The sequence below is a fragment of the Mustela lutreola genome, chromosome 5 (genome assembly GCF_030435805.1).
Source record: "Mustela lutreola isolate mMusLut2 chromosome 5, mMusLut2.pri, whole genome shotgun sequence".
Taxonomy (NCBI): Eukaryota; Metazoa; Chordata; class Mammalia; order Carnivora; family Mustelidae; genus Mustela; species Mustela lutreola.
In genome coordinates this window covers 70201658-70763109 of record NC_081294.1, presented here as the reverse complement: position 1 = coordinate 70763109, position 561452 = coordinate 70201658, and the positions used below count along the sequence as shown (strand labels likewise).

General features: G+C 40.4%; 6 protein-coding genes, 2 long non-coding RNA genes and 1 pseudogene across 14 annotated transcripts; 6 read left to right on the top strand and 3 right to left on the bottom strand.

The window, feature by feature from the left end:
* Positions 1-14065: 14065 nt before the first annotated feature.
* On the top strand, positions 14066-32146 carry LOC131831367 (uncharacterized). The gene is made up of 3 exons (XR_009353622.1): positions 14066-14247; positions 25217-25332; positions 31986-32146. It is a non-coding gene; the product is annotated as an uncharacterized LOC131831367 (long non-coding RNA).
* Positions 32147-170720: 138574 nt separating this feature from the next.
* Positions 170721-170789, top strand: LOC131832771 (U4 spliceosomal RNA; annotated as a pseudogene).
* A 4810-nt stretch (positions 170790-175599) lies between these two features.
* On the bottom strand, positions 175600-178059 carry CSF2 (colony stimulating factor 2). The gene is made up of 4 exons (XM_059174510.1): positions 177660-178059; positions 177522-177563; positions 176721-176846; positions 175600-176043 (listed from the first exon to the last, which is right to left on the bottom strand). Exons 1-4 carry the CDS (start codon positions 177816-177818, stop codon positions 175909-175911), a joined length of 462 nt encoding a protein of 153 aa, XP_059030493.1. The 5' UTR covers positions 177819-178059; the 3' UTR covers positions 175600-175908.
* Positions 178060-189663: 11604 nt separating this feature from the next.
* LOC131831140 (interleukin-3-like) lies at positions 189664-191621 on the bottom strand. Its single transcript, XM_059173351.1, has 5 exons — positions 191463-191621; positions 191337-191372; positions 190020-190112; positions 189878-189913; positions 189664-189768 (listed from the first exon to the last, which is right to left on the bottom strand). Exons 1-5 carry the CDS (start codon positions 191619-191621, stop codon positions 189664-189666), a joined length of 429 nt encoding a protein of 142 aa, XP_059029334.1.
* A 37989-nt stretch (positions 191622-229610) lies between these two features.
* ACSL6 (acyl-CoA synthetase long chain family member 6) lies at positions 229611-289622 on the top strand. Of its 6 annotated transcripts, XM_059174506.1 has the most exons (22): positions 230015-230119; positions 230875-230988; positions 247156-247376; positions 249441-249555; positions 250258-250322; positions 250584-250685; positions 251188-251287; positions 252057-252235; positions 253260-253292; positions 254588-254639; positions 263299-263372; positions 264951-265028; positions 266656-266790; positions 267195-267329; positions 268321-268416; positions 269415-269487; positions 271487-271575; positions 272721-272837; positions 275770-275913; positions 277216-277317; positions 278224-278295; positions 289156-289622. In XM_059174506.1, exons 3-22 carry the CDS (start codon positions 247182-247184, stop codon positions 289291-289293), a joined length of 2094 nt encoding a protein of 697 aa, XP_059030489.1. In that variant the 5' UTR covers positions 230015-230119; positions 230875-230988; positions 247156-247181; the 3' UTR covers positions 289294-289622. The 6 variants fall into 6 exon arrangements, with proteins under 6 accessions (XP_059030491.1, XP_059030487.1, XP_059030486.1 ...); XM_059174508.1 differs by lacking the exon at positions 230875-230988 and having other exon boundaries at positions 229611-230119; positions 277216-277321; positions 278227-278295; positions 289156-289296; XM_059174504.1 differs by lacking the exons at positions 230875-230988; positions 264951-265028 and adding an exon at positions 265086-265163 and having other exon boundaries at positions 229612-230119.
* Positions 289623-296554: 6932 nt separating this feature from the next.
* MEIKIN (meiotic kinetochore factor) lies at positions 296555-391483 on the top strand. Its single transcript, XM_059174502.1, has 13 exons — positions 296555-297024; positions 297192-297279; positions 297856-297943; positions 299732-299792; positions 308377-308514; positions 316621-316740; positions 325975-326014; positions 336984-337048; positions 342846-342916; positions 362008-362088; positions 364950-365069; positions 375039-375162; positions 391259-391483. The coding sequence occupies exons 1-13, from the start codon at positions 296913-296915 to the stop codon at positions 391288-391290; spliced, it is 1140 nt and encodes a 379-aa protein (XP_059030485.1). The 5' UTR covers positions 296555-296912; the 3' UTR covers positions 391291-391483.
* Positions 391484-392216: 733 nt separating this feature from the next.
* Positions 392217-401474, bottom strand: LOC131832011 (uncharacterized). The gene is made up of 4 exons (XR_009353893.1): positions 400970-401474; positions 399462-399587; positions 395060-395105; positions 392217-393324 (listed from the first exon to the last, which is right to left on the bottom strand). It is a non-coding gene; the product is annotated as an uncharacterized LOC131832011 (long non-coding RNA).
* Positions 401475-401702: 228 nt separating this feature from the next.
* FNIP1 (folliculin interacting protein 1) lies at positions 401703-558582 on the top strand. 2 transcript variants are annotated; one of them, XM_059174499.1, is made up of 18 exons: positions 401703-401896; positions 459857-459983; positions 479484-479618; positions 483049-483149; positions 483575-483649; positions 488908-488999; positions 494830-494913; positions 496087-496158; positions 500834-500969; positions 503202-503403; positions 507260-507345; positions 523685-523831; positions 524710-524879; positions 533230-534655; positions 535457-535625; positions 548393-548590; positions 553070-553185; positions 555461-558582. In XM_059174499.1, exons 1-18 carry the CDS (start codon positions 401805-401807, stop codon positions 555537-555539), a joined length of 3507 nt encoding a protein of 1168 aa, XP_059030482.1. In that variant the 5' UTR covers positions 401703-401804; the 3' UTR covers positions 555540-558582. The 2 variants fall into 2 exon arrangements, with proteins under 2 accessions (XP_059030482.1, XP_059030483.1); XM_059174500.1 differs by lacking the exon at positions 494830-494913.
* LOC131832009 (heterogeneous nuclear ribonucleoprotein K-like) lies at positions 468707-470509 on the top strand. Its single transcript, XM_059174501.1, is given in 3 exon segments — positions 468707-469726; positions 469729-469869; positions 469872-470509. Coding segments are annotated over 3 exon segments (1362 nt in total). The 5' UTR covers positions 468707-468888; the 3' UTR covers positions 470255-470509.
* Positions 558583-561452: the final 2870 nt, after the last annotated feature.

Genomic DNA, 561452 nt, shown 5'->3' with positions numbered 1-561452 from the left:
AGTCTTCAGCCCACAAATACAAAATGTTTTCCATTTATTTAGAGTTTTAAACTTTTTTCTTATCTTTGTTTTGTGGTTTTCAATATGTAAGTCTTATGCTTTTGTTAAATACGTTTCTGTGTATTGCATTCTTTTTATTTTATATTTTAAATTTTATTTATTATGTTAGAGAAAGAGAGAGTACAAACAGGGAGAGCAGTAGGCAGAGGGAGAAGCAGGCTCCCCACTGAACAAGGAGCCCAATATCGCATCAGTTCCAGGATCCTGGGATCATGACCTGAGCTGAAGGTGGCCATTTAACTGACTGAGCCACCCAGGTGTCCCTTATGGTCCTTTTAAAAAACATACGTTTTGGGTGTACAATATAGTGCTTCAGCAATTCTGTACAGTATTCTTTGCTCATCACAATAAATGTACTCTTTATTACCCTCACCTGTTTCACTCATACCCCCACCCTCTTCCTTTCTAGTAACCACCAGTTTGTTCTCTGTAGTTAAGAGTCTGTTTTTTAGTTTGTCTCTTTTTTTCTTTATTTGTTTTGTTTCTAGATTCCATATAAAAGTAATATCATATGATACTTGTTTTTTCCCTCACTTATTTCACTTAGCATTACACCTTCTCGATCCATCCATGTTGCAGAAAAGTTTTCTTTTTTCTTTCTTTCTTTTTTTTTTAAAAGATTTTATTTATTTATTTGAGAGAGAGACAGTGATAGAGAGCATGAGCGAGGAGAAGGTCAGAGGGAGAAGCAGACTCCCCATGGAGCTGGGAGCCCGATGCGGGACTCAATCCCGGGACTCCGGGATCATGACCCGAGCTGAAGGCAGTCGTCCAACCAACTGAGCCACCCAGGCGTCCCTGCAGAAAAGTTTTCTTATGCGCTAGTGATATTCTTCCATTGTGTGTGTGTGTGTGTGTACCGCATCTTTATCCATTTCACTGTCAGTGAACACTTGGGTTGTCTCCATATTTTGGCTATGGTAAATAATGCTTCAGTGAACATAGGAGTTCATATATCTTTCCGAATTTGTGTCTTTATGTTCTTTGGTTAATATCAGATAGAGTATTTTTTTAACCTCTAATTTTCTGAGCAATTTCCATACTAGTTTTTATAGTAGTTACACAAGGTTGCATGCCCACCAAGAGGCAAGAATGTTTCCTGTCCTCTTCATTGTCATCAATACTTATTATTTCTTGTGTTTTTGAGGTCAGCCATTCTGTCAGGTGTGAGGTGATAAACTCATGGTGGTTTTTATTTGCATTTCTCTTGATGGTGAGTGATATTGAGCATCTGTTCATGTGTCGTTGGCCACATGTATGTCTTATTTGGAGAAATATCTATTTAGGTCTCTTGCCCATTTTTTTACTTGGATTTTATTTTTTAAAGATTTTATTTATTTATTTGACAGAGACAGAGAGAGAGCACAAGCAGGGGAGTGGCAGGCAGGGGAAGAAGATCCTTATATTGTTCCTGATGTTAGCAGGGAGTCTCCTCCTCCCCCACCCACCCCAGGGCAGCGCTCAATCCCCGGACCCTAAGATTAGGACGTGAGCCAAAGGCAGACTCTTAACTGATTGAGCCTCCCAGACACTCCTGGATTATTTGTGTTTTTTTGTGTTGTATAAATTCTTTATATATTTTGGATAATAACAGTTTATTGAATATGTCATTTGCAAATGATGTATCTCTCATTCATTAGGTTTTCTTTTTGTTTTTGATTGTTTCCCTCACTCTGCAGAAGCTTTTTATTTTGTTTTAGTCCCAGTAGTTTATTTTTTCTTTGTTTCCCTTTCCTCAGAAGACATATCCTGAAAAATATTGCTGTGGCTGATGTCTGAGAAATTACTGCTTGTGTTTTCTTCTAGGATTTTTATGGTTTCAGGTCTCACATTGAAGTCTCAATTGTATTCTTTTTGAAGCTGTTTTAAAGGGCTTGTGTTCTTAGTTTTATTTTTGTAATGTTCATTATTAGTATATATAAATACAATGGATTTTTGTGTATTGGTATTCTATGACCTTACTAAACTTTTTGATCAGTTCTAATAGTTTTCTTATGAATGTCTTGGATTTTCTGTTTGTAGTCTGTGCATCAGTTTTATGTTTTCCTTTCTACGTTTTAAAAATCATCTATTGCCTTGGCTACAATTTCCAGTACAGTGTTGAACGGAAGTGGCAAGAGTAGACATCCTTATATTGTTCCTGATGTTAGTAGGGAAGAATTCTGTCCTTCACCATTAAATATGATGCTAAATTATGAGATATTCATAATATTGTTAAAGAGAAAGTCATAGGCCCATGATAGAGTTATTTAGGTTAAGGTCTTGTGTCAACAAAACAAGATTTATATCCAACTTAACTAGTTTCAGGCTTCCAAGACTGTAACCTTTAATCACTCAACATGGACTATCCCAGGCACTACTAGGAAATTTACTGGTAGTCATTCCCTTTAGAAGGGTGACTTTGTGTAAACAATGCATTCCTTTCTCATGAATTCCTTTTTATATGCCCTGTCCTTGCCTCTAGAAACCTTCCTTTTGTTTAACTTCGGTGGAATTCCCCTCTACTTGCTAGATGGAATGCTCCCTGATTCATGAATCATTTAAAAAAGCCAGTTAGATCCTCACATTTCTTGGTTAAATTTTGGTTTTTAATAGATTCGGTGACAACATCAGGATCCCAAGTGAACTTTGATGGCATTTAGGGACAAGGAGAAACACAGCGGTAGCACCCCTTTTTAGTTCATAGTCTGTCTTGCCTTTTCCAAGTGCTGTTGGTAAGTCCCTCCTGAGTTTCAGCCCTGCTCTTTTTTGCATTTGAGCTATTGATCTAATTGGCTTTCTAGCCCAGGGTAACAGGTCATTCTAGCCTGACAGAGGAGGTGCTAGTGGTGCACTAATTCTTAGCTCTTGGTTTAGTCCTCAATTCCACATTGGAGTCCTTTCCCCATTTCCCATTTGCAGTCCTCATTTCCTGGGGTTTGCTGGGTTAGTCCATGCAAGGAATTGCTGGTGGTGCACATGGGGCCTTCTGTTGGCCAATCCACTTTGACATATTTTGGTTAGTCCTGATGTGCTGAAGTGTACATCTATTTGTCTTGTTTTGTGTAAATAAAGGCTATTGCTAGCTGGGATCTTGGACACCAAAAAGCCCTAAAAATTGATGGGCACAGGCCAATAGGTATTAGTTCAGCTCCAAGAGACCCAAAGGCTTAGTTAATGGGATCCTTAAATTCTAGAGTCAAGGGCACTATTTTCCAGCACACATGATTATTTTATGTCTAAAAACTGTGGTACTAGGACCTGTGAGTATCTTTGAAAATGGCAACATTTTACTAAAATGTTGAATTATAGTGGCCTTTATGGGGAACATTACAGTTAATACAAGATGGTTCATTTGAAAAGTGCACTTGAAAGTAAGGATTCCTAAATTAAATGAACAGAATGGGATACCTCTTTTAATTGGAATGTAGAAGCTTCCAGAAGGCTTTAGGATTCTAAAATATCTTCATGGAGAGATTTATTACAGAAGGTAATATTGATATGACTGCTACTGCTGTTCTCTATTTTTCATATTTACTTGAGTACTCATATTTAGTAATTCTTTTTCTGAACTTTCTACTTACTTTCTGAGAGACTGTTAAACAGTCTGTTAAACAGTTAAACAGTTAAGTTTTAAAATTAAGTTACCTGAAGGTGTATATAACCCCCCCAACCCCCAGTTATTGTGGAGGCCAAGAAAAACAAGGCTGTACCCACCTCGAGTCTAGCCCTGACATAAGTACAGCCATCTTGGCAAAGTGGAGGCTGGCACCTTGCACCCCTTCTCCACCCGCTCCTCTCCCCTCCCCTCCCCTCCCCTCCCCTCGGTAGTAGGTAGTACGTGTGACTTTCCTCAGCCACCCCTGGCTACCCTAAAAGAAAAACAAATAGTTAATTTGCAGAGATCACAGTCCTGCAAGATGGGAGTCTCCCTTGGTTTACCAATGTCCTAGAGATTTACAACAAAGAAGCTATCTTAACAATAGCACAATTTCCAGAGGCAAATAACTCAGTTCTTTAAGTCCTATTGTCGCTCTCCCCACCATAAAAGTGAAGGAGGCTGAGGCAGAAGGAAATGTAAATAAAGTTAAATTTCTTCTAAACCAAAATCTCACTAACAAGGACACTTGATAGGAGAAATGTGAAACTTTATCTCTAAACCTCCAAGATAGTGTCAGCGATCATTCATTCCCAAGCATATGACCCACTGATAGACATCTGAAGTGTCTGACAAGAAGATTTTTATTATTGGTAATGAATAACCTCCCCCCCCCCCCCGTCACAACAGCTAGCCCCTCAAGGTCCTGGAGACCTTGCTTCCAAAATTCCTTAGAGACTTACATCATCTATATCCCCCTTTGTCCTCACCCATCACTGAGCCCACCGCTACTCTGCCTTTAAAAACTCTGACTGTAATCTGGCTCGGGGTCCAAGTCCCTACTTCCCTGCGTCAGGTATACTTGGGCCCAAGCTTAAGCTTGTCAAGTAAACCCTCATGTGATTGCATCGGTGCTTGGCTCCTTGGTGGTCTCTCAGACGTGAAAACTCTGGTATAACATTATCTTTCACCCATTGGTCAAATTTCTGAATCTCCAGAGGAAGCACAAAAGTGTTTTGGAGAATTTAGAGTCTTCACTGGGGCTTGGAGGAGTGCTAACTCAGTCTTTGGTCCTCCATCTTGTTTGTGACCTCTCTTGGGCCTTGTAAGTTAATATACATACCTTCAAAATGCCCACCAAGGCTGGGATATAGGGTGGCTTGTTTTGGCCTCCCATGGATTTGTTGAGGATAACATAGCCTTTCCCCTTTTTAACTGAGAGGTGGTGCCACAAGAGCTAATTCAAGGCTATCTGTCAGTTAGGTGTCTGCAAACTCTTTGAGGTGTGTGCAGACATTTTGATGTTATTACAGTGTTCCTCTGAGCATTCCCTGTCTCTGTAAAATCTGTGGACTAAGGTTAAAACACTGCTGCGAATAACTACACACATGGATTGTCATTCACCCAACTCCCCCTGTCAGTAAGTTACCCTGTCTGAAACTCTGTGTAAACTGGAGTGGCCTGCTTTGTTTTCCAGTCTCAAAGGGCCATCTCACTTTGGGAGATACTTTGTTGTCCCTCCCTAACCTTCTAACAGGGCCTGTGACCCCGAGCTGGCAAATCCTTATTGTGTACATGATGGTCAAATCTGGGGAACCCCCAAAATGGATGCAAGAAGCAAGATAGCCAAATATGGAGGATAGTATTTGAGATCTCCACCATAAAAGACTCACAGAATAGCAACTGAACTTTTATAAGCCATTCCCAGAGTTTTCCCTGTCCACACTGGTTGGTCCATTATTCAGGAATGCAAACAAAAGAAAAATGAATTGCACACTTTAAGGCCCCTCTGAAAACACTCTTCCTACAGCATTTTCTTCCACAAGGTAAATAAGGCCACCCAACCTGCTCTAGCTACCTTATGAATGGATTATCCCTGACATTAGTAGATTAATGAAAAGACAAAATAGGGTAGGAGCCTACCCTATTTCAGCCTAATTCAACTCATGACCATACTGAACACTTTGAAAGTCTTTGGACTGAGATCATGAGCTAAGGTCCTTATAACTACACCAGCTCCAAGGCCGGAGACCTCAGTTAACACCTAAGCCATCCATGTTTTATCTTTCTGGGAGTCTGTTACTAATAAGCTGGCCAGGAATTGATGTCTCATTTGTAATCAATTAGGACACTGGTGAAAAAAATTGTCTTATAAGATCCTATACAAATTCCTTAATCAAATATCCATATGGTCCCCTCCCAATATTGACAGGGACCCGCTGGTAAACCACTACCAGTGATATCCTTAAACAGCCAATGAGAAACAAAAATTAAATTAATGGAAAACATTGACAAATTCTGGTGGATACCAGAGCTGTTGTTTCTGCTTTAAACCCCACTCCTGTACACAACAAATCCCTCAGAATGACACAGAAATTTCCTTAGTGGAGGTATTAATAGAGTTCAGAGAGAATTTATATCTTAGCCAGTACAAATGACTCTGGGACCTTTCAGTGAGAAACATTCATTTTCAGTGAAAACACACTACTAATGTAAGCCTAATCATCCATGGGTTAATCATTACCTGTACTAGTCCCTATAGTATTATTTTCCTGCTGCTTCAGAAAACTAATGGGAGGGGATAGTAATTTGTCCAGGATTTAAGAGTTACAAACAAGGTAGTTATTCCCTGTTTCCCAGTTGTCCCAACCTGAACAGTCTTTTGTTACAAATTCCACCAGGGTCAAAATGGTTTACTCTTATAGACCTTTTCCAGCATTTTTGTAGATCCCAATAGTCAGTATTTATTTGTGTTTACTTGCAACAATCAACAGTATACTTGGACATTTATGCCTGAGGGTTCTCAGAGGCCCCTTCTTATTTCTCCCAAGTGCTCCATCAAAATTTAAATACCCTCCAACTCACTGGGAATTGACCCTTTTGCAATATGTGGATGACTTTTTGCTGTGCTCATTTACCAAAGAGGCATCCATAAAAGATTCCATTTATTGCTATAACAGCTTGAAAAGGGATGTAGGTAACCTAAAAAAAAATTACAGTTTTCTCTGGACACTGTTCATTACCTTGGTCATAATCTAAGTGCTGAAGGAATCTAGCTGTCTCCAAAAAGAATTAAGCTAAACCAAGAGTTTCCTAGAAGGACAACTTTGTGGATTTCTAGGTCTAGCTGGTTATTACAGGTCAAGGGGTTCTAATTTTTCCTTATTTGCTTCCCTGCTTTGTGAGCTTACTAAAATTTCAGTCCTGGAGTTCTTTTCCTGTAAAGGTGAACATGAGTAGACCTTTATAAAACCAAAACAAGCCCTGCAAGAGCCACCTGCCCTAGGGGTACCTAACTATTCAAAACCTTTCACCTTATTTATACATGAAAGAGAATCAAGACCTAGGCTTCCACAAAAACATGATAAACATAGGCTTACTGCCTGTTCTAGCATAAAACTTGATTTAATTGCTTGGGCTTATCCAAACTACCTCAAGGCAGTTGCAGAATTGGTAGAAGCCTCAGGAAATGACATTTCTTTACAAACTCTACTGATGTCAAAGCCTGTTAACTCTGAATTTCTATGTGAGCATTTCTATTGAGCCCACTAACCTTTTTGTTTTTATGTTCAGTTAGCCAACATATAGTACATAATTTTTTTTTTTATAGATTTTATTTATTTGTCAGAGAGAGAGAGAGTGCACGCACAGGCAGAGAGAGTGGCAGGCAGTCAGAGGGAGAAGCAGGCTCCCTGCGGAGCAAGGAGCCCGATGTGGGACTCGATCCCAGGACGCTGGGATCATGACCTAAGCCGAAGGCAGCTGCTTAACCGAGCCACCCAGGCATCCCCTATAGTACATAATTTTTTAAAAAAGATTTTATTTATTTAACAGATCACAAGTATACAGGCAGGAGGAAGCAGGCTCCCTGCTGAGCAGAGGGCCTGATGTGGGGCTCGATCCCAGGACCTTGGGGTCATGACCTGAGCCGACGGCAGAGGCTCAACCCACTGAGCCACCCAGGCACCCCAGTACATAAGTTTTGATATAGTGTTCAACTCATTAGTTTTGTATAACACCCAGTGCTCATCACCACACGTGTCCTTAATACCCATCACTTGATTACCTTTTATGAGATCTTTCTGCATTCACCACCTAATCTACATGTCAAACATTTTAACATTCTCAGTTCTGTTACATTACCACCCCTGCCAGATCAAGGTGAGCCCTATGACTGCCAGGTAATAAACATTTCTTGACAACATATCCTGATTTATAAGATACCTCTTTAATTCTGATTTAATTTGGGGGTTTGATGTGTCATATCAGAAAAATGAGAAAGGGAGTTTCAGGCTGCCATGCTGTTAACACCTGATAATGAAGTATTTGAAAAGAGAAATCTCTCACAAGCTAAATCATCCCAACAAGCAGAGCTCCATACCCTTACCAAATTGTTAATATTTATAGTGATAGCCGATGTGCCTTCAGGGTTTTCCGTGACTTTGGAATGTTATGGAAAGAAAGGGGTTTCCTGGGGGCGCCTGGGTGGCTCAGTGGGTTGGGCCGCTGCCTTCGGCTCGGGTCATGGTCTCAGGGTCCTGGGATCGAGTCCCGCGTCGGGCTCTCTGCTCGGCGGGGAGCCTGCTTCCTTCTCTCTCTCTCTGCCTGCCTCTCAGTGTACTTGTAATTTCTCTCTGTCAAATAAATAAATAAAATCTTTAAAAAAAAAAAAAAAAAAAAAAAAAAAAAGAAAGGGGTTTCCTCACATTCACTGGGACCCTAATAAAAAATATTCCAGTAAAACAGTCTTCTCAGTGCTGTTCTTCTTTCTGAAATTACCATCATCAAAATTATACTGAAAGGACTGAGCCAGGATATCAGGGAAATGTCCTATGTAAGTTTCATGGAAAGGCAGTAGCAACAGAATTTGTAAAGGTTATGGCAGATGTAGATGAAATTCATTCTGCTCCTTCAAAGAATGACCTCCTGTTGCCAGACTTTTACCTTACTGATGTTTTCGTGACATGGCCAACAGTCTGTTCCCAAATTATACTGGAGTGGGCTGTAAATTCAGTGATATTCAAGGCTCTGGGAAACCCATGATGGCCACTTGGTTCTTTCCTGCTCCCAGGCAGATCCCATTTATTTATTTATTTTGTTGTTGTTGTTGTTGTTTTTAAAGATTTTATTTATTTGACAGAGAGAGATCACACGTAGACAGAGAGGCAGGCAGAGAGAGAGGAGGAAGCAGGCTCCCCGCTGAGCAGAGAGCCCGATGCGGGACTCGATCCCAGGACCCCGAGATCATGACCTGAGCTGAAGGCAGCAGCTTTAACCCGCTGAGCCACCCAGGCGCCCCTGTTGTTTTGTTTTTTAAAAGATTTTATTTATTTGACAGAGATTACAAGTAGGCAAAGAGGCAGGCAGAAAGAGAGAGAGAGGAGGAAGCAGGAGGAAGCAGGCTCCCTGCTGAGCAGAGAGCCCTATGCGGGTCTCTATCCCAGAACCCTGGGATCATGACCTGAACCGAAGGCAGAGGCTTTAACCCACTGAGCCACCCAGGTGCCCCCCATTTTTTGATTTTTGCATTTGTTTATCCAACATGGTGCGTTTGACATGACTCAAATTATAAACATTGACCAAAGGTATTACCTCTGGCTCTGCTAACTATTCACAGTATCCCCTTTCAGAAACATGAACTCCCTCCATATGAGATAGTCACCAGTAGACTGTTCATTGTATGTTGGTATACAACCTTCTGCTGATCCTCTATTATCCCCTACTAATATAACCAGCTACTGTAAATCTTCAGTGCCTTATATGCTAACGCCTATCATCACCATATTAAAACTTTACCTGACCTCACTTCAAAAGATCTTGTTGGTGACTGGGTATTTTGGGAACAACATTAAAGGAAAACAGCCTGGGAGCCCCATTGGAAATTGATGAGATAACAAAAGGCAAGGTGACACCATGTACCTATCCCCTCCTCCCAAGGTGAGAGTATGCATGTAAGATTTTTTTGTTTGTTTGTTTTTTTAATTTATTTATTTTCAGCATAACAGTATCATTATTTTTTCACCACACCCAGTGCTCCATGCAATCCGTGCCCTCTATAATACCCACCACCTGGTACCTCGACCTCCCACACCCCCGGCACTTCAAACCCCTCATATTGTTTTTCAGAGTCCATAGTCTCTCATGATTCACCTCCTGAACATTGGCAACTTAAACCTGTCATTCCCGGGCGCCTGGGTGGCTCAGTGGGTTAAGCCGCTGCCTTCGGCTCGGGTCATGGTCTCAGGGTTCTGGGATCGAGTCCCGCATCGGGCTCTCTGCTCAGCAGGGAGCCTGCTTCCCTCTCTCTCTCTCTCTGCCTGCCTCTCCATCTACTTGTGATTTCTCTCTCTCAAATAAATAAATAAAATCTTTAAAAAAAAAAAACCTGTCATTCTCTGCTACCAAAGCTGGAGGAGAGGAGGTGGGATGTAAGGTTCCAATTTTCTAATCACCTGGCTGGTCGCCCAGGCAGCCTGCCCTCCCCTCAATCCTTGGGTGAAGACCAAAAGTCACCTTCATTAACATAACAAAAGACATGCTTACTGCCTGATCACGGGAAATTTCAAGGGTTTTTTTTTTTTCTTTTCAGCATAACAGTATTCATTGTTTTTGCACCACACCCAGTGCTCCATGCAATAGTGCCTTCCCTAATACCAACCACCTTGTTCCCCCAACCTCCCACCCCCAACCCCTTAAAGACCCTCAGGTTGTTTTTCAGAATCCATAGTCTCTCATGGTTCACCTCCCCTTCCAATTTCCCTCAACTCCCTTCTCCTCTCCATCTCCCCATGTGCTCCATGTTATTTGTTATGCTCCACAAATAAGTGAAACCATATGATAATTGACTCTCTCTGCTTGACTTACTTCACTCAGCATAATCTCTGCCAGTCCCGTCCATGTTGCTACAAAAGTTGGGTATTCATCCTTTCTGATGGAGGCATAATACTCCATAGTGTATATGGACCACATCTTCCTTATCCGTTTGTCCGTTGAAGGGCATCTTGGTTCTTTCCACAGTTTGGCGACCGTGGCCATTGCTTTCAGAAAGTGGTTGTTTTTCTGTTTCCAGAATTGCTGTTCTTCTCTTCGATCTGCCGATGGATTTGCAGGTGTTTGCAATCTTTAGATAAGCTATCTAGCTGATCTCCTGCTAGCTGAAGTAGTCTCAGCCTACTACTTCTCTGCCATCTTGACTCCTCCTCCGCATGTAAGATTTCTTAAGCACTTACAATTGCCGGAGAACAAAGGAAAGAGCCAATTGTCAGCTGATAAAGATCATAGTCAGGACATGAAATTCCATCAGTTTGTCATTGTCTTAATGATTTACAAGGAAAGCCCAATCCTGAGAATAGCCAGACCTCTGGAAACCTCTAGACTCAATTTTCTGGAGCCCTAAGGCACCTTCTCCCTCCCTAGGTTAGAAAACCCTGGGGCGCCTAGGTGTCTCAGGGGATTAAAGCCTCTGCCTTCACCTCAGGTCATGATCCCAGGTTCTGGGATGGTGTTCTATGTCAGGCTCTCTGCTCAGCTGGGAGCCTGCTTCCTCCTCTCTTTCTGCCTTCCTCTCTGCCTACTTGTGATCTCTGTCAAATAAATAAATCTTAAAAAAAAAAAAGAAAACCCTATGTAATCAGTCATTCCTCACACTTACAAAGCAGTTCTTTCTACCCACAAATCCTGAGTCTATGCTTTAATAAAAAAAAAAAAAAAAATACCTTTTTTTGCACTTAAAATGTCTCAGGAATTGTTTCTTGACCATTGGGCTCAATGATCCTGCATCATATATTTGGCATTCTGCATCTTCCTTCATCTGGACTTTGAGCTTGGGTGCATACTTAGTGAGTACTTCCTTTTCTCTTCCTATACTTGATTCCAAGGGCTTTTCAAGGAGTATGGTCTTTTGAAACACTTTCATGTTAATTGTTGAGGCTGTAATCCTCCAGCCTATGGCTGCTGTGTGGGGAGGAAAAAGCCGGCCATTTGGCTAGAAGTTAGTACCCTGGTTGGAATGCTAATAAGACCCAGAAACTTGATGCCTTCTCTTTCTTTTTCTTCCTTCTTTTCTTTTCTTCTTTCCCTTCCTTCCTTCCTTCCTTCATTTCTCTCTCTCTTGCTCTCTCGCTCTCTCTCCTTCTTTCTTTCTTTCTTTCAAGATTTTATTTATTTGACAGACCGAGATCACAGGTAGGCAGAGAGGCAGGCAGAGAGGGGAGGAAGCAGGCTCCCTGCCAAGCAGAGAGCCTGATGCGGGACTCGATCCCAGGGCTCTGGGATCATGACCTGAGCCAAAGGCAGAGGCTTTAACCCACTGAGCCACCCAGGCACCCTGCTCTCTTTGTTTCTATCCATATACAAAGTTGTCTTTTTAGGGGGCATGGGACAGCCACCTAAATCACTGGGACAGCTGCCAATCTTAAGACTTCCCTGTGAGGTTTCCTCCTCATTAGTCTAATGTGATCCCCTCCACATTTCTAGTCTAGCTACTTCTGTCCATGAGACCTCTATCCAGACCTGGCTGAAACTGTTAGGTCCCCCAATAATGGGTCCGTGATTAAAGGAGTGAGACTGATACAAAACGAAGGTCAAGCAAAGCTTTATTTCACGCCAAGCATTAAGAATCAAACCCAACGTTCAGGGCCACGCCTCTTACAGAGAGGGCAACCTCTCTCTGCTTCGCAGACCAGCTTTTAAGGGCCAAGGCCATGTGGCCACGCACAGGTGACAATGAAATTGTAACACAGAGAAAGCTGCACAGTCATGTTAGGTCACATGCAAGTGACCAATTGAATTACAATTTACCCTAGTAGATATTTGAACTAGCCTATCACCTTGGTCAGAATTGGTGCCCAAAAGGCTCCCAAAGGGTGGGGCCCATACTCCTTGGTAACTGGGGAGACAGTATGCCCCCTCCCCCACTGATTGGCTGTCTCAACCTGGCCTGACCCACCCTTGTATTTGGGCTTTGTTACCTGGGACTGGTTTCTGGGACTTGTTTTTAAGTAAGTCCCCTGGGGGGGGGGGGCAGAGACAGTTTAAGGGTTAAACAACAAGGTTATTGTTTAACCAGATGGAAGTGCTCTGGCTAAATAGGTCCTTACAGAAACCAGTACCTAATTAAATTAAAATCCAGTTGGGGACTGTTTTTTGGGAAGTTGGCTATAAGGACTACATGTGATGGAATGTCACTTAGGTCATGGTGGATTTCTGTCTATACAGTTTGCTGTCAGCGTGTCCTACTTTTGTAATTAAATTACAAAATTGGGTAATTTCCCCCTTGTAAAACTTTTTTCGTGTTTTCCACGGATTAAAAACAGTGGGTTCTTCACTGCACAGCATTTCAGTCCATTCACTGGCACTCATCTGTAACCTAGGATGGGGGTGGCGGAAGGCAATGACAATTCATCCTACAGGACCTTGATGGCAGTGATCATAGAGATTCCTACCTTCCTTCCTTCCTTTTTTAAGTAGGCCCCACAGCTAGTCAACACAGGGCTTGAACTCACAATTCTGAGAAATCAAGAGTTGGATGCTTAATCGATTGAACCAATGCAGGTGCCCTATTACAGCAATTTCATTTGACTGATGTCTCCATTTGCTTTGACACCAGAGACCTCTGACATGTCCTGTGTGGGATACCACCCAGGACTCAGGGGATCTTCCTGGTAATTGACCTTCTTTAGACTTCTTTGGTTCCCAAGGACTCTCCTTTGGGATGCCTTTTAACCCACTAGAAAGAATTCAGATTGCAAAATTTAAGAAAGGACTGATCTTTTGTAACACTGCGTGGCTTCAGTACTCCTTAGGGATTGAGGAGGATGGCCCATTAATGGTATACTAAGCTTAAATAATATCTACCAGTTAGATCTCTTCTGTAGGAAACTCAAGTAGATGGAAGTACCCTATGTCCAGGCCTTCGTGGCCTTAAGTCAGAATCCCTCTGCAAGGCCCTCTTGCAGAATGTGTTTGGCTACTAACCAGGCTAGAAAACCTTCTCCAGATATATTGGATAATAATTATCTAAAGGGACCTCCTCTGAATAAACCCAGGTTGCTGGAAGAAGCACAGGCCATCCCTGATAAAGGGGACACTTGACTCTCTTCTCTCACTGTTCTAATAAACCTAGGCTACTCTAGCTGTATGTAGGGCCTTCTCCCTCATTCATTTCCTGGGTTAATGGCTATGATAATTGGAACCAACTGTCTTTGGTAAGCCCACCTTGGGATGGGGACTTTAGGGAATATTTCCAAGCAGCTGCCCAAACTCCTTTTGTTTTGGTGAAGTTCCCTGTCTTCTCCAGCGAGACATGGATTGCCTTGCCTATTTCCATTTGTTGGTGGAAAGGAAACCTCTTCATCTGTCAAAGATGATGAGCTTTAGGACCCGGAGACCTCTTACTCTGCCCTCTGGGCTTTTAGCTGCCTCTTCTGCCTTCCTGTCCACCCCTCCTCCTGTTTCTGTACCACCTTGGGTGCAGCCTGCATAACTGGTTCCTATACCGTCCTCTGCGTCTCTGCCAAGGTTTGTTCCTCCTCCACCCCTCAGTGTCAAGGAGCAAAGAGAGCTTTTTGGGCTTAGACCGCCCACTTCAGATTTCCTCACCAGCGTCCCAGGTAAAAATTGGGGAGCAAATTGTTGACTGTTAAGTGGACCCAGGTGGAACATATTTATTATTGAAAACATTTTAAGGTTGTTGGTTTAATTAAGATAAACATGTGTTTAGAGTTATCAGCATTAAATATAAAACTTTTATCCAGGTTTGTGGAAAGTCAGATAAGCCCATGGTCTCTGTTGGAATTTGTCAGCCAGAAGATGACTTAAAATGAGGGTTAATTTTATCTGTCTCAAAGTTTCCGTGGGTAATTGTTAAGGTAGCTTTTCATGGTCTTTGGTAACCTGAAACTTTTAAAGTTTTCCTAGATGATATATAGGATTGAATTCGTTGGATGTATAGGCCTTTTCCAAATAGGTATAAAGCATTGATTTCCAAACATAAGTTTGTACTTTTCGGCTTCTTATTGCAGAGAAACTAAGGATATTTGGGTCTCTTTGTAAACATGATTTATGCTTTGTTGAAAAATTGTACTATGGAAAAAAACTATGTTTTTAGAAACTGTAAAATGTATTTATAAATTTCAGATCTAGAGGTACCTGGGTGGCTCAGGTTGTTAAGCATATGATTTTGGCCTGGTATCCCAATTCTCAAATAAATAAATAAAATCTTAAAAAAATAAATTTCAGATCTAAAGAATTCTGATACAGCAGTTCACAGTTGGTCACTACTCAGTTTTCTCTGGAGACTAAGGTTTCTAAGAATTAGAATTCTGCTAAATGTAATTAAGACTGATGGAAATAAGGAAAGCAACTCTGAATGAAAAAGTAGAAAGCTGATGAAGGGAAATCTTTGGAAAGGAATTTTATATATGGTCAGGATTAAAGCTGAAATCAATGTGATATTGTGTGCAGTAGGCAGGCTCCTGGAACCAGTGGCCAAGAAGGAACTCTTCATATGTTTTCTGTGCAAAAAGGTGGTTTTATTAAAGACCAGGGAGGGGGACCTTTGGACAGAATGAGCTGCCCAGTTGTGTGGAGCAATTGATGATACACCTTGGAGTTGGGGGAGGTAAAGACAAGGGAAGTTTCCAAAAGGATTTTCATATGTTAAGGAAGAGTTTCAGGATCCTAGAGGCTAGCTGTTTTTGAGCTAAGGTTGTTTTTCCCTCTAGCAAGGCGTTAACATTAAATACTTGGAAGTTCCTGGAGGAATGTCATATTCTATCTTTCCTAAGTATTTGTGAGTGGGCTGCAGGTTATAAGGAAATTTATCTACATTTCCTTTTGCTTTTGTTCTTCACATCAGATGGATTTTAAAAGTATAATGATATAAGTTTGAAATTCTTTTTTTTAAAAATATTTTATTTATTTATTTGACAGAGATCACAAGTAGACAGAGAGGCAGGCAGAGAGAGAAAGGGAAGCAGGCTCCCTGCTTGAGCAGAGAGCCCAATGCGGGACTCGATCCCAGGACCCTGAGATCATGACCTGAGCCAAAGACAGCAGCTTAACCCACTGAGCCACCTAGGTGCCCCATAAGTTTGAAATTCTGATTTATTCTCTGTTAAAAAGCCAAAATTTTCTTGGATTGTTGGTTTGCACTTGAAAAAAAATGTAAATAACGTTTTTTTTTTCTCTTTTCTTTTCTTTTCCCAGAAAACCAAAGTTTCTTTGTTTTGTGTTTTGTTTTTATCAGGTCTTTTGTTACTTAGAAAGTTAAAACTTCTCAATGTTTGGGGCGCCTCGGTGGCTCAGTGGGATAAAGCCTCTGCTTTTGGCTCAGGTCAAGATCTCGGGGTCCACAGCAGGGAGCCTGCTTCCTCCTCTCTCTGTCTCTCTGCCTACTTGTGATCTCTGTCAAGTAAATAGATAAAAATCTGCCTTTGGCTCAGGTCATGATCCCAGCGTCCTGGGATCGAGCCCCACATGGGCTCTCTGCTCAGCAGGGAGCCTGCTTCCTCCTTTCTCTCTGCCTGCCTCTCTGCCTACTTGTGATCTCAGTCTGTCAAATAAATAAAATCTTTAAAAAAAAAAAAACACAAAAAACCCCCCAAACAACAACAACAACAAAAACTTCTCAACGTTAAAGGAGCTAAGTTTTGCTAACAACCATATAACCCTACATATTTGCCTTTAGAATCTCGTATTGTCACCTTGGTTAAATAAGTAATTAAGTTTTAAGATTTATAATGATCCATAATGCTATTTAGGCATGTACTTTACAACTTTCTGAGGGTTTTTAACAAACTTCCTCAAGATTTGAATTGTAAATGAAGTCTTTTTGACTAATTGGGCCCAAGTTACTCTGGAAGCACAGTTAAGGGTTATGTTTGGGTAAATTCTATAGTTATTCTGGAGATTATATGCAGTTGCTGAAGTTTTCATATGTTTTGGTATAAGGCCATCACTTGATATTCTGATTACTGAAGGGTTAAGTGTCACAGAAATAACTGAATTTCCTTGTCAATTGCATTATAGTCTTTTTTCATTTACAAAAATGATTTTCGTCTTCAAGGAGATCATAAAAAGTATTTTTTTTTTTTGAAACATGCAGGCTTTTGGTATCTTTAAAATCATAGAACTGAAATGGGTAAGAATTTCTAGAACTAAATAGAAGCTGCATTCAAACTGAACAAGAAAAAGTAGCATGGGACTAAATGTTCTGAAGAAGATGATAGTTTTGTGACTCTGCTTTGAAACATTGCTGGTGCCTCAATGTTTGCTCGTTCAGATTAAGGAAACTTTCTCTTAAGATATTTATGATATGGCGATGCCTGGGTGGCTCAGTAGTTAAGCATCTGGCTTCAGCTCAGGTCATGATCCTGGGGTCCTGGGATCTAGTCCCACATCAGGCTTCCTGCTCCGTGGGAAGCCTGTTTCTCCCTCTCCCACTCCCCTTGCTTGTGTTCCATCTCTCGCTGTACCTCTCTCTGTCAAATAAGAAAAAAAAAGATATTTATGATATACAAAAGTACAATAAAATATTTGTGAGAAAATTGAAATATTTAACTTTTCTTTCTATGTAGACCCTGTGAAATTCAGAAAATTAGAGCATATTCTTTCTTTTATAGCAATTACAGTTGTTTGCATAAGTTCAATGAGAATCTGTTTTTGTAACAGAACACCATTAGAAATGTTGGTTATTTGGCTTTGACTGGAATGTCATATTTGAAAGAGACATGCATAGATTCAGATATTACCATACTGCTTTAGGGAACTAAGGATGACTTTATGAAACATGAAGCCAATAAAACCCCTTAGAAATGTTGGCCTGATACCTTACTTTACAGAGTTCCAGCAGCCTTATCAGGTGAGTAAAGAATCTCATTTCCTGACAGGTGCAGGAAGCTCAGAGTATTTTGGGGACCTTGAGAAGAGGAATTCACCAAATTTACACATATTTCAGGCATGTCTCATGGCAAGTATTTGGCTTGGCTTCTGGCCTAGAATAGAGGCTATTACAAGTTCAATCGAGATTCCTTATGAAAAGTTTAGCAAAGCAAATTTTAAATTTAAAAAAAAAATTTTTTTTTAAAAGATTTTATTTATTTATCAGAGACGGGGGTGGGGAGAGAGCGAGCACAGGCAGACAGAATGGCAGGCAGAGGCAGAGGGAGAAGCAGGCTCCCCGCTGAGCAAGGAGCCCCATGTGGGACTCGATCCCACAACGCAGGGATCATGACCTGAGCCGAAGGCAGCTGCTTAACCAACTGAGCCACCCAGGCGTCCCAGCAAAGCAAATTTTAAAAAGATATATATGACCAATCACTATTCTTGCTGAGCTTGTGTAAATAATTAGGCCAAATTTGTTAAAATTGAACTTGTTTTTTTGAATAAATTTGTCTTGATCTGGCTATCTCTGGAAATGATAATTTTGGAGAGAAAAATTATGTTTCCGTGACACATCCCTGTGCATGTTAAATTCTATTTCTAGGGCCTCCTGGGTGGCTCAGTGGGTTAAGCCTCTGCCTTTGGCTTAGGTCATAATCCTGGGGTCCTGGGATCGAGCCCCACATCGGGCTCTCTGCTCAGCAGGGAGCCTGCTTCCCTTCCTCTCTCTCTGCCTGCCTCTCTGCCTACTTGTGATCTCTCTCTGTCAAATAAATAAATAAATAAAAATCTTTAAAAAGAAATTCTATTTCTAATTGCCTTTGAATGTTTGTTGTTTGCCCAAGCTAGACAACTTGAGGTAAACCTCAGAGAAATTGCCATAGTAGCTAATATATAGACAATCTTGCTTGTTACTCTGTGGAGATATTAACAAGATCCCATAGGCATAGGATTATTTGAACAAGATGGAAAGTGGGATGGATTCCCCACCAATTTTATAACTCAGCTATCACCTTGATCAATTCTTTGTGGCTAGGATGATAGAATTCCTCTTTTAAAGCTGGGACATACTCTATTTTATGTGATTAATTATGTGCTTGTGGAGAAAATGGATGGCATAGTTTTGCTTATGATTGAATTGGATGATGCACTTGGGGATGCCTATATTCCCAGACAGGTCTTCTCCCATTTTCCAGTGATTCCTCAAAATTAAGATATTGTTAGAGTTAGACATCAGACAAAGAGGGTTTCTTGATAGTTTTATCCCTTAGCCAGACTTGCTGCAGGAGTCATCTCTAGTGATAACAAAAATTGCAAATGGAGGCTTAGCCAAGCATACAGTGGCCCCCTTTAACAAGACCCAGCGTATAGGTATCCACAAATTCAAGAGGGTGGGTGTCCAAAACTGGATGGGTCTTCATATTCTGACTTCAGCTCAAGGAGAAAGCTATGCTTCATTAAAACAGTGTTACGTGTATATACTCCATATGACCACAAAAATGTGATAGGGTTACTAACTGTCATGAATACTCAAATTGAGGCTTCACTGAATCCTTCTTTTTCTTTCAGTGACTGCAATGACTGGTTTAATTCCTGTTTTTTGTTGTTGTTGTTTTGTTTTGTTTTTTAAGATTTTATGTTTTTATTTGGCACAGAGAGAGAGAGAGAGAGTGTGGGAGAGGAATACAAGTAGGGGGAGTGGGAGAGAAAGAAGCAGGCTTCCTGCTGAGCAGGGAGCCTGATGGGGGACTCGATCCCAGGACCCTGGTATCATGACCTGAGCCAAAGGCAGGGTTAATGACCAAGCCACCCAGGGGCCCCAAATTCTTGGTTTGAGGAAGACTATGGTCAATTATTAAAGGTCTCTGTTGGGCTTCTCATTCTTTGTTTTTTTTTCTTTTTCTTTTTAAAGATTTCCTTATTTATTTTAGAGAAAGAGCTTGTGAGCCATGGGAGAGCCATACCTAAGTGGATTCCTCACTGAATATAGCAGGTCTTGATCCCAGGAACCTGAAATCATGACCTGAGCTGAAATCAAGAGCAAGCCATCTAACCAGCTGAGCCACCCAGGTGCCCCTGGACTTATTCTTATAGCCATTTTAATTCTAATAGGTTTCCTTTTCTAGTGTTTCTCCACTTGCTGTTGAGACTTCATCACTACAATTAACTTCATGTTGTCATGTACCCTTTACCACCCACAGAGATACTTCTTTGCTGTCCAGATTGGACTCTACTGCCTCTGCCTTTCATAACTCCCCTATATATTCCTCAACTGACCTATGTTGACTCATAGGGAGGGACATCTCTCTGCCCTTGTTCAGCAGGAAGAAGCTACAGAAGAGGAGACATTTCCACTTTCAACAACCTTAAAGATTAAAGGGTCAGAATTGTTCAGGGGGAAAAATGATGAGATAACAAAAGGCAAGCTGAAGGCAATAGGGAAAGTGACATTCTACCTGGCCCCTGCCAAGGTGGGAGTGGGATGTATATAACATTTTTTCAGGAACTCCTGACTGCTCAAGAAGAAAGAAAGGAAGAAGCCAATGGTCAGCTGATAAATGGTCACAGTCGTGAAGAACATGAAACTCCATCACTTTGTCATGTCTTAATGATTTAAAAGAAAAGCCCAATCTTGAGAATAATAAGATCTCCAGAAACTTATAGATGCAATTTTCTGGAGCCCTAATACACCTTCCTCCTCCATAGGTTAGAAAACCCTATGTGATCAGTCACTCCTCACACTTACAAAGCAGCTCTTTCTGCCCATGGGTCCTATACCTGTGCTATAATACAAATAATTTTTTTTCAATGTATAACATCTCATTCTTTCTTGACCATTGAGTTTGATAGTCCCGTAACAGAAAGGACCTTACCATTACCAAGAGCTCCTGACCACTGACACTGATGGAAAATTAGAGAGCATTGAACCTTAGATACACATCTTATAGCTGAGGAAGTTTCTACCTGATGGTCTTCTCTGTAGAGATGCTGGAGGTCTCCAAATCACATTGACAGAGGAGAGAAGAAGCTGACATCAAGGTAGATTCCTTCTGCCCAAGATGCCAGAACAAGACTTAATACTTTAATTAAACAAAATCTTGCCTGGGTGGCTCACTCAGTTAAGTGTCTCACTTTAGCTCAGGTCATGATTTCGGGGTCCTGGGATCAAGCCCCATATCGGGGTCTCTGCTTAGAGGACAGTGTGCGTCTACTCCCTCTGCCCTCATTGTGAGTGCTTGTTCTCTCTCTTGCTTACACACTTGTTGTCTCTTAAGTAAATAAATAACATCTTTTAAAAAATCTTTTTTAGTTTTCCTTTTGTTTACTCTGGCATTGGCCTGGAAAAAGAGAACTCTCTCATTTGTCATTGCTAATGATCCCAGGTCATTGCTAAGTGGGTAACCTTTCAGCCTATTGGATTTGTCATCAAAATTTTTGATCTGTCCATGATGCTAAAGTCTCCCTGGTTCTTCCTGTGGCTAATTTCTCTTTTTTCCTAATGTCACCCTAAACTATAGTTGAACCCCATAAGAAGTCTCTTAACAAGCTCAACTTGTCCCTGCTCCCTGAGAGATCTCACTAGCCCCACCTGTTTTTGCAAGTTATTTAGAATGACTCATTCATTTAGACTAGGAGATTTTCTCCCCATGTGCACTGAGAACCTGTTCCCTGGCTTGAATAGGTAAACACAGAAATTCTGTACAACCCTATTGGGAATAATTTATGCCCCCACAGGGTTTGTTTTCATCTGTGGGTAGTTACTTTTCTTGGGAAATGAATACCTAGGTAGTGGGCATACAGCAAAGTGATTTCTCTTCGGTTCTCTAACTGTGCCGATGACATTTCACAAGGAAACTAGGACATCTCATTGATCAACTCCCCTGGATTTACATTGTCAAATTAAATAGGATCTACCAGTGTTCTCTAGAGTTTTGTTGGATTCATGTCTCACCTTTAGGTGTTTCATCCATTTTGAGTCTAATTTTTTGTGTGGTGTAAGGGAATGGTTCACTTTGATTCTTCTGCATGTGGCTGTCCAATTTTCCCAATACCATTTGTTGAAGAGACTGTCTTTTTTTTTTTCCATTGGGTATTTGTTCCTGCTTTGTTGAAGCTTAGTTGACCATAGAGTTGAGGGTCCAGTTCTGGGTTCTCTCTTCTGTTCCACTGATCTATGAGTCTGTTTTTGTGCTAGTACCATACTGTCTTGATGATTACAGCTTTGTAATATAGCTTGAAGTCCAGGATTATGATGACCCCAACTTTGGTTTTCTTTTTCAGCATTCCTTTGGCTATTTGGGGTCTTTTTTGGTTCCATACAATTTTTGAATTATTTTTTCCAGCCCTGTGAAAAATGTTGATGGTATTTTCCTGGGAATTGTGTTGAATGTATAGATTGCTGTAGGGACCATAGACATTTCACAATATTTGTTCTTCCAATCCATGATCATGGAATGTTTTTGTATATGGGTGTATATGTGTGTGTATATATACACACACATAAGTATCTGTATATGTGTGTACACACACACACTGGAATATTACTCAGCCATTAACAAAAGAAATCTTACCATTTTCAATGACATGCATAGAGCAAGAGTATATTATGTTAAGCTTTATAAGTAAATCAGAGAAAGAAAACACCATTTTCTGAAGTTTAGTCACATTTGAGGATGGAAATTTCTGAATGTATGCGTTAGACTTGTTTTGAGTAGTGCCATTTGAAGCCACCATTTCCTTGTTGATTTTCTGTCTGGATGATCTGTTCGTTGATATAAGTGTAGTGTTAAAGTCTCTATTATTATCGTATTACTATTGATTTCTTCCTTTATGTGTGTTAATAGTTGTTTTATATATTAGGGTGCTCCATGGTGGCTGCAATGTTATATCTTCTTGTTGGATTGTTTCCTTTATGATTCTGTAGTGTCCTTTTTTGTCTTGTTACAGTCTTTTATTTTAAACTCTTTTTTTGTCTGATATAAGTATTATTCTCCCAGGTCCCGTCCCTTCCTTTCCTCCCTCTTTCTTTCTTCCTGATTTTATTTATTTATATGAGAGAGAGAGATAGTGACAGGAAGCATGAGTGGGGAGGAGAGGGAGAAGGAGGCTCCCCACTGAGCAGTGAGGTCAGTGTGGGGCTCTATCCTAGGACCCTGGGATCATGACCTGAGCCAAAGGCAGGCGCTTAACTGACCAAGACATCCAGGCACCCCACTCCTCCAGGTTTCTTTTCAGTTACATTTGCATGATCAGTGTTTTTCGTCCCTTCCCTTTCAATCTGCATGTGTTTTTAGGTATGAAATCAAGAAAGTCCTTTGTAGGCAGCATGTAGAGTAGTCTTGTATTTTTATCTGTTTTGTCACTGAGTGTCTTTGAATTGGAACATTTAGTCCCATTACATTCGAAGTAATTATTGATAGGTAGGTCTTACTGCCCCATTATTATTTGTTTTAGAGTTGTTTTTGTAGTTTGTTGTTTTCTTGTTCTCTTCCTGTGTGGTATAATGGCTTTCTATAATGATTTGCTTGTATTCCTTTCTCATTAATTTTTGTGTATGTATTTTAGGCTTTAGATTTGTGGTTACCATTAGTTTTATATATAACATCCTTTGGTTACAACAGTCTGTATTAGGATGATGGTTGCTAAAGTTTGAACCCATTCTAAAAGCACTAATTTTTCACTCCCCTCCCATGTTTTATGTACATAGTGTCATACTTTATTTATATCCTTTTTTTTTGTGAATTCTTTGAGTGATTTTTATATATATAATTGATTTTACTCTTTTAGTGCTCTAAGCTGCTGGACTGGTTTTATAAGTGATTAATCTACTACTTTTGTTATGTTTGTGTATACCTGTGAATTTTTTTCTCCTAATTTTCTTATTCCTGATTATGGCCTTTTCTTTTCAATCAGAATTCCCTTTAAAGTTTCTTATAAACCTGGTTTAGTGAATAAATTCCTTCAACTTTTGTTTTCCTGGGAGACTGTTTATCTCTCCTTCCATTCTGAATGATAGCCTTGCTGAATAGAGTATTCTTGGTTGCAGGTTTTTTCCTTTCAATACTTGAAATATATCATGCCACTTTCTTTTGGCCTGCAAAGTTTCTTTTGAAAAATCAGCTGATAGCCTTCTAGGGTTTCCCTTCTATGTAGTTGTCTTCTTTTCTCTTGCTGCTTTAAAAATTCTCAGGTCATGGTCTCAAGGTCCTGGGATCAAGCCCCGCATCGGGCTCTTTGCTCAGCAGGAAGCCTGCTTCCTCCTCTCTCTCTGTCTGCCTCTCTGCCTACTTGTGATCTCTGTCTGTCAAATAAATAAATAAATCTTTTTTTAAAAAAATCCTCTCTTTACTATTTTTTCTTTTTTGTTTAGGTAATCTCTACAACCATTGTAGGGCTCAAACTCATGACCCTGAGATCAAGAGTCACATGCTCCTCCACCTGAGCCAGCCAGGTGCCCCTACGTTATGTCTTTTTAATTACTGTGTGTCTGTGGTGGACCCTTTTGAGGGCTCTCTGTGCCACTTATACCTCAATTTCTGTTTCCTTCCCCAGATTTGACAGGCTGTCAGCTATTTTTTTCCTTTTCTTTTTAAGATTTTATTTACTTATTCATTTATTTTAAAGATTTTATTTATTTATATTTATTTCACAGAGATCACAAGTAGGCAGAGAGGCAGGCAGGGGGGTGGAGAAGCAGGCTCCGCACTGAGCAGAGAGCCCAATGTGGGGCTCTATCCCAGGACCCTGAGATCATGACCTGAGCCGAAGGCAGAGGCTCAACCCACTGAGCCACCCAGGCTCCCCAAGATTTTATTGATTTGACAGAGAGAGACAAAGTGAGAGGAGAACATAGGCATGGGGAGTGGGAGAGGGAGAAGCAGGCTCCCTCAGCAGGGAGCTAGATGCAGGGCTCGACCCTGGGATCATGACCTGAGCCCAAGGCAGATGCTTAATGACTGAGCCACCCAGGTGTCCCTCGACTACTTTTTCTTTAAATAAATTTTCTGCTCTCTTTCTCTCTCTCTTTTCCTCTTGGGATCCCTATAATGCTGATGTTATTACATATCATGATATGTTGAGTTCCCTTAACTTATTCATGTTTTTTTTTTTCCTCTTTTCTGTTCAGTTTGGTTGCTTTCCATTACTCTGTCTTCCAACTCTCTGATTAATTCTTGTGCTTCCTCTGGTCTATTATTCCCTTGAGTGTATTTTATTTTATTTTTTAAAGATTTTATTTATTTGACAGAGAGGGGGAGAGAGCAAGAGAGAGAGCAAACTCAAGCAGGGGGAGTGGCAGGCAGAGGGAGAGGAAGAAGCAGGCTCTCCACTGAGCAGGGAGCCCAATGTGGGGCTCTATCCCAGGATCCTGGGATCATGACCTGAGCTGAAGGCAAATGCTTAAGTGACTGAGCCACCTAGGTACCCCACCCTCCCAAGTATATTTTGAACTTCAATTACTGAGTTCTCATCTCTGATTAGTTCCTTTTAATTTTGCATCTTTTTGTCACTAAGAGTCACGAAGATCCTCCACTTTTTTCTCAAGTCCAGTAAGTGTCTTTATGATTGTTACTCTGAATTCTGTATCATGCCTATTGCTTATCTCCATCTCATTTAGTTGTTGTGCTGTGCGTTGTCCTGTTCTTCTATTTGGGATAGATTCCTCTGTTTCCTCACAGAGAATCTGTTTCCATTTATTAGGAAGGTCTGCTGTGTATCCTCATCTTGAAGGTAGTGGCTTTATGAAGAAGAGGTCCTGTAGTGCTCTGCTATGCAGTGTCCCCTGTTCACCAGACCTGATGCTTCATGGATGCCTGGTATGTATTTTGCGTATATCCTGGTGTTACAGTTGAGCTGTGTTTGCCTTCAGTCTGCTTGGCTGCAGTTGCTCTCTTAACCTGGTGTGGGCAGGGTTTGGTCTCTGTGTGGTTAAAGGGCAATTCTCTGGCCATCTTGGGCTTGTAGTTGGGTTAGAGCAGATACTTGTCTCTGGCCTGTTTTGTTGAATTGTAGTCAGTTGGAATTGCAGGGCACTCTCTCTGCTTTGTACCCTGAAAGGATTTTGTTGGTGGGAGGAGCCTGCACTCAGACCAGATATCTGCCCGGAGTCTGTTGGGATTTCAGTGACCCTGAACTAAAGGGCTTTCTTTTTGTGCTGCCTCCTGTAAGATTTTTGTTGGTGGCGGGATAGCAGTCAGATCAGGTGTTTGCCTCCAGTCCATTGGTGGGGCTGCATTTGAACTGGTGTATGGGGTTGTCTTCCTCTGTTTCTAGGGGAAGAGTCACTTTTTTTTTTTTTTTTTTAAAGATTTTATTTACGTATTTGACAGACAGAGATCACAAGTAGGTAGAGAGGCAGGCAGAGAGAGGGAGAGAGAGGAAGGCAAGCATGCTCCCTGCTGAGCAGAGAACCCGACGCAGGGGCCCGATTCCAGGACTCCAGGATCATGACCTGAGCTGAAGGCAGAGGCTTTAACCCACTGAGCCACCCAGGCACCACGGGAGGAGTCACTTTGAAGTGCTGCTGGCTATTGCCAGGTCTACTTACAGAATGAGTTGCTTTGTAGGGACTCTTGCTGGATAGGGCTAGTCAGTATGGGAATGTGGGAGGAGGGCACAGGGTCTTAGAAGGTAGGTAGAGAGTAGTTACACTGGTTCTCACAGGTGTCTGAGTATCTAGACTGGAGGGTGAGGTTTGGGGAGTGAAAGGACACTCACCAGCTCTTTTGTTCCTGAAGTCTCCTAAAGATCACTGCTCCTCTACCATAGTTCTGAGATTAGTAAGTCAATCTTCTTCTGGTATAACCTAGGTACTTTTTAAACTGCTGTCCTTTGCTATATCTCAATCAGGTGTTTGTTATGATGTTTCTTTTTTTTTTTTTATGCCTTAACTTTAAGCTTAAGTCTTTATTTTTTTTTCATTTATTTATTTTCAGCATAACAGTATCATTATTTTTTCACCACACCCAGTGCTCCGTGCAATCCGTGCCCTCTATAATACCCACCACCTAGTACCCCAACCTCCCACCCCCCTGCCACTTCAGACCCCTCAGATTGTTTTTCAGAGTCCACAGTCTCTCATGATTCACCTCCCCCTCCAATTTACCCCAACACCCTTCTCTCTAACTCCCCATGTCCTCCATGCTTTTTGTTATGCTCCACAAATAAGTGAAATCATACGATATCTGACCCTTTCTGCCTGACCCACTTCACTCAGCATAAGCTCTTCCAGTCGTTATGTTGTTTCTTTAAAAGGTGGAGACTGTTTGCTTTTGTCCTCTGTCTCTCCCAGAAATGAGCCTACTGATTTTTAAAGCTTCTGGTATTAAGACCTACTGACAGTAAAAGCTCAAGAAGCTAAGGCCATCTGGTTTATAAAGCCAAGTGTTGGTGGGGACTTGTCTTCCCTGTCTCTAGTATGGGTCTCCTCTTTCTGGGGTGCCTGATATGGGGTTTGTTCCTTTCCATTCTCCATGGTTGTGGTATCCCTTGAGTTTGTGGTTAGTCTCACATGATACTTTGATTCTTGACTGGGACTTTAACCTTCCTACCATTCCCCACCCCCCCCCCACTACCACCAGGTGGCCTCCTCTCCACGGACTGAATGTGGAGAGTGTATTCTGTCAGTCTTAGGTTTGTTATCTGGGTTAGTTAACAGTGATGTTGATGTGGCTGTTATCTAGGTGTATCTGTGGGAGGAAATCAGCTTAAGATCCTACTACACCAGGTTTTCAGCTTTTTCTGAAAATTTTTATATCTTCTTGAGTTTGGCTTGGTAATTGTACCTTCTAGGATTCTAGAGTTTTAGGATTTTCCCCATTATCAAAGTTGTCTGCTCTGTTGGCATGAAGATGTTTATAATATTTCCTTATAATCCCTTACATTCTTGCACGGTCAGTAGTGCTGTTCTTTTTTTCATTCCTGTATGTTTGTGTTTATGTGTCTGTCTAGCTGTCCATTTAATCTGTGTTAACTTTTGGGTTTCTTTATTTTGTTTTCTCTTTCCTTGCTTTTCACTCCAGTGCTTATTTCATTTTTCTACTTGCTTTGATTAGTTTAATTTGCCCTTTTTCTAGTTTCCTTTTAAGTATTGTTTTAAGCTATATCAGATAAATTTTAATGTATTTTATTTTTGTTTTCATTAAGTTCTAAATATTTTCTACTTTCCATTGAAAATTCTTCTGTGACCAGTGGGTTTTTTAGAGGTATTTTTTTCAATTTCCAAATACTTGAGGATGTCTAGGAGTTTTTGCTATTTTTTTAAGTTTTTAATTTAATTTCATGTGACTCAGGCACCTGGGGGTCCTGGGGTTGAGCTCCAAGTTGGGCTTCCTGGTCAGTGGGGAGTTTGCTTTTCCCTCTTCTGCCACCCCGCCATGTTCTTGCTCTCTTTCAAATAAATAAATAAGATCTCTTAAAAAATAGTAATTTTGGGGTACCAGGGTGGCTCAGTTGGTTAAGCATCTGTCTTTTGCTCAGGTCGTGATCCAGGGGTCCTGGGATTGAGTGCCGCATTGGGCTCCCTGCTCCTTAGGAAGCATGCTTCTCCCTCTCCCTCTACCTGTTTCTCCCTCTTCTTGTGCGCGTGCTCTCTCTATCTCTGTCAAATAAATAAAGAAAATCTTTAAAAAAAATAATAATTTCATGTAATTGAAAAGCATACTTTGTATGATATAAATGTTTTTCAAATTTTTTGAGACTTATTTTATGATCCAGCTTATGAACTATCCTGGATAGTGCTTTGTGTGATCCTGAAAGGAATGTGTATTCTAGTGCTGTTTGGTGAAATATTTTATAGATATCAGATCATATTGATTGATATTGTAGGGGAAGCAAAACTTCACTTCTACCCTCCATGGTATCTGGCTGGGCCTGAGAATTATATTGATATAAAACAGATTAACAGGAGAAAAGCGTTGAGTTTAACATGTACTTGGGAGCCCCCATGAGGAAATAAAGACCCCAAAAGTGGTTGGGATTAAGTGCTTTTATACCAGGTTGAACAAAGAGTAGCAGTTGTGGAAAAATAACAAAATAAGTGGGAGACTAACAGAAGTTAAGAGTTAAGAGTTACTTTAACAAGGTAACTTGTCTAGGCCTCTGCTCCTTGTCTTTGATGATGATTAGAATTTTTTTTTTTCTTCCTGATATAGGAATCTTTCCCGTAAGAGTTTTATCTGTTGCTTTTAGGAAGAAAATGAAAAGTCAGAGTGCCTTTCTTTTTCTTTTTCTTTTTTAAAGATTTTATTTATTTATTTGACAAACAGTAATCACAAGCAGGCAGAACAGCAGGTGGGGTGGGGCATGGCGGTGGAGGAAGCAGGCTTCCAGCGGAGCAGAGAGCCCGACTTAGGGCTCCATCCCAGGACCCCAAGACCATGACCTGAGCTGAAAGCAGAGGCTTTAACCCACTGACCCACCCAGGCGCCCCCAGAGTGCCTTTCTTGCATCTGCTGTTTTTCAAATGTCTTTAGTTCACAATAGTTCTTATGCTAAAGGGGCATATTCGAGGGAACATATTCTGTTCAATATCATTCAACATCATTGAACATCGTTCAAATCTTATATTCTTGGTGATTTTCTGTATAGTATTAGGTCAGTTATTAAGAGTGAGGTATTCAGATATCCAGCTGTTGTTGAAATATGTGTCAGTTTTTACTTCATGTATTTGGGGACTGTCTTTAAGTATGTATATTTATAACTGTGATATCTTTCTGACATATTGACTTTTTATATTATGAAATATTCCTTTTTTTAAAGATTTTTATTTGCAAGAGAGAGAGAACACAAGTAGGGGCAGTGGGAAGACGCACAGAGGGAGAGGGAGAAGCACACTCCCTCCCAGGACCCCTAGATCATGAGCTGAAGGCAGATGCTTAACTCACAGCCACATTCGTGCTCTGAAATATTTCTTTTTGTCTGTAGTACTGTTTCCTGTTTTAAACTTTATATTGCCAGGTATTAATACAGCCATTGAACCTTGTATCTTTTACTTTTCTTATACCTACAGAATTGTCTTAGATAATTTGAATTTTAAGGGTGTTTTTTGTATGCAGTATGTATTTGGATCTTGTTTTATTTATATAAACTGAAAAACTCTGCCTTTTGCTAAGATAAATCAAAGAGGTAGAGGTGATGGATAGTCTTTTTTTTTTTTTTCTTTTTTAAAGATTTTATTTTCTTATTTGATGGAGAGAGAGGCAGTGAGAGCAGAAACACAAAAGGGGGAATGGGGAGGGAGAAGCAGGCTTTCTGCCAAGCAGGGAGCACGATGTGGGGCTTGATTCCAGAAACCTGGGATCGTGACCTGAGCTGAAAGTAGAAGCTCAGCAACTGAGCCACTGAGCCACCCAGGTGCCCCAAGAGTGATGGGAATTTTGGGGCAGGAGGGTTTCAGATAAAATGCTCAAGGAAGGCCTCTTTGTGAAAGTGACATATAAACTGAGTCCTAAGGACTGCAAGGAATCAGAGTGGGAATAGATGAAGGGAAATAGCATTATAGGTAAAGGGAACAAACTGAGTTATAAGACAACTTGACATTTTTAAAGAACTAAAAGAGAAGTATGCTACATAGGGAGAGAGGGAATCATGGGGGTAGATGAGATTAGATTGCTAAAAAAGGACAAGGCCATGTAGAGTCTTGAAGACTGCAATCAGGAGTTTATATTTCATTCAAAATGTGCCTTAGGATTTCCATAGCAGTGTTCAGGCAGGCCCAACAGAACTCAGTGCCACCCTGAATTGGCTCTTGCCCAAGGGAGAGCAGAAGAAAACCACACACATCTGTTCAACTGCAACCCCACTGTGAGCTGGGAGTCAGACATCTGGTCTGACTGGAGGCCCTACCTATCAACAAAACTTCTCAGGGACAATACAGTGAGAGCACCATGCAGTTTAGTTGTACTGAAGATCTGACAAATGCCTAATCAGACCAACTCAAGCCCAAGGTGGCCTCAGACTGGCCCACTAACACAGCCCATAGCAGGCTAAGAGAGCCATGACAGACAACTGGACTGAAGGCAGATATGGCTTGGCCACAACAGTAGGGCTCAGGCCACACACGCATAGGAGACACCTGTTAAAGGCCAGGTTCTGGTGAACATGGGACATTGACTGCCCTGCAGGACACTAAAGGATTTCTTTTTTATAAGGTCCCTATTTTTAGGATCAGGAGATACAACTAACTTTCCTAAGACATAGAAACAGACAAGCAGAGTTAGCAAAATATGGAGACAGAAGGCTATGTCCCAAATGAAAGAACAGGGCAAAATCACAGCAAAAGACCTAAATGAAACAGAGGTAAGTAATAGGCCTGATAAGGGATTTGATGTAGTGGTCATAAAGATATTCACTGGACTTGAGAAGAGTGGAAGACCTCAGTGAGACCCTTAGCAAAGAGCTAGAAAGCATGAAAAAGAAGCATTCAGAGATGAACTCAATAACTAAGATGAAAAATACACGAGATGGGATAAATAGTAGAACAAAGGAAGCAGGAAATGATGGATCAGCATCCTGGAGAACAGAGTAAAGGAAAACCATCAAGCTGAATATAAGAGAAAAATAATAATGAAAAAGGAAAATAGATGAAGCGAATTCAGTGACACCATCAAGCATAAAACAGTAACATTAAAGGGATCTCAGAAGAGAGAGAAAAGGGGGCAAAATATTTATTTGGAGAAATAAAAGCTGAAAACACTTTTTAGTTTGGGGAAGGAAATGGAAGTCCAGATCTAGGAGGCACAGAGAACACTTGACAAAATCTTGCTAAGCAAGAAAGTAGTATATTTTTAAAATTTTTATTAATTCAAATAAAAAAATCAGACTTAGAGCCTCTTTCCTGCTGTGCTGGTGAGAAATTTACTCTTGGTCTGTCCTCTACAAAGTTCCTACCACAGTCTATGTGGTAAAGTACAACAAGGACCACAGAAAATAGAAGGAATGCCTCTACCTTTAACTTTGTCCTGATTGTTGCTGATAGGGTGTGGATGTTTGTGGATATGGTGTTTTGTTAAACATATGGTTTTTTTTTTTTTAAGATTTTATTTATTCATTTTACAGAGAGAGATCACAAGTAGGTAGAGAGGCAGGCAGAGAGAGAGAGGGAAGCAGGCTCCCTGCTGAGCAGAGAGCCCGATGCGGGACTCGATCCCAGGACCCTGAGATCATGACCTGAACCAAAGGCAGCGGCTTAACCCACTGAGCCACCCAGGCGCCCTAAACATATGGTTTAACATATGGTTAAACATATGGTGTTTTGTTAGTGGATCAAAATTTTCTGCTTCTGTGTCACATTGAGGTTCAGCACTTGTGGAGGATGGGGATCCTGGTACTCTTTGCTACCACAGAACCATCAGTTCTGAGCTCTCTTTCTTTTTCAGGGATACTGTTTGTGAGTGTAGTATTCAGTTCTCTTAACTAGACTTTTGTCTTTTTCCTTACTTTACTGGCCTTTTTTTTTTTCTGTTTTCAGAAGTTACTCTTCTATCAGCTCTGACTTAGAGCTTAGATTTTTACAGAAGACAAGAAGAGAAGTTATTTCTGAGTAGCTTCTGTGAAGAGAAATGAAGCAGCCTAAGGGAATAGAAAATGCTGGAGTGTGGTATTTTGCATAGAAAGCGGAGGTATGTCCTTTTTTTGGTAAGTGACTTTTGAGTAGAGTCCTGAATGAATAAAGAAAAGCATTTCAAGCAGAAGGAATAATAATTACAAACTACCTAGTGATGAAGAATACTTGGTGTTTTTGAGGAATAGTAAAGGAAAGGTTACTGTCACTGGAGTGGACAAGCAAGGGTGGGGAGGTTTAGTAGATGGAAGTAGCCAAATGCCAGAGCATGAAGGACCTTGCAGTCTGGGGCAAGGACTTCAGGATTTTCCAGTGAGTGAGACCATGAAGGATCACTTCTGGTTCCTTTGTGCAGAATAGACTATAGAGGGGTCAAGGTAGAAGAAAGCACTGCTAAGGCACTATTGCATTCATTCAGGAGAGAGGTTATAGTAGCTTGGATGAGAGTGGTAGTAATAAGAGTAATAAGAAAAGTAATAAGAAATTATTGCTTTTGGTATACATACTAGAAACAAGTAAGGGATTGCATGCATATCATGAAAGGAAAAGAGAAACCAAAGATGATTCCATGGCTTTTTGGGTGAACAGGTTGAGTGGTATGCAATGGCGATTCAATAATATTTCTAATATATTCTGATACCAGGTACAAAGTGCTCAGTACTTAGAGTTTGAAGCCATATGTTGTATATCCTGTATTCTCAACTCTGTTACCTTGGTGAGGTAATTGTCTTTTTGTAGACTCAGTTTCAAAAGTAGTAACCACTCAGTAAATGTTAGTTATCCTCCAGAGGATGGGAACAAGTGTAAGTGGGTCTTTTACCATAGGAATGGTGTATGTCATTGCTGTTTGACATAATTCATCTTAGAGTACTGCTTAGCAGGAACCTTGCTGTGGTCACTACCAACTGACTGTACAAATGTAGCACTTTTTGTCATTGCAACTTTTACCATTGGGATTGAACTCATAGGGACAGAAATTCCATTGGCTGGTTTTAACACCCTCCTGGCTTTAGCCTTGTTTTGAAATGTTGGTCCAAAGCCCCAGAATGCTAGGTTTGGGAATTATCTGCTTAGGTTTGCTAGTTGAGGTTGCTGTGGCATAGTAGTTAAGAATGTGAACTTTAAAGCCGTTTTGCTTTGCTCTGACACTTTACTGGCTGTGTGACCTTGGACAGGTGACTTAATCCCTCAATGCTCAGTTTCCACATGTATTAAATGGTGAAATTAAGAGGTCCTACCCTCATGGATTTGCTGCAAGGACTAAAGTTTGTACAAGTGGAATAGGTAGAACACTGGTAACCACCAATAAATGTTAGTTACTATTATTCTAAGAGGATATAGAAGGAGAAGTAGACTAAGGGCAGAATTAGGGCAAACATAACAACATTTTAAAAAGCAGACACTTTTTACTTTTTATGTTTCCCAAACGGTAATGGCTGTAGTTATCTTTAATAGAATGCTGAGTATGCGCCAGTCACATTACATCTATTATTTAATCTTCATCCTGTGCTAATCGCATTGCAAAATAAGAAGCAGAACTTCGAAAGGCAAATTAACTTGCTCATAGTATCATATCTAGTAAATGGAAAAGCTGGCTCCAGAGTCACAACAATATAGATCTATATTATATTTCTTCTTTGAGGCAAGATAGGATAAATATCATAGGAATTGTTTGGAAGTAGAGGTGGCCTTAAAGATCATGACGTGTAGATACATTGTTTTACTACTGAATAGATTTGTCTTTCAAAAAGTAAATGTATGTTTCCTGAGTCTGAATATATAGCTTTTTGGTATGTGCTCCCTCATCTTCTTGCTTATGCTCCCAGGGGAATCTGTAACTTTCCAGGACATGCTCCTCTCTTTTGACCCCAGGGACCAGATTTAAATAGAGACATCTAAGTTATCTGTGAAATCTAGAATTACACTTTGTCTACTGAGCTCTGTTGTTTTTGATGTCATTTTTGACCAGTTAATTGTTTGAACTTGGCTTTGTTATAAATTGTGTGCTCAGCTTTGATCACTTCTTTCTGGACTGAACTGTTTAGTTCCCAAATTCATAGTTTGCTTAACTTGTGATTCTTAGCAGATCATCCTGCTGTTAAAATACTCCTTTACCGACATCTGGTTCCTTTCCAACTCATTGCTCCAGTCTACTGCTTGGTTTCCTAAGAGCATATAATAAAATAGATTCCTTAAGCTGTAATCCTGCAAGTCATTTACTTTGGTTTGTGTTGGGTGTTTTTGCACGTTTGTGCATTTGTATTACTTTCCTCATAATAGTCCATTTTTTTTTTTTAACTACAGTGGTCTAATGAATTTTATTAAATGCCTTGCAGATGCTGACATCTGGCATCATGAAACTTCACATGTCCATTATAATGATGGTCTGGTCTGGTTTCCTGGGCTGCACTTGGGCTGAGATCTTCACATCTGTTGGTATGGGCCAGGGAAGGTAGTATTTTCCACAAATGATTTTTAGCTCCTAGCTCAGAAATAGCCTGCTTGTTTTCTATCAGGGTGGAACAGTCTCACCAATAAGTTCACTTGAAACTAGAATACAGTGAGAAAGAAGTTTCCAGACATTAATACTTTTCCTTATAAAGGCCCTTAAGGGCCTAAACCTCAACGGAGCAAAGGTTTTTTTCTGGGAAACAAGTGTTTGTGGTGTATTTACTTCTTGTGGAGTGTAGATATTGTCAGGGCCTTTAGGAATGCCCAAACATTTCTTCTTCTTCTTTTTTTTTTTTTTTAATTTAAATTCAGTTAGTCATCATATAAGGAATGTTCATACACTTATTGTGGAAGGTCATTGATTGTGGGCAAAGTACATTTTATGGCCTGAAAGTCCTGTCTTGCAGTTTTCCTTCATCGCTTCAAACTTCAGAGGTTATTCCTCTGTATTTAAATGGTTTTCTCCGCCACAGTTTCCAAAACTTCAGAGGTTATTCCTCTGTATTTAAATGGTTTTCTCCGCCACAGTTTCCAAGCTTACATGACAAGATTACTCGCTGGGTTAAGGATGAACAGGAGAAGATTACTCGCTGGGTTAAGGATGAAGTAAAGGTCACTTCCGGATGACAGAGGTCACTGATTGGCCACAGTCTTTAACATCCCTGTGGGAATTCCTCTCTTTCTTTTCTTGAAGCTGTAGGGTAGAACAGGGGGACTATCTCCTTAAGCAGTGAGATCCAGTGATTGAGAAAAAGCTGAATCTCTCTTGGCTCTGGGGACCTGCCTTTTTCTTTGGCACTTTTGCCCCAGTGAAGTAAGCTGAAGTCATCTGTCCAGTTCTGACTGGCCTTTTCTTCTGTCCTCTTGTAGGATACTTAGCTGGCTTAATTTCTGTGGAAAAACAACTGGTTGAGCCCCTGAAAGAATATATCCTTTTGGATGAAGCCAAATGTCTATAATGAAAAGGTAAATGTAATCTGTTATTCCTACAGTTTGCCTGGAACTCTGCCCTTCTCACATTTTCCAGATATGACCACGGTCCTCTAGGTTGCCTAGCAGACGTAAAGCAAATCTCTGAAGGGACATATTTTATTTTATTTTATTTTTTTTTAAAGATTTTATTTATTTATTTGACAGAGAGAAATTACAAGTACACTGAGAGGCAGGCAGAGAGAGAGAGAGAGAGAAGGAAGCAGGCTCCCTGCTGAGCAGAGAGCCCGATGCGGGACTCGATCCCAGGACCCTGAGATCATGACCTGAGCCGAAGGCAGCGGCTTAACCCACTGAGCCACCCAGGCGCCCCTGAAGGGACATATTTTAAATCCAAACCACACTGGCCCTCCTGAAGATGAGTTAACAATTCTAAATTATAAAAACAATTTCTTGGTAACTGTTAGCAGAGACAATAGAAAGCAAAGTTAAAATTAGAGCCCCAAGAACTGTTGACACTAATTTTTATTTTTTATTTTTTTTAGAGAAAGAGCACACATAGGGGTGGGCAGGGAGGTGTAGGGGCAGAGGGGCAGATGGAGAGGAAGAGAGAGAATCTTAAGCAGGCTCCATGATAGTGCAGAACCAGATGTGGGGCCCATGCTCACGACCCTGAGATCATGACCTGAGCCAAAATCAGGAGTTAGATGCTTAACTGACTGAGCCACCCAGGAGACCCTATGGTTTGAATGTTTAAAAGAATTTTTATTATGAAGAAAACCAATCTCTTATAACAAATACAGTTTACATCTTTAATAAACACATACCTTTTCTATAATAATTATTTTTTAAAAATCTTCCTTTGTTATAGTAAACACATATAGACACAATTAAATGTACTTTGAAATTATTGTAACAAGCATTACATCATGACTTAGAACCTTGATTACATATAATGATAAGATAAAGAATAAAGATAAGGGCACCTGGTTGCTCAGTCAGTTAAGTGTCCCAACTCTTGATTTCAGTTTAGGTCTGATCTCATGTTATGAGATCAAATCCCACATGGTGCTCCATGCTGGGCATGGAGTCCGCTTAAGATTCTCTCTCTCCCTTCACCTCTGCTCCTCCCCAATCCCTGCTCACACTTTGTCTCTTTCTTTAAAAAAAAAAAAAAAAAAAGGAATTAGGAGAGATATAAATTAAACTTTAAGCTTTATAAGAATAGTTACTTAAGTCCTTTTCCTTATTGATCTAATTAATTATAATCATAGTATGATTTGTCTTTTCAAAATATCTGTAAGAGTCTCTGCTTTCAAAGTTCTTTCATGCCATTAACTGAGGCTTGCCAACAGCCCCTAACTTCATTTATATTTTTGCAGACACATTGAGTTAGCAATTGTGAGACTTACAGATTTATGTTTCTACAGTGTCTAAATCAGAGAGTTAGAAAAATGACAACAGAGGAAACCCCCAAGAAAGTAGAAGAAAGGAAACAATTAAGATAAAGCAGAAATTAATGAAGTGGGGAAAAAGGTACAATTTAGAGAATTGTCAAAACCAGAAGCTGGTAATGTTTGTAAATATTAACAAGATAACTAATCACTTGGTTGAGTTAGTCAAGAAAAAACATACAAATAAGCATTATTAAAAGGAAAAATTGAGACATAACTATTCATATAATGAATTTAAAAATGAATTAACATCTTGATTCAAAATTGTCAAAGGTGTCAGAGCATTTAACTGCAGAAATTGTCAAAGGACTTGAATAGACATTTCTGCAAAGAAGATATGGAAATAGCCAATAAGCATATTAAAATATGCCCAGTATGCCCTAATCATTACAGAAATGCTGATAAAAACCACAATGTGATGCTACCTCACACATAATAGGATGGCTATTATCAAAAACAAAGAACTATAAAACAGTCAGAAAATAACAAGCATTTACAAGGATGGGAGGAAATTGGAACCTGTGTGCACTGTTGGTAGAAATGTACTATGGTGTAGTGCCCATGGAAAACAGTGTGGCAGTTCCTTAGAAAATTAAAAATAGAAATTCCCATGTGATCTAACAATTCCAAAGAACTGTAGGCAGAGTCTTAATAGATTTATTTGTATATATGTGTTCCCTAGCAATATTATTTCACAATAGTCAGAAAGTGGAAACAATCCAAGTGTCCATTGACAGATGAGTGGATAAAACACAATGTGGTATTCACCTACAGTGGTATGTTATTTAGCATAAAGAGGAAGGAAGTATGGTACATGGTGTGATGTGGATGAAGCTTGAGGACATTATGCTAAGGGAAATAACCCCATCATAAGAAGATTTATGCTGCATGATTCCACTTATATGAGATATCTAAAATAGATTCATAAGGGGCGCCTGGGTGGCTCAGTGGGTTGAGCCTCTGCCTTTGGCTCAGGTCAGGATCTCAGAGTCCTGGGATCGAGCCCCGCATCGGGCTCTCTGCTCTGGCGGGGAGCCTGCTTCCCCCTCTTTCTCTGCCTGCCTCTCTACCAACTTGTGATTTCTGTCTGTCAAATAAATAAATAAACAAATGTTTAAAAAAAATAAAATAAAATAGATTCATAAATACAAAAAGTCGAATGGTATTTTCTAGTGGCCAGCAGGAGAGAGGGAAATGGGGAGCTATTGTGCAATGGATATAGAGTTTTGGTTTTTTTTTTTTTAAAGAATTTATTTATTTATTTGACAGACAGAGAACACAAGTAGGCAGAGAGGCAGGCAGAGGGAGAAAGGAGGAAGCAGGCCCTCCGAGGAACAGAGGGCCTGATGTGGGGCTCGATCCGATCCCAGGACCCTGGGATCATGACCTGAGCCCAAGGCAGAAGTTTTAATCCACTGAGCCACCCAGGTGCCTTAAAGTTTCATTTTTACAAGATTAACAAATGTGCAAAGATTTGTTGCACATCATTGTGAACAGAGGTAACTCTACTAATGGTACACTTCAAACTGGTTAAGATGGTAAGCTTTACAGGTATTTTATCACAACTAAAATTTTTTTTATTAATAAAGGATTTTATGTTAATTATATGCTAATAATTTTGAAAAGTTAAATGAAATGAAAATCTTAGAAAAATATAAATTACCAAATCTGAAAACATGAATAGACATATAATTACTCAAGAGGTAATTCAGAAATTTAGTTCTACCAAAAAAAGATAGTAATTACTTTTACTTTGTTTCCTATGATCTGCCCTGATTGGCTTCGGCCCTTCTCATCTTTTCCAGTGAGAGTGTGAGGGAAGAGTTGTTAGAGCCAGTTGGAAGCTATGGCTCTTCTTTTTCTATTTTTTTTTTAAAGATTTTATTTATTTATTTGAGAGAGAATGAGTGAGAGAGCATGAAAGAGGAAGAAGGTCAGAGGGAGAAGCAGACTCCCCAAAGAGCTGGGAGCCCGATGCGGGACTTGATCCTGGAAGTCCAGGATCATGACCTGAGCCGAAGGCAGTTGCCCAACCAACTGAGCCACCCAGGTGCCCACTATGGCCCTTCTTTATGTGGTTCCTAGCCACTTGGAGCTTTAAATCCCACTGCTCCCCTACACCTACCCTCTACTTTAGCCAATCTAATCTCATCAGTCTTTCCCTACTAGTTTCTGTTTTGAAACTGTTTTTGTATAGCTTCTGCCTGGAAATCTTTGTTTGCAGCTGTATTTCCAGTTGTGGTCTATTTTTAAAGTCTTTATAAGGTCTGGGCTGCTCAGGGGCTTGGTAAGACTTAGAAAGAAAACTGTTCCCACTAGCCTAGCCCTTGATGGTTCATGCTCAAAAAATGTGAACTTGACATTTCACATGCCTACTTTGCAGTTGCTCATTTTGTCTTGTCCTGTTTTGGACTTCCCCTATTGTTAACTGTTCCATGTATTCTCCCTGGTGTGATGGGTGGTACCTGGACTATTAGGGCATGAATCCAGGGTCCTTAAGGTTGGGGGAAAAGGGGACAGACAGTTACTTTACTAAGAATGCTCACCTCTTCAGCTCGCTTCATAGGACTAGACTCCAGTGCAGGCTCTGTGTCTCCTTGTTGCTTCTCTAGGGTCTCATCACAACCTTGAATGCCCATTTCACAGCATTCATCTTGCACTGTGTAGTCAGCTGCTTGACCTGTTAAGAATCTTGGATAGTTTCCTCAAATTCCCCGAGAAATTTATTGTTTCTCAAATAAGTTTGATTGAGATGTACTTTTGGAACAATGACAATGGTTTTATCACCACCTGCCCCATTTATTCATGTAATGAACATTCAGCAAATATTCATTAAATACATATTCATATATTTAACATTCAGCAAATATTTAGGAATTACTTCTCATGCATTAGACACAGGTTTTTGGAGCTAGGCAAAGCAGTAAAAAACAACCCAGCAAACAGATACAACAGTTGTAAAAACCATGCATTCATATTGCAAACAAAATTAAGACTATACAGAAATATTTCAAAGTAGCCAGAGATGCTTTTGGTAGAAGGTAATAATTTGTAATTTTTTAAGATTTTATTTGAGAGAGAGAGAGCATGCTAGAGGGAGAGGGACAAGCCCACTAAGCAGGGAGCCTATTGCTGGTCTTGATCCCAAGAATTCCAGATTATGACTTGAGCTGAAGGCAGACACTTAACTGACTGAGCGACCCAGGCACCCCAGGAGGTAATAACTTAAACAGGAAAATGTAATGTCACATGTGAAAAATCGAAGTTCAGGCAGTTTTAGGGCTGGTTGCAAGAGGCTCAATAATATTATGAACTCAGGTAGAATAGTTTAGGTGTCATGTTTAGACATAGCACAATATACAGCCAAAGAGCCATTTCTTACTTGTATTGATATCATAGAACAAATCTTTTCTTTTTCTTAAAGATTTATTTATTTATTTATTTGACTGACAGATCACAAGTAAGGCAGAGAGGCAGGCAGAAAGAGAGGGAGAAGGCCCCCTGCTGAGCAGAGAGCCCAATCTCCATCCCAGGACCCTGAGATCATGACCTGAGCCAAAGACAGAGGCTTTAACCCACTGAGCCACCCAGGCCCCCCAGAACAAATCTTTTCTGAAGTCTCTCAGTAAGCTTATGTGTAACCTAAATTGTATTACATGACCATTCCAAAACAAATCACTGGCAAGGGGGCAGCTCCACCTTGATTAGCTTAGAGCCTTAGAGGGTATTCAGTACATGATCAGTGGATGGCCCTAGCTGTTCTTGAAGCAAATTGCTGTGTTTCCATGTTTTTGTAGGAAGATAGAAGGGGATTACCAGCATGAGAGCAGTGTTGGCAGTGACATGACAGTTGTAGGAAAAAAGACTACCCAGTGGAGATAATCATGATGTCCGTGTAGACTTTTTTTGGGGGGGGCATACACTGGCACAGAAAAAATATATATTTCTTTTTACCAAATTTAATTAAGTTTTAATCAAAATGATCATAATATGACTTGGTAGCTACTGATCTTGTGTTAGTGAATATAGATTTCTTCATCATTTTAATGGTGCTATATTTTTATTATGTAGCTGTGTCATTATTTCCTTTCCCTGAACATGTTAAATACTTGGGAAATGCTTTAGTGAACAATTTGTTAAAATATCTTTGCAGACTTTTTTTTGTTTCCTGGCGGTAGAGTCATAGGAATAAAATTGCCAATTCTAGACAAGCAGGCTTCCTTCAGAAAGATTATATCTGGCTGACTGTGTGGATGTACTTACATTCTTTCCCAACCTGTTCAACTAGATATTGCTGCTGTGTTTGCTGATCTGTGAGGCAGTTATAGTTTAGTGATTAAAAGCATTTTGGTTTGGGGGTTAACCTACCTGAGCGTATACCGTATTATTATTTACCAATTGTATAACTTTGTGAAGTCATTTAACAATTTCTCTGAGCTGGTTTTATCTGCATACTTGGAGGTTGGGGAGGTGTTCATATTTGATTAGCTTTGATAGTTGGGAAGATTAATGGTCATAATTCCTTATTCTAGGCCCTGGTACATAATAAAATCACAGTATTTAAGGTATGCTTTTAAAATTTATTATATAATAAAATCTCTTAATTTTGAATTAATTATTTTTATCTTCTCATATTTTTCCCCTCAACTGTCTCATAGCTGGGCTGAGAAAAGATATGCACTGAACCTTGTGATACCTAAAGACAAGGAAGACTTGGGAAAGTTAGTGGATGTGTACAAGGTGCTGAAGTGTCTAAATCAAGTTGAGTCATTAGCAGAGAGCTTTGCCCTTCAGGACCTATCTGTTGGTGAGCTGAGCTGTGTGTGTCTGTGTGTGTGTGCATGTCTGTGCATGTGCACACTTGGGTGTATGCATGTACACATGAGCTTTCCCTAATATTTCTGAATCTCTTTCTGAGCTTGTGATGGTATTTAAGAAGGTATTTCTTGAAACTTTATTAGAGGTTACAAACAAAACTATCAAGATCTGGAAAATTTTTTTAGAGACTGGTATTTGATGTATTTCATTTCTTTAATATTTCTTGGTTAAGCTTCCTATTTTTTCTTGTACCAGCTTTTGTCACTTTGTATTTTCTGGTTTTTGAAGTTTATTAGCCTGTGCCTGTTCCTATATTTATTTCTTTATGATATTAACTATTATTAGTATTATTTTTTAAATTTTTAAAATATTTTATTTATTTATTTGACAGACAGAGATCACAAGTAGGCAGAGAGGCAGGCAGAGAGAGAGGAGGAAGCAGGCTCCCTGCTGAGCAGAGAGCCTGATATGGGGCTCGATCCCAGGACCCTGGGATCATGACCTGAGCCAAAAGCAGAGATTTTAACCCACTGAGCCACCCAGGTGCCCCTCATTAGTATTATTGATTATTTTACTTCTTTTAAAAATTTTATTGATTGATTTTTGAGAGAGAGAGGGAGTACATGCATGAGTGGGGGGAGGGGCAGAGGCAGAGGGAGAGAGAGAATCTCAAGACTCCACACTGAGCATCCAGCTCAATGCAGGACTCCATCTCACAGCCCTGAGATCATGATTGGAGCCAAAGTCAAGAATCAAACACATAACTGACATAGCCACTTGGGCACCACTGATTATTTTCATTCTTAACTCACTGCTGATTTATATTTTTTTTCTTGGCCATTTTGACTATTTAAAAAAAATTCTTGGGGTGCCTGGTTGGCTCAGTGGGTCGGACCTCTGCCTTCAGCCCAGGTCATGATCTCAGGGTCCTGGGATCGAGCCTCTCATCTGGCTCTCTGCTCGGCAGGGAGCCTGCTTCCTCCTCTCTCTCTCTCTCTGACTGCCTCTCTGCCTACTTGTGATCTCTGTCAAATAAATAAATTTTTAAAAAATTCTTAAAGAATCAGGTTTTTGTTTTATTTTTTTCTCTGTTCTTTATTTTATTGTGGTAAAATATATATAACATAATATTTATCATTTTATCCATCTGTGAAAGTGTAATGCAGTGGCACTAAATAAACTCGCAAGATAGTAGTATACCCATTACCATTCTCTGTTCCAAAACTTCTTAAAAAATCATCTTCAGCATAAACTATAAAACAGTTAAACAGGGGTACCTGGGTGGCTCAGTCTGTTAAGCATCTGCCTTCGGCTCAGGCCATGATCCCAGGGTCCTGGGATCAAGCCCCACATGGGGCTCTTTGCTCAGTGGGGGAGTCTACTTCTCTCTCTCTGTTCTTTCTCTCTCTAGTAAATAAACAAAATCTTTTTTAAAAATGGTAAGGATGATAAATTTTATATGTATTTTACCACAGCTAAAAATAATAAAAAAAATTGTAACTGACCTAAGGATACACACATAAACCAATGGAATAGTACAGAAAGCCCAGAAATAAAACTTTACATATATGGTCAATTGATTTTCAACAAGAAAGCTGTGATTGTTCAATGAAGAAAGAAAAATCTTAAGGATGAGTACTGTTGGAGTGTGTGTGCTTGCTCAGTCAGTGGAGTGTGTGACTCTTGATCTTTTCTAAGGCAGGGGTCCAATTTCATTCTTTTGTGTGGTATATCCAGTTTTCCCTGCAGTATTCATTCATTCTTTTTTTTAAAGAACTCTACATCCAATTTGGGGCAGAGCCCCAAGCATTCATTTTTTTTTTTGAATTTTTTATTTTTAATTAACATATGATATATTATTAGCCCCAGGAGTACAGGTCTGTGAATTGCCAGGTTTACACACTTCATAGCACATACCTTCCCCAATGTCCATAACCCCACCACCCTCTCCCTAGCCCTCTCCCCCCGGCAACCCTCAGTTTGTTTTCTGAGATTAAGAGTCTCTTATGGTTTGTCTCCCTCCTGATCCCATCTTGTTTCATTTATTCTTTTCCTACCCCCCCAAACCCCCAACATTGCCTCTCAACTTCCCCATATCAGGTAGATCATATGATAATTGTCTTTCTCCAATTGACTTATTTCACTAAGCATAATATCCCCTAGTTGCGTCCATGTTGTCGCAAATGGCAAGATTTCATTTCTTTTGATGGTTACATAGTATTCCATTGTATAAATATACTACTTCTTTATCCATTCATCTGTTGATGGGACATGTAGGTTCTGTACATAGTTTGGCTTTGTGGACATTGCTGCTATAAACATTTGCGTGCATGTGACCCTTCAGATCACTACATTTTTATCTTTAGGGTAAATACACAGTAGTGCAGTTGCTAGGTCATAGGGTAGCTCTCTTTTCAACTTTTTCAGTAACCTCCATGCTGTTTTCCAGAGTGGTTGCACCAGCTTGCATTCTTACCAACACTGTAGGAGGGTTCCCCTTTCTCCACATCCTTGCCAGCATCTGTCATTTCCTGATTTGTTAATTCTAGCCATTCTTACTGGTGTGAGGTGGTATCTCATTGTAGTTTTGATTTGTATTTCTCTGATGCCAAGTGATGTGGAGCACTTTTTCATGTGTCTGTTGGCCACCTGGATGTCTTCTTTGCAGAAATGTCTTCATGTCTTCTGCCCATTTCTTGATTGGATTATTTGTTTTTTGGGTGTTGAGTTTGATAAGTTCATTACAGATTTTGGATGCTAGCCCTTTATCTGATATGTCATTTGCAAATATCTTCTCCCATTCTGTCAGTTGTCTTTTGGTTTTATTAACTGTTTTCTTTGCTGTGCAAAAGCTTTTGATTTGTTGAAGTCCCACTATTCCTTTTTGCCCTTGCTTCTATTGCCTTTGCGATGTTACTAGAAAGAAGTTGCTACGGCTGAGGTCGAAGAGGTTGCTGCCTCTGTTCTCCTCAAGGATTTTGATGGATTCCTTTCTCACATTGAGGTTGTTCATCCATTTTTGAGTCCATTTTCATGTGTGGTATAAGGAAATGGTCCAGTTTCATTTTTCAGCATGTGGCTGTCCAATTTTCCCAGCACCATTTGTTGAAGAGACTGTCTTTTTTCCACTGGACATCTTTCCTGTTTTGTCGAAGAATAGTTGACCATAGAGTTGAGGGTCTATTTCTGGGCTCTCTATTCTGTTCCATTGATCTATGTGTCTGTTTTTGTTCCAGTACCATACTGTTTTGATGATGACAGCTTTGTAATAGAGCTTGAAGTCTGGAATTGTGATGCCACCAACTTTGGCTTTCTTTTTCATCATTCCTCTGGCTATTCGAGGTCTTTTCTGGTTCCATATAAATTTTAGGATTATTTGTTCCATTTCTTTGAAAAAATGGATGGGATTTTGATAGGGATGGTATTAAATGTGTAGATTGCTTTAGGCAGCATAGGCATTTTCACAATATTTTCACAATATTTCACAATATTCTTCCAATCCATGAGCATGGAACATTTTTCCATTCCTTTGTGTCTTCCTCCATTTCATTCATGAGTACTTTATAGTTTTCTGAGTATAGATTCTTAGCCTCTTTGGTTAGGTTTATTCCTAGGTATCTTAAGGTTTTGGGTGCAATTGGAAATGGGATTGACTCCTTAATTTCTCTTTCTTCTGTCTTCTTGTTGGTGTAAAGAAATGCAACTGATTTCTGTGCATTGATTTTATATCCTGACACTTTACTGAATTCCTGTACAAGTTGTAGCAGATTTGGAGTGGAGTCTTTTGGGTTTTCCACATATAGTATCATATCATCTGCAAAGAGTGATAGTTTGACATCATCTTTGCCGATTTGGATGCCTGTAAATTTCTTTTTGTTGTCTGATTACTGAGGCTAGGACTTCTAGTACTGTGTTGAATAGCAGTGGTGATAACGGACATCCCTGCCGTGTTCCTGACCCTAGTGGAAAAGCTTTCAGTTTTTCTCCATTGAGAATGATATTTGCAGTGGGTGTTTCATAGATGGTTTTGATGATATTGAGGTATGTACCCTCTGTCCCTACACTTTGAAGAGTTTTGATCAGGAAAGGATGCTGTCCTTTGTCAAATGGTTTTTTAGCATCTATTGAGAGTATCATATGGTTCTTGTTCTTTCTTTTATTAATGTATTGTATCACATGGATTGATTTGCAGATGTCGAACCAACCCTGCAGCCCTGGAATAAATCCCACTCGGTCGTGGTGAATAATCCTTTTAATGTACTCTTGGATCCTATAGGCTAGTATTTTGGTGAGAATTTTCGCATCTGTGTTCATCAAGAATATTGGTCTGTAATTCTCTTTTTTGATGGGATCCTTGTCTGGTTTGGACTGGATTCAAGGTAATGCTGGCCTCATAAAATGAGTTTGGAAGTTTTCCTTCCATTTCTGTTTTTTTGGAACAGTTTCAGGAGAATAGGAATTACTTCTTTAAATGTTTGGTAGAATTCCCCTGAGAAGCCATCTGGCCTTGGGCTCTTGTTTGTTGGGAGATTTTTGATGACTTCTTCAATCTCCTTACTGGTTATGGGTCTGTTCAGGTTTTCTTTGTCTTCCTGGTTCAGTTATGGTAGTTCATATGTCTCTAGGAATGCATCCATTTCTTCCAGATTGTCATATTTGCTGGCGTATGGTCGCTCATAATATGTTCTTATAATTGTTTGTATTTCTTTGGTATTGGTTGTGATCTCTCCTCTTTCATTCATGATTTTATTTATTTGGGTCCTTTTCTGTTCTTTTTGATAATTCTGGCCAGGGGTTTATCAGTCTTATTAATTTTTTTCAAAGAACCAGCTCCTAGTTTTGTTGATTTGTTCTATTATTTTTTTGGTTTCTATTTCATTGATTTCTGCTCTGATCTTTATGATTTCTCTTCTCCTGCTGGGTTTAGGCTTTCTTTGTTGTTCTTTCTCCAGCTTCTTTAGGTGTAGGGTTAGGTTGTGTACTTGAGACCTTTCTTGTTTCTTGAGAAAGGCTTGTCTCGCTATATATTTTCCTCTCAGGATGGCCTTTGCTGTGTCCCACAGATTTTGAACCATTGTGTTTTCATTATCATTTGTTTCCATAAATTTTTTCAATTCTTCTTTAATTTCCTGGTTGACCCATTCATTCTTTAGAAGGATGCTCTTTAGTCTCAATGCATTTGGATTCTTTCCAAATTTCCTCTTGTGATTGAGTTCTAGCTTCAGATCATGGTGGTCTGAAAATACATAGGGAATGATCCCAATCTTTTGATACCAGTGGAGACCTGATTTTGACCCAGGATGTGGTCTATTCTGGAGAATGTTCCATGTGCACTAGAGAAGAACATGTATTCTGTTGCTTTGGGATGGAATGTTCTAAATATATCTGTGATGTCCATTGGATCCAGTGTGTCATTTAAGGCTTTTATTTCCTTGTAGATCTTTTGCTTGGATTATCTGTCCATTTCAGTGAGGGGAGTGTTAAAGTCCCCTACTATTATTGTATTATTGTCGATGTGTTTCTTTGATTTTGTTATTAATTGGTTTATATAGTTGGCTTCTCCCATGTTAGGGGTATAGATATTTAAAATTTTTAGATCTTCTTGTTGGACAGACCCTTTGAGTATGATACAGTGTCCTTCCTCATCTCTTATTATAGTCTTTGGCTTAAAATGTAATTGATCTGATATAAGGATTGCCACTCCAGCTTTCTTTGATGTCCATTAGCATGGCAAATTGTTTTCCACCTCCTCACTTTAAATCTGGAGGTGTCTTTGGGTCTAAGATGAGTTTCTTGTAGACAGAATATTGATGGGTTTTGCTTTTTTAAAATCCATTCTGATGCCCTGTGTCTTTTGATTGGGGCATTTAGCCCATTTACATTCAGGGTAACTATTGATAGAGATGAATTTAGTGCCATTGTATTGCCTGTAAGGTGACTATTAATACATATTGTCTCTGTTCCTTTCTGGTCTACTATTTTTAGGCTCTCTCTTTGCTTAGAGGACCCCTTTCAATATTTTCTGTAGAGCTGGTTTGGTGTTTACAAATTCTTTTAGTTTTTGTTTGTCCTGGAAGCTTTTTATCTCTCTTTCTATTTTCAATGATAGCCTAGCTGGATATAGTATTCTTGGCTGCATGTTTTTCTCGTTTAGTGCTCTGAATATATCATGCCAGTTCTTTGTGGCTTGCCAGGTCCCTGTGGATAAGTCTGCTGCCAATTTAATATTTTTACCATTGTATGTTACAGACTTCTTGTCCCGGGCTGCTTTCAGGATTTTCTCTTTGTCACTATGACTTGTAAATTTTATTATTAGATGACGGGGTGTGGATGTATTCTTATGGATTTTGATGCTTATTCCCTTTATTATATTAGGGAAATTCTCTACAATAATTCTCTCCAATATACTTTCTGCTCCCCTCTCTTTCTTCTTCTTCTGGAATCCCAATTATTCTAATGTTGTTTTGTCTTATGTTATCAGTTACATCTCAAATTCTCCCCTCATGGTCCAGTGGTTTGTTGTCTCTCTTCTGTTCAACTTCTTTATTCTCTGTCATTTGGTCTTCTATATCACTAATTCTCTCTTCTGCCTCATTTATCCTAGCAGTAAGAGCCTCTGTTTTTTATTGCACCTCATTAATAGCTTTTTTTTATTTCACCTTGTTTAGATTTTAGTTCTTTTATTTCTCCAGAAAGGGCTTTTATTTCTCCCGACAGGGTTTCTCTAATAACTTCCATGCCTTTTTCGAGCCCGGCTAGCACCTTGAGAATCATCATTCTGAACTCTAGATCTGACATGTTACCAACATCCGTATTGATTAAATCCCTAGCCTTCAATACTGCCTCTTGTCTTTTTTTTTTTTTGTGGTGAGTTTTTCTGCCTTGTCATTTTATCCAGATAAGAATATATGAAGGAGCGAATAAAATACTAAAAGGGTGGCAAAGACCCCAGTAAAATATGCTTTATCCAAATCAGAAGAGACCCCAAATTATGGGGGGAAGAAAGGGAGTAAAAAGAAGTTCAGAAAAAAAATAAAGGAAAAATATAAAAAAGAAAATAGATATATTAGACTGGTGAATAGAACAGGGTCACCCACTTAATTTTGGGAGTATTTTGGTCTCTTAGAAGAAACTACTTCCCCAAATTTTAAGGAATGCAATACACACACACACACACACACACACACACACACACACAAAATAAGGGTAGACACGATGAAGGGATGGAATATGACTATTAAGATGAAAATTTAAAAAAAATTTCTTAAAAAGGAGTTGATAAGTTGGTTGAGAGAATAAAGAAAAATAAAGTGGAGAGAATTTGCTTAGGCTGGAGACTAGAACAAACCCCTGTGCTAGATTTAGGGTATATTTTGATCTTTAAGAAGAAGTTGTATCCCAGAGTTTTTTAGAAGAAAAAAACCCTATGTGTATACAAAAAATAAAGTTATATACAATGAAGGATAAAATATGCCTATAATATTGAAGTTTCAAAATGATTTTTTTAATGAAAGGTATTGTTAAGATAAACTAATTTAAAAACGTTAAAAGAGGAAAGAGTAAAAGTTAAAAAAATTTTAGCATAAGAAAAAATAAAATTAAAAAAAATTAATTAGCTTTGCAAGACTAAAGAATCATGGGAGAAAGCCATGAATTCCATGCTTTGCTTTCTCTTCCTCTGGATTCCACTGTTCTCCTTGGTAAGTGAACTTGGTCTTGGCTGGATTTCTTGCCAGTCCTCTGGGGGAGGGGCCTGTTGTAGTGATTCTCAAGTGTCTTTGCCTGAGGCAGAATTGTACTACCCTTACCAGGGGCCAGGCTAAGTAAGTACTTGGGTTCCCTTTCAGGAGCTTTTGTTCTCTGAATGCTTTCTGTAGAGCTCTGGAGGACAGGAATGAAAATGGCAGCCTCCCAGGCTCCCTCCGGAGGAGCCGAGAGCTCAGGGCCCCATTCTTTAGTGCACCCTTGGAGAAAAGTGCTCAATCACTCCCATCTCCCTGGCCTCCAGCCGAGCTCTGAGCTCACCTAGCCTGTGACCAAGCATCTCTGTCTCTGGCACAGGGCCCCGCCTGGAGTCTCCAAACCTAGCAGATCCCTGCACTCTTCCTGGGGGGTCTCCCCAGATCTTGTGGGGGTCTCTGCTCACAGAGCAGTGGTATGACTGTGCCATGGAGCAGTTTAAGGTAACCCCGAGTTGAGCGCTCACTCCTCGGCTCTGTCTCTGTAGCCAGCTTCCCTGCTCTAATACCTGTGAGCTCTGTGACACTCAGATACCCCCAATCCTTCTGTGACCCCGTGGGACCTGAGAACACACTGTCCCCACATGGGCTTTGCCCCAGCTTAGCATCTGGAGTGATGTCTCTCGGTGGAGCAGACTTTCAAAAGTTCTGATTTTGTGCTCTGTTTCTCTGCCCCTTGAGGTCTATCTTCCCTTCACTTTGGCTTCATTTCTCCGCAGGTCCTACCTTTCAGAATGTGGTCAATTTTCTGTTTCTAGAATTGCTTCTCTTCTCTTGGATCTCCTGTTGGAATTGTAGGTGTTCAAAATAGTTTGATAAACTAGCTGATCTCCTGCTACCTGATGTCATCTCAGCCTGCTACTTCTCCGCCGTCTTAACTCCTCCCTACCAAGCATTTATTCTTAAGGTTATATATATCTAATATATCCCAATATATCCTATATTAATATAGTATTAATAAAATGGTATCCCTGTGGCCATTAGTGTATCTTCTTTTTTTTTTATTAAGTTTTTTTTTTTTTTAAGATTTTATTTATTTATTTGACAGAGAGAGATCACAAGTAGGCAGAGAGGCAGGCAGAGAGAGAGAGAGGAGGAAGCAGACTCCCTGCTGAGCAGAGAGCCCGATGCGGGACTCGATCCCAGGACCCTGAGATCATGACCTGAGCCGAAGGCAGCAGCTTAACCCACTGAGCCACCCAGGCGCCCTAGTGTATCTTCTTTGAACAAATGTCTATTCACCTCCGTTGCCCATCTTTTATTATGTTGTTTGCTTTGTTGTGAGTTTCAGGAATTTTTATATTACTCTTCCGCTTTAGGTCTCTATGAATTTGACTACTCTAGTTGACTTATATGTGGAATCATGTGGTATTAGCTTTTTCATGAGTGACTTGTTTCAATTAGCTATTGTCTTCAAGGTTCATCTGTGTTGTAGCATGTTCAGAGTTTACTTCATTTTAAGGCTGAATAATATTCCATTGGATATGTATACCACATTGTTTTTATCCATTCACTGTCAATGGATACTTGTCTGTTATGAATAATGCTCTTATGAATGTGAGCGTACACTAAGTCTTTGAGACTCTGCCTCTAATTCTTCTGGGGATATATATACCCAGAATTGGATTTGCTGGATCATTTGGTAATTTCCTTTTTAATTTTTGAGAACTGCCCTTCTGTTTTTCATGTTTTACATTCCCTCTACAATGCATGAGGGTTTCAGTTTTTCCAAATCCTTCTCAATGCTAGTTTTTTTTTTTTTTAAAGGTTTATTTATTTGATAGATAGTGTGCACTTGTGTATGAGTGGGGTGTGGAGGGTGGGGTGTGGGGGAGGGGCAAAGGGAGAGGAGGGGAGAATCTTAAGCACATTTCCTCCGGAGTGTGTGTGGGTCTAACTTGGTACTTGATCTCATGATCCTGAGTTCATGACCTGAGCTGAAATCAAGCATCCCATGCTCAACTGACTAAGCTACCCAGGCGCCCCAACACTAGTTATTTTTTGTTTTTTTCTTTGATAGAAGCCATCCTAGTGGGTATGTAATGGTATCTCCTTGTGGTTTTGAATTGCATTTCCCTAATGATTAGTGTTGTTCAGCATCTTTTTGTGTGTTTATTGGCCATTTGTGCATCTTTGGGGAAATGTCTTTTCAAGTGCTTTGCTCATTTTTTGATCAGTTTTTTTGTTATTGCTGTTCAGTCATACTGTTTTAATTACAGTGGCAGCTTTGTAGTATATTTTCAAGGCAGGTAAGTATAAATATTCCAACTTTATTCTTCAAGATTATTTTGGCTATTCATGATCCCTTCCAATTCTAGAGGAATCTAAGGTTTAGCTTTTCCATTTCTGCAAAGAAGATTTTAGGAATTTTAGTAGAGATTGTATTGAATCTTTAGATTATTTTGGGTAGTATTGACATATGGACAATAAGTCATCCTATCCACCAACATGGATGTCTTTCCATTTATTTAGGTCCCTTTTAAAGGAAGACTATGCAGTGCTTTGTAGTTTCTAGTGTACAAGTCGTTCACCTCCTTGGTTAGATTTATTCTCAAGTTTTTACTTCTTTAGATGCATTATAAAGGGAATTGCTTTCTTCCCCCCCCCCCCCCAGGAGTACAAATTAGTTTATTAACCCAGCATTTGTTCTAATGCTTCTTGTTGGCAGCTTCTACTTGTCTGGTGATCCTGTCCAGGTCTCTCTGTCCCTGAGGTGTCAGTTTGCAGCCCCTATCTTGGTCCTTTTCTACCATTTTCATCCCCTTTAGGGAGTGAAGGACCTTTGGGCCACAGTTTTGGAGGCTTTACTGAAGCGGCTGGGCATGACCCTGTTTCTTTGATGTCCCCCATAGATATTGGTCATGGAGTGGACTCCAGCACTACCCCGGAGGTACAGTTGCCGCCCTTTGAAAGCAGCTCAGGTGTAGAACCAGTTCATATCATAGGGAGAAAGCTCTTTATGCTTGACTGGATTGGCAGTGCCTGCCCATTCAGGGACTTTGAGATTCCCAGACTTTTTGAAGACACTCCCTCAACAAGCCACGGAAAGGGGGGAATTACTTTCTTTTCTTTCCTTCTTTTTTTTTTTTTTTTTTTTTGAGATTTTATTTATTTATTTGACAGACAGAGATCACAGTAGGCAGAGAGGCAGGCAAAGAGAGAGAGGGGGATGCAGGCTCCCTGCTGAGCAGAGAGCCCAATGCGGGGCTCAATCCCAGGACCCTGAGATCATGACCTGAGCTGAAGGCAGAAGCTTTAACCCACTGAGCCACCCAGGTGCCCTGGGAATTCCTTTTTTGATAAACTTTTCAGATTGTTCCTTTAGTGGTATTTGGAAACACAATAGCTTTAGATGTGTTTATCTTGTACTCAACAACTTTGCTGGTAGTTTATTAGCATGACTAGCTTTCTTGTAGATTTTTTAAGGATCTGTATAAGGATCATGTCATCTATGAATAGAGATTGTTTTACTTCTTCCTTTCCAATTTAGATGCATTTTACTTCTTTTAGTTGTCTAATGGCTTTGGTTAGAACTTCCAGCACAGTTTTGAATGGTAGTGGTGAAAGTGGGTATACTTCTCTTGTTTTGGATCTTAAGGGAAAAGCTTTCAATCTTTCACCAATAAATATGATGTTAGTTGTGGATTTTCCCTAAATACCCTTTATGGTGTTAAGGAATTTTCCCTGTATTCTTAGTTTTATGAGAGGGTTGTTTTTGTTATTGTTTTTAATAATAAAAGGGTGCTGGATTATGTCTAATGTTTTTCTGCATCATTTGAGAAGATCATGTGTTTTTTTCCTCTTTGTTGTATGAATGTGGCTTATTGTAATGATAAGCTTTCTAGTGGTAAGCCACCATTGCATTTATGGAATAAATAACACTTTAATATGAATAACCTTTTAATATGCTGTTGGATTTGATTTGCTAATATTTTGTTGAAGATTTTTGTTTCTATATTCTTTAATTTCTTCTTGTAAGGTCTTTATCTAGCTTTGGGATCAGTGTAAAGCATGCTTCATACAATGAGTTAGGAAGTGTTCCCTTCTCTTCAATTTTTTGGAAGAGTTTAAGAAGGATTATTATAATTTGATGAAATTCACCAGTGAAGCTTTCTGGCCTAGAGCTTTACTCCATCAGGCTTTTGATTATTGCTTCAATTTTTGTACTTGTTATGTCTGTTGAAATTTTCTATTTCTTCTTGCGTCAGTTTAGGTAACTTGTATGTTCCAAGGAGTTTGTCCATTATCAGTTACCTAACTTGTTGGTATACAGTTGTTCATAGGATTCCCTTTATGCTCCTTTTTATCCCTGATGGTTTTTTCCTGCCTTTTTTAAAAAAAATTTGATTATTTGCATCCTGTGTCTTAGTCTCTAATTTCTTTGTTAGCCTAGTTGCAGGTGTGTCAGTTTTATCAATCTTTTCAAGGAACCAACTTTTGGTTTTATTGATTCTCTGTATTGTTTTTTTGTTCTCTCTTTTGCTTATATCTAGTCTAACCTTTATTTCCTTCCTTCTGCTCCTGCTCTTACTGGGTTTAGTTTGTTGTTCTTTTTCTAGTTCCCTAAGTTATAAATAAGGTTATCGATTTGAAATCTTTCATTTTTCATGTAAGCATTTATAGCTGCAAATTTCCCTCTTGCCGCTGCTTTTGTTCCATCTTAGAAGTTTTGTTATATTCTGTTTTCATTTTCATTCATCTCTATTTTCTACTTTCACTTCTTTTTTTTTTTTTTAAAGATTTTATTTATTTATTTGACAGAGATTACAAGTAGGCAGAGAGGCAGGCAGAGAGAGAGAGAGAAGAGAGCCCGATGTGGGACTCGATCCCAGGACCCTGAGATCATGACCCGAGCCGAAGGCAGCGGCTTAACCCACTGAGCCACCCAGGCACCCTCTACTTTCACTTCTGATTTCTTCTTTCACCAATCAGTTGTTAAGAGTGTGTTGTTAATTTCTCCATGTTTGTGAATTACCCAGTTTGCCTTCTGTAGCTGATTTCTAACTTTATCCTTTAATAGTCACAGCAGATTATTTTGTTATGATAACTGTCTTTTAAAATCTTTGTAACTTATTTTGTACCCTGAAATATGATCTGTCCTGGAGAATGTCTCATATGAACTTGAAAAGAATGTCCACTTGAGAAGAGTATTCTGCTATTGTTGGAAGGATTGTTCTGTATGTCTCTTAGGTCTACTTGGCTAATTTTCTTATTCAAGTTTTCTGTTTACTCTGTTTCCTCATCTTCTTTAGTTAATTTATCCGTTCTTGAAAATGGGATATTGGAGTCTCCAGCTATTTTTGTAGAACTGTCAATTTTTCCCTTCTGTTTTATCAATTGTTGCTTCATATATTTTGAGGATCTTTTATTAGGTGTGTAAATATTTATAATTGTTTTATCTTCTTGATGTATTAACCTCTAATAGATACATGATGTCCTTCTTAGTCTGTTCTAACTTTTATGGATTTAAAGTCTGCTTTTCCTGTTTGCTCAAATCTGCTTTTATTTATTTATTTATTTATTCATTTTTAAAAGATTTATTTATTTATTTATTTGACAGAGAGAGAGAGAGAGAGAGATCACAAGTAGGCAGAGAGGCAGGCAGAGTGAGAGAGGAAGGGAAGCAGGCTCCCTGCTAAGCAGAGAGCCCGATATGGGACTCGATCCCAGGACCCTGAGATCATGACCTGAGCCGAAGGCAGTGGCTTAACCCACTGAGCCACCCAGGCGCCCCATGCTGAAATCTGCTTTTAAATCCCCTAGTATATTTTTAAAAATTTCAGTTTTTAACTGAAGCAGCTATAAACTGTACTTTTCAATTCCATAATTTCCTTTGAGCTCATTTTTTAACATTTTGCTGTTTATTGCTATTCTCATTTTATTCATACATCATTTCCTATCTTTGTTTATGTCTTCATTTGGCCCTTTGAGCATCTTTTTTTTTTTTTTTTAAGATTTTGTTTGTTTATTTGACAGACAGAGATCACAAGTAGGCAGAGAGGCAGGCAGAGAGAGAGGAGGAAGCAGGCTTACGGCAGAGCAGAGAGCCCGATGTGAGACTCGATCCCAGGACCCCAGGATCATGACCTGAGCTGAAGGCTGAAGCTTTTTTTTTTTTTTTTTTTAAAGATTTTATTTATTTATTTGATAGAGAGAAATCACAAGTAGATGGAGAGGCAGACAGAGAGAGAGAGGAGGAAGCAGGCTCCCCGCTGAGCAGAGAGCCCGATGCGGGACTCGACCCCAGGACCCTGAGATCATGACCTGAGCCGAAGGCAGCGGCCCAACCCACTGAGCCACCCAGGTGCCCCGGCTGAAGCTTTAACCCACTGAGCCACCCAGGCGCCCCACCCCCCACCCCTTGAACATCTTAAAGAGAATTTTAAGGCTTTTTATTGTGGGTCTGACATCTGGGTTTCCTTGCCTACAGTATGTGTTGATTTTGTTCTTTTGAATAGGCCGGACTTTCATATTTCTTTGTGTGCCTTCATTTCTTTGTTGAACACTGAAGGTATGAATTTTATAATGTGGTTAATTCTGGAAACAAGATTCTCTGTCTTCCCAAGGTTTGAATATTTTGTTTTATTATAGGGTGTCCTGTGCTCAGGAGCAGCCTGAGATAAAAGTATAAGGTTTTCTTAGTGTCTTTTCTGAGTCTGTACCTTTCCTTGGGCATGCACATTGACTTCCTAAATTCCATCAAATATGCAGTTGTTTTTGAATGTCCATAAAAATAGATGTGTGTCTTTAAATATCCTGGGCATTGCTTTAGCTTGCAGGGATTGGAACAATGCTAGCCAGCCTCTGTACCTTCACAATCAGAAACGGGAATCTTTATTCAGAACTGAGAGTCTTGATATTTGGAAGATAAGGTGTTCATTACTCACTCTGGCTTCAGCCAGGAATGTGGGTTGTCTTAGGGATGGGAGCTGCGACTCTACTGAGGTCTGGAATCAAATGGTATTAATTCCAGTTTACCAGCCAAGCTTTCTCCTGAAAGTTGCAAACTTGCAGTAGTCACTTCAGACAACTTCCTGGAGAGCAGTTATTGTCTAGAAAGATAGATTCCTGGCTTTCCCTACTTCAGTATTTTCCCTTTTACTCCAGGCTCTGTTATTTTTATTCATTTTTTTTCTTCTCTCTTCCTTATACTAGGTAATCACATTTGACCTGCCTTCAAGTTCATTGATTGTTTTTAGGCCAGTTCAGATCTGCTGGTAAACCCTTCTACTGAATTTTATATTCCAGTTCTTGTATTTTTTCAATTACAGAGTTTCTATTTGGTTCTTTTTTTCTACTTTTGCTTTCTTTATTGATATTTTCTCTATGATGTGGTATTTTTTTTTCTTTAGTTATGGGTTGCATTTTAGTCATGGATTGCCTTTAACTCTTTGAAAATACTTAAAATAGCTGGTTAAAGTGTTATTAACTAAGTCCAGTGTGTGGGCTTCCAGACTGCTTTTCTTCTGTGCAGGAGCCATACTTAACTGTTTCTTTGCATTTTTTTGTACTTTTAGAGTGTGAAAATTGCACATTTTAGATAATATAGAACTCTGGAAATCACATTCCCCTTCTTCTCACTCCCAAGGTTTGTTGTTGTTTATACTGTTTGTTAGTGACTTTCATGCTGTAAATCTTTAATGTACGTATTCTTTTCCTCATATGGCCTCTCTGCTTGGCTAGCTTGATGGTCGGCTAATCATTGGACTAAGATTTCTGAAAATATCTGGAACCAGACGTCTCTTAGCCTTTGCTGAGGGACCTCCTGTGGGTGTCAGGGCACACCTTCAGTGTTCTGGCAGGTAATCTACATTTCTGCCTTAAATTTCACATCTTGCCTATGCAGAGTCAAGGACAATGGGACATGAGAGATTAGGGCCTTCTTAGGTCTTTCTTGGTAATGTATACAACACTGGACAAGTATATGGCATTTGAAAGTCCTAGTCTACGTTGAGTTCTTCAAAGCTCTCTGTGAACATTTTGCACTCCCCAGTTTTTCCTTTGTGCTAAGGGTTCTGATGGAAAAGTGACAACATGCTGGAACAGATGGAAAATGTATGGAGAGAACTGGAAATTCTAAGAAAGTTTCAAATGTAAATGCTCAAAATAAAAATACTGTGACAGAAATTAAGAATAGCTTTGAAGGGCTAATCACTATACTGGGAAGGGCTAAGGAAAGAAGCAGTGAGCTTCAAAGTTGTGTTCACAGAAACTTCCCAAACTGAAGAGAAAATTAATGTAAAAAACAGAACAGAATATTCAAGAACTGTGGGGAAATTTACAATAGGTATAACATATGCATAATGAGAATAGCAGAAAGAGAAAAAAGAGAAAAATGAGTAGAAGAAATATTTGAGGTAATAATGGCTTAGAATTTTCTAAAGTTAATGTCAGATACCAAACCATAGATCCAACAAGCTCAGAGAACACCAAGCAGGAAAAATACCAAAAATTCTACACTTAGACATATCACATTGAGACTACACAAAATAAAAGACAAAAAAATCTTGAAGAATGCCATAGGGAAAATAAACCACCTTATCTATAGTAGAATAAAGATAAAAATTACATCAGACTTCTGTTCAGAATTATATAAGCTAGAAGAGAGTGAAATATTTAAAGTGTTGAAAGAAAAAGAAACTACTGACCTAGAATTCTGTATCCAGAGAAATTATCCTTCAGAAGTACGGCAAAGTGTAAAGACTTTTCTCAGAAAAAAATTGAGGGAATTGTTGCTTCCAGACCTACCTTGCAAGAATGTTGTAAGAAGTTCTTTACAGAGAAGGAAAATGATACGGGTCAGAAATTTGGATCTGCATAAAGAAAGGGTCTTTGAGAAATTAATGAAGACAAAATTTTAAAAAAGTTTTTTTCCAGAATAAAATTTTTGGGGCACCTGGGTGGCTCAGTCAGTTAAACGGCTGCCTTTGACTCAGGTCATGATCCCAGGGTCTTGGGATCAAGCCCCACGTGGGGCTCCCTGCTCATCAAGGAGCCTGCTTTTCCCTCCCTGTCTGCCTGCTGCTCTGCCTGCTTGTGCTCTCTCTCGATCTGTCAAATAAATAAAATCTTAAAAACGAAACAAAACTCTTCTTTCTAAAACAACAGCAACAACAAAACAAAATCTTCCACTTGTCTTACTTAGACCTGGTCTGACAGATTATAGTTTGTTCAGAATAATAGTAGCGGCAGTATATATTATGTGATTTTCGTCTATGCACAAGTAAAATGAATGACAGCAGTGTTATAAGGGATGAGGGGGGAAAACTGGGAATACTCTGTTATGAGGTACATGTACAAGCTGTGAAACTGTAGAGTATTGCTTACAAGTGGATGTGGATAAGTTACAAACTCTCAGGCAACCACTGAAAGTTTTTAAAAAGATGTATAAGTGATATGCTAACAGGAGATAAAAAATAGATTCCTATAAAATGCTCAATTAAATCCAGAGAAGATAGAAAAAGTCTGAAAGACAAAGAAACAAAGAACAAGGGTACTGAATAGAATAACAATTATAGTATGTATATATACAATATATTAAATTATATCAAATACAATGTATTAAAAACACTTTAAATGTGAATAATCAAAATTCACTAATTAAAAGACAGATTCAATCAGGGTGGATTTTAAAACAGACAAGACCCAACCACAGGTTGTTTGTGAGAAACCTTTTGTAAATACAAAGACACATATAGATTAAAAATAATATATTGGAGAAAGATATACCAAGCTAACACTAATTAAAAGGAAGCTGAAGGGGGGCACTGGCTGGCTCAGTTGGAAAAGCATGGGATTCTGGATCTCGGGGTCCTGAGTTCAAGCATCACATTGGGTATAGAGATTACTTAAATAAATAAAAACTTCAAAAAATTTTAAAAAGGAAGCTGAAGTAGTTATATTAATTTCAGAAAAAGCAGATTTCAGAGCAAGGAAAATTATCAGTGATAAAGAAGGGCATTCTATAATAAATTTATTCTCTAAGAAGTCATAATTAAACTGATATACATAACATAACCTAACATAGAAAACTGAAAGGAGAAATAGAAAAAATCTATTATTGTCAGAGACTTCAACACTCTGCTATCAGTAATTCATAGATAGAGCTGGCAGAAAATCAGTAATGATATAGTTGAACTGAATAGCACCATCAATAAATTGGATCTAATTGGCATTTATGGGATACTTCATCCAACAAAGACAACATGTACATATCCTCAAAGTCATGTGGAACATTAACTAAGATAGAACATATCTTCAGAAATAAAACACATCTTAACAAATTTGAAAGAATATAAGTCCTACCAAGTATGTTCTCAGACCACAACAAAATTAAGCATGAAGTCAACAACAGAAAGAAATAGGAAAACTCCAAATTATTTGGACATTAAACAGTGCACTTTTAAATAACATATGGGTCGGGGGGCCTGGGTGGCTCAATGGGTTAAGCCTCTGCCTTCGTCTCAGGTCATGGTCTCAGGGTTCTGGGGTCAAGCCCGATGAGCTTCCCCCTTCTCTCTTTGCCTGCCTCTCTGCCTACTTGTGTTCTTTGTCTGTCAAATAAATAAAATCTTTAAAATAAATAAATAAATAACACAAGGGTCAAAGAAGTAGTCTTGAGAAATTTAGAAATTTTAACCTAAAGAAAATGAATATACAACTTAACAAATTTGATGCAGCATAGGCAGTGATTAGAGGGTTGTTAACAGCATTGAATATGTATATATTAGAAGAGAAGAAAGATCTAATAATCCAGACTTTTACGCTAGGAAACTAGAAAGAAGAGCAAATTAAGTCAAAAGGTAGAAAAAAAAATAACTAGAGCAGATATCAGTGAAACTAAAAAAAAATTAGAGAAAATTAACAAAGTCAAAAGCTGGCCATTTGGAAAGATGAATTAAATTGATAAGTCTCTAGCCAGGCAAGCAATAAAAAAGAAGATACAAATTACTAATATCAGAAATGAAAGAAGGGCCATCAGTGGTGATCCTGTGGACATTAAAGGGGTAATGAAGGGATGTTATGAAAAAATGGCTGCTCACAAATTTGATAACTTAGATGAAATGCATAAATTCTTTGACTCAATCTACTAAAAACCGAGAAATAGATCATCTTAACAGGCCTTATATCTATAAAGGAAATTGAATTATCAATTAATAACCACCTAAAACAGAAAGCACCAGACCCAGATGGGTTTACTCTGAGTTCTACCAATTCTACAATATCTTCCAGAAGATAGAGACAGAGGAAACACTTCTAACTTACTTTAGGAGGCCAGAATTACTGTAATACCAAAACTAGAAAAAGAAGAAAGGAAAACTAGAAACCAATATTCCTCATAAACATAGATGCAAAAATGTTCAGCAAATAAATATTAGCAAATTGGATAAAACAATGTAAAAAATGTACCATGACTAAGTGGGATTTATTCCAGGAATGTAAGACTGGTTCAGCGCTCAAAAATCAGTTCCTAGGGTTGCCTGGGTGGCTCAGTCATTAAGCATCTGCCTTCGGCTTAGGTCATGATCCTGGGGTCCTGGAATTGAGCCCTACATCCGGCTTCCTGATCTGCAGGGAGCCTGCTTCTCCCTTTCCTACTCTCCCTCCTTGTGTTCCCCCACTCGCTGTCTCTCTTGCTATCAAATGAATAAAACAAAATCTTTTTTTTTTTTAAGATTTTATTTATTTATTTGACAGAGAGATCACAAGCAGGCAGAGAAGCAGGCAGAGAGAGAGGAGGAAGCAGGCTCCCTGCTGAGCAGAGAGCCCGATGTGGGACTCGATCCCAGGACCCTGAGATCATGACCTGAGCCGAAGGCAGTGGCTTAACCCACTGAGCCACCCAGGCGCCCCTAAAACAAAATCTTTAAAAAGAGAAAATAAATTCATATACTCCATTACATGAACAGGCTATGGAAGAAAAATGATAACATTTCAACAGACGCAGAAAAAACATTTGACAAAATTCAACACTCATTCATGATTTGGAAGAAGGAAAGGAAGGTGGGAGGGAGGGAAGAAGGAAGGAAGGAAGGACGGACAAATACTCAGTGCAATATAGAGAGGTCAGAAATAGGTCCACATAAAATTGATCTTTAACAAAGGATCGGGGGCACCTGGGTGGCTCAGTGGGTTAGGGCCTCTCTGCCTTCGGCTTGGGTCGTGATCCCGGGGTCCTGAGATCAAGCCCTACCTCAGACTCTTTACTTGGCGGGGAGTGCGCTTCCCTTCCTCTCTCTCTGCCTGCCTCTCTGCCTGCTAGTGATCTCTTGTCTGTCAAATAAATAAATAAATAATCTTAGGAAAAAAAAGGAACAAAGGCAATTCAATGGAGAAAGAAAAGTGTTTTCAACAAATAGTGCTGGAACAACTGGACATCTATATGCAAAAAAAAAAATTTTTTTTTGAGAGGACCTCTTCTTTTATCTGAAAGAGTTTTTATAGGATTGAATTATTTCTACTTAAATATTTTATGAGTTTTATTGTATTTGAAAGTTTTAAATTACAACTGCAATTTTGTCAATAAATATTGGTCTTAGGATTTTTTTTATTTTACTTGGTTTTGTCATTTGTGTTCTTCAGGTGATTTGTACATTTTATAGAAGTTGTTCTATTTATTGATATAAAATTGCTTATAATTTCATTGTCTTTTCAATGTTATGTGGGAATCTATAGTGGTACTTATTCTTACACTCCTGATATTGACAATTTTAAAATTTTTTATCAGCTTAGTTAGAAGTTTATTAATTATATTGATTCTTTTTGAAGAGCCATCTTTTGGGTTCGTTGACTTTTTTGGTATTATTGATCCATTTTCTGCTCTCACCTTGTTTATTTCCTTCTACTTACTCTAGGTTCAGTATTTTCTTCTGTTTCTAGCTTCCTAGAGGGGAAGAATGCATTACTGATTTTTTTTTTAACATTTTATTTATTTATTTGACAGACAGACATCACAAGTAGGCAGAGAGGCAGGCAGAGAGAGAGGAGGAAGCAGGCTCTCTGCTGAGCAGAGAGCCCGATGTGGGGCTCGATCCCAGGACCCTGGGATCATGACCCGGGCCGAAGGCAGAGCCCCTAACCCACTGAGCCACTCAGGGGCCCCTGCATTACTGATTTTTGACATTTCTTACTTTCTAATAAAAGCATCAAAACCCATAAAATTCTCTCTGGGCATTGCTTTAGCTGCATCCCACAAATTTGCATAGGTTGTATATTTATATAATTCAAAATATAATATCTTTTGTGATTTCTTCTTTGACTCTAGATTAATTTAGAAATATTACATTTTCTAAATTTTTTTTGTTTTTGCTTTTGCATTTTTTAGAGCGAGAACACATGCTCCAGCAGGGAGGGGTAGGGCAGAGAGAGAGAGAGAAAAAGTCTTATGCAGACTCCATGACTGAGCCCTGTGTGAGGCTCAGTCCCACAGGGCTCAATCCCACTGTACTGAGATCACGACCTGAGCCAAAATCAAGAGTTGGACGCTTAACCAACTGAGCCACCTAGGCACCCCAGGGTTATTTTTAGATATCTTTATATTATCATTTTTAAATTTAACTCCATTTTTGGTCAAAGAGCGTTCTCTATATTATTACTATTTATTGAGACTTGTTTTATGTCCAAGCCTATGGTTTTAATTAATGTTTCATTTGCACTTGAAAATAATTCTAGTTTTGTTCTTGTTAAGTTGTATATTTTACATGTTAGAAGGCTCAACTTTTTGATAGTATTGCTCAGTTTTCTATATCCATACTGACTTACTGTCTTTCTGTTGTATCAGTTACTAAGAACATTTTGAAACAGGCAGCTATAATAATGGATTATATTTGTCCTGTTTTAGTTCTGTTGGTTTATTCCTCAGTTTTTGTTTTTGTTTTTTTTCCTGAAGCTGTATTATTTATTTAGTACATGCACATTTCAGATTATTAAAACTCCTTGATTAATTTTTCCCTTTTTATTTATGAAATATCCTGTTTATCCATGGTTTGAACTCTACTTTGTTTGATGTCAGTAGTCATTCAGCTTTCTTAGGATTAGTTTTTGCATGGGATATGTATATATATATATATATATATATTTTGCATGACATATTTCATCCTACTTTTAACCTATCTGTGCTATTATGTTTAATGCTTTTCTTGTAGACAGATGGGCAGGAAAGAGTTAACATGGCAGGCCCGAGACTACTCTTCCTGGTGAGATCTGCTTGTAAAGTTGACCTTTGAATAGCATCTCCCACCACTCTTATGGGTGTGACTCACTGTGGCTAAACTGTGCAAACAATGGATTATACTGAATGCCTCCCATCCTCTGAGAGCCTCTTCTGGTATGGGCTAGGCAGAGCCTGTAAGCAAGCCATCTCTAGTGAAAACCTTTGGCACTGGTCTCTAGAGAGCTTCCTTGGTGGATAATATTTCATAATTTGTCACAGTTGTGAAGAATTAAGTGCTTCTTGTGTGACTCTAGTAGGAGAGAACTCTTGAATTTTGCACCTAATTTTCCTCCAGACTTTTTTCCATGCTCCTTTTTTTCTTTGTCGATTCTGCTTTGTATTCTTTTATTGTAACAATGATATTTATGAGTATAACAGTATTTCAGGACATGTAGAACTTTCTAGTGAATTGTCAAACTTGCACCTGTAGGTGGTCTTGATATCCCTAATACAACAGTAGTGAGTTGGGGTCTGCTCTTTATCCAATTTTATTATCTCTGTCTTTTCATTGGGGTTAGACAATTTACATTAGTTTAAGTATCTAAACATTTTGGTTTAAATCTACCATCTTGCTGTTCCTTTTTCTTAGTATCTTCTTTTTTCTGTCTCAGTGGATTAACAGTATATTTATTGATTTATTTTATCCCCACTTTTGGTTTAATAGCTCTAATATTTTTGTCTTATTTTTGTAATGGTTGCTTTGAGGTTTACAGCATGCAGCTTTATCTTATCACAGTCTGCCTTTACATAATATTATGCCTCTTTACATAAATATAAAATCCTTATATAATGCTATGCTTCCATTTTCTTGTTCTCTTCCTTTTTGCTGTTAGAATAAAACATTTTTCTTGGGCATACATTGTGAACTACCCAGTATCTTGCTATTACTTTTGCTTTAAGTAGTCATTTTTAAAAGAAATAATGTGGAAAGAATCTTTCTCATATTTAACCACATAATTACCATTAATAGCACTCTGGTTTTTTGTATATATACAAGTTTAGATTTGGTATGATTTTCTTTCTGCCTAAAGAACTTTAACTTTTTTTGTAGTGGAGGTCTGGTAATGAGCACTTTTAACTTCTCTTTGTCTTAAAGGTTTTCATTTCACTTGTATTTTTCAAAGATCTTTTCATGAAGTATAAAATTCAATGTGGGCCTTTTTGTCTCAACAATTTGAAGGTTTTTCTTTCTTTTTTTCTCTCTCTCTTTCTTTTTTTCTTCTTTCTTGGTTTATTTATTTGTTTGAGAGAAAGAGAGCCCATGCAAGGGGAGGGGCAGAGGAGAGGGAGATAAGCAGATTCCTCAGTGAGCAGGGAGCCCAACAAGGGGCTCAATCCCAGGGCCCTGAGCCAAAACGAAGAGTCAGACACTTAAGCAACCCAACCACCCAAGTGCCCCAAGGGTGTTATTTTTGTTTCTTTTGACTACATACTTTCATAGTTCCAGTGAGCTAATGTCATTTTTGTCTTTGCTCCTCTGAATATAATGATTTCATCTTCATCTCTGTTTTTGTGAAAGTAATTTGGTTATGATGTGCCTTAGGGTGTTTTTCTTTGTATTTATCGTATGTGGGCTCTTTGATCCTCTTGAATCTGAACAGTTTTTATCATTTTGAAAAATTTCGGATATCAGTTCTACACTTTTTCACTTCTCTCATTCCCTTTATTCTCTTTCTGGGAATTTAACTATGTATGTATTACACTGCTTTATATTCCCCCACAGGTCACTGAAGCTTTGCTCCTTTATTTTTGTTCCTTTATTTTTGGTGTTTGGTTTTTTTTTTTTTTTTTAAGTAACCTCTCTTTTAAAATTTGGATTGTTTCTCTTGCTGTTTTCATTCACTGACTTTTTCCCCTGCAGTCTAACATGTTACTAATCTCACCTAGTGATAATTTTATTCAGGGACTGCTTTTTTTTTTTTTTTAGGGACTGCATTTTTGATCTCCAGAAGTTCCACTTAGTTCTTTTTTAAATAATATCTATTTCTCTCCTTATTGTGTTCAAGCTTTTCTTTATATCCTTGTACTTTTTCTATTGTATTTATCATAGCTCTCTTAAAGTACTTGTTCAGTAGTTCTTAATCTGTCATTGTCAGATCTCTTTCTTTGGATTGATTTTTTCCCTTCCTGATTATGGTCTGTGTTTTCCTGATTCCTTCCCATATCTGATGATTTTTTTATTGGATGCCGGAATTGTGAATTTTGCATTGGATTTTTTGGTATTATTTTAGAGAGTGTTATATTTCATTCTACCTCATTTAACTATAGATCAGATTTATCCCTTTAAAGTTTGCTGTTACCTTCTGTTATGGTGGATCTAGAATATGTATTTTATTGACTCTTAGCCCTTCTTGCATGGTCTGTTTTTGGTGGCATCTTTACTGAGTGTTCTATATATTGAGCACATTTTCTTCATTTGATGCTGGGTGATCAAATAATTTCCTGTATTGTGTAATGCTGAGAATTGTTTAACTCAGAGTTTCTTGATAATTATTCTTTGCCTCCCCAGTATTTCTTTGTCTAGCTGTTAGATTTTCACCTTATACATGTGCAGAATGGTATTCGGCCAAAGACTAGAGGTCTGTTTGCAGATTTCTGGATCTTTTATATATATGTATAGCTTCCTCTTCTTTGGTACTTTTTTCTGCAGTTTCTTGTAGCCTCATCATCTCCAAACCCTGATCTCTGTCTCCTCAGTTTAAGAAGATCTCTGAGCTTTGTTTGGAGTACACTTTACTACAGTGATGTCAAGAATTTGTCTCTGGGGCAGAAAGATGGACCTGTTCACACCAGATTTCTTTCTTTTTTCCCCATGGATTAGTCCTACTGTGCTTTTTGCTCTACTTGTGAAAACAGTTGTTTCATTTATTTTTGTCCATTTTTCTAGTAATTTAAGGTGGAAGGAAAAGTCTTATAGCAGTTAATATTTGTGGGGAGAAGTTAGATTATTATATATTTTTATTTTCTAAGTCTAATGTAAATAGTTATTATGAGTTCCTTAAATTTTTTTTTCTGGGAGCTTTCATTTTTTCCTCTTCTAAATAGAATTGATCTATTTTTTAGTCCTTTTATAAGTATGCCAAAATTGTATAGTTTTGCTTCAGAACTTTTGTTGTTCTGTTGGTCAGTGTTGCTTATAGAAAGACTACCAGTCTGGGCACCTGGATGGCTCAGTGGGTTAAGCTGCTGCCTTTGGCTTGGGTCATGATCTCAGGGTCCTGGGATTGAGTTCCACATTGGGCTATCTTCTCAGCAGGGAGCCTGCTTCCCGCCCCCCGCGCCCCCCCCCCCCGCCTACTTGTGATCTCTCGGTGTCAAATAAATAAATAAAATCTTAGAAAAAAAGAAAAAAGACTACCAGTCCAATTCTAGCTTCTATGTAAAATACTTAACTTTTTTCTTTCTTGAAGATCTTGTCTTTATCCTTGGGCTGGAGATTTCACAATGGTATTTTAAATATTAGGGAGTTTTTTGTTTTTGTCTTTTTCCCACTTTGTGAGCCTGTTTAATACAGAGATGTATTTTCCTTTACCTCTGGTAATTTGTATTGTATTTCTGATCATTTCTTTCCTTCTATTTTCCTTCTTCTCCCTTTCTAGAACTCAAATTAATTGGATGGCGGCTCTTTTTCATTGATCCTAATGTTGCTTTTCTTTTTTCTCAGATTTTTTGCGCCTTGACCTATTTTTGTACTTCCTTGAACTGACAATTTTACTTTGAATTTTATATTTTGGCAGTCATATTTTGAATTTATAAAATTTTTATTTTTTTGATTTTTTTTTTAAGATTTTATTTATTTACTTGACAGAGAGAGATCACAAGTAGGCAGAGAGGCAGGCAGAGAGAGAGAGGAGGAAGCAGGCTCCCCGTTGAGCAGAGAACCCGATGCGGGGCTCGATCCCAGGACCCTGAGATCACGACCCGAGCCGAAGGCAGCGGCTTAACCCACTGAGCCACCCAGGCGCCCCTTTGATCTTTTATTTTTACATAGCATTTTACATTTGTGTTTTTGATGTATTCTCATCATAAATATCTCTAAGTACTATTTAATAGTTTTACTTTTTTTTTTTTAAGACTTTATTTATTTGAGAGGGAGAGAGAACAACAGAGAAAGCATGAGCAGGGAGAGGGAGAAGCAAGCTCCCTGCTGAGCAGAGATGACTCCCCCTGCCCCCACCACCACAGGGCTTAATCCCAGGACTCTGAGACTATGACTTGAGCCAAAGTCAGATGCTTAACTGACTGAGCCACCCAGATGCCCCTATTTAATAGTTTTAAGGGAATTTTTATCAATTTCTATTTTTATCAATTCCTATTACTGGCCAAGAACCTTAAAAAACCTTAAAAAAAAAAAGATTTTATTTATTTATTTGTCAGAGAGAGAGAGAGAGAGTGAGAGCACACAAGATCACAAACAGGGGGAGCGGCAGGCAGAGGGAGAAGCAGGCTCCCAACTGAGCAAGGAGCCCAACGTGGGGCTTAATCCCAGGACCTGGCATGATGACTTGAGCCAAAGACAGAGCTTAACTGACTGAGCCAGTCAGGCCTCCCACCGAGAACCTTTTTTCTCCCTTTTTGTATTATCATGGATTTGATGTTGGACATTTTCATTGAATGCCTGACAAATTTTCAATTATCTCTTCATATTAGAGAGGTTTAGTATCAGAGAGAATAAGTTGAAAGAGAAACTAAAAACCTGTTGGAGGGCGCCTGGGTGGCTCAGTGGGTTAAAGCTTCTGCCTTCGGCTCGGGTCATGGTCCCAGGGTCTTGGGATTGAGTCCCGCGTCGGGCTCTCTGCTCAGTGGGGAGCCTGCTTCCTCTTCTCTCTCTCTCTCTCTCTCTCTGCCTGCCTCTCTGCAAACTTGTGATCTCTGTCTGTCAAATAAATAAATAAAATCTTTAAAAATAAATAAATAAATAAATAAATAAATAAAAGCCTGTTGGAAATACTAAAAATGTGGAGGAACTTTTATACTGGCAGGATTTGGCTTAGTAATTGGACAAGGTGCTGCTCCTACCCTAGGAAGCATCAAAATACCAGTAGATCTGATCTTTTCCCTGGGGCTATTCAATTTGTAATAGTGAAGCACTCTGATTTTTTAAAACGGCTTTATTAAGGAACTACATTCCATAAAATCCATTTATTTTAAGTGTACAATGAAACAGTTTTTAGAAAGTTTAGGATGAATATGAAGCTTAACCCTAGTACCTTTCTTCTCTTAGGGAATATAGCCCTCAAGTTAGTCTGCTACCTTCAAATAGTTATTTTATGGATTCTGTTCATATGTTATAGTTGCTTTTGGTAGGAAAGTTAGTTCAGTGTAAGCTACATTATCATGGCTAAAAGAAGTCCCAATGCATTAAATTTTTGAATTCAGTTATATATTTTGTTTACGTAGGTTTTGTTTCACACATTTTGGGGGGGCAATTTTGTCATATTTTAAGTCATTATTTCATTTCCTCAGACATACTAAATATACTTTTCATATTCCATGTCACATAATTCTAACATTTGAATTTTTATGGGACTGGTTCTGCTTTTATTTATTTATTTATTTTTCCTTACTGAGAACTATCTGATTTCCTTGAGATTTTATCTGTGGAAATTCTTTGTAGTCTACTTAAAAGTGAAGTCCTTTAGAAACAATTTGTATTTATATCAGTAAAATACCAGTGACTCATTTTTTTTTAAAGATTTTATTTATTTATTTGACAGAGAGAGACCACAAGTAGGCAGAGAGGCAGGCTCTCCGCGGAGCAGATACGGGACTCGATCCCAGGACCCTGAGATCATGACCTGAGCCCAAGGCAGTGGCTTAACCCATTGAGCCACCCAGGTGCCCCCCAGTGACTCATTTTAAGGATAAGCTAGTAATTCTGAAATAGAATTTTCTCAAGTTTATTCAGTTTCAGAAGTTGTGTTATAGTAACGCAGTATAATAGAACTTTCTGTGATGTTGGATGTATTCTGTATCTCTGTTATTTAACTTGGTAGTCATTAACCCTCTCTGGCTATTGAACATTTGAAATGTCAGTACTATGATGGAGAGACTAAGTTTTAAATTTAATTTAATTTTAATACATCTACATTTTAATAGTCACATGTAGTCAGTAGTTAGCGTATTAGATAGCATAGTTTGAAAGAGTCATTGCTGCAGCTTCTCCACTCCCTCTATTTCCAGATATTAGCTTTGTGAAAAGTAGATTGCCTTGAGATCAGATAATATGCTCAAGTCTGTTCTTTATTTGATTTGTTTCCTTTTAATTTCATGTTGTTGTTTTCTCATTCTTTTGCTTTGTGCCTCTCTGGTATGTGAAAGAGTTTACTGCCAGGCGCATGTCATGGTATAAGTGTCTGTGCCCCCCACCCCCCACCCCGCAAGAGGATGATGGATGATGCTAAAGCCCTCCTGCTTCTTCAGCACACATTTAAACTGGATTTAAAGGCTCTTTCTTTTCTTTTTTTTTTTTTTTTTTAAGATTTTATTTATTTATTTGACAGAGAGAAATCACAAGTAGATGGAGAGGCAGGAAGAGAGAGAGAGAGGGAAGCAGGCTCTCCGCTGAGCAGAGAGCCCGATGCGGGACTCGATCCCAGGACTCTGAGATCATGACCTGAGCCGAAGGCAGCGGCTTAACCCACTGAGCCACCCAGGCGCCCTTAAAGGCTCTTTCTAAGGGGGCCTGCCAGGTAAGCAATATCTATGGGTTCCTTTGTGAACACTTACTTTATAATTGCTGTTTTTGCCTTTAGAATTTGCTATTTTATCCTATGGGGCTTGAGAAATACAAAAAAAAAAAGCTGCTTTTAGAATATTAGTCTTGTGGCTCTGTCATGACTCTGAGCCTTTCATGGGGATCTGGGAGATGAAAATGAACCAGGCTTCATGTTCTAGAAAGTTGAGATCTGATTTTAGGAAATACAAGAAAAATTGAACTGTTAAGCCTGAGTGTCTTTGGTATAATAGGCAGATAACTTTCAGTACTCTGCTTCATCAGACTTAGACTTTACTGGTGTCTTACTTTTGTATTCTCTTCAGTCAGAACTTGCCAGTGATTCATACTTACTCTCTTCATCCCTCTGATGCTGGCAGGGTCCACCTACTCTGGGTCCTTGTTCCCAGCCTAGAGGGTCCCTGGTTGCACTCAGAATAGAAATAAAACAAAACACGAAGCAGCAAGAGGTGAAAGCAGAGTTTATTGAAGGTACAGAGAGAGTGCATGTTCAGACAGGGTGTCTAGGAGACTCAGAAAGGAAAAAAAGAGAGCCTCGTCCTTGTTCGGGATCTGGGCATTTTTAATAAGGGTCATGGTATGGTATACATGTCCTTTCAGGCAACCAGAAACCAGTAAAAACAAAGACGAGGGCCCAGGTATTATCCTGTTGTGGGAAAAAAGGCAAAAGAAAATGTAAATTTCCTTACTACTGACAGCTCATTGATAAGTCCTTGAATCAGGCAGAGTGACATTTCTCTAGGATCTTAGCTACCTTGATATTAATACTTTGCTAAGAACAAAAGGCAGTCTGAGCTAACATTATCCTAACCCTCCATGATCCTGTAAGTCTTCTTGAACATAAAAATTCCTTTGGAAACTTCTTATCTCTTCCACCTCACCCCCCACCGCCCCAAGATATGTGTTGACACTATACATCTGAAGGGTCTCATGACAAAAGTTTTATTAGACAGTAATAAATGACCTTTTCCTAACAACAGTTAGCCCCCCTTAAGGTCCTGGAAACCTTGCCTGCAAAATTCCTTAGAGACTTAAGCTATCCCTAACCCCTTCCCAACCTGAAAGTATATAATGCGCCACTCCTCCTGACCCCAGGGCAGCTCTTTCTCTCACAGATCCTGTCCCATGCTTTAATAAAATTACCTTTTTGTACTGAAGATGGTTCAAGAATTCTTTTTTGGTGTTGGTTCCGAACCCCAACCTTTTCCTATATCAGTCCCAGTCCCTTGGAGCCAGGCAAAGGGGTCTTTTGTTGAGGTGTCTAGTTGAGGTGGTCTAGAATACACATATGATGGCTTTGTTCAGTCATTTGCATCTAGTCCTTCTTCAGATGTTATCTGTTCTTTTTTTTTTTTTTTTAGATGTTATCTGTTTTTTTTTTTTTTTTTACAGATTTTATTTATTTATTTGACAGAGAGAGTTCACAGTAGACAGATAGGCAGGCAGAGAGAGAGAGAGGGGGAAGCAGGCTCCCCGCTGAGCAGAGAGCCCGATGCGGGACTCGATCCCAGGATCCTGAGATCATGACCTGAGCCGAAGGCAGCGGCTTAACCCACTGAGCCACCCAGGCGCCCTAGATGTTATCTGTTCTTAAGAAAGTATTAACTCCTGGGCGCCTGGATGGTGGCTCAGTGGGTTAAGCCTCTGCCTTTGGCTCAAGACATGATCTCAGGGTCCTGGGATCGAGTCCCGCATCGGGCTCTGCTCAGCAGAGCCTGCTTTGCCCTTCTCTCTGCCTGCCTCTCCACCTACTTGTGATCTCTCTCTGTCTATCAAATAAATAAATTTAAAAAAAAAAGAAAGTATTAACTCTTCATCCCTTACAAGGAGAATATACATTACATTATGAGGCATGTGTGAAGTGGGGGTAGAATAGAATCAGGAAAAGGAGCAAAAAGTAGGTTCGTTATGAAGTCCTTCAGTTTCCCTATCTCACTACCCTACTATCTTAAACAAATAAAATTCCCTGTGGGGTCTGTGGGGGCTCATCTCAATGTCTTACGTGAGGCTAAATCCCTTACATTAACTAAATATAATTTTACTTTTTTTAAAAAGATCTGATTTATTTATTTGAGAGAGAGAGCACAGAGGGAGAGGAAGTAGGACAAGCAGACTTCCCCCTGAGTAGGGAGCCCGAGGTGGGGTTCTGTCCCAGGACCCTGAGATCATGACCTGAGCCCAAGACAGATGCTTAACCAACTGAGCCACCCAGGTTCCCCTGCCAACGAAACATAATTCTACAGATGATTTGATCATTTTCTGAAGCATGTACTTTTGGATAGAATGTGAAATGAAACAGATGAAAAGACTGGCTATATTCAGGGAGTGGGAATGAAATGGGAATGAATGATCTCTTTATTCACCCCTTCATATCCCTTTCCAGAAATATCATTGTTCTGATTGTTTTTAGGGATCAAATATAGTTCAACTCTGAGTGTGGTGATTGCTTCAGACTGGGCCAGACAGGCCACGGCATCAGCAACTTTCATCATTCAGTGCTTTGGATGCAGCAGGCTGAAGCAACTGAATACAGGGGAGCATGGCACTATCTCTCAGGTCCAGGTACTAGATGGTCTCAGTAATGTCAGCTTCCAGCTTGGGTATCTGCACAGGGCTGTGGACTTCACCCATCAACTGCTTTCTCTTGGTAGGAATCTTGGGAGCTCAAGTAATTTGTTCTGTGTTGGCACTTACCAACTAACCCCTTTCCTGGCCTTGGGTGGAATATTCCACAGAGTTCTTATGACTCAGTTGTATTAGTCAGGACATGCTGGATGGACTATATATGGTAAAAAATAAACTCCCAAATCTTCAGGACAAAAGGTTAAATCTAGTTTTCATTCATAGAAAGCCCTATATAGGTTGACTCTCCTCTAAGTGTTGATTCAAGAATTTTGATTTCTTTCACTGTAGGATGACTACTGTTTTGGACTCCTTTCATCTTGGCCACGTAGGGGATTTCATGATACATGTCAGAGTCCAGGCCTGTAAGTGGTATTTATCATTTCTGTCCATAGCCTCTTGGCCAGAACTATCAGGCCCCAATCTAATTTCAAGGGAGGTTGGGAAATGTAGAGTTTCTGTGTTTCCAGGAAGGTGAAACAGGATTGTTGAACAACTAGTCTGTCTTTGACACAATAGTGGAAATTCACTTTAAGAGCTATGAGTCCAATAAAAACTTCTAACTATGTGTTTTGGCGTGGTCATAATCAGTTAATGCATTGTCTTCGTGAAGACATAGTTGCTCTAGGGCCTGGTTGTTTTTTAAGTCCCTAAGCAAACTTAGGTTTAATGATAACATAATCATTTTCTGATGCATATGCTTAGCAATAAAATATGAAATGAAACAGGTGGAGAAAGTGGCTACCTTTGGGCATGGGGATGTAGAGGGAAGAGTGGAGACAAGTAATTCCTATTTTTCTTAATAAATTTTCAAGAATATCTTTATTTGGGGTGCCTGGGTGGCTCAGTGGGTTAAGCCTCTGCCTTCGGCTCAGGTCATGATCTCAGGGTCCTGGGATGGAGGCCCGAATCGGGCTCTCTGCTCAGCAGGGAGTCCGCTTCTCACTCTCTCTGCCTGCCTCTCTGCCTACTTGTGATCTCTCTCTATTTCAAATAAATAAATAAAATCTTTAAAAAAAATGAATATCTTTATTTAAAATATAGGCATGTATAAATTTGATAGAGGTAAATTATAGAAGTGAAAAGCAAAAAATTCCATTGGGACATAAAGTTGTCTTCATTTAACAGGGCTCACATCTGAGGCTTTGTATCTTCTGATAAATTTGGTCTGACATCTATTCCCCTCCACAGTGTATCTTCCATTCATCCATGGTAGCTTGTGATTCCCTCTGCTATAGAAGTTTACTGTTTTAATTGTTCATTTACATCTATATTGTCTTTATTGTTTTCCCCCAGTAAGCAAAGTCTGATTTTTACCAATTTTCCATTTTCAAGCTCTAGTGTAGTGCTGAACACTTAGTTTGATATGTATTGAATGAATGTGATTTATAATAAGGAATATATATTAGGTTTTCATTCTGGGTTCTGGCAAGGTTCTAAAACCCTTGGAATTTTCTAAGTGCTGAGTTATAAAGGTGTTTTTGTTACGTTAAAGAAGTGACTTAATGGAAAGCTTCCTGGGAATCTAAGCTAAGGCTGGTTGGGGTTGTGGGGGACAAGCCCTGTGATTTGAGGGTTAGAAGTGGCCAGAGATTTAATCAATTGTGCCTATATAATGAAGCAACCATAAAAACCAAAAAAGGTGGAGTTCGGAAAGCTTCCAGTTGGTGAGCGTGTGAAGGTGCTGCAGGAGTGGTGCACTCAGAGAGCATGGAAGCCCTGTGTTCTTTTCCATATAGTTTGCCTTATGCCTCCCTTCCATCTACCTGTTCCTAAATTATATACTTTTATAATAAACTGGTAATATAGCAGGGTAACTGTTTCTCTAAGCACTTTGAGCCACTCTAGCAAATTAATTGAATTCAAGGAGGAGGTTGTTGGAAGCTCTGGTTTATGGAGTCTGTAGCTGGTAGGCCAGAAGCACCAATTAGTGCCTCTGAAGTGGAGGTATGGTGGGCAGGGATACATACAGTCTTGTAGGATTCCGTCCTTGACCTATGGAATCTCATACTATCTCTAGGTGGATAGTGTCAAAAATAAGTTGAATTAGTAGAACTGCCAGCTGGTGTCAGAGAATTGTGGTGGTGTTGGATACCTTCAAATTGTAATCATTGTTAGTTTCGTAATGAATAATTGAAACTATTGATTAGAACAGTGGATTATATTTGTTCTCTGTGGCCCTGAGGGCTAACCCTAGAACACATGAGTAGAATATTCAGACAGATATATTTGTGTTCTGTTTGATGAGAAATTTAACAAAATGGCCGAAAAGTGGAAGGAGCTCCTTGAAGGGTGGTGCATTTCCTTTCTGTTCAGGAAGACGTTCTGGCATAATGACAATGAGTAAATACAAATGGTACAGAACTGGGATGCCTGGGTGGCTCAGTTGGTTAAGCAGCTGCCTTTGGCTCAGGTCATGATCCTGGGGTCCTGGGAACAAGTCCTGCATCGGACTCCTTGCTCGGCAGGGGGTCTGCTGCTTTCTCTCCCCCTTCCCCTGCTTGTGTGCACTCTCTTTCTCTCTTGCAAAAATAAATAATCTTTAAAAAGAGGGGGGGAATAAGTGGGTCTCTTCACCCAGATTCTTGTTAATTTCAGACGAAGAAATATCATGACCCAAAATGTAATTTTCACAGAGTACATATAGTCTCATTTACTAGAATTATGCAAGTGATTATGAGAGTGTTTTATATATTTTTTTAAAATCTTTTTTTTTAAGATTTTATTTATTTATTTGACAGAGAGAGATCACAAGTAGGCAGAGAGGCAGGCAGAGAAAGAGGGGAGCAGGCTCCCTGCAGAGCAGAAAGCCCGATACGGGGGCTCAATCCCAGAACCCTGAGATCATGATCTGAGCCAAAGGCAGAGGCTTTAACCCACTGAGCTACCCAAGCACCCTGAGAGTGTTTTATATTTTTATATACTCAAAGTAGTAAATGAGTTTGATTATTAGGAATCCGACACAGGCTAAGCTATGGCATGTTTCTAGGAAAAAGATAGTTGAAATTAAGTTTCCACTATTCTCCAGATTTTTCTTTTATCAGTTTCCCATATTGTTCCATTAGGGGAGGCACATTTGCTTCACACTATCCTGTTACATCATAGAGTTCATTTTCCCAATGTAAGGACACATTTTGAGAAATCACACTGTGGTCGTGTAAACTCCAGTGTAGAATGAATTCATGACTGTCTGAATCTTTTATAAATGTTTGGTTACAACCATCCAATGGAAGATAAGCTAATGTTCTACCAGTGCCATTTACATTTTCAAAACATAAGGAAAGATTATTGGTCAATGTTTCGATGTGAATGAGAGGTATTCCCTTAACAAGCAAGGAGGAACCCAGTAGAAGGCAGTTATATCTAGGGTATGTTTTCCAGATAGAAGTTGGTGAATATTTCAAATACACCAAAAAAAGAATCTGACATTTTTGCAGTTAAGTTTTTCTTTTCCTCAAAATAGAGGTGAAGCTGTTAATTCAGCACCTCATGAGTGTGACTTGCTCTGGCATAAATCCAAGTGTCAGTTTGGTTTTCAGAATCAAGAAGTTTTTTCAGGGTAAGGACAAAGGGTTCTGATAATGCTTGACCATCAGCAATGAGGGTCACAAGAAAAAATAAAATGTTAACCCAGAGGCTAAAATTATTCCTAATAATAGAGACCATTGTAGGACAAACTTAGAGAAAAACAGATATGTCAGCTAGTATGTAGGATAGAGTAATTAACAAGTGAGAGATTTAATCCATAGGGCACATATCCAATATGAAAGCAGCCAGTTCTTCCAGTACTATAGGATTTTACCTTCAATTAAGGGGTCCTACTATGTGCAATGCAGCAAAAAGCATTAAGATACTTCTTAGGACAAAAACAGCTCAAATAGTTAAATCCAGAATTCCTTCTTGACTAATTTCTTAAAGAATCTGAGGGGAAACCTATTGAAAGAATTCTTCATTTCGTGCAAAGTGGTCCTCAAGAAGGAGGAGAAGGATAAATGTTACAAATGGTGTCGTAGAGCTTTATAGAAAAGCAGATAAAGGAGCTTCCCCAATAAGATGATTCTGGAAAAGGGTTATAAAGAAAATAAGTTATTGGTTAAAACAAAACAAAACAAAAAGATCAGGATTCCAGGATGGCACAGTTGGTTATACGTCTGCCTCCTGCTCTGGTCATGATCTCAGGGTGCTGGGATGGAACTCTACATTGGGCTCCCTGCTAAGCAGGGAGTGTGTTTCACCCTCTTTCTTCTCCACTTTTCCCCCCTCATGCTTGTGCATGTGTGCACACGCTCTCTCTCAAATAAATAATAAAAATCTTTTTTTATTTTTTTATTTTTATTTATTTATTTTTTAAAGATTTTATTTATTTATTTGACAGACAGAGATCACAAGTAGGCAGGGAAGCAGGCAGAGAGAGAGGAGGAAGCAGGCTTCCCGCCGAGCAGAGAGCCCGATGCGGGGCTCGAACCCAGGACCCTGGGATCATGACCTGAGCCGCAGGCAGCGGCTTAAACCACTGAGCCACCCAGGTGCCCCTAAAAATCTTTTTTTAAAAAAAGGATGAGGAGGGGCACCTGGGTGGCTCAGTGGGTTGAGCCGCTGCCTTTGGCTCGGGTCATGATCTCGGGGTGCTGGGATCGAGTCCCGCATCGGGCTCTCTGCTCAGCGGGGAGCCTGCTTCCCTCTGTCTCTCTCTGCCTGCCTCTCCATCTACTTGTGATTTCTCTCTGTCAAATAAATAAATAAAATCTTTTAAAAAAAAAAAAAGGATGAGGAGGGGTGCCTGGGTGGCTTAGTTGTTAAGCGTCTGCCTTTGGCTCAGGTTATGATCCCAGGGTTCTGGGATCGGGCCCCGCGTTGGGCTCCCTGCAGAAAGCCTGTTCTCCTTCTCCCACTCTCCCTGCTTGTGTTCCCTCTCTTGCTGTGTCTCTCTCTGTCAAATAAATAAATAAAATCTTTTAAAAAATAAATAAAAATAAAAAAATAAAAAAGGACGAGGAAATACATAGGCCTGGTCTAGTGTTTTGGGAAAACTGTCTACCCAGATGTTGTGTGCTTCAACTCTGGGTCTGTTTGAGTGTTAGGTATGCAGTTGGTTTAATGTTTGGAGCTTAGATTAGTGGTCTAGAGCTTGTTTTAAATGATAATTATGAATCCAAGAATCAATGCCTTTGAATTTAACTGTGCAAGGGTTGGTTAAGAGTGCCTGATAGGGTCTCTCTTTTGGGGATTGTAGGTTATCTTTGAAGAGATGTGTTTTCTAATAGACAGAATCTCCAGGTTATAGATCATGGCACAGGAGGTCTTCATCTCCTAGGAGTATGCGTGCTTTTTTCTTTAAGGCCTTTAGTTGTTTTTTGCAGTATTCAAGTATTTCTCGTTTGACCAGTGTGGGCTCACAGGCCCCAGAGTCGAGTCTTGAAGCTTCTAGTTACTGTTTCAAAAGGAGATAGTTTATGTTTCCCAAAGGTTGTGAGCCTTAGGTTTGATAACAGAAGTGGCAGAGTCTTAGGCCAGGGTAAATTAAAAGTTTCTGTCATTTTGGCTAACTGTGTTTTAATTATGCCATTGGTTCTTTCTATCAACCCTGATGATTGGGATGATAGGTGCAATGAAAATGCTGTAGCACAGGCCAGATTCTACAAACTGCCTTGATTATTTGTCCTATGAAATGAATTCCTTTATCACCATGTAATTCCCCAGTTAGGTATGATTTTCTCTAATAATACCTTGGCTACTGCTAATGCAGCAGCTCTGTGACAAAGAAAGTCTTCGACCCAATGGGAGTATATACATACCATTACCATTACATATTTGTATGCTTGTTAGGGGAGTAGCTGGATGAAATCCCACTGCTAAACTTCACAGGGTCCTGAGAATAATGGGAAATGACCTATGGATCTATCTATTAATCGGCTTCCCAGGGTTATGCTTATAAAAGAGGAGTGGTAAGTTTCCACTGTGGTTATATGAGATGGGTACCAAAAAAATTGTTTTTCCCAGTGTGTCATTTTATCTGTATTCCAGTGGGTCATTTCATGGATAATGTTAAAAATCATTTTTTGTGGGTGATCAGGGAGGATTGACTGCCCATTTGGGCCATACCAAGGTTAAGTGTTTGGGGTAAAATTTACAAGATGATTCTGAGCCCTTCTTTATTTCTTTAGTAGTAGCATTCTGTTGATTATCTTTCATTAATTGTTTTGGGTCCTTAGGGGACTTAGAAGGAGTTAAGGCTGACAGTAATTTTAATATGGAATGATTTTGTAAAGCTGAAGTTTTGTTTTGTTTTGTTTTGTTTGCAGCTGTACCTTCCATATGATTGCCCCTATTTTTCCTATTGGCTGCAGAATGACCGTGGATTTTCATTATAGCTAGAAGTTTGAGTACCTGGATTGACTCAAATAATTTTAACACTTAAGAACTATTTTTTAAAAAGATTTTATTTATTTATTTGACAGCGAGAACAAGAAAGCACAAGCAGGGGGAGCAGTAGAAGGAGAGGGAGAAGCAGGATCCCCATCTAGAGGGAGCCTGATGTGGGATTTGATCCAAGGACCCTGGCTGGGATCATGACCTGAGCCTAAGGTAGATACTTAACCATCTGAGCTACCCAGGTGCCCCTTAAGAACTATTTTTAATTTGTTTCTCAATAGAGAGTAGAAATCCTCTTTGTTTTGGGGCACCTGGGTGGCTCAATCGGTTAAACATCTATCTCTTAATTGCGACTCAGGTCATGATCTTAGGGTTGTGAGATTGAGCCCCACCTGGGACTCCCTGCTCAGCTAGGAGTCTGCTTGAGATTCTCTTTCTCCCTCTCCCTTTGTCCTGCCCCCCCCCCCCCAAATAATTAAAATTTTAAGGGGAAAAAAAATCCTGTCTGTTTTCAGAGCATATGGAATTGTATGTAATCCTACAAGCATCTTGGCATCAGTGTACCTGCTGTACTTTATCTGTTGCTGAGGCAGGCCCACATTAAAGCAAAAAGTTCATCCTGTTGGGCCAAGAGAGTCTCCAGTATGGGGTTTGCTTCAAAAAGTTCAGTAACTGAAGTTATAGTGTTCCCCTGCCTGATATTTCTCCATTCTGTCTTTCAAATAGGAATCATCATTGAACCAAAATTAGTCAGCATTGTCAGTAGGAGTTTCTTAGAGATCCAGTTTAGGAGTTAGTAACCAGTCAGCCAGTCACTGTAATAGAGTCATGAAGAGTCTTGCCAGAAGGGAGAAGAAAGTAGCTGGTTCAAGGAGTGGTACCTGGCAGTGGTGACATTTAGAAGTTAAAGTAGGATTTCATAAGAAGTAAATCTGCCTAGCAGACAGATGTTGAGTCTGGTGAGAGTTAAGGAGAGCTTTGATGGAATAATGGAATAAGGAACATAAACAGTACAAGAGTAGCCCACGACTAATTCTTCTGCCCTTTCCAGCAGGCTTGCAGTTGCTGCTATGGCTCTGCTACAAGGTGGCAGTAATATCCTAAGAGCTTCCACTGGCTTCCGTGCCTTTGAGTTAAAACACCTAAAGCATCGCCTTTGCTTTCATAAACGAAAAGAAAAAAGGATAACTTAGAATTTGGATGTTTCAATGTCAGAGGGCCAAATAAGCTATGTTTTATTTCTTCAAATGACTTCTGGCTTAGCTAAGTTCATGGAAGTGGCTCAGACTGATTAGCATTAAGCAAGATATATAAGGGTTGAGCAATAGCAGAAAAATTAGGGATCCAATTCTGGCAGTATCCAGCTAGTCCCTGGAACCTATGTAACTGTGATTCATTTGCTATAGTAGGAGATTTTGCTTAGTTATAGACTTTACAACCAGATATATTCATTCAAGATTAGTTTCCTGCTTCTAGGGATGCCTGGGTGGCTCAGTTGGTTGGATGACTGCCTTCAGCTCAGGTCATGATCCTGGATTCCCAGGATCGAGTCCCGCATCGGGCTCCCAGCTCCATGGGGAGTCTGCTTCTCTCTCTGACCTTCTCCTTGCTCATGCTCTCTCTGTCTCTCTCTCAAGTAAATAAATAAAATCTTAAAAAAAAAAAAAAAGTTTCCTGCTTCCAGTACCAATCAATATTTTTGTAAATGTGGATACACGCATTCTTTTTTTGTCTTTAAAAAACCTGACTGGGGCACCTGGGTGGCTCAGTCATTAGGCATCTGCCTTTGGCTCAGGTCATGATCCCAGGGTCCTGGGTTTGAGGCCCATGTTGGGCTCCCTGCTCAGCGGGGAGCCTGCTTCTTCCTCTCCCACTCCCCCTGCTTGTGTCCCTCTCTTGCTGTGTCTTTCTCTGTCCAATAAATAAATAAAATCTTTTTTTTTTAAGATTTATTCCTCTGAAGGGAGCACTATTTGGGTTGCTGCCCATAATTGTGTTCCCCACTCAGATTGCAATTCTGAGACACCCAAATAAAATACCCGTTTTTATTTTAGCTCTGCCTCCTTTTTTTGGTTGCCATTTCTGGTGTCAGAAGAAATGGGATCCAAAGTGATGTAGTGCAGTGTAGTGTGTTCAGGCTAAGTCCTTTGGGTATTTCGAGTTTGGCCAATTCAGAAGTTCATGACTCCTCTAGTGAGGATGAGCATAGGGCTAATCTCCTTAATGGCCACTTGGCTCCATTTTAAACCTCCCACACATAATATGACTGCATTTCATTTCACTTTTCACAGATCTCCTCCCTTTCCTTCAGATTGAATGATATCTGTTAGAGTACCTCAGACCTCAGGGATTCTCTCTCTGTCATCTCTGTTTTCATGATAATTCCATTTAGTACAGTTTTAAATATGGATGTTCTGTTTTTCAGTAGATTCTTTATTATTGTTGCTGTCATCTAGTTCTAATCTGAGATTTCTAAATAATTATTTTTCTTTACGTTGTTGAGCACGGTTGTAATAACTCCTTTAAAATCCTTGTCTGCGGGGAGGAGTCAAGATGGCGGAGAAGTAGCAGCCTGAGACTACTTTAGGTAGCAGGAGATCAGCTAGATAGCTTATCTAAAGATTGCAAACACCCACAAATCCAACGGGAGATCGAAGAGAAGAAGAACAGCAATTCTAGAAACAGAAGATCAACCACTTTCTGAAAGGTAGGACTGGTGAAGTGAATCCAAAGCGATGGGAAGATAGACAGCAGGGGGAGGGGCTGGCTCCTGGCAGGCGGCAGAGCAACAGAGCACAGGGACATCGCTGAGGGACATCGCTCCAGAGGCTAAACCAGGGTGAAGCCCACGCGGGGTCAGTGTGGCCTCAGGTCCTGCAGGGTCACAGAAGGATCGGGGGCGTCTGAGTGTTGCAGAGCTTGCAGGTATTAGAACGGGGAAGCCGGATACAAAGATAGCCGAGGAGTGAACTCTCAGCTCGGGGTTACCTTGAACCGGGCGCAGGCTCAGTGAGCTCGGAGCGTGGCCAGAGGCCAGGGAGACAGGAGTAATTGGGCGCTATTCTCTGAGGACGCACTGAGGATTGGGGCCCCGAGCTCTCGGCTCTTTTGGGCCAGAGACTGGGAGGCCGCCATTTTCATTCCCGTCCTCCGGAACTCTGTGGAAAGCATTCAGAGAACAAAAGCTCCTGAAAGCGAACCCGAGGGGATTACTCAGCCCGCCCCTGTTAAGGGCGGTGCAATTCCGCCTAGGGCAAAGACACTTGAGAATCACTACAACAGTCCCCTCCCCCAGAAGATCAACAAGAAATCCAGCCAGGACCAAGTTCACCTACCAAGGAGTGCAGGATCAATACCAAGGACAGCGGTGGAATTCCAGAGGAGGAGAAAGCAAAGCACGGAACTCGGGGCTTTCTCCCTATGATTCTTTAGTCTTGCAGTTAATTTAATTTTTTTTTCTTTTTCAATTTTTTTTCTTCTTCTGCTAAATTTTTTTTAACTTTTACCCTTTTCTTTTTTAACGTTTTTTAAATAGTTTAACTAATATATACATATATATATTTCTTTTTTATATTTTTTCTTTACTCATTTTCTTTTTTTAATTTCTTTTCTTTTTTTTTTTTTATGAACCTCTTTTTAATCCCCTTTCTCTCCCCACCCAACGATTTAGGATCTCTTCTGATTTGGTTAAAGCGTATTTTCCTTGGGTCTTTGCCACCCTTTTAGTATTTTACTTGCTCCTTCATATACTCTTATCTGGACAAAACGACAAGGTGGGAAAATTCACCACAGAAAAAAGAACAAGAGGCAGCACCGAAGGCAAGGGACCTAATCAATATAGACATTGGTAATACGACAGATCTTGAATTCAGATGATAATTCTCAAGGTTCTAGCCGGGCTCGAAAAAGGCATGGAAGATATTAGAGAAACCCTCTCAGGAGATATAAAAGCCCTTTCTGGAGAAATAAAAGAACTAAAATCTAACCAATTTGAAATAAAAAGGCTATTAATGAGGTGCAATAAAAAATGGAGGCTCTCACTGCTAGGATAAATGAGGAAGAAGAATGAATTAGTGATTTAGAAGACCAAATGACAGAGAATAAAGAAGCTGAGCAAAAGAGGGACAAACAGCTAATGTACCATGAGGGGAGAATTCGAGAGATAAGTGACACCATAAGACGTAACAACATTAGAATAATTGGGATTCCAGAAGAAGAAGAGAGAGGGGAGCAGAAGGTATATAGGAGAGAATTATTGGAGAGAATTTCCCTAATATGGCAAAGGGAACAAGCATTAAAATCCAGGAGGTGCAGAGAACCCCCCTCAAAATCAACAAGAATAGGTCCACACCCCATCACCTAATAGTAAAATTTACAAGTCTTAGTGACAAAGAGAAAATCCTGAAAGCAGCCCGGTAAAAGAAGTCTGTAAAATACAATGGTAAAAATATTATATTGGCAGCAGACTTATCCACAGAGACCTGGCAGGCCAGAAAGAGCTGGCATGATCTATTCAGAGCACTAAACGAGAATAACATGCAGCCAAAAATACTATATCCAGCTAGGCTATCATTGAAAATAGAAGGAGAGATAAAAAGCTTCCAGGACAAACAAAAACTGAAAGAATTTGCAAACACCAAACCAGCTCTACAGGAAATACTGAAAGGGGTCCTCTAAGCAAAGAGAGAGCCTAAAAGTAGTAGATCAGAAAGGAATAGAGACAATATACAGTAACACTGACCTTATAGGCAGTACAATGGCACTAAATTCATATGTCTACCAAGCCTTTAAAGAAGAACTAATTCCTATTCTCCTGAAACTGTTCCAAAAAATAGAAATGGAAGGAAAACTTCCAAACTCATTTTATGAGACAAGCATCACCTTGAACCCCAAACCAGACAAGGATCCCATCAAAAAAGAGAACTACAGACCTATATCCTTGATGAACACAGATGTGAAAATTCTCACCAAAATACTAGCCAATAGGATTCAATAGTACATTAAAAGGATTATTCACCATGACCAAGTGGGATTTATTCCAGGGCTGCAAGGTTGGTTCAACATCCGCAAATCAATCAATGTGATACAATACATTAATAAAAGAAAGAACAAGAACCATATGATACTCTCAATAGATGCTGAAAAACCATTTGACAAAGGACAGCATCCCTTCCTGATCAGAACTCTTCAAAGTGTAGGGATAGAGGGCACATATCTCAATATTATCAAAGCCATCTTTGAAAAACCCACCGCAAATATTCTCAATGGAGAAGAACTGAAAGCTTTTCTGCTAAGGTCAGGAACACGGCAGGGATGTCCATTATCGCCACTGCTATTCAACATAGTACTCAGCAATCAGATAACAAAAGGCATCCAAATCGGCAAAGAAGAAGTCAAACTATCACTCTTTGCAGATGATATGATACTATATGTGGAAAACCCGAAAGACTCCACTCCAAATCTTCTACAGGAAGTCAGTAAACTGTCAGGATATAAAATCAATGCACAGAAATCAGTTGCATTTCTTTACACCAACAACAAGACAGAAGAAAGAGAAATTAAGAAGTCAATCCCATTTCCAATTGCACCCAAAACCATAAGATACCTAGGAATAAACCTAATCAAAGAGACAGAGAATCTATACTCAGAAAACTATAAAGTATTCATGAATGAAATGGAGGAAGACACAAAGGAATGGAAAAATGTTCCGTGCTCATGGATTGGAAGAATAAATATTGTGAAAATGTCTATGCTACCTAAAGCAATCTACACATTTAATGCAGTTCCCATCAAAATACCACCATTTTTTCAAAGAAATGGAACAAATAATCCTAAAATTTATATGGAACCAGAAAAGACCTCGAATAGCCAGAGGAATGATGAAAAAAAAAGCCAAAGTTGGTGGCATCACAATTCCAGACTTCAAGCTCTATTACAAAGCTGTCATCATCAAGACAGTATGGTACTGGCACAAAAACAGACACATAAATCAATGGAATAGAATAGAGAGCCCAGAAATAGACCCTCAACTCTATGGTCAACTATTCTTCGACAAAGCCGGAAAGAATGTCCAGTGGAAAAAAGACAGCCTTTTCAACAAATGGTGCTGGGGAAATTGGACAGCCACATGCAGAAAAATGAAATTGGACCATTTCCCTATAACACACACGAAAATAGACTCAAAATGGATGAAGGAACTCAATGTGAGAAAGGAATCCATCAAAATCCTTGAGGAGAACACAGGCAGCAACCTCTTCGACCTCAGCCGCACCAACATCTTCCTAGGAACTTTGCCAAAGGCAACAGAAGCAAGGGCAAAAATGAACTGTTGGGATTTCATCAAGATCAAAAGCTTTTGCACAGCAAAGGAAACAGTTGACAAAACCAAAAGACAACTGACAGAATGGGAGAAGATATTTGCAAATGACATATCAGATAAAGGGCTAGTGTCCAAAATCTATAAAGAACTTACCAAACTCAATACACAAAGAACAAATAATCCCATCAAGAAATAGTTAGAAGACATGAACAGACATTTCTGCAAAGAAGCCATCCAGATGGCCATCCAGATGCTCCACATCACTTGGCATCAGGGAAATACAAATCAAAACCACAATGAGATATCACCTCACACCAGTCAGAATGGCTAAAATTAACAAGTCATGAAATGACAGATGCTGGCAAGGATGTGGAGAAAGGGGAACCCTCCTACACTGTTGGTGGGAATGCAAGCTGGTGCAGCCACTCTGGAAAACAGCATGAAGGTTCCTCAAAATGTTGAAAATAGAGCTACCCTATGACCCAGCAATTGCATTACTGGGTATTTACCCTAAAGATACAAACGTAGTGATCCAAAGGGGCATGTGCACCCGAATGTTTATAGCAGCAATGTCTACAATAGCCAAACTATGGAAAGAACCTAGATGTCCATCAACAGATGAATGGATAAAGAAGAGGTGGTATATATACACAATGGAATACTATGCAGCCATCAAAAGAAATGAAATCTTGCCATTTGCGACAACATGGATGGAACTAGAGGGTATCATGCTTAGCAAAATAAGTCAATCAGAGAAAGACAACTATCATATGATCTCCCTGATATGAGGAAGTAGAGATGCAACATGGGGGGTTAAGGGGGTAGGAGAAGAATAAATGAAACAAGATGGGATTGGGAGGGAAACAAGCCATAAGTAACTCTTAATCTCAGAATACAAACTGAGGGTTGCTGGGGGGGGAGGGGGTTGGGAGAGGGGAGTGGGGTTATGGACATTGGGGAGGGTATGTGCTATGGTGAGTGCTGTGAAGTGTGTAAACCTGGCAATTCACAGACCTGTTCCCCTGGGGATAAAAATATATGTTTATAAAAAATAAAAATTATTTAAAAAATCCTTGTCTGCTAGTTCCAATCTATTTCATCTTTGGGTCAGTTTCTTTAATATCTTATCTCTAGAGAATAGGTCACATGTTCCTCATTCTTCAAATGCCATGTAATTTTTTTTACTATGTTATCCTGGCTTCTGTATAACAATGATGTTGGAGCTCTAGAATCTTTTACATTCCTTTGAAGAATGTTGTTGTTTGTGTTTTATTGAGATATAGCATTTTATAGTTTTATAGTTTTTGATGTAAAACATAATGATTTGACTTTTATAACATTTTATAGTTTTAGATGTACAACATAATGATTTGACTTATGTATGTATTGCTAAGTGATTACTACAATAAATTTAGTTGATATTTATCACCATATGTAGTTACAAATTTTTTTCATTGTGATGTGAAATTTTAAGATTTACTTTCTGAACAACTTTTAAATGTACAGTGGTATTGTTAACTATAGTCCCTGTGCTGTACTTTACATCTCCAGGGCCTATTTATCTTATAATTGGAAATTTCTGCCTTTTGACCATCTTCACTGGTCACCACCCTCCACTCCCCACCTCTGGCAACCACCAGTCTGCTCTCTGTGAGTTCATTGGTTGTTTGTTTTTAAATATTTTAAGTTATCTCTACACCCAACATGGGCCTCAAAACATGGGCCTCAAAACCACAACCCCGAGTTCAAGAGTTCCATGTTTCACTGACTGAGCCAGCCAAGTGCCCTGTTTGTTTTTAGAGCCACCTGTAAGTGAAAGCATCCCCTATTTGTCCCTCTCTGACTTTTCACTTAACTTGATGCCTTCAAGTGCCATCTCTGTTGTTGCGAATGGCAAGACTTCCTTCATTTTTAATGCCTGAATATTATTGCCGTGTGTGTGTGTGTGTGTGTGTGTGTGTGTGAAATATTTTTGTTATTCATCTCTTAGTGTACATTTAGGTTGCTTCCATGTCTTCACTATTGTAGATAATGCCGCAGTGAACATGTGGGTGCAGATAATATTTTCAAAAGAGTGATTTCTTTTTCATTGGATGAATATACAGAAGTAGAATTGCTAGATTGTATGGTTGTTTTATTTTTAACTTTTTGAGGAACCTCCACACTGTTTTCTGTAGTGGCTGCACCAGTTTACATTTTCACCAGTAATGGACAAAATTCTCCTTTTTTTTTCCCCCCCAAAGGTCTCCTTTTCTCCACATCCTCGCCAATTCTTATTATTTGTATTTTAGATTTAGCTATTCTTGTGTGAGGTTATATCTCCCTGTGGTTTTTATTTGCATTTCCTTGATGATTAATGATGGAATACCTTTTCATGTATCTGTTGGCCATTTGAATGTCTTCTTTGGGAAAACATCTCTTCAGATCCTGTGCTCATTTTTTACTGGATCTTTTTTTTTTTCTATTGAATTGTATGAATCCTTTTTATAATTTGGATATTAAGACCCTATCACATACATGACTTCAGATCTTTTCTCCCATTCTGTAGGCTGCCTTTTCATTTTGTTGATAGTTTTTTTGGCTCTGTAGGATCTTCTTACTTTGATGTTGTCCTCTTTTCTAATTTTTGCTGCTGTTGCCTTTGGTGTCAAATCCAAAAAATCATTTCCAAGTCTAATGTCAAGAAGATTATCCCCCCCTTTTTTCTTTTAGGTTTTTTATGGTTTCAGGTCTTACATTCAAGTCTCATTCATTTTGAGTTGGTTTTTGTATATGGCATAAGCTAGTGGTCTGGTTTCATTCTTTTGTATGTGGCTGTCCAGTTCTCTCATCACAATTTATTGAAGAGACTATTCTTTTCCCATTATATATTCTTGGCTTCTTTTTAATAAATTAATTGACCATATATACATGGGTTTATTACTGGGCTCTTTGTTTTGTTCCATTGATGCATGTGTCTGTTCTAATACCAATCGCATACTCTTCTAATGGCTACAGCTTTGTAATATGGTTTAAAATCAGGAAATCTGATGCTTTCAGCCTTGTTCTTCTTTCTCAAGATTTCTTTGCCTACTCAGGGCTCTGTGAAAAATGCCATTAGAATTTTCTTAGGTATTTCAGTGAATCTGTAGACTGCTTTGGGTAGTTTTGAACATTTTAACAGTATTCTTTCATTCTGTGACCTTCTAATATCTTTTCATTTATTTGTGTCTTCAGTTTTTTTCATGATGTCTATTTTTTACCATGTGGATCTTTCACATTCTTGGTTAAATTTGTTCCTAGGTATTGTATTCTTTTTGATGCAGTTTGTAGGTGGGATTGTTTATCTAATTTTTCTTTCTGATCGTTCATTATTAGTGTATAAAAACACAACTGATTTTTTATATTGGTTTTGTACCCTACAAGTTTACTGAATTTGTCTATTAGTTTACAGTTTTTTGATGGAGTCTTTAGGGTTTTCTGTATAAGATTGATCATCTGCAAATGTAAGAAAGAAATTTTATTTCTTACTTTTCAGTTTGGATGCCTTTTATTTCTTTTTCTTGCAAAACTGCTCTAGCTAGGACTTCCAGTGCTATGTTGAATAAAAGTAGCAAGAGTAAGCATCCTTGTCTTGTTCCTGATCATAGAAGAAAATCTTTCAGTTTTTCACCATTGAATATGATGTTAGCTACAGGCCTCTCATATATTGCCTTTATTATATTGAGGTATGTTCCACCATATTTACTTTGTTGAAAGTTTTCTTTTTTGTCATGAATGGATGCTTAATTTTGTCGTGGTTTTTCTGTATCTCTTGAGATGATAATATGATTTTTTCCCCTTCATTTTGTTAAGGTTGTATGTCACAAAGATCGAATTGTGAATACTGAACAATCCTTGCATCTCAGGGATAAATCCTACTTGATCATGATGTATCATCCTTTTAATGTATTATTAAATCTGGTTTACCAATACAGTAGTCCCTCCTTATCTGTTGTTTCATTTTCTTTGGTTTCATTTACCTGTGAGGTAAATTCATTTACCTAAGAGAGATGGAGAGCTCTCTCTGACTGGAATATATAAATAAATTCTTTAACTAAAGATTATTCTAGAGAGAGAGAGAGAAAGCATGAGTGAGCACGAGTCGGGGGGTGGGGAACAGAGGAAGAAAAAGAAGCAGACTCCGTGCAGATCAGAGAGCCCAGTGAAGCAGACTCCCTGCATATCAGAGAGCCCAATGAGGGGCTTGATCCCAGGACCCCAAGATCATGACCTGAGCCAAAGGCAGTCATTTAACCAACTGAGCTACCCAGGCATCCCTAAATAAATAAATATATATATATTTTTTAAAAGTTGAGGTGAGTCTGTTGTTGACAGCATATTGCTGGTATTATTTTATCCATTTATTTACTACATGTGTTTTGATTGGTGAATTTAGTCCATTTACATTTAAGGTGATTATTGATACGTATGGACTTATTGCCATTTTGTTAATTTTTTTTCTGTTTTTTAATTCCCTTATTCTTTTCTTTTCTTGCTTTTTTCGGTGATTTGATGATTTTCTCTATTCTTTTCCTTTTTTTAAAAGATTATTTACTTGTTAGAGAAAGAGACCAAGTGAACACGAGTTGGGGAGGGGCCAAGGAAGAGAGAGAAGCAGAGTCCCCACTGAGCAGGGAGCCTGATGTGGGACTTTATCCAGGACCCTGGGATGATGACCTGAGCCGAAGGCAGATGTGTAACCGACTGAGCCATTCAGGCACCCTTCTTCTTTTCTTTTTATCTTTTGTAGATCTACTATACTTTTGTGCTTTGTAGTTACCATGATGTCTACATAAAATATATTTGTAAATAAAGTTTATTTTAAGTTGATAACAACTTAAGTTTGAATTGATTTTAAAGTTCTGTGTATTTACTCCCCACCCATGTTTTGTTTTTGATGTCTCAATTTACATCTTTTTATCTTGTGTATCCATTAACAAATTATTGTAACTCTAGTTATTTTATTAATTTTATGCTTTAAGCTTTATATTAGATCTATAAATGATCCATCCACTACTATTACATTAGATTAATTAACTACTTATATATCTTTACCAGTCAGACTTATGCTTTCATATGTTTTCTTGTTACTAGTTAGTGCCTTTTAATTTCAGCTTAATAAATTTCAGCTTAATAAATTTAATTTCAGCTTAATAAATTCTCTGTAACATATAAGACCAACTTAATGGTGATGGACTCCTTTAGTTTTTGCTTGTGTGGGTAACTGTTTATCTCTTTTACACTTTTGTAGTACAGCATTGGTGGGTAGTGTATTCTTAGTTGGCGGTTTTCCTGTCAGTGCTTTGAATAAATTGTGCTACTCTTGCATGGCTTTCAAAGTTTCTGCTAAAAGATATGCTTATAGTCTTATGGTGGTTTGCTTGTGCAAATTTGTTTCCTCTTGGTGCTTTTAACATTTTTTGTTTTTAACTGTTTGCCACTTAATTATAATGTGTCTCTATGTGGATCTCTTCAGGTTTATCTTATTTGGAACTTTCTGGGCTTCCTGGATCTGAATAGCTGTTTCCTTATCTCAAGTTGGGGAAAATTTCAGGCATTATTTCTTCAAATAAGTGTTCTGTTCCTTCCTTATAATGTGAACATTGGTCTACCAGATGTTGTCCCCTAAGTCCCTTAAGCTATCTTCACTGTGTCTCATTTTTTCCCTTTTCCCTTCCCTTCCCTTTTCTTTTCTTTTTTTTTTTTCTTCCTTTTCTTTTTCCCCCCTGATTGGATGAATTCCACTTCTGTGTTTTTGGATTTGCTATTCCTTTCTTCTGCTTCATCTAGGCTGTTTTGAACCTCTGTGTTGAATTTTTCAGTTAATTTATTGTGTGCTTTAGCTCTATTAGTTCTGCTTGCCTCTTTCTTATATTTTCTGTCTTTGTTGAAATGCTCACTTTTTTCATGCATTATTCTCCTAATCTCAGTGACCATCTTTTTGACCATTATTATTAATTCTTTATCAGACAAAGAGTTAATTCTCTACATTAAGGACTTTTTCTGAGGTTTTGTCTTATTCCTTCATCTGGAACATATTCCTCTGTTTCTTCATTTTCCTTGTCCCTCTTTGTTCAGGCAGAAGCTTTTAAGCTATATGAATGTACTTCTTTCAAGTGAAGACTGGGAGATGGGCATTTCTGTCTTTCCTTCTGTACTGAGCCCTAGGGTGATAGCCAGTTAAGAACTCTGTTTGCTGCCATCCTGTTAAACCCATGAATATAATCCTCATTGGCCGCCAGAGCCACACATTCAAGGGGCATTCCCTGGCCTGCTGCCACAAAATCCATGGCATCAGAGGTGTGCACAGGCTCTTTTTAAGAGATATTAGCATCCTAAAGTGAGGCAGAGGGAAAGCACAAGGATAGTGTGGGCTGACCTCCCTGGTCTCTGCAGAATCTTGCAGTTGCCTCTTGACATGTGATAAGTTAGAAGCCTATCCTGTAGGCCACAGCTATTAAGCAATTAGGGCTATTCCAACAAAAAACTGGTATTATCTGCTGCCTCTGCCAGGTCCTCAGACTGGTTTATCTGCTGCCTCTGCTGAGTCTTGGGGGGTTAGCCACAGTGAGTCTGTGCAAGCAATGTTTAAGGACCATATCTTAATTCACTATATCCTTGTGGAGCTTTTGGATGCAACCCCCATTGGCTTTCAGAACTAGATGTTTTAGAGGCCCATATCTCCTATTGTAGAAGTTGGGATGCTAGATAAGGAATTCAAACTCATTGCTCTTTAGGGAGAAGCTGGAAGTTTCCTCCTACTTATGTGCCACCATGCCAGGATTGGGTTTTATGTTGAGATTGTTTCTCAGCTTCTTTTACCCTTTGTGATGAGGGTTTTGTTTCTCATTTGCCCTGTGGGTAGTAGTCGCTCAGTTTCAGGATTTCTTTCAGAGGGAGGTGTTTCACATGTAGCTGTGGATTCATTTTGTCCATGGGAGGAGGTGAGTTTGGGAACATCCAACATCACCATCTTGCAACAGCCTGTTGTTCCAATACAGGCAGTTCACTTGGTTCAATACAAACTTTCGGGGGTTTTTTGTTTTGTTTTGTTTTTGTGCAACTGAGTTCTCTTATTCTTGTTTGGGCTGCTTGCATTGTAACTTACATTATTATTCCATTGCATTGTTGTTTCGAGGTCTACAAGAGATTTCGGCAGAGCTTATACATAGAATTTGAGAACTCCATAACATCTTTCTTCACATTAGAAAAACTTTGGATTTTCTATCAGAATTTTAGCAGTACTGAGCGGTGTCACCTGTGGCCATCCTGAGGCTAATAGCCATTAAAAAAATGGGAAACCAGTGTACCATTCCCTTATATCAAGGATTGACTTCCATCCATAATGTGCATGCTTACTTTGCACTACCTTCGAGCGATTATTTTTTGTATTTTGTCCAGTGTTTATAGCTGTATCTAGGGGTATGGTCTGTCTGATAGGAGCATACTCAATTATATTTAAAAATCTTTTAATGAATTAATGTTTTTTTTAAGAGAAAGACAGAGACTGAGCAGTGGGAGAAAGGCAGAGGGAGAAGGATAGAAAATCTTAAGCAGGTTCTGTGCCTAGCTCCAGGCCTAACTCAGGACTCAGTCTTACAACCCTGAGGTCATGACCTGAGACAAAATCAAGAGTCGAACATTTATCCAACTTAGCCACCCACACACCCCTAAAAATCTTTTATTCTTAATAAAAAAATTGTATTTTCTATATTAATAAATATCTTAAGTTATCCACATTAATAACTAGTATTTATTAATGATTAGTAATTGATAATAACTAATAGTAATAATATTAATAACTAATCATGATTGATATACTTAGTATCAGTTTTGACATATAATTTTAGGCTAGTTAACTGTATTTACTTTATACTTGCCTGTTTTACTAAGGTGCATCTTTCCATTCTTTTTCATTTTTTAAGGACTCTAGTAATACCCATATTGCTGTTTGTCAGCCTTTTATATTTGCAACTATTTATGATCCTGTTTAACTTTATCTTCATTTTTGCTTTATTTTCTATACTTTCCTCATTCTGTCTCTGTGTGACTTAGTATACTTTTTGGCCATATCTCTGTCTTTCTTGGGCACCTTATAACTTAACCTTATAAGTTATATAACTTATAACTTATAACACATCTGAGATAATTCTGTTTTTTTTTTTAAGATTTTATTCATTTACTTGACAGACAGAGATCAGAAGTAGGCAGAGACACAGGCAGAGAGGAGGGAGAGAGGAGGAAGCAGGCCCCCTGCCGAGCAGAGAGCCCAATTCGGGGCTCGATCCCGACCCTGAGATCATGACCCAAGCCGAAGGCAGAGGATTAACCCACTGAGCCACCCAGGCGCCCCGATAATTCTTTTTTTTAAAAGTTTTCCTGGATATGATTAGTTTTTTATATTACTTTTTTGTTGTTGTCCGTATCCATTCCAAGTTTTTGAATTTCTGATCTGTGATGTTCTTTCCTGTCTATCATTCTTATTTAATTATATTTATATTACAGTATTTTGTTATAATTTTCCTATTTCTTTGCTGGGGATAAGTTGTTTAATTGTATTTTCAACTCCTGTAAAGCTTTGATTTTCATTTTATGGTTTTGTTTTATTTGTTTTACTTATAATAACTTGAATCATTGATTAAGTCTCCTGAGGTGTTCTCTTAGTATTTCCATAATCAAGGAAGGGCCTTTTCCCTCTGGAAGCAACATTCCAGATGAAATTTTATGGCTTTCCTTTTCATCATTAATGGTGTTTCACTACCACTAGGAGCACATTGCACTTTTTACCCTCTGTGGAGCCTCAGACAGATTCTTTGCTTAGATGTCTCTGGAATGCTCTGCTGACATCTGGTGTTTATTTACCTACTTAAAGAAAATAGAAATGTGTAGTTTCTTTGTTTTCTAGTTGTACTGTAAGCATGGATAATGGGTGAATGCTAAGAATAGTTGAAAAGAATTCCTTGTATTTAAATATATGAATCCTTTTTTCATGTAAATATTCTATATTACTACTCACTTCACCCTTACTATATCATCCCATGAGTAGGATCTTCTTTGAAAATAATGAAGGGATAGAAGAGGCAAAGTTGTGAAACAAAAATATATGTAAGTTACACTATCCTACTTTACAAATACTTTTATTCACAACATCCCCACAAAGGCCAGAATACCCCATTTTCAAATGTCATACTTGGTATTTATCACAAATACGTTAGATACAGGAAGCTCTACGGTGAGTAACTAGGTGCCTTGGTTAACCTAGAGGAAACTTCGCTGGAAGGAAACTTCACTGACATAGTATTATTAACATTGTTTACTTTTTTTGCTGCTCTGGAAGTTTTACATCTGGGAGGAGTATATCACAGTAAAATTATAAGTGTATTTCTTTTGAATAGTAGGGGGAAAGACTACTTGAAAAGAAATCTTGAACAAAGCTATGAAAGAGGATGTGTAGATGTTGAAGATTTGGAAGTCAGTTCCTATATATTTCTTGCTGAAATTGTACATGCCATAGGAGGTACGGTACACTAGTTTGAATACTAGCCTGTATTCATCTTCAGGTTCTATTTCCTAGATGAAATGATCCAGAGTCTTTACTTCAGCTTCTGTCTACTCATCTAAAGTCAGGGTCATCCAAAGATAATCTTGGGATGGGGTGGTTTGGCATCTCTTCCAGTCACTTCATTCATATATATGAGATTTCTCTGATTTGGATGTTCACTGTTGTCTCCCCACTTGTTCATTGTTTGTCTCTCACACTATCCTTAGATGTGCACTGTGTGCATACTTCTCTGTGGGCTTACGTGTGATTGTGTATGTGTGTGTATGTATGGGATTTCTGTTTGCTTATAGGTCTCAGGACTGATTTTGTCCTAGCCTGAATACATGCATTTTTATTATAGTTGGACCAGTTTTGAGTTTGTTTTTTTAATTTTTAAAATTTTTTTAATAAACGTATAAGTATTTTTATCCCCAGGGGTACAGGTCTATGAATTGCCAGGTTTACACACTTCGTAGCACTCGCCATAGCACATACACTCCCCAATGTCCATATCCCCACCACCCTCTCCGAACCCCCCTGTCCCCAGCAACCCTCAGTCTGTTTTTTGAGATTGGGTCTTTTATAGTTTTTCTCCCTCCCGATCCCATTTTCTTTCATTTTTTCTTTTCCTACCCCCCCAACCCCTCATGTTGCATCTCCACTTCCTCATATCACGTAGATGATGTGATAATTCTGTTTCTCCAGTTGACTTATTTCACTGAGCATAATACCCTCTAGTTCCATCTACATCGTCGCAAATGGCAAGATTTCATTTCTTTTGATGGCTGCATAGTATTCCATTGTATATATATATACCACCTCTTCTTTATCCATTCATCTGTTGATGGACATCTAGGTTCTTTCCATAGTTTGGCTATTGTGGACATTGCTGCTATAAACATTCAGGTGCACGTGCCCCTTCGGAGCACCATGTTTGTATCTTTAGGGTATAACCCAGTAGTGCAATGGCTAGGTCATAGGGAAGCTCAATTTTCAGTTTTTTGAGGAACCTCCACACTGTTTTCCAGAGTGGTTGCACCAGCTTGCATTCCCACCAACAGTGTAGGAGGGTTCCCCTTTCTCCACATCCTTGCCAGCATCTGTCATTTCACGACTTGTTAATTTTAGCCATTCTGACTGCTGTGAGGTGGTCTCATTGCGGTTTTGATTTGTATTTCCCTGATGCCATGTGATGTGGAGCACTTTTTCACGTGTCTGTTGGCCATCTGGATGGCCTCTTTGCAGAAATGTCTGTTCATGTCTTCTGCCTATTTCTTGATGGGATTATTTGTTCTTTGGGTGTTGAGTTTGGTAAGTTCTTTATAGATTTCGGATACTAACCCTTTATCTGATATGTCATTTGCAAATTTCTTCTCCCATTCTGTCAGTTGTCTTTTGGTTTTGTTAACTGTTTCCTTTGCTGTTCAAAAGCTTTTGATCTTGATGAAATCCCAATAGTTCATTATTGCTCTTGCTTCTGTTGCGTTTGCGATGTTCCTAGGAAGAAGTTGCTGTGGCTGAGGTCGAAGAGGTTGCTGCCTGTGATCGCCTCAAGGATTTTGATGAATTCCTTTCTCACACTGAGGTCCTTCATCCATTTTGAGTCTATTTTCATGTGTGTTGTAAGGAAATGGTCCAATTTCATTTTTCTGCATGTGGCTGTCCAATTTTACCAGCACCATTTGTTGAAGAGGCTGTCTTTTTTCCATTGGACATTCCTTCCTGCTTTGTCAAAGATTAGTTGACCATAGAGTTGAGGGTCTAATTCTGGGCTCTTTATTCTATTCCATTGATTTATGTGTCTGTTTTTGTGCCAGTACCATACTGTCTTGATGATGACAGCTTTGTAATAGAGCTTGAAGTCTGGAATTTTGATGCCACCAACTTTGGCTTTCTTTTTCATCATTCCTCTGGCTATTCGAGGTCTTTTCTGGTTCCATATAAATTTTAGGATTATTTGTTCCATTTCTTTGAAAAAATGGATGGGATTTTGATAGGGATGGCATTAAATGTGTAGATTGCTTTAGGCAGCATAGGCATTTTCACAATATTTGTTCTTCCAATTCATGAGCATGGAACATTTTTCCATTCCTTTGTGTCTTCCTCCATTTCATTTATGAATACTTTATAGTTTTCTGAGTATAGATTCTTTGTCTCTTTGGTTAGGTTTATTCCTAGGTATCTTATGGTTTTGGGTGCAATTGGAAGTGGGATTGACTTCTTAATTTCTCTTTCTTCTGACTTGTTGTTGGTGTAAAGAAATGCAACTGATTTCTGTGCATTGATTTTATATCCTGACACTTTACTGAATTCCTGTATAAGTTCTAGCAGTTTTGGAGTGGAGTCTTTCGGGTTTTCCACATATAGTATCATATCATCTGCAAAGAGTGATCGTTTGACATCTTTTTTGCCGATTTGGATGTGTGTAATTTCCTTTTGTTATCTGATTGCTGAGGCTAGGACTTTTAGTACTATGTCAAATAGCAGTGGCGATAAAGGACATCCCTGCTGCGTTCCTGACCTTAGTGGAAAAGTTCTCAGTTCTTCTCCATTGAGAATGATATTTGCAGTGTGTTTTTCATAAATGGTTTTGACAATATTGAAGTATCCCTATCCCTACACTTTGAATAGTTTTGATCAGGAAAGGATGCTGTCCTTTGTCAAATGGTTTTTCAGCATCTATTGAGAGTTTCATATGGTTCTTGTTCTTTCTTTTATTAATGTATTGTATCACATTGATTGATTTGCGGATGTTGAACCAACCTTGCAGCCCTGGAATAAATCCCACTTGGTCATGGTGAATAATCCTTTTAATGTACTCTTGGATCTTATTGGCTAGTATTTTGGTGAGAATTTTCGCATCTGTGTTCATCAAGGATATTGGTCTGTAATTCTTTTTTGATGGGATCCTTGTCTGGTTTGGGGATCAAGGTAATGCTGGCCTCATAAAATGAGTCTGGAAGTTTTCCTTCCATTTCTATTTTTTGGAACAGTTTTAGGAGAGAAGGAATTAATTCTTCTTTAAATGTTTTGTAGAATTCCCCTGGGAAGCCATCTTGCCCTGGGCTCTTGTTTGTTGGGAGGTTTTTTGATGACTGTTTCAATCTCCTTACTGGTTATGGTTCTGTTCACGTTTTCTATTTTTTCCTTGTTCAGTTGTGGTAGTTTATATGTCTCTAGAAATGTATCCATTCTTCCAGATTGTCGAATTTGTTGGCATAGAGTTGCTCATAGTATGTTCTTATAATTGTTTGTATTTCTTTGGTGTTGGTTGTGATCTATCCTCTTTCATTCATGATTTTATTTATTTGGGTCCTTTCTCTTTTCTTTTTGATAAGTCTGGCCAGGGTTTATCAATCTTACTAAATCTTTCAAAGAACCAGCTCCTAGTTTCGTTGATTTGTTCTATTTTTTTAAATCTCTATTTCATCAATTTCTGCTCTGATCTTTATGATTTCTCTTCTCCTTCTGGGTTTTTTTGTTCTTTCTCCAGCTCCTTAGGCATAGGGTTAGGTTGTATACTTGAGACCTTTCTTGTTTCTCGCTATATATTTTCCTCTCAGGATGGCCTTTGCTGTGTCCCACAGGTTTTGAACCATTGTGTTTTCATTATCATTTGTTTCCATGAATTTTTTCAATTCTTCTTTAATTTCCATTCATTCTTTAGAAGGATGCTCTTTAGTCTCAATGTATTTGGATTCTTTCCAAATTTCCTCTTGTGATTGAGTTCTAGCTTCAGAGCATAGAGTTTGAAAATACATAGGGAATGATCCCAATCTTTTGATACTGTTGGAGACCTGATTTATGATCCAGGATGTGGTCTATTCTGGAGAATGTTCCATGTGCACTAGAGAAGAATGTATATTCTCTTATTCTGGGATGGAATGTTCTGAATATATCTGTGATGTCCATTTGGTCCAATGTGTCATCTAAGGCCTTTTTTTCCTTGTAGATCTTTTGTTTGGATGATCTGTCCATTTCAATGAGGGGAGTGTTAAAGTCCCCTACTATTATTGTATTATTGTTGATGTGTTTCTTTGATTTTGTTATTAATTGGTTTATGTAATTGGCTGCTCCCATGTTAGGGGCATAGATATTTAGAATTGTTAGGTCTTCTTGTTGGGCAAACCCTTTGAGTATGATATAGTATCCTTCCTCATCTCTTATTATAGTCTTTGGCTTAAAATCGAATTGTACTTATATAAGGATTGCCACCCCTGCTTTCTTCTGATGTCTATTAGCATGGTAAATTTTTTTCCACCCCCTCACTTTAAATCTGGAGGTGTCTTCAGGTCTAAGATGAGTTTCTTGTAGGCAGCATATTGATGGGTTTTGTTTTTTTATCCATTCTGATACCCTGTGTCTTTTGATTGGGGGCATTTAGCCCATTTACATTTAGGGTAACTATTGAGAGATATGAATTTAGTGCCATTGTATTGCCTGTAAGGTGACTGTTACTGTATATTGTCTCTGTTCCTTTCTGATCTACTACTTTTAGGTTCTCTCTTTGCTTAGAGGACCCCTTTCAATATTTCCTGTAGAGCCGGTTTGGTGTTTGCAAATTCTTTCAGTTTTTGTTTGTCCTGGAAGCTTTTGATCTCTCCTTTTTTTTTTTTAAGTTTAAACACTTTTTATTAATAATGATTTTTTTTTTTTTTTTTTTTTTTTTTTTTTATAAACATATATTTTTTATATACATATATTTTTATCCCCAGGTCTGTGAATCACCAGGTTTACACACTTCACAGCACTCACCAAATCACATACCCTCCCCAATGTCCATAATCCCACCCCCTTCTCCCCAACCCCCTCCCCCCGGCAACCCTCAGTTTGTTTTGTGAGATTAAGAGTCACTTATGGTTTGTCTCCCTCCCAATCCCATCTTGTTTCATTTATTCTTCTACCCACTTAAGCCTCCATGTTGCATCACCACTTCCTCATATCAGGGAGATCATATGATAGTTGTCTTTCTCTGCTTGACTTATTTCGCTAAGCATGATACGCTCTAGTTCCATCCATGTTGTTGCAAATGGCAAGATTTCATTTCTTTTGATGGCTGCATAGTATTCCATTGTGTATATATACCACATCTTCTTGATCCATTCATCTGTTGATGGACATCTAGGTTCTTTCCATAGTTTGGCTATTGTGGACATTGCTGCTATAAACATTCGGGTGCATGTGTCCCTTTGGATCACTACATTTGTATCTTTAGGGTAAATACCCAATAGTGCAATTGCTGGGTCATAGGGCAGTTCTATTTTCAACATTTTGAGGAACCTCCATGCTGTTTTCCAGAGTGGCTGCACCAGCTTGCATTCCCACCAACAGTGTAGGAGGGTTCCCCTTTCTCCGCATCCTCGCCAGCATCTGTCATTTCCTGACTTGTTGATTTTAGCCATTCTGACTGGTGTGAGGTGATATCTCATTGTGGTTTTGATTTGTATTTCCCTGATGCCGAGTGATATGGAGCACTTTTTCATGTGTCTGTTCGCCATCTGGATGTCTTCTTTGCAGAAATGTCTGTTCATGTCTTCTGCCCATTTCTTGATTGGATTATTTGTTCTTTGGGTGTTGAGTTTGCTAAGTTCTTTATAGATTCTGGACACTAGTCCTTTATCTGATATGTCGTTTGCAAATATCTTCTCCCATTCTGTCAGTTGTTTTTTGATTTTGTTAACTGTTTCCTTTGCTGTGCAAAAGCTTTTGATCTTGATGAAATCCCAGTAGTTCATTTTTTCCCTTGCTTCCCTTGCCTTTTGCGTTGTTCCTAGGAAGATGTTGCTGCGGCAGAGGTCAAAGAGGTTGCTGCCCGTGTTCTCCTCAAGGATTTTGATGGATTCCTTTCGTACATTGAGGTCCTTCATCCATTTTGAGTCTATTTTTGTGTGTGGTGTAAGGAAATGGTCCAATTTCATTTTTCTGCATGTGGCTGTCCAATTTTCCCAGCACCATTTATTGAAAAGGCTGTCTTTTTTCCATTGGACATTCTTTCCTGCTTTGTCGAAGATTAGTTGACCATAGAGTTGAGGGTCTATTTCTGGGCTCTCTATTCTGTTCCATTGATCTATGTGTCTGTTTTTGTGCCAGTACCATGCTGTCTTGATGATGACAGCTTTGTAATAGAGCTTGAAGTCCGGAATTGTGATGCCACCAACGTTGGCTTTCTTTTTCAATATCCCTTTGGCTATTCGAGGTCTTTTCTGGTTCCATATAAATTTTAGAATTATTTGTTCCATTTCTTTGAAAAAGATGGATGGTACTTTGATAGGAATTGCATTAAATGTGTAGATTGCTTTAGGTAGCATAGACATTTTCACAATATTTATTCTTCCAATCCAGGAGCATGGAACATTTTTCCATTTCTTTGTGTCTTCCTCAATTTCTTTCATGAGTACTTTATAGTTTTCTGAGTATAGATTCTGTGTCTCTTTGGTTAGGTTTATTCCTAGGTATCTTATGGTTTTGGATGCAATTGTAAATGGGATTGACTCCTTAATATCTCTTTCTTCTGTCTTGCTGTTGGTGTAGAGAAATGCAACTGATTTCTGTGCATTGATTTTATATCCTGACACTTTACTGAATTCCTGTATAAGTTCTAGCAGTTTTGGAGTGGAGTCTTTTGGGTTTTCCACATATAGTATCATATCATCTGCGAAGAGTGATAATTTGACTTCTTCTTTGCCGATTTGGATGCCTTTAATTTCCTTTTGTTGTCTGATTGCTGAGGCTAGGACCTCTAGTACGATGTTGAATAGCAGTGGTGATAATGGACATCCCTGCCGTGTTCCTGACCTTAGCGGAAAAGCTTTCAGTTTTTCTCCATTGAGAATGATATTTGCGGTGGGTTTTTCATAGATGGCTTTGATGATATTGAGGTATGTGCCCTCTATCCCTACACTTTGAAGAGTTTTCTCCTTTCTATAGGAAACATTAATCTCATCACCAACGAGCCCACATACTTTGGGCTGAAATTTATAGTGTTCCAAAAAATAGAAATGGAAGGAAAACTTCCAAACTCATTTTATGAGGCCAGCATCACCTTGATCCCAAAACCAGACAAGGATCCCACCAAAAAAGAGAGCTATAGACCGATATCCTTGATGAACACAGATGCGAAACTACTCAACAAAATACTAGCCAATAGGATTCAACAGTACATTAAAAGGATTATTCACCACGACCAAGTGGGATTTATTCCAGGGCTACAAGGTTGGTTCAACATCCGCAAATCAGTCAATGTGATACAACACATCAATAAAAGTAAGAACAAGAACCATATGATACTCTCAATAGATGCTGAAAAAGCATTTGACAAAGTACAACATCCCTTCCTGATCAAAACTCTTCAAAGTGTAGGGATAGAGGGCACATACCTCAATATCATCAAAGCCATCTATGAAAAACCCACCGCAAATATCATTCTCAATGGAGAAAAACTGAAAGCTTTTCCGCTAAGGTCAGGAACACGGCAGGGATGTCCATTATCACCACTGCTATTCAACATCGTACTAGAGGTCCTAGCCTCAGCAATCAGACAACAAAAGGAAATTAAAGGCATCCAAATCGGCAAAGAAGAAGTCAAATTATCACTCTTCGCAGATGATATGATACTATATGTGGAAAACCCAAAAGACTCCACTCCAAAACTGCTAGAACTTATACAGGAATTCAGTAAAGTGTCAGGATATAAAATCAATGCACAGAAATCAGTTGCATTTCTCTACACCAACAGCAAGACAGAAGAAAGAGATATTAAGGAGTCAATCCCATTTACAATTGCATCCAAAACCATAAGATACCTAGGAATAAACCTAACCAAAGAGACACAGAATCTATACTCAGAAAACTATAAAGTACTCATGAAAGAAATTGAGGAAGACACAAAGAAATGGAAAAATGTTCCATGCTCCTGGATTGGAAGAATAAATATTGTGAAAATGTCTATGCTACCTAAAGCAATCTACACATTTAATGCAATTCCTATCAAAGTACCATCCATCTTTTTCAAAGAAATGGAACAAATAATTCTAAAATTTATATGGAACCAGAAAAGACCTCGAATAGCCAAAGGGATATTGAAAAAGAAAGCCAACGTTGGTGGCATCACAATTCCGGACTTCAAGCTCTATTACAAAGCTGTCATCATCAAGACAGCATGGTACTGGCACAAAAACAGACACATAGATCAATGGAACAGAATAGAGAGCCCAGAAATAGACCCTCAACTCTATGGTCAACTAATCTTCGACAAAGCAGGAAAGAATGTCCAATGGAAAAAAGACAGCCTTTTCAATAAATGGTGCTGGGAAAATTGGACAGCCACATGCAGAAAAATGAAATTGGACCATTTCCTTACACCACACACAAAAATAGACTCAAAATGGATGAAGGACCTCAATGTACGAAAGGAATCCATCAAAATCCTTGAGGAGAACACGGGCAGCAACCTCTTCGACCTCTGCCGCAGCAACATCTTCCTAGGAACAACGCAAAAGGCAAGGGAAGCAAGGGAAAAAATGAACTACTGGGATTTCATCAAGATCAAAAGCTTTTGCACAGCAAAGGAAACAGTTAACAAAATCAAAAGACAACTGACAGAATGGGAGAAGATATTTGCAAACGACATATCAGATAAAGGACTAGTGTCCAGAATCTATAAAGAACTTAGCAAACTCAACACCCAAAGAACAAATAATCCAATCAAGAAATGGGCAGAAGACATGAACAGACATTTCTGCAAAGAAGACATCCAGATGGCCAACAGACACATGAAAAAGTGCTCCATATCACTTGGCATCAGGGAAATACAAATCAAAACCACAATGAGATATCACCTCACACCAGTCAGAATGGCTAAAATCAACAAGTCAGGAAATGACAGATGCTGGCGAGGATGCGGAGAAAGGGGAACCCTCCTACACTGTTGGTGGGAATGCAAGCTGGTGCAGCCACTCTGGAAAACAGCATGGAGGTTCCTCAAAATGTTGAAAATAGAACTGCCCTATGACCCAGCAATAGCAGCAATCTCCTTCTATTTTCAACAATAGCCTATCTGGATATAGTATTCTTGGCTGCATGTTTTTCTCGTTTAGTGCTCTGAATATATCATGCCAGGTCTCTGTGGATAAGTCTGCTGCCAATCTAATAATTTTACCCTTGTATGCTACAGATTTCTTTTCCTGGGCTGCTTTCAGGATTTTCTCTTTGTCACTAAGACTTGTAAATTTTACTATCAGGTGATGGGGTGTGGACCTATTTTTATTGATTTTGAGGGAGTATTCTTTGCATCTCCTGGATTTTGATATTTGTTCCCTTTACCATATAAGGAAATTCTGTACAATAATTCTCTCCAGTATACCTTCCCTCTCCTTTCTCTTTTTTCTTCTTATGGAATCCCAAGTATTCTAATGTTGTTTCATCTGATGGTGTCACTTATCTCACAAATTCTCTCGTCATGGTCCATTATTTGTTTGTCTCTCTTTTGCTCAGCTTGTTTATTCTCTGTCATTTCGTCTTCTATGTCACCTATTCTTTCTTCTGCCTAATTTATCCGAGCAGTAAGAGCTTCGATTTTGATTGCACCTCATTAATAGCTTTTTTGATTTCAAGTTGGTTAGATTTTAGTTCCTTTATTTCTCCAGAAAGGGCTTTTATCTCTCCAGAGAGGGTTTCTCTAATATATTCCATCCCTTTTTCGAACCTGGCTAGAATCTTGAGAATCGTCATTCTGAAACCTAGATCTGTCATATTACCAATGTCCGTATTGATAAGGTCCCTAGCCTTCGGTACTGCCTCTTGTTCTTTTTTTTTTTTTTTTTTTTTTTTGTGGTGAGTTTTTCTGCCTTGTCGTTTCATCCAGATAAGAATGTATAAAGGAGCAAATAAGATGTTAAATGGGTGGCAAAGACCCCAGGAAAATGTGCTTTAACCAATTCAGAAGAGACCCCAAATCTTGGGAGGGAGAAATGGGATAAAAAAGATTGTAAAAAAAAGAAAGGGATGCCTGGATGGCTCAGTGGGTTGGGCTGCTGCCTTCGGCTCAGGTCATGATCTCATGGTCCTGGGATCGAGTCCCTCATCGGGCTCTCTGCTCAGCAGGGAGCCTGCTTCCCTCTCTCTCTCTCTCTGCCTGCCTCTCCGTCTACTTGTGATTTCTCTTTGTCAAATAAATAAATAAAATCTTTTTAAAAAATTGTTTAAAAAAAAGAAAGAAAGAAAAGAAAACAAGTAAAGAAAAAATATTAAAAAAAGAAAAAAAATATTTATATATTGGACTGGCGACTAGAACAAGGTCACTCACTCAATTTGGGGAGTATTTTGGTCTCTTACTAGGAACTACCTTCCAAAATTTTAAAGGATGAAAAACATATATAAGAGTAGGCAGAATGAAGAGATGGAATAAGCCTATAAAGATGAGATTTTTTTTTTAATTTCTTAAGAATGAGTTGATAAAGTAAATTGTTTGGGAGAATAAAGAAAAAGAAAGTGGAGAGAATTTGCTCGGGCTGGAGACTAGAACAAGCCTGGAGCTAGATTTGGGGTATACTTTGATCTATTAGGAGAAGTTGTACCCCAAATTTTTGAGAAGAAAAAACCCTATGTGTATACAAAAAATATAGTTAGATACAATAGATGATAAAATATGACTATAATAATAAAGGTTAGAGAAAAGATTATTATTATTATTTGTAAGGTATTGTTAAGATAAACTGGTTTAAAAATGTTAAAAGAGGAAAGGGTAAGAGTTAAAAAAAATTAGCAGAAGTTTAAAAAAAGAAAAAAATATTAACTGCAAGACTAAAGGATCATGGGGAGAAAGCCATGAATTCCTTGCTTTGCTTTCTCCTCCTCTGGAATTCCGCTGTTCTCCTTGGTAAGTGAAGTTGGTCTTGACTGGGTTTCTTGTTGATCTTCTGGGGGAGGGGCCTGTTGTAGTGATTCTCAAGTGTCTGCCCGAGGCAGAATTGCCATGCCCTTATCAGGGGCCAGGCTAAGTAATCTACTTGGATTTGCTTTCGGGAGCTTTCGTTCCCTGAAGGCTTTCCTTAAAGTTCCAGAGGATGGGAATTACAATGGTGGCCTCCCAGTCTCCTGCATGGAGGAGCCGAGAGCCTGGGGCCTCACTCCTCAGTGCACCCCCAGAGAAGAGCACTCAATCCTTCCCGTCTCTCTGGCCTCTGGTTGCTCCTGGAGAAAAGCGGTCATTCACTGGTGCTTGGAGAAAAGCGCTCGGTCACTCTGTCTCCCTGGTCTCCAGACGCGCTCACCCAGCCTGTGCCTGGTTCAAGGTAATCCCAAGCTGAGAGCTCACTTCTTATCTCTCTCTCTGTAGTCAGCTTCCCCGCTCTTATATTTGCGAGCTCTGCAACACTCAGACACCCCTGGTCCTTCTGTGACCCCGCGGGACCTGGGGCTATCCTGACCCTGCATAGGCTTCACCTCGGTTTAGCCTCTGGAGCGATGTCCCTCAGTGGAGCCGACTTTTAAAAGTACTGATTTCATGCTCCATTGCTCCACCGGGAGCTGGGAGCCGGCTCCTCCCTCCGTGGTCTATCTTCCCATCGCTTTGGATTCCCTTTTCTGCCAGTCCTGCCTTTCAGAAAGTGATTGATTTTCTGTTGCTAGAATTGTTGTTGTTCTTCTCTTTGATTTCCTGTTGGATTTGTAGGTGTTCACAGTGTTTAGATAAGCTATCTAGCTGATCTCCTGCTACCTGATGTCTCAGTCTGCTACTTCCCCACCATCTTGACTCCTCCCCCCAGTTTTGAATTTTATGTAAAAGTTTGGAAGGTCTTACTAAATCACCGAAAAAGCCACAGGACTAAAATTTTGAAGCCTTGAGTTATAGTCCTGGCTCATTTACTAACTTTATAAACTTGGGCAATTTATGTCCTCAGTAAGGAATTGCTTTTCCCAAGTGGTAGGGTTGGAAGTGATTGGTTTAGAGGACTCTGTGAATGCTGACATTGAGGATTCTGAAAATTCTCCCATGGCATTTCTGAGCCAGAAATGACAGTTGTAACATAGGCAGGAGGAATGATCTCTGAACCCCTCATCCCTCCCCTCATTTTCTACCCCATCTCCTGCTTCTGACTCACATTGGTCCCCTTTTCTCTCTTCTCCATGTTCTTATCTTATGCCTGTGTATTTCTGAAGTATTTCAATGTATTTCTGAAGAAAGACCCTGTGATTAGCAAAGTAAATTAAAGGATTCAGCTTATCACTGGGCTGCCGGATGAAACAGTATTTCTCCAGATATGAGTTTTCTGAGTCAACGTGGGTAGGTAATTTCTGTCTTGTCCCCTGTTATTGCCACTTTCCACTTTGGAGCTTAGCCATATTTACCACTAGTCTGAAGCTCTCCAATCTCCATTTTGGGGCCACTGGCCTTGAAATGTCCTGAGCCCCACAGAAATGTACTCAGTCTGATCATTGGCTGCCTCATCCTTCTTTCTGTGGGTCCACAAATGGTTGAGGGTTTAAGAGCATGAGCTCAGGAACCAGAAAGCCTGGGTATGAATCAAAGCTTTGCTTTGTGACCTTGGATAAGATCCATAACCTCTCTGACCCGTAATTTCCTCATCTAGATTCAGGTGTTAGATAAAATGCTTATTGTGTCTTTACTTCAGAGCAGACGTGGGAATGCAGAGTTTCTAGGCTGACTTGAAGGTTGCCCATCTAGCTAACCGTGTCTGGCTTTTTTATGTGCCACGTTTTTTACATGCCACGTTTCTCATTACAGTATTGGAGGCTTCTTTGAGCCTCATTTGGTATATTTTTTGGTAAGGGCAAATGTTATTCCCGTGAGTTGTGTTTCAAGTGGCAGGAGAAAGTCAGAGCTCTCATGGGAGGTTTGTCTTCTACTTCAGGCGGCCTCTAAATTATCAAAGATAAATCTTTGGGGACTCTTTTAAAATCACATGCAGAAAAAGAAGAGTCTTTACCTCCTTCTAATGTGATGCTGTCTCGTCCAGGCACATCTAGAATTGAGATGAACTCTTGGGATGGAAAGTAATAAAGACAAAACCACACAGAGTCCTTTCCCCAACCTGTAGGTCCTCTTGTGCTAGGTTCCTCTGCCTCTTTGCAGTGAGACCTCACTCCTCTGTGACAGGGGGAGCACTTGAGTCTATTCACTTTGAGCTCCAGTACTTTAGCCCAGCACAATTCCCTGGTGTGGCTGAGCCAAACAGAAGGAGAAGACAGATATTTTATCCTTCTGGAAAGACAACCTGAATTAGCAATCTAAACAACAAATGTTTGTTAGCACCTTTCGTGCACTGTTTACTCTCCTGGGAACTAGGGCCAGGGAAACAAAGGGAAATACCAGTCCCCACAGAGAGACCATGAGGTTTTTTGGGGGAGACACACATATGAACAACTACTTTCTAAATAATTGAATAAGCGCTATAAAGAAAGTATGTATGCAGTGGTCCTGGGACCCAGTGAACGGACGCACAACCTGAGCATTCAGAGAAGACTTTGTGAAGAGCTAGGTCTAAGCTAAAATTGTTTCTTTAAATCTGACCCTTCATAAGGAGATGTCCCTGGGATCAAAGTCTTCTCACTACTGCTATAATATAATCTGAGGGCAGCTGTCTCTGTAGTCAGAATGGACCCACCGGTTAGGAGAGTTTTGGGAACTGTGTGCTTTGATGCTGCAGGAACAGCTTTCCCAGAGGTAACCACATAGACCTTGAAAGCAAAAGCCAGCCTTGTCCTGTGGATAATCCCTTTTTGTGATACTACTCTGAACTTTTTCTAACTTGACCAGGCTTCAGATGTAATGTTTTCTAAGAGTGGCATGTATTCCTTTTTAGTCATCTTTCTTTTCAGACCCCACTTTCTTTGTTGAGTTTTCTATCTCCATCACTGACAAATAAATGAATTTGTAGTTTGTCCTGTGAATGCAAAACTTAGTTCCTGTATCTGCCCTTCCTGCCTTGGTTCTGCTCTCAAATGCCTGTCTGCTCATGTCCGTCCTGAAGGCATGGGGTGAACTATATTGGACTGTGATGATTTTCTTTTTCACATATCACATCTTTAATTATAATGGATGGGAAAACAACAGGTTTTTGTGCTTCTTCACTAGTTAAGTCTAAGACCTGCATAGTCACTTTCACTTAAACTTCACAAGGATTTGACAATGAACCTTTGGAGCCTGATGAGACAGGGCATTATGTGGCCATATTCATGAGTTATGTAAGTATGGTCAAGACTGGATTGCTCCATAGGCACACCAAGCCTAGCCTGGAAGGGTCCCCACTGAATCAAAGTATTGAGTGTTTGAATCCAGGAGTTTATATTTTTAGAAACACCTCACGAGAGTCTAATGATCAACCTGGTATAGGAGCGGCAATCACTTATTGAATAGAAGTAGAGGGAGATAGAGGGAAAGGGAGGAGTCACAGAATCACCTGGAGGACTTTCCATATTATACAGCACCTCCATAGGTTGTCAGTCTCTCCATTAAAGAGTAAAGACCCAAAACCATTTGTTTTGCCAGTGAGGTGTGATTTCCTCCTCTGGACTAATACTAATTTTTTAGTCCTTAAAATAATTATTTGATTTTTAAAAAGATTTTGTTTATTTATTTATTTGAGAGAGAGGGAGAGAGAGAGCGCACAAGTGGTGGGAGGAGCAGAGGGGGAGGGAGAGGGTAGGGAAAGAATCTCAAGCAGACTCAGCATACTGAGCATAGAGCCCAATGTGGGGCTTGATTCCACGACCCTGACCATGACCTGAGTGGAAATCAAGAGTCAAAGAGTTAACTGACTAAGTGACCCAGGCACCCCAATAATTATTTCATTTTTAAGCTAGTTTTTAAAATAAGCAATGAGGGGGGAAAAGCCTCAAGTTTCTTATATACTTACACTAGGCATTTTTCTACTGTCTTTTTTTTTTTTTTAAGATTTTATTATTTATTTGACAGACAGAGGTCACAAGTAGGCAGAGAAGCAGGCAGAGAGAGAGGAAGGGAAGCAGGCTTCGCTGCGGAGCAGAGAGCCCGATGTGGGGCTCGATCCCAGGACCCTGGGATCATGACCTGAGCTGAAGGCAGAGGCTTTAACCCACTGAGCCACCCAGGCGCCCCTCTACTGTCTTTTTTAAACCAAAATTATATCACGTAATACTTAGATATCTACTTTATCTACTTTAGATATCTACTTTAGAGATTTCAAAATTTCAAAGAGAATTTTGCTCATAAGTAGTTATTGCTTCAAAGAGGAAAGATTTCTGACTCATTCTTATACATTCCTTTTGGAAAAAAAATGACTGGCAATATTGAAATTCTTTCATACTTCTTTGCCCAATTTGAGGTTGGTACACTATGAAGATCCACTCTTCTTTCAAAGATAGCATCATTTATGAGCAAAAAGACAAAAACAAAACAGAAAAACTCAAAGCTGATTTGGACAAGGAATTTTCTTTATTTTTAAGCATTAAAAAAAATACAGTGACATTTCTTAATCAGTGTGAGACCTCAGCTGATTTGGATAAGGGGTTTTCTTTCAGGAATTTTTTGAGCATGACCATTTGTTTTCTTTGTTGCAATATGTGATAACAATTTAGAAAACGGACATGGGTAGTCTACTTTAGTATAATGAGCAATCGTCACATGTGTGAATTTCCTGTTGTCTCCAAGACAAAGTAGAAAAAAAGTCATTAAGTATCAAATGAGTATGGGGAATTTTATACCTCTTTAACTGTTCTGCTTCCAGGACACTTTTTACTAGATTTTTTTGAGGAATAGATTTATGGTTTTTCATCAAACTTTTGAAGTTTTTGTCCATTACTTCTTCAATTACTCCTTTTTAAAATTTTTATTTATTTATTTTTTTAAAGGATTTTATTTATTTATTTGATAGAGAGAGATCACAAGTGGGCAGAGAGGCAGGCAGAGAGAGAGAGAGGGAAGCAGGCTCCCTGCTGAGCAGAGAGCCCGATGCAGGACTCGATCCCAGGACCCTGAGATCATGACCTGAGCCAAAGGCAATGGCTTAACCCACTGAGCCACCCAGGCGCCCTATTTTTAAATATTTTATTTATCTGTGAGAGAGAGTGCAAGAGAGAGAAAGAGCAATCACAAGCAGTGGGTAGGGGTAGAGGGAGAAGCAGACTCTGCTGAGCAAGGAGCCTGAGGTGGGGCCTTGATCCCAACACCCTGGGTTTGTGACCTGAGCTAAAAACCACCTGAGCCACCCAGATGCCCCTTCTGCACATATTCCTTATGTTCCTTTCTATTTCTTCTTTTTTTCTGAGACTTTGGATGGTTTCCCCACAGGTCTCTGAGGCCCTCTTAACTTTAATTCATTCTTTTTCTTTCTATTCCTAAGACTGGATAATTTCAAGTAATATTTCTTCATATTTGCTGATCCTTTCTTATGTCTGCTATTAAGACCCTCTAAGTAATTTTTAAAATTTCAGTCTTGAACTTAACTCCAAAATGTCAAGATTGGTCCTTTTTTGTAATTTTGGACTACAAGATTGGTCCTTCTTTTTGTAATTTTTGTCTTTATATTGATATTCTCTATTTGATGACATAGCATTGTAGTATTTTTTTCCAGTTCTTCAGACATGGTTCCCTTTAGTTCTTTGAGCAATTTAAAGTAGCTGATTTAAAGTTTTTTTCTAGTCCTCAGAGACAGTTTCTATGGATTGCTTTTTTTCTGTGTATGGGTATCTTCATGTTTCTTTGCATGGCTAGTAATTTTTTTTGAAAATTAGGCATTTTAAGTCATATAAAGTGGTTTCTATGCAAATCAAACTCTCCCCATCCCCCTGGTTTGTTTTTATTATTACTTATTTTAGGTTTTCTTGTTCAATGAATTTTCTGAATTAAATCTGTGAAGTCTGTGTTCTTTGTTCCCTCTGGAGCCTCATTTACTACTTTTTGTGAAAACTGTGTTAAGGTAACATAGTATAACATAAAATTTACTACCTTAACCATTTTAAATTGTACTGTTCAGTACTATTAAATATATTCATATAGTTGTGCAACTTTTTTCTTGTTTGTTTGTTTTTTCAGTTTCTGGAGACTTCTTGCATGCCTTAGCTCATGGCATCCTTTTCTAGCTTCCAGGTCAGCAGTGATATCTTAAAATCTTCCTCTGACTCTGACTGTCTGCCTCCCTCTTCCACATTTTAAGAATCATTGTGATAACATTGGACCTACTTGGATAATCCGGGTTAATTTTATCTTAAAGTCATCTTACTAACAATATTAATTCCACCTACAACTTTAACTCCCATTTGCTGAGTAATATGATGTATTCACAGATTCCGGAGGGGTAGGACATAGACATTTGTGGTGAGGACATTAATTTGTCTACCACACCCCTGTATCTCTCAGTCAGCTGGAATATTGCACCAGCCAGTGCATTCCTTTCCACTGGTATCCCATCCCAATTTATCATTATAAATTTTGGAGAAATGCCACTACATCATACCAGGGACTATCAATATTCTGTCTGTCACCATTGATGGGGTCTTCATTGTGAGAAACCAGGAATATGATCTAGTGCCAAAACCCCATTTTAGAATCTGTGTCTAAGAACCACTTGGTACCATCTGGTTTTAGGTCAGTTTGCCTGGATATAGATTCCAAACTGGAGATTTGCATTCAGGAGTAACACCTTTAAGGCACTAAGAGAAATAGAGTTGAACAGTACAATATGATGAACTGTGATGCAGTTGGAACACAGATCTCAGATAGTCCCATCAGGAGCTCTTGAACTCAGAAGGCCCTTTCAGTTGCCTTAAATGGTAGCAAGGTACCTAGGCCAAACCCTGAGTGCAGGCCTTCTCCAGGGATGTTGGATAAGTGTAGGTGAGACATTTCTTTTCACATAAGTGCAATGTCCAGAAAGGGACATACTAGCAACTGATATTCCCAGCAGCTTCAAAAATGGGTACTTTAATCCAGAAAGAAGCATCTGGTTAATTTATCACCCTGTCAACATCATAGACTTCATTGTATGAGCTCTGGCTAATTGGCTAAATGGAGGTAGGGAAAGGGAGAAGTATTAGATTCCAAGGGGCAGAAGAACATGAGTTAATATATGTCCAAAATATTCTTTCTTTTCAAGTAGTCCTGGCAAGGCACAGTTGGATTAGCTTCTTCTTGGGCACTTATAGACATAGTAGGACCAAGTGTTTGTCCTGGTGATATTTCTTGCTGCCAAGCCTCAGGAAATGGTAAAGTGGGCCAGTTAGTGTCTGTATAACCTTTTTCGTGGATCCCAAGGAAGACACAGTTGGATGAAAGTGGGGAGGCCTATCTTTAAGGCCTGCAGAGATGAATTGTAGAGCAGAGGTACTAGCACAAGAAAGGGAAAGCAGCAGGGCTTTACCAGCTAGCACCCAGATAATAGTGCAACCTATGGATATTATGTGAATTCTGAGAATGCTAGGTTCATGGGGACTAAATAAGGGCTAGTCCAGATAGATGTTCCCTTAAAGAATGCATTAGTTGGCTGAGAAGTAAAGAATGAGCACTGGCTTAACTACCCGCCACTGGGACTCTGCCACTGACTCCTTTAGAGGTCACACTCAGTAGAGATCACTGGCCTCACTGTCTTCCTCTGGTGGTCTCTAGACCCCTTCCATGTATATGGCTGCAGTGGTCAGTCCTTCTGACAGAGAATTTCAGGGAAGAAGCAAAGTTGAGAACCATACTGCATGTCTGAGAGCTCCAACTACAAGGCAAGAAGGTATGTGTCTGTTTTATTTGTCACTGTGTGCCAGGATTGGGAACTTTTTTACTACATAGGAGGTATTCATGAATCCTTATGGAGCAAAGGATGAGCACCTCTGCCAGGTTGAGAGATTCCAGAGGTAGGGAAGTTCGGGCTGGGCAAAAGGACCTATAGGGGAAGTAGTAACAAAAACCAACCTGTTGTTCTAAAATATAATTCTCCTTTCTTGAAAGAAAAAGGCCTCAGAGTCACTGACCAGAAATCTCTTGCCCAATTTGAGACCTGACCATTTGTGGGAGGGGAGAAAAATAGCATGGTGCACACCACATCCTGGATAAGGTGACATGTACAGTCTGAGGGCCTCAGCTGAGAAGGGCCAACCACTGTGCTTTGTGTTCGCCGGTGAGTGATGCCAAAGCTGATGGCGCCTCTGTCTTCCCACACCTAGGGGCTATTATTTCCCCCAAGAAGGTAAGTTCTGTTCTTTGTAGGTCACTGGTTGCTTCAGGACTTAGGCCTTGTCCATTTTCCTGCCTCATTTCTTGACTTATTTGACTATGACTGTGATGACCTCAGGAACTAATGGCCCAGACTCTGATCTTATGGTCTTTGGGAGAGGAGCAGGAGCTCCTTCAAGAACAAGTCAGTTTCCAGATTCATCACAATAATGAAGGGTAGATGCTGCTTGGCGAGTGTTCCTAGACTTACAAAGCTCTGTCCTCTTGTAGACAAGGAAGTGAGTATTTTCTTTCAGGGTGGTTTCAGGAACACTCCATAATGGGGTCCCAGAGACCATGTGGAACAGGGATAGTGGTTATATATGTAGGTAAAGACTGGCCCTGAATAAAAACGAATCCCATGCTCATCACTTATGGCATCTTCTTTGGTGTTCAGAAATTTTGTCTTCCAGGGATCCTCTCTGATTTGTTCCCTCTAAACCAGCTCTAGGATGTGTTCTAATAGGCTCTTTGTTTCTGGGGAAAGCTGTGTTCTGGTATAACCTTCTGCTGATTGGAAAAAGTGACTACCTAGTGAGACAGACTGCCTTCCCTGTGCTTGGGGTCTGTAAGTGGGATGACTCGTCTAAGAGGGGAGATTAGCCATGGTGGTCTCTGACTGCACTTGGGTAGTTGGTGTTAGATTCTGAGATGGAAGTAAACGATTTATAAGTTCTTACAGAGCCAAAACAGTTTACTTATGTAGAATTTTCTACAATAACTGTTTAAAAATTTTATTAAGTAATCACTGCACCCAACATGGGGTTGGAACTTATATCCCCAAAATGAAAAGTTGTGTGCTCCACTACTAAGCCAGCCAAGTGCCACAAACACTAAACATTTTAGAAACCTCTTTGATCCATCAGCTCTGTACCCACTCAGTTGAGTTCCAAGACAACTGATTGGGTGCCCCCTTGAGTACTCTGAGGTTACTATGGGAGCCTGATGGAGACATTTTGAATTTGATTGGCAAGGGTTGAGGGAGCAGCGAGGGAGAGCTGGATTTAGAGAGGGGACAGAGAGGCCTGGGAAAGCTCAGCCTCCATGGAACAAGGACCAAGCATAATAGGTGTGGGACCAATTACCTCTGTCACTGGATAGGGGAAAACCTATGGCACAAGGGCCAAGAGGCAAAACTCGAGGCTGGGACCAAACTATAGAGGCTGAAGCTGAAGCTTTATTTTGGAAGCAGAGCCATGGAAAGGCTTGAACCAGGATATGACAGGAAGTGATTACAAAGAGATGAGTTCATAACTCTCCTAGAGAGTTTTAGGGATACTAATGATAGGTTCACAGAAAATTAAACAAATGAAAAAGAAAATGAGGCAATTGCTGCCTTCAGGGGAAAAAAGTTGTACAGGAAATGTCAGTATACTGTATTAGGTAGCTCAGGTGTGAGCAACATTGATGTGATGTAATAATGTAAGCACTTAATATTAATTTAATTAAAATTCATCATTTAACTTTTGGGGGATGAGAAGGGGTAATTGTATTTTAGGAGTGGTGTAAAACATTCCAGATCTCCATCTTCCACGGTAGACCATCAATATCTAAGATCTAAAATTGAAAGTCAAGAAATAGCATTATTAGGGGCACCTGGGTGGCTCAGTTAGCTAAGCATCTACCTTCAGCTCAGGTCATGATTCCTGGGTCCTGGGATTGAGTCCCACATTGGGGTCCCTGCTCAGCAGAAGTGTGCTTCTTCCTCTCCCTCTGCTGCTCCCCCTGCTCCCCCTTCTCTTCCTCTCTTGCTTTGTCAAATAAATAAATAAAACCTTTTAAATAAATGAAATAGCATTATTGGGGTGCCTGGGTGGCTCAGTGGGTTAAAACCTCTGCCTTTGGCTCAGGTCATGATCCCAGCGTCCTGGGATTGACCCCACATTGGGCTCTCTGCTCAGCAGAGAGCCTGCTTCCTTCTCTCTCTCTGCCTGCCTTTCTGCTTACTTGTGATCTCTGTCAAATAAATAAAATCTTTTTTTAAAAATAGCATTATTAGTATTGTGTTTAGAAAAAATGAGGATGGGGCGACTGGGTGGTGCAGTCAGTTGAGTGTCCAGCTCTTGGTTTCAGCTCAGGTTGTGATCTCAGGGTGGTGGGATTGAGCCCTTTGTTGGGCTCTATGCTTAGTATTGCATTTGCTTGAGATTTTCTTTCTCCCTCTGCCCCTCCTGTTCATGGTCTCTCTCTCTCTCAAATAAATAAATAAATCTTTTTTTAAAAAAAAAGGTAGAATAAAGGTAAGCACAGAAGAAACAAGGAAAAATGTTGAATATGCTCTTTAAGTGGGGAAGGCAGGTGGAAGGGGAAGGTAGGAGAAGGTAGAAGGTTGCCTTGTAGAACTATTTTGCTTTTTCAACTAATTACATCTTCTACTTTAAAAAAGTAAATGTTCATTTATAGTCTTAAAGTACTATGACTTCATTAGTGGAGTAAAACCCATTTATTATTCATTGTGGAAAAGTCTGTGTTAAGGAATGAACTCACGTGTTGCTTAGATTGGGGGCACAGCTTCAGGTGACAGACAGTGCTAGCATGGGTTCTGCTCCTCTTGAGCTGCCCACAGCGCACACACCAGATTGGCTGGCCCCCAGGTCTTAAGGTTGACGTCCAGGCCCTCCTCAGTCCTGACCGGCTTCCTTGTCCTAAGCTTCTATATCTCACTTCTTCCCAGTAACATCAAGCTGCTTGAGATCTCTGAAACACACCAGGGTGGTTCATGCCTTGATGTCTTTCTCTTCCTGTTCTCACTTCCTGGACCCCTTTGATAAAGGATAATCTGGTATATCCATTTTCTTCCGTGGATAATTCCTGTTCAGCATTATGTCCCAGTCCTGGGGTCTTCTTTTCTTCTCTTACCTGGCAAGATGCCCTAGACTCTACTCCCATGGTAATCTCTACACACCATCTTGTGTCACTGGCAGTAATATATAGATATATATATATTATATATCTATATATAAATATAGATCTTATATATCTATATATAAAAAGATAATCTTATATATATAAAATTATCTTTTTATTCATCTTCCTCTGGCTCATAAGCAGCTTGGGATGTGAGACAGTGTCTTACTCACATCTGATTCCAGGGCCCAGCAGAGAACCTGGGTTGAAGGCATAATCAATCCTGGCTACTGAATGACAAGACTGGAATATACTTTCTCCATGTTCAGTTTCCAGTAGGTGGTTCTATGAGCAAGGACAGAAGGGTATCTGTCACACTAGACTGTCACAAGGACAAGAGTTCTTAAGGCCATATGGATCAACAGCAATTGACTGACATCCTTTTTTGTCCTTTCCCTGTCTTGGCTCTAAGCCCAAATCTTTGAGTCTAGTGTGACAGATACCCTTCTGTTCTAGCCCCAGTCAGGTAAGAATTTGGAAAAGTGAATATCAGAGGGAAGACACTCTAGGGTAGGTCCCAGGTGAGCTGAATCCATAGTGAGCTAGCAATCACTCTGGTTAGTCTGTTCTATCTCAGAGGACAGAGTCAGAGTACCTTAGAGTGAAGCTTTCTAGCACCTGATGGTGTCTTTGTGAAATATTTTAGTGAATCTGACTTCTGATACCTTACTTACACATTTATTTGGCATTTCTATTGGTTGCAGTTTTAGCCAAAAAAAATAAAATGTCTCTGCATGAAGCCTGAAGAACCTTATTTTAAGTGTGATTCTAAGAGTGGGGAAATTTTACCAGGTTCAACATTTCTTATTCATTATGGAGGCCAAAATGAGGAGTTTGAGTAGTAAATGCCTTAGTGGTTAAGAGTCCTGGCATTGGGTTCTTGACCTGGGTCCAGTATTCTCTGTGTTTCCCAAGTTTGAGTGTCCCTGCTGCACAGTGGAACAGAAGTTCCTCCTTGCCTCACAGAGGATTTTGAGAGCTGTAATGCAGTTACAGTTTACAGTGCTGCTTATTTTTAAGTTGTGAAATATATACATGGGCTTATACATAAATCATACAAGCTTAAAGAATAATAAGGTGAGCACCCCTATAAGCACCACTCAAGAAAGAGGACAATAAAGTCAGTCGGTACCTTAAAAGCCCCTTCTGAGAGACTTTGTCTGGAAAGGTGGAGATGAAGTAGTTGTCCCTATGCCTCCCAGTAAGTATAACTAAAATCCCTGGACATGATATTGAAAACAAACATAAAAATATTCTGAAGGCTAGAGAGAAGAAGGCAGACCAGCTAGGAACCTTGGGACACAAGGAATGATACAGCAATGAGTTCCCTGGGTTTTCTTTTTGCCTTATACATCTCATACTTGGTTGGTGCTGGAGAAGCCTGCAACCTGGGAAGGCCAGCAGATACCAATCAACAAACAAAGAGCCCAGAGAAAAAAGCCTGCTTCCTCTAGCCAGAGGACTGGGGAAGATGGAAACAGAAAACTTTTTTTCGGTTGTAACCCCCAAACTAATTAATACCTTGACCTCTAGCTTTTGGCTGCATCTTGCAAGTTTTAATGTTACTATTACTTTTGTTACATTGTTACTATCACTCAGTCCAAGATATTTTTTTTCCGTGTGTTTTGTTTTTTGACCTATAAATGATTTAGAATCGTATTTCTTAATTTCCAAATTTGTGGGAATTTTAATCTTTTGTTACTAATTTCTTTTTTTTTTTTTTAAAGATTTTTAATTTATTTATTTGTCAGACAGAGATGACAAGTAGGCAGAGAGGCAGGCAGGGGGGTGGGGCAGGCTCACCACTGAGCAGAGAGCCCCATGCAGGGCTCGATCTCAGGACCCTGAGATCATGACCTGAGCCGAAGGCAGAGGCTTAACACACTGAGCCATCCAGGCGCCCCTAATTTCTATTTAATTATATTTTGACCAGAAAATATAGTCTTTTTTCAGTCCTTTAAAATTTCTTAAGATTTGTGGGGCGCCTGGGTGGCTCAGTGGGTTAAGCCGCTGCCTTCGGCTCAGGTCATGATCTCAGGGTCCTGGGATCGAGTCCCGCATCGGGCTCTCTGCTCAGCAGGGAGCCTGCTTCCCTCTCTCTCTCTCTGCCTGCCTCTCCGACTACTTGTGATTTCTCTCTGTCAAATAAATAAATAAAATCTTAAAAAAAAATTTTTCTTAAGATTTGCTTAATGATCCAGCAGTGGTAAAGTTTTGAGAATATTCACAGTGAACTTAGAAATAATGTATATTGTGTAGCTTTGGGAGGAGTGATCTATGTACATCATTTAAGTTATGTTTGTAAATCATGTTCAAATACTCTGTATTCTTACTGATTTTTTAATATGCTGTAAGTTACTGTGAGAGGTTTGTTAAGCTCTCTCAGTATGATTCCAAATTTCTTTAGTTATTCTTATATTTCTGTTAATTTTTGCTTTGTATATGTTTGAGGTTATGTTGTTAGGTACATACAAATTTAGAATTGTTAAATCTTCCACATGAATTAAACTTTTTTTGAATTTAACTTTTAACACAATGATGCCTTTTTTATTTTTATCTTTAGTAGTAATTTTTATTTTTATTTATTTATTTATTTATTTTTTGTCAAAGAGAGTGAGCACAGGCAGAAAGAGTGGCAGGCAGAGGCAGAGGGAGAAGCAGGTTTCCTGCTGAGCAAGGAGCCCGATGCGGGACTCGATCCCAGGACGCTGGGATCATGACCTGAGCTGAAGGCAGCCGCTTAACCAACTGAGCCACCCAGGCGTCCCTTTAGTAGTAATTTTTGTATTAAAGTTCACTTTGTTTGGGGTGCCTGGGTGGCTCAGTCGGTTAAGTGGCTGCCTCTGGCTTGGGTCATGATCCCAGGGTCCTGGGATCAAGCCCCTCACCAGGCTCCCTGCTAAGCAGAGAGCCTGCTTCTCCCTCTTTCTCTGCCTGCCCCTCTGCCTACTTGTGCTCTCCCTCTCTCTCTGTCAGATGAATAAATAAAATCTTAAAGTTCACCTTGTTTGATACCTGCATGGTCTCATCAGATTTCTTGGGTTACTATTTGAAGGTAGGTCATTATATACTCATTCCCTTTAAACTCCTTTGTCCTTTCTACCTGTCTCTTATTAGCAGTATATAGTTGGATATTTTAATGCAGTCTTACGTTATTTTGTATTTAGTCCACTTTCAGTTAGTTTAATTATTTATGTATTTGGTTTTTAATCTGTTTTCCTAAGTGCTTTCATTTTTTCCACCTGTTCATGTGTATGTCTCTCTTTGTTTTTTTATCTTTGCCTTCTTTTAACTTTCCATTTCATTTTATTTTATTATTCCATTTTCTCATTCTACTATCTGAGAAGTTATAAACTCTTAACTGGTCTTTAAGTGGTTACCCTAGAAAGTATGACATGCATTTTTTATTTATCATCTTTTAATATTACTTGGTACTTGTACTTCTTCCTAGATTGTGCAAGCATCATAGAATGTTTTCAGTTTATATATTTCTCTTTCACTGTATATGTCATTGTTACCTTATTTTTTTTTAGCTTTTCTTCTTAGGTTATTTTAGGTTTATAGAAGTTACAAAATTGGTACAGAGCATTTTCATGTATAGCTTCCTCTTAGGTTAACATCTTACGTAACTGCTAGATGATTATTGAGGCAAAGACTTGCCTTTGGTGTAATACTGTTGACAAAGTGATGGATTCAACTAGATGTTTTTCACTACTATCCTTTTTCTGTTCCAGAATCCATTCTAGAGTACCACTCTTCATTTATTTGTTTTGTCCCTTTAGCCTCTTTCAGTAGGTATAGTTCCTCTGTCATTCCTTGTCTTTCATGACCTTGACAATTTTGAATAATCTTGGTTATTTTGTAAAGTGTCCTTCATTTTGCATTTTGCATCTATCTGTGGTTTTTCATGATGCGATTGGGCTTAGTCGTATTGGGAAGGATGTCACAGGGGTGTTGTCTTCATGTTCCCTGTCAGGAAGTATGTGACATCAGTATGGGTGATTAGGAATGTTAACAGTTATTTTGTTTGTTGGTTGGTTGGTTTTTTAAGATTTTTAAAAATTTTTATTTATTTGAGAGAGAATGAACAGGTAGAGTGGCAGAGGGAGACAAGAAGCAGACTCACCACTGAGCAGGGAGTCTGATGTGTGTCTTAATCCCAGGATACTAGCTGAAGGCAGACACTTAACCGACTAAGCCACCCAGGTGCCCCTCTAGGCTTGTAACCTTGATCACTTGCTTAAGATGGTGTCTGTTAGGATTTTCCATTGCAAAGTTACTATTTTTTCTACTTAAAATCACTAAATATTTGGGCGGAGATACCTTGAGATACTTTGCAAATATCCTATTACTTAAACTTTCCACCTGCTAATTTAAGCATTCACTGGTTCTTCACTATAAGAGTTGTTACTATAGTGTTCTAATGATGATTTTCTATTTCCCTCATTTCTCCTACAGTTGTTAATTGCACTTCTTCTATTAGGATCTTTTGTCTCTTTTTCTTCATTTCTTTCCTTATTTAACCATTTCTGTATATCACTATGAAGTCATAGTTATTCATTTTATTCTCTATGCTATACTCCAATATTTTTCTTACAGATTTTTTTACTCAAGATTTTCCAGCTTTGTCCCTTTTGAGCTTTCATAGGCAGTCTTCTGCTCTTTGAATATGCCTCCATTTTTTTAAAGCACTTCATCATTTTCTAGCACCATAAGACCTTCCAAGCTCATTTTATATTTCTCCTGCCTCAGCTCTGGAATCAAGGTTCTCCTATGAGCCATGATTCTTATAATTGGAGAATTATATTGGAAACAAAGATACTAGGGGCGCCTGGGTGGCTCAGTGGGTTAAGCCGCTGCCTTCGGCTCAGGTCATGATCTCAGGGTCCTGGGATCGAGTCCCGCATGGGGCTCTCTGCTCAGCAGGGAGCCTGCTTCCTTCTCTCTCTCTCTCTCTCTCTCTCTGCCTGCCTCTCAGTGTATTTGTAATTTCTCTCTGTCAAATAAATAAATAAAATCTTTAAAAAAAAACAAAGATACTAGGGAAACCTGGGTGGTTCAGTGGATTAAGCCTCTGCCTTCCGCTCAGGTCATGATCTCGGGGTCCTGGGATCAAGCCCTGAATTGAGCTCTGTGCTCAGCGCAGAGCCTGCTTCCCCCCCGCCGCCACCTCTGCCTGCCTCTCTGCACACTTGTGATCTCTGTCAAATAAGTAAATAGTCTTTTTAAAAAAAAAAAAGAAAGAAAAAGAAAACAGAGATCTGGGAACTAATGTGCTCATTACTGCTGAGTTAGCTCCTCTAGTGCTTTATAGTAGCTACTACTAGAAAATAAACGTAGGTAACTAACCCACATGAACACACACATCTGTATTCATTTGTCTGCTTCTTTATCTGTGTATTGAAAAACATAATTTCATATTGATAACTCCAACTCTGTTCCAAACAACAGAGTTCATACTAGCTCTCCCCCTTGCTTTATCCCATCTTCTTTCAGGGTAAAAGCCCTGACTCATTATGCACAATATGTTGGTTTGTTCAACTCTAATATACAAATAAAGTCACTTCAAACTTTGTTTCTTAAACCCCTTTGAGAAACAAAGTTTACCAGCCATATTCCAGCACAGTATTTATATGCAGTTCTTTTTATCTTCAGCATTATAGTATCCAGTCAAAACACTGTTTCCTAGACTTAGGTCCATTCCTTGGTTCTTCATGTCTTTAGTACAGTTACATCATTCATGCGTAATATAGTTCATAAGGTAGCCATAATTTTAAGTTTGACTAAATTAGCTTAATTTGTTATACTCTGAAGTTCAGGTTTCTTCCAATATACTGATGGTTGTTTTTAAATTGTCATATACTAAAATTTACTGTCTTTTTTTTTTTTTTAAGATTTTATTTATTTATTTATTTGTCAAAGAGAGAGAGAGCACAAAGAGGGGAGCTGCAGGCAGAGGGAGAAGAGGGTTCCCTACTAAGCAAGGGGCCCAATATGGGACTTGATCCCAGGACTCTGGGATCATGACTTGAGTTAAAGGCAGGCACTTAGCCAATTGAATCACCAGGCACCATAAAATTTACTCTTTGTAATGTGCAGTTCTGTGGTAGTTGATCAATGCCTGGGGTCCTGTATCCAGCATTGTTGTTGCATAAAAGAGTTTCCTCACACCCAGTTTTCCTTGATCATTCCCCTTTAGAGTGAGTCTTGCTTCCCAACTTCAGCCCTTGTTGGAAACCATTGGTCTGTTTCCATCCATGCAGCTTTGCTTTTTTCAGAGGTTTATATAAATGTCTTTTTTGAGCCTGGCTTGGTTGGCTAATGCATTGAATACTTATCTGTGCTTACCAAAAGTTTGTTCCTTTTGATTAATGCATAGTATTCCATTGTTTGGAAGTACTACCATTTGTATATTGATTCACTAATTGGGTTGTTTGCAGTTTTAAGTGTTTATGAATAAAGCCATTATAAATATTTATGTGCCAGTTGTTGTGTAAACATGAATTTCATCTCTTAGGTAAATAACAATAAGCAAGATTACTGGGTTGTATTATAAGTGTTGTATGTTTATTTAAAAAACTGTCCATACTGTTTTCCACAATGATTTTGCATCCTCACAAACAGCATTAAGTGGATTCTAGTCATTTCACATCCTTGCCAGGGCTTGGTATTGTCATTTTACTTTTTATTTCAGTCATTATAGCTGTAAAGCAGTATCTCATCATCTTCATTTCCTTAATGGTTAATGGTAGTCAGCATTTTTGTTTGTTTGCCTTCTCTTTGTTTTCTTTAGTGAAATGTCTATTCAACTCTTTTGCCTTTTTAAAAAATTGTTTATTTTCTCACTGAGTTTTTAGAGTTCTTTATGTATGCTGGATACAATGGTTTCTTTTTATCATATGCATTTTACAAGTAACCTCTCCCACTCTTTACTTTGTTAAATTTACTGTTTTTTTGTGGATCATGACTTTTGTGTTACATCTTTGCCTAATCAAGAAATCTTTGCCTAATAAAAGGTCACAAAGAATTTTCTCCTGTATTTCCTTCCAGAAATTTCATAGTTTTAGATTTTATGTTTATGTCTGTAATCCATTTTGTATTGTGTGAGGTAAGGATTGAGCCTTATTTATTTATTTACGGATGACGGGTTGTTCCAGCAGTATTTTTTTTTTAAGATTTTATTTATTTGTCAGAGAGAGAGAGAGAGTACACATATAAGCAGGGGGAGTAGCAGGCAGAAGAAGAAGTAGGTTCCTTGCTGAGCAAAGAGACTGATGCGGCACTTGATCCCAGGACTCCTGAGATCATGACATGAGCCAAATGCAGATGCTTAACTGACTGAGCCACCCAGGCATCCTATTCCAGCACTACTTGTTGAAAACAGTTTTCTTCTTCTATTAAATGCTTTTGAAGCATTGTTGAAATGCAGTGACCATAGATAATATAGATCTATTTCTGGTCCCTATTCCTTTCCATTAATCTCTGTAGTTATACTTTCACTAATACCACAGTGTCATAATTACTCTAGCTTTATAGTAAGTCTCTGAAATTCTCTGATGCAAGGACTCCAACCTTGTTCTGTTTTGTCAAAATTATTATAGCTTAGTTTTTTTTGTAGTTTTCCACGTAAAGTTTAGAAGCAACTTACTGATTTCTACAAATAAAGATTGTGATGAGATTTTCTTTTTGTCATAAAATATACAACAATTTTTACAATTTTTAAAAAAGATTTTATTTATTTTTATTTGAGATAAATAGCAAGAAATAGTGCATGAGCAGAGGGGAGAGAGAGAAGCACATTCCCCACTTAGCAGGGAGCCCGATGCGGGGCTCAATCCCAGGACCATGGGATTATGACCTGAGCCAAAGGCAGTCGCTTAACTGACTGAGCTACCCAGGCACCCCAATCTTTACCATTTTGAAAGTGCACAATTCATTGGCATTCAGTACATTCTTAGTGTTATGCAACCACCACCATTATCCACTTCTAGAACATTTTCATCAACCCAAAAGGACACCTTGTACTCATTAAACAGTCAATTTTCATTTCCCCTTCCCCCAACTCATGGAAACTACTAATCTGCCTTCTGTGTCTATGGATTTGCCTATTCTGGAAAGGTCATATAAATGGAATCATACAACAAGTAGCTTTTTGTGTCTGCCTTCTTTCACTAAGAAGAATATTTTTTTAAAAATTATCCATGTTGTGGGATGTATCACTACTTTATTTCTTTTTGGGTGAATAATAATTCATTGCATGATGTAATGGGTTGAATAGTGCCCCCCCAAGATGTATGACATCTTAACACCTAGAATCTGTGATTGTGACATTTTTTGAAAAAAGGGTTATTACAGAAAAATTAAACTAAGGGTCTAAGGTGAGAATATCCTAGACTATCTGTTGGGTGCTAAATCCAATGACAGGTGTCCTTATAAGAGACAGAAGAGAAGAAGACAGAGAAAAGGAGAAGGCCATGTGAAGACAGAGCCAGAGATGGGAGCACTGCAGCCAAGCTAGTTAAGGAATGCCTGGAGCCAATAGAAGTTGGAAGAGGCAAGGAAGGATTCTCCCCTGGTGACTTTGGAGGGAGTGTAGCTTTCTGAGGACTTGAATTTAGACTTCTCCCTCCTGTGTTGTGAGAGAATAAATTTCTTTTGTTTAAGCTGCCCAGTTTGTGGTAATTTTTATGGTAGCCCTAGGAAACAAATACACATGTCTATGTCACCTTTTATTTTTCTAATCATGAGTTTATGGACACTGGGATTATTTATATATTTTTGCCTATTATAAATAGTGCTGTTACAAATGTTCATGTACAAGTTTTTGTTTAAACACATATTTTCAGGGGTGCCTGGGTGGCTCAGTCGGTTAAGGATCAGCCTTCCACTCAGGTCATGATGCCAGAGTCCTGGAATCAAGCCCTGCATTGGGCTTCTTTCCCTCTCCCTCTGCCTCTTTCTCTCTCTCAAATAATTAAATAAAAATAAAATATAAAAACAAAACAAACAGAACAATGAAAAATACCTGTTTTCATTTATTTGGTTATATACCAAGGAGTAGAATTACCAAGTCATGTAATAATTCTATGTTTAGCTTATTGAGGAACACCAAAGTATTTTTCATAGTTGCTGCCCATTTTACTTCTGACTTTTCCACATTCTCACCAACATTTGTTATTTTCCCTTTTCAACAGAATTACAGCCTTCCCAGTGGCTGTGAAATTATATCTCATTGTGGTTCTGATTTGTATTTCAGTAATGAATAATGATGTTGAGCATCTTGTCATTTGTTTATTGGCTATTAGTATATCCTCTTTAGAGAATTGTGTGTTCAGGTCCCTTGCCTAATTTTGAATTGGGTTGTTTGTCTTTTGTTATTTTGGGCATTTGTTTTTTGTTATCATTTAAGAGTTACTAATATATTCTAGATACTAAACCCCGTATTTTCTTTGCTTTCTTTCATTCTGTGGATTGTCTTTTTCTTTCCTGTTGGTATCCTTTGAAGCACAAGAGTTCTTAAATTTTAATGAAACCAGTTTATCTCGGTTTTTTTTCTTTGGTTGTGAGTGCATTAGGTATCATATTTCAGAAGCCATTACTAAATCTAAAGTCATGAAGACTTACCTCAGTGTTTCTCTCTAAGAGTTTTATGGTTTTTAGTTCTTATATTTAGGTCTTTGGTTCATCTTTATTTGTTTGCATGTAGATATCTAGTCAGCTCAGCACCACTTATTGAAGAGATTATCCTTTCTATATTGAATGGTCTTGGCACTCTTGTAAAAAAAATCAGTTGACCACAGATGTATAGATTCATTTTGGGCTCTCAGTTATATTTTATTGATATTTTGTTGTCTGTCTGTATGCCAGTACTACACTACTTTAATAACTATAGTTCTATAGTAAGTAAGTAAACTTTCTGTTTCATGAGGTGACTCAGAAGCTCTTACATATACAGGTAACAATAGGAACAACAATGAACTCATAGTATTTTGCATCTTTGCTTTAGTCCATGGTCAGCAGGGTCCATCGGCTGCGGCTTCCATCTCTGGGGGACATCCTTGTTCTCGTCTCATTTGACATGACCTGCGTGAATCCAGGCCTGATGCCTTCTCCTTTTATTGCCATGGGGGTGGTCAGGATGACAGTAAATGGTCCCTTCCAGTTAGGCTCCAAATTTCGCACTTGATGGCGACGTATCCAAGCCAAGTCCCTGGGTTGGTAAGAATGTGGTTCCACCTCCGTCTCCATTTCATGTGTGGTGGAAAAAGCCTCTACCCAGCCTGAAAAGGTATCTTCAAAAACTATCATATACTTGTGCCCATATTTTATGGGTTTCATCTCTGTAAAATCTATTTCCCAATAAATTCCTGGTTCCTTACCTCTTTCTCTCTTCTCTCTTCTCATTTTAGTTCTTCCCACATTAACTGCCTGGCATTAAGCATATCTATCAACTACATCCTGAGCCATAAACCCTAATTTAGAAATCTGGAACTGCTTGCCTATAAGCTCCTTGAGTTTGCATGTCCCCAAATGAGTACCCTGATGTATCTGGTCTACTAACTTCTTACCTAATCTTTGAGGAAGAATTATTTTTCCTGATTTAGTCTTAGCTCAGTCCCTTTCATAGTCCAATTTAGCCCATTTTGTAAATACTTTAAATCTTCCTCTGAATAGTTTGGTTTTTCTGGTAGGGCTGAAGCCGGGAGTGTAACCAGTGCTTGTACTGTTTCTCGGGCTGCTTGCTTTGCAGCTTGATCTGCTAATTGGTTTCCTTTTCAAATCAGATCAGTCCCCTTTTGGTGTCCCAGGCAATGCATAATGGCCACTTCTTTTGGGTAGCCCGGAGGAGAGCCAATATTTCTCCTCTGTTTTTAATTCCTTTTCCTTCTGCTGTTAATAGGCCCCATTTCTTTTTAAATAGCCCCATGTATATGGAGAGTAGCAAAGGCATGCCTGCTGTCCATATAGATATTGGCGGTTTTACCTTTGGCCATCTGCAGTGCCTTAGTGAGTGTAATCAGTTCTGCTTTCTGTGCCGAGTTTCCATGTGGCAGGGCTGCCGTCCAGAGTTCCTGCTCAGGAGAAACCACCGCAGTCCCCACATACCTCTTTCCATTGACCATGTAGCTACTCCCATCTGTGAACAGAGTCATCTCCGCATCTGGGAGGGGAATGTCTCTGAGATCCTGCCTTATTCCTGTGACTTGGGTTAGGACCTCCCCACAGTCGTGTGGGTGGTCAGCCAACTCCTCTGGCAGCAGCATGGCTGGATTTAGCACTATCGGGGGCTGGAAGGTCACTCTTGGTTCGTTGGGGAGGAGGCCCTGATACCCCGTCACTTGGGCATTTATCATCCATTGGTCTGGTGGAATCTAGAGAAGGCCCTCGATAGCATGGGTGGTGGTCAAGATGAGATTTTGACTTAGAGTCAATTTACTTGCATCCTTGACCAGGAGGGCCATGGTGGCAATTATGCAGAGGCGTGGGGGGGGGGGGGGACCCAGCTGCTACTGGATCTAGCTTCTTGCTAAGATAGGCTACTGGCCTTTGCCAAGGCCCCAGAGTCTGAGTCAAAACTCCTTTGGCCACCCCTGCTTTTTCATCCATGTATGAGTGGAAGGGCTTGGTAACATCTGGGATGGCCAATGCTGGGGCACCCAGTAAGGCTGTTTGTAATTCCCAAAATGCGCCTTCTGCCTCAGCTGCCCGCTCTATCATAGTGAGCCCCTCCTTCTGCCAGTTCACAGAGAAGTCAGGCAGTCTCCACGAACCGTGGTATCCATAGCCTACAGTAGCCCAACGTCCCAAGAAACTCACTCACTTGTTGGGACGTGGTGGGGCGGGGGCATCGGGTGATCCCCTGTTTCCTGGACTCAGACAGTGAACGCACTCCCTCATGGCTCTGACAGAGCTGTGCTTTCTTTGCTGAAACCCAGTGCCCTTTTTCCTGCAGAGTCTGTAAGAGAGCTCTTGTCCCCTGCAAACATGACTCATAGTCCTCAGTGGCTACTAGCAAGTCATCAAAATACTGTTACAGAGTGACTCCCAGGTTGGAAGTTCTGTACTTATGCAAATCCTCGTGTAGGGTCTCGTTGAAATGGTGGGTGAATTCTTGAACCCTTGGGGAAGTCTTGTCCAGGTCAGCTGGCCTTGGAATCCTTCCTGTGGGTTGGACCACTCAAAAGCAAAGAGGGCTGAGACTCCCTTGCTAAAGATATGCAGAGAAATGCATCTTTGAGATAAGTAATGAAAATTGGGCTCTCATGTCCACCAAAAAAATCAACTGATTTCCCGTCCACTTTAATTTTTACTCTGGTGGCCAGCATTGCCGTCTTCCTTTTGAGGCACTCCCTGGCCCAATATCCTTTTTCCTTATAGTAAGCACACTGATCTGAACCTAAGCCTTCCTGCCTGCCTTCTCTGTGCTTAGGCTTTTCCTTCCATTTACCATCCACTACCTGCCTCATGTAATGCCAAAACCTTAACTAGTTTTTTTGTCTGTTTTTCATCCTCCTGTGCATCCCTGTTGTTAAACACCTCTTCTGCTGTTCCCCCTAACTCAGTCAGATTCTTCCCTTCAAATCCTTCAAATTTCTGAAGTTTCCTCCTTATATCTGGGGCTGACTGACTGGCAAAAGCAAGATTCACTGCCCTCTGATTTTCGGGTGCCTCAGGGTCGATCGGGCTATACATTTTATAGGCTTCAATAAGCCTTTCTAGGAAAACTCCCGGAGACTCATTCTTACCTTGGGTCACCATACTAATTCTGGTTTAGTCTGAGTGTAGCTTTTACTTCTGGAAATTCTTAACCATTTCAGTTCCAGGATTTCAACATATCAAAGACCTGTATTTGTTCTGAAAGTCTCCCATATGAGTTTCCTTTAAGAAAGAATTCATCTTACAAGTGATTTAAAACAATTACAAATGACAAAAAACTCAGAATAGATATGGTTATATATCAAGTGATGATCCTTACCAAAACATTAAAACTTTAGGCAAGTTGTAGTAGTTACAGCATTTACCCAAATGTAACCCAAGGTTTATCATTGATTTAGCAGTACTTCCTGAGTAACTTAGCATATTAAGGAAAAGCCTTATGAGTCAAAAAGATCTCATTTACAATTCTGGGTGGGCAAAGAGAAAACCGTTTACATTTTAACCAATTGTGAACTGTTACAACAGAATTCAGTTAAGCACAAAACATGTTTACCGGTATATTTCAAAAGCACAAACCTAGTTCCTGCAACCAGCGCTCTAGCATTTCATCCCATTTGTCATCCAAAAAAACGTCAAAGTTTCAGACTAGCAAAGACCCTGAAAGCCACTTTAACAATTACCCATTAAAACTCTGAGACAGACAGTCAACCATCAGTTCAGCCATCCCTCCACCTACAGACCTCACGTTCCACATGGGCCCATTCCACTTCAGATGCCATGCTTTCCCGCCAGCAAGAGGGAGGGGGTAGGCAGTCCACGTCAGGCCAGAGAAGGCAAGGAACTCCCCGAAACAAAGGGAGTTTCGGCAGCTGCTTGGGAATATCCCTTAAAGTCTCTGTCTGGAGTTAGATTAACTCCAGTTGGTTCCAGTTATAGCCCTTACCACAGAAAATGAGTGAGGGAGAAGCCCCACATCTATTATAAGAAACAGGGAGACAAAAGTCAGAATCCCCTTACTCTCTGCTTACCCCATTCCTTCAAACACAACAAACAACACAGCAGACAACAAAAAGGCAAGACAAAGACAACTGCGGGCCCAGCGGTCCTGCCACCAGTGGGGATTTTCTAGGGGGACTCAAACCCCCTGATTGCCTAGGGGGACTCGAACCCCCTGTCGATCTACCAGCAGAGGGATGGGGTGTCCCCGCATCCACTCCAGCCTTGGGAAGCATGGCTGCGTCCAGTTTCTCCCCAGTGGGCCATACCCTGGAGCTCCAACCACACAGACAAACAAGATCCTAATACCTCCAGAAGCTTTTCCCAGAAATTCCAATGCTGGCTCAGTTCTTGTCGTTTGATCCTGGACAAGCCCTCAGTGTTAGGGTCCGTGATCAAAGGAATGAGACGGACACAAAGCAAAAGTCAAGCAAAGCTTTATTTCGCGCCAAGCATTGAAAATCGAACTGACCAGTCGGGGCCGTCCCTTACAAAGAGGTGACAACGACCAGGACACCGACCCTGACGACTTCCCCATACAAAGCAACTCCCCTTACCTGGTGGCGCTGCTCCCTGGCGAGGCCACTCCTGACGACCATGATGCTCCTGATGAAGCTGCTCCCGACGACCCCGATGCTCCCAACAACCCTGACACTATTACTACTCCTCCCCTGCCTCACAGACTAACCTTTATAGAGGTGGTTGAGCTCAGCCCACACACAGGTAGCCAATGAGATTGCAACACACAGGGAAAACTGCACAGTCATGCTTGGTCAGCAATACGGGTGACCAATTGAATTTCAATTCACCACAGTAAATATATGTGTACCCCACTGATTGGATGTCTCCATCTGGCCTGGCCCGCCTCTATATCCGAGGTTTGCAAGTAAGTTCCTCTGGGAGGCGTGGGGTCAATCTAAGCCCACAACGAAATGGCTCCCTCTGGCCAAGCAGGCCCTTACAGCTAGGCCCTACAGTATGATGGTGAATAGAAATGGTGAGGGCAAAATATTTGTCTCATTTTCAATCCCAAGGAGAAACATTCAGTTTTTCACCATTAAATATGACATAAGTTAAAGGTTTTATGCAGCTCACTTTTGTTAGATTATGAATATTCCTTTTTCTTCCTAATTTGCTTTATTTATTGTGAATGGAAGTAGAATTTTGTCAAATGCTGTTTTTCAAAATACTGTTACAATCAATCATATGGGATTTTTCTTTAGTCTATTGATGTTATGGATTGCATTAATTAAGTTTATTTATTTATTTACTAAAGATTTTATTTATTTATTTGACAGAGAGAGACACAGCAAGAGAGGGAACATAAGCAGGGGAGTGGGAAAGGGAGAAGCAGGCTTTCTGCTGAGCAGGGAGCCAGATGCGGGGCTTGATCCCAGGACCCTGGGATCAGGACCTGAGCTGAAGACAGATGCTTAATGACTGAGCCACCCAGGTGCCCCTTAAGTTTTAAATATTAAACTCACCTTTCATTCCTGGGTTAAACCCCACTTAGTCATGATGTTATCCATTTGATATATTGATGGATTTGATTTGCTAATATTTTGTTATAGATTTTTATATCCATGTTCATGGAGAACATTGGTCTATAGTTTTTTTTCCATGTAATTTTTGAAAATTGTTTTATTAGGGTGATGCTGACTTCATAAAACTTGTTGGAAAGTGTTTCTTTCTATTCCATTTTGCTGAAGAGTTTGCTTAGAATTGCTAGTATTTCTTCCTTAAATGTTTGGTAGAACAGTGAACCCATTTGTGCCCCAGAGTTTTCTTTGCTGGGATACACTTTGATTAGTGTAGGATTATTCTGGTTAATTATTTCATCTTCTCTCCCTTTGCCTATTTGGAAACCTAAGGCCATCAGATATAAACAAGATATTACTGTATTTAGGGATATTCTGTGTTTCTTCTTAGAAGTTTTCATGAACTTCTCTAACAAGCTTTTTAAGGAGTGAAAAGTTCCTGATGTTGAGACATTTAGTTGAAGAGAAATTAAGATAGCAGGGCTCTGAACCACTGGTTCTGTGATTTAGGTGACTGAGAAGAACTAAACTCCTGAATATCATCTCTTACCTGATACTTAGCAGTGTCAGGTTAAACCATCCTTACCTTCAAGTTTCTTCTCTCATTGATACCACCTGTATAAAACCATCTATGATATGCTTTTTGAGAAACCAAGCCAGGGGAAAATATTTGGGTACAGGCTGATACACACTCTTACCACATAAGTTAAGGACCTTTTTTCATCCTAAAGCAGGTCTTAATTGCTTTTAAATGAAATTTTAAATAGAAAATTTTATAGATGCTCTTTTATATAGAACAGAATGTTTAAAATCCTGTAATTTAGAACAGTGAAAAAAATGTCTTCTTGAGAATTAACTTATTTTTTACATTACCATAGAAAAAAAAGATTGTGTGCTATTTACAAATTTAGTCCTGTGGCCAGGCAATTATTAAGGGAAGAGTTATTTAGTATAATGCCCTCTTGGTCCCTGTTTTTTAAGTTGTGCTTAATGTGCAGGCTCTTTTCAAGATAAGAGTGGTTTATTTTGTTTTGAATAGTTGTTTGTTTGTTAAGATTTTATCTATTTGACAGAAAGCAAGAAAGCATCAGCAGGGTGCATGGCAGAGGTAGAGGGAGAAACAGGCTCCCTTCTGAGCAGGAAGCCAGTTGTGGGGCTTGATTCCAGGACCCTAGGATCATGACCTGAGCTGACAGGCAGATGCTTACCCAGCTGAACCACCCAGGTGCCCCATTTTGAATGGTCTTCTATTTAGTTCTTTTGCTTCTGCTTCTTTTTCTGCTTCTTCTTCTTTTTTAAAGATTCTATTTGACAGAGAGAGATACAGTGAGAGAAGAAACACAAGCAGGGCGAGTAGAAGAGGGAGAAGCAGGCTTCCCACAGAGGGGCTTGATCCCAGGACCTTGAAATCATGACCTGAGCCAAAGACAGATGCTTAACAACTGAGCCACCCAGGTGCCACTATCTAGTTCTTCTTGAATGAGCTTTTGCTGGTTTGTGTCTTCCAGGGAATTTTTTCCATTTCCTCCAAGTTGAATTTATTAATGCCACAGTGGTCTGAAATGATAGCTCTTCTTTCATCCTTGATAAAGGAAGTTTGTGTCTTTCTTAAAAATACCATTCTGGCTAGATACTTGTGTTTTGTTGACCTTTTCCAGGAATTAACTTTTGGTTTCATGGATTTTCTCTATTGTTTCTCTGTTTCTAGTTCTACCAATACTTTCCTTCTTTCTACTTGCTTTTCATTTAATTTCCTCTTCCTCTATACTCTTAGGATAGAAGGTTAGGATAGTGACTGTAAATGTTTCTTCTATTCTAATATAAGCATTTAATGATACATATTTATAGGTAAGCCCTGTTTTGGCTGTATCATGCACAGATTTTAATAAAAAAAATTTATATTGGGATAATTTTAGATTTATAAAGCAGTTGCAAAGATAGGACAGTGAGTTCCCATATGTATTTCACCCAGGTTCCCATAATACTAACAGCTTTATACAACCATATTTTTCAAAACTAAGGGATTAATAGTGATACATTGCTATTACCATAAGATTGAGACTTTAGGGTGCCTGCGTGGCTGGGTAGGTTAAAGTATCTGCCTTCAGCTCAGGTCATGATCCCAGGGTACTGGGATCAAGCCCCACATTGGGCTTTCTTCTCAGCAGAGGGAGCCTGCTTCCGCCTCTCTCTCTGCCTGCCTCTCTCCCTACTTGTGATTTCTCTCTTTGTCAAATAAATAAATAAAATCTTAAAAAAAAAAAAAAAAAGACTGAGCCTTTATTCAGATTTCATCAATTTTTCTACTAATGTCTGTTTCTGTTCAAAGACCCCGTTCAGGAACATCAGTACATTTAGTTATCCTGTCTCTTTCATTTATTCTTTTCTTGTTTTCTTTGCTATTAACAATTTTAAAGAGTACTAGTCAGATATTTCCTAGAAGGGCCTTTAACTTAGGTTTGTCTGATTTTTTAAAAAAGATTATTTATTTATTTATTTGACAGAGAATAAGTAAGCAGAGAGAGAGAGAGGAGGAATGCAGGCTCCTTGATGAGCAGAGAGACCCCCGCCTTTTTTTGTAAAGATGTCTGATATTTTCTTATGATTAGACAAAACATATGGGTTTTGGAGAAGAATATGCCCTTCTTGCATCATTTTAGATGCACGTGATATCAACGTGACTTATTACTGGTGATGGAAGCTTTAATCACTTGGTCAAGGTCATCACATACATTTGATGTATCTTTTCATTTAAATAAATTCAAAATATTTTCTGATTTCCTTTATGACTTCCACTGTGACTCATGAGTTATTTAGAACCATGTTGCTTAATTGCCAAATGTTTGGGGGTTTTCCAGATAATCTTTCTAAATTTTTACTTCTAATTTTGTTCTGTTGTCAGAGAATATACTTCGCATGATTTTGGTTTTAAATTTGTTGAGGATTGTTTTATGGCAAAGAATAGGGCATACCTGGTAAATGTTTCGTGTGTGCACTTGAAAAAAATATGTATTTTGTCAGTGGGTTGAGCAGAGTGTAAATGTCAAGTTGGTTGATAATGTTTAGGTTTTCTATATCCTTACTTATTTTCTGTTTTTTCTTTCTCTTACTGAAGAGGGTTGAAATCTATCTGCAATTGTGGATCTGTGAATTCTGCTCAGTTCTGTTAGCTTTTGCTTCATGTGTTTTGAAATTCTTTGTTAGGTGTGTACATAATTAAGATTGTTATGCCCTGTCTGTTAATTTACCCCTTTTTTATTATGTCTTTTTTATACCTGCTAATATTTCTTGTTCTGAAGTCTGTTTTGTCTGATATTAATATGGCCATGCCAGCTTTCTTTTGATTTGTGTTTTAGTTATATATAATTTTCTGTCATTTTACTTTTAAATTTATAGACTTAGTTTTTTAGAGAAGTCTCAGGTTTAAATATAAACAGTATAAAGTACAGAGTTTTGGGGCACCTGGCTGGTTAGTTTGGAGGAGCATGGAACTCTTGATCAGGGCTGTGAGTTTGAGCTTCATAAGGATTATAGAGATACTTAAATAAATAAAACTTCAAAAAAAAGAAAGTACAGAGTTTTACCATTTTCCTTTTTTCCTGCCCCTATACAGTTTTTACTATTATTAACGTCTTGCATTAGTGTGATATATTTGTTAAAGTTCATTAGCACATATTGATTATATTATTATTAACTAATATCCATAGTTTATAATAGAGTTTGCTCTTGGTCTTACACAGTTCTTTGGATTTTGACAAATATATAATGACATGTGTCCGCCTATGGTGTATCATACTGAATAGTTTCACAGTCCTAAAAATGCCTTGTACCTCACCTATCCATTCATTCACCCTCTCTCTGTGAACTTCTGGCAACCATTGATCTTTTTACTGTTCCACTATTTTGCCTTTTCTGGAATGTCATGTAGTTGGAGTCATACATTATGTAGCCTTTTCAGATTGGCCTCTTTCATATAGGAATATACATTTAAGATTCTAACATGTCTTTTCGTGGCGTGATAATTTATTTATATCGATGAATAATGTTTTATGGGAGTAAATTGGTTATTATGCATTCACCTACTGAAGGGTATCTTGGGTGCTTCTAGGTTTTGGCAATTATGTAAAACTGCTATAAACATCTGTATGCAGGTTTTTGTGTGAACATAAGTCTTAAGCTCATTTGCGTAAATGCCAAGGATCCCGGTTCTGAATCATATGGTAAACTGTAAGAAACTTTGTAATGAACTGCAGACTATCTTCCAGAGTAACTGCCCCTTTTCACTCCCACCAATAATGAATGTGAATTCCTTTGCTTCACATTCTCATTGTGCACTTGGTGTTGTTGGCATTTTGGTTTCTCAGCGTTCAGATAGGTGTGTAGTAGTATCTCATTGTTTAAATTTGCAATTCCTTAATGGCATGTGTTGTTGAGCATCTTTTGATATACTTCTGTCTTCTTTGATGAGATATTCAGATACTTTGACCATTTTTTCATTGGTTTTTCTTATTTTTGAGTTTTAAGAGTTCTTTGAATATTTTGGATAGCAGTCTTTTATCAGATATTTATTTTGCAAAGGTTTTTTCCCAGTCTGTGTCTTGTCTTTAATTATTTTGGCATCATTTTACTTTTAACCTGTCTTAAGTGGGTTTCTTTTATATTGCATATAATTGTCTTGATTTTTCATCCAATTTTATAATCTCAGTTATTTATTTTTTTTTAAGATTTTATTTATTTATTTGTCAGAGAGAGTGAGCACAGGCAGACAGAGTGGCAGGCAGAGGCAGAGGGAGAAGCAGGCTCCCCGCCAAGCAAGGAGCCCGATGTGGGACTTGACCCCAGTACGCTGGGATCATGACCTGAGCCGAAGGCAGCCACTTAACCAACTGAGCCACCCAGGCGTCCCTCTGTCATTTATTTTGTGTGTTTAGACCATTTATATTTAATATGATTATGATATGATTGGATTAAAAGCTATCATTTTTCTCATTGATTCCTGTTTGTTCCATCTGTTCTTTTTTTCCTTTTATCCTCTTTTTCTGCCTGCTTTTAGATTGATTATTTTTTATGATTCCATTTTATCTTCATTACTGGCATTATTTGTCCCTCTTTCAAACAAATTTTAGTGGTTGTCCTAGAGTTTACAATATAATCTTTTATTAATCACAGTCATCTTTCCAGTAGTATTATACTATTTCATGCATAAGTTAACAACTTTATGGGGCACCACAGTGGTGCACTTCCACTCAGGTCATGATCCTAGGGTGCTGGGATCAAGCCCCGCATTGGGCTCGCTGTTCAACAGGGAGCCTGCTTCTACCACTCCCTCTGCCACTTCCCCTGCTTGTGCTCTTTCTGTGTCAAACAAATAAACAAAATCTTAAAAAAAAAAAAAAAAAAAAAAAAAAAAAAAAAAACCTTGTAATAATACCCCCATTTTCTGCCTCCTAATTTTGTGCTATAGTTGTCATGAATTTTCTTTATCATATGCTATAATTCCATAATACTTAGCTACTGTTTTTGCTTTAGATAGTCATTTATTTTTTAGGTGATTAAAAATGTGAAAATATATTTTATATTTGTCTTCATGTATCCTTTCCTAGACACCTTTATTTCTTTATTTTTAAAAAAGATTTTATTTATTTATTTAACAGAGAAAGAGAAAGCACAAGCAGAGGGTGCCTCCAGCAGACAGAGGGAGAGGGAGCAGCAGGCCTGCAGCAGCAGGCTCAATCCCAGGACCCTGCTGAACACAGACACTTAAACATCTGAGCCACCCAGGCACCATGACACCTTTATTTCTTGGTATAGATCCAAGTTTCTGTTGGGCAGACCTGTGGGTAGTAAATGATAAGCTTTTATTTATCGGAAAATATATTTCACATTTCTGGTTTCTACTCCATCATGTAAGGAGCATAGAAGTTGCTATTCCATCCTAACAACAAGTAAAAAAGCTATACACCCTGAAAAATCAACAACTCTTTCAGATCCATCTGAGAAGTGAGATCACAGAGCAAACCTCTGTCCCATAAATTGGAGACATATGGATAGACAGAATCACAACTAACTGGATCAGAAACCCACCTCCATTGGAATGAGTACTGGGATAAAAAAGACCTAAACCGTGATTAACAAACTGCTGGAGGTGCAGTGTGGACAAGCTTAAGAAATCAAAACTCCAGGGGGATCCCAGTTATTACAAGGCTCTCATGTTTTTATGAGTTTTACCTCAGAAAAATCTACCAAGTTCTTACAGTGAAAATCACAGAAAAATCTACTCACGCTTTCAAAAAGGGTAGAGAAAAGAAACCATTTTGATAAGGCCTGCCTCCAGGAGAAATTATATTATTAGAGCATAATCTGCTGGTGTTTTATCAGGGCCTAATCATCTTGAGGGAGGAAAATTATCGAATTCTAGTTCACTCTTGCCTTCCATGTGGTGAAGGGAAATACCCCTTTAGCCATTCTCTCCCCACTAAAGGGGGGGAAACTTGAGAAATATTGGTGAAGTTGACTGTCCATGGGCACAGGCTTATCAAAACACTGAGACCTAATCATGGGACTGTAAAACACTTCTACTGTCTCCACACTTTATCACTACTTACTAAGGCCTGTTCACCACAGTTTGTTTTACTGAGTGCATCATGTCTTCCTTTCAACAAGAGACTACAAACCATACTAAAAGGAAAAAAAAACCCCACAGTTTGAAGAGACAGAGCAAACATCAGAACTAGACTAGATGTGGAGGGGGTGCTGGGGTTATCAGACCATAAATTTAAAATGACAATGATTAATATACTAAAGACTCTAAATTCTTCTTTTTCTTCAATTCTGTTTCTTTCTTCTGGGACCCTAATCACACATATGGCATACCATTTAGTATTGTCTCATAGCTCTTGGATACTCTGCTCTGGTGTGTGTTTGTTTGGGGGATTTTTTTTTTTTTAAGATTTTATTTATTTATTTGCCAGAGGGGTCACAAGTAGGCAGAGAAGCAAGCAGAGAGAGAGGGGGAAGCAGGCTCCCCGCTGAGCAGAGAGCCCAATGCGAGGCTCGATCCCAGGACCCCGAGATCATGACCCAAGTTGAAGGCAGAGGCTTAACCCACTGAGCCACCCAGGTGCTCCCAGTTTGGGGGATTTTTTATGCATTTTTTTCTCTTTGTGTTTCAGTTTGCCTAATTTGTGTTGCCCTATCTTCAAGTTCCCTAATTCTTTCCTTGGCTGTGTTGAGTCTGCATTGAGCCTTTCGAAGGCATTTTTTGGCCCTCTTATTACATTTTTTTATTTCTAGAATTTGCATTTAATTCTTTTTTATAATTTCCATATTTCTACTGAAATTCCCCATTTGTTTATACCTGTCGTTCATTTTTTTTTTCACTCAGACCTTTAACTTACTTATCACAGCTATATTAAATTCCGTGTCAGATTATTCTAGTATCTCAGTTTGCCCTGATTATGTTTTAGATAATTGCTTTGTCTCTTAACAGCACTTTATTTTCTTGGGTTTTTTTGTTTTTTGTGTTTTTAAATTCATTTGAGAGAGAGAGCACATGGGCAAAGGGGAGGATCAGAGAGAAAAACTGACTCCTGCTGAGTGGTAAGCCTCATGTGGGGCTGATCCCAGGATGCCAGGATCATGATCTGAGTGAAGGCAGATGCCCAACTGACTGAACCACCAAGGTCCCCTTGTCTTGTAGTTTTTATTGCATAATTACCTCATGTATATGCAATAGTCATGTGTCTGTAAAATTACAATGTAAATGTGGTATTTTTGTGGACGTGTGCACAGTTCTTCTCTGAAGCTATTAATATGGGACCAATTGAGTGAGTTTAGTTTGTGAACCTGGGTTTGAGATCTTTTCTGTTCTTATGTTTGCTTTTAGTATACCTTCAGTTTCAAAACATTTTGCTTAGGATAGCAGCTGAGTTTCCAGAGGTTTTTTGTTTTTTGTTTTTTGTTTTTTTTTTAATTAATTTATTTGAGAGAGAGAGCTTGCAAGTGAGGGGAAGGTCAGAGAGAGGGAGAGAGAGAGAAGTAAGAGAGGCAGTCTCCCTGCTAAGCTAGAGCCTCACAGGGGAGGCGGGGGAGCGAGGCTCAGTCCTAGCACCCTGAGATCATGATGTGAGCTAAGAGTGAGCTGCCTAACCGACTGAGCAACCCTCTGTTTTTGTTTTTGTTTTTTCTTTCTTAAACAATCCTATTCTACCTGCACTTTTGAGACTTTCCAGTACACTTACATCTCAGAGCGATTTTCTCCATGTACTCTTGCTCCTCCTTGGCCATAATCTTCTGTTGCTTGGTATTCATGCTTACTAGCTAAGTGGTGGAGACCAGTGAGAATCCTGTGTTGTTGTGATCCAACCTCAGTCCTGGACAGGCTGCAAAGTCCATTGCTTTTGGCAAGGGTCAGGAAATGAGCAGTCTCTAGGTCTTTAGAAGTGTGGTACTACTGTGGGAGGGATGCAATACTGTCTCCTGATCAAGACCCACCAAAGATACAAGGAATAGTTTGACTGTCATAGAGAGGCAGGTCACATCACTGAGAAAGCCAGAAGGCCAGTCTTTCTAGTGAGCATCCTTTAGAGGTCTATGGAGAAGAGCATGTGAGAGGTGTGAATTTCCCTTGTGTCTGTGACTCCCAAGAATCCCATATTGTCACATCACCCGTGCTTTGCCTTTAGTAGTTTGTTTAAAATTTTTATGTGAATATTTCTTACTTGCTCCTGTGATGTCCAGTGTTCCTTCCTTTTGTGCTCTGCCACAGGTGAACCTTTGGTCTTATTGCATTTCTCACTGGTGGCACCTGTCTTTCTTAGACTTAAGGCTTTTTGATTATCCTCTCATCTCCAGTCTCTAATGGGTTCAGAAAAAGTTACAGTTTTGTAGTTAATCCAGCTATTGTTGTTGTCATCATTGTTAGGGTATGAGCAATACTATTCCCAGATTTCTACATCCTGGAATTCTTCTTCTTTTTTTTTTTAAGATTTTATTTATTCATTTGACAGAGAGAGATATAGTGAGAGAGGGAACACAGCAGGGGGAGTGGGAGAGGGAGAAGCAGGCTTCCTGCTGAGCAGGGAGCCCATGGGGCTCAATCCTAGGACCCTGGGATCATGACCTGAGCCAAGGGCAGAGGCTTTAACCCACTGAGCCACCCAGGCGCCCCTCTTTTTCATGTTTTAAGGACCTTTTTTCATAATCCATCTCTCGTGGATTTAATATGTAGCATGATAGTTGATATTTCCTTTTATTTGTAGTTTTTATTTCCTTTCTGTCTTACATTTACTTACATAATGACTTTTAAAAATTTCAAGGTGATTGAGATTTTTATTTAATCTTTTGATCTTTATTTCTATTGTCTTAACATTGTAGTTGAAGAATATGGGCGATTAAATTTTCACTTTGAGAAATATGGGAAGTCCTTATGACTTTCTGACGAGAATGTACATTCAATATTTTTGGGATATAGTATTTAATATCTCTGTTAAGCCAAGTTTATTAATCAGTAGTAAAAGCTTCTCTATATTCTTAGTTCTCTACTTAATTTGTTAAAGATTGGAATAAGTATTTTAAAGATAACCATTATAATGGTTTTGTCATTTTTTTCTTGGATTCCTTCTCTTCCTGCTTGTTTTACTTATTTTGTGAAATATTTATAAATGTCTTTATTTTGGAATATCATAACAAAATAATCCTTTGATTTTTACTTAGCCTTTTTTTCCTATTGCTACTTCTGATTTTTTTCTTATTTCATGTATCTTTGCCATCTATTTATTTTCCATCTGCTGTGTTCATATCTGCTGCAGAACTCAAGGCCAAGTTTACTGTCATCTTTTTCCTAAACATGAAGTAGGATTCTAATTGGTCTCCTTATTTCTGCTTATCTTACTAAATCCATACAGCATTCTGCAGCCAAAGTGATCGTTTTCCAGCAGAAAACTCTCCCATGGCTTCTCTCATATTTATACTTCTTACCATGCTTTATATTACACAATCTACCCCCAGCCTACCTCTCTAGACTCCTCTCATACTGCTATCTGGTTTGCTCACTGTGCTCTTGTTATACTGGCCTTTTTTTCTTACCCTTAACCATGCCATGCTTTTACCTGGGGGCTTTTGCAGTAGGCATTCTACCCAGAAGACTTCTCACAACTAATGCCTTCTTTTCATTTAGGATTAGATGTGTTTGTCAGAGAATTTTTTTTTCTGATCACCTAACGGTAGCCATTCTGTCACTCTGAGTCACTCTGTTCTGTTGTTTTATTTTTTCTTTAGTGCATTTGCTAACAACTGACTTAGTCTTGATAATTTATTTGTGCCCTCAGTGAGAGCAGGTGCCATGTATGAGTTGTTGGCGGCTCTATCTCTGGCTTCTATGACCCTGCACATGTCAGTGCAGTTCTCTTCAGTTATTGCTTTGATCATTAGGTCTTCATCTGACAGTTTTCTCCTTCTAAAATTTATTTTGTATTTACTTTTCCTATCTGGAGTTTCCTTGTGGATCTTTTTATTTTCTTCTTTTTCTGTTTTTCCTTCAGTATCTCAGAATTTCTTTCAAGTTTGTCACTAATTCGCTGGTTCTATGTTCTGTGGTATATAATATTGTGTTCACTGCTTCCACTGGGATTTAGTATGTTTAGTTCTGCAATCACATTTTCTTCTCTCCACATATTGTTGGATTTTTTTCTCCTGGTCTTATTGTCCCTCTTGACAAAGTGTCCTTTGAGAGTATGTTGGAAAAAATATTCGCCAGATTGGAGTGAATTGCTAAATTTGTTTGTCCCAAATTTAATTTATTTGTTTGCTAATCATTTCACAGAGAGGCCTGAGTGTGCTTACTACTAGGAGTTGAAGTGGATTTTACCATAGATTGTATCTGACCTCCTCAAATGCTTTCAGGTTTCTGAGATATTCTAGAGCAGTATGGGGAGTGAGGTTGTGATAAAGGGAAGAAAGAGTCATATCTGATGCAGGGAATAGTCACTTTCATCAAAAGAATATTCTTCAAGCCTTGGAGAGTCAGCTGAATTAGGGACTCTTCCAGGTATGTTTGAAGATGGGATAAATGTACTAATAAACTAGAGCCACCTGTTGGTTATTTATATCAACTGTGGCTGAAACACATAGCATGGTTCCTGGCATGGAATTAGTCCTCAGAATATGTTTGTTAAAGTGAACCAAAGCACACTGCATGACTGCTGAATTTCTTACTTTGTGCTGAGTGCTGTGGGAAATAGATGATAAAGTCGCATCTCATTCCTGCATTGGGCTACACCTAGTAGGGATATTAGCCATTTGAAGAGTTAAATAAAAAAGGAAGACACTTCTCGAGAAATCTAGATGTGCGAAAAGAAGGGAGAACTCCCTCCAGATAGGTTAGTTGGGGGAATTCTTCCAGAAGGGGACAATATTAACTGGGTCTTAAAGAAGTGGTTGGAAAAAGGAAGGATGTGGTTAGGGTGGACTAGGTGGTGGGAGTAGCTGATATAAAGATGATGTAGAGGCCCAAATCAGCATATGTATGTGGGAGAAGTGAAAGGTTCAGTTTCTCTGGGACGCAAGAGGCATGTGAGGTATAGAGTAGGTAGGCCCCTAGCCCAGGGAGCTTGGGCTTGATTGCTAAATGTAGGATTTTAGCTTCTACCTTGTAGCTGCAGAAAGGTATTGGTGGCCTTTGAGCCAGGAAGAAAGAACTATGGTTAGAGCTGTTTCAGGAAGTGCCTTTGGCATATTTCCATTGGTGAGAATTGATAGGATGTAAGATACCTCTTTTTGTGCTTTTCTTTCTTCTCATCTGACTCTTCTCTATTTCTTCCCTTACCCCAACCATGATCAGTTTCCTGAGATATTCCCTGGAGTGGCTTATGATTATTAACACTCCCAAAGCAGGAACAAGGCCAGTGGTACACTTTTTACTTCCTACTAGCTACTGCAGTTTGAGTCCTGGTTAGTATGCCAGATATAGCAGAGGTTTTAGAATTTTCCAAAGATGAGTTTTTCCATCCTCAACTCTGACTTGGGGGCCTACAAGACAGATGTCATATTTTTATCAGATAGCGTGTGAGAATTGGCCTTCAGAACAGATATAGCACATGGCAGGAAGATTATATTGTCATTCCATGCCTTGGGGATGGATAGAGAGGAATGGTGTCAGACTCACTGATTGTCTGAGCTCCTAATGTTTTTTGCGTCATCTAAAGAACCAGCTTGCCTGAAGGGCCCAAGAGATCTTCATATAGCTGAAAAGTTAGGAAGTTGAGGCCTCCCTCAACCCATCACTCTGCCTGCTGCGTCACTGCCTATGGAAGATAGGGAAGTCCAGCCCTGACCACTGTCCAACCTCGTGCTTCCTTTGGCCATTTGCCAAAGTGGGGCATCTCACTAACGGAAATGGAGATGAAGGTATCACCCATATATCGTCAGGATTACACTCTTCTTCCATTCTGAATTTACTTTACCTACCCCACATCACTCCATTTCAAATACACCCCCTTTCCTCACATCGACGAGGTTTCTGTGTATGCAGCAGATGCTTGAGAAAATCTGAGGTTCCAGAGCTGTTTTATGCTGCCACAGCGCTTGCTCTTGGCCTCATCTGTCATGTGTTTCTCAAGTATTTGGTATTGTTTCCTGTGATCAACCTCCATCATGCATATTCTCCTACCCTTCGGCAGACTGCCCCAAACAAATGGGACAAACTTAACCATATATGACTATTTAATTAAATATAACTAATTAATTAAAATGAAACACAATGAAAAGTCCTCAATTGCCTTAACCATATTTCAAGCACTCAATAACTACATGTGACTAATGGCTCTTATATTGGACAATTTAGGTCTATCACACTCCCATTATCACAGACTGTTCTGTTGGAACTGCTGGTCTAGAATAATACTGCCACATTCCACAGGACTGTCCATGTGGATATAGGTTCTCTGAGGCTAGTTCAAGTTCTTCACTGCCACTGTGTGAAAGTAGGTATACCTCTTCATTATTCCATTTGTCCTTCTGGTAATTATTAGACAAACATGGGGTGCCTGGGTAGCTCAGTTGGTTAAGCAACTGCCTTCAACCAGGTCATGATCCCAGAACCCTGGGATCCAGCCCCATGTCAGGCTCCTTACTCAGCAGGGAGCCTGCTTTTCCCTCTCCCTCTGCCTGCTACTCTGCCAGCTTGTACTCTCTCTCTGTGTCAAGTAACTAAATATAAATAAATAAATAAATAAATAAATAAATAAGACACACACACACACACACACACAGAGTTACCCATTATAATATTCATACAGACTGGATATTATAAACCCACAAGGAACAAGAGAGGCATTTTTGAAATTGGTCTATAATTACCCACAATAAAATTAATACCTCATGCTATTATATAAAGAAGTACCCCCCTTTCAAATTATGCCCTTTGATCCTTTCAGAAATGGGAAAATAAATCCATTTCTGAACCATTCTCCTTAAATGGCTGGCCATTCAACTCTAAAATGACGCAATAGAAGCTTTTCTTATCTATTCATTTTCAGAACGTAATGAAGTGCTCATCTTCTCCCCCATCTGTGCTGAGGCTCTGGAGGTAGAGGCAGCAAGCCTTAGCATTGGGATGACCTTACATGCTGTAGGCTTTGTCATTTCACACCTTAACCTCAAAGGAAGTCCTCCTTCTTGGGATGGAGTGCTTTAGTTCCCACAACTCTTCTCTGAAGTCATTGTAGAGTGGGTGGAAGGACGTAAGGGCGATGCTTCGGTCTGAACTTTTTGGGTAACCTTAGGAGTGGATCTATTAAAACCAGAGGGTTTTTTCCTTTACCACACCACCCCCAGGATTCCATTTCCTGTAGATGTGTTATCAGCACCTCTAGCCATCTTGGCCCAAGCCTTTGGATCATGCCTTGGGACAGCTCCACCCTCTGCCTTGTGCTCAGTTTATACTTCTCCAGTGGAAACAATGACTTTATGTCCTGGTGGGCAGCCTCTTTCCTCTCTTACTTGGTAAACTGAAGTGGGAATTAGGATTATTAGCCTTGCGGGTAAAAGACATTTTTTGCTCCCTGTTGGTAAAAGGTAAGTAATGGCGTCATCTGGCACTATTACCATGGATAGTAAAAGAACCTTTGCTCCAAATGCAGACTGCTGCCTCTGCTCCGGGCCCTTTCCAGCTCCTATTCTGTTTTGGTATCTACTCACCTCTTTTTCTGACCCTGATGCTATCCCGGACCATTCTTCTGCCTTTCTTTCAGCCACTGCACTGGACTCAAAGTGAGAGGGGCAGTCTCTCAAAGTCTAGGCAGAGTGCCTCAAAAGTAGGAGAACCGCTGAGAGGCAGAGTGAAGACATGGGGAGAAATACACAGACTCTGAATGCTGGTACCTTCCATGGCCCTCCTATTCCTCCTTCTTGTCTGTGAACTTCTTTGAACAGAGGACCCCTTATCATCTGGCTCCCTAGCTATACAGTACCTTGGGCCTGCCCATCTGTACCCTATTTGTGGTCATTCAGCTGTGCTGAGGAAGAGAGCTGGCCCATAACTCCATGTTCAGGAATCAGGGAGAGTCACAAGCATGACAGTTGAGGCCTAGGCAGAGACATCTGAAATCAAGTCACCCTTGGTCCACAGGACTCCCAGCAGAGGGAGCAGGTTCCAAACTTTTGTGTTTCCTTGGCCAACTCCTAATCATTTTATAAAAAGCTACTTTGTTTCTCATTAACCAAATTTTGAATGAATACTCTGTCTTCTTGTAACATCTTCTCTTCCTATAAAAAAAAAAGTTATTTAAGGGCACCTGGGTGGCTCAATGGGTTAAGCCTCTGCCTTTGGCTCAGGTCATGATCTCAGGGTCCTGGGATTGAGCCCCGCATCGGGCTCTCTGTTCAGTGTGGAGCCCGCTTCCCTCCTCTCTCTGTCTCTGCTTCTCTGCCTCCTTGTGATCTCTCTCTCTGTCAGATAAATAAATAAAATCTTTTTTTTTTAAAGATTTTATTTATTCATTTGACAGAGAGAAATCACAAGTAGTCGGAGAGGCAGGCAGAGAGAGAGAGAGGGAAGCAGGCTCCCTGCTGTGCAGAGAGCCTGATGCGGGACTCGATCCCAGGACCCTGAGATCATGATCTGAGCCGAAGGCAGCGGCCTAACCCACTGAGCCACCCAGGCGCCCCAATAAATAAAATCTTTAAAAAAAAAAGTTATTTAACCTTATGATTCTATAATCATAAAGCTAAATAAACTGCTTCACCTAACCCCATCCCTGTCTCAGTTCCCACAAATAACTACAGTTTCCAGAAAGGTATATATTCTCCCAGTTCTTTTTCTATACATTTCCTTACTGATCCTATGTATCTGTAGAAAACAGGATCGTTCTGTGGTTTTCCCTCTCTCCCTCCATCCCTTTCTTTCTTTCTTTCTTTCTCATAAATGACGTACTATACCTGTCACCCTACAATTGTCAGTCAGTGACATCTCTTGGAGATCTCTTCATGTTGATTCAAAGAGATCGTGTGCATTTGGAATTGCTGCACAGTGTTCTGTAGCATGAACATACCTCAGTTTATTCATCCATCTCTGCTTGATGGACATTTTATGTGTCTTCCAGATTTCACCTCAACAAATTTGCTACAATGCGTATTCTTGCATATGCATCATTAAGCACATGAGCAAGCATCTTTCTTGCTTAGATACACCATAAGAAACCTCAGACTCATATGGTATGTATATTCATATTTAGCAGAGTCTGTCAACTTGATCTCTAGAGAAAAGTTATACCCACCAACAATTTCTAACATTACATATCCACTAACAGCCTGTTGAAACCATTGTCTTGATATTATCAAATGTTGCATACAGAATTTCTGACTTTTGCATTTCTCAACTTCCTTAGTGATACTAAACATCTTTTTATTTATTTATTGGGCATTTTTGTTTATTCATATGTCAATTATGTGTTCATATCTTTTTTCTGTTAAGTAGTTAAGATATTATTTGCTAACTTTTTTTTTTTAAGATTTTATTTATTTATTTGACACGTCACAAGTAGGCAGACAGGCCGGCAGAGAGAGGAGGAAATAGGCTCCCTGCTGAGAAGAGAGCCCAACACAGGGCCCAATCCCAGGACCCTGAGATCATGACTTGAGCCGAAGACAGAGGTTTTAACCCACTGAGCCACCCAGGCGCCCTATTTGCTAACTTTCTGATACTCTTTTATATATACTCTGAATATTAATTTTTGTCTGTTAGAAGTATTACAAAAGTTTTTCTCCTTGGGGCACCTGAGTGGCTCAGTGGGTTAAAGCCTCTGCCTTCGGCTCAGGTCATGATCCCAGGATTCTGGGATTGAGCCCCGCATCAGGCTCTCTGCTTGGCAGGGAGCCTGCTTCCTCCTCTCTCTCTCTCTCTGCCTGCCTCTCTGCCTACTTGTGATCTCCATCTGTCAAATAAAATAAATAAAATCTTAAAAAAAATTTTTCTCCTAGTGTCTCACTGTTTATCTTTTGATTATATCAAAGTATTTCATTTTGTTGGAGTAAAATGATCAATTTGTAAAATAATCTGATTTTTTGTGTCTAATTAAAAAGACTTCTTCTCCCCCCAAGGTCATAAACATATTATCCTCTATTTTTCTACTATGTTTATTATTTATATTTAGGGCTTTAATATGCCTGAATTTATTTTTGTGAATGTTATGAGGTAGGATCTAGCTTTATTTTTTCCTCTGAAGTGATAACTGTGTGGAAGCTTTGTTGATTGTCTCTCCAGTATTAATTCTTCCCTCCTCCCTTGCTAACAGTATTTTGAATTTCCTATTTGGGTGGTGTGTGTGGAATTGCTCTCACCCTTACCTCTTAAAATGGATGTTACTTGGCTTAAGCCAAGCAGTGCATCCCATGAATGATTCAGATGGGTAAATTACCCTTTAGGGGCCAGTGATACATGACATAATGTTTGCTGTGAGTTTCCTAAAGAGAGACTTTATTTTTACTATTGGCTCAGTTGCCTCTGACAATCATCTTACTTCCACAAAGGAAGCTAGTCTGAGAATGAGCCAGTGCAGTGGAAGGCAAGGAAGAGAGAGAGCAAAAGAAATCAGGTTCTTGCTGATATCATGGATTTATTGGATCTCTCCTGTTCTGAAATCCATTCTGCCTCTGGATATTTCTTGTACATGAGCCAAGGTGTTTTATTTATTGTCTAAGCCAGTTCAAGTTGAGTTTTCTTTTACTTAAAACTATTACTTAAAATCTTTTACTTAAGGGGCACCTGGGTGGCTCAGTTGGTTAAGTGTCTGCCTTTGGCTTTGGTCACAATCCTGGGATCTGGGATCGAGCCCCGCGTTAGGCTCCTTGCTCAGCCGGGAGCCTGTTCCTTCCTTCCTCTTGTGCTTTCTCTCATTCTCTCTTGCTGTCTCTCTCTCTCACACAAATAAATAAATAAAATATTTAAAAAAAAATAAATTTAAGATCTTTTACTTAAAATTGGTTGGTATTCCTAACCAATTTAATAACATTTGTCTCAATGCTCTTTATTGAAAGATTTATCTGTTTCACACTGCTATGAAATACCACTTGTGGCAGACTCAGGCTTGCTTACTGAAAGACTCAGGGTAAACATGAACAGAAAACTTCGAGTCTCTACAGCTCCAAAAGGATAGGTTGCCCAAAATACTGCCAATAAGAAATACTGCCATCAAGGCCTAGTATAAACATATTAGGCCTCTGCGGTGTAGTTTACTGAAGGGCAGAGTTACTGCTTTATTTTTTAGTGTCAACTTTTTGGATGCTGACACAGATAAGATTGTAAAAGGCACTGAATACTCTTCTGGGCTCTCCTCACCTGGAGGACATCCAATTTCTGTGCAGGCTGCCAAGACCATGGAACTTGGGGGATGCCTTTGTGAGAAAGCAAGAAAGGCAATGGGGAGCCACACCACCCCTCACCATGAATCATTATCTTCTAAATATCCTTTGTACTCCTAATTATTAACTACTTTAAGAGTAAGCCAAAACAAAAGCAACCTTGAAGAGAGTCCAGGTCAGCATAATTACCCATCCCTGAATCTTGACTTTTTCTTCATAAATCCCATGAATATGTGGGTATGTTTCTGGACTCTTTATTCTGTCTCATTGACTTATTTGTTTATGTACCTGTAACATACTATTTTTAAAAGATTTTATTTATTTATTTGACAGACAGAGATCACAAGTAGGCAGAGAAGCAGGCAGAGAGAGAGGAGGAAGCAGGCTCCCCGCTGAGCAGAGAGCTCGATGCAGGGCTGGATCCCAGGACCCTGGGATCATGACCTGAGCTGAAGGCAGAGGCTTTAACCCACTGAACCACCCAGGTGCCCCTGTAACATACTATTTTAATTCATGTTGTTTTATTAACATATTTGATATTATAGAGGACAAATTCTCCACCATAGCTCTTCAGAATGATCTTAAATAATTCCTCCATCTGAATTTTAGAACCAATCTGTTAGGATCCATGAGATATTCTGTAGGAATTTTGATTTTGATAGAATTGAGATAAAATTTATAATTCGAGGAAAGTTGACTTTTAGGGTATTTGGGAATGCTGCTGATTTTTGTTTGTTGATCTTATGTCTGGCCATATCATTCAACTCCTAGGTTTTCTGTGTATAGGTTCATGTCATAAAGAGGTAATAGAGTACAGTTATTAAGAGCACAGAGTCTCAAATCAGACTGCCTGGGTGTAAATCTGCCTCTGCCATTTACTAGCCAATTACCTCAACATCACTATTATTTAGTTTCCTCATCTGTAAAAATGGGTTTGATACTAATACCTTCCTCATAAAATGGTTGTTTGGATTATATGAGTTAAGATACACAAAATATTTAATATAAAGCAAGCAGAGATAACCATCATCATCATTTATTTAAAAATAAGATTTTTTTAAAAATCCTCCTCTCTATATTTATTAATGTGTCGGATAGGATGTCAGTACAGTATTGAATAGTAGCATGGATAACAGGTATTGTTGTCTTGTTACTACTTTAATGGGATTTCTTCTAAAGTTTTTCTATTAAAGCACTGGGTGTTATACACAACTGTTGAATCATTGAATACTACATCAAAAACTAATGGTGCACTATATGGTGGCGAACAGAACATAATTTTAAGAGGGGGAAAAACGTGTTATTGCTATAGATTTCTAGTATAATTCTTGATCTTGTTGGGGATGCTTCCTGGTAGTGCTAGTGTAAAGTGTTGGCTAAAACCATGAGTGAGGCACTAGGCTAACCTTGCTCATAGCCCCTGAGGCATAAAGTAGCCAGGGCCACCACAGAAGTCGAGACAGGGCTGCAGGTGATCTAAGGGGGCCCATTACCACTCTCTTGATGAGTCTCAGGTTTGAAAGGGGCATCTTGGAGATGTGCTCAGGGTGGACATATGGTAGTCTCTGTGCGACAGTGAAGAGGGCCCAGCCAGTGTGTTTAAGCGTGTATGCAGCGATATATATGTGTGTGCATTAGTGAGCATGTGTGCTCACTCTGGTTCAAGTTCCTGCAGCAGCAGGCTTATGGAGCCCTGCTTAGCAGTGGGAGAGGAGCTCCTGACTGCGGTGTGTTTGGGATTGTCGTATTTTTCTGTAGCAGCACCCCTGTGTCATTTGTCTCCACCCCCTAGAGGCTGGCAGGGTGATGACTGAAGCATCAGACCTGTGGTTTCCGCAACAGGAAGTGATTTAGATGCTGAAAGCTAATTTTAGATGAGTTGATATGGGGTTTTCAAAGAATGTTTCAGAGGAGGTTTCAGGCTCAAGGTTCAGCCCCCTGCTTCTCTCATCTACGAGGGACTGACAGTATCCTACCACTGTCATTGTCACTGTCTAGCTGGGTGAGCTCATGTCCAGCTGGGTAGGTCTCTCGGGTAGAAAATCAGGGCTGGTTTTCCCTGGATTCCAGGCTGCCTGAGTCATTGTTTCTGGTCTCAAACTCTAGGCAGTTTCTTGTGATTCAGCATAGGTTGGCTCTAGGCCAGGCTGACACAGGACCTCTTATCTGTGGTGAGGATGGTCTGCAGTCTCCAAGGGTCCTGTCAGGACAAGGCCATCCACCTCCACCCAGACTGAGACCTCGGTCAGAGATGACTTGAGGCTTCTGGCCCAAGAGAAGTGTCATCTTGGATAGTAGGCACTTAAATGGGGAGTCTTCCCCAGGTATTCCCCCTCCTAAGCCTTTTAGAAGGGAGAGTACTCAGACCCAGTATGGCCACACTAGAGATTACATCACCACTTCAGACCTGGAGGTTAGGATTCCTTCTGATAGCAGCACGCGCGCGCACACACACACACACACACACACACACAGGAATTAGCACAGAACTTTCAGAGAGTCCTATCCTCCTAGAGCTGAAGCCTCACTGGTGGGCCCCCTCAGAGCTAAATGGTTTCTGTCTTTCAGGACCTAAACACGGAAAATGGAAGATGGGCTGTCTCTGCTCACCTCCACAAAGGTCTACCAAGCCCGTTTTTATCTGCTGATTCTTCCTCTGTGACTTCCATAGCAGTCTGCAGCAGAGAATGTCGCCCCTATTCTTGGAGAAGAAATCAGGTCTTAACTCTGCTAAGGGAGTTGGCCCAGAATTGTACAGTGTAGTGGCATTCAGAGCCAGGCTAGGTGCTAGTCAGTGCACCATACTACCGATGGAGTGCCCAAGTTTCAGAGAAGAACCTCTATGTGTCTGACCCTATAAGCAGCCAGCCAGCCGTCAGCCCTTGCCACAAGCCTGGGGTCTCTCAAAAGCTGGGGAAAATATAATTCAAGTCTCTGCCAGGGTTTGGTCTACCCCTTGTCCTGCTATAGGGTGAGGTTTAGCCTGAGAGCTGAGGCTAGGCCTTTAGGTATTACTGATATATATCCTGCAGCCTTTTCTTTTGGCCTCTATAGCCAATCAGTCCCCTGAAGAGGACCAAGTAGGGCAAGACAGGTGACCAACTTGAAGGCTGGTCTCAGATGCAGAGAGGAGGAGAGCATTTTCACAAACTCGCCAATGATCACAGACTAATAACATGGAATTAGATGGTGTGAGGTAAGCCCTGATTGAGAGTTCCATTGAAGGTAGCTTTGACCTATTTTCAAGGCCTGTGGTGGCAAGAGGAATTTTTGGCCACATCATAAAGTGTTTTGTGGCCACCTCTGATAGACCCAGCTCAGGAAGTTGTAATTTTCCACTATTAGGTTGTTAGTCACCAAAGCGATCCCTGCCCCCAGCTCCTGGCTCCTGCACTGTGGCAGGCTGACAAAGGTGGGCCATCCAGTGGGGAAGTGCCTCTGTAGGTTAGACCTCAGCAGCAGGCCAGAAGTTCCAGAAGCACTGAGCATTGAAGCTGGGCCTTCTCTGCGTTTGACCTCTTTGTGGAGCCTTATAGCGCGATTCCAAGATTTACATAACCATCTTGAGTGCTTTGTCTTCACTGGGAGATTTAGTTTGGACAAGGCAGAAAGCCTGTTTTTTCTTCTCCCACTCCCCGTGCTTGTGTTCTCTCTCTCACTGTGTGTCTGTCAAATAAATAAAATCTTAAAAAAAAAAAAAGAGAGAGAGAGAGAGAGAGATTCCTTAAACTAGTGAAGGGTTATAGGTAGAGAGTAACTCCCAGAAAATCCACTTAAGGGATGACCCCTGTACTCTTTGGTATCAGTAACTATGAGGGCCTAGTCTTTCTGGGATTTTTCATTTTAAGAAAAGAGAAAGTCTTAAGCTGAAGGAATCTACTAATAGAGGCATTTCATAAAGCTCTTTCAGGAAATCATGTAGGGCTCAGAGCTCCTTGCCTGTTAGAAAGATGGGGTTGTGTGGTGTTCATACCTGCGTCCCAGGCTTCACTTAGGGAGGCAAAATTAGATGTAACCCATACTTCTCTTGGAGTTTTGCCTAGTTAACCCCTTCTCCCAAACTCCCAAACTCTTGGGTTGTCTGAGCTCCTGGGCTCACTTGGGTGCATCTGAGGAGCATTCCTGCTCCTGGCATTGGTGGAGCACTGCCAGGCTGAGGGCTAAGGAGAGCAGCCCCCTGATCCCTGCTCCCAGAGCCAAGGGGACAGTCATGCATCTATTTTCCAGATGGTGGCATTTTCCTAAATGGAAAGGGCAGGAGTGGAGTCCTCTATGGCCTCTAAAGGAACCTTCCTCCCTGAACCTGCAGCTATTTCTGGCTTGGGCTCTGTGATCATCTGTCAGTCAAGGCATGTATGTGGTAGATAAGAACCCAGGGAAGCAGGAGTTTCTGTACTGGTGGCAGGCAGAATGGGTTGGGAATGGGGAAACTAGGCTTTTCCTCTTATTTCTATCAGAAACAGTCTTAAGGTGGCCATAGTGGTTCGTTCATTTGTTTGTTTGCTTGTTTGTTTGTTTGTTTGTTTGAAAGGAACCCTTCTTTTGTTGGAGGAGCCAGGGATTGACCCGATGTTCCAGATGTTTGGGAGCCTCCAAGGGTTCTTTTCAGGCCTGTGAAGTGACACCGCTCACCGCCCCCACCACCATTACAGCCAGGCCCTTGATACTGATGTGGGTCAGAGAAGGGAGCTGAGAAATAAAATTCATTGCCAAGCTCTGTACGGTCTTCTCAGTCCAGATAGAGAATCTACAAAGAAATAGGTTGCTTCCTGTAGGGAAGTGGGAGTAGCTGATGAACCAGCATCGCATCCAGGACAGGCTGAGAGGGAGGCCTGTCGCTTATATACACTACCTCAGTCGAGAAATTGAGAGAACAGCTGGGCAGGAGTGAGGTGATCACTCTTCCCTCAAAAAAACAGGAGTCTGAGTTCACAGGAAAGTTACTTTAAATAACACAGGTGGGCAAGCCCCAGACATTACTGTAATCTTTCACAGACATCCTTTTCATAGTGTTTCTCACATGTCCCCACCTTAATCAACAGAGCTGACCACAGTGAATGCCTTTCAGGGTGACTCAAGACCACTCCTCAGGCTGGCCACTGTGCCTTGAATCTAGGCAAGGATGCAGGTGCAGCTGGAGGTGGGACCAGCCCTGAATGGGCAACAACCCCTAAACAGTCCCTCACTTGTCATTAGGCAAAAGAAAATAGTGATGTGAACCACTGTGGGTGGTGGAGATGGTGAGAAATGTTGGATTCTGGTTATATTTTGAAAGGGAGAGCCATCAGGATTTGCTGAAAGAATAAATGTGGAATATGAGAGAGAGTGCAGTCAGTGATGATTCCAAGGGTTTTGTTCTGGGCAGCTGGGGAAAAGGGCATGATGTGACCTGAGATAAAGAAAACCATGAATGGGCGCCTGGGTGGCACAGTTAGTTAAGGATCTGCCTTCGGCTCAGGTCATGATCGCAGGGTCTTGGCATTGAGCCCCGCATTGAGCTCTACATGGGACTCCCTGCTTAGTGGGGAGTCTGCTTCTCTCCTGCCTGCTTGTGCTCTCTTGCTATCTCTACTGCTGCTCTCTCTCTCTCAAATAAATAAAATCTTAAAAAGAAAAAAGAGAAGACCATGGATGAGGTGCATTTGAAGGGGAAGATTGGGGGGTTCACTTTTGAATGTGGAAATGGATGATAATATCCACTTCCTGGACTGTAGTGAGGATTAAATAAGATAATATAAGAAAGCACTTAGCATTAGCACATGGCCAGCTTTCAGTAAGTGTCACTTTCTCTTTTCCACTGTCAGGCAGGTGGCTGAAGCCTGAGCAACTGGGGTCCTCCCAGCCAATTTGACTAGTTGTCTTTTCTGCAGAAATAATGAGCCAATCAGATGCCAAGTCATTCTCCTCTCAGGTGGTTTTCTCACCCTTCAGAAAACTTTCACTGTTGCTAACAGGGTCTTTCACTTTGTCAAAGTTTTCTCAGCAATGTTGACACACTGATGTGATGAAGAGTTTTTGCATCAATGACACCTTTAGGCCCAGGCAGCCCCTCTGGGGGTCTTACCCTTTCCATGTCAGTCAGTGCGCAGGTGACAGATGGGCAGGGGGGAAATACTTTCTCACAACAGTGGGTAGAAACTAAGGGAAGGAGTGTTTCTGGAAGCTACACTTTTTATTTTCAAAAGATGTTTGACATAATAGTAGATTACAACTTTCTCTTAGGTCTTTGAATCAAAATAAACTTTTGACTCTGAATAAAATTGCTAGCGTGTGGCCCATTACAGTTGCTGAAGGAACAAAACAGAGAAGGTGATAACACGGAAGAAATTGTTCACAAAGGGCATACATGTGTGCTTGGTTCTCTGGATAGCAGGTAGAGAGGTGCACCAGGCATGCTAACTGAGTGCCATTCTCTGGACAGGGGGTGTGTTTTAACTTTACTTGTTTAGATTTTTCACAGTAAACGTAAATCATTCTTAGGACCTAAGAGTAATTTCTAAGAAATGTCTGGAACGTTCAACTACAGTTTGTGCAGCACTGCAGTGTGCTGGTTCTCTTGGGAGGTATTTTTGGTGTTTACGTTGCTTCACCTGAGGGGCAGCCTGACCATGCTCTAACCACAGTGGAACAGACTGTGCAGGGACAGCTGAGATGGCAAAGGCTTAGGAAAATGGATGACCTTCCCTGGAAGTGCCCACACTTTCCTTGTCATCTGAGCTTGGTCACTGCTGAGACCCAGAGCCATGTTCCCTCTCACAGGGAGCCTTTGCTTCAGGCAGAAATGTGTAAACTCCTCCAGGATTTTATTATGCTTCTGTACCCCGGTTTATGGTGTAAGAGCTAGCCATAGAGGTAGGCTGCCTTTGACAGCTTGAGGATAACAAATCTGAGTCTAGTTCTTCTTGAGGGCTGCTTATAAAACTGGCATATATGAGAACAATGATCTCCTTCTTATTCTGTTTAAATTCTGGAGATTGATTCATGGGTACCTGCCAGTGTGGGCATGAGCAATTGAACCCCAAATATACATGCATCCCTGGCCTGTAAAATAGTTCAAGAGCCAAGCTATGTTTCCACATGGTCTCTCAAGAAGGCTATCAAATTGTGCAGAAGCAGAGCATTTGAGTACCTACCCTAGTATTGTCCCAATCTAACATTCTTCTGGGCCCATTCTTAGAGTCTTGAACAGCTAATTCTTGAAAAATAATAACAATTCTCATACTCTCTGGTCCTTGGGGTCCTCTGCATTGTGCCTAGCTGGTTGAGGAACTGTCACTGGGTGCAGCACAAACATCCATACCCTTTCCCTCCTCAAGCCACTAAGGTGAGCTCATGGGAGTGGCTTCATTTTGGCCCCCAATACTGAATGCCCTCATTGGCCTTCTGCCTCATCCCTGATACTGCCATTTGTGCTGCAACTGTCCTTGCCTCTGTTCCTAACCCAAAGCTTCATCTTGACATCCCAGCCCTCTTGCTTTGGTATCTTTGGAAATTGGTTGCTGGTGGAGAGGAGAGCTCTCCTTGATGGTGAGCAATGGTATGAGCATGTGGTGAGCAGCACTGCTGACCACTGACTTTTCCTCTCCTGACAGCCTTCCTCTCCCAGCCCATGTTGCTAACCTCTGTCTCACATTCCTCTCTGATCCCCTATGGCCAGAAGCCCAGAACTGTTCCAGACAGGGAGGATATCCCCTTGCGTGACTGATTACCAACATGCTTCAGCTTCCTTGGGCATTACCTCTCGGTGTCAGTCTAGATCATGACCAGGTGAAGGCGCTAAGTGGCAGTGGTCATTGGGCAGCTATGGCATCCAGCCATCAAAGTCCCAGCAGTTCAAGGTACTGGAGCTTCAGGCAGAAGGTTACTTGCTATATCTCAAGTCCAGTTCCTCATATGACCAGGACCAGGGTGTCCTGAGACTGAGCACACACCCTGGCAGTATCAGGTCCCAGGGCTCCCTCACAATGTGCCCCTACTTCTTCCTGGATACTTCTGGCTCTGTCCAAGGCCATTTGGCAGCAGTCTTCAAAAGCCCCAGCTAGCTCAGGACCAGAGGGTGGAAGAGTCAAGAAATTCTAGAACATTCTTTCATTCACTGCTTTACTATCTATGTCCCCCTCTAGAATGTAAGTACCAAGATGATGGAGAATCTTTCTTGTTTCTCACTTTCCCCAATGCCCCCAGACAGTGCCTGATATACAGTAATTAGGACCCCATTAAAGTATTTATTTCTTAAATAAATTGATTCAATCCAACAATCCATCTATACCTGCTTCAGAAGAACTCACATTCTAGTTACTGGGCTGTTTCATAGTCCAGAGTGACCTAGATGCTGAGTTGGGAGGAGAGCTCCTCCTCCTTACAGGTGACAAAGACACAATTTGCTATGACCCCATAAGATGGGGAAAAGTCCTTTTAGCAGGGTGCTAGCCAGCCAGTAGGCCACATGTCTCTTTAAAGGCAGCAGGAAGCCAGGCTCTGAGATAAGCATGACTGCCAGTGTGATAAAGGTGGGGAAAGGGCCAGAAGGTAGAGAGGTGGGGCTGCTCTGTGGGGATGTCCAGGCCTCTGTGGCTGGCCAAACAGCACCACATGCTTCCTGTGGGGAACAAGGAGAGGAGATTCCCTCCAGAGGCCCTGGATCTGGGGCTGCCCCAGCTGCCTCACCCTTGACCTCACTGAGGTGGCTAAAACACAGGGCTGCTGTCCCTCACATCTGCTGTCTGCTGTTCTTGGACACATAAGTGCCCCCTCTAGGGAAGATGTTGGACTCATATGCTCTCTGCCCTGGCTCCTCTGTGTTTTAGTCTCTGTGATGGTAAAATGGCTCTACCACACTGGTGGTTGTGAAGAGTCTGGGATGCCAAGGAGGGGGGTGTCAGTGGGAACTATAGGCTGGAGCCTCAAGGAGTGAGGCTATAGAAGGCTGTGATATGAGGTATGAGAGGCAATCTGGGGGAGGTGGATAGACTGGGTAAGGCTCAAGAAGAAGGTCCTGAGGCAGGCATTGGACAGACCCTTAGACACCCCCAGGTCTAACTGGCTTGATGGTGCTGCATAACAAAAACCTGGCATCCCTCTCAGTATCTTATCCTTGCTGGTTTGTGCTGAGAAGCAGGGAGGATAGTGTTAGAGCACCTGACGAGAAATCTCAGAGACCAGGGTTCAAGTGTTTGGCCATGTGACTCTGGGCAGGTTATTTCTCTACTCAGAGCTTTAGTTACACCATCCGTGGAAGAGGGGTCATGGTCTCACATGATTGTAATGAGCATTAAAGAAATGATATAAGTCATTCCAGTGACACTATGGGCTTCACCTCCCCAGTCCTGCCAGGGTCATCTTCTGGGGTGGGGATGGCAGGGGAACTGTGGACTGAACTAAGGAAGCCAGAAAACCGCTGTCCTGACTCAGTAGCTTGCTCCACCCTGGCCTCTGGCCCAGATTCTAGAGGCCTTAGTCAAGGGGTAGGTGTCAGAGCTGGGGGTTTCCCTGTAGGTTCCATGGGGGCAGAAGCTTAGTAGCTCTCTGGAAAGCCCTCAAAACAGTTGGATATAGCCCTGCTTGAGAAGAACTCAGACGTGTGGACCAGTTGGACCTGCTGCCTGGGGAAACCCAAGCATGAGCTGGCATCTGGACCTTAGTAGAGTTCTTGTCCATCCTCCAGTAAGGGTCTAGAGAAAGCTTAAAGAGCGGCTGGGGTCGTCTGCAGGCCAAGGGCTGCTCTCACTTGGAAACTGCTTGGCATCCAGTCTGTCCAGAAGTCTTCCAGTGCCTAACTATGCAGGCCTCTTCCACTCACATCATCTCCTATTCCCCATCATCCCTTCATTCCACTGTCCCAAAGCCCCTGCTAAGAGATGCCACTTCACCCTATACTGACCTGCTCTCTCCAGGATTAGAGCTCTTTTCTGACCTGTTGGTCTTCCCTGACTCCATGGTGCCACTACTGGCTCCCTCCCTTCTCGGACCAGAAGAATCTTTTGCAGATTTCTCTGCCTCTGCCCACCTCCTAGGTTTGCAGTTACCTTGGGACTTGGTTTTTTCTCTTCCTGGCTATATTAGATGTCTCAGACTTGCAGTCTAAGGGCCAGATCAGGGCCTTCACCCTCCAACCAGGGTCCCTGCCTTTTCTTAACATGCTACCCCAGAAGAGATAGCACCTCAGAATCATGGTATTCCCCAGACATGTTCTGCATACCTTTATTTGGGGGAGAAATCCCACCGTTATGGAGCTACCCTGTGCAATCAAAAGAAACAATTAAGAATGATGATCCTATCAAAAATCCCTTACCAAGGGGCGCCTGGGTGGCTCAGTGGGTTAAGCCGCTGCCTTCGGCTCAGGTCATGATCTCAGCATCCTGGGATCGAGTCCCGCATCGGGCTCTCTGCTCAGCAGGGAGCCTGCTTGCCTCTCTCTCTCTCTCTCTCTCTCTCTGCCTGCCTCTCTGTCTACTTGTGATCTCTCTCTGTCAAATAGATAAATAAAATCTTTTAAAAAAAAAAATCCCTTACCAAGTTTGCAGATCTGAACCTGTCTTATGACTTAAAACTCACTGGCTAAAGAAACCAGATCACCGGGCTCCTGGGTGGCTCAGTGGGTTAAGCCGCTGCCTTCGGCTCAGGTCATGATCTCAGGGTCCTGGGATCGAGTCCCGCATCGGGCTCTGCTCAGCAGGGAGCCTGCTTCCTCCTCGCTCTCTCTCTGCCTACCTCTCTGCCTACTTGTGATCTCTCTCTCTGTCAAATAAATAAATAAATAATCTTAAAAAAAAAAAAAAAAAAAGAAACCAGATCACCAAAAGAAAAGATCCCAGAACAGTACAGCAAGTGTGCATAGTTATGTTATCTAGCCTTTTCCAAAAGGGACCTGTGGTAATCTATTCAAGTAAGTATAGATACTGTTTAACTGTAGGTAGTATAGATATCTAAAGGTTTTAGGGACTGTTGAACACGGGATTTGAGTTGAAATTGTTATATGGAGATCTGAAGGAATATAAACCTTCAAGCATATGTAGTTCAGATAATAAATAGATTCTTTACCTGAATCCTGTTCATCATAGGCCTTCTGGATCCACACACCCATCCAGTAATATAATCAGATAAACACACTTGATTAGCATAATTCCCTACCTTAGGTCCTTGATATATGAGGTAAGAGCTGTCAGAGAGAAGAAAGCCAAGTGGAAGCCTCCAAAACTTCCTGTTCCAGCCAAAATGGTATATTAAAAACAATGTAACATTCCAGAGGTCATGGCAGAAATTAGTGCTACCATTGAAGACCTAAAGGAAATCCATCAAATCTTCATTTAAGTCACCAGTAAAACCCAGATATCTCCTAGAGGATGGCACTGGGCTACTACCTGTTCAACAAGTGGCAGCCATAGTTATAGCCCCTGTGCCTACCAGATGTTGTATTTTTACTACAGCAGATTAACATAGCTTTGAGCATTGAGTGGCCACTGCTCTTGATGGCTTCATTCTTTTCCATCCCTTTCAAACAGTTTGCATTCACTTGGCCAAAAAAACAGTATCAATTTCTGGGCATAAGTTTTTTCTCCTTCTTTCCATCATAATATAGTCCCAAGAGATCTGGACCATTTGGACATCCCACAGACCATCATACTGGTCCACTCTGTTGGAGATGTCATGCCAATCAGACAAGGTGATCAAGAAGTGACTGACACTTTGGTGGCCATGACAACACACATGCATACCAGAAGGTAGTTTCAGAGCTGGCCACAGCAGCAAACTTTTTAGAGATCCAGTGGTCTACAGCCCGTCAGGAAATTTCCTCCAATGTATAAGACAAATTATACAGAAGAATGAAACATGTCCAGTAGGCCTCTTAAAGTTATGGGTGCAACCTACTGCACATCTGGGAATATTATTCTGACCCATATCCCTGACAGTAACACAAAAGCTTGCCATCTTTGAGTGGGCTCCCAGGCAGGAGAGGGCTTGGCAGTAGCTTCAGGGTATTGTACAAGTAGCCCTGCCTTTTGCAGATGTCAATAGTGGTTTTTACAGATGTCAATAGTGGTGAAAAGTTGTTGTTTCCCTGGGATTCTGGAGCAAGGCCATAACCTACATGGGGGAATTATACACCTTTTGAGAAATAGCTCCTGTTATACAACTGAGCCCTAGTGGAGCTGGAATGATTGTGCAGCTAGACTACTTGTGATGAGTTGGTTTCTGCCAGACTTACTAGGCCATAAGGTCAGGTGGGCCTAGCAATAACCCATCATAGGCTAGAAGTCATACATCTAGAGTCAAGTATGATCAGGATTGGAGGGCACAAGTAAGCTCTACAAACAAGTAATCTAAAACTCTATGCCATCTACTTCTATGGGACAGGAGCCTCTCCCTCAGCTCATACCTACCTCTGCATGAATGATCCCCCTAGGACCAGCTGATGGAGGAGGCAAAATCCCAAACTCGGTTCACAAACAGGTTAGATCCATATATGGACCAAGCCAAAAATGGTTAGGGACTATTAGCTCCACTCAAGGATGACCTTGAAAGGCAATAGTGTGGAAAAACCCAGTGGGCTAGAGCTTTAGGTGGTACATCTGGCCATGGGCCATGTACTCATGGACAGTGGCAAATGGCTTGGCTGGTTGGTCAGGGACCTAGAAGGAGAAAGACTAGAAAACCTGGAACAGGGAAGTTGAGGACAAAGGAATGTGATGGACAAATATCTGTGGTATAAAGTATGAAGAGTTTCATATTGCATGGTAATGGTCCCCAGAAATCCTACCACAGTGGAAGTGGTACACTAATCAGGTAGAAAGGGGTGCCTGGGTGGTGCATTTGCCTAAGACTCTGACTCTTGGTTTTAGCTTAGGTCATGATCTCAGGGTCGTGAGATTAAGCCCTGCATGGGGCTCCATGCTTAGCACTGAATCTGCTTGAGTGTCTCTCTCCCTCTGCCCCCCTTCCTCAGATTGTACGCACACGTGCTCTCTCTCTCTCTCTTTTTCTTTCTCACAAATAAATAAATCTTTTTTTAAAAAATCAGGTACATAGGGGCACCTGGGTGGCTCAGTGGGTTAAAGCGTCTGTCTTCGGCTCAGGTCATGATCCCAGCGTCCTGGGATCAAGCCCCACATTGGGCTCGCTGCTCAGCAGAGAGACTGCTTCTGCCTCTCTCTCTGCCTGCCTCTCTGCCTACTTGTGATCTCTGTCTATCAAATAAATAAATAAATCTTTAAAAAAAATCAAGTACATAATACATTGACTCTTCAGTTGATTCTCTCCAGCTCCTATTGTTCTACCAGGTACAGCTCAATGGGGACATGAATGGAATAGCCATGAGGGCAGGGATGGAGGCTCTGCATAATAAACCCAGTACCATGATCTCTTTCTTACCGTAGTTGATCGAGTTACTGCCATTGTCCTATGTCTATCCTACCAGCAGCAGAGACCAACCTTGAGCTCCAGATAGAATATTCTGTCTCTTTGTCGGGGGATTTCCTTCGCTGAAAAAAATTGCTGTGCCTAAAATCATGCCATTGTCCAGAGACAGCCTGTATCCAATTACTGATGAACCTTGACTTCCTCCTCCCTCCAGCTCAGGAAAACTTTGAAGGACCACCCTAGCTCTAGGATTCTCCTTTGGGTTAGCTGAAACTTTTGTTGTGACTGCATTAAGTCCAGCTTCTCCCCCTGCCCAGTCCTGCTTCCCTTCTCTTCCACAAGCAGTCTTGCATGCTAATCTCTGTCTCAGAGTCTCTGTCTCAGGGACCAGTCTGAGACAGGCAGCCAAGTCATGGTTTTAGTAAGAAGATCCCTTCAAGGTAGAAATATCTCACCCCTTCCCAGGGGTCTCTTGGACTCTATAGAACTGAATGTGTCCAAGTCAGCCTCAGTCTCCTTACTTATGAAAAAGGTTAATCACCACGTCTTCATCTGCCTTGGAGTCTCTCCCCTTGGCTAGGACCTTTGAAGATATCAGGTCTCTGGACCCTGGAGGTCATAGGCATGAAGAGAAAAGCTGGCCACTTAAGAGCTAAGCATTTTCTTAAACAGTGGGCCTGCATCTTCTACTTGACACTCTCCATAGTGCCCACAGAACCTGGACTCACAGTAGTCCCTCAGACCTTTTCCAGGACAAGCAGGTCCACCATGCTGTGAGTAGGTGGCCCCAGGAGAAATATGGGGGATGATTTCCTTGCCCCCAGGGCTTAGAAAGGAAGGTGGGGACAAGAGGATGGATTTATTCTTGAGTCTAGCTCCAGGGACAATGAGGGCCACTGCCTATTCCCTTCCTGGGGACCATGGAGTAGGGCAGATTAGTAAAAGTCTCTCAAAGCCTCTGATCACAGTGACAAGAGGAAATTACAAGAGCTTCTAAGGGCCAAAGTCAGGACAGAACTACTACTACAGCAGCCAGGGACTAGCTGGGACTGTCACTGCCAGGGACTTTAAGTCTGTGTGTCAGTCTATCACTGCCACTGTCCCCAGCTGGTCTCTCCCATCTTTCCCTTCCAAGTTCTGGCTGAGTCTTCCAGTGCCAGAGACTCTGTCAGTATCTGTCCATCTGTTACTTTCAGGAGCTCTGAGCTATGTATGTCTCTTTGTCTGTCACTGTCATGGACCTGCTCTGTCTGTGTCTGTGATTCCTGGACCTTTGGATTGCTGATTCTAGGGAAAGATGCTCCTTCTTACCATGGGGGCTCATAGTAACTAGAGGACCCAGGCCCATAGCCACAGCTAGTGTTTTTGTTTTGTCATGGAACCCATGTCTGTGTCTCTGTCCCTGATATTCATAGGCACTGGAGCCTTTGGCGTGACTATGGCCAGAGGCTCTTGCAGCTTTCACTGATTTCAGTCTGATTCCCAACACTGGATGGGACTTGCATTTCCAAGAGTTGAACTGGTGAGAAGTGAGGTGTTAGGGTTTGTCTGAGCCACAGTCCTTCTGTGAATCTGCAAGGGGCTGACGGCAGCTGCCCCAGAGAGATCCCAATGGGATAAGGGGCCTGAGGGCTGTGGGGGTCAGCTTCCTAGTGTGTGGGAAGAGAGGGGAGACTCTGAGTTACCATGTAGTTTCTGACTAGAAGCTGTGGCTCTAGCAGCTGTTGCTGACTCCCTGGCTTCCCCTCCCAGCCCATGAAATGACCCCACCCTCCTCCAGCCCTGCTGGCTGAAGAAGTCTGGGCAGGAGCCAGAGCTTCCACCAGGAGAGCTTGGGGCTGCCCCAGGCTCTGGGTAGGAGGAAGTGTGACACATTGACCAAGAGCTGCGCTTCCCTCCCTTTTCCTGTTTCCTTTGAGAGAGTACCCAAATCCATTAAGTGGGAAAGGGAGCAGGCAGCTATGCTGGTATTAGATTCCCAGCTCCCCTGGCTCCTGGGTGGCCCAAGGTCATCCTCTTGGCTCACTACTCAGATGCTGTTGTTGATAAGGACAATGCTAACAACATCCCTCACTATAAAGGTGTACCTTATAGCCTTGTGCTGCTCTTTGTCCCACAGAGCATTTTCTAAATGTTGGGAAATTCATACATTTTCATCTTGATTTCTATAAAACCTATGTGGATTTCTTTTAATCATAGCTGAGAAGAGATGCCTTTTCATCAGACCCTGGAATAAGGCCACTGTTGACACCCATGCAATTGAGGGGATTCTCCTTAGACCTGGGGGATAGGGCAGTAGTTCAGAGAAGAGACCTCACAGTCCCCTGTGGGGACTTAGGATGGTAGCACATCCTGAGGCCCAGGAGATGGGCAGGCAAGCCTCAGAGTAAGTGTTGAGAGGAGTATGCCCCAGTAGAGCACATGTCCATTCCTGCTGGACACTGGTCTTGTTTCCTGTGGGGACAGATGCCAGGCACTTGGCTGGGGTACATTCTGGACACAAGGGCTGGTAGGAGAGCTGTAGCTGGTTAGTGTTCCTGGGTCCTCAGGCTGCTTGAGGCAGTCAAGGTGGTAAGCAGTGAGGCTGGGGGTAGGGGGTGGTCTGCAGGGATCGTGAGAGCCAGAGTGGCAGTTTAGGGTCTTAAACCAGATCATAAAGCTTGAAGTTCACACTGAGCCAGCAGGGAGCCCCTGCAGGACATAGCCAGACTAGTTAGATACCCCAAGGGTTGGGTTCCATGCAGAGCCTGGTACAGTTCCCAATATTTCATAGGTACTAATAAATATTTACTGAATGGATTCATGAGTGTGTAAATCCATCAGGCTACCATGGGGAGAGAAGCAGGGAGCAGTCTGTCTAGAGACGAATGTCCATGAGCCATCTGTGAAGAGATGGGCTAGGCTGGGGCAGGGCTAAAGAATGGAAAAGTGCACAGATTTGGAAGGGACCAAGAAAGTGAAAGTATAAGGATGTGGTGGGGAATTAGCGAGGGAATGGAGACCCCGAGAGGAGCCCAGAACACTCCCTGGCATGGAGCCCCTCAGCCTGTTTCTCCTCTAGGATGGTAGCACATAATAGTTTTCTCGCCACCCCCCTCCCCACCAGAGACTCTGGCGCAAGAGACTTATGGACAAAGGCCCCACTGCAAAACACACTGGCAAGTGAAACTGGGCCATTTTTGACAACACTGCCCCCGAAAGGAGATGCAGATGTGGAGGCAGCCCCTACACAGCCAAAGTAGCATGGGGAAGTGGCGAGTGTAAATGGGCTAAGTTCTGTTCTTATCAATGAGCTGATTTCCCTACAGCCCGCTCAAGCCAGGCTCCCTAAGGGCAGGTCCAATGGCCCTGTGAGCAAGGTCTGAGGCCCAGGCTTACTAATCAGATTTGGGTTTTGTTTCCCAACAATTGGCTTGTCACAATGTTCACAGCTGGGCAAGACTGACCAATGCAGGGAAAAAATTCCAGAAATGAGGAGGACTTTGGGAAGCAGCTTCAGATCACATGAAAGAGGTCAGAGTGATGGATAAGCAGTTTCTACAAAAGACAGGTGAACCAGCAATACTACTGCTTATAAAACACTTTTCCTTAGAAAAATATTTGGTAGTATATCTACTAAAACTAAAAATATGTATGTCCAATGATCTGGTAATTCCACACCATTCCCAGCATTTCCAACAGAAATGCATACATAACGCTCACCAAGACAGGAGTACAGGAATGTTCATAGCTTTATTAATGTGAGCCAAAAAGCAGAAACAGCCAAAATATCCACCAGCAGTGAAATGGGGACATACACGGTGGGACATGATAGACTACTTTGCAGAAACAAAATAGAATAGACTGCAGCTCCTTGCCACAACCATAAAGAATTACACACACATAATGTACAAAAGACATCAAACATAGAAGCACAGTCTCTGATTCCACCTAAATGAAATTGAAGAAAGGCAAGATGAGTTTGTGGTGAAAGTGGCTAGATACCCAACGAAGTAGATACTAACGGGAAGGGGAAGAGCACAGGCAGCCTTTGGGGATGCTAGAAAATGCTCCATATCTGGCTCTCCGTGTTGGTTATCTTGATATAAGCATACATAGAATCTCACTGAAATGTATTTAATATACAACTTAGTGAAAACTCAAAACAAATATTTTTAGAAAGGCTTTTCTCCGCCTCCAATAGGACTGCAGGATCTTGAAGAAGATGTGGGCCTTGCCTGTGGGTGAGGGTCCAGTAAGTCCATTTGCGGGCAGAACCCGGGGAATTTGTGCTGATCTTCCCTTGAAGTTAAGAGAAAGAAAAGGGAGACAGGTTTAAAATTAATCATTTCTTAAGTTGAAAGAGTAGGTCTGGGCCGGAGATAACATCAGTGGCAGCAACATGAAACTGTTTCACTGCTGTTATCTCAAACCACAGTGAAAAATAACTTGTAAAGCTCTGTCTTTCCTGGCAGCCCAGGGTCTCCTCACAGCAGGGAAGTTGGTCAGCCATTTGGAAGGGTCCAGTGAGGGGGTTTCTGGGGTCCAGGCCTGAGGATTCCAAAGAGCTGACCTCCTGTATGGTCCTGCACAAAGGCCAGGCCTCTCTGGGTCCTGGGGGCAGGGAGCATCCCGCACCAACAGTAGGTAAGAGGACCCTCCCCTCAGCCCCAGATCCCAGCCTGGGGGCTGGCTCTACTCTGACCTGCTCTGCAGACCTGGATGCCCTGAACATTCTGCCCACCTCACTCCTTGGGGAAGCAGGGTCAGCATCAGGGTGCTCTCAGGAGAAATGGGCTTTCCTGACCTTGTCCTGTCTTAGCCTCCCTCTGTTCAAGCAGACTGGTCTGGGGCTGGCACTTCTCTGTGCCTGCCACAACCCTACTCGACAGTTTTAAGAAAACTGAGGCCTGAGAGAGACCTGAATGCCAGATTTCATTTTTGTGAAGCCCATGGAACACTGTGGGAGGGGCCAGGATAGGATCTGCTGGATTCAACCATGTGCCTTCAGCACAAATAGCAGCTTGCTCAGAAGCCCAGGTTGGCACAGTATGTGCCTGGTCCATGCAGCCCCTGCCCCCCACTTTCAGTCAGAAAGACCCTGAATTCCCAAGCTCATACATATATAGGCAGGCAGGAAACAAGAGGAGTAAGGGCTCAGAACCTAGTTTCCAGGACCCCACTGAGGGCTGTGTGGTGCAGGCTAGATGTGTAGTGCCACCTGTAACTCTAGGCACAGGACAGTTGTGAGGTTAACTGAGGATGCCTTGGGCATCCTATCCTGCTGGCCAAGGAAGAGCAGCCAGACCTCTTTTGCTATCCATGTTATCTTAGAAAGAGGATCTAACCTTCTGGGCTTTTGAGGGGAGCAGCCCCCTTTCAAGGTAATCGCCAGCATCTTGATTGAATAACTGAGTTGGAGAGTCATTCAATACAGGCTCCCACAGGACACCATTTACCTGAAGACACTGAAGATGCAAATTTTCCATAAGCAAGGGAACCACATGCTCTGTGCCACCATCTTGGTGCTCAGCATGTTTCCTCACATCCAGCCACATTCACATTTATACCACTACAGGGTAGGAAGCCAAGGAGAAAATCCCAATCCCACATGGCGTCATCCCAGCCTTGACGCCATTCTGGCCCTTTCACAGGGGCCTTGCCGCGTTAGCTTCATGTCCATCATTTTAATTCATGGACTGACGCATTGGCTGTTTCTATGGATGAAGTTTGCCTCCTCCTGTGTGATCTCCCACATCTGAAGGCTGCATCAAAGCGTATAGCCATGCTAAGGCCTGTGAGAGAGACTGCCATGTGGCTGCCAGCAGGGTGGTCCAGTTCTTAAGGCCTAGCCTACGGAAGAGGCTATATGATCGCTTTTGTGTGTCCTGGTTCTAACCTCAGTACTGCTGAGTTCTTAGGGGAGAAGGGAGGCCCCCAGGAGGCAGGAGGTGATAAAGAGTTGAGATGGTCCCTGGTGAAGTCCCTGTGAAGTGAAGGGAGAGGTGCTGCCCTACTGTCCTGGGAAGTCCTGATGTATGGGTGAGCCTCTGTTCTCAGGCCACCCCACCTTGCTCTCCTTCCTGGTCTAGAGATGGCCCTAGCAAACCCAAGAGTGTTTCCTCAGGGTCAGGCTAAGCATGACCCTCACTTGCCTTTGGTTATCTCCCTTGGAGGGATATAACTTGGTCCTCTTTTTTTTTTTTTTTTTTAAAGATTCCATTTATTTGTCAGAAAGAGAGAGAGTGTGCACAAGCAGGGAGAACAGCAGGAAGATTAAGAAGCAGGGTCCCTGCTGAGCAGGGTGTCCAATGTGGGACTCAATCCCAGGACCCTGGGATGGTGACCTGAGGTGAAGGCAGATGATTATCTGACTGAGCCACCCAGCCCTGGATATTTTGCTTGGTCTCCTAGGGAAAGAGAGTGCCTAGGGCCATTCCCAGCCAGCCGGAGGTCAGGCCACTTGTGCTCAGGTATCCAGCCCAGAGCTCTGGCCTTCCAGTGTACCAGCCTCTCCACAGATGCTAAAGCAGTCATGCCACTAGGCTCCGAGAAAACTGTGGGCTCTGGCCTGCCTGAGTCTCCAGAGCAGTACTCACATGGCTCTCCCACCTGGTTCCAGCCCGCAACAGGAACAGTGCCACTGTCCAGATAGGAGTCTATTTGAGGGAGAACTAGGACACAGAGAAAACCCAAGTGGCTCTCACTGCAGGGTCTCTTCATGGATGGCTGTTTGGGAGCCTTGGCCAAGGTTTAAGGATGACAAGGGTATGGGGGCTGTTACTCTTTGTGGAAGAACTGACATCCCACCTTTATTCTTACCAACTTTCCTGTTTCCCTGTAGAGGCACAGAGCCTCTCTGTCAACCTTAGTTTCCTAGAGTTGAGCCAGATGCTCTGAGGCCCTATAGTGTGACAAAGATGCTGAAACAAGGCTGTGAAGCTTTGCGCAGTGGCAGTATCGTAGCCAATGAGGTTTATCCGAGGCGCGATTATTGCTAATTGAAACAAGGCTGTGGTCTGGCCTCTGGGGCTAGAGCCCACCCTGCCTTTATGAACTGTGACTGAGAGACAGAGGTACCTGTTCAATGTCACACAGCAGGTTAGTAGCAGACCAGGCCTGTGTACACACCCTGATGTCCTGAACAGAGTAATGGGATGACAAGGGTGTATAAGCTAGGCCCCAGTGCTCTACTGTTAGATGCCTCAGGCTCCGAGGTTGGAGCAGTAAAGTGGTGGGTCTTCTCCCCATTGTGTCGCTGCAGCCCCATCCTGCCATGCATCCCACAGCCTCTAGTGCTTATCAGAGAGAAGTAACTTTGGGAACCCTGAGCACGCATGTGAGGTACCCAAGGGACAGGAACTCACAGCCTCTCGGGGACGTACCATGGGCTTTCTCAGGGCTATAACCATCCTTGACCACTGACCCTATTAGCCTTGACACCTGAGTGACAGGGCTGTCCTCCATGTTCTGAGATAATCTGGCAACTTTACTCAGTCACATTTGCTGACCTCCAGCCTGATGTGGCCTCTCAAGGTAGAGATGCACAGGGAGTAGTCTAAGAAGTCTAAAGCAAGGGATGGGGGTTGGCAGGGCCATGGTAGGTCTGTTGGCTACGGGCATAATCTTAAGCTTCAAAGCTAAGCAGTCTGTCAGAAGGTAGATGTTGCAGACAGGTCTGACCTGAGCCATATTGTGGTTGCAGCTTGATACCTAATTGTATTCCAGAGCAATAGATCTTTTATCTTTCCTGGTTTGGTGAAGGACCTCCTGGTCTGAGAGGTTTGAATGGTTGGAGGCTGTCACCTCCAATAAACTCTTCAAATCAGGGTTAGGATTTGAATTGAGGGTGAGGGGTCAGAAGTTGGTAGCTCAGTGTGGCAGTAGCTCAGTGTGGCAGTACCTCAGGACCAGGGCAGCTGGTGGATTCACCAGAGGCAGCACCCCATGCTCTGGGGTGGGGGCAGTAGTAGTCAGCAAGGGTGCTTTATGCCAAGGGGGCATTGGGTGTTGTGGGAGATTTTGTAGGTGAGGGGCTTTACTTTAAAGTTGGAGAGCTATTTTCTGGTCTAGAAGAAGCTGGGGGTTTAGAGATGTCCCTGGTCCCTGTGGTGCCCCCTACCTGGTCCAAGTTCCCCACTGTGCCCAGCCATCTGTGAGTAGGCTGCAAGCCTCCATTCCTCTGAGCCATTTACCAGGTCTGACCCTTCTGTGGTCACATCAGCCCTCAGCAAGGGGCAGGGGAGGGCAGGGTGGAGAATGAGATTTAGAGCCCCCAAGAGCAGTAGTAGAGACCACACAGGGAAGGGGCTTTAGCCTTGAGTCTTGGCTCTTGGATCCAGGGATGGCTGGGTGCTGAGTGAAGCTGGGGGTGGGGGGATCCAGGAAAGGTTCTGATTCGAGTTCTGAAGGACACAGGGAGAAGAGGGCTAGTAACAAGCTGCATAGATTGATGGAGCCCTTCTTTTGTCCACTTTGCACCAGAGGGGCAGCAGAGAAGCTGATGAGGAGGGGCTCCTGCTCACCCTCTTAGGCCTCTCCTCCTGAGAGACTCCTGTCTCTCCAGGTCAGAAGTCCCGGTAATGGGGCCATCAGCCCCAGCCCCCTGCCCCTTCTGGTCTGTCATGGGCCCCAGGAGACTGAACTCTTCATGACTCTCACCAGCATTTACATATACCAGCTTTATTGAAGTAGCAGGTGCTGTTAAATCAGCTACAGAAATATTTCCTCAGGCACACCCCTGCCCCCATTACCCACCCACAGTCTCATCAGCCAGCACAGGGCCAACAAACTCCCACCCTTGCTATAAATAGTTCCCAAGCCTCCTCCACTCCTATTTCTTGCAGCTCTAGCCAGGCTCCAGTGAGAGGATAAGGTCTCAGAGTCTGTTCTTGATGGTTTTACAGGATTTCCATCCTTCTATGGATATGACAACACTCTGTAAGGCTTCCTTAAACTGGGAGAAGTTACTTTCCTCAGTAGTACAGTTCTTGGGTGATTTTGTTGGCTAAATAAGAAAGACATATTTAAGTCATATTTTTAGCAGAAAAAAATAAAAGCACACTCTCTTCTATAAGCCACAAGGGTCCTATAATAAGCCCTCCACCACCTAGGAGATAACTTTGGCAGGCCTTCCCCATCTATCTTAGGGACACACTGGGGGCCATCTGGTGATAGTGGAGTACAGGGTCAGGTCCACCTGTAGCCGTGGGGTAAGAGCCAGCAAAACATGGGCAGGTCCCTCAGTGGTCCAGGACAGGGACACAAGGACAAGCAGGGTGGGAGCACATAGGGGCCTCTGTAAGCAGGGGCCACACATGGGAATACCTCCGTCATTTCCCAAGAACATACCCCCCTAAACCACTATCCATCCTTACATAGTGGATTCCCAGTGAGGCTTATCAGCCCAGAAAGAGCCCCAGGCATGGCATGGCAAACCAAAACTCCCTTGGACTGGCTGCCCAGCTGGGGTTGGCACTGAGCAGCCCTTCCTGCTCCCCAGGCTGATTACACAACAGCCCTGCTCTGAACTCGGACCTGCTCCACACTGACCCCTGTGCATGGGGGCTTGGCAGAGGGCATCACAGAAACCTCCGAAACAACCCCTAAATCCCCACCCTCCCAACCCCCAGCCCGTCAGTGAGTGTATTTTTTTTGGATCAGAAAGTAGTATGTAAGGCCTCACATGTGGCAAGTGGGGGCCATAAGAAGCCCTTTGTCCCACTGGGCCCCTGGCTATGGTAGCCTAACTATCCTCTAAGAGCAAACAGTAACTTACTTTCAGCTTTGGGCAGATTCTGGTGAGTTCTTCCATGTCCTTATAAACCTTTTTTATGTGAAGGTCATGCGTGTAAGATTTCGTAAGTTCCCTCAGGGTGGAGATGAAGTCTTTTGTAAACTCACCATAGCAGGGCTCCTGAAACAGGGTGAAGAGCAGGGGGTTGGTGGTAGTGTACAGTTGAACCCCAGCCTCATCCAGCCCTGGTCACCCTGGCTAGATGGATCCCTGAACTCAAATTCAGGCCCTACCCTGATTGTCCCACAGGTGTCCCACAGGTGCAATGGTGTCTGGTCTCTCCCTACGCCCAGGGCTAATCTGGGAAAAGCCTAGAACCTGGCCACTGATTCATCTGTTGACTGGGCTAGAGCTCCCAAACTCAAACTCTCCCCGCCCCCCCAGGATTCCTCACTCCAGTGTTTTTTGTTCTTATCTCTGTGATGGGTACTGACTGGGGTGATGATCCCTTTCAAATGTGGTCAGAAAGGTACATGTGGCAACAGCACCTTACCTCACTGGTGTTCTGGGGCCTTTTGAAGGAACCCTGAAAGCAGGAGAAATCGATCAGAAACACAAAGGGCCACTGAGCGCAGTGAAGTTTGATGAAGACCCAGACTTACATTGTATATAATGTTGTCAGCCAAAAGTTCTTTCTGAATTTCAGCGCAGACTGCCGTGTGATTGTCGTAGGCAGACACGTTGGCTGTCATCATGGAGGCGCAATGGTTTTCTGATCCCCAGAGTGCACAAGCCAGGAACACGTACAGGTACATGGTAGGACTGGAGGGTAGCTCCACGCTGATCTGAGCCCTGAGCTTGGCAGCATTTCTGTGGAGAAGGGTACCTATATAAGTGAGTCTAAGGAAATGCTAAGTCTCTTATCAGTCATCACTGGCTTACGTGGAAGACAGAGAGGACCTTATCGCTGGGCAAAATGTGCTTTTCATGCATTTTCTATGACCACAGCACACTTCATGGATTCTTGTCTTTGCTGAAAATCATGCTTGCTCTAATAACTTTTATTTGTAATCAAATTTTGAGTCGTGACCTCTCTGCCTGCCTGTTGGGACAGGTCTGTGGCCAGGACCAGTGCTGTCTACAGGTGCAGGCCAGAGCAGAGAGAGTGAGTGGGGTGGAGAGAGAGCAAGACGGACAACAGCTGCACCAAGCCAGCTTCCTCAGGCCCATCTGTCAAGGAGAAAGCTGGCCTTGTTGTCCTGTCTGCCTGACACTTGAGGACACACCCACTTCCTCATAGTCCCCAGGAGGGACACAGGGGAACAGGTTCCCGAACACAGCCTCCAACCTGGCAGGCAAAGCAAGGGAAGAACAGAGAACTGCTATTTCTTGGCCTGAAGACCTTGGGTTTTAGAGGAACGCCCCTGGTTAGATGCAAAACTTCAAGTAAAAAGAAAAGCCAGCTCACAAAAATGCCACACTAGAGCCATATCCTGATAAATTCTGAATATACATTCTGACTCTCACAGATTAGGATCACCCATTTGGGGGAAGGTTTGGTAAATATGGTGGGCCCTGACCCTGTGGTTTGTTTTTTTGTTTCCCTCTGAACAGGTAATCTATCTACTGGTTCCCCTTGGGAGTGGCTGAGGCCCTGAGTGTGAGGGTCAGGGTGTGGCCACAGGGCCAGGCCTCTGAGGGGCACAGGTGTTTTACCTCACTCTAGGGCAGGCCCATTCAGCCAGTGACCAGCCAAGCTCCAGGGACTCCCAGGCCTTCTCAGGAAGTAGGATGGCCTCGTACCAGAGCAAAATTCCCACTGACCAGGTTCCTTGACCTTCCAAGGGAAGCTAAAAACCTCTTTCTACAGTGGGAACCCTTGAGTATCCAGCGAAGCACATCTGGGTGTGCAGGTGCAGCACCCAGGCCAACTCTTACCTCCCCTCTGCTCTGTCAGGGCTGCCCCTGCTGGAGCATCCTGCCCCATCCCCAACCTGGTGGCTCCTCTTTCCCTCACCGCTTGCCCTGTGGTGAGGAGCACACCATTAGCATTTGCTCATGGTCAAGAACAAATGAAACTGCACAAATAAGAATGGGCTTTTAATAATGTATTATTATGGCAAAACATCTTGAATAAATAGAGAATATGTCCTTAAATAAATAAATAAATAAATATTAAAATACATAAATATATAAATAAATATTACTGATCCCTGCCAATGTACAATGTTCCCCATTCCCCATATACGAAGCTGGTAACAAGGGCAGCATGGCCCAGAGCAAGTCCGTGCCCCTCACCCCGGCCCTGGCCCGCCCTGTGGTCCCTCGAAGATGAAGATCCTGAGTTTCAGCAGTCCGTGGGTAGGAGTGCAGTGGTTCGGGAACTACACTCTCAGGGCTGGCTCCTGTTTGGACCGGCCTCTGTTGTTTCTGGCTGCCAGCAGTCAAAGGGGATGTTGAACAGAAATTCCTTCAGGTTTTCTTTGAAATTCCTGAAGGTGATAGTCTGGGTTGCACAGGGAGTTTCCTTAAAAACAGAACAAAATAAAACAAAACTTTTAAGTTCAGGTGTGAATGGGTAATGTGTGGGAAGCACCAGTGTGTTTCTGCACTGTCTTCTGAAACTCAGAGGCCAGAAGGCCCATTTGGAGCCTGCCTGCTGACCTGGGTCAGATGACAAGCTTGCCACCATGTGTCACCCAAAGGATGCACAACTTTGGCAGTGGCAGCCACAGCCAAGAGCCTGACAACACGCCAGCCCGAAGCTGGTCTACTGGGCTGGGCAGTTGGGCTGGTGTCTCTTTGTGTCTCAGCCCAGAAGGGGCAGGAGTCCAATCTTAGTATGACCCCCTCCTTGCTCCCATGCAATTAGGCACCTCACAAGGGGCCATGGAGGTGGTGTTTGGGTTCTGGAATATGCCCTAGGCAGGACCTGAGTTTCCTTGGGTTTACCTCACCTCTGACCTCACTGATGATAATAAGGACAGATGCAGCTCCCTCTGGGGAGTGTATAGGCCCCTAGAGCTCCATGGCTTTAACTCCTAGAGATGAAAATGGGCAGGGCTGCTCAATCTCTAGAGGGGCAAATCTGTTAAACAGAACCCCTTTGGGGTCCTGAACAGCTACAGCCAAAGGTCCCTCCTTATCCACTCCACCGCCCTAGACCAAGACCTTCCAGCTTGGGACCCTGACGTGGGCACTCACCGGGGTTTCAAGGCAGTGCTCCTTGTAGTGGTCGGCCATCAGGTTTAAGGGTTGCTTGAGGCTGATGAGGCTGCCCCGTAGGCCTTCACTGTACAGCTGTAGGCGCGTCTGCAGGCATGTCGGCTCCTGTGGGAAATGTCCATTTCCTGGTAAGTAGTGGACAAGTGCCCTCTGGTGGGCACATGACACCCTCCCCGTCACTCTTTCCAGTTCTCAGCCCTGTCCCCCAAGAGAAGGACTTGGGAGGGGCACAGGATGATGCCGGGTTCAGTCATACACACTGCTCTGTCTGTGCCAACATGAATCTGCACCATTCAGCTTAGGCCACCCCCAGCCAGCACAGCCACTTTCCCTGGCATCTTGAGAGGGTCCCAGGCCCCAGGAAAGGAGGTCACTAACCCCCACCATTCAGGGAGAAGGTAGCAGGGTGGGGTATCCTGCTATGTGAACATGGCTTGTTCCTGAAATCTCTCTGTGCTCCTCTGTTGCCAGCATGCTCTCTCCACAGGGCTTAGTCTCATGAGTGTCCCAAGCCCACAGCCTCTGTGTCCTGCAGTAAGTCCCGCCTACCCACCTGTCCCCTGGTGACCCCTAGCCCCTTGAATGCTAGGTCTGTCCGTGGCTGCTCAGCTAATGGAATTCACGTGAATGCCACAGGAGCAAGGCCGGTGGCCTCCTGAGAGCCCCTCCTGGCAGCCAGCTGACTGGAGAGAAAGTGGACTGACAACCCTGTGAAAGTCCCTCTGAAATGGAGCCACCCCCAAGGTAGAGGGGAAGGTGTGTTGGAGAGAAACATCTTACCTGGCGGTCAAACATTCCAGAGACGACTTTTACTGATTCATTCTGTAGAAAAGAAAAATACCATTTTATTAAGCTGACAGGCAGGGCCAGTCCAGGCCAGCAAGGTGGCCCAGGGACAGCCTGCACTCCCTCACTCACCATCACAGCAGTCTCATCACTACTTTTGTTCAGAAGGCTCAGGGCCTCTTGGATGGCATCCACGTGCCGAGAGGGTCGAGTGACAGGTCTGGGTAAGCTGGTGGGTGCAGAGATGCTGCAGACCACAGTGCCCAGGAAAAGCAGGTTCTGCAGCCACATCCTCCTGAGGACTTTAGCCTTTCTCTCTGAGCACTGGGCTCACTGGCAAAAGAGCTCTTATATACACAGTTAGAGGAAATGATTAATGGTGACCACAAAACGCCAGGGAGGCGGGGGAACTACCTGACCTGTGGAATCTCCTGGCCCTTATCACACATGGGAACGGTGAGCCTTTCCTCCAGGTGGTCAGGCTCAGGGGTTTTTCATCAGTGAGCCCTTCCAAGAATTGGCAGCGCATCCGCCTGCCTCCTTGAGCACTCTCCAACCCTCCCTGGGTAGTCTGGCCAATGAGACTGCCCACTCCCTCTGAGGGGCCTCCGGGCACAGCTTGGACTTCCTGGCCTGAAGTGGCCAGGGCGGGGCCTGGGAGATACTGAATTGAGCTCCTACGCCCAGACTCTCCACCCTGCCTCGAATCGCAAGAAGCCTTTGGGCTGGCTGTGCCTACCCTGGGGCCTATTTCAACCAACCCTCCCCTTCTCCTCCTAGATCCCTCTCCTCTGGCCATAGTGAGAGATCTGAATGGGAGGAAGACCCTCACAGGCCTGCATCACTGTCCATCCAGGCAGAATCCAGCCAAATGGCATAGTTCCTGGGACAGCTCCCAGCAAGGATCCAGAGTAGTCAGCAAGCTCTGCCCAGCCATGGACCTCTGCCCCACAGCACCTGTGAGCAGGGAGAATGACAGATGTGTTCATGTGACACCCATCCAGCAAGATAGCAGAGTGTTCCTTCATGGTAAGAACAGCAACAGTCCCAGTTTTCACAGCTGCGTTCAACCCCCATGCTGCAGAGGTGTGTTGGGGCTCTGAGTTTAAGTTCTGACTCCAGTACCAGTACCACCTTGCTAAGTGACTCTGGCTCTGAGCTATGTGAGCCTCACCTCCTTCTGCATGCTGACTGCCGTCCGAGATAGGCACTGTGTTCCTACACGTAGTCCCTGGCAGGGGTCAGGGTACAGCAGCTTCTCAAACTTTAGTTTTTACTTGGCCCCTACCTCAGCTCACCCCCAGCTCCAGAGGCCTCTCTGTGGAACAGGAACTGCTTCTGAAAAAGCCACAGGCTCTTGAGGGGCTGACAAGTGTTTGATTTTCACAATGGAGTTTGGAGAGGACAGCACGAGTTTATGTTTGCTGCCCCATGCTCAGAGTTTTATGGCTGTAGGAGTGTGGGTGCCTACGTGTACATTTCTGAGTGTCTGTGTGCTGGCGTGATTGGATGTTTTACATGAGGTATACCCATGTGAGCCCCCATGCCCCTGCAGGTGGCCCTCTGAAATGGAGAAGCTCCCCACACTGGGTGTGAGGTTTTTGGCCCCAGATAGAGTCTAGTTTGATGGGGTAGGACACAAGCAATGTCTGCTGGGCTCAAGTAGACAGCCCTTGACAGCAGGTAGAATTCATGCTCTAAGTACTATGGTCTGAGCCTGTGGCCCTGGCAGTTTCACTGGATGGCAGAAGGGTTGCTTCCCTTGCACAGGGAAGGCAGACATTAGTTCTCCAGGCCCCACTGGGGCCCAAACATGATGCTTTTCCTGCCCTTCTGACTCTCGTGGAACATTTCTAGGTGGCCAGGCTGGAGTGAGAGTATGGCATGTCCAGGCCCTGATCCTTCTCACTTTTTCATAGGGCCCTGCTCAGTCCCTTCCACGGAGCTCTTAGGAGGCACAGGAGAGTTCAAGAACCCTAGATGCAGATACCTCAGAGTGGAGGTCTGTGTCAGACAGTGTTCTGGAACCTGGGTGGTGGAGAGTGGGGGCCACAGGCAGTGTCTAAGCTGGTATAGAAGGAGGCACAGAGCTGGTGTGGCCCCTCTGATATGGAACATGACTTTTCTTTTGGAAATGAGTTGTCACAGCTCAGACAGTCAACAAACTCTTCAAATCTGTACCAGGCCCTGTGCTAGGGAGGAAGTGGATGGGACCCTTCCAGTGGCCCTCACGTCTAGCCCCGGAGGCTTTCAGCCTGGTAGAGGAGACAGACAGTACTGGATCCTCCCATTGTGTGGATCCATGCTGGGATGGGGAAGTTCAGAGCTGTGGGATCCCAAGAAAACACTTCTCCCAGTTTGGGGGCTCACAGAGGATCAAAAAGCTTCCTGGGCTGAAAGGGAAAATCATGTCAGGTGGGCAAGTCAGATTGTGGGAGGGAGAGAGAAGAGAGCCTAGTGGAAGAGTATTTGGGGAGTAGAGAGACAAACTTTTAGAAGCAGGTACGGGGAAGAGGAGGCAGAGTCTAGAGAGATTTAGGAGGTAAAATTATTCAGGACGCGATGATATAATGGAGTAATTCATTCATTCATTCATTTTTATTGAGCACCTACTAGGTTCCCAGCAGGGGAGGAGGATACAGGGATGGTGGAAAACCGGGCCCTGCCTTTGTGTACTCCATAGCCCCATGGATGGAGAAGCAGGATTAATACACTCAACACCCTTTCCAGAAGGTGCTTTTGAATGTAAGTAGGAACAGTTAAAAGCACTGTCGAGGTGTCTGAGATGGGGTCCTAGGGATGAAGGAGGAGGTTTGCACTGTCTCAGGACCCACACTAAGAGACAGTGTTTTGGAGGCTTCTTGGGCAGGAGACCTGGATGTGGACAGGCACCCAAGTCACTGTGCGAAGGACAGAGTTCCTGGGCTTGGCTATGAGACTCATGGGCAGCCACACATCTTTCTTCTGGAAAGATGACATCAAGGCTGAGGCCATGACACAGACAAGCATTCCTAGATTGCACTGCATGGAAAGTGGTAGCAATAACATCGAGTGCGTGTGCTGACTCAGGGGCCCCGGATGGGACTGTGGGAAGGTGAGGGCAGGGACCATTGTGGGCAGTGTGACTCCTCTTGGCCCCGCCTTCCCACAGGGCCAGGAGAAAACCCTCTGGAAGGGGTTTCCTGTGAGTGTCCTCCCACGGACTGTGGAGGAAACCGGGGCTTGTGGCTACTCCGAGCTCCTTATCGCAGAGGAAGTTATCATGATGGGAAGGAAGTGGGCCTCCTGGTGCTTTACATCCAGTGGGATCTCTACATGGGCATCTCAGCTGATCTCACCCTCCCTGGGCCGGCCAGCCCTTGTTGTAGGAGTCCAGGAGACCCCCAGCCTGCCTAGCTCACACAGTCAGTGATGGCAGACACAGGATTTGAACCCATATCTGTTCCTGTTCCCCTGACTACTTCTACTATCTCATGAAAGAGAGAAAGTCAGGAAATGCTGTTCACCTAGACCAGCATAGGGATGTTCCCCCTCAGGGCAGCTGTTAAGGGATGTTCCTCCAAGTGTTGGCAGGAAAGCTAGAATGGCCTGGAATGTTCCAGGGAAGCCCTAGGGCCAAGGGCAGAATTTCCCCAACAGAGCCTGCCATCCAGGTACCCCTGTGTTTCAGGTTTAGGCTCTCCACCTCTGATCCCTGGGTAGTCCAAGAGCATCCCTCTCTCTAAGCCTTGGCTCCTTGATCTCTGCCATGGGTTTAATTATTGTTGCTTCACAGAGGAAACTGTTGCCTGTCCAGAAACTTTGTGGGGGTAACCTCCCAGGGAGGAGGCAGTGCTTCAACCTTTTTTCTCTAATTCCCACCATTTTGGGAGGTTTCTGAAGCCCGAAATGGGCAGAGGATTCAGCCTTGTCAGAATTTGCAGGGACAGTTGCCCCTTGTCCAGCTCTAGCCCCTGACAGCATTTTTCTGGACAGATACAGTGAGTTAGAAAGTCCAGCCTTCACCCAGACTCAGGGTTCAAAGGGTCCTACATCCTGCTTAAGAGACCCTGGCGCAGGGACAGCCCTCTGAGTGGCTCATTCTTCCCTGGGAAGGGATCCTTATCACTCCAGTCCGCACCAAACTCATGAAGCAACCTCCTTGACCTTTGTGGTCACAGCTCCAGGCAGACCCCTCCTGCATTTCCTCTGTCTAGGTCCCCAGGGGTATAGCTCAAAAAGACCCAGCCTGTCCAAGCCAGTCCCAATTCTTAGCCTACTTTTTGGGTGTCCCCAGTCCCTGCCACTGGTGCATCCTGACTAGTCTAGGAGGATCTGAGGGTTGTTAACCATTAACCATTTGTGGACTCTTGATTCCATACAGGCAAGCTTATAAGAGCACCCAACACATGTGGCCAACCTCACAGCCCCTGCACTCAGAGCTCATGATTGGGGGTCATGTTAGGCAGGGGCAGGGAGGGTGTTGCCCAGACTCAAAGACATAGTGTTGAGAAACATCAACCACCACATGCGCAGAAAGTGAGGTGACACAGGAGGGGGCAATCAAGAAGTAGGAGTAAAAACAGTTAAGGACTTGAGGGGACCGGTTGCATTTGTGGGTTTGGGGCAGGAGGTGAGTGAGGAGTCTGGCACTCAGGCGTCTGGCTGAGGCCAGTGGGTGGACAGGCTATTTGTCGCATTGGGAGAGACCGAAGGTATCAGAGAAGTTTGGGGAGTTGGGCTAGACTGGACTGGATGTGGCAAGTTTAAGAGGCCAGGGACCTCCAGGAAGACTCTGTCAGTTGTGGCTGCAAGGGCCCAGAGGGTCAAGGAGAGTTCAGGACTCAAGACACTTGGAAGTCATTGGTGAAGAGGAAGTTCTCCTCCCACAGGGCTGCATAGTACACTTGGGTAGTCCTCAGGGGTCCCAGCTTGAAGGCTGGGCCAGGAATGATGACAAGGCCTTTATTGCTTCATTCCTTGGTTTTGGGGGGCTTCCTTGATATTTCCTCAGGACCCAGCAACTGCATGCTCAGGGCAGTGACACCCCATGGGTGGGTACCCCAGGCATGCCCATGATGCCTCCCTCCCAGAGTATTTTCTCCAGGGCTGAAGTGCGTCCTCTGCCTGTGAATCTCTGAACCTGTTCCCTGGGCTCATCCCCAACCAGGAGTGTTAGCAGGTATCCAGAAAGAGCCACTTCCTTTATTTGCCTCCTTGGGCAAGAGCCATTGGGTACTGCATTAAAAATGAAAAGGAAGAAAAACCCGTAGACCAGAAGCCTTTACAACTTCCCCAAGTCCTCTTGTACCCCTCACTGCCCTTTGTGTTTGGGGCTGGAATCCAGTCCAGTGTGCTGGGTGAGAGCCAGGGGATCTGTGCCCTTCTCCCACCCCTGCCTCTGTCTGGAGCTGATGGGCCAGAATCAAGGTTGCAGGTGTGGGCTTTCTGTTCTGGTGGTTCTGGAATGAGCCGTCTCCAGGACATCTCTGAAGTGCTAGGGCTCCTTCAGACTTTATCTGAGTCTCTTTTTGGGTAGGCACATCTCTTGCTTCTGATTATTTAGGCTCCAGAGGGCCCTGGCCTTGAGCCTCAAAAGGCTTCCTTCTGCTCCCTGTTATGTACCTCTGGGCAGAGCACTCTGCCCCCTTCTGGCAATTTACCCAGAGTCGGCCTAATCCCTCATAGGAATGAAAACCCTGGCTCTCAGGCCTGGGGCCCAGAAGAAGCAAGAAAGGTGTTAATGGACTCTGAAAAACAATCTGAGGGGTTTGAAGTGGCGGGGGTGGGGGGGGGGTGGGGGGGAGGTTGGGGTACCAGGTGGTGGGTATTATAGAGGGCACAGATTGCATGGAGCACTGGGTGTGGTGAAAAAATAATGAATACTGTTATGCTGAAAAAAAAAAAAGTGATAATGAACGGGGCAGTTGCGGGGGGAGGGCAGGGGTAGCCCACCAAGTATCTCCAAGAAGGCTGAAGGGGGCCCTTGGAAATTTCTCCTCCCAGGCATGGGGCCACAGACTTAAAACTGTCTCTCCAACACTGTTTATCTCTCACTCCCTCAGGCCATGCCTTCGCCTGGGTGGTGCTGAGTTCCCTGTGCAGCTTGCTGGGTGCAGCTGCTTCCCTTCACAACAAGGCGGGGTTGCAGGCTTGCCTCCAAGCTTGGCCCTTCTTGCTGCATGACCTCAGGCTGTGACTTCCATCTCTGAGCCCCAGTTGGCTCATCTCCACAAGAGGATGGAGGCCTACTTTGCAGGTGTTGGAGAGTGCTGGGCTACGTGGAGGGGTGTTTTCTGTTTTGGCCGATTGAGTGCCTCCCCGCTCCTGGCCTCTATTTTCCTGGCCTTAGGAGAGTGATTGCTTGGATGTGGACCAGCCTCCATAGCCTTCTCAAGGCCTGGAGGCAGGCTTTCCTGAAGAGGGGTTTCCCTGTATATACTCCCCTGTGCCCAAAGACCAGGAGGCAAATCCTGCTGGGCTACCTGGATATAGGAGGTCGACTAACTGGAAAATCATTTATTGGGTAAGAGGCAACTGAGAATGTCCAGATGGGACTGTCCCTAATCCTGCCCCGTGTTCTGGCAAGGAGGAGGTGGTCCCAGGCTGCCCATGGCCCAGGTCCTGTCTTCTAGGAAAAAGAAGTCATTGAGTCTGGTCCTCAGCTGGACGAGTACAGTTATTTTTATTAGTTACCCACTGGTGCAGATGGGTTTGTCCGTGGTGTTTCTTGCTCTTCCCTGACTCAAGGCTCATGACCCCTCTGAGGGGGAGCAGTGGCTGTCTGGTTGTTGTTGTTGTTGTTGTTGTTGTTATTACAACCACCATATTCAGGAGTTCCCCTGTGGGCCCAGAAGGATCAGGACAGACACAGTGGAAGGAAGAGGGGAGGGAGCACCCCTCCATCCCACTCCCCTTTCCAGAGCTCTTACAGCTCTGTGCTCTGAGTGTGTCCTCTCACCCCCAGCTCAGCCGGCCATTTTCTTTCCGCTCCCATTTCAGAGGCCACCCTCTCCATGTCTCCCTGATGTGGCCACTGCAGAGGCACACATCTTCATGCACACAGCCAGCTGTCCCTGGCTGCACATGGTTGGTCTCAGCCCAGCCCATATACCCTCTCAGCAGGACTCGGTCAGGACACTCGCGTGGTGCCCACTGAAGGAAGTCCCAGGGATAGCTGGGATTGGGAGTAGCTGTCTGAGGAAGCACTAACAAGGCTTCAGACTAGGATGCTGTGAGCCTGGGGAGCAGGGATGGCTTGTGGACAGAAGGAGGAGGGTGTCAAAGAATGAGCCAAAGCTGTGGTGCCAGCTGAGCCTGGGGTCTTTGAGGAGCTGAGTGGGGGGGGATAATACCTGTGAACCAGTGTCTCCCATGAAATGTGGGGATAGGGGACACATGAATGGGAGGCCAAGCTCCAGCTCTCAGCCCCAATGTGTGTGTATGTGGGCAGCACTAGGTAGGAGGAAGGGCAGTGGGCCAGTAGAGGATTTGGGTGATCTGTGTTTGGTGGCTCAGTGAGTGGAAGATGCGGTTGAGACTCTGTGGCTGTGCTGCTTGCCCCTGGAGCTGGAACCATGAGACTCTAGAGCTAGGAGGTACCTCTAGAGGATAGGGTCTGGCCCGGGGACTAGACTTGAAAGGCTCTAGTGTCTCGGTGGGCATTGGCCAAAACACTGCAGCTTAAGGATTCACAGGTTCTGCAGTCAGACTCCCTTAATTCCTCTGTGCCTCAGCTTCTTCATATGTAAAATGGAGTTAATCGTAGACTTCATGGGGTCATTTAGGGGATTCCCTGAGACCCTCCTCAGTCCAGGAGGGCAGCAGCAACTTTGCCTGATCCATCTCCCCCTTCATAAGCCTGACCTGAAGTTTTCAAGGGAAAAATTGAGGCGCTGGCCCCCAGAGGGAATTCACTCAACCCACACTCTGGCCCACACGGCCTCTGCCTCTCCCTCCTGCCCACCTTGGGCCCAAGAATCCTGCTCTGCTTGGCCTGCTCCTCTTTCATTCAGCGTCTCTCTCTCTCTCTCTGTGTTATGGCTCCTTCCTGTAGACATTAAACATGGCATCTGATGTGGCACTCTCCTATCCCTCTCCCTCCATACACATACCACTGCTCAGGCCATGGTTGTTCAGACTTGCTGTCTCCACAGTGGCCAGGCCAGGCTGGGGTGTCCTGGGATCAGAGAGGAATGGATGGGAGAGGAGAACAGGCTGAATAGGGCCCAGGGTGACTGGCTCTGGGCAAAGGCCCCCGGATCAAGGGAGCTCTGGAGGGCCTGGTTCCATGAGCCAGGCACACTCTGGCCCTATAAGGGGCCTGGATGCTCCCCGTGCTCCCAGCTTACCCTATAGTCTTAGCTCTTCATTCCCTTGCCCCCCAATGTCATCTGCCTGCTGTCCTTTTCCCTACATTTCTCTGCAAGATGGGCCCCTAGTCCTTTCTTAAGCTCCCTATGCATCACTGTCTGTGGGAAGCCCCTTTAACAAGACCCGTACCTGTTCATCCATCATTGTCCGTAATAACCCCCATGGCCCTATGCCGGGACATGGCCAAGAGACTCCCAGGAGCCTAGCTCAGTATCTCCCCAACACCTGGCCCCAGCCTAGAAAGCATGGAAAATCCCCCAGGTATTTACTGAGCTGAGTCAAATGCAGTTTCCAGGGCACGGTGGAAAGTGCAGAGTCCATCCTGGAGCAGGAGGATTCTCTATGGAATGAGGCGCTGATTTCTCTCTGAGGGAGCCTCTCCTTATAGGCTTGCCTTCCTAGCAATTTCTCTCTGCTTGGTTTTTCTGTATTTCCAAGTTTTTCATTAAAGAGCATATATGCTCTATTTCCCCTCTGATGAAAAGCTATAATATTTCTTAAAGTAAAAAATAAAATTCCTGGTTGAGGTCATCTACTTTGCTGTAGGAAAGGCATCTCGGATTTGTGAAGGTGGGGAACTTTGACTTTCAGAGGGCCTTCCTGGGACTTACAGTGGGGCTTTGCTGCCCACTAGTGGTGAATGGATTTATAGATCTGGCACTAAGGACAGTCCAGGCAGCTCAGAGAGAAGTGCAACTGACTGACATACAGGGGAGATCCAAGCACCCTGGGACCTCCCATTAGGCCAGGGGGTCATCACCTCTCCCTGCAGGGTGAGTATGGTATAGAAAGGCCCTAACCTGACTGGGAACTGACCACCAGTTGGTTCCAGGCCCCAGTCCAGGGCTGTGCTGTCCCTAAGCAAGATCTGAGGTTCAAGATCAAGGGTAAGACTCTGGGTCAGGCCCATGTTCATCCCAGTCCAACCTGGAGCAGGCTGGACTGTTCTGTAAGAAGGGGAGACCCCAAAGTATCTGAGAAGGCTCACCTCCTCTTGAGCATGTCATGGTCACTTGTCTCCCCCTGCTCTCTGCACAGGTCTTTGCTGACCTCTCCCACCCCTAACACACACACCCTCAGATCTTCCTGCACCAGGTCTTTGTCTTACCTGACCACTCACTCCCACCTCCCGTAGTCATTAGTCACTATCACAGGGCCTGGGCTTGAAGAGGGAAAGGGGAGAGGCTGAAGGAGCGTTGTGCGCTCTCAACCAGCATTTGTTGGTATTACAGTTTTTCTTCTCTTCCATGAATGCTTTCATTTCATTTTAGTCTCTAGATCTTTGCACTATTCTCTCTGTCTAGAGCTCTTTCCTCCCATGTTATCACACAGCAGTTACTTTTTCCTCATTCAGGTTGCAACCTATGTGTGACTTGCTCAAACAGGCCTTTTCAGACCATTCAATGTAAAGCAACCTCCCCAAACCCCCACCATCTGGTTAGTTCACTGTCATAGCTCCAAGTGTCCAGGACAAGCCCTGACACATAGGTGCCCAGCCAGAGTTTGCTGAATGGATGAATTCCAAGGCACTGAAGGAGTGTTGCCCCATCCAGACTGGAGTGAGAAGAGTGTGGCTCCAGAACAAAAGGAGCTTCCAAAAGGGGCCTTGAATGGAGACTGCCAGGTAAGAACAAAATGGCAGCCTGCCAGCTACCTTCCTACACCTCAGGTGAGAGGAGCTCCAGCAACTGGTAAAATTAAGAGATCCCCAGTGGAAGGAGTCCACGTTGTAGCATTTCCTGATGTTCATAGTGTAAATATGTCATTGTGCCCAATTTCCAGCTACAGATGGTTTGATAACTGCCTGGCAACTTTTTATAAGATGGAACAATTAGCTCTGTGAGCCAGTATGAGCTGCTTCCATCCACCATTGGCTCTGGCCTGCTGAGGATGAAGACAAGGTATGGGAGAAGCGTGGCAGAACAGGCCACGGAATCCACCTCCTTTCCACCAGGACAGAGGGTAGCAGGGCTGGCAGAGGTGGAAGGCTGCTGACCTCTAGAGTGAAGTAGAGGTGACAGGCAGGGACTCATCCTGGGCACATAGGAGTAGGACACAAATGCTTGCCTCAGCCAGGATGAAATTAGGACCAGCCAGCAGGTGTGGGTGTGAGAGCGAGTGGAGCAGGGGAGCAGGAGAAGCGGGAAAGCCAGCTAGGAATCTGGACTCTTCAGTGCACACTCTCATATCCTCCCCCAGGTTCCTGGAGCATTCTCATGCAGTGGCCCAGCTCCCCCTAGTGGCTCCACCAGAAACTGCAGCAGCTTCTCCAGTTCCTCCCACGACAGAGTGCAACACAGAATCTTCCCTGAGCACCCAGTGCCATCTGTGAGCCAGACTGGAGAGAGGGGGAAGAAGTGAGCAGAAAATTATTTTTGTGGGGACACAATATTGTTTTAGGAGGAGGAACGTGGAGAAATATTTCTGAGGTAGTAGCAGATCACTTTAACCTCCTCCTCTCCCATTCAGGCAGCTGGGCTGCTCCATACCCATCACATAAGGGGAGGGGTGGATCAAGGCAGGAAACAGAAAAGAAGGCGGCCAGGCCCCCAGCATCTGACCTTGGAATCCAAAGCCTTTATGGGACTTGTGAGGAGTCAGAGGGATGACATTGCTCCTTAGTGTGGTGACAGAGGAAGGCTTACTCTCCCCTTTCTCCCCCACAGTCCCAGACTAGAGGAGATGCAGGATGCCCAGGAACCAGAGAGGAGGCACTTAGGGCCAAAGGGTCCCTGTGACGTCAAGGGTCAGGGGCACAATGAAGCTACACTTGTTGATCTCCCAGCCTCCACCATCCACATCAGTCTTTGCTGCCCTGGACTACATGGCTGTCCTTCCAGTGGGTCCCTGTGTGCCTATTTCAGACAAGAGCTCTGGGATAACGTGGACAGCAGAGGTAAGCAGCATTTGAGTTGGTCTTTGAAGTAGAAACTCACCATTTGGAGTCAGGATCAGGGCATTGGGGGCTGAGGTGTCAGTGTGGGTAGAAGTTTAGAGGTATAAAAAAAGGTGTGTGGTTCATCCCGGAAGCCACAATGCTGCTGTTGGCTGGCACATCAAGGAGGTTGGTAGTTGTAGGCATAAGGGAATAGAAACAACAAGTGGAGGCAGGTCTCTTTTGCTATCCTAAGGATAAGAACAAAGTCCAGAAGCCCCTGAGGACTGGGAAATTAAGTATCAGACCAACCTGGTCAGATTCGGATTTTCTAAAACTCAATCTGGCTCCCTGGTAGACCACAGATTGCCAGGGTGTGGGTTCCGGGGCCCATCTGGTGGCTGAGAGACTTGCTGGGGGTGAGAGGTGGAGGGCTGCTCAATCGTCAGGCAAGAGATTTACTAAGACCTGAGTCAAATCGAGACACTGGCAACAAAGCAGTTGTTCAGAGAGTGTGGTTTATTTTCTCAGATGTGTAGAAATCAGTTTAAAATCTTAGGTACAAATGAACAAGCCCCACGTCCCCCTCTTGAGTCTTGTTTAAGAGGAGCAGGACGTAGGCTCCTTTGCTAAAATAAATACATTTCATGTTGCATAAGGTAATAAATAAAAACATACATAAATAAATAACTTCAATAGAATAAAAATGAGACCATCACCACAAAAGGCCAAATGGGGGCAGCACATTTCAGAAATTAGATAATGAACAATTGTTCTGACTCCACTGGAGAAAATGAAATCTCTCCAGTCCTGGACTGTGTGAGGGACACCCCAGAGTCTTCAGGTGTCCTGCTGTGTCTGACATCCAAGGTCTAGAGACAAGAGACATCAGACTGATAATTCCAGGACTCAGTGGTTGTTCTTGAAATTCAGAAAGTTATCAAGGGTTTCCAGATACTTTTTCAGCTTCTTTTGGAAATCACTCCAGTTATTCCCAATAGAGATTGGTTCTCCCTGTGAAGAAACCAGGAGGGTGACATTAGGTTGGAAGGTAGATGACGGACTCAGAGTCAGGTCATGGGTAAGAGTACCACCTTCAGGGGCACCTTGGGGGTCAGCTTACCATGGGTGTGGGAGTCGGCAGGAGTGGCAGGAATTCCTGTGGGAAGAGACCAAAGCAGACCGTCAGAGAGTCACCTGGAAAAGGAGCAGGCCCTAGTCATGGCCAAAGCAGGGATCCCCAAAACCCTCAAAGTTTTACCTACCTTAAGATTTTTCCAGATAAGTGATTCATTGCTGTAGAAATATTTGGTAGCATTCAAGAATGCATTCAGGTTTGGCCTCAGAAGGGTAGTGTTCTAAGGGGACCGAGAATACACATAAGGGGAAAAGGTTGGCATTCAGCCTTCCCATAGCTGAAGTCATCCCCAATTTTCCAATTCTGCTTTCAGGGATGTCCTTGGACAATCCCTCCTAGTCCTCTTCTTGCCCTAGGTGGTTCCTGGGAAGCCCTTAAGGGCACAGGTCTCGAAGTGAGTATACACCCCAAGCAAGGCCTACTGCCCTCAGCCCCAAACCCCTGACTCTAGGTAAGCTGCACAGAGGGCCTGGGTGGATCTTTCCCCACTTAGTGGGGAAAGCATTGCCCAAAAGAAGATCTACAAAAGGTGGAGGGCTGGCCACGGGGGAGTATTTGCAGCTAAGAGGCCAGATAACAGGATTAATGCCTTGACTGAATGAAGGCCTCCTAGAAAATCAGGAAGAAAATTGCAGAGATCTCAACCCCAGCAGGACATGGGTGCAGCCTGTGAACTACACATGCTTAAAAGAGGGGCATATACATTTCTGATAAACTCAGGAAAGTTTCCAGCTTCTTGTCAGACCCAACGATCACCATACAAACAAAGGAAAAAAAACCATAGAAGCCAACTGAAACTAGGAAAAATAATTGTAAATGATAACGCCCAGGGCCAGTCTGCATGAAAAACAGGATTCAGTGTCTAAAGGAAAAGGAAGGAAGCAGGCAAGTTCATGGGGGAAATTTTAGGCTGCCCCACTGAAAAATCAAGAGCTTAAGGCCTTTGGAATTGTTCACTGGGAGCTAGGTACCTTTTCATTTGTAATTTAAAAAAAAAAGAAGAAGCAGGGCACCTGGGTGGCTCAGTGGGTTAAAGCCTCTGCCTTCGGCTCAGGTCATGATATCAGGGTCCTGGGATTGAGTCCCGCATCGGGCTCTCTGCTCAGCAGGGAGCCTGCTTCCACCTCTCTCTCTCTCTGCCTGCCTCTCTGCCTGCTTGTGATCTCTGCCTGTCAAATAAATAAATAAATAAGAAGCAGCAGCATTTTCCTGTTCTATACCCAGCAGGGGAAAATGTATTAAACACTTAGCATCTGACACAGGTGTGGTGACTCTATACACTGGTGCCACATAATTCTCACAGAGACCCCACTGAGCTACACAGTAAACCCTGTGCACAAATGAAGCACCGAGGCTAGGCAAGGTGTGCTGACAGGCCCATGGCCACCCAGGCAGAAAATGGGTCAGGACCCAGGTGTTGCCCGAGTGTGGGCTGAGTACTTACCAGTAGGGTGTTTGTCTCATTTGGGTCCAAGGTTTCCTGTGGGGGCAGAGAGAGAGAGCTGTGAGTTCTCTTGGCCTGAGACACCTCTAGCCCTTCCCTGCCCTCTGCCAACCTTATCCCACTCACTTCTGCAGGCGAGGGTGAACTGTTTAAGATGTCTATAATTTCACTGATCATCTTGAAGTTTTGCTGAGGCGGGTATGTCAGCAAGGACCGCCCCTGGACCTGCGGGGCTTGCAGTCCAAGCAGGAGCAGGAGAAAGTGCAGGACGGGGAGGCTGTTCATGTTCGGGCTGGTAGGGTGTATTCTGTCTTGTCCTGGTCCCTTGTGGCGTTCTGAAGCATCCGACACAGTCTCCCGTCTTTTATGCACAGAGGCCGCGTGCCTACACCCCGATGAGAGGGGCGGACGTCAGAAGAATCTTTATCTGACATGGAACCTCCATAGCAAACCACAGACTTATTCATCACTTTCTAGTACTGGAGATCAGTGAAACTTGGAAAAAAAAAATTACTCAGAGGTTATCTCCTTCTCTTGCCAAGGAGAAGAGATGGGCGGGCCACTGGGCAGAGTGGGAACAGGTGAGAGGATCCCTCTGACAGGTAAGGGGCTGCCTGACTCGGAGCTCCCTCAAGCCTCCTGCCCCGTGGCACCTGCTCTTGCCATCCCCTGGATAGCTCTAAGCCTCTACTGCTCACCCAGCCTGGCACTTCCTGGTCCTTTGTGGGTGTCCAAGTGAAGGCCACTGGAACAGATGAGAGTTTTTCTGGAAGCTGGTCACGGAGCTAACTGTTCACATGTGAGCTTATTAACTGAGAAGCACATCTCTTGAAAACCTCCCACCCTAGTGCTGAGTTTCTGATGTTAAAGCCCCCAGTAGTTTGCCTTATGGCCCTTGGGCCATAGCACTTGGCCCTTAGCACTTTCTGTTCCTTGGGGCAGGGGCACAGATAGAGCCCAGGCACCATATGCCCATTCTGTCTTCATTGGTCTGACAGCCTGACTCTGCCCTGTGTTGTGGGATCTTAACCCCTAGTGGAGGCCTGGCTGCAAGCCCTGGTGGTCCCTTTGGTAGCATGGAGGAGCTGGTTCCAGGACAGGAAGATGGGGCCTTTGAGGAAAAGGCAGTTGTCACTGGGAAACAGGAGGAGGAGGCTGCCCTGGGAAGGTTTAGGAGGAGGAACTGGAAGGTGTGAGGGGTGAAGCAAGGGAGAGGAGAGGGCAACTTTCAGCTTCAGTGTGGGTTTCTAGTGATAGAGGCTGGTGAACAGCAGAGAGCTGTGTTGCAGGGGTCCGAGTGTCTGGGAGTATGGATTTAGCAGGCACAGGCCTGGTAGAAAGGCTTTGCAGGGTGGGGAGGACGATAGGGACACATCATGGAGGAGGCCAAAGAGAACCAGAGAAGCAGCAGCTAGAGAAGAGGCAGGAAAACCAGGAGAGTAGGGGAGCCAAAGGCAGCCCCTGAAGGGAGAGGGGGACCACTGCGCCCTGCGGCATGTCAGGCCCTGACACAGACCCAGACAGGAGGTTTTGGCAAAGGGGTGAATGTGACAAGGCATGGGGAAGAGTTCTTTGAGATAACTGGGACTGGGGTGGCAGAACAGGAGAGGCGGGATGGAAAAGCCAGGGGTCAGGGTGAGATGTGATACAATCAGCATGGGGAGATGAAGGATAGGAGGTTGTGCTGAGCCAGGGGAACTGGGGGGTTTCAGGCCTCTGAGCAGGGAAGAGATCTGGTAAAGACAAGGACCAGGGTGTGGCTGCAGGGGAGGCAGGTAAGGAAGCTGTGGCGCGAGGCAGTGCTCTGAGAATGATGCCTGTAGCCAATACTCATGGCCCCCTGCTCAGCCACGGGCCAGGAAAGGTCTCAGGGTTTGGGCCCAGAGCATCCTCACAAACGCACGTGGAGTGTCTTGAAGGCACAGTGAAATGGGACAACGCACAATTAACCTTACGGCTAGGTACTCACTAGGCATCGTTCATTCGACAAACTTCTATCAGCATTTGCTAAGTCAGTCCTGGGAATAGAACAGACTCTGTTCCTCTCCTTCGGAAGATTACAGGCTGATGGCCAGCCTTGCTCCTCTCATATTAGACCTTAGAACTGCTGCTTCAGTGGGGGGCTTGTTGGAAGTGCAGAAGCACTTGCCTCACCCCAGACTTTCTGGATCAAAAAATTGCATTTTGACAAGACCCTCGGGTGATTCACATGGCATTGTAGAAGTTCTGATTTAAAGTACTCAACAAGGGATGCGTGGGTGGCTCAGTCAGTTCAGCGGCTGCCTTCGGCTCAGGTCATGATCCCAGGGTCCTAGGATGGTGTTATACTCCCTGCCTATCAGGGAGCCTGCTTCTTCCTCTGCCTGCCTCTCTCTCTCTCTCTGACAAATAAACAAAAGTACTCATAACGTAAGAGCTTAATAAATGTGAGATACTATTTGCTCTCCCAACATACTTTGTATGGGCCTCATCCAACATTTGCTGTTTGTATTACCATGATTTGTTCTTCTCTGCCCTGTTAGACTTTGAACTTAAAAGCTGAAAAAAGATATAAAGTACTCAGCTTGAGTAGGGCTGGGGGTCCTCAACCATGGATTGATGTTACCTTCTATATAAGAGTTTTAAGGATCAGAGCACAAAAACATGATTTCTTTCTTTCTTTTTTAATTTATTTGAGAGAGAGACAGAGAGAATGAGAGAAAGCGAGCATGAGAGAGGGAAGGTCAGAGGAAGAAGCAGACCCCTTGCTGAGCAAGCAGTCTGATGCGGGAATCCATCCCGGGACTCAGGATCATGACCTGAGCTGAAGGCAGTCGCTCAACCAACTGAGCCATCCAGATTTCTTACAGAGAAAAAAAAAAAAAAAACCCAAAAAACTCTATTTTTTTTTAAATTCAAATGACTTTTTGAGGGAATTTGAAAGTTCAGTCTGTTCTGAAGCTAGGGAGGCTGAACAGTTCATTCCTGCAAATGCTCTTTTTAAGCCCTGATTTTGTATTGCATTATAGCAAAGAAGACCCGAGTACTGCTACTGGAAATCTTTGACATTTATAGTATTTGTCTCATTTTAAAAATACTTTAAAAAGCTATCAAAGGAGAAGGAGGTTTTAGACCTCATGCTAGGGGCATTAGAAACATTATGGGGTGTTCAGCCAGGGAGGTGTGTGGCCATGGAAAGTGTGGGTTCCAGGAAACCCAGCCCTGCTACTGTGGGGAGAATGGTCAGGATAGCAGGGTGGCCAGTAAGGGGTTGGGAGAGTCCTCTGGACCATCGATGATGGGGAGGCTAGGCTAGGTGTATTCTGGTTCAGAGGCAGAGAACTGCATAGAGGTAAAGACTTGAACAGCTAACGTCCACTGAGCAGCACTTAGCAAATGCTGGGCACTCAGTTCTTTTCCCTGGTTGACACATTTAATCCTCACAGTGAACCTGTGGGGCAGGTACTATTATTACCACCATTTCACAGCTAAAGAAACTGAGGCTCAAGGAAGCTGAGTTCCCCAAAGCTAGGAAGTGACATCACCAGGATTGAATGCAAGCAGGTCTGTCTGATCCCAGAGGCTGAGCACTAGAAAGTAATAGATTAAGAGGTGATGCAGGCTGATGGGAAGGGGGCAGTATGGTGAGGATAAGATGGAGCCATTGGAATCTTTTTTACTAGAGGCCACTGGTGCCTCTGGGGTAGCCATTTTAATGTGCAGTGAGGGTAGAAGCTGGTGGTGGTGGGCTGAGGAATGAGTGAAGTTGGGACAGAGGGTAGTGGATTATTTGAAGTTTTATTCTGAAGGGAAGGGGAGAGATAGGGGCAGCTAGAGGAGTCAGGGAAACTGCAGGATCTTTCCAGACAGGGAAGCTTGGAAATCCCTCTGCTGGAGGTGAGATGAGAATGGGCTGGACAGCTGGGCAGCAGGCCAGTGCTGTGGGTGCCCAAAGGGCGTGCACATAGGGGGCCTCCCTGCATTGGGCATCACATGCTCATCCAAGCAGAAGGCTCAGGGAAAGGCCACTGAGGTGGGCTCGGTCCATCCAGGAGGGAGGGTGTAATGGATTGTGTCCTCTGCTTTGGTAGCAGGAGAGGAAAATGGTTTCTGTGTCCCTGTGAAATAAGAGGCACAGTCAGCTCCTGAAGTTTAGGGAGGTGGGGTCAGAGGCACAGAGGGTGTCCTGGTTGGGAGTCTGTGAACTGACTGCCTCAGGATGGCCTTACGGGGCTAGTAGCCTTGGCTTAAAAGACAAGAAGTTTGGGAGAATCCAAAGCCTTTCTGTTCCAAGGTGGAGGGCCCCCAAGGCCAGGGCATGAGGCCATGGTGGGCAGAGAAAGGAGCAGGATGGCCAGAGCAAGGCAGGCAGGAGGTAGTGGGCCCAGTCCCCCTAGAGAGGCCCCTGGAGTGCAAGCCAATGCTTACTCCTGTGCAAGGAACAGAGTTACATTCCACAAAGCAAACGTTCTTCAGAGGGGCTGCTCAGCTGTTGTTGTAGGGGACGACCAGGTATCCTCCCCAGGGCTTCTGCAACATCTCAGGGCAACCAGGAGCCTGATCCTCCTTGGGGAGTCTCCTTTGAGGTTTGCCTTGGCTCTAAGGCAGCTGCTTCAGGTCCATTCGCAAAAACCCCTTCCTTCTCCTGCAGGCAAAAGTCATGCCCAACCCCTTGAGAGAAGTCTGGCCTTCTATAAAAAATTGGTTCTCCCCCTGGAGTTTCTGTCAGGCCAGCCTAGGGAAAGTTTCCTCTGCAGACTGGGCTTATTGCAATCAGGAAGGGAAATGAGCTGAGGGTGCCTAGCCCTGGGTGGCATAAGGGAGGCCCTGCTAGGGCTGGGATGGGAGAGCCAGCCCAGGACTGCTGACTGGAGTGTGCAGAAAAGGGACCCTACAGCTTTCAGGGTGGATCTCTGTGCCCCATCCAACGGGTCCCTGTAGGCCTGTGGTCTGGATTCACTCAGAATGGGGCATAGTGTTCAAAGTTGTGGCCCTTGGGGCTCATCCATATCTCCTCCTTCCTGTCACTCACCCACTCAACCCCACAGGCCTGGTGGAATTTTTGGGGGTGCCCACCACCAACAGGGACCCAGACTTCAATCATCATGGCAGACTCCCCTGATACCCTCTCTTTGGCAACCTGTGTCAGATTCCATCTGCCTGTGACCTCAGTCATGCTTCCGCTGGTGGCCCTGACCACACTGCTTGATCTTGCCATTACACAAGGCAGCTCTGGGCTTCTGGCTGGCCAAGCAGTGCCATCAGGTTTCACATGCTCAAGTGAGCAGAAAGAGCTTTGGGAAAAGGGAGGTCTGGCCTCCTGTCCCACCCAGCTCTGCACTCCTCACCCAGGGCCCACATAGTCTCACCTTGTGCACCCTCAGCCTTCTACCTGGTGCTGTGGATGTGGCCTTCTGGAGGCCCATCAGTGCCAAGTCCAGTCCAATGCCTCCCCAAGTCCAGTCTCAGAGAAGACAAATGGAAAACTGCAGTTGAAAATAATAAGCCTGACGAGGAAAAAGGCTTAAAATGGGGCAGCCTCACTCCGTGTGGACAATCAGGGGAGACTGAAGAAGGGAAGGCTAAGCTCCCCGAAGGCTACTATGGAACCATATGTGTTAGAGAGGAAGCACTCCCAGGCAGTTGGGTGTGGGGATGCAGGCATTCTGTCTGCCAATCTCAAGTCTCATAGCCTCAGCTCTGACATCCGGTAATGGGGTAGCCATGTCATTCTTGTTACTTATAAACATGTGCATTCAGTGCCTGCTACTCTCTTGTTGCCCACGTGGAACACAGAGCTTTGAGACATGCATTCCTATTATGTCCATAAAGCCAGAAGTCAGGTGAGGGACAGACATACAGGGCCCTCAGCCCCACACTCCCCATTCTCACTGACACTGCCCCAAAACTGTAGGGTGACTTAGATGCTGGTAACACAGTGTTCCAGATGCTCATGAATTGCTCTTCTAAGTGTTTAAGCCTTCCCGCAGGTGGTTAGCCATGGAGATGATGTTGCCAGGCAGAATCTTGGCTGCCTCACAGGCAGAGAAGGGGAGGCCGGGGAAGGTGGCTGGCAGAGAGCCAGAGCTGTCCAGGTGACAGCAGGACCAGATCCTGGCTGGGCCAAGCAGGCCCAGGTGAGCCTCTTCAGAGCCAAGTTGCTCACTCCGTCTGGTGAGCAGAGGCTCTCATCTTCCTTCGTGAGGTGAGGTAAAGCCCTTTGAGAATGTTTTTTCAAGTTTTACTGATCATGAGTTCCAGAAAATGATGAATAAGTTGATATGTTTGTCATGGAGGCTCCCTATCAGACAAGGGTATCAGCCCATCCGGGGCTTCTCTGAACATCCCCCCACCACCCCGTTTCCCGCCTCGCCCCCCCATTCCCCACAGTGGGTCTATAAAAGACAAAGCCAGCTGGGCCACTTCAGATTCCTACAGCCAGGGAGGACCACATTAGCTCCCAGAAACTCAAGATGTGGAGAACCCTCTGCCTTCAGCTTCTCCTCATCTTCCTTCCCTTTGGCCTCCCCAGATCTGTGTCCATAAGGGTCCCTGGGACCCAGGCTCTGGGTTGCTGCAAGTACTGGAGCGCCATCTCTGAAATCTGCTCTAAGCTGAACTCGAGCTCTGTGAGTAGCTGGTGACTCCCTGGGCGTGGGCAGGGACAGCCTGGCAGTCTCAGGCCAGGGACACTCACGGTTCTCTCTCTTTTCCCCTGCAGACACCTGAAGACATTAATCTGCGACTGGCGCTACAGGTGAGGGCTCAGGCCCAAGGACCCACCCTCTCCCCTCCAGGGACTGCCATTGTGTGGCTGGCCCCTGCCCTGGGCAGGGATGTGTTTTGGTGAGGCACCCCTGGCTGGTCATATCTGTGCCTTAATCCTCTATCTGGCATTTTATGTGCAGATAACTTCCATTGGCCTCTTCTTTGGCTTGTGTGGGGGTTGCATAGTAGATGCTTATTCCTAAGAGTGGGAATTCTAAAATTGTATAATACCAAAGCTGGCCTCCATTCCTTTGGGTTCTTCTGGTGGCTGGTTCATGAAGTTCCCCAGTCACCCAGGCTCCTTTTGCAGCTCATCTGGAGCCAGGTTGTAAGACGGGCCCTGCCTTGACTGGGGTTTGCCAGAATGTGTGGTGACCACCTCAGGTGCTGTGCCCCTGGGGTGGCTGGGTTCTTCCTGGTCTGGGACAGGACAGGGCACCAATGTGGAAAGCTAGGGGAGGTGGCAGAGGCTGGTGAAGGCATCACAGAACAGAGGCAGGAAGGATGACACCTAAGACCATGAGAAGGACAGCCCCTCCTGAGCCCTCCCTTATCACTCCTTGTCCTACAGAGTGATTACCTTCTGACATCTAACCTGGCTGCTTTCCGGCTCATCTCAGAGGACATCATCAGTGGCTCTAATGAGTCCTTATTCATCAGTAAAAATCTGGAGGACCTAGAGGTGTGTGAGGTTGGGGAAGATCTCTCTGGTTCTGGGTCTCCAGGACCCTAAAGGAGCCCGCTCTGGGTCAGTGTGTATGGCCTGGTTTTGCCCTTTTCTCAAAGAGCAGCAGCATTTTCACCCTTACCCGTGAGTACCTGCCCCCTCCCCTGCCAATCCCTCCATGACTGGGGACAAAGTTGCCACCTAGTCCCTTCTTGGGTATGATCACTGGCAGGGGCACACAGAGGCCCCCAAGCTCCTAGTGAGACCCCAGTTGCCTTCCAGCTTTTCCCAAAAGGCTAACTGGCTCTTCCTGTCTTTGGTCTACAGAAATTCCTGCAAACTTTGCCCATGCCTACGCCCACATCCCAGGTAAGCTGCTTAGACCAAGTGTAGAACCTGCCACACCCCTTCTACCTCCTCCTCAACTGACCCAAATTTCTCATTTCTTCCAAGGGAGAAGTGTATGTCCAAGCAGAAGATTTTGATGAATTCTCAGGGAAGCTGAAAGTCTTTCTGGAAGCCCTGGATGAATTCCTGATGCGCTTACTGGAGTGCCCAGAAACTTTCAAAGCCTTGTGCAGAAAATCTTAGTCTGCACCTCTGCATGCTCAGGGCTCGGAATTGGGCTCAGGTCCTGTGTCTCCAACCTTCCTTCTTGGTATGCCAGTGAATGCTCCTCTCTATCATAGATCTCACTGACAATCGTATTTATGTAACAATTTATTTATTGTCCACCTTATTATGGAGTTATTTATTTTAATAATGGAACCCTCTCAGGAGCCTCTGAGCAAAGCTCAGAGGGAATGTGAAGCCATTTTCATTTGTACCTCAGATTTCAAAAGGGTTCCTCCTCCTCTGTGAAAAATAAATATTTTATGAAAGCTACTTTGTGCCCAGTGTTGTATTTCTAGTGGGTTTCTCTGTCTGATTTGGGTCTGGGTTGCAATATCCACACCCATAGTTAATTTCTTTAATTCTGTGGTTTTGATTCCTTTCAGGATTCTGTCCCCCCACCCCAACCCCATATTCCCTATCCTACCCCCTGCCTGGGCTCACCTGGGTCTTTTTCTTCTCCCTGGCTCAGGCACCACCATCAGCCCCAGCCCCTACTCATCCTCTCCCCACTACCCACATCTACCTCTTAGCACCTCTCTGCTCCATCCGCTTCTCATCACTCCCACGTTCACCCCCCATCCAGACCCAGACCTGCCTGCTGGAATTCCCACCACAGCTCCCAGGCCAGACATCTCCCATCCTGTGTCTCTCAGCAGCCAGAGTGACTAGACACCTCTCTGTCCACAACACCCTGCTGCTGTCACTCCAGTGACTTACAATTAGCACACTTTGACCAGCCCCAGGAGATTTCCCTAAGGAAATCCCCATTGAGGAACCTTAGGGCTTCCAATACAGGAAATGAGTCCCCTCACCCCTCTTCAAGCTTTTGGTCCTCTCTAACCTCTTCTGTCCTTCTCGACCTCCTAGTAGCCACACCCAGTTGAGAAGACTCTAGTCCACACTACATGATATGAAATAGGCTCCCATTTTCTATATTCTAAAACTCTCCTTTCAGACTCAATAAAACACAGCTCTAATGGCCAGACACTAAACCCATTAGCTGTCAACTAGGGGACATTTGCTTGTTCTAAACTATCCTCTCAAGAGAAAATGTCAGTTTAAGAGAATGCTACATAGGATTTTACCTATTGTCCTCGAAAAGACAACCAACATCCAAGCTTATGTTTCTTTGAGCCAAGAAGACAACCAGTGGGACAGAGTGTCTTGGAGCCTTCTGGCCTCCCACAGTGTGGTAGAACAAGAATATATGGTTTTCTAAAGCCTAAGTGGAAACCCAGAAGTGAGAAAGGGCTTAAAGCCCCAGTGAAGAAGGCTACCTGCCAGGCAGGGGAACCCAGGAAGACATGGTAGGATTACCACAGGGGCTGGAGCAGGGGGCTCAGACAAGGTAGAATTAGGGGTTTGCCCTTGGTGTCAAGGTATGGAGTAAACAGTTTCCTACCTATTCCTTCACAGAATCCCGAAAGATGTGCACACATACCCATGGGACCCACCTGCCACAGAGAACCTCGCAGCCAGGCAAGTCCAGCTTGAAAAGCAGCAACAGGTAAGAGGATGACAGCAGTGCCCGTCCTGTAGGAGAGAGGGTCTCTTTCCATCCTCCTCACTTCAATAGCTCAAGGAAGAAAGGGTCCTAGAAAGGAGGGTAGAAGAGAAAGATGCAGCCATTCCTGCCCCCACCCCCACCATGGCAGCTCTCTGGGGCAGAATTGGCCAGCCTGGGGGAGGGGAAGAAATGTGTGTCAACCTGGCTCCAAGCTGTACCCACTTTTCTTTTATACTGCAAAGGACTCAGGAGTTGGGAATCTGTTCCAGAAGTTGACCAGAGTCAGGAATGGCTGGTAGGAAGGGACCCAGATGAAGGCAATGACTGAAAATATACAAGTGCATGCCATTCTCACGGTCCAGTCATTCCGCTGCCACTCCCAGTCACAGAGTGCACTCCCCCCCGCTGCTCATGGCCCCTGGGAAGCCCCCCTCCACACTTTTCACCCAGCTGATTGCTTCCACATATCTTCCTCCTAGTTCAGACTCTTTGCCTAGCTGCTTCTGTAGATCTGTCAGGTACAGAAGCTGGAAGAAGTTCCCTGAGGTAAGAGGACAGCTTGCTTGCACCCATTTTCTCCTCTCTGCCTCCCTCTGACTCACACACAGCCTCCTCTGGCCACTTCTTTTGGGAGTTTAAGCTCTTTAACTACAGGACTATTATCCTGTCTGTGCTGTGCCCAGATGGTGAGTCATTTACCTCCCTGTCTCTTCCTCCCCTCAGCAGACAGGACCCTGTCTTTTGTTTCTTAGGTATCTTTTCTTTAATTTGTAGAAGTTTAAACATTTGGAACATTTGCCTGACTATTGAACATGAACGTTTTCCAAACATCTTGTGTATTGGGTCCCATAGGTTTACAACAGACTCTTTCAACTCTGAGAACTTTTTCAGATTTAACTACTGAGACTCCGTCTTATCATTCCAGTGAACGTGTCCGGTGCTCCACAAGGCTGGGATGAGTTGAGGAGGCCCGTGGCCTGGAATGCCACACTGCGTTTCTGTCCAGATTTATGCCAAAAGGGCCATGACATCATAGACAGCAGGTGAGAAGTGGAGTTGAAGCTGTGGGTCTCTCTGGTCTTGGTAAGTTAATTGTCCTGGCCTCTCTCATGATCATTGTTTTAACTGCAATTGCCCTTGTTCCTGACTTCGAAACATCGAGTCTGTATTTCCATGCCAGTGTCCATGCAGCTATCTTAGTCCATGTGGGCTGCTATAACAAAATACTCTAGGCTGAGTGGCTAAGAAAGCACAGGAATTTATCTCTCACGGTTCTGGAGACTGGGCAGCCCATCTCCAAGATGCTAACAGATTTGTTGTCGGATGAGGGGCTATTTTCTGGGTCATGGATGTCTGTCTTTTCACTCTAACCTCACTTGGAAGAAGAGGCAAGAGAGCTCTCTGGGGCCTCTTTTACAAGGGCACTGATCCCATTCATGAGGTCTGTGCCCTCATTCCCAAAAGCCCCACCTCTGCATACCAATACATTGGGGATCAGATTTCAACACACAAATGTTGGAGAAACAAAAACATTCGGTCTTCAGCAGCAGCATTATTTACAATGGCCAACGCAGCCTAAGTGTCCATCAATAGCTGAATGGATAAACATTCAGCCTATACATGCAATTGAATATTATTCAGCCTTAAAAAAGAAGGGCATTCTGATACATGCTGCTGTATGGATGAACTTTGAAGATACTCTGTTAAGTGAAAAAAGCCAGAGATAAATATTGCACCCCACTTACATATTTCTAGTAATCAAATTTTTTAAAAGATTTTATTTATTTAGAGAGAAAGCACACATGCAAGCATGGGGAGGGGTAAAGGGAGAGGGAGAAGCAGACTCCCCACTGAGCTCAGAGCCAGACAGGAAGCTCCATCTCACAGCCCTGAGATCATGACCTGAGCAGAAATTGGGAGTCAGATGCTTAACCCACTGAGCCATCCAGGTGCCCCAATAGAAATCCAATTTATAGAGACAGAAGATAAAAGGATAGTTGCCAGTAGCTGCATGTAGGAGAGAATGGGGCATCATTGTTTCATAGATCCAGAGCTTCAATTTGGGATGATGAAAAAATCAGGAGGTGGGTGGTGGTGATGGTTGCACAGCAGAATGAATGTAATTAATGTCACTCTACTGTGCCCTTATAAATGGTTAAGATGATAAATTTTATGCTATGTCTATTTTACTACAATAAAAAAATCTAGTCTGGATGTTTTCTCAGTAGAGCCTGAGAGTCTTCCTGAATCTCCCCATGGCCCTGGTTAGTCAGTGTAGCAATAAGGCTCTCCCAGCACCAATTCCAGGGCTCTCTCCACCCTGACCTTCCTCAGCCTGGGGCCCTTGGCTTCTTGCCAGCCTGGTAAATGACTCTTCATACTGAGACTCAGTTCTTGGTCCCTCCACTGTATAGCTCTCTGAGCCTCCTCACCCACTCCCAGGGCACTGCTTGCCTTTCTGTATGGCCAGGCTAAACAGACCATCCTCTCTCTGTTCATGAGAGCATATGGATCCATACAAATGGTGAGGCCATATCAGCTTCCTCCCCGTGCCCCAGGAGGCCTGTGTGGGGACTAGGGGATGGGTCTGGGAGTCCTGGAGGAATAAACATTCTGGGCTTAGCCACCAGGCAGTCAGGGTAGTAAGCTGGTAGAAGCACCCCCATGAAGACAGCTCTAGAGGCTGGCAACCTGTTGCTCACAACAGGATTTGGCGTAGCCCCAGGTTCCTCTTACAAATTTCTATTCTTTCCATTTGATATTTGGGAATGTCGGCTAAGTACATTTAGATCTCCTGTAGACTACCCTCACAGCAGGAAGAAGAGAGGTTGGTAGAAAAGACCATGATTCTGCCATCTTGCCAAACCCTCTTTGCTCTGAAAGTTCTTCTACTTCTCTTTGGTTTTCCAGTATTTGAAGTGCAAGAAATTTCATTGATTTTATTGTATTCTTTTAATATTTAACATTTAAAAATGGACTACAGAGCACACATACAAAAAAAGGTATAAAATACGTATGCACAGTTTAACAACTAAAGCAGTCACTCGTATCACCAGTGCTTGTTAAAGGAAAGAACATCGCACAAACTTCAGAATTCTCCTCACATTTGCCTTCTGATCATAGCTTCCTCCCCTTTGGGGATGCTAACCTATTACCTTGTCTTATGATAATCAATTTCTTGGTTTTCTTTTAGCTTTGTCACCTTCTTATGCATTCTTAATATAATTTAGCTTTGCCTGCTTTTAAACATTAAATGAATGGAGTGGAGCTGTTTCTAGTCTTTACCGTAAATCTGTTATGAATATTATCCTGGTGCACGTGCACATATATTTATTAGAATAGATAACCCCCATCACCACCACTGCCAAGATATCCATGCCCTAATCCCTGGAACCTGTGTATTTGTTACCTTTCTTTTGCAGAGATGATTAAGGATTTTGAGATGGGAAGATTATCCTGGATTATCTGGGTAGGCTCAATGGAATCACAAGGGTTAAGAGAGGGATTCAGGAGGGTAAGATCCAGAGAAGGAGGTGGGATATTGGAAGCAGAGGTCAGAGAAAGAGAGAGGGATTTCAAAAGCCTACACCAAGAGCCTTAAAGATGGAGAAAGAAATTTCGGGCAAGGAATGCAGGAGGCTTCTAGAAGCTGGAAAATGTTGAAGAAACAGATTATTCCAGAAAGAACACAACTCTATAATACATTGATTTTAAGACTTCTCACTTTAGAAGTGTCAAATAATAAAATCCATGTAATTTTAAGCCACAAAGTTTGTGGTTATAAGTGTGTATACGTACACCTAAGAGTTGGAATTGCTGGGTCTTGAAATACATTCAACTTCACCAGATAGTGATAAATAATTTCACAATGTTGTTCAATTTACATTCCCACCGGCAGTATTTGAATATTCCTGCTGCTCCACAGCCTTGCCAACATGTGATATTGTTTGAAATTGTCAGGCTTTTAAAATTTATACCAATCTGAGAGGCATAAATAACCTTTCACAGTGGTTTAAATTTGCCTTGTCTGGATTCTAATAACGGTGAGAACCATTTCATGGTTTTTGACCTTTTGGATTCCTTGTTTTATGAAGTGCCTATTCAGCATTTTGCCCATTTTTCCCCCTGGTATTTTCTGCAATTTTCTTATTTGCAGTATTTCTTTAAATATTCTGGATACCAGTGTTTGTGGATTATACATGTTGCAAATACCTTCTTTCACTGTTTCTTATCTCGTCACTCTATGGTATCTTTTGAGGAACCAAAGTTCTTTGTTTTAATATACATATCTTCCTCAACCTACAGTGGAGTTATATGGGTTTCATAAGAAGTCAAAAATACCATAAGTTGGGGTGCCTGGGTGGCTCAGTGGGTTAAAGCCTCTGCCTTCAGCTCAGGTCATGATCCCAGGGTCCTGGGATAGAGCCCCACATTGGGCTCCCTGCTCAGCAGTGAACCTGCTTCCTCCTCTCTCTCTCTCTCTCTGCCTGCCTCTCTGCCTACTTGTGACCTCTGTCTGTCAAATAAATTTAAAAAAAAGAAACTATTATAAGTTTATTATAAGAAAATGCATTTTATAAACCTAACCTACTAAACGTTGTAGCTTTGCCTAGCCTACCTTAAACATGGTCAAAACACTTACGTTAGCCTACGGTTAGGCAAAATCATCTAACAAAAGGCCTATTTTATAATAAAGTATTGAATATCTCATGTAATTTATGGAATACTGTACTGAAAGTGAAAAACAAAATGGCAGTATGTATACTGGTTGTTCACCCTTGTGATGGGGTAGCTGAATGGGAGCTGCCCCCTCCCAGTGTCAGGAGAGAGTATCCTATTATACATCACTATCCCTGGAAAAGATAAGAAGTCAAAATTTGAAGTATGGTTTCTCCTAAAGGTGTATCACTTCCCACCATCAGAATGTAGAGAAAGCCTATGTCAAACTATTGTATATTGGGGACTGTCTATAGTCAGATATTTTCTTTATGGGTCGAGCTTTTTGCATTTTCTTTAAATGTTCCTCCTTTCCTACCTCAAAGCCCTGAGATTTTCTTGCATACTAGGCAAGAACTTTAACTTTTGGTTTCCACATTGTTATCTTTAACTGACCTGGGATTGCCTGAAGTAGGGCTCTGATTTGATTGTTTCCATATTAGTGCTCATTTGTCCCAGCACCATTTTCCATTTTTTTAAGAAGAATGGCCTTTCCCTGTTGATTTGTATCACTATCTCTATCATTTTTCAAGGGAATATATATATATATATATGTGTGTGTGTGTGTGTGTGTGTGTGTGTGTGTGTGTGTGTCTCATCTTAGGTGCTTTATTTCATTGGTCTGTTTCCTCCTGAACCAATATCACACTGTCTTAAATATTGTAACTTTATAATACATCTTGGTATCTGGTAGAGCAAGTTCTCTCCCTTGTCCTTTTCCTTAAGAGTGTCTTGGATATTCTTATCCACATCAATTTTAAATTGGCTTGTCAATTCCATACCCCCCCCACTCAGAAATGCTGGGACTTGGGGTTGCATTGATTCTATAAATCAACTTAAGTAAAATGGTATCCTTAAAAATATAGAGACTTATAATCCGTGAATACAATGTACCTATTTTTTATTTCTTCACTTTCAGTAAATTTTAAAATTTTGTCAGCAGAAAACATATATAACTTTAGTTAAATTTAGTCCTAGGAATTTGGTATTTTGGTATAGCATTAAAAATAATATCTTTTTAAAAGTTCATAATAATAAATGTCATTTTCTTGTATAGAGAAATATGATTGATTTTTATAGATTGATTTTTGTCCCTAGAAAATCTGTAAACTCTCTTATCAATATTAAAACTGCATTTATAGCTCTTGCTAGATTTTATATATATATAAGTTTATCATCTGTGAATAGGGACTTTTGTTGCTACTTTTCTTATTTTTATGCCTTTTATTTTTCTTTGTTTTCTATGCAGGCTAGGACATTCTGTACAATGTCAAATAAAAGCAGTGATAGGCATCATTGTGTTGTTACAGATATGAAAGGGAAAGATACCATCTTTCTACCATTGAGTATGTAGTTTCCTTTCAGTATACAGCAGATATCCTTATCAGATTAAGCAAGTTCCTTTGTATTCCTAGGTTTGCTGAGAGTTTTTATCATGAATGGAAGTGGATTTTATCAAATAAAATTTTCCATGTATTTTGAGATGGTCATTTGTATTTTTCTCTTTTAATCTATGTGGTGAAGCACATTAATTTACCTTCTAATTTTAAAATAATTCATATTCCAGACAAACCCAACATGGTCATCATATATTCTTACCATTTTTGTATTTTGCTAGCTTGTGTATCCTTTTTTTTTTTTTTTTAATGATTTTTGCATCTGTGTTTAAGAGTGAGATTTACGGAAATGTATGTCCTGATTTGCCTGGGATAACTCCTGTTTATACTTGTCTTACTGGCATCATTATTAATAGTATTGTCTTTCACTCTTAAAAGTGCCCTGTTTTGGATGATAAAGGAAATAATCAGTCTGGTAAGAATGACTCTGATTCCGCCTTTTCATATTGTCTCTTTGGTTTTGGTATCACAACAGTGTTTCCTCATTTTATATTTTCTGTAAGAGATTGGAACTATGTCTTCTTTGAATGTTTGGTAGAATTCACTGCTAAAGCCATTTGGGGTCAGAGATTTCTTATTGCATCTATTATTTTATTCTTTTTTAAGATATTTATTTATTTATTTATTTGAGAGAGAGAGAACAAGCAGGGGGAGAGGCAATGAGGGGGGGTAGGGAAGCAGACTCCCTGCTGAGTGGGGAGCTCTAAGCAGGGCTTGATCCCAGGACCTTGAGATCATGACCTGAGCCGAAGTCAGACCCTTAACCAACTGAGCCACCTGGGTGCCCTTGAATTTGTTTTTATAGGTTATAACGGATTGTTCATATTTTCTATTTCTCTGTGTCAACTTTGAGGTTATAATTTTATACTAATTTGTCAACTTTTTCTAAGTTTTCTGGCTTTTTAAAATATGCTCTTATCTTTTTAAGGTTTGCAGCGTCAGTGGTGACGGCCCTGATATTGGTTATTAATTCTTCTCTCTTTATTATTTCACTAGATGTTTGTGAATTGTTTTAGTCCTTACAGAAAACCAGCTTTAAATTTTGTTAATCCTTCTATTGTATGCTCATTTTCTATTTCATTACTGTTTGCTCTCTATTATTTTGTTTCATGCATTTTCTTCAGGTTTATTTTGCCATTCTTTGTTGAAGTTCTTGAGATGGATGCTTCAATAATTATTTTTCACTCTTTAATCTTTTCTAATATATGTACATAAGGCCCTAAACCAAAACTTTTTTTCTGTAAAAAAACAAATAGTAAGTATAGTTGACTTGGCAGATTTCTTTCAGAACAACTCAATTCTGCCGTTATAGTTCAAAAGCTGTGACAGACAATAAATAAATACATGGAAGTGACTGTGTTCCAATAAAACTTTATTTACAGTATTGGGTTTGGGGCTGGTTTTGGTTTATGGGTTGGATTTTGTCAACCCCTCCTCTAAACTTTTCTCCATATACTGCTTTAGCAACATCTCACAGATTTTGATAAGATATTTTGTTATTTAGTTCAAGTATTTTATTTATTCTGAATTCTTTGACATGTGGATTATTTTTGAAGTGTATTTCTTAATGTTCAAGTATTTAGGGATTTCTAGTTTTCTTTTTTCTCTTTCTTTTTTTGTGCTACTGATTTCCTTTTAACTGTAGTCAGAGAATATGCTCCCTAACAGTGCTGTGCAATAGAAATATAATGCAAGCCACAAATGTAATTTAAAATTTTCAGGAAATCACATTTTAAGAAGTAAAAAGAAGCAATTGGAAATTAATTTTAATAAAGTGTTCTAATTAAAAAATAAAATGTTTTATTTAGCTTATATATCCAAAATAGTATCCTTTTAACATGTAATCAATATAAAAATTATTATGCCATATTTTAGATTTTTTGTACAAAGTCTTCAAAACACAGTGTGTATTTACATGAATAGCACATCTTAATTAGGCCTGGCCATACATCAAGTGCTCAGCATTTGTCCAGTGGCTACCATAATAGGCAGTGTACCTTTGGATGATGTCATCCTTAGAAATTGGTGAAGACTTACTTTAGGGGGGCGCCTGGGTGGCTCAGTGAGTTAGAGCCTCTGCTTTCAGCTCAGGTCATGATCCCAGGGTTCTAGGATTGAGCCCCCCATTGGGCTCTCTGCTCCGCAGGGAGTCTGCTTCCTCATCCTTCTCTGCCTGCCTGTCTGCCTACTTGTGATCTCTGTCAAATAAATAAATAAAATCTTTAAAAAAAAAAAAAAAGACTTACTTTAGGATCTAGTATGTGGTCAGTTTTTATAAATGTTCTATGTATATTTGAAAATAATCTGTACTCTAGTTATTGGATACAGCATTTTATACAAAATGCATTTATCAAAATATCTGTCAGGTTTCTTACTGTGTTGTTCAAATCTGTATCCTTACTGAATTTTTTGAATTCTTCATACGCTATTCAGTCACAGAGTATATGTGCAGATTTTCCACCGTCTCTGTGAATCGGTCTGATTATCCTTGCAGGTCTGTCAGTTTCTCTTTACATACTTTGAGATAATGCATATAATACTTAATTCTGTCTTCTTGAACTGAATAGGCCATTTTTCTAAAATGATGAGTGTTAAAAATTATTTTGTCGCCAAAAGGATGTTTGCCTTAAAGTCTATTTTGTCTTACTTGACTTTCTTTTAGTAATTGCTTGCATGGTGTGTCTTTCTCCAGTCTTTTACTTTCAGCTTGTCTCAGGCTTTAGGAGTGTTTCTCATTCTGTTTTTAAATTCAGCCTGACAATCTTTATCTTCTGCCTGGAGTACTGTTTTTAATTTGAATGTGGTAGTACTGTTGTATTTTGGATAAACTTACTATTTTATAGAATGCCTTCTAGTTTTCCTGCCTATTCTATTTCTGTGTTGTTGTTGTTGTTTCAGATTAGTTAATTTTTTGCAACTTTTTGTTTGTTTAATAATTTTTTCCTCTTTTTCTAGTTTGGAAGACTCTAGCTAAACCCGAAAAGGTTTCTGTACTAAGGATTCTGTACTAAGAATCCTTAAGTCCTTCTGGCCAAATCCAAGGTAGGGATAGAACTTTAGCTCCCATTTTCCTAAGGATCCTCACTCTCCCCTTGGCTGATCCTACCCCAAACACACACTCCCACCTGTGAGTGAACCTTCATCGAGTTGGACAACAGGTCTGATCCTAAGTCACTTCCGGTGTCCTGAATCCCTTAAGTGTCTAGGCTTTTGAAAGCTTCCCAAACAGCCTTTTCTCTGTTTCTGATTTAACATCCCTCCCTGGAAGTCCTATATGCTTCATATTCCAGCTGGAGGAATTGGGGAAGCTTTATGAGGCAACGGAATCTGCCAGGAAAGCACAACTGGATTAGTATTTCCCAACATTCTCCTTTTATGTAATTGTCATCTGATCTTATTTCCTTGGCTTCTGGGTAATTAAGGAAAGTTGATAAGGACAGCAATGGCCCAGGGACCACAAGTGACAAGGAAGGTGGTTGAGGTCTGGGTGGTAGTTCTATTCTCTCCCCACTGTCTTCTCTCCTTCCCTGCCCCACCCCCCGCCCCCTAACCCTGGCTCCAGTGTGGGCTGCCTGAAGGGGACATCCCTGGAGGCCTTGATCTAGTTGAAGCACATGGACATTCAGTTTTAGGGGCATCTGTCCCCAGGGTCTCAGTGCATGTGTTCAGAATCCATAGCCTGTCACAGCCACATCGCTGGTCATTAACCTCCCAGGGCCAGGCTTCCCAGTTACCCTTGAGACAACTTTTTCTAGCCATACAGCCTGTTCCTGTGCCTCTGCCTGCCCCTAAAATGGCCTTCCTTGGGCTTAGTCTTGGAACTCCACTCCTTAGACGAGGGTGGCCACCATCTCACAAGCTTCTTTACCCTCTAGCTCAGTGTTTCCCCTTGGATGCTCCACAGGAACCTGAAGCTTATCTCATTATAAGCTAGATCATTGTCCTATATCTGAGCCTTCTTTTTCCAGTGTTTCCATCTCAGGTGACTGGCCAGTATCCCCATCCACCCAGACCCCCAAGCTAGGCAGGCATCCTCACCTCCCCATGCTCCTCACCTGCACATTGCCCACTCCTGTCACTTCTATGTCCTAGCTTGCCCTTGGTCCTATAGGGGAAATTCTTCCTGCCCCTGCCCCTGCTCCTTTCCTGTGACCTCTCACCTGACATTTGCTAGCTCTGTCCTGAGAGTCCTGTCTTCCAGTCCTGCCCTGCCAACTACTCCCCCACCCAGAGACCAGGTGGTGTCTTTCTAAAATTTAAATCTAGTCATTTCAGCCTCCTGACTCCTCAAACTTGTTCAGAGTTTCTCTATGGTCTGGTGTTCAAAGCCTAGCTCCTCATTCCTGCAGCCTCATCATCAGTCACCCCCCATGCCCCTGCACCCTAGGTTCACCCAGACCCAACAGCTCAACCCTTTCTGTCCCTTCCAGGCCTCTACACAAGTTGTTCTTTCACTCTGGAATGCTGGCGTCCTCCCCTTCCACTCCCACAACCTCCTTCTCTTTCTCTGAAGGCTTCAGCTCAGACATCTTCCTGTGGAAAGCCTCTGTAGCAGTCAGACACCTGCTACGGGCTTACACAGTCCCTGTGCTGCTTCAGTGGACTGAAAACTTTCTCCTTGTCTTTTAATTGTGTTTTAATTGCTGTTCTCCCACCTTTTTCACTATACCGTGAGGACTGTGTCTTATATCCTTTTATAATCTCAGCACCTAGCCCAATGCCTAGATGATAGCAGGCCCCTCATAAATGCTTGTTGAATGACTAAATGATTGAATATCGCTTTCATTTCTCTCTCTGTCCTTCCTCCCTCCCTCCCTTCCTTTCTTCTCCTGTGACTCATTCAGTCATGTCCTTTGCTCATTTTTCCATTAAGGTCTCAAGTGTTTTCCTTACAAGAGTCTTCCATACATTAAGGTTAGTAGCATTTGGTCATATTTGTGGAAAGTGTTTTCTCCAGCACATTACTTGTTATTATAATTCATGATGATTTTCTCACAGAGAAGTTTTAAATTTGAATGCTAATGAATCTACTTGACCTATTCCAGGTTACTTTTAGTGGGATAATGAATAGGAGAGGATATGAGGGAACCTTCTGGAGTACTGAAAATGTTCCAGATCCTGATCTGAGCATTCTTTACAAAAATATATGCATATATAAAGAGTCATTCAATTGTACACATATTTGTGCATGTTATTGTATATAAGATATACCTATGTAAAAAGTTTTTAAAAATCCCTTTTCATTTGTCTTTTCTTTCACCAATTTTTAAAAAGTTTTCTTGAGATGTGACTGAGGTATAATAAACAGCACATTTTAAAATTGTACAATTTGATAACTTTTAACACATGTACACAAGCATAAGACCATTACCACAATCAAGATAGTGAACTTACGCATCACCGCCCAAAATTTCCTCAGACTCCTCTGCAATCACTTCCTCCCACCCCTTTCCCACTATGCTTTACATTTCCTCGAATTTCATATAAATGGAATTGTACAGTTCATACTCTTTTTTTATCTGGCTTATTTTAGTATAATAATTTTGAGATTTATCAAAATATGTTGGTGCATGTTTCAGTAGTTGATTCTTTTTATTGCTGAGTAGTATTCTATCATGTGGCTAGTCCCCAGTTGGCTTAACCATTTGTCTGTCAATGGAAATGTGGTATGTTTCCATTTTGGGGTTACTACAAGTAAATCTGTTTATTGAGTACAATTCTTTATACGGACATACACTTTGATTTCTTTCGGATAAATTCTTTCACTGATTTTTATTCTTAGAAAATCCTCTTTTATGTAATGAAAGAAAAGTGTTTAAATTTTTCTTCTTTTTTCACACTTAACTTTTAATTAGCTAGAATTAATTTTGTTGTGTAGCATGAGGCGGGACTTTAAGTTATTTTCTCCATAAATAGCCATTCTCCCCATCACCATTTAATGAAGAATTGGTCCCCTCCTCATTGGTTTGTAATCCCCCTCCCCTGCTGCTGTTCTAGGAATTGGGACCATTGGGACCATTGCAGGAAATCCCCCTTATTCACAAAGACCCAGGTTCCAACAATATCCTGCAACTATTTCCAAGTACCTCCAGAGCCGTGTCCTGTGGTCACACACAATTCAAGTTGATGCCCACACAACTTACTTGGATGTTAGAATCACTCACACTTAAATACAATTGTCCACTGATAGTTGGCAGGTGATTTTGGCAGTATCTGTCCCATTCATGCAATGATCCAGGCATAAACAGAGTAGATAGCCAGGAGTCACCCACAGTGAGGAGGGCAAAGCCAACCCAGGTGCCATATTTTCAGCTTATTGAATAAGCCTGGCAAGAAAGCTTAGTTGTAGACGGCAGGAGCCTTCAGTGCCAGGCCAAGGGCTATAACTTATTGATGTCTGCTCTGTATAAAATCCTACCCTGAATGCTGACTATACTCAGGTCATTTAAAGGTGATTTATTTTCAGACCCTGCCCTCAAGAAGCTCACCAAAAAGTAAACAAACAACTGTTATTCGTTCATTCATGCACATACTCATTTATTCATTGAACTAATGTTAATCCCCCACTAATTGCCAAACACTGTTCTAAGGGCTTAGGATACATAAGTGAAAAAACCCCGCAGATTGTGGGATTTTCCAGAACGTGGAGCTGGAGTGATAGCATGCTCTGCCCTGCCCTTAACAAGTGGAGGTCTGTCCAGAGCTGTCTCGTCCGTCCAGAGCCAGGTCTGTGCCTCCCCAGGACAGCAAACTGTTAAGCATGTCTTCAGATGATAAGAGCCCCCATCTTGGGAGAGCCTGGGAGTGGGGACAGGGCACCTAGCCCTGTGTCTCTGAAGCCAAGGCTAGTTTGGCAAGGCTGTCACTAAGACAGTGACTGTGGCTTTAGATCTCAGCAGGAGGCAGGAAGCTGTGGCCAAGGCCTCAGCAACAACATTTGCTCATCTAAAAGGAGAAAGGAAGTGTGTGCCAGGAAATGTGTACAGTACCCCCTCCCCAGCTTGGGCCTGAGTGGCCTCAGTCCAGCAGAGTCCTGGACCTGACCCGAGGCCCATGGTGACAGCAGTGCCCAGATGGTATCTTCTGCCCATGAAGCTGCAGGGGTCAATGTGGTTGCTGGTGCCAGGACCTCTAGGGCCCCCCCGTCCCCACACATGTGGAATCTATGACCAAAGACCTCAGAGTGACTTGAGACCTCCCCACACACACCTCACCCCACAACTTCTCTGCTTGGGGCTTCCCATGACTGCGGCCACAGAGGTTTCTTGGGCTCTTTTTCTCTGACGCTTTTTCCATAGCGCAGCTGGGAACTGATGTGAACTACCCTCGGAAGTCCCGGTTCCTGAAAGCTTCACAGATTGTCCTCCGCACTCTCTCCTCTGCCTCTGTACCCTGCTCTGTCCAGATGCCTGACAGAGAACACTGGCTTCTACTGCCGTGGGACCGAGCATTTCATGTGAGTGAGGCTTGGCCACCTTCTGCTTCTGTGTGTTGGCCACACATATTGCTGGGATTCATGTTCTGTCCAAACACAATGAATGTTCAGTCTTAGGATCCAGCAATGAACAAGAAAGACTGGTCTGCCCTTAAGGAGCTCCCAGGAGAGGAACCAACCATAAAGATGTGAATACAAAGAGGATAATTGCAGATAGTGATAAGTGTTATTAGTAAAATAAAACAAGGAACTATGATCAAGGTTGTGTGGGCGCCATGAGACTGGGTCCTCAAACAAGGCTTCCTTGAAAGAGAGCATGAGTTCAGACATGAGGGACGAGAGACAAGCAACCGTAGGAAAAATAGGGGTATAGAAGATCGGGGCCAAGTCCTATCATGGGTTTCAGGGAGTCCTTGAGGAAAAGGAGACCAGTATAGATGGGGAGGGGGCAGTGGAAGGGAATGAGTCCAAAGGGTGGGCAGGGCTAGATCACAGATAGCCTTGGACCTGGATTCTAGTCCTAAGTTGAAGGATTTTATGACAATCTAATGATAGGATCTAAGTTAGGTTTTTCAAAAATTAGTCTGGCTGCTGTGACAGAGTGGACAGCAATGGGTCAAGGTTAGGCATGAATGGGCTCCATTTACATGTTGAAAGTAGAGCCAAGTGAAGCTGAGAGACGGGATATGGGGCATCGAGGGTATAAAAGGAGTCAGAGATGAGTTGACAGGTTTTGATCAAGCCACTGAATGGAATGGGCTGCCAATGAGATGGGGAAGATCACAAAAAAGCAGGTTGATGGGGTAGTGGGAATACCCACTTTTTTTGTTCTTTTATGGATCATGATTCTCCAATTGCTAAATAATAGAATGTATGAGTGAAACTGGCCTGAACATCAAGGGAAAGGTATTGACTCGGACAACTGAAAAGTCCAGAATTTAGGCCTGGTTTGATCAGAGCTTCTCCATGGGTCCTCCAATCTTACTTTGTCCTCAATCTGGCTTCCCTTGTTGGAGCAGAATGGCTGTATAGGTTTCAGGCCTATCACCCAGTAGAAAAAGCTTCTACTGACCAACGATTAAGCAAAAGCCCTGAACTTTTGTTCAGTTTGATGGAACCAATTTAAATCACCAATCACTGTGGCAAATAGGGATGGGGTTATCCTAACTTTTTTCACCAGAGGCTACCCCTGCAGCTGCGGGTGGGAGGATCTGCTTACCAAAACGGGGATGGAATGGATGCCGGGAAGGCAGCCCTCATGTCCACACAGGTGTGGCTCCCTGGTGATGCCATTCGGACATCCAGTGGGAACTATGAGGCGGGAGGCTGGATGGAGGAGTCTGAAGCCCAGGAGAGGGACTGGGTAATGAATGTTGAGTTGTCACTAGTGACTGGTAGTACTCACAACATGAGGCCCGGAAGAGGATGCCTGAGGAGTCAGTGTAAATGGCGATCTGCAGACTCAGCCCCGGGGCTCGGCAATATTTGGAGGTAGGACTGCCCCTGAGGAGAAGCCAGCAAAGGGGGAGGCGAAGGAGCAACGAGGGGGAAGGAAAGCCTAGGGAGCGTGTTGTCATGGAAGTGAAAGAGAAAATTGTTTCCCTTCAGCTACATTGAAAACCGGTGGGTAAGAAAAGCACGATGACAACAAGGAAGTGAATCCTAGATGGGGCAACACACTGCAACTGCCTGCACCTGCCTCTGGTCTACAGCCCCAGCTGGCCCAGGGAAGGACGCAGCACGAAGAAGAGGGAGAGGCCCACTCCTTATGGGATCAGTACAGACGGGAAGTCCTGTGCACTGACCAAGTGACTGGTTGGGGAATGGGCAGCATGGGTTTGGGGCTAGACAGGAGTGGACATGAAAGATAAGAGACAGTAGAGTTCCAACAACTGGCATGGTGAAAAGAACAGCATGAGTGCCAGAAAGTTACGTGTTTGTGTGAGATGTGTGAGGATAAGGGTGATGGAAGAGGAGTCTCAGAAGTGACTGACTGGAAAGAGAGGGCTGGAACAGGGTTCCAGCAGTCCCGATCACCCTTGGAGACTGCCCTGGGGTGAGGGTAGGACCTGGCCTGGGAAAAGCCCAATAATAAGCTGGGACTGAGCCACTGTACGTGTTATGATTATATTTTGAAGGATTAACCTCCTTCTGAGCTGTCTTGTTTTCTAGCTCATGCCACGAGGAGAGAACACCCAACTCCAGCCCAGAGCTCGGTCCACAACAGTGAAAGTAACCACATGAAGGATGGTCAGCATGGAAAGACCATGTCTATAATTCCAGGGGTCAAGATCCATCCGTGACTGACTCTAAGACCTTAGGTCTCTGTGGAAGAGAGACTTGGCTTGGACTTGGCTGCACTGATTGTTGAGTGTGGGATGAGGGGATCTCTAACAACTCAGGTATGGAAAAGGATCTCAGTCACCCACTGCCTGGAGGGGGCCCAAGGACAACATTTGATGAATAAAAGTGAACAAGTGATGGAATAATTAGTGATCAAATCTAAAAGCCAATTTCCAAAAAGGGAGTAGAGGTTTAAAAAAAGAAAAAGAAAGTTAGGAAGGATTGAGTCAAGGCAGTGAGCCACCTGTCTGTGTGTTCTGGCTGCTCTGGGGAAGCCTGGGCCTCAACCGTTCATAGTGATGAGAGGGTACTGACTCATGGGAAAGAAGCTGTGATCAGGATCAGTATGATTCTGTAGGAGGATATTAGAGAAAGACTTTTAAGATGTTCCTTGGCCTGGACTTTTCTTTCCTCCCACTGCTCATCCTGTGTTATCTGGATTTTACATGCATTTCTGCTGATGATGCCCTTCCCCACCACCCCTTACCTCCATACCCACCCCAGCCTATCTTCTCCATAGCCGGGGTGATGTGTTTATAACTAGTCTTTGTTTTGTTTTTTTAAAAATGTTTATTTATTTATTTGTCTGGGAGAGAGAGAGCAAGCAGGGGGAGCAGCAGAGGCAGAGGGAGAGGCAGGCTGCCCGCTGAGTAGGGAGCCCAATGTGGGACTAGATCCCAAGACCCTGGAACCATGATCTGTGCCAAAGGTAGACACTTAACAAGCTAAGCCACCTAGGTGCCCCAAATCCCTGTTTTGAAAAGCCACCTACTTCATAGGTCTCCACTTGCATTCTTTGAAAAAAAAAAAAAGACATTTCAGTTTTGTTGTTTCTTTTTTTTTTTTTTTTGCTACAAGTGTGATGTATGTTCATTACAAAAAGTTTGGAAAACTCAGACAAGCACCAAGAAAGAGCACAAAAACCACCCTCAGTCCCAAATTCAGAGGCAATCCCTTACTTTTGACACATGGGTCTCTGACTTTCCTGACATCCTTCCAACCACATCTTTCTGTTAATTGGAACCATACCTTATCTTCCAGTTTATAGATTTTAGAAGGGAATGAAAGCTCTATGAGAGTATGAGTTTTATCTACTTTGTTCACTGGTATATGGTAGCCATGCCATAAGTATTTGTCATTAGAATATCATAACTTGTTTTCACTTAATGCAATGTCAACATTTTCTGGCATCATTATGTATTCTCTTATGCCATTATGTTTAATGGCTGCAAAATATTTTGTGCTATGTGTATACACTAATTGTTTTATCCAACCCACTTAGATACTGACATTGTCTTGAACTTTTTATCCTATAGGTAACACCATGATAAACATCTTTGAATATTCATCTATAGCTATTTCTGCACATTATCTCCTGAAGATAAATTCCTAGGGCCAAGGAATTGTATGTATTAGAAGTGAAATTGTGGACTGAATGTGCTTTACTTCAAATTTCTATACATTTTGCCAAATTGCCCTCCCACCCAAAACAGGCTTATCCAAACCCTTGTCCTAAACTCCTTCCAGAGGAATCTATGGCCATGTTTTAAACCTTGATAATTGATTTAAAAAAAAAAAAAAAAAAAAGATGTACCTGATTGCTATTGAGTTTTCTTTGATTACTTGTGGGACTAATTTTTATATTTTTAGTAGCCTTTTGTATTTTCTTTTCTTCACTACTTAGTCATCTTCTCGCCCGATTCTTTCCAACGTGTTTTTTCTCATTGATTTATATGAGCCCCTCATATAATCAATACTTGGGGATTGTGAAATTTTTAAAATTTCATGTAATATTTTGATTTTGTATTTGATCTTTCTAGCAGTTGGTCTGATTTCTGCACTGGTGTCATGGACTTAATGTTTGTGCTGTCCATTACATTACCTATTTCAGCCTTTTAGTTTTTAGTATTACTCTCCTTTCAAAGACGACTCTTGGCCAGTATTGCACAGGTATGTTCTTTTTTTTTTTTTTTTTTTAAGATTTTATTTATGTATTTGACAGAGAGAGATCACAAGTAAGCAGAGAGGCAGGCAGAGAGAGAGGGGAGGAAGCAGGCTCCCCACTGAGTAGAGAGCCGAATTCGGAGCTCTATCCCAGGACCCTGGGATTATGACCTGAGCTGAAGGCAGAGGCTTAACCCACTGGGCCACCCAGGCACCCCTATAGGTATGTTCTTTAAATTAAATTCAAATCCATTTGTTGAGTTGAAATTGAAGCTGCATTAAACATAGACCGATCTGTGGAGTGAATTGACATTTTTGTAATCTAGTATTTTCATTCAGGAAATAAGTTTCTCTATTCACTGAAGTCTTCTTTTATGTCATTCTACAAAGTTCTATAACATCCTTCACCTATGTCCCATACATATCTTATCCCACTATTTTAAATAGTCCCACTATTTTCTTATTTATTTATTTATTTTTAAGTTATTTATGTTTTTTTCTTTTTTATTTTATTTTTTTTTTAAGATTTTTATTTATTTATTTGACAGAGATCACAAGTAGGCAGAGAGGCAGGCAGAGAGGCAGGCAGAGAGAGAGGAGGAAGCAGGCTCCCTGCTGAGCAGAGAGCCCGATGTGGGACTCGATCCCAGGACTCCGAGATCATGACCCGAGCCGAAAGGCAGCGGCTTAACCCACTGAGCCACCCAGGCGCCCCAATGTTTTTTTTCTTTTTTAGAGAGAGAAGGAACACAAGTAGGGGAAGGGGCAGAGGGAGAGAATATCCAAGAGACTCCTGCTGAGCATGGAGCCCAAAGTGGGGCTCGATTCCACAACCCTATGACCCTGAGATCATGACCTGAGCTGAAACGGAGAGTCAGGCAATTAACCAACTGAGCCACCCAGGTGCCCACCCACCACCCAGTTATTTTCTGGGGTTTTTTTTGTTGCTTTTGTGAATGTACTATTTTTTTCTGTATCTTTTCTGTTATATTTTCATAACAAATATTCAGACATCTTATATAAACATTTCTATTTAGTACCACCATTTTTAGTTGCTTCTCTTGGAGTTTCTACCCTCTACACACTCACTTTCTTTCCTCTTTGAATCTTCCATCCACATATGGAGGCAGAACTCAGTTTGAAGGCCCCAAAACAGTAGTACAGATCAGCATGCCTTCCTGTCCTCAGAGTAATATGAATGATCTTCCCCAGTGAGGTCATTTGTGCTTGTGTTGGAAAGACAGTCTACTCTGGATGCATAGATATTTGGGTGCAACAAGAGAAACATGATCCTCCCAGCCAAGGAACCACGGAAACAGGTGTCTTGGGAAAAGCACAAGCCCAGTGAAACAGAGAGCATGTGGAGGGAGTTGGGGTTAATAAAGCAGGAGGTTCAGCAGAGACAGGCCTTGGGCGCTTATGGCTGGCTAGAGCCCCTGAACTATCCCCAAGGAACACAGTGATGGGAATGGTAGGACCCGAGGAAGAGGAGGAGGAGGAGGGGCTGAATGTGTGTGCATGTTGTGGGGCGGGGTCCTGGGAAGGGGTCCAGAGGGCGCAGAGGTACTTGGAAGGAGGACCTGTCTCCCCAGTGCTTTGTCTTCCTTCAGCTGCCCCCTCCCACCTGAAGAAATCCTTCCTGAGCTTTCTTAAGGGCAGAGTTTAGAGGTCCATCCTCCCTGCTACCAAAAGGCTCCAGCTGACTCAAGCACAAATCCTGCGTGGTACATTTTTTCTAATTCTCCACCAGGATGAATCCTATGGGTGTTTATATCTGCTTAATGATTTCTCTGTCATTCTAAAATTCTACAACACCAAACTGTCATTGAGTGTCTCCTGAATGCCAGAAGGCTCAGTACGGGATGAAGGCAGCCCAAGTGCTGACTGGAGGGGGTGACACCCACCTGGCTGGAGGGGGTGGCAGTGTTTCAGTCTGACTCTCCACAGGTGTTGGCAGCTGAATCCCCTACCTCACTCTTTACCCCGAGGTCTGTGGCAATTCACCTTGTGAAACTCATCTCTTCATCACATACTTGGCCCAGCAGCTCCATCTTTGGTGTTTCACATCCCATAATTTTTTCCTCGTTTGGGAACTTTCAATCTATAGATTTAGATTTTTTTTTTTTTTTTTTTAGATGTAGAATGTTTTTTGAGGGGTACCTGGGTGGCTCAGTCATTAAGCAGCTGGCTTCAACTCAAGTCATGATCCCAGGGTCCTGGAATCCAGCCCTGCATCAGGCTCCCTGCTCAGCAGGAAGCCTGCTTTGTCCTCTCCCACTCCTCCTGCTTGTATTCTTCTCTCATTGTGTCTCTCTGTCATATAAAGAAATAAAGTTTTTTATATATATATATATATATATTTCATTTGTTTTTGAGGGGTGCCTGTGTGGCTCAGTCAGTTAAGTGTCTGCCTTCAACTCAGGTCCTGATCTCAGAGTCTGGGATTGAGCCCTGTGTTGGGCTCCCTGCTCAGCGGGTAGCCTGCTTCTCCCTCTCCCTCTTTCCCTCCCCACCGCCCACAGGGGCACACAGGTACGTGCTCTCTCTCTCAAATAAATAAATAAAATCTTTGAAATAAATAAAAAATGTGTTTTTTAAATTATTTTGGATGGAGTTGGGATTACGTAGCATATGTATGCAGGATGCCCTGGTATTTTGGGTGAATTCCCTGCTGCTGTGTCATCACTGAGAGCTCGTGGTTGGCCTTGATATTTCTACGATGCAAGGGATGTTCTCTTTCCTTCCATCTGGGGTTTGCCCACACATAAACCACATCACAGCTTTGGGGAAGAGAGCAATGCCTATGATTACTGGGGGAGCTGAGGTTAAACTTGCCATCTTTTCCCACTGAAAGATATACTGACTCCCAAATTTTAATGTCCTCTTCCTAAGAAATTAACTCTTTTTCCGCTTCTTTTACATAAAAAAAAATCCCTATTCCTAGTTTTCAGAGGTTTTATTAAGAAGAGATGTGGGGTTCTTGTGGATTCCTCTTTAAGTGACTTTTGCCAATTTCCCTGTCTGTAGGTATAATGGAAAGAACACAATTCGGGGAACTGAACAGCTCTGGATTCAGATCTCAGGCTGCCTTGGGATCTGGGTAAGCTTTGATATCTTCAGCTGCAAAATTAGGTATTATTAGCCCAAAGAACTGCAATGATCCCTGGAAAGTACCTCACATGTTCCAAATGCAGGGATGTAGGTGGGCTCACCAGATGCCCTGATGTCAGGGATGTGGGCACAGCCAGAAATGAGGGTCCCTGAAAACTCCAGTTCCTTTATAGATGGGCTGAAAATCTTGCCCTGGGATTTGTTTTGAGATGCAGCAGAGTTGGGTCTGATGGCTTTTCTGGTCTGCTGTTATATACTGACTTTCCCCACCCCTCAATGACCATGTAGAGAACCTGACCGTGAATTCCTTTCTGTTTCTCATCTCTGCTGTTCTGGGCACATTTGCTTCATTTTTCACATTCTTTGCCAATGTATGCTCTCTGCAGAAAAGGACTAAAATTCCAATCCCAAATTCCCAGGAAAGAACAACGATGGGTCCAGCTATTGGACCAGTTACCAATGACCAGGGGACAGAGTCACCCTGTGTGAACTTGGTAGCCCCTTTTGTAAAGTTGTGGATGGAACTAAAGGGGATAGTAAGAGCAGTGTTTGCTATAGAAGTTGGTGCAGAGAGAATCCTAACACCCTTGTATCTTAGGATGGGAGCAGAACTGGAGCTCACCATGCATTTGCCCCTGGTTGACGCTCCGTACGTCTGTGGGTACAACCCCTGGCTGCTTGTTCCGCATCAGCCGGGCACCCTACAGCTAGGGTCTCTTTTATTTCAGTGAAAATTCAATTTACATATTTAATCTGCCTGTTAAGATTTCATCGAGGATTTTTGTGCCTATATTTATATCTGACATTGGTTTATCTATTTTTAGTTTTTTAAAAATTGAGTTTTGGAATTCTGTCTGTATTTACCTCCTAAATTGAATTGGATGACAAACCATGCATTCATATAGTTACAGATAATTTTTATCATAAAGGGATTACTTATGTTATCAAATTCAAAAAAAAATTCTCCCTATGGAGTAGTGGATGATACATTAGGCTGGGAGTTAGAATGTCTAAGGTCTGGTTTGATCCTTATCTCAGTTTTCTTGTGTGACCAAAATCAAGTCCCTTAGCCTCCCTGGGCCTCTAGGATTAGGGAGGACAAGACAGCTGGCCCAGATGTCCTGAGCCCCCGCCCAGCTGGCCTTTCTGGGTGATCAGCCCCGGGTACTTGGGGTTGTTTTTTTTTTTGGCAGGACCCATTGTCACCTTTCTGGCACCCTCTAGCCAATTTCTAGTGGTTTTCCTCCCACCTTTGAAGTGCTCTGTGTTGTGTTCTTGGTTTTCTCCTGAACCTAAGAGAGCAGCCCCCTCTGCTGCCCCCCACCACTGCCTCGCCAAAGCAGGTTTTGTTCTCCCTGGGTCTGAGTCATGTGGTCAATGACTTAGGCATTGAATTTTTGGTTCCCTATAATGAGCTCTGAGATGGGAACATTCTGCCTGCCTCCAGGAATGCATCATCCTCTTTTGGAAATTCATATCTCCTTGGCCTTCACTGGTACCTGGCCCTTCCCTGAGATCTCCTTCCAAAGAGTCTGCCTCTGTCTGCCTCCCCTCCTTCTGTAACATCTTCCTGGGCTGACATGTGCGGTTCTAAAGGTCCTCAGGGCCACCTCCAACCCTCCTCTCCCTCCCTAGCCCCAGGTCAGTGAGGACTTCTAATGGCTGCCAGAGAAAAGGAAGCCTGGGGCAAAGAGTCAGGAAGTAAGGAGTCTTGTAGCACTGACCCTCTCCTCACACCCTGCCTTTCCTGCCATTTGGGAGGAATATCCTTCTGAATTCTCTAAAAATCTTCCCATGGCCTGCTTTCACTCTTGGATACGCCAGCCCTTTCTGAATGGAGAGAGGGTTCTGGGCAATGGCTTCTTCTCATATTAGATTTCTCCTTGTTACAAAAATGTCTATTCATTGTAGAAAATTTGGAAAATACGGTTGAATTCAAAGAAGAGAAAAGACCTTATAATCCCATCACTCAGTGATAAAAGCTATTCATCGTTTGTCCATTTTTTCCAATGAATATACAAATGATTTCAAACATAATTGGAATTGTACTGAATATACTGTTTCCATAAGCTGCATTTTTCAGCTGGCTGCCTGCCCTGAGCATCTCTCTGCGTTGTTGTGCAGTGATCTGCAACATTGTGTTTCGGGCAGAAGTGCATATACCATCTTAGAGATGCACAAAAACAAATTCAGTTTTGTGATTGAATATTTGGGCAGTTTCCAGTCTGGCCCTGTTGTAAGATATTGCAGGGGCAATCCTTGTGAACAAATACTTCTTAATGTTTCCCCTGTGTGCTCATTCCTGAGAAAACCCACTGGTAGTAGTTAAAGTTAAGAATTTTGGAGGGTTTGTGATACACCTTGCTATACTGAATTTCAAAAGGGGTTTGCAAAATGTCAGACCTTCAGATGCCAATACTTTTTCCTGATCTCTACCTTCCTTTTCTTGAGATCATCTGGCGTGGCCATTGGGCTGAGTTGCCTAGGTGGTTGCGAGGAAGAAGGGTCTGAATTTTTGTGCGATGGAAGTAGTGAAGGGGGCCAGGGAGATCCTTCCAGATGGGTGAGGTGGAGCTTTTGGAATGGTGGTCCTCTGAGTGCCCTTGTGACATATCTGGGAGAGGGGACCCCACCAGTTGTTGGTAGAAGGAGACAGGAAAAGGGATGGTGACCTTCAGGCAGTAGTTTCATTGTTCACTTCCATGGTCGGCTATACAGAGAAGGGCAGTATTTCTTCTTTCTTCAGTTCCCTGTCCATGTCCTTTGCTTATTTGTCTTTTTCTTCTTGATTTGGGTAACATGTCAAAGCCTTTTCCTGTTTTCTGTGGTGTAAATATTTTTTGCAAGTTATCTATTAGATTCTCTTAATGGTGGTTTTTAAGATGCAGACATTTAAAATTTGCATGCAGTCAGATCTTCCAATCTACCAGTGTTTTCCTTTGTGGTTACTGCCTTCATGTTGTACTTCAAGATTTTCCCTACCTCTAGATGGTATACACATTCATCTATATTTTCTTCAATTATTTTTGTTTGCTTCGTTTTTCAAAGTCTTGAAAATGCGATTTATTTCCCATCAAATCCTGACCTTGTGTGAGTGGGAGACCCAGGGGTCTCCTTGGGATCTGGTGCTGGTGGCTTGATTAACCCTAACTTCAAGGCCTGTGGACTCAGGACAAATTCCAAGGCACTCATCTTTGTCCTTCTATGACTCTGAAGAAATACCAAGAGCCTTTGAGTCATTTAATTGGCCTTTTCAAAAGTAGAGAATCTGGTAGCTTGTGTCTATCTGGTTGGCTCATCATAAAAGTTTCAATCAAAAGAAACCTTCCCAAATGCATGGGTCAGTCCATGTCTGACAGTTAGGCAATGGGATTTCTATGGTGCAAACACACTGTATGTGGGCAGGGACTTTCCATTTGTTTCTTCACTGCCACATCCCCACTACCTACACAATGCCTTGCACATAGCAGGGACTTAGCATATACTTGTTAACTGAATAAATGCATGAATGATTATCACATATCCACTTTTTAAATTTAAAGAGGTAATAACATGGAGAAAATACTTATGTGGTTAGGTTTTAAAAAAGAAGCATATGGTACTGAATAAACTGTATCCATCATTCATTCATTTAACAAATATTTATTGAACTCTTATGAACGGGGGAAAGACAGGACTGATATAAAGATTAAATGACTTAACATATTATATCAGTCTTCTAGAGATTCCATAACAAAATACCACAAACTGGGTGGCTTAAACAACAGAAATTTATTTTCTTACAGCTCTGGAGGCTGGAAGTCCAAGATTATGATGTCGGCAGGGTTGGTATCTGGTGAGACCTCTCTACTTGGCTTGCAGATGGCTGTCTTCTTACCGCATCCTCAACACAGTCTTTCTCTGTGTGTGTGCCCTCCTGGTGTCTCTTCCTCTTCTTATAAGGATGCTAGATCTATTAGATCAGGACTCCACCCTAATGACCTCATTTAACCTGAATTATCTCCTTAAAGTCCCTGTCTCCAAATACAATCACATTGGAGGTTAGGGCTTCAACATATGAATTTTTGGGGTGGGGGGAGGACATAATTCAGTCTGTAACACATATGTAAAATACTTATAAATAATGCCTGGCTAATAATGCTCATTATAAATAATGAGCCTGGCTGGCCTATTCAGTAGAACATGGGACTCTTGATCTCAGGGTTGTGAGTTTGAACCCCATTTGTGTGTAGAGATTACTTAAAAATAAAATGTTTTTAAAAAGAGAAAAAAGAAAGAATGCCTGGTACATACTAAGCACTATATGAATGTTTGATATTATGACTACTATTATTATTGTTAGAAAATATACAAAACCACATTGGTCATTATCCTTGGGGAATGAAATTACAAATGCCTGTAGTTTATTCTTTCCCATATTTTCTAACATTTCTATGTTGAACAATTGTATTAATCTGGGGGGAAAATACTACTATTCAATAAAAGACATGGGTTGACACTTGTTTGCAGATCTATACCCATTTCATCACATATTCCCAGCCTTCGCTCTGGATAGGGTTTCAGGTTCTGGCTCAGCTCTTCATATTTGTGGTTGTCAAAGTGGAGAGAAACAAAAACGGGGCTCAGCTCCCACAGGCCCACCAGCTAGAGCTTCCATTTCCTCATGGATGCAAGGCTGTGGGTGTGGGAGCGTCACGCTGTAAGGGCTAGAAAGACCTTTAACAGTGGGACAGTGAGTAAGTCAGTCTGAATTCTTGACTGCAAGCAATAAAATCCATATTGACTATTTTAAGCAGAAAAGGAGCACATTAAAGAATGTTAAGTAGCTCACAGAATTTGTGGAAAGGCTCAAGAAAAAGGGTCAGTTCTCAGCTTCTAGGAACAACTCCACAAAACATCCTTTATACATTGTTTTTGCCCCCAGCCTGTGCCAGTAAGATGGAGACCACACATATGACTTCCTCTTGCTTATTGATGGATTTTGAATCAAAGGTTTACGAGGGTGTATCTCTCACTGGCATGGTCTAAGTCACTTATCCACCCCCTTCCTGCCTAGGAGCCTATAAAAGAGACTTCTCTGGATTCTATCTAACTTCAGGAAAACCTGAGCCCAGAGTGGCTGAGCCCATCCTTGTCTGGCTTTTAGGGCCATGGTCAGGCTGGACACAGAGTGTTGGACACTGGGCCTCAAAGACCAGAGGATGGCCATCTGTGATGATAAAGAGGCAGCAGAGTCATGGCCAGTTAATCCTGATGCTCAGAAACCTTGATTTATCCTCTCTCTCTCTGCCTGCCTCTCTACCTACTTGTGATTTCTCTCTGTCAAATAAATAAATAAAATCTTTAAAAAAAAAAAAAAAAAAAAAAGAAACCTTGATTTAGCCCCTCCTTGTACCAATGGACACAGAGAGGGACAAAAGCTTGCCCAAGGCTGCACAGCATAGCAGAACTGTAGCCAGGACTGGGAGTGGTGCCCCACTTTGATGCCTGGCAAGTTTTAAGGCCCCACTAGAATATTTCCTCCTTCAGGATGTCTTGCCTGGGTGAGGCCAGGACCAAATGTTTGTCTTCACACTCACCACCTGAACTGTTCATTATTGCTATTTCCTATTTGCCTTTTTCCCCTCCTTGGTTCCAATCAGGGGGCCAAAACATGTGTTAATGAACATTAGTTGAATGAGTGAATGAATGAATGAAGGGGAGTCTGCCATATGACCTAAGGCAGATGTTCTGCTCCTTAGACAATGGTCTCCTACTCTGTTGAAGAAAATAATCTCTGCATTCTCTGAACCAGACCCTGTGTCACAGTCTGAAAACATGATCAGGATCCTACCTGCCTGCTCTCTCAGAGGTGCTGAGCTGGGAGGAGATGGATGTGAAAAGAGCTGGCCACTACTGTGGCTGACCTTGCTGATTAAGAGAGAAGTCCAAGGGCCCTCCAGCCTCGACTAAGTATCTCTGGGTCCTGGGTCTCCTCCTGCTGGGTCCCATGCAGTCTGGATGCCTCAGAGTCACAATTGTTGAGGCCCACAGAAGGTCCATAGATGGACACCCACAGAAGGGGAAAGAGACCTCTGGAACCAAGGACAGAAAATAACAAGTCCCTATAGCCAGTGGTAGGAACAGGCCTAAAGTGGAAAGCTACCTGGCCCATGATTCCACAGCTAGGCCCATAGTCTTCCAATCCCCACCCCTCAGGGAGTTGGGGGAGGCAAGCCACTCTTAAAGAAGACAGAAAAATACTCAGTTAAGCTGTAATCTGTCACTGCTCCAGCTCATCTTTTCGAATCAGATTATTCACAAGTAGCAGAGACATCTGTAGGGAGAGTAACTGGATGCGACATCCTGCAGGAGGCCAGGCTAAATGTGTCCCATGACATCACTCTGGAGAGGAGGCTGCCAGGAGCCACGGAAGGGCCTGGAGCATATCTGCACCTGACTGCTGTAGAGGAAAGCTGGACCTGAGGCTAGTAGCATGGCTTCTGGGCCCTCTGTTCCACAAAGAAATTCTTTGTTGCCCCCCCCTGTCCTGTGGAGAAATTGCCTGCCCATCTCTATAGACTAATCTGATCTGGAGAGATACCTTCTTTCTACCCAGCCTTCTGGTTCCCCCGGGGTCTCCTTTGGGCACCAGTAAGTCTTCAGTTAATCTGCTGCCAGAGGGAGTTTGGTGGGGGAGGTATTCTGACAGACATGTGATACCCTTTTGGAGCCTTCCAAGCCTGGAGCATGAGAGATTCCATCAAAGTCCCTGCCAGGCTGTGCCTGGGTTCCAGCAGGAGCATTTCTCCCAGAGTCCAGATCCTGCGGTGGGAAAGAAGGTGGAAGGTCCTATTGTAAACATGGGAAGTGTCTCAGAGGCACACATCTGCACATTTACACCTACAGGGTGTATATGTTTGGGGCTGGGTACACATATGCCGTATACTAGTACTACAGGCAGAGGCTGCTGCACAAACTCACACCCTAAATGCTAAGTTGTTGAGCACATGTGCACATAGGGCAGGTGGTTACTGGTGAGTCTGAAGAGACCTCTGGCTCTTCCACTGTATGCCACTTGACCTCTAACCTCCGGTGTCCTACCCTTTTCTTAATGTGTTCTGGGTTGGGCTGCTTGAGCGCTGTCCTCGGTGCTGGATGCCTGGTAGGACAGGCATATTTGAGAACAGGCAAGAGTGTTGGGAGGAGGTGACCTTGAAATCCAGGTGTAAGTGTAGGACCCAGCAGGATATCTACATTTATTTTACACTTATTCTTTTGGAAGAATGTACAGCTGGGGTTTCTCCCTCCATCCCAGACACTGAAACAGAACTTGTCCAACCCCTCTGCCAATATTGTGGCCATACGCACCTGTGGGTGGCCATATAGACATTCACTGTAGCTATGAGGGGCTTCTTGAGGCCTCCTGTGCCACAAATAGCTATGTATGAAGACCATGATCGCCTGTGTCCTCAAGAAACACCTGTGATTCCATGTGGCTTCCTGTGACCCCATGTGGCAGGCTGTGACTACATGGAGCCTCCTGTGACCTTGATGGCCTCAGATCCAACCTTCCCAGAAGGGAAGATCTGAGGTCTCGGGGTCCCCAGGGAATCTGGGCACTAATCTGGCCTCTTAATCCCTTCGCCAGATCCTATACAGACACACCACCTCTCTCCTCACTGGCTTGCGGACTTGGCACTCAGAGGCTCCTGGTATCTGCAAACTTGGGTCCTAGGGGGCGTCCGCGTTAGCGGAAATTGGCCCACAGGTACGTGTGCCTCTTAGAACAGGTGACTGCAACCCCTCTGCCACCAGAGCCTGCCCAGCAATCACGCGGGGTAAGGGTCGCGCAGCAGTGGGGTGGGCGCGGCGTCACGGTCCCGCGCTCTTCTCCCGTGCGCCCCTCTCCTGCCCGTTTTCCCAGAACGCCTGGTCCTGACGTTGGGGGCGGGGGCGCAGAAGGCTGGTTGGCCCTGCGGCCGGCCCCTCCCCCGCCCGGTCTCGGCGGTTCCGACGCGGCTTGGAGCGCTGGAGGCGCCCCGAACTCCGCAGGCTGCGGGGCTGGCAGGGGGCTCAGGTGCGGAGCGCGCGCCGCGCCCTCCCCCTCCTGCCAGGACTCCGCAGCGGCGCGGAGAGGGGGGGCGCTGCGGAGCCGGGGGGCGGGGGCTAAAAATACCCGGCGGCTGCGGCGGCGGCGCGGCGACTGCTGGGGCTGCGGGGCTGCGGGCCAGGGAGGCCGTGCGGGGCCGGGCCGGGCCCCGCTTACCGACATGCTGACCTTCTTCCTCGTCTCCGGGGGATCCCTCTGGCTGTTCGCGGGTAAGTCCCCATTCTGTCCTCTTCCCAGACCCCCATCCCCAGCGCGCTATAGGGTCTTGGCCCCGGGTGGAAGTGCGGCCCGCCCCCCCCCACACACACACACACCCCCGTCCCCGCTGCTGAGCGATCCCTTCAAGCCTCTTCCCCCCAACCCTGGCCTCCCAGCTCGTTCCCCCAACCTCCCAAATTCTGGCGGGCTCTGGCTCCGGTTTGAGAAGCAGCTAGGTGTGTGGACATGAGGGGCCTTGCTCTCAGGACCGCACAACAACATCATTCCAGTTCTAGCACCCTCTCCCCTTATAGCGAGCACCATCCGTGGTCGGACTAGGCCGAGCTCACCCGTCACCCAAGGGACAGATGCGGTGCACCCGTGTCCATCCCCTGTATCCTAGAAACCTAGGGTGTTGGTCCCCGACGTTTTACTGCAGGTGGGAGACGTAACCAGCACTGACCTGGGCTTCCTGATCCTGGGCAGGGGTCTCCTCAAGACCCCTCACTGCCCACCCTTGAGCCAGAAATCTTCGCAAGATTTCTGTAGAAGGGTGTTCACCTGACTCCTCAGTTCTGGCCAGTGCTTGTGTCCCCACTGCTCCCAGCCTTCTCCCCTCCCCCCCTTATAGGAGTCAGCTCCTCGCCCCTGCATTCTTTTAAAAGGCTGTGAGGACCCGCTCTGAATTCCTGCCCAGCACTCCTCCCTCCTCCTTCCCCACCACACACACACCTGGGGTCTCACCACAGGCCCGTTCATCCACCAGTTCTGCTGCCTGCACCAGCCAGTCCCCTCTGAGAGCCTCGTGTTCCTCCAGGGTATAATACCACTACAGGGTCTCCACTTCCGGCTGCCCATTTGCAGATTTAAGCCTGATAAGGTATGTGAAGTTTGGAACCTTAAACTGGCCTTGAAAGGGACCTAGTCCAGAGCAAATACTCTTTGAATGTTAATGTAAATAATAAATATTATTATTTCACATGCAGACTACAGCATCAGAGGAGGTAATAAGGTTCTTTTTGAGCCAAAGAAGGGGAAGCCAACCCTTTTGAAAAGCTTACCTGCAGTTTTACATGTATTATTTAAAATTCACAACAAATACTAGGAGTTTGGTGGTGCCTTCCCTTTCTCACTGAGGTTCAGAGGTTAATTGACTTGCTCAATGTCACATGGGTAATATCTGGCAGAGTGGGATTTGATGTGAGGTTTCAAGTGAGCAATCGTTGCTAAATGCATGGTGATATCAGGCTTGAACCTTGAGGGTTGGGGGGCCAGGTAATCACCACCCCCCCAACCCCATTGCCCTGAGTTGGGCCACAGGGATACTTCCCCTGAGCTGGGGAGTGAGTGAGGCCTCTCTAATCCCTTCAGCTCCCTAAGCTCCTTCTGTCTGCCAGTGTCTGAGGACAGGCTGTGCAGGGCCATTCTGGGCCTGATATGCTCATCTAGCAGGCAAGGTCTGGGCTAGAGCTGGGGTCACAGGTAAGGGAGATGGTCTCAGAGTCTTTCCCTAGTGCCAGGACCCTTTGCTCTATCCTTAGTAGGCCCTCACCCAGTGGTGGATCCAAGGGCAACTCTCTGGAACCTTGGTCTGCAAACATAGGGAGAGGTCTGGGGACCACAGAGCCACATGTGCCAGGAGTAATCAGCAACCTTTGAGAAAAAGCTTCTCATAGGATTGGGTACTTGGTCTGAAATTGGGGTTCAGCATAGTTTTGGGTACTTGGTCTGAAATTGGGGTTCAGCGGGCACTGACTCAAACTGGACTTCTGTCTGCTTCATTATGGAGCATTTCCCAAAGTGGTCACATGCCTCCTTGAATGGGAAAACTGCCTCACTGAGGGACTGTACAGAGGCCTTGGAGTGGTCAGGGAGGAAGATTCTTGGCGCAGGTGGCAGCTGCTTCTGTACAGGGCAAGCTGCTTAGTGCAAATAGGAAATTTCTCAAAGATGCCACACTTGATATTAGAGTAAGAGACTGAGCAGCAGGCATTGGATGGAATACTCCCTGCACCTGTAGGGGCTCCCAGATTCTCTGTCCACCTTGCTTGGGACTTTGCCTGGACCCCAGCCTTTCTCTGGGGAGAGAGAGAACTCCTAAGCTAAGATTGACCACACATTTGGCCTTGTAATCCCCAGGGTCCCTGGGCAGCTGTCAGATACCTTTGGCGCAGCTAGACACAGGAGATGACCCTCAAGGTGATGTCACTCTTTAGTAAGGTTATGTACTTTTGCCACCCATTCTGGCCCTAAGGAGACAAGGGTTGCCTTCAGAGGACTGCAGGGAGAGGATGATGTGAAGGGTAAGAGGAAGCCCCCCCTGGAGGAAGAACTGTCTGTCTAGGGGAGGCAGCCACTTGCTCTGAACCCTAGGAGAACCAGAGATGCATCTGTTGTCTTCCCCACAGAGAAGGCCATCTCTGAGTCCCAGGCCAGCCCATATCTCACCTGTGTGTTAAGCAGTAAATGAGGAAACAAATAAAATAGATCCAGCCTGAGTCAGATGCTGCACCTGGCCCCAGGAAAACATGGTTGGTCTCTGTGCGGTGAGCACTCAGAGGACTGTGGAAGCAATGGATGGGCACTTCCGCCTGGCCATATGGCACCCTTGGGCAAAGTAGAAAGAGACACCCCTCGGAGAGGTGAATTTCTGAAAGGGCATCCTTCCTTCTAGGTTGCTGCAGCCCCATGCCCTTGGACAAGGTCCATTCTGTTCAACCACATACCTGACCACTGGTGGCATCTTAATAGGCTTCTGCAGCAAACAGGGATGTTTGTCAGAGGCAGAGAGGCCAAACTGGGTAGAGAGAGTCAGGCCAGCCAAGGGGTGCAAGAAGAACTGTGGGGGAGTGGGTCTTTATGGTCTTGTGCCCAGGAGCCTTGGTTGTGGGAGGAGGGGATTCTGGAGGAAAGGTTTTTTTAGGTGGCAGAGACCAGGCTGCAGTGGCCAGGCTGAGCCAACAGGGGGAGGCTGGTAGAGCACACAGAGGCTGTTGATGTTTCAGACAAGATTAGATGGCGGCTCAGGTCACTTCTGGGCTCCTGGAAGGGGAAAGTAGGAGACCCAAGCTGTGACCCTGGGGAATGGGGTTGGCCCAGGTGGCAGAGACAGCTGTGGCAGCCATCTGGCTGTAAGTGTCTGGGGCAGGTGCAGATGTGCACATCTTACGGAGTTCAGCCCTATCAGATCTTCACCTGATTCCAGGCTTCCATTAGGGTGGAGGAGGAGTGTGAGATCTGGAGCCATTACAGGGGTCCCAAGTAGGCACTTGGGGTCCTTACAGATTGTGGAGCTCCAGAAAGAACAGCTGAGGGTATGCCTCACAAAAGAAAATTGTGATTTGCACACAGTGCGCTGCCCTGCGGGAAAGTTCGGACCTCAGCTGGCCCAGCGTGTGGTAAGATACAAGGATCCGGCCAGTGACAGCATACTGACACCAGAGGGCGTCAGAACCTGGCCATTCTGTTCTCTGCCTGGTTTTCTGTCCCACGTGAAAGTAAGGGCTCTTAGGTTGACCTTCAGAAGCCTGACTTTAGCTTGGCTACAGGCCCAGATGGGACCCAGGGCTGTCCCATACATGTAGCAAGCAGGATAAGGAAGCAGGAGGCTCAGGCTTGTTTGCAAAAGGAGGCAATATTTATAGGCATTTGTCTAACATAGACTGCACTTTGTCATTAGCCATGTAATTAGCCTGGTATGTAGTAGGCACTCAAATATCCATTCAGTGAAGTACTGTGGGAGGAGGGTTGTTTTTATGGGGGTGGGAGGAAGTGTTGTTGCAAATGTACTGATTTGACTGCTGTTTCCCTGAGCACCTACCATGTATCAAGCACCGTGCTCTGTAATTCCCTAGCTTCTCATGTAATCTTTCCCACAGCGCTGTAGTGCTGTTATCCCCATTTAACAGGTGAGTCAGTGAGACTCAGGGAGGTTCAGAGGGGAAGCAACTCCTAAGAACTGGGAGCCAGAGCATCCTCTCAGATTTGTAGTCCAGGGAGGGACCACCAGGTGTGAGCAGCCAGGACCTGAGCCCTCCAGCAGGCTCTGTGGTGGGCACAAGCAAGGGAGTCGTCCTTGGAAGGAGGAGGGTTTAAAGAGAGGACTGGCATCAACTGTCAAGAGCAGGGCCAGCACATAGAAGGGTCCCCTTAAATGTTAACTCGAGCTAGGCCTTCCTCAAAACAGGGACAGGGTTCTGACCTGCAGAGAGGGAGTTAGGGAAATAAGGCATTCCTGGCAGAAGGACCAGTATGAGGAAAGACCAGGAAGGCCATAGGAGTGAAGGAAATCTAGGGACAAACTCTCCTTGGCCAGTGAGGTCACGAGGGCTGGGGGTCTGCAGGCTCTGGGGTACCAGCCCAGGCACTGGGCTTTGTTCTGTGTATGTAGTGGCAGCGTCAGAGAAACATAGCCCAAGCTGGTCATGTGAGTGCCCACGGTGACACTACCCTGCATTTCACATGCCGTGTGCATCGCCTAGGGGCACCTGTTCCACTGACCTGCAGTCTTTGGCCTCATACATTATGATCTCCTGGAGGGCAAGGCCAGAGTGTCTCCTCTGTGAGCCCCAATCCAGGGCCAGGCATAGCATGTACCAGTGTTGGTTACCTTAATGAAGGATAGAAAGAATTTATTGGCTGTTTTCTTACCACACATCAGTTAGCTAATAACAGAATTTGACTGTGCTCCTACTAGGTGCCAGTCTCCATGCCCACCTCGGGATGGGGGTGGGGTGATGATAGTGTAGTAGAAGCAGTGGGGGGGGGGGGAGCAGGTGTGAACTCACTTCAGGCAGGACAGCTCAGCCTTTCTGGGAGAACCCTTAGTGTTAACCCAGAACAGAAGGAGGTGCTCCAAAAGTATTTGTGGAAGGAAGGAAGGAAGGAAGGGAGGAAGTAGGCCGGTCGGTAGGTCAATCTAATCCCTAGCTGCAAGTGATTGGTTTGGTAGAGAATATATTCTTCTCTGAGGGCAAGGTCCTTTTGTCTCCTTAGAGCTCCAGTAGGCTGGGAGCTCTGGCCAAGCAGAGCAGAAAGCAAGCAGGCCCTAGTGCTGGCCCCATTTCCTGCCTTTGCCTGGCCAGTGTCCTCACTAGTCACCCATTAGGCCTCAGGGATACTACTTTGGGGTATCCTTCAGGATGCCCAGGCACATCTCCCACCATTGTTTCGCTGCTCTGGGAGCTCATGGTGGGTGGAGTCATTCCCAGACCTGGTTCCTTTTTACGGCTTCTGATTCATGCAGGCTTGATCTTGATCATCTGATTCTGTGACAGGCAGAAGTGGCAAGCTGGGAAATGGGTCGGTATAAATTCTGGATCAAGCTGAGTGATCAGTTCTGAGGCCCAGCCTGTAATCTCAGAACGTGAAAGACATCAAATCCCAAGAAGTCCCATGGGTGCCTACTCCCCTGCTTTGCCTGGAGACATCTTTCTTCTTCAGACAGCTAGTCCAGGCATTTGGATGTCAGTGTCCGTGGAGAACTGGGGGAAGCTCGCTTCTGATTTCCTCTCTGCCCATTCAGTCCTATGTTCTAAGACAGCTATCTCCTGGGGACTTTAGAGCAGGAAGCCAGGCCAGGATGGTGCTAGTGAGGGAATAATCAGCATCTCCATCTTTAGAGCCTGGGAGAAGCAAATCCAGAATGAGACCTGTTGGGAGTCAGGAAGAGACCCAGCAATTGATGGCTATTAGAGGAAGGAGAGAGGGAACAGGCAGGCCCAGGTCAGAAGGGCTGCTCTGGGCCCAAGGCCACTAACCATCACCAGGAACCCTTTCCTGTTCCCAGAACACTGCACCTGCCTGGACCAATAGCTTGGCAGGTGGATCCCAAGGAACCAGGCAGAACTTAGCCCTGCTACAAAGCCCTGTGTCTCCCTCTAGTGTGCAGATTGTTGTGGGGGCTAAGTGTCTCCAGTCTGGCTCCTGACCAGCAACCCCTGGCCCAGCCTTGGCTATAGACCAAGTGACTGCAAATCATGTCAAGTAGGTAGAAGAGTCACTGGGATGGACAGTGAGGTCAGTTAGAGATTGGACAGCAAACCTGCATAGCAAGGACAATCAGAGGAGGGGGAGGGTTGTTGGAGCTGAGACTGAGTGGCAGGATGGAATAAGGGCCTGTTCAGTGAGCTTGGACAGGGAGGTTGGCCAAAGGCTGGATGGCAATCCTCCAGAGGCCAGCGAGAGGAAGGCAATTACCAGCATGGAGATGGGAGACTCACTGGGACCCATCCAGGCCTGCAGTGACCCCTGAAGTTTGGAAACTGGGGTGTGCATGTAACCACTTAAAGCCCAGGACCTTGCTTACTTCTGGCAGACTTCAGTGTTAACGGTGATATTCCCTTCCAGCAGATGTGTTGGATGTGGTTCTGTAGGGGACATCGTCAACTCCCACACTTAGCCCCCCTTCCTGCCTGCAGGCTCTCTCCACAAGCCTGGCTCTGCCTGGAATGGTGGAGAGAAGGGGAGGGTGGGCCTTCTTCTGGCCAGTGGGCTGGTGGGAGATGGGGTATTTATGTCCCCAACCTTCTTGCCCAGGTCAGATATCAGGGAAGATTGTGACCCGGGAAGCACCCTTTCCATCTGTATTGAAGTGTCCTTTTTCCTCCTCCTCCTCCTCCTCCTCTTCCCCTGCTGCCTCCTGTCCCTCCCAGGGCTGCTCTCTGAACACTCACAGACATGCCTGGCTTCTTGGCTCTGTGGGTATACTATGTGGCCCCAGCCTCTAGAAGGAAGACCCGTGGGGCAAGCAGTAGTGGACACTCATCCAGGAAGGGCATCTTCGTTTGGCTGAGAAGCTGACCAGGGCAGTTTCCCTCAGATCGCAGGGAATCTACAGAGCGTCCTCTAGGCCTCCTCTTGGTTTCTAATCAGTTTAAGTGGTTTTGTTCTAGATTGTTCCTCAGGCTCACCCATGTGTATATTTGAGGGCTCCCTGTGTCACTGTCTCCTGCTCATGGGAGTCTGAGGAGCACCCTCACTTAGAGTGCAAGATTTGTACTGTGGAAAAAAAAAAAAAAAAAAAAAAAAAAAAAAAAAAAAAAAAAAAAGATTTGTACTGTGGAGATAGGCTTAGGTGGCCCTTAGGGATGTCAGAAAAGTAGCATTGGCCTCTGGAAGTCTGAACAAAAGTAAAGTCTGACCTTGTCATGGGGCCTCTGTGGAGGATGGAATCCAAGCCCTGGAGTGTCCCAGAAGCTTGTGATCTTGCACACTGGGCCTTAGGTTACCAGAAGCCCTGGCCCCAGCTGGAGGGCTCCTGTGCCAGTGGCCTCGGGCGAGGCAGGCGGAGGATGCCCATGGCCTCCATTCTTAAAAAGTCCTCACTGTGCACTGCAGGGTCTTTTGTTTACTGTCATTTCTCTTTCCTTTTCTTTCTGCATGTTTAACTGTCAACACCCTGAGAATTACCAGCATTTCCCCCTGCATAAAAGGTGGTGACCTGAGAGCCAGCCATTTCTATGTCTGCAAGGGACAAACCCCTGGGGCCTCCAAATGAACTAGTCCCACTCCTTGGTGTCACCCACCAGACCTGACACAGGGCTTTCCTCAGAGACCCCAGAGGCCTTCGGCTCCCTCTGGAAAGGTGGTGGGTTTAATAGGAATCTAAGGGATGGGTGCTCTCGGTGGGTCAGTGTGAACAACGTCCAACAGCCTTCCCCCAGCCAGCCAGGGCCTCGTTTTGCTTGGGTCTGAAAGAGATTTTTGTTTTCTGGTGAGAACAGCCCCAGTCTGGCGCCAGAGCCAGCAGCAGGAATACAAACCCTTTCATGTGACAGGCCCAGAGTGGAAAGATACAGCAGCAGGCCCTCCCCTGCACTCCTCGGGAGGTGGGTATTTGCATATTCCCCATTCATCCTGGCCTTGAAAAAGAGGCCCGAGTTCTCAATGCTCCCTGCCCAGCTGAGGGCTGGGCTGCTAGAGCCTGGCATTAACCCTGAGGACGCCAAGGGCCCCTGCTGGCAGAGCAGGACCAGGCAACCGGAGGGCAGTGAGAGACCGGAGGGCAGTGAGAGACCATGCCCCTGGCCTCCAGAGGGGTGGTTTGGGAGGTGACCGGGTCCCACCAGTAGGCAGAGCCTTCGGCTGAACTGAGTGGAACTCGGATTTGTTACTTTTGTGGCATTCAGAGGAGGAACATTGTCAAAGTATGGGGGAGCCAGGAAGTTAAACTATTTATCAAATTTTCCAGAAAATTTACCTCTAACTGAAGGCAAAAAAAAAAAAACAAAACAAAACAAAAAAAAAAAAAAAAAAACTTTCTTTCTTGCTCAGTCTCTTCTGTGACAAACCCAGAGACCCTTGGAACAGCCGGGACAGAGACTGGGTAGCTCATGGCTGTGGCAGCAGCCCCTTCATGAGGGAGCTGGGGCACAGCTTGCCTGGGGGCACTTGGGCATCTTAAAACCCTGGGGCTATTAGGAGCTGTTGGGTTCTGTCAGCTCCTGGCTGTGACACCGAAGGCGAGACAGTACCACGATGTAGACAGTACCACAATGATCTTTTCTCTTCTGCAGCTACTTACTGGCCTCCCAGCCTCGGCTTCCTACCCCTTTTCTCAATGCAGCCAGACTCCTGCCTCTTTCCTGGGACCCTCCACATCTTACAGTGTCTCCCTGCGACTTACCAACCCACTTCCGTCCCTCAGTCCACTTCTCAGAACACTGCTTCCCATCTGCTCCTGAGTCCCTCCTTGCTTCCTGTCCCTGACTAAGAATGTGACCCAGGTTCCTCTTTTGTGCATTTTTTCCTGAGCTGGGTGCCAGTGAGAGAATACCCCCACCTCAGCGACCACAACTTTGTCTTAGCAGGACCCTCCTGGAGAAGGTCGCATCCCGTGCCACGGCCACCGCAGGGGACTCTGAGACCCTGGCCCTGCCAGGAGCAGCCTCTGGTCCCTTGAGCTGGAACCTGCTAGGTTCTCAGTATGTCCTCAGTTTGGTCAGGTGACGGAAATGGATCACAGCTCCTGAGGCTAGGAAACAGGCAGTCCTAACGCGGACTGGCTGGGAAGGGAAAGGATCGTGTTGCAGTGACAGGATTTGGCTTCCTGCACAGTTGGGTCTGGCCAGGGGGTGTCCCTCTGGTCTTGTGGTGCTCATGGCCCTCAGTGGCATCCCTGAATTCTGCCTGCTGTCCTGGGGGGCTTGGTATGTTAGGGAGGACAGTGAGACTCGGGCTCACCCACACCGTCGGCCCCGGTTATTGTGCTCTGCAAATATTGCCAAAGGGCCTACTGCCAGTTTGAGCCTCTGATGCCCCTTTTTGCTCAGAATTTTTAGTTGGGCCCGATTCATGGTGAGGACAACATTTATCTCCCAGCTTGTGAAAGATACTCTGTTTCTCTTTGCTCCTCTGTCCTCAAGGTTGTTTGTATTTTTTAAGTTCCCGAAAGTGTCATTTGAGCCTGGCTGCCCGGTGTTATCGTCAGGAATGTGGGCCCATGTTCCCTGACCCGGGCTTTGGGTGAGTGGGATTCTTTCGAGGTGCTGGCGTGGTGAGAGGAGAGGAGGGCAGTGAAGGCAGCTTCCTGGATGCTAAATGAATTGCTAAAGGGAGACATGATCAAGGTGAGTCGGGGCCTGTTGGCAGGGGTGGCCGGCCCCATGCTGTTCTCAGGCCCAGCCTGCCAGACGTGGGCTTTCCCACACTGAAGAGGCTTAACTGAACCTTCAGAGCTAGAATCAGGCTTCTTGGGGAAGCTTGGCAGGTGAGTCACTGTGTAACCCAGCAACCTGCGTCCCAGCCTCTCGGGGATGTGCGGCAGCTCTCACCTGGCAGGTCCCCCGTCGGGGAGGCCCTGGGCCCCATCTCTGCCCCAATTGTCTGTGGTTCTGTGACTAATTAAAACCCAAGAGGAAGATGGAAATAAAGCCTCTCGCGCATGATAGAGCCAAGCATGAGTATCTGTGCGCACGGGGTGGAGAGTGGGCCAAGGGTAGGCTGCTGGGTTTGTGTGTCTGCCTGTCAGAGTCATACAGGTGTGGTGGTGAGATCCCTGCTTTTCTTACCCTAGTGGCTGGGTCACACCCTTACTGGGACAGAACTACTGCCGGGCTCTTCCTCCCCGGCACCCGGGGGCGGTAGGGGGGGAGGGTCCATCAGCCAGGACCTGGGTTGTGGCTGCTGAATTTCCTGCTCCAGAAGCCGTCCCAGGAAGCATTAAACAGAGATTTTGTCTTATTTTTAAAACCTCCCTGAAGATGTCTAGAGGAAAGTAAGGGTCCTCCCGAGAAGGAAGAGATAGGAGCTTTGAGAGCAGAAGGTGGGTCCTCAGGCATTTGTGTATATTAAAGCTTCCTCGGGGTGGATTGGAGGAGGCTGTGGCCTGGGGGCCTAGATAGGCTCCTATCAAATTCCAGGAGAGGGCAGCTGAAGCAGGAAACTCTCCTCTGGGCGGCTCCAGCTCCAGGGTGGTGGGCTGAGCCGTGAAGACCACATCAACCTCAGGGAAGTGTTGCAAGGTCTGTGGGCTCCAGACTGGTTGTGCCCGCAGTCCCTTAAGAACGAGCTCAGAGCCTTGGACCGTGGCGTGGGACCGCCCTGCTGCTGAGGAGGTAGGTCGGACTTGGATAGACAGTGGCCACATTTTGGCAGACTGGGAAGCACCAGGTGTGGGTAGGGCCTGGAGGGCGGTGAGCTAATTACTGTGGCCTCGATTTGCATTTTACTCTTAAGCAGTGGTGACCATCTTCCTCCTGTGTGTTCAGCCATGTACTGGTCATGGAAGTGGGAGCCTCATCCCCACCCCTCATCCTATGGAGACAGACCTTGGAGAAGTGGGGCCCTGGGAGTCCCTGGGACCTCTGGTTCCAGTCTGTCTTCCAAGGGTGCTGAGAGAGTTCAGAGTTCACCTCTGGTTCCACCGGGCCAGGGTGTAGATTCTGGCTTGGGATGGCCGTATCTCTAAGGACAGGCATTGAGAAAGGGCTGATGTGCTGGCCTGGGGTCTTGCAGAGGACAAGCCAGTATCTTCTATCTGCTGACCCTAATCCCTATTGGAGAGCACCCAGGGCATCTCTGAGCAGATGTTTTATCTGGGACTGTGCTCAGTTTCCTTCTTCTCCCCAAGTAGACAGGTTGTGACCTTTGGGGTGGCGGGGGAGGAGAGGCAGCCCCTGGAACTCTGAGAGGGCCTGGAGGTGGAGTCTCCTGGGCCTCCAGATGTCTCACTCAGCCAGAGATCTGGCATCTGCACCCCCACGCCCGACTACTTCCTACCACTTCCGCCACTCATGCAGGCAGCAAGTCTCCAGCCCCCAGCTGAAGCTCTTGCCCCTAATCAGTGTCATAGATGGGTGTGTAAAGAGCCTTTGTCCTTAAGCAACCCATTTGACCAACTCTGTCCAAAACTGAAGACAGAGTGGGGGAGAGGGCAGAAGCCGTGAGCCAAGCTCTGGCCACCCGGCAGAGTGGGGGTTAAGGCGAGTTGCTTGGCTCTAAGCTGATCTGAGCCAGTGCTGCCCAGTGTGCAGATGGGGGGGGGGGGGGGGGGCGGCAGCTCCTCATAGAGCTGTTCTGTGCTCAGGTCCCTGCCAGACCTGCTCCCGCGGCCGCCAGGGAGCCGCTGCCACCTCTGCTAACGCCGCCGCTGCCACCCGGCTTCTCAGAGCGGGCGGCTGTTGCCATCCGCTGTCCCCAGGAGGGCAGACTCGGGGCAGGGCCTTCGCCACTTTTGTGCTTTGCTCAAGATGTGGTAAGCTCTCTCCCTGAGCCCCACACACCCTTTATAAAGGGAGGCTGGTACTAGTGGGACCAGTTCATCCGCCTCCCCAGTGCCAGGAGCCCTCTGGAAAGGTAGGGTGTAAATGCATGTCCTTTTGCAAGTTATCTTTGAGCCCTTCTGGCTGGCAAAGAGACAGAGTAACTGCTTTAGCTAACTACTGTCTATGAGTGTTTCACTTACTCTGTGATTGGCAACACATTCTCTGACCCTGAGCTTCTTTGAGAAGAAGCCCTGAGGGGTCAAGTGACTTATCCAAGGTCATACGGCTATCAAGAGTGTGAGTCGATTTGGACCAGGTCAGTGCAGCACCAGAACTCGCCTTGGAACCTTTTCCCTGCCTTGTTTGCTGGAGACCCCGGTCCCTGGGAGAGGTTGTGATTTTCTTTTTGAAGCTTTTCATTGGGAGGTAAGGGTGTTCTTTAATAATCCGGTGGCTTGCCTTGCGCTGCCTACCATTTCCGAACTCCTCAGAGGTTTTCAGAAACTCAACCCTGCTGCAAGGGCCCTCACCCCACTCCAGTTTGATACAGAAGGAACATGGGTGATTCTAAAAGAAGGGAAGAATCTGAGGGTCAGGTGTTCTTCAGCACTGGGCATGATGAGTTGGACTTTTATCCTAAAGTAGTAGTAGGGAGCCAAATAAGGTCTTTGAGTAGTAGCATGACATAGTCATGTCTGTGTGTCAGGAAAATACACTTGGTATCAATGTAGGCACCAGTCAGAGCAGGGACGCCTGTGAGGAGGCTGGTGTGGGAGTCTGGACTATGCTTGCTGGTGGCTGGACCAGGCCAGGAGCTGTGGGGTGAAGAGGGGTAGTCACCTTTGAGGGGTATTGAGGAGGTGGCCCTGACAGAGCCACCTAGCCAAGTTGCCAAGGTCTAGAGTGCTGGGGCTAGGAGGCCAGTTCAGTAGAGGGTCCTTGGTGCCAAGCCATGGGACTCAGGACCATCTCTACAGGGACTGTGCCCTGAGCTCTGCCTCAACCACCTGGTCACCATGGCACCAGCATGCCTCCCACCAGGGTCTCTTTCCTCCCATCCTCTCCCTTCCTGCACAGCTCTGTCTCTTACCACCTACCTTCCCTGTGCCCCAGTGAGTGCAGGGCCTACTATGGTGGGGGTAGTCCCAGGTCCTTAACCTGTGCCAACAGCTGTATCCTGAACTGTTCTGTGCCAGAGGAGAAGAAGGCATAGGATACGCTGGAGGAGAGGAGACTGGTTTGAGCTGAGGGCGGGGTCCTCCTTCAAGGTGAATATTTACAAACACAGCAGCTCACTTGGCAACAGGGCACCACTAATTCCCTTGGGTGCTGCCCACCCCCCCATCCCTGTCCCATGCTACTGAAACCAGGAGAGGCTCCTGGGGCCTGGATGGAGGCAGCTACTGCTAGCACCCCAGGGACCACCAAACCCTACCCTAGTCCAACGGAGAGGGAGTGAAGGTCAGAGGAGGCCAAGGCCCTGTGAAATAAGGAAAGGAGACCAGACTCCCAGACCTAGGCTCTACCCTGCCCCCATGCCAAGTGTTTGGTGGCATGGGTTGGCTCTTAGGCTCGTGTCCTCAGAAGACCTGAATTTGCAGCTCTGCCCTGCAATGGCTCCCAGGTCTCTGGGTAGATGCATACAGCCCTGACTGTCAGAGAAGGCTGACGAGCCTAGAAGCATGATAGGGTGCCCAGCTGATTGCCTTGTTGCTGCCCACCAGGCAGGGGTGCAGGCCCAACCTGAGGAGAAGTGGGGAGTCCAGCCCTTCCTCCAGTACCTCCCATTGCCCCAGGCAAGTGGGCTTCCTGGAGAGAAGTGCCCATCCTGGAGAAGCTGGTGAGAGGAAGGGCACCCATGCCTAGTGTGTGCATGGTGGAGAAACAGCCATGGGCCTGACTGGCAGCTGCCACTTCCCGGGCTCTGGCGGCCTCATGCTGCCTCCCACCCCTGTGGTCTTGGCCTGGGCTCTTCTGAGCAGGTCTGGAGCTGGTTCTGTGGGAGCTTGACACCCTTGGACATAGAGGTGTGGGTAAGGGTGGTCCAGTGCTGGCAGGGGTGGGGTGGTGATACCACATGAGGTCGTGGTTTGGGAGGCTGTAGTCTGAGGCCTGGATTGGGCTCCTCCTCTTGCTCCCTGTGTACCTGCAGACAGCAGCTACCTTCAGAGGCACCTCTGTGCTCCCATCTCAGTTGAGGGCTTCTGCTTCCCAGACACAAGCAATTCAGGAAGGTTAGACAAGTTCTGTTTTTCCCTATCCTGGGGACTCTGATACTTTGGTGACTTCTGAGAGTGCACGTACCTAGGAGGCCAGCCTCTCAGACTGGTGGCAGTGACCTTTGTACAACATTTCCAGAGCTCAGACTTAATATCCTGAGCAGGATATTCAGCTAGCTCAGTGTTCCCCACTCTGTCAGCTCCAGCCTTTGTGTGTTGGCTTCCCTCTGCTCAGGACACCCTTTCCTCTTTGTCTGTCTGTCTCAGCATCAGTACAACTCCCTGCCAGAAGCAGGTCCTGACTCCCCTGAGTCGGGCACCTTCTCTGGCTCCCTATGTCTGATCACGGCCCAGACTCTGCTGCACGGCACCGCCCCCTCCCTCATGTGTCTCTTCCATGGGACTGAGGGCAGACCCACATGTGACTTGTCCCAGGGCCCAGCCCTGAGCCAGAGGAGAGTAGGGAGGGTTTGCTCCGCGATTGGGGGTTGGTTGGGTGGATGGATGACTTGGCCATTCTGGGCTGTGCTCTGCGAAAACCCCAGCATGGCAGCAGAGACTGCAGATGCCACGTTCTCCTGCAGCTCAGCGCCCGGCAGTAACTGCCGAGGGCTAAGGACTGCTGATAGTGGGCTATCTTTGCAGGGTTCTTGCTGACATTTTTGGGACCACACAGCTGAGCTCTTGAGCTTGTCCAAGGCTTTTCAGCCCATTGACTCAGTTCAGCCCCATTAGAAGAAACATTAGGCAGCTTGGAGCCTACCCCAAGAGCTGATGAGCATATCTGGATTTTCTATATGTGGACTAAGTCACTTACCTGCTAGGCATGGCCATGACTCAGTCACCTCGTCTGCAGCTTAGGGAAACAAATGTCCTGAGGAAGCTAGCTGATCACCTGCCCAGGGTTTTCCCCAGAATGGTTTTCCTTGGTGAATTCACTGGGGTCCATAGCCAGGTCTCTCCTCTGCTGGTGTGGCACCTTCTTGTGATTGATATGCCAGGAGTGGTTTGTTCCTGTGGGATAGCCTGTTGGCTGATCTGACTTGAGGAGACTGCCAGGAAAATTGGGTTTCCAGCTCAGGAAACTCAGTGGGAATGACCATGGTGCCTGGGGGTTTACATTCTCTGCTCCCCAGGGAGCCCCCAGAGTCTGTGGGTGGCTCACGAGTGTTTCCAGGACTCAGACCGCCTGTTGTGCCATGCACAGAGCATCGGCTCCTGAGGGGCTGCAGCTGGAGCCCAGCCACCTCTGTCAGGTGCTTGGACCTGCTTGGACTGGGCAGCCTCCCTGGTCTCGCATGGCGTGCCTCTATGAGTATGTGGCTGAGTGATGCTGTCCCCATTCTAAAGATGGGCAAGAGGAGGTCCACAAAGCCGGGGTTATGTGAAACCTTGTGTGGCTTGTGAGTGAAGGAGAGGGGATTTGAAACAAGATTTGCCTGCTTTCTTGGCAATGATTTTGCACATCACTGACCTCATCTCTGGTGTGGTGATGTTACAGTTTAGTACAAATATTATTTGTCAGCATCTCAGCAGATCTCTCCTCTCTCAGGGGTCAGGCAATTCCAGCTTGGCTCATATCCTGTGGCGGTAGAGTGGCTATTGTTGGATTTCTCATTGTTTCCCAAGAAGCGAAACCATAGCCATGCTTCCAGAGGTAGAGGGCCAGCAAGGAGAGTGGCTGCAGATGGGGAAGTGGTGCCTGGAGCCTATCCAGCCCTCAGCAGGCTAGTAGACCTGTAGGTGTTTTGTGGCATTACTAGTCTAGATATTCCTAGGCAGTGACTCCAAGGAGGCCCCCATGGGGATAAGAGCATCCAGTGCCTGGTCCATCCTTGCTCCTTCTCTCAGTCCTAAGCTTAGATCCCTGAGCCCAGCTGGCCATGTCCGCTCTGCCAGCACGGTTCACTTAGGGGCCATTGGGAGGACGTGGTAGCTTCTGGGACTGCTCTCTTTGAACCGTTAGTCACTAATGCTTCCCACAGAAATGCTTCCCCTGTCCACCCCAAGGCATCCACTCTGTCCCCAGGTAAGCTCACTCTGTCCTCTCAGGCTGGGGTGGGCAAGCATGGTACCCTGACCACCATATCACAGGAAATGCTGATTACCCCCAGGAGAGCACACAGCACCTTGCTGAGCCCTTTCTCTCTGGGCTTTGCTTCCTTTCCCTTCCCACCAGTTTAACATGTGCTTCCTGGGCCACTCCCGTTTCCTTTACACATTAGCGGATGGGATATCCAGTTAATGGTGGGTCACCTGTGCCTCTTGGTGCTTGGTCAGGGGCAGTGTGGAACCCCAGCGCATAGTGGTCAGCGGTCTGGGGCCAGGGAGTGATGCCTTGACCCTTCCCTGGCTGCTCTTGGTAATGCTACTATTCCTCAGAAAGTTGGCCACAGCATCACCTCTGACCTTGGCAAGACTTTGGCTCCAAGTTTTCTTAAGGAGCACCTATGAGGGTGTGGACCTGGGGGAACCCTGCTGTGTCACTCCTTGGAACCTTGCCAGATAGAGTGATGCCCTCATGTCATGAAGGCCAGAAGTGTCTGTCCGGATGGGTCTGTGGGTTCTGCTCCCCTTGCCTTCTCTATTTCCCTCAGGGTCAGGGCCTGGGACTGGGAGCTTGGGGTAGAGTGGGAGGAGCCTGCATCAGCCCATTCATTCTGGCCATTGTGTTCCTCATACTCCAGGAGCAGAGGTAAGGACACTGGTCTGACCATACTGGTCTGTACCCAGATTTGGGGACCCAGAAGGCTTTACTTCCAGAGCTGTCAGAGCACGTGCTGGCCTCCAGAGAATATGGAAGCATCTGTCAGTCGTGGCCCAGGATCTGAGCATGTGGTTCTCAGAACTGGGCTGGATGTGCAAGTGTCAGGGGTGACTCCTCAGGGTTCTGGCCTGTCACCTAGAAAGGTCCTTCTAGAAAGCCAGCTTCTGGGATATGCAGTGTTACACCAGGCGACTACACACCCAGCTAGCCCAGGGCCCGCCATACAGTGTATTTGGCCGGGATCTGGCTGAGGTCACTGTGCCGCTTGTGACCCAAGACAGATGGAAGGACAGACCCAGGACTCCTCCCTGGCCTGCCATCCACTCTCCTCTCTCACCGCCTATTGTTTCCTGCAGAGTTCATCCTCTCGCTTCTGGAGAAGATGCAGACACAGGAGATCCTGAGGTTGCTGCGGCTTCCCGAGTTGGGGGACTTGGGCCAGTTTTTCCGCAGCCTCTCAGCTACCACCCTCGTGAGTGTGGGTGCTCTGGCTGCTGTCCTCGCCTACTGGTTCACGCACCGGCCAAAGGCCTTGCAACCACCATGCAACCTCCTGATGCAGTCAGAGGAAGTGGAGGTGAGCAGAGTGCAAGCAGCTGGTCTGTGGCAAGTAGCAGGTAGAGGCGTTTTGAAGGTAGAAGCCCCACTTGCAGCTGATTTGACCCAAAATGGTACAGAGAATCTTGTTTTCCCCTGGCAGTGAGCCAGTAAGACCCCCAGGGGCCTCGAACAGGGTCTCCGACACAATGCTCCTCTGCCTTTTCTAGGAACTGAGCATGAGCCCTGGGCAGAGCCCAACTTGGCCTTGCACTGGATCTCTAGTTTATCTGCTTCTTGGGTGGGAAGCCTTGGCTCCCTGGTGCTTCAGTAGAAAGCCTAAGGTTCTCAAGGGGCCACCAGGTAACTTCCCTCTTGGTCTCCCCATGTCAGCCCCTGGTCTAGAGCTGGGACTCAGAACTGAGCCCACCCCATGGCCCTGTCTTCCCAGGGCACATGGGCCCCCAGGAGGGCCACCAAGGAGAGGAAGGGCAGTGGTCCGGCCTGGACAAGGGTATTCCAGGCTCAATCTAAAAGGACTGGTGAGAGTTCTTTCTTTCTTAAGCTTATGAAATTTATTTTGCCTTTTAAAAAATTGTCTTTTTCCTATTTATTCATTTTGACTAGTTAACATATTCACACTTCCAAAGAGGAGAAGTTGTAGACTGAAGATCTACTTTCTTCCCCTCGCCTGCAAGTTCTCCTCCCCAAGGAACATTCCATGAGCAAATGGATAGTTATCTGCCCTCTTTTTTTTTTTTTTTTTTTTAAGATTTTATTTATTTATTTTAGAAAGAGAGAGTGAGAGAGGAGAGGAGGTGGAGAAGGAGAGGGAGAGAGAATCTTGAGCAGACTCTGTGCTGAGCATGAAGCCTGGGAGGAGAGGGTGCTTAATCTTACGATCTGAACCGAAATCAAGAGTCAGATTCTTAATTAATCCTCTGAGCCACCCCAGCACCCTGCCCCTCTTTCTGAATACTAACTTGCTGCACACACAGTTCAGTGTCTTGCTGTTTTGCTGTTAAGGGTGCATCTTGGCAACCATGAGCATAGCAGAGTTTTGGGTGGTCAGAGAAGATGCAAGTCTAGATAGGACAGGGATCTTTCAGGGCACTTTTCCAGCAGGAGGCATGATGTGTGCAAAGGTGTGGATATGTGATCTTGCACCTGGTGGCTTTGGGAAATTATAATTCACATGGAATGGCTGGACAGTGGAGGGGGTAACCCTGGACTAGCAGAGTGGTGACCAGAACGGCCTCTGGTGACCCACAGCCCCAAAAGGTTGGCCATGCTTCTTACTAGCTATATGGTCCTTGGCAGTTTCTTAACTCTCTGAGCCTCAGTGTCCTCAACTGCCAAGTGGGTAATAAAAAGAATGCCCACTTCCTAAGATTGTGGTAAAGACTTGATAAGATGACACAGAGAAAGCACTAGACTAACTGTTTTGGTAGGCTTGTAATTACAACTTGTTTGGAGAGGCCAGTAAGGACAAAGCCCGATGGTCTAGGAGCCTGGAGGCAGGCAGCATGGATTTGCTTTGGGTTTTCAGTAGTAAAGAGCCACAGGTCCAATTTGTGATGTAGAAGGATTGAGAGTCCTGGACAGGAGTGTTCCCAGGCAGGTACCTTCAGCCAGTACACAAACTAATTCATACTACTATGTGAGTGATGGATGGCACCTAAATGATTCTTAACATAGGGATGCAGCAGTAGCTGGTGATGAGGACCATCCCAATGCCAGAGGATGACCTGACACCTACTGGCACTCCCCACGGAGTGACCCATAGCTGTATATGAACCGTAACTGGAATTCTGGATGTTTTGTGGGTGTTGCGTGCACCTATGGGAGACCAGCATACTGGGCCTATGTGCATGAGCCAACTGCGTTGGAGTGAGGGGGCGTACAGGTCAAGTGTGGAGGTCGTGTGTGTGCCATCCAGGTGTTCTATCTAGGCCCCATGTGTGAATGCGTACAGCATGTCACAGTCCCACCTGTGTGGCCCTGGTGGGCGTCCACGCTGTGTACAGCCTGGTGCGTCCTGGTGCCCTCTCCTGATACCTCTGCCTGCCTCAGTCAGCTTCCCTGGCCTGTGCTTGGCTCGTAGGACAGTGGTGGGGCCCGGCGATCTGTGATCGGGGATGGCCCTCAGTTGCTCACCCACTATTATGATGATGCCAGGACCATGTACCAGGTGTTCCGCCGTGGGCTCAGCATCTCAGGTAAGAGGGGGCATAGGGGTGTGCAGGAGCTGTGGTGGGAATGAGCAGGTACAAATGTGGGGAGGGGCAAGCCAGGTACTGGGGGTCTGGGAGGAGAGCGGTACTAGGGTTCAGAGGAGAAAAACCACTGTTAGCTCTTCTCCTGCCCAACTGGAGAAGTAGCTGCAGTATGTGGCCGAAGGGCTGACCTCAGCTTTGTTCTAGCACTTAGGACTTCCTGACCTTAAGCTGGCTCTTAGCCCATACTTTATACTCCCTCCCATAGGCAGCCCCTCATAAGCTTCATACTGCCAGAGCACTGGCTGGCACGGTTCAGAACCTGGGCCTCTGCGATGTCTAGGTGGGCCAGGGTAGGGGGCAAAAGGAGATGGTCCAACAGAGGCAACTTTCCATGGCTAGGTCTGCCCCATGGCTAGGTCTCTGTGTCCTCCTGGGGCTGCATCAGACAGGTCATGGTGGGAACTGGCATTGTGTCATTCCCCATTCCTGGGCCTCCCTGATCCCTGAGGACACATCATGCTGTGCACTTTAGGCCTTCTTGGGCTTCAGCAGGTTAGACAGGGAGCTAAGGGGCAGTTCGCCTGACTCCTAAATTAGCCACCCCACGGCCTGGGATGGCCATTCAGGCATCTGATGAGCAGCTGCAGGTGACAGCCCACCCTACCGTCCTCCCTGGCACGAGACCCGCTTATCTCCCTGCAGGGAATGGACCCTGTCTTGGCTTCAGGAAGCCGAAGCAACCTTATCAGTGGCTGTCCTACCAGGAGGTGAGTGACAGAGGACAGGCCCCACCCTGTCAACCCATGTAGACCTGGCATTGGGGGGTACATGGGCACCCTGCAAGGTCTCAGAGGGTCATTGTTTCCTTGTCTGGCCTGTTTGCCAGACTCCTGGCAGCTACCTCACAGGGCTTCCAGCCGATCTGTGTAGGGATTTGGGAAGGTCTCAGAACTGTAAGAATCCCCACCTGGGGATCTCTCTTCCCTGATGAACATTGCTTTCCATCGCTTCCCCATGTCTGTGTGCAGGTGGCTGACAGAGCTGAATTTCTAGGGTCTGGACTTCTCCAACATAATTGTAAACCAAGTACAGATCAGTTTATTGGCGTTTTTGCTCAAAATCGGCCAGAGGTAAGCATCTGCCTTGAATGGTTTTAGAGGTATCAGTGGAGTAGGGGTTTGAGTATCATACACAGCCCTGCTCCCATCTGGGACAAGAGGAAAAATGGATATCCTTGGTGTATGCCACCTCTCAGTCTCTTGGGTTTGCCTCTAACCATGAGTGGACAACCCAGACAAGCTCGGTCTATCCACATCAGCCAGCCCCACAAATAGCTGTTCCCTGAGCCATGTGGGAAGAAGGACCCAAGGAAGAAGGCCATGCAAGCCCTTTTAAGTAGACTTGGGGCTGTTTGGAGTCTCAGAATTCCCTGGGGCATGCATGATCCCGAAGGCTGTGTGTAAGTGGGCACAACCAACTGGCTTCATAGATGCCTTGCCACATGGAGAGGGCCAGAACAGAACCTTCTCAGTAGGACCCAGAACAAGTCCTCCAGTTGCCTGGGCATAAGGGCCGTATAGCCCTCCTATGTGCTCTGGGCTCCCCCAACCCCAGACCCATGTGTTTCCACAGTGGATCATCGCAGAGCTTGCCTGCTACACATATTCTATGGTGGTGGTCCCGCTCTATGACACCCTGGGCCCTGGTGCTATCCGCTACATCATCAGGACAGGTGAGCCCCTACATCCCCTTCTTGTCACTGGCAGCCAGCCCTCCAAATCCCCAACTCTCATGTTATACTACTTGTCTGACACTGATAAGCTCTTGGCTTCCATTCTCAAAGAACATTTTCCATTTTGGCCCTTGAGTTGGCTTTCCCCACTTGGACTTCACCTAAAGGCACCTTCCATGGGGCCTAGCTATCATGAAGGAACCTCTGCACCAGCCCCCACACAGGCTTCCAGTTCCCTGAGGGTTAGTATAGCTTGGGGCAGATGCCCAGGGGCAGGGGCGGGGGTGGCAAATAGTTCATGCAGACCTGAGATTATGGAGCCTGAGCCTGTAGTGAAGGAATGCTTGGAATCTGCTCTAGGAGATTCCCTGGCCTTTTGTCCTTGGCTTTTCCCTAGCTCCCTGCGTTTTCCTTTCTGTATAGCACACAGCCCCACGTGCCTATCTTTTTTTTTTTTTTTAAGATTTATTTATTTATTTGACACAGAATGAGAGAGAGAGATCACAAGGCACACACAGAGGAGAAGGGGGAAGCCGGCTCCCTGCTGAGCAGAGAGCCCGATGCAGGGCTGGATCCCAGGACCCGGAGATCATGACCTGAGCTGAAGGCAGAGGCTTAACCACTGAGCCACCCAGGCACCCCCGTGTTGTGCCTATCTTAATGCATTTATTTATACGCAAGCTCGGGCACACCCAGACTGTGGTTCTGTGGCTTGGCCCATGTACCCATGGTCACAGCCTATGCCCACACAGCATGACTTTCCCTTCAGCTGACATCAGCACCGTAGTTGTGGACAAACCTCAGAAGGCTGTGCTGCTGCTGGAACATGTGGAGAGGAAGGAGACTCCAGGGCTCAAGCTCATCATCATCATGGAACCGTTTGAGGAAGCTCTGAAAGACAGAGGGCAGGAGTGCGGGGTGGTCATTAAGTCCATGCAGGCTGTGGAGGTGAGGCTCTGCTCCTGGGCTGTTCTTGGGCCACAGCTGGCAGGCTACCCAGCCAGAGCAGCTGGTTATCTGCCCCTCTCGTGCCCTGGGGTGGGTGTCTTAGGTCATAAGGACATGTCAGGGTTGAAACAGGGCAGGCTTCATGAGGGCTGATGGTGGGGGCTGGGACCAGGGTGCCTATGGGCATCCTCTAGGCAGCAGGCTCCGTTGGCTGGCACAGTTAATGACATAGGCACCAACAGGGGATGGGGGTCCCAGCCTGCCCAGAATTACTCATGTAGCCTCTGGGGCTGCCTTTTCTCCAGCCCATCTGAACCCGAGGACTATAAACAGACATTATAGGAGTCTTTGAGGTTCTTTAAATGTGCAGAGACTCCCAGCGGCCAGCGGAACTAGTTTTTCTGTGTGTGACCTTCCTCGAGGTGTTGGTTTAGTGGCAGCTTATGGCCTGCTAGCGTGACACAGGCCATTCTGGCCTCCAGGGCCTCATGCCCTGCTCAGTAGCAGCTGACCTCCACCGTACCTTCCTGGACATCAGCTCCTGGGCTCCCCCCTTCTCTTCCTGCATGCTTGTCTATTCTGGACAATGCTTGTAATAGCTGTGCACTTGTACCCTTCCATGGCTTTTGGGGGCCACATTTACACTGGCAGCCCCCATCTGCCCCTCCAGCCCTGACCCTTTATCTGGAAGTCCCAGCCACCTAGCCCCTCTGTCCTGAGCACTTGTCCAGATGGGCACCTCAAGCCATTTCCCACTGTGCATGGACACAGTGCCTCACCTTTCCCTGGGCCTCAGCCCCTTGTCTATAATGTGTGGGGTGGCCCAGGCCTGGATGCGTATTTGAGGAGAGACTGCTCAGGTGGTTTCTCCACATGGGCTACATCTGGACGGGGAATCCTGAACTCTAGACTCAGCACAAGAGCAAGGCATAGTAGGCTGAGTTTGTTTTGATTTTTTGTTTCCTCGTTTGATTTGATGGATGAGAACTTTTGAGCATTTAAAAATGGTACCTTTCTCTTCCAGGAGTGTGGCCAACAGAATCATCAGGCTCCTGTGGTAAGCTCCTCTGCCAGCAGGTCTTTCTTGAGCAAGATGCTGTGCAGAGCTGATCCTCACAGACACCCCCCTCCCCAGGAGCTTGATAAGAGGTCAGAGTAGCACCCCTGTGCTGATTAACAACTACACTAAGCAGCTTGTGAAATGCATGCTCAAAGTGCCAGGACTTCTGTGGGTGAGGATTTAGAAAGTGACCTGGAACAGGAGTCAGGTGTTGAGGAAGGAGGGAAAAAGGGCAGCCAATCCTGGCCTCTCTTAGTTCTCCAGGAGGATTTTCTTTGGGACAGTGCATGGTTTTCTTTGACGGTAGTGAACTCTGTAAAGACGGGGAGAGCAGAAGCTGTCTTTCTTCATTTTTGCTTTGTGATTTTTTTTCTGTGTTGCCCTCAAGTGATACTGCCTGGGGTTGAGTCACCAGTGACACTCACTGGCCCTGGGAGGGCCCTGTAGGGGTTCTCAGCTTGCTTACAAGGCCTCTTGCCTTCACTCCTCCCTCTAGCTTAGCCCTTCCCCTCTTCTTGCAAGGCCCTGAGTTTTCTCATACATGGGCTGGCCATCACAGGTGGCTCTGGGAGGTGCCCACCTCCCACACACAAAAAACCAGCCTTAGACTGCTGTTCTCCGACCCCCTGGCATGCCCTTGCTTCTACCAGGCCAGTTCTCTCCCAGAGCCCATCCTCTGTTCCATTTGTCTGGAGGGATCTGGCTTGTCCCTCATTCTGAACTTGTGTCATGTCCTCTGCATGTGATCAGATGTGCTCAGCTCTTCTGGTGACCCCAGGACTGTGTATCCTGTGTCAAGGACAAGGGCCTGACGCAGAGCAGTCATGGTGACACATGGGTGACCCAGTGGTCACCCAGTGGGAAGCTCAGTTCCTGCGCCACATGTTCTGCTCCCAAGCCTAACCACAGACATTTGGAAGAAAGTGGGAAGGAAGGACCACTGGATCACATGCCTCAGGCCTAGATGTGGCCACTGCAGCCCAGTCCCATCTAGAATTGAACTCTGATTCAAGTCAGGGAGGCAGCAGATGCCGGTGAGAGGTTTGTGGGACAGATGGACTTCCAAGCTCCTATTAGGGTTCCTCAGCCTCTCCTCCCCTTTCCCAGGGACATGCCAGCCTGCCCTTCTGACTTCAGTGTGCAGGGCATGCGCCTGGGCCCACATGGCCCCATACCCACACATGGCGGGTGGGGGCGCACAAAAGGGCCGGCTGGTAGAGAGGCCTGGAGATCCTGGGCCCTGGTTGGCCACACTGGGTACCTTGAACTCACGCCTCTTCTCCACCCTGCAGCCCCCGAAGCCCAGCGACCTCTCCATTGTGTGTTTCACAAGCGGCACAACAGGTGAGCAGAGGTGCCCAGATCACCATCCGGGGCCACGGGCAACCTTCTCTAGCAGCCTTGGTGGGGCGGATTCAGGGCTCTCTGGTGTCCTGGGCGGCATGGGCTGAGCCTTGTCCTATGGCTGGCTCCAGACACTGGGCCCTTCCTGCCACTCCCAGTGCCCAGTAGGAGGCAGCCCAGGTGGCTGGACGTGAATGGACAGTGTAGTCTGAGAGGCGTGGGGTCGGGGCTCACCAGTACCTAAACTGGGGTCAGAGGAGGACTGGGTAGCCGAGTCACTTCATCCCTCCCTGAGAAGCAGCTCTCACCCCGCTGCTTCCTGCCCCTGGCTGGCCTTTGTGTCAGAGATGGGGAAGAAGTGTGGGGTTTGGTGTCTGAGAGCCTCAGTTTGAATCCCACTTCCCCTACTTGCTGGGGGGTCTGAGCCAGTCACGTAAACTTGCTGCCACCACTCTGCCCAGCTTCTCACCTGGGATGGGGGCTCTTGAAAGTGCCAAAGAAGAGAGGGGATATAATGTGAAAAGGTGGTGCAAAGGCTCTGTGGTGGGGTGGGGTGGGGCTGGTGTGCTGTGGGCATGGCTGTGGGGACAAGGACAAGCAGAAGTGACACCCACATGCCTGGCGCTGACAGAGGAGGGCACACAGCTGCATAGCAGGGACAGCCAAGGCAGGCTGCGTGGGGGTGGGGTCAGGATGCACACGATAATGCACACAGCACGTCATAGTCTGCAGTGCCCTGTGGACCCAGGGACTGAGCTGCTGGGGCTTCTGCACAGCCTGTGAGGCCAGCAGGTGTTGGGGGTTGGCCAGGGGGCCTCCACTAGCAAGTGGAGGTGGGGGACTGGGGCCCTGCTCCTGTGATCCCCAGGCCAGCGCTCTTCCCCTTTGCTGCTCCATCTCATCTTTGGACTTGGGAAGTTGCTTGTCTTTTCTCCGAATGGGCAACGAGTTTCTAGCCTTCTTTTTCCAGACTGAGGACTGGCCTGCCTTGGTGATAGCTCTTGGTGGGGTGGGCAGTGAATCTGGGGCTTCTGACGCTTTCCACACACACAGCCTCTAAGTCCGACCAGCCCCATGAGCAGGACTCTCCATGAAGACGGATCACCATAAACTTGGCTTTGTTGGATCAAGATGGATCTTTGCCATTAACTCGGGTTTGAGGGTTTCTACCACATTGCTAATTTTTTTTTTTTTAAAGATTTTATTTATTTATTTGACAGAGAGAGATCACAAGCAGATGGAGAGGCAGGCAGAGAGGGAGATAGAGGGAAGCAGGCTCCCTGCTGAGCAGAGAGCCCGATGCGGGACTCGATCCCAGGATCCTGAGATCATGACCTGAGCCGAAGGCAGCGGCTTAATCCACTGAGCCACCCAGGCGCCCCACATTGCTAATTTTTGTCAGACAAGAAGTAATGTAGCATTTGCTCTCCAGGGGCTGACATCTAGATTCAAACCAGAATTCAGAAACGCCCTTCAGGTTTATATTGTTCTTTGTCATGAGGTTCAGGACATAAACTTTTAGTGACCTGTCTTTCCAGCCTGGTCTGGGGAGCACGTGACCACTGTGGCCTTTAGCTTTGGATCCTTGCCCTTCAAGCGTGCAGCTAGGCTTTTCCTGAGTCACTTGATGTTGCCGTGTTTCTGGAAAAGAACCTCACAACACAGAAATGTACTGTCACCTGGCTGGAAAGGGCAGGCCTCCTGTCTAGCACTTTTGCAGACCATGAAGTCACTGCAGGAAAGTGCAGACCATGAAGTCACTGCAGGAAGCTAAGCTGTCCTGCCAAGGCTCTGGGTGGTGGCAGTGGGACATACAGAGCTTGGCCAACAAGTGGTGATTTAGTGCCCAAGCCTCCTACTCCCGCTAGTGCTGGGGGCAGAGCTGGAGGATGGAGCACAGCTCTCATTGTCCTGCCTGGCAGTACCTGGATTTCCTTGGCCCTCGCCTGAACTTGCTGTGCCCCGGTAGCCTTCCTGTTGTTGAGCACATCAGCAAGGTGTGTCACAGCCCCAAACCAGCTTCCCTTCCATACCAATCATCCTGGCTCCCAGCTTCATCAAGAGCCACACTGTTCTTTCAGTGGGGAAAGATAGAAAATATAATCTAAACCTGACATTTGGTGATTCTGGTGAAATCATTCTAGGAAGATTTTCTTCTTGGTATGTGATGGAAACCTCTGTGGAAATTTGTAGCATAAGCCGTGCTTTGGAGCCCATAGTCAGGCCAAGAGGGCGCTGGAGGCGGTGAGAGCTTGGAATTCATCCGTCCTCAGGGGTGGCTACTGGCTGGGTGTGTGGGTTGGTTGTTCATAATTCATAAAATGACTATTAGCTGGACAGGAATCTGACACCCCCTTCTCCCCAAGAAAAGAAGATTTGTGGTATAATATGGCCCAGTTTGGGAAATTGGGCCCCATGAATAATTAAGATGTATTCTATGAGGACATGTACCCTCTCCTCCCAGAGAAGAAAACATACCTTTCTTAACTGGTATGCTTTTAGCATTCTTTTCCTACTTTATGTAGATTGACTCAGCACATTTGTGGAGCACCCAGTATGCATCAGACCAGTGCTGGGGGCTGAGGTCACAGGGATGGCTAAGCCAGAGCCCTGTCTCCATGGGCTCACAGCTCATGTCACCTAGCCGTTTGGTACCATGTGGTCACTGCCCCAAGGGTCCGCATCCTAGCGTGCCTGCAGCACTCGGCCACTGCGGGACGGGAAGAGCACGACAGAAAATGTTCCCAGAGGAAGTGCATCTGCGGAGTCCCGGAACATTGGTAGCTGGAGGAGAACAGGAGGAAGGGCATTCTCGGGAGGGGGATCAGCATGTGCTGGGGATCAGCATGTGCTGAGGATCAGCGGCAAAGAAGAAAATGTTGCTTTGAGGGAGAGCTGAATGAAGGAATAGCAGTCTCAGGCCAGATCCTGGAAGCACTGGCAGGAGATGAGTGACAGGGGCTGGGGTTTCAAATGGAGGCTAAGCGGGTGCAGCTGGAGACGCTGGAGGAGAACAGACTCTGTCAGTGTTGTCTGGTGGCTGCGCCATACAGAGGATGCCACTGCAGAAACACTTGCTGGTGCTCTTGGCAAAGGCTAATCGTGGAGTGGAGGCTGGATGTAGACGCTGATGGTAGGGGAATGCGGAGTGAACGGGAGGTGAGGATGTCACTTCAACAGGTATGGATAATTCCTTCAAGAAGCTTGGCCACGTCACCAAAAGGCCTGCTCCAGAACATTCATGACCTCGCTGTGTGGAGAGTCAGAATCTGGAAACAAGTCCAGTGCCCATCAGTGATGGAATGGTATACCCCAGTAGAACATCCACCTCACCGTATGCTGAATGAAAGAATCCAGGCACAAAAGAGTGCATGATTTCTTTGACTTAAAGTTACAAACATAATCCACTAGTCTACGCTTTTAGAAGTCAGGCTAACGGTTGCCTTCCAGGATAAGGGGGCCCTGGATTACCGATGGTGTTCTATGTCTTGACCTGGTGCTGGTTGCACAGGTAAGTTCACTTTGAGAAAAAAAAAAATCTGTTGAACCATATACTGATTTGGGCACTTTACTATATATGTATGTTGTGCTGTAAGAGAGATCTGTAGGAAAAAACATACATTGGCTCTGAAGGAACAACAGAGCAAGAGTAGAGCTGGCAGAGGCTGGGAGGGGGTGGGTTCTTGTTATTTTCTTGGAAACCCCTGCAAGTGTTTCTTGGTATCGAGAAAGAGCCACTAGAGACAGAGAAAGGGAGGTGCTGCTCAGTGCAGCCGAGCCCCCGTAGCTTTGGTTTGGACTGGAGGAGAGAGGAGGCTTCCAGGTGCCACCAGGAAAGAGATGTGCCCTGCCTAGAGAAGGGAGGAAGAGTGGGTAGAGGCATCTCCTCTGTTCTAATTGAGGACACCCAGGAAAGCTCACTCATATGCAGTCCTTTTGCTGAGCATGAAGATGCCCCAAAGCCTTACGTCTGTGGCAGCTCAGAGATAGGAGCTTGGGAAAATATTCTCCTTGGCCTATTTATTTTACACCATTCAGTTCAAGACTTAGGTGACTATATGCATGAAACTACATCTCAGCACTCCTGCTCTGCAGCTTTAGGAGAATTTCTTTACCAGTCTTAAGCCCCCACTTCTTTGGATATAAATGAAGCCATTCATGGAGCGCCTGAGTGGCTCAGTTGGTTTAGCATCTACCTTCAGCTCAGGTCATGATCCCATGATGGAGCCTGAGTGGGGCTTCCTGCTCATTGGGGTGTCTGCTTCCCCATTTCCCTGCTCCTTCTCTCTCTCTCAAATGAAAAAAAAAAATCTTTAAAAGAAGTAAATGAGGCCATTTGATATTTGCAGCATAGACTGTTTTTAGAAATAACCGAGTTACCATGTATGAGATGCCCACCTAGCACAGTTCCCACAATGGTGGGTGTTCAGTAACTGGCTGCTATTAGAGTTACTACTTGTATTCCTACCAGCTCTCAAGTCTGATTGTTTACAAATAAAAAACTTTAAAAGTAGTGGGTATGGGGCTGTGAGGCTCAATCCTAAAGAAGGTGTGGGAGCCTCAAGCAGGGAGAATACTCTGCATTATAAATCTTCCCAAGCATTTCTGTTATCAGCCTCTTTTGTAACCCACCTTTGCATGAAAGCAGAAACAAGCAGCCAGAGGAACCTCTAGCTAGATGGCCCAGCACTACTCTCAATCCTGCTCCCACCCACCCCTGTAGAAGAGACCTGGAGCTCCTCCCACCCTCCACCAACACCATAACTGCTCTCACTTGGAGCCAGTATCCATCCAGGGCAGACCTTCAGTCAGTGAAATGCCTTTCTGCATATCAGCCGTGGATGGCCAGCCAAAGAATACTGACTAAAATCCAAATGACTTTTGCAGAATCTGCAAAGAAGAGTTCTTTAACTTCAGCAGCTGGAGAGAAAATAAATGGGAGTATGGCCAGGCTGTGAGTAGAAGGTTGGAAAGGGACAGTTGGTCTCATGTTGCTGAGATGTTGGAGCCCAGGCAGCACCTCCACTGATTTTGGAACAGAAAAGGAGAGAACCAGAGCAAACACTGGTTCTTTAACTTTGCTAGAGGTCTAGTGAGGAATGCTTCCCTGTTCCTCCATAAAACATTTGAAGGAAATACTACCAGAAGCAAGCATTTGTCCTGAATCAGAGAAGCAAGCAGAACTTTCCAAAGCCTTACCTCCCACTTCCTAGCTCGGACCTTGCGTCCTGTCCCAGGATTTGTTGTCAACATGTGCTTCTCCTTCTTCCTTTGGGACCACATGGAGGCATGACTTGAAGACATGATTTAAACATCTCTGGGAATATTTTAAAACTCTGTAACTCATTAGAAGTTTATAAAACCTCACTCATATCTGCAAGAAAGTTGGAGGAGGAGGAGAAACGCCAGAGCAAGAGAGGAGAGGCAGACCACCGAGCCAGCAGCCAGCCCTAGCTGGGGAGGGAAGAAGTGGAAGTAAAGTGGTCCAATTCGCACTTTGGATAGACACCTGCAGTTCTGCATTCAGTCCATCAGTGACTTACAACACCCCTGAAACTGACCTGACAATAACCAGAAAAAGCATGAGGTGCCTGTGTTTTCATCAAGGGGCAGAAGTACAATTCCCCACCACCCTCGCTGAGTAAAGGCCTAGATGGAGCCAAAGGTTTGTTTCTAAAGGGTACAAACTTTTTCTCTCAGTGTTGGAGAGGAAAAAGGTTTGTCTAAGTAGAACTGAGTAACTGCTAACATTATGTGTATTGTGGACTGAACCGAATGGAAGCTTCAAACAATTTTCATGAATGAAGACAACTTGCTCTTGAGATTCTCAGTCAACCACCTTGAGGTTGCATTAGGCATGAGCAGGTCAGCCAGCTTAGCAGATCTAAAGTTCTATAGCATTGGATAGTATTTCGTGGGAGTTCTGAGTTCATACCTAGTATTTTGGGGGTATTCCTTAGAAAATTCCAGAACTTGGGGATCCATAGGTGAAAATTCCCCAGAATAGTCTATGGATCCAGAGATCCTGTGGGATTTGTACATAGGAGATGATTCAGGAACAGTTCCTAATATGGGCTTGGGTTTGAGGAAAGATGCTGGGATGAAAGAAAGACCACCAGATGTAAAACAGATCCCATGGGTCTTCATTTGAAAAAAAGAAAGATATTTTGGCAGCTACATATTAAAGCCCTGTAACCTTCTGCATCTCCCCACCCCCCCAAACCCTCTGTGATTTGCAGAATGGGTGTTTGTGCCAGAGCACTTGTTAAAACCCCACCCACCATGCGTCTTGGTCAGACTGAGACACTCCTGTGTCTGACAGACGGAGTGCCAGTTAAGGTGAGCACACAGACCACACAAGATAGAATTATGAGAGTAACTTGACTTTTGACTCCATCTATGCCTTTAAAGTTACTCAGTGGGAACTTTTTCTGCCGTAGGGTGAAAACAGGGACCTCTTGTGTTTTTTTGGTCACTGTCATGTCAATTTCATAGGTGTCGTAAGTCACCAACGGTCTGAATTCATAACTGCAGGTGTCCATCCAAAGTGCGAATCTGATCACTTTGCTGCCATGTTTTCCCTCCCCAGCTGGGGCTGGCTGCTGGCCTGGTGGCCTGTCTCTCTCCTCTCACTCAGGTGTTTCTCCTCCTCCTCCCACTTGCTAATAAAGCTTTGGGCCCTCTCCCACCACGTGAAAATGGGGAGGGAGAAAAAGGAAGTGGGAAAGGGAAGTGGAGAGGCAGTTTGGGGCAGGCCTTTAAAACTTGCTCTTTGTATCATGACCACTTGTGGGAGTTGTCCTGATTGCTGGCAGTGTTCTCTGGGTTGTCTGCTCCCTCCTCCACTCCACCTTTGGCCTGTGGCCTACGACAGCTTCCTTCTGAGTCGGAGGAAACTGGCCAGTGGACAAGACTTCTTAACCCCCCATTCCCAGTACCCCCTAAGACTAATGTTCTTTCTGCAAACTCCATAACCAGTCCCTGGGATTTATTTGTTTGCAGACACGCTTTTTACACTTCTCACCGGGACCCTCAGCTACAGGGAACATGATCAAGTTCTGAGTTAACGTGGATTTGGGGTTGGGAAAGAAGACACCCCCCACCCCCGCATTCTTCCCTGCTTTGATGGGCTATGGAACTATGTAGTTCTTTCCGAAGAAATTCTCACAGATCCATTCCTCCATTTCTCCCCCTCCCTCTCCTCACCTCCACTTCCTCCTCTCTCCCTTCATTCCCCCTCCTTCTGTCCCCCTCCTCCCCCTTCCTCTTTTCCCTCTTCTTTTTCTTGTTCCTTTTCTCCTCCTTCGCCTTCTTCTCCTCTTTTTTCTTCCCCTCCTCTTCCTCCTCCTCCCATCCTCCTCCTCCTTCCCCTTGTTCTTCTTTCTTCTTCTTTCCCCTCCCCCTCCTCCTTCCCCCCTCCCCCTCTTTCCCCTCCCCCTCCTGGTCCTCCTTCTCCCCCCCATCCTCCTCCTCCTCCTCCCTCTCCCCCTCCCCTCCCCTCTCTCCTCTTCCTCCCTCCTCCCTCCTCCTCCTTCCTCCTCTTCCTCTTCTTCTTCTTCTCCTCATCTTCCTCCCCCTCCTCCTCTTCCTCCTCTCATCCCCTCACTGAAGTAAATTTCATACAGCATAAAATTCAACATTTCAGTGTGAGCAATGTGGTGGCATATACTACAATACTCTTTTTATCTCGGGTCACTTAGTCCTTTTATGACCTCTTTCTAGGTGAGGGTTGCAAATTTAACATACTGGTTTATTTAATATTTCCTGGGTAAATTCTGCCCAGGGTCTGGTCTTTCACTTTTGGAGTTTCATGGTTATTGTAACTGCTGCCTTAGTGGAAACTTTTAATTTAACATTTTTTGCACATAGATTATATTCTTAGAACTTCTGAAAGCCCTGGGAGGTGGGCATTGTCTCTGTTTTACAGGTAAGCAAACAGAGGAGAAATGGCTTCCCTGTGTTCTGCTGGCGGTGACAGGCAAGGCCAGGAGTCAAGAGGCTGGTTAGATGTGTGTCCTATTCACCCTGATATGAAATGGTGACTAGCTGGCCTTCCTCCCCAGCCTATGGTGCCCTGGGTCCCCACCTAGCCCCTGTCTTCTGAGTAGAATTACCAGACCTGGGTTTCACTACAAGCAGTCCTGAAAGGTCTTATCAAGACAAAGTGAGAATATCCTCCTCCTGTCCTATCTCTGCCAGCAAGGGAGGGGCTGACCCCGTGCTCTGCTCCTCTAGGCTGGCTTGAGCCTGGGGCCTTCACAGGGGCTGCATGCTTCAAGGAAGTCCTCTGTCAGCACAGTGGGCTGCTGGATTCTGGAGACAGACCCGCTCAGCCCAGAAAGGAGCACAGGGTACTGAGTGTATGTGAGGAGACTGGGGGATGACAGTTTGTGCTCCCCCATGGAGGCAGAAGGAGGAAGGCACAGGTCATAAGTCAGGCCTTAAGGCACCCTGCCTGTGGGACTGTGTCACCTGTGTTCTGGTCCCAAGCTGCTCGGAGCTTCAGGGTGAGAGTCTCCGACATAGCACCCATCAGCCTAGGACTCTGAAGTGGCTGCAGATGAAGGCCAGAGGCTCGGGTGCTGAGTGTCTGGGACTGTCACCGTCCCAGTGGCCCTTGAGCTTCTAGCTGATTTGCCTTTTTGCTTTCTCTTTTTAGGAAACCCAAAAGGTGCGATGCTCACCCATGGGAACGTGGTGGCTGATTTCTCAGGCTTTCTGAAAGTGACAGAGGTGAATAAAGTAGATTCACTACACAGGTGTCTCTTGAGGACACCCTCAAGCCTCAGAGGTTTTTTGTTTGTTTTCTTTTCTTTTTTTTCCCCCTGATGTAATCTGAGCTGCCTTTCTTATGAAAGGCAGGATTTTCTCTTGTCATTTAGAGCAATCTGATTTTTATAAACACTTTAGCCCCCAAACCCTGAAATGACCCATGCCTGATAAATAGCCAGTTTGATTTCTGAGAGTGCTAAGATCCCAGAAAGAGAAACATGTAAACCTGTTTTTCATTTTTAACTGTGAAAATTGAAATATGTGTGGTTTTGCATGTACCTTTATTTAGAAAGTAATCCTTAATAACTTCTCTTTCACATAGGTCAGGGTTTAATTCAGTCATTTTGTGTTTAAGGACTGCTAGAGTCTGAGAAATAACGGCAACTGCTAATTTGTAAGACTGTACTTGGAAAGGTAAATCTAAAGTTAAAAAAAAAAAAGAAAAAGCTTGACATCTTGGCCTGACCAAGGCATGTTAGCATTTTATAACCAACTAAGAGAAGGATGTTTTTCCACAAGTGGTGAGTATCTATTTTTCCTGCAAGTTTCCTCAAGGAGAAAGGAATGTTCCTTTTCACGGAAGTCAGGCTTTTTCTCCACTGCGGAGAAAAACCTCTCTTCTGCATTCATGCCACGTGGCGGCATGGAGCATATGCCCCCCAGACACTGATAGATTTTAGTAGAATGGTGAGAGACTGTTGGAGGCTGAACCCATGTCAGGAGCCATAAGCCAGGCTCCCAGGGCTTGTCCAGACTGGTTCAGAAGCCAGCCCCGGGGAACGGGGAACGAAGGGCCTGTGAAAGGGTGGGGGTCAGGGCAGTCCACCGAAGGAGAGCTCCCAAGGACCTGGCCCACCCCCTGAGCACAGGCCTTGTGCAGCCCCTGTCACTGTGGTCAGTCCCATGTGCTTGTCAGGGGCAGGGGGGCAGAGCAGGGCTCCCTCTCAGCCTCCTCTACAGGCCCTGTCCCCAGGCTGTGGCATGCAGTGTCTGGTTCAGCCATCTGTCTGCCTGGGGCTTCTACCCCAGCTACAGCTGGTGCAGAGCTAGGGCGCCCCCAGGTCCCTTTTCTGGAAGGAGGACTTAGAAAGTGCCGACAAGGCAAGCCTCTCGGACTCCGCGCCCAGGTGCCGCAGGGAGATGGTGAAGGGGGCCTGGCCCCAGAGGAGACTTCCCTGCGGAGCTGGACTCTGCTGGTTTATGTGTGCTTCACTGGGCTTTTTGCTTCTGCAGATAACCTAGACCCACTGGCTGCGCCCTAACACTCCGCCTCCTACGCTGCCCTGTCTCTCTCTCCCTCTCTCCTTCCTGCGCCTTCCATCTTCCTCTCTCTCTCACACCGTTTCTCTCTCTCTCTCTCTCTCTCTCATATCTTGCCTCTCTCTCTCTCCCTCCCCCTACCACTCCATCCCTCCATTCCCCTTCCCCTCTTCCTGTTTGCCCCTCCAGGACCATTTTCTCTGTATTGTTTTATGACTCTCTCGTCGTCTTCCTGTCAGTGTTTCTTTCCTTTCTGTCTCCCATGCCCGTCACCTGCAGAAAGTGATCTTTCCGAGACAGGACGATGTGCTCATCTCCTTCCTGCCTCTGGCTCACATGTTTGAGAGAGTGATCCAGGTAAGACGCCCACCTGACTGACCGGGCCTTGCCTGGGCTCCTTCTGTTTTCTTACAGAGTCAGTGGGCTCCCACTTGTGCGGATGTGCACATTTCCTATTTGCCTTTAGCACACATGTTTGAGCGAATGGTGCAGGTAAGGCCCTGGCTCCAGAGAGGCACAGTCTGTGCCCAGAACCCAGAACCCTAGCAGAGTGTCACTTTGTCACTGGTGCCGTGAAGTAGAACTAAACTGCCCTGTCCTCAGAAGCTACCAAAAGGTCGGGGGATCTTGGCTTCCTGACTTCTCCCTCCTGGGGAGCCTCCAGTGCCTACCCCAGGCCTGCCTTGTCTTACTTGTGGTTATACCTCGGCTGAGAGAGGCCCCAGCTGTTGGCCCATGCTCAGAGAGGATCATAGCTTTGCAGAAGTATTTTGCATTCACATTCTGTACACTGTGGCTCCACTTATGGCCACGACACTTATGTACCATAACTTCCAGAACTCATGAACTCCTGGAAAGGAAAACAAGACAGTAAGGGTGGGGAATCAAACTGCCATGACCCCTTACTCCAGAGATGGGACCAGCATAATGATTAGTCCTGAGAACAGCCTTGCAGGGGTACAGAGGGAGTTGGAGGAGTCCACACAAGACTATGGGAACAAAGAATTTTCCAGGCATGCGTCACTCAGGGAACCAGCTTGTGAATAATCTGTGTATTTTTTTTAATTAATTTACTTATTGGAGAGAGAAAGAGCACAAGCAAGGGTGGCAGAGGGAGAGGGAGAAGCAGACTCACCGCTGATCAGGGAGTCTGATGTGGGGCTCGATCCCAGGACCTGGGATCATGACTCGAGCTGAAGGCAGACGCTTAACCAACAGAGCCACCCAGGCTCTCCTAAGCTGTATCTACTAAGCCTCTCCCATCTTGCTTAGAGGAAAGCTGGTATTTTAGGGCATGCTTTCCAGCTTTTCAGGTCTGGATTAGAGTGCCATAGGTCATCACTATTAATTAGTTTTGTGACTCTAAGCAAATGGCTTTACCTCTCTGAGTTTTGCATTCCTCGCCTATAAAATAGAGATATAAATGCTGCCTCACTTGTAGGGTTGCAACAAGCATTAAATAAGGGAGCATGTATTAAGCCCCATGCATATTCCTAAACCCATTAAGAACCAACCAGTCCCCCTGCCCTGCCTTGGTCCCCCACACCAAACAACACCCACAGCCAACATTACTCATGGGCGCTACACACCTTTCCAGAGTTGCTGAGGTGTCCCTGGGGGAAATCCATAGACCTGGGGCAGACCTGTTGATAGGGTGCAGTACAGCTCAGAGACCTGAGTCCTCAGGAAGTCCCTTGCCCAGGGCTTGGGAGTTGAGCATGAGGGAGTAGGCACCAGTGAGACTGGCTGTTCTGCCATCTCCCAAAGGCCCAGGATCCCCCTCTATCTCTTGCTGCTTCACCCCATGCCTAAGTGGGACTTAATGGGAAGGGGGGCACCTCATATGATATTCTTGAGTGTCTCATGGCAGCAGCCAGAACTGGGTTAGGGGGTCATGGATGCTCTCCATGTGGGGCAGAGCTTTGGACTGCAGCCAGGAATGACCACCCTGAGGAACTCCTCCCTTCCTGTCCTCTCCCTCCAGTCTGTTGTCTACTGCCATGGGGGACGCGTCGGCTTCTTTCAGGGAGACATCCGTCTCCTCTCAGATGACATGAAGGCTCTGCACCCCACCATTTTCCCTGTGGTTCCTAGATTGCTGAACCGGATGTATGACAAGGTAAGTCCCCTAGGGAGTCTCTGACCAGACTGAGGTGCTATGTATCTGCTTGTCTGGACAGAGTCTGGAGCCCCCGGCGAGCTTGCCATGCTGCCTCCCTCAGGTCCTCCCTTATGCCGCCTCCCCTTTTAAATTCCTTTGCTCTCACCTTCCTTCTCCTCTTTTCTTCCAATTCTCTAACACCTTGTTTAAGGAGATTTTTTTCTTCAGGAATTTCTGTCCCCACAGTGTGACCAGGTGCTGGTTAGCCTTTAGCTGGGTGTCACACATCCACTGATCTCCTGCAGAGGCAACATGGAGCATGGCTTCTCTGTTGGTCAGGCTGGGGCGGGGGTGTGCAGTGGTGTCTGTCTAGAGGTAGTGCACACAGGCCTGACAGCTGTCTTCCAACTTCTGTTCCTCAGATCTTCAGCCAGGCAGACACACCATTAAAGCGCTGGCTCTTGGAGTTTGCAGCAAAACGTAAACAAGCTGAGGTCCGGAGCGGAATCATCAGGAATGATAGTATCTGGGACGAACTCTTCTTTAATAAGATTCAGGTAAGAAAATGAACAAGTGGCCTTAGAGTAGAATTTGACAAGCTCATTCCAGTGGCCTGTAATCTTTTATAAATAACTCATTTGCCCATGAAATCAAAACTTAAGCTACCACAGAAATATTAAAGGACTCATTTTTATTATTTGGGTGTGTGTGATATTTGCCAAAAGGCAACCAGCAAGAAGGACTCCTGGACATCAGGTCCCTTGGCCTCCACAAGCATTGGGGTGCCTTTGCCCTCAGGCGCTCCTGTGGCCTTAAGTTTCTCTTGCTCCTCCCTTTAGCCTTGGCCATGCTGGCTTTCCAGCAGCACTAGGTTCTAGCCATGAGGCCAAGAATCTTCCTTTCCCCTCCTATTTCCTAATCCTTCAACCTCTCCTAGACTGAGTGGATCATAAATTACTCACTTCTGTATTCCCACATAAATTTTCAAGCTCTGCATTACCCAAGGAATTTGTAGCTAATTAGTAGCAGTACTTTTTTTTTACTACTCTATTTTTAGCTAAGACAATTAATATTTAAACTCTCTTGGCTCAACTTACAGAAACAAAGTGCTTAAAGAATCCAGTTGTCCTCAGCTGTGCATAGTAAAATAGAGCAGCACATGGAATCAATTTATAAATGAGAGAAGACTATGCCATTACCATGGGAGTGGGAAGAAATTGTCCTAAGTAATTGTTTTGGCTGCATGCAACTGATGGGAGAGTGAGGGAAGAGTGGTGTATTTTAAGGGAAAGCCAAAAGTATGGAATAGCACACTTACCTCCAAAGACGCAGAGAAGTTGACCATATTGTGGGTCAAATTGAAAAACTGATTGGGTTGACTCATTTGAAAGGAGAAGGGACTTCTTCAGCCTTAGGCTATCTCTTTTATCCCTCCCCTATGGCCAGGTAGGGTCCAACTCTTGAGTGGTGACCCTGGATGAGACCCCCGCGGGCTAGATGCCATCTCTGGCAGCACAAACTTTGGCAGGTTCTTGTCTCTTCCCATAGGCCAGTCTTGGTGGTTGTGTGCGGATGATCGTCACTGGAGCAGCCCCCGCGTCCCCAACGGTGCTGGGATTCCTCCGGGCAGCTCTAGGGTGCCAGGTACAGCCTTTCTTTCCACCGCTTTCCCTAGAGTCAATGGGACCTGTGTCAGGGCAGAGGAGGAAACCCACTGCACTCTCTACTGGAGAGGAAAAGATCCTCGGGGCAGGATTTTAGTGGGACAAAGGCTCCCTCCTCTGAGGATGAAATAGGTTGAGAGTCAGTGAAAGCCAAGATTATCTTGTCACATTCTGCGACATCTAGGCGTACCCACTCTGGGAAGAGGGGTCCATTAAACTGTATGGGTCATCATTGTGCTAGAGAACCCATCCCATACCTGTGCCAGCATCTCTGCATTCTCCATTCTGCAAAATATCTCCCCACCCACAAAAGGAGCACTAGAGAGGGTGATGCAAGCCCACTGCTGTTTTGTTATTTGATTCAACAGGTTTTGTCATCTCTTAAAATACTCATTCCTTCATTTATCTATTCGGTTAATATTTATTAAGTTCCTGCATCTGCAGGGCTGTGACTCATGTATTTTGTGTAAAGTAGGCACAACTGTTTCATAAATGTCCATGCTTAAGTTTTTATACTTTAGAAGCCAGTGCTCCCTTCACTATCCTGTTCTGTACCAGCATGGCCTGGGCACTCCTAGGGCAGACTATCTCACATGCTCTATTCCTGCAAACATGTGGGGCTCTGAGGGGGGAAAATATCTTACAGAGTAAAAGTAAAATGCATAGTAGGTTTTAAAGTATTTGTCTCTCATACCTATCATCCAAATGAAAAATAAAGTCAGTAGTTGAAAATAGGTCAGAAATCTTCACCCCAAATCACATAACTTTATCTCCTAAGTGTCTGCAGTATAAAAATAGCACCTCTTCTAAGCCAAGGAGCTACGCCTGTTGTTTTCACCTGGAGTAGCCTACCTCCCCTCCTACTGCCCCCAGCATGGAACAGCCAGATGTTCAGTGGGAGGTTAGCTGGCTGAAAAGGGCAATCAGTCAGCTGTAGTAACATGTAACTTACAACGTGGTTTTGTTTTTCATTTGAAGGTTTATGAAGGTTACGGCCAAACTGAGTGTACAGCTGGGTGTACCTTCACTACACCCGGGGACTGGACCTCAGGTAGGATGGAGTGGAGATGTGGGAATGATTCATGGGGTACCACTGATCTAAAACGTCTTTATGGAAAACAAATTTATGGGTCATTTAGGAAAAAGAGGACAGAAAAAGAAGAAAAACACTGATGGTGGTTATGTCTGGGTTGTAGCACAATGGATAGTGTTCTCTTTGCTACATATTTTTGTGATTTTCAAATATGTTTTGTCTTTTCCCATTTCTTTCATGGGTACCTAGAAGTCATATATATATAAAGAAGCGGTAGATCACAGACTGTAGTTCCAGGTGGAACTATCAGTAAACATCAGTAAACAACATCAGTAAATGTCAGTATGTTGGATTTTGTGGGTTAGAACCTAATATTTTAGAATGAAGGAAGCAGGGTGTGAATTAGGTATGATTTAGGAAAGAAGGGAAAGTTCATAGTGACCAGAGCACTATTTCTTAAACCATTTCTGAGACCCTTTGGGACCTGGGGTCTCCTGTGATGTTAATGTCTAGAAGGCAACAGCATCCTCCAGAAGAAGCAGCTCCTTTCCATGCCTTCATTCTGAAGAGACTCCTCTTTCAGAGCAAGGAGGGTGCAGTAGGTAGCCCATGTATTTATTGCCTACCACAGAATTTAAACCAGACACCAGAAGAATCTGAAAAACACTGAGCAAAAGAATCCTTCAGGATACCAACTTCCTATGTCAGCCAGGGGCCATTCTTTCAGTGCAGGTTTACTCAGCTACACACTAGAAAATTCAGGGTGATACACATGGAAAAGAGAGACGCACAGTAGTGCCATGCTCTTTTCAGAACACCTTGAGGCAGTCAGCTGAAACATGATAGGTGTGTTCCATATTGAAGTCATATTTGACCACATCAAGGACAGAAGCATTTTTGTCTGAGTTTTATCTCTTAAAAGTCTAGGTGAATAAAGTCTATCTTGTGTATAGATTCTTTGCTGTCTCTACCCCTGGAAAACTTACTGTAAGGACTGTTCTTCCAAAACCCTGGATCAGTAACTTTTCTCTTATTCTGTCATCATATTTACTGATCACTCACATGTATCCCCTTCTTTCTGGACACTCTCTTTCCTCCTAATGGCATCCTCTATATTTTCCTATGTAAGATTTTTGAGATTTTGCCTTTTTAAGTCGTCCTTACCACAAAAACTTGCCAAGGCTATTCAGTATAAGAGGATAGATATCTTTAGACAATATTGTAAAAGTTGGCAGCCTCTTTAAAAGAGAAACCAGACTGTTGCAACCTGTTTTCATCTACATGGTGCACTTTTCTTTCAGGACCTTGGCCAGCACCCACTCAAACCCCCCTCCACCTTGCCAGGGTATTGTGCTAACAACCATAATTACTAGAAAAATGACTTCCATGTAATTGTGCAGTTGGAGTATATATGAGCAAGAACATTTGAAGTCTTATTTTTCAGGGAAGAATGATCTCATCGTTGTCTTCTATTCCTTTGTTACTCTAAGTGTATTATGTGGACCAGAAGCACCAGCGTCCCTTGGGTGTCCGTGAGACTTGGAGGCTTTCAGGGCTCATCAAAATCTAAATTTTAAAAACATTTCTGGATGGTTTGCGCATGCATCATAGTCTGCTGACTGGTGGAAAAGTAATGATGACAGTTCCAAAACCAGGGGTCTGACAATGGGGGGAAATGTTTAATATGGGCCCTATTGGAAAAATACTGATGGTATGGTTGATGTGGGTAGAAGGCCCCCTATAGACCCTGTGCAGGTTGGTACTGGGCCAGGTGTGCCTGTTTAGCTTTTTAAAGAATCAGATGTAAAACAAAGGCCCAGCAGAGGTTGGCCTGTTTTTTCCCCAGAATTTTTTTTGATCATCAGTGCTTACCTGTGACAAATGCCCGTTTTAAGGTGTATTGCTCTCCTGTAATTCCCCACTTCAACACTGAAGGGATTTTTATGTGGCCCAGAGCATCTTCAGTGCTGAAATTGATCTAGACACTGACAAATGCCATATTGCTTTGGTGTTCTAGGGCATGTAGGGGCACCTCTCCCCTGCAATCATATCAAGCTCATCGATGTCGAGGAACTGAACTATTGGACCTCCAAAGGAGAGGGAGAGGTAAAGTTAGGACCTTAGCCATTTATGTCTCTGCATGCCACATACTGTAAGTAAAAGAAAAACAATGGAATTGTTTTATTTTCACCCTCCCTATAAAGTCACTTTAAATTACTGATTAATTTCACTCTACTGAATTCAGCATTTCCTCTCTTGCTTATGAAGCAACCGGCCCCCAAGGTTGGGACCAGGCTGGTCTAAATCAAGACTTGAAATTCGCAAACTTGGGGTACCTGAGTGGCTCAGTGGGTTAAGCTGCTGCCTTTGGCTCAGGTCATGATCTCAGGGTCCTGGGATCGAGTCCCGCATCGGGCTCTCTGCTCGGTGGGGAGCCTGCTTCCTCCTCTCTCTTTCTCTGCCTGCCTCTGCCTACTTGTGATCTCTCTCTGTCAAATAAATAAATAAAATCTTTTAAAAAAAATCCTTCGAAATTCGCAAACTTTTGCGGCACCTGGGTAGCTCAGTCAGTTAAGCATCCAACTCCTGATTGTGGCTCAGGTCTTATTCTCAATCTGAGATTGAGCACTCAGCAGGGTGTCTGCTTGAGATTCTCTCTCTACCTCTTAATCTCCATGCCCCCCCCCACTCATGCTCTCTCTCTAAAATAAATAAATCTTAAAACAAAAAATGAAATTCCTAAACTTAAAAAAAAAAATCCATTTTTTTCTTCTAACTGACATGGCCTGCTTCTATGTATGTGTCCCAGCAGAAGCCATACCCTTGCAACTAGACCAGAAGAAGGGGATAGAGCTGGCCTATACTTTTTCACTCCATGGGAGCAGATGACCCCATCATGTCACAGAGAGCTCAAATCTCCAGTGGAATCAGGCATCCCTCAGTATCTGAGGAGACCCTTTCAGTGTCACAAAGCAGCACTTACTGAAGGGAGGGAGGGCAGGAGGCCTGAGAGTAGGGTAGGGGACCAGGACAGGGAAGAAACATGGCCAGGACAGAACATACTGTTGGAGAGAAGCAGAAGACTGTTCAGTCTGCTGGTGGCCATTCCTATACTCTGTCTCCATCCCTACTGTTTCCACAGCAAATTTCTGGAAGGATAGGATACATTCTCCTACACAAGCCTCCTGACAGCCCCACATCGGGGTTCCTCATGCTGTGGGCTAACAGAAACCTGGTGTTTGTCCCTACAGATATGCGTGAGAGGACCAAATGTGTTCAAAGGTTACTTGAAAGATCCAGACAGGACAAAGGAAGCCCTGGACAGCGATGGCTGGCTGCACACTGGGGACATTGGGAAGTGGCTGCCGGTGCGTAAGTTTCCAGTCACCACATGCTCACGGTTGGAGGGTGTATATTCCAACTCACTTCTGAAGCAAAATTCTTCTCCATATCTTCCCTGATAATTAGCCATTTAGAAACAACTGCAGGGTGGGGGGAGGGCGGGGATAAGGAGGTTCTTCCTTATCTTGCCCCCAGAGCTTTCTTGTCTGTCCATCCTTCTGATAAAGGTGATAGAGATCTTTATAGGAGGGCACAGCTGGAGTTTGAGACCACTCCATACCTTATCTCTTTCCTGTCAGTGCTGTGGAATCTGACCAGTGGGGTACAAGGGGCCGGAAGCTCATAGCTCTGGGGGGTCTGAGAAAGGCAGGGCCTAGGGACCCACAGACATTGGCACCTGGCTAGAGGTGGCACTGAGCAGTGGGAAAAGTTGGAGCCAGGTAGAAGGGTGTCCGAGTTCCTTTGGCTCTGCCAGCAGTTGCTCTGAGATTGAAGCCCAAAGCCTCATCCCTCTCTGGGGCTCCTTGTTGACTTTCTTGTGGAGTAAGAGAAGAAAGCTATGTGATATTCTTTGGCTGCGGCCCCTGACTTTTAACCAGACCTGGTTATTGTGCCTCACTCAGTCATTTGTAAAATGGGGGCTAATATCACTGATTACCTCTATGGTGGTTTTGAGGAATAAAAGAAGTTACACCTGTAAAGCGGTTGACACAATGCCTGGCACACAGGATATGCTTAGATTAAAAACTATGACCAGAAAACGGCTTTGTTGCTGGAACAGAGATCCCCTGGCCTGATACAGCCCACCTCAGGAATGTCTCCTGTGTCTTTGTGAAGTTGCTAAGGTTTAGGGTAGACGCTGTAAAATGTAGTGTTTCTCAGGCATGTGAATGGTGCTGAACCGTCTGGTGGCTCTGTAGGCTGGTGAGCTGATTCACCCTGGCCTTGAATCTGTGTCCTTTCCTGAGAAGCCCTTTTCCACAGCAGACACAGATGCACCCCACAGTGTGTGCCCAGGGCCAGGGACTCTGCTCAGGAGAGAGATGCCAGTATGGTGTGTAATGTGATGGGCATAAGTGAAGGGTCACGGGAGAGGCAGGGGAGGACGGGCGCCTATGGGAGTCTCAGGATGTGAGTCCTGTTCCAAGGAGAGAGGAGAGGGTGGAGAGGATGGTCAGGGTAGGAGTGATAGCACATGCTAAGTAGAGAGACACGAGAGATGTGAGGAAGGCGGTTCTCCCTGAGGCCCCCTAGGTGTGGAGGGGAGAGGCTGGGGAAGCAACAGGACCTGCTGGCTGGCAGAGCGTGCATCGTTCCCTCTGCTGAGGAAGCCTAGGCTCAGAGCCCCTCACTTGCACAGGCACTGTCCAAGCCCCAGCACTTCATTTTATATCATTTTTCTTAAAGAGGGAGGGCCTCAAAATTGGTAAAAGCTTGAAGTTCCACAGAACCCTGATTCTAGTACTAATTCCCAGTAAGTTGGATGCAACCACCCACCTTGCAGGATGTTAGGAGAAGCAAGTAAAGTAATTCATGTGGAGACCTAGAGCCGCGTATACACTAGGAGCCCAGGACAGTGGACAGGCAGTCTGTAGGTGTCCATTTCTTTAAATTATTAATCTTTTGAAAGAGTATTACGTAGATTAAGGACAAAGTACAAACTTCTGATCCAGAAAGACCTAATTCAAATCCTGGTTCCCCTGCGTCCTAGCTGTGTGGCTTTTGAGAAATCAGCCAAATTCTCTAATCTTCATTTTCCTCATCTGTGGAATGAGGTGACGATGCCCCACTTAGGGGGTACCATGAGGGTCAAAGAAGCCAGTGTACAGAAAGCACCTAAGGTGCAGCCTGGCTTTTGAATGAAACAGGGCCTGCTCATTTTTCCTTTCTGGAGACTTTGCTCTGCTTTAGCCAATTAAACAGATGGAGGGGGGACAGAGGATATGCAGAAATCCAGTCAGGAAGGGGTTTTGATGGGTGAAGGAGGTGGGTGTGGGAGGGATTTGTGCTTGAGGACAACGAGCCTGATGGCCAGCAGTTCTAGGAGAGGCAAACAGAGAGGCCATCTCCAAGTATGGGGCTTGGAGGGAGGGACAGGCATGAGGAGGACAATGATGGGCTTCCTACTGTGTCCTGCAGGGCGAACAGTCTGGTTTCTGAAGCCTCCTGAGTGTTAGGTCCTGGGTTTGGAATTCGGTGAAGAGGTTTGGCTGGACACTTAGGCAGTTGTGGGAGTGGCCAATGAAGAAACAAATGGCAGTTATTTCAAGGAGTGTTGTCAGTGAAGGTGAAGAAAGTACAACATTCAAGGGTTGAGCCAAAGGAAGGAGATACACCAGTTCCCCTGAGAAACTCAGAAAGGTCAGAGGGAGTTAGGGAAGTCTGTGGCCAGGAGCACAAGTACTCATTGCTCAAGGGGTGGCCTGCCTGCTGCCGAGGTCCTGGAGAGGTGACAACTCTGCATACCATCTGGTCTGTCAGGAAGAGTCCCCGGGGGACCTCTGCCAAGGTTTGCTGTTTGCTGAGGGATGGAGAGGCCACTTTTTGGGAGCAGAGGCAGTAGCTGGGCAGAAAGGCCTAAGCATCATTCAAGGGAGTGAATTTGAAGATGGTGGTGAGAAAAGAGGCAGCTTGGGTGAGAGGGGAAGGTAGGCAGGCCTTCTGAGGAGGAGGACACCCGTTTGCTGGGCATGAGGGTGGGGAGTGGGAGGCGGGGTAAGTGCTGAGGGGAAAGGACAGTGGGCACTCAGTGTCTTAGCAGATTTCGTTTGTGGTTTGTGTTGGCCCTCTCTAGCCACAAGGGGGCTGTGTAATGGCAGAGGCCTCAGGCGGAGGCCCAGATCCAGTGGGGTTTGCAGGGGGGGACAAGGCAGGGGTGAGGGGCTATGGCACTGATGAGTGAGGGGTTTAGATTCAAGAATGCTATCTTTTCCTGAAGCAGTTTGTCCAATTCCACAGGCAGGGACTCTTAAAGTTATTGATCGGAAGAAGCACATATTTAAACTTGCTCAGGGAGAGTATGTGGCGCCTGAGAAGATTGAGAACATCTATATCCGGAGTGAGCCTGTGGCACAAATCTATGTCCACGGGGACAGCTTAAAGGTGAGTCTCCTGTGCTTCAGCCCTCTCACGCATACTGGGCCTGCTAAAAAATCTGGAGTTATTTGGGAATAACTTCCTGAGTATTTGGTATTTGGCTGTTGTAATAAACATTGTTTTCCAATCAGACACTGATATTCTGCATATTAGATTGTGAGAGAAAATTCCTTTTGAAGGAGAAATCTCACTTGTAGAGTTTGATAAACTGTGATTAGGTGAAAAAGTTGCTTGAAGTAGTGGTAATGAACATTCCCACTGCTTTTAACTTGGGCTCCACCTACTTCCAAGAGGGATATTGAGATAAGATGCTAAAGCCAGATTCAGGGTTTCTTCTGCTCTTTAATCTTAAAAATGCAGATGAGGTCTACAGATAAATGGATACAGTATTGCAAATAATAGTACTGTTTCTAATATAGCTCTCCCTCTCTGTATATATGGCTAATATGTTAAGATAGTTAGGATTAAATTATTAGGGAGGATTTATATTTATTCTGCTTTCAACATCATTTAGACTCAGAAAGGTTACTGTGAATGTATTTTGTGCTGTCATTGGATTCATTAGGCAAATTCTGCTTTTTTTTTTTTTTTTTAAAGATTTTATTTATTTATTTGAAGGACAGAGATCACAAGTAGGCAGAGATGCAGGCAGAAAGAGAGAGAGATAGGGAAGCAGGCTTCCTGCGGAGCAGGGAGCCCGATGCGGGGCTCGATCCCAGGACCCTGAGATCATGACCCGAGCCGAAGGCAGCAGCCCAAACCACTGAGCCACCCAGGCGCCCCGCAAATTCTGCTTTTAACATCATTTAGACTCAGAAAGGTTACTGTGAATGTATTTTGTGCTGTCATTGGATTCATTAGGCAAATATTATTAAATTATTTTAAAGAAAATCCTTTCAAAGCTTAAAATGGAGTTCTTCATGAATGGGGGCCATATTAATAAAACAATTTCCAAATGATTTGGGAAACCTTGAGAAATATATGTGTTTGGGTTCATAGAATTGTTTGACTGACATCTTAAAGGTGTACTCATGGGATTGGCATGAGAATTAAACTTTACTGATTCTTAATATCCTTAAGTTTACCCTTTATTAATTCTTGTTAACAAAGTTAAGGAAATATGTCAGAAAATAAACAGTCAAGAATGTGTGCCATATTGGTGGAAATGTTTCATAACATAAGCATATACTTATTTTTAGAAGAAGGTGGAATCTGAGAATAACAGGAGATTATTTTTAATGCTGGACCACAAATAACCACTTGGAAAGCTTTTGTCTTGACTATGTTTTCCTTTGGTTGGGATTGCAGGCCTTTTTGGTGGGTATTGTCGTGCCTGACCCTGAAGTCATGCCCTGTTGGGCCCAGAAGAGAGGAATTGAAGGGTCATACGCAGAGCTCTGTGCAAATAAGGTCTGTACCTTGGTTGCTGGACCTTCCGATGCTACTGGGTAACAGGAAGGCAGAAACGCAGTAGACCAGTGGAATTTGAACCTATAGGGACATTTCTAACTTTATTTTATAAGTGGTAGAAATCTTAAACCAGAGGTTTGTCTTTTTGTTACTGTGGTTGGAGGAATGCAGATTTCTTCTTAGAAAGTTTGATAGACTATTGAACTATTGGAGAAAGATGTCACAGAAAGCTTGTCCAGCCCTGCTGTCTGGCAGCTCGAAGTTGGGTCTAGAGAGGGAGGGAGGTAGCTGACCCAAGGCTGCACAGCTGACACTGCTGGTTAGAGCAGTGTCAGGTGTGAGTATCGGCCTTCTGACTCACTGGCCTTGCTCTTTCCAAATGTGAAGTGGCTTTTGTATGTACTGGACTCAGACAGTCATGGAGCTGACTAAAAAAATAAATAAATAAACTCCTTTCTTCCTGCTTAGAGCTTTAGCCATTGCCATCTGCCCAAAACTTCTCAGGCACGGGTAGAGTCCTCTGGAAGAGATTGCTGTTCTGGCTCAACATCACCTCGTCCAGGCACATGGTCCATGTTCAGCAGCACCCATGGTCCCGAGCACTCCCACTGGATCCTGGGCCCTTCTGGGAGAGACAGGGTTCCTGGGACTCACCGGGCTGACCAGAGAACCACTTTAAAAAATGGAGTGGTCCCTTAGCCTGTTCCTGGTCACTCATTTGGTCATGCCTGGCACTTGCTTGCCTGATGAGAGGTGGTGACTGGGTGCCGCCTGGGAGTGTCAGCCCCAGAAGAGAGGGGCAGAGGTGGAGGTTGGTCGTACTTTGCTGAAGACTCACTGTTTCCTCTACCTCCATTTTGAAGTGTGTTTTTGCCTTGTCATTTTTTTCTCTATGGTCCAATTCAGGAGCTGAAAAAAGCCATTTTGGAAGATATGGTGAGGTTAGGAAAACAGAGTGGACTCCATTCATTCGAACAGGTAAATATTACCTTCCCCATACTTGTTACAACCCTTCATGCAATGCTGAAAATTAAACTCAGCCATGGTGACCCTGACCTAGATTCTCCACCCCCGTATGCTGCTGCCGTAAGACAGGCTGTGTACTGACAAGACCCCTGAAGTCCTGTTCCAAGCCAACTTTGTAGCAGCCTTCGTTCTGCACTAAAATAGGTCATATGTCAAGTGAGACCGTGCTTGCTGTCCTCATAATCACAGACGTTCCTAACGCTGAAATATTACCTTGCTGTCACATAGCAGAGCATGTGTGCACATGGTTGGTCTGTCTCCAGCCTGACTGCAGTACTCAAGACCAGAGTCCTCTCTTATTTTTATTTTTATGGGGACTGTCTTCTTGGCTGCAGCAGACAAGATGACTTGCTAGGACATCGGAAAGGTCATGTTCCTCGGGCCAGTGATCTCTCCGCCCCGCGTGTCTACCACAAAGAGGAAGAAACACAGAATGTGTTAGGAGATGACACAGCAAGTGGTCCTCTCAGACCCTTTCTCTTTGCAAGTTTGGGGTTCTTACTGTAACTGAGTTCAGAAGTGCCCTTGATCCTACTTATCTACACCATTTATACATCCCCTTTAGTCAAAAATTCAAAAAGAAAAATTATTCAAATAGAGAAATAGACACACTCTGATTTTTAAAAAAATTTCCTGCCTGTCTTTAACATAATCGTTTGTAATAAAATTGTGTTTCTCCAGTAGGGCTCCCAAATATAGTGTTAGTGTTAAGGATCTGCAGGGTTTATGAGAATTTTAAATTTTGTATGTTTATTTTGATGATAACCTAAAAACATTTTTAAACCAGTTTCAAATGTAAAAACTCTTATTGCAGGTACTTGTGATTAGAAACCACGTCCACAGAGTCAGACTTTAATTTCTTAAGTTTCAAACTGATGGAATCTAAACACAGTTTCAGAATTATTTTCCTTGAAATAGATCTTTATATGAATCTAGTTTGAGAAACAGGGCTTTACCCTCATCTGTCCGCATCTAAGGCAAAAAAAAAAAAAAAAAAAAAAAAAAAGGCTTGGATGAATTAAATCTTCATTTTAAAAAATTTTATAAAGTCAGAGGGAGGGCGCCTGGGTGGCTCAGTGGGTTGGGCCGCTGCCTTCGGCTCAGGTCATGATCTCAGAGTCCTGGAATCGAGTCCCGCATTGGGCTCTCTGCTCGGCGGAGAGCCTGCTTCCCTCTCTCTCTCTGCCTGCTTCTCTATCTACTTGTGATTTCTCTCTGTCAAATAAATAAATAAAATCTTTAAAAAAAAAAAAAAGTCAGAGGGATTCAGTCAAGTTATATTTCTCTTTCTAAATGAAAGTTCATTTCTGGCATCATTATTTAAATTTCTAAATTTGCTAGAACTGATTTCATTGCCCTTCCATTAATGGTTTCTATGTGACTGGATCACATGATGACGTAGAGCAGGGAACACAGATGGGTGGTCCAAGACCCCTTTGTTCTGGGCCTGGGTCTTCCTCTGAATGGAGAGCTACAGGGGCTCTGAGGGCATTGCTGAAGCTGATTGGTTCCTGCCACTACCTTGCGATTCCCGAGGCTGGCACGCCCCCTGCTGGGTTTGGGCAGCATAACCTGCCCCAGCACATGGAGAATCTTAGCATTTCCATGCTAAGCAAAAGACCACCCATGACCTCTAAAGATTACCCTGAAAGGGGACCTTTGGTGAAGTTTCGGGTGTTAACCATTGCTCAGATTAGACCCTTACTGCGAGGAGAGGTAGTCTTTTTTTTTTTTTTTTTTAAGATTTTATTTATTAATTTGACAGAGAGATCAGAAGTAGGCAGAGAGGCAGGCAGAGAGAGAGAAGCAGCAGGCTCCCTGCTGAGCAGAGCCTGATGCAGGGATGCAGGGCTCCATTCCAGGACCCTGAGATCAGGACCTGAGCCGAAGGCAGAGGCTTAACCCACCCAGGCAACCTGAGAAGAGAGATATTCTTGTCTTCCCATACCACTTAAGTAGTTTCTGTTCTTAATCTGACTTCACCATGGTAACCTCAAATACAGGGAAGTCATGTGGGGATCCCAAAGATCCCAAAGACCTGAGCTTTATCGCCAAGGGTGTCACCACTTCATTTTCTCTGTTCTCCTTTTCCTTTTTGTTGGTCTGTGCATCCTGTACCAACAAGCAGCGCATGCCCTCAGCCGACCACTGGAGAGTGAAAACCGGGCCTCCTGCCCGAGGATGGTGTGCTCCCAGTTGTGTTCCAGAGATCAATATAAATCATTTAAGTTAACCCACAGTCCACTGTCAGCTTGTCCTTTTCCCTTTTCCTCAAAAATGAGTCATCATTTAAGGTTTAATACTAGTTTTTTTTTAAACCACACAAACACAAATAGATATACAAGCCTACAAGGCTTAAATCATTCACCAAAAGCTATAAGAGTTCAGGCTCACTGGGCAGGGTTGATCTGAATTAACATTTGAATTAGATAAAAAATTAATGTAATTTAATTTCCGGAAACAGACAATTTCTTAGAATGAGGCCAATCATTATTTCTTTATGGAGATCTTTGGAAGATCTATTTTAAGGAATATATAGGAAGCATTTAAAATCACTCTATCGATAATTAAAATGTTTAGGTACCCAGGAAGTTTTTGAGCATACTTAGCGATGATTTAACCATTTTCTTGACATTTATATGCTTTATTAGTTTGTGGAGACAATAACAAGTGAACTTTGACACTTGATAGATTTTTCATATTCTGATGTGAAACTCTCACCAAAATATGTTATTGTGTTTCCTGTCACTAAGTGGAATGCTTACCTAACCAATTTGCCTTTAAATCAGAAATGAAAAAAAAAAAAAAAAAAAAGAATGACATGAATAGAGCATTTGCCTAATTAGAGTGGGTTTTGTTTTTACTTTATCTCTTCAGTCCTAAATTATTCACTGTGTGTTTATTATCTCCAAGCAACATTATGGGTTTGATTCAGTAATACCATTGAAAATTTAAAATACCATGTTTCTTCAGAATTATGAAAAGTTTTGTGCTTTAGTGAGTTAGCATAAATTACACTTTTGAGGTATTTTAACTCAATACAATATATAAAAGTTACAGTATTTCTAAACTAAAAAAAAAAACAAACCCTTTGGAATCACTTTTCAGTGGCAAGAGTGTAGTTTCAGAAAGGAAGCTAACATTAGCATTTCCTTCCTTAACAAAAATTTTGCTTATTGGGGCGCCTGGGTGGCTCAGGCAGTTGAGCAGCTGACTCTTGATTTTGGCCCAAGTCATGATCTCAGGGTCCTGGGATCAAGCCCTGCACTCAGCAGGAGTCTGGTTGGGGTTCTCTCCCTTGCTCTGTGACCCTCCCCCCACTCATGTGTGTATGCATGCGCACACACTCTATCAAATAAATTGATAAATCTTTAAAAAATTGCTTTGCTTATTAAAAATTGGAAAATGAGTTTCACATGGTGTTAGGCCTGAAGGGAGAATAAAGATTCTCATTCCTTTTTTTTCCCCCACAAATCTATAGTTTGGTTTTATTAGAAAATACGTAATTATAGAAAATTAAAATTGGTTTTAACATTGGTTTCCTTCTTTAAAAAAAAAAAACAACTAAGTACTGGTTTGATCCATTTTTTTCCCCTACTTACTGACTGGACTTTTATTCACTCAGGCAGTTTGTATAGGTATTTTCTTTCTTTCTTTCTTTCTTTCTTTCTTTCTTTTTTTAATTAACAGATAATGTATTATTTGCTTCAGGAGTACAGGTCTGTGAATCGTCAGTCTTACACAATTCACAGCACTCACAGCACATACCCTCTCCAATGTCCATCATCCAGCCACCCCATCCCTCCCCCTCTACCCCTAGCAACCCTCAGTTTGTTTCCTGAGAGTAAGAGTCTCTTATGGTTTGTCTGCCTCCCCTGTCCCATCGTGTTTCATTTTTTTCCCTCCCTGTCTCCCATGACTCCCCTGCCCTGCCTCTCAAATTCCTCATATCAGAGAGTGTATAGGTATTTTCATGGAAGAATTCAAACAGACCCAGAGCTGTAGGTCAGCCTGATACAGGGCCCGACAGACAGGCCACAAAGCCACTCTCAGCCACTCACTAAGGGAGTTAAAGGCACCCTATGCCTTGGCTTCCTGCAAGGCTGTATTTAGTGCTGCTCCCTATCTGCAAGCAGAAACTATTTTGTAGTGAGCCACACTGAACTGCTGATGCCCCAGTCAGCCCTTAGGCTTGCTGTGACATCTACCTGCTGTTTCAGTCTTTTGTTCCTAAGATCATAACATTTTCTTTTCTAGTCTACTGAGCATCTAAATAGCATTCTATAGCTCTCCCTATGAAATTCATCTTCCCTGTACTTTATCGTTTGTAGCTTCTGTGTGTCACTGCTAGATTTTCAAAGGTGCTCACCCCAAGCCCTGCACTGAACATACACTCTAGTTCCAATTTCACCGTGTTCTCCACAGGCTGTGAGGGGCTTAGATGAGCTGAAACCCAGGCTGCAGATATTGTATCTTGGCTTCTGCTTCTCCTTTTAAAATTACATTATTCATTTCATTTACAAAAAAAGTTTGGCTTTTGCACTTACCAGAAGTCTTTATGTGGTACCATTTCTATCAGAAGAGAACTTTAGGGGAAAAAAAAGTTAAGGAAATTAGCACTACTTTCAGCTTTTCATTTTATGACCTTACGTAAACATGAAATAATAAATTAATTTGCAGAATCGAAGATTAAGTTTGACTCAGATTGTGTTCATGTCTTCTTCAGGCTAATTACTTTTGTTGTCTAATGGTGATTTCCAAACTTCTTTAAGCACCAGAGCTTAGATGGAATCTTTTTTTTTTTTTTAAAGATTTTATTTATTTATTTGACAGAGAGAGATTACAAGTAGGCAGAGAGAGAGAGGAGGAAGCAGGCTCCCTGCTGAGCAGAGAGCCGGATGCAGGACTCGATCCCAGGACCCCGAGATCATGACCTGAGCCGAAGGCAGCGGCTTAACCCACTGAGCCACCCAGGTGCCCCGCTTAGATGGAATCTTATCTGAAAAGTCGAGCTGTACCAAACAATGGAACAGTGCTGCCCTGGTGGGGTTGGGGCTGGAACCAGAACCTCTCTCCCCCTGCTCCCCAACCCAAGCACCTCACTTTATCCCTCCTCCACCCCACCTCCACACACCTCTGCTTCTCACCAACCTCACCACACCCCCACTTATCTATACCTGCCTCCCCCACCACAGCACCCCCAGCAGGGGCCTCCGCAGAACCCCAGCTTTTCAGTGCACTCTGTCTGAAAATATCACCCTTGGGACCTATTTCCAGTGAATTTTGGGTCCTCTAGAATGGTTAATGTTTAATAAAGAAAAATTTAAAAATATTCCAGAGGGTACAAAAATGGCAGCCTATTCCTTACCAAATCCTTGCTTATTTGAACATCAAGAACAGTGAGGGAGTTTCCAAGCAAGACATTTTTTACAAGAACCTTACCTAATTTTGAAACATTTGACAATACACCTTTTAGCTAAGAACCTCAGATTTCCATCTATTTATATCAGTTATCCAAGCAGAAATCCTTTGTGAGTAAAGTTGAGGCAGCTAACTATAATGCTAGCTCTGGTTTTAGCCTAATGTTCTCTCTTCACCTCTCCCCTACAAACTCGAATCCTTAAAATGCTGTTTTTTCTGTAGCAAAAGTGAATCCTTCATTTGAACAAATGTCTAAGAGACAAAGTGAATCTGATTTATTAATGTGTGCTCATTTGAAAGATTTCACATTTTTAAATTACAAGCATAGGTTTAAAATTTTTTAGAATTTTAAGAATTGGTTAGGATTTTTCCTTTTGGACTTTTAGGAAGTTGGGAATATAGTTAGCTGTTTTAGGGATCTTCTTTGTATATTGTTTTTTTTATCTGAATAATGCTGAGTTTTCAGAGCAAAGAATTCTTGGCCATCTCAAAAGGCCCACCTACCAGGACACAAGACTGTTAACATCAGAGGTTTTGAAGACAATCACTGACATGCTGGACATTTTGCAACTAATTTGCATACACTAATTTTTTTCTCATTTTTTTATTGTGGTGATATGCACATAACATAAAATTTACCATCTTAACCGTTTTTAAGTGTACAGTCTAGTAGCATTAGATGTGTTTGTGATGTTGTGCAATCATCACCACCCTCCATCTCCATAAGTCTTCTCATCTTGTAAATGTGAAACTCCATCCCCATTAAACAGTAACTCCCAGCCCCCCACCCCACCCCCAGCCTCTGGCAACCACCAGTTTACTCTCTGTCTCTATGACTGGTTACTCTAAGTACTTCATATCAGTAGAATCATGCCATATTTATCTTTTTGTGAGTGGCTTATTTCACTTAGCATAATGTCCTCAAGCTTCATCCATGTTGTAGCACATGTCAGAACTTCCTTCCCTTTTATAGCAAGTAATATTCCACTGTATGTATATAAGCACATTTTGCTTATCCATCTGTCAAGTGGACATTTGATTGCTTCCATGTCTTGACTACTATGAACCATGTTGCTATGAACATGATTGTACAAGTGTCTTTTCTCCAGATCTTGCTTTCGGTTCTTTTGGCTATCAACCCAGAAGTGCAATTGTTGGGTCATGTGGTAGTTCTATTTTTAATTTTTTGAGGAACTGCTGTATTGTTTTCCACAATGACTGCACCATTGTACATTCCTGCCAACAGTGCCCAAGGATTTAGCTTTCTCCACATCCTCACCAATGCTTGTTGTTTTCTGGTTTTTTGGATAATAGTCATCCTAAATATGTGTGAGGTGGTACAAATATTGATTTTTGAAATAAGTCATTTCCTGATTGTTTCCATTGATTTTATGAACAGTTCTTCTATGACAGTAGCATCTGACAGAGTGACCTCTCATTCTTGTCCTCCTGGTGTTTGTAACCCACACTCCAGTACCTTTCTACTCATCAAGTCACTCCTCTATCTCAAGCCCAGGCTGTTGCTCTGTCCTGCATACTGATACTAATATATCCAGTAGTAACCCCTTGGTTGTCTCAGAATCATTTTGGACTTTAACACAAATACTTGATCTTCCCTCCTCCAAAGAATCTTCCTGCTCCTCCAGTTTTTCTTCTCAAACAGAAACCTAGAACCATTCTTAATATCTCTCTTTCTCTACCACTTACCCAAGCAAATTATAAGTCCTATTCTTTCTATCCCCCAATCTATTTCTATCTCCAGAGCCAACTTTTAGAGTCCAGGTCACCCTCGGTCTTGTCTCTTGGTTGGTCTTGCCATTTCCACTTTTTTGTTTGTTTGTTTGTTTACTATTTTTTTTTAAAGATTTTATTTATTTGTCAGAGAGAGAGAGGGAGAGAGTGAGCACAGGCAGACGGAATGGCAGCAGAGGCAGAGGGAGAAGCAGGCTCCCTGCTGAGCAAGGAGCCCGATGTGGGACTCGATCCCAGGACGCTGGGATCATGACCTGAGCCGAAGGCAGCTGCTTAACCAACTGAGCCACCCAGGCGTCCCGCCATTTCCACTTTAACCTCACTTCAGTCCATCCTTAGCACAGTGGTTTTTCCAAAGAGCCTTTCTGTCTCTCACTGCTTAAGAATTATTGAAAGAATTATGTCCAGACTCTGCTTTGGCATCTTAATCCTTTATAACTTGCTCCCAGGGTATCTCTCCAGCCCCAAATAGCTTTATTCTCCAGTGATACCATATGCTTCAGCCTACACATACAGTGATCCAAATGTGCTTTGGCACATATTACTTCTACCTAGAGCACCCTCCTCTCCTTGGGCCATCTAGCAACCACTGCTCCTTCCCCTTGCTGTCTTCATTGGGCTAAAGCTGACTTATCCTTCAAGGTCCACTGTAGCATCTCTTTTCAATGAACCCTCCCCAAGCCTGGGATGGGTGCTGTATCAGAACTGCATTCAGCTCTAACAGAAAAGCCACAATGTCTTAAACACTTGGATGTGTTTTGTTTTTTCTCGCATAAGAAGTGTGATGATAGGCAGTCCAAGGAAGGTACCGGTCCTCAAAGACCTAGACTCTGCCGGTCTTTCCACTCTCCATTCTTAGTATGTTGGCTTATCACAAGGTGGCCACTACAACTTTGGACATTGTCCATATTCAAAGAAGGAAAAAAGAGAGTGGGTGGAGATAGCTATGTCTGAACCATTTACTACAAAAGCAAAAACTTTTCCCTTCTCACTAGCCAAAAATAGATCTCATGACTGTCCCCTAGCTGCAGTGGCTGGGAAACCAGGAAAGGTGATTTGTCATGGTTGGCATAGAACATTTTGGCCCCAAACCAAATCAAGGTTTTATCAGTATGGAAGGAGTCAGGACTGGGTATTGTGAAAGCAACTGATTCTGCCTGAGAATGGTGACCTTCCTTGTGCTTTGTCCCTGTAGTAACAATATAATACTGTCACTACAAAGTAATATAGCAGCATCTGTCATTAGATTATAAATTGATGTGGGCAGGGACTGTGTCCTGTTATTCTTTGTATCCCTAATGCCTGACACATATCTGATACAAAGGAGTTGCTCAATAAATATCAATTACACAAAACAACAAATGAATGTATATGTGTATTTAACACACTTTGAGTTAATTTTCCAAGTGTCTGTGACAGTTGACTATTAAACAATGCAAATTTGAACTGAAGGGGTCACTTAGACGTGGCTTTTTTCCCTTCCAATAAATACAATATAGTACTGTAAATATATTTTCTCTTCCTTATGATGTTCTTTTTTTCCTTAAGATTTTCTAACATTTTCTTTTCTCTAGCTTTCTTTATTATAAGAATACAGTATATCATACGTATAACATACTAATTATGTATTAATCAACTAGTTATGTTATTAGTAAAGCTTCCAGTCAACTGTTGGCTATTGATAGTTAAGTTCTGGGGGAATCAAAATTTACGCACAAATCTTCACTTGCTCTGCACAACTCCATTGTTGTTCAAAGGTCACCTGTACATACCTAGGGAGTAGTTAGGATTTGCTGCACTTCTTACTGCTGCTACTTAGACTTTTCTGCCAGAAGATTCTGAGAAAAGGTTTGTTGTTTCAGTTTCAAAATTGCATTTTGGACTTTGAATAATATACATGTAAAGACAAATGACATTTATGTTTAGCAAATGGTATTTGTAGTCACATTGTGATTTTTATTTTTCTGTGACTTTTATTTTTCAGATGTGCAATAGAAATTGTTATTAAAATGTCTATTGCAACAATTCATATTGTTTTCTATTTAATGATCCGGGTCTATTATCTCAATAAAATCATTTAATTTAGATCCAGCTGTTAGGACACAATTTCTTGGAGGCAGTATCACTCAAGAATTAAACTCAAGCCCAGATCATAAGATTCTCAATCTTGTCAATGACCTTTTCAAATGGAGCCCCATATGGAGGAGTCTGCCCAGGCCCTCCTAGTTAATTTCTATCTCTGGTCCTCATTTCAGCATTTTGCAAAGGGACTTTGCATGAGGGAGCCTAAGATCTGTCTCATAGAAATAGGAAGTGTGTACTGCTACACCTGATCCCTTCATGCCTCCTCCAAGTAGCTCTGATAAAAGCTATGGCAGGGCCTTTTTTTTTTTTTAAAACATAGACTCATCATGTCCCACCAAGATTTTATATTCCTCTCATGAATTGCAGTACCATCCATATATCCATCCAGATCAGAAACCCGGGAGTCCTGGAGTCTGCCCCCACTCTTTATTACCTCTTGCCCACTGAATGGTTCTTAGAACTGCTTACTGTGTCTGTCTGTCTGTGCCATTGCTCTAAGTATAGGTAGGTCCTTATCTTGTCTCCCATGGATTGGCCAGAGTCTTCCGATTGGTTTCCCTGTATCTTTTTTTTTTTTTTTTAAAGATTTTATTTATTTATTCGACAGACAGAGATCACAAATAGGCAGAGAGGCAGTCAGAGAGGAGGAAGCAGGCTCCCCGCTGAGCAGAGAGCCTGATGTGGGGCTTGATCCCAGGACACTGAGATCATGACCTGAGCTGAAGGTAGAGGCTTTAACCCACTAAGTCATCCAGGCGCCCCGGTTTCCTTCTATCTTATCATAATGTTTTCAAAATCCGTTCTCACATTTCACATTTCTCTTGGACAGATCTTTCTAAAATGTGTATCTTTCTGAAATGTCCATGTCACTGCCCTGTATAAGAACTTTCAGTGCCTTCCCACTGACTCCAGACCAAAGTTGGAGCTCCTCTGTCAATGGTCACATCACAACCACTTCAGCTCTATCCCTTACCCCCTTTCCCTCCTACTTCATGTAACTACAACCAGAAACCCCCTTGATTTCCTTTCTTACTCCTATAGCTTTGTTCTTGTGGTTGCCTCCGCCTAGAATGCCCTATACCACCCACCTCTCCCCCCTTTACTGGTTAACTTTTACTCATTCTTTAACACTCACTGAATTTGGGAAGGCTTCTCCACTGCTCCTTCTTCTCCTCTACCATAACTGTGTTCAGCATCTGTCACTCTATGCATACCTCACTGATCACTGTTCTATGCCCACTCTGCTGGGTGCCAGTAGGCACCCCCTGTGAGCAAGGGCACTCATGACTCTTCTCTGCATACTCAGTGCCTGGCACAGAAAAAGCAGCCGGTTCATTTCTGTCAACTGGTTAAATGAAGAAATAGGAAGGGGAAAAGTTGGCTTGCAGACATGTTAAATAGGCCGAAATGTTTATTTAATGTAATTTTGACTTTTAAATGAGTACAGTGTTTCTGTATCAATATATCCTTATATGTCTTGTTTACTTTTATCATGTGTGCTATAAATGCTATGTTGTATTCCTGATAAAGACATATTCTGCATTTGGTTTTTAGGTTAAAGCCATTCACATCCACTCTGACATGTTCTCAGTTCAGAATGGCTTGCTGACACCAACACTAAAGGCTAAGAGACCTGAGCTGAGAGAGTACTTCAAAAAACAAATAGAAGAGCTTTATTCAATCTCCATGTGAAGTTCCAGGAAAGTTCTTCTCAGTATAATGGACTGTGTAGCAATACTGTAGTTACTCTTGAAAGTAATGAATCAGAATGATGCAGCTGAAAATGAATAAGCACGTGAGCTTATGATTGAGCCTTTTCCTGTCCCAAGAGGTCTTTAACAATATTTTCTCTATCATCACTGAGTACACTTTATTTTTATTAAAATGATATTGTAACAAGCTGCTAAAAAATATCACAGATGGCAATGTAAAAATCAAGACTTTTCTCAAGGACTGTGTATCACTAAAAGTAATATATTCTCAATGTTCACAGAACTATTAAACATAAAGGAAAAACATAACTGATATACTGTACTTAATTATTTGTGGAATAGTAATCAGATAGTAACCAGACACAGCAAATTTCTAACAATGTGGACTACCTCATTCAATAACTGATTGTCAAAATCACAGTTAAATCAGACTTAAAACATTAAAACTATGTGTACAGAATCATGCTAAAACAAAACATAATGCACATTCTGCATAACTTCACATGACAGTTCTTACTGATGTAATCAAGATTTCCCTCTCATTTTTACTTTTATTCATGAAAAATACAAATTCAGATATTCTTGAAACAAATGTTATATTTATATAACATTTTACAAAGATCTTTCAATACATTTTCTCATTAAGCTCATTAAAATTTCAGGAACTACCTAGAAAAAAAATGTACAAAGACTTCAAGGATAATATGTGTATATCTGTGGACTTCCTACAAGTGAATTCTAAAAGATGTCGGTTGACTGACTGCACAATGAATGGACCTTTGGGGAAGACTTGGGAAAAGAAACCCAGAATTATTTCTCAGGATAGATAGCAATTAATGTCCCTATGTTCCTTGCTGGGTTCTTCAGGCCTTCCATTCTCAATATGTCCATGCCAGGCCTGGGAAACCCATTATGGCTATGATCCTGAACAAGGGGAGGAGGGAATGTTATTTCCAAAGAAAACAGGTTTCAACAACTTAATTTTGAAGAACTTCTTCAAAATACCCGTAGAAAACTTTTAAGTCCATCATAGATGAATATCTCATAGGTCATAATTCCATTCATAAAATCCTTAAATGCTTCTAAGCTTAACCGTGGAAACCTCCTTTCTTGCATCATGTGTTTAGATACTTCTTGCACCTGAGTGCCGACATTCTCGTATAATTAAAGCCAGCATGGATAGCAGTTAAGTTCCAAGCTACAGACTGCATCTGTTCAAGGAATCATCCCTAAGCAAGTGTTTTCTTCTGTAGAGGCAGGACTCTGCAAGCAGACATGGAGGTGTAGTGCTCACAGTCCAGAAGTTCTCTCTGCTGGAGCAAATCCAAGCTGTAAATAAATGCTATTGGTTAAAAAAAAAAAAAAAAAAAAAGCATTATCGCACAGGCCTACTGGATCAATCTGTATCAGTGATTATAACATATTTCAGTCTTGGCAAAAGTGGATCACACCTTTATTTGATGCATTTACCCAATTTTTACATATTCCTTTGGTAGATTTTTTTTTTTTGCAGACCCTTTACTTACACTTACAAACCTGACTTTTAGTATATGAGCTAGTTCAATGCATACTGACTTTTCAAAGCAGTTCTGAAAAAACAAATTCTTAAAATGTCCCAGGCTACATCCATATAGCATTAATTTTTTATATTTAATATGTTCAACTAATTGAAAGAGAAAAATCATTACCTGAATTAGATAGTCATACTATTTTAAATAAAACAAGTTGCTTCACATCTGAAGAAAAAGAAGCTGCTTCCCATTGTCTTTCCACTCAACCAAAATTTCATAGTTGTCTTTTTGTTTCCAAAAAGATTTTTTGACAATGTAACATAAGCAAATAATTTAAAACTTATACTGATTCTATTTATATCTCACTGTAGTTAGATATGATTGATTATGGACAGCTTAAGCATTTCTTCTTTTTCTGGCGCCTTTGCTTTGTCCTCAGCCAGCCTCCTGCTCCTTCACTTCATGTATCTTCTGGTCTTCCTGATCTGTGTGAAAGGCATCACACTTGGGCCAATAAATAGGTTACAGCAGATATGCTGAGAAAAGTAAACTTTTGGCGCTAAATATACTGCAAGTACATTTATCTATACCTCTGTTTAAGTCCACTTAATTTTTTAATAAAGGAGAAATGAAACAATACATGTTAATGGAAAAAATCCCTCTTGTTTCAGATTTCCCAACTTAATGTTGGAAAATTTTGTATTTCTCTTTAACAAATATGGGAAAAGGCTATGTACTTAGGACATTCACATTTGTAGTGGACATCAGATCGGATATAAATCTAGAGGTTTAACAGAGATCAATTATAGAAAACATGTTCCTAAACGTTTGGCCTTTTATCAAGTTTCCATTCAAATGTAAATTAGTAACGTAATTAGGAATATAAATTAGTAATTTCCACATTTTGCAAACTAATCCTGTATATATTTTAAAATAAGATATACACCAATTTTTTTTTTCCTTTTGTCATGAAAGAGATCTTTATATTGCATTGTGATTCCCCTCCAGGCAGGAGAGAAATTGAGGTGTTGGTGTGGAGGCCTACTTCCATATTTAGGAATTCACAAACTCACAAGTCCAAGGAATAAACATATCATGTCTCCCTCATATGTACAAGTCAAAATTTCATTATAAATTTAAGTAAACCTGCAAGCATGAGAAAAAAAATAGGACTTTGCATTGCAATTTTTATAGTCAGGTAATGTTTCAGTGACTTGAAGGTACCACTTAATTTGGCTGTATTACCCATCAACGAACTGATCATCTTCTATTTTTTCTGCAGTAAAGAAAAGGAATTATTCTCTATTTTCCAAATGTACAAAGCACAAAGGTGATAGTTATTTAGAATACAAAATACTATGAAATGAATGTAAACAATGGACAAATGTATTTTTTGCATGAAAACAGACTACTTACAAACTTGCTTCATATCTCAGGAAAAAAAAAGAATGAATAATCATATATAAAATTGATAAATTATATGTTGAATTAAGTTGCTGTATTTTCTTGCCTGTTTTTATTTTAAGGAAGCATAAACATGAAAAGAAAACAAACCTGATAGTCTGAATTTTTTTTCTCAAGTATGCACACAGTCCTTTCTGTGATTCTAACTGCTATAAGAATGAGATTAGCATTCAAGCGAGGACAAAGCCCTAAAGGAGGAACTCTCGACTTAGAACAATGAATGGTCATAACCCAGAGGCAATAGATAAATACCTGGAATACAAGCATTTCTAAACCTTGTCCCAAACTGAAAAGGTTCTGTTGAGGTGACAGTGGCTTTTAGACATTCATTTGACTGATTAATTTTCCTTGTTAACTCACTGCAACAATTGCATGGGGCAGGAGGAAATGGATATTTTTTGAAGAATTGCTTATTCTACATTCAATTTTTTAAAATTGAGATTAAAAATTACTTTTTAAATATGCATAGAAGTATCTTAACTGTAATTATATTTTTAGTTGCTTTGTTATAATAGCATGCCTATCAAATATAAAATGCATTTATGAAAACTTTTGTAAAAAATAAAGATTTTTTTCATTTCTCAAAGCTGCTTATAATTACTATTTTATATATTTATATAACATAATCCCTGTAGTTAGCATATTAATAGTCATTGATAACTGTAAACATTGTATAGAGCTTTATCACACTAGTCAGGATACTCTGCATTCTTTTTAAGGATCCTCAGACTTCAGATTACAGTCCCCACCCAGAGACTCTCTTCTTTGCTTTGCACATTTCCTTTTACCAAATGTGTCCTGGATTTTTATGTGTCCTGAATTTTAATAATTTTTATACTTTTAAAAGAACAAATACCTGTATTCAAATTTTCCATTGTAATATCTCTTAAACAACATTTCTACAATTTCTTTTACCCATATGCAAACTAATGGTTACAATTTCTTACTGTGTGCCTCAGTTATGCAGATTATGCCTTCTCTACAGATTTGCTATTGCCTACCCCTCCATTCTCAAAGCTGTTAGTATAGTTGGGGCCATTCTCATCTCATCTGGAATATTACTGCTCTTTCTTTCTTTCTTTCTTTCTTTTTTTTTTTTTAAGATTTTATTTATCTGACAAAGAGATCACAAGCAGGCAGAGAGGCAGGCAGAGAAGGGAAGGGAAGGGAAGCAGGCTCCCTGCTGAGCAGAGAGCCGGATGTGATGCGGGGCTCCAGGACCCTGGGATCATGACCTGAGCTGAAGGCAGACACTTTAACCCACTGAGCCACCCAGGCGCCCCCCATTACTGCTCTTTCTTAATTAGTCTTCCGGTTTCCACCCCAGCTTCCATAAATTTCACCACCCACATTTCAGTCAGTGTGATCTTTCTAAATTGAAAATCTGGTCACGCCACTCTCCTGATTAATATTCCTTTGATGACTTCCCATAGTTTCCAGGATAAAGTTCCAACTCTCTGTTCCAGCACACAAGACCTAGCATCTCTTCTGTTGCCCTTCTCCCATGGAGCCTGGGCTCCAGTCATTCTAGCTAGCTACTTCATGTAGTGTCCTAAAAGCTTCATCTGAAAAATGCTTTTCTGTGCCTCCATGTGGCACATAAGAGTCCCCTTTTCATAGAATGCCATAGCCTTTAATCCCCCTGCTAACTTCCACCATACATCTCTTAATACAGTTCAACTATTCTTTTATCTTAGAAGATTCCCTTTGCTCTACTCCCACTCCCACTGTGAGTTACTTCAAGTTGTAGCCCCAATGCAGAGGTCTGGTCCATAGCGGATGCTCAAGAAATACCCATTTAGGGGCACCTGGGTGGCTCAAGTTAGTTAATTGTCTGCCTTTGGCCCTGGTCATGATCTCAGGGTCCTGGGATCAAGCCCCGTGTAGGGCTCCCTACTCAGCTGGGAGTCAGCTTCTCCCTCTCCTCCCTGCTTGTACTCTCTCTTGCGATCTCTGTCTCTCTCCCTGAAATAAATAAATCTTTTTTAAAAATAAAATTTAAAAAATATCCATTTATGAAAAATCCCCTTGGTTCTTTTTCATACATTCATGCATAATGTTCATATGCATTAAGATTGCAATCCCTTGAGGATATGTTTCTTCTATCACTGTGGTTTTGTTCATTCTTGTCAAGTAAAGAAAAATAAAAATAAACTAGTTGTCAGTTGCACCTTGAAACCTATGGATAGTACCACAAACAAAACTACTCAGTGGGTCAGTCACGCCATAAAAAATACAGAAAGATTTCCTCTGAGCTTCCGGGAATCCTAAAGCCACAGACAGGCTATTTAAAAAACAAAAACAAAAACAAAAATATTTCTTTTGAAATCTCTTCAAAATTTGGAATTTGTTTTCCCATGGAAGTTTGCCACTCCACAACTGCTCCAAACCTAGTCAAACCCGTAACATAACTGAACTGAAACAGAGAGCAGAATCCTGAGTCTAGATACGGAAGGCATGCAAAGGGAAATGGGAGAAGTTCAGTTTAACACACAAAGATGAATGCTTGCACTGGCATTTGTGTATTTGGGGTAGAATGGGGGAGACAGACAGATAATTGAATTAAGATGTGTCTGCCCTATCTCATCCTTTTGTATGGGACACATCTCCTTCCCTTTTATAGCCTGGTTCTGCGCGAAGCTTTAAAAAGACCAAGTCTGTCTGTAGTCTCTTTAATCCCCTTGCTACCCAGGGCTTCAAACTCCTTTCCTTGCTCCCTCTACCCCCTGCCCAACCATATGTTAGGAAGAATGGGGTCATGACAAACACACTAGGCAAATGCCAGCAGACTCACGCCACCTATGCCAATCATCAGTCACAATGAGCCTCTATCGGCTGTAGTTTACTCAGCTGCAGAATGAGGAGGCAACTAATTATCTCCAAGGACCTCTTTTGGCTCAAGAAATCATTCGTAAGTTTATTTCCAGTTTTGAAACCCTATGTATGAACTCCTATGACTCTTTACTTGATGGCATTTCAGTAAATGCAGACCAGTGAGTGAGACAGACCTCTATAGGGCCACCAAAGCACAGATCAGCTTTTGCTTTAAGCTGCTTTCCTTTTTCATTGTTTCTTCCATTTCTAGGTATAGGGCATGGAAGAACCCAGACCTCCCACAGGTCATTTCAGAACTCCAAGTTTTTTTCACAACAGTCCCCAAAGGGAGAGAGGAGAGCCTGGAGACCCGACTTGTAAACTAGAGACTGCCTGTCAGCATATTATGGATATAACTAAAGAAAGGAGGTTGAAATATGAGAATTGCTTTGTACTGCAAAAACACTATGAGATCCTAGACTGAAGGACACCTCTGTATCCCCAGGACCTACCACCATGTCTAACACAGACTAAGGTGCTGAGTAAGTATTGATTCAGGGACTCAAAGCACTGTATCTAATTAGGTAAGACTACCCACATTCTGTTCTTGAAAGCTAAGTTTTAATGATTACTTATATATTGAATCAACTGTCGTGACTTTCTATGAGCTTATTTTAAATTTTAAAAAAATTCAGAGTGATTTCATTATGAAAATATTGTGGCTGTATGTGTGCTATAGTCACACATACACACTATTGGAGCATCACCAAAAAAGTCTGGAGTTTTTGTAATTTTATATCTACAAATGCATTTTTAATGTTGTGAAATGTCATTTTTAAAAATAGGAAGATGGTTATTGTGTGCACAATATGTTCATCAGCTGCAGCCAGATGGTTCAACCACAGTGTACGGAGAGAGGGAGGACATTCCCACGTTCCTGCAATGATGCCCAGCAAACGCGCCGAGCCCCAAGTCAGCAGGAGGTAAGAAATTCTCTACCTTGACCATAAGGCTGCCCAGATGTCCAGGATGGACAGGGGCTAAGGGATTCCACTATCCTTAAGAAGAAATATCCTGGAAACAAGATCTTCGAATGCTCAAATACCATGGCCCGGTGACTGAAGCTTATTGCTCAGGAGGCTATTCTCTACTGGTTTAATGTACTTTTGTTCCCGTCTGATCTTCCTGCACTGAGTCAGGTAACGCGCCCCCACCGCCCCTGTCCCCCTCCGCCCCCACCCCCGCTAGATTCCCTGTGTTCAGACCCCAACACTGTTATTACGAGGGCTTTAACACAATGTTACAAGGAGACAAGCTGAGCCATCCATAGCATCACGTGACAGGCTCATCACACCAAGTAAAAAATGAAACGCAGAGGAGCAACCTCCTGGACGACGAAAAGCCTTTTCCCCGTAAGCTTCCCTTCAGGCGAGAAAGGGGTGAGTCTGTACCACCAGTTGGCAACCCTGCGGGCCCACTGCCAAATACCCCAACGCTACGCCCCCGGGCGTAGGGGAGGCGGGGCCGTCTTCAGGGGGCGGAGTCTCCTCCTCATTACTCCGCTTCCCAGAAGCTATCGCGCGGCTTGGTCAAGATAAAAAAGGGCGGGAGGGCAGTGGGAGGCTCCAGCCAGTCAGGCGTTGGTGCTGTCGGCTTTTATCTCCTCGTCCAGCTCCTGTCGTTCTATTCCGCAGGCAGCTACGTTGCCCGGACGGTGGTTCACTCAGACTGTAGATTGTTTCCTCTGGAAGGCTGAGAGACAGGCTGTGAAGGGCCGAGAGGTCCCTGAGGCCTTGGGAGTGGGGTGGCAATGTGGTCACTACGGGTGTATACCCGCAAGAAGCGGGTCGGCCAGAGGCTCAACCTAACCCCGACGCTGGACCTAGGCCCCACCGCGAAAGTAGAGGCCCCCCCAGGTCCAGGCAGAAGGCACTCTGCGCACCGTAAGCCCCAGCTGACAGGGCCTGTGGAGCAGGGCCCAGGGTGGGCGAGCACAAGGGCGGGGGTGACTAGTCCTCACCCCAGGGACACCCGAGGGCAGCAAGCCGGCTTCCAGGGCTTTGCCCTGAAATATGTCGTCCTCTCTTAGGCTTGAAAGGGAAAGCACATCGTTTGCAGAAGATCTCAGAGAAAGCAGAGTGCGGTGGGCAGGGAGTTAGCGGTTCTAGGCCACCGAGGTGCGTAAGCCACTAGTGCCAAACCTGTGCCCTCTGTCTCCGCAGAACTTTAGTCTCCTTTTCCGCCTATAGGCCCTCATTCTAAGTGTCAAGGAAGAAATAACTGTAATACTATTTACTTTGGCTGCTGTTGCAACATAGACCCAGAAATTTGACTTTAGGAAGATTTTTATTTGAGAGAGAGGGAGAGAGAGCAGACAGAGACTCCCAAGCCGACTCCCTGGGAAGCGCGAAGCCCCAGGAGTTTGATCTCAGGACCCAGGAGATTATGACCTCAGCCTAAATCTTCAGTGGAAGCTCAACTGACTGAGTCACCAGGTGCCCCTGGAAATACTTATTTAAGAAATTTTTTTTTAAAGAGCAGTTTTGCCAACTTACCTAAAAGCAAGTGAGATAAAACCTTCCGGAAAGCATTTGTAGCGCCAGCGAATATTGGTACAATTAACCCACTGGAGTCTTTACTTTTTCCTAATGACGTCTAAACAGCCTTTAAGATTCTGAACAGTGTGAACTGTGAACAGAGAAGGGGAGAGCCAAGTCAGACCATGCAAATTAATTGTGTTATTTGTTTGTTAGCGGTCAGTTAAGAGTTACAGGACAGAAAAGCCTGCAAGAAAATAGCACTAATGAAGAGCCCCCGGATGAGAAAGTTGCTGCATTGAGTGTATGTATATTTCTCTTACGGACCTTGGATATACTTAAAGCAGAGGCCAATGGTAACTGATGCGCCTTCAGATTAAAGTGTAGTAAGAATTTTGTTCAATAGTGACTGCATATCTTCCTAGCGTTTTTGTAAACATTGGTGTTTTCTCTTTAGACAGGCCCTTGAATTTCTAATTCTGGTTGAAGATTCATGGGCGTATCTTTTTTGTTTTTAATTTCCAATTGACACAGATTTGAGAAATGCCCATTACTCACTAATTTTCTATAAAACAGCTATCTGTAAGTTTTTCTTAGTAACTCCCTTATGTTTAGTAGCAGTTAAACCATTTTAAAGCCATTTTCATTCTCATTTGAATTTCCTTTGATGGCTAGTAAACAGTGTTCATTACCATTAGAATATATAACTTCTTGATTTACAGTATTTAATATGGATTCTGTACAATATTTTAAGGATATGTAGTAATTTGGAGAGATACAGAATTTAAAAATTGCTTGTGACTCATTTACCATTAACATTAAATAGTCATGTTCCAGAGCTTTAGCTTATATATCTCTCTAAAACATGTGTTTTGGGGGTGGGCAGTTTCAACAAATGGCACTTTTTTTTTTTAAAAAACAAATGGCATTTTTTTAAAGGGCCCTTACCCTAGATTTTAAGTGTTAAGTGTTCCTTGCAGATGTTTCAGATTATGCAAAAAAAAAAAAGTGCTTTAAAAATTCCCTCTAATTTTTATATATTTCCTTACATTCCTTTTTCTGTTTTTTTTTTTTTACAATCTCTTTTTTCAATTTAGAAATTGTTATCCTACTGTATATTCCTCTAACACTAAATGGCCTTCAAAAATATGATTTTCAGTGTCTAAATAGTGCTTTGTCTTAGAGATAAATATACTGTAATTTATATAACTATTTTCCGGTGGTTGGAGGATTGAGGTTTTACCATTTTAGGTATCAGTGGACATTGTACCACGGAAGTTTTTTGTGTACCTTAAAATTGTTATCCTAAGACAAATAACTTTGCAGTGAGTCAAGGGTTGGATAATGTTTAAAGTTTGATTCATGTCGGCCACTTGGTACCATTTTACCTGATACTTAAAAAGTACATATATTTTATTGAACATGAAACTAATGATGTACTATATGTTGGCTAATTTAATTTAATATTTTAATAAAAAGGAAAAAGGAAAAAAATGCATATATGATAGATGAAAAGTAGCATGTTATTTGATACTGCATTTCTCTGAATGCAGTATCTCTGAATGTAAAGTTTACACTTTTTCCCCCTCCTTTTATTGGCCATTTGTGTTTCTTTTTTGTGAAATGCTTATTGATATATACATTGAAGATAGTTACACTTTATACACACATAACAAATAGTTTTATATTTTTTTGTTTGCTTTTAATCATATTTCTGGTATTTTAACTTATCACTCTTTTCATTTATTTTGCTTTCATATTTAGAGAAAGAAAAGCCCTTCCAGCCTAGGGGGTCATAAAAATATTCACCTTTAATGTCTAGTTGCTGTTTTATCCAGTAGTTAGTTGACTAGTATATTGCTGAGTCTGTAGATATGTCCATGTTATTATATTTTAGTATTTATTTTTAGATTTAATATTATCAGATTACATCTGTGATCAGTAGGCTGAATCAATTACATATGAAACTGATACACAATGTTGATACTAGTTTTTCATTTTCAAAGTAACCAAACTAGTGTGATATAATATTATAATATGAAAATATTCAGTCTCATAATTTGTGCTATATTTTAATTCTCGTTTCCCTTAGGAATCAGTGACTGATGACCTCCAGGTTGACTGTAGTTCATCCAATAGTGAGCTAGTATCAGGTAAGATTATCAGATGTGAACTCTCTCAGCTTTGTTTCTTATACATAGAAGCATCCATTTGTATTTTTGCCTCATCTTCCCATCTCAGTGGAAGAAGTGTCTTTCTCCTAGTCCAGGTGAATCCTGCATGTACAATGGACCTCATCCTCATCCTTCAAACACACTCCAGTCAATTAAAATTGAGATCAATACTACAAAAGAGATTGACTTGAGGGTAACTAATTGAGTTTATTTAGAAAGTTTAGGGAACAGCATGTGCAAAGACCCTAATATGGCACTAAGCCTTGTGAGTTCTATGAACTGAAAGAAAGCCAGTGTGACTGTAGTACAGAGAGAAGGGGGGAATGCAGTAATAAGCCAAGGTTCAACAGAAAGAGGCCTTGCATAACATTGTAGGCTATGTCAAAGATTTTGGTGTTTGTATTTGTAGCAGCAAGAAGCCACTGAAGTCTTACTTAGGAAAATATATGATCACCTTGGCTGTGGTATGGAAATAAGCAGAATGGATGCAAATAGATCAGATAGGGGGTTATACAGTAGTTTAGAGGGAAATGATGGCACTTTGTACTAAAAGATGACATTGGAAATGGAACAAAGTGGGCATAACTCGTGACTATTTTAGGAAATGAAACTGACGGAGTTTGGCAAATGAGGAATGAAGTAGATGGACGTATCAAAGATGACATCTGTTTCTGGCTTGCATAACTGAATATAAGGTGGTGCCATTTACTGAAAAAAAAATCTTGTTTGAGGGAAGGTTCATAAATTATGTTTTTAATATAAGTTATGAGTACTTTTAAGATGATTAAGTAGAATGCCATATGGGCAGTTGGATATGGAGGGAAGCTGATAGAAAATTTGTGAGCCATCTACATATTGGTGTAATCAAAGTTATTTTAAAAAATAAGAAAGGATGCCATCAGCACACCAGAAATACTGAGGAATTCTTAAAAGCAGATGAAATCAGATTGCTGAATATTTGAAGAACAGAGAAAAACTGCTGCTGTGGTAAGAACAGCTCTAGAGACATTTGAAACAGTTGGTCAATAAATGCAAAAAAAAAAAAAAAGTAATAGAAAGGACTCTGAAGGAATTGTCAAGGTGATGGATTAAACACTACATTATGTAACTATGTGGCCTGGTTCTTCTTCTTCATCCCTTTCTTACATTGGAAACATTGGCAGTTACAATGCTGGCTGCCAGGATAAACCATGGAAACTCTCCTAAGCAAAGAGAACTAAGGGTTTGGATTCTAAGTGTCAATTTTGAGGCTGGAATGAGAAGCAGAAGAGAGTCTGAAGTAACTGCAGAATGCCACAAAGATCACAGAGGGATAAAAAAGTGAAAGAGATAGATTATGCTTATGCTTATTAACCCCAGGATACAGATGTAGTATAACTCTCTGAAGTGGAATTTCTTTTTTTTTTTTTTAAGACATTTTATGTATTTATTTTAGAGAGCAGAATGAACATGGCCATGTGAGAGAGAAGGAGCAGGAAGAGGGGCAGAAGCAGATTCCCTGCTGAGCAGGGAGCCCAGTATAGGGCTCTGTCCCAGGACTCTGGGATTATGAGCTGAGCTGATGGCAGACGCTTATCCGACTGAGCCACCCAGGCACCTCTGAAGTGGAATTTCTTTTCTTTTCTTTTTTTTAAGATTTTATTTATTTATTTGACAGACAGAGATCACAAGTAGGCAGAGAGCCAGGCAGAGAGAAGAGGAGGAAGCAGGCTCCCCACAGAGCAGAGAGCCTGATGCGGGGCTCCATCCCAGGACCCTGGGATCATGACCTGAGCGGAAGGCAGAGGCTTTAATCCACTGAGCCACCCAGGTGCCCCCGAAGTGGAATTTCTGATAATGGAACCTTGTAGTATGTACACTATCCGGACAATTAGGACAGTGCTCCATGTAACCTACAATACCCAGAAAATACAGGAGGACATCACCATGCAGAACCCAGGTTCTCAGAATGTCTTATCACTCATAAGTCTCCAGAAGTAGGCTGCTGTTTCAGAGTGTATATGCACTGCTATACAAGCAAAGATTTTCAAGTAGAGATATAAACAGACAACCAAGAGCAGCCAAAACTTTGAATAAAATCAGTGGCATGGAAGAGAGGCAACAAATTGAGCAAACAGAGTAACCTTAACAGCTGAGAAATAGCAAAAAACTTTAAATATCTCTTTGAAGACAAGAAGCTGGGGCACCTGGGTAGCTCAGTGCGTTAAGCATCTGCCTTCAGCTCAGGTCATGATCTCAGCGTCCTGGGGTGGAGCTCCACATCAGGCTCCTTGATCTGTGGGGAGTCTGCTTCTCCCTCTGCCTGTCCCCCGCTCGTGTTCCCTCTCCCTCAAATAAATAAATAAAATATTGAAAAAAATAAAGACAAGAGACCACTGGATCCATAATATAACAATCTGTTTTAACAGAAATTATAGTCCCTAGAAACTAAAAAATCATCAAATTTTAAAGCTCAGAAAATGATCGGAATATTGAAATGAATTCAGCTCAAAATCAAATTAGCTGGCTAGAAAGTAGAATAGAGAAATATTTCCTAGAATATAGTACAAAAGAACATGGAAGGTGCTCAACAAATGCATTTCCTTCCTTCTCTTCTCTTTTTATGTTTAACTTATACTTGTTCTTCAAGGAAAAAAAAAATCAGGTGCTGTCTCTACTGGGAACTCTCTTGACCCATCTTCTCTCTTCCTACATGAGTTGTTCTTCCCTGGGAATTCTGTGGTACTCTTTGTATACTTCTTTTAGGACTCAAAACAGTAGTATTTTTGCTTTTGTTACTTTTGGCGCTAAAGCCATTGAGAATAAGCCCTACATTTTATGTTCCTATCTCATGTTTGGGACCTTATATAATTGCAAATCCTTGTTGAATGAGTTTTATACTCTGTTTAGAGAAAATAAACTATTTAATCATAATTATTATTTTCTTAAATTGTAGTTTAAATACATAATATATGTCATTGGTTACTAGATTTATCAAGTTGATGGGTAAAAGATAGAAGGAAATAGAGACTAGACTGTCTCTAATTTGCAGACTGGTTGTATTCTAAGACATCTTTGTCAACTGATATTTGAAACCTAGAATACTTTTTCCCATAATAAAATGTAAATGGTTAGGTTTGAACAACCTACAGAATTCTATTTAATACTTAAGTAACCATTTTAATTCTGTCTTGGAATGTAGTTAATTTTGCAACATGATGAAAATTAATTCAAGACTTTATATTTAGTATAGAAGATTGAACATAGACATTTACTTCTCCCTTTCCTGAGAGAGAAGGAAAAAATAATTGAGAGCTAGATGCCTAAAGTAAGGACAAATGAAGAAACAAACTGATCCAAGCTATAGTTTCAGGAATTAGAGGCATCACATATTCCTGAAGAAATGTGTACAGATAGTGTTGAAAATAGGAGGATTTTTAGAAATCTTTAAAAGTAATGGTTAAATGCTTTGCTCCCTTCCCTAACAGTGTGGTCAGACAATTACTCTTTTTCCTACCTTGGCAGTCCAGATACATTGAAGCACAGGATCTGGACTCAGGGATGCCCTATTGAAAAGTAGTAGGGGTACAGGGAGGAGGGAAGGGAATTAACTAAAGTTTGTATTCTTAGTGGTGTAACTTTTGGGCCCATTATCCCACCTTACCCCACTAAGGAAAATACTCCTTTTTTTTTTTTTTTTCCAAAAAATACTGGAGGATTCTGCTTTTAGAATCTTCTCTGACCAGAAGGAGACCTATATTCTAGCAGTAATGACCTGGTCCCTATCTTAAGTACCCTTCTGTGAAGCCCACTACTTCCTAAATCCCACTCATGGAACTAGAATTTCCAATTAATGTTTTAGAGCATCATTCTTGCACATTCAAGAATTAAAAGGCATTTAATGAAAGCATTTCAAATAAATGGTACCAAATGAAAAGAAGCTTGAAGGATACAGTGCAAAGTAAAGAAAAATTTTAAAAGCCATGTTTTCATTATCCTCAGGAGAATGAAAATATGTATCCAAGGTAAAAGTATGGACTACCATGAAAAGGAGCAGTTGGAAAACAAAAAGTATTCTTAAAAAATAAAAATACAAAATTAAAAATAAATACATTATTTTCATACAAATACAAAACACAATCATAGTACAATTTTTTGTACAAATTTTATGCAAATATTTATACAAATTTTGTATGTTTTTTTATACAAATACAATATAATACAAATACAAAATTAAAAATAAAACATTCTGGGCATCTGGGTGGCTCAGTCATTAAGTGTATGCCTTCGGCTCAGGTCATGATCCCAGGGTCCTGGGATCAAGCTCCACATCAGGCTCCTTGCTCTGCAGGAGGCCTGCTTCTTCCTCCACCACTCCCCCCTGCTTGTGTTTCCTCTCTCACTGTGTCTCTCTCTGTCAAATAAATAAATTAAATCTTAAAAAAAAAGAAGAAGGAAGAAAAAGAAAACATTCTGTGAAGGATTGGATGATAAATTTAAGGAAATACTCCAAAAGTCTCTCTCTGTCAAATAAATAAATTAAATCTTAAAAAAAAAAGAAGAAGGAAGAAAAAGAAAACATTCTGTGAAGGATTGGATGATAAATTTAAGGAAATACTCCAAAAGTTAAACTAACATCAGAAGATAAAAGATAAAAATAGTGTTAGTGGTGACACAATTCTGTGAGTATACTAAAAATCACTTAATTGTATACTTTAAAAGGTGGAGATTTATGGAATATAAATTTTACCACAATAAAACTGCTATTTTAAAAAGAAATATAATGGGGCACCTGGGTGGCTCAGTGGGTTAAGCCGCTGCCTTCAGCTCAGGTCATGATCTCAGGGTCCTGGGATCGAGTCCTGCATTGGGCTCTCTGCTCAGAGGGGAGCCTGCTTCCCTCTCTCTCTCTCTCTCTCTCTGCCTGACTCTCTGCCTACTTGTGATCTCTCTCCGTCAAATGAATAAATAAAATCTTAAAAAAAAAAAAAGGAAAAATAATGAGAAGATGAGTTCAGACATTTTAACATCTGAATAGTAGTTCGAGATATTATAGAGTAAACAGAAAGGAAATTATGAACACATAAAGCTAGACATTTTTCTAGAATTAAGAGAGCTCATGAGTATATATAACAAAAGAGCCCACTAGCTGCCCATCACAATGAATGAAAAAAGACTCATACCAAGCACAACACAATGTAACTTAAATATCCTCAGGATAAAGAGAGAAATCCTTCAGTCTTCCAGGAAAAAAATTGTTGATTGCAAATAAGCAATGGAGAATATGAATGGCATTAAGATTCTCAAGAGCAACTCCAGAAGCTAGAACATGGTGGGGCAATGCATTTAAAATTCTGAAGCATACAGATTTAGCAGAGATAGAATAGATGCCCAGGCAAAATTCAGTTCAGATTTCAAGGCTGATGATGCCACCTGTATAACTGAGAGGGTTAAGGAAAGGTTTGTCACTCACTTAATGAGACTTTCTAGAGAGAACTGCATCTTCCAAATAGGACTGAAAATGGCTTGAGAGAACAGGGAGAAGAAACAGTAGAAGGGGTGTTAAGTGAGGCCAGGATGGAGTTTCCCAGGCATGGTTTTAACTTGAAACCATTGCCAAAAGATGGAACATCAGGACTTTCTTATCAGCTTGCCCAAATGTGGGGCAGAGATAGCACTGAGGTTTGAATTTGTCAAACATCAGAAAATGAAATCAGTCATTTTAATACACGAGTCTGGAATTCTGTACCCAGCCAAACAATTACTCAAGCATGAAGATAGTAGTATAAGCAAATTTCTAGACAGGTCTTCCATCTTTTCCCATGAGATAAAGGAGATACTCCAGCAAAACTAGAGAATAAATCAATAAAGAAGAAATCAAAGTATCCAGCAATCAGAGGCAATCTGATTGACTTTCTTAAGATTCAGAAAGAATTCCTTAGGATAATGGTAAAAGGGGAATTCCAAGAAGACACCTGTGCATCATGTCTAGAGGACAAGAGGTCTGAATTTGAGCAAGTGAATTGAGAGCTTCAATAGCAGTACTTCTTAAAAAACAGGGGGAAGGGGGAGAAAAAGAAGGAAAGAGGAGAAAGGGGGAATAAGGGTGGAAAAAAAAAGAAAAGAAAAAAGGGAAAGGAACTGATAGATAACTTGGAAATTTTTTAAAGTATTGAGAAGAGATGTATAAGTTTGTAAATACTTGGGACAGAATAGTGATCGGTACTTAGAAAACTAATTTTATTTACTATTTATTTATTTATTTATTTTTAAAGATTTTATTTATTTATTTGACAGAGAGAGATCACAAGTAGGCAGAGAGGCAGGCAGAGAGAGAGAGAGAGGAGGAAGCAGGCTCCCTGCGGAGCAGAGAGCCCGATGCGGAACTCTATCCCAGGACCCTGACATCATGACCTGAGCCGAAGGCAGTGGCTTAACCCGCTGAGCTACCCAGGTGCCCCTAGAAAACTAATTTTAAAATTGAGTAATCAGTAATTGAAAAAAACAACTTGTAGCAAAAGGATCTGTCTATAGCTCATAGTGTATGGCTTGGGTATAAATATATTTGAGCTGGCATAATAATAGAATTGTTGAACACATTTTAATTTAGAAATATAAAGGGAGTGTTAGAAGAAACAGCTAGTAGTTAAAAATAGTTGACTCTGGAGATTAGGGAATTATGGGGTGATATGAGACAACAGATTGCTGTTTTGGTTACAAGCCTTATAGAACAAGTTGACTTAATAATAAAAAAAAAAAAAAAAAATATATATATATATATATATATATATATATGGTATAAGCTGACATAAATATAACTTTAAGTGCATTTACATTTCTAACCTGTGACTCCAGAAACATCCTTCCACTGCTATAATCATGAATATTTATATATTTTTTTCTCTACCCAACTACCCAGATGGTGAGCATGGGGTTTTCCTAATTTCTAAGCCTGGCTTGAGTTCTGGGGTTTGGTGGAAGGTCTGGTTCTACTCTGTGTGTGGTGTTCATGGAATTTTGAAAACTGGAAGGCAAGAGAGATGTAACAACATGTGAGAGGGGAAGGATGAAGACAGAGTGAGAAGACTAAGAAGCGAGGACAGGGACAAGATACTCTGGGGCACTTGGAGTAAGAGAAGCAAAAGATGATCAACCTACCTATGACATCTGATGTGGCGAAGAGATTAGATTGGGTCAATCAATTTAAGTGTTGAGTGGTGGTTAGAAGAGGGGGCCAGATTAGAAATAATTGTCAACTTTAAGGATGGTGTTGGAGTGGAAGAGAAAGATGTGGTAAGGTCAATGTAGGAAGGACAAAGAGTTAGTTGTCTCAGGTGGGTAATGGATGAGGAGAGATGGGCTATAAGTCAGTGCCCCACAGGAAAAATAAATTTATGAGAGTCATGCTCCCCTTTTATCCCTAACCCTCCCAACACCCTGCCAGTTTTTATTTAGTGTTAACATCTATCTTTTCGGTTGAAAGTGTTTAATAAATGCTGACTAGAGAAGACTACATTTTCCCTTTTTTTACTAAACCTGTTTCTTAAGTTTTGGTATTAATTTCCTTCCCTTTCATTTATGTTAAAGTTCTTCACTATAGTTTATTCTATAGGGATAACTTTAAAGACTTCTTAGTCTGGGAGATTCTCTGTTCAAATATTTTGCCCCTTATTGAAAGGTTTGTTTTCTTATTATTGAGTCTTCAAAATTATTTATATTCTGGATTCCAATCTATTTGCAGATGTTTTCTGTCAATCTGTGACTTGTCTTTTTCTTTTAACAGTCTCTTTCAAAGAGAAGTTTTAAATTTATGAAGTTTAATGATCATTGCTATAGTTATTGTTAATCTTAGTGTTATAAGAAATCTTTGCCTACCTCAGTGTCATGAAGATTTTCTGCTCTGCTTTTTTTTCCTCGAACCTTGTATTTTTAGGATTTACATTTATGTCAATGACCCATTTTTTATCTGATGGAATATATGAATGCAAGTTTTTTGTTTTGTTTTGCTTTTGCATATAGGTACGCAATTCCTTCAAGATAATTTGTTTAAAACAGTGTCTTTTCTCCACTGAATTGCCTTTGCATCTTGGTAAAAAATCAGTTGCTTGTATAAGTCATTTCTGGGCTTTCTGTTGAATTCCTTTGATCTATTTGTCTGTTTAAGCTCATTGTTTTTTATATGGAATAACTAGAGTTACTTTTCCTTCTCAGTTAGTTAGTTTACAATTATGGGTTACTTATATGTAAAACTTGCATTTTGGAATCAAAAATCACAACTTAACCTAAGGAAGGGAAGAAATAAATTATGAAACTTGGTAAAGCAATGGAAAAAGATTATAATGGTTTCTCTACATCAAAGCCAGAATTTCTAAGATTGAAATAATGGTTTCTCTACATCAAAGCCAGAATTTCTAAGATTGAAATTAAAGTGGTATGCAACAGTATGCTTTTTCAGTTGTTTGTATAAGTAATTTTACATTCTCTCTATATAATTGCATTTATGTTTCTACAAATATGAATTCCTAGGATTTTGAGTCTATTTACTATTGAAACATTTTACCCTTTTCCTTTGTTTATTTTATAGGACTAAGTTTTCAGCATGGTATTTCTAGTTCTCTTCTGAGCTATTCATTCACAGACTCTTACACAGAACACAAGAGTTTTGGAGAGAGTTTAAGCAGTTTCTCATCACCTGAACTCTTCAGAGGATCAGATTCTTTAGGTAAGAAAATACTCTCAACCTTAAGCTGACCCATTTAGAAATTGTTCCTTTGTTCACAAATAATATTCCTCTTGAGAAGATATGCTTGTCTTCCTCAACAAAACCTCCTTCCCCAGTCCACTACTGCATTCCATGCTCGATCACATAGGACTATTCATTAAAAGCTACCAGACAGTGCTCGCTTCGGCAGCACATATACTAAAAGCTACCAGACAAGAAAAGGAAGAAGATACTAGGGGAATGCCCCCAAAACAGGCCAGTTTGATCTGTAGTATCCCAGAGAAGCTCACAATTTGGCTTCACCAGTACTTGTAAAAAAGTATGTCTGAAATGTGAAAGATGTGGTGACTACTTTCTTACTCAAATGGAACTTAGAGATTTATTCTTTGGGGTGTTTTGAAACAGAGGAACTTTGGCCTATAGGATACTAAGCACTGCTAAAAACAAGGATCTGTGATATTTTGAAATGTTGGTCCCAAATACTTATTCCCTTGTGGTAATATTATATATCCACATTGTTGCCATATCCTTGTAGTGGGCAGAGTGTACTCTCTCCCTCGTTGGCTCTGGAAAAGCAATGGAAATATGACTTGCTTTGAGCAGTAGGATATCAGTGAATGAAACATAAGCAGATCTTTAAAATATGCCTAAATGGGTGGACTTGTCCTCTTAAACTTTTAACATTGTGAGAAGAATATATCTTAATTAGCTTCAGCTTCTCCTGTGGGGATCCCAGAATGAGAGGTATGGAACAGAACAGTCCCAGGCAATCTGTAGATTGCAGAGAGCTGCCCCAGCATATCAGCAGAAATGTAAACTGAAGCAAACCTGGTTGAACCAATCTGTAGACATGGGAATAAAAAATAAATGCTTTCATTTTATGTCCGTGAGATTTGAGGGTTATTTATTACATAGAAAAAGCCAACTGTTTCAGATACTGTACAGAATGAAGTAGAGACGAAATTAAATGAAGTGTACATTAGGAATTGTTGTACCTTCTCACCTAATACCTGTTCCCTCACCAACCCAACATTCCCTTTTTCTGTTCAGCTTCCAGAATACTAGCATCCAGACTTGAACATTTCAGGCAGGAGAATGGAAGATTCTTTCCTAACAAATCTGAACTACCCTAAAGAAAATATCTAATGATATTGACTTCAGTAGCCCTTCAGTGAAGCTGATAAGAACACCCTAAAATGAAGTTAACTTGTGACAAACCCCAACTAGGCCACAGAAATCCCAGTTAGCCTCTTACGGCCCTCTCTTAAATATGAGTAGAGAGCCAAGAATCACCAGACCTCTGAGGAAAGTTTCTAACATAAAACATCGAGATCAGAACAAAGGAAAATATGGAAATGATATCAGCAAAATGTTGGAATAAGAAGCCCTGGCTCCTCCTTCCCCCATGGACACACCAATTCAACAGTAATACATGGACTTATTCCTTTTGTGAGAAATCTAGAAGCTAGTCAAGGGACTCTTATACCCAAGGCATGTATGAGATCAGCCACATCAAAGCCAGTAGGAAAATTCAAGACACTCTCTCACCATAATTCCCACTCATAGCACATTGCCACACAATTGGCAGAAAACCACCAGGTCCCAGCTTCTCCGTGGGGAGGGAAAAAAAGGACCGAACTGTGTGTGAAATATAAATTTTCTGGGAGCTTCCCAAAGGATTGGCTACTCTTGTGACTGTTTCAGATTGCTGCCTAAGGGAATGGCTTCTGTCTCATCTGTCTCAGAGTGCTGATGGGACCTGCTATATTCTAGATGACTCTTGGCCATTAACAACAAATACATTGTGTGAGGAAAGCTTAAGACACTCAAGGAACACAATGAAACATGCAATTTATACTTCACAGGGGTCCCAGAGGGAGAAGAGATGAGGGAGGGAAAGAAAGAAGGGAGGGATAAAAGAAAGAGAAGGAAGAGGGGGAAAAAGGGAGGTGGCAGGGGGTCGGGGGAGGAGAAAGAGAATGTGGGTAGAAGGAGGAAAAGGGAGAAAGAACATGCCAGAAAATTTATTTATGGAAATAATAGCTGCAAACTTCCCAAATCTGGGGAAGGAAATGCAGACCTAGGAGGCCCAATGAATCTCAGAATAGGCAAATCAAAGAAATCCACACAGGAACTCATAATCAAATGATCAAAAGCGAAAGACAAAGAATTTTAAAAGCAGTAATACAAAAGCAAAATAGAAAACAGCTTACATTAGAAAACAGTCTACAGGGACGCCTGGGTGGCTCAGTTGGTTGGACAACTGCCTTCGGCTCAGGTCGTGATCCCGGAGTCCTGGGATCGAGTCCCGCATCCGGCTCCCAGCTCCACGGGGAGTCTGCTTCTCTCTCTGACCTTCTCCTCGCTCATGTTCTCTCTCACTGTTTCTCTCTCAAATAAATAAATAAAATCTTAAAAAAGAAAAAAAGAAAACAGTCTACATTAGACTTACATAGAAAACTAGACTTACATAGAAAACAGTCCACATTAGACTATCGATGGATTTCTCAGCAGAAACATTGGTGGCTGAACTGTACAGATACAGTTAAAGTGATCAAAGAAAAGAAACTGTCAACCAAGAATACTGTAACCAGCAACACTGTCATTTTTTTTAATGGAGTATTATTCAGCCATAAAAATAATTTTTTATTCTTTGCCATTTACAAAGACATGGGTGGAGCTAGAAAGTATACTGCTAAGTAAAATAGAGAAAGACAAATAAACCATATGCTGTCACTCATATGTGGAATTTAAGAAACAAAAAGAGCAAAGGGGAAAAAGAGAGAGAAACCAAGAAAAAAATTTTAAATAAGATTTTTTTATTTGAGAGAGAGAGGGATAATGAGAGATAGAATATGAGCAGTGGGGAGAGGGAGAAGCAGGCTCCCCACTGACCAGGGAGCCTGATGAGGGATCGATTGCAGGTCCCTGAAATCATGACTTGAGCCAAAGGCAGATGCTTAACCAACTGAGCCATTCAGGTACCCCAGGAAGCAAACTTGTTTCTTTTTTTTAAAGATTTTATTTATTTATATGAGAGAGAGAGAGCACAAGGGGGGGGATGGCTAGAGGGAAAAGCAGATTCCCCGCCCAGCAGAGAGCCTGATGTGGGACTCCATCCCAGGACTCTAGGATCATGACCTGAGCTGAAGGCAGTTGCTCAACCAACTGATCCAAGCAGGCGCCCAGGAAACAAACTCTTAATGGTAGAGAACAAACTGATGGTTACCGGGGCACAGGGACAGCAGGAGGCCTGCTTCTCCCTCTCCTACTCCCCATGCTTGTGTTCTCTCTCTCCCTGTGTTTCTCTCTGTCAAATTAATAAATAAAATCTTTAAAAAAAAAAAGTTGGGGCACCTGGGTGGCTCAGTGGGTTAAAGCCTCTGCCTTTAGCTCAGGTCATGATCCCAGGATCCTGGGATCGAGCCCTGCATCAGGCTCTGCTCAGCAGGGAGCCTGCTTCCTCTCTCTCTGCCTGCCTCTCTGCCTACTTGTGATCTCTGCCTGTCAAATAAATAAATAAATCTTTTTAAAGAAAAAGTTAAAAGACTAAAACTATTAAAATAACTATAATAAAATATGTTAATAGATACACACTATAAAAAGGTATAAATTATAACATCAGTAACAGTGTGTATGAAGGGATAAATAAAAATATAGTTTTTTGTGGCGCCTGGATGGCTCAGTCAGCTAAAGCATCTGCCTTCAGCTCACGTCATGATCCCAGGATCCTGGGATCAAGCCCTTTGTCAGGCTCCCTGCTCAGCAGGAAGCCTGCCTCTCCTGCTCCCTTTGCCACTACCCCTGCTTGTGCTCTCTCACTTTCTCTCTCTCTCTCAAATAAATAAATAAAATCTTAAAAAAAATAAAAATAAATATATGAAGTTTTTGTATATAATTGAAGTTGCTAGAAGCTTAAAATAGATTGTTAAAACAAAATTTTATATAAGCACTATGGTAACCATGTAGAAAATACCTATAGAAGACACTCAAAAGATTGGGATGCCTGGGTGGCACAGTTGGTTAAGCATCTGACTCTCAGGTTCAGCTCAGGTCATGATCTCAAGGTCCTGAGATCGAGCTCCACATTGGGCTCTGCACTGAGCATGGAGTCTGTTTTCTCTGCCCCTCCCCACCTCACACTCACTTTATCTTTCTCTCAAATAAATAAATAAAATTCTTTTTTAAAAAATTTATTTATTTATTTATTCGACAGAGGGAGATCACAAGTAGGCAGAGAAGCAGGCAGAGAGAGAGAGGAAGGGAAGCAGGCTCCCTGCCGAGCAGAGAGCCCAACGCGGGACTCGATCCCAGGACCCTGAGATCATGACCTGAGCCGAAGGCAGCAGCTTAACCCACTGAGCCACCCAGGCACCCCATAAATAAATATTTTTTTAAAAGAAGGTACACAAAAGAAAAATAGAATGGAATAAAAGCATATCAGTATGAAAAAACATCAATGAAACAGAAAGGAAGATGGCAAGAGAGGTAAAGGGGCAAAAGAACTAAAACACAGAAGATAAACACAAAATAGTAACAGTCTTTCCCAGTCAGTAATTATCTTAAATGTAAATGGTTTAAATTCCCCAACCAAAAGACAAAGAGTAGGAGAATGGATTAAAAAAACCAAGGTCCAACATTATGCTGTCTACTAAAGTCTCTTTTTATATTTCAGGACACTCATAGTCTTAAAGTGGAGCAATGGGAAAAGATATTCTGTGCAAATGATAACCAAAAGAGAGCAGGAGTGACTCTTCTTATATCAGCTAAAACAGACTTTACATCAAAAACTATCACTAGACACAAAGACATGATATAATGATAAAAAGGTCAATTAATCTGGAACATATTATGATAATAAATAAATAGGCACTTAGTATCAGAGTACCTAACATAATCAACTCTGATAGACCTAAAGGCATAAATGGACATTTATATGGTAATGGAGACTTCATTACTTATAGTTTAAATAATGAATAAAACATCTATACATAAATTCAACACTTTAAAAAAAAGGATTTTATTTATTTATTTGACAGACAGAGATCACAAGCAGGCAGAGAGGAAGGCAGAGAGAGAAGAGGAAGCAGACTCCTTGCCAAGCAGAGAACCCAATGTGGGGCTCAATCCCAGGACCCTGGGATCATGACCTGAGCTGAAAGCAGAGGCTTTAACCCACTGAGCCACCCAGGCACCCCTAAATTCAACACTTTTTTATTTCAAAATGTATTGCAAAACTACAGCAATTGTAAAACATGGTACTGGCGAATAGATAGACATATAGGTGAATGGAATGGAGAGCCCTGAAATGAATCCATACTTATACAGTCTTCTTGATTTTAAATGAAGAGTGACAAGAATAAACAATGGGGAAAGAATAGTCTCTTCAATAAATTATGTTGGGAACACAGGACTTCCACATATGAAAGGATGAAATCAGGCCATTACCTTACATCATGTAGAAAAACCAACTCAAAATGCACTAAAGACTTAAGCATAAGACCAGAAACTATAAAACTCCTAGAAGAAAACACAAGGGTAAATCTAGATGATATTGATCTATGACACCAAAAGCACGGTCAACAAAACCTCAAATAGTCAAGTGGGACTACATAAAACTAAGAAGCTGCACAGGAAAACAACAGAACAAAAAGACAACATACAAAAAGGGAGAAATGTTTGCAAACTACGTATCTGATGAGACTGATGTCTAAATCTGTAAGAAACTCCTGCGACTCAGTAGGAAAAAAACCATAATGGATGAAGGACTTGAATAGACATTTCCCCAAAGGGGACATACAAATGGCCAACAGGTGAAGGCTGGGTGGCTCAGTCAGTTAAGTGTCTGCCCTTGGCTAGCTCATGATCCCAGGGTTCTAGAATCAAGTCCTGCACCATGCTCCTTGCTCCATGGGGAGTCTGCTTCTCCCTCTGGTTCCTTGTAATTATGTTCTTTTTCTCTGAAAAATAAATAAATAAAATCTTTTTAAAAAATGACTAAAACCAAGCAAACAGTTGGTCGACAGGTATATGAAAAGATGCTCAGCATCACTAATTTTCAGGGGTATGCTAATTAAAGCCACAATGAGATCTCACCTTATACCTGTTGGGATGATAGTGATGATGATAATAATAATAGTAAAGCAAGTGTTGATAAGAATATGGAGAAATGAGTACTCCTGTATGATGTTGTTAGGATTGTAAATGGTGTAGCTGCTACGAAAAACAGTGTGGAGTTTCCTCAAAAAATTAAAAATAGAACTACCATATGATCTACCAACACACTTCTGGTTCTTTACTCAAAGTATATACACATGATGAAATAGTATTCAGCCTTAATAAAGGGAAAGACTTCCAAATGCAACAACATGGATAAATTTTGAGAATGTCACACTTAGTGAAATAAATCAGTCACAGAAAGATAAGTACTATATCATTCGCCTTGCATGAGATATCTAAAATAGTCATATTCATAGCAGAGAATAGAATGTTGGTTTCCAGACCCTAGGATGAGATAGATATGGGAAGTTGCTATTCAACAGGTATTAGTGTCAGTTTCGTAAGATCAATAGGTTCTAGAGATCTCCTAAACAACAACACTGTGCTATATAGTTAAAAATACTCTATTATAAACTTAAAAATTTGAGAGGGAAGATTCATGTTGAATGTTCCTACCAGAATAGAACAAAAAATTAAAAAGTAAGAAAAGGAACCATGCAGAAATAGAAACACAAGGAGAAAAAAATTTTTTAAAAATAGTCTAATTGACATAAACTGTATATTGTGTCCATTAAATAAAAGTAGGGTGCTATAAAAAACAATATTCCAATAACAAATGCAGTAACAGGGAAAAACTTGGAAGAAGTATTAGAAGTTAGGGTTGAGGAGAGAAGAGTCAGGAGGAAAAGAAAGAAAAAAAGATTGCAGTTTAGAGAGAGGGAAAAAAAATCAGAGGAAGAGTATATAAAATCTAATATCAAATAAATGGAGTTATAGACAAAGATAATGGAAGAAACAGAGGGAAGAAAATTATAAATGTTATAATTCAAGAGCATTTCCTAGAGCAAAAGAGTATGATTTCTGTGTTAAAAGGGCCACAGTGTACCTAGCACAATAGATAAAAAACACCAAGATAAGAGCATTATGCAACTTTAGAACTAGAGAATGGGATAAAAAGAATGGGTTTATAGAACTTGAAAGAGTTTGTGATTAAATCAATGAAAAATACAGAGAAAATTAAAAAGACTTATTGACTCTGGGGTGTAGGGGGGAGAAATTGTTATGGTATACTGCAAGAGTAAATATCATTTTTATAGCAATTTATCATCATAATGTCTACACCAAATATTGATCTAACTACATATGCAATATAATGAATTGTGGGAATTGTGAGAAAGGTGAGGACAGGGACATAAGAGAGAATAACCTCATCCTTCCATAGCGGGAAATCAATGCAAAGCTTAAAATCGACATCAAGTGATACTAGTATGTTATTTAGTGATATGATATTTAATGGGACCTAGGTATAATTTACACATAAAATATTAAGAGGAGGGGCGCCTGGGTGGCTCAGTGGGTTAAGCCGCTGCCTTCGGCTCAGGTCATGATCTCAGGGTCCTGGGATCGAGTCCCGCATCGGGCTCTCTGCTCGGCAGGGAGCCTGCTTCCTTCTCTCTCTCTCTCTTTCTGCCTGCCCCTCAGTGTACTTGTAATTTCTCTCTGTCAAATAAATAAATAAATAAATAATCTAAAAAAAAAAATATTAAGAGGAACCTCCTGTGTATGCCGTCTGTTCCTTAGGTCTATAATCTTTATGGGGCAAAAATCTATGAAAGAAATAGCACTGAAATAGGCCAAAGATTATTTATTATCCTAATGCAATCAAGGCTTGTCTTTTTTATCTGTCTTCTCAAAATATTTAATTACCACATATTTAATATTTAAATTAAATTTATTTAATATTTAAATATTAAATAAAATTTAATATTTAATTACCACAGCTTGGGGAACCTAAGCTGGTATGGGAACCTAAGTTGGGGCTCAGGGAGATAACCTACTGTTTGTACGCTGTTCAAAGTTGTGTGCCATTTCCTCCTGCTGTTTTAGATTGGGAATGTCCCAAATTGGAAGAACGTACACGATGCAAAAATTCCACTCTTCTGGATACCAGTACAGCAGTAGCAATAGAGAAGGTACCACAGTTTTCAAACCTCTCTGCAATTTTAGGTAAGTTTTCACATTCTTTTTTCTCATGTCACAGGGGAAACCCCATCGTCAATGTTGGAAAAAAAGTAATTTCTAAAAACTATTTATAAGCTAAATTCATCAATTAATATTACCTTTGGCTACACATAATATCTGACTAGTAGTAGCTTAAGCACACATGGATCTTCTTTTTTATAACTTTTATTTTGAACTAACTTTAGAATGCATAAAAGGTACAAAAATAGTACAGAGAGTTCCTATATATCTTTCACCTAGCTTTCCCTAATGCTGCCTTATATAACATTAGTACAATGATCAGAATCAGAAAATTAACAATGGCATAAAACTACAGACTTTATTCACATTTCACTAGTTTTTCCACCAGTTTCTTTTCTTGTGTTTCAGGATCCAACATTGCATCTGGTTGTTATTTCTTCTTTAATCTACTATAGTCTGTGACAGTTTCTCAGTCTTTCTTTGTCTTTCATAGTCTTGATACTTTTTGAAGATTTCTGATCAGGCATTTTGTAGAACATCCCTCAAATGAAATCTGTCTAATATCTCCTCATGATTGGAATGAATTTATTCACTTTTTAAAAGAATGCTGCAGAAATGATGTTACGCCCTTTTTAGTAAGTACATCATATGAAGTTCTTGAGGTCAGTATATTTTATTACTGGTGATACTAAACTTCGTCATTGGATGAACATAGTGTCTGTGGTTTCCTGCATGGTTAAGTTACTAGTTTACCTTTGTGTTAACAAATATATATAAAAGATAGTTTAAGACCCTTAAATTCTGTTTCTCCTCAAGTTTTCATTCACTGGCATTAGTAGTCATCAGAGGAGTTTGTGACATTTATTACTCTGGTGTTCATGTAATGATGATTTTCCATTTCACACTTTGCTGCTACATTTACTAATTGGAATCCTACTGTAAAAGAACTATCTCTTTTCTGCCACTATTTATTCAGTTGTTTATGTCAGTATGAAGTCATGAATATTTATTTTATGTGTCCAAGTCCAATACTTTCATTATTTATTTATGTATATATAGAATTCTAGTATACACATAAAGAAGTTTCAGAATTGTTAACCCAGATCCCTTTGAGAAACACACTAACTAAATAGATTATAGCATTTTTGTACAGTTCTGTTTGTTATTACTATTACAAATTAAAATAATGTTTTCCAAAGCTATATATACAGGTTAGTTCTTTTCTTCCCTTCCCCTTGCAGTACAGTTGGTATTCACTTGAAATATACTTAGATTGATTTGTTAGTGTTGGATTTAGTTTTTCATTCCCCATCCTATTTGTTATTTGTTTGTTTCTTTATTCAGAGAGAAGGGGCTATGTGAAGGTATGTGAAACATTGTTGTGGTTCTGAGAGTCAAAGTTGTAAGAAATATGTATATTCTCAGAAAATATCACTTCGTCCTTCCTGCTACTCTGATCCAATTCCCCTCTTCTTTTTACACCTTTTCCATCCAACCATTATAAGTAACTAGTCTCTTTAGTTTATGGTTTATCCTTCTTATATTTCTTTTGTATGTATTTTCTTACATCTTCTTCTTTCTTGCATAGAGCTTAGCATACATATAGATGTACTTTTTATTTTGTTTTTTTTTTTCCATCCACATAATAATAGGTACGAGAAATCACTGCAGATCTTAGAGATCTTCCTCATTTTTTTGAAAGCTACATAGTACTCCACTGTATGGATGCACTTTTGTTTGTCTAACCGCTCTTTTATGAATAGGGTGTGCAAGGGGTTTTCCCCCAATATTTTACCACTACAAATAATGTGTTAATGAATAAATTTATTATATATATCATTCATATTATTGATGGAATATCTTCAAGGTAGATTCTCAGAATTAGGATGACTGAGTCAAAAGGTAAGTGGATTTATAGTTTTGTCAAATATTGCCAAATTTTCCTCCAGAAAGATTAAACCTGTTTGCATTTCCACCAGCAAAGTATTACAGTGCTTGTTTCCTCATATCCTCACCAGCAAAATATATTGTCATATTTTAAAATTTTTAAATTTTTTTACTCTAATAGGTGAGAAATGATATCTCAGTGTTATTTTAATCTGTGTTTTATTGTCTGTGAGTTTAACATTTTCATATGTTTGAGAGCCATTTTTGTTTTGTGTGTGTGTGTGTATGTGTGTGTGTGAGTTTTCCTTTCATGCTTTTTCCCCATTTTTCATTCAGCTTTTCATCTTTACCCTCCCTCTCTAGGCTCATTAGATATTAAGTATATTAGCCTTTTCCTAAAGGCTCCAATCAAAAGACATAGGGTGACAGAATGGGTTAAATGAACAAATGCTGCCTGTAAATGAACATATGCTGCCTGTAAGACTCATCTCAGACCTAAAGACACATACAGACTGAAAATGAAGGGATAGAAAAACATTTACCATGCACATGTAAATTAAAAAAGTCCAGGGCAGCAACACTTTTATCAGACAAAATAATCTTTAAAACAAAGACTGTAACAAGAGACAAAGAAAGGCATTAAATAATGATAAAGGGATAAATCCAGTGAGAGAATATAACAGTTATAAATATCTACATATTGAATATTGAAGCACCTAAGTACATAAAGCATATATTAATGGACATAAAGAGAGAAACTGATAGTAGTACAATAATACTATGGGACTTTAACAACCCATTTAAATCAATGGATAGATCATCCAGACAGAAAATCAATAAGGAAATGGTGTCTTTAAATGACACACTACACCAGATGAACATAACAGATTCATACAAACCATTTCATCCAAACAAGAGAATATATATATTCTTTTCAAGTGTTCATGGAATTTTCTTGGGAATAGATTGCATATTAGGCCAGAAAGCAAGTCTTAGTAAATTTAAGAAGGTTGAAATCATACTAGGCATCTTTCCTGACCACAACAATATAAAACTAGATATGATTCACAAGAAAAAAACTGGGAAATAAACCTCCAAAACATGTGGAAACTAGACAGTATAATATAAAACAACCAGTGAGTCAACAAAGAAATCAAATGGGAAATCAAAAATTATATAAAGACACAAGGAAATGAAAACATAACGGTTCCAAGCCTTTAAGACAAGCAGTTCTAAGAGTGAAATATAAAGTGGTAGAAGTCTACCTGGAGAAACAAGAAAAAGATCAAATAAATTATCTAATCTTAATCCCAAAGTAACTAGAAAAAGAACAAACAAAACCCAAGATGAATAGAAAGAAGGAAAATATAAAGTTCAGAGCAGAAATAAATGTTAGAGACTAAAACAAAAACAAAAACAATAGAACAGATCAATGAATGCATATAGATCGATAGATATCTAGACATATCTAGAGATATCTAGAAATAGAAGACCCTACAGACTTTACCAAAAAACTATTAGAACTAATAAATAAACTCAATAAAGTTTAAAGATACAAAATTAATACCCAGAAATTGGTAACAGTTCTATACACTGATAGTGAAGTAGCTGAAAGAGAAATTAAGAAAACAACTCCATTTATAATTGCCCAAAAAAGAATAAAATACCTAGGAATAAACTTAACCAAGGAGGTGAAAGACATGTACTCTGAAGATTATGGAACATTGATGAAAAAAATCGAAGAGAACACAAACAAATGGGAAGATATTCCATGCTCATGGATTAGAAGAATTAATATTTTTAAAATGTCCATACTTCCAAAAACAGTCTAAAGAGTCAATGCAATCCCTATCAAAATACAATAGCATTTTTCATAGAACTAGAACAAATAATCCTAAAATTTGTGTGCAACTACAAAAGACCCCAACTAGCCAAGACAATATTGAGAAAGAACGAAACTGGAGGTGTTGTACTTCCAGTTTTCAAGATATACTACAAAACTGTAGTCAAAACAGTATGGTTCTGGCACAAAAACAGACACATAGATCAATGGAACAAAAGAGAGAGCCCAGAAATAAAACCATGCTTATATGGGCAGTTAATCTGTGACAGAGGAGACAAGAATATACAATGAAGAAAATGATTCTTCAATATATGCTGCTGGGAAAACTGGACAGCTATGTGCAAAAGAATGAAACTGGACAACTTTCTTACATCATACACAAAATAAAATCAAAATGGATTAAAAACCTACATATGAGACCTGAAACCATAAAAATCCTAGGAGAGAATACAGACAGTACTTTCTTTTACATAAGCCATAGCACTGTTTTTCTAGATATGTCTCCTGAGGTATGGGAAACAAAAGGAAAAATAAACTATTGGGACTATATTAAAAAGCTTTTGTACAATGAAGGGAACCATCAATCAAACAAAAAGGCAAGCTAATGAATGGGAGAGGCTATTTGCAAATGATATATCTAATAAGGGGTTAATATCCAAAATATATAAAGAACTTCTATAATTCAACACCAAAAAACCAAACAATCCAATTTTTAAAAATGGGCAGGGTGGGGCACCTGGGTGGCTCAGTGGGTTAATCCTCTGCCTTTGGCTCACGTCACAGTCTCAGGGTCCTGGGATGGAGCCCCACATCAGGCTCTCTGCTCAGGGGGAGCCTGCTTCCCCCTCTCTGACTGCCTCTCTGCCTACTTGTGGTCTCTCTCTCTGTCAAATAAATAAATAAAATCTTAAAAAAAAAAAGGCAGGGGGGGCGCCTGGGTGGCTCAGTGGGTTAAGCCGCTGCCTTCGGCTCAGGTCATGATCTCAGGGTCCTGGGATCGAGTCCCGCATCGGGCTCTCTGCTCAGCGGGGAGCCTGCTTCCTCCTCTCTCTCTCTGCCTGCTTGTGATTTCTCTCTGTCAAATAAATAAATAAAATCTTTAAAAAAAAAAAAAAAAAAAAAAAAAAAAAAAAAAAAAAAAAAAAAGGCAGGGTACCTGAATAGACGTGTTTCCAAAGACATACAGATGGCCAACAGACAAATGAAAAGATGCTATCCATCACTAATCATCAGGAAAATACAAGTCAAAACCACATACCTGGCAGAATGGCTAAAATAAAAAGACAAGAAAAAACAATTGTTGGTGAGGATGTGGAGAAAAAGCAACACTTCTAAATACGAATCAAAACCACAATGAGAGGGCGCCTGGGTGGTTGAGTGGGTTAAGCCACTGCCTTCAGCTCAGGTCATGGTCTCAGGGACCTGGGATCGAGTCCCACATCGGGCTCTCTGCTCAGCGGGGAGCCTGCTTCCTCCTCTCTCTCTGCCTGCTGCTCTGCCTACTTGTGATCTCTGCCTGTCAAATAAATAAATAAAATCTTTAAAAAAAAAAAAAAAAAAAAAAAAAAAAAAAAAAAAACCACAATGAGATAACACCTCATACCAGAAAGAATGGCTAAAATTAGCAACTCAGAAAACAACAGATGTTGGTGAGGATGCAGAGAAAGGGGAACCCTCAAGATACAAACAGTGATTCAAAGGGGCACATACATCCCAATGTTTTGCAGCAATGTCCACAAAGCCAAACTGTTCAAAGAGCCCAGATGTCCATTGACAGATGAATGAATAAGGAAATCTCTCTCTCTCTCTCTCTCAGACACACACACACACACACACAGAGAGGAATATTACTCAGCTATCAAAAAGAATGAAATCTTGCTATTTACAATGACATGGATGAAACTAGAGGGTATTATGCTAATCAAAATAGTCAGAGAAAGATAAATACCATATGTTTTCACTCATATGTGGAATTTAAGAAATGAAACCAAGGAATGTAGGGGAAAGGAAGGAAAAAGAAAATAAGAGGAAAATAGAGGGAGAGGCAAATCATAAGAGAATTTTAACTAAAGGAAACAAACAGAGTTGCTGGAGGGTAGATGGGTGAGAAGATAGGGTAATTGGGTGATGGGCAATAAGGAGGGGACTTGAAGTAATGAGTACTGGGTATTGTATGTAAATGATGAATCACTAAATTCTACCTTTGAAACTAAGAATACAGTATGTATTAATTATATTGAATTGAAAAACAAATTTTTTAAAAAATATCTTGAGAGAGAGAACATGTGAGGACAGCCACCAAGAAGGGGGAGAGGGAGAAGCAGGCTATCCACTGAGGAGGGATCCCAACTTGGGACTCAGTCCCAGGACCCCAGGATCATGACTGAAGCCGAAGTCAGATGCCTAATGGGCAGAGCCACCCAGGTGCCCATTAAATGCAATTTTTTTTTTTAAAAAGAACTCTTATCCACTTTTGGTGGGAATGTGAATTGGTACATCCACTGTGGAAAACAGTGTGGATTTTCCTCAAAAAACAGAAGTAGCATATGATCCAATAATTCCGCTAATGGGTATTTACCCAAAGAAAACAAAACCACTAATCTGAAAAGATTATATGCTCCCCTATGTTTTGCAGCATTATTTGCAATAGCCAAGATATGGAAGCAACCCAAGTACACATCGATGAACAAATGAATAAGAAAGATATGGTGTGCACGCACACACACACACACACACACAAGAATATTATGCAGACATAAAAAAGTTTGAGCTCTTGCCTTTGCAACAACATGAATGGACCTAGCAGGTATTATGTTAAGCAAAAATAAGTGAGTCTGAGAAAGACAAATACCATATGATTTCACATGTGTGGAATCTAAAAAACAAATCAAATTAAGAAACAAAAAACAGGGGCACCTGGCTGGCTCATTTGGAAGAACATGCGACTCTTGATCTCAGAGTTGTGAGTTCAAGCACCATGTTGGGTATAGAGATTACTTAAATAAATAAAAGTTTAAAGAATTAAAAAAAAAACAAAAACAAAAAACCAGAATCAGATCTGTAAACACAGACAACAAAACTAATGGTTCCCAGAGGGAAAAGGGATGGGATATAGGCAAAATGGGAGTAGGAAAGGAAGAGGAGTAGGAAACACAGGCTTTTAGTTATGGAATGAATAAGTCAAGAATTTTATAATAGCATCCTGTGGTGACAAATGGTAGCTACACTTGTGGTGAGCATAGTATAATGTACAGAGAAGTTAAGTCCCTATGTTGTACACATAAAACTAATGTAATGTGTGTTACCTATACTCAAAAAAAAATTTCTTTTAAAGAATATTGGCCTTTTGTCTTTGGTATATATTATGAATATTTTTCCCAATTTGTCAGTTGTCTTTTTGTGTATGTTATTTTTTGTCATGCAAAAAAATGTTTATTTATATTGGATTTACTTCTCTTCCCAGGCCAGAGCTAATGTAGCAGCTCACTAATATCATTAAGATCCTATAGTCATTATATCTTTCTACCACCAAGTGTGTTGGATTGTTTCCCCATAATTGTAGAATGGTTGCTAAGCCTATGGGTATCAGAGCAGTTCCAGGGAAAAAGAATGAGAAAAGGCTGTACTAGCCATGTACATCTCTTTTTGTCAGAAGAAGAGTCAAAGCTTTCCAAGAAATTGCCCAGAAGACTTCTTTTAGATCTATTGGCCATGACTGAGTCATATGCCTATGACTACTTGGGAGGCTTCTTTGATAAAGTTTATGAAACAAAACAAAACAAAACAAAAATCAAGTTTTTCATTCTCTTATTCTCTATATTGGTATAAAGCAAGGAGAAATGGAAAAGAATGGAGAGGAGGAATGGGAATGGATGATGTCAGTTCACCTCTCAGGGCCTGCCAAAAAGCAGGTATAGGGGCACCTAGGTGGCTCGGTGAGTTAGAGCCTCTGCCTTTGGCTCAGGTCATGATCCCAGGGTCCTGGGATTAAGCCCCGAATTGGGCTCTCTGCTCAGCAGGGAGCCTGCTTCCCCCTCTGACTCTCTGCCTACTTGTGATCTCTGTCTGTCAAATATATAAATAAAATCTTTTAAAAATAAAAAAACAGGGATAAATAATATCAAAGAATTAAGCATTGATTATAGGGTCCCTTAAAGGAGAGTTGATAGCTGTCTGGATGGCAATATTTCAAACGGTTCAAAAACCTTGTCTTCTATGTTATGTTTAGTTTGGCAACTCCTTTGCTGATATAAAGTGCACAAAGAAGCAGCCTATCTCTTTAGTGAGTGTTTCAGTTAGGTTTTTTGTCCACTGCAGGTGACCAAAAAAAAAAAAAAAAAAAAAAAAAGTAAGTAAGTAAGAAAAAGAAAAGAAAATTTCACCTCAAATAATTTATCATGTTAAAAAAGGAAGTTATTACCTGAAAAATCCAGCAGTAAATTATATGCAAATACAACTTGATCCAGAATTTCAAATGACAGCAATAGGAACCAATTCCTTTCCATCTCTAAGTTCATCATCCCTCTGTGCCAGTTAAGTTCTTAGCTAAGCTCCCCCTTCATATAGCAACTCTTTTTAGGTCCAGGCTTATATACTCACAGCCTCGAATCCAGTGAACAAAGTGCTTCTCTTTACCAATGATTTGAATAAAAGTCCTGATGTTACACATTGGCTAAAATTATTTCATATGTCTATCCTTGAACAGTCAATTTGGGCAGGAAGATGCAGGGCTCCTGTTACATTGAATCACAGGCCTTGTCTAGCTCATCAAAGGAAAAGCAAGAGACTATTATCAGCAAAAGCAGAGAGTAGTGCACTGTAGTCTTTTATATTTTAGGAACCTCCATTTCAGGGAAATGCTTCTCAGTGATTATTAGATACCATTCACTTCACTTTTACTTAACTGTAACATTCTAATTAAATATAAGCAGACTTCTGCAGCTGATTAGGGTCATAAGTTCTTCAGAAGACTACTCTCATGATTCTTTATGTTCCTAAGTACTAGCATAGTGGATCTGGACTGTAAAATGTTGACTGGTAGGCATTCTTGGCTAATCAGTCTAATATGTATATCTATATGCTTGGTACTAGATTAAGAACCATGAGATCTGAGTTTAAGTTCCAGGTATGCAGCTGTTAGTTTTATAACTTGACAAGTTATTTTTTTTATATATGTAGCATAGGAATAGTAAATTGTTACATTTGTCTCACAGGACTATTATAAGAATCAAGAAAGATAAAAGATTGAAAAGGACTTCAAAAATTATAAGTATCCAAATATAGGCTGATAGATTCCTGCATCTCATAAAATTTCCCAGCAGTTTTGTTGGGTTTATTTTGGTATTTTGGAAATACTTCTACCTAATTTAAGTGGCAGACATAAAAACAATATGAAAAAATAAAGTTATAAAAATAAACTATACTATCACCATATACTTTAGAAAGAATATTTCTTTTTACTTAATTTTTGCCTCTGGTCTCTATTTGAATTATATTTCTAATAGATTGGTTTTTTTCCCCTTTCTTAGGTATGTCTTCAGAAGACTATAAGAAATGCCAGAGAGAAATGTAAGAACTAACATTTTAAAGTTGTGCTTTTGAAAACCCTGTGTTCTGGGGCGCCTGGGTGGCTCAGTGGGTTAAGCCGCTGCCTTCGGCTCAGGTCATGATCTCAGGGACCTGGGATTCAGCCTCGCATCGGGCTCTCTGCTCAGCAGGGAGCCTGCTTCCTCCTCTCTCTCTCTGCCTGCCTCTCTGCCTACTTGTGATCTCTCTCTGTCAAATAAATAAATAAAATCTTTAAAAAAAAAAAAAGAAAGAAAGAAAACCCTGTGTTCTAATAGTTACATACCTGGAGTGATTATTAGCCCGCAAATTCAGGTGTTCATTTATTCATGGTTGGTTGAGGAATCATTATGTGCCCAAAGTATGCTAATTGCTAGAGATATATTGTAATGAATGAAATTGATTAAAAACAAAATTCTTGCCTTCATCAAGTCCACATTTTAGTTGGAAGAGGTAGACAATAAATAAGTAAGTAAATTTATACTATTCTATGTGGTAATGAATCCTATAGAGAAAAAGTAAAATGGGGATGAGAGAGCATTGGAATGGAGGTTCACTATTTTAAGTAGTGTTGTCAGAGAAGTCATAACTGAAATTTGAGCAGAAACCTAAAGAAGACAGAGCAAGATGTGTGACTCATAGGAGAGAAGAGTAATAGTTGGAGCATGAACCCACGGCAAGAAGGCCTGGGTGCTAGGAGTGGAATGTGGGAAGACGAGAAAGGAAGTGAAAAAAGCAGCAGACATCATATCACATAAGACAATGTAAGTGAATATAAGTGGATTGGAAAGCCTTTGAAAGGTTTAGAAGGGTGACATGATATAACTTCGGTTTTAGGGGCGCCTGGGTGGCTCAGTGGGTTAAAGCCTCTGCCTTCTGCTCAGGTCATGATCCCGGGGTCATGGGATCAAGCCCTGCACTGGGCTCTCTGCTCAGTGGGGAGCCTACTTCCTCCTTCTCTCTGCCTGCCTCTCTGCCTACTTGTGATCTCTGTCTGTCAAATAAATAAATAAATAATCTTAAAAAAAAAATAACTTAGGTTTTAAAAGAATCACCCTGGCTGTTGTGTTGAGAATAGATTATGAAGAGACAAGGAATTAGGGAGATTATAGTTAGGAGACTGTTGTCATAATCTAAGCAAGAGATATTGGACTAGAGTGGTGAGAGTAAAGGTAGAGAGGTCAGATTTTGCATATATTTTGAAAGCAGAACTAATAGGATAGACTGTTACTTGTTGATGTTCTGAATGGTAGAGTCTGAAAATAGTGAAGACTGACTCCACGGTTTTGGCTTTAGCAACTAGAAGGATGGTGTTGCCATTTATTAAAATGGGAGAGACTAAAGAAAAGCATTGCTGAGCAAAGATCAAGGATTTGGTTTGGGGCTTGTAGACTAAGGGGTAAGGCATATGTGAGAGAGACGGTACCTAAACTGAAGGAGGTAATCATAATCTGGATCATGAATGGCCTTAGGGACTGGGATTTTTATTTTCTCTTGAATGTGATGGGAGTCTCTGAAAGATTTTCAGTAAACCTATAAAATTTAACAAAAATTTTAAACACTTTAATTTACAAAGTTTGAAGGAACTTGAAAAAATTCATACAAGTTTAAAAACAAATCCAGGAGACACCATATAAAGAAAATGACAAGACAGTCTGTAGGATGGAATAAAATATTTGCAGATTATATATCTGATAAGGGACTTATATCTGTAATATATAAAGAATTCTTGGAGTGCCTGGGTGGCTCAGTTAAGCGTCTACCTTTGGCTGGGGTCATGATCTCAGGGTCCTGGGATCAAGCCCCACGTTGGGCTCCCTGATCATCAGGCAGGCTGCTTCTCCCTCTCCTTTACAGTCGTGCTCTCTCTCTCACTATCTCTGGTTCTCTCTCTCTCTCTAATGAACAAATAACACCTTAAAAAATGTTTTTAAAAAGGGGCACCTGGGTGGCTCAGTGGGTTAAGCCTCTGCCTTCAGCTCAGGTCATGATCCCAGCGTCCTGGGATGGAGCCCCGCATCGGGCTCTCTGCTCAGCAGGGAGCCTGCTTCCTCCTCTCTCTGCCTGCTTCTCTGCCTACTTGTGATCTCTGTCTGTCCAATGAATAAATAAAATATTTTAAAAAATGTTTTTAAAAAGAATTCTTAACAACTCACAATAAAAGGAAAAAATAACTCAATTTAAAAATGAGCAAAGGATCCAAACAGGCATTTCTCCATAGAAGATACATAAATGGTTGAGTTTCATTCTTCTACATATAGCTGTCCAATTTTCCCAGCACCATTTATTGAAGAGACTCTCTTTTTTCCACTGTATATTTTTTCCTGCTTTGTCGAAGATTATTTGACCATAGAGTTGACCATAGAGACCATCTGTGCTCTCTACTCTGTTCCACTGGTCTATGTGTCTGTTTTTATGCCAGTACCATGCTGTCTTGGTGATCACAGCTTTGTAGTAAAGCTTGAAATCAGATAACGTGATGCCGCCAGTTTTATTTTTGTTTTTCAACATTTCCTTAGCAATATGGGGTCTCTTCTGATTACATACAAATTTTAGGATTATTTGCTCTACCTCTTTGAAAAATACCGGTGGAATTTTGATCAGAATGGCATTAAAAGTATAGATTGCTCTAGGCAGTATAGACATTTTAACGATGTTTATTCTTCCAATCCAAGAGCATGGAATGGTCTTCCATCTTTTTGTGTCTTCTTCAATTTCCTTCATGAGTGTTTTGTAGTTCCTCAAGTACAGATCCTTTACCCCTTTGGTTAGGTTTATTCCCAGGTATCTTATGGTTCTTGGTGCTATAGTAAGTGGAATAGATTCTCTAATTTCCCTTTCTGTATTTTCATTGTTAGTGTATAAGAAAGCCACTGATTTCTGTACATTGACTTTGTATCCTGCCACGTTACTGAATTGCTGTATGAGTTCTAGTAGTTTGGGGTGGAGTCTTTTGGGTTTTCCATATAAAGTATCATGGCATCTGCGAAGAGAGAGAGTTTGACTTCTTCATTGACAATTTGGATACCTTTTATTTCTCTTTGAAACTCGACCATTCTCTTACACCGTACACAAAGAAAAACTCGAAATGGATGAAAGACCTCAACGTGAGACAGGAATCCATCAGAATTCTAGAGGAGGGGGCACCTGGGTGGCTCAGTGGGTTGAGCCGCTGCCTTCAGCTCAGGTCATGATCTCAGGGTCCTGGGGTCGAGTCCCACATCGGGCTCTCTGCTCAGCAGGGAGCCTGCTTCCCCTCTCTCTCTCTCTGTCTGCCTCTCCGTCTACTTGTGATTTCTCTCTGTCAAATAAATAAATAAAATCTTTAAAAAAAAAAAAAGAATTCTAGAGGAGAACATAGGCAGTAACCTTTTCGATATCAGCCACAGCAACTTCTTTCAAGATATGTCCCCAAAGGCAAAGGAAACAAAAGCGAAAATGAACTTTTGGGACCTCATCAAGATCAAAACCTTCTGCACAGCAAAGGAAATAGTCAACAAAACAAAGAGGCAGCCCACGGAATGGGACAATATATTTGCTAATAACAGTACAGACAAAAGATTGATATCCAGGATCTATAAAGAACTCCTCAAACTCAACACACACAAGACAAATAATCATATCAAAAAATGGGCAGAAGATATGAAGAGACACTTCTCCAATGAAGACATACAAAAGGCTATCAGACACATGAAAAAATGTTTATCATCACTAGCCATCAGGGAGATTCAAATTAAAACCACATTGAGATACCACCTTACACCAGTTAGAATGGCCAAAATTAGCAATACAGGAAACAATGTGTGTTGGAGAGGATGTGAAGAAAGGGGAACCCTCTTACACTGTTGGTGGGAATGCAAGTTGGTGCAGCCACTTTGGAGAACAGTGTGGAGATTCCTTAAGAAATTAAAAATAGAGCTTCCCTATGACCCTGCAATTGCACTCCTGGGTATTTATCCCAAAGATACAAATGTAGTGAAAAGAAGGGCCATCTGTACCCCAATGTTTATAGCAGCAATGGCCACAGTCGCCAAACTGTGGAAAGAACCAAGATGCCCTTCAACGGACAAATGGATAAGGAAGATGTGGTCCATATATACTATGGAGTATTATGCCTCCATCAGAAAGGATGAATACCCAACTTTTGTATCAACATGGACAGGACTGGAAGAGATTATGCTGAGTGAAATAAGTCAAGCAGAGAGAGTCAATTATCATATGGTTTCACTTATTTGTGGAGCATAACAAATAGCATAGAGGACAAGGGGAGATAGAGAGGAGAAGGGAGTTGAGGGAAATTGGAAGGGGAGGTGAACCATGAGAGACTATGGACTCTGCAAAACAATCTGAGGGTTTTGAAGGGGTGGGGGTTGGGAGGTTGGGGGAGCCAGGTGGTGGGTATTAAGAAGGGCACTTATTGCATGGAGCACTGGGTGTGGTGCAAAAAACAATGAATTCTGTTACGCTGAAAAGAAATTAAAGAAAAAAAGAAGATACATAAATGGCAAAAAAATACATGAAAAGATGCTCAGCGTCATTATCTATTAGGGAAATGTGAGTCAACTTGAATGAGAATCACTTCATACTCACTAGGATGGCTATAATGAAAAATACTGATAATAACTATTATATTGTATATGGAAAAATTGGTACTCTCATACATTGCTGGTGGGAATTTAAAATGGTGAAGGTGCTTTGGAAAATAGTTTGGTAGTCCCTCAAAAGGTTACATGTGACCCAGCAATCCTCTCCTAAGTATGCATAACTGAGAAAAATGGAAACACATGTCCACATAAAACCTTGTCATGAATGTTTACAGAAACTTTATTCATAATAGCCAAAAAAGTAGAAACAGTCCAAATGTCTATCTCCTAATGAATGCACAAATAAAATATGGTATAGACATAATAAAATAATAAAAAATGAAATTCTGATATATACTACAATGTGGATGAACCCCAGACATACTCTAAGTGAAAGAAGCCAGTCATATAAGAGCACATACTTTATGGTTGCAATCATATGAGGTATCCAGAATAGACAAATCTGTATAGACAGAAAGATTAGTGATTGCTTAAGTCTAGAGTGTTTGGGAAGAAATAGGGAATGGCTGCTTCATGGGTATAGGGATTCTTTTTGGGGTGATGAAAATGTTCTAAAATTAAATGTATGACAGTTGCACAACTCTATAAATATATTAAAAGCCATTGAATATATACTTTATATGGGTGAATTATATGATATGTGAATTGCATCAATAAAACTTTAAAAAAAGCTAAGACTTAGGAAACCAAGGAAATATCATTTTTAATAGAAAATACAGGTAGTAAAGATAATAGACCAAAAATAAATAAGCTATAAGAGTTAAGAGTCAGATGATTTAATTGAACCACATTTTGGCTCTCAGCTTTTTGAGATACAAGGAAAAGTCCTATAGCTACTTGATAGATTTTGTGTCTGTCAAATAAAGTTACAACTCTTACTATCTTATAAGTTGATTTTTTAAATTAGAATGAAATAGTAGATGGTACAATGTTATCTTCCTTGGTGGGTCTTTATGATTTAGGTATTCTGTGCTGATGAGTTTATGGGGGTGAGGACTGCTATACTTTTATAGGGCAGATCTCTGTAGAACTTTACATTACTCAGTCAAAGTTCTTGCCTGTTATCCCACCACATGCCTATCCCACAGACATATGCATGATAATATTTCTGTCTTAGAATAATCACTTTTGCAACAAAGAAGAAGGATTAGAAAAAGTGATTAGATTGAAGGAATGTCTTTTGTAGCATTTCAAGTGAGGGTAATTAGGACCTGAACTTTATCAGCAAGAACAGCAAAAAGGGAAAACTTCAGAACAATTCAGAAGGGATAATCCGTAATTTTTAATGTTTGGTTGGTTAAGGGAGGAAGATGGAGGTCCGACATGGTTTCTAGCCCTCTGACTTAAGAAACTGGGTAAATGATGACTAATTCATTGGATGAAGGAACACAAACAGAAAAGCAAGAGTGAGTTGGCATGACAGATAATTTTAGTGTGGAAAATACTGAAGCACCTAGAACACTTTGAGGTGGTTTTAATGGGCAAGTAGTTAAATATTCCAGCCTGGTTAGCAAGGGAATGATTCTGGGCTGAAGGGATCATTGTCACCCTAGGAAATTGTGTGGAGTGAGAAAATAGTGTTAGTGTGAAAGCCTCCTTACAAATATGCTCGTATCTAGGTGGTAAAAAAATTTCTGAAGAAAAGGTAATATTTTACAGGCATACCTCATTTTATTTGTACTTCTTATTGTGCTTCACAGATTTTACATTTTTTACAAATTGAAGGTGAGAACAATGAAAATTCTGAAGATAAATTATTAACGTCACCAGAGAGAAATAATGATATATAATTTTAAATCCCTTCCACAATTTACAATGCAATATATTTTTAGGAAGAAAGGAGAGTTTGGATAGTAATAGTAATTATACCACTTTTGACTATTAGTTATTTTTGACATTCTCTTTAATTAAGTACACATTCACAAAATTAAAATCCTACAACTTTGACATAGTACCTAATAAAGTAAGGGAGTTTTGTTTATATTGATGAAAGATATGTATATACTCAGTTCAATGAGTGTTGCCTATATATCGCATGGAGCAAATGTAATACAGTGCTTGATTATGTGTATCTGATCTTATTTTCTGTCCCCCCTAAATGTTGCCCTATTTTTAAAAAATAAAATGTACCACATGGTTATATAGAGAAAATAGAGCTTTCATCTCTTTTCTCTTCCCTTCCTTTCTCTCTTTCCTTTCCTTTCCTTTGCTTCCTCCCTTTCTCCTTGCCTCCCTTCCTTCCTTCCTTAAGTTTGTATGTATGTATCTATTTATTTGCTTCTCTATTTTTAAAGGTTTATTTATTTAAGAGAGAGAGAGTTCAAGCTAGGAAATGAGTAGGGGGAAAGGAAATAAGCAGACTGCCCACTCAGCAGGGAGCCTGATGTGGGGGCTCAATCCCAGGACCTTGAGATCATGACCTGAACCAAGACCTGACCTGAATCAAGAGTAGGACGCTTAATGGACTGAGCCACCCAGGCACTCTTAAAATTTTTATTTAAATTCCAGTTAGTGAACATGAAGTAGAATATTAGTTTCATATGTAGTTTATTTATTTTTTAAATTAGCTGACTTCAATTTCTCATAGGCTCTCCTATCCCTTCTCTCCTTTTTAGCTTGGAAATTATGAGTTAAACTTATTAGTGCCATCCATTTACTTCCAGTTAAAAGTCTCTTTTGGGTGAATGCTGAATCTTACAGATTTTTTCCCTTATTACATATTCCTGAGTATGGCATATAGGTAGATTATCATACCTCTTGATTTGCCTGGGACTGTCCTAGTATGTGTCTACTGTTCTGACATAAATTTTAGTAGAACTCCCTTTTACTCTTGGAAAGGTGCCAGTTTGAATAAATGGTCACCCTAAATATAGGTTCCTTATAGGTACAGGAACAAGCCAGAGCTGGGGGAGGGGTAAAGTTGGGGCTTTGAGGTTGTTTGGGATCCACATGTTGTCTCTGGACTTATATTAATTTATGGTAGAGGTTTTTTTTTTTTTTTTTTTTTTTTTTTTTTTTTTTTAAGATTTTATTTATTTATTTGTCAGAGAGAGAGTGAGAGCAAGCACAGGCAGACAGAGTGGAAGGCAGAGGCAGAGGGAGAAGCAGGCTCCCTGCGGAGCAAGGAGCCCGATGTGGGACTCGATCCCAGGACGCTGGGATCATGACCTGAGCCGAAGGCAGCTGCTTAACCAACTGAGCCACCCAGGCGTCCCAATTTATGGTAGAGGTTTTAAGACTGGTTCTGTACCTGGGCTAGACTCTGCTGATAACATTTTTGGTGACCTTACTTCCTTATTTAGGGCCTGAGATCCTCCATTGCTGATTTCATTCTCAACTTACCTTTTGTTGCTACCCAAAACTCCTTGGATGTCTTTGAAGTCCTCCAACTATATTTTAATTTGATTGCCTTTCTGTAACCTTTGTGGTAGAGTAGTGGTAGTGGCCCAAGTCAAGTATTTTGGTTCTAATTTGAGTACCTTCTGCACTGCCCTTGGTATTTGGAACCTTGAGAACTCATTCACAATCTACAGGAATTAAGGGACTCTCAAGGGGGGCTAACTGAGGTCTCCTGAACACTGAATAGTTCAAACTCTTATTTTGATGTTGAATTTCTGCCCTTTGTGGATATCTTCACCTAGAGTGAATTTGGCACATGCCCCCTCTGCTTTTGGCTTACTCTTCACCTCTTCTAATGTCATCTTTGTAGCTATTACTCCCGCTTCCAGATTTAGGGCTTGATGTAGAGAAGTCAGTTCCCACTGTCAAACTGCTTGTTTCCCAAGACGCTGTCCCCTTTTTCTTAGCAGTAGTCCTCTAGGCGGAAGGCATGGAGCAGGAATCTATCTTTGGTCACATCCTGAATTTTTTTCTACACTCTGTAGCAAATAGTAGAACTCTGTGGTTTTCACCTACATATGTTAAGAGGAACTTGAGGAACGTACCAGGATATTAAATGTGGTTTTCAAGTAGTCTTAGAACTTGAACAGGGACCTCAATAGATGAAAACAAAATAAATTGACAGGTACCCCCATTCCCATTTTTATTACCCCCAAATGACTGTTTTATTATATAAGAGAATACCATAAAAACAATGGGATACACCTAAAAGTTCATTCAGGGGCAAGAAAGCACTATTTTTGACAGGATTTTTTAAAAATGAAAATAGGATAGAAGGACGCCTGGGTGGCTCAGTTGGTTAAGCGGCTGCCTTCGGCTCAGGTCATGATCCCAGTGTCCTGGGATCAAGTCCCACATTAGGCTCCTAGCTTGGCGGGAAGCCTGCTTCTCCCTCTGCCTCTGCCTGCCGCTCTGTCTGCCTGTGCTCGCTCGCGCTGTCTCTCTCTCTCTCTCTCTGACAAATAGATAGATAAAATCTTTAAAAAAAAAAAATAGGATAGAATAAAATTGGGTTTTTTCTTCATTTTTTTAAATTAACATAATGTATTATTTAGGTTTCAGGGGTACAGGCTTGTGATTCATCACTCTTATATAATACCCAGTGCTTATTACAACACACACCCTCCCTAATGTCCATCACCCAGAGTTACATAATCCCTACACTCCTCTTCCCTCTAACAACCCTCAGTTATTTTCCTTTGATTAGGAGTCTCTTACGGTTTGTCTCCCTCTCTGGTTTCATCTTGTTTCATTTTTTCCTCTCTTCCCCTATGATCCTCTGCCTCATTTCTTACATTCCACATATCAGTGAGATCATAGGATAATTATCTTTCTCTGATTGAATTATTTCACTTGGCATAATGTCCTCTGGTTCCATCCACATTGTTGCAAATGGCAAGATTTCATTTTCTGATGGGTGCGTAATACTGTGTTGTGTGTGTTTATGTATATATACCACAACTTTATCCATTCATCTGTCAATGGACATCTGGGCTTTTTTCACAGTTTGGCTATTGTGGACATTGCTGCTATGAACATTGGGGTGCAGGCGCCCCTTTGGTTCACTACATTTACATCTTTGGGGTAAATACCCAGTAGTGCAATTGCTGGGCTGTAGGGTAGTTCTGTTTTCAACTTTCAACTCCGTACTCCAGAGAAGCTGCACCAGCTCGCATTCCCACTTGGGTTCCACTTTCTCCACATCCTCACCAACATCTGTCATTTCCTAACTTGTTAATTTCAGCCATTCTGACTGGTGTGAGGTGGTATCTCATTGTGGTTGACTTATGCTTCCCTGATGCTAAGTGATGTGGTGGATTTGTTCATGTGTCTGTTGGCCATTTGGATGTCTTCTTTGCAGAAATGTCTGTTCATGTCCTCTGTCCATTTCTCAATTGGAATATGTGTTCTTTGGGTGTTGAGTTTGATAAGTTCCTTAGAGATTTTGGATACTAGCCCTTTATCTGATATATTGTTTGCAAATATCTTCTCCCATTCTGTCAGTTGTCTTTTGGTTTTGTCAATTATTTCCTTTGCTGTACAAAAGCTTTTTATCTTGATGAAGCCCCAGTAGTTCATTTTTGCCTTTGTTTCCATTTCCAAAATTTTTTTTTTGCTTACTGAATTCAATTGTTCAATAAGCCGACAATAGGAATTTAGAAAATTATCTTCTCACATTTGGTTTTCAACTCCATTGTCTTGCCAGGAATTCAGAAATCCCATTTTGGTGGTCAAAGGCTGAGCTTTGATCCTTTGGTATTCCTCTTGTAATTCTTTCATACACATTTCAATAGAATTGGATGGTATAATTTGTAAAAGACAAAAGGATAGGGGTGCCTGGGTGGCTAAGTCAGTTAAGCAGTTAAAGTTAGTTCATGATCCCAGTGTCCTGGGATTGAGCCATGCATTGGGCTCCCTGCTCAGTAGAGAGTCTGCTTCTCCCTCTCCCTTTTCCTCTGCCCCTACCCCCCACTGATGCTCACGTTCTCTCAAACAAATAAATAAATAAATAAAATCTTTAATAAAAAGAGAGAAAAAAGGATATTAATTTTTTTAAAGTATTATATTTAATGTTACTTGAGATTGTTACCACAAGAATCCTAGGAAACAAGATTGCCTTTTTTTTTTTTTTAAATAAATGAAGGAAACAAGAGTCAAGACAATTAAGTAAATTTCCAAGACCACTCAAGTGTGAGTAGCAGAACTGGGCTTTAACCCTAGGTCTGTCTGATTCTGAACACTATACCTTTTCCTCTATTTGTATCGTCTCACACTGAAAAATGTATAAATATATTGCTTTTTACTATTAAACTACTTTTTCATATAGATACAGGAACATTTTTAACCAGTTATATTTTTTCTAGGACATTTGATATAAATATAAATGTTATTATTTTAAGTATTACTTGAGGATTCTCAAAAGTTACTGAAAGATTAAGAGAATAACCATTAATTTGTTCTTATTATAGAGTGATGACATTAACAGACCAAAATATTACTTCAAAACCAAAGAGTACTTCACATTCAGAATCAGGTAATAAATACTAAAACTAATCATCTTCATAATTCTGTATTTCTTTATTTTTGTGACAGTACAGCATATTTATTTATTTATTTATTTATTTATTTATTTTTTCCTACTTTTTTTTTTTTTAAATTTTTTATTTTTTATAAACATATATTTTTTATATACACACAAAACAAACTGAGGGTTGCCGGGGGGAGGGGGTTGGGGAGAAGGCAGTACAGCATATTTTGATAAAATTGGTAGCCCAGGAAACTGAGTGCTTTTTAGCTTGGTTGTATTTTAAGAAATGAAGATATGTGATATTAGAATGAGGGTCTTAACTATCCCTGTAACACCCTTCATTAAGTCATTTCATAAACATTTTCTGAATATGTACTCTGTGTTAGGTGTTGCTATATTTACAGCAGTGAGGAGTGATATAAAGTCCTTGCCTCCTGAGTTTCAGTCATGGGAAAGGAACATAATCGATAAACAGATATATTGGAATTATGTGTGATGATTGAAAATAAAAATCAACATTGTACCTTGCATAATAGACACTAAACAATTTAGTTTATTATTAGGATGAACTTAACTAAACATTTCCAACCTTTTTAATTTATGCTATCAGATTGCTATTTTCATTTCCTGAATCAAGTTTTATAGCATCTGTTTTGGGGTAAACTTGAAGAATTGCTGATTTGGCTCTTAATAGGTATGTTTATATAAAGAATAAAGTTTTTTTTACATAATTGTCACTTTAAGAAATTCTCTTAATCAATATTTTCTTCCTTTTTTTTTTTAAAGGTTTTTTTTTTTAATTTTTATTTATTTCACAGACAGAGATCACAAGTAGGCAGAGAGGCAGGCAGAGAAAGAGGGGGGAAGCAGCTCCCTGCTGAGCAGAGAGCCTTATGTGGGGCTTGATACCAGGGCCCTAAGATCACAACCAGAGCCGAAGGCAGAGGCTTTAGCCCACTGAGCCACGCAGGTGCCCCAACTTAATCAGTATTTTCTACATGCCAGGTTTTATGTTAGGAATTTGGAGTATAAAAATGATTAAAATAGTTGCTGTTCTTTTTTTAAAAGATTTTATTATTTATTTGACAGAGAGGGAGAGAGAGAACACAAACAGGCAGAGCAACAGGCGGAAGGAGAGGGAGAGGCAGGCTCTCCACCAAGCAGGGAGCCCGATATGGGGCTCCATCCCAGGACCCTGAGATTATAACCTGAACCGAAGGCAGATGCTTAACTAACTGAGCCACCCAGGTGCCCCAATAGTGACTGTTCTGAAGGAAATTAATCAAGTGATATAAACTAAACTTGTAAAAACACACATCTTTTAAAGGAGTAGCTGTCTATTACCCTAGAGGGTGAACATTAGAAGGGGGATTTGTTTTATAAACCTAAGAGGGAATTTGTGAACAAGAGAAGAGAGATTATGAAAGGGAAAGTGGTAAGCATACCAAAAACAATCATGATTTTATTTAGGTCTTGCCCAATAAAATATTTTGCTTTGGTGGTAGAAAATGTTTTTGTAAGGCCTAGTAGTAAGGGAAAATAGTGATTCTGAAATTATGTATGCTTTTGTATTCTTTTATGTGATTGATTAACTTGAAATTTAAAATTAAGTCGTATCTTGCTCAAGAGGTATTTTTTACTTCCTTAATTCAACAAACCTATCTTTTTTCCAATTTTATGTCAGGTTCTTTACTAAATGTTAGAAAATAGTCTAATCATAGAGACAAATAAACAATAAATTATTTCTCAGGTAATTCCTGCTTATTTGCAATCTTATCTACCACTATTAATGATTAAATATGGGAGTTCCTCAAGGTTAGTTCGTAGATTTTAATCTTTTTGAAATTAACCCTTGATATGTATAGGTGTCCTATAAAAAGAAGGGCTTCTGTGTTTTCTCTCATTAAAGATTATCCTCTGAGGCTAAGACCTTTATATGCAGGTGCCTTCTAAACATCTCCCCTTGGATGTTTCAGAGATACCTCATCACACTATTTATTAATTCCATTCATTCAACAAATATTTATTAATCACTTACAGTATGACACAAAGTATTTTAGTTGCTGGGGAACATGACGGAGACCTTGCCCTAACAGAGCTATGTTATAGTAGAGGAAGAAAGACAATAAACAGTTAAATAAATATACAACAATGTCAGGAATAAGAGTACTGAAGGGAAATAAAGCAGGTAAAAACAGAGTGTGACTAGGGATGCTATTTTAAACACGGTAATAGGATAGGACTCTCTGAGGAGATTACATTTGTACAGAGCTTGAATGAAGTGAGAGAGTGGGTCATGTGAAAATCTGTGACAAAGCATGCTAGGCAAAGGAAAACAACAACAACAACCAAAAACAAACAAACAAACAAACAAACAAACAAAAAAACAAGAGAAAAGACCAGGAGATGGAAATGAGGTCTGCATGTTTGATGAATAGAAAGGAGGTTAAAATGACTGGAGCAAAATCAGTTTAAAAAAAAAGAATGACGTCAGTTGTGTTCAGGGAGAAATAGAATGGTATAATGTAGAGTCTCCTATGCCATCATAAGAAGCAGGGATTTTATTCTAAATGTGCCTAGAAACACATTTTAGGGCAAAGGGATGACATGATTAGATATATTTTGAATGATCACTCTGGCTACCATGTGGAGAATTGTCTAAGATGGCAAATGAAAGCAAAGAGACCCTGTTAAATTATTGTGGTGGTCAGATAGTGGTATATGAGACCAAAGTGGGAGCAGTGGTCTGATTCAGAATCTATCTTAAAGCAGATGTGCCAGGATTTTCTGATGTGGCTGGATGTTGCATGAGAGAGGAAAATAGAAGTTAAGGATGAGTCTAAAATTATTGGTTTAAGCAGGTGGAGGAATGATGGTATCATTTCTTGAAATGGGAGCACTGGAAGACAGAGCAAGTTGGGAGACTGATTAAGAGAATTTGGTTTCAACATTAAATTTGATCTGTCTACTCATGTACTTAATATTTCACAAAATAACACAGACACAAATATGTATGTATTGTGTAATTCTGTACATATGAAGTTCAATAACAGGCAAGAGTGTTTTATGTAGTAGAAGCAAGAATAGTGATAATCTTTGGAAAGGGAGTCCTGACTGGGAAAAAAAACATATAGGAAACTTCTGGGGTGTTAGAAATATTTTATATCTTGATTTGGCCAGTGACTATATAGGTGAATACATAGACATTTAAGATTTGTGCCCATTACTGTGTATGTGAAGTGCTTCAGTAAAATATTAAAACATTTGGAGGGTTATTAGCCTTCAGATAGAGATGTCATGAAAGCAGTTTGTGACACAGGAGTCTGGAATTTAGGGCAGAGACAAGCTGTATCTAGATAAGATCTAGAGTCAAGAATATAGATGAGATTGGGGCACCTGGGTGGCTCAGTGGGTTAAGCCTCTGCCTTCGTCTTGGGTCGTGATCCCAGGGTCCTGGGATCGAGCCCCACATCGGGCTCTCTGCTCTGCGGGGAGCCTGCTTCCTCCTCTCTCTCTGCCTGCCTCTCTGCGTACTTGTGATCTCTGTCAGATAAATAAAGAAGAAAAAAATCTTTAAAAAAAAAAAAAAAGAATATAGATGAGATTACCTAGGAAGTGGAATAGAAAACAAACATGCAAAAAGAATGTAAATGGAAGACTCCAACATTTAGAACTAACTGAACATAAGTTAGCAAGAGATTAAATAAAATGAGCATTAAAAACTGAGAACTGTCACGACCAAGACCAAACCTGGTCTTCCAGTGTCCTCCATCTTAGTTACTAAATGTAGCTTAGCAGACTAGAAGCACGAGATCGTCCTTGACACCCTCATCTTTGTCACTTCCTTTGCTTAATGTATTACCAAATTTTGGTACCAATTTCATCTCTTACTAAACTCTCAAAACTACTACTTTTCTCTACCTTAGGAGATGAAGATGAGTGGAGTAAGTAGTCTTAAGGATTGCCAGATTTAGCAAATAAAGATACAGTATGCTCAGTTAAATATGAATTCAGGTAAACAGTGAATAATTTTTTTAATATGGTATCCACTTTATTTATTTTTTAATTAACATAAATTGTATTATTAGCCCCAGGGGTATAGGTAAACAGTGAATAATTTTAATATAATTTTGTCATAAATATTACACATGCTATACTATTACACAGCAAACACTTACACAAAAAAATTATTTGTTTATCTGAAATTCAAATTTAAGTGGGTATCCTGTATTATATCTAGCAATCTTTTCACCTTTGCAGTGAGGCTGGGAATATAGAAGTATACAGGCAGTGTTCATAAAAACCAGGATTTTGTATGCTGAGTTAAGAAGTTTGAGTTGTAACTTGAATACAATGGAAAGCCTTGGAAGAATTTTTTTTAAGTAAAAAAATCCCAATTAAAATAGCAAAAAACAAACAAACAAATAAAAAAAAAAAAACAAGAGAGAGAGAGAGAGAGAGAGGAGCCTTGGAAGAATTTTAAGCAGATGATATTAAACTTGTGTTTTAGGTTTATAATGTAGGCAGTGGACTGCAGAGGGAGCTGAAATGAAAAGCTATTGAAATAATTTGAAGAGAAATCTTGCGTTGACTTAAAACAAGGTATTAGTGTTAAGAATAAAGAAAACCAAATTTGCAATACTCATAGCAGTAACTTTGACACATAACAGACTAGATATTTGTTGCCTTGGATTGAGCCTGGAGATTGAAAAAAGGAGAAAAGTCAGAAATAAAGAAGAGCCATAAAAGGGGCCAGAGGGAAAATGTTCATATTTGTTGTACTGATGTCCAGTAAGATAGGACAGAAAAGGTTTCTGTTCATAAAGGTGGGACCTGAAACTAGATTGCTGTGGGTTTGGGAGTAAACAGGAGGAGAAGAAGTTATGTTAGTATATGTGGACAGCTCTTTGAAGAAACATGCCCACGAAGAAAAGGAGAGAAAGGATGTAACAGGAAGGAGTATGGGGTACAGATAAAGTTTTTGGTAAGATGAAAGAGTCCTGACTGTATTTTAAATACTAATAGAAAATTTGCAGTAAAAAGGGAGAGCCTGAAAATACAGGAGAATGGAAATGGAAGGATAGTTATTGAAGAATTCTAATCACATGCAACCTTCTGTACCAAATGAAAAGTAAATATTTTACATAGAGCTTATTTACTTGTGTGAAACCTAGAGCTCTTAAAAATAAAGCCCTTTGTGTAGTAAGTCAGGTTATTCAACATATATTAAGCCTTTCTTCTAAACCTATTTCAAAGACGCAGTCATTAAAATCAGGGTGTTTTGTTTTTGTTTTTTTCCAAATTTGAGTTCTACTTTCTTTTTTTTTTTTTTTTTAAAGATTTTATTTATTTATTTGACAGAGAGAAATTACAAGTAGATGGAGAGGCAGGCAGAGAGAGAGAGAGGGAAGCAGGCTCCCCGCTGAGCAGGGAGCCCCATGTGGGACTTGATCTCAGGACTCTGAGATCATGACCTGAGCCGAAGGCAGCGGCTTAACCCACTGAGCCACCCAGGCGCCCTGAGTTCTACTTTCTATACTTAGAGTTAATAAGAGATTAAATGATTAAAATATATTTTTTAAGATTTTATTTATTTATCAGAGAGAGAGGGAGAGAGCGAGCACAGGCAGACAGAATGGGAGGCAGAGGGAGAAGCAGGCTCCCTGCAGAGCAAGGAGCCCAATGTGGGACTCGATCCCAGGACGCTGGGATCATGACCTGAGCCGAAGGCAGCTGCTTAACCAACTGAGCCACCCAGGCGTCCCTAAATGATTAAAATATTGAAGCATCTTTTTCTTTACAGATAATGCAGCTTGTGAAGTTTTACTTGCTGAGAAAACTTACCCTTCAGCCCCTGAGAAAACAAAGAAAAAAGTAAGTGTTGAAACAGAAAAACTGTATAAATCATAAATTTCATTGATGTAGGACATATTCTTAACTAACGGTTTTATAGGAGTTATTTTTCAGCTATTTAAGTCAATAATTTCAAACAGGTTTCGAACTTAGGAATTCGATTACATTACTGTTACATGAATATATACTGTAAATTAGTTTAACGAAAGAGAAAGTTTACAGTTTTTCCAAATTCCTTTTAGATAATTGGATGTCTATTAAATATTAATTTAAGGTAAAAATAAGACATTCGCTATATAGCTAGAGCAGTGTTTTCTGCTGAGGAGAATTTGTGATATAATATGTTAGGTCTAGAATCTAGAGGTCTTTGGGGGAAATATAAACTTTATTTTATATGTAACAGGAGCTACTCTTTGAGTGACTATTCAGTGCTAGGCATTATTCTAAGCACTTTTTATAAATCATATCTTTTTCTTTTTTTTTTTTAAGATTTTATTTATTTATTTGACAGACAGAGATCACAAGTAGGCAGAGAGGCAGGCAGAGAGAGAGAGGAGGAAGCAGGCTCCCTGCCGAGCAGAGAGCCCGATGCAGGACTCGATCCCAGGACCCTGAGATCATGACCCGAGCCGAAGGCAGCGGCTCAACCCACTGAGCCACCCAGGCGCCCCATATCTTTTTCTTATAACATTCCTACCTATGAGGTTTTTGTTTGTTTGTTTTGCTTTGTTTTCCCGTATTTTATAGCTAAGAAAAATGAGGTTTAGATATTATTTAGTGTATTTGAGGAGTTTGTGGCAGGTTTTTCTGGATCTTACATCTGCATTCTTTCCACTATACTTTACTGTCATTGGATACATTGGGTAAAAAAAAATTGAAAAAGGGCAAGAGTCTCAGTAGGAAGATTCCTTAGTATGAAGTTATAGTTATTTTAGGTACAAGATTGTGGTGGCTTGACAAGGATATTTTGTAGGAGAGATGGGAAATATGCATGGATTCAAGATAATTTTGCCTGTAGAGATCATGAATTGGAGATAGAAGATGAAGGAGTGAAGTGCCAAAAAAGACTTCTAGGTTTCTGTCTTCAGCAGCTTTGTTGGATAAAGGTACTATTTAGTGTGATAGGAGAGGCAGGGGGTCTGAGGGTACATGAAAATGAAAATGTTGTAAGGACCACTGGCTATAAATCTGCAGGTCAGGAAAATGGAAGATAAGTATACAGTGTTGCAGATATTTTTAAGTTTATACAAATAGATGACAGCACCTGAGAAAGAATGAGTTTCTACAGAGTGAAGAAGAGAAAAGAGTCCAGGATCATTCCTTGGAAAATTCAATAGTCAAGTAGAAAAAAGTGGACAGAAGAAAAGAGGAAAATGAACAGAATGTGATATCATAGGAGAAGAGACAAGAATATTTATTCCTAAAAGGGGGAGTGGTTAATAATACTGAATATTGCTTGGAATCCCAGGTTATAAAGAACTTTGCAAATTTGGAGGACTTCCAGTTTCTGGTCTAGCACGTAAGGAACTTAGAAGTCTCCACTTTGGCCTAGCAAGTAAAAACCTGAACAAAGGGGCACCTGGGTGGTGCAGTCAGTTGAGTGCCTGACTTTTTGTTTCTGCTTGGGTGGTGATCTTGGGATCTTGGGATTGGGCCCTGTTTAGCTCTGGGCTCTCTGTGGAGTCTGATCGAGACTCTCTCCCTCTATCCCCAACCCCTATACTTGTTCTATCTCTCAGTCTCTCTCTCTCTCTTAAATAAGTGAATAAACCTTAAAAAAAAAAAACCTGAACAAAGTTAAAAATCGATAAGTCTTTTTAGATATGTCAGAAAAATTATGTCATAGGCCAAAGTACTGCACTAATACTTGGAAAGACAGGTGGATACAGAGACTCATGAATTACTGGAGCAAAAACACTTGAACAGAAACCTCTCTGAGAACCATTGCTGGGATGGGAAATCAGTGTTGGTGTGGTTGATGAGTTGCTAGAGGCTCAGTGAGGACAATGATGAGAGTTAAAAACTCAAAGATTATATCTTTAGGAAGGACCTTTATCAGATCCTCACAGTCAATATCTGAGAAAAATCCCTTCATGCTTTTGGTCATGGGAAGAGGAAAAGAACCATCTTGAAATATACTGGAATATTCTGTTCTTAACAAAGCCTTCCCTCAGAAGAATGTATTTCACCAGAGTCTAACTTGTTGGGGTTTTAGTAGAGCCTGACCTACCTTGGGGAAAGGAAATACCCAACTTCAGCCAGCTCTGCTTTTACAAATGAGGAAAGGAAATATTCCAATTCCAGCTCTCTCTAGCCTTCCACGTGGAGGAATGGAAATATCCAGATACAGGTGTCTCTACGTGTCCTGTCCAACCTAAGAAGATATGGGGACTAAGAAGTACTGGCAAATTTTACCCTCCAGGTGTAAAGGCTCAACAAAAAAGACCTAATCATAGCACTATGACTTACACCTTGCCACTACATTACTAAAGGCCTATCTACCAACGTTCCCATCACTTAGTACATCTTGTCTACCTTTTAGCAAAAAAATTGCAAGGCTTATTAAAAGGCAAAAACAAACAAACAAACAAACAAAAAACACAGTTTGAAGAGACTGAATAGACATCCCCAGAGTCAGATAAAGCAGTAGTATTAGAATGATCAGACCAGAATTTTAAATAGCTATGATTAATATGCTAAGGGCATTATAGAAAAAAGTAGACAATGTGCAAAAACAGGTGAATAATATGAACAGAGAGATGTAAATTCTTTTTTTTTTTAAATATTTTGCTTATTTATTTGAGAGAGAACAAGTAAGAGAGAGTATGAGAGGGGAGAAGATCAGAGAGACAAGCGGACTCCCTGTGGAGCTGGGAGCTTGATGCAGGACTCAATTCTGGAAATCTGGGATCATGACCTGAGCCAAAGGCAGTCACTTAACCAACTGAGCCACCCATGCACCTAAGAGGTGGAAATTCTAAGAAAGATCGAAACAGAAATGCTAGAGATCAAAAATACTATAGCAAGAATGAAGAATGCTTTTGATGGACTTGTTAGTAGACTGGGCATAGTGAAGAAAGAATACTTGAGTTTGAGGATATGATAGTAAAATCTTTCAAAACTGAAAAACAAAGAGAAAAAAGACTGGAAAAAAAAAAGAACAGAATATTCAAGAACTGTGAGACAACTACAAAAGGTGTGACATACACATAATTGGAATTCCAGAAAGAGAAGACACAGGAAAGGTACAGAAACAATATTTGAAGCAATAATGACTGAGAATTTCCTAAAATTAATGTCAGATACAAAATTATAGATTCAGGAAGGTCAAAGAACACTCAGCAGGATAAGTACCCTCAAATCTACAACTCGATCTATCATATTCAAACATCTTGAAAGAAAGAAAAATATCTTGAAAGAAGCCAGAAGGAACAAAACACCATGCCTATAGAAGAATAAAGGTAAGAATTACAGAGCTCTCTCTAGAAACTACCATGCAAGAAAAGAGGGAAGTGAAATACTTAATTCCTGAGAGGAAAAACACCCACCAACCTAGAAATCTATATCTCATGAAATTACCCTTCAAAAATGAAGGAGAGGGCGCCTGGGTGGCTCAGTGGGTTAAGCCGCTGCCTTCGGCTCAGGTCATGATCTCAGGGTCCTGGGATTGAGTCCCGCATCGGGCTCTCTGCTCAGCAGGGAGCCTGCTTCCCTCTCTCTCTCTCTCTCTGCCAGCCTCTCTGTCTACTTGTGATCTCTGTCTGTCAAATAAACAAATAAAAAATCTTTAAAAAAAAAAAATGAAGGAGAGCTAAAGACTTTCTTAGACAAACAAAAATTACAATTTGTCACCAGTAGGCCTGCTTTGTAAGAAATGTTAAAGGAAATTCTCAGGGAAGAGAATGATGTGTCAGTATAGGTTTAACTCTCCTAATAAATGTAAGACTATGATGGAGTATGTTAAATAGTATGTATATATAGGGTCAAAGGCTATATGGGAACTCTGTATATTCTGCTCAATTGTGCTGTGAACCTCCAATTTTTCTTTAAAAATTTGTTAATTTGGGGGGCACCTTGGTGGCCCAGTGGGTTAAGCCTCTGCCTTTGGCCTGGGCCATGATCTCAGGGTCCTGAGATCGAGCCCCATATTGGGCTCTCTGCTCAGCAGGGAGCCTGCTTTCCCCTCTCTCTCTGCCTGCTGCTCTACCTACTTGTGATCTCTCTCTGTCTCTGTCAAATAAATAAATAAAATCTTTAAAAAAAATTTAAAAAGTAAAATAAAAATTTATTAATTTTTAAAAACTCAATTGCATTCAGAATCAAGAAGGAAACTGATGACTTAAGCAAAAATAATTTTAGTAGACTGATGAGAGGCAAGCCAGACTGGAAGAGGTTGAAAAGTTATAGAAAAGAAGGAAATATAAAATATAAACAGAAGTAAATTGTGACCCCAACAACATGAAACATATGTGGGGGTGAAGAATAAATGTGTAGAACATCCTTATGCAGTTGAAGTTATCAGCTTAAAATGAACTATTGTAACTATTTTGAAAGCCCTATGACAATCCAGGCACAAGTCTTTAAGAGACACACAAAATGTAAAGAGAAAAAAATCAAAGCATATCCTTATTTAAAAAAAAAATCAATTCACAAAGAAAGACAGCAAGGGAGGAAGATAAGAACAAAGGAAGTACAGAACTGTCAGAAAGCAATTAACAAAATGATGATAGTACTTACTATTAATAAGTTCTTACCTATCAAGAATTACTTTAAATGTAAATTATTTAAATTTTCCATTTAAAAGACATAAAGTCTCTCCCTCTTTTCTAACTTACTTTCTTTCTTTCTTTCTTTCTTTCTTTCTCTCTTTCATGTAGGAGGCTTGAAACTCATGATCCTGAGATCAAGAGTCAGCCACTTAACCAACTGAGCCACTGAGGTTCCCCATAGATTTGCTTAAGGTTTAAAGGCAATTAGGCTGAAAGTGAAAGGATGTAAAAATTTTTTCCATGGAAGTGTAAACTAGAAGAGATCAGGAGTAGTTATATCAGACAAAATAGATTTTAAGTTGAAAGCTATAATAAGAGACAATGTTATTACATAAAAATAAGGGGCCAGTTCATCAAGAGGATATAACATTTGTAAATATATAAACATCCAACATTGAAGGACCTAAATATGTTAATATTTAACAGGTCTGAAGGCAGAAATAGACAACAATGCAATAGTAATAGCATACTTCAATATCCTACTATCCAACAATGAATAGATCATCCAGACAGAAAATCATTGAGAGAATAATGGATTTATTTTTTTTTTTTTTTAAAGATTTTATTTATTTATTTGACAGACAGAGATCACAAGTAGGCAGAGAGGCAGGCAGAGAGAGAGAGGAGGAAGCAGGCTCCCTGCTGAGCAGAGAGCCCGATGCGGGACTCGATCCCAGGACCCTGAGATCATGACCTGAGCCGAAGGCAGCGGCTTAACCCACTGAGCCACCCAGGCGCCCGAGAATAATGGATTTAAACAACACTTTAGACCAAATAGATCTAATAGACTTATACAAAACATTTCATTCAACAATAGTAGAATCCACATTCTTGTCAGTGCACATGGAACATACTCCAGGATAGATCACATATTGCATCACAAAACAAGTTTTAACAAATGTTAAGAAGATTGAAATTATATCAAGTATCTCTTCTGACATACTGGCATGACATTAGAAATGTATAACATAAGGAAAAGGGAAAATTCACAAATATGTGAAAACTAAATAACACATTTTTGAATAACTAATGAGTCAAAGAAGAAATCAAGGGATGTCAAAAAAAAAATCTTAAGACAAATAAAAATAGAAACACAACATACCAAAACTTATGGGATGCTGCAAAAGTAACCCTAAGATAGAATTTTATTATGATAAATACCTACATTATGAAAAAATTAAGATCTCAAACATGCAACTTAACCTTATACTACAAGGAACTAGAAAAAGAACAAAGTCCAAAGCAGTATGAAGGAAATAAAAAGAAGAAATAAATGAAATAGAGATTAGAAAGTCAATAAGAATCATTAACAAAACTAAGAGCCAGTTTTATTAAAAGATAAACAATGGAAAAACTTTAGTCTAAGAAAAAAGAGAAATGACTCATTGATAAAATTATCAATGAAAGATAAGACATTACGGTGCATACCACAGAAATACAAAAGAACATAACAGTCTACTATGAATAATTATATACCAAAAAATTAGATAACTTAGGAGATATGGATAAATTCCTAGAAACAGAAACTTACCAAGACTGAATCATGAAATAACAGAAAATCTGAAGAGACATAAAAAACAAGGAAATGGAATCAGTAATAAAAAGATCTCCAGCAAATAAAAGGGACCAGATAACTTCACTGGTGAATTCTACCAAATGTTTAAAGAAGAATTAATACCAGTCCTTCTTAAACTTTTCTAAAAAATTGAAGAGGAAGGAACACTTCCAAACTCATTTTAGGAAGCTGGAATTACTGTGATATCAAATCCAGGCAAGAACACTGAAAGAAAAGAAACTTACAGGCCAATATCCCTGATGAACATAGATTTAAAAATCCTCAAGAAAATACTAGCGAACCATATTTAAGAGCACAATGAGAAGATCATATACCATGATCAAGTAGGATTTATCCTTGAGATGCAAGGATAATTCAACATAAGAAAAGCAATTAATGTGATAACCCACATTAACAGAATGAAGGATAAAAATTATATGATCATCTCAAAAGATGTAGAAAAGCACTGGACAAAATTCAACATCCTCTCATGATAAAAACATACAACAAATTAGGTGTAGAAGGAATATACCTCAACATAATAAAGGCTATATATAACAAGCCCACAGCTAATGTCATACTCAATGGTGAAAAGTTAAAAGTTATTTTTCTATATCAGGAATAAGAAAAGATGTTCACTCTTGCTATGTCTTTCCAACATAGTACTGCAAGTTTAGCCAGAGCAATTAGGTAACAAAAAGAACAAAAAATCATCCATATAAGAAAGGAGGAAATGAAATTATCCTTTGTAAATGGCATGATTTTATATATTGAAAACCCTAAAGGCTCCACTGAAAAACTGTTAGGAGGTAAATAAAATCAGTAAAGTTACAGAATACAAAATCAATATACAAAGATCTGTTGTGTTTCTATACACTAGCATCAAACTCTTTGTAAGTGAAATTAAAAAGCAATTCTCTGAGATAAGAGAAAAAATATATGAATATATATAAGAAAAAATATATATATAAGAGAAAAAAATATATAAAATGTATATTGGTTTCTGCCCCCATTTCCTGGCACAGAGCTCCTAAACACTTGTAATTTCCTAAGTGATGAAGAAAACCAGGAGCATCTCTTGTTTTAATATTTTGGTTTTTTACTTCATCCCTCACAGAGGGCTCCTAAAACCTTTGTAATTCCTAGTTGATAAGAATACTAGAGGATCTTTTTGGAGTGCCTGGGTGGTGCACTTGGTTTAGCACCCACTCTTGGTTTTGGCTCAGGTCTTGATCTCAGGGTTGTGAAATTGAGTCCCACATCAGGCTCCATGCTCAGTGTAGAGTCTTCTTAGGACTCTCTACCCCTCTCCCTACTCTCTTTCTCTCTCTCTAATACATAAATAAATCTTAAAAAAAAAAAAAAAGAATACTAAAGTATGTTTTGTTCATGACAACTCTGAGTGGCCTCTTACATGGCTCCTGGAAGGGGGTTGGTCATCAGAAAGACCAAGCCATAATTAGAAGCTTAAAATTTTCAATCCAGTTACCCCCTTCTCCAAAGAGGATAAAGGGCTTAAATGAAGTTAGTAACTGATTATGCCTATGTGAGAAGGCCTCCATAAAAATTCAAATGGTAGGGGATTTGGAGATCTTGTAGGTCAGTGAACACAGCCACACCAGGAAGGTGACAGAGCAGAACTCCATGGTGGTAGATGTTTCTACACTTGGGACCCTCCTAGACCTTGCTCTGTGTTCGTATGTATCCTTTATCATAACCTTTAATAAATTAGTAAATGTAAGTAAGTGTTTCCCTGAGTTATATGAGCTGCTCTAGCAAACTAATTGAACCTGATCATGGGGTGATAGAGGCTTTCAGTTTGTAGGCAAATAGTACAGAAGTTGAGGATAACCCGGGCACCTAGTACTTGTGATTGGCATCTGAAGTAGGGTAGGAGCAGTCTTGTGGGACTGAGCCCTAAACCCATGGGATCTGACCCATCTCCAGGGAGACAGTATTAGGATTGAGTTGAATTGTAGGACACCTAGCTGGTGTTGCAGAGAATTTCCTGTTATGGTAAAAACCCCAAACACATTTAGTGACTAGAGGTATCAGAAGTATAAGTACTTAAGGACACTCATAAGAGAAAGATTCACTGGGAGAGAAGAACTGTGGTTTTCCTTCAAAAGTTCCATTCATAATCTCATCAAAAACAATAAAATACTTAGAGATAAATTTAACCAAGGAGATAAAGGACCTGTACACTACCAACTCTAAGACATTGATGAAAGTAATTGAAGAACACACAAATAAATGGAAAGATATCCTATGTTTTTAGACATGAAGAATTTATATTATGAAATTGTCCATCCTAATCAAAGCAATCTACAGAGCCAGTGTAATCCCATTTAAAGTTCCAATCATGTTTTTCTCAGAAATAGAAAAACTCTACTTAAATTTGTTTGGAACCACATAAGACCCCAAATAACCAAAGCAATCTTGAGAAAGACCAAGCTGGAGACATCACATTCTTGATTTTAATATATATTACAAAGCTATAGAAATGGAAACATTATGGCTCTGGCATAAAAAGAAGCACTTATACCAGTAGAACAGAATAGAGATACCAGAAATAAAACCACATTTCTACAGCCAATTGATTTTTGACAAGGGTGCCAAGACCACAAATTGGAGAAAGTATAGTCTTGTCAATAAATGGTAATGGGAAAGGTGGACATTTACATGCAAAAGAAAGAGATGGGAACTCCTATCTTATACCTCTCACAAAAAGTTAAGTCAAAATGGATTAAGGACTTAAATATAAGACCTGAAATCTTAAAACTCCTAGAAGAAAACATAGGGCAAAACCTCCTTGACAGTGATCCTGGCAATGATTTCTTTATAAGACACCAAAAGAACATTTGAAAAAATACTAAAGTAAAAGGTAGTGAGACTACATTAAACTAAAGAGCTTTTACACTGCAAAGGAGTTAATCAGTAAATTGAAAATGCAAGCCACAGAATGGGAGAAAATATTTGCAAATCATGTATCTTATAAGGGGTTAATATTCAAAATATTTAAAAACCTTGTACAACTCAATGCAAAAAACCCAAAAAATCCAATTTTAGAACAGGCAAAATACCTGAATAGATGTTCTCCCAAAGAAGACATAGATGCTGCCAAAAGGTACATGAAGAAGTGCTGAATATCACTAATAATCAGAGAAATGCAAATGCAAACCACAAATGACACCTGATAGGATGGCTATTATCAGAAACACAAGAGATAACAAATGTTGGCAAAGATGTGCAGAAAAGGGAATCCTTAAATACTGTTAGTGGAACTGTAAATGAATACAAGTATTATGGAGAACCATATGGTGGTTCTTCAAAAAAATAAAAAGAACTACGATGTGATCCTGCCATTCTACTTCTGGATATATATATCCAAAGGAGAAAGAAAATGAAATGGGTATCACAAGGGAGAGATATCTGCATTCTCCTGTTCACTGCAGCATTATTCACAGTAACCAAGATATGAAAAGAGCCTAAAAGTCCTTCAATGGATGAATGGATAAAGAAAATATGGTATAGATATAGATATAGATATAGATAATGGAATATTAAGTCATAAAAAGAAGAAAATCTTGCAATTACAATCACATACATGAAACTGAAAGGCATTATGTTAAATGAAATAAACCAGAGGAAGATAAATACTGCATAGTATCACTTATATGTGGAATCCTAAAAAATAAAAAACAAACAAAGCCAATTTCATAGAAACAGAGAATAGAAAATATAATGGTAGTTGCCGGGGTCTAGGCCTCTGGGGAAATGGGGAGATGTAGGTCAAAAGGTACAAACTTTCATTTATAAGTTCTGAGAATCTAATGTACAGCATGGTGATAATTATAATACAATATTATTTAGTTGAAAGTTACTGAGAGTAGATCTTAAGCTTTCTCACCACACACACACACACAATTTATATGTTAGGTGGTGGATATGTTAATGATCTTGATCATTTGGCAATGTTTATGTGTATCAAATCATTAAAATCACTTAAAATATTTACAACTATATTTGTCAGTTTTTCCTCATTAAAGGTTGGGGTAGGGGGGGAAGTGGGGAAGTAATGATTATGTATGGAACTTGACTCTAAGGGGAAATTAAGAAAAACACAGTAACAAGGAGAGGCAGGTCAGAGGAAACATGTTTTGTTGTGTTTCCTAAATCATTTTTGAGGGCTCATGGGAATGAAGGAAATGAGGAAGAGGGGTTAGCTGAATGTAACCCAGTGGGCAACTGGAGCCTCTATGACCTAGTGATCTAGTTGAAGTTGGCCTGAATTTCACTTCTTTAGCCTAAAACAATAAAACATCTTCCCTATACTTTCTGTTTACTTTTCCACGCTTCTTCACTTCCTCGAAGTTGCATTTCCCTTTCTGGCTTACATGCAAACTGTCTCAATTTCATACTCTATCAATTCACATACACAGATACACACACACGTGTATACAAATCAAGGATCTTATAATTTAAATGTGTCACATCTTGATTAAATGCCATTTCTTATGCTCTTGTATGATCTGTTCCTTCTCAAAACTGTGCTCCTAATAGGTGGTTCCTGACTATAGTTTTATCATCCTTGGGATGCTGGTGTATAAGAACTTTCCTATGGTTCTCAAATCAAGATATACAAATGGCCAATAAACACATGAAAAGATGCTCTTATGATTGATTAGTCAGAGAAATGCAAATCAAAACCACAAACAGAGATTACTTAATACCCCTTATGATGACTATAATTGATAAGATAGCCAATGAAAAATTGTAATAATAATAACTGGATGAAATGGACAAATTCCTAGAAACATGTAAACTACCAAAACTGAAACCACAAGAAATAGAAAACCTGAACAGACCTATAACCAGCAAAGAAATTGATTCAGTAATCAAAAATCTCCTAACAAAAGTCCAGGGCTGGATGGATTCCCAGGGGATTTCTGACAGACATTTAAAGGAGAGTTAATACCTATTCTCCTCAAACTGTTCCCAAAAAATAGAAATGGAAGGAAAACTTCCAAATTCATTCTATGAAGTTAACATTACCTTGATTCCAAAACCAGACAAAGACCCCACTGAAACGGAGAATTATAGCCCAATATCCCTGATGAACATGGATGCAAAATTCTCAAAAAAGTACTAGCAAATTGAATTCAACAGTACATTAAAAGCATTATTGACCATGATCAAATGGGATTTATTCCTGGGCTGTAAGGGTGGTTCAACATTTCACAGATCAGTCAGCATGATACAACATGTTAAGAAAAGAAGGGGGGGCACCTGGGTGGCTCAGTTGGTTAAGCAACAGCCTTCGACTCAGGTCATGATCCTGGAGTCCTGGGATCAAGTCCCGCATCCATCTCCGTGCTCATCAGGGAGTTTGCCCCTCCCTCTGACCCTCTCCCCTCTCATGCTCTCTCTCTCAAGTAAATAAATAAAATCTTTTAAAAAAAAGAAAAGAAAAATCTTTTTAAAAAAAGAAAAGAAAAGAAGGATAAGAACCAAATGATTCTCTGTGTAGATGCAGAAAAATCTTTTGACAAAATACAGTATTCTTTCTTGATAAAAACCCTCAACAAAATAGGGATAGATGGAACATACCTCAGCATCATAAAGACCACATACAAAAGACCCACAGCTAATATCATCCTAAATGGGGACAAACAGAGCCTTTCCCTTAGGTTCAGGAGCAAGACAAGGATGTCCACTCTCACAATTTCTATTTAATATAGGATTAGAAGTCTTAGCCTAGCAATCAGACAAGAAAAAGAAGTAGAAGGTATCTAAATTGGCAAGGAAGAAGTCAAGCATTCACTATTTGCAGATGACATGAAAATCTATGTAAGAAAACAAAAAACCCCACCAAAAAAGTTGCTAATACTAATACATGAATTTACAGGCACCTGGGTGGCCCAATGGGGTAAGCCTCTGCCTTCAGCTCAGGTCATTATCCCAGGGTTCTGGGATTGAGCCCTGCATCTCGCTCTCTCTCAGCAGGGGGCCTGCTTCCCCTTCCACCTCTGTCTGCCTCTCTGCCTACTTGTGATCTCTCTCCTTCTCTCTCTCTGTGTCAAATAAATAAAATCTTAAAAAAAAAAAAAAGAAAAGAAAACTGTAGAACACTTATGAAAGAAATTGAAGAAGACACAGAGAAATGGAAAAGTATTCCATGCTCATGGATTGGAATAAGAAACATTATTAAAATGTGTATATTACCCAAAGCAATCAACACATTTAATGCAATCCCTATAAAAATACCACCAGCATTTTTCACAGAGCTAGAACAAACAATCCTAAGATTTGTATGGAACTACAAAAGACCTTGAATAGTCAAAGCAATTGTGAAAAAGAAAAACAAAACTGGGGGCATCATGATTTCGTATTTTAAGCTATATTATAAAGCTGTAGTCATCAAGACTACTAGTATGGTACTGGCACAAAAACAGATACATTGGTCACTGGAACAGAATAGAGAACCCAGAAATGGACCCACAACTCTATGATCAACTAATTTTCAACAAAGCGGCAAAGAATAAAAGACAGTCTCTTCAACAAATGTTGTTGGGGAAGCTGGACAGTGACATGCAGAGGAATGAAATTGGACCACTTTTTTACACCAACACAAAAATAAATTCAAAATGGATGAAAGACTTAAATTGAGACAGAAAACCACCAATATCCTAGAGGAGAACACAGGCAGAAACCTCTTTTACTTCGGCTGTATCAACTTCTTACTAGATACGTCACTGGAGGCAGGGGAAACAAAAGCAAAAATGAACTATTGAGACTTCATCAAGATCAAAAGCTTCTGCACAGCACAGGTAATAATCTATAATACTAAAAGTCAGTTTCCAGAATGGGAAAAGATATTTGCAAATGACATATCTTATAAAGGGTATCTAAAATCTATAAAGAACGTATCAAACTCAACACCCAAAAACCAAATAATCAAGTTAAGAAATGGCAGAAGACACGAATAGACACTTTTCCAAAGAAGACATCCTGATGGCTTACAGATACATGAAGAGATATTCAACATCACGCATCATCAGGGAAATACAAATCAAAACCATGATGAGATATTAACTCACACCTGTCAGAATGACTAAAATTAACAACACAAGAAACAACAGGTGTTGGCGAGGATGCAGAGAAAGGAGAATCCTTGTGCACTGTTAGTGGGAATGCAAACTGTGCAGCCGCTCTGGAGAACAGTTTGGAGGTTCCTCAAAAAGTTAAAAATAGCACTACCATATGATCCAGCAATTGCACTGCTAGGCATTTATCCAAAGGATACAAAAATACAGATTTAAGGGGTACATGCACCCCGATATTTATAGCAGTGTTATGAACAATAGTCAAATTATGGAAAGAGCCCAAATGGCTGTCGACTGATGAGTGGATACAGAAAATATCAACACACACACACACACACACACACACACACACACACACACAGGAATATTCATCAACCATCAAAAAGGATGAAATCTTGCCATTTGCAACTGCATGGATGGAACTAGAATGTATTATGCTCAGTGAAATAAGTCAGTCAGAGGAAGAGAAATACTATATGATCTCACTCATATGTGGAATTTAAGTAAGAAATAAGATGAATATATGGGAAGGAGAAAAAGAAAAAAAAGGAGAGAGGGAAACAAGCTAGCAGTGACTCTTAACAATAGAGAACAAGGCGAGGGTTGTTGGATGGGTGAACTCAGTGAGTAATGGGTATTAAAGAGGGCATTTCTTATGATGAGCACTGGTTTGTTGGTTTGTTTGTTTTTCTAAAATTTTATTTATTTATTTGACAGAGAGCATAGTAGGCAGAGAGGCAAGCAGAGAGAGAGGAGGAGGAAGCAGGCTCCCCACTGAGCAGAGAGCCTGATGTGGGGCTCCATCCCAGGACCCTGGGATCATGACCTGAGCCGAAGGCAGAGGCTTCAACTCATGAGCCATCCATGCGCACCTAGCACCGGTTTTATGAAGTGATAAATCACTGAATTCTACTCCAGAAATCAATATTGCGCTCTATGTTAACTAAAATTTAAATCTAAAAAATAAATAAAAATTAAAAATCAATATACTGAAAACCATTGAATTTTACTCTTAAAATGGGTGAGTTTTATGGTATGTGAATTATATCTCAATAAAGCTGTTTCAGAAAACCTCAACAAATTCCATGTACTATTAAGTGGAAGAGGGAAGTCTTTGAAAAGATGAGGAAAGACAGGATCCAGAATACAAGTGGAGGAACTGGCCTTTGAAAGAGGAAAAATATTTAAAAAAAAAAAAAAAAAAAAGAGGAGGGATATTACCATTGTGCTATATTTGTAAAAGTAGTGGTGAAGTGGTAGCAGCATGGGCTTTGTGCTTAGAAGGATCTCACATTTCATTTAATTCTCTGCTGTTACCCTGACATTTTTAATAGTTTTCTTAAACAAGAGGCCCCACATTTTTAGTTTGTACCAGGTCCCCCAAATTGAGTCCCGAGGGGTTACGTATTTTGATTTCTTCTATTGTTTTTGGGCAATGTTGTTGGGTAATGTTGGGTAATGTCAGCTGAGAATGGAAAGGATTATTTCACTCTCATCTCAGAATCCAGATAAATGTGGAAACATTTCCAGCCTGTGGTTTTTCCTTTTGAGTTTGTGGTGACTTTGATATGTCCAGCGCTTAGTTGTAGTGGAGGTACAGAAGATGTTGATGTCAGGAGTCATCTAGGGTTGGGGGTTTGTCAGACCTCTGTGATAGAAGAAGAAAGGGTTAATGACAATGATGGAAGGTGATAGATGAGGAAGGAATGACAGGAGACGGATAATGTATGAAGATAAGTGGTAGGATCAGTAAGTTGGAGATTTCATTGAGGGAGGAGTTTATATCACGAAGATAATTGAACGTGGGTTGGAAGGATATAAGAAACTATTCAAATTGGCAATTCTGTAATTTCTGTTGATGGTAAGAGCTGTGTTTTATTTATGTAGTGACTAAAATGCCATGAGGGGAAAAGGTTATTGAGAATGCAGAGGTCAAGCAACTGGGAGGCCAGTTGGTTAGATGGATTATCAATTTGTGTAATGAAATTGCTGAGAATAATGACAGGAGTCAGAGAAAAAGCTGTATGTAAGGCATATATGAGGGAAATGGGTCAGTAGATGCCGGTAAATACCTTGCTCTTTGCTGCGTACCCTTGTTCTTTTCTTTGCTTAGAATGAACCTCATAGCTCCTTGGCTTCCTTCCTTCCTTTCCCTTCCCTCCCTCTACCTTCACTTTATCCTCTCAGCCACAACTCAAAATACTGTCATTCTTTCCAGACTCAACTCAAATTGTACCTCCTCAGTTATGTTGAATATATGTAAACTGGGAAGACTATTATAAATACATCTCAGAAGCACTGGACTAGTTACATAGGACAAGCAGTTACTCAGCAGTCTGCAGTTTTAGTCAGGGATTAATTGGTAAAGCAACACACTTTTTTGTAGTTGCAGCTTCCTGATGTCTTAATACTTTTGGTTTTTTAAATGAAGATTATTACATAATAAATACATTATAAATATATTTGATGTTTTCTCTAAAATTTAGTTTTAACCATTGGCAGATGGACAGATCTCATTACATATATTTTTACTGAACACTGCTTGGGAGATGTTACCTTAAATGTGGTAGGGAAATTTTTTGAGTTGTATGTATTTTAAGCTGTTTTGTCTTTTAATAGATTTTATTTTTTAATACATAGAAAAGTTTACTTTTTTCTAATGAAAGAATCTTTAACTAGAAAACTTTTTCAAGTTGAGAGAATAACAATAGAATTATCTATCTATATATAAATTTATATGTATATACGATTGATATATATACCCTATTTTAATCATAATAATTACAACATGTTTCTATCACAATAAAATATCTGAGAAGTGCAAATGTTTTTATAGTACTATGAAGTGTATTTCATGAATATGAATTTGTTTCAGCCAGAAAAAGATCCTGAACCTAGAAATACATATTTTCAAACAAAGTTAAGGTCTCATCATATAAAAATCAAGGGTGGGAATGCAAGCAGGTGCAGCCACTCTGGAAAACAGCATTGAGGTTCCTCAAAATGTTGAAAATAGAACTGCCCTATGACCCAGCAATTGCACTATTGGGTATTTACCCTAAAGATACAAATGTAGTGATCCAAAGGGGCACGTGCACCCGAATGTTTATAGCAGCAATGTCCACAATAGCCAAACTATGAAAGAACCTAGATGTCCATCAACAGATGAATGGATCAAGAAGATGTGGTATATATACACAATGGAATACTATGCAGCCATCAAAAGAAATGAAATCTTGCCATTTGCAACAACATGGATGGAACTAGAGCGTATCATGCTTAGCGAAATAAGTCAAGCAGAGAAAGACAACTATCATATGATCTCCCTGATATGAGGAAGTGGTGATACAACATGGAGGCTTAAGTGGGTAGAAGAAGAATAAATGAAACAAGATGGGATTGGGAGGGAGAGAAACCATAAGTGACTCTTAATCTCACAAAACAAACTGAGGGTTGCCGGGGGGAGGGGGTTTGGGAGAAGGGGGTGGGATTATGGACATTGGGGAGGGTATGTGATTTGGTGAGTGCTGTGAAGTGTGTAAACCTGGTGATTCACAGACCTGTACCCCTGGGGATAAAAATATATGTTTATAAAAAATAAAAAATTTAAAAAAAAAAATCAAGGTTCCTTCAAATAGATCAATTACCAAAGTTCCATTGTCTCAGCCCCTGGAACCTGAATTGGTAAGCTCTGACCTTCTATTAAATAATTCTTGAAAAGCCTATACCAAGGAAATGTACTTATTGGAAAGATTTAGATATGCCTAACTTCTTAACAAATCTACGGAAAAAATGCAGAGAGCTTTATGTTTACAACTATACGCAGATTAAAAAAATAGATTGTCAGTTAACAATTGTGTGTCTTGGGACCACTGGGAAGCAGATATTCAAGGAGAATTGAGTTCAAATGGTGTACTGAAAGGGGTAATACCTGAGGAAGGAGCAGGGAGAAAGCAGCATTGGGCAGGAATAGTCTCAGCCCTCAATATACATCTGCCAAAGCTCTCCCATTTCAAGGTCTGGAGCAAAGATTATCCATTACAGGATTCTTACGTTGCTTCGTATGCTCAAACCTTGGCTGAGGGTTGCCTGAGAAGATGATGGGCTCAACCTCAAAGCTGAAGCAGATTCTAGAGAAGTTGCAATGGGCCAGGGGTTGGCTGTCACCTAACTGCACTCCTTGCAGTGGAACAGCAGTTTCTTTGTTCAAGGAGATCTGCCCAGAACACCTCCATGGCAGCCACAATGAGAAATAACAACTGTCACTGATTATCTCCTACTCTACAGGCTCTCTTTACATGTATTCTTTGTAACTGTTGTACAGCAATCCTTAGGAGTAGAATAATCCCTGTTGTTCAGATGAAGAGAAGATAAAATAGCTAATGAATTAGAGAACTGACATATTCAGTGTGCCAGGAAAATATACCCATAAAATTTTTTTGATAGAAAATTTCCTAGTAAATGATCCCATATTACATCTTGAACAAACAACTAGTTTAAGAAATGTTAAGCCAGAAAGGAAAGGAAGAATGAAAAAAAAATGAGGAAAGAAAGAAGAAAGAAACCTAACATAAACTTTCCTGTGTTGTTCAATTTCCAACTATGGGTTTGTGTTCCAAAGTTGGCAGCATATAATAAACACCAGTTCAAAGAGATTTATCAGAGGGACTGATTGTTTCATGGAATCCAAAAGTTGAAAAGATAGCTGATTGCTAGAAATAAAGTTATCTATCTTCTCTCTTTTTGAATAACTGTGTCACTCTGTTTTGCTGCTCTCCTCCTCTGACTTTTTCCCTGGTTTTTGCATCTTTGACTCCAGCTCTTTATTCTTTCTGTCTCTGTTTTGATCTCTCTCCATCTGCCCTTCTCTCTCTCTGACTCTGTTTCTCTGTCATTTTTCTTTCTGTTCATAGTCTGTTGGTCTCCATCTTCTCCATCTTTCTTCTCCCTCCCTCTCTCTTCTTAGTGTTCCTCTCTTTTGTCTCTCATCCTCCCTCTCCTCCTTTCTTTTTCCCTCGCCCACTTCATCTCTCCTCCTTTTCCCTCTCCCATCCCTCCCTTTCTCTCTTTAACTTTTAGAACTCTCATCCTGTCTTTCTCTTGCTCTCTCACTCTTTCTTGATTTGTCCACCTGTCCACCATCTGTCTGCCTCTTTGCATATTCAGGAATTAGAAAATGAGTCTTTATAATTTTTCTAACTTTGATATTAAATAAATGGAAATGTGTATATATATTTAAATGTGTGTATTTTAAACAAATTATCCTTATTACATATATGTTTAACAGCTTCACAATTGTAATCCTTTTCCATGAAAAGTACAAAATATACTAGCAATTAAACAAATGCTAAAGGTAAAATAATTTTCTTAGCAGTAAAAAAGATAATTAAACACCATTTCCCAGTTCAAAACTTTAATTAGCTTTTCTTCCTAAATTAAGAATACCCCAAGTATTCTTGTAGTATTCTTGTGCCATGCAGAACTCTCAGGAGTTCCTTGACCTGGCTTAAGCCAGAAAATTCTTTAGTTACTTGTCTAGTGGTTTAAATTTAATTGGCACATTAACGTTTTATTAGTATGACACTTTATGATCTAGTCTACTAATTTGATATTGTTTTTACTGTATTAAATTAGTTTATTTATTTATACTATTCAATCTCCTATTTCACAAAACACTGATAGAGAACAAATTCTAGTATTCCTGATAAGAAAAGCAGAGGCCTCTTAACAAGTACACCATCTTCGCAAACTGCTGATTTAGTGGTAAGTATTAGCATTTGTCACTTTTAGTATCTATGTTTTGGTTCCCCCTCCTCCCTATTATTCTGTTTCTGTCACACCAGGGAAATATTCTACTTAGGGAATAATGTCTATTTTTCTGTTGTATATAGACTTGCTTTCGCTGGATGTATTCTATATACTGCTCTACATAAAAGAAAAATTAGAGGGGCACCTGGGTGGCTCAGTGGATTAAAGCCTCTGCCTTTGGCTCGGGTTGTGATCCCAGGGTCCTGGGATTGAGCCCTGTATCGGGCTCTCTGCTCCTCGGGGAGCTGCTTCCTCCTCCTCCTCCTCTCTCTCTCTCTCTGCCTGTCTCTCTGCCTGTTTGTGATCTCTGTCTGTCAAGTAAATAAATTTAAAAAATTAGAATACTACAGCATCAACCAGGGTTTTCTTTTTTTTTTTTTAATTGTAGCACAATGTAACATAAAGTTTAACATTTTTAACAATGTTGGGGTTTTTTTGAGAGAGAGACAGAGAACATACAAGCAGGGTGTGGGAGGGACAGAGAGCAAGGGAGAAAGAGAATCTTAAGCAGGCTCCACTCCCAGTGCAAAGCCAAACTTGGAGCTCTATTTCACAACCCTGAGATCATGACCTGAGCCAAAATCAAGAGTGCGACACTTAACTGACTGAGCTACCCAGTTCTAAAATTTACCATTTTAACCCTTTTTAATTGTATAGTTCAAGTACTTTCACAGGTTGTGCAACCATTACTTTTTTAATGCAGATTTTCTTGCAAAGTTTTTCTTCTTGCAAAACTGAAACTCCATTCATTAAACACTAAGTACCCATTTCTCCATCCCTCACTCCTTCTCAATCACGATTCTACCTTCCCCCTCTGAATTTGACTGCCCTATATACTTCATATAAGTGGAATCATACAGTATTTGTCCTTTTGTGACAGATTTCATTTAACATAGTGTTTCATCCATGTTGTAGCATATGTCAACTTTTTTCCTTTCTATAGGCTGAATATATTCCATTGTATGTATATACCACATTTTGTTTATCTTTTCATCTGTCTGTGGACATTTGGGTTACTTCCACCTTTTGGCTAGTGTGAATAATGCTGCTTTGAACATGAATGTTCAAATATTTCTGTCTCTGTTTTCAGTTCTTTTGGTATACACTTTAAAGTGGAATTGCTGGGTCAAATGGTAATTCTCATTTTTAACTTTTAGAAAACTGACATACTGTTTTCCATAGGAGCTGCTCTATTTTACAGTCCCAGTAACAATGCACAATGATTCCAATTTCTCTACATCCTTGCCAACACTTGTTATTTTCTATGTGTTTTTCAAAATAATCGCCATCCTCATGGGTGTGAGATGATATCTCATTGTGGTTTTAATTTGTATTTCCCTTATGGCTAGTGATGTTGAGCTTCTTTTCACATGCTTATTGGCCCTTTTATCTTCTTCTAAGAGATGTCTGTTCAAGCCCATTTCTTAATCAGCTTATTTATTTGTTGTTGAATTATAGGAGTTTGTTTTATTTTTTTTTCCATGTATTCTCTATTTTAACCCCTTGTCAGATATATGGTTGGCAAATATTTTCTTTCATTCTATGGGCTACCTTTTCATTCTGTTGATAGTATTCTTTGAAGCACAAAAGCTTTAATTTTTATCTAGTCCAATTTATCTGTTTTTTTTTTCCTTTTCCTGTGCTTTTGGTGTCATAGCTGAGAAATTATTGCAAAATTCAATGTTATTAAATTTTACCCCTCTGTTTTCTTCTAAGAGTCTTATAATTTGGCTCTCATCCAACCAGAGTTCTTCTTAGGTTCAACTAAACAATAGAAATACAACTCACAAGCAGGGCAGAAATAGGTGTTCCCTTCAGTAGGATCAGTCTTCACAGAAGTCTATGAAGCAGTTGACTTAGCAGTTTGGGTACAGCTCCGACACAAATAGATGAGATCCAGTATCTTTTGTAATACCACACAGACATACCTTCCAGTGTCCCCACAAGAGACATGCCAAATTACAAGAGTCAGGGAAATCCAAACTATGGTGCTTTTCATAGGGTTTATTTACATATAGTGCATTCGTCATTTATTCATAGTGCAGTTCTAGTTCTTCTTAGTCCAGATGCAGTTTATCAATCAGAATTCATTATTACCATTAGCAATGTTGGCATTGTTACTTTATCAGGTTCCATTAGGAACTGAGCATGAGAATTAAGCGAAGATCAGTTTTTCAAGCTGGGATGAAGGGTCCTTTATAGGTTTACTTATTCTGGCTATTTCATTTAAATGGAATCATATAATATGTGGCCTTTTGTGTCTGGCTTCTTTCACTTAACATAATGTTTTCTAAGTTCATCCATTTTATAACATACACTTTGTTCCTTACTTATGACTGAATGATATCCCATGGTAAGGATATACTATATTTTGTTTACTAATTTGTCAGTTGGGGACATTTGAAAAATAATATTGCTATGAACGTTCATGTACAAGTTTTTATGTGAATATGTGCTTTCAGTTGTATTTTGTATATGCTTAGAAGAGGAGGTAGAACTGCTGAGTCACATGGTAACTTATGTTTAACACTTCTTTTGTAGTGGGCTTTTTAAAACCGCTTTATTGAGGTATAATCAACATACCATACAGTTCACCTATTTAGAATGTGAAATGCAGTGTTTTTTTAGTACATTCACAGGTATGTGTAATCATCACCACAGTCAATTTTAGAATCTTTTTATCACCTCAGAAAGAAACTCCGTACTTTTTCCCAAGGAAATGCTTCTAATGAGATAAAATTTCACCTTTAATTATGTAAAAAGAATTGTTTCTGCCACATTTGACATCTGTAAGAGTAATATATATTTTTTTATAGATTGATTTGTCCTCAGTGCAAAAAACATCTTTTGAAGAACTATTTCCAAATGTCAGCAATTATGTTAATTCAAATGAAATTGTTCCTGTGTCAGATTTACAAGAATGCTCTTCAAATGAGGTTAGTATTTTCCATTTTTTCTTCAATTATTGAAATTAATACTGTTATATTGGATACTTTGTATATGAGATACTTTAAGAAATCTGTAACTCATTTGAAGCTAACATCATCCACATGAGGAGGCAGCTATCAGTTACAATTCTAAATAAAGAATGTTAGGCTGCTAGGGCCAGAACTCTACATTGTCAGGGCCTGAGGCTATTAAATTCTGAACTAGAGGAAACACTGTTAGCCTGCTTTGATCCAAAGCTCTGTTTGCATCTGTACATATAAATTAATAATCAATTTCATTTTGTTAGGATGAATACAAGGACGTACTATGCTCCTTTGAAAAAGAAGACATAAAATTCATAAAACTAAGTGCCATGGATGTGGGAATAGAGCTAGAGGATGAGCAGAAAAAGAGAGTACAGAAAGTGGGGTGGGGAGAAAGAAAGAACCAGAAAGAAGGGATGTGGGAGCCGACGGAGAGACAGAAGGACAGAGTGGGAGAAAGAGGTGGAGAGAAAAAGACATAAAAAGGCAAAACTCAGGGGATATGTAGTGCTTCACTGTAGCTAGGCCTTTTCAGTGTGACTCTGTGATGAAGGTGGGAATCTGGATGGTAAGAGAAAGCTGGAGATGAGACTGTAAAGATAAACAAGGGCCAAGATCTCAAAGGGTCTTTAATCCATATTAAGTAATTTGGATCTTTTCCCTAAGAGGAGCCAATAAAGAATTCTGAACAAGGGATGATATCATATGTCTTTCTGGCTCCAGAGGTGGAGAACAGATTATAAAAAGCTGAGACTAGAGATAGTTAGAGGGATAATTTCCTGGGAGAGAAAGAAAGAAAATGTAGGTAAGAGGTTGAAGGGAAGTAAAAATAGATTGAAGTAAGGACTTGGAATGGAAGAAGTTGAGAAACACAAGATTATAGCCCATTATTGAGAGGCCAGGTGAAACTGGAAACTATTACCTCTCTTAAAAAGCATCTTTATTGAGGAATAATTTATATGCAATAAATTGCACATATTTAAAGTGTATAATTTGAAAATTTTCACCTATGTATGCAACTGTGAAACCACCAACACAGTCTAGATCATGAAAATATCTGTCAACCCAAAAGTTTCTTCCTCCTGTTTTATATATTTTTTTCCTTCCTGCCCCTGCCACCCAAGCAACTACTGATCTAGTTACTGTAATTATACATTGGTTTACATTTTCTAGAGTTTTGGGGTCATTCAAGTGAGAGAGAGAGAATTTTTGGTCTGGTGTCTTTAATTCCACGTAGTTATTTTTGAGATTCATTCATGTTGCTGAGTATATCAATACTTTGGTCCTTTTTACTGCTAAATAGTATTCCATTTATGGTACACAAAAGTTTATCCTTTCACCCATTTATGGACATTTGATCATTTAGCTATTAGGAACATTCATGTACAAGTATTTGTATTACAAAGATTCTCTCTTTGATTGAACTTTAGTTAGGCTCTTCTGAACCCTCTTCTCAACTAGGCCTTGTTTAGTTCTAGCAAGAATTTTCTCCCACCCTTGATATCTGATTTTCCACCCTTGATCTGATCTGATTTGATCTGGCCTGCCTTTGACACTCTGACCTCTTAGGTCTAATTGGGTTCCTGGATCTAGTTTCAAAGTGTGTGTATGTGTGTGTATAGGAGAGTTGCCCACACCTCCAACAGGCAATACTTCTGACATCAGCTGGGTGTCCTAGAATTCAATCCAATTTTGCACTATCTACCTGAAGATAGCTTTAGATTCCACAGGTAAAGGGCTTAGTTCCACAAAACCACACTCTACTTGAGATGCCACTTGCCAGTCTAAGTTGTTACTTGTGCTTCTGACCAACTACCTATAAATCAGAGGTTCCCATGACCCCCTCCTTGGATTTTACTAACTTACTGGAGAAGCTTATGAAAGTCAAAGAAACATTTTACTTACTAGATTCTGGTATATTGTAAAAGAATATAACTCAGGAATAGCCACGTGGAAGAAATGCATAGGGCAAAGTATGAGGAAAGGGCAAGGAGCTATACATGAATCGTACATACATATATACACTGTATGTTGTGCAAATGAGGCTGGTGCTCCTCCTTGGGCAGAGATTTTAGTATTATGATGTGGTAGAGGTAACTGTCTGTCATTATGTGGGTCATCCCATAGTTTATCTGTATAGGCATGAATCAGGGGAGAGGGAGATGCTCAAACTGGTCTGGGGGTCTGAGCCTTGGGAGCTTTTCCTTCAGGTAGTCATGATTTCTTGAGAGGTAGTTTTGGTTCCCATCGCAGGATGTGAGGTCTTTGCCTGGGTTAAGAGATAAACTGGAATTGCTAAAGGGAAAATGTGGGACAAAGGTTGATGGCTACAAGCAGGTGATCAGTGAAGGTAAGGTCTTGGAATATAGCCAGTAACAGCTTCATTACATAGGTATGTTTGATTAAATCATTGGCCATTGGCAACCGAGTAAACCTCTATCTCCTCTCCCCTACCTGGAGGTTATGGCGCAGGCCTGATCCAACCCTGTGATCCAGAATTAGTTCCCCTGGCAAGGAGCTCCCTTCCTTAGGTGCTTTCCTTAAATTTTATCACATTAACAAAAACACCCTTATGGTTCTTATCACTTAGGAAATTCCAAGGGTTTTAGGAGCCTCGTGCTAACAATGGGGATGAAAAACAAATAGATACTTATTGAAAATCTCAATATCAGGGCACCTAGGTGGCTTAGTTAGTTGACTGGTTGGCTCTCGATTTCAGCTTGGGTTCATGATCTCAGAGTCCTGAGATCAAGCCCTGCATTGGGCTGTTGCTCAGCCAGGAGTCTGCTGGAAATTTTCTCTTTCTCTCCCTCTACTTCTGCCCCTCCCCTGGCTCATGTTCTCTCTCTCTCTCTCTCAAACAAATATAGATGAATAAATCTTTTTAAAAAATTACTATATCACAAGGTCAATTTAACAAGAATCTCTTTGCGCTCGATGTTTCCTCCTGTAATTTTTCAATAACTGACACCCATTCTGCTGATCAGCTGTGCATCCCTGGCTGTATTTGCTATATTTGGATTTCAGCCAAATTTCTCTCCTCTATTTCAATACCTTATCATGTGTCTTTTTGTGTGTGTGTGAATAAAGAAAGGTTTCTTTTTTTAAAATTTAACATTTAAAATTCAATTAGCCAACATATAGTATATCTTTTTTTTTAAGTATGGTTGATATACAATGTTACATTAGTTTCATCTGTACAATATGTGAGTAAACCCTCTTACAATAATCTTGAATAAAAATCTTACTGTAATACTAATTATCAGAATAATTTCTTCTTTAACTGGAAGGTTATATATTTCCTTTCTGTTGGGTAATTACCTAAGAAATCTTCAAACTGTTTTCCAAAGTGGTGGTTCCATTTTAAATTTCCACCAACAATGTTTGAGACTTGGAGTTTCTCTACATCTACATTTCATCTTCATTTAGTCCCATCACACTTATAATCTTAACCTTTAGTTAATTTAATCTTAACCATTAGTACAGTCTTTCAATCTTAACCTTCCCAATTAGTATCTGGTTTTAATTTTCATTTCCCTAATGACCAATAATGTTGATCACATTTTCATGTGTTTATTTGCCATCTATATATTTATTTTGGTGACATACCTGTTCATATCTTTTGCACATTAAGAAAATTGTTTATTTTCTTATTGTAGAATTTTAAGAGCTCTTTATATATTCTTGATGCAAATCCTTTATCAAATATATATATTTTGAAAGATATTATCCCGGTCCATAACTTGTTTTTTTATCCACTCCACTGCCTTTTTTAAAACATGAAAAAAATACTTTATTTTACATATCATAAAATTCACCCATTTCAAGTTTACAATTCTGTAATTCTTAGTAAGTTTATGGAATAGTACAGTAATTACCTATATCAGTTTTAGAACATTTTCTAAATCCTTCACACTTATTTACAGTTAAGCCCCGTTCTCATGCCCAGCCCCAGGCAAATACTAGTCTACTTTCTGTCTCTAGAGTAACTTTTTCTGGACATTTGTTATAAATGGAATCATAAAGTCTGTAGTTTCTTACAAAATGGTGTCACTTAAAGAACATACATTTTTAATTTTGATGAAGTCCAACTTGTCAGTTTTTTGTTTATTTTTTTCATGGGTATACTTTTGTTGTGATATCTAAGAAATCTTTGCCTAACCCAGGGTCACAAAGATTTTCTCGTTTTCTTCCAGAAGTTTTAAAATTTTACACTAATAACTGTGAGTTAATTTTTTACTTTTGGTGTGAAGTATGGATTCCAGTGTATTTGTTTATTTCCATATAGACATTCAATTATTCTAGCAACATTTGTTGAGGATTATTCTTTCTCCACTCTATTGCTTTTCCACCTTTGTTGAAAAAAGGTAATCCATGTATTTGTACAAGCTTGTATAAGGTTTTACTGTTGTCTGTATTTGTGTAGGTATCACACAGTATTGAATAATGAAGCACTATAATAATTCTTTAAATTAGTTAGGGTTAGCCTCTAACTTTGTTTTTCTTTTTAATTTGTTTTGGTTATTCTAGGTCCTTTGCATTTCTATATGAATTTTAGAAGCAGCTTGTTGATTTCTACCAAAAAAAAAAATCCTGATGGAATTTTGATTAGGATTGCATTGTATCTACAGCTTAATTTGGGAATAATTGATATCATGACAATACTGAGTCTTCCAACCCAAACACTATGTATAGCTATCCATTTTTTGGCACTTCTTTAATTTCTGTACAAATTATTCTATAGTTTTCACTGTTTGGGTCATTATTCCTACTTGATATCATTATTTCCCTCCTGATAATAGTGTTTCATATTATTGATACTATATATAAGTGGTATTCTCAATTTCAATATCTGAGTAGAGAAACACTTGTGTGTGTGTGTGTGTGTGTGTGTGTGTGTGTGTGTGTATGTGTGTGTATTGACCATTATATTAGTCTCTTTGGTTTTCCACAATAAAATATGATAGACTGGTTGGCTTACATAACAAAAATTTATTTTCTCATAGTCCTGGAGGCTAGAAAGTCCAAGACCAAGGTGTTAACCTACTCAGGTCCCAGAAGAGCTCTCTTCTTGCTATGACTTCATATGGCCTTTTCTCTCTTTGCATGAAGTATTAAAGTCCTCTGGTGTTTCTTCCTCCTCTTAAAAGGGCACTAGCACTTTCAGATTAGGACCTTGCCCTTATTAAGTCAGTTAACCTTTTTTCACCCTCTCACAGAGCCTATTTCCTCTCACAGAGCCTATCTCTGTGTATTTATTCTTTGATCCATGGCCTTTTTAGAAGTATGCAATTTCTTGTCCACATATTTGGAAATTTTTCAGAGATCTTTCTGTTACTAATTTCTAATATAATCCCATTGTGATCTACATCCATTCTTTATATGCCTTGTATGTGTGCCTTTATTGAGACATGTTTTATAATTCATTTGGTTTATTTTGGTAAATGTTCTGTGTATACTTGAGAATGATGCATATTTCCTTTTTTTTAGTAGAATGGTCTATAGTATCAGTCATGTCAGGTTGGTTGGTGGTAATGTTCAAGTCAATTATATCTTTGCTGATTTTTGCCTATTTAGTCTATCAATTATTAAAAGGTATTAAAATACAGACTGTAAGGGTGGGTTTGTCCATTTCTCCTTTAATTTCTTTTTTACTTTATCTTACTTATTTATTTGAGAGAGGGAGAGCATGAGCTGGGGGAGGAGCAGAAGGAGAAGCAGATTCCATGCTGAGCTCGACATGGGGCTCAATCCCAGAACCCTACGATCATGACTTGAGCCAAAGTCAGATGCTTAACTGACTGAGTCACCCCTCTCTCATTTCATTTCTATCCTTTTTGTTTTATATATATTTTGAGGCTCTGTTACTAGGTGTGTAAACAGTTAATATTGTTTAGGATTGTTAAGTGTGTGTGTGTTTTTTTTAATTAATTCAAGATCCTTCATTATGAAGGATCTTCTTTATTCCTGGTAATGTTCTTTGCACAGAAATCTCCTTTTTCTGGTATTAATATAGCTACTCTTGCTTTCTTTTAACTGTTGTTAAGATGGTATGTATTTTTGTATACTTTTACTTTCTTAAAAATGCATTTTCTTAATTTTTAGAGAAATTTTAGATTTACAGCAAAATAGAGAGAGAGATGCAGAGATTTCTTATAGCCCACTGCTTCAGTACATGCATAGCCACCACCATCACTGATATCATTCACCAAGGAGCACTTTTTTTTTTTTTAAACCAAGGATAAACCTGCATTGGCACCTTACAATCACCCCACACATTCCACAGTTTAACTTAGGGTCCACTCTTGGTATTGTGCATTCTGTGGGTTTGGATAAAGGTTTATTGTTGTCAGTAGTTTAGATATTGGCCATTCTAATAGGTATGTAGCAGTATCCAATTGTTGTTTTATGAAGATTTTATTTATTTATTTGACAGAGAGAGATCACAAGTAGGCAGAGAGGCAGGCAGAGAGAGAGAGGAGGAAGCAGGCTTCCCCCTGAGCAGAGAGCCTGATGCAGGGCTCGATCCTAGGACCCTGGGATCATGACCTGAGTTGAAGGCAGAGGCTTTAACCCACTGAGCCACCAAGGAGCCCCTCCAATTGTTGTTTTAATTTACATCTCACTGATTAGGAAATAAGATGTGAAGGGTTGTTTAATATGCTTACTTGGCATCTGTATATCTTTGGTGAGGAGTTTGGTAAGGTCTTTGGCCCATTTTTAAATTATGTTGTTTTCTCATTGTTGAGATGTAAGGAGACCTTTGTAAGTGTTATGACCCCTTGGAGTATCCTGCCTAATAAGAGTGTCTTTGTAGGGGCCTCTGGGTGGCTCAGTGGGTTAAGCCTCTGCCTTCGGCTCAGGTCATGATCTCAGGGTCCTGGGATCAAGTCCCAGGGATCAAGTCCCACATCGGGCTCTCTGGTTGGCAGGGAGCCTGCTTCTCTCTCTCTCTCTCTGCCTGACTCTCAGCCTACTTGTGATCTCTCTCTCTGTGTCAAATAAATAAATAAAATCTTAAAAAAAGAAAAGAGTGTCTTTGTATGTCCTGTGCTATACCAGATAGCTTTTTTTTTTTTTTAAAGATTTTATTTATTTATTTGACAGAGAGAAATCACAAGTAGGTAGAGAGGCAGGCAGAGAGAGAGAGGAGGAAGCAGGCTCCCTGCCGAGCAGAGAGCCCGATGCGGGACTCGATCCCAGGACCCTGAGATCATGACCCGAGCCGAAGGCAGCGGCTTAACCACTGAGCCACCCAGGCGCCCTATACCAGATAGCTTATGCTAAATGTGATTTATGCTAAATACCTGTTTTTCATACTTAAGGCTTTTGGCAACCTTTGTATCAGTTTGAACTCTAGGATATGGGTCTGAATCAAGGTTTACTGGGCTCTTCATGTTGGCAACACTTTGCACATGGGAAAACTAAATGTTATCCATGTGACTCAAATAGGAGAAGACAACTGGAAGCTTATTATCCTACATGGAGTTCTGTATACTTTTTCTCCTGGACTCCCACCTATGTGCCTTTTCCCTTTGCTGATTTTTGTCTGTATCTTATTGTGTAATAAGCCTTGACTGTGAGTATACCAGCTTTTCTGAATCTTGTGAGTCCTTTGGCAAATCATTGAGTCTGAGGTGGTCTTAGGGACTGAAATACCTTTTTTTTTTCTGGATTTTTTAAAGTTCTTATTGTGGGTATGCTATAATTTCATTGGAGTGCATACATAAAGAGATTAATATTTTATTTGCTGTTGGCTTTTTGTTCTTTACTTTTTATTTTTATTTATTTATTTTTAAGATTATACTTATTTTTGAGAGAGAGGGAGAAAGAGAACAAGCAGGGGAGGTGGGGAGAGGGAGAAGCAGACTCCTCACTGAGTAGGGAACCTGATATGGATCTCAATCCCAGTCCCCTAGGATCATGACCTGACCTAAAGGCAGACACTTAACCCACTGAGCCACCTAGGTTCCCCTGTTCTTTATTTTTTAAAGATTTATTTATTTATTTTGGATAGAAAGAGAAAGTACAGGGGGAGGGCCGGAGGGAGAGGGAGAGAGAAAGGCCGGGAAATCCCTGCTGAACACAGAACCAAACGTGGGGTTTGATCTCAAGACCCTGAGATCATGACCAGAGCCAAAAATCAAGAGTTGGATATTTAACTGACTGAGCCACTAGACACCCCTGTTGGTTTTTCATTGTAATGTTGTTTGGGATATTAGTCTTTCTGAATGTGTGCACTCATGTTTCTCATCAGTTTGGGAAATTTCTCAGCTATTACCTGTTTTATTCTCTCTGGGATGATAATTAACATATGTTAGACATGTTTCTATCCTCTGTATCTTTCAAACTCTCTTTAATATTTTTCATTTAGTTGTTGTATTTGGGGTAATATCATCAGTAATTCTTTAGTTGTGCCCACTTTGCTCCTTAAGGCTTCCATTGAATTTTGTATTCAACAATTTTATTTTTCATTTCAAGGTATTCTAGTTGTTTCTTTTTCACATCTGCTTTTCATTCCAGATAGTTTCTTGTTTGCTCATCCATGAGATTTCAATTGTTATTTCTTTAATCATTTCATACATTGTTATTCTATTCTGATTTGGCACTTCTGATATTGGATGTTCTGGGGGCTTAACTCCCCTCTTTGATATTCCTGTACAGTCTTACACATGGTAGCTTGATTTCTTATGAATTTGTTACTTCCTTTATTGTTGTTATAATAACATGAGAGGATGAAGTGAACTGTATTTTGCCCATTATTTCTTTTTTTAATTAAATTTATTTATTTTCAGCATAACAGTATTCAATATTTTTTCACCACACCCATTATTTCTGCTTCGAACGGTTCTGAGCTGAATTTTGAAGACCAACTCTGATTCTGACCCTGATCATTTATTTCCTTGCTCCTACTTGATAAGAATCCTATGTGCCTGTAATGGGGATCCCATCCTTGTAAGAGGATATGTATCTGTTTCTACTACAAAAGCTATAGCTAGGGTTGGGTATCACTCTCAGACCGCTTTTGCTCCCTTAAGGATTTTGGTTTAGTATCAGAATCTCACGTTGAGAATTCCCTTCTTCTTCCTGACCCATTTAAAATGTTCTTGTCTGAGCTGGTCACTGTTCCCCGGGCACATAGCATATAGTGATTGGCTGGGCTGGGTTTTAAGGCCTCTTGGTGCTCAAAAGTATTATCAGCTCCACCTGAATCATAAGAAAGGAATGGTCTGCAGGCTGGGAGAAAGTGTAGATTCTCCCAAGAAAACTCTGGTATTGTTACATACTAGAAGAATAGAAATGATGCTGGGCAGAAAAATATCAGATGCCCATCACAGAAGATGATATGAGTTTTAAAGTGGAAGTTGTTTCTATATAGGCTTTACTTACAGTGGGAGGAGCCCTTGGTAAATACATATGTCTATTTGAGTTCTAAGAAACAAGATATGTGACTTTTGGAAGATACTGTATTTCTTTATTCTGAAGTCTGTCTGTTTGATTGTTGTCAAAATTCATTGAGTTGGGAAACCAAGGAAATCTAGTATATGGCTCAGAATTAAAATAAGTTTATATTTTAATTCAGTAAATCATGTAAACTTGTTCTTGCACTTTGGAGTGCTTGAATCTCAACTCTTATCATTATGCTCTCTATGTTCTTAAATAAGATATCCAAATTCTCTGAACATAATTTTCCTCATTTTACAAATGGGGATGATATAATCTTCCCTGTCTGGTTCTTCTGTGTATTAAATAAGCAAATGTTTAAAAACCATTTCATTAGTGTCTAGAGTGGAGTAAGCATTTCATAAATGCTTTCTATCATTAGTATGTATGAAATATGGATGTTGAAATGATATGCCTTTGAAATAAAACAGCATACAAATACAGTATCTGGAAGAATTATGTGCTGTCTGCTTTTTTTTTCTTTTTCAGATTCCTTCAGATACATCAGAAATATGTTGTATTATTAGAGCAACACCAGGAACTAGACAAATGAAAAGTGAAAGTAATGTTATTGTAAAGAAGAAATATTCCCCACCCAAAGATATTCCTCAAGGTACTATAATGTGAATCCAGAGCCTACTTTTTGGATGATACAAAATATTTTTTTTATTATAAATTCCTTGTGCACACAGGAAGTCCACTTACAAATTGTATTCTAGGAATTCTTATACAATTACAAAAAGTTTGGTTAAGTTTTAGAGCCTGAGTAAAATATTTTTTTGAATGTCATATATTTAATCTTTCAAAAAGTTAGCTAATGCCATTGATCTAAATGTATTTATCTTGGATACCTTTTCTTACAACTGTTTGAAATTTATTGTTGTTGGGTTTCATTTTTAGTAGAATTCTTTGTGAAAATATTCTTCATATATTTTTGCATTCCCTTATTGTTGGTTGAGTACTTGCTCTGTAAAAGGTACCGAGCCAAATATCTTATTTTATCTCATTTATTTCTCACTACGACTTTATAATAGGCAGATATGTTCTATTATCCTCATTTTATATGTGAAGAATCTGGAGCTTAAAGTAGTATGCAATTTGTCCAAGATTCTACTGCTAGTAGTAGAGAGGAATTCTATCTTTCGGGCTTTTACACTCCAAAGTTAGGTTTTTCTATTCTCCTGATTATATATCAGACAGAATGTCTGATTAGTCACTGGAGCCTGGGAACCTTTTATGAGTAAGCAGGCAGTGAAGCAGTTGAAATTTAATAGGTTATGTACAACTTCAATCCACCTAAACTGTCTGCTTTTCATCCTTGTCCCCATTTCTGACACAGAGCCTACCCTGAGCACTCCCTAAGTCCACAAAAGTTGTCTTTTTTCCTAAGTTCCTAAAGTACTTAATTCAGTGCTACTCATTTGACATTTACTAAGATATTACTACTTCACATAATTCATAATACTGATTTATCATATTCTTCAGGTTAGGAAATTTTCAAAGACAGGGACCACATAATAGACTTTTTTCTATCTCTTATCTCTAGTGACATTAGCATGGTGGTAGGGAATAGTAGATGCTGTATCAAGGTTTTCCTAAAAAAGCAGAACCAGAGGGTTATTTCAAAGCATTGACTTAGGCAGCTGTAGAGTCTGGCTGAAAACTGTAGGGCAGGCTGTAAACTCTTGAGCAGGAGTTAATGATGCAGTCCTTAGGAGGAATTTCTTTTTTCTCTGAGAAACTTCGGTTTTGTTCTTAAGGCCTTTTAACTGATTGGATGAGGTCCACCTACATTATCAAGGATAATTTCCTTTGCTTAAAGTCTATTATTATAGATGTTAACCTTATCTACAAATAACCTTCACAGCAACACCAAAATTAGTATTTAATTTAATTGGTTAATATAGCCTAATCAAGGTGACATATACAACTAACCATCCCAGGCTACTTCATGTCAACTATGTATTCATACACATGCCCTTAAACCACAATTAATCTGTAAATAAAGAAAGTAACAAAGTTATACTTCTAACATAATACAGCTGTCCTATCCTATATACAACCCAAAATGTGCTAATTCCTTCCCCAGAAGAGGATGCAAAATCCTTGGGTGGTATTTATTCCTTTTCTTGATATCTTGTGACTCAAGTACTATGATAGAGAGTAATTATTAATACATTTTATGTTAGTTGTTATAGGAATAAGAGAGGGAAGCAAACAGGTATTTGCTTAAACTAGTTAGGTAGAAATAACTGGTATTTATAACTACCTTCCTCCATTTCATATTCCCTCTTCCTTCAGCAAGAACCTCAGCTGGTCATAGTTCTTAAGCTAGTAGGGTACTATCAACCTCATTTCAGTAGGGTCTGGGCCATTAGTCCTGGTTGGATTGGGTTGTTGCAATTTTCCATTGACCTTAATCTCAGGGCATAATAACACTAAGGGATGTCCTAAGGAATCTCCTATATTCCAGACATTACTCTTCCTTGCCTCCATTGCAGGGAAAATTTCACTTGAGTGGTCAGGATCAGTCATCCTGGCCCGCATAGTAATTCCCTTCTTTGCTTGTTATTCAGAGACCTGAGGAGCCCAAAGCAGCCAGGTGGCAATCTTACCTTCCAGTTATTGGAATCATTGTTGTCTCTCTGTGGAAGCATTGTCCCTTTGGAACTAAGACCTCTAGGCTAGCAGAGCAAGGCCTGTCATGGAAACAGGAAGCAAAAAAGTTTTTCTAGTAGATTACTAAAGATGATATTGAATGATCTCACTTCCATCTCCACTTCTTGATTCCTGGACCTGTGAATCTAGGCTGTAGGAGAAATAGCACCATATATTAAATACTGATTCAGGACATATACAAGATTCTGAGAAGCTTGTTTCAGCCCTGCAAGGTATTGCTGCCTACAGGGTGCTTTAACTGAGTCTTCAAAAGGCCATTCCACTATTCTGCCAAGTCAGCTGCTTCAAGATGGTGGGGAACATAGAAAGACCAGTGAATTCCATGAGCTTGGGCCTCTTGTCACCTTCTTTCGTGCCCTAACTATCCAGCCAAACTATTGGCCACAGTCAGTGAATCAATATATAATCACGTATCTGGCCACTTCTAACAGAGTGAACAGTGGGATGTTTTTCTTGAAGTTCTACCCACTGGGAGGATATACCTTCACCAGTTTCTTTCAGGGATGTCACAGAAAGGAGCAAGTGTTGCATATCATGTAGAACCATCTGTGAAACAAGTCTGAGCGCCCCCCCCCCCAATCAGCTGATTGTGGAGAACTCTCCATAATGCCAAAGGTGTAGGCTGGGAAAGAGAAGATAGTGTAGCAGCAGTATGGACAATGGACATATGGACCACATCCTCATCTAACTTACTCTTGCCTTTGGGGCTCAAGCTCAATTCCATACATATCATTTCTATCTGAAAATGCAGCGCTGTTCTGCACAGCCAACTCTGTGGCTTGGTGCATCAGATTGTGTATAATTCATGGTTGGGAGCTCAGGTCTCATTGTAACTTGGGATACCATGGTTAAATATTCAGTCTCTATGAAGACCCAGTAGCAGACCAAAAACTGTTTCTCAAAAAGAGTAGTTATTCACAGAAAATGCTAAAGATTTGCTCCAAAATCCTAAGGACCTGTACTGTGATCCACCTACAGGATCCAAACAACATATATATCTCTCAATGACACTTAAAGCATCATTCAATTTACTAGATATTATGGTACAAGTGGCAGAGCATCTTGCATAGTACCCTGGACCTATTGTAGAACCTTCTCTCATTCTGAGGCTCCCTCAAAACCAGTAGCCTTTAGGCACTGAGTAAATGGGTTGGAGTAGTGAACTCAAATGAAAAATGTTGACTCCCAAATCTAAAGAGGTCCACTAGGCATTGTGTGTCTTTTTTGGTTGTAGGAAGAGCCTGATGCAACAACTTGTTCTTTTCTTTAGGAAGTATATCTCTCATATCACTGGGCCCCTAGACGTTTCACTGAGGTTGAAAGAGACCCAGCAATTCCATTTCCCTGGACCATGGAGACCCAGCAATTCCACTTCCAAGAGTATATCCAACTGTAGTGTGTACATATGTTCATCAAAAGATGTTTGCTAGAATGTTTATAGCAGCATTTGGATAATAACCCCAAATAGGAAATAATCCAAATGCCCATCAACAGTGGAATGGATTAATAAATAGGGGCACATTCATTTATTGGAGTGCTATATAGCAGTGAGAATCAACAATGTGCAGTTACATGAAACAGTATTTATAAATCTCACATAAGGACTCAGACACAATAGAGTACATTTAACATTACTTATATATATTTTTTTTAATTTTTTATTTTTTATAAACATATATTTTTTATAAACATATATTTTTATCCCCAGGTCTGTGAATCACCAGGTTTACACACTTCACAGCACTCACCAAATCACATACCCTCCCCAATGTCCATAATCCCACCCCCTTCTCCCCAACCCCCTCCCCCCGGCAACCCTCAGTTTGTTTTGTGAGATTAAGAGTCACTTATGGTTTGTCTCCCTCCCAATCCCATCTTGTTTCATTTATTCTTCTACCCATTTAAGCCTCCATGTTGCATCACCACTTCCTCATATCAGGGAGATCATATGATAGTTGTCTTTCTCTGCTTGACTTATTTCGCTAAGCATGATACGCTCTAGTTCCATCCACGTTGTTGCAAATGGCAAGATTTCATTTCTTTTGATGGCTGCATAGTATTCCATTGTGTATATATACCACATCTTCTTGATCCATTCATCTGTTGATGGACATCTAGGTTCTTTCCATAGTTTGGCTATTGTGGACATTGCTGCTATAAACATTCGGGTGCATGTGTCCCTTTGGATCACTACATTTGTATCTTTAGGGTAAATACCCAATAGTGCAATTGCTGGGTCATAGGGCAGTTCTATTTTCAACATTTTGAGGAACCTCCATGCTGTTTTCCAGAGTGGCTGCACCAGCTTGCATTCCCACCAACAGTGTAGGAGGGTTCCCCTTTCTCCGCATCCTCGCCAGCATCTGTCATTTCCTGACTTGTTGATTTTAGCCATTCTGACTGGTGTGAGGTGATATCTCATTGTGGTTTTGATTTGTATATCCCTGATGCCGAGTGATATGGAGCACTTTTTCATGTGTCTGTTCGCCATCTGGATGTCTTCTTTGCAGAAATGTCTGTTCATGTCTTCTGCCCATTTCTTGATTGGATTATTTGTTCTTTGGGTGTTGAGTTTGCTAAGTTCTTTATAGATTCTGGACACTAGTCCTTTATCTGATATGTCGTTTGCAAATATCTTCTCCCATTCTGTCAGTTGTCTTTTGATTTTGTTAACTGTTTCCTTTGCTGTGCAAAAGCTTTTGATCTTGATGAAATCCCAGTGGTTCATTTTTTCCCTTGCTTCCCTTGCCTTTTGCGTTGTTCCTAGGAAGATGTTGCTGCGGCAGAGGTCGAAGAGGTTGCTGCCCGTGTTCTCCTCAAGGATTTTGATGGATTCCTTTCGTACATTGAGGTCCTTCATCCATTTTGAGTCTATTTTTGTGTGTGGTGTAAGGAAATGGTCCAATTTCATTTTTCTGCATGTGGCTGTCCAATTTTCCCAGCACCATTTATTGAAAAGGCTGTCTTTTTTCCATTGGACATTCTTTCCTGCTTTGTCGAAGATTAGTTGACCATAGATTTGAGGGTCTATTTCTGGGCTCTCTATTCTGTTCCATTGATCTATGTGTCTGTTTTTGTGCCAGTACCATGCTGTCTTGATGATGACAGCTTTGTAATAGAGCTTGAAGTCCGGAATTGTGATGCCACCAACGTTGGCTTTCTTTTTCAATATCCCTTTGGCTATTCGAGGTCTTTTCTGGTTCCATATAAATTTTAGAATTATTTGTTCCATTTCTTTGAAAAAGATGGATGGTACTTTGATAGGAATTGCATTAAATGTGTAGATTGCTTTAGGTAGCATAGACATTTTCACAATATTTATTCTTCCAATCCAGGAGCATGGAACATTTTTCCATTTCTTTGTGTCTTCCTCAATTTCTTTCATGAGTACTTTATAGTTTTCTGAGTATAGATTCTGTGTCTCTTTGGTTAGGTTTATTCCTAGGTATCTTATGGTTTTGGATGCAATTGTAAATGGGATTGACTCCTTAATATCTCTTTCTTCTGTCTTGCTGTTGGTGTAGAGAAATGCAACTGATTTCTGTGCATTGATTTTATATCCTGACACTTTACTGAATTCCTGTATAAGTTCTAGCAGTTTTGGAGTGGAGTCTTTTGGGTTTTCCACATATAGTATCATATCATCTGCGAAGAGTGATAATTTGACTTCTTCTTTGCCGATTTGGATGCCTTTAATTTCCTTTTGTTGTCTGATTGCTGAGGCTAGGACCTCTAGTACGATGTTGAATAGCAGTGGTGATAATGGACATCCCTGCCGTGTTCCTGACCTTAGCGGAAAAGCTTTCAGTTTTTCTCCATTGAGAATGATATTTGCGGTGGGTTTTTCATAGATGGCTTTGATGATATTGAGGTATGTGCCCTCTATCCCTACACTTTGAAGAGTTTTGATCAGGAAGGGATGTTGTACTTTGTCAAATGCTTTTTCAGCATCTATTGAGAGTATCATATGGTTCTTGTTCTTACTTTTATTGATGTGTTGTATCACATTGACTGATTTGCGGATGTTGAACCAACCTTGCAGCCCTGGAATAAATCCCACTTGGTCGTGGTGAATAATCTTTTTAATGTACTGTTGAATCCTATTGGCTAGTATTTTGTTGAGTATTTTCGCATCTGTGTTCATCAAGGATATCGGTCTATAGCTCTCTTTTTTGGTGGGATCCTTGTCTGGTTTTGGGATCAAGGTGATGCTGGCCTCATAAAATGAGTTTGGAAGTTTTCCTTCCATTTCTATTTTTTGGAACAGTTTCAGGAGAATAGGAATTAGTTCTTCTTTAAATGTTTGGTAGAATTCCCCCGGGAAGCCGTCTGGCCCTGGGCTTTTGTTTGTTTGGAGATTTTTAATGACTGTTTCAATCTCCTTACTGGTTATGGGTCTGTTCAGGCTTTCTATTTCTTCCTGGTTCAGTTGTGGTAGTTTATATGTTTCTAGGAATGCATCCATTTCTTCCAGATTGTCAAATTTATTGCCGTAGAGTTGCTCATAGTATGTTCCTATAATAGTTTGTATTTCTTTGGTGTTAGTTGTGATCTCTCCTCTTTCATTCATGATTTTATTTATTTGGGTCCTTTCTCTTTTCTTTTTGATAAGTTGGGCCAGGGGTTTATCAATTTTATTAATTCTTTCAAAGAACCAGCTCCTAGTTTCGTTGATTTGTTCTATTGTTTTTTTGGTTTCTATTTCATTGATTTCTGCTCTGATCTTTATGATTTCTCTTCTCCTGCTGGGCTTAGGGTTTCTTTCTTGTTCTTTCTCCAGCTCCTTTAGGTGTAGGGTTAGGTTGTGTACCTGAGACCTTTCTTGTTTCTTGAGAAAGGCTTGTACCGCTATATATTTTCCTCTCAGGACTGCCTTTGTTGTGTCCCACAGATTTTGAACCGTTGTATTTTCATTATCATTTGTTTCCATGATTTTTTTCAATTCTTCTTTAATTTCCCGGTTGACCCATTCATTCTTTAGAAGGATACTGTTTAGTCTCCATGTATTTGGGTTCTTTCCAAACTTCCTTTTGTGGTTGAGTTCTAGCTTTAGAGCATTGTGGTCTGAAAATATGCAGGGAATGATCCCAATCTTTTGATACCGGTTGAGTCCTGATTTAGGACCGAGGATGTGATCTATTCTGGAGAATGTTCCATGTGCACTAGAGAAGAATGTGTATTCTGTTGCTTTGGGATGAAATATTCTGAATATATCTGTGATGTCCATCTGGTCCAGTGTGTCGTTTAAGGCCTTTATTTCCTTGCTGATCTTTTGCTTGGATGACCTGTCCATTTCAGTGAGGGGAGTGTTAAAGTCCCCTACTATTATTGTATTATTGTTGATGTGTTTCTTTGATTTTGTTATTAATTGGTTTATATAGTTGGCTGCTCCCACGTTGGGGGCATAGATATTTAAGATTGTTAGATCTTCTTGTTGGACAGACCCTTTGAGTATGATATAGTGTCCTTCCTCATCTCTTATTATAGTCTTTGGCTTAAAATCTAATTGATCTGATATAAGGATTGCCACTCCTGCTTTCTTCTGATGTCCATTAGCATGGTAAATTCTTTTCCACCCCCTCACTTTAAATCTGGAGGTGTCTTCGGGCTTAAAATGTGTTTCTTGGAGGCAACATATAGATGGGTTTTGTTTTTTTATCCATTCTGATACCCTGTGTCTTTTGACAGGGGCATTTAGCCCATTCACACTCAGGGTAACTATTGAGAGATATGAATTTAGTGCCATTGTATTGCCTGTAAGGTGACTGTTACTGTATATGGTCTCTGTTCCTTTCTGATCTACCACTTGTAGGCTCTCTCTTTGCTTAGAGGACCCCTTTCAATATTTCCTGTAGAGCTGGTTTGGTATTTGCAAATTCTTTCAGTTGTTGTTTGTCCTGGAAGCTTTTAATCTCTCCTTCTATTTTCAATGATAGCCTAGCTGGATATAGTATTCTTGGCTGCATGTTTTTCTCGTTTAGTGCTCTGAAAATATCATGCCAGCTCTTTCTGGCCTGCCAGGTCTCTGTGGATAAGTCAGCTGCCAATCTAATATTTTTACCATTGTATGTTACAGACTTCTTTTCCCGGGCTGCTTTCAGGTTTTTCTCTTTGTCATTGAGACTTGTAAATTTTACTATTAGGTGACGGGGTGTGGGCCTATTCTTATTGATTTTGAGGGGCATTCTCTGAACCTCCTGAATTTTGATGCTCGTTCCCTTTGCCATATTGGGGAAATTCTCCCCAATAATTCTCTCCAGTATACCTTCTGCTCCCCTCTCACTTTCTTCTTCTTCTGGAATCCCAATTATTCTAATGTTGTTTCGTCTTATGGTGTCACTTATTTCTCGAATTCTCCCCTCGTGGTCCAGTAGCTGTTTGTCCCTCTTTTGATCAGCTTCTTTATTCTCTGTCATTTGGTCTTCTATATCACTAATTCTTTCTTCTGCCTCATTTATCCTAGCAGTGAGAGCCTCCATTTTTGATTGCACCTCATTAATAGCTTTTTTGATTTCAACTTGGTTAGATTTTAGTTCTTTTATTTCTCCAGAAAGGGCTTTTATATCTCTCGAGAGGGTTTCTCTAATATCTTCCATGCCTTTTTCGAGCCCGGCTAGAACCTTGAGAATTGTCATTCTGAACTCTAGATCTGACATATTACCGATGTCTGTATTGATTAGGTCCCTAGCCTTCGGTACTGCCTCTTGTTCTTTTTTTTGTGGTGAATTTTTACGTCTTGTCATTTTGTCCAGATAAGAGTAAATGAAGGGGCAAGTAAAATACTAAAAGGGTGGCAACAACCCCAGGAAAATATGCTTTAGCCAAATTAGAAGAGATCCAAAATCGTGAGTGGGGAGAAAGGGGATAAAAAGAGGTTCAAAAAGGAAGAAAGAAAAAAGAAAAAAAAAAAAAAAAGAAAAGAATTTTTTTAAAAAAAGAAAACACCTAAGAAAAATGTAAAAAAAATATATATATATATTAGATAAACTAGTAAAAAATCGTTAAAAAAGAAAAAGGTAACAGTTAAAAAAAAAAAATTTTACCCGAAGGCGAGAAAAAAAAAAAAAATGAAAAAGGAAAAAGAAAAAATTAAATTAACTGCAAGACTAAAAAAAATCACAGGAAAAAAGCCATGAGTTCCGTGCTTGGCTTTCTCCTCCTCTGGAATTCTGCTGCTCTCCTTGGTATTGAAACCGCACTCCTTGGTAGGTGAACTTGGTCTCGGCTGGATTTCTTGTTGATCTTCTGGGGGAGGGGCCTGTTGTAGTGATTCTCAAGTGTCTTTGCCCCAGGCGGAATTACACCGCCCTTACCCGGGGCCGGGGTGAGTAATCCGCTCGGGTTTGCTTTCAGGAGCTTTTGTTCCCTGAGCGCTTTCCGGAGAGTTCCAGAGGACGGGAATACAAATGGCGGCCTCCTGGTCTCCGGCCCGGAGGAGCCGAGAGCCCAGGGCCCCACTCCTCAGTGCGCCCTCAGAGAACAGCGCCCAGTTACTCCCGTCTGCCTGACCTCCGGCCGCGCTCCGAGCTCACCGAGCCTGCGACCGGTTCAAGGTAACACGGAGCTGCGAGCTTACTGTCGGCTCTGTCTCTGTAGCCGGCTTTCCCGTTCCAATACCCGCAAGCTCTGCGACACTCAGACACCCCCGATCCTTCTGTGACCCTGCGGGACCTGAGGCCACGCTGACCCCGCGTGGGCTTTGCCCCGGTTTAGCCTCTGGAGCGATGTCCCTCAGCGGAACAGACTTTTAAAAGTCCTGATTTTGTGCGCGGTTGCTCCGCCGCTTGCCGGGAGCCGGCCCCTCCCCCCGGGGTCTATCTTCCCGTCGCTTTGGATTCACTTCTCCGCCGGTCCTACCTTTCAGAAAGTGGTTGTTTTTCTGTTTCCAGAATTGCTGTTCTTCTTCTCTTCAATCTGCCGATGGATTTTCAGGTGTTTGCAATCTTTAGATAAGCTATCTAGCTGATCTCCGGCTAGCTGAAGCAGTCTCAGCTTGCTACTTCTCCGCCATCTTGACTCCTCCCCTAACATTACTTATATTTAATACAAAACTAGGCAAAACTAATCTATGATGAAAATCACCATAGTGGATGTACTAATTAGGGAGGGGCTATTAACTAGAAAGCATTATGAGAGGAAGTTATCTAGGTACTAGATACTAGTACTAGGTACTAGTGGTATTTGTTCTGTTTCATTATCTGAATGCTGGTTAGATGGGTATAGTAAGTCTGTGAAACCCATCAAACTTTACAGTACATATATGCAAACTTCTCTGTGTGTATGCTGTATTTCGGTAAAAAGTTCTAAAATAGAAAAACTCTTAATTTGATCTTTATGACAAGTCATATTAATCTATGACATGTAGCATCACAGTTCTGGGTATAAGTATGCAACAAATCAAAACTAAAATGTGTCTGGGAAGTTCTGAATATTTAGACTAAAATTTTTCATATAATTCAGAGACCCCTTGATGTATGTTGAACTGATTATGCCATCTCCTGGCTTCTTTGTAGGTTCTCACCTCATTTGGCAGCCTCTTCACTTAAGTAATTCCCCCTTCAACTTCTGGCCACTTGCCTCTGCCTTTCCTTTAGTAAAAATAGCAAAACCCCAAGCTAACTAGTGATCATGTTTTTTTAAACATGTAACAGCCTATTTTTAGTCCTGACATTTAACATTGAGCTAGTTTGCCGGTTATCTAATCAGGACGGTAAGATGAAGCTTACTTTTGATGGTCTAGGACCCATGTTTGTTATGATACTTGTTCATTAACAATGCTGATTAGAGAAAAAATGTGGTGAAAGTAAACCACTAGAGAAGTCCAAAGGAGATGTGATAGATGAGGTGGTGTGGGTAAATAGAAGTTTGAGAATGGTGACAGCCTAAAGAAAGAGGCCTTAGAAGATATCCAGTCCAAGATTTCTCAAAGTGTAGTCCTCTAACCACGTACACCAGAATTACTGCGGACCTGGCAAATTTTGTATTCTCTAGAGATACAGCACCGGGATCTACAATTTGAAGAATTCTCAGAGTGATTCCAAGAAGCACTAACATTTGAGAGGCATTTAATGATATAGTCTATTTTGCTCACTTTACGTATAATAAAAATGACCTACTCAGATCAATAAGTGATTTGTCTGAATACACCAGCTAATTAGTGGTAGAATCAGAATTAGAACTTAACTTTCATAATTTGCAATAGTTTGGGTAGCTGTCAAATAAGGCATTGGGAAGGGTAGAGTAGATAGGGCTCTGAGTTTCTCAGTTCCTCCATACAGAAACATTTTGCTTCTCTTTGTTTTATATTTCTCTTTCTCTTTGTACTGACTTCTGTATTCTACTTAAAAAGGTTTTTTTTTCCCCTCAAGAATATGCTTGGAAAATCATTGCTATTTGCTATAGCAATAGATGTCTAATATTACTTTAATTTGGCTAATAAGCATGTATTGCACACTGCAGTATTAGCTGGGGATAAGAGTACAGCCTTAGCCCTCTAGTGCTTACAGACTAGTGATGAGACAGATCACATAATCTTCTCTATAACATGATAAAATTGGAATAAGGCACTGCAGGAATCGAAGAGGGGATATTTTAGCTTTGCTTTGGAAGACTTCCTAGCTAACAATACATTTTGGAAAATCAGACAAAACTTGAAGCTATCCTTATAGTAAGGTTTTACAATTTCTCTTCAATTTTGATCTTTAGAAGACATGATAAATGATGTTATAGATTCATATCTTACACTTATAGTACAATAAAAGCCTTTAACTAGATATGTATACATCTTTATTGAGAAGCTTGAGTTTTTAGATAAGAGCATGCAGATGTATCACATGGAAATATGACAAATGAGATGGAAAAGGACTTGAGTATCCTAGAGATGGTAGTAGAAATCACTTAAGAATAAGACATCCCTAAGTTTGGGGCACCTGGGTGGCTCAGTGGGTTAAGCCTCTGCCTTTGGCTCTGGTCATGATCTCAGGGTCCTGGGATTGAGCCCGCATGGCATCAGGCTCTCTTCTCAGCAGGGAGCCTGCTTCCCCCGCTCTCTCTCTGACTGCCTCTCTGCCTACTTCTGATCTCTGTCAAATAAATAAATAAAATCTTAAAAAAATAAAAAAGACCTCCCTAAGTTCAAAACCTAGTTCTGTCACATGAGTAAATTTCTTAAATCCTCTGACTTTTAACCTCTTATCTGTAAAATTGGCATAATGATAGTACTTAGCTCAGAGAGTTATTGCAAGGATTAGACATAATTTATGTAAAGTATCTGAAATATAATAATCACTCATTATGCAATAAGTATTACTTATTTCTGTAGAGTAGGTTAATTCCTCTAGACTATGTTTTTCTTTTTCCCTTTGGAAATTATTCCTTTGTTTGTACTAAATTGCAAAAGCCTAAAATATATTGTATGGTTGTTGTATTTGATGATAAATTTGGTTGTGCCCTCTCACATAAAGAATATAGCAGTTAGGGGTGCCTGGGTGGCTCAGTGGGTTAAAGCCTCTGCCTTCGGCTCAGGTCATGATCCCAGGGTCCTGGGATCCAGCCCTGCATCAGGCTCTCTGCTCAGCAGGGAACCTGCTTCCCCCTCTCTCTATGCCTGCCTCTCTGCCTGCTTGTGATCTCTTTGTCAAATAAATAAAATCTTTAAAAAAAAAAAAAGAACATAGCAGATAATTGTGTGTAGCTTTTGACGCAGACACGCCAATCTAATACAAATATAGAGGTGCCATACCATATCTTGGGGAAAAAGAAATCAAACTAATTTGACATAATGGAGATTTTTAAGCTTGTTGATTTGATGTAAAAAAAGATGAAGTTCTGCCGTTGACTGGTTCATTTACCCAGCAAATATTTATTGAATCTGGATGTTATATTTAGATGAAGTTAGTTAATAGTAATATTGAAATAAAGATATAGTTGTCTTTATGAAATTTGTAATCTCATAGAGGAAGTCGATAAGGTAATACAAGTCCAGTGGAGACATAGGTGCTTTCATAGAGGTGTATGTGGGACTGTGTTGGGGTACATAGGGAGATGATTTGAAGGATGTTTCGAAGCCCTCAGAAGCATTCTGAGCATAGTCTTTCTAGGCAGAGGCCACATAAATTGAAGCACAGAGGCTTAATGTATCCTTGGGTAGTTAACCAACTGAAAGTAGTTATGTTTGGCTGGAGTGCAAAGTGAACTCTGAGAACTAAGTCTTGAATAGTAATCAGAGGACAAATTGTGGAAAGCCTCCTATGTCACACTGACTTTTTACTTTCATGGTCAAATTGCTTTTTAATTAGTTCAGTCTTGTGGGAATGACTTGGAAAAAAAGTGAGCTGGGAAGTAGAAGGATCGGGTGGGAGTTTTACAAAAGTCCTGAAGAACAGAGTTGAGAAAATGAGGATCTGAGCCAGTGTATCTCAAAATGTGGTGCTCAGAGGCACCTAAGTAATTTATAAATAATTTATAAATAATGCATATTCCCAGGTCATTGGTTTAGCGATCTGATTCAGTACTACTGGGGTTTGAGAAACAGTCTAAACTAAAAATGTGTGCTGGCATAATTGCCAGGACTTAGTGACTGATTAGGTACTGGTACAGGTTGCTGAGAGAAAAGGACAGTTAGGATGACTCCCAGGTATCCAGTATTGTAAAGTTTCAGAGATGATGTGTTATAGGTGCTGTCTGCCCTTGGAAATGTATGAAGCCTGGTTAAAGGTAGGTAAAACTAGGTAGTGGGTGTGCTGATTACCCACTTGGGAAGTTACTACAAATTGGTATGGCCTTGATTACTGTGGCCCAGTTTTCAAAGCATTTAATAAATGAGCAGATAGTGTCTGAGGTCAGTAAAGAAAACAACAGGGAGGAGTAGAGGGTAGAACAGGCAGTGCTTTGCACATTTTAATGTACTGGCAAATTGCTTGTAGATCTTGTTAAAGTAGAGATTTTGATTTATTAGATCTGGAATGGAGCCCAAGATTTTACTTTTTTTTTTTTAAAGATTTTATTTATTTGTTAGAGAGAGCATACAAGCAGGGGGAACAGCAGGCAGAGGAAGAAGCAGGCTCCTCACTGGTCACAGAGCCCAACGTGGGGACTCAATCCCAGAATGCTGGGATCATGACCCGAGCTGAAGTCAGATGCTTAATCTACTGAGCCACCCAGGCATCTCAAGATTCTATATTTCTGGGGCGCCTGGGTGGCTCAGTGGGTTAAGGCCTCTGCTTACGGCTCAGGTCATGATCCCAGGGTCCTGGGATCGAGCCCCACATCGGGTTCTCTGCTCAGCAGGGAGCCTGCTTCCTCCTCTCTCTCTATCTCTCTGGCTATTTGTGATCTGTCTGTCAAATAAATAAATCTTTAAAAAAAAAAAAAGATTCTATATTTCTTTTCTTTTTTTTTTTAATTTTTTTTTTAAGATTTTATTTATTTATTTGCCAGAGACAGAGGGAGAGAGAGCGAGTGAGCACAGGCAGACAAAGAGGCAGGCAGAGGCAGAGGGAGAAGCAGGCTCCCCGCCGAGCAAGGAGCCTGATGTGGGACTCGATCCCAGGACCCTGGGATCATGACCTGAGCCGAAGGCAGCTGCTCAACCAACTGAGCCACCCAGGCGTCCCGAGATTCTATATTTCTAATGAACTTTTACATGAGGATGAAATTACTGGTCTATGAGGATGAAATTACTGGTCTATGGACCACAGTTTGAACAGTGAAGATAGAGGTCTCTGGTGTTCAAACTTATCTACATATCATACTTTCCTGGATATTTGAATCCCTTGTCCTGAGATTCTAATCTAATTGGTATGAAATGTGGCCTGTATGTAGGTACAACAGAATTTGAGAATCACTGATAAAGGTCAGGGCTAATGTATATCATAGTGTGAAAGTGGCAGTGAGAATAGGTAAAACTGGCTCCATTCGGGATCTCCTGGTATCAGATGTAGAAGGAAAATCCCCAGAATCCTGTACTGGAAAGAACCTGGATTTAGCTACAGCAAAGAGTAGTAGAAGGAAGGGTGGGTAGGAAAATGTGAGGGGCTTCTTCATGGGTGTTGGATGCGGATGAGGATGAGAAGCACAACTGGATCAACTGGATCAACTGGATCAACTCCTCCAGTTTACACAGCTAGAGTTAGAGGCCATCTTTGCTGGGCTTCCCATTGGAATATTATTGAGCAGGTCTTTTTCTGTCTCCAAAGAGGTATCCTCAGCCTGTCCAGGAAGGAATGAGCCAGCTATTCCTTTTTAAAATTATTTTTTATAGCTTCTGGATTTATTTCCTAAGACTTGACAGGATGAAACTAGATTGGCTGGGTGTCAAGAGTTTTTTTTTTTTTTTTAAGTTTTTTTTTAAATTTATTTTTTATTTTCAGCATAACAGTATTCATTATTTTTGCACCACACCAGTGCTCCATGCAATCCGTGCCCTCTATAATACCCACCACCTGGTACCCAGACCTCCCACCCCCCACCCCTTCAAAACCCTCAGATTGTTTTGCAGAGTCCATAGTCTCTCATGGTTCACCTCCCTTTCCAATTTCCCCCAACTCCCTTCTCCTCTCTAGCTCCCCATGTCTTCCATGCTATTTGTTATGCTCCACAAATAAGTGAAACCATATGATAATTGACTCTCTCTGCTTGACTTATTTCACTCAGCATAATCTCTTCCAGTCCCATCCATGTTGCTACAAAAGTTGGGTATTTTTTTAAAAAAACTGATTCTTGTCTTTCTTTCTTTCTTTTTTTTTAAAGATTTTATTTATTTATTTGACAGAGATCACAAGTAGGCAGAGAGGCAGGCAGATAGAGAGAGAGGTGGAAGCAGGCTCCCTGCTGAGCAGAGAGCCCGATGTGGGGCTTGATCCCAGAGTCCTGGTATCATGACCTGAGCCAAAGGCAGAAGCTTTAACCCACTGAGCCACCCAGGTGCCCTGTGTCAAGAGTTTTTGCCCCCAAGAATTGGTTATTAATAATTATTGGTCACCTTCTTATGATGTATATGAAATAATCGATTGTTTTATATTTTTCTCCAGATATTATAATAAAAACAAATGGCAGAATGTAGCAGCCATGGCTAAATTGTCACCACTTTGAAGATATACATGAATGTGAAGTCAAAGTCCATAAAGCAGAATGTCTGTCTGAAATTATATATAATTCAAAAATCAAAATTCTCTAATTATATGTGATATATCCTAGTGATGAAATTCTACTGAGATTCTTATAATTTACTTTTAATCAGTAAAGAAACACTCTTATATATGTCTCTTAAATATATGTATTTGTATTGTAAAATAAGAACAAATAGCTTATATTAAAAGACTGTACACTAAACAAATGATTTCAGTTATTTATAAAGAGCAAAGTACCAGGCTACTGTGTAACTCCCTTTGTTTTTTTTCCCCCAGAGTTTGTCCTCTATAAGGATTAAAAGTAGTAAAGTTGAAGTACTAAAAATGAAAATGCTTATATTACGAGCTATTTTTAACAGAACTTAATTGAAACCACATGAGTGAGAGACCTAATTCCAGGTCTGACTGAAAGAAACTCTATACTCAACTTTGCTGAAGCAGGGAATTTATAATATGTACAATCAATCATACACTAAGTTTTTGATGTATTACCTCATTCTCAAACCTTCTTTAGCTAATACTGTCTGTAAGATTTTATGTGTTTATTCATGTGAGATATTATTTGTGGTGGTGTCTCTACACTGCTCTTCCTAAAAAACAGCAGTCCTGTTGTCAGTGAACATAGTACAATTATATAACTCTTATAATTTTGAAATTTTAACTCTTGATGGTTTACTAATGTTATTATACATAAAAGTAAGAGTCAGATTTTCAAAGCTGCTCAGTAAGAAAGAAAATTCTAAAATCAATGAATTAATTTGAGATTTTGTAAAATATAGCATTCATTTTTAAAAAGGAGTTCCATGAAGATACTCTTTTTTTTTTTTTTTTTAAGATTTTTAAAAATTTATTTGACAGACAGAGATCACAAGAGGCAGGCGGGGGTCGGGGGGCTGGGGGAGTGGAGAAGGCTCCCTGCTGAGCAGAGAGCCCGGTGGTGGTGGTGGTGGTGGTGGTGGTGGTGGTGGTGGTGGTGGTGGTGGTACTGCTGCTGCTGCTGCTGGTGGTGGTGGTGGTGATGGTGCTGCTGGTGGTGGTGATGATGATGATGATGATGATGATGATGATGATGATGATGCCGATGCCGGGCTTGATCCCAGGAGCCTGGGATCATGACCTGAGCTGAAGGCAGAGGCTTCAGGCACCCCTGAAGATATTCTTATGAATTATTTGACAAGGCCTTAAGCCACTAACAAAGCTATTTGTGATTTCTATTTCACACTCTCATCTGGAGGAGAAATACAGGAAAGTTGTTAGGAAATGTAGAAGAGAACATGAAAGATGGAGGCTAAAACCCAATTTAGATCTGGATTTTAAATCCGTACTCAACCAATAAAGCAACTCTTGGGATGGTTATAAAAGCAGAAATGTGACAAGCAATGTGGGGAAGAAGAAATGAAATAGAAGGCCTACTCCCTACTTTCAAGGAGTTTATCATCCAAGTGGAAAGCAAGAGGACAAATTACTTGGTAGTTTCTAATCAGGTGGTGGGTTCCTGTGAGAAAGAATGACACCTGATTCCTAGGGTGGGCCTAGTGGGGCTGGAGGAAATAAACACTTATTTCATAATGCTGATACGGAAAATAGAGCTAGCTCAGAAAGAGTTATATACTTAGATGAGGCTGACATGATTTGGAAAGTGACAGAGCCTGGATTTGTAGGCAAAAGTATTTTAAGCCCAGTTTTTTTGTTTTATCAGCTAGAGCATAGGGAACAATGGGAGGGGAAAAGGATTTACAACTGGCATTCAAGAGCCTTAATGGGGGAGGGTATGACTTCTATTATGATTAAAAGGAAGGAAAGTAGAATAAACTTGATGGTTATCTAGAAGGCAGGAGTGGTCCAAAGAGGATTACTGTTAGCAAATCCCACAAGAAGGTTATACACTTAACTTCTTGTCTGTCGGTAGGCCTCAGAATTCTTTCAGTCAATCTCCCTAGAAGAGCATCAGAAACAGTTCTTCCCTTCTGGAGAGAGGGTGTCCATAGTTTTTAATCACATTTTCAAAGTTGTCTGTGATCTAAAACTAGTTAACAATAAGACTTGGTCTCTTTACTTCAATATATAACTGATTAATAATAATTTTTAAGCATTTAAAATTTTCAAATTATACTTCATGAAAAAAAAAAAAAAACAACTCAGGTCATAAGTACCCAAATACAGTTGAAAATGCATGAAGGGGCAGATGTAATGTCATTTACAATAAAAAAATTTTTTTTTAATTAATTAATTTATTTGTCAGAGAGAGAGAGAGAGAGCACAAGCAGGCAGAGTGGGAGGCAGAGGCAGAGAGAGAAGCAGGATCCCCACTGAGCAAGGAGCCCAATGTGGGACTTGATCCAGGACCCTGGGATCATGACCTGACCTGAAGGCAGCACAGCTTGATTGACTGAGCCACCCAGGTATCCCATATTTAAAAAATTTTAACTGGAGTGTTTTTTCACCTCTCCAAAGTATAATTTATCATGGTTTGTTCAGTTGTGAATAGCCTCTTCATCTTATATTGTGTTTATATGAAAGGCATAAAACCCAGACTTTCCAGATAAGTTATCTATAACCTTTTCTAATATAATATTGCTTTCTAAACTGTATTTTAAAATATTGACCCATCTTACATCTTAAATCCTTCCTTGACTCCATATGTTCTTCTATATACCCATGCTTCACCCTTTTACACCCAGATTTCCTAAAAAAGAGTGCTGTCTACTTTTGCACCAGTCCCTCACTCCTCAACCCTTCCTCCTCTTCCCCCTGAGCCCAACACACACAGAGTCTGGGTTCAGCTCTGGTTCTCCACTGACACTGCACCCCTCAAAGTTACTAGCAACCTCCCTGATGCTAATCTAAGGGATATTTTTCAGTTTGAATCTTACCCAACCTCTCTCTCCCAGCTAATGATAGTGCTCTATTCTTGAAAGCCTCTAGTAAGGAATGATCTCTTAGAAACATTACTCTCCAGGCTTTCATCCAATCTCCAGCTCTTTCTCTTCCATTTCTTCTGAAGGCTCATTTTCCTTTGTCCAGCCTTTAATTTTGGTGTTTCCTGGGGTTCTCTTCTAGGGCTTCTTCTCATGTTACCTCATCTCCTCGGGTAATCTCATCTAACTCTGATTTCAAGTACCATCTCTGTGCAGTTGACCCCAAATCTTTATAACTGCCATGGATACATGTAAGTGGACATATGTAGTGATTATCTCTGCATCTGTCTCCCAAAGGATTAGTTGTCTTTCCTTGTATTCCCACAACATTCTGTACTTGCCCACATCATAGCATTTTCATAGTATTTATCATAATGGTAATCATAATAATTACAATAATAATTATAGTTAATTTCCAGTCAAATTCTGTTTTTTTCTTCCTAGACTCTAAGGTTCTTGAGTGAAAGAACTACACTTGTTCATTATTGTGTTTCATTTCCCCTCTACCGCCATCCTGACCGGGTTTTGAATTTCAAGCATATGGCTTAGATGGGATTGATCCCATCCTTAGTTCCAGGGGTGGGCCATTAATGGTTTACATAGATTAGCATAGCTCTCCCAACTCTGGCACAATGATTGGATCACTAGGTGGGGGACCAAGGCCTAACAATTCTACTGGTATTAAAATCAAGAGTTGTTTGTTTGTTTGTTTTTTTCCCCCTGGGACTGCTGGGATATAGATATTTTCTTTATTCTCTTGGATTTTTACCTGAATGGATTTTACCTGAAAGGAAAACTGCTGGCAGCCACCTGCGTCCACAAATGGAGGCCTGGGAATGGAGTTCACACAGAGAGATTAGAGCTTTGATAGAGAAACTGGATTCTTGAGATCATTGTTGCTGTCCCTGGATGCATCTGTACCTGAACTTTCCATCTACGTTAGGTCTGGTTCTGATAATTAGTTTCTTTTTAAAACTATGCTAGTTTAGTTTGGTTTTTCTGTCATGTGTAACATAGAGCATCCTGACTGGTCAACTCAACTAAGACCTGCCCAGACCTCTAGATCTCTATATCCAAATGCTTGTTAGTCATTACACCATGGGTTCTTATGGTATCCTATATTCAGCATATCCCAACCTGAAGTTATTTTCTCCCTTTAAGCCATTCTATTTTCTGTTTCAGTGTTAGATATCTTAATTCATCCATGTAAGTTGAGCCAGAAATTTGGATATCATCCATGACTCCTCCCTTTCTCTTCTTTTCTCACAGGCAGTCATTCATGAACTTAGTCCTGAATCCTAAATAGCCCTTAGTATTTTCTATTCCCCTCCATTCCTATGGCCTTTCTCTGAGTTCATGCCAGCATTATCTTGGTTTTGTGTACCAGTCTTACCACTAGATTCTCAACCTTTATTTTGGTACCCTATAGTTAATTTTCCACAATGCATCCAGAAGGCACTTTCTAAAATGTTCATCTGATCATGTTTTCTGCTAAAAAATCCCTCAGTAGCTTTCCAAAGTGTTCTGAATAAAGTATGATCTTTTACATTTATTTTACATATTTTTCTTAATCTAGTTCAGTATTACCACTAGATTACATTATAGGTCACTGAATTTTTATATTTTATCATGCCTCTAGCCTTGCACATGCTCTTCCATCTGCCCAAAACACAACTCTCCTGCCCACATCCTCCTTTCTTTAGCTTCTCCTATTTTTATTTTTAATCCCTATTCATTCCTTTCTTCAGAAAATTCTTCTTAATTCCTCCAGAAGGCTAATTGTCTTTCTTTGTATCCCCATGGCAGCTGCACTTGGCCACTTCATAGCATTTGTCACAGTGAACTAAAATTGCCTGTCAAATTCTTTTTTTTCCTACTACACTGTAAGTTCTTCAAGTATAATAATTATATCTTGTTTATTAGTGTATTTCCAGGTTCTAGCACAGTTGCTAGACACATTAAATATATTAAGTATCTGAAAAGTATTTGTTGAAAAAATGTTTGTCATAGAAATGTGTCATTATATAAAGGAACTTCTTTTGTATACGTCTAATAGAATTCTGAAAATTTCAAACCAATTTATTTTATACTGAAGGTAAAAGTTTGATTCCTTAAAAGCATTTATCACAATATGCAATAACTCTTTGTTTACTTGTTGGTTTCTTTTTTTTTTTTTTTTTTTTTTTTTACTTGTTGGTTTCTTAAGGGCAAGAACTCTACCTGTCTTGTTATTGTACTCTGAGCACCTAGAACATAGTAGGTGCTTGATGTCACCATCTCTCTCTTTTTTAAAAGATTTAAAAAAATAATTAATTAATTTGTTTTAGAGAGAGAGAGCACAAGTAGGGGGAGCAACAGAGGGGGAGAGAGAAGGAGGGGGAAAAAATCTTAAGCAGACTCCTTGCTGAGCATGGACCCCCACATGGAGCTTGATCTCACAACTCTGAGATTATGAGCTGAGCTGAAATCAAGAGTTGACACTCGGGATGCCTGGGTGGCTCAGTGGGTTAAGCCACTGCCTTCGGCTCAGGTCATGATCTCAGGGTCCTGGGATCGAGTCCCACATCGGGCTCTCTGCTCAGCGGGGAGCCTGCTTCCCCCTCTCTCTCTGCCTGCCTCTCTGCCTACTTGTGATCTCTGTCTGTCAAATAAATAAATAAAATCTTAAAAAAAAAAAGTTGACACTTAATCCACCGAGCCACTGAGGTGCCCCATTATCTCCTTTTGATTGTTTCCATTAGAATACAAAATTCTCTAATATCTTCTGTTTTGAAAAAAGAAAAACAATATTCCTTCTCCCTATCTCCTCTCACTCCTCATTTCTCTGCTCCCTATCTCAGTAAAACAGAGGAATGGCTTATATTTGCTTTACCACTTCCTTTCTACTCTTTATTTTTTTGAACACACTCCATTCAGGTTTTTGCTCACATGAGTCCACTGAAATTACTCTTGTCAAGATGTCCCTGCTGAGAAATCTAATGGACACTTAAATTTTCAGTGACATCCAACACAGTTGATCCTTTCCTCCTTTTGGACATATTTTCTTTTCTCCTTATTCTTTGCTGGATCCTTTTCTTCAAGACCTATAAGTGTTGTCCTCATCGAATCTTAGTCCTGGACCCCCTTCTCCACATATACATTCTCCCTAGGTGAACTCCTCCATTCCATTATTTTAAAATTTTATTTATGTATTTGACAGACAGAGATCACAAGCAGGCACAGAGACAGGCGGGGGTGGGGGAAGCAGGCTCCCTGCTAAGCAGAGAGCCCAATGCGGGGCTCGATCCCATTGACCATGATTCCAGGATCATGACCTGAGCTGAAGACAGAGGCTTTAACCCACTGAGCCACCCAGGTGCCCCTCCATTCCATTATTTTAAATGCCTCCAAAATTTATCTTTCCAATCCTGTCTTCTCCCCATATATTCTACTCAGAATCTCTACATGGATATCTAAAAGACAATTCAAACTCAATATATCCAAACTTATTACACTTGATTTTCTTTTTCAAACCTGTGCTTTTCCTAGTCATTCTATTGGAAAATGACTTCCATTTAGTTGCTTAAGGGAAAAATCTAGAAACTAATCCTTTGTTTTTCTTTCCCTCACTTCTGTCAGAAGTCCTGTTGGCTATATCTCCAGAATACTCATTAGTCATCTTCCACTTTCACTGAAAACGCACAGTAGCCTCCTATACACTTTCTCTGCTTTCATTCTCAATCTTTTATAATACGTTCTCCTCAAAGCAGCCAGAGTAATCTTCTAGAGTCATTAATTGGAGCATGTCCTTTTCCTGTTTTAAAATCTTGCAATAGCTCCCATCACATTTAATCTAACCTCTTTGCCATGATTTATAAGGTACCTACATAATGTGGTACATAATACTCCCTATGTCTTTGTAACCGCCTCTCAAACATCTTCATCTTCCCAGAGTATACTCAGCTCTTCTGGCCTCTTTTTTCTTCTTCAAACAAGTCAAACCCATTCCTGCCTCAGAGCCTGTGTAATTTCTTCTCTTTGCCAGAATGTTCTTTGTCACCTTCTTCCCACTGCCGGTTCCTTTTCATTGTTAAGACCTTAATTTAAATCCCACACCTTTTGAGAAGGCTGTCCTGACCACCCTGTGTAAATCTGGCCTTCACCAGATGCTTGATATCAACTATTTTGTTCCTAGCTCCTAGCACAGCTTGCAAACATCTTGTTTACTTTGCCTGTTCCCACTGAGAACTAAGTTCTCAAGAGTAGGGACTTCTGTGTTTAGCACAATGTCCTCAGTTCCTACAGCAGACCTTAGAGACCTCAAGAAATATTTGGTTGAATAAATGAATGTTTTGGTTTTCTGGTGTCTCTAACTACTGCCATTCCTTTATCATATAGCAGTAAACCATCAATTGGTTTAAGAGTTTTTAAAACTGAGATACTGGAGTGCCTGGGTGGCTCAGTTGGTTAAGTGTCTGCCTTCAACTCAGGTCATGATCTCAGTATCCCCAGAACAAGTTACACATCAGGCTCTATGCTCAGCAGGGAGTCTGCTTCTCCCTCTCCGTCTGCCCCTCCCCCTGCTCATGCACAAACTCTTTCTCTCTCTCGAACAAATAAATTAAAAATCTTAAACGAAACAAAACAATAGCAACAAAAAACCAATGAGGTACCCTGAGTCCTTCAGGCAGTGATCTAGATTCTGAATGTCTTGTTCTGTGACAGTGAAAACTTAACTTGTTTTAGGAAAATTTAACACAATTGAGGCATGCTTATTAGCATATGTTTGAGAGAGCAATATTCCAATTTTATTGCCACCTGTCCCTGTATCTGTAACCAGAAGAGAGTGCCCTTGTCTTTTATATTATTGGAAATTATTTTCAATGTAGTCTGCATAATTAAGTAACTTGTCTTCTTTTATAACAAACTTGTATCATATTAGTGCTTTCTTATTCTGTAATTTGAATATTACCCTGCCACATAAAGGAAATATGATGAATGAAAGCTAGTTTTTCTGTACCTTTCAAACATAAGGCTAAATGAAACTATAGAAATGAAATTATTATATGATTAGAGAATAGTAAAACGAAGTATCTCTTATGCAAGCAGTAATGTTCTTTCCCTTACTATTAATATCTATAATTATCCCATGAAGTAACTTTTTCCCAAGATGAAAGCATACAAGGTTATTGTTTTTAGAAACTTACTTCTGAGGGAACAAGGAAACACTCTTCTCTGTGCCAGCCATGAACAAGCCATGAATTCTCAGTGTCAAGGGTTCTGTATATACAGGCTTGAGATTGTTTCCACTTGAAATCATTTAGTGTAACTTGCTAGTATAAGGGCAAAATAAAACATTCCCAAATGATTAATTGATTTATAGGATGTGCATATTCTCACTTTAAAAATTGCATTGACTTCATTTTTTGTTAACAAAAATTTTATTTCATGTTCACATCTTTTGGGGGTAGGTGGGTGGGAAATAGTTTGAACTGTGTAGATTCTATGTAGATTTTTACAGCTTGTTACTATAAATGTATTTCCGTTATGATTTTATTATTTTCTTTTCACTAGCTTACTTTGTCATAAGAAAACATTATGTAATACATGCTTATATAATACATGCTTTGTGTTAACTGTTTATGTTATCAATAAGGCTTCTGGTCAACTGTAGGCTTTAAGTAGTTAAATTTTGGGGGAGTCTAAGTTATACTTGGGTTTTTGAGTTGCAGGGGTTGGGGCTCCTTGCCCCCACCTTGTCCAAAGGTTAACTGTATACATAATTCATTTTGCCTTATTAAAAATCTTTCCTTGTTTGGTGTCAGAATCAGAGGATTATCTTTACACAGAGCATATTCCTGCTGTTTTGAATCTGTATTGCCCAGTAAGTTTTGGAGCTTGGGCAATGTGCCACTAGTGAAGTTATGAATGAATCTTAATCTGAGAACCTCAAATGTCACCTTCTCACAGAGACCTTCCCCACTCCCTCATTTCATTGCTTAGCTCTCATTACCTTGTTTAGTTATTTATTATCTCCTTATATAGAAAGTTAGCTTTGACTTTGTGTTTACTTTGGATCCCCAGTACCTGGACCAAGGGCACTTAAGCATTTGTGGAATTAATAAATTAATTTCTTAAGGCATGTGGGTGGCTCAGGTCCTGATCTCAGGGTCCTAGGATTAAGCCTCATTGGGCTCCCAGCTCAGCAGGGAGTCTGCTTCTCCCTCTCCCTTTGCCCTTCCTACCTACTGGTGCTCTTTCTCCTCTCAAATAAATAAATAAATAAATACATACATATATATGGCCACTTATTTTATAGTTTAAACTCTAGCTGCAAATTAGTGGAAGTTGGTAGCCACTCAAGGAAAATACATTGTTTGTCTGCTTAATTAAATGAAATATTCGAAAAGTTTTTTTTTAAAATCTATCCTTAAAACCACATACCAGTTATTTCTTGACATCCATATTTACCAGAGAATTTTATCCTACAGTATGAAACTCCAATTCTGGAGGGGAGTGGGTTAATAAATGGTGCTGAAAATTTGCAAGACCACTTTGATCTGAATCCTGATAAAATTTGGCGTCCCGGGTTTAAAAAGAGTGTAAGGTCATTTTTGAGCAATGTTCTCCCCCCCCCCCCCTTGTAATGCGCTTTTTCTCATATCGAATCCATTTGTTTATATTTCCACCGTGGAATTCCCCTCTCCCTACCTACCTAGGCGTTCAGATAGAGCTTAAATCCTATCGTTAGGGTAGTGAGAAACGCTGAAGGCGGCTGCCCGCCCGAAGATCCTGGGCGAGGCCTTTCCTGCTGGAGGTCAAAGCTGTGGCGAGTGTTTGGGCAGGGCTCTCCACCAGCCGCGCGCCGCCAAACTCTGAGCCCACACCCCTCGCGGCCCTGCACTGGCAGGCCAGTGGCCCCCGCACGCAAAGTCCAGACTAGGTCGCGCGCCTTTTCTGCTCAGGGGTCCGCTGGACCGGCCAGAAGCGCGACGGAGGTGCGAAACCTCGGAGGCTGAGGAAAGGATGGCAGGCGAGGGTCGGCAGCCTTGGAGCTCTAAGCATCTCGGTCGTGGCTGCCGGAAGAGGAAGCTTTCTGCATTCCAAAGTACCGGGCGTTGTTCCCGCACCACCCCACCGTAGCCTCAGAGAGCAGCAGACAACGTCACGCACAACAACCCCGAGCTGAGCGCGTTCCCCCTCTTCTTCCCCAGGCAGCTCTACTCCCCGCCCCTCCCCTCCTTTCCTTGCACACCACGCCCCGTGAGCTGCCACGTGAGGGAATCCACTAGTCAGCCTATGGGGGCGAACTCCGCCCTACGCCTCCGCCTTACCCCCCGCTCCCCGCTCGGTGCGGCGCCACGTGATGCGGCTCACCGCCAGCCAATGAACGCCGGCCTTGCCTCGCGCCCCGCCCCGCGCGCCGTGGCCGTTTGAAGTGACTAATTTCTGTCATATGACTGAGGCGCTCATGGGGGTGGCGGGGCGGCTCTAGGAGCGGGGGCCTAGCGAGCGCCCTAAGGAGCGACCCTGGTTTGGCCGTGGTCAGCATGGCTCCAACACTGTTCCAGAAGCTCTTCAGCAAGAGGAGCGGGCTAGGCGCGCCCGGTCGGGACGCGCGGGACCCAGATTGCGCGTTCAGGTAGGGCGCTGCGGGGTGTGGGGGAGCCGAGCCGGTGGCCTTGTGGGCTCCGGGCTCCAGATGTGCAGGGGCCTTTGGCATTCCTGCCCGCGCGGCCGCGCCGCGCCGGGATTGGAACCTGGGCCCGGCTGGGGAGCGGCTGGGCAGCTGCGGACCTGAGCTGGGGATTGGAGGGAGGTCCTCTTCGGCCCACCACCCCCAGCCCAGCTCTTGCCCCTTCCCCCTCCTCCTGGCCGGTTTGTTTACGTCCTGCCCCGCTGCCACACGCGGCTGTGCCTTCCCCACCGAGCACCGCGGCCTGAGCGTAGGGTCCACACTCCTTTCTGGCAGCGAGTAGAGTTGGGAGCGGGCTGGGCTGGACCTCAGCCGCAGTCCTCGGGGCCCAGAAGTTATCCCCTCCTACCCGAGGCCAGTCGCTCTGTGGGTGCTTCATTCCAGCCTGCTTGCTGTTGTGGGGGAGAGCTGCCCGTTTTGTGCAACCTTCTAAGGGTAGAGGGCTGGAGGAACGAGTAGGCAAGGTGCCGTTCTTTCTAGTTTCTTGGAAACTAATATTGGAGGTGTGCAGTTACCGGAACGAGCGGTCTTAATTGTTATCGAAGGAGAAAGGTGAAACCTAAGAGGTTATGGTTACTACTGACTAGACGAGCAGGAACGAATCAGAGGAAGCACGGCGTTAGAACTGACCATGGAATCATCGTCTTACAACTGTTACCAGAAAGGGGTCTTTAAAAATTGAAAACGATAGCGAAGTATTTTGTGGTAGTAAAGGCTTTATTAATTTTTGGTTGCAGTACCTGTTGCTGGTAGAAAAACTTAACTGGAATTGTAAGACAATGTAGTAGAATCATGAATTCAAGGTAAAATTGAATTCATGTGGTTTGCCAAACCACGTTTGAAGTAGAGATGATGTCTTTCACATAGCCTTCATACTTCATACTTGCTGCGGTGTGGAAACTTGTTAAGTATAACTAGGCTAAATGTCACATATCACTCAAACCTGGTAGGACAGCAAAGAGCCCAGTTGTTCAGTAGTAGTAGGAAAAAATGAGAGTCTGTTAAAATTGCAACAGGCCAAAGTTTGAAATGACTGTACCACACTGGTAACAGGTTTTCATATCCTTAAAATTATTCACCCTCTCTTGGTAATGGAGGTCACAATACTAAACACTCAGTAAGTAATACGTGTAGAATTGTAATACTAAATGGAAAGAACTAACTTTTAGAGGAAAAATCACGATGTGAACATCTTGGAAAAATGTTTAATAAAACAGTTTTCTAGATTTGGGTCTTTTCCACTGGGAAATAAATGTCAGGCCATACTCATCAAATGAATTTTTAAAAACACTTCTTTACTGATTTTCTCTTGAAAAACGAAAGTGTAGTCTGGATAATACTGCGTTGAGACATTCAGTAAATCAGGAGTCAGTACAAAGCAGGTTGAGGATATTAAAAAGGTGACACTTGATTAGGCTTTCTATTTCTGGGCAAAGATTGACTTTAGGGTACTCAAGTTTCCAAGGGTCTGAAGTCATACATATGAAAAAAATTTTTCATGTCTATTTTTAAAAAACGTAAAGCCTACTATATAGTTGTGTAACACTACTTTAGAGTTGCCTAAGCACTTTCTTATTAGTTATCTCATGTGATATTTCACAACAACCTTGTGAGAGAGAGAAAGTGTAGATAACTATATGATCCTTTTTCCAGTGGAAGTAAGAATTATGTATAAGCCCAGTAAGTGCAGTATGATTTAGAAGTGATTGCTTTAAAAAAATAAAATGTGCGCAAGTGGACGTGTGAGAAAATGAAAACTAGTTAGCATCACACAGGTGGTAACTTGAAGATCTAGGTAACCCAGGTCATTTTTTTCTTTTTTTAAGATTTTATTTGTTAGAGAGAGAGAGAGAGAGAACACAAGCAGGGGGAGTGGCAGGCAGAGGGAGAAGCAGGCTTCCTGCTGTACAAGCAGCCCAGTCCAGGACTAGATCCCAGGACCGTGGGATCATGACCCGAGCTGAAGGCAGGTATTTAATGAATTGAGCCACCTAGGCATCCTTGTAATTTTTTTAAACAACTTCATTGAGCTATAATTAACATACAGTAAAATTAAGCCATTCTAAGTGCACAGTTCTTTGAATTTTGTTACATGTTTACAGTTTCGTACACCACCCCAGTGAAGTTTTAGAACACCTCCATCCCCCCAGAAGTTCCCTCATGACCCTCTGTAGTCAGTTCTTAACCCATCCTCATTCAGGGCAGTCAGTGATCTGCTCTAATGAGTGAAGTTTTGACTTTTCTAGAATTTCCTATAAATGTGATCATGTTTATAGTCTTTTCTGTCTGGCTTATTTTAACTCATCATCATCAGTGATGATTTTGGGGATTTATTTCAGTTGCACTTATCAGTTTCTTTAGTTTTATTGCTGAGTAGTATTCCATTGTATGGGTATAATACAATTTCTTTATCCATTTACTACCTATTGACAGATCTTTGGGTTGTTCTCAGATTTGGGCTGTGAAGAACAATGCTGCTGTGAACATTTGTATGCAGATCTTTATGCAGACATATGCTTTCATTTCTCTTGGATGGTTACCGAGGAGTGGGATTACTGGGTCATATGCAAAGTATATACTTCCAAAAAAATTGCCCAACTTTTCTGAAGTAGTTGTATCATGAGCAGTGTGTGAAGGTTATGATTGTTCCATGTCTTCCCCAATACCTGGTATCCGTTAGTCTATTTTTTTAATTAAGATTTTTTTGTATTGTGAAAAACACCTAATAATGTTTACCACGTTGACCATTTTTGAGACTTCTTGATTATAGCCATTCTTGTGGATGTTGTGGAATCTTGTTGATCTTGTGTGTGTGTTTTTAAGATTTATTTATTTATTTTGGAGGGAAAGAGCATGCACAACTGGGAGGGGCAGACAGAGAGGGAGAGAGAATCCCAGGCAGATTCCTTCCTGAGTGCAGAGCCCAATATGGGGCTTGATCTCATGACACCCAAGATCTGGACCCAAGCCAAAACCAAGAGTCCATTGCTTAACCCACTGAGCTACCCAGGCACACCCCTTATTGTGGTTTTAATTTGCATTTCCCTAATAACAAATGATATAACTCAGGTTTTAGAGTAGATTAAAATTTCATTCCAGTATACCATGCTTTCCTTTCTAGAAACTTTTTTGGGTTTTGTTTTGGTATACTTAGTTTAAGTTGTTGAATCTGACTTGGACACAGCCTTTGGCAATTAACCTATAGCTCAGCATCCAAGAGTCTGTTCCTAGAGTTAGCAACATACAAGGCCCAGTGGTAATAAGTCACAGTAGGGCTCTGAGATAGGAGAGACTTTTGATATGAATGAAGCTTTAGCCTTGAAATAGTCTTTCATGGTCACCCCATTGGAAAAGGTGGTCTGGGTTCACTCCTTTCCCTTCAGTTTTCACTTTTATAAAAGGTCATTACTGTATTGATTTCTGTGTGTTTGTCTTATCTAAGCTTCTTGAGCTGACAGGCGTGTGAAGGATATCACAGGGATGTTATTTCAGTAATTTATAAAATTAAAACAGTAACTTGCTTTCATATTTTTGAGGATTTGGGAAGGAAGGTGGTTTCTAGGAGAACATACTGTTTGACGTTTTTTCCATCAGGCCACTTTGTAGTGAAAGAAAGAATTAACTGTAAGTCCAGTAAATACATATAAAATGTACATACAAAATGATTGCTTCAAAAATAAAATTCTTTGAAAAATGTCTAATTGGTGAAGAAGTTTGTTTCAGAATTAAATGTCTGTAGAACATAATTCATGTTTTATTAAAAAATTGCTGTATTTTTGTTCTATTCGTAATGCATGAGCATTTGCTTTTACCAGAAATTCTTATATTGTTGTAACAATCTCTTAATTGTTCTTTTTTCCATCACTCTTGTCATGCTCCAAAGTATTCTGAACACTTTATCCTTTAAAGAATGCAAATTCTGATTATGATCAGCCTGCAAAATGGTATAGAATTTAATATCTGCATTACAGAGTTATTTTAAGGATTCAAAGAGATAAGTCATGTTAAGTACTTAATGCAGTGCTTAGCACATGACATTCAGGAACCAGAAGTTGTAAATATGATGATTCTATGCTTATGTGTAAAACCATTCAGTTTAGGCCCAAACTCCTTAAAGTGGCCCGTATTGTGTGACTTTTGCAGTCTGTAGCCTTGATTTTTTTCCCCCTAATTAACGTAAGGTTTTTAAAAACTGAGCCATCATTCTATTATTATGCTTAACAAAAATTCCCTTAATATGATCTATTCTTAGATTATATTAATATTTTCTCAGTTGTTTCAAGATCTCTTTTTATAGTGGATTTGTTTGACTTAGAATCTTTTTTGGGGGGGGTGGAGAGGGAGGTCGGGGAGGAGGGAAGGGGAAAGGAGCAGAGGGAGAGAGAGAATCTTAAGCAGGCTCCATGCCCGGCATGGAGCCCTATAGGGTCTCCATCTCATGACCCTGAGATATGACCTGAGTTGAAATCAAGACTCAGATGCTTAACCCCATCAACTATCCACAGGCGCCCCTGTTAATTCAAGAATCTTTAGAGTCTGCATATTACATTTGCAGTTATGTTGCTTAAGTAATTTTTTTCTATAACAGCCTCCCCCACCTTTTAAAATATGATTTCTTATTGAAACTGGGTTATTTTTCTTATAAGGTTTCTCACATTCATTATATGGCTCTTTGCTTCCTTATGGTTTACTCTAATTCAGTGCACCCAGCATTCTGTGTTTTAATAAGCCTCCTTTAGGTTATTCTGATGCTAAAGTTTGAGAACCACTGCTATAACTTACCTCTATATCTAGAAAGCTGGTAGATATTTTATTAGATTCAGGTTTTTTTTTTTTTTTTTAAATAAAAATATCTCATAGATGTTTGTTGTGAATTTCCTACCCATTAGAGTTACATGGTGTCTGGTTGGTTTCCCTTTAGTGATGCTAAGTTTGGTGAATAGTGTTGTCAGCCTTGTTCTTACATTTTAAGATTTCCCTTTCCCTAATTGTTTTAGCATCTTTTGTTGATTATTTTCTGAATCCATTATCTTATCAGGGGTTATAAAATGGTGATACCCTGATTGTTTAATTCCTCCTGCATTTATTTCCTAGAAGAAATTTCTCTTACCACCTGTTTTGGTGAAATTTCTCTTACCACCTGTACAGGAAAGGTAGCATATAAGTTTGATAGTTTCCCTTTGTAATGTGTCAGAATAATTTATAATGAGTTGTTTAGTGAAGGTTTTCACTTTGTCATTTTTTGGTATCATCAAAAGCTTGTGTTTTAATCTATTATAGTTAAATTGTCTCATATTTGGCCAGTAGGAGACTTTTAAAGTTGATTTCTGTGCCCTTGTGCCATGATCTCTTTAATCTTTGGTAACTTGTGCTTTCTTTTGGCCTTGTATTAATCCCTTCTCCCTGTTATGGCCCTGAACATGTTTTAGATTCAGTGATGTTCCATGCTGTGCTGTTCCCTCTTCTTGGCATAGTCTTCTGTTCTTTTTTTGTTTGGCTTTTTGTAGTGATCATCTGGAGTTAACCTAGGTATCCTTCCTCCAGGAAACCTTTTCTTATTTCTCCCAGAGTGAGTTAGGTTTCACTGATATTTTCTTCCATAGTTTTGTATTTCCTTCTGTGACATCTATTGCAGTTGTCATTATTTGTCCATATCTCTCTTCTTTGCTTGAGTTCTCGTCAACTTCAAGGTAGATTTTGAAGTTAGAACCCAGTAGATTGACCTCTTGGATTGTTTATGGGGAACAGATACCTAGGTTTTGGACTGGAACCCCTAAATAGATGCGATTTTCTGAGGGAGAGAATATAAGACTGTGGAAGTATGACTTGACTAGCCTATCACAAGTAGCAGCCTTCTTCTCTATTCTTTATCACACACATTTTGTACTCTTCATAGCTTATTTTATAACTTACCATCTGTCTTACCCAAGTACACATTGTTGTGCCAGTATACAGCACAGTGCTTGAACATATGCTCAGTAAATATTTATAGAATGGACGTATGAAATAATTTCAAGGGCAGAGGGAGAGAGTCAAAAGTTCTCTTTTGGACATTTGTTTTAGTTTTACTTGCTAGAGAGAGATACCTGCTTAGAGATTGACAGTAATAAAGTAAATGTGGAGTTCACACCAGAGGTTGATTCACAGGAGAATTGGGACCGGAGATAGAATATGGTCACTATTAAGACTAAGGGAATGGATGAGATCATCTAGATCTGTAGCTAGATGTATTGGAAAGAGCAGGTCTTTGCTCTGAGGAAATTTAAAATGTACAGGTGTAGGAGAGGAAAGTCTACAGAGAAGAAAATGGCAAGAGAAACATTGGGAAAGCCAGGGTTGTGTGGTGGTAGGACAGCTCCAAAGGGAAAGTGTTTAAAAAATGATAATGTGATGTACTGTTTTCTGTATGCTGATTGCTGACAGGTCTTATGAGATGACAAACAGAAAAAAAGTATCTATTGATCTGTGGAGTTGGAGATAACTGGTGACCTTTTTTTTTTTTTTTGAGATGGGCATGTTTGGGGGAGAAAGTGAGAAAGATGAAGATAGATGTGGAGTAAATGAGAGGTGAGAAATGGCTTCACTGCTACAGCTTTTTTTTCTAGGAGAAAGTCTTTAGTACTGTGTTATTTTTTCACTTTCAGTATCTGATTTTATGTCACATTTTAAGCAAGCTTCTGAAGTTTTTTTTTTTTTTTTTTTTTTTTAAGATTTATTTATTTGAGTGAGAACATACACAAGTGGGGGAGCAGCAGGCAGAGGAATAGGGAGAAACAGGTTTCCCACTGAGCTAGGAACCCTCCATGTGGCTTGATCCCAGGACCCTGGGATCATGACCTGAGCTCAAGGCAGACCCTTAACTGACTGAGCCACCTAAGTGCCCCTGAAGTTCTTTTCTTTCTTAAAGAGTTTATCTGTTTACTTTGAGAGTGAGTGAGAGGGAGAAAGCGCTAAGTGCAGGTTGGGAGAGGGGCAGAGGCAGCGGGGGGAGAGACAGTCCCAACCACACTCCAGGTTGAGCCTAGAGCCCATTGTGGGTCTCAGTCCCCTGACCCTGAGATCGTGACTTGTACTGAAATCAAGTCAGATGCTTAACCAACTGGACCACCCAGGGGCCCCAAGCTTCTGAAGTTCTTAAGCTGGCTTTTTACTATTGTCAATATTTGTAAGAACTGTATTTCAGAAATTTTGCTTTATCAATGTCATTTTTAAAGATTTGCTGCATTGGGGCGCCTGGGTGGCTCAGTGGGTTAAGCCGCTGCCTTCGGCTCAGGTCATGATCTCAGGGTCCTGGGATCGAGTCCCGCATCGGGCTCTCTGCTCGGCAGGGAGCCTGCTTCCCTCTCTCTCTCTCTCTCTGCCTGCCTCTCCATCTACTTGTGATTTCTCTCTGTCAAATAAATAAATAAAAAATCTAAAAAAAAAAAAAAAAAAAAAGATTTGCTGCATTTACAAGGTCTTTTGTTACTTAAAAAAAAACCACCTTTCCATAAATTGTATCATTAATTTTAATGCTGTATTAGAAATGGTAAGCTTTTAATAAAGCTTTAAGCTTTTATTTATTTATTTGTCAGAGCACAGGCAGGCAGGTGGCAGGGAGAGTGAGAAGCAGGCTCCCTGCTGAGCAAGAAGCTCCATGTGGGGCTCAGTCCCAGGACCCTGGGATCATGAGCTGAAGGCAGATCTTTAACCGACTGAGCCATCTAGGTGCCCTGAAAGTTTTAGTATTCTTTACAGAGAATCCTGTGGGATCATATCTTTCTTATTAATGTGGGAAGCTGAGAATTGTAAGTAATTACATATTAATCCTCTTTGGTAGCAGTGTTTGGTCCTTAAGAGTCTAACTTTCCAGTAAGAAATGCAAATATATTTTATTGTTAATATGTTTGTTTTTCTTTGTCTAAGCGGTAGTATTAGATTTGTTTTTCAGAGCCGTGTTTATTGAAAGAAAACAGGTAACTGAAAAATACAGCTTCAGTTTATAAAACTTGTACATCAAAGTGACAGTTTAAGATAGAGGTATAGGAAGATCCTGAACTTGCCTCTTCTCATGGACACAACACATCTGCAGCTACATTTGGAATAATTTCCTCTGAAAAAGATCTGAAAACTACATGAACAGTGCCTCCTCAGCAAAGGATAAAAGGACCATGCCGAGATGAGGAGAGGCAGGGCTACACTCTTGCCAAAAACTGCATTCTCTGTACGGTGACCCCAAATCAGGAGGGATCTTAATCTTTTCCTTGAGGAGCAAGGAGGAGCAATCTTTTCCCCGAGTAGGGATCTTTCCCTTGTGCCAACCCTTGGATCCTGCACCATCGAAACAAGCCCCCAAAATGTAAGACCAGTGGGGATTATGTCTAGGAGAACTGAAGAATGAACTATAAGGAATGGAGAAGGAGAACCCTTCTCTTAAAGGGCTTGTGTGCACAGACCACTTGCCCCAGGACCCAGCAAAAATGAGCATACTGAAAAGCGCGTAGACTATTATATGAAGGAGAAAGTTTTAATCTTTAATCTTAAAAGGACTGCCAGAAAGGCAGGAACCTGTTCGGACTCTCTCTGGGAACAGAATTGCTGGTAGGTACTACTTTTGTCATCTCATTCCCCCTTGCTCATGCTAGCTTTGGTAGGCCCCATTTTGGCAATCTCCTTTTTAACCTGCTAGCGTGGGTGGGTGCACCCCACCCCCATGTGCCATGTTATAGCCAACCTGCAAGCATCTCATACACCTTTGAGCTCCAGTTGCACTACAGCTGATTGGGCAAGTTCCCTGCCTCTTTATGCCATAGTCAGCTGGGCAAGTGTACCTCAGTCGCCACACTGCAGCTTCATAGCTGATTGTTGTGCTCAGTCCACATGGGGGATGCCCTTTGAATGCCAAGTTCTGATTTCTGGGTGGGACGGAGATTGCAGTTTTTGGCCCCACAGGTTATTTCCTGCAAAAGACCACTCTTGCAAGACTGTGAGAGGTAGCTGTTACACTGAATACAAAGAATAAACGGAGAGAACCAGGTAAAATGATTAGACAGAGAAATATGTTCTAATCAAAGAACAAGACAGAACTTCAGAAAACGACTTCACTGGGCTCCATTGCTGTGCATGGTGCCTACTTAAAAAAAAAAAAAAAAAAGAAAAGACTTCACTGAAATGTAGGTAAGCAAACTACCTGATAAAGGATTCAAAGTAATAGTTCTAAATATGTTTACTGAATTTAGGAGGGAAATGGATGAACACCGTGAGAACTTTAAAAAATGTAGGATATATAAGAAAGTAGCATACAGAAGTCACAGAGTTGAAAAATACAGTAACTGCACTGGAAAATATATTAGGATTTCAACAGCAGACTGGATGAAGCAGAAGAATGGATTACTGAACTGGAAGACGAAGCAATGAGACTCACCCAGACAGCTGCAAAAAAGAATTTTAAAAAGTAAAGATACCTTAAGGGACCTTTGTGTCATTATAAAGGTCCTAGAAAGAGAGGGCGAGAAAGGGGCAAAAAATTTATTTGAAGAAATAATGGTGAAAACTTCCTCTGTATGGGGAGGTAAATAAGCACGCAGGTCCAGGAATCCTAGAGAGTTCCAAATAAGATAAAGAGATCTACCAGGATCTCAAATAAGATAAAGAGAATACACCATTTTAATTATAATTAAAATGTCAAAAGTTAAAGAGATACTTAAAACCATCAAGAGAAAACAGTACTTTATATACAAGGGAAACCCCATAATACTATTAGCAGATTTTTCAGCAGAAACTTTCCAGGTCATAAGAGAGTGGTATGATATATTCAAAGTAATAAAAGGAAAAATTTGCAACCAAGAATACTGTACCTGGAAAGGTTATCTTTTAGAGTAGTAATTTTTCAGTTATGCAAAAGCTAATGGAGTTCATCACAACTAAATCAGCTTTACAAGACATATTGAAGGAATTTCTTTAAGCTCACAGTAAATGGCACTAATTAATGGTAAAAAAAAGAGTAAAATAAAAATCTTACTGGAAAAGGTAAATATACAATAAAGGTGATGGTTTAATCACTTATAAAACTAGTGTGAAGGTCAAGAGACAAAACTAAAACTATAATAACTTACTAAGGGATATATAAAGTAAAAATATGTTAACTATAGTGTCAAAAACATAAAACATTGTGGAGTGAATAAAGATGTACAGTTTTGGAATATATTCAAGTGTGAGTTGCTGTCAACTTAAAATAGACTTATAGTCAGAGGTTGTTATATGTGAACTTCATGGTAACCACAAAGCAAAAACTTATGGTAAATATATGAAAGAAAATGAAAAAAAAAATCTAAACATGACACTGAGAAAGTTGTATGAAGAATGTTAACACAAGTGAAGAAAAAAAAAAGGAACAGAGAGGAACTACAAAACCAACCAGAAAACAATGAATAAAATGGCAATAAGCACACACCTATCAGTAATTTTTTTAAAGTAAATGAACTGATTCTCCAGTCAGAACACATAGAGTGGCTGAATGGATTAAAAAAAAAAAAGACTTAACCTGTATGCTGGCTATAAGAGACTCACTTCAGAATAAGGACACACGGGGCACCTGGGTGGCTCAGTGGGTTAAGCCACTGCCTTCAGCTCAGGTCATGATCTCAGGGTCTTGGGATCAAGTCCCGCATCTGGCTCTCTGCTCGGCAGGGAGCCTGTTTCCCTTCCTCTCTCTCTGCCTGCCTCTCTGCCTACTTGTGATCTCTCTCTGTCAAATAAATAAATAAAATCTTTAAAAAAAAAAAAAAGAATAAGGACACACACAGACCGAGAGTAGAGGGTTGGAAAAAGATATTCCATGCAAATGGAAATGAAAAGAAAGTTGGTGTAGCTCTACTCCTATCAGACACAAAATGGACTTTGAAACAAGAATGTAATGAAAGATGGAGAAGGGCAATACACAATAAAGTGGTCAATTTATGAAGAAGATAGAGCATTTATAATATATATGCACTCAGCTTAGAAGCACTAAAATATATAAAGCAAATATTGAGAGACCTAATGAGAAAATTTAGCAGCACATTAACGGTAGGGGATGTTGGGATGCCTGGGTGGCTCGGTTGGGCAGCTGCCTTCGGCTCAGGTCATGATCCCAGCGTCCTGGGATCGAGTCCCACATCGGGCTTCTTGCTCGGCAGGGAGTCTGCTTCTCCCTCTGCCTCTGCCTGCCATTCTGTCTGCCTGTGCTCGCTCTCTCTCCCTCTCTCTCTCTGATAAATAAAATCTTAAAAAACAAACAAACAGTAGGGGATATTAATACTCCACTCTTATCAGTGGATAGATTAGACAGAATTGGTAAGGAAACATTGGTCTTGAATGATACATTAGACAGATGGACTTAATATATATGTATACATATATACATATATATATATCTATATATAATATATATAGATATTTAGAGAACATGTCATCCAAAAGTAGCAGAATACATGTTCTTCTCAAGTCTACACGAAACATTATCCAGGATAGATTACAATATGTCACAAAACACCTTTCAGTAAGTTCAAGAAGATCGAAAACATATCAAGCATTTTTTCAACCATAGTGATATAAAACCAGAAATCATTTATAAGAAGAAAAATGGAAAAACCACAAAATTGTGGAGGTTAGAGAACATGCCGCTGAACAGCCAGTTGGTCATTGAGGACATCAAAGAAGAAATAAAAGTATATCTAGAAACAAATGAAAACAGAAATGTGACATAACCACATATAGGTCATACCAAAATGTTTGGGATGTAGCAAAAGTGGTTATAGAAGGGAAGTTCATAGTAATATAGGCCTACCTCAAGAATCATGAAAAATTTCATAAACATCTAACTTTATGCCTAAATAAAGTAGGGAAAAAAGAATAGGGGGTACCCAGGTTAGTGGAAGGAAGGAAATAATATAGATCTGAGTGGAAATCAGTGAAATAGAGGTAAAAAGACAAAAAAAAATCAGTGATACTAAGAGCTGGTTCTTTGGAAAGATAAAAATGAGAAGAAACCTTTAGCTAGACTAACTAAGAAAAAGAGAGGGCTCACATGAAAGAAATCAGAAATGAAAGAAGTTACAACTGATAACTATAAAAAATCACAAAAGACTACTATGAACAGTTATATACCAATAAATCAAACAACCTACAAGTAGATAAATTCCTAAAAGTGTACAATATTCCAAGACTGATTCAAGAAGAAATAGAAAATCTGAATAAAGTAGTAAGGACATTGAGTCAGTTATCAAAAACCTCCCAACAGACAAAAGTCTGGGAACAGATGCTTTCATTGTTAAATTCTACCCATCATTTTAAGTTTTAACATCTATCCTTCTCAAATGATTCCAAAAACATTGAAGTGGAGGGAATGCTTCCAAACTTGTTTAATGAAGTAGCATCACTGTTACACCAAACCATTGTTGGTGAGGATGTGGAGAAAAGGGAAGCCTTGTACATTGTTGGTGGGAATGTAAATTGGTACAACCACTAAGGAAAACAGTATGGAGGTTTCTCAAAAGATTAAAAACAGAGCTGCCAGTAGATCCAGCAGTTTCATTTCTGGGTATCTGAAGAAAATAAAAATAATTTGAAAATATTTGTGCACCCCTGTTTAAAATTTGCAGCACTATTTGTAACAGTGAAGGTGTGGAAACAACTTAAGTAGTGTCTATAAGTGTTTATCTAGATGAATAGATAAAGAAATGGGTATGAATAGATAAAGAAATGGGTATGTGTGTGTGCGTGCATGTGTGGCATGCACATGCATATTCATGTCCAGTGGACTATTCAGCCATAAAAAATAATGCAGTCTTGCTATTTGTAGGAACACTGATGGACCTGGAGGGTATACTGCTAAGTGAAATAAGTCAGATAGGGAAAGACAAATACTGCATGGTTTCATTTGTAAGTGGAATCTAAAAACAAACATGAACCAAACCAAACCAAACTCAGACTCATAGATACAGCGAACAGAGTGGTGGTTGCAAGGGAAAGGGGTTGGGAGGGCCGGGCAAAATGTGTGAAGAGAGTCAAGAGGTATAAACTTCCTGTTGTAAAATAAGTAATGGGTATGTTATGTACAGTGTGGGAAATAAAACCAGTAATAATATATTCACTTTGTATGGTGATAGATGGTAACATCTTACGGTGGCAGTCAGCTTGCAGTGTGTACAAATGTGAAGTTACTGTGTTGTGCACAGGAAACTAATGTTGCATGTCAGTTTTACTTCCAGAATAAAAAAACATGATTGAACTGTGGGACAAAGTCAAGTAACCTAAGAGATATGTAAATGAGGTCTGATAAGGAAATAGGGGGAGGATCTTTGAAAAAATAATGGTCAGAAACTTTTTCAGATTTGATTAAAAGGATAAACAAGAACAAACATTCAAGAATTTGAACAAACATAAACATGAGAAACATGAAGAAAATTACATGAAGGTACATGATAATAAAATTATTTAAAGTTAGTGAAAAAGAGAGGTGCCTGGGTGGCTCAGTTGGTTAAGCAGCTACCTTTGGCTCAAGTCATGATCTCAGGATCCTGGGATTGAACCCTGCATTGGCCTCCCTGCTCAGTGGGGAGTCTACTTCTCCCACTCCCTCTGCCTACCACTTGTGATCTCTCTTTCTCTTGTCAAATAAAATCTTAAAAAAAAAAAAAAGTTATTGAATTTCTTTTCTTTTCTTTTTTTAAAAGATTTTATTTATTTATTTGACAGAGAGAGATCACAAGTAGGCAGAGAGGAAGGCGGGGGTGGGGGGGGAGCAGGCTCCATAAGCAGGGAGATCAATGTGAGCTCAATCCCAGGACCCTGAGATCATGACCTGAACTGAAGGCAGAGGCTTAATGAGCCACCCAGGTGCCCCATTTTTTTTTTTTTTTAATGTAATAGCTTCACTGATATAAAATTCACATACCATACAGTTCAGCCATTTAAAGTATAAAATTCAGTTCTTGTTAGTTTTTTCACAAAGTTTCATGACCAATACCACAGTCAGTTTTAGAACATTATCATCATCCAAAAAGAAACCCTGTACCATTAGAGTAACTGTCAGTTACCTCACCCTCTACCACCCACCCACCCTCTCCCAGCCTTAGACAACCATTAATATACTTTTTGTTTCTATAGATTTGCCTCTTCTGGACATTTCATTTAAATGGAATCATATAGTATATGGTCTCTTGTGACTGTCTTCTTTCACTTAGCATTATGTTTTCAAAGTTCATTCATGTTACAGCATGAATAATTCCCTTTTATTGATGAATAATATTTCATTGTATGGATGTACCACAGCTTATCTGTTCATCAGTTAATGGTTATTTGGGTTGTTTCCACTTTTTAGCTGGCTGTTATGAGTAATGTTCCTGTGAACTTCTGTGTGTAAGTTTTTGTGTGAACACATTTTTATTCTTCTTGGGTATATGTTAGGAATGGAGTTGTTGGGTCATATGGTAACTCCATGTTTAAAAATTTAAATTTTTCTATGTTTTCCATAGAACCCAATGATACATCTTTGTGGTGCTGTGAGGCAGAATAACTTCCAACATAAAACCGATACCTAGTAAAACTTGTTTGAGATTCAAGGCAAAATACATGCATTCTGTAGACAAAAAAGTGAGAGGATATCACTAATAGAAGAATGTTTTCTTTTTTTTTTTTTTTTAAAGATTTTATTTATTTATTCGACAGAGAGAACTCACAAGTAGATGGAGAGGCAGGCAGAGAGAGAGAGAGAGAGAGGGAAGCAGGCTCCCCGCCGAGCAGAGAGCCCGATGCAGGACTCAATCCCAGGACCCCGAGATCATGACCTGAGCCGAAGGCAGCGGCTTAACCCACTGAGCCACCCAGGCACCCCAAAGAAGAATGTTTTCAATACAAGAAATATGGAGTAAGAAATGAACAGCAACATAAAATGGTATACCTGGGTAAATCGGCACAGTTATTGGCTGTATAAAAACAACAAACATGTCAAACATAGAGCTGAAAGACTGGAAAATAGTGCCATGAGTGAAGGGTTTTTTGGTTGAGGTGGAGAGAATGAAGTAGAATTAAAATATTCTAAAGTTCTGGGGCGCTTGGGTGGCTCAGTGGGTTAGGCCGCTGCCTTCAGCTCAGGTCATGATCTCGGGTCCTGGGATCGAGTCCTGCATCCGGCTCTCTGCTCAGCAGGGAGCCTGCTTCCCTCTCTCTCTCTCTCTGCCTGCCTCTCTGTCTACTTGTGATCTCTCTTTGTCAAATAAATAAATAAAATCTTTAAATAAAAACAAATTCTAAAGTTCTTTTATCTTTTTTATGTATATGTAAAATACCATTTATATGAAATTTGAGAAAATGGAAACTAGTCCCAAGTGACAAGAAGCAGAACAGCTGCCTGGGAATGGGGTGTGGGGTGAGTGTGAAGTGGGGAGGGAGGGGGAGAGAGAGAAGGATTATAAATGGAAATGAGGAAACATTTGGGCCTGATTGTGGTGATGATTTCACAGTTATATATATAAATCAAAACCTACCAGATTTCATACTTTAAATAGGTATAGTTTAGTATACATCAGTTATACTTCAATAAAGCTTTTTTTTTAAATCTTCAAGGCAAAAAAAAAAATCCTATTATTCTTGGAATAATTTTCTGGTCACATGGTTTTCAGCAGTCTAAGTTTTTAATTCCAGTTAGTTAACATAAAGTGTTAATAGTTTCATGTGTACACATAGTAATTTAACAGTTCCATATGTCGCCCTGTGTTCATGGCCGGTACACTCCTTAATCCCCATCACCTGTTTAACCCATCCCACCAAGCCCCTCCCCTCTGGTAGCTGTCAGTTTGTTCTCTGTGTTCTCTATAAGAAACGGTTTCTTGTTTTGGCTCTCTCATTTTCTCCTCCTTGGTTTTGTTTCCTGAAATTCCACGTGAGTGAAATCATACGGTATTTGTCTTTGACTTATTTTGCTTAGCATTATGCCCTCTAGCTCCATCCACGTTGTTGCAAATGGCCAGATTTCATTCTTTTTTATGGCTGAGTGATAATTCCATTGTTTATATATACACTACATCTTTATCCATTAATTTATCAGTGGGCACTTGGGCTGCTTCCATATCTTGACTATTGTAAGTAATGCTGTTATAAACGTAGGGGTACCTATATCTCTTTGAATGAGGTTTTTGTATTCTTTGGGTAAATACCCAGTAGTGCAATTCTGGATCATAAGGTAGTTCTGTTTTTGTTTATTTATTTTTATTTTAGAAAGAGAGAAAGCGTGAGTGAGGTTAGGGGGAGAATTAAAGGGGGGCAGAGAGAATCTTAAGTGCTGTGTGCCCAGTACAGAGCCCAACATGGGGCTCTTAACACCCTAAGATCATGACCTGAGCTGAAATCAAGAATTGGATGCTTAACTGACTAAGTCACCCAGGTGCTTCTCTATTTTTAACTTTTTGAGGGACCTCCGTACTGTTCCTGAGTGGCTGCACCAATTTTAGTTCACACCAGTAGTGCAAAAAGGTTCCCCTTTAAATCTCCACATCCCGGCCAATACCTTTTGTTTCTTGTACTGTTGATTTTAGTCATTCTCACAGGTGTGAGGTGATATCTCATTGTGACTTTGATTTGTATTTCTCTGATGATAACTGATGTTGAGCATCTTTTCATGTGTCTGTTGGCCATCAGATGCCTTTTTTGGAACAATACCTATTCATATGTTTTGCCCATTTTTTTTTTTTTTAAATTTATTGACACACACAGAGAGAGAGATCACAAGTAGGCAGAGAGAGAGGCAGGCAGAGAGAAGAGGAAGCAGGCTCCCTGCCGAGCAGAGAGCCCGATGCGGGGCTTGATCCCAGGACCCTGAGATCATGACCCTTGCCAAAGACAGAGGCTTGTCCTGCTAGCCACCCAGGCGCCCCTGTTTTGCCCATTTTTAAGTTGGATTATTCATCTTTGGGGTGTTGAGTTTTGTAAGTTCTTTGTATATTTTGAATGTTAAACTTTCATTGGATTTGTCATTTACATGTATCTTCTCCCATTCTGTAGGTTGTCTTTTAGTTTTGTTGATCGTTTACTTCACTCTGCAGAAGATTTTTATTTTGATGTAATCACAATGGCTTATTTTCGCTTTTCTTTCCCTTGTCTCAGGAGACATATCTAGAAAGAAGTTGGTAAGACTGATGTCAAAGAATATGTTGCCTGCATTCTCTTCTAGGGCTTTTATGGTTTCACGTCTCCCATTTAGGTCTTTAATCCATTTTGAGTTTATTTTTTGTGTATGAGGTAAGAAAGTGGTCCAGTTTCATTTTTGCATGTTTCCGTCCAGTTTTCCCAACATCATTTGTTGAAGAGACTGTCTTTTTCCCACTGTACATTGTTTCCTGTTTTGTTCAAGATTAATTGACTGTATAATCATGGATTTATTTCTGGGCTCTATTCCATTGATGGATGAGTCTGTTTCTGTGCCAGTACCATATTGTTTTGATTATTACCACTTTATAATATAACTTGAGATCTGGAATTATTGATGCTTCCAGCTTTGCTTTTCTTTTTCAAGAATGCGGTAGCTATTTGTGGTCTTCTGTGGTTCCAAATTTTAGGATTCTTTGTTCTAGGTCTGTGAAAAATGCTGTTGGTATTTTGATAGGGATTGCATTAAATCTATAGATTGCTTTGGGTAATACAGACATTTTAACAATATTTGTTCTTTCAGGCCATGAGCATGGAATGTCTTTCCATTTCTTTGTGTCATCTTGGATTTCTTTCATCAGTTTTTTACAGTTTTTATAGTACAGGTCTTTCACCTCTTTAGTTAGGTTTATTACTAGGTATCGTATTTCGAGTGCTGTTATAAATGGGATTATTTTCCCAACTTTTCTTAATGCTGCTTCATTATTGATGAACAGAAATATAACAGATTTCTGTATATTGATTTTATATACTGTGCCTTTACTGAATTCCTTTATCAGTTCTAGCAGTTTTTGGTGGAGTGTTTTTAGGGTTTCCTATATATAGTATCATGTCATCTGCAGATAGCATAAGTTTTACTTCTTCCTTAACAATTTGGATTACTTTTCTTTTTGTTGTCTGATTGGTGTAGCTGGGACTACGAGTACTGTGTTAAATAAAAGTGGTGAGAGTGGACATCCTTGTCTTGTTCCTGACCTTGAGGAAAAGCTCTCAGTTTTTCTGCATTAAGGATGATATTAGCTGTGGGCTTTTCGTACCATGGCCTTTATTATGTTGAGGTATGTTCTAAACCTATTTTATTGAGGGTTTTTATCATGAATGGATGTTGTACTTTGTCTAATGCTTTTTCTGCATCTGTTAAAATGATCACGTGGTTTTTATTCTTTCTGCTGTTGCTGTGATATATCGCACCAATTGATGTGCAAATACTGAACCACCCTTGCAACCCAGAAATAAATCCCCCTGATTGTGGTGATTTTTTAAATGTATTGTTGAATTTGGTTTGCTAGTATTTTATTGAGAATTTTTGTGTCCATGTTCTTCGGGGATATTAGCCTGTAGTTGTCTTTTTTGGTGATGTCTTTATCTGGTTTTGGTATCAGGGTAATTCTGACCTCATTGAATGGAGTTGGAAGTTTTTCTTCCTCTTTTATATTTTGGAATAGTTTAAGAAGAATAGGTATTAACTCTTTCTCATCGCCATTTGGTCATGAACTTCTGTTTTTTGGGACTTTCTATTTTACTGACTCATTTGTTTCCTGGTCATTAGTCTGTTCACATTTTCTGTTTCCTTTTTCCCTTTTGGTAGTTTATATGTTGCTAGAATTTATCCATTTCTTCTAGGTTGTCCTGTTGTTTGGCATATTGCTTTTTATAATATTCTCTTATGATTATTTATATTTTGGTAGTGTTGATTGTTATTTTTTCCTCTGTCATTTGTGGATTTCTTTATTTGACTCCTTTTTCTTTTTTTCTTGATATGTCTGGCCAGAGGTTTGATTTTTTTTTTTCCTTCTTTTTCCTTCAAAGAACCAGCTCCTTGTTTCATTGATCTGTTTTGTTATACTGATTTCTGTATCATTTATTTCTGCCTTCATCTTTATTATTTCTTTCCTTCTGCTTTTAGGTTTTGTTTTGTTTTGAAGATTTTATTTATTTATTTGAGAGAGCAAGAGAGAGTATGAGTGGAGAGTTAGGGGTGAGGCAGAGGAAGAGAAAGAAGCAGACTCCTCACTGAGCAGCAAGTCCACTGTGGGGCTGAAGCAGTGAGGGCACTAAGCAGTGAGCCCAATGTGAGGTTGGATCCCAGAACCCTGGAATCATGACCTGAGGCAAAGGCAGATACTTAACTGACTGAGCCACCCAGGTGCCCTGGTTTTAGGTTTTGTTTGTTATTTTTGTGTCTCCTTTAGGTGTAAGAATAAGTTGTTTGAGATTATTCTTGTTCCTTGAGGTAGGCTTGGATTGCTATAAAATTCCCTCTTAGAACCACTTTTGGTGCATTCTAGAGGTTTTGGAAGTGTTGTGTTTTCATTTTCATTTTTTTCCATGTATTTTTTAAATTTCTTCTTTGATTTCTTTGTTGACTCACTTGTTGTTTAGTAGCATGTTATTTAACCTCCATGTATTTTTATTTTTTAATCTTTTCTAGATATTTTCTTGTGGTTGACTTCTAGTTTCATAGCATTGTGGTCAGAAAATATGGATGGTACGATTTCAGTCTTGAATATGTTGAGGTTTGTTTTGTGGGCTAATATGTGATCTATTCTGGAGAATGTTCCATGTGCCCTTTGAAAAGAATGTGTATTCTGTTTTAGGTTGGAAGGTTCTGAATGTATTTGTTAAATCCATCTGTTCCAGTGTGTCATTCAAAGCCATTGTTTTCCTTGTTGATGTTTCATCTAGATGATCTTTCTCTTGATGTAAGGGATGTGTTAAAGTCCTTCTAACTATTATTTTATTATCATTTAGTTCCTTTATTTTTGTTATGAGCTGTTTTATGTACTCCTGTGTTTGGTGCATAAATTAAAATTGTTCTTTGTTGGATTGTCTCAATTATTATTACATAGTGTTATTCTTTGTTTCTTGTTGCAGTTTTTTGTTTTGTTTTGTTTTGTTTTCTTTTGTTTGAGAGGGAGGAAGAGGAGAGAGAATCTTAAGCAGGCTCCACACACAGCATGGAACCCACTGCGGGGCTTAATCTCACAACCCTAAGATCATGACCTGAGCTGAAATCAAGAGTCTGACATAACCAACTGAGCCACCTGGGTGCCCCACAGTCTTTGTTTTAAAGCTTACTTTGTTTGATATAATTATTGCTACTCCAATTTTCTTTTGACATCCATTTCCATGATAGAGGGTTCTCCATTCCCTTACTTTTAGTCTCAGTCCCCTCACTTTCAATCTGCAGTTTAGGTGTGAGATGCATCTCTTGTAGGCAGCATATAGATGGTCTTTTTATAAATTCACTGTATTACCTGTATCTTTTGATGGGAGCATATAGTCCTTTTACATTTAAAGTAATTATTGCTAGGTGTACATTTATTGCATTTTATTACTTGTTTAGTGGTTGTTTCTGTAGATCTCTGATCCTTTCTTGTCTTTCTCTCATGGTTTGCTTATTTTCTTTAGTGGTATATTTTGATTCCTTTCTCTTTATTCTTTGCGTATTTATTAGTGGTTTTTGGTAATACGGCTTCCATTAGGTTTTTATATCTTTTTTGCTATATATAGCAGTCTAAATTAAGTTGGTGATCCTTTAAGTTTTAACCCATTCTTTTCTTTTCTTTTCCCTGTTTTAGGTATATGTTATTATATTTTAGATTCATTTTTTTGTTAAGTTCTTGACTGGTGTTTTACAGAAATAGTCTTTTTTAGGGGCGCCTGGGTGGCTCAGTGGGTTGGGCCACTGCCTTCGGCTCGGGTCATGATCTCAGAGTCCTGGGATCGAGCCCTGCATCGGGCTCTCTGCTCAGCGGGGAGCCTGCTTCCTCCTCTCTCTATGCTTGCCTCTCTGCCTGCTTGTGATCTCTCTCTGTCAAATAAATAAATAAATAAATAATCTTAAAAAAAAAAAAAAAGAAATAGTCTTTTTAAAAAAGATTTATTTACTTGAGAGAGAGAAAGCATGTACATGCACAGGGGGGAGGGGCAGAGGGATATGGAGAGAGAGTCTTAAGCGGACTCCACATGGGGCATGGAGCTCAAGCCAGGGCTCAATCTCAGGACTCTTGAGATCATGACCTGGGCTGAAACCAAGAGTCAGACACTTAAGCTACTGTACCACCCAGACATCCCTAAAAATAGTAATTTTTAATGTGTTTTTAGACAATATAGAGTTTTCTTTCCTACCTCTCTTTTGTCACTTTTGGTCTCTTCCCTTTGAAGGTCCCTATTAATATATTCTTGCAGAGCTGGTTTGATGGTCATGAACTCCTCTAGTTGTGTATTTAGGAAACTCTTTGTTTCTTGTGTGATAGCCTTGCTGAATAGAGTATTCTTGGCTGCAGATTTTTCCCATTTGGCACATATAAATATATCCTTTCAGTTCCTTCTTGCTTGCCAAGTTTCTGTTGAAAAATCTCCTGCTAGCCTTATGGAGTTTCCCTTATAAGTTAAGGATTTCTTTTGTTTTGCTGCTTTAAAAATTTTTTCTTTATTAGTCTCTTTTGCACATTTAATTACAATATGTCTTGGTGTGGCTCTTCTTTTTTTGATTCTGTTGGTGGTTCTCTGTGCCTCCTGCATCTGGTTATCTGTTTCCTTATCCAGATTAGGGAAGTTTTCAACTTTTATCTCTTCAAATAAATTTTCTTCCTCCCTTTCTTTTCTTCTTCTGGGACTTATATGACTGCTGTTATATTTGATGCCATCACTAAGTTTCCTTAGTCTGTTCTCATTTTGCAAAGTTCTTTTCTATCTGTTCAGCTTGATTACTTTCCATTACCATGTCTTTTAGGTCACTAATTTGTTGTCCTCCTTTAATCCTGCTGTTCATTCCATCAAGTGTGTTTCTCATTTCATTTATTGTGCCCCCATCTCTACTATGTTACTCCTTATTTCTTTATTAAGGTTCTTACTCATGTCTTCCATTTTTTTCTCAAGTCCAGTGGGTATCCTTATGATTATTGTTACAAATTCTTTATCAGGCATGTTACTTGTATCTGTTTCATATAGCTCTCTCACTGTGGCCTTGTTCTGTTCTTTCATTTGGGTTAAATGTCTGTCTCCCCATTTTGTCTGTCTCTCTGTGTCTGTTTCTTTCTTTCTTTAAGATTTTATTTATTTGTCAAATTGAGAGAGAGAGAGATAGAGAGAGAGCATAAGCAGGCAGAGTGGCAGGCAGAGGCAGAGAGAGAAGCAGGCTCCCCACCAAGCAAGGAGCCTGATGTGGGACTTGATCCCAGGATTCTGGGATCATGACCTGAGCTGAGGGCAGTGGCTCAACCAACTGAGCCACCCAGGTGTCCCTCTGTGTCTATTTCTCTGTGTTAAAAAAGTCAGCTGTGATTTCTGCTCTTGAAAGTAGTGATTTTATGATGAAGAGGTCCTGGAATACCCAGCAGTGCAGTGTCCCCTGTTTAACAGAAGCCAGCTCTTTAGGGGAGAATCCTTTTTTTGCTTATTCTCTGCTGTTGTGTTCAAGTCACTTTTCCTTTCATTGCAGTCATTTGCACGGACTCTCTGGCTGTTTTGTTTATGCTTGCTTTCTGTGGTGATAGTGGCATGTAGGCAGGTCAGCTTTGGTATTGCATGCCCACCAGGGAATTTGGGAGCAGGGTGAGAGTGTTAGCAAAATTTGCATTGGTCTATAGTCCTATCCTTGAAGTACTCCAATGTGCCAGGATGGCCAGGGACATTTGGCTGGGCAAGACACAGGATGGTGGCTGGGTGTGCACAGCTGGGTGCAGCTGGGGACTGTACCCCAGGCTGGCTGGATGGAGCACCCCTGTGGCTTTAGTAGAGTTTGCCCTGAACCAGGGCTGAGGCCACCAGGCTTGGAGTTGGTGAGTCCTCCAGGGAACTCCTGAGTGTGCTGCATTGGTAGCAGGTTAGGTAGCAAGTGCCTATGTAGCCCTGCCTCCTGCATATGTCTCTGTGCTTATTCTATAGGCCAGGGGAGGAAAATGGCACTTGCCACTCCCACATTTTCAGAGAAGTCCCCCAGCACGCTCAGAAATCAGCGTGAACAGATCCATCTTCTGTTTGTCCCTGGTGTTGTGTAAACTGCCATTTTTATGTTGTCTCTCTGCATAGGTTGCTTTCACTTTAAGGGCAATTCCCCGGGCCATCATTTGCTCTCCCAGGTGTCCCTGTGCTGAATCAGTTGACCTCCAAAGCTATAGGTTCCAAGCCCCACTGCTTTTTTTTTTTTTTTTAATTTTTTATTTTTTATAAACATATATTTTTATCCCCAGGGGTACAGGTCTGTGAATCACCAGGTTTACACACTTCACAGCACTCACCAAATCACATACCCTCCCCAATGTCCATAATCCCACCCCCTTCTCCCAAACCCCCTCCCCCCGGCAACCCTCAGTTTGTTTTGTGAGATTAAGAGTCACTTATGGTTTGTCTCCCTCCCAATCCCATCTTGTTTCATTTATTCTTCTTCTACCCATTTAAGCCTCCATGTTGCATCACCACTTCCTCATATATCAGGGAGATCATATGATAGTTGTCTTTCTCTGCTTGACTTATTTCGCTAAGCATGATACGCTCTAGTTCCATCCATGTTGTTGCAAATGGCAAGATTTCATTTCTTTTGATGGCTGCATAGTATTCCATTGTGTATAAATACCACATCTTCTCGATCCATTCATCTGTTGATGGACATCTAGGTTCTTTCCATAGTTTGGCTATTGTGGACATTGCTGCTATAAACATTCGGGTGCATGTGCCCCTTTGGATCACTACGTTTGTATCTTTAGGGTAAATACCCAATAGTGCAATTGCTGGGTCATAGGGCAGTTCTATTTTCAACATTTTGAGGAACCTCCATGCTGTTTTCCAGAGTGGCTGCACCAGCTTGCATTCCCACCAACAGTGTAGGAGGGTTCCCCTTTCTCCACATCCTCGCCAGCATCTGTCATTTCCTGACTTGTTGATTTTAGCCATTCTGACTAGTGTGAGGTGATATCTCATTGTGGTTTTGATTTGTATTTCCCTGATGCCGAGTGATATGGAGCACTTTTTCATGTGTCTGTTCGCCATCTGGATGTCTTTGCAGAAATGTCTGTGCATGTCCTCTGCCCATTTCTTTCTTTTTTATTTTTTTTATTTTTTATTTTTTATAAACATATATTTTTATCCCCAGGGGTACAGGTCTGTGAATCACTAGGTTTACACACTTCACAGCACTCACCAAATCACATACCCTCCCCAATGTCCATAATCCCACCCCCTTCTCCCAAACCCCCTCCCCCCGGCAACCCTCAGTTTGTTTTGTGAGATTAAGAGTCACTTATGGTTTGTCTCCCTCCCAATCCCATCTTGTTTCATTTATTCTTCTTCTACCCACTTAAGCCTCCATGTTGTATCACCACTTCCTCATATCAGGGAGATCATATGATAGTTGTTTTTCTCTGCTTGACTTATTTCGCTAAGCATGATACGCTCTAGTTCCATCCATGTTGTTGCAAATGGCAAGATTTCATTTCTTTTGATGGCTGCATAGTATTCCATTGTGTATATATACCACATCTTCTTGATCCATTCATCTGTTGATGGACATCTAGGTTCTTTCCATAGTTTGGCTATTGTGGACATTGCTGCTATAAACATTCGGGTGCATGTGCCCCTTTGGATCACTACATTTGTATCTTTAGGGTAAATACCCAATAGTGCAATTGCTGGGTCATAGGGCAGTTCTATTTTCAACATTTTGAGGAACCTCCATGCTGTTTTCCAGAGTGGCTGCACCAGCTTGCATTCCCACCAACAGTGTAGGAGGGTTCCCCTTTCTCCACATCCTCGCCAGCATCTGTCATTTCCTGACTTGTTGATTTTAGCCATTCTGACTGGTGTGAGGTGATATCTCATTGTGGTTTTGATTTGTATTTCCCTGATGCCGAGTGATATGGAGCACTTTTTCATGTGTCTGTTCGCCATCTGGATGTCTTCTTTGCAGAAATGTCTGTTCATGTCCTCTGCCCATTTCTTGATTGGATTATTTGTTCTTTGGGTGTTGAGTTTGCTAAGTTCTTTATAGATTCTGGACACTAGTCCTTTATCTGATATGTCGTTTGCAAATATCTTCTCCCATTCTGTCAGTTGTCTTTTGATTTTGTTAACTGTTTCCTTTGCTGTGCAAAAGCTTTTGATCTTGATGAAATCCCAGTGGTTCATTTTTTCCCTTGCTTCCCTTGCCTTTTGCGTTGTTCCTAGGAAGATGTTGCTGCGGCAGAGGTCGAAGAGGTTGCTGCCCGTGTTCTCCTCAAGGATTTTGATGGATTCCTTTCGTACATTGAGGTCCTTCATCCATTTTGAGTCTATTTTCGTGTGTGGTGTAAGGAAATGGTCCAATTTCATTTTTCTGCATGTTGCTGTCCAATTTTCCCAGCACCATTTATTGAAGAGGCTGTCTTTTTTCCATTGGACATTCTTTCCTGCTTTGTCGAAGATTAGTTGACCATAGAGTTGAGGGTCTATTTCTGGGCTCTCTATTCTGTTCCATTGATCTATGTGTCTGTTTTTGTGCCAGTACCATGCTGTCTTGATGATGACAGCTTTGTAATAGAGCTTGAAGTCCGGAATTGTGATGCCACCAACGTTGGCTTTCTTTTTCAATATCCCTTTGGCTATTCGAGGTCTTTTCTGGTTCCATATAAATTTTAGCATTATTTGTTCCATTTCTTTGAAAAAGATGGATGGTACTTTGATAGGAATTGCATTAAATGTGTAGATTGCTTTAGGTAGCATAGACATTTTCACAATATTTATTCTTCCAATCCAGGAGCATGGAACATTTTTCCATTTCTTTGTGTCTTCCTCAATTTCTTTCATGAATACTTTATAGTTTTCTGAGTATAGATTCTGTGTCTCTTTGGTTAGGTTTATTCCTAGGTATCTTATGGTTTTGGATGCAATTGTAAATGGGATTGACTCCTTAATATCTCTTTCTTCTGTCTTGCTGTTGGTGTAGAGAAATGCAACTGATTTCTGTGCATTGATTTTATATCCTGACACTTTACTGAATTCCTGTATAAGTTCTAGCAGTTTTGGAGTGGAGTCTTTTGGGTTTTCCACATATAGTATCATATCATCTGCGAAGAGTGATAATTTGACTTCTTCTTTGCCGATTTGGATGCCTTTAATTTCCTTTTGTTGTCTGATTGCTGAGGCTAGGACCTCTAGTACGATGTTGAATAGCAGTGGTGATAATGGACATCCCTGCCGTGTTCCTGACCTTAGCGGAAATGCTTTCAGTTTTTCTCCATTGAGAATGATATTTGCAGTGGGTTTTTCATAGATGGCTTTGATGATATTGAGGTATGTGCCCTCTATCCCTACACTTTGAAGAGTTTTGATCAGGAAGGGATGTTGTACTTTGTCAAATGCTTTTTCAGCATCTATTGAGAATATCATATGGTTCTTGTTCTTTCTTTTATTGATGTGTTGTATCACATTGACTGATTTGCGGATGTTGAACCAACCTTGCAGCCCTGGAATAAATCCCACTTGGTCGTGGTGAATAATCTTTTTAATGTACTGTTGAATCCTATTGGCTAGTATTTTGTTGAGTATTTTCGCATCTGTGTTCATCAAGGATATTGGTCTATAGCTCTCTTTTTTGGTGGGATCCTTGTCTGGTTTTGGGATCAAGGTGATGCTGGCCTCATAAAATGAGTTTGGAAGTTTTCCTTCCATTTCTATTTTTTGGAACAGTTTCAGGAGAATAGGAATTAGTTCTTCTTTAAATGTTTGGTAGAATTCCCCCGGGAAGCCGTCTGGCCCTGGGCTTTTGTTTGTTTGGAGATTTTTAATTTTAATGACTGTTTCAATCTCCTTACTGGTTATGGGTCTGTTCAGGCTTTCTATTTCTTCCTGGTTCAGTTGTGGTAGTTTATATGTTTCTAGGAATGCATCCATTTCTTCCAGATTGTCAAATTTATTGCCGTAGAGTTGCTCATAGTATGTTCTTATAATAGTTTGTATTTCTTTGGTGTTAGTTGTGATCTCTCCTCTTTCATTCATGATTTTATTTATTTGGGTCCTTTCTCTTTTCTTTTTGACAAGTCGGGCCAGGCAAGCCCCACTGCTTTTAAACTCAAAGAATTCAGCTCCTCTGGTTGTTGTTGTTGTTTTTAAGATTTTATTTATTTATTTGACAGAGATCACAAGTAGGCAGAGAGGCAGGGAGAAAGAGAGGTGGGGGCGGGGAGCAGGCCCCCTGCCGAGCAGAGAGCCTGATGCACTGCTCAATCCCTGGACCCTGAGATCATGACCTGAACTGAAGGCAGAGGCTTTAACCCACTGAGCCACCCAGGCGCCCCAGCTCCTCTGGTTTTTAAAGCCAAACATTATGGGGATTAATTTTTCCTCTGTGAGCTCCCTGGTATGAGGGCCTATTTCTTGGCCCTCTTTACTCCTGCAGCTCCCTGCCTCTTGTGGGCAGCCTTCCTCTGCCTTTCTGACCTTCATAACCTTTCCGATGGAGCTTCTTCTCTATATTTAGTTGTGGAGTTTGTTCTGCCAGTCTTCAGATTGCTCTCTGGTTTATGGACTTGGATGTGGATGATATCTAGTTGAAAACGTTGGAGGGGGTGAGCTCAGGGTCTTGCTGTTCCACCATCTTCTCAGGTCCCATTTCTAAGGTTCTTTTATCTTTTGAGAGTGAAGATGTTAACTTAAAGTATGAAGTGTGCATGTTAAAATTTCAAGGCTATATATCTAGATGAATAGAAGTAGAATATAAAATTTCCAAATTATTAGAAAATGGAATATACAAAGAAAATTAAAAATAATGTAAGAAAGGGTAGGAAAAGAAGTTACAGAACAAGTACAAAGCAAAAGAATAATGTAGCAGAAATAGATTCCAACATATTATAAAGACCACATTTAGTGAAAGGAGACTAAATAATGTGGAGAAGACAAAAATGTGTTGGACTGGAAAAAGATCAAATAAAATTTAGCTGTATGCTGCTGTTTAATAAACATATACCCCAAGTATACAAATATAGAAAGATGGAAAGATGGATAACCAAAAGAAAACTGGTAGTTGCAGTCATATCAGATAAAATAAACACAAAAACTACTAATGATAAATATAATGATAAAAGTTGAACTCACCCAGAAGATACATATTTTTGAAAATATGTGAAGCAGAAATGTCAAGGAGAAATGGACACATCTCTTCTGGTAGGTGATTTTTACTTTTTAAATTTTTTAAAAAAAATTTTATTTATTTGAGAGCGAGAAAATACGAAAGTGGCATGAGGAGCAAAGGGACACTCAGACTCCCTGCTGAGCATGGAGCCTGATATGGGACTCATTCCCTGGACTCCAGGATCACAACCTAAGCCAAAGGCAGATGCTTCACTTAGGTGCCCTATAGTGGGAGATTTTTATCTTTATTTTTATTTTTATTTAAAGATTTTATTTGACAGAGATCACAAGTAGGCAGAGAGGCAGGCAAAGAGAGGGGGAAGCAGGCTCCTCGATGAGCAGAGCGCCCAGTGCGGAGCTCGATCCCAAGACCCCCGGATCATGACCTGAGCTGAAGGCAGAGGCTTTAACCCACTGGACCACCCAGGCGCCCCCCAGTGGGTGATTTTTTTTTTTTTTTTTTTAATTTGACTGATAGAGATCACAAGTAGGCAGAGAGGCAGGCAGAGAGAGAGGGAGGAGGAAGCAGGCTCCCTGCGGAGCAGAGAGCCCGATGCAGGGGGGGGGGGGGGGGACGGCGCGCGATGCGGGGGCCCGATCCCAGGACCCTGGGATCATGACCTGAGCCGAAGGCAGAGGCTTTAACCCACTAAGCCACCCACTAAGCCACCCAGGCGCCCCCCTAGTGGGTGATTTTTAAACATACCTCTTGTAGTTACTGAAGGTCAGATAGCAAAAAAAAAAAAAAAAAAAAAAAAAAAGAATAAAGAAGATGGTGGTGGTACCTGACTAGGTCAGTTGGTGGAGCGTGCAACTCTTGATCTTGGGTTTGGGAGTTTGAGACCCACGTTGGGTGCAGAGATTACTTAAAATCTTAAAGAAAAAAAAAAGATTTTGAAAACAAAATCAACATGAAACTAGCAATTACAGGAAGCATATTTTCCCCCTAACATTTGTAGAACAGTTATGGAAACAAGTCATGAGTCAGGGAAAAGAAATCCTAAATGGAACTTAAAAATAATTAGAACTGAATGATTATAAATACCATATTACAAAACTTGGATGTAGTTAAGGCCTTACAGTAAATTTGTAATGTTTACATAAGAAAAGAAGGAAAGGATCAAAATGTTAGTTGAGTGTTCTATCTAAGGAGTTAGAAAGGGAAAAGCAGAATAAGTTTGAGAAAGAAATAATAAAGAGCCCAAATTAATGAAATAGAAAACAAATGTGCAAAAAAAGAAAACAAATGTGCAATGACAAAAAGTCTCAAAGTCTTTTTTTAAATGGGCAAAACCTGCTAAAATTAATAAAAAAAAAGAAATGAGGTCTAGATAAATAATACTAAGAATAAGAAGTGGAACCCATTTATAGAAAAATGGAGATGAAAATGTAAGAGAATATTACCAATTTTTAGAGCAAAGAATTTACATAGTGCTTTATGAGGTTCCAGGCAGTATTTTAAGGACTTTGGATGTATTACTTCATTTAATTGTCAAAATAGCTCTATGAGGTAGGTAGCATTATTCTTCTTTCATAGATGAGAAAATGGAAACAGCAGGCACTTAGATTACTTAGCCAAAACCTAATAGTTGACAAGAGAATTAAGAACCCACACTGTATAACCCGATTGGTCTTTGTTGTTTGGTGTTGAGACCTGGAACAAGTAATTAAATTTGTGTCTAACTTCCATTATCTGTTAAATGTAACTAATACTTCACTAGTTCATTGGAAGGGAAGATTTTATATATATATATGTATATGTATGTATATATATGTATATATGTACATATATATACACACACACAATAATATATATAAAATACATATAAAAGTAATTTTAACACTGTCTACACTTTGAATTATATGTTGTTTTAATTATTAAAGGAGAAAGACCACCAAATGCAAGCAGATTGACATTAGTTTGGCAATGGCCAAGAAGTTGGAAAGTACCAAATATTAATAAGAATCTGGAACAGTGGGGTGCCTGGGTGGCTCAGTGGTTTGGGCTGCTGCCTTCGGCTCGGGTCATGATCTCAGGGTCCTTGGATCGAGCCCCGCATCGGGCTCTCTGCTCCGCAGGAAGCCTGCTTCCCTCTCTCTCTCTCTCTCTCTCTCTCTGCCTGCCTCTCTGCCTACTTGTGATCTCTTTCTGTCAAATAAATAAATAAAATCTTTAAAAAAAAAAAAAAAGAATCTGGAACAGTAAGCATCCCTGAGTAGTCTTCATAGCAGTATAAATTGGTACAATAACTTTGGAAACCAATCTGGCATTATTTAGTAAAGTAGAAATACTCACGCCATGGCTCAGCAGTTCTGTTCTATGGCAGATTTGTTTACTTCTCACAAAATTTTCATATACCCTTCCGTATTTCATAGTGTTTGTAAGCAGATAGGGCCATGAGACTGTTGTGGCCAATTTGGTGTAAATAGTATTTACTTGTGTCCTTTCTGGCCTGAAGGTTGAAGGATGGTTTGAGTTCATGCTGTCATCTGCCATGGAAATGAACAGCACATAACCCTAATTCTACCTGTTGGAAGGAAGCTTCTGTAGAGAGCAAGTCAGCTCACAGTAGATGTTAAGCCAGAAAGAAACTTATTCATATGTTATATTTGTATGCACAAGTGACCAGGGGATGGGTGTATATAGGAATGTTAATAGGAACTGGAATGATAAAATTTCTGGGATGTAGTGTGGATGCTGCAGAGTAGAAGAGTCCTTGTTTCTAGTCATTGGCCAGTCAAGTGGCTGTGATAATGATTTTGGCAGGTAAGCAGTTTCTTCTTTTCAGATTAATTTCCTGGGAGTCTGTCTTTTAAAATTTGAATTTATATTTACTTTTCTGCTTTGGTAATTAAGTAGAAATTTAATTTTTAATTTTATGACCTATAGTTTTTTGTTTGTTTGTTTTGTTTTGTTTTACTTTTATATTGGATTTGTGGGAGCCAGTATGCTTTACAAAAATGTAGAGAAGGTACACAAAGCAATATAATACTGTATCAGTAGTTTTCCACTATGAATATTTTTATTTTCTGTACTTTTATTTCTGTACTTTGCCTTGATATGCTTGCATTAACATACCTTGTATTTAAGTGGTGTTCAAATTCAATTTGATCTATAGTAGGAAAATTTCAACTTTAGCTATTCATTAAAACCATCAAGGAAGTTTTAAAACGTTCTGATGTCAAGGACCTCGCCTGCTTGTGATCTTTGTCAAATAAATAAAATCTTTTTTTAAAAAAAAGTATGCATGTTTTTGAAATGTGGAGACACTGTGAGATTTTATTCTAATAATCAGCTGAAGCACAATGTCCTGTACACAGTATGCTTACTAGATGAGAATGCTTGTTTTGGAACTTAGACTTAGTTGCACATAAAAACTGAAATTATTTTATTTAGGTAATCTGGGCAGTCTACGGGGTGAATAGCAATAGACCACTGCTTTCAGTAGAATCTCCAATCCTGCAGAATTTAGTATCCAGGAGCGGAGATTCTGTATATATCTAAAAAGATAATATATATTTGCTAATATTCGAGAAAGAGAACAACTTATATTTTCTTATTTGGCAGTGGTTATCGTTCTGGGTTGTGTATCAGAATCACCTGTGGACCTCTAAAAATCCTTCGTGTTGCCCAACCTGAAATTAATTCTCTATCTTGTAGGGTAGGTTTCTGGGCAAGTGATTGTTTCAGTTTATTTTGAAGCTCTCCATCATGATTTTGTTGTAGAGCCTTGATTACCAGTGACTGATTATACTCTCTTATTTTCTCATCTGACTGCTCACTTTTGTACATGAGGAAGATAAAAATGATTAAATATCTTCCTTCACACGTGATTTAAACAAAATCCACAGAAGTCATTTTTAAGTGGCTTTTAAACATTTGAATAATGTTTAATCTCAATAACTGAAAAATAGAAATAAAGATAACATCATGTCTAATTTACTAAGCTGTCAGTCTGATAGTACTGGAAATAATAATATCTTAATATGGCAAAAGAATGGTAAAGCAAGCCCAATTTATTTGAGAGTATATATGGGTACAACTATTTTCTTAAGCAACAGTTGTGCAAATGTAATCACATAAGCATATTCTGTTGTTCACTGAAGAGATATTTGAAATTTCCATTTTAAGTTGTTTATGGTGTCCATAATTAGCATAATTAAATAAAACACAGTGTATACTTTGGAACACTGTGTAGCTATTAAATAGAATATGGTAATTCTGTATTTCCTGTAGAGATTTCCATATACATTAAGTTAATAAATTGTGGAATAGTATGCAGTATGATTTTGCTTTTATAAACATATGCTAGTTAACTCTATTAAGATGTTTATTTGTACATGTATAGGAAAAATCTAGAAGGAAATACAAAACTGTTGAAAATGGCTAAGTCTGGAGGAAAAGATTGGTGGAAGAGTTTTATACTTGTTTTTTGTGTTCCTTTGGTAGTAAATTCTGTTGCCTCTATATTTTTGAAAAGATATGAATATGAAAAATATAACTTGCTCAAGATCAATACAACTGGTAAGTGGCAGTGCTAGCACTTGGGATTATCAGACTTAAGGGAAGAAATTTTTCAGGAATATATTTATCAATATGATAAGAATTTTAACTGATTTACAGAAGAAAAACATTTAAAGTTTTTCTTTTTAGAATTTACATACAGTAAAATCGCCTTTTGTGCTATATAGTCCTATGATATTTTTAAAAAATAAAAATTTTATTGAAGAATAGTATACTTAAGAGAAGTTACGTATATGTATTAACTCTTCAGCTGAATGAATATACACATAGTGCTTGATAACTAGTACCCGGCTCAAGAAATAGAACATTGTTTGTGTTCCTGAAATGTACCCCTAGTGACTTTTTCAACCTCTACTATCCTGACTTCTAACATCAGTGGTTAATTTTGTGAGATTTTGAACTTTTGTATAAATGGAGTCATACATATGTGTACTTGAAGTCATACATATGACTTCTGTATTGGTCAATATTATGTTTAAATTTATCCCATATAGTTTGTGTTGTATCTTTCATTCTCAGTGGCTATAGGCTAGAATTTCTCAATCTCCATTCTCTTGGCATTTTGGATGGCATAATTCTTTGTTATAGGGGCTCTCTTGTGCATTGAAGGATGTTTACCATCATCCTTCATCTCTAACCCTTTAGATGCTGGTGGCACCCCCCATTTGTGACAACCTAAAATATTTCCAAATGTGTTACCAAATATCCCTGGGGAGGGTAGTTAGGAGGGGGGCAGGATCATCCCTGGTTGAGAACTACTGCAGTATAGTATTCTGTTGTGTGAAAATACTACAGTTTATTATCTAGACTATTGTGTTGATAGATATTTGGATCATTTCCAGGTTGAGATTGTAATGAATAACATTGCCTTGAACAATTTTATACAGGTTTTTTGAGGAAAATACCACCACATTTTGTATGAATATGTACCTTAGATTGAACTGATAGGACACAAGATATGTATATTTCCAGCTCTTTTAGATTTTTCCTCAATTTTTTTCGAAGTGTTTGTGCTGCTTTTCATTGCATCATTCATTTGTGAGAATTCCATTTGCCCCACATTCTAGTGAGCCTTGAATTTGAACTATACATTTTTGAAATTTTAAGATGTACCCACTGGTTATCACAGTAAAAGGCACAGAGAAGATGCCATTTGCTGAGGGAATAAAGTCATGAATTTGGGCCTTCTGCTTTAATGTTCTCTGACTTATTGCTGAAGTCTGGCAATTGGGAAGCAGCTAGTTACCCATCTTGGGCTGCGTTTTCCTATGTCCAGATTTCTCTCCCACCGCCAGTGGCAGCTTATGGGCTCCATAGTTGGGGTCGTGTTTTCACCTTGTTGTTGAGTTTCAGGTACTAACAAAACTATCAAAGCCAATGTCAGACACTGAAACTGTTTTTAAGATTTGTTGTTTAAACAACACTTGCCAGTCAAAGGAGAATCTGGTTTTTCCTTTTATGCTGTTGTTACTCTATTTTTACAAAGGGATGTTACATTTTTTAAAATAATAGGTTTAATCGTTCTGTTTGTTCTGCATTCTCTGTAAATGTTAAGCATGTTGAAGGCAGACACTATGCACTTCTGGTTTTTTAAAGCATATATTACCACTGAGTCATCGTCATCATCATCATCACCATTGTTATCACCGTCTTGCTTCGTGTGTATAAAGCTTCATATATATGTATTTATGTGTGTAATTTATTGAGGTGAAATTCATATAAAATTAATCATTTTAAAGTGAGCAGTTCACTGGCGTTTAGTATATTCCTATGGTTGTCCATCCACCACCGTTACCTATTTATAACTAGTTCTAAAACATTCCCATGAGTTCAAAGTAAACTGCTTATCCTGTAAGTAGTTTCTCCTTCCTCTCCCCCTTAGTCCCTGGCAACCTCCAATCTGTATTGGTCTCCATGTTTTTATTTCTTTTGGATATTTCATATAAATAGAATCATATAAATTATGACATTTAATGTCTGGCATCTTTCACTTAGCATAATGTTTTCAAGTTTCATCCATGTTGTATGTTTCTGTATTCCAGAAACATATTTATGTTTATGGCTGAATAATATTTTTTCATTATATGCTGTGATTTGTTTATCCATTTACCCATTGATGGACATTTGGACTATTCCACTTATCAACCACAGTAAATATATCTTGCTGCTGAGAACATGCAAATACATGTACTTATTTGCATTCCTAACACATGTGACCAGATTATTACAGCCACCACCACTGATACTGTACAGTTTTAGTGCCTCTAGAATTCCCTCATGCTACCCCTCTGTAGTCAGACCCTTTTCTTCCTCCTAACTGCTAGCAACCATTGATCACTTCTCTGGCTTTATAGCAGTGAGACATTTAAGTAGTATCTCCACTATGTAGTCCAGCTTTCTTAAAGTATAGAATGGATTTTTCATGAGTTAAATTTTTAGAATTAGAGAAAGTGTTTTAGAAGCTAGGGACTAACAATATTTTATATGTATTTCCTAAATTCAGTTTTCTCCAACTTGCTAAGTATGATAAGAACTAAATTAAAATTACTGGTAAATAATTCTGTATTTACCTATACAGCACAGATAATTGTCAAAAATATTATCTTTTGATATTTTATAAATTGAACATGCAATTATTTGATAGATTTTTTAAAGTAATTTTTTCACTGTTTTGTGTACAAAAGATAAGTAGGGACTTTACATTTTTTTCCTGCCAAAATCTTCAGTGAATTAGATACTGATATGTTTACATGTTAGTTTTAAAAGCTCAGAGGAAGATCATTCAGCTTCTGAAAACATAGCATGCACAATAAAATAACTGTTTGCCAAGGGGGAAAACAAGCCCTGTGTCTTCTAGTACCAGTTGGTATTACGTAGGTTTGTTTTGTGTCTCATATCTTATTTATAGTAGCTTGAAACTAGAAACTAAACAAACACTGATGTTTCAGCTGTAGCTTAGCTGTGCATTAAAGTCTTTCTTTGATCATATATATTGTTTTTTGCTTGTGTGTATATTTCTCTGAAACTCAGAACTTCTGATAAACTGGCAACTTGCTTGAGTCCAGTTCATTTCTATATAAAGACAGAAATAATATATAATACATTTAAATGTACTCATTTGCTTAGATGATACTTATAAAAGCTTTATAATATTAATAAGTTAATAAGTTATAAGTTAATTAGAGGTATTTAATGATTATTGCTAGTTACGGAGAGAGAGCATGAAGAAACATTTATTAGTATTGTTTGTTGGCTGTAGAAGTTTCCCAGACTCCTTCTCTCAAGAAAAGGGCTTTTGACTTTGGAAAACAGTGTGGAGATTCCTCAAGAAATTAAAAATAGAGCTTCCCTATGACCCTGCAATTGCACTAATGGGTATTTACCCTAAAGATACAGATGTAGTGAAAAGAAGGGCCATCTGTACCCCAATGTTTATAGCAGCAATGGCCACAGTCGCCAAACTGTGGAAAGAACCAAGATGTCCTTCAATGGACGAATGGATAAGGAAGATGTGGTCCATATACACTATGGAGTATTATGCCTCCATCAGAAAGGATGAATACCCAACTTTTGTATCAACATGGCCAGGACTGGAAGAGATTATGCTGAGTGAAGTAAGTCAAGCAGAGAGTCAGTTATCATATGGTTTCACTTATTTGTGGAGCATAAAAAATAGCATAGAGGACAAGGGGAGATAGAGAGGAGAAGGGAGTTGGGGGAAATTGGAAGGGGAGGTGAACCATGAGAGAGAGAGACTATGGACTCTGAAAAACAACCTGAGGGTCTTGAAGGGGTGGGGAGTGGGAGGTTGGGGGAGCCTGGTGGTGGGTACTAGAGAGGGCACTTATTGCATGGAGCACTGGGTGTGGTACAAAAACAATGAATACTACTGAAAAGAAATTAAAAAAAAAAAAAAAGAAGGCTTTTGTTGGGAGGAATTTCAAATCTGATGACTATGTTTCTTAAAATACTTTAGATATATTCTAAATATTCTAGGGCTCTAAGAAGTTACAAGTGTTTATAAATCATATTACTAGATAATTTTAATTGTGTGTTTATTCTTTTCTGGTATTGTTGTCTAACCTTACTTGCCTCCAATATGCAGACCTGTGCTTTGGGATGGCTTTGTTTTATACTGGGAGACCTTTAGTGGTTGGCTTGATTATCCCTTCATAATAGCAAAGAGTTTTTGTAAGTGAATTTTCCAGAATCTCACAGAACATATTGGAAAAGTATGAAATGAAAAAAAAAATACACCAGTTTTGTGCCTTTCAAGCATTGATTTTAGGATGTTAGGGCAATGTGGTTGTGACATCTGTTACCACAGTGATCACCAGGTTTGATTTGGCTGATCTGGCTGGCAAGGTGGTGTCCCCTTCTTCCCTCAAGTCTGCTCCATGTGTTTCTCTACCGAAGCTTCTTGGTTGGTCGAAGAGGATGACCTTTCTGGATAGAGGAGATTGTTCTTTGGTCAAGAGTGTACCAGTTCTCCCCTGCTAGAACTCCAAATAAGCTCTTAAAAGTTAATCTTAAAGTTAGAGCTCTTAAAAATCCATCATGCATGGGTTTCTTGGGTGGCTTAGTTGGTTAAGATCTGACTCTTAATTTTGGTTCAGGTCATGATTTTAGGGTTGTGAGATCAAGCCCCATGTGGGGCTCTGTGCTGGGGTGTGGAGCCTGCTTAAAACATTCTCTCTCCCTCTGCTCCACCCATCCTTGGATGTGCATGTGCACTTGCTCTCTTTCAAAAAAAAAAAAAAAAAATCCATCACCCAAGACTAGCCCAGTGTTACTTTTTAGTGGTGACTTAAGATCTATATTTGATACATTGCCTTTATACTATTTAGAAAGTAAAGGCTATGACTATGTTTTAAAAATGCAAAGGAGTTAAAATAATTGGCTTCAAACGTATATTGGTTCATTCATTTAGTAAGCACATTTTGGGTTTTCTTGTTGCTGTTTCTTTCATGCCGGGTACTTGCTAGGCCTTTAGAATAGTTGCACCCTGTGGGGCATCCTGAACCTTTTGTAGCCTTGTAAAGCTTGAAGACCTGTTCTCAGAAAAGTGTTTATGAACACTTAAAATTCATAGGATTACAAAGGAAACTCTTACCTTGAAATAGTTGTCAGAATGCTAAATTTGCAATATGGTGGTGTGTAATATGTGTTAACTCATTAAATATTAAGAGTTAGCAGTGAATCTGATAAGTATTATAATTTTGAAGTAATGATGAGCATGAGCTGTTTTCTAGATTATCTGTATCAACTATATAGTCTGATGAAACTATGATTCCTAACATTAGTCAAGAATTATAGGTATTGCTAATACTGTTGAGGTTTGTTGCTTATGTTTTAACTGAAGGAAATGCTAAACTGTGGTTAGAGGTTGGTGAAAGTGAATATATCATTTTTGTTCGTCTTCCAAGATCATTTTCCACACTGAGCCGTAGACCCCCTGTTTGTCCATAGACTTGACCATAAGTAAGCTCTTTTTTAGGAGCTGTGAGATTGGCAATTAAATAGTTGGTTATAGTTGAAGTCTGAGCAGGGATGTCATCTCTTTCATATAATTCTACGATGCCTGGTAAACATTAAGCAGATGAGATTCATTTATGTCATTGCTTTTATCAGTAGTCTTTGTTGCTATGTAGTATTCCATTGCATATGTGGAGGCTCTTAAAAATACATGTATCTGGGTTCCAAACCCTGAATTCAGAAAGATAATCAGGAAATGGTAGTGTGTTGGAAACTGAATATGATGAGGGCGTCACTGAAGAAAGTGCAAGGTTGTGACAGTGTCATTTGTTGTGCACAGGGTGATTGAGGCATTAAAAAGCTGTGTTAGGTAACTTTTTCAAGTTTGGTTTAGAAAGGAGAGAGATGTGCCAAGAGCCTGGATGTTTTTAGAGATAAATGGGAGAAACAAACAAATTGGAGTTATAAGAAATGGGCAAGATCGAACAAGAAACCAGAAAGGATGAAATCAGCTTCAAAATTTGGAGATGGAGAGGAGCACCTTTCCCTTTAAGGTAAAATGGGGTATGCGTGTGATAGGATTGCACTCTCTAAGAGGTAAATCTGAGGATGATGGAGGAATGGTTATCTTAGAAAATTTGTGAGTATTGATGTGAAAGGAAATGAGGAGTCATTGATGGTTTTGTAGTAGTGGGATGGTCTGATGAAGCATTATATTCCTAGAAGGTGAGTATGGAATTAATTGGAATGGGAGAATCTTTTTTTTTTTTTTTTAAAGATTTTATTTATTTATTGGACAGACAGAGATCAGAATTAGGCAGAGAGAGAGGAGGAAGCAGGCTCCCTGCTGAGCAGAGAGCCCCATGCAGGGCTAGATCCCAGGATCCTGGGATCATGACCTGAGCAGAAGGCAGAGGCTTTAACCTGCTGAGCCACCCAGGTGCCACTGGAATGGGAGAATCTTAAATTGAAAATCTTAAATTGGTTATATTTACTTAATGTTGATTTGAGGGCTTGGACTTTAGGATTGTCATGAGAAATGAAGTGATACATACTAGAAATTAATTTGTGTGGTTTTTTTTGGTTCAGAGGTCATTTTTGGAATTGTTAGCAATTTAAAGTATTAGCTAAAATTATATTTAAAAGATTGAATAATGGAATTGGTGTTAATGGGATGATGTTTAACTTCCCAAGGTTTTGCTTTTACTGTATATGTCTATAGAATCTGAATTAATGTATTTTTAGTTCTTATTTGTGAAGTTTTCTCTGAATAGCCTATTATATAGATGCCTCTAATACATATTTCTGCATTTTAGACAACATCCCAATTTTCAGGTATTTATTTAGGCTGATAGAGAAGAAACCTTATAATTTTTCCTTTTTGGGGATTCAGAATACTTTAATAGGATGATTCCACAGTGTTTGCTTTCTTACAGATAACTTCTTGATTCTCGTAATTCCAGAACCATTTGTGAATTCAGAGATAATTTTCAGAATAGTGGCCTTCAGGTTGATACAGAAATATAAAATACTAGAAGGCTGGTTATAGAACTTCTTCTTTTTTTTTTTTTTTTTTTTGTAACTTAGAAGTTAAACTTCTTGGTAAGGCTCTAGCTTAAAAAAGGGGACATTTGTAAGCTATCTGCATATTTTGTTCAGTTTTTCATATCCTCAAGAAAGCTGAGATTATTTTCACCTTAAAAATAGGTTAATTTATTAATGTGGAGAGCATTTCAGTAAGGAAAAAAATATTTAACTCTAGAAGCTGTCAGTTCTCTGCTGCTGATTTTCAAAAAAGTCTTCCTGACTTTTCAGCAGACACATACATTTTAACTTTCTTTGGGGATTATCTTTTTGACATCCCTCCAGTGCCTTAGGATAATTACAAAATGAAATATTTTAGGCTTATTTTTACTCTAGGTTATTTTGAGGAATAGTTTGCTCTGCCCTAGTACCATATTTAATTACTTACTAAATCTTTTTTATTTTTGCTTTTTTAAATCCTTTTACTGCCATTGCCGTTTTCATCATCCTAGGCCCAGTATTGGTTCATCCTAGGCCCTAGTCAGTACCAACTCTGGTTCTCTTTGTTTCATTTTTAATATCAACTAAATTGTGTTATTCCTTTGCTAAAGAATGTGTGGTATTCCTGGGTTTCATGTTTTTTGTTTTTGGGGATTTTTTTGTTTTGTTTTGTTCTGTTTTTTGTTTTTGTTTATCTCTGAAAGCTTTAGAATTCTTAAATGTGATAATTTTAGTGGGTGAATTTTACCTTTTTTTCTGAATCTTACACAACCCTTGGGTTTAGTAAACCTGTGAACCTGCTGCTTATATTTTACTCTCATTGTATAAGTTCTAGTCAGTGCCATGCCTGTCTCCTCATATCACACTTGCCCCTCAAGTATATGAATTTTTTTTAAGATTTTATTTTATTATTATTTGTAAAGATTTTATTTATTTAATTATGGTCTGGAAGCTTTGATACAGTGATAATAATCAAAAGGTGGTGAGATTTCCATGGAATGTGTGAATATGCAACACTTCATCTACTATAAAGATGAGCGTCTCCCACTAGCTTTAAGATTTTTTTTTTTTAATTTACTAGGCAGATCTATGGGTGATAGTAAAGTGTTCTTTAAAATTACTTAAATAGCCAATCTATTTACCTGGATTAAAATATGAGGTTGAGCTATCATAAAACCACAGCAAGAAGACTTTCAGAGAAACACAGGGAAGCAAGAACTGGTCTTCTGTCATTCACTGAGCAAGGTGTGGTGCTTCTGTCCCACCCGAACTTGGAAGATAAGCTATGAAGCCTTTAGGCTCCATTTATCAAATTTTCCCATGTCAGTCTTCTTGGAAAACATATATTGTACCATTAAGCAGCTATTTTAGTTCCTCATGCCCTTACCTTTATAGAACAATGTATTTGGGAAGAAGGACAGCAAATCCAGTTCCCTCTCCTCCCCAACTCCACTCCGAATCCCCAATGTTCTAACATGCAGAAAATCTCAGAAGAAGCAATGCTGTTCCTACAGAGAGCTTGAGAAATGTACAGAGCTTAGTCATTTAGCAGAAAGAGGAACCCAAGAGTTTCTCGCAGGGAAGAATTTTTTCAGGCCCCACATTGCCTTTGAATGGCCACCAAGCTAAACCTTCATAAATACAGACTGGCTATTCTTTAGTACACAGTAATACTAAAAGTTTTCCCAAGAACTTACATGAAAATATGAGTAATTCAACAAAAGTTCAACATAGAGAGGGAAGCATAAGGGGAATAAAGGTGCTGACTTGAAATTATTGAATCATTTACTTGATACTCTGTCCTGTAGCCAACGTATAATTTAAATATTAATTTATTTTTGACAGAGATACAGCGAGAGAAAGAACACAAGCAGGGGAATAAGATAGGGAGAAACAGGCTTCCCACAGAGCAGGAAGCCTGATGCGGGGCTCCATCCTAGGACCCTGAGATCATGACCTGAGCCTAAGGCAGAGTCTTAACCCACTGAGCCATCCAGGTGCCCCAAGATTTTATTTTTATTTTTATTTATTTTATTTTATTTTATTTTATTTTTTTTAAAGATTTTATTTATTTGACAGAGAGAGATCACAAGTAGGCAGAGAGGCAGGCAGAGAGAGAGAGAGGAGGAAGCAGGCTCCCCGCTAAGCAGAGAGCCCGATGTGGGACTCGATCCCAGGACCCTGAGATCATGACCTGAGCCGAAGGCAGCGGCTTAACCCACCGAGCCACCCAGGCGCCCTTTATTTTTATTTTGGAGAGAGACAGAGAGAGCACAAGTAGGGAGGAGGAGGAGGGGGAAGCAGACTCCTTGCTGACTGGGAAGCCCGATGCAGAGCTCAATACTGGGATCATGACCTGAGCCAAGGCAGATGCTTATCCAACTGAGCCACCCAGGCCCCTCTCAAGTATATGAATTTCTAAATGATTTGACTATATCTTATAATGTAAACTCCATCATGTAAACCATTGATATTTTGGTACATACCCAGTTTTCTTAATTAGATTATAGACCCTTCCAAGGCTGAGATGTTTGTTTCTACCACTACAAAAGACTTTTATTTCACTTTTATTTATAATAATGTATTTGCAGTGTTAATATTTCCTAGCATAGAATAAATATATGTATTTTTCTATCATATGCTTAGTGTTGTGCCTAGTACAAAATAGGTCTCTAATATAGGTGTTTTCAATGAGTAAAATGCAGTTTAGCTGTTAATAATAGCTTCCTTTTATTGTATATTTATAGTACCTCAGGAATTGTGCCAAATGCTTTATATGAAATTAAGCTCCTCTAAACCCTTACAGTTGTATGAAATAAGTATTGTTATTTACATTGATAGTTGTAGTATTTACCAATTCAGCAATAAATAAATGACAGAACTGGAATTTTGTACTTTGGTCTCTGCTTTTAAAATCACTTAATTGCTATACTCCTTCCCATGAAGTATATTTATTTCAATTTATGTTTTAAGATTTCTAAATTTATATTAAATGCCCTAAATCTTATCTCATTTTTAATGTGTGGTTATGAATATGAAGCTTACTGTGTAAATTTATGCTCCTGAAATATAATGTAGTTGTATATCCTGTGCATTGCACTCTTATTAAAAATTCTGGTTTGACAAAAGTCAAAAAGGCAGGGTATACCAGTGATAAATTCCGGGTTGAAGGTGGTCTTCTATGGACTTTGACCTCAGAAGGGGAAAATTTGCCTAAGAAGTGAGACTCAAACCCAGACCATTGTAGCTATGTATTGGGTACAAGCTTTGCAATAAGGGACTGCAATAAGCTTTACAATAGGGACTGGAAGATACAGTAAAATAAGATGAAGCTTTTTCTCTCTTATATTAAAAGTTGGTAGGAGTTCTTGGCAGGTAGACAGTGTAGCTTCATGAGGTCATCTAGTGTTCCAAGCTGGTAGGTCAGCTAGGACAGCTCTGCCATCCAGAAATTGAGACAGTAAATAGGTAATTACAACAGTAGTCTGTTAAATACCAGGATAGGGGATCTTCATTGGTAGTTTAGGGCTTTTTATTGAGAGGAAGAGAGAGAAATATACGGTGGGGATTTTCCCTCTTTGGCTACATCGTAGAGAGTAAATTGGAGGGGAGCAGAAGGAGAGGTTGGAGACTAATTTAAGTAGTTAAATATGGTAGCCCACGCTACAGTGATGGCAGTGTGGCCATGCTGGTGGTCTGACACAAGACATTTTGGTGGTAGAATAAATGGGACTTGGTGACTTCTAGATTTTTGGTTTAAGCATCTGGGTGAAAATACTTTAGTAGGTTGACCTTAGAGAAATAAGCTTATTAGTTAATTCATCTACTGGCTTTCCTTTTTTGGAACAGTACCTTTTCCCTCCATTTTTTTCTTAACTTTGTAGCACTTTGTTGGTTTTTGAGCTAGTGGCTAACAAACTTTTCCCTGGCTGGTTCTTCAGTGGAAAAATGGATCATGTCCTGCTGTAGGATTATGATGCTTATGAAGGTATTTTGTATTCCTCGGACTCTGAGAGGGAATCCAAAATCTGGAGAGTCAAAGAAATGCTTATGAATATAAAGTTTTGGTACCAGACTAGAGGTAAGGAATGTAATTAGAAAGTGTCTGTTTCCTTTTTCCAGTTCTACTTTTATTTCCTAGGGGTCACTTCTTAGAACATTATTTGTGTATCTTTGTATTAAGTCTCTTATTAATCTTACTTGAAAATCGTACTTTAGGGGCACCTGGGTGGTTCAGTGGATTAAGCCTCTGCCTTCGGCTTAGGTCATGATCTCAGGGTCCTGGGATCGAGCCCCCACATTGGACTCTCTGCTCAGCAGGGAGCCTGCTTCCCCTTCTCTCTGCCTGCCTCTCTACCTATTTGTGATCTCTCTCTCTGTCAAATAAATAAATACAATCTTAAAAAAAAAAGAAAAACTTACTTTATCTTACTTGATACTTTTATGTATGTATGAGAATATTATGGTATTCACTCTGATGGTGTATGTACTGTTTTGAACCTTATCTTTCTTTTTTTTTAGGATTTTATTTATTTATTTGAGAGAGAGAGAGAGAATGAGAGGGGAGAGGTCAGAGGAAGACGCAGACTCCTTGCCTAGCAGGGAGTGCATTGTGAGTCTCAATTCCCGGGCTCCAGGATCATGACTTGAGCCGAAGGTGCCCCTGAACCTTGTTTTTCTTCATGTAGTAATTACCTTGGAGATCTTTGTATACAGCTCTGTCTTCTAGTTTTCTCCCCTTTAAGACAGTTAATGCTGAAGTAAACAGCTTCTATTATATGTGATTATAGTAAACCCAGATTTGCATCAGAGGCCTGTCATGAGTGAGCTCTGAAAGCTTAGATCTGTCAGACCTTGTGAAATCATTCAACTTACTTTTGTGTCTGTATGCAGGCTTTCTAACTTAATAAAAAATGGGTTATTTATTGATTTATTTATTTTAAATTTTATTTATTTATTTGTCAGAGAGAGAGAGAGGAGTACGAGTGAGCACAGGCACAGTGGCAGGCAGAGGCAGAGGGAGAAGCAGGCTCCCTGCCGAGCAAGGAGCCTGATGTGGGACTCGATCCCAGGACGCTGGGATCATGACCCGAGCCGAAGGGTTGGTTAACCAACTGAGCAGTCCCTTAACCAACTGAGCCATCCAGGTGTCCCGGGTTATTTATTTTTTATTAAAATTTTTTTTTTTCATTTGAGTGTAGTTGATAAAATGTTCTATTAGTTTCAGGTGTACAACATGGTGATTTGACAACTTTTTTTTTTTTTTTTTAAAGTAGGATCCATGCCCAGTGTGGAGCCTAATAGGGCTTGAACTCATTACTCTGAGATCAAGTTCTAAGCTAAGATCGAGTCAGATGCTTAACTGAGCCACCCAGGAACCCCTCAGTATCTTTATATGTTATTCTACGTTTTAGGTTCCCCCCAAAATTGAGCAGAAGGTGTAGAGATTACACATAGAGCCCATGCCCCCACAGATGAAAGATTTTAAAAGTTTCTGCCCAATAACTTGTGGAGAAATTGCTAGTGTGGCAGATATTTTTATATCTCAGAAAGTACCAGGATTATTAGAATTAATTATTAAGTATGACAAAGAAAAGTTACAGTTTTTCAAACTGGGACAAGACGACAGTGTTACTTGTAAGAGACAGGTAATCGCAGCAGCATGTCAGTAATTCACCAAATGTTTATTGAACTATAGATATTTGTGACACACTGTTTTAAGTGTTAAAGAGATAAAACACAATGCTTATACTAGTGATAGAGATAGTCCTGTCTTACAGATGAGAAATCTGGGGACCAGAGAAGTTAAGGCATTTTTCTTAGATCACATTCAGTCTGTATGTGGCAGAGTTGAAATTTAAATCTAAGTTAGGCTGATTTAGAGCCCATTCTTTGTTTCTGTCCTTTTGGATGTAGGGAATGATTCTTGGTCTTGGCATATTGTCCATTAGGTTGTGGATAATAGCCCATTGTATTAAGGCATTTCTGTTACTGCAGTAGTCGTTATCAGCATAATACCCAGATGCACTATGCCTTTTCTGGAAGAACATGCTGATAAGTGTTAAAATACAAACCTAGTGAAAGACTGGGTTTTTTAAGCAAGCTGAAATGTCTGTTTCAGAACCAACCAAGTAATGTGACATGGTAGTTTTGTTAAAGTATGTAAATAAATAAATTTTTATTTTTATATTAATTTATGTAATATAAATATAAACTTTATAGGTTCAAAAGTTGTATATTGTTCTAGACTTGTATTTTTGAGTTCAACAGAGTTCAGATTAGTGAGCCAGTTTTACTTATGACCACTGTGGGTTCTGGGATCATCAGGGCTTGCTTTTCCAGTTGCTTGTCATCTGGGTAAAATACAAGCTTGCTGTGGCTTCCAAGAATGTGTGTGTGTACATGTCTGAAATGGCAGAGTTGGGACAGAGTGAAGTTGAGAAAGGAGCACTTCTGTTTGTTTGCTTATTAGATGAGCCTAAGTTCCTTATAGATGGGAATTGTTGAATTGCTGGAATGTAGCCATGGTTGCCTCTGTGCAGACCAGCCATCATTGAGTTAAATCTCCCTTAAAAAAATTGGCATTCCTAGTCTGCAGCAGCTATCAAGTTTACAGAATACTTAGGTTGACTTTCTTTAATCATATATTTATAGTAGAAGAGATAAAGGAATTGAAATGTAGTCATAATTTGCTTCTGTAGAAATTCCAGAGTCTTCAGTGAAACAAAAGAATAGAATTCTACCCGTAAAATGGTAGGACTGAATAGACAGAACCTTTTGCAAAAACACGTTTTGTCATGGGCAGTAATTTCCCAAAGGCTCCTAGTCTCCCATGGTTCCGTTGCTAGGATTAAGCCTTTTTTCATTGCAGCATGGAGAAGCTTTTATTTGAGTTAAATTCAGACCTCTTGGTATGTCACCTGACAGTCTTGTGGTTTCAGATGAATATGGTTCATTGCTATTATTAACCTGAGTTGGCAGTTGTGCGTAACTGGAGTTTTTAGGGATTTTGAAAAGTGGAACTGCGTAAGAGAAATAGAGATGCTGTTAATATACAGTTTGTTGCTATGCTTCTTGCAGGAGCATAAGATTTGTATTGTTTCCCAGTGTTAGTTTTCATCACCTTCATGATTCCATTTCAGTGAGATGACATTGATGGATAAGGCTTAAGAAGAAACAACTAGTATAGTAGCAGGTACATAGTGTAGGCATTGCATGCAAATAATTATTGAATAAATGAACTTAAAATCTTCGTATTTGGTAAGATGTTATCTCAGGCCGTTTGATGCTAAGTAGAAGTGAAAATGTCTAGATAACTTGAAAGTAGGAGTAGAGGAAGAGAAATGACTTGTTGGTGTTTATCTACAAGTCAATGAAATTCAGCTGCTGAGGCACAAAAAATTGGTCAAATAGAAAAAAAAAAAAGGTGAATTATTTAGGTATTACCTTTAAGTGTGATAGTCCTTTAGTGTGTGGACATACAAACTAGCATTTAGCCTGGCACTTCTCAACTTTTTTTTTTTTTTTTTTTTAACATTTTCGTACCCCTAAGGAGGCTTTTTTAGACATCTTTCTCCTTAATTGCCACCCCATCCAATGAAATTTTAATATCATAGATATACTTGTTATTTGCTTATGTAGTGGTCCTCTATAGGGCCATACCCATTGTAATATCTAATACTGTTTTGTCTACTTTGCCTTAACCCTCTTTGGAAGCCATCTTGCTGTCATTGAGAATGCATGATTTAGCCCTAATTTAACAGCCAGTAATGTGTTACAGGAATTTACATGGTCTTCTGAGTTGCAGTGTCAGTGTATTGAGGGAAGTATCTTTTCTAGCATGTTTAGTTTCTATTAGCATTCTTTGAAGGTGTCAGATAAAAAAACATGCAGAGCAGATAAGCTGACATAAACTATAAATAACATCTGTGTAGAGTTTTAAAATAGTTCTGGTTCTTCACTGAATAGTTTTCTTACTAATGTTTAATAAGCTGAACACAGTAGCTTAATATTAAGGGAAGATTTGCTGTAGTATATAGATAATTTTTGTGAATGGTGATGGTGTGCTTACCACTGTTAATGATTTGGCTTAGTTATGTTTTCAGTTAAATTTTGACAAAAAGAGGAAACCCGATGAAGTAGAAAGCCTGATGGATTAGATATCAGAAGATGAGGTTTTGGTATAATAAAGGATTATGCCATACTGTTTGAGTGATAAGTGGCCGTGAATACCTGTAGAAGATAGAGATGAGTGAAAGGAAGGGGAATGACCAGCCAGCCTAAGCAGAACAGTGACTTTTGGCAGGTCATTTTTCTGTTTTTTTTTTTTTTTTTTTTTTTCACTTCTTTCATTTGAAAAATGAATAAATTGAAGGTTACTATTGCCATTTTAAATTGTTTGCCTGTTAAAGGAGTCACTTTGGGGTTATTTTTGTTGTTTAATATCATTTTCTCCTGGTATATTTCTCCCTCCTCTTTTTTTTTAAGGTTTTATTTATTTGAGAGAGAGAGAGACAGACAGAGACAACAAAAGCAGGGGAAGGGGTAGAGGGAGCAGGACAAGCAGACTTCCTGCTGTGGTGGATCCCAGGACCCCAACATAATTACCTGAGCCCAAAGCTTAAAAGGCCAAAAGCCACCCAGGCATGCCTCCTAGTATATTTCAAACAGAGTTAATTTGTCAGGCAACTTTTTGGTAACATCTCTTTAGTCAGTTTCAATTTAACATTTCTCTAAATTTCAGGGTTCACAACTCTTTTCCATAAAATAAAGGCAATCAAAACCCCCTCCATTTCAGGGACATACTCTTCAGGACAGATCTCTTCCCAGAAAACTTTTTTGACCAGCTTTTTTCCTTCTTTCCTTCCCTCCCCACCCTCCCTCCCTCCCTTTTCCTTTCCCTTCCCTTCCCTAGTTCCCTTCCTAAACAGTGACTGACTGTAAGGATTTCTCTTGTCAAACCAAATCAACTTCACTCTTTCTATTTAAATATAAAACTATGTTATTTCTGTCTCTGTTCTTATTAAGGCATATCCCACAGTCTGAGGCCTGCAGGTCTTGAGCCTTCTTCATGTCTCCAATTTTGCCTCCCTCATCTAAAAATGTCTGTGCTGCTTTTTCTGTGCACCATTCAGAATTCCTTCCTTATGTTATCACTTTCTCCACAATTTCTCCACCTTTTTGCCTTCACAGGTCATAATTCCTTCTTTTGCCCTTCCAGGACAGGATGCTTTTTTCACACACTTTGCAACACTGGCTGTAGAAAGTTGGCCCTTACTGTTGCTTGGAAACTGTTCTTGTCCTCTTATGAAAACCTCTTCTGAGGCCTTTCCACAGAACGACACTTTGCTCTATTTTGTTGTTGGCATCCACTGCTGACCTTCTACCAGATGGCTCCCTAGTGTTCTTCAAGAACTTTGACACTTAGGTGATAGTGTTTCCTTCCAGATTACTTGTACCATCCTCTTGTGCAACCCACACATCTAACCTTCTGGCTTCACAGTACATTCTCTTGCTCTCTACCTTGATCTGTTCTTGACTAGACCTTGAGCCTAACTATGAGCTGACTCTCTCCTCTTTCTGGGAGCCTCCTGTTTTGACCACAACTTCATATCCTTTGATCTTTCATATAAGCTTACTCTCTAGCCTCATTAAGACTATTGTTTGTTTGTTTTTTCCCTTCCTTTTTTCCTGTCACCTCCATCCTGACCATGTGTCCTGTGCTAATATGTCCAGACCTCCTTTCTGTGTTTCACTCTTAATACCCTTGCCCCTGTTTTTCCATTGCAGCTACTTAGAAAATATAAATACACTGTCTACTTTTGCCTCTTCTATGTCTACGCTCCCTTGTGATAGGATAGAAAATTAGTCCTATCACAGATTTATGAGTTTCAGCTTAGCTGGCTTGAGAGTACTTTAGCTTATGCTTTCCTTAGGTTAGCACTTTTCCACATTTTCTTCAATGACTTTATCAGAACTTTATCTCTCACAACCTATACCTGAGGTCAGGCCACACATTTCATATATTCTTAGGTACATGCATGATTTCTAGTTTTCACAAAAACCACAAATGATCAAGTGTGAATGCTGTTTCTTCTCTCCAACCTGAGAACCTGCAGTAGTAGAGAAAATTTGCAGTAGTTTTCATTTGTAGATCCTCTTTTTCCTGCCTCAGCAAGTGCATTTCATAGTTCATTAGCCTTACCCAGAGTACTGTGTCCCAACTTGTCTGGGATCTTAGTCCAACAATTGTCTCTGGTTGCTTTTAGACAGTTTCTCTGATACTTTCCCATCAGTTTAGAAATACATACATTTAAGTAACCTTTTGGGGTTGATAGGTAGATAAAATGAAAGAATATATATATAAATATGTGTGAAGATGTATCTGTATATTTCTGTCTGTATATGTTTTTCTTTTTTCTTGAAGAAAATGCCTCTTGTAGCTTCTTCTACCTGTCTGGAGTGACCATAGACCTTGGTTGCCCAAGAAAATCTCAGTTTACTCCTGTGTGTTTAAGGTCCCCCTTTACTTGCAGAACTCTGCAATTTAATTGGTGAATTATATGGTCACATTATCCCTTTATCTCCCCTTTCACAGGTAAACCTTTCCAAATAGCACTACTTTACTCTCTCAGCTTTTTTCCCTTCATGCCTTTGCCATTGCTATGTGACTACCCCCACCCTACCTCTCTCCTGAAATGGTTCTTGCAAGAGTACCAAGGTTCCCTAGATTGCCAGATCCCCTGGACACTTTTAGTCTTTATAAATTTTGGCCTTTGACACTGCACACAGTATTCCTTTCTTCAGCATTTTTTTTTTTTTTTAATCTTCCTTAACTTTTGAAATAACATTTTACCAAGGGTTTTCTCTTTTCTTTCTACTGGTCTGTCTTTACTTACCCTCCCTGGTTTCTCTGCTTCTTTTCTCTCTGTCCTTAAAATATTGCTGTGTCCTAAAATTCTAGTTTATTGGTCTTTCACTTTCTTTTCACTCTTCAATTAATATGTTCTCCCTAAATGATATCTCTGCCAACTATGTGTCAATAACTGTGTCTATAACTCTACTCTCAGTTTTTTCCCCTATCCTCCAGAACATTTTTTCATCAGTCTTTTTCACCTTTTCTGAAGCTGTGTTTCAGGCCCCTTCAACTCAGTCTGTTAATGCCCTTATATCAAATTTGCTTTCCCCCTGTATTCTCCACATTAGTTAATGGTATTTATTTTCATGAGATTGGAAATGTGAGAGTCAGCCATTGTCTTCCCTCATTCCCCATCTATAGTCTCTCAGGTCCTATCTCTGTCTCCTAAATAATACCTTGCTCTGTCACTTTCTTTCTGTCTTTACTGCTGTTCTTTGGTTCAGTTTATTTTATTTTTAAAGATTTTATTTATGTATGTGACAGGGAGAGAGATAGCAAGAGAAGGAACACAAGCAGGGGGAGTGGAAGAAGGAGAAGCAGGCTCCCCGCAGAGCAGGGGGAGTGCATGCAGGACTCAAACCCAGGACCCTGGGATCATGACCTGAGCCAAAGGCAGAGGCTTTAACCCACTGAGCCACCCACGTGCCCCCGTATCATTTATTATTACTCTTTATTTTATTTATTTATTTTTAAAGATTTTATTTATTTATTTGACAGACAGAGATCACAAGTAGACAGAGAGGCAGGCAGAGAGAGAGGAGGTAGCAGGCTTTCAGCTGAGCAGAGAGCCCGATGTGGGACTCGATCCCAGGACCCTGAGATCATGACCTAAGCCGAAGGCAGAGGCTTAACCCACTGAGCCACCTAGGCGCCCCTTATTATTACTCTTTAGTGAGTCCTCACCGAACTCCCTGTGCAAACCTCCTGTCTAGATTGTAAGTGTGCCTTGGTGGTCATAGACAATATCACATTAGTAAATTGATTATTTTTCTTTTGGATTCAGTCTTCTCATTGTAGTCTTGTTTTCATGCTGAATAAATGCTTTTTTCTTTTTTTTTAAGACTTTATTTATTTATTTGAGAGACACAGCGAGAGAGGGAACATAAGTAGGGGGAGTGGGAGAGGGAGAAGCAGGCTTCCCGCCAAGCAGGGAGCCTGACGTGGGGCTCGATTCCAGGACCCTGGGATTATGACCTGAGTTGAAGGCAAATGCTTAACAACTGAGCCGCCCAAGCATCCCTGAATAAATGCCATGAAGTCAGCAAAAGAATATATAGATAAAGAATGTGATAACAGAAATATTCCCAGCAGCTGGCATTGTGCTTTGAATGTGGTAAATGTTTAATATATCTGTTTAAATGAGATGTCTGTAATGTAAATACATAGTTTGGTTACATATAGTGTTATTTTTTTTCCTATAGTCTTCTCCTTTTTAATTTTTAAATTTATTTGTATTATTTTTAAATTCTCTCCTTTTTAAAAGTTGAACAATTCACATAAAATGCACAACCCTAAGTGTACAATTTGTTGAATTTTGAAAAATATATACATACACCTGTTTCACTGGAACCTCAATGAAGATCTAGAATATTTCATTTACCCCACAAAGTTCCTTCATATACTTTTCTAATCCATTCCCCTCATCCTCCACATCTGGCCAACCACTGTTTTGATTTCTATCAGCCTGCATGAATTTTACCTGTTCTAGAACTACATATACATGAAATTACCAATATGTATGCTTTTATGTGAGGATTTTCTCACTCAACAGTATTTTATAGTTCATCTTTGTTACTATGTTTTTAGTGGTTCATTCCTTGTTATTTTTGAGGTGTATTTCATTGTAGGAGTGTATATAGTATTGTTTATCCATTCTCCCATTAATGGTCATTTAAGCTCATCCCATTTTTTTTTTCTATTATGAATAAAGCTGGAGAGGACATTTCTGTGAATATATATTTTTATTTCTGTTATGAAATGCCTTATGAGAATAATTTCTGGGCCATAGCTGCCAGATAATTTTACAGTATGGTTATATTCCTTTCAAACTCCTACCAACAATGTATGAGAATTCCAAGAGCTTCATATTTTTACCATCAACTGGTGTTATTCTTTTATTTTTATTTATTTTTTAAATTTTTTAAAAAGATTTTATTTATTCAACAGAGAGAGAGAGCACAAGTACGCAGAGAGGCAGGCAGAGAGAGAGGAGGAAGCAGGTTCCCCACTGTGCAGAGAGCCCGATGTGGGGCTCGATCCCAGGACCCTGAGATCATGACCTGAGCAGAGGCTTAACCCACTGAGCCACCCAGTCACCCGGTGTATTCTTTTAATTTTAGTTATTTTAGTGGTTGCAGGAGCGTTTTAATTTGCATTTCTCTAATGACTCATAGTGATAGCATCTTTCCATGTGCTTTCATTCATTCATCATTCATCATTCACATATATCCTTATGTGGAATGCTGCAGTCTTTTAATCCCATTTTAAAATTGTATTATTTTATTACCTTGTGGGAGTTCTCTGTACAGGCTGTTTACAAATCCTCTTGTCAGTTACCCACATTTCAAATAATTTCTTCTAGTTTATGGCTGGCCTTTTTTTTTTTTTTTTACTATCTCTTTTGATATTCAGGTTTTAAATCTTGATGTAGTCAAATGTATCAGTTTTTTCTTTCATACTTGGTAACTTGGGTCTTGTTTAAGAAATCTTTGTGTACCACAAGGTTGCAGAGATTTCTACATTAATTTGTAGAAGCTTTATAGTTTAGCATTTACATATAGTCTTATTTTGAATCAACAGAGAATACTTGTAAGTTTGGGAGAAAAGTGTCCTAACTTTTTTATTATTGTTGAGATGTATTTCCCCTACTATAAAATTCACCCTTTTAAAGTGTGCAATTTAGCGGTTTTTCAGTATAGTCACAAAATTGTATAACCATCACCACAACTTAATTTCAGAGCATTTTATGACCCCTAAAAGAAACCCCATTAATATTGCTGTAAATGCTCTCTCTACTCCCCTTCCCCTCTTGAGCAGCCACTATTTTACTTTCTGTTACAGTGATTTTGTTAATTCTGGATAGATCATATAAATGGGGTCATATGGTAATGTGGTCTTTTGTGTCTGGCTTTTTTCACTTAGTGTTATGTTGTCAGGGTTCATCTATACTGTAGTTTATATCCTTCTCATCATAGTCATATAATATTTTATGGCTTTATGACATTTTTATACCACCTCTTAAAATTTATTCTTCAGTTGATGGACATGCCTTTTTAGCTGTTTTTTCCCCCCAGATTGTGGACTATGATAATTCAATTTATGTACTCATAAAATAATTTATTTCATTCCTGTAGTGTTAACCTTTACTTGGGCTTATGTATTTTTACTTATTTAATGTGCTCAGATCCAGGAATTCAAAGATGAGTGAACTTTGGCTATAGGGAGCTTTTCTTTCTAGTGGAGGAAACTGTGTAAACAGATAAAGTACAGTGTGAAAATTACTATTAGATTTATAACCTAAAGTAAGTGTAATCTCAGAAGTCAGCAACTAACTGCTGGAAGAATTAGTAAAGCCTTCCATGGAGATGAGATTTCAAACAGATCTTTAAAAAATGAATGGGAGAGGGGCGCCTGAGTGGCTCAGTGGGTTAAAGCCTTTGCCTTCGGCTCAGAGCCCCACATCAGGCTTTCTGCTCAGCAGGGAGCCTGCTTCCTCCCCTCTCTCTTTCTCTCTGTCTGCCTCTCTGCCTACTTGTGATCTCTGACTGTCAAATAAATAAATAAAATCTTTAAAAAAAAAAATGAATGGGAGTTTTGCCAAGGTGATTGAGGGTATTTCAGGTAGAAGTAGTAGCTTGCACAAGGGCGTGGAACTGTGGAATTGGTGTGTCTTTGCACCTTTGAGGAGATGACTATGTTGATATTACGGGTAATGTGAAGTAAGCCTGGGAGATTATGAATATTTCTGCATCTGTACAAAGGAATTTAGCTGTTACTCTTTGTGTGTCGTGGAGATCCCAGGGGGTTGGATAAATGAGATGGCAGCCACTACTTATTCAAGGTCTTTTGGAATACCTCACATCCAGCAAAGCCTAAGTTTTCCTTTTTTTCAGAAAATTTTGCCTGTATAGTCACTTACAAAAATGAGTATACCTTGCTGATTCACACACCGTCCTCTTAACTACCACATCTGTCACAGCTTATTGATTCTCTATTTCGGTTTCTTTAGTTCATCAGCTGCTTACCGGAAATTATCATGTCTGTCTATTTCTTTACTTTAGTACTACTGTTTCTTGCTTCCAAAGCAGGTTTTTACTTACCTCGCCCTAACCAGTACTTCCTACATGGTAGGCACTATCTTTATTGAATGAATGAAAGAGGGAACTATTCTGCCTCTAAATAAAATCTTACTTCTCTGCCTTCCCACTATAGCTCTTGATGTTATTTCAGCACTTTGACCCCCCCATTGTCTTCCCATCTGTTAGCTTCCCCCTCCACACTTATCTGAATAGTGTAGATTCTCCTGTCCTTTGTTCCACCTATATTTTTGTCTTTTGCTCTATTTCCAAGGCTCCCCTTTGCTTTTGTCTTATTTCCCTATCAAACTCCTTACATTGGCTCTGTCTCTTCCAAATTGAAGAGGAGTGTTTGCTAGAGAAAATGACCCAACTGTGTTGTTTTGGCTGGTACATATTCATAGTCTTAAACATGTAGACTTCCAGCATTGCCAAGAAACCTTATGTTTCCTTGTCAGTGTATATTTTCCCATTATCACTCTTCTCATTTTCACTCTCTGCTTTCCCACATTTCACAGCCTTTCCTTTATTTCTCTTCATCTACTTTCCAAAGAAAATAGAGCTCTTAGCATGAATTTTCTTAGCATTTTACCTTAATACCTACAGTTCTTTCTGTATCCGTGTCCTTCTTTGCCTCTTTCTAGCCTAGTGCAGGAATTATCCTTTCTTCTCTTTGAAATTAATCCTTTCACCTGTACTTTATACCTATCCAATTCCACTTCTTCAGAGACTGTGCTTTGTCAGTCACCATCTCCCTTCCCCTTCATAATCTTTGTCATCGTTATGTAAATATGTTCAGATGGTCCTTTTTAATAGCAAAATAGCTGTCACTCCATGATTCCTTTTCTTTCTTTCTTTCCTTGACGCTTGTCTCAAATTCACTATTTCTCTCTTCTTTTCTCTGCAGTCTGACCTGTTGTACTTTTTATTCCTTAGAAGTGTCCTTGCCATGGTCACCAGTGATTTCTTTGAAATCATAGAAGCTAGTGGATGCTTTCAGTGACTGCCATGGTATTTCTTCCTCTCTAAAATGCTCTTATTTCTAGTTTCCTTAAGACCTCTTTGATTTTCATTTTCTGTTGGTGTGTTCTTTTATAGTTTCCTTCACACAACAGCTAGCTACAGTTTAGTAAATCACTTCCTGACACAGACATTTACTAAGGATTAGACAGGAGAAAACTAATATTCTAATTACTCTCAAGAATTTGGAATGGAGATGTTTTATGTTGCGAATTAGGGTCACTTATGATGAAATGATGAAGTTAAGGTTAAGATTCTCTTAAGGAGAGGCGTCTGGTTGGCTCAGTGGGTTAAGCCACTGCCTTCGGCTCAGGTCATTGTCTCAGGGTCCCGGGATCGAGCCCCACATCAGGCTCTCTGCTCCGTGGGGAGTCTGCTTTCCTCTCTCTCTCTGCCTACTTATGATCTCTCTCTCTCTCTCTGTCAAATAAATAAATAAAATCTTAAAAAAAAAAGATTCTCTTAAGTAGGTGAAGGAACCCAATCAAGAGTTGTAACTGATGGATTGTGAGTAATTGACCATTTAGCCTGACATAACTAACAGCAAAGAGCTCCTGGAATGGCTGTTCTCCTGTTACATCAGTTGTAGTGTGCTCAGCTCACTAGGTTAGTGTCTTCACCATACAGTTCTTTGTTTTCTCTTTCTCTCCCTGATCATAGTCACTTCATTAATTTTTTTTATTGTGACAAAGAATGCCTATGTAAAAATACATAAAACAAATTCAGTGGCTTGTTTTGACTTCTGAAGTGAGTATTGAGGTTAAGCATTGTCCAGGCTAAAAATAGAACATAGTCAGAGCCCTGGTCTACCTCTTGTGTTCCTTCTTGATTTTGCCGTCATCATTCCCAACATTATCCCAAGAGGTAACCACTCTTCAGACTTTTGAAACCATTTTTTGTTCCTTTGTTTTCCTTATAGCTTTAAAAACTAAATATATATCTCAGCCTTAAACGTTACCTGATTTAAACCTTTGTATAAGTGGAAAAATATAGTAACTCTGGGTGCGTATGTGTCTTGTGTATGTGAGAGTATGTCGTTGTCAGATTTCTTTTGGTCAGGGTCAGTCTGTATTTTTGTGTATAGTTGAAGTTCATTTATTGTATTTGTTACGTCTGAATATATATATTTGTAGTCTGAATATACCATAACATGTTTATCCATTCTACTGTTGATGAACCATTTGTATTGTGTCTGTAACAGTACTTCTGTGAAGATTCTGATACAATGGAATGGAATGGATAACTTAAAAAATATATTAAAATATATTTTAAAATATTAATATATATAATTAAATATATTAAAAATACAACTTAAAAATCAGTTATATTAGATTTTGTCTATTTATTATATAGATTTAAAAAACTATTCTCTAAGAAGAGTGAGCCAGTTTTTACTCACACCAGCTTTATGTGAGAATTTCCACTGCATTTAGTCATTCATCACTTTTTTCTTTTACTTGTTTTTGTTTTATAAATACTTTAGCTGCTATAATTTAAACTGAAAGCTGTTTCTTTTTTATGTTTCTATATAAAGAATTAAAACTGTCTAAAAATATAGATTAATATTATTCCATCTGGGTTCATGCCATGAAGCAATGTGTATTTTCATTGTATTAACTATAGTCACATATTTTTATTAGGTTAACCATTTTTAGATTCAAATGGGTTGACTATATTGTGTACACTTGCTACAACTTTTATTTTTACTTTTTAACTTGTCAATGCTATATGAATTTTTAGTCCTAAATGGTGATATTTTATAAAAAGTACTTTCTTTAGCAGTAATACAACTTAGGGTTTTATTTTATTAGGTTTTATTTCTAGGAATTTATGTAGAATATTTACTAGAGTAACTAATGGGCCTTTATTTTTCTTTAAAGTTGGCCTTTGCCAGAGTTTGATCCAAGTCAAATTCGACTGATTGTATATCAAGACTGTGAAAGACGGGGAAGAAATGTCTTGTTTGACTCCAGTGTTAAGAGAAAAAACGAGGACATATCAGTATCGGTGAGCATCATTATTGACTGGTTGAAATTTAATGTCAGATATTTTAATGCAAGAAAGTATGAGTAAAATTTCAATTATGGCACTTTTGTTCAGTACAAAACATCTTTATCATGTTTGTAAAATTTAGAGCCTTGATTTTGAATATTTCTTAAAGGAAAAATACTTGTTTTATTTGTTATCTTTCTAGCACCAGGGAGCATTTTAGTTTCATATTTATTTTCCCACATAATTGTATTGTGAGATATTACTGGGAGTTCAGGAATTCTTATAGAGGATATGGTCCAAACCTCTCATCTCACAGTTCTACAAAGTGTGACCCGGAGAGATGAAATTATTTGTCTGAAGGAGCAAAGCAAGTTAAATCTTTTGCCCTTAGTCCCCCTGCTCTACAGTGTAAAAAGAGCCTCTATTTTGTTAACTCTCAGTGTCATATTTTGAAATATATTATGACTAGTTTAGCAGTAGTACATGGACATTAACTTGGTTGTCCAAGGAAATGTTAAACCTTAAAAATAGACATGCCAGTTATTTTGCCAGCCAATGATGGGTTTATTTGGGAATTAAAAAACATATAGTCCTGGACAGACAAAGTAAGGCAAAACAAAATCATACACAAGTCAGAAAGAAAGAGCAAAGGAGAGATGTGCTTTTTTTAAGGAGAAAAAGGGTAAGTTGGGTAGGCTGGTAGGAACTAAAAGTTCATTGGGGTAAACTGAGGAGTTTGAAGTGTCTTGGCTTCACATTGGTAGAGCTCCTGAAGGCAAGGGTACATGGGGGAATAAAAAAGCATCTGTTCCTCAGCCAAACTAGTATCTACATGCAAGGTCAAGTCCTTGTAAGGTCAAGTCTGTCTCTTCCTGTTGGGTCTGCTATTAGCTGCAAGTGGTAGGGCATGAGAGCTAACTCCTGCAGAACCTCCAGACTCTATTTTAGTTAGGTTTCCCTTTACTAACTTTCACAAAAACCCATGTGACTGTCATTATCTTTGCTGCTGCTACTTATTAAATTTTCTGGCATAAAGACTCATTTCCCTAGATCTCTAATCTGGAAATTGAAGCTTGGAATAGTGATTTCTCCCTTTCACTGAATTAATAATTTTCACTAACATTTTGGTAAACAACTGAAAACAGAATACTTTGGGAGAGCTGTTCCCACCAATAGAATTATCTGTTAAAGCCAACAAGTATTTATTTTTTGAGACTTTAGGAGTCTATATTTGAGGTTTTGTGTTCTTAAACAATTTTGATATATTGGGCATAGACTGTTGTTTGTAACTGCATCCTCAGCATCTACTACAGTGGTATATAATAGGAACTTGACTAATTTTTGAGTTAATTTGATTGCCAAGTTTTATAATGTTCCTTCTGATTACTAACACATTGCTCGGTTTTCTGGAGATGGTACTTTGTTTAGATTTCTTAGCCATTCTTTGGATATTTTTTTTCACTCTTTTATCAAAAAGCAGAATGTTCTTGGGGCGCCTGGGTGGCTCAGTGGGTTAAAGCCTCTGCCTTTGGCTCGGATCATGATCCCGGGTTCCTGGGATCGAGTCCCACATGGGGCTCTCTGCTCACCAGGGAGCCTGCTTCCCTTCCTCTCTCTCTCTGCCTGCCTCTCTGCCTACTTGTAATCTCTGTCAAATAAATAAATAAATAAAATCTTTAAAAAAAAAAAAAGGGCAGAATGTTCTTAAAGTGTTGTTACAAGGCACTTGGAGATTTAGCTGTCTCTGTCCTCTTGGTGCCTACAATAGGGTACTCTTCTAGGGGAGTTAGACATTGAACAAAAAAGTACACCAATAAATAATACCAAATTATGATTACATGCTATGAATGAAGCACACAGAATGCTTATGAGAGTCCATAGGAAGGAGCCCAGTTTTCCTCAGTTTGGATGAAGGGATATTAAGGAAGTTTTCATTTAGGAAGTGAAATTCAAGCTGAGCTCTGAAGAAGCAGAAAGAATGGAATAGGAGATGAGTATTCCTGGTAGCAGAACCTGCATATGTAGTCTTCAAAGTGACTTAGAAGCTTGGTGAACTGAAACAACTAGAAGAACACCAGTCTGATGGACTGATAGTAAGTAGTATAAAAGTAGCTAGAGATGCAGTTGGAGAGAGAGAGAGCGAGCAGGAGTCAGAATTAGAGCCTTATCGGTCTCTGGGTTAAAAGTTTAGATTATATCCTAAATACAGAAGGAAGCTACTGAAGGGATCTTTTTATATTTCAAAAAATCAGTTTGGTAGAGAGCCCAGGAATAAACCCATGCATATATGATCAGTTATTCTATATAATGGAGAAAGGATAGTCTCTTCCAACAAATGTTGGGAAAACTGGACAGTCACATATAAAAGAATGAAATTAGACCACTGTCTTAACACCATACACAAAAACTGACTCTAAATTAATTAAAGACTTGAGCATAAGACCTGAAAGCATAAAATTCCTAGAAGAAAACATAGTTTGTAACTATTCGTGGGAAAAAGTATTTACTAAGCACACATCCAATAAGGGTTTAATATCCAAAAAATATAAAGAACTCAGTAGGAGCAGTGCTTGGGTGGCTCAGTTGGTTAAGCCGCTGCCTTTGGCTCAGGTCATGATCCCAGGGTCCCTGCTCAGTAGGGGTCTGCTTCTCCCTCTGCCTGTGCCCCTGTGCATGGTCTCTCTCATTTTCTCCTTCTCTCAAATAAATAAATAAATAAATAATTTTAAAAACTCAATAGCAAAACAAAACAAAAAAGTGCAATTAAAAAATGGACAGAACAGGGGCTCCTGGGTGGCTCAGTGGGTTAAGCCTCTGTCTTCAGCTCAGGTCATGATCCCAGGGTCCTAGGGTCGAGCCCCACATCAGGCTCTCTGCGCAGCGGGGAGCTTGTTTCCTTCGCTCTCTCTGCCTGCCTCTCTGCCTACTTGTAATCTCTGTCTGTTAAATAAATAAATAAAATCTTAAAAAAAAATGGACAGAAGATTTGTATAGACATTTTTCCAAAAAAGACATACGAGTAGCCAATAGTACATGAAAAAATGCTCAACATCACTAGTCATCAGGGAAATGCCAATCAAAACCACAATGAGATATCACCACACACCTGCCAGAATGGCTATTATTAAAAAGACAAGAAATAACAAGTGTTGTTGAGGGTGTAGTGAAAAGGAATCCTTGTGCCTGGTTTTTGGGAATATAAATTTATGCAGTCACTATGGAAAACAGTATGGGGGATCTTCAAAAATTAAAAACAGAACTACCGTGTGATCCAGCAGTTCCATTTTTAGATATTTATCCGCAGAAAATAAAAACACTTGAAAAGATAAATGCACCCCCCATGTTTATTGCAGCATTATTTACAATAGTCAAGACATGAAAGCAACCAGTTCCATCAGTGGATGAATGGATAAAGAAAATGTGTGTGTGTATACAATCAAGTAGTCTTCAGCCATAAAAAGGAAGGAACTCTTGCCATTTGTAACAACATGGATAAAACTTGAAGGCATTAGGCTAACTGAAATAACTCATAGAAAGATGAATACTTAATGATCTGACTTATATGTGGAATCCAAAAACAGTTAAAGTCATAGCTATGGCTGATAGGTGGTGGTTGCCAGAGGGAGAGGCTAGGAAGTGAGCAAAATAGGTGAAATGTGTCAAAAGGTGCAAACTCTCAGTTTTAAAATAAGTCATGGGGATGTAATGTACAGAATGGTGATTATAATTTAAAATGCTATATTGTATATTTGAAAGTTGCTGAAAGAGTAAAAGTTATCACAAGAAAAAATATGTAACTGTATAGTGATAGATGTTAACTAGATTTATTATGGAGGTCATTTTGCAGCATATAAAAACATCAAATCAGGGGTGTCTGGGTGGCTCAGTTGGTTACGCGACTGCCTTCGGCTCAGGTCATGGTCCTGGAGTCCCCAGATCGAGTCCCACATCCGGCTCCCAGCTCCATGGGGAGTCTGCTTGTCCCTCTGACCTCTGCTCTCATGCTCTCTCTCTCTCAAATAAATAAATAAAAATCTTAAAAAAACCAAAAACATCAAATCATTATGTTGTAATCCTGAAACTAATATATATCTCAGTTTTAAAGATACAGGGGGGAAAACCACTTTTGCTGCTATATGAAGAATGGCTGGATTTGGGGGATAAGGGGGAAGGAAGTGTTTGCTGAATACAGCACTTAACTTTGATTAGCTGAATGATGAGGTAGCCACACAATCACAGAATTGTGGATGGTTAAGTAGACAGTTGAAATCTAAGGTTACAAATGTAATGAGCATATCTTCTTTGCATTTAGACTGATGATAGCTCAGCAGAACTACACTGAAGCTGAGGTTGATATTGATTGATAAATACTGCTTTTTTTTGAAATATTTATCGAGGTTTTTCTTTGGTTGGCAATGTTCCATTGAATTGCAGCATGTGACCTTTCCTCTATTATTTACCTTGATTAATGTTTATTTATTGTGTGTTTTTTCAGCATTTTTACTTTTTTAAAAACGATTTTATTTAAGAGAGTATGTGAGAGAGAAAGAGAACATAAGCAGGGGGGACGGGCAAGGGAGAGGGAGAAACAGACTCCCCACTGAGCAGGGAGCCTGATTTGGGGCTCAATTCCAGGACCTTGAGGCCATGACCTTAGCCAAAGGCAGATGCTTAACCCACTGAGCCACCCAGGTGCCCCTCAGCATTCTTACTTTTTATTTTAAACAACCTTGTGAGTCTTGACTCATACTATTTCTTGAACCCTTCCTCCCCACCTTTTCTGGAATGATGCTTCATTAGTTACATTGGTCTTCCCTCTTGCTGATGTCTTCCTTTTTCCCTTTCAGGTAGCTTTTTTTTTCTTTGTCTATAGACCTCCACACAGCCTCTTTTCCCAACACCAATGAAGTGATTATACTTTTACTTTCTCTTTCTTATATGTGTTCTTTTGTCTTTTTCTGTCTCTGACTCTGTTCTTCTCACTCTTCCTTCTCAGCATCTGTTTTTATCTTTCGGTCTGTCTGCTTCACTATCTCTCAGGCTATCTGACTGTTCTGTCTCTTGTTCTCTCCTTAATGTCTCTGCTTGGTCTTCTCCATTTCTCTTAGTCTTTTCTCTGACTCTCTGTGTTTCAGCATTAATCTGTCTTCTGGCTCTAATCTCGTATCACCCACTCATTCCTCAGTCCTCTGAAATTTTCCTGTAAGTCTACTACTTTTTTTTAAAGAATTGTTCTGTAGGGGCACCTAGGTGGCTCAGTCATTAAGCGTCTGCCTTCAGCTTGGGAATCATGATTCTGGAGCCCTAGGATCAAGCCACATGTCAGGCTCCCTGCTCCACAAGAAGCCTGTTCTCCCTCTCCCACTCCCCCTGCTTTTGTTCCCTCTCTCGCTGTGTCTCTCTCTGACAAAAAAATAAAATAAATAAAATCTTAAAACAAAAAATGTTCTCTAGATTCATTGGTAACTAGAAATCAAACAGTGTTGAATACCTCCAGTCTTTTTTATATGTCCTCATCCTTGTGTGCCATCTCCCTAGATGAAGATTTATTTGCTTTCAAGGTTTGTTTTATCAGAATTTTAGGAATCTTTTTTGATTCTTCTATTCCTTTTCTCCTGTATCAGAATTCTCATAATCCTTGGTTCATAGTCTTTCATAGACTTCCATAGCATAGCTGTTTTTTATGTGCTTTCATTACTAGATTGGAAAAAAAGACAAAGTAAAAAATTTGTCTGTTACTCACCTTAGTTTTCTAAACTCCACAGTGCCTCAGCATGTGGCACTGTGCAGTTCAGAAAACTAAGGTGGACATACTTTCATCAGTTTCAGTTAGGAAGGGTATTATCAAAATCCTGTAAATACTTCTATGAAGACGTCATATATTCCTTTTGAACACAGTGAATCACATTGAAATACTCATGTTTCTTCCAAATTGCAAGCTGTTTGAATCTGTAAGTGATTTTTAAAAAATCTCCTTTACTATTACAATAATCTTGGAAAATCAGTCATGTGAGTTCTGTATAGGCAAAGAAGGACCGTGTGATGTAAATGATAATTTTTTTACTTTTTACACAATATTTTGAGTTTGTGCATAATAAGATAGTTTAGACTTAGCAGTTTATTGGATAAAGGTAAATCATTTCACCTTTGTCTTTGCAGAGCAACATTCTATTTTGATGTGATAAATATTGAAGTCATTTTTGTGTCCTTGCTCTTAGTTTAAAATAATCTTACCAGAGAAAATAAGGATTATAAATATGAATTTGGCCATGTATTTCACCAAAAATTTTATTGAGAAATGTTTTATCCTAAAGTTGAGAAAGTAATATCATAAATTATAAATGGAGAACTAAGGTTTATAATAAGTCATAGCAGATGGCTTCACTCTGTTCCTCTTATCAAAAAGAAATTAACATTTTCTAATTTGAAAACAGCTGTAAGTTTCTTAGGCAGTTTAATAGTAGCCTGAATCTGAATTTTAGGAATATGTTCGAAAACAATTTTTATTTGAAAGTATATTTCATTTCAAGGTACATCAGCGTTAAGAAATGACTATTGTAAAAATACTTAATGAGATCTATTTAAATAAGACAGATGAAAGATAATTTTCTTTATAAAGATGATAGATGATAATAATTCACTTTATTGAGTATTTTAAAATCTGGGATGGGAGGGGGAAGGTTGGTAGTATTTTCACCGTGGCACACTGATTCATAATCTGGGTTCTGTTGAACCAAAGAATTCTCTACGAAGAGCATGATAGTACCTTATAAGGATAAAGAGATCCTTTCTGTATTTCCTTGCAAGGAAAATACTGTATATTTAGAGTATATTTAATGGGTTTGGGGACGAAATGAGGAGCTCTGTGTTTTACATTTTAACTTCTACGACGGTGAATTACATGAATGCTTATTAGATTTTGTGTCAGAAATTACTGGGTATTATGTACAACTAATGAATCACTGAACACTACATCAATAACTAATAATGTACTGTATGTTGGCTAATTGAACTTAAGAAGAAAGGAAGTACTTTGCGTGCCTAAATATTGTCCTATAATGCTAAAATAAAATTATATTGATAACTGTATAGCTTTTCAGAGCATGTATATTCCAGCTCTATTATATTAATGAAAAATGACTGCTGAACTGTAAAACCTGATTAAATTGAATACATTCAGTGATTTTAATAAAGTAACTTCCCCTGTTTGTAAAAATGTATTTTTTTATTTTTTTACATTCAATCCTGAGACCTTATTCATTTTATAGCTGAAATGTAAAAATTACTGAGATGTCGTTTCTTTGAAGAATGATGTTAGTCAAATGTGTACTGTGTGATTCGATCACCTGATAGTATCCTTATCTTGGGCATTGTTTTTGTTTTCATGATAATGTAATGCTATTTCATGGGCTCTCAGTGAAGCTATATGGTCATTTTCATGCTTCAGCCTTCATTCATTACACACAAGTACAAACTTGTTTATCAGTTGTATGTAGAATTTTGTACACTATGAAGCATTGTACAAGTGCTAATTGTTGAGTCTTAATTATGATACCAAATTTGGAACATTGGATTTTAGGTAATTGGACCTGTGTTTAAGTTAATATACAGGAATCAGTAAGCTCCATATATACTTATAGCTTCCAATTAGACAATATGAAGAAAGCTAGGACTCCATTGGAAACAGCAATTTGAAAAAGTGCTTCTGCAGACCCTTTAAAAAAACTGTGCTTTCAGAACTTTAAAAGTCTCCAAAAGTACCTATTTCTTTTTTTTTTTTTTTCAAAAGTACATAAAATCTTACTTGCACAAAGGGAAAGGTAAATATATTCTTGGGTAATATTCCCTGTCCTAATGTCCCTTCTTTCAAAGTTGCTCTGTAAAATAATACAATCCCAATACAAATTGGCACTCTTATTATTTTGTTTTTGGTAAAGGGCAGTATGTAGAACTAGATAGCAGAATCTGGAGTTCAGATGGAAGAAAGTGAACAGTAAGTGGTTGAAAAACTGAAAAAGGACAGTGGGGACGAAGCTAGCCCTACCAGATTTGCAAAAATACTGTGAAATTTCAATAATTAAAACAGTGTGTTACTGGCACATAAAAAGAAAAGGGGAGTAAAATAAAGAATCAAAAGATCTACATCCACACAGGAATTTATGTATGATCAAGATACAAAGACTAGTAAATGGTGCTGAGTCATTAGACAATTATTTAAAGACAAATTTGCATTTATATCTCAAGTATATTAGACATATTAATGTTAAAAACTAAAGCTACAACTTTACATAAGAAAACATGAATGAGTTCCTTTATATTTGTGGAGAAGATCTTTCTAGTTACGATTTAAAATCCAAGAGCCAGGGGCGCCTGGGTGGCTCAGTGGGTTAAAGCCTCTGCCTTCGGCTTGGATCATGATCCCAGGGTTCTGGAATCAAGCCCCGCATCGGGCTCTCTGCTCGGCAGGGAGCCTGCTTCCTCCTCTCTCTCTCTCTGCCTGCTTCTCTGCCTACTTGTGATCTCCGTCTGTCAAATAAATAAAATCTTAAAAAAAAAAAAAAAAATCCAAGAGCCAAAAAGTAAATTTGACAGTCAAACCAAACAAAAATCCAACATAAAACCCCAAACAAACTCTTGTGGTAAACATAATAAAAACAAAGGAACAAGGAAACAAAAACACCACCATAAGGAAAGTTTAAAATAATACCCTGGAGGAGTGCGGGGAGGCGGGGGAAGGCGGAGGGGGCCTGCGCTCGTTCTCTGTCTAGCTGTGACCGGCTGAGGCGGTGCGGCGACACGGAGACAGCGGATTCGCGGGGCTACTGCAACACTAGGGTGTCAGTTGGTCCCGCCCAGAACTTCAGTTCTGCTCTGCAAGGATATATAATACCTGATTGGTGTGTCTATTTAATATAAGAAAATGGAAACTGAACAGCCAGAGGAAACCTTCCCCAACACCGAAACCAATGGTGAATTTGGTAAACGCCCTGCAGAAGATATGGAAGAGGAACAAGCTTTTAAAAGATCTAGAAACACTGATGAGATGGTTGAATTGCACATTTTGCTTCAGAGCAAGAATGCTGGGGCAGTGATTGGAAAAGGAGGCAAGAATATTAAGGCTCTCCGTATAGACTACAATGCCAGTGTTTCAGTCCCAGACAGCAGTGGCCCCGAGCGCATATTGAGGATCAGTGCTGATATTGAAACAATTGGAGAAATTCTGAAGAAAATCATCCCTACCTTGGAAGAGGGCCTGCAGTTGCCATCACCCACTGCAACCAGCCAGCTCCCGCTCGAATCTGATGCTGTGGAATGCTTAAATTACCAACACTGTAAAGGAAGTGACTTTGACTGCGAGTTGAGACTGCTGATTCATCAGAGTCTGGCAGGAGGAATTATTGGGGTCAAAGGTGCTAAAATCAAAGAACTTCGAGAGAACACACAGACAACAATCAAGCTTTTCCAGGAATGCTGTCCTCATTCCACTGACAGAGTCGTGCTTATTGGAGGAAAACCTGATAGGGTTGTAGAGTGCATCAAGATCATCCTTGATCTTATATCAGAGTCTCCCATCAAAGGACGTGCACAGCCTTATGATCCCAATTTTTACGATGAAACCTACGATTATGGTGGTTTTACAATGATGTTTGATGACCGCCGTGGGCGCCCTGTTTGATTTCCCATGCGGGGAAGAGGTGGTTTTGACAGAATGCCTCCTGGCCGGGGTGGGCGTCCTATGCCTCCATCTAGAAGAGATTATGACCTCCACCACCTCCTCCTGGACGAGGTGGCCGGGGTGGTAGCAGAGCTCGGAATCTTCCTCTTCCTCCACCATCACCACCTAGAGGAGGAGATCTAATGGCCTATGACAGAAGAGGAAGACCCGGAGACCGCTACGACGGGTTGGTTTCAGTGCGGATGAAACTTGGGACTCTGCAATAGATACATGGAGCCCATCAGAATGGCAGATGGCTTATGAACCACAGGGTGGCTCTGGATATGATTATTCCTATGCAGGGGGTCGTGACTCATATGGTGATCTTGGTGGACCTATTATTACTACACAAGTAACTATTCCCAAAGATTTGGCTGGATCTATTATTGGCAAAGGTGGTCAGCGGATTAAACAAATCCGTCATGAGTCAGGAGCTTCGATCAAAATTGATGAACCTCTAGAAGGGTCTGAAGATCGGATCATTACCATTACAGGAACACAGGACCAGATACAGAATGCACAGTATTTGCTGCAGAACAGTGTGAAGCAGTATTCTGGAAAGTTTTTCTAAGACTAGTGAAGAACTGAAGGAGTCCTGCATCTTTTTTTTTTTTATCTGCTTCTGTTTAAAAAGCCAACATTCCTCTGCTTCATAGGTGTTCTGCATTTGAGGTGTAGTGAAATCTTTGCTGTTCACCAGATGTAATGTTTTAGTTCCTTAAAAACAGGGTGGGGGGGGGAAGGGCGTGCAAAAACTAACATTGAAATTTTGAAACGGCAGCAGAGTGAGTGAATTTTAATTTTTGTTCATTGTTGGTGGTTTAAACTTTTTTTTTATTTTTTTTTTTTTTATTTTTTTTTTAAAGATTTTATTTATTTATTTGAGAGAGAGACAGTGAGAGAGAACATGAGCGAGGAGAAGGTCAGAGGGAGAAGCAGACTCCCCATGGAGCTGGGAGCCTGATGTGGGACTCGATCCCGGGACTCCAGGATCATGACCTGAGCCGAAGGCAGTCGTCCAACCAACTGAGCCACCCAGGCGCCCCATTGTTGGTGGTTTAAAAGAAAAAATTCCCCCCATGTAATTATTGTGAACACTTTGCTTTGTGGTCACTGTAACATTTTGGGGGGTGGGACAGGGAGGAAAAGTAACAATAGTCCATTTGTCCCTGGCATCTATTCAGAGCAGTGTGCAGAATTTAATGCTCTTTTGTAAGAAACGTTTTATGATTTTTAAAATAAATTTAGTGAACCTATTTTTGGTGGTCTTTTTTTTTTTTTTTTTAAGACGGTCATTTTTCAAATGGCTGGATCCTCAACCCACCCCAAACTAAACACTAAGTTTGATTTTCAGCTCCTCTGTTGGATATAAATAAATGTATCTCTTGGAAATAGGCACAATATCTTGGCTAATTCCATTCTGGTGATTTCTTGATTTGAAAGTCCATTGCTTGGGAAGAAATTCCGTCATACACATTTATGCTTATAATAAGCTGGGGATTTTTTGTTTGTTTGTTTGTTTGCAAATGCTTGCCCCTACTCTGCAGCAGTTTTCTATGTTAGTAATTATAAAGGAGAACCAAGGTGGGGAGCAATACTATAAATTGAGTAATGGTATAAGTATATGCCAGAAGCCTAATGGCAGCAAGTTTTATTAATCAGAATAATACTTGGTTATGGAAGTGACTGATGCTAAATAAATTCTTATTTTTTTTTTTTAAAGATTTTATTTATTTATTTGACAGAGAAATCACAAGTAGATGGAGAGGCAGACAGAGAGAGAGAGAGAGGGAAGCAGGCTCCCTGCTGAGCAGAGAGCCCGATGCGGGACTCGATCCCAGGACTCTGAGATCATGACCTGAGCCGAAGGCAGCGGCTTAACCCACTGAGCCACCCAGGCGCCCCAATTCTTATTATTTTTTATTAGATGATTTCTCACCTATAGACAAACTGTCAGCCTGCTAGTGTCTATTAGTTAAACTTTGTAATATATATATATATATATTCTTGTTTTTTTTCCATTGTATGCAAATTGAAGGAAAAAGATGTACCATTTCTCTGTTGTATGTTGGATTATGTAGGAAATGTTTGTGAACAATTCAAAAAACGATGAAAAAAAGTTCCTGTGGATGTTTTGTGTAGTATTTTGGCATTTGTATTGATAGTTAAAAGTTCACTTCCAAATAAATAAAACTCCCATAATGCTAAAAAAATAAATAAAAATAATACCCTGGAAAAATGTTTTTACAGTGTATAAGCCCCAAGTGGTAATCTTCTATATAAAGAGTTCTTAGAATCTAGATAGAAGAACCACTTAGAAAACTGGGTGAAGGACAGGGCAGAGAGTTCACATACAGAAGGCCATTACACATTTAATAGGATTCATATTCTCATTTTTAATAAAGGAAATGAAAATGAAAACTATACTGAGATTTTAGTTCTTTCCTTTTAGACTGGCAAAAATTCAAATTTTAATGGTAGTAGTAATGCTTATAGTATCCATGGAGGTTAATTTGCAATGACTACCAAAATTGTATCTATTTTTGTGGTTTTTGTTTGTTGTTTTACTTACATCTGATTTATTCCCTACTACCCACAAAGGATTTAAATTGCCTTACAAAACCTATAAAATATAAGAAGAGTAAATTTTAAATAGGTGAGAAAAGGAAGTCGAAGAGTACTTGAGATGAACCTTAGTTGTTTTATTTTTGAGTTTATTTATTTTAGAGAGTGTGCATGCACACGAGAGAGTACAGGTTGGGGGGCAGTGCAGAGTGAGAGGAAGAGAATCCCAGGCCGACTCCCCCCAAATGCAGTGCTCACTGAGGGGCTCTATCTCACAACCTGTAAGATCACGACCTGAGCTGAAACCAAGAGTCAGATGCTAAATTGACTGAATCACCCAGTCCCCTTACTGTTTTTGTGTTATCATGATAACATTAGATAATTAATGTTTATGGTAGGAGAAACTCAGTGATTGAAAGAGGATGAAGAAACAGTTCCTAAAACAGTAATCTCTTTTTTATGAAGATAAGATACTGTACAATAGTCCCAACTTTTTCCCCCCAGCATTACTGAAATACAGTAGACCTATAACACTGTGTGAATGAATTTAAGGTATACAGTGTAGTTATTTTACCTATGTATATATGAAAAAAGGACTACCATAATAAGGTTAGTGATCACATCTGTCACATCACAAAGTTAATTTTTCTGTGTGTGTGTGATGAGAACCTTTATTTATTTTAGAGAGACAGAGATTTAGAGAGCAGGGAGGGGTGGTGGGCAGGAGAGGGAGAAAGAGAATCTGGGGACGCTGACTCAGGACTTGATCCCACAACCCATAAGATCATGACCTGAGCTGAAATCAAGGGTCCAGTGCTTAACCACCTGAGCTACCCAGGTACCCCTGTGATGAGAACATTTAAGATCTAGCCTCTTGACAGCTTTTGTGCTGTTAACTAGTCACCATGCTAAACATTACATCCTTCGAACTTACTCCTCCTACAGTTAGAAAGTTGGTACAGAGTTCCAACTTCGAATCTATGCATACTTTGGTGATAATAATACTGGCCGTAAAGGATTATTGTGCAGGAAAAGAAGGCAATGTGTGTAGACCTTAATGTAGCACCAGCCAAATTTTAGGTTCTTAGGCAGTATTATTGCCTTTATTTTAAAATTTAGTTCTGTTCACAGAAAAATAAAGCTAACTAAAATTCTCAGGTCATGAGAATGAATAGTTTCAGAGTTGAAAGAAATCCTAACAGTGGTCCCATCCAATGAATCTTCTTTGTTATGACAGAGACCTGGGGCACTTGTTAAAAATATGATTCTGGATCTCTCTCCTTAGAGGTTCTTTTTTTTAAATTTTATTTTAATTCCAATATAGTTAACATACAGTGTTGTATTAGTTTCAAGTGTACAAAATAGTTACTCAACAATTTTACACATTACTCAGTCCTCATCGTGATAAATATACTTTTAATCCCCTTTATCTGTTTCATCCAAACCCCCTGAATTCCCTTCTGGTGACCCTCAGTTCTATAGTTTAGAGTCTGGTTTTGGTTTGTCTTTTTTTTTTTATTTTCTTTTTTCTGTATTCTTTTTTTTTCCCTTAATTTCCCCACATCAGTGAAATCATAAGGTATTTTATCTTTATCTGATTTATTTCACTTAGCATTATACTCTGTAGATCCATCTATGTTGTTGCAAATGGCAAGATTTCATTCTTTTTTATGGCCGAGTAATACTGCATCTCTCTCTCTCTCTCTCTCTCTCTCTCTCTCACTCACTCACACACACACACACACACACACACACACACACACACATCTTTATCCATTCATTGATCAGTGGGCCTTTAGACCCTTGGGCTGCTTCCATAGTTTGACAGTAGTACTGCAATCAATATAGCGATGCATATATTGCATATATCTTTTCGTATTGCTGTTTTTGTGTTTGTTTTTTTTTAATTAAATACTCGTAGTGGAGTTACTGGATCAAATGATAATTCTGATTTTAACTTTGGGGAACATCTGTACTATTTTCCACAGTGAATGTACCAGTTGGCATTCTCACCAACAGTGCACAAAGGTTCCCTTTCTTGACATCCTCACCATCATTTTTTTCTTGTGTTTTTGATTTTAGCCATTTTGACATGTGTAAAAGAGATCTCATTATGTCTTTAATTTGCATTTCCCTGATGATTAGTGATGTGGAACATCTTTTTAGGTGTCTTTGGCCGTCTGTATGTCTACTTAGGAGAAATGTGTTTATGTCTTCTGCCAATTTTTAATTGAATAATTTGGGGTTTTGGTGTTGAGTTGTAGAAGTTCTTTTTATATTTTGAGTGCTAGCCCTTTGTGAGATACATCATTTGCAAGTATCTTTTCCCACTCAATAGGTTGTTTTTTAATTTTGTTGATTGTTCCTTTGCGTACCAGATATTTTTAGATTGATGTAGTCACAGTAATTTATTTCTGCTTTTCTTCCCCTTGCCTTAGGAGACATACCTAGAAAAATGTTATGGCTAGTGTCAGAGAGATTTCTGCCTTGCTCTGTTCTATGATTTTTATGGTTTCAAGTCTTATATTTGGGTCTTTAATTCATTTTGAGTTTATTTTTGTGTGTTGTGTAAGAAAGTGGTCCACTTTTATTCCTTTGCCGGTGTCTGTTTTTGTGCCAGTACCATACTGTTCTGAATACTATGGCTTTGGAGCAGATGTTAAAATCTGGGATTGTGATACCTTCAGTTTTGTTTATCTTTTTCAAGATTGCTTTGGATATTTGGGGTCTTTGTTTGTTCCATACAAATTTTAGGATCTTTGTTTTAGTTCTGTGAAAAACGCTGTTGGTATTTTGATAGGGTTTGTGTTAACTCTGCAGATTGCTTTGGGTGGTATGGGTATTTTAACAGTATTTTTTCTTAACAATCGATGAGCATGGAATTATCTTTCCATTTAGAGAACATGTCTTTGACCTTCTTGGCAAAGTTTATTCCTAGGTATTTTATTCTTTATGGTGCAGTTTTAAATGGGATTATTTCTTAATTTCTCTTTTGGCTGCTTCATTATAAGCTTATAGAAATGCAACTGATTTCTGTATATTGATTTTGTATCCCACAACTTTACTGAAGTTATTTACTGTTTTAGTAGTTTTTTGGTGGACTCTTTAGGGTTTTTTATATATAGTATCATCTCACCTTAGTTAGTGAAATTTTTATTTCTTTCTTTCCTACGTGGATGCCATTCCTTTCTCTTTGTTGTCTAATTGCTGTGGCTAGGACTTCCAGTACTATGTTGAATGAAAGTGAGAGTGGGCATCTCTGTCTTTTTCCTGATCTTAGGGAAAAATCTCTCAGTTTTTCATCATGAAGTGTGATATTAGTTGTGGGTTTTCATATATGGCTTTTGTTATTTTGGGATGTGTTTCCATTAAACATACTTTTTTGAGGGTTTTTATCATGAATGGATGTTATACTTTATCAGATGCTTTTTCTGAATCTACTGAAATAGTCATAAGGTTTTTATCATTTCTCTTGCTAATGTGCTATGTCATGTTGATTGATTTGCTGCAAATATTGAACCACCTTTGCAACCCAAGAATAAATCCCAGTTGATTGTGGTGAATGATCTTTTTAATGTTTTTAGTTTGGTTTGCTAGTATTTTATTGAGAATTTTTGCATCTGTGTTCATCAGGGATATTGGTCAGTATTTATTTCTCTTTTTTAGTGCTGTCTTTATCTGGTTTTGGTATCAGGGTGATGCTGACCTCATAGAATGAATTTGGAAATTTTCCTTCCTCTTCAGTGTTTTGCAATAATAGTTTGAGAAAAATAGGTATTACCTCTTCTTTAAATATTTGGTGGAATTCTCCTGTGAAGCCATCTGATCCTGGACTTCTGTTTTTTAGGGGGTTTTTGATTACTGATTCAATTTTGCTGCTGGTATCAGTTTGTTCAAATTTTTTATTTCTTATTTAGTTCTGGGAGTTACATATATCTAGGGATTTTTCCATTTCTTCTAGGTTGTCTAGTTTTTTGGTATATAATTTTTCATAATCTCTTACAATGGTGTATATTTCTGTCATGTTGGTTTGTTATTTGTTATTCTTTTTCCTTAATGATTTTGAGTTCTCTCTCTCTCTCTCTCTCTCTCTCTCTTTTTATGAGTCTGGCTAAGGTGTACAAGTTTTTTGATTTATCAATTTGTTGATCTTTTCAAGGAAGCAGCTCCTGGTCTCACTGATGTGTTCTATTGTTTTTTTAGTTTCTACTTTATTTCTTCTCTAATCTTTGTTATTTCCTTTCTCCTACTTATTTTGGGTTTTGTTTGTTCTTTTTCTAGCTCCTTTAGGTGTGAAGTCTGATTGTTTTTTGACTTTTTTTTTTTCCTTCTTGAGGTAGGCCTGTATTTTTATAAATCTCCCTCTTAGAACATCTTCTGCTGCATCCCAAAGGTTTAGACAATTGTGTTTTCATTTTCATTTGTCTCCATGTATTTTTTCATTTTCTCTTTAATTTCTCAGTTGACCCATTCACTGTTTAGTAGTATGTTATTTAACCTCCATGTATTTGTGTTTTTTTCCAGATTTTTTTCTTGTGGTTGATTTCTAGTTTCATAGCATTGTGGTCAGAAAAAATGCATGGTATGACTTTGATCTTTTTAAATTTGTTGATCCTTGTTTTGTAGCCTAATATATGATCTATTCTGGAGAATGTTCATTTCATTTTTAGTGGAGAAAAATGTGTTTTCTGCTATTTTAGAATGGATGTTCTAAATATCTATTTTAAATTTCTCTGGGGTACTGTGTCATTCAAAGCCCTGTTTCCTTGCTGATTTTCTGTCTGTTTGATCTGTCCATTGATATAATTGGGGAGTCCTCTACTGTTACTGTATTACTATCCATTACTTTCAATTATGCCTGTTATTAGCTGTTATGTACTTGGGTACTCCCATAATGGGTGCATGCATAATTATAATTATTATATCATTTTGTTGGGTTGTCCTCTTTTTAAAATTTTTTTTAAAAGATTTTTATTTATTTATTTGAGCGAGCACAAGTAGGAGGAGAGGCAGGTAGAGGGAGAGGGGGAAGCAGGCTCTCCGCCGTGCTGGGAGCACGATGCGGGGCTCAATCCTAGGACTCTGGGATCATGACCGGAGCCAAAGGCAGCCGCTTAACTAACTGAGCCACTCAGGCGCCCCTGGATTATCCTCTTTATTAATTATATAATATCTTTGTTTCTTGTTACAGTCTTTGTTTTAATGTTTTACATCTATTTTGTCTGATGTAAGTATTGTTAAACCAGGTTTCTTTACACTTTAATTTGCGTGGGAAATGCTTTTCCATTCCATCACTTTCACTCTGCATGACTCTAGGTCTGAAATGAGTCTCTCTCTTTTTTTTTTTTTTTTTTTTTAAGATTTTGTTTATTTATTTGACAGAGATCACAAGTAGGCAGAGAGGCAGGCAGAGAGAGAGAGGGGGAAGCAGGTTCCCTGCTGAGTAGAGAGCCCGATGTAGGGCTTGATCCCAGGACCCTGGGATTGTGATATGAGCCAAAGGCAGAGGCTTTAACCTACTGAGCCACCCAGGCGCCCCGAATTGAGTCTCTTATAGGCATCATATAGGTGGGTCTTGTATATGCTAGTTCTAGATGCTGTATAGGGCACTTAATATATTTGTATATAAGTACATAATGAGATACATACACACACACCCCTCTCTCTTATGTGTCACAAATACTCTACTGATTAGGTGGGTTTTCTCTCCATTAAATAGATAAGCTCAGAGAGGTCAAGTAACTTGCCAAGGAGCAGGATTTAAATTCATGTCTATTTAGTTTTAAAGTCCTTATTCTTTTTAGTTTTAATTGATCATGCTCTTTACATTTTTGGTTAGAGATGGTTTTGAAATTAACATGTGTTTTCTTTTACAATGCCTTTGGTGATGTTGGCAACTGGTAAAATAATTGGTCTTCATAAATGGTGATTTCAGTCAGATTACTTCTTCTGAAAACCTACCTGAAGTCTTTTACATGGAAGAGTGACATACTGGTAACTGTGACAAATACTTTTAGGAGTATTAAAGTCCTTGGTGGATTACAACTTTGGTACTTGTGAGCAGTGAAAGCTCTAGAACCTGTTGGGAAATTAGGAGGAAAGCAAGACCATAGAGAAAAATAGAAATACTTGGTTCTTTCATACTACACTACACCACTGTATAGCCTTCTGGTTCTAAACTCAGCTGTTATTAAAAACTTTGCTACAGGGCGCCTGGATGGCTCAGTGGGTTGAGCCGCTGCCTTCGGCTCAGGTCATGATCTCAGGGTCCTGGGATCGAGTCCCGCATCGGGCTCTCTGCTCAGCAGGGAGCCTGCTTCCTCCTCTCTCTCTGCCTGCCTCTCTGCCTACTTGTGATCTCTCTCTGTCAAATAAATAAATAAAATCTTAAAAAAAAAAAAAAAACTTCACTACATGAATGCATTCTCATTTCAGAATAATAAACATATGTTCATATATGTAGAGACACACACATTTAGTAAAATATAAAAGCTCCATTTGCATTTCTCCTCCTATCCCTACATCTCTCTATAGAAGCCTTTTGCTCATAAAAATATGTTAATTATAGGGCATCTGGGTGGCTCATTTGGTTAAGTGTCTGCCTTCAGCTCAGGTCATCTCCAGGTCCTGGGATTGAGCCTCATATCGGGATCCCTTACTCGGTGGGGAGTCTGTTTCTCCCTGTCCATCTGCTGCTCTCATTTGCACACACACTCTCTCTCTCAAATAAATGAATAAAATCTTTTAAAAACTATGTTAATGTCACTTAATGAAAAAAGGGTTTTTTTCATATAAATATGTTACATAATATTAACCTGTAATGTGTATTGTTATATTTAAGTGAATTAGTATTTTAAATTTTCTCAGTTTTAATTTCTTATATGGGAGAAAATTGATATAATTCACACAAAAGGTGTAAAAGGAGGTTTGAGATCCAGTTATTCAAAAACTGGTGTAATACATTACATCACTAGTAATGAACATTGTTGTAGACCATAATAATATAGAAAAACTCCATGATTTGATAATCTTGGTGAGAAAAGCATAATACAGACTCTACAAGAACAGAAAACAGTACTGGAGAAAATGCAGTAAAATGCAGATCATTATACCAAGGTTATATTATTTTGAATTATTTCATACTTGGTTTTTTCAAAGGTTTTTATATTATAGTTAAACTTGCATATGATGAAAAGTCTTTTATAATACGAATGGGCATAATATCTCTATTTCAGAAACTCTGTAGTGATGCTCAAGTAAAAGTCTTTGGGAAATGCTGCCAACTGAAACCTGGAGGAGACAGTTCTTCCTCACTGGATAGTTCTGTGACTTCATCTTCTGATGTAAAAGACCAGTGTCCTAAGTACCAAGTAAGGTCATTGATATCATTTATTTATTCATTCACTCATTTTCAAATACTTTTGAGCACCTTCAATGTGTTATGCACCATCCTAGGGATCAGGGGTATACCAGGAACTAGTCCTTACTCTTCTGGGGAGACAGATAATTAAATAAGTTTTTGCATTTTGATAAATCTTAGGAGAAGTTCAGAAAATGATGTGCATAGATAGTAGGGGTAATTTCTCCCTTTTATTTCCCAATTCAGATTTTTTGGTTATCAGAATAATTTATTTTAGATACTTTTAAATTATTGAAATATGAATGCAAATATAGCCTATATTATACAGCCTATATATACAGTTTGGCTGTAGTATGAAATTAAAGTATGATTGGAAGTATATACATGCAAAAATGGACATTTATGTTTTTCAGAAATAATCTGTTTTAAAATACAAAGTTAAACAAATTAGTACCTAGTGGGAACTTCTGTATAAACTTGTTATATTTTACATATAACTTTAAGTGTTTGGTTTCATATGAAGTCATGTCATCTGTGTGAGTTTATTTGTGTCATCCAAGCTTACATGAATGTATCACAAGTATTTCATATTTAGCAATATCAACATGGAATTTTGGGTCTTTAAATTATTTGTAGTTAGGTAATTGTGTTTGGATGGGAAGTGACCCTTCTTTCCGGTCATGTGTACAGTGTATGTGAAAGAGCTCTGAGGTATTTAGAATCCAGGTACTAGGAAGTACTATATAGTTGGCCCTGTCTTCCCCTGTTTCTCCTCCAGCTTAAGCATGACAAATTAGTAAATTCCTAATAGTGTTATGCTATGTGACATCATCATACTTTTTACCAGGTTGAATGTTTGCTGATTGAGTTGTGTAAATTTGCATTTCTTCCTACTGTAATGCAGTTAAAAATGAATATTAGCACATGGATTCAGATTGTAGAAGTGCTGAAGCATTGAGTGATTGCACCCTCATGTTGCATCAAGATCCATAGAGATTTACTTTTTAAAGTTCAGATTCCCAGGCTTTGTGCCTAGATATTCTTATATAGGCTCAGTATGGTCCTGGAAATCTGCTTTTTTAGCAAGAGATATTGAATTATCGTAGCATATAGTTCACAACACTTGATAAAATGTGATTTCGGGTAACCAGGACATTATCTTTGATCTACACAGATTATTACAGATTAATAGTTTCCAGCAATTGGTACTTTAAAAAATTGACCTTTTAAGTAAGGGCCTTATTTAAAAAAAAAAAAAATGAAAGCTAACAGTACTTTTTAAATTACAAACTTTATTATAGATTGTGTAACATAAAAATACATAACATGACATTCATGATAACTATTTGATATGTATTAGAGCAGGTAAGGAGAACCTTTACTGGAAAACTCTGGTCTAGTACAATTTGAAGACAAATTTATTTTTACTATATTTGCTTTTTGAGGACTCTTTTCTGGTTTTATTAGTAAAATCTATAAATGCTTTGATAGTTGAATTCATAATAGTTTTGAAGATTGGCATTGATCTTTAAAAAAAACCAAAAACCTTTGCACTTGATCATTAGAAGAATTATTCAGCTCTCTTTCCAAAATGTTGTTCTTAGTACCCAAACATTCGTGTTTTGAAATAAAAATATTTTTTTTTTTATAAAGATTTTTTTTTTTTTTTAAGATTTTATTTATTTATTTGAGAGAGACAGTGAGAGAGAGCATGAGCGAGGAGGTCAGAGGGAGAAGCAGACTCCCTATGGAGCTGGGAGCCCGATGCGGGACTCGATCCCGGGACTCTGGGATCATGACCTGAGCCTAAGGCAGTCATCCAACCAACTGAGCCACCCAGGCGTCCCTGAAATAAAAATATTTTCTCAATCAGATCCCTAGATGAGTTATTTTAGTAACTAGGTATATCAGAAGTGTTTTTTTCTTAAACATTAGCTTTGTGTCTTTATTAAAACAAAATTAAGACTATAGTACCTAAGAGAGAAAGAATAATATGTAAATGAATATATATAAAAACTAATACAAAAGTTATATAGAATGAGATAGATTGCTATTGGAAGATTTTTTTAAGAAAGCTAGCAAATGCAAATAAATACATAGATTTTTTTTTAAAAAACCCAGATAGGCATTAAGTAAACAAAGGAGTCACATAAAAATAGTATGCAGATGTGTTCCCTGTCCTTCACATGTAAAATGGGGGTCTTCAACACTTTGTTATCAGAAGAGTCTTTTAAATATTAAAAAAAAAATCCTACCAATTTTTTATTTTTTATGTGGAACGGCTTAGTGAAATTTATAAATAATACTCAACTAACTATGTAATAGTTATTTAGGTCCTCTTCCTTATCACTTGTTTTATTACATAACTGTGTAAATTAGGAATTGGATTATACCTAGGGATTATTTTGTTCATATGACAAGAAGTCTGAAAGGCTGTCTAGGTATGATACATGGGTTTCAAGATGGCTTTAAAAACCAAGGCATCCTTATCTTAGCCGGAGTTCATGTGTAATTGTTGCCTTGTGATCCTAATATGGCATCTCCATCTCCAGTGACTTCCATTTATATCATTGACCAGGCCTTATAAATGTGTAAGTTCTGAAAGGTGCTACTCCAACCAATAATTTTAACCTTTTGGATGTAGAAGCCAACTCTCGATTGTCTACAAGGAAGACTGTGAAATGCATTAAAAAAAAAAATTTTTTTTTTTTAAATTTTTGGTTGGGCACATTGCTGCCCTGAAACAAATTAGACTTCAAAAAATTAAGAATAAGCTATTATTTGGGTAGTTAGTGATGTTTGCCACAGTATCTAATTAGTAACCAAATAGATGAGTTCAATGTTACCTTTTTTTCTGACTCCTGTGATGACAAAGACATTTGAAGAAAAATGGAAAGGAGTAACTTTTAATTTGACTTCTTTGAGAATAAGACATTCTAATATTTTAAATAAGTTCTTTTAAAAACTACAAAATAGATATACGTTACCCTGTTTATAGATACCTCTTTTGCACAGTAGGAACGGTAAAAACTGTTCTTTGTGTTCAATGAATTCTATTTCTTATTTTCTGTCCTGGAGAAACATTGCATATGCACAAGATGCAGTTAACAGTGTTTATTTAAGCATTAAGCATTATTACAATAGCAAAAACCAGGAAATAACCTGAATGCCTATCAGTAAGAGCAGCTGTGGTATTTTCATACAGTAGAATACTATGTATTTAATAGGAGTATTTGTATAACAACTTTGTTAGATCTGTAACATATTGTGAAATAAAGAAAATTAAGCTATAGAACAATGTATAAAATGTAGAGTCACTTTTTAAAAAATATGTAGAGTTATGTAGAATAACTGCAGCAGAGGAATTTTCAGTAAAATTCAATATTTGAAATAAGCTTTAAATTTTGCAGTTTTATTAATGTTCTGGTTATTTTTTTTAGGGTTCTCGGTGCTCTTCTGATGCCAATATGCTTGGAGAGATGATGTTTGGCTCAGTAGCAATGAGCTATAAAGGGTCGACCTTAAAAATTCATCAGATCCGGTGAGGGCTTTTCTGATTTTTCATAATCCATTTTAGAACATGTAATTTTTGAAGATGAGAGAATTTCCTGTAGTCTTCACACAGATGGAGCTTGTCAGATTTATGGTGTTTTATGGGTTTCATGCTACTTCATGACTGTTGTAACCATGCAGTGAAATTTTTGTGATTTGTACGTTTTTTGGGAAGGGGGAGTGGAAAAGGGTGTGGGGGAGAGAGAATCTTAAGCAGTCTCCATGCCCAGTGTGCAGCCTGACATGGGCTTAATCTCACAACCCTGAAACCATGACCTGAGCCAAAATCAATAGTCTGACACTTTAACCAACTAAGCCACCCAGATGCCCAGGTACATTTTTATTTGTAATAAATTGAGGAGGTTTTTATGTTTTAGTTTTGATCTCTCTCTGTCCCTTTCCTTTTCTTCATAGTTCCCCTCCACAGCTTATGCTCAGCAAAGTTTTTACTGCACGGACTGGCAGCAGTATCTGTGGAAGTCTCAATACGTAAGTGTGATTATGAATGCTGGGAGAAATGAATTATTTAGGATGTGCAAAGTGTGAAAACTAACAGACTACCCAAGGTTGAAGTTTAAATTGAGATTTTCTTTCATCCTTTAAGTTTGGAAATTTATGGAGGCCAGACTTTTTCTCTATCTTTATTGAGATATAATTGACATCTAACATTGTGTAAATTTAATGTGTACAACACATTTATTTGATACATTTTTATATTGCAGAATGATTACCATCATAGCATTAGCTAACTAACGCCACCATTCTGTCAAAACTACCATTTCTTTTTTGCAGTGAGAACCATTAAGATTTACTCTTTGAGCAACTTTCAAGTGTATAAAATAACTATATTATTAGCTATAGTCAGCATGTTATACATTAGATCTCAGAACTTATTAATCCTGTAACTGATGTTTGTACCCTTTGTCTGTTATCTCCCCATTTCCCCCACTCTCAACCCGTGGTAACCACCACCCTGCTTTCTTTTTCTCTTTGTTCAGTTTTTTAATATTACACATGTAAGTGATACTATATAGTGTTTGTCTCTCTGTCTGACTTATTTCACTTAGCATAATGCCCTTAAGGTTCATTCAGATTGTCACAAATGGCAGGATTCCCTTTTCACAAAGTCAGATAATATTCCTGCGTGTGTGTGTGTGCGCGCGCGCACGTGTGTCTGTATGGCATTTTATCCATTCATCTGTTGGTAGACTCTTAGTTTCTCTCCATTTATTGACAGTTGTCACTAATACCACAGTGAACATCTGAATACAGACATCTCTCTGAGATCCTCATTTGAGTTCCTTTGGATATATATCCAAAAGTGAGATTTTGGGATCACATGGTAGTTCTATTTTTAATTTTTTGAAGATCCTTCACACTCCTTTCTCAGTGGCTGCGTCAGTTTTATTCTCACCAACAGTGCACAGGGTTCCCTTTTCTGGATACCCTGTCCACCACTTGATAATCTCTTGTCTTTTTGTTGTTCACAATTAAAAAAGGTGTGGGGTGATACCTTGTTATGGTTTGGTTTGCATTTCGCTGATGATTAGTGATGTCGAGCATTTCTTTCATGTACCTCTTAACCATTTGCACGTCTTCTTTGGAAAATTGTTCAGTTCTTTTGAATATTTAGAGGAGGTATTAATTTTTTAGTCAGGTTGTTTTTTGCTCTTAATTTGTATGAATTATTTATGTATTTTGGATAGTAACCCTTCATCTGGTGAAGGATTTGCAAATATTTTTTACCATTCCATAGATTGCCTTTTCATTTTGTCAGTTGTTTATTTGCTATGTAGAGGCTTTTTAATGCGATCTAATTATTTAATTATTTATTTATTTAGTGTGATTTATTTATTTTTGCTTTTGTTGCTTGTGCTGTTTGTGTCATATCTAGGAAATTGCTGCTATGACCAATGGCAAGCAGCTTTTGCCCTATGGTTTCTTGTAGGGGATTTGCAGTGTTGGGGTCTTTTGTTTATAACTTTAATCAATTTTGAGTTAATTTTTGTGAGTGGTTATCCAGTTTTCCCATCATCATTTATTGAAGGCACTATCCTTTCCCAGTTAAATGTTCTTGGGTCCCTTATCAAATATTAGTTGACTGAATATCCAGGGTTTTTTTCTGAGCTGTTAAATTCTGTTCCATTGTTTTGCGTGTTTGTTTTTATGCTAGTACTACAATGTTTTGATTGTGTTAGCTTTGCAGTATAGTTTTTCTCAGGATTGCTTTGCTATTCAGGGTCTTTTGTAGCACCATACAAATTTTAGGATTGTTTTATTATTTCTATGAAAAATCCCATTGGAATTTTGATAAGACTTGCATTGAATCTATAGATGACTTTGGGTAATATGGACATTTTAACAATATTTGTTCTTCCAACCTACTTTTTTGAGTTTTTTTTTCAATGAAAGACGTATTTTGTCATATGCTTGCTTTCTTTCTCCCCCTTCGCTCCTCCTTCTTTCCTTGTTTAAGTTATTTATTTATTTATTTATTTATTTATTTGAGAGAGACAGAGATAGTGACAGCATGAGCTGGGAGGAGAGGGAGAAGCAGGTTCCCCACAGAGCAGGGAACCCGATGCTGGGCTCTGTCCTAGGACCCTGGGATCATGACCCGAGCCAGAGGCAGACACTTAACTGACTGAGCCAGCCAGGTGCCCTGGTCATATGCTTTTTCTGCATTTGTTGACCTACTCATATGATTTTTATCTTCCATTCTTTTAAAGTGGTAATTCTCACTTATCGTTTTGTGTATTCTGAAGCATCCTTGCAGCCCAATGATAAATCCTACTTGATCACATTGAATGATCCTTTTAATGTCCTGTTGAATTTGGTTTGCTAATATTTTGTGGAGAATTTTTGCATTTATAATAGTCAAGAGAAGTGATCTGTAATTTTATTTTCTTAGAATGTTCTTAAATGGCCTTGGTGTCAGGGTAACACTGGCCTTGTAAGATGAGTTTGGGAGTGTTCCTTCTTTAATTTTTTGAACAGTTTGAGTAGAATCGGCATTAATTCTACTTTATACGTTTGGTAGAATTTACCAAGGAAATCATCTGGTCTCCTTGGCTTTTCTTGTGTTGGAAGATTTTTGATGAATGATTCATTTTCCTTACTCATTATTGGTCTGTTCACATTTTTTATTTCTTCATGATTCATTCTTGGTGTGTTGTATGTTTCTAGGAATTTATCCATTTTTTATAGGTTATTCATTTTGTTGTATAACTATAGCAGTCTCATGATCCTTTTTATTTGTATGGTATCAGATGTAGTATCTCATTTTTAATTTCATTTATTCGAGTCTTCTTTTTTCCTGGATTAGCTAAAGGTTTGATGATTTTGTCTCTTCAGAAAACCAGCTCTTAGTTTAATCAATCTTCAATGTTATTTTACCTTTTTCTATTTCATTCTGTTGGCCTTTATTTCCTTCCTAACTAATTGTGGACTTTATTTTTTTCTCAGTTTTTGAGGTATAATTCAAGATCATTTATTTGAGATCTTTTGGGCTTCTTACTGTAAACATTTATTGCTCTCACTTCCCTCTTTGAACTGCTTTTGTAATATCTCACAGGTTTTGATAAGCTGTGCTTCCATTTTTATTTGTTTCAAGGTATTTCTTGATTTGCCCTTTGATTTCTTCTTTGACTCATTGGTTGTTCAGAAGCATGTTGTTTAATCTCTACATATTTGTGAACTGCCCAGCTTTCCTTTTGTTACTGATTTTTAGTATTATACCATTCTGGTCAGAAAAGATATGTGGTTTCATTTCAGCCTTCTTAAATTTGCTAAAACCTGTTTTGTGACATATCATGTGATCAGTATTAGAAAATATTCCATGTCCACTTGAGAAGAATGGTATTCTGCTATTCTTGGATATATCTGTATATGTATATATCTCTTAGCTCCATTTGGCTTAAGATATGGTTCAAGTCCAACATTTCCTTGCTGACGACTTTCTGTCTGGATGATATATTAATTGTTGAAAGAAGAATGTTAAAGTCTTTTAATAGCTATTGTATTGTTGTCTATAAATGCTAGTATTTGCTTAATATATTTAGGTGTCTCTGATGTTGAGTGCATCTGTATTTGTGATTGTTACTTGCTATGTCTTCATGATGAATTGCTCTTCTTATTATATGACTATTTTTAAAGTTTCTCGTTCCTGTTTTTGGCTTGAAGTTCGTTTTTTTTTCTGATATAAGTATAGCTATCTCTGTTCTTTTTTTATTTCCATTTACATGGATTATCTTTTTCTATTCCTTCAAATTGAGCTTATATATATCCTCAAAGCTGAACTAAATCTCTTGTAGGCAGCATAATGTTGGATATTATTTTTTTTTATTCAATAAGCTGTTCTCTCTATGGAATTCAGATTACGTCTCACTTGAGTTTAGTGGAAGAATAGGAAATGTGCTTTCTCTTTCTCTAATTTGCTTCTGGAAGCTGTCTGGAAGTAAAATGTTGACAACATTCCCATGTTAGGATGAGATATGAATTTACCATTTTGTAGTCACATGCCGAGTTAGCATCTGTATATTGTGCTTTTCAGTTTTCAGATTGTAGAATTAACTCTGCAATCAGGAGAGGCACAGGTCACCCATGGTGGGGCACAAGATTACCACAGGGTGTTAATGCTAAGATTAGAAAAGTGAGGCTGAAATAAAGGCAGGCCTGATACTAGAGTCATGGGCTACATGCCAGAACTCGGTAAATGAAGGACTAGGGCTAGAGTGAGATGTTAGTGGATTCCATTGATGCCCTGCAGGGTCCAGGTCAGAACACTGGCTAGCCAGAATCTGTGGGGTTACCCAAAGTCGAAAGGTAGCAGGGAAGCTACTCAAACCTTGAAAAATTCTCAAAAGGTTCCATTAATTGAAAATGCTCCAAAAAGACCTTTCAGGGGTTTCATTTGCTAAGGTTCTAATACAGCTCTTTATTAACTTTTCTTTTAGGAAGAAAGGAAAGGAAAAGAGATTTTTTTGCAGTATTATGGATGCTTAAAAAATAGTGATGTTATAAGTGCTAATTTTCAGGAATTTAATACTAAAGTAGAAATTAGAGATCCTACATTGGAATCACTGGTTCTAGCTCTGATCCTCTCAGTTTCTTCATCTTTTCTAATTTTTTATTGGTGGTTTTAAAAATCCCTAGGAAGGATACTTTGTACTAAAAGCATAAAGTAGTTTTATTTTTGTTACTTTGAAAGATTTACTAGCAGAAATGATACAGTTAATTTATAATGTGTGAACTAATGATACCTTGATTTTTGTTCTTGTTTGTCTTTTTTTTATTTCTGCCAGAAGTTTAGGAAATAATTTCAGGTCCAAAATACAAGGGAAAGCTTTACAATTTAAATTGGGGTCAGTAACCTTTTTCTGTAAAGTTCTAAGTAGTGAATAATTTTGGCTTTGTGGGCTCTCAGTATGTCTGGTTTCTCAGCTCTACCATTATAGCATTAAAGCAGCCATACACAGTACATACATGGCTGTATACATAGCATGGCTATGTTCCAGTAAAACTTTATTTATAAGAACAGGCAGCACAGGCAGCAGGGTGGATTTAGCTCTTAAGGTGTAGTTTGCCAACCCCTGATTTAGTGCTGTAAACTAGTAAGAATACTTAAAACTTAAAAAAAAAAAAAAAACCAAAACAGTTTTATACTTAAAATTTCATTGGGATATGCAAAGAATTGCTATAAAGAACATAAAATGAATTTGCAATTTATTGTTTCTTTTTCCCTTTAGGCTACAGGACAGTCTTGAATTCATCAATCAGGACAACAGTACATTAAAGGCTGATAATAACACAGTTATTAATGGACTGCTTGGAAATATAGGTAAATGGTTCCTTTGGTTTTACAAGTTTTAAATAGGTTAACAGTAAAACAAGGATTTGCAGTTCGTTTTTAATAATGTAGACCTTTTAATAAGATCGCAGAGTTTGACATACTGGAAGTGGAAAAGGAATTTAAATTGGCAGTATATATAACATTTGTATTATTTGAAAAACATAATTTTTGTATATTTGAACAATACTTTTTTTGTACCTGAAAAAGAACTGCTGAAGATATATCTGGTTTGTTTTTTGTTTTTAACTTTGATGCATCTTTGAAAGGCACTGTCAGTCATATAAGAAGTCCTTACCAGCTTTTTTGAATATTTTAGCTGAAGAATACTGGTATTATTCTCCACTCTGTCTTCCCAAACCGTAAAAGTAATTTTGAAATGGTGCTCATTTTTGTGACCTGAATTCACATAGATGAGCAGATATTCAAATTTTATGTTCCCTTAAAGATTTATTAAAATAACAGCTTCTTTAGTGATTTGGATAGTTGACTGTTATTATTTAAGTTCAACATTCTGAAGTGACAAACTGTTCCTAAAATTTCTAGTCATTTGTTTTACCCTACAAAGCTCAACTAAATTGATGCTGGCCATATTCCTGGTACGCGAATAACTAACATGCCAGAACGTGGACAGCAATTAGACAAGGATAAATATTTCTGTATTTAGTGAGAATTTTTATTTCAAATTGATTTAAAAAAATATTAGTTACATATATAAATAGGAAAGAGTTTTTCTTCCGACTTGAACCATATTGTAATCTATTATTTTTTATAATTCATGTTAATTCAAATGAGCAACCATTTATACAGCAAATAGTATGGGCTAGTTACAGTGTCAGGCATGTACTTTAGAAAGCTTGCATATTTTGGGGAGCCTGGGTGGTTAAGCATCCAACTCTTGATTTTGGTTCAGGTCAGGATCTCAGGGTTGTGAGGTCAAGCCCCATGTTGGGGTCTGTGCTCGGTGAATCTGCTTGAGATTTTCTCTCTCTTTCTGCCCCTCCTCCTGTTTGCATGCTCTTTTTCTCTCTCAAAATAGATAAGTCTTTTAAAAAAAGAAACTTTGCACATTTTTTAGAAAAATAGAGGAGTACTGCTTTTTCATAACTCAAATGATCAGTTTTCATTGGTTTTAATAAAGTAAAAATGTGACAAGAGAGCTGCATCTTTTTTCTTTATAATTTGTCACTTTTCAAAGCTCAAGAGGTTAATTAAAACCTATTTTAAGAATTCAAATCCACTGTTACTTAATACAGTAAATTACCTTATGGATGCTAGGTATACTCATCTTCTGTGTTTTAATACAGGATAGGAAATTCATTTAACAAAGTACAGACTTTAAATAATGAGTGTCTTTTACTTGCACGTTTGTAATTGTGAATCAAGGATATCTGAGTACCATTTCTTATTTTTTTTTTTTACATTTCCAGTTAATTAGCAAATACTTATTGAGCACCTGTTCTATGCTTAAGCACTCTGCTAGGCCCTGAGGGTACAGTGGTGAACCAGACACACTCCCTGCCTCAACAGATTTATAGTTAGTGCGAATCACACAAGAAATACAACAACTATAGTAGAGTGCAATTAATTCTTGGACATGTTAAAGAGCATGTGATAGAAATGAGGAAGAGTACCTAATTCAGTCCTGGAGAGTCCGAGACTTTCTTGAAGATATGAAGCCTAACCTTGAAGGATTAGCCCTTTTTTTGCGGACAGAAACATTCTAGGAAGATGCAGGAGGAGCAAGAGATGATAGCATGGGGAAAGAATATGAATAAAGTAGTGTTGATGGAGCAAAGAATAGGAATAAATAAAAGAAATTTAAAAAAAAGTGAATAGGAGGTTGATGATAAAAGGCACTTTGGGCTGTAGTGAGGATTTGAACTTAAGTGTTAAGCAGTTGGGTAGTAGTGAGGGTATGTTAGTTTTGGTCCTCTGCCTGTTTTTTAACACGTGCCACGGCATGATTAAACATGCAAGGTTAATATTAGGAGAAATGACTGTGAGAAGAAATGAGGCAGGGATCTGGTAAAGGTCAAGAAAACCATCATATTGTGATCCAAGATTGACTCCAAATGAAGAGAGAAATAGAAGATTGAATGGAAGTGTCCTATCCTGCCATGCAATGCATGGAAGTTTTGGTAAGGCCACTGACAAGTCTTTAAGTCAAAGTTTGTTGTCATATGTGTTCCAAAATGTGCCTGCCTTACTGTTTCTGCTGTGATGAGTTACTGGCTAACAGTAACCTATAGGGTATGTGGCCTTGCACAGACATCACAGTAGATGTCAGAACGCATCATCTTGGGGGTAGTCAGTTATACTCCTTTTAGCTAGAGATCTTTGTGGTGCGTTCTGAAGGTGACCACAGAGGAGTTGTCAGACTAAAGAAACATGATCAGATTAGCTTTATATCTTCAAAAGAGTATTCTAATTGCAGTGGGAAAGGATTTAAGTGAACTGATGGGATTGAGGAAAAGATTTATATTAGGTGGTCCTTCGGATAATCCCAAGTGTCAGATAATGGAGACCTAGAGTAAGACTGTCAGTGAGGACAGAGCCTTGTTGAGTGGTTCCTTATGGGATAGAGAGTGGACAGGACTTGGTAAATAGAGGAAGAAGGGAGGAGAAAGGAGAACTCAAGTGTGGCACTTTGCTGTATGGTTGTATAATTGCTTGGATATTGATGCCATTTATTGGAAGGAACAGAAGAAATTAGGAATTGGTAATTTTAGGTTTATGTATGTTGGAATAGAAGTATTGGTTGGTTATTCGAGTAAAAATATCCATTATAGTTCTTTAGTAGGTGTAGCGGCAGGTGCTATAACATAAAGATTAGTGAACATAAAATAATTTAAAAGCAGTGAAGTTTTTTTGGGGGGGTTTTGGTTTTTGTTTCCAGTCATGTGAAATTCAAAAGAGTGTTCCTCATTGATTAACAGTTTTTCTCTTTCTGGGAGTTCTGCCTTCTTCATCATGTAGTTTCCAAGGTTGTGCTCAGCTGGAAGCTGAGTGGAAAGCCAGTGGAAAGGAATTGAGTGTGGCACATCTGTTTCATAACCAACCTCAGCCTGAACGTGACATATATCAATTTTGTTCAGGTTCCATTAGTGGTAATTAATCACATGGCTTCACCTATATATAAGATTTGAGAAATAAGATCCCTAGCTGGGTAGCTTCCCAGAAACTACTTGATAAAATAGAAGGGAGAACATAGTTCTTTATTAGACAGCTGTATCTCCCGTGGATTTGTGAAACATTAGCTTGTAAATGATAAATAAAAGTGTAAGAATGAATGAGGTGACCTAGGAAATGTTAAAGAATGAGAAGGAAGTCTTGAGGCTAAAATCCTGGGGAATGTTGGCTTAAAGAAAGAATAAGTTAAAAGAAGCACATAAAGAGGATTAAGAAAAGAAACCTACTTTGTAATCACTGACCTGTGGGGAAAAATTCAAAGTGTAATTTAGTCAGCATCAAATATATAATAAGGTAACATAAGAGTATGAACTGCATTAGTCAATGGGAAGGCTTTTGGTGGCCTACGTGAACAGTTTCAGTGGGGAGAATAGAATAGAAGCCAGAGTTGAGGAGAGACTCAGAGGTCATTTTTTTCCCCGAGATTTAAGTGGTGATTCTTTTTGGTCTCAGGATCCCTTTATACACTTAGAAATTACTGAGGAACACAGAGAGCTTTTGGTTTATGTGGGTTACCTTTTTTGATGATGTTTTAAAAATTAAAATAAAATTTAAAAACAATTTATTAAAAAAACACAACTTTTTACATGTTAATATAAATAACATGAAATGACTATTTTCCATGAAAAAAACTAAATGAGGAGAGTGGCATTGTTTAGATTTTTGCAAGACTCCTTCATTTCTGGCTTAATAGGATACAACTTAATCCTCATATCTGCTTCTGTATTCATTTTCTTGTAATATGTTGTTTTGGTTGAAGTGTATTAAGAAAATACAGTTTTATACAGACCCCTAAAGAAGTCTTCAGACCACATTTTAAGAACTACTGAATTATATAGTATTAGATATATGGAGAGAATAGTTTTGACTGCTTTGTTTAATAATTTTTTTTTTTTTTTTGCTTTATTTTTTTGAGAAGAGAGGAGGGGCAGGGAGAGAGACACCTTGAGAGGCTCCATGCTCAGTGTGGAGCCTGACACAGGGCTAGATCTGCCAACCCTGAAATCATGACCTGAGCTGAAATCAGGAGTCAGAGGCTTAAATTGACTGAGCCACCTAGGCGCCACTGGTTTTGACTATGTTTAAATGTTGGGGAATAGGAGGCTATAAGGAGGTTAAAGTTAAAGATAGAAGTAGTAAAGTGAGATTTTTTGAAGGTCCTAGCTGACATAGAATTGGCTTTGAAAGGGAGGGAGAAGTGGGTTCCTAGCTCTAGCAAGAAGGGGCAGGTGGGGCAGAATTTGATTAAGTTTGAAGACAAGGTGGAAAGAAACAGGAGAGTTCCTTCTGGTGAATTCTGTTTGCATACACACGTGCATATGTGGGAGACAGTCATATCCTGAAAGTAAGGAAGGAGGTATGTAGAGAAGGAGTTTAAAGAGAGTAGATAAGTTTTGAAGTAGCTAGAGAGAATTGAAGAAAGAGCTGAACAGTTAAAACATGGAAGGATTGCTGCAAATGCACTATAATTTTAGAAGTTCTTGTTATAGAAAAATATCCATCAGCAATTTGAAAAATATACTTGTCACTTGTTAAAACTGAATCCCCCCCCTATTCTATCCTAGGTAAGTAACCTCCTAGGTGGCTCTTTAGGCTGTCTTGATTAAGCATAGCAGGCAGCCCAACTGCTTGCTTCCAGGTTCTAATGTTGCCCTTTTGGGTCTTCAGATTCTGTTATTTGATCCAGTGTGTGGCAGCCATGTTTCCTGGATAGCTGGGAGTTGATGGAGTTGTGTTGGTGTTCCTGCTTTCTTTGTGGCTGACCATTAGTTTAGGAACTTTGGTTTCTTACAAAGTTAGTTGTTTTGTAACTTCACCAGGTTAGAAAAAAGAAGTCTCATACATATTTGTCAGTAGATCCTTTTTCTGCTTTTTGTTATATGTTGTGTTCTCTTTTCTCAGCCAAGCACTTAGGTGGTTTTCTCTTTACTGCAGGGGCAGGAGAATGCTGTAATTTAAAAACTGACTTTTTGGGGCACCTGGGTGATTCAGTCGGTTAAGTGTCTGCCTTCAGTTAAGGTCATAGTCTCAGAGTCCTGGGATTGACCCCTACTGTGGGCTCCCTGCTTAGTGGGGAGTCTGCTTTTCTCTCTCCCTCTTCCTCTGCTCCCCCTAAACCCAGTTAATGCTTTCTCTCTTCTCTCTCTCTCTGTCGTGCTCTCTTGCACACAGGCTCTCAAATAAATAAATAAAATCTCAAAAAAAAAAAACAAAAAAAAAAAACAAAAAACCCCTGACTTTTTAAAAGATAAATCTATTTGGCAAATGTCAAATTATTTAGATAATAACACTGTGCTTTTTTGAATCTTTAAAATCATTGTTTTAGGTTAGAAAGGATTGAACATTTAAAATAACTTTTACGTTGTGTAGTAGAAGGTTATTTTTATTATTATATACAGGTTTATTAGTAAGTAGGCATGAGTGTTGTTTGACATAAGCTATGACCAGAGAGAAACAGTCCTATTTCAAGGAGGGGAAGCCAGCTTGAATTATTCTTACTTAATTTAAAAGCTTCCATCCATATCTGTGGGTCTGCATTTGTGCTGCCTAAGCTCACCCTTTATTCCAGACGCTTTGTGGCTTCTCTGACAGCCCTCTTTCATATGTATTTTACGTTTTCGCCATGTAGGTCTTTCACAGTTCTGCAGCCCCAGGCGGGCATTCTCTGAGCAGGGTCCGCTCCGCCTGATCAGGAGCGCCTCTTTCTTTGCAGGTTTGCCATGTGCTGTGTGGGTAGACTAGCTGGTGTGCTCCAGTGGCTAGAATCTGTAGTTAAGCTGTGGAAACAAGAGAGTAGATAAATGCATTTGAAGAGGGTGTGGTTAAGAAAACATTGTTTATCAAGTGTAAGAACTTAATTTCCTTTCTACTGAGTATGTTCTTAAAACTTTCCAGAAATTTCAGTTATCAGTAGAATTGACATTTTCATGTAATTTGTTTATTTCATATCTCATTATAAAATAATGATTTTAACTTTAGAATCCTAACCAAATTTTAGTATGAACATTATTTCTTAACAATACCAGTTAGAATTTCTCATGTGACATGCTCTTGTTTCCATGGCTGAGTAGCTTTTGTGTACTCATAGTTCACCAATTGCAGAAAATGTTCTCAGTCACTATTTTAAAATTTCTGATCTGTTATTCCATAAGAACGATTTCTCTTGGAGCTAAGATTTAGATGAACAAGCACCATTATATCAACCTGTAAAAGGCATATGTGAGTGTATTTGTTTATATCATTAAATTGATGATTGTAGAGTGTTTTTATGCCTTGTGTCCAGGGAGTTGTATCTAACTTCTTGTTTTAATTAATATTCACTTTCCTTGCAAATATGAGATAGGAATAATACATATTTATTACAGAAAATTTGAAAAATATGAGAAATGGGCAAAAAAATATATATTAGCCATTGTGTCAGCTAGAATTAACCTTTCTGAAAAAAACACCATAATTTAATTTGGATCATACCATTCAAATGGTCTTCTTAAAATTTCTATTTTGAGGAATTTTTAAACATACATTAATATTGGCAGAATAGTAAAGTGAACCACCACATACCCATTATTTACCTCCAGGAATCATTCTTATTAAGTTCAAAAGCATGCTTTTTGGTCATTTAGTAGCCTATTGTGAGTATTTTCCTTTTAACATCCCTTGCTTCTTTAGATAATATATCATATTTTCATATTATATGTCAGTCTTCACCTAGATCTCAAAGCTTGTTCAACTGAGTGATAGCTCTTGGTGTTGGGTTTGTGCCATGCTATTGAAAAAAAAAATAAAGGAATGCAATGAGATGAGCATGATTTCATTTGCTACATAAAAGCAGCAACACTACCCTGGATAGCATTATATGCTCTGACAATTTTGTCTTAATTCACAGTTCACAGCAACCCAATGGACATGCCTGGAAGAGAGCTGAATGAGGACAGAGACAGTGGCATAGCACGTTCTGGTAATGCCAAGTTCATGTGTTAATCTAGTTTTCTTATGAGATCACTGTTATCCAACAATGATTTTTATTTTTTCCTTTACCATCCAATTTCATGTACAGTTTGTTAGTATTGATATTAGCCTTGTAAGAGAATTGTAATGACAGAGAGAAGTATTTTAAAATTAAAATTTTCATGTTTACTGTTACATATGCCTGGTGGAATATGGCCTAGATCAGTGGACATTGGCTTAGACTTAGACAATATAAGAAAAAGTATTGCTCAAGAGATGGCTTAAATAGTAGAAAAGACACATTTGGTTATAGCTGCTTACTCTTAACTGGAGTTTTAAGTTGTCAGAGTATCTTTTGCCCAGAAAAGCTTAGGCATTTTGGATCAATGCTATATATATATAGCTTTCAAGTATGGGCTCCTGAAATACAGACTAACAAATCTTTATTGAAACATGGAAGAGATTAAAAGAAAAAAAAAAAAAAAGGTAAACCTTGCATTCTACCTTTAAGAAGCACAGAGTTTACAGAGAGAACAGTTAGGAAAATTGTCCTCCATTGTATCATGTGTTCTGATAGACCTGTGCAGAGAGGTTTAGGGAAAGGAAAACTGACTTAGCCTGGGCTAGGGACAGGGTGCCAGTAATGCTTTATAGAGGGATAATACTTGAGGCTTTGCCATTGCTAAGGTCCTTTTTCCCTTCTTAGCAAGGTATTAACATTAAGGTAGTTGGGAGATTCCTAAAGAATGTCATATATGTCCCATGCAGGAGTGGGGGTAGGGGAAGGTTGCAGAGTGTCAGCTTTTGCTTTGTCCTCACCCAGCCTTCTGTTCCCTCATCAGATTGATCTGTAAGGCTTTTTCAAGCCATAACTTCACATACACCTTTTAAATTAATTGTGTATTTTCTTCTTTTTCCAGTAGGGTTATTTTTAATACCGGACTCTGGTAATACATAGTTTTTTTCCAAATTTAGTTTAGCATTTGATTTTTCACTGAAGCATCCCCAGGTTAGTTATACATATCCAGTCTTAGACTTTGACAACACTTACTTATAATACTAATAAAAATGTGGTCTTTTCAAGGAAGTAGTTTAGAATTAATTCATTGATGATCCACATAGTTGTATGGCACATAAAGCTCTTTCTTTATTGTTGGATTTGTTGGCAAGAATTGAAATGAACAATTCTTCATAGTGAGTCTGTTAGTTTTCACTCCTGATATCCAAAAGTAATATACCATCTGATGTGCTTCCCTGTTTTTGATTACCTCACAAATTTTCAGTATGTGATTGTAATTATGAAAATGGGAATTTAAAATATAGCCAAAGAAAAGCAGACCGTTAATGTCTTTCGCTTTCTAGATCCAGCACAGAGAAGGAGAGGATTCCTAGTCTAATGAAAAACAAAGGGTTGTAGCTTTTGACATTCCAGGCAAGAAAGAGTTTCTGGAGAAGGGGTATTTGGGAAGAGCATAATCCTCACAGTTAAGGGATTACAGCAGTTATAATCATAATGGGTTCTATTGGAATATGTCTGTCACCGCTTATTCTCTGGAGCAATCTAATCTATTTTTGGAACTTAGTACATATAGTCATGACTATTATTGAAAGGGGCTAAACATTCACAGGCTTGACTACCTGTGTAGAAGCAGTTCATCAGTAGAGTTAATTCTTGAATAATGTGTTGGTAAGGGGTGCAAACTTCCTCTCCCCCTGTGCAGTAAAAAAATCTGTACATAACGTTTGACTTCCTAAAAACTCAACTACTAATAGCCTACTGTTGACTGGAAGCCTTACTGATAATATGAACAGTCAATTAACATATATTTTATATGTTATATGTATTGGATACTGTATTTTTACAATAACATAGAGAAAAATGTGGTTAAGAAAATCATAAAGAAGGGAACTTGGGTGGCTCAGTGGGTTAAGCCGCTGCCTTCGGCTCAGGTCATGATCTCAGGGTCCTGGGATTGAGTCCCACATCAGGCTCTCTGCTCGGCGGGGAGCCTGCTCCTCTCTCTCTCTCTCTGCCAGCCTCTCTACCTACCTGTAATCTCTCTTTGTCAGATAAATAAATAAAATCTTAAAAAAAAAAAAAAAAGAAAATCATAAGGAAGGGCCCTTTGTGGCTCAGTGGGTTAAAGACTCTGCCTTCGGCTCAGGTCCTGGTCTCAGGATCCTGGGATTGAGCCCTGCCTGCATCGGACTCTCCACTCAGCAGGGAGCCTGCTTCCTCCTCTCTCTGGCTGCCTCTCTGCCTACTTGTGATCTCTGTCTGTCAAATAAATAAATAAAATCTTAAAAAGAAAAAATCGTAAAGAAAATAGATTTGTAATTCTATACTGTATTTATCGAAAAAACCCCCCAAAACTCAAACATATGTTAAATAGCTCTGCACATTTCAAACCCATGTTCAAGTGTCAGTGATACTTTTATTCTTTTTATTGAAGTATAGTTGTAAATACAGTTGTGACACACTGTGTTACATCAGTTTTAGATGTACAACATAGGATTTGACAACTTTGTGTGTTATGCTATGCTTACCACAATGTAGCTCCCATCTTCATTTTTATTACAACAATATTAGAGTACCACTGACTCATCCCTAACCTGTCCTTTTTATCCCTGTGACTTATTCATTTCATTACTGGAAGCTTGTATCTCTCACTCCCCCTCACGCAATTTTCCCTTCCCATCTAACCCCCTTCTCTCTGGCAACCATCAATTTGTTCTCTGTGTTAATGGGTCTCTTTCTGCTTTTTGTTTGTTTATTCTGTTTTTTAGATTCCACATACAAGTGATAGCATATGGTATTTGTGTTTCTCTGACTTACTGCACTTAGCTTTATACCCTCTGGGTCCATCCATGTTGTCTCAGATGGCAGTATCTCATTCTATTTTATGATTGGGTAATATGTATATACATCTTCTTTATTGCTTCATCTATCAGTGGACACTTAGATTGCTTAGATTATCTTAGCTCTTGTAAATAATGCTGCAGTAAACTTAGGAGGGCATGTATCTTTTTAGATTACTGTTTTTGTTTTCTTTGTGTAAATACCCAGTAGTGAAATTACTGAGTCATATGGTATTTCTCTTTATAGTTTTTTGAGGAATCTAGTGGCTGTACCAGTTTGTATTTCCACCAACACATGAGGGTCCTTTCTCTTCATATCCTTTCAACATTTGTTATTTCTTGTTGTTTTGGTTTTAGCCATTGTGACAGATAAAAGATGATGTGCTTTTAAATGACATCTTCAAATGACATTCAGAACTTTTGTTCTTAAAATCTAGCTGCTGCATTAAAAGGAATCACATCAGTCCAACAATTATAGTACTGTTTACCCGAAGAATATAAAAATATTAGTTCAGAGGGATACATGCACATTTATGCAGTTTACAATGTATGTTTATAGCAGCATTACTTACAACAGCCAAATTATAGAAACAGCCCCAGTATCCATCAACTGATGAGTAGATATAGGAAGATTTGGTATATTTATACAGTGGACTATTACTAAGACATAAAAAAGAATAAAGTCTTCCATTTGTAACAGCACAGATGGTGGTACAGGGTATTGAGCTAAGGGAAATAAGTCAGTGCGAGCAAGATAAACACGATTTCACTCATATGTAGAATTTAAGAAACAAAACAAATGACGAAGGGAGAAAAAATGAGAGAGAAGCAAACCAAGAAACAGACTCTTAACTACAGAAACTGATGGTTACGAGAAGGAAGGTGAGTGAGGGGATGGGTTAAATAGGGGATGGGCATGCACTTGTTGTGATGAGCAGGGGATGTTGTGTGGAACTGCTGAATCAGTATATTGTCCACTTGAAACTAATATTATACTGTATATTAACTAACTAGAATTTAAATACAAACTTCAAAAAGATAAAATAATTTTAAAAACCTGAATCATCATACTTCTTTAAATTTAAGGACTAAGTATTTAGCTAAGCTAGAGGACAGTCTCATGGCTGAAGAAATAATGCTTGTTTCAAATTAGCCCTTTCTTCTCAAGTAGGGGTGGGAGTAAGACTATAAAAAGGGGAAGGTCTCAGAGTCTCTTTCCAATGCACTATTAATATATGAATTTTCTGCTCTGGGACTTTGCTCCAACAACAATGTTACTTTTTTAAAAGATTTTAAAAAGATTTTAAATCACAGGTAGGTAGAGAGGCTGGCAGAGAGAGAGAGAGGGAGAGGGAAGCAGGCTCCCCGCTGAGCAGAGAGCCCGATGCGGGACTCAATCCCAGGACCCTGAGATCATGACCTGAGCAGAAGGCAGCGGCTTAACCCACTGAGCCACCCAGGCGCCCCAACAATGTTACTTTTTTAAAATGGAAATTTTAGAAGTTCATGAAACAAAATGAAAAATTTGAATCACTATTAAATTTGTTAAAAAGAAATTTATCTTGGGGCCCCTGGGTGGCTCAATTGGTTAAGCTTCTGCCTTCAGCTTAGGTCATGGTCCCAGGGTTCTGGGATCGAACCCCATGTCATGCTCCATGCCCAGCAGGAGCCTCCTTTCCCTTTTTCCCTCCCCCTGCTTGTGCTATCTCTCGCTATGTCTCTCAAATAAATAAATAAAATCTTTTAAAAAATTATCTTTATGCTGAGTTATTATTGATGTATTTTTAAATGTTTACATTATACTTGTTTTTATTTTGACCTGACAGCATCTCTGAGCAGCTTGCTTATTACACCATTTCCCTCTCCAAACTCCTCACTTACCCGAAGTTGTGCCAGCAGTTACCAGCGACGTTGGCGACGCAGCCAAACAACAAGCTTGGAGAATGGGGTATTTCCTAGATGGTAAGCTGGAACCTTCACTATAATAAAATTGAATAGTTCCTTATTTTTTTAAAAAATATTTTATTTATGTATTTGAGAGGGAGAATGAGAGAAAGAGAGAGCGTGAGAGGGGGGACTCAGTCCTGGGGCTCCAGGATCATGACCTGAGCTGAAGGCAGTCGCCTCTGAGCCACCCAGGTGCCCTGAGTAGTTCCTGAAACACAATTCTGAATGATTCTTTTTAGAGTCTGGGTTTGTATTTTGTGTATTTTAAGTCTTGAAACTTTTAAAATATTCCATTTGTTAAATTATTGGTAGTTTTAACTGATATTAGTATATAGTTCAGTGGCATTTTAAGTACCTTCACATTGTTATGCAACCATCGTCATTATTCATGTCCAGAACTTTTTTATTTCCCCAAATTGAAGCTGTACCCGTTAAGCAATAACTCCCCATTCCTCCCTACCCTTGGCTACCATTCAAAATATTATTTTTTGTCTCTCTGAATTTGAGAATTCTCTACAAACCTGATATAAGTGGGATCATAGAATATTTATCCTTTTATATTTAGTTTATTTCAGTTAGCATGACTTCATGGTTCATCTGTGTTGTTGCATGTATTAGGGTTTTATTCCTTTTTAGGGCTGATTAATACTCCATCGTGTGTATATATCACACTTTATTTAGGCACTTGTCTGTTGATGGACATTTGGATTGCTTTCACCTAGCTTTGAGCAGTGACAGTATTGTAGGCAATGAGGTTTATCTGAGGTGTGATTGTTGCTAATTGGATTACTTGCAGCTTTTGCAAATAATGCTGATATGAACATGGGTATACAAATACCCTTTTTGAGTTCCTCCTTTCATTCTTTTTGAGTATATACCCAGATGTGGAATTGCTGGGAGATAGGGTAATTCTGTGGTTAAAGTTTTGTGAAAATTCCATATTGTTTTCTACAGTGGCCAGTTCCATTTTTACATTCTTACCAGAAATGCACAGAATTCTAATTTCTCCACATTCTTTCCAATAGTCATTTTCTGTTTTTTTGATAATAGCTGTCCTGATGGGTATGAAGTGGTATCTTACTGTGGTTTTGATTTTTATTTCACTAATAGCTAGTGTTACTGAGTATGTTTTTATGTGCTTATTGGCTGTGTGTCTGTCTTTTGGAGAAATGCCTGTTACAAGTGTTGTGCCCATTTTTTATTTAGGTTTATTGGTTGAAGTATAGGAGTTCTTTACATATTCTAGATATTAATCCTTTATCAGACATATGCTTGGCTGAATTTTTTCCCATTCCATGGGTAGTCTTTTCATTCTCTTGACAGTGTCCTTTGGTACACAGCAGTTTAAATTTTATGTAGTCCAGTTTATTTCTTTTTTCTTTAGTTATCTGTACTTTTGAGTGTCATATCCAGGAAGTCATTGCCAAATTCAGTATCTTAAAGATTTTACCCTATGTTTTTCCCAAAAGTTTTTATAGTGTTAGCCCTTCTATTTAGGTGTTTGATTAATGTACTGCATGTTTTGATACTTCAGTTTTTTGTGTTTGTAATTAGGCAAGTTCATTCATTCTTTAAAGATCTTTTTTTTAGTCTATGTTAAGCAGCTATAAATAATGTAACTTCTTGTTTCCTCTTTTACTTAATCCCTTTAGTCCTTTTTTTTTTTTTAATTTCTGGAATCAAAAGGAGAGACATAAGTAGATCATAGAACAGTGAATTACATCAGACTCAGTTATACACCTAAAAATTCAGGCATTTTAGATTGGTTATGAATTGGAAGTTACCTCCTTTTTTTAGTGACTTCTAATTTAACAAAATGTTCCCAATCTGACTCTCTGTTAAAATTTCTTATAAAAATGTGAGTATGGGGGGGCGCCTGGGTGGCTCAGTGCTTAAGCCTCTGACTTTGGCTCAGGTCACGATCCCAGGGTCCTGGGATCGAGCCCCACATCCCGCTCTCTGCTTGGCGGGGAGCCTGCTTCCTCCTCTCTCTCTCTCTCTCTCTGCCTAACTCTCTGTCTACTTGTGATCTCGGTCTGTCTAATAAATAAAATAATTTAAAAAAATGTGAGTATGAAAGAAAAGCCAGTAGATTGCTAAATGAGATAGCAGTTGATATGCATTTTTAGATTTACTTGATAAAACAGAAAAAAAAATACTTAGTGTACATTTAGTTAGCAAGGACTCAAACTATGAATTTAATTATTTTTGTATTTTTTTAATTAAAAAAAAACATTTATTTTTAAGGTCTATAGAAGAAAGCTTTAATCTGTCAGATGAAAGCTGTGGCCCTAACCCAGGAATTGTGAGAAAAAAGAAGATTGCAATTGGGGTAATCTTTTCATTATCCAAAGATGAAGATGAAAATAACAAATTTAATGAATTCTTTTTTTCACATTTTCCTCTCTTTGAAAGCCACATGAACAAACTAAAGAGTGCAATAGAACAGGTAAGCACAGTCATGTTGTTGGTTTGTTAATGTCCTTTATTTTCCTCTGAATCTTATTCTCCTTATTTAGTATTATGTTTATTCATTTGGCAGAAAAATTAACAGCCACAGTTGCAATTACCCTACAAAGTGCTCTGGAGATGCAAAATAGACTTCAGCTCTTTTCAGGGAGCTTACTGCCTAATATATGTTACAAAGTCATTCATCCATTCATGACAAGCACTATTCTAGCAAGTGTAGGTAATATGGGAAAAAAGCAACACTCTAGACCTCATGAGGCAGCAAATAAACAAATGAATTTATAAGTTTTATTTTATGATTATGGTTATTTTTATTTTTACTTTTTTTTTTTGAGAGAGAGAGCATGCATGCACAAGCAGAGAGAAAGGCAGAGGAAGAGGGAGAGAGAGAATGTTAAGCAGGCTCCACACCCAGCACAAAACCTCTTGCAGGACTCTGTCTCATGACCCTGAGATCATGACCTGAGCCAAAATCAAGAGTCAGACACTTAACCAATTAAGCCACCCAGGTGCCCCAAATATATGATTTTTGATGATAATAAATGTTATGGAGAAAAATAAAATGGGTTTATAAGGAATGCTGGATGGAGATATTCTGATTTTTGTTGCCTAATCATGATGGTTCCTGATAGAATGACATTTGATCCAGAGATATGGAAGAAGTGAGATGCAACTATATGAGGGAATCTAGGCAGGGGCAAAGGCCTGAGTCAGGAGTAACCCTGATGCTTGAGCAAGGTAAGGAGGCCAAAGTGGCTGGTTTAGAAGTAACTTCAGATTATGTACACACTTTTAGGATACCATCGCAAGGGCACTAGCATTTACTCTTAAGATGGGAAACCAAAGCAGAGGAATGACAGTGTTTATGAGGTTCACTCCTACTGCTTATGAAGAATAGACTTCCAGAGGCAAAGGTGGATGCTATGAGAATAAAATAGGAGACTGTTGCAGTGATACAGTGAGAGATGTTGGATACTCAAACCAGTTAGGTGATAGAATTGATGAGTAGTGATTGGATTCTGGATATGTTTTGAAAATAGGGCTAATGAGATTAGTTGATGGACTCAATTGGTGTGTGTGGGAAGGAGAACAGTACAGGTTGGCTTGAGATTTTTCTCTTGAGCAGTAAGAAGGATGGAGTTACCGGTAGTAAGATGGAACAGGTTGGGTGGAGGAAAGTCAGGTATTCGTTTGAAAGGCCTCTTGGACATCTAAGTGGTTATATGAGTCTAGAGTTTAGGAGATCAGGCTAGGTAGTCATCAGTGCATTGATGGTATTTGAAGACATGAAACTGAGGAATAGAAGCAAGGAGAGGAGATCCTACACTTGATCTGTGGAGCATTTCAGCAGTTAAAATTTGAAGAGTTGAGAAAGAACTGCAGAGAGTAATGGAATTGGCCATTCAAGTAACAGGAAAAATAAGATAGAATACTTTTTTGAGGGGCGCCAAATGAAGGGAAAGATTTAAGAATGTAAGAGTGATAGTTGTGTCTCGTGCTGCTGATAGTGGATATGATAAATTTATATACAAGTAAAATTATGAATATAAGATAGATCATAAGAATAACTAAAAAAGACAAGCTCATAGGAAAAGAAGAGGACTTCCTTTTGAGAAGATGTCACATTTGGACTGGATCTTAAAGGATATGTAGGACTTTTAAAACGTAAAACTTTGAGAATTGAATATAGCTGAATAGCAAGAAAATTGATATACTTGCCACCCAAAAATAACTCTGTAACATTTTGCTTAAAGTCTTCCCAGGCCTTTTCTATGTATATTTTATTTTTACTCGATTGGGATTGTTTTGTGTCCATATTATTTTAATTATGTGCCCATTTTTAAAAACTCATCATTGTTAACATATACACTTCTCATGTCATTGTAAATTGTTCTTAAATATATTTGAGAGGATTTCCTCAAGTAACAGTTTTTAAGTCATTTTTACTCTTTCATAATTGTAACTACACTGTAATTAATACTGTGCTGAAGTTTCCCTATTATTTTTAAGAGATTCCCAGGAAGTTAAAGTAACAAATCATTGGGAATAACTAAATTCTTAATCCCATTGACAGTATACAGAAGGGAAAGGATAGAAGAGGGGTAGTGGGTGGTATGGTTGACAGAATTTATGAGACCCAGACCACAAAGAATCTCGAATGCTAACCAGGAGTTTTGACATTGTTGTTAAAGCCGTCTCTAAATTGTGCTTTCGGAAGATTAATTTAGCTGTATGTTTTTTTTTTTTTAAGAGAGTAGAATTCAGAAGGCTAGGGAGAGGAGGACCAATTAGAATGGTCTTAAAAACAGGGTGCATTTTGGTAACCCAGCAGTGACTAAGTCTCATCTGCCTCCAGAGAGTTACACTGATGTTTGTTATTCACGTTAAATTGTCAGAGGACAAATAGATCATTAGCAGTACATCTTTAATTGAACAAATGAGTAATGGCCATTTTTGCTTTTTTCAGAAGTTAGACCTTGGTGACATTTTCTTCAGTTGGCAGCTGTCCCTTTTTGTAATCAATGTTGCCAAAGTCAATACACATAATACTTAGCTGCGAATGAAGTGACATTTTGAGTCACCGGGAGAATGGTTTGAAGTTTTGTATAAAACTTGAAATATTCAGGCAGTATAGAACTCATTATAGATTACTTTTTACATGTTTTAATGCTTTGACCATTTTATAACCAAAAAGCATACATTGCAATCCTTATAGTTGTTTCAGTATTTGTTCAGCAAGTTTAAAATCTCATTTTCTTACTATAACTGAAAAATAAAGCTTAATGGATGAGTATCTTTATATAAATAAACAGAACTTAATTTTAAAAGTTCTATAGCTGTTAATTAGTGATAGAATATCGTAAACAGTGGACCATACAGAGAAGTTTTCTTTTAGGGTCAGTTTTGACAGTATCATTTATTTGTTGTTGTTTTTTTTTAATGAAAATAAGTGGATTTTGTTTCTCAGTACCTTGGGAATTATTTTGAAGCTTGTGCCACCTTTTGAGATCTATACTGTAATTGTACATTTTTACTGCTGATAAAGTTTAATGTTTAGTTTTAGCTAAAGAATATTCACTCCTTTTTTTTTTTTTAAATAAATTGGGAATCTCAACAGTTTATGAAAACAAAGTTTCACATTTACCTTATGAAGCTTTTAGATGTGCATGAATATGATTTCTGGCCTTAAAGTAGTCTGACCTCTGAAATACATGTTTAAAATTTTTTAAATTGATTTTTAATTACATAAGTAATGCAGAAATCCATTCTCTTTAAAATGTCTAAAAAAAGTTCTTTTTGACATTCACATCCTAATCCTGATCCACTTTTTGTCTGTATAAAGCAAAACCTCTCAACCTTGGCTAAATATGTTTTTAATAAAGAAAATATTATTAATAACTTGAGATATTTTTCAATAGAATCCTAATATTTTAGATTTTTAAAAAGGTATACTTAACGAGCTATTCTCTGTGAGAATGCTATAGGAAAATGCCATTGTTACTGAGTTATTATATCTTGCTCTGTATGTTAAAAAAACAAAAACAAAAACAGAAAATGGTGGTTTTATGTAACCCAGAAACTGTTAACATCATTTTTTTTATGTTAGTATTGCCATTTGAGAGTTTCAGTAAGAGATTTAACATTTGAAAAATTTGAATTTTGTTGTAACTGCTAATGATCAGATGTGCAAAAAAGAAAGCCTCTGTAAATGTATGTACCTTCTTTACATGATGGTAGAGTGTTGTGGAAATAAGTGATTTTGTCCTTCACTTTTTTTTTTCTCCCATTTTTTGCTTGTGATCAGTATAAGAATTAACTATTTCATTGCTTCCAAGGCTATGAAAATGAGCCGGAGATCAGCTGATGCCAATCAGAGGAGTTTGGCATATAATCGAATAGTTGATGCCCTAAATGAATTCAGGTACATATTCTCTAGCTTTTCATAATTTAGAGTTGTCTAGTAGTGTACACAGGAAGATTTATTTTCTTTAGGTTTTTCTGATAAAATTATTTAAATTTCTTGGTCCCATGGACAAGAGAAGGTATAAATCACTAGGCCACTGGCTTCTGTTATTAAGTATCACTTGTTTTAGGGATTCAGGCATATTTGGGATTCATCAGGGGCATGGTTTTAGTACCAAAGCATTTCAGAAACAAATATGACTAGAGGAGGGAGACCCTTGTTCGCCAGAAACATGCTTTGTCCTCTCTCTTGGGTTAAGTGTACCACTTAAGGTTTATTATTACCAGTAGTTTATGTATCTCATTTTTTTTTTTTTTAAGATTTTATTTATTTATTTGACAGACAGAGATCACAAGTAGGCAGAGAGGCAGGCAGAGAGAGAGAGAGGAGTTAGCAGGCTCCCCGCAGAGCAGAGAGCCCCATGCGGGGCTCGATCCCAGGACCCCGGGATCATGACCCGAGCCGAAGGCAGAGGCCTTAACCCACTGAGCCACCCAGGTGCCCCTATGTATCTCATTTTTAGAAAAACTGGCTATGTATTTGTTGTGGTCCCATATTGGGGCAGAGATCTCCTGGATTGTTGGTTTAAATGGACTATTACATTTTGAAGTGAAAGCCTGTTTTAGCTTGTGATATTTCAGGATTGTTATGATGAAACTTTAGGCATGTCATACACAACCAGACACTCAGACACACACGGATACACACACATATTTTGTTAATGGAGATGACTAAGGAGTGGTGTGTTTAGTAAATTTGACAGTAAGGGAAAACCTATGTTTGTTTTCAACTTTGCTTGTTTTTTATTTTTCATTTTCCTCATACTATATTATAGTAAACCACAGTGGAAGTAAATCTGGTGTCTTTTTTTTTTTTTTTTAACTTCTCTCAAAATGAGAGACCTTATTGCCTCAATAATGTTCTGTATGATTTTTGAAATTGAGTTATAGAGAAGTGTTAAGTGGAAATTGCATGGTAAAAATAACCTAACCAATATGGAGTATTTTATCATGTTTTAATTTATTTAAGTTGAAAACGTTTACTTTGTGGCTATTGTGTAATAATTATCCACTGGACTCAATTATTGAGAAAGATAAAATTTACTAGTCATTCACCTTTTATTTACTATAATTTTTAGGATAAAGCCATTAAAAGTAAGCTTAAAAATCTTCCATTTTTGTTCAGTAAACTCAGTGATGAGGGTAAATGAAAAACAAATTAGAGAAATCAGTTTTTCTTTTTTGGTCTTGGAAGGAAATAATTTGCGCAAATGCAAATTATATTGGAACTGATGTTTCTGCTATTATTATATTTTAGCATGTTAACTTCAGGCCTGTCCTACGCTACTGAATGAAGCATACTAACAAATACTGTAAAGTATTAAAAATTTTTATAGTTGTAAAATAACCCACATAACATTAAATTTAACGTCTTAACCATTTTTAAGTGTACAGTTCAATAGTGTTAAATTTTATTACAAAACTCCAGAACTTTTTCATCTTGCAACACTGAAACTACATGTACTGAATACTAATTCAGTAATAAAGTATTTTTAATCAGTATGTTCCTTCAGTTCATTGGCATCATTGCTCTTTATATATGAATTATATGTAGAATTATTCATAATTTTATTTGTTCATACCTGTACCTTAAGAATTCAGATTGTTTGGAGAAAGACAACTATCATATGATCTCCCTGATATGAGGAAGTGGAGATGCAACGTGGGGGGTTTGGGGGGTAGGAAAAGAATAAATGAAGCAAGATAGGATCCAGGAGGGAGACAAACTATAAGAGACTCTTAATCTCACAAAACAAACCGAGGGTTGCAGGGGCGGGGGGTGGTGTAGGGAGAGGGTGGTGGGTTTATGGACATTGGGGAGGGTATGTGCTATGGTGAGTGCTGCGAAGTGTGTAAACCTGAGGATTCACAGACCTGTGCCCCTGGCGCTAATAATACATTATATGTTATTAAAAAATAAAAAAGAATTCAAATTGTTATCTTTCAGGTACTGTTTATAATTAAAACATTATAATAAATGTTTCTTATAGATGAAGTATATGGAAAATAAAAATATATTCCCTCAGCATTTCTAGATGGAATTTAGAACAATTTTTAAAAAAGATTTATTTATTTTATTTTAAAGAGAGAGCACGCACACACATGCCACACATGCACATAATTGGGGTGGGTTAGGGGGAGAGGGATTGAGAGAATCTCAAGCTGACTGTGTGTTGAGCCCTGAGCTGGACACGGGGCTCCATCTCACGACCTTGACTGAGATCATGACCTGATCCGAAATCAAGAGTTGGACACTTAACCGTTCAAGCTGCCCAGGTGCCCCATAGTAGTTCTTAAAGTTAGGTAGTAGGAGCCCTCCAACTCTGTTCTTCCCCTTCATTTTATGTTGGTTATTATGCATCTTTTTGCCTCTTCATATAAACTTTAGAATCACTTTGTTGATATCCGCAAAATAACTCGCTGTGATTTTGATTGAGATTGTATTGAATTTCTAGGTCATATTGGGAAAAAGTGGCATCATAGCAATAGAGTCTTCCTATACATGAACATGGAATATCTCTCCATTTATTTAGGTATTCTTTAATTCCTTAAATCAGAGTTTTTTTATGTTTCCTTTTTTTCTATAGATCTTATACTTTTGATGGGGAGGAGTGAGGGGCAGAGGAAAAGAGAGAATCTTAAGCACACTCCACGCCCAGTGCCTACCCTGACACAGGGCTTGATCTCATGACCCAAGCCAGAATCATGAATTGGGCACTTAACTGACTGAGCCAACCAGATGCCCCAGATCTTGTACATTTTAAAAGATTATTACCTAAGTATTTCAGGATGAGGGTTTTTTTGGTATTTAACATAAATGGTACTGTGTTTATAATTTCAAATTTCAACTGTTTGTTGCTGGGATATAAGAAAGCAATGAACTTTCATATATATGTGTATATATTTTTTGAAGTATAGTTGACATACAGTGTTACATTAGTTTCATGTGTACATCATCATGATATGACAATTCTACATATTACTCACTGTTCACCATGATAAGGTAGTCACATCAATGTTAACAACAATATTACTATACTCCTATGCTGTACTTCTCATCTTTGTGACTTTTTTATTTTGTAACTTTGAATTGGCACTTCTTAACCACTTCCCCTATTTCACCCATCTCCCCGCATGATCCTCTGTGGCAACCACCAGTTTATTCTCTGTTTATGAGTTTGTTTCTGTCTGTTTATTTATTTATTTATTTTTAAAAATTTTACCTGTAAGTGAAATCATGTATACTTTTCTGATTTATTTCACTTAGCCTAACACTGTCTATCTATCTATCTATCTCTCATCCCTGTGTCCCTGACCTTTGTATAGTAACCTTAGCTGTGACCTTGTTGTAATCACTTGTTAATTCCTGCAGAGTTTTGGGTGTTGGTTTTTTCTTCCGTTCCCTTCTCTTCTCCTTCCCCTCCCTTCTCCTTTCCCTTCCCTTCCCCATCCCTTCCCTGCTTCCCTTCCTCTCCCCTATTCCCCTTCTTCCCTTCCTTCTTCCCTTCCCTGCTTCTGTCTTCCTCTCCTATCCTTTCCTTTTTTTTTTTTTTTAATAGAGCATGAGCAGTTCAGGGTGGGGGTGTAGAGGGAGAGGTAGAGAGGATCTTAAGTCATCCCTGTGCCCAGCACAGAGCCCTTCAATAGGGGCCCGATCTCACAACCCTGATACTATGACTTGAGCTGAAATCAAGAGTACAGCTCTCAACCAGCTGAGCCACCCAGACGCCCCTCCATTGTACCGTATTTTAGTGGGAAAGCTTCAAGTTCCTCACGATTAAGCATGGTGTTAATGGTAACTTGTTGTAGATAGTCTTTATCAAGGTAAAGAAGTTTCCTTCAGGGCGCCTGTGTGTGGCTCAGTTGGTTAAGTGTTTGCCTTCCACTTGGGTTCTGATCCTAGTATCCCTCAGCAGGGTTCTGCTTCTTCTCCTCCCTCTGTGCTCTCTCTCTCAAGTAAATAAAGTCGTACAAAAAAAAAAAAAGTTTCCTTTATTTCTAGTTTGATGAGAGTTACTAATTACTGACTTAATTTCTTTAATAAGTATAGGACTCTCCAGGTTATCTCTGTCTTATATAATTTTTGGTACTTCTCTGTCTCTCAGGGACCATTAGAGTCAATAAATTGGTGGCCATAGAGTTTATTTTTGCTTAATTATCCTGTAATTGTTTATCAATTAGTAGTAATGACCCATCTTTCATTTCTTGTGTCAGTAATTTGTGTCATTTCTTTTTTCTTGCTTATGTTGGATAGAAGTTTATTACTTTTATTTATCTTTTCAGAGAGTTAGATTTAGTCTTGTTAAGTTTTAATCTGTTGGTATTCTCTTTTCAATTCCAGTGATTCCTGATCTAATTTTTAATACTTCTTTTCTTCTACTTGCTTTAGGTTTATGTTGCTCATCTCTCTTTTGTTTCCCAAAATTAAAACTGAGATTATTGTTTTCAGATGTTTCTTGTTCTTGAATATATGCATTAAGTTCTGTAAATTACCCTATATGCACTGCTTTTGTTCCATACCACAAATTTTGTTAAATCGAATTTTCTTTAAGTTCAAAATATTTCCATCTCTTTCCATCTCTTTGCTTACATTGCTTATATGGTCGTACATGTTAATCTACTTTATTTAGTATATTTAGAGCTATACATTTAGGACCATTTACGTAGCAATCATAGTTATTTCCTTATCTGATAATAACAAAAATCTGTGCCTTAGATCTGAGTTTCATTCTGATGCTTTGTCTCTTCAGACTGTATTTTTATTGTCTTTTAGCAGTATTTTGTTGAAATGGTCCGGTGGTGAGGTGTTGGGCATGGGGGAAGAAGTATTCTATAATCTTGTGATCAGATCGTAGTGTTTTTTAAATGAGCTTGAATTCCTGGATTTTGACCTTCAGAAGCATTTCTTGGTCTTTATTTTGCTCCTGATAGATGAGTGTGGTAGGCCAGTAACAATTGAGTTGTTTAAATGCCCATTTCTTAGGTCAGATAAGACACTGGTATAGTTGGACTTGGACTCTTGGAGGGCAGATGTTTGTTTTGGAGAATGCCCTCAGTGCACTTAAAAATTGTTAGAATTCCTCCCTATCTGAAACACAAAAGGATGTTTCTTTGATCCTCATTCTGGAAATCTGATGGTACTCCCTTAAAGTGTGGCAGTCTTCCTAAAACTGGTACCTAAGGAGTTTTTTACTCATTCAGTGGTAGTTCATATTTATTGTGCTACCAAATTCATCAGTTACTTTTTAAGTGTTCCTACCAGTTATTGGCCTACCAGTTACAGAAGCGTTTGCTTCAGGAAAGGTGGTCTTAGCTATGATTCTTATTTAGTTTTTGGGGTGATGTTTTATCCTCAGACCTCAATTCTGTGATGTAGCTAAGAAAAGTCATTGATTTTCAGTTTGTTCAGCCTTTTTCTTTTGAGGAGTAAAGTGATGAGATGACTTCCAGGCTCTTTACATTTTGGCTAGAATTGGAAGTTCAGATATTTTTTAATCAATATTTTTATGTAAGAGTACATTGAATTGAAATAGAATTGGAATACTTCCATTTAGTTAAAATTCAAATTGATTTTGTTTGGAAGTTAAATTATATTAAATACCACTGATTACAAACAAAAATATGGTGCTGAGCTAATAACCTGGCAAACATAATGAAAACTGTTTCCCAAACTCCTAGAGGTCTAGAGAGCCTTGCATTTTTATTTCACAGTCTGTTTGGGAATTACTAGCTTAAACTGTTTTCAGGGAGAAAAATTGCCAAGCCTATACTACTACAATGCTAGGTATACTTGCAATCCTGCATTGTACAGGAGTTTCGGCTGTATAGCCCTGAGAGTGGATGTCCGAGTCAGCATTTGAGAATAATTTTACTTTGAAGTAATGAGTTTCTGGGCTTAGAAATTCTTCAGAGAGATTATATGCAGTGGGAAAAGTTCTTATGTTTCATTGGAAATAAGACATGTTGAACCTAATACCATATTAAGTTAAAACATTATTAGCTGGGTACAGTGGTTTTTTATGTATTTCTTATGGTTTATGACAGCTTTGCTCTTCACACATTCCCTTATAGCCTAGTTCATCTGTATTTACATAGCTGGAAAGTTTTACTTTAAACTGCATAACCCAGAAGAAGAATTCTAGAGTGATTTCTCTTTGAGAAACCTATAAGCTATGCCTTTGTCATGGAAGTGAGTGATTTTGAGAAGTATGAAAAGTTTTAATCTTTCCAATTTCTAAATTTAATCTGTAGTTTTCCTGGAAGTTCAACCAAAGATTCTTAAGAGTTTTGCTTTTCCTCAAGTGGATAGTATAACTTTAAAGTAAAAGAAATGTGCTATGAATGATTGGGTATTTTGTTAATAATATTTTAAATTTGTTATTTTATTTGTATTGTTCAGTTGACTTTAGACTGGAATTATTACAAATATGTGTTTGAATAATTCTTTCTGCTTATATGCCTTAAAGAATTCTGCAGTATTCTGAGTTTCACATTTTGCAGTATTACAAAACAGTCAGTACTTGCCCGTGCACTTGGAAATGTTACTTTGCGTTATTGGATTGATAGTTTCTTCTCTGCAGTCACAAATGTTGTGGAAAAAGGCCAAATGTCCCTATTTGAGGTCTGAGGAAACTGTCATCATAGATCCAGCTGAGGTTACTAGCATAGTAAATATTGTCAGAAGATTCATTCCTTGTAGAATACCTATGAATTAATTGGTGTGTTATTAGGTAATCTATATGGCCTAGCTTTAGAATTTTAATATTGCCTAGAATTTACAGTATGTGTGAGTTACAAAATCATTGCAAATGTGTGACTATGTACCTTTCCTTTTATACTAGTTTATTTTACTTCAGTTACTATACAGATATGAAAGACTATTTAAGTGAGTTAAGCATTCTTACGTAATCTTAAAAATACTTTATTAGGGGCACCTGGGTGGCTCAGTGGGTTAAATGTCTGACTTTACTTCAGGGTGTGATTTCAGGGTGTGATTTCACTGCCTTTGGTGATGTTTCTAGAAAGAACTTGGCTGGGGCTAAAGTCAAAGAGATTGTTGCCTGTGTTCATCCCAAGGATTTTAATGGATTCCTGTCTCATATTTAGGTCTTTCATCCATTTTGAGTCTACTTTTGTGTGTGGTGTAAGGAAATGGTCCAGCTTCATTTTTCTGTTGTCCAGTTTTCCCAATACCATTTGTTGAGGAGACTGTCTTTTTTCTATTGGGCATTCTTTGCTGCTTTGTCGAAGATCAGTTGACCGTAGAGTTAAGGGTCCATTTCTGGGCACTCTGTTCTATTCCATTGATCTAGGTGTCTGTTTTTGGGCCAGTACTGTTCTGTCTTGATGATTACAGCTTTGTAATAGAGCTCAAAGTCCAGAATTGTGATGTCACCAGCTTTGGTTTTCTTTTTCAACATTCTTTTGGCTGTTTGGGGTCTTTTCTGGTTACATAGAAATGTTAAGATTATTTGTTCCATTTTGTTGAGAAAAGTTGATGATATTTTGATAGAGATTGCAATGAGTGTGTAGATTGCTCTAGGTAGCACAGACATTTTCACAATATTTATTCTTGCAATCCATGAACATGGAACGGTTTTCCATTTCTTTATGTCTTAATTTCTTTTCATGAGTATCCTATAGTTTTCTGAGTACAGATTCTTTGCCTCTTTGGTTAGGTTTATTTCTAGGTGTCTGTGGTTTGGGGTGCAGTTGTAAATGGGATCAACTCTTTAATTTCTCCTTCCTCTGTCTCAGTTAGTGTATAGAAATGCAACTGATTTCAGTGCATTGATTTTATATCCTGACACTTTACTGAATCCCTGTATGAGTTCTATCAGTTTTGGGGGTAGAGTCATTTGGGTTTTCCTCGTAAAGTATTATATCACCTGCAATGAGTGAGCATTTGACGACTTCTTTGCTGATTCAGATGCCTTTTATTTGTTCTTGTTGTCTGGTTGCTGAGGCTAGGACTTCTCGTACTACATTGAATAGCAGTGGGGATAGTGGGCGTCCCTGCTGTGTTCCTGATCTTAGGGGAAAAGCTATCTTTTTCCCCATTGAGAATGATATTCGTTGTGGGTTTTTCATACATTGCTTTCATAATACTGAGGTATGTACCCTTTGTCCCTACACTGTGAAGAGTTGTAATTAAGAAAAGATGCTGTACTTTGTCAGATGCTTTTTCTGCATCTATTGAGAGTATCATTTGGTTCTTGTTCTTTCTTTTATTAATGTATCACATTGATTTGTGGATGATGACCCAACCTTGCAACCCAGGAGTAAATCCTACTGGGTTGTGGTGAATAATCCTTTTAATGTACTGTTGTTCCTATTGGCTAGTATTTTGGTGAGAATTTTTGTATCCATGTTCATCAGGGATATTAGTCTGTGATTCTCTTTTTTCTGTTTTTGGGATCAAGGTAATGCTGGCCTCATAAAATGAGTTTGGAAGTTTTCCTTCCATTTCTATTTTTGGAATAGTTTCAGGAGGCTAGGTATTAATTCTTCTTTAAATGTTTGGTAGAATTCCCCTGGGAAGCCTTCTGGCCCTGGGCTCCTCCTTGTTGGGAGATTTTTTATTACAATATGCTTCAGTTTCCTTACTGTTTATTGGTCTGTTCTGGTTTTTTTTTTCCTGGTTCAGTTTTGATAGTTTATATGTCTTTGGGAATGCATACATTTCTTCCCAATTGTCCAGTTTGCTGGTGTGTAGTTGCTGATAATATGATCTTATAATTGTTTGTATTTCTTTGGTGTTGGTTGTGATCTCTCCTCTTTCATTATGATTTTATTAATTTGGGTCCTTTGTCTTTTCTTTTTGATAAGTCTGGCCAGGGGTTTATCAGTCTTACTAATTCTTTCAAAGAAAATATGCAGGGAATGATCCTAATCTTTTGGTACTAGTTGAGACCTGATTTGTGACCCAGGATGTGATCTGTTCTGGAGAATGTTCCATGTGCACTAGAGAGGAGTGGGTATTCTGTTGCTTTGGGATGGAATGTTCTGAATGTATCTGTGATGTCCTTCTGGTCCATTGTGTCATTTAAAGCCTCTATTTGATCTTTTGCTTAGATGATCTGTCCATTTCAGTGAGGGGGATTGTTAAAGTCCCATACTATCATTGTATTATTGTTGATGTGTTTCCTTGATTTTGTTATTAATTGGCTTACATAATTGCTGCTGCTATGTTTGGAGCATAAATATTTAAAATTATTAAATCTTCTTGCTGGATAGACTCTTTAAGTATGATATCTCTTAATCTCTTATTATAGTCTTCGGTTTAAAATCTAATTTGTCTGTTTTAAGGATTGCCAACCCAGCTTTCTTTGATGTCTATTAGCATGGTAAATTGTTTTACATCCCCTCTCTTTAAATCTGAAGGTGTCTTTGGCTATAAAATGAGTTTCTTAGAGATAGCATTATCGATGGGTCTTATTTTTCTGATACCCTGGGCCCTTGATTGGGGCATTTAGCCCATTTACACTCAGGGTAACTATTGAAAGATGTGCATTTTGTGCCATTGTATTGCATGTAAGGTGACTGAGACTGTTATTGTCTCTGTTCCATTCTATTCGATATTACTTTTAGGCTCTCTCTTTGCTTTAGTGGACCTCTTCCAATATTTGCTTAGGGCTGGTTTGGTGTTCACAAATTCTTTTATCTTTGTGTGTGTGTGGTTTTTTTTTGTTTGTTTGTTTGTTTGTTTGGTTTGGTTTGGTTTTTTGTCGTGGAGCTTTTTATCTATCTTTCTATTTCCACTGACACCCTAGGTGGATATAGTATTCTTGGCCCCATATTTTTCTTATTTAGTGCTCTGGAATATATCATGCCAGTCCTTTCTGGGCTGCAAGGTCTCTGTGGATAGGTCTGCTGCCAATCTAATGTTTTTATTTTTATAGGTTACAGACCTTTTGTCCCGAGCTGCTTTCAGAATTTTCTCTTTTTCACTGAGACTTTTAAGTTTTACTATTAAATGACAGGGTTGACCTATTTTTAATAATTTTGAGGGGATTTTGATGCCTGTTTCCTTCCCCAAATTAGGGGAGTTCTCTGCTATAATTTGCTCCAATGTACCTTCTGCCCCCTTCTCTCTTCTTCTTCTAGGATCCCATTATTCTAATATTTTGTCTTCTGGTATCACTTCTCTCTCAGATTCTCTCCTCGTGATGCAGTAGTTGTTCATCCTCTTTTTCTCAGCTGCTTTATTCTCCATCATTTGGTCTTCTAGATCACTAATTCTCTCTTCTGCCTCATTTATCCTCGCACTTAGAGCCTCCATTTTTTATTGCACCTCATTAAGAGCCTTTTTGATTTCGACTTGGTTAGATTTTACTACTTTTATTTCTCCTGAAAGGGATTCTTTAGTATTGTCTATTCTTTTTTCAGGCCCAGCTAGTATCTTTATAATTGTCATTTTGAACTTTAGTTCCAACATCTTACTAATGTTCATATTGATTAGGTCCCTGGCAGTACCACCTCTTATTCTTTTTTCTGAGGTGAGTTTTTCCATTTTGTTGTCATATCCATAGAAGAAGAGATGAATGAGAGAACAAAATGTTAAAAGGGTAACAGTGACCCCAGAAAAATGTACACCTAAACAAATCAGGAGAGATCTGAAACCTGGGGGAAAAGAAAAAAAAAAGAAAGAATATGATCAGGCCAGTGAATAGAACAGAGCTACACACTAGATTTGGGGTGTATTTTGCTCTGTTAGAAGAAACTGTGTTCTAAATTTTTTTTTTCTGTGTTCTAAAATTTTAAAGAAAAACTTATATACATATAAAAATAAGGGTAAATATGATGAAAGGATGGAATATGACCCTAAAGATGAAAATTAAAAAAATATTTAAAAAGAAATTGATAAGAACTTGGCTGGAGAAAGAAAGAAAAAATTTTTTAAAAATGTAAAAAAAAAAAAAAAAAAAAAAAAAAGGAGAGAATGTTATCATGCAAGAGACTCTAACAAAGCCATACACAAGATTTAGGAATTCAGGGTTTATTTTGGTCATTTAGAAGAAACTGTATTCCAAAACTTTAAAAAAGAAAAATAATTTATATACAAATTTTTCATACACACACACATACAGTTAAATACACTGAAGGGAGAGACTATGACTGTAAAAATTAAAATTAAAAGATTTTTAAAAAGGAATTTATAAGATAAGATGTTGGTTAAACAACTCAAGAAAATAGAAAAAGAACAAAATAAAGAAAAATTTAAAAATTAACTTTGAAAAATGAATCATGGGGAAAAAACCCATGAATTCTATGCGCTGTATTCCCCTAGCACTGGAGTTTTGCAGTTCTCATTGACTGGATAGACTTTCTTTTGGCTGAATGTTCTTGCTGATCTTCTGGGGGAGGTACCTCTTGCAATGATCCTCAAATGTCTTTGTCCCAGGTGGAATTGCACTGCCATTTCCTGGGGACAGGCTAAGTAATCTGTTCGGGTTTGCTCTTGCAGCTTTTGTTCCCTGGAAGCTTTCCGTACAGCTTTGGAGGACGAGAATGAAAATGGCGGCCTCCCAATTTCTGGCCCCAGAGGAGCCGAAAACTCGGGGCCCAGGCCCTTCCGTCAGCTCTCAGAGAAAACCAGTCAATCATACCTGTCTCCCTGGTCTCCAGCCACACTCCTTGCTCACCTGGCCTGTGTCTGAGCATTTTTTTTTCTGGCACACAACCCGGTCTGGAGTTTCCAAACCCAGCAGATTCCTGCAGTGCACTCCCATGCCACTCCTCCCAGGGCGAAGAAGGGGAATCTCCTGGATCTGCTGCTTGTTGGGTCCCTGCTCAATGAGTAGTGGTCCAACTGTGCCACAGATCATGGTTTATGGCAACCCCTAGCTGGCAGCCCTCTCCTTGGCTGCAGCTTTGCAGTTGGTTTTCCCTCTCTGATACTTGGGAGCTCTTCCACACTCAGGCACCCCTCATTTTTCTTTGACCTGAGGGTCTTGAGACCACACTGTCACAGAGAGGGTTTCACTCCCTAGCTTAGCCACGGGAGAGACCTCCCTCAGGGGAGCAGACTTCTAAAAGTTCCAATTTTGTGCTCCATTGCTCTATCACTTGCTAGGATCCGGCTAATGAAGGCTCTCTTCTCCTGCAGTCTGTCTTCCCAAATATCACTTCAGAGTCACTTCTCTGCACATCCTACCTTCCAGAAAATGGTCACTCTTCTGTTTACAAAATTGTTGCTATTCTTTTCTTTGATTTCCTGTTGCGTTGCACATCCTACCTTCCAGAAAATGGTCGCTTTTGTGTTCATAAAATTGCTGCTGTTCTTTTCTTTGGTCACCTGTTGCATTTGTAAATGTTCAGAATGGTTTGAGAACTATCTATCTGAATTCCTGATACTGGACAAAATTTAGGTCTCCTACTCCTCCACCTTCTTGCCCTCTGCCCTCTGGCATTTTGTACTGTTGGTTAGTGATTTTGCTATTAAAAATCATCCCCTGGTGTACTGCTGAAATGCTATCTAATATTCCAAAGTGCAGGAAAACTATGATGGGCTTTACAGAGAAAAGACATGTGAGCTTCCTTTAGGCATAAGTTATAGCGCTGTTGACTGTGAATTCAGTGTTAATGAATCAGTAGTAAATTAATAAAGTGTCTTTAAACAGAAATCCACATTATAAAAGGGTTATGTATTGAAAAGCTGATAAAAATGTTGATGAGAGACTTGATAGGAATCTGACCATGTATTTTCCTTAGGAACAGTATTTCATTGCTCACTGCTTCTTTGTTTGCCTCAGCTTTATAGGACATTACTGCAAATAATGAGGATCCATCATACTTCATTTTAAAATTAAGTTGTTATTAAAAGTTAGCAATTAGACAGTTATCAAAGTATGTGTTTATCTGGGACCAGATGATTAATGATTTTGGGGTAGTTTAGAAGAGGAAGGAAATGATTCACATACATGTAGAAGCCATGAAATGTAGAGAAACAGGAAGCATGTTTAGTTTGGAGCCACAAAGATGAGTTTCTTGGATTCTCCCTCTGACTTTTGTGCATATCAAAGAAAACTAAATCAGGTCCACAGTTCCCTTCTAGTTAAAGGAGTCTTTCATTCTTTAGGGTCAGTCAGGAAAAAAAAAAAAAAAAAAAAAAAGGACATATGACTAAAAATTCATGCTTACCAACTGAAAATTAGGGAATAATCATTAGGGGAGAAGAAAGCCCTATTAAATCTAGATTGCCAATGACAACATAGAGTTGTATATAATGAGAAGCACTATTGCATTATTAATTTCTTTGCCTTCTGTACCTTTGATATACCCTGAGGTCATAGTACATAGCCTTAAACACCAAAACTCTAGAACTAATGATTTCAGTGGACCACTATACTAATGTTAGTGAACTGGTTCTGACCTATGACACATGGACTTGTAGTAGTCACAAATATGCTTAAGAAACTCATGGAGAACAAATTGATCATCTCATTCACTCATGTATATAGTGTTTCTTGTAATTATAAAGTATATTTACATGGTTAAGAAACAAAGAAAACATGCCCAGAAATCTAGTAATGAAGAAGAAATGGAACTCTGTCCTATCACTCCCATCCTCATTCTTACTTCCCAAGAACATTATTTTTTTTTTAAGATTTTATTTATTTATTTGACAGAGATCACAAGTAGGCAGTGAGACAGGCAGAGAGAGAGGAAAGCAGGCTCCCTGCTGAGCAGAGAGCCCGATTCAGGGCTCCAGCCCAGGATCCTGGATCATGACCTGAGCCGAAGGCAGAGGCTCAACCCACTTAGGCACCCAGGTGCCCTCCCAAGAACATTATTTTTAACTGTTACCTATTCTGTTATTTACCTCCACATTATTAAGCAATATACTTAATGCAGTTATTTCTTGACTTATCAGTCTTGGAGCATATTTATTTCCTGCCATGACTTTATACCTGCCCATTGGTTATTAAGCTTCAGTATAGCTCTAGCACTAGCTTGTCTTTCAGTTTTGGTAAATTTTCTACGTTCTTACCTATTTTCCTCTGTCTTCTCTCTCTTGAGTTTATTTTGTTAGTAAAAAACATGTTCTTTCATGTTTCCCTTTTTCTGAATGTATTATTTATTATTTCCTCTATGAGTCCTTTTGTGTGAGTGAGTGAGTGAGTGTGTGTGTGTGTGTTTCCGTTTTTCTGTTTGTGTCCCTCTCTCCTTGGAGGCTTTTCCCTTGTATCAATATTGTGGTTGCCCATCTGTAGTTGAGAGCAAAGTACTAAAATACAAGTTGGGAGTTCTGTGCATGATTATCATTAGGCAAACTGAAGAACTTTACTTTAGGGCAGTGTTTCTTAACCTGTTTTCATTATCACTTCATGAAGGGGCATATTTAAGACATTTTCTTCTCCTAATTGCTGTCCCTTCTTCCATGACATTTTAATGCCACAAAGACTTACTGTGTATGTTTATATATTTTGAAGGATTCAAATATCAGGAAGGGTTTGGGCCCTGTTTCTTCTCAGGACTAGGCAGTTGCTACATCTGCTCTTCTGTCTATAGTCATTCTTTGGGAAAATAGGTTATAGAAAGGGATCACCAACCATTTACAGACCTTGAATTAATCTCCCATTTTATAGTCCTGAATAACTCCTGTCCTCAACTTAACTTGTGTGTCCTGAGCCTCTTGTGTCAGTGAAGCAGATTAGCTCCTTTATGTACTCATCCGTCCCCTTCTTTAAGGACTATAAACCTGTATGTTCATCTACCTTAACACTTCACTTAACATTCCTCTCATGTTTGAGTTGCATAATTTTATTAATCTGTAATTTAAATTTTAAATAAGATTACTCTCCATTTGTATTTATTACAGTAGTTTATCTGTTTTCAAATCTTAAATGGATGTTCATTTGAGACATCAGAATGGAAAGGAGGTAAACCCTGGTGTTAGCTTTTCCATCTTATCTAGACATCCTTAATAGGCTTTAGCATTTAGCATTTTCACATATTCCTCGTTGATATTTGGATCATATTTTTGTCTATAAAATACTTTTCACTCTTGTCATTCATTTATTTTAAAGTTCTCAGCCATGATATTATGCCCTACCAAGAATTCATTAATGTGACCCTTGTTTATCATTTTTATCAGTTATGTTGTGTTCATACTAGGTCAAGATTCAGTACAACTTGTACAGGCAAGAGAATTCTTTCCTCTTTTTGGATTCTAGATGTTATGCTAGAATTATGCTGAAGTAGGTATTTGAGCTTGCAGAGATCTCAGAGAACTTCCTAGAGTTGTACTTCTAATATAGTAGCCGTTAACCACATGTGGATATTTAATTTAAATAAAATAAAATTAAATTTAAAATTCAGTTATCAGACTGACCACATTTCATGTTCAGTAACCTTATGTGGCTAGTGGCTGCCGTCTTGGATAGCATAGATACAGAGCATTCCCACCTCTGCCAAAAGTTCTGTTGTATGGCACTGTTACAGAAAGTAGAAAGTAGTACAGCACCATTCTGTATCTTCCAAGAGATAACTAGTTTCTTAAGCCTCAACTTTGTAGGAGTTGCTTAATATAGTGAGTGTGTAGGACTTGACTGAATAGGTATTAACATAGGAGGAAAATGATATCTTAGAGATATCTGTGAAGCTTTAAGGAGAAAGTGCAAGTCATGGGACTAGCTGTTGTCTCAGTAAATGCTAGAGACAGCCAGAAAAGCATCATCATATTTGTGCAATAATGCTCTCTTGTGTTGATTCAAAGAAAAACTTTAGGAGATTGAGGAAAGTCCTTCAGAATTTTACTGAAGAGTCTCTACATAGGCAACAAAATGCTGCTGATCAACTATTATTTTGAGTGGGTATATGGATAAGCTATTATCTAATTCAGAATATTTTTCTTTTGTAGGTTGTTGATAATTTGCATTATATTTAAGTATGGCATATACCTTAGGGATGTTGAAGAAGGAAGGGCTTTAGAAATTAATCCACTCCTATGCTTTCATTTTACAGGTGGAGGAAACTGATGCTTAAAATAGGGAAGTAATTTATCCGAGGGCACACAGTTATTGGGGCTAGAGCTAGCACCAGAACCAGCATATTTTGGGTTCATGTGCAGAACATTTCCTGTGGTACTATGCTGGTGAAAAAGAAGGAATGACTCATTGTGTCCTCTTGAAAGTTTTTAATAATCCACCTGTGAGGTTTAAACTGGTAACATAAACTTTAAGAGTATGTAATTCTGGAAGTATGAATTTCATAATGTGTTTTCCTCTTTTTAGAACAACAATTTGTAATCTTTATACAATGCCACGAATTGGAGAGCCTGTCTGGCTTACAATGATGTCGGGGACTCCAGAAAAGAACCAGCTTTGCCATCGTTTCATGAAGGAATTCACTTTTCTAATGGAAAATGCTTCCAAAAATCAGTATGGCTTTCTCTCTTTATATCTTAGATATTATGTACTTTAACTTGATATCTAGATTTTGATCAAACCCAGTTACAAAAGCAAAGTAATTAACTTTTTTGGGAATTAGTTCTTACTATTAATAACCAAAATAGAATTAAAAAATGTAAATAAAAGATAGGATATGGATGAAAGCCACAGAAAACAGTAAAATGAATGAAATGAATGAGAAACAGTAAAAAGGTCTTTAATTATGTGTTAAATTAGAATTCCTGACAACTTACAGAACTCTCTGAGGCTTCCCATTTTTTGGTGAATTGCATTCACTTACGCAGTTTCATTCTAGAGAAAATAAGTAAAAAAAAAGAAAAAGAGAGAAGTGATGCCAGGATTCCAGTGATACATATTTAATGTGATATTTTATCATACTATTTGCTTGTAACCGTTCATCAAATTCCTAGAATCCAAATGAGTAATTTAGAGGTTTTATTCTTTTTAAATAGACAAAATTTGCTTAATACTTTACTTCATTTTCCCATTCAGTAATTTGGAAATGTATAGTCCTGTTGCTTCATTAGTTTTGCAGATTAAACACTGAAAAGAAACCAGTTTTTCAAGTAAAATGGCATTTTTTGCTTTGTAATTAAGATCAGATACAGCTCTGTGTGAATACTGTTTTTATTTTAAGGATTTTTTTTTTTTTTAATTCCTACCCAACCAAAAACTGCATTTTCATTTTCATCCAGGTGATATGCCTGTCTTTTCTTCTTTCCTCTCCTTTTTTTATGCTGTTTGGCTACATGAGAGTAGGTACTGTCTCTGCTTTATTCTGTTGCTGCGTTTTGTATTAGGTTTAATGAAAGCAGATTGGAGTCTGATAGGGTGTATTTTGTTTTCAGATTCTTGCCAGCACTTATTACTGCAGTTCTGACCAATCATCTTGCCTGGGTTCCAACGGTCATGCCAAATGGACAACCACCTATAAAAATATTTTTAGAAAAACATTCCTCTCAGAGTGTGGACATGTTGGCAAAAACTCATCCATATAACCCACTTTGGGCACAACTAGGTATGTAATCTGAAAACCCTTACATTATGCATGACACTTATACTTTTGTGTAACTGTCTGGAGTTATTTTATAGCAAAAACAAAAATTAAGAAATAAGATGTTCTTTTTTATTCCCCCCATTCTATTTTTTCCCTAATTTTTAAATTTTATTTTATTTTTATTATGTTATCATACTCACCATACAGTACATCATTAGTTTTTGATGTAATGTCCCATGATTCATTATTTGTATATAACACTCAGTGCTCTATGCAGTCCTCCCTCTTTAATACCCCATCACCAGGCTCACCCACCCTCCCAACCCTCACCCTTCTAAAACCCTCCGTTGTTTCCTGGAGTCTGTAGCCTCTCAAGTTTTGTCTCCCTATCTGACTCCCCACCCCCCATGTTTCCCTTCCTTCTCTTAATGTCCCCTTGACCAGAAAGGACTACATTGCCCAGGTCTTTGTGTATGGTGTAAGCAAGTGGTCGAGTTTCATTCTTCTGTATGTAGCTTCATCCTTCTGTTTATATATGCAGTTTTCCCAGCACCATTTTTTAAAGATTTTATTTATTTATCAGAGAGAGAGAGGGGGAGAGAGTGAGCACAGGCAGACAGAATGGCAGGCAGAGGCAGAAGCAGGCTCCCTGCTGAGCAAGGAGCCCGATGCGGGACTCGATCCCAGGACCCTGGGATCATGACCTGAGCCGAAGGCAGCTGCTCAACCAACTGAGCCACCCAGGCGTCCCATCCCAGCACCATTTTTTAAAGAGCCTGTCTTTTCCACTGGATATTTTTTCCTGCTTCATTGAAGATTATTTGACCATAAGAGTTGAAGGTCCATATCTGGGCTCTCTACTCTCTGTTCTATTGGTCTATGTGTCTGGTTTTGTGCCGGGACCATGCTGTCTTGGTGATCACGGCTTTGTTTTAAAGCTTTATTTATTTATTTATTTATTTGATGGGGAGAGAGAGAGATCACAAGTAGGCAGAGAGGCAGGCAGAGAGAGAGGAAGGGAAGCAGGCTCCTTGCTGAGCAGAGAGCCCGATGTGGGACTCGATCCCAGGACCCTGAGATCATGACCTGAGCCGAAGGCAGCGGCTTAACCCACTGAGCCACCGGGGCGCCCCGGTGATCACAGCTTTGTAATATAGCTGGAAATCAGGCAGCAATGCCCCCAGCATTGTTCTTATTTATTAACATTTCCATGGCTATTTGGGGTCTTTTTGGTTCCATACAGATTTTGGGATTCTTTGTTCCATCACTTTGAAAAATGCTGTTGGTATTTTGATTGGATGGTATAGGATAAAGTATAGATAGTATGTATAGATAGTATAGATAAAGTATAGATTGCTGTGGGTAGCATAGACATTTTAACAATGTTTATTCTTTCAGTCCATGACCATGGAATGGAATGTTTTTCCATCTTTTTGTGTCTTGTTCAGCTTTCATGAGTGTTTTGTAGTTCCTAGAAATAGAACCTTTACCTCTTTGGTTAGGTTTATTTCAAGGTATCTTATGGTTTTGGTGCTATTGTAAATGGAGTTGATTCTGTAATTTCTTTTTCTCCAGTTACATTGTTAGTGTATAAGAAAGCAACTGATTTCTGTTCTTTGATTTTGTATCCTGCCACATTACTTAATTGCTGTGTAAGTTCTAGTAATTTGGGGATGGAATCTTTTTGTTTTTGCACATAAAGTATGTCATCTCTGAAGAGAGAGAGTTTTACTTCTTCTTTGCCAGTGTGAATACCTTTTATTTATTTTTGTTGTCTCATTGCTGCTACTAGTACTTCTAGTACTATGTTGAACAGTAATGGCAAGAGTGGGCATTCTTGTGCTCCTGATCTCAATGGAAGGGCTCCCAGCTTTTCCCCACTGAGAATGATAGTCACTGTGATTTTTCATAAATGGACTTTATGAAATTGAATCCCTATATTCTAAAGTTTTAATCAGGAACAGGTGCTGTATTTTGTCAGATGTTTTTTCTGCATCAGTTGAGAGAACCATGTGGTTCTTGTCTCTTCTCTTATTTGTATGTTCTGTGCCATAGATTGATTTGTGAATGTTGACCCACCCTTGCATCCCAGGGATAAATCTCACCTGGTCGTGTTGGATAATCCTTTTAATGCACTTTTGGATTCTGTTAGCTAGTCCCTTGTTGAGAATTTTGGCATCCATATTCATCAGGGGTATTGGTTTGAAATTCTCCTTTTTGATGGGGTCTTTGCCTGATTTGGGGATCAAGGTAAAGCTCGCCTCATAGAGTGAGTATGAAAGTTTTCCATCTGTTTCTATTTTTTAAACAGCTTCAGTAGAATAGGTATTATTTCTCCTTTGAATATTTGTAGAATTCCCCAGGGAATCCAAGAGGCTCTGGACTCCTTGTTTTCTGGGAGGTTTTGATCAGTGTTTCAATGTCGTTACTGGTTATGGGTCTATTCAGGTTGTCAGTTTCTTCCTGTTTCAGTCTTGGTAGTTTATAGGTTTCTAGGAATGCATTCATTTCTTCTAGGTTGCTTAATTTATTGTCATATAGCTGTTCATAATAATTTCTGATCATTGTACTGACTTCCTTGGTATTAGTTGTGCCTTCTCCCCTTTCATTCATAATTTTATTAATTTGGGCCCTTTCTCTTTTCTTTTGAATAAATCTCGCCAGTAGTTTATCCATCTTATTAATTCAGAGAACCAGCTTCTAGTTTTCTTAATGTGTTCTACTGTATTTCTGATTTCTAATTCATTGATCTCTGTTCTAATCTTAATTATTTTCCTTCTTGTGCATGGGTTAGGTTTAATTTGTTGTTGATTCTCCAGATCTTCCAGGTGTAAAGATAATTTGTGTATTCAGGATTTTTCTGGGTTTTTTTTGAGTGAGGTTTGGAATGCTATGTATTTCCCCCTTAAGACTGCCTTTGCCATATCCCATAGGCTTTGGATTGATGTGTCTTCATTCTCTTTGGTTCCCATGAATTGCTTAAGTTCTTTGATTTCCCAATTGACCTAAACATTCTTGAGGAGGATGGTCTTTAGCTTCCAAGGGTTTGAATTTGTTCCATAGTTTTTCTTGTGATTGAGTTCCAGTTTCAAAGCATTGTGGTCTGAGAATATGCAGGCAGTAATCTCAATCTTTTGGTGTTGGTTGAGACCTGACTTGTGACCCAGTACGTGGTCTTTCTGAAGAAAGTTCACCATGCACACTCAAGAAGAATGAGTATTCTGTTGTTTTAGGGTGGAATGTTCTGTGTATATCTTTGAGGTCCATCTGGTCCAGTGTGTCATTCAAAGCTCTTGTTTCTTTGTTGATTTTCTGCTTAGATGATCTGTTTATTGCTGAGAATGCAGTGTTGAGGTCTCCTACTATGAATGTATTATCAATATGCCTCTTTATTGTGGTTAACAGTTGGCTTATGTTGTTGGCTGCTTCCCTGTTAGGGGCATAGATAATTGTAATTGTTAGACCGACGCTTTAAGAATAATACAATGTCCTGTATCTTTAAAGCTAACTCTTTAGCTTAAAATCTAATTTGTCTGATACGAGAATTTCTACCTTGGCCTTCTTTTGAGGCTTTTCCATTGTCATGAACGATACAGTTTTCCATCCCTTCACTTTCAGTCTGGATGTATCTTTAGGTTCAAAATGAGTCTCTTGTAGACCACATATGTACGGGTCCTGTCTTTTTATCTAATCTACAACCCTGTGCCATTTTATGGGAGCATTTAGGCCATTCACGTTGGGAGTGCTTATCGAAAGACAGGATTTTATTGTTACCACGTTGCCTGTGAAGTCCTTGTTTCTGTAGATCGTCTCTCTATATTTCTTTCTGTATCTCTCTTGGGGACTTTCTCCTTTTATAGAATCCTCTCCCCCTTTAATGTTTCTTGCAGGGCAGGCTTAGTGGTCCCATATTCTTTCAGTCTTTGCTGGTCCTGGAAACTCCTCTCTCCATCCTTTCTGAATGATAGCCGTGCCAGATAAGGAATTCTTGGCTACATATTCTTCTCATTTTGTACACTGAATTTGTCTTGCCATCCCTTTCTGATTTGCAAAATTTTTGTGGACAGGTCTGACATTATTCTGATGTTTCTTCCTCTGTAGTAAGGTATCTCTTCCCTCTAACTGCTCTTAAAATGGTTTCCTTGGTTCTGAGATTTGCGAGTTTTATTATTACATGTCTGGGCGTTGGTCTGCTCCTCTTGATCTTGGGGGGGGGGGTGTTCTCTCTGGACATGAATGCTTGTTTCATTCCCCATATTAGGGACATTCTTAGCTACAATTTGGTTGGTCAGATATATCTCTTGGTCCTCTCTCTCTCTCTCTCTCCATTTCCCCTCACCCCCTGCCAGGGATCTCAGTAATTCTGACATTGGAATGTTTCATGGCATCATTTATTTCTCTAATTCTGTTTTCATGGATTGTAAGCTATTTGTTCCAGGTCTTCTCCTGATCCGCCTCTTCTCAATTTGTCTTCTAGATCACTAATTCGTTTTTCTGTCTCATTTACCCTAACTGTTAGAGTATCTAGATTAGATTGTATCTCATTGATAGCATTTTTAAGTTCTGCCAGATCCACTCTCATTTCTGCCCTTAGCAAATCTATTTTTTGCCATTAATAGTTTTCTCCAGCCTGATTATTGTCTTTATAACTACCCTGAAGCTACCCTGAAGTCTATTTCTGACATCTTGCTTAGATCATATAGATTAATAGATCATATATATTATTAGATCTCCAGGAGAGGCCATTGTCCCTCGGACTTTTCTTTTTTGGGAGTTTCTCCTCCTAGTCATTCTGTTGAGTATAGGGGATGTACAACCAAAACTATCAGCCATAGTCCAGGCAGGATGCACCCTCTCGACTGAAGATCCTCTGCCCCTGTAGAGATCCAGATGTGTTTAATCTTACATGTTAGGCTGATTTCATGGGTATTCAGAGTGGTTTGGTAGATTTTTAGCAAAGTCAGGGGTCTGGTTGAAAAGGAGTTCCTGTACTCCTCTGCCATCTTGGTGGAACACATCCTCCATTCTAAAGCACTTCTTCTTTCCTTGTCTTTTTCATGCCTGCTAAATTGTCTGATCTCCATCTTAAGTCTAACATCAATTTCTTGTAGCTACACAACTGCAGTGAGAGCTAGAGAAGCGGGATCATGACTGATTCACTCATAACCTCAGGTTCTTTAGGGTGTTTTATGTTAGGTACTTTGCCCAGAAAGAGTTAATCATGTTATCTATGATAGCTAGAATAAATTTGGTGAACTGAGAAGCAGTCATTGAGGTTTCTGTTTTCCACTTTTGCTTGTTTTTTAAATAATTTTGGAAAATGTTTCCCGTAGTGCAAGGCCTTGTTAAATAAATGGGTAACCGGGTAAGAAGGGATAGTTGATGAGTTGACAGTCATTAGGAAGGCATTGTATCATGGTGCTTAAAAGTGCAGGATATGAGTCAGACCACATGTGAGTCACAGTCTCTTTGTTTATAATTTGAGGATAATAATACATAGTACATACTTCATAAAGTGAAGACAATTAAATTAGAGAATACCTGTGAAGTACTTAGAACAGTGTCTGGTAAACATGACTGCTGTTGCTCTTGCTCTTACTCTATTGCTATTAGGTCATAAGGGAGGAGTACAATGAGAACATTTTGATGACTTGATAGAAACCTCTCTTAGGTTGTGCTGATGAGTGAGCCTGCCAGGCAGGTTGTCATGTAACTTATTCATGTAACTTCCCTCCCCTTCTCTTTCTTTCCTCTCTCTGTGCCTCATTTACTTTATTCTAATTGAGGAATAATTGACACATACCAAACAAATATATATATACACTTTTGTAAGTATTGATATTTATGTTAAAATATGAGTACCTCTGAAACCATCACCAAAATCAAGATGATGAACTCACTCATCACTTCCAAAAGTTTCCTCATGCCCTTTTGTAACCCCTCCTTCCTATTCTTCCCACTCTCCCTGTTGACCTTCCAACCCCCTCCCTATACACAGGCAGCTACTGGTTTGTTTTCTATCATTATAGGTTAGTTTGTATTTTCTAATATAAATGGAATTATACAGTACATACTTTTTTTTTTTTTTTTGGTCTGACTTTTTTTATTCAACATAATTATTTTGAGATTTGCCTGTGTTGTTTGTAGTAATAATCAATGCCTTTATTTTGCTGGGTAGTATACAGTTGTATGGGTATTAATTTGGTTTTTTTCAAATCAAGTAATTAAGTGATATTTTATTTATTTGGACATTTGAAATTTATTTTCAATTCTACAATCATTTATTTAGTTCATAACATATATAAGGCCCTATGCAAACAGCATTGGAGCATATAAAGATGAAATGCAGTTCTTGGCCTTAAGAAGTGAACAGTTTAAGGTGTTTGGGTGACTCAGTTAGTTAAGTGACTGCCTTTGGCCCACGTCATGTTCCTGGAGTCCCAGGATCAAGTCCTGGATCGGGCATCCTACTCAGTGGGAAGTCTGCTTCTCTCTCTGACCCTCCCCCCTTCTCTCTCTCTTTCTCTCTCATTCTGTGTCTCAAATAAAATCTTAAAAAAAAAAAAACCTGGACAATTTAGGGGCTCAGTAGGTTATATGTCTGCCTTTGGCTCAGGTCATGATCTTGGGGTCCTGGGATTGAGCCCCTCTTTGGGCTCCCTGCTCAGTGGGGCATCTGCTTCTCCCTCTCCTTCTGCCCCCCTCCCCCGCACATGCATGCACGCATGCTCTCTCTCAAATAAATAAGTAAAATTTCAGGAAAAAAAAGAAGTGGACAGTTTATTTTACTGAAGGTAATAAATATGAGGACAGTAATGATAAATCAAAGAGGAATTATAAGAGAAACAAAGTTCAGTGAAATTTCAGTTAGGGAAGTTTACTTTTGCACAAGGGAGGGTGCTTGGGTGGGAAGCTTTGGACTGGCACAGAAACAGAGTAGGGCAAGCACAAAGCATGTCTAGGGTGTTAAGAGTGCTGAGCTGCTTCGGTGTTCAGTTTAAGTAGTCTGCTTTAAGTGGAACTTAGTGCGAATAATGATGAAAAGGTAACTATAAGAAGATAAACCTGGAAAAGTAAAGTTTAACTGGTCAGGAAATACTCACTTGTCATGTCAAAGCAGTTCAGTTTATTTGGTAATTCTTGAGAAACTTAGGAGTAGTTTCAAACAGTGGCATGATGGCATTAGAGCCAGTACATTAATCAGAGGAGAAAAATTATCATAATACTGTCTATAGCACATATTTATCTGAGACCTATTTATGTCTGTTCCTTTAAAAAGCATAGGAGTTAGGCTTTAAAGTGTGTATACAGACAACTTGCTAAAATTGAATTAAATTTAAATTAATGAATTTGTATTCTCTATTTTTTAAAAGATTTTATTTGTTTGACAGAAGGAGAGAGAGAGATCACAAGAAGGCAGAGAGGCAGGCAGAGAGAGAGGGAGAAGTAGGCTCCCTGCTGAACAGAGAGCCCGATGTGGGGCTCGATCTCAGGACCCTCCTGAGCCGAAGGCAGAGGCTTAACCCACTGAGCCACCCAGGCGGCCCAGTGTGTTCTCTATTTTTAAGTGTAATTTGGCACCTTCATCTAATTTGAGCTATAGCATAAATAGAGAAATTACATCGACGGCTCTTAGGTTCCTGTCGCCTTTTTCTTATGTAATGGCTGTTGGCGTCTGGTATGGATACAAAAGTGAAAATGAACCACATGGCTAAATGTGTTGCCCTTTCTTTTCCTCTTGGTCAGGATAGGTCTCACTTTTCTTGTTCTTTCTGGTCTTTTCTGAGTACCTACTTCTCTGGGAAATAGAAGGGCTTTTAAAAACATGGAAACTAGTTTGGGGTCATGGGTAAGGCAACAACAGTTAAGGTTCAGGGATGTGATTTAATCAAGAAAGGTTAAGTGTGTGATATGACTACTCCAGTTCTGTTCCACATTCTACTCCCTTTTCTTTCCTCTCTCCCCCTCCAATAGATACTGTGCTTTCTCTTTTCTGCATCAGGTACAGTAACAGAATCCTTTTGCTCATAGTTTCTTAGGTAGTACTTCTCTCCCATTGAAGAGCTCTGCATGGGGCCTGGCACCGAGATTATTCTTGGTCAGTGTGACTTTCACAGTTGACTCTTTGGTTGGGTTTCAGAACCAGAGAAGCTGCTTAAAGAGGAAATCAGAAAACCCCTCTATTCACCTTCCTCTTTGGTAAATACCATTTATCTCATCCCATGCTCCTGAATAGTCACTACCTGTTAAAGAACTAAGAATCAACCTAAACTAGCTCTCATACAGTAAGAGTAGGTATTTGATCATTGGAAATAGCCTGCTTGGTTATATGAGGAGAGGATATGTCCAGTAACTGATTTTTCCATTGCAGGGGACTTGTATGGCGCTATTGGTTCTCCTGTACGATTAGCGAGGACTGTGGTGGTTGGCAAACGACAAGACATGGTCCAGAGGCTGCTTTATTTTCTCACTTATTTTATAAGATGCTCTGAACTTCAAGAAACTCATCTTTTAGAAAATGGAGAAGATGAAGCCATTGTTATGCCAGGCACAGTAATTACTACCACTTTGGAGAAAGGTGAAATAGAAGAGTCAGAGTATGTGCTTATCACAGTGCATAGAAACAAAAGCAGTTTGCTTGTTAAAGACCCAGAAGAGACAAGGACTCCTAACTGTAGCTGTAAATATTGCAGTCGTCCGTTCCTTGGGCAAAATATAGAGAATGTTTCACAACAAGAGAGCGAAGATATTCAAAACAGCTCGAAGGAGCTGCTAGGAATTTCAGATGAGTGTCGAATGATTTCTCCCGCTGACTGCCAAGAAGAAAATGCTGTTGATGTTAAACAGTTCAGAGATAAATTAAGAACTTGCCTTGACACTAAGTTAGAGACAGTTGTTTGCACAGGCTCTGCTCCAGTAGACAAATGCGCCTTGTCAAAATCAGGCATAGAGCCAGCAGAGGAAACATGGCATAATGAGGAATTGTTGGGTTCAGGTAATCACACAGGCAAAGTGTTGAGATCCACAGGAATGGTTGTGGAAAAAAAACCTCCAGATAAGCTTGTGACTGCTGCATTTTCTTGTGAAGCATCACAAACAAAGGTTACCTTCTTGATTGGAGATTCTATGTCCCCTGACTCCGATACTGAACTCAGGAGTCAGGCAGTGGTCGATCAGATTACCAAGCACCACACCAAACCACTGAAGGAAGAAGGAGGGGCTGTTGATCAGGAGCATCAAGAAACTAAACAGATAACTAAGGACCAATCCGGCGAGTCTGATATACCAAACATGGTTTCTGGAGAGACCTGCAAACATCCCTGTTGGAATCATTCAGATCCAGAAAGCATGAGCTTATTTGATGAATATTTTAATGATGATTCAATTGAAACCAGGACTATTGATGACATTATTGCAGTTAAAACAAATACAGACAGTAAAGAACACTGCTGTATGTTAGAATTTTCAAAAGGATTGTGTACAAAAAGTAGCAAACAGAAGAGTGAATTTTGTAAATGTGTAGAAACAGTTCACCAGGGTTCATGTAAAACCTGCTTTCCTCAGCAGGACCAAAGAGATACACTCTCCATTCTTGTCCCCCATGGGGATAAAGAGAGTTCAGAGAAAAAAATTGCTGCAGGAACTGAATGGGACATTCCACGAAATGAAAGTTCAGATAGTGCTCTTGGGGATAGTGAAAGTGAAGATACAGGTCATGATATGACTAGACAAGTAAGCAGTTACTATGGAGGAGAGCAAGAAGATTGGGCAGAAGAAGATGAGATACCTTTTCCTGGGTAAGTAGAAAGTTTTAACCTATAATAGACCCTATGTAAATATGTATCATTCTTCTATTTAGATGAAGGTTGGTGGTAAGTAGTATAAAACAAGACATCATTGTCCTGGAGAGATTTTCTTCTATTACCATGTGGTTTTAGGGAAAGATTAAAGGCTAAGCCCCATAGTTATCCCAGAAAGGTTATGTGAAGTCATTAAAGAAAAGCATATTTGTATGTGGGAGATACCTACTGTTGAGGAATTTTCAAGTAGCTTAGGAGTGAATTATGCCCCCAAATAAGGACCTGCGCTGAGCCTGGCAACTAGAGAGAGGTGATCACAGAGAAGGTGGAAAATGACTGTTAGAAATAAATTTGGCTAAGACTAAAAGGAAAGCAGGAAATGTATACTGTGGGTCAGGTTTAGAAGGAGAAGATTCATATTTTAGAAATGTTATATTCCATGCTTTGGGTTTGTGATATATTTAACTACTTTGTTTTGGATGATGGTTTTCATTCTCTGATTCTATTATGAATGTATTACATACACAGGGGACACCATTCTGGATGTCTCTTTTGAATGATTTATACCCAGGTCATTAAAGAGTTGTTCATTCACCTTCTTATCTGGATAGGAAGGAGTATTTTGTGGTCTCATTGATCACTCAGGCCAATTTTTACTTAAGGATGATTTTACTCTGAGTATAGTTTGTAGAAAACGATGGTACTAGAAGTGTGGACTAGGAAGAGTCCAAAAAGTTTTTTATTGATAAAATGTTTATTAATAATTGGATATGCCTTGTTTTGGGACCGTTCTTCCAGGTCAAAGTTAATTGAAGTGAGTGCTGTTCAGCCCAACATTGCCAACTTTGGGAGGTCCTTATTGGGTGGCTACTGCTCATCTTATGTGCCTGACTTTGTTCTTCAAGGAATTGGGAATGATGAGAGGCTCCGTCAGTGTCTAATATCTGATTTGTCTCATGCTGTGCAGGTGAGTTACCTTCACTGCTCTTGAATTTACTTAGAATGAACTTTGTTAACCGATAGAACCAGTTTACCTTACATTTTTGGTTATACTTGACTATGTAACACAATCATTTTTCTCTTAATCTGTTACTTTTGCACCTGTGTGTTTGTACCGGTCACCATGAGAGCAAGTAGAGAGTTCCAGGAATCTACACAAATAGAAATATGAAATACAGAAAGTATTGGATATATTCATAAATGTTCATCATCAGATCAGTTACGATATCAAGAAAATTACAAATGCTTAAATGTGAATGCGATTATTTTTTCATTTTCAGATTGTTCATTGCTTATATATACAATTGATTTTTGTATATTGATCTTACATTCTTCTACCTTGCTGAACACTCTCTCCTTTTTTTTTTTAAAGATTTATTTCTTTTAAAGAACGAGGACGTGTTTAGGGGAGGGACAGAGGGAGAGGAAGACAGTCTTAAGCAAGCTGTGCATTGAGTATGGAGCCTGTCATGGGGCTCAGTCTCATGACTCTGAGATCAGGACCTGAGCCAATACCAGGAGTTGGGTGTTTAACCCACTATACCATCCAGGTGCCCCAACCTTGCTGAACTCTTTTATTCTTGTAGTTTTCTGTGTGGATTCCTTAGGTTTTTCTACATACACGTTCATGTCATTGATGAATAGACATTGTTGCATCTTCCTTTCTAGTCTGGATGCCTTTTGTCTTTCTTGCCTGATTGTATGGGCTAGATCCTTCAGTACAGTGTTGCATATAAGGACTAATAGTGGACATCCTTGTCTAATTCATGATGCAAGGAGAAAATATCGACTCTTTATTATTAAGTATATGTTAGCTCTGGAATTCTTATAGATGCCCTTTCTCAAATGGAGTAAGTTTCTTTCTAGTCCTAGTTTCTTTGTTCCCTCCACCTTTAAATCATGAATGGATATGGCATTTTGTCTAATACTTTTTCTGTGCTTATTTGGTAATGATCATTCGGTTTTTCTTTCTTAATCTGTTAATGTGAGAGGTTACATTAGATGTGGTAGATTTTTTTTTTTTTTTTTTAAGATTTTATTTATTTACTTGACAGAGATCACAAGTAGGCAGAGAGGCAGACCGGGGTGTGGAGGGCAGGGTTCCTGCTGAGCAGAGAGCCCAATGCAGGGCTCAATCCCAGGACCTTGGGATCATGACCTAAGCCAGAGGCAGAGACTTTAACCCACTGAGCAGCTCAGGCATCCCGATGTGGTAGATTTTTTTAGACATTAACCAATTTATATATTCCTAGAGAAAAAAATCCACCTGGTCATGGTATGTAGTTCTTTTTATATGTTACTAGATATGATTTGCTAATATTTTAGTATGAATTTTAGAATTTGTATTCATGAGGGATATTAGTCTATAGTTTTCTTGTGATGCATTTGTCTAACTTTAATATCAGAATAATACATGCCTCATAGAATGAGATGGGGTGTGTTCCCTCCTCAATTTTCTGAAAGAGTTTCTGGAAGATTGGTACTGTTTTTTCTCCAAATGTTTAATCCAGTTCACTTGTGAACTTATTTGAACCTGGGCTTTTTAAAATGAGAATATTTTAAATTGCTGCTTCAATTTCTTATTCTAGATCTATTCCAAGTTTTTATTTGTTCCTGAGTCAATTTTGGTAATTTTTGTCTTTCTAGGAATTAATTGCATTTAAGTGATCTCATTTATTTGTTGGAATAAAATGGTTCATAGCATACATTTATAATCTTTTAATTTTGGGGGAAAGATTTTATTTGAGAGAGAGAGAGCAAGTGAGAGAGGGAGGAACCTGCGAGAGCACGAGTAGCGGGGAGAGGCAGAGGGAGGAGGAGAAGCAGTCTCCCCTTGAGCAGGGAGCCCAATATGGGGCTCGATCCCAGGACTCGAGGATCATGACCTGAGCCGAAGGCAGACACTTAACTGACTGAGCCACCCAGGCGCCTGCATTTATAATCTTTTTAATTTCTGTAAGTTCATTGGTTATGTCCCCTTTCATCCCTAATTATTGTAGTCTGTGCTTTACCTTTTTTCCTGAAACCTCCTATAAGTGGAATATTCCAAAGAATATTCTTTGCTTTGTTAGTAGTTATTTTTGTCCCATATGCATCAAAGATGAGTAGGCTGTGGCCCGTGGGACAAATAGGCTTGCTTTTTAAAATTAGGTTTTTTTGGAACATGACTACACCCATTTATTTATATACTTTGCAATTGTTTTCCTGCTTCAGGAGCAGAGCTAAGTCACTGACAGAGACTTTATAGCCTCTAGAGCCTAAATTTTCTCACTGTGGCTCTTAATTGAAGTTTGCCAGTTCCTGTCTTAGCTGAACGTGTGTTAATTTTGTTAATCTTTTCAAGGAAAAGAACTTTCATTTTCACTGATTTTCTCCATTTTTTTTTTTTTTTGGCCTTTTTTTCTTCCCTCCCATTAATTTCTATCCTCATCTTTATTATTTATTCCCTTCTGCTTGCTGTGGATGTAGATTGTTTTTTTTTGTTATTGTTGTTAAGGTGGAAGATTAAGTTATTAATTTGAAGTACTTTTTCTTTTCACATATAGGCATTTAATTCTAAATTGTCCTCTAAGCACTGCTTTAACTGAAGCTCATAATTTTAATCTTTTGTTTTCACTTTTATTCTCTTCAAAATATTTCCTTATTTTCCTTGCCGTTTCTTTGATGCATGGGTTATGTAAAAGTCTGTTTTTGATCTCCAGATATTTGTGGAATTCTTCGATTTCCTTTTCTTGATTTCTAAATTAGTTCCACTGTGGTCAGAGAACAGACTTTGTATGATTTTAGTCCTTTTAAATCTAGTGAGTCTTATTTTATGGCCCAGCCTATGGTGTATCTTAGAGAATGTTCCACAGGTAGTTGAAGAAAACAGTTGCCTGTTGGGATGCCTAGGTGGCTCAGTCAGTTAAGTGTCTGCCTTCGGCTCAAGTCATGATCTCAGGGTCCTGGGATTGAACTTCACATTGGGCTCCCCGCCAAGCAGGGCGCCTGCTTCTCCCTCTCCCTGTGCGTATCACTCCACCTGCTTGTGCTCTCTATGTCAAATAAATAAATGAAATCTTTAAAAAAAAAAAAAAGTCGCCTGTTGTTGGGCAAGGAATGTACTCTAGATGTCAGGTCAAGTTGGTTGATAGACTTTAGGTTTCCGCTTTCTTGCTGATTATTCCACAATCTTGCTGATTTTTCTGTGTAATTATTGCATCATTTATTGAGCATGAAGAATTGAAGTCTCCAGCTTTTGTTGAATTTTCTATTTCTTTCTTCAATTTCCATGTGTCATTTTAATAATTTTTTAAACAAAATCTTCTCCTTTCCCCTTATGAAAACATTAAAAAGGAATGGAGAAAGTCAGCTAGGAAATCATGGGTGAGAAAATATGGCTCATTGAGGAAGCATTCCCTTAATTATTAGCCAGAAGTTTTTTTTTTTTTTTAAGATTTTTATTTATTAATTTATTTGAGAGCGAGCATGAGAGGGAGAAGGTCAGAGGGAGAAGCAGACTCCCTGCTGAGCAGGGAGCCCATTGCAGGACCCAATCCCAGGATCGTGACCTGAGCCAAAGGCAGTCGCTTAACCAACTGAGCATCCTGGGTGCCCACCAGAAAGGTTTAAACACCCTATGTTTGTAGTAAATTATCTTAAGTTGTTAAGTTTGGTGTTTTATTGTATAGTTGGGAAATTCAGAAAAATCTAGATTAAAAACAGACTTTGGAAGGAAAGTTACCAAAACTCATGTTCTTTATATTTAAAAGTCATTTGCTCAACTCTTTAATATCAGTTAGATAAATACTTACTGATATACTGTGTTCTGAACATGGTGCTGATAGTCCAAAGGGATATATAGATGAAAAAGAAATAGCTTCTGATCGTAAGTTATTTACTTAGTAATGGAGGAAGTAAGGAACGTATGTATATGAGTAAGTGTAGTACAACATGTTAAAAAAAAATGCCCGAGGAAGATACTAGTAAGTAATTTAATACTTAACAGGAAAAAATTTGTATCAGTTAATGGTATTCTTCAGAGTGTAACAACCTTTTCTGTTTTTTTTTTTTTTTTTTTTCAATTCTGTCCTCCCATTGTCTGACAGAGTACTCAGTATTTGTTGAAATACTTGGTTGGGAAATCTGATGTGGGTCCTTGTAATGCTCTCTGTGTCCTCTTGTCTTTCTTTCTGTTTGATCTCAATCATTCATTTTATTCATTTTTCTCTCCATCTATACCCATTAGCACACACTGTGCTTTTTTTTTTTTCCTTAAGATTTTATTTATTTATTTGACAGAGATCACAAGTAGGCAGAGAGAAAGGGGGGAGCAGGCTCCCTGCTGAGCAGAGAGCCTGATGCGGGGCTCGATCCCAGGACCCTGAGACCTTGACCTGAGCTGAAGGCAGAGGCTTAACCCTCTGAGCCACCCAGGCACCCCCACACTGTGTTCTTCGATGTTGCTTCTGGAAGCCTGGAATTGGAAGGGGTGGCTGTTTCTACTGAAGACAGAACATTTCAGTTTAAAGGGTTTTTAACCTTTGGAATAGGAGGAATAGTAACAATAATAAAAAGTATTTGGTTTTTATTATAGCCTTAATGTGTGCCAAGTACATAAATGTAATACTTAATTTTATGGCACTTACTACTATCATTTCTATTTTTCAGATATACCACAGAGAGGTGTTTGAAGTTATATTAGATAGGGGATGGCAGAGCTAGAAACCGGTGCTGATCTGTCTGTTCTTCAGCAATGCTCTTAAGCTTTAGTATATACAGAACGCTGTCTCTAAAACAGATGAACAAAAGTAAATGTAAATACAATAGCAAAATTGGCATTAACAAAGCTTGCAAGACTTTTATATTAGTAGTCCTCCTTCTATTGCGCTTGGAATCATTCCACTATGGTAAAAAGTAAGAGCTTTCTGTCTTCTGCCCTCTGTTTTTCTAACTGCATTTCTAGTCTTTCCCTCTTAAATTTTCATAAGATATATACTGTCAAAGCAGATCACAGAAAATTTTGAAGAAGTGAAAGCTAAAATACCAAACTTAATACTAACAGGTTGGGTTTTTTATCATGCTTTTTTCTATATTCATGTATAAAGTTTATATTTAATGTTCTTAATTATTTGTGTGCTCATAATTTATCACCATCACATCTAACATGAGAACTATTTCTTATGTGCCTACATGGAAAACCCCACAGGAGCCTTTCAGTAGATAATTCATGAGGATAGTACTTTAAAAAAAAATACAATCTTATTCTTTTGAACCATATTAGTATTTTTTTCTTTTCTCCTCAGTTTCTACTGAGGAGAAAGTTTGCTACTTCCTAAGAAAGTAGCATTTTTCTTATTACCAAATTAAATATATATTTACTGTATAAAAGATTGAAATGTGTAGAAAGCTAAACACAAGTTTTCCCAACTCTACCATTCATTGTTAGCCATCCTTTTAAAAAATTACTTAATAAACTATTTTTACTATTATGTTCAATCACCCAGTGTATAGTAAATTATTTAGTTTTTGATGGCAGCCATTCTTAATATAAAAACCTCTTCTAGACATTATGTAGTATGTGGCATCTGATGAAACCCAGACTTGGCCACTTCCTTTCGGCGTATCTTTTTTTTTTTTTTTTAAGATTTTATTTATTTATATGACAGAGAGAAATCACAAGCAGGCAGAGAGGCAGGCAGAGAGAGAGAGAGGAGGAAGCAGGCTCCCCGCTGAGCAGAGAGCCCGATGCGGGACTCGATCCCAGAACCCTGAGATCATGACCTGAGCCGAAGGCAGCGGCTTAACCCACTGAGCCACCCAGGCGCCCCCTTTCGGCGTATCTTAAGACAAGATATTTAATTTTATAGAACCTCAGTTTCCTTGACTGTAATGAAAGTGATAATGTTTATAAACCAGAGTTATGTTGTGTGGTGTTTTGTATATATTAGATATTCTCTCTCTTACATCTTCTTGTCATCGTTATTCTATTTGTGTGTGTGTATGTATTTATATACATATATAACTAGGGCTATACACACACACACACACACACACACTTTTTACAGATACACATTTTTTATATATATATATATACTATATATGTATATAGGGTTTTGATAATTTTTTTCCACAAACTTTGTTTTTATATAGGTTTGCATAATTTTCCTGCTGTATAGTAAAACACTATAATTTACATTTTTTATGTATAAATAGGTATTTTTATATAGGTTATACATGTATATAAAATGATGTGTATATATAGATACCTACTTATATATGGCATTATATTTAATGTTTCGAATTCTGCTTTTATTACTTAACAGTTGATGTAAGAGAATTTACCCATATTATTAATATACTTTGTAAACATTGTTTCTAATGTTTATTGTAATTCTGTCGTTTTGTCATATGCTCAACTTTTTTTTTACCCTAGTTTTATTTTGATATATAATTGACATATAACGTATTAGTTTAAGGAGTATAACCTGATTTAATATATGTTTATTAAATTACCACAGTAAGTTGAGTTAACAGCCATCACCTCCTATAGTTATACATCTTTTTCTTGTAGTGAAAACTTTTTTTTTTTAAAGATTATTTGAGGGGCGCCTGATTGGCTCAGTGGGTTAAAGCCTCTGCCTTCTGCTCAGGTCATGACCTCAGGGTCCTGGGATCGAGCCCCGCATCGGGCTCTCTGCTCAGCGAGGAGCCTGCTTCCTCTTCTCTCTCTGCCTATTTGTGATCTCCGTCTGTCAAATAAATAAATAAAATCTTAAAAATAAAACCCTTAGGGGCGCCTGGGTGGCTCAGTGGGTTAAGCCGATGCCTTCGGCTCAGGTCATGATCCCAGAGTCCTGGGATCGAGTCCCGCATTGGGCTCTCTGCTCAGCAGGGAGCCTGCTTCCCTCTCTCTCTCTCTGCCTGCCTCTCTGTCTACTTGTAATCTCTGTCTGTCAAATAAACAAATAAAATCTTTTAAAAAAATAAATAAAAATTTAAAAAAAAACCCTTAAAAAAAAAAAAGATTATTTGAGAGAGATTGTGTGCGCACATGAGCCAGGGGAGGGGCAAAGGGAGAGGGAGAGAGAATCTCCAGCAGACTACCCACTGACTGAAGAGCCCAACATGGGGTGGATCTCAAGACCCCGAGATCATGATCTGAGCTGAAATCAAGAGTCAGATGTTTGACTGAGCCACCCAGGCATCCCTCTTGTGATGAGAACTTTTAAGATCTATTCCCAATATAATATATAATGAATATATAATACAGTGTTGTTAAGTATGGTCTCCATGCTATACATTGCATGTCCAGAACTTACTTGTCTTATAAGTGGAAGTTTATACCTTTTCACTAACTTCACCCATTTCTTCCATCCTCCCCACTTGGCTCCCATATCACCCACTTCTCTGTTGCTGTGAGTCTTTTTTGTTTTGTTTTGTTTTGTTTTTTTAGATTCTAGGTGTGTGAGGTTATACAGTATTTGTCTTTTCTCTGACTTAGTTCATGTAGTGGAATGGACCTCATGGTCCATTTGTATTGTTGCAAAAGGTAGGATTTCCATCTTTCTCAATGCTGAACACTATTCCTCTGTGTGTGTGTGTGTGTGTGTGTGTGTGTGTGTGTATCGTATCTTCTTTATCCATTCATTTATTGATGGAAAGTTAGGTGCGTTTGTATTGGCTAATGTGAATAATGGTGCAGTGAACATGGGAGTGTAGGTACTTCTTTGATAGCCTGTTTTCATGTCTTTGAATATATGTCTATCTAGAAGTGGTATTGCTGAAGGATATGGTAGTTCTGTTTTTAATTTTTTGAGGAACCTCCATACTGTTTTCCACAGTGGCTGCACCAATTTACATTCCCACCAACAGTGCACAATACTTGTTATCTTCGTCTTGATAATCACCATTCTGACAGATAGGAGGTCATATCTTATTGTGTCTTAGATTTGCATTTCCCTGAAGATGAGTGATATTGAGCATCTTTTTATGTACCTGCTGGCCATTTGTATGTCTCCTTTGGAAAAATGCCTATTCAGTTTATCTGCCCATTTTTAAAAATCAGATTGTTAGGGGTTCCCCATCCCCCTTTGCTGTTGAGTTGTGTGATATTAACCTCTTATCTGATACATGGTTTGCAGATATTTTCTCCCATTCTGTAGGCTGCTTTTTCGTTTTGATGATGGTTTCCTTTGCTGTGCAGCAGCATTTTAGTTTAGTTTGCTTTCATTGTCTTGGCTTTTGGTGTCAAATCCAAAAACTCATTGCCAAGACTGATACCAGAGAGCTTACTCCCTATGTTCTACTAGGATTTTTATGCTTTTTGGTCTTATGTTCAAATCTTTAATTTGGTTTGAGTTGAATTTTGTGTAATGGTGTACAAATAGGGATCCAGTTTCATTCTTTTGCTTTTGGCTCTCTAGTTTTCTCAGCACCATCTACTGAAGGAGGCTATCCTTTCTCCTTTGTAGTATATTCTTGGTTCCTTTGTCATATGTTAATAGAGCATTATGCATGAGTTTATTTCTGGGTTTTCTGTTCTCTTTTGCTCAACCTTTTCTTCTTCTTACTGTTATTATTAACATTGATACTACTTCTGTGTTTTAAGAATTTAGGTTAATTTCTTTAGGCTAGATTCCCAGAAATGTGGTTATTGGCTGGATTTTAAGGTTAGGATTATTTTCATGTTCTTGATGTATGTTGGTTAGTTTGTTCTCCAAAAGGCAATGCCAATTTGAACTATAATTTGCAGTGTCTTTAAGGCCTGTTCCCTCTGCCACATTGGGGGTCTTATTTTTTTCTTTTTTTAAGACTTTATTTATTTATTTGACAGACAGAGATCACAAGTAGGCAGAGAAGCAGGCAGAGAGAGAGGAGGAAGCAGGTTCCCTGCTGAGCAGAGAACCTGATGCGGGGCTCGATTCCAGGACCCTGGGATCATGACTTGAGCCGAAGGCAGAGGCTTTCACCCACTGAGCCACCCAGCCGCCCCATTGGGTGTCTTATTTTTATTTTGAAAGGCAAGTAAAGAAACTTGATAGTTCTGAAGAGCGTACACTGAAGTTGTACATTTTTAGTTCAAACGTGCAGTTTACAAGGCCATGTTTGAATACTAGCAAGCAACTAAAAAATCGGGTTTTGTTATGGGGTGGAGATTTGGGAGTACATGTCCTTGAGAGGAGGTTAGAGAGTTTATGTATTGACATTCTGGAAATACCTGGGGGAGAAATAAGGCTGGTAAGTTTGTGGATGAATTTGTATTGCAGGGGCACCTGGGTGGCTCAGTGGGTTAAGCCGCTGCCTTCGGCTCAGGTCATGATCTCAGGGTCCTGGGATCGAGTCCCACATCGGGCTCTCTGCTCAGCGGGGAGCCCGCTTCCCTCTCTCTCTGCCTGCCTCTCTGTCTACTTGTGATCTCTCTCTCTGTCAAATAAATAAATAAATCTTTAAAAAAAAAAAAAGAATATTAAAAAGAATTTGTATTGCAGAAGTCATGTAACTCAGAAAAGAAGGTTTAAGCCAAATAAAACTATATTTACTGTTTCTCTCTCATGTAAATTACTTCCATTTTATAACTGGGAAGTATCTGAAGCTGGATACAAGCTCAGTAAAGATTGTGGAGGAAGCCACTAAAGGTCTTACTTGAGAAGATGCTCCCATTTGTTATAGGCTTTCTTTTCCAGAATTTGATGATGAAGAGAAAGACTGGGGTTGTATAAATTGAAATTTTATCACATTAGGACCTTGCATGTGACAGTCCATTGAATGAAAATAAGCAGTCAGAATGAATGACTGGCACTGACCTCCCCGCCGCCTTTAAAAACAACTTATAAAACAATTTTGGCTTGAATTATTTCTGATCATAAGCTTGGTGTTTAGGCCCTTCTCACTTGGGAGACTACAGATTTGGGACCATTTCCTTTTCTTTACCAAAAAGTAGTTTTTGTAGGTTTTGGTTACATAAACCATTTAACAAACAAACAAAAAATAGAGGCAAAAACCGAGAAACAGACTCTTAACTGTGGAGAACAAACTGGTGGTTCCTGGAAGAGAAGTGGGTGGAGGTAAAGTAAGTAATACCAATTAAGGAAGGCAAATCTTGTGATTAGTACCAGGTGTTGCTTGGAAGTGATGAATCACTATATTGTAAACTCAACTAATGTTATACTGTATGTTGAAGGACTAGAATGTAAATAAAAACTTGTGGTGGGGGAGGGAAAAAATTCTTAGCCACATGCCTTTTGATTGAATGGCTATAAAGTTAATTTCTAAAATAGTTTGTAACCTTTAAACAAGGTATATTTTGTAGCTGTTTTTCATTATCTGTTTAGGCATTTCCTTGTGAGAATAATGGATGTACCCTCTTCATAAATATCTTCTCCTAAAGATGCCCCCTGCTTTTGAAGTCTGCCTTTAACAATTTGTTATTCCATGTTGGTTTTTTGATCATGCCTCCTGCCTTATTTTTCTTTTATAACCATAGAAATACTTACATTAAAATATAACTTTTATTTTGTTTCTTAAAAATGTAAGGTATACCTTACATCTTTAGATGTATGTATATTTCCAAAATTATATTTCAGTAATTAAGTTGGCACATTGAACAATGTTCTATTCTTGGTAAGAGGTGAATAAGAATTATTTGAGTACTACTTTATAAAAACAAATACAAAGTTTAGAGTTTCATGGAAAGTTTTCACAGTGTTTCTTACCAGGCTTTTTCTTTTCCATTTCCTTCTTCACTGCTTCTCAGTATCATGTTTCACTAATTTAGTCACATGCATCTACTTATGTCTCTAAGTCTTCTCATGATATTCTGTCTTACATAATTATCCATATTCCTGTCTGATTTTTCACCAGCAGTCCAATCCATACTTAAATGTTATGTCCCTGTGTCACTCTTACTGTAAAACTCCCACTCACACAAGAGCCCATTATTGCCCTCCTCTGCTACCCCAGCTTTTATACCTGTTTTGTCTATTACACATGTCTTTTTATATCCAGATGTATTTATTTTTATCTCCCACACTGGACTGTGAGGTCCTTTGTCTTTGTTTAGGTAGCATCAAGCCAAAAGCCTTATTCGTTTATTGGGCAAAGGGATATCCTTTGGGCATGCCAAACCTGGTGTTACCAAGAAGCAAACCTACATTCTTTGCTATAAAGTTGTAGTAAAAGTACAGGTTTAAAAGGATAAAGGCCATTGGGTTCAAGTATTTCAAATTACAGTTTTTAATCTCAGTTTTATTATGCAGTTCTATGTGGCCAGTGGTGAATAAATCCTTAGCTCTCCAAATTTAGAAAGATGTTGAAACACTGAGCACTGTAGGATCTTTCTTCCTGCCTTCCTCCCTTCCTTTCTTCCTTCATGAATTCCTTCCACCATCATTTCTTTTTGATAGTGGCGCTTTGTACTTAATTGTCAATTTTGGTCGTTGTGTATAAACCATAAGAAGCCAAGGGCACAGCCACATGTTGTGGGCCTTTTATTTGTGTATGTTAGTTAAAATATTTTTCATTGTGCCTTAAACTTTCTAATTATAAAAGTATCATTTGGGTAAATGCTTCTGATAGAAATTCAAACAGAATAAAGATACACAAAAGCAAAATGACATCCGTCTTTGTACTCATCATATTTCATACTTCTTCACAGAGATCTTCATGATAGAGTCTGATTTGAGTATTTTCATTCTGCTCTCTATACATTTGCGTTTAGATACAGATACTGATTTTTAAAAATGTAACTGGGATGGATATAATATGTGTATGTGGGTGCATGCATGCACATGTGTCTAGGTATTTAATGACTTTTTCTTTCTGACTTAACCATATGTCTTGGAGAATCATGTTAGTACCTGGTGATTTGTTTCCTTTTTAATTGCTGTTAGCCATATTGGGGATGTACATTGTGGTAAAAGAGAAAAATCCAGGGAACATAAGCAGCAAGGTGTTTCATATAATCTAATCAAGCAATAGTCCTTGAGGTGCTCAATCAAATTAATGTCTGACAAGTTGGGATAGTTAAGCACAGAACCTTACCTTTGACTTGCTCATGTGAATTCTTTTTGTATCTTTTTAAAAAATATTAATGTTTAAATGTTAAAATGTTTAGGGCGCCTGGGTGGCTCAGTGGGTTAAGCCGCTGCCTTCGGCTCAGGTCATGATCTCAGGGTCCTGGGATCGAGTCCCGCATCGGGCTCTCTGCTCAGCGGGGAGCCTGCTTCCCTCTCTCTCTCTCTCTCTGCCTGCCTCTCCATCTACTTGTGATTTCTCTCTGTCAAATAAATAAATAAAAAAAAATCTTTAAAAAAAAAATGTTAAAATGTTTAAATAAAAACTTAAAAAAAGAATACAAAGTTCTGGCAATTAATTTCTACAGTGATGATTTCTTTCTTTTTTTTTTTTTTTAAAGATTTATTTATTTGGGGGGGACGAGGGGGTAGAGGGAGACAGAGAATCTCATGCAAACTCCCCGCTGAGTAGGGAGCCTGACCCTGAGATCATGACCTGTGTCAGATCCTTACCCATCGCCACCCAGGTGTCCCCAGTGATGATTTCTGTAAGGTTTCTCAGGGTATTTGTTAATTGAGTTAATTCAGTATTCCATTTTCTGCTGTCAAGGATTTTTTGGCAGTAACTGTCAGAATTTAATATTCTTTTATTCTGTTTTTAATATCTCTTTCTTGCCTTATTTTCTTTAACATTTATTTGAAAACATCATTTGCTTATTGTAAGATGAATTCTTTTTTCCAGCATCCAGTGTTGGATGAACCAATAGCAGAAGCTGTCTGTATTATAGCAGATATGGATAAATGGACTGTGCAAGTGGCCAGTAGCCAGAGACGAATGACAGATAATAAATTGGGAAAGGAAGTATTAGTTTCCAGTCTTGTGTCCAACCTGCTTCATTCCACTCTTCAGCTTTATAAACATAACTTATCTCCAAATTTTGTAAGTATGTATACGGCTTGAATTATTTAGCACTCCAATAGGTGACTGAACTTTATTTAGAATGTGCCTACATTGAATACTGCTATTAGCTTCATCATTGTTTCCTGGAAAAAAAAGATGTTATGGACTCAAGGTTTGTGTTGAAGCCCTAACACCCACTCTGATGGTATTTGGAGATGGGCCTTTGGGAGGTAATTAGGGTTAGATTAGGTGATGAGGGTGGAGCCCTCATGATGGCATTGGCGGATCTTCTAAGAAGAGGAAGAGAGATTGTGAGGACAGAGCTAGAGGCCGTAGTCTGCATACCCAGGTGAGAGCTCTTGCCAGAACTGGAATATACTAGGACCCTGACGTTCACGCTTCCAGCCTCCAAAACTGTGAGAAAGTAATTCTCTATTGTTTAAATCACTGAATTTGTGCCATTTTATAATGGTGGCCCAAGGGGATGTGTACATATCTATATATTGTGTGGTTTTGGCAGCTAGAATTTGGTGCCTGACTAGTTTCATGTAAGGTATGGATATGTGGTATCTCTAAGCATTGTACAGAATGCCAGTGCTTTCTGGAGCCTCTTTTTCCTGTCAGGACGTTGAAGGAACCCTCTTCATAATACTGAATACCCTCTTATTGAAGACAGCATTTCCAGCTTTCAAAGTTCTTCTTTTTTTCTTGTTAGGACCAATAAAATACAGCTTACTTAAAAACTTCTGTAGTCAACATAATAAAGCCCACATATGACAAAACCATAGCTAAGCTTATTCTCACTGGTGAAATATTAAAAATTTTACCCCTCTGATCATGGACAAGACATGGATGCCCACTTCTACCACTTCTCTCCATCAGAGTATTAGAAAACCCAAGCCAGAGCAGTTAAGCAAGAAAAAGAAATGAAAGGAATCCAAACTAGAAAGGAAGAAGTAAAATTATCTCTGCAGATGACATAATCTTAAATGTAGAAGACTTAAAAATTCCACAGGAAAAAACTGATAGAGCCTGAGGGTTACTGGATGGTGGGGGAGTTAGGGATGGGGTGGTTGGGTTATGGACATTGAGGAGGGTATGTGCTGTGGTGAGTGCTGTGAAGTATGTAAGCCTGATGATTCACAGATCTGTACCCCTGGGGCAAATAATACATTATATGTTAACAAAAACAATTAAAACAAAATTTAAAAAACCTGATAGAGCTAAAAATGAATTCAACAAAATTGCGAGATACAAAATCAGCTTGCAAAGGTAGTTCCATTTACATAACGCTAGCAATGAACAGACTAAAATGAAGAAAGCACTTAAAATAGCATTAAAAGAATAAATTACTTAGCAATAAATTTTACCATGCACAAAAGACTTATATACTGAAAACTAGATAACATTGCTGAAAGAAATTAAAGAAGCATAAATAAAGGAAAGACATTTCGTGTTCATAGATTGGAAGACCTAGTATTATCAAGATCACAGTACTACCCCAAGTAATCTACTGATTCAAAGCAGTCCTTATAAAAATCCCAATGACATCCTTTTTTTGAAGAAATAGACTCAACCTAAAATTTGCATGGTCTGTCAAGGGACCTGAAGAGCCAAAACAATCTTTTTTTTTTTTTTTTTTTTTAACTTTTTATTTTTTTATTTTTTTTTTAATTTTTTATTTTTTATAAACATATATTTTTTATATACATATATTTTTATCCCCAGGTCTGTGAATCACCAGGTTTACACACTTCACAGCACTCACCAAATCACATACCCTCCCCAATGTCCATAATCCCACCCCCTTCTCCCCAACCCCCTCCCCCCAGCAACCCTCAGTTGAGCCAAAACAATCTTAAAAAAGGAAGAAAGATGGAGGACTCACACCTCCCAATTTCAAAACTTAATACAAAGTGAAAATAATCAAAACAGTGTGATACTGGCATAAGGACAGACATATAGGCCAGTAGAATATAGTAACCCCCAAATAAGCCCTTACTTAAATGGTTAGTTGGTTTTGGACAAGGGAGCCAAGACCATTCAAAGAGGAAAGGAGCCTCTGAAAGAAATCATGCTGAGAAAACTGGATTTCCACATGGAAAGGAATGACGTTAAACCCTTTATGCCATGTACAGAAACAAACTCAAATTTGAAACTGACTTAAATTGATTGCTTCAACTATCTGTAAAACTGTTCAAAGAAAACATTATGGGATCATCTTTATGGCATTTGATTTGGCAGGGATTTCTTGAATTTTACACCAAAAGCATAGGCAACAAAAGTAAAATACAGAACAACAAAAGTAAATACAGTAAAATATATGGGACTTTGTCAAATCAAAATTTTTGTCCACCAAAGGACATAATCAACAAGTGAAAAGACAACCTGCAGAACAGGATAAAATATTTGTAAATCATGTATGTTCAAAGAAATTGGTATCCAGAATAACAAAGAAAAACTCAATTTAAAAATAGGCAAATAGACGTTTCTCCAAAGATGATGCACCCATGGTCAATGAACATATGAAAAGATCTTCAGGAGAGTACATATTGAAACCACAGTGAGATACTCCTTCACACCCGAAAGTGTGGCTATGATCAAAAACACAAAAACAACAAGTATTAGCCAAAATGTGGAGAAATTGAAGCCTTTGTGCATCGCTGGTGGGAATGCAAAATGGTGCGGCCTCTGGGGAAAACACTTTGGCAGTTCCTCAAGAAGTTTAACATTGTATTGCCCTGTGATCCAGCAATTCTACTTCTGGGTTTATACTCAAAACAGTTGAAAGCAGGGACTCAAAAAGATTGTACCATCATGTTTATGGCAGCATTATTTGCAATAGCCAAAAGTTGGAAACCTCTCATGTCCATTAACAAATGATTGGATAAACAAAATGTGGTATAATACATAGAATGGAATATTTAGCCAAGATAATGAATGAAATTCTGATATATTCTGATACAATATGGATGAACCTGGAACACATTACACTAAGAAGAATAAGTGAAAAGGACAGATATTATAGGATTCTGCTTAAATAAGTTTTCTGGAATAGGCAAATTCATTCAGACAGAAAGTAGATAGAGATTACCAAGGGCTTGGGGGAGGAGAGAATGAGGAGTTTTTATGTAATGGGTACAGAGTTAATGTTTGAGATAATGAAAAAAAGTTCTGGAAATGGATAGGGATGATGGTTGCACAGCATTGTGACTATACTTAATGCCACTGAATTGTATACTTAAAAATGGGTAATATAGGGGGTGCCTGGGTGGCTCAATCAGACATATGACTCTTTTTTTTTTTTTTAAGATTTATTTATTTATTTATTTGACAGAGAGAAATCACAAGTAGATGGAGAGGCAGGCAGAGAGAGAGAGAGGGAAGCAGAGAGCCCGATGTGGGACTCGATCCCAGGACCCTGAGATCATGACCTGAGCCAAAGGCAGCGGCTTAACCCACTGAGCCACCCAGGCGCCCCAGACATATGACTCTTGATCTCAGCTCAGGTCTTGATCTCAGGGTTGTGAGTTACAGCCCTGTGCTGGGGCTCCATGCTGTGCATGGAGCCTACTTAAAAAAGAAAAAAAAAGGTGGGGGGTAATATGGTAAATTCACAGTTATATGTAAATTATATATACAGTTTATATATATTTGTGTATGTGTATAATTTCTATTTTGTTTTTCCAAGAAGAAAGTGGGTTTTTATTAGCTCTTTGGTGTTTTTTCTTTAAGTAAGCTCTACGCCTATTGTGAGTCTCAGACTCACAGCCCTAAGATCAGGCAGAGGCTTTAACCCACTGAGCCATCCAGGCACCCCCAATAGCAGTTTTAATAGTTGGTTTTCATTGGAAAGGAATACTCTGAAGGAATTTAGGTTTTAATACCTGAAACTCATGTATTTTTCTCAAATGTATAGTATCAATGTAGAATCACCTATTTTATTAAATGGAGCAAGTTAGTTGATAATAAATGAAGTGTGTATGTTTTAGTTTTTAATGTTCTTAGAAGCGTCTCTCTTCTAGTAAGGACTACTGAGCATTTTCTGTGAGCTATTGCCAACGTTTTTCTTTAACTCTCTGCTAGAGAATGCAGCCTTTCCTGTGTAAATAAATTTGATAAGCATCAATTTAAGAGTGTTACATTTACCAAATTTGGAATAAAAACATTTTTTAAAGTTCTGGAAATGTGTAGTGGTGATAATTTCATGTCTTTTTGGATGTACTTAATGCTTCTAAATTGTATACTTAAAAATGGTTAAAATGGTAAATTTTCATTATGTATAATTTACATTTAAACAAAACAAAAACTCCGTATGATCTAATTCTGATATTAACTAGAAAAAATTACAGTCTTTTAGCTAAAATTTAAAGCAAATGTGCTTTAAAACTGTGCTCCAAATTTTAGTTTATGTGGAATAACTAAACTGAATTGTCATAACCATGATGCCTTGGAAATCCGTTACTTCGAAGTAGAAACTATTTTCTTACCTGGTTCTTGTTTCCCCCTTAACTGCAGTGTGTAATGCATCTTGAAGACCGATTACAGGAGTTATACTTCAAGAGCAGAATGCTGTCTGAGTACCTGAGGGGACAGATGCGTGTTCACGTCAAGGAACTAGGAGTGGTTCTAGGGTATGTTTGAGGCTTTCTCATTGCACTTTCTTTAGGCAAAGAATATTCCCAGAATTGCTTTTTAGAAGTTGGACACTGTTGTCAGTTGGGTTGCTCTATACCATATAAAAGCAGATCCCTGGCTTCCGCTGATCTGAAAGATATTGTCCCTTATACTATTACAGTAAGATGAGAAACTTGTAATTTACTTGAATCATGCTTCCTAGCATCTGCCCTGTCATCCAAATGTGCTGACTGAAGTAACACCATTCTGTGGGTGGTAGTACATTATCTATATATTATTACTCCTCCATTATTTTTATATTGTGTCTGTCTGCAATTATCTGTAGTTGTGTCTGTTTGCAGTTATCCCTGGGAAGAAGACATTTTTCTAAAATGCTAACTGAAGGAGGAACAGGAAATTGGTGGGAAACACTGATTAGCCCTTTTCATTATAGTCTGTAGTCACTAGTCACTTTGCCTATGTTCGTTCTATGGCTACTTGCGCGCGCGCGCGCGTGTGTGTGTGTGTGTGTGTGTGTGTGTGTGTATGTATGTGAGAATTATTTCCCCAAATCCTAGTTGCATAAATTGAAACAAGCTGGAACTTTTTTTTTTTTTTTTAAAGATTGTAGTTATTTATTTGACAGACACAGATCACCAGTAGGCAGAGAGGCAGGCAGAGAGAGAGAGAGGAGGAAGCAGGCTCCCCGCCGAGCAGAGAGCCCGATGCGGGGCTCGATCCCAGGACCCTGGGATCATGACCCAAGCCGAAGGCAGAGGCTTTAACCCACTGAGCCACCCAGGCGCCCCCAAGCTGGAACTTTTAAAAATTGAGCTTTTTAGAAGGGAGAGAGGACCAACATCAAGTAGCAACGGTGTCAGAAACCAAATTAAATTCTTTCATTAATATTACTCCTTATCATCTAGATTGGATATAGATGATTCTGTATGTGTCATGCCATCATTTAAAAGAAATTAAACTAGTTTTTAATGTAATATGCATATAACCAAATTTTACGGTGCATTTTGACATAAAATGAAAATTAAATTGTTAGTGTCTTTTTCCTAACTTCTGATCCTCACCCAAACACAATTAATGGATTGTTTCTTCTTACAGAATTTTTAAATATATAAGATAAAAAGTATAAATTGATTTATTTTCTATGTATCATGGTGCTACTTGCCTTTTAATATATCATAAATGTTCATATAAGTACATACTGATTTATCTCATTACTTTAAACAGTTGTATAGCATTTCATTATATAGTAGAATTTAAATTATTTTCAGGTTTTGTGCTATTATAAATCAATGCTGGAATGAATATAAATCTTTGAAGTTAGTAGGATAAATTTTTAGAAGTAGAATTTTTGGGTAAAGGACATGTGTATTAAATTTTTGATGGATATTATTTGTTATTGTGATAGGTAATACTAAAGGTTGTCCAAAAAGTATCAGAATAAATTCTCACAGTCAGCAGGAAGCACACTCTTACTACTGCTGGCTATTGCCAAACTTTCATCTTTCTCAAGCAACTAGCTGAAAAAATAAGTGATTTTATTCAGATTTATTCTATATGAATAAGTCTACAATAAAGATGTATTTTTAAGAAGCTTCCATTACCAAAAAAAGAAGCAGCAGCAGCCCCTATTACTTCTTCTCAGTCCTTTTTTAAAAAAAAAGATTTTATTTATTTGTTTATTTGTTTATTTATTTATGAGAGAGAACGCACAAAAGAGTAAAAGGGTAGGGTGGAGGAAGAGGGAGAGAATCTCAAGTAGTCTCCACTTGCCCTGAGTGCAGAGCCCTGGGTGCAGGCTCTTTCTCATGACCCTGAAATCATGACCAGATCCAAAACCAAGAGTTCGTTGGATGCTTTACTGACTGAGCCCTCAGGGACCCCCCAAGTACTTCTATAAAAACATTTGTATCCAAGACAGTATGGGTGGACTCAATTACTCTATTATTAGACTTTATTGTATTTCTTAAGATACTGTGCCTTGCCCCGATGCCTGGTCCATTAGCAGATCAGTGAGATGCTTTCCTACATCCATGACTTAGTTACTAATAGGGTTTCAGTGGCTTTCTTTTTAAAAAAATCTTTTGTTCTGGTTTCTATATACTGAAGCATTTCTACTTTGTGTTATCATTAATTCTCTTTTTACCCTTTTCGTATTGGCCAGAGCAGCCTAGGTTCTTGACTGCTGAGATGTGGTATGTAACAGTTATCCTGTAAGACACATGTATTGGTTACAGAAACCCTAAACTGAGATTTTTGTTTTCTTTATTTCAGGATTGAATCCAGTGATCTTCCTCTTCTGGCTGCTGTAGCAAGCACTCACTCTCCATATGTTGCTCAGATACTTCTTTAATATAAAGGTTGTCAGAATTAACTCTGGTAGAAAGTTAAACAGAAACTAAGGAAGTAGATGCAACATTCATTTATGGCAGTTTTTTTTTTTCCCCAGTTAGACTTCGATCTGAATGAGTCAAGTGCCTGGGTATCCTATGTTGCAGTATACATTGTGTGATCATTGGATTGCTTTTTTCTTTTGGCTGGACTTTTGGGTGGTGGTATACTTTTAAGCAAGTGAAACTAAAATAGCATAAATAATTTTGAGGGAAAGCATTTGAAAAAGCCAAAGTGTAGAAATTTCTAAATGAGTAATAACATTAAGGAATTTCATATGATCACTCCCGTGTTGCCACACTCATAAACAGCAGTGGATGTTTGATGATTCTGTGGCTCAGAAATAATCATTTCACTACTTTAATTCCTTATTTCTAAGGTATGGATAGATTACAAAAGCTTATTTGTTCTTTTGTTTTTCAATTCAAAGTAGCTAATTTTGGGGTATTTCTCAGAGTATTTTAAACAGCCTGTTAGTTATAATAAATCCAGAATAATGAGTGTAAATGTGTGTATGTTATCCATCCAAGTGTACATACGTATCTATTTTTTAAAACAAAGGTAGAAATACAAGATTGATTGGTAAACATGCCCTTTTTTAAAATAATATTTTCAGCTAGTATCAATTGTAAATAATGTTTAAATGTTACTCTCTGGTGAATTTTCTGTTCACACACCCTAAAATGTAACTAAAACTGATCTTTTTTTAAGGCTGAGGAATGTATATTCCCCAAATAAGAATACTACTTTATACCATTTGTTTTGTTTATAAGTATAAGCTAATTCTTATAAATGTTAATATTTACATATTTGCATCTAATTTAATAAATGAAAATTAGGATTAAAAATTATACCAAAGCATTGGGAAAAATAATACTGTTTTCTTTAAAAGTGCTCAGGTAGCCAAGGCTTTTGCTTTCAGTATCAGCCCCTTTTGAACCCACAGGAACTGAATATTTGTTTCACTGCTTCATAATATTCAGTTTACACTAATAGAGCTTATTATAAATTTTTAAAATTATTTCTTTCTTCTAAGAGCTCCCCTTCCAAAATCTAATTTTTTTCAAATATTTTCACTTGTCAGTTATTAGTGTTTTGTATATATTGTTGAGTGTTGCTTATGAGAAAGGCTAATATGGAACCAAACTCTTGTAAGTAATGTAAATAGAAAGATGGGTAGATAAAGTTTTCAATATGCTCTACTACCTCAGTTTACTTGAATACTACGTTAAAGTTTATTCTTTACTTATCTGATCAAAGATACTTTTAATGCTAGACGTGAAATTGGTTTCTGCTTTCATGGACTATTTTCATCATAATTAATTGATTAGCTGAAAAAAAACCCTTGCTTATTCTCTTACTAAGTATAATTACTGTATAATACATTCATTCTTGCTGTTTGAATTTTCAGTAATTAAGGAAAATTTCTGTGGTTTGTTTAGTCTTTGGCCTTGAATTTATAGTGTTGGGTCACATTTTGCCTTGTTCTTTATGTATTCAAGAAATCTCCAACTAGACAAGAAATGGTTGTTTTGATCGAGTCTAAACCTGAAATTGTGCCTGCAATCACTTTTGCTCCTACATCCTATCAGCTGGTCCCAGCTAGTACCTGAGTCTCCTATGGATGACTTGCTGCCAAAGAGTATTTATGGATCTGTTTTCTTTGGCTTAATATTCTTATTCCATTAATTATTGAAATTCTTCCCTCTTTTATTGTTTGGAATTCTATAAATCAGTCTCTTTGGCAGAATTCAGAATATAGACAGATTCATAGGTGGGCCATTGTACATTATTTTTTTATTGTAGTTCAGAATGACATGTAACTATCAAACTATTCGAAGTCCTGTTTGAAATCTCTAATTATCATCTAGGAAATCTAGTCTTCAATAAATGGATGGCCCATCCTACTGTTCCTTTTAAAACTAAGCTTTGGGGGTGCCTGGGTGGTTCAGTCGGTTAAGCGTCTGCCTTTGACTCAGGTCATGATCCCAGTGTCCTGGGATCGAGTCCTGCGTTGGGCTCCCTGCTTAGCAGGGAGCCTGCTTCTCCCTATCCCACTCGCCCTGCTTGTGCTCTCTCTCTGTCAAATAAATTAATAAAATCTTAAAAACAAAACAAAACAAAACTAAGCTTTGCAGGGCACCTGGGTGGTTCAGTCAGTTAAGTGTCTGCCTTCAGCTCTGGTCATGATCCCAGGGACCTACCTGCTTCTGTCCTCCTTACACGTGCTCTCTCTTGCTTTCTCTCTCTCTCAAATAAATAAAATCTTCAAAAAAAGAAAATAAAACTAAGCTTTGCTCAGAAGGAAGAGGCCTATAGTTTCTTATAGAATCATTAATCCTTATAGGATTCCTGAGTTTTATAATTCCTATCCCTCTAATTTCTACTACCTTCATCATAGTCTTGTTTTTCCTTACACAAAGCCCAAGGAATGAGCTGCTACTTCTTTAAAGTGTGATCATTATGATGAATGTGAAGAGTTTGGGCCTGTTCAAAATAATTTTTTTGGCTTCCTATGGTACAGACAGATATGTGTTACATATTTTAAAAAACCTGTTTATTTCAACAGGAAAAAAAAAACTGTTGCAACAGGAAATGAAAAAGGGATCTTTTACATTATAGATTTGAAACTAATTTTTCCTTGTATATAAACTAATTGGTTTGATTTGAAATATTCCTGGCTTTTATTAATATGTCTTAATATTGAGTTTGAAAATGTTAAGTGCAATAAACATACTAGCACAGATTTTGTTTTGTTGCAGTTGGCATACACTGGGGATGATCATTAAAAAAAAAAAAAAAAAACAATTTTACACAATGCCTACTTCTGGTGGATGTCTTATGAGATTGTTTTGCTTTCTCTAAGTTATTTAGATGGTGGTATATGTAAATGTACATACTTGTTCCTTGTTCTGTATACATTTCTCAAATGTACACCTGTATTATAAATAACCTCCCAGTTCTAGGGGAAATTTGTGCAATAAAACACACGTCAGTTTGATGGATGATGTTGGTCTTTATTTCATATGTAAATAAGGCATATGTAATATGGACTCTGGTGTCTACTAATTTGTATAGTTTTCACAAGTGTGGCAGTTGTAGATATGTGACCTTGTTCATAATGTCCTTCTTTAATCCCATATTTCTTTAATGTTTAGTAGAATCAACATTCTGAGGTGGTGTGTGAATCAAGTGATATAATGAACGTCAAAAATTTATCACAATGCATGGGACACCCCATGTGCTTAGTAATTCTTGTCTGCTGCTATTACTGGGTAATCTGTCCAGCCTCCCCACTGTAGACTCTAGCTGTTGTGCGGAGTATTTAACATTATATTCTGATGAATGAAAATATAGTCATAAAAAATATACTGGTATAGTGTTCCATTTGTCCTGTGCCTTATGATGACAAATAGAAAATTTCAACTGCTTTTTTGAAAACAAACTAAAAATGTTTAAAATCTAGAAGAAGCCATGTAAACTGGTTAAGAACATTGTATTCTATGCAAATTACCATTGACTTTACAATTAAACCAAAATACTTGGTTTGGGTTCTAATCCTGCTTTGTTCACTGAGTTGCATGTGATTCTGAGCAAGTCTGTCCTCTTCATCTTCATTATAGGGTAAGTAAGCTCTTTCATCAGTCCAGAGTGCCAGGTCTGCAGCAGTGATTCATTCCTGAAGAGGTTTTTGAAATGCTACCTATGTCACTCAGGCTAGTTGGTTTGGGCAGACTTAGGTCAGGAGATAGAGTTAGACCAGTGGCTTTTTGTAGTGCCTGTTTTCACATCATTTTATGTATATATGTGTGTGTGTGTGTATCACTCTTATATTTGACTAAAGAAAATAAGTGCACTATTTTATTTTTTTAAAAGATTTTATTTATTTATTAGAGAGAGAGAGTGACCACGAGAAGGGGGAGGGTCAGAGGGAGCAGACTCCCCGCCGAGCAGGGAGCCCGATGCGGGACATGATCCTGAGCTGAAGGCAGTAGCTTAACCCACTGAGCCACCCAGGCACCCCAAGTGCACTATTTTAAAGCAGAGAGGAAATATCAAGTATTTGGGAAGACTCCATCAGATATTTTAAAGGTTTATAACTGGGTACCTGTGTCGGTAAGTGCCGTTCCTGAATACAAATTTAGAGAAATATTGGAACATTTCTGAGAAGCAGAGAGAAATGATTTTGGTAATAAGAATCTGTAACACGGGTGCCTGGGTGGCTCAGTGGGTTAATAAGCATGTGCCTTCGGCTCAGGTCATGATCCCAGGATCCTGGCATCAAGCCTCGTATCAGGCTCTTTGCTCAGCGGGGAGCCTGCTTCCCTTCCTCTCTCTCTGCCTGCCTCTCTGCCTACTTTGATCTCTGTCTGTCAAATAAGTAATAAATAAAATCTTAAAAAAAAAAATCTGTAACAGAATTTAATCTGAGATCTTCCTGTCTTTCCATGAGCATCCGTTTTCTCAGACCAGAATGGTTTCCAACTGTATGTGGTGAAAAATGTATTAGAAAAGATAATCTGGTATTTGTTTTTGCTAGTGTAGAACAGAGAGTAGGATGGCATATGGGACCAAACCCAAGGTGAAGGTACAAGGGGAGCTGAGGAACTGTAGCTTTGAGTAGGAAGGACTTAGATAAAAAGGCGGAGGTTAAAGAGTGTAGTGCTTCTTATCCTTGTTTTGGAGTGCAGACCATGGACTTGGTGTTGTTTGTTCTAGGTTAAACCTTGGAACATCCCTAAAATAAATAAATAAATAAATAAAGGAAATATAAGAAGTCCAAAAGAGATTTTTAAAGAATATGTGAAATTCCCATTCATTATATCAAGAGAACTTTGGTGGTATTAGAGCATATGCTCAGCTTCCACTAACCCCCACTGTGTAGTCTGTTATTTGGTCCCTTGTAATTCCTTTAGAAGGGACTTCAGTCAAAATGTGAGCCTAGACCAATCCCTTCATTCAATAGCAGACAGATCTCTGGGTTAACACTGATTAGACCTCCCACAGATAAATCTGTATTTACTCTTAAGGAGAGTACTAAGTTGAAGAGGCTTGAGGTCCCTTGTTTTCCAAGTGACTGTCTAAATACAGGTCTCTGTATTCACTTCAGTGCTCATCTATTCAGATTCTTGTAAAGGCAACTTACCTAAATTGTCTCAGAGGGACTCACGTTGTTGAAATGTGTAAATATAAGGGAGATATTTTCTCCAGAAACTGAGGCCGCTCTTATGTCACACAATTAGTCCAGCAATCACAAGTCAGTATCCTCCATTGTGTGAAGAGGCTTGGAATTAAGTTGGGCCAGATTAGTTCAGAACCGTAGTTTAAAGTAGTTTTTAAACCTTGTCACAAACTAGCAACACCTAGGTAGGTGTGCTTGGGTGGCTCAGTCCTTAAGAATCTGCTGTTCGGCTCAGGTCCTGATCCCAGGGTCCTAGGATCCAGCCAGGCATTGGGCTCACTGCTGGGCTGGAAGCCTGCTTCTCTCCCTCCCACTTCCACTGCTCGTGTTCCCTCTCTCTCTGTCAAATAAAATATAAAACAAAACAAAACACGTAGGTAGCTTTTGAGAAATACTAATTGCTAGACCCCACTCTCAGGTTCTGACTTAATGACCATAATTGATGTGGATTTGGGCCAAAACATGCCTTTCCCCCCCCCCTTAAGTAGTGACTGCATTTCCCAGCATATTCCAGATCTCAAGTCTTTACTTCATTCCAGGTACTATTAAAACCAGTGCTCTTTACTCCCATATTTCTGTTGGTTCGCTCTTTTTTGGTAAGATAGCCATTCTGAGTATGTCTGCCTAATTAGTATTTGGTTTTGCATACAACATTTGCTTAGCCAGGCCTCTTTCTTTGCCATTAGAGAACAA

Bases quoted from the DNA above. Each gene is read 5' to 3' on its own strand.
- CSF2 (XM_059174510.1), bottom strand. From the start codon at position 177,818: ATGTGGCTGCAGAACCTGCTTTTCCTGGGCACTGTGGTCTGCAGCATC. The intron at 177,564-177,659 runs GTGAGTGAGGGA...TCTTTTCTACAG, and splicing joins GTGATGAGACTGCTGTGATG to AATGAATCAGTAAAAGTCGT. The intron at 176,847-177,521 runs GTAAGATGTTTC...CATTTCCCACAG, and splicing joins CTGGAATGTTTGACCGCCAG to GAGCCGACATGCCTGCAGAC.
- MEIKIN (XM_059174502.1), top strand. From the start codon at position 296,913: ATGTGGTCACTACGGGTGTATACCCGCAAGAAGCGGGTCGGCCAGAGG. The intron at 316,741-325,974 runs GTAAGTTTTCAC...CCCCTTTCTTAG, and splicing joins AAACCTCTCTGCAATTTTAG to GTATGTCTTCAGAAGACTAT. The intron at 337,049-342,845 runs GTAATAAATACT...TTTTCTTTACAG, and splicing joins TACTTCACATTCAGAATCAG to ATAATGCAGCTTGTGAAGTT.
- FNIP1 (XM_059174499.1), top strand. From the start codon at position 401,805: ATGGCTCCAACACTGTTCCAGAAGCTCTTCAGCAAGAGGAGCGGGCTA. The intron at 494,914-496,086 runs GTTTGCCATGTG...CTTAATTCACAG, and splicing joins GAGCGCCTCTTTCTTTGCAG to TTCACAGCAACCCAATGGAC. The intron at 524,880-533,229 runs GTATGTAATCTG...TTTCCATTGCAG, and splicing joins CCCACTTTGGGCACAACTAG to GGGACTTGTATGGCGCTATT.
- ACSL6 (XM_059174504.1), top strand. From the start codon at position 230,071: ATGCTGACCTTCTTCCTCGTCTCCGGGGGATCCCTCTGGCTGTTCGCG. The intron at 230,120-247,155 runs GTAAGTCCCCAT...TGTTTCCTGCAG, and splicing joins ATCCCTCTGGCTGTTCGCGG to AGTTCATCCTCTCGCTTCTG. The intron at 268,417-269,414 runs GTACAGCCTTTC...TTTCATTTGAAG, and splicing joins GGGCAGCTCTAGGGTGCCAG to GTTTATGAAGGTTACGGCCA.
- LOC131831140 (XM_059173351.1), bottom strand. From the start codon at position 191,621: ATGAACAGCCTCCCCGTCCTGCACTTTCTCCTGCTCCTGCTTGGACTG. The intron at 191,373-191,462 runs GTGAGTGGGATA...CTGCCCCCACAG, and splicing joins GTTCACCCTCGCCTGCAGAA to GAAACCTTGGACCCAAATGA. The intron at 189,769-189,877 runs GTAAGCTGACCC...GTTTCTTCACAG, and splicing joins TGCCGACTCCCACACCCATG to GGAGAACCAATCTCTATTGG.